This window comes from Muntiacus reevesi, chromosome 11 (assembly GCF_963930625.1).
Source record: "Muntiacus reevesi chromosome 11, mMunRee1.1, whole genome shotgun sequence".
Lineage (NCBI taxonomy): Eukaryota > Metazoa > Chordata > Mammalia > Artiodactyla > Cervidae > Muntiacus > Muntiacus reevesi.
In genome coordinates, this window is record NC_089259.1 from 31,374,686 (window position 1) to 31,858,463 (window position 483,778).

At 44.2% G+C, this 483,778-nt stretch overlaps 2 protein-coding genes and 1 non-coding gene across 3 annotated transcripts; 1 reads left to right on the forward strand and 2 right to left on the reverse strand.

Annotated features, from left to right (window-relative positions):
* Positions 1 to 14,991: 14,991 nt before the first annotated feature.
* On the forward strand, positions 14,992 to 21,410 carry SHISA2 (shisa family member 2). Its single transcript, XM_065902203.1, has 2 exons — positions 14,992 to 16,272; positions 19,214 to 21,410. The coding sequence occupies exons 1-2, from the start codon at positions 15,942 to 15,944 to the stop codon at positions 19,765 to 19,767; spliced, it is 885 nt and encodes a 294-aa protein (XP_065758275.1). The 5' UTR covers positions 14,992 to 15,941; the 3' UTR covers positions 19,768 to 21,410.
* A 31,638-nt stretch (positions 21,411 to 53,048) lies between these two features.
* On the reverse strand, positions 53,049 to 442,235 carry LOC136144073 (phospholipid-transporting ATPase IB). Its single transcript, XM_065901698.1, has 36 exons — positions 442,099 to 442,235; positions 404,506 to 404,605; positions 403,971 to 404,069; positions 403,127 to 403,172; positions 402,432 to 402,472; positions 398,972 to 399,045; positions 395,899 to 395,968; positions 394,487 to 394,614; positions 393,181 to 393,292; positions 385,982 to 386,147; positions 382,363 to 382,490; positions 381,455 to 381,532; positions 378,633 to 378,721; positions 375,982 to 376,026; positions 375,139 to 375,214; positions 373,383 to 373,488; positions 372,944 to 373,026; positions 371,400 to 371,449; positions 370,714 to 370,783; positions 368,838 to 368,922; positions 366,475 to 366,614; positions 364,925 to 365,063; positions 357,276 to 357,340; positions 302,200 to 302,372; positions 247,540 to 247,723; positions 243,547 to 243,657; positions 197,086 to 197,160; positions 189,733 to 189,855; positions 187,713 to 187,791; positions 170,966 to 171,027; positions 169,372 to 169,428; positions 167,869 to 167,976; positions 105,154 to 105,242; positions 97,826 to 97,930; positions 59,263 to 59,354; positions 53,049 to 54,423 (listed from the first exon to the last, which is right to left on the reverse strand). The coding sequence occupies exons 1-36, from the start codon at positions 442,197 to 442,199 to the stop codon at positions 54,326 to 54,328; spliced, it is 3,447 nt and encodes a 1,148-aa protein (XP_065757770.1). The 5' UTR covers positions 442,200 to 442,235; the 3' UTR covers positions 53,049 to 54,325.
* On the reverse strand, positions 362,116 to 362,222 carry LOC136144585 (U6 spliceosomal RNA). The gene has a single exon (XR_010658603.1). It is a non-coding gene; the product is annotated as a U6 spliceosomal RNA (small nuclear RNA).
* Positions 442,236 to 483,778: the final 41,543 nt, after the last annotated feature.

A 483,778-nucleotide genomic window follows, 5' to 3' on the forward strand; every position in this document is an offset into this window, starting at 1 on the left:
TGCTGCTGGAGGAGTCAGGTATCGAAGATGAAAAACATGATTGTATTGTTTTTAACTGACAATATTTTATCCCCCAGGATTGACCTCTGAGAAAGCCCTATGGATAATCCTGATTTTATATTATTCACAGATGGGTCACGAGGACCTCATGGGAAATACCAGGGTGGTTATGCTGTTGTTTCTCCAGTATCAGTCCTTGAGAATGGTCCCTTACCTGATGTCTCTTCTGTCCGAGAGGCCAAATTAATAGCATTAACCAGAGCCTGCCAGCTGGCAAAAGGGAAATCTGCTAATATTTACTCCAAGAACCACTTACGCATTTGGGGTGGCACATGATTTTGGCATGCTTTGGAAACAAAGAGGATTTTTAACATCTGCAGGGAAACCTATAAAAAGGGGAGACAAGTTGCAGAATTGTTGGATGCAATTCTGCTACCAAGTGCATTAGCTTTCATTAAGGTGTCAGGTTATTCAAGGGCTGACACTGCAGAGGCTAAAGAGAACTCTTTAGCAGATCACACCGCCAAAACAGCAGCTCTGCAGAATGATAATAATCAATTAACAACTTATTTCCCTTTTCAGCTTCCTAATAATCTTAATAACACCCTGTTAAATTTTCAGAAAACAGCTCCAAATGGAGAAAAAGATACTTAGAAACAGAAAGGAGTAAGATTTGACTCCAATAAAGGGCTGTTGATAGGCCCAAATGGAAAGCCTATCCTTCCGTTTGGAGCTCAATACCCGACTTTACAATATATTCATGAGTTGGCTCACTGGAACCCAGATAAGATGATACTGTGGGGTAAACAATATTATTGGAAGCCATCTTTCACTATGACTCAGAAAGTTTATTCTAGGTGTACCATATGTCTGAAATACAACTCAGGAAAGCCATTACATAGTTCTCAGGGAAACTTTCCATTACTAGCTGGCCCTTTTGAAATTTGGCAGATCGATTTTATCCAGATGCCCCCCCTGTCAAGGTTACCAGTATGTACTTGTCATGGTTTGCATGCTTTTACATTAATTGAGGCATTCCCATGCAGAAGGGCCACCACGCAGTTGGTAGGCAAATTAATCTTAGAAAGAGTGACTCCCATTTGGGGAGTCCCTGCAGAAATACATAATGATTGGAGAACCCATTTCACCGGAAAAACTGTTAAGGAATTTGCAAAATCTGGCCAATTATGCAGTATTTCCCTTGTGCTTACCATCTCCAGTCCTCTGGGCTGGTGGAAAGTACAAATGGAACAATTAAAATTCAGTTGGCTAAAATTGTAGATGCTTATTCCCTACCCTGGCCAAAGGTTCTTCTGTTGGATCTTCTCAACCTAAGATCTACTCCCTTGGGAAGCATCCTTTGTCTCCCTTTGAAATTGTCACTGGGAGACCAACGAGACTAGGTGAAGGATTGTATGAACCTATATTATTAAAAGGGAGAAAATAAAAAAAAAAAAATGGAGAAAATAATAACAAATGAAGAAACAGACAAAGGATTAATCTCAAAAGTATACAAGCAACTCCTGCAGCTCAATTCCAGAAAAATAAATGACTCAATCAAAAAATGGGCCAAAGATCTAAACAGACATTTCTCCAAAGAAGACATACAGATGGCTAACAAACACATGAAAAGATGCTCAACACCACTCATTATCAGAGAAATGCAAATCAAAACCACAATGAGGTACCATTACACGCCAGTCAGGATGGCTGCTATTCAAAAGCCTACAAGCAATAAATGCTGGAGAGGGTGTGGAGAAAAGGGAACCCTGTTACACCGTTGGTGGGAATGCAAACTAGTACAGCCACTATGGAGAACAGTGTGGAGATCCCTTAAAAAACTGGAAATAGAACTGCCATATGACCCAGCAATCCCACTCCTGGGCATACACACCAAGGAAACCAGGTCTGAAAGAGACACGTGTACCCCAATGTTCATCACAGCACTGTTTATAATAGCCAGGACATGGAAGCAACCTAGATGCCCATCAGCAGACGAATGGATAAGGAAGCTGTGGTACATATACACTATGGAATATTACTCAGCCATTAAAAAGAATTCATTTGAATCAGTTCTAATGAGATGGATGAAACTGGAGTCCATTATACAGAGTGAAGTAAGCCAGAAAGATAAAGACCAATACAGTATACTAAAGCATATATATGGAATTTAGAAAGATGGGAATGATAACCCTATATGCAAAACAGAAAAAGAGACACAGATGTACAGAACAGACTTTTAGACTCTGTGGGAGAAGGCAAGTGTGGGATGTTTTGAGAGAACAGCATCGAAACATGTATATTATCAAGGGTGAAACAGATCACCAGCCCAGGTTGGTGATGAGACAAGTGCTCAGGGCTGGTGCACTGGGAAGACCCAGAGGGATGGGATGGAGAGGGAGGTGGGAGAGGGGATTGGGAAGGGGAACACATGTAAATCCATGGCTGATTCATGTCAATGTATGGCAAAACCCACTACAATATAAAAAAAATAATAAAAGGAGATATGTTACTTTATCATAAAGGCTTAATCAAACTCCTAAAGGGACATTCTAAACTTGTTTCTGAAGCTCATCATAGTAATCTATCTTTGGATGAAGATAAGGTATCACATGATCTGCAACCAGGAGATCATGTGTATTGGAAAAGACATCATATAAAGGACTCACTGAAACCCAGATAGAAAGGCCCTCATCAGGTACTCTTAAGTAACTCATGTGCAGCAAAATTCAAGGGAATTGACTCTTGCTTTCATTTTTCCCACTTAAAAGGGGCCCCTGCTCCAGACTGGACTATAGAAAGGGCTACTGATCTCAAACTCACTTTAAAACAATGCTCAAATAGAGGAGGAGCTGCACTCACTCCAGAATGAGAAGACGACGACATCAAGTAGACAGCTTGCCCAAGATGCTGGACCTAACCCGTATGATCATTTATAATGTTTTCCTGACTTCTTGGACCTTTGCATATGAATCAAATATTTTCGTGGCATGGGTACAATCCTATGCTAATTTTAAGAATCAGTCCAATTGCTGGTTTGTGGCCAGTTAACTGCATCTAGTACTTCTGGGTTGCCTTGGTCTCCCCTTCAAGGCTCTGATTGGGTAGCTCTTAGGAAGTTTATTTTAAAAGAAAGTTCAACTCTGTTTTGTCTACTAATATTACTAGATAGGATCCTCTCAATTGGCCAATACCTGCTCTGACCCTGGCCATAAATTTAAATTTTCTGTTAGGATTACTCAAGCTCATTCAGAGCAATAAGCTAAATCTCAATAAAAACTGTAACGTCTTGTCTATTAAAAGGAAAACTTCCACAATTATGGGATGGATCCATGTGGTTAGCACCAGGCTATGGTCATTTAAGTTTAAAGGCTCCCCTATGTTGGGGACAATTAAATCATACTAAGGATGATCAACCTAGTAATATCAGGAAACTAGGCTGGTTGCCTTACAAACAATGCCAACATATTATTACCCTTAGAGGGAGTGACTGGTATGGAACTGACTGGGTCAGTCGACCAGAGATTTCCTGGGTTGCACCTAATGGAACTCAATGGATCTGTGGTACTAATTTGTGGCCTTGGCTTCCATCGGGATGGATAAGAAAGTGTACCCTGGGATTCTCATGGATGCAAGGTCTTATACATAGCAAATTAGAGGTAACTCTAGCCAGTCCTACCATTGATGTGAGCCCGATGGGTCAAACGGTCTGTATTCCACTGGTATGACCATTTAGCAGCTGTTCTTTTGCCTCCAGTAGGATTAGAGGATGTAATTGCCCATATCAAAGCCTTAACAGCTTTCACTCAACAAGTTTTAAATGATAGTAACCAGACTATTAGCCTATTGAACTCTGAGGTCTCTATGATGACAAAGGAAGTGCTACAAAACCGTATGGCCCTTGACATCCTTGCAGCATCTCAGGAAGGCACCTGTGCCAAAATTCAAACTGAACGTTATGTTTTTATACCTGATGAATCCTCTAATATAACACATTTGATGAATCATATGAAAAATCAGATTTCTGCCTTAGGTAACCCACTCCCTAGTCTTAATGATCTTTTAAAATGCTGGTTTGGTGTGGGATGCTCATGGCTAATATATTTACTTGTAATTCCACTTATGTTATTAACTATACTATTTTGCCTGTTTTACAAGATTATTGTTTCTAGTATTACAAAGAGTATGACCAAGTTTCCAACCAGGTTAATTATGACTAGATTTGAAGCAGTTGATCAAATGTATAGCTCCGTTTGAGATCAATGATTGTAGACTAGGAGGCAGCACCTCAGATAGCTCTGAGAGACTGCTCCAAAGAAATAGTAGGGGAAGGTCAATATATAGGATTTTGGTGAAAGGGGGAGTTCAATACCATTAAGCATTCCTAGATATGGGAAAATGCAATGATAGGGAATACTTTCCTGGGCCATAACTAGAAGACAGGTGTCCAGAGATCTTTAACTATGAACACCTAGTCCAGTAATAGCACAGTGAGTGGCTTATCAGCTAAAACCTTCTTCAGAACTGGAAACAAGCCTCCCCAGCAATGCAGGCCAAAGTGGTCAAAGTATGGTTGGATTTATGACCACAAGGGGGCCATGTCAACTACAAACTGGCACTTGCCAAGATTGTTGCCGATGGCTGCACAACAAAGGCATTGGCCATCTGCCTCTGCGGAGACCGAACCCTGCGCTGCTGCAGCTGTTGACCATCAACACCTCCTGAGGGAGTTCAGGGTGGAGTACGGCACTCTGTGCTCCAGGCAATCTGGTCAGACAGGTCTTTAGATAGATGTTTTAAGAACAGATTTTATGATCTCAATCCTTGCATCTCCTCATATCTAGAAAAGCAATAAACCCCTTCATGGTGACATCAGATCCTCGTGACTAGCAGAAAATTTGTTGTAAAAGGAATGCTTAATGGTATTGAACTCCCCCCCCTTTCACCAAAATCCTATATATTGAACTTCCCCTACTACCTCTTTGGAACAGTCTCCAGAGCTATCTGAGGTGCTGCCTCCTGGGCTGCAGTCCTCATTTTGCCCCAAATAAAACTTAACTCGCAACTCTCAAGTTGTACATCTTTTTAGTCGACAGCTGGGGAGAAATATCAATAACCTCAGATATGCATATGACACCACCCTTATGGCAGAAAACAAAGAACTAAAACAGCCTCTTGATGAAAGCAAAGAGGAGAGTAAAAAGTTGGCTTAAAACTCAGCATTCAGAAAACTAAGATCATGGTATCTGGTCCCCTCACTTTATGGCAGATAGATGGGGAAACAATGGAAACAGTGAGAGACTTTATTTTGGGGGGCTCCAAAATCACTGCAGATGGTGACTGCAGCCATGAAATTAAAAGACGCTTGCTCCTTGGAAGAAAAGTTATGATCAGTCTAGGCAGCATATTAAAAAGCAGATTACTTTGCCAACAAGGTCCATCTAGTCAAAGCTACGGTTTTTCCAGTGGCCATGTATGGATGTGAGAGTTGGACAATAAAGAAAGCTGAATGCTGAAGAATTGATGCTTTTGAAATGTGGTGTTGGAGAAGACTTTTGAGAGTCCTTTGGACTGCAAGGAGATCCAACCAGTCCATCCTAAAGGGAATCAGTCCTGAGTATTTACTGGAAGGACTGATGTTGAAGCTGAAACTCCAATACTTTGGCCACCTGATGCAAAGAACTGTCTACTTGGGGAAGACTCTGATGCTGGGAAAGACTGAAGGTGGGAGGAGAAGGGGACGACAGAGGATGAGATGTCTGGATGGCATCACCGACTTAATGAACATGAGTTTGAGTAGGCTCCGGGAGTTGGTGATGGACAGGGAAGACTGACGTTTGGCAGTCTGTGGAGTCGCAAAGAGTTGGACACGACTGAGCAACTGAACTGAACTGACGTTATTGGTTATACCAATTGGTATGTTCAGTTTAACTGTTTTGAAAGTGTGCTACTTGCTCAGTTGTGTGGACTCTTTGAGACCCCATGAACTGCAGCCTGCTAGATGAATGGAATTTCCCATTCAAGAACAACTGTCTTATGGACAACTTTTAGCCAGAAGATGGTGCTCAAGAGCCAAGATAGGAAATCTTGGCACATTTACGGCTTTCATTCTTTTCCTCTCTTTTGAAAGGCCTGGAGTCATACTCTTCAGTTTAGCCCTTGAGCCCAAAGTTCAGCAGCCAGATACATGTGAAGTTAGCCAAGCTATCAGGAATGGGTCCTCCAATGATGTGTTTTAACAAGCATACGATTGAGAGTTAACAATTTGTTGACAATAAGGAAATGTATAAATCAATCACCAGCATGAGAAAATGGGACTTGGGTCTGTTCTAACAAGCAGTGTAAAATTGGTGATGTTAGTGCTGTGATGTTGGTCTTCGTGTCTGTATGGCAGATCACCCCAGATCAGAAGGAGCGGGGTTAATCCATTCTGTGAGTCATTGTTTGGCCATAAGACAGATTGCCTGAATGTGAAAAATTGCTGACCACGGTAAAGGGGTACAGAGCAGTGCTGTATGCCATTCTTATTCATGCAACTCTTTCTCCAAGTTTGAAGTTATTTGCAAGTAAAAAATAAAAACAAAAAGCAAGCTTCCTAGTTTACAGAGTCAGTCAGATATGACATGATTTTATCATTTGGATAACAGCAGCGCTGACACTGCCCTTAGCTTACTTCATAGGAAAAGACACTCAAATATTGGAGTTGGTGGAAACCTACAGCCAACTATGAAATGATAAGTCATGAGCATTAATCAAGGGAGTTTGAAGATTTGATATGTGTCAGTGATCTGAATCTCATGTGTTCACAGTCCGAGGAATCTTAGAATCTCCAGTGACCAGAGACGTGGCAGTGTGTCTGAATTCTTCCAGAGAGGCACGGGAAAAGGCGAGGAGCTAGGTTTTGGCTTTCTTTATTTGTCTTTTAAAAAGAATCTTCCAACTTAGTGCGCTTGCTCACTCTTCATCCATGACTCAGCCAGGATAATCCCCGCCTGTGCTAGAACATCTCCCCCTCACACCCAAACCCACAAGTGGCTGTGCCTCAGGGTCGGGGGGTCGAGATCTATTCCAAGTAAAGTAAAGTAAAACCAGCCCCAATCTTCAGCTTTACCTCCAGGACGACCAGAACAGGACCCACCATGATGAAGAAAACAGCAGCGAGAGCTGTGCTGGGAGCCAGTTCCTCATATTTTTATTACTTGGAGTCTGTCTTAATCTTTCTCTTCCTATCAGGCAACATATGGATTATATTTTCTCAAAAATCAGACTGAGTTTGGCAGCCCCATGCAGATTCTGGAAATGTATGAATGAGTTCAGAAGGAAGTGGGCTTTTTTTTTTTTTCGCTTGTTTGCTTGTTTTTTTGTTTTGTTTCCGAGCACTTAGTGTTCATTCCATACCAAGAAGATATCGGATGTGCAAGTACGTCTGAAATAGAGCTGTGGACGTTGGGAGTTCTCCTCTCCTGTGGCTTCAGCACTCAGTATCAGGACCACTGTGTTCACTTGGCAGGACTTCTCCACGTGGAGTGAGAGATACTGGTTTTACTGCACTCTATAAATACACCACTTATTGGCTCCAACACATTTATGTTCCCCTTCACTCAGTGCTCACTTAAACTGTCCAGTTTGCTTGACCTGGTCTATAAATGTAAATTGCTTACATCTGAAACCCACTCTGGTTGCCTTCTGAATGCACAGGAACTAGAGTCGCATTACTTCTGCAGACAGACAGAGACCAGGTCTGAAGATAGCCTTCAAGCAGGGGGTCACCTTCTTACTGTCCCTCCCCCTCCCCCAGAAGTGTTAAATATGCATATTATTCCAAAACTTTAAACTATTACAGGGATGGGATACTGGGTACATTTATGGAGGCAACGTTTTGTTTTAAAATGTTTTCTTTGTTGAAGGATGTCAGGAAGTTTGACTGATGTCAGAGGAGCAAAGATGAACCGCATTTGTTTTCTTTATCATAAGCCTCACACTACACGTTGCATAGTAAAAGTCAGGAAGACCGGTCTTGGCCCTGTCTATGGCACAGCTGTTCTAAGACATCCTTCCCTCTTCCGAGGCTGGATTACGTGTGCTCAGTCACTTCAGTCGTGTCTGACTCTTTGCAACCCCATGGACTGTAGCCTGCCAGGCTCCTCCATCCATCCATGGAATTTGCCCAGCAAGAATACTGAAGTGGATAGCCATTTCCTCCTCCAGGGGATCTTCCCAATCCAGGGATGGAAATTGCGTCTCCAGCATTGTAGGCAGATTCCTTCCGCTGAGCCATCAGGGAAGCCCAAGCTCTTAAGGAAGGTAGGGGCTAGGCAATTTCACCCCCTATTTTCATCCTCCGTGTTCCTGCTTCTGCACCTACACTGGTTAGATGATGTGCTTTAAGTATCGCTCTCCGTGAATTGATTCCACTTGCTCTAGTCTGCTTTCTCTGTAAGCCCACATCGTTAAAGGGTGTTCTGAAGCAAATCCATCATCTTTTTTTTCCCTCCGTCACAGTAGCTCATCACCTGAAGTCTTTCTATACTCTCCTGCTTTCCACCTTTTAAATATTTTCTTCTGGACTTATCTCTAAAGTCAATCAACCTACTTCCAGAAATAAAATTAAAACTAGAATTAAAAATATGTACACCGTATAAAATCAAACTGCTGTGCACCAAGAAGGTGATCGGAATTAAGAATGCCAGTAGTTTGTCGTCTTCTAAGACATCTCATTTGTGTCACCTTAGTAACTGGTTCATTGACCATAAAGACTGCGAAAGGAATGCTAATGATACTTGTGTTAAAATTAATTGGATGACATTCTGCGTAGGCTGGAAATTCCTTTTTAACTTCTTTGGAAATTTTAGAGAAGTGGATGAAGAAACCTTTTTAAAATGCTTTCTTAGTAAACTTATTAGGAGAGACACTGTAATGATAATCAAAGAATTCAGCACAATGCCCAGCACATACCAGATGTTCAGTAGTCAGTGGTCCTTATTAGCTGACGGAGCTTCAGTCTTTGAGCTATTCAAGCATATGTTCTAGTGTAAAAACATTAAAAAAAATAAAACAGCCCTTTCTTCTAATTAGGTAATGAAGGCTAGCCAGTTGGAAACTGTCCAGAGAACAGTTACATTATCTGAGAACTTACAATATCAAGCAAGCAGCGCCCTGAATGCTGCAAAGCTGTAAAATGGTCTGAAATACTTGAGTCTGAAGTATAATTGGGCTGCTAACTTAGATTCATGGGACACAGACTCATCAAACCTTTCTCCGCTCATCTGAATACTACACAGTACAGAACATTCTTCCTGTATTCTTTTAGTGAAGACATTTTGAGGAAACACAAATGTGGGGTGTTATCCAAGGTCTTTTAAACAAATGTGAAGTTTAATTCAGTTGCTTCCTGAGAGGCTGACTTCTTGCAAAAGCCAAGGAAAATCTCATACTAATCCAAAAGGTACCCAAAAAAATGTCGACACCGTAACACGGGGGAGGGCTCAGTTTGGAAAAGTTAAAGTGTTTGGACAGGGGTAATTACGAGGGCTGTGAGGCTGCACTGTAAATTCCATCATCCCGTTTCTGCTCAAATAAGCAGCACAATGGTTCTTTTATCTTTTTATGTTTTTACCAGGAGACTAGTAAGGCAGCTTTGATGAAGGAAATTCCCATTTATGTCAAATCTAAACACCCAGGATGAATGGGATTTTTTCCCTGTGACCCGGGCATATAAAAACAATGATCTTAAGAGTGAGAAATCCCAAGGAACCAATGGGCTCAAAGTGACCTCTGAATTATTAAGTTAAAGATATGAAATTTGAATTCTGTGTAAAATGACATCCTTTCATACTACATAGCATTAGACATGATTCCAGGTTGTCTTGCTCTGCAAGGGCCAGCCCTGCCCCACCTGGAAAGTCCTCTCCATTGGGGGAATCCTTGGGTGACTGAGCTTCTCAGACTCACCTTTGTGGTACCCACTGAAGCTGGCTGGCTGCCTGCTGGGCCAGCCCTGGGTCTCAGTGGTACCCAGAGCCCCAGTGCCCAGGCTTCTGCTTGGGGAAGGCCTGGTGATGTCCCACCCCCCACAACACTGCAAATGATGGAAGCTTCTGGCACTGGTTCTGTGGATGGCAAACTTTCCCGTTTCACCTGGTGACACCCAGGAATCAGCTTGTTTCTTTTCTCAGCTTCCTTCATTGCAAAGCCACTCTCACCTTCAGCCTCAAAAGGATTCAGTTAGGCAGGGCACTGGGAGGCTCCAAGCAGGAGTTCCCTCCCTCTGAGCCTGCCTTCCAAGGCTTTCATCCCCAGCGTCCTCTGTCCTCTTAGAGTCACATTGAGGGGTTAGGGCTTCAGCCTGTACATTTGGTGGGGGGAGGGGGGGCGGGGGGCGGGGAGGGTCATAATTGAAGTCCATAATGGAGAACTTGCAGCATTCATTTTAAGAGGGTAGGAATTACATTCAGAAGTGTCTGACTGTGTCTAGCTTCCTTGGTTTACCATAGTCTTTTCAAAGTTCATCCGTTCTGTAGCAGGGGTCAGTACTTGATAATATTTCAGTTGTATGGATTGACCACCTTTTGTTTATCTGATCATCAGTGGCTGGACACTGAGTTGTTTCTACTTTTTTGACCATGATAAATAGTGCTGTTATGTGTACAATTTTTTGTATGGACACAAGTTTCCAACTCTTTTGGGTGTGTGCACCTAGGAGTGGAATTGCAGGGTCATAGAGCAATTCTGTAACTTTTGAGGAACCGTCAACTTGCTTCGCACAGTGGTTCATATTCCCAGTTGGCAAAGTGCAAGGTTTCCAGTTTCTCTCCAACACTTGTTATTTTCTGTTTATTATTATCTTTAGTATTACTACTATTGCCATCCTAGTAGGTGAGAAGTATTATTGTGATAGTGACTGGCATTCCTTGCTGGCTCTTGACAGTAAAGAATCTGCCTGCAATGCGGCCGACTCCATTTCGATCCCTGGGTTGGGAAGATCCCTAAAGATGTTGAACGTCTTTTCATGCGTTTGTCAGACTGTCTTCTTTAGAGAAATGTCTATTCAAATTCTCTGCTTCTTTTCTGATTGGATTGCTTTTGAGTTGTATATACACTCTGGATACTCGACTCTTCTCATATAATTTGCAAAAACTTGCTGCAGGCTTTTTGATGGTGTGTTGATTTTATTTATGTCACCCTTTCAGATACTGTGGCATTACTGGAAGTCCTGGCTAGTGTTTAACTCCATATCTTCAAAAAGAAAATATACCACTAGTAAACAGAAAAATCAACATAAAAATGGTTCATTAAACTGTGGAGTTAGGGGTGAGGGTTGGGCAGGAAGAGAAGTATGCTAAATGTTTAAAGTGAATAATAGATGAGAAGGAAAAGAATTTTAAATATGGAAATTACTTTCCTGAAAGTCAGTGTATTAATTACCAGGAAAAAAACAGGAGGATGAAAGATGAAAACTTTTAAAACAACAGGAATTTTTTTTCAGAATTTTATGACCATTTTTATTTTCAGATGAGGTTAGGTAACCACAAGACAAAATTAAAAGAAAGGTAAATTGGCATATTTGTTTGGGTTTGTGGTCTCATTCGTTAACACAAACACTTTAACTTGAAAGAAGTCCTGGTAAACCAAATGTGAGTTTTCATTACTACTTCCATTTATAAAAGAAGACGAAAGACGCGAATGAACCCAGGGAAAGACATTCTTCCTAAACAGACTGCTGATTGGTGTGCAGATGGTAGTGACCTTCTGCTCTTCCTGAAATTTATAGACAATCACTGTAGATCTTGCAAGTTTTAGAACTGCCAGACAAATGAAATATGACTACCCTCATATGATTTGCATCAAGTTCAGTTAGCAAAGTTATAAGTAATCATTTCTATAGTTCTGTGACTTTGTACTTGTACTCTTGAAGATATGGCAGAAATTTGTTTTTAAATAATTGCATTTTATTCACATATATCTGTATATAGGCACAGACTGAAAGGTAAAACAAACTGAAAAATCTGTAGTTAGTGTCTATAGAATTCAACTTTTTAAAAGGGCACACCTTCATTGATGTTTAAATCTACTCTGGCAGACTGCCTGACATTTAGTTTTGATTATAATAAATTATTATTACTACTACCTATATGTTTTGATAACTAATTACAGCTACTCAGAAGAGACTAGTAAAATAGTTTAAGGCTGTCTGTTAAGGATGGTCAGGGAATTTTTTTGTGGAAGGAGTCCCACCACCTTACTATGTTCAGGTAGCACCTCTCACAGAGATGCCCAGTAAGTACCTGACAACTTATTTTATAAAACTTCAGTACAACATACAAGATACACAAAGAAAAAGTAAAATCAAGTCAGAGTGAGGAACAGAGTGATATAAAGTCTCCATGAGCATTGAAAATAGTCAACCACCGCATTGAGTAACCACAGGAGAGGCCACTCCTTCACTTTTTAGGGAATACAGGAACACAGCAATGCAAAAAAAAAAAAAAAAAAAAAAAGGATGAATTTGCTCAAAGCTTTGCACTTCCAAGTCTGCTGGTTGTGGGCTAAGTTGTGAACTGTTTGGGAAAAACCTGTGTTTAGGCTCAGGTATTGTGAAAAATGAAGAAAGTGAAGTCGCTCAGTCATGTCCAACTCTCCGCGACCCCATGGACTGCAGCCTACCTGGCTCCTCCGTCCATGGGATTTTCCAGGCAAGAGTACAGGAGTGGGTTGCCATACCAGCTCATAAATCAATTTCCATATGAAAATGACCAACATTGCTTTCTTTATTAGTAAATTCTGACAAATGGTGGGTGTTTTGGAGAAGTGGATAAATGTATAGTGGAAGGAAGCTATGACATAGGTGCTGTCTAAAGAAATGGACAGTTCCCTTGCATTTTTCCCCCCCAAGACAAAAAGCAAGGTAAAGGATTAAACCTCTGAACACCACCCTTGTTATTTTATGGTGCCATAGGAAAACAGTGCTGCCTAACCATCTGGTCATTGGTGTAGACTCTGAAGTTCATTCCAGGCTTTTTGTAGTGGAGCCTGGTGACCAGCCAGCAGCATAGTGGGTAGGCTTTGGAGTCCAGAAAACTTGTCACTTTCTGTTTGTAAGGATTGTGCAGGCTATCCTCACCAGTAAAGTGGGGCAAGTCATTATGTCTTCTTTGTGGGGTTGCTGTGAGGATTACTCAGGTAAAACTCAGCCCTGTGTCCAGCATAGAGGAAGCACTCAATAAACATTTGCTCATAGTATCTTCTAAGAAAAAGACCCAATCTTAACACCTGAGTCTTCCCTCCACTTCATCTGGACAAATGCCATTGCTCTGATGATTCTTCTGACCCTCCCACCCACCTCCCCGCCCCCAGGTTATATGCTTAAACTGACTCTGGACATCACCACTCAGCTTTATAATACTTGTACCATCTTTGCTTAGTCAGTTCTTTGTGTCTCTGTCCAATTTCCGTTGACTTTCAGCTCTGTTTGGAGGAAATGGCCAGGATGTCTGGCTTTTTGGAGAACCCCCAGTACCCAACCCAGAGCACAGTACACTGTGACTGCTTAGCATGTAGTTGTGGAACAAATAATCTGATATTAAAATTTTGTTAATTTACTCGATTTAGAAAAGTTCCTGGCTGGTGCATTTAAATGCACAATTTTCTGAAGCTAAAAATACACGCCTCCCCACAATGCAATGAAGTAAAGTGCAGTGCTTAGAGAGAGGTTTACTGAAGAGTAAGATGTTTGTTTCCAGGGCGTAGGGTAGGTTTTTTCCTTTGATTCTGTGTGGTGGCTGGCAGGGTAGCCACCCTACTTGAGTCGGACAGGTGGCCCAGCCGACACAAGCGCTGTGAATAAAACTGCCTTGTGTTACACGATCATGGACTTGGAAGGGACCTCTGTGGGTCGTGTGTGTGTGTGTGTGTGTGTGTGTGTGTGTATGTGTGCGCGCTAAGTTGCTCAGTTGTCTTTGACTCTTTGCGACTCCATGGACTGTAGCCCACCAGGTTCCTCTGTCCCTGGGATTCTCCAGGCAGGAATACTGGAGTGGGTTGCCATGCCCTCCTCCAAGGGATCTTCCCAGCCCAGGGATTGAACCCGTGTCTCTTATGTCTCCTGCATTGGCAGACAGGTTCCTTACCCCTAGGGCTACCTCGGAAACCCCTGCAGATTCTGTGCTCCACTTTACAGATGAGGAAACTAAGGCCAGCACAATGCAAGGTTCTTCTTCTGGTCAGATGAGGCCTAGATTTCAGGTTGCTGACTAGCAGACCTTGTTGGCTGGGTCACCAGATCTTTTAAAAATAATCTGGCGGCGTTAATAGCATCAGCAGCTGTCACTGCGGCTTCCGCAGGTCAGCAGCTATCAATTTCTCCTCCTCAAAGCCGCGCTGAGGGTCTGTCAGGAGCCTTGTTTGCTTCCTCCCACAGCTGTCTACACCGCCGGGGCCAAATGTGGGGCCCAGGCACCTTTCTGCCTGGATCCAATAAATCGCTCGGCCCAAATTTAGAAAGACAAGAAGCGACACAAATCATCGGGAAGGAGGCCCCATTGGGGCATTCTCCGTCCCACCTAGTAGAGGCCCGAGCCCACCACGCGGCCCCCGGTCCGTGCGTGGCTGGCCGAGGCCTGGACAGCAGGGGCCTGGAACTAAGTGGGACAGTGATTCTGAGCGACAACTTTCAATGTCTGCCAAGTGGAGCGCAGTTATCATCCTTCTTTGGGGAGTTTTGAGAATCAAACCGAACTGTGAATGCCTAAGACCTGCAGAAACACGTTTAGTTTGTCCTTATTGCCAGGACTGCTGTTACTGTGTCAGCTCCGGCCCGGGTCTCCCGCCCGCCTTCCAGCCGGCAGCCCACCGCCCGCGTTCGCGGGAGTCCAAAGGTGCAGGGCGGGCGGCCAGGGAGGCAGGAGCAGGGCGGGGGGCGGTGGGTCAGCGCGCATGCGCGTCCGCGGCGCCCGCCCCTCTTAAGAGCGCAGCGCAGCCCAGCCGCCGGGCCACAGAGTCGGAGCCGCGCGGGCGGGCTACCTGCGCTCGGCTTCGTCCGCAAACCGGGGGGACCAAGACTTCCGTGGGAGGCGCCCGGCTGTGCGCGCTCCCTACCCACCGCCCCCCGCCCCCCGCGAGGGCGCAGCGCCGGGGGAGAAGGAGCGCCTGACAGAGCTGGCCGCGGCCGGAGAGCAGAGGAGGGGAGCGGGGCGAGCCGCCCGCCTGGATCCGCGCCCAGCAGCAGCCGCGGCCACCGCCAGCCCGGCCGGCTCCCGGGACCGCGGCGGGGCGCGACGGACCCGCATCTACGTCCCGGACGCCCGCGAGCGTCTGGAGACCGACCGTCCGGCCGCGGAGCGGATCGTGGGGGCTGCGGCCGGGTGGTGGGGAGGTGCGCTGCCCGGGTGGCGCGGCCGGAGCCATGCGGACCGAGCTCGGAGCGCAGAAGGCTGGGCGCGGCCGACCGCTGCACTTGCTGCCCGGAACCCTTCGCCCGCTGCCCGGCTTCCTGGGCTCTTCTCACCGCCCGCGCGAGGTATAAAGGCAAGGAGACGCACTCTGGACCCTGGGGCTTAAACTCTGCGGAGCGCCCCGGCTCCGGGTACAGCGCGGCGCGCCCACTGGTGGTCCGGCTAGAGTGAGCGTCCCCTCGGGGATGCACGGGCAGGGTCCCGTCGCGGGTGAAACCTCCGGGGGCTGCGCCACGGCAGCCCCGGGACCCTCTGACTCGTAACCCGGAGAGCTCGGTCGGCGAGTGCCCACGAGTCCAAAGCTGCCTCTGCTCGGACCGCGCCGCCGGCCGAGGGAGGGCATGGCTTAGGTCCCGGACGTCGCGGCGGGGGCGGTGACCCGCGGACCCGACACTCGGCGAAGAGGACCCGGCCTCGGCACCGCGGGGACCAGGGCGCCGGAGTCGGTTCTGCGTCCTCGGAAGACGCGCCGTCCGCGCCCAGGGTGGTGCCATGTGGGCCGGCCGCCACCCGGCCGCCGCCTCCCCGGACGCCGCTTCGCTCCTGCGGCTGCTGCTGGCCGCGCTGCTGGCGGCCGGGGCGCTGGCCAGCGGCGAGTACTGCCACGGCTGGCTGGACGCGCAGGGCGTCTGGCGCCTCGGCTTCCAGTGCCCCGAGCGCTTCGACGGCGGCGACGCCACCATCTGCTGCGGCAGCTGCGCGCTGCGCTACTGCTGCTCCAGCGCCGACGCGCGCCTGGACCAGGGCGGCTGCGACAACGACCGCCAGCAGGGCGCCGGCGAGCCCGGCCGAGCGGACAAAGACGGCCCCGACGGCTCGGCAGGTAGGCGGGCCGGGCCGGGCAGGGCGAGCCGGAAGGGGCGCTGGCTCGCCGGCGGGCCCCGCGAGCCTGGAGAGGGGGAGGGTGTTAGGAGGCTGCGATTGCGGGTCTGGGGTCTGGACTGGGGGGTGGGGGATAGGCGGGGGACGGTGTCTGCACTCTGGCCCAGCCTTTAATGTGTGCGGTAGCGGACACCGGTTCAGTACCCTGGGCCTCAGTTGCCCCATCTGTCAGCTATAGGGTTGGCTTGGATTTTTCCCGAAACAAACAAGATCGTAACATGCAAGTCAGGGTTGGCCACAGACAGCCCCATGTTCCTCCTCCCCGGGGGTCTCTGTGCCCCTCCCCGTGTCTTCTGTCTCCATGAGTATAAATCCTGGCAAAGGGTCCTGTCCTGGCGGGGGCACTCGAGGGCTCCCCAGAGGGGAGACAGCTCCGGGGCCTTCCTCGGGGTGATGGTGACGCGGCGCCCCCATACCCCGGGAGAGTTTAGCTCTCCCTGAGACACGCTCCCCTGGCCGGGTCTCCTTACCACGTCAGACCTGGTGCGTGTGACATCAGAGCGCTGCCAGTCTTGCAGTTTGTGGCTTTGATTTTTTAATTATAGTTTTTCAAATTGCCGAAGTTAGAAAAATACACGCCTGAAAGCTTTTGGTAGGCCTCTGCTTGTCACCAGCCTCCAAGACCCCTTCCTACCTCGAGAGTCCACCCAGGATATGTCCAGGGAGGGAGGACATGGTCCGATGGAGGTGGCAGGGCACCTGTAGCCCTGAGGGGCATCTCTGATTCTTCGGCAGGTATTGAGAAGGAGAGGACTTCGCACCCCGAGCCCCCTGGGTTCCAGCTGCCTGAGCCCTGCTCTGCTGGTCACTCTTCCCAGAACTGGCTGGGCTTGTGAGTGGCAGCTCCTTTCGGTGTCCTTCCCCTTGCAGTCACACATTTCTGTTAGCCACCCTTCCTGATCTCTGCCTTGACTCTGAAGAGGAGAAGGGAGGGTGACTCCAGACGAGGAGCTGTCCTGGAAGGCAAGCCCAGTGCAGCTGGGTGTGTGGCCACAGAGCAGACCTGGAGCTGGAGGGAGGAGCCAAGGCACAGGGCTCCCCAGGCTGCCCAGTTGGCTGTAGATGGCCTCCCAGATGCCGCGGTGACTGCGGACCAGTCAGTGGGCAGCCGGCTTCTCACAATCCTGTCGTGTGAGCAGATGCCTTCTGAGTTGCACTTTGGATCTGTTTTCCTAAAAACCCTGTGCTGCTGCATTCAGTAAGGACAGCATGTCTAATCAAGCAGTCTCCAGGGTTTCTAGGAGCACTGCCTTCTCTGCCTTGCATAGTTATTTAGGCTTCTGATTAAAATCCTGGAAAGAGAACAGTTATTTCCCCCCAAAACTCATTATGTGGACTTAGACTGCTTTCAGTTAGTTATACTATAACGTTTGGGGTACTTTTTCTTAACTGTTAATTTGTTTACTTCTCAATGACATATAAGGCTGGTATCTTAATTTAGAAAATGTTATCTTCCATCATCAGCCTTTAGTTACATGCTTAATAAAGTATGTTTTACTGACAGGCCATCTTTTTTCTGTGACTCAGTGTGGTTCTGTGTCCTAGAAACACCAACTCCAGAAATATCAGTGCTGGCAGAGGAGCATGGTTAGAACAGCCGCTGCCCTAGTGGACAGTTAGGATAAGAGAGAGTTTTGAGTCTCTGCCCTCGGGTGCCGGGGAGCTGCGCATCATCCTGGACCGTGTACTGACCGAGACCGGTGGGACCAGTCCTTGTCCTCATGTCCAATCAGATAGTCAGGGAGATGGGAAGGAACACCTCAAAAGACATGGTCATGTAGGGTGGGGTCCACAGACCCCGTCAAGCCAGTGTGTCCAGCTTCTGAAACCCCATAGTGCTGGGCCCACAACACCCCCCAAGGTCTTTGTAAGTAAAATAATTTTAAAAATGGAGCTCACTACTGATTTTAGGAAAGTGTGTATTTTTATCTTGACAGCTTTATTTTCTGGAATAAATCTTACTGGCTAGGTACGATGTCCACTGCTATATGTTCTATGGCTTTCCCTGGGGTTTTCCGCACAGAATCCAGTGTCCTAAGCCAGGCCTGTGACTCCTCCTCCACCACCTGGTCCTGCCTAGGCCCTTCTTGGTGCCCCTGGAGACACTTGTCCTCCTGGGTCCCTTGTTTCATGCTGACCCATTGTCTGGACAGCTCCCCTGCTCCCTCCCCACCGCCCCCCATTCAGGCCCACCTCCCAGTTACCAGCCTTCAGCTTGGCAAGTGTGTATGGGAGGGCTTTTTTCCCTTAAAACCCTTCTTTGACCTTTGTGCCTTACAAACTCTTTTTGGAAATGGTTGTGACTAGGATGTGACCTAAATTTTTGATTTATTTGCCTGTGAAACAAGAACCTGTGATAAAATGGTCAAAGAAGTTTGCAAGGAATGCAAATAACTTTCTGGGGAAAAGAAAAAAGACTTTGAAATACTATCGACTCATTTCTGTGCAGACCACACAAACTTTAGGGCAGACTGAAATGTGGGCAGTGCAGTTACTGTAGAAATTTTAGAATAAACTCAATGTGCAAAACTCATATTTTTACTAAATTGGATATCTTCCTCAAAGAGTGTTGTGATTGGTGAGTCTAGCTGTCAGCGTTAACAGCTCTGCTTTGGGAACCGACCCCCGAGTCTGCAGGCAGGTCCTATTCCTCACCCCCTTTTCCTAAGCTCCTGATAAAGGATGGTGCTTCCTGTGCTGTGCGCCTCCGATGAGCGTACACCAGCCTGGCCGCGGTCCCGAGGTTCTGGGTACTGGCGCGGCTCATTTATTCACCTCTGCTGCCCATCACCGATTTTTACTGCATCCTTCTAGGAAGTCATCAGATATTTACTGCCTCCTTCCAGGAAGTCATCATGGTATATCTCTCTCCTTTTCTTCAGTCCCCATCTACGTGCCCTTCCTCATCGTCGGGTCAGTGTTTGTCGCCTTCATCGTCTTGGGGTCCCTCGTGGCCGCCTGCTGCTGCAGATGCCTCCGGCCCAAGCAGGAGCCGCAGCTGAGCCGGGCCCCGGGAGGGCCCCGCCTGGTGGAGACCATCCCCATGATCCCGAGCGCCAGCACCTCTCGGGGTTCCTCCTCCCGCCAGTCCAGCACGGCCGCCAGCTCCAGCTCCAGCGCCAACTCGGGGGCCCGGGCACCCCCGACCAGGTCCCAGACCAACTGTTGCCTGCCCGAGGGCACCATGAACAACGTGTATGTGAACATGCCCACGAACTTCTCTGTGCTCAACTGCCAGCAGGCCACCCAGATCGTGCCCCATCAGGGACAGTACCTCCACCCCCCCTTCGTGGGGTACACTGTGCAGCCAGACTCGGTGCCCCTGACCCCGGTGCCCCCGTTCCTGGATGGGCTGCAGACGGGCTACAGGCAGCTCCAGGCTCCCTTCCCTCATACTAACAGTGAACAGAAGATGTACCCAGCGGTGACCGTTTAACTCAGAGGGCGGCCGGGGGCCTGGACCAGACGGCTGAGCGGGCGCTGTGGGCTTGGGAAGGATGCCAGCCTGGAAGTCTGTGCCTGTCGGTGTTGCTTATGGCACGGTTCTGTTGGATGGCTTCATTTGCCCCCAAACTGTATGAAAACATCTTTCTCCAAATTAGCCTGTCTAGATTTGTTTATCCTGGTTAATGATTGATTTATGATGGGAAAGAGCAGTCCCTGGAGATACCTGTGTCGTTACCAACGGCTCCGTGACATCTGTAAGCCTTTAAGTGCCCTTGAGATATGGCTGTCAAAAGAATTTTGTAAACAGATGGAGCGTTTTTATTATTTTGTTATTATTACTTCTTTTTTTTTTTTTTTTTTTGTACAAGATCAGAATTGCTGTTCCCTCCCTGTTACCTGGGCCGGTTTCTAATAAGCATCTAAGGTTTTTGGGGAGACGCAAAGAACAACAGTTCTTATAAAAGGAAGCCAACCTGGACTCAGATGTTAGTCCTTGATCTCAGTATTTCCCAGGCACATCTTAATTTGTTGTAAAAAGATATATATATTATCTATTTTTGTGCTTTTTGGGGGGTCTGTTTTGTGCTTTTTTACCTTGTGTAGAGATCTTATTACAAAGTGATTTTCTACATTAAAAAAAAGACTGAAAGAAATTGTATAGTTCTTAACTGATGACATTTCAGAACTCTGGGATTATTTTAATCTTGAAGTAGTGGATGGTGTAGTAATAAAACCATTCATCCCCTTCTTGATTGTATCTTTTAAATTTCTGGCTTTACATTGATATCTGAGAAGAAGTAATTGTTTTTGTGTTGAAATCATAAACTCTATCATCTGCTACTTCTCCAGGTTACTTTTTAATTTTGCCGTGTGGTATGGCTTGGCTTTCATTCACTTTGGTGTTCAGATCTCCATGTCTATATGGTACTGAGTGCAGGTAATTACTGTTGTTATAAATGTTATAACATCAGCCTTTCTGCCTAGATCTGATAAAACATTTTCTTGTTTTCCCTATAAAAACTCACATGCTTTATAAAGATACTTAGTATCACTTCTCAGCCATAATCCCAGTCTTGGGATGAAATTTAAACCACAAATATGATTTACTGTGCAAATCATAGGCTTTTTATACTGTCATTATCAAAATGTCTTATTTTTCAAGCAAGAGGGACTGTTAAGTTGAGAAGAGCTTTTCAAAGTAGATATTGTCTTTCTTCCCCACAAAGTTAGTTCTTGTTTTCCTCTCTCTTGGTTCTCAGCAAGCACTGTATTCATTACCAGCGTGGTGAATTATGAATCTCAAGTGACTTTATTTGTGTATTGTTCACTTATAAGAAATAAGTCAAAATGTGTGCCAGTAAATTTCCAAATGCTAGCAAAACCAAGATTTGTAATTAAATGGTCATAAGGTATGGTCTTTTACATATTTATATCTGTATCTGTGGTTATCTGTCACTAATCATCTGTCTACCTATTTGATTGCTTATGTGCATCTCTACCTGTTATCTCATGACTGAATAATGTAAAACCATTGTTGGCAATTGGTGTCAACAAGATACTCCATCAAACCTCTTAATAACCAAAGGCAGGGGAAAATCATTTTACTTATTAATAAATATTTTATGGGATGAATTCCTAGGGGAGTTGTTTTTTTTTGAATTTTCATTCTACTTGGTAATTTTTCAGATGGTCTATTAAACCTGTTAATAGAGTAAAATTGCTAAAAATCATAAATACTGCTTTCTAGAACCAAGAGCCTGCCTTTAAAAGTGATTAATACCTGGGAAAGTGATGGTGTGTTCTGAGTCAGTGGGTGTCATTTTACATGTGTCTTGGGAAATGTTGACAGCACAAAACAAGCAGTTCTTCTGGGGTCATTGTACTATCAGGCTAATGTGTGTTCTGTACCTTGTCCTTGACGGAGGATTCTAGCTTATCTAAGGAAGTAAATTTCCTAGGAATTTGGAGGTGAAAGGAGCCTCAGAGATCGCCCAGACGAAAGATTGGCAAGCTTTTTTTTTCTGCAAAGAGCCAGATTGTAAATATTTTAGCCTTTGCCTGTTGTCTCTAAAACTCTGCGGCTCTGCCATTACAGCACAAAAGTAGCCATAGAAGGCACATAAATGAGCGTGTCTGGGCTCCAATAAAACCTGATAGATGGACATTGAAATCTGAATTTTATGAAATTTTCACATGTTATAAAATACTCTACTTTTGATTTGATTTTTTTTTCCCTAGCCATTTCAAAATATTAAAGCTATTATTAGTCCTGCTGCGGCTGCTAAGTCGCTTCAGTCGTGTCCGCCTCTGTGCAACCCCATAGACGGCAGCCCACCAGGTTCCGCCGTCCCTGGGATTCTCCAGGCAAGAACAATGGAGTGGGTTGCCATTTCCTTCTCCAGTGCATGAAAGTGAAAAGTGAAAGTGAAGTCACTCAGTTGTGTCCGACTCCTGGTGACCCCATGGACTGCAGCCCACCAGGCTCCTCCGTCCATTGGATTTTCCAGGCAAGAGTACTGGAGTGGGTCGCCATTGTCTTCTCTGATTATTAGCCTTAGGGCTAAACAAATCCAGTGTGCCAGATTAGGCCATGAGGCCGTGGTTTCCCACCCCCTTGTGGCTCAGCTGGTGAAGAATCTGCCTGGGTTCTTTCAGTGCAATGCAGGAGACCTGGCTTTGATCCCTGGGTCGGGAAGATCCCCTGGAGAAGGGAAAGCTGCCCACTCCAGTATTCTGGCCTGGAGAATTCCGTGGACTATATAGTCCATGGGGTCACAAAGAGTTGGACACAACTGAGTGACTTTCACTTTCCCAACCCCTAATCTAGTCCATGGGCTTCCCAGGTGGCTCGGTGGTAAAGAATCCACCTGCCAGGGCAGGAGATGAGGGTTCAATCCTTGGCTTGGGGAGATCTCTGGAGAAGGAAATGGCAACCCACTCCACTATTGTTACCTGGAGAATCACCATGGACAGGGGAGCCTGGGGGGTTGCAGAGTTGAACACCTCTGAGTGACTCACACACACACGGTCCAGTCCATCGTTACGTGGCACTGGAGTCCCCATGCAGTGTTCTCAGCAGCCTTTTCTAAACACAGAGATGGAGGGAGCCTGCTTCTCTATACGAGACTGTCTGACTTTGTCTTCTTTTCAATATGATTCAAGCAAAAGTGCACTTTAATGAAGGAAATGAGTTTTTCACTTAATGAATGCTACTTGGTCTTTCAAAACAATATAACATCCCTAGAAGCAACTTCAGGTCTCTTCAGTTTTGGTCAAAACCGGAGAAATGTAGCTGACAAAATATCCATAAAGACGTTCAAACACCTGGTTTTGGTCTACCTGCCTTACTGCCAGGAAATCAGAACTGGTAAAGTGTAACGGGCACCCCACAGAAACATTGTAAACCGTGGGGAAAAGAAAAAGAGCACATACAGACAGGAAACAGTCTAGTGCTACACATCCTCTGTGTGGAAAACTTCAGCGTCGGCTGGTTCATGATGGTTCGGGGGCATTTGGGGTTCCTGTTTGTAAGAAAGTTAGATCCTTTGACAGCAGGGAAGAAATTAACTAGGTCTTGGCATCCACCTGAGAACCTGGAAACTCCCCATCTCCTATCTCTAATGCTGCCGCTGGGAAAGTTAAATTTTAACAAGAATATCAACAGTCAAAGTGGCGAGAAGACCATTGAGACAAATGTGTTTTTCCAGTGTGTTTACTATGCAATGCTCACCTTGAAGCCAACCTTCCGCTTCTGACCAAGTCCTTAGACTCATGACTAAGGACATATTTCATTTATTAAATTTACCTTGAGCTCATTTTTTCAAGATTGCACTGTCATGCTCCATGAATTCTGTGACTTGTATTTTCTCTGTGTTTTGTTACAAATTAGGATTTAAGTTTCCTCCGAAAGCATCTCCTGAGGAATGCACAAAGGTGAGAATGGGGTTGGCGAGGCAAGCAGGGCAGAAGTTCTGGGCACACGAGAGAAAAGTTGTTGATTAGTCACTAAGTTGCGTCTGACTTTTTTGTGACCCCATGGACTGTAGCCCGCTAGGCTCCTCAGTCTATGGGATTCTCCAGGCAAGAATACTGGAGTGGGTTGCTATGCCCTCCTCCAGGGGATCTTCCCAACCCAGGGTTTGAACTCCATGTCTCCTGTATTGGCAGGATTCTTTACCACTAGTCACCTGGAGAAAGGTTTAAATAGAGCTACAAGTGGGGCTCAGAAAGTTTGGAATACTGTTTTCTCTCCTCAAGTGGCCGCTGCGCGTAACAGCGATCACCCTTTGTCCCTTTCTCTCTCGAGACTTTGACAGTGTCTCCCTGCGAATTCAAAGCAGTCTTTCGCTTACATAACATCTTCCCACCACACACGTGCCCAGCTATTCATTAAAGTGGTTTAAATTAATGCACAGATGCTTGCTTTTTGTTGCTTAAACTTCCTAAGTGTGTAAAAGGAATACGTTTATTTACAATTGACTTTAACATTGTGACTTCCGAGGAACTTGGCCTGGTCCTCCTCTAGTCTGTCAAAGTGCAGATTAAAATGAGTCATGGGCGTTTGACGCCATCTACTCCTAGCCTGTTCTGGAGAGGGCGGTGCGCTGGTGGGATCTGTGGAGAGGGGTTCCCCGGGCTCAGAAATGAGACTGACCGTGTCAGTCGTCAGGAGGGAAGGCCAGCGTCTCGGGCACCTGATGGACTTGATGAGCTGCTGCCGAGTGAGTCAGGTGTCAGCAGCTGTGGCCGACGGAATTTGCTAGGAGTCTTTTGTTTTTATTCTATTTAAATTTTTTGTCAATTTTTTAAGTTTTAATTTTATATTGGAGTATAACTGATTAATAATGTGATAGTTTCAGCTGTACATCAAAGTGAGTCAGTTATATACATATATCTGTTCTTTTTCAGACTGATGCTGAAGCTGAAACTCCAATACTTTGGCCACCTGATGCGAAGAACTGACTCATTTGAAAAGACCCTGGTGCTGGGAAAGGTTGAAGGTGGGAGGAGAAGGGGCTGAGAGAGGATGAGTTGGTTGGATGGCATCACTGATTGGCATCCATCACAATGGACATGAGTTTGAGTAAACTCCAGGAGTTGGTGATAGACAGAGAGGCCTGGCATGCTGCAGTCCATGGGGTCGCAATGAGTTGGACACGCCTGAGTGACTGAACCGAACTGATTCTTTTTCAGATTCTTTTCCCATTTAGATTGTTACATGATATTGAGCAGAGTTCCCTGTGTTATTCAGTAGGTCCTGTTGGTTCTCCATTTTAAATGTAGCCGTGTGTACATGTCCATCTGAAACTCCCTAACTATCCCTTCCTCCCACTTCTCCCTGGTAACCGTTAAGTTCGTTCTCTAAGTCTGTACACTACCCTCAAGGTGAAGGTGCCTGATCTCATCTGATCTTGGATGGTAAGTAGGGTCTGTCCTGGTTAGTGCTCGGATGGCACTTTTTAACGTGATCACTTCCCTATTTTGTTTATTTCCTTCCCGTCTTGAACAGAAACAAAATCACAGTATCTGTGGAAGCTGTGAAGGAATCCCCAGACCCAGAGTGGGTGGCCGCAGGAACTTAAAAAAACCAGAGGAAAGCCTAGGAGCCCAGCAGTGAGTCGAAACTTGGCTGCTGGGGAAATCACATGTTTTGTGCTTATACAGGGCTCCCCAGGTGGCTCCAAGGTAAAGAATCTGCCCACCGATGCAAGAGACGCAAGAGACCCCTGGGTCAGAAAGATCCCCTGGAGGAGGAAATGGCAACCCACTCCAGTATTCTTGCCTGGAGAATCCCATGGCCAGAGGAGCCTGGAGGGTACAGTCCATGGGGTCACAAAGAGTCGGACACAACTGAGCGAGCACATGCACGTGTGCTCGTAGAGCCCTTGCATTTTTTGAGCAGCCTATATAATGCAAGGAAGAATGAGTCATGCACACGAGTGAGAACCCCATTCCCTGTCATCAACCGTGATCCTCCTTTTCCTCCCCTTCTTAGATAGTAGAGCAAGGAGGACAGCTCCGTCCTTCTGCCCCCTCTCTCTTTTTTAAGAACCAGAGATGAACTATTTTCATCGGCCCATTCATTCCAAAATACTTATATAGAAAATTTCTTGGACTTCTGAGAATTTTTTCTTAATTGAAAACATGAATGTTACTGTGATTTAAGTATCTTTCAGGTGGGCAAGTGAAAGATGACAAAGAGAAATTATTAACCCCTTTCCTGAAAATCATGGCACTACATGGGCACACGTGTGTCCTGCAGATTTGTCAGTGAAAGATGAAAAGATAAAGCCCTGGAAAAATAGTCCCTCCTGTCTAGAATGTTTGGTATTTTTTAATATTAGCTATAACCCACAGTACTTTGAGATAAAATGTAGGGGGTTGGCTGTAATGGTCATTTTACTTTTCATAGTTAAATGTTCAGAATGCTGTCAACACTTACACTCAAAACTGAAGGACATAGATTCAAATCAAGGACAAGAAATTTAGAATTAATGTTTAAAAAATTTTTGATGAGAGATGATAAAAAGGGGTAAAAATGATGGCAGATTTAAGATCAATTTTAAACATAAAACTGGCATCTTAATTTCACACATCTTGAAATGCAGGTCTTTCCATTTAGAAAAACCATAGTTTACACGAGACATTATTTACTCTGGAGCCATAACAGCTGAAGAAGTCTGATTGCCGTCTGTATCATGTATATACAATTGCCACGTGTGTGTGCACCTAAGTGTCCAGAATGCACAGAGGGGAAATTGGAACCGGAATGACTTATTATATGAAGCTGTCTCAGCCATGATTCTGCTTGGGGCCCTTGACTGTTATTTTGAAACTGGAATTTGTTTGCAGGGCTCAGCTTTTCCTGTTTTGATAGAGTTGGTTCTGTCCACCCACTCTGGAAGTAGATGGGCCCAGGTTTGAACCCATTTCTGCCACCTGCTGTGTGGCCTTGGAGGAGGGTTGCCAGTCTTTGAACCTTGGTGTGAATTCTGTAAAAGGGGATTAACACCCACCTCCTACGGTTGGCATGGGGATGGAGGACCTGGCGTCATACACTTCAGGTGGCACCCAGTAGGTTTCTGTGATACACACAGAACTTAACTTCTTTTCAGGTGTTTTTAACCTGCTCAATATAAAGAAATATATACCTTATTTGACAAAGTATATCACATAAGTATATATGTGCATCTTTATAAGAGAACCAGCTTAGGATACTTCCCTTATTTTTGTTTCAACCACTAACAGGTTTTACCTGGGTTAGTCTACATTTCTTGCATTTTGGGGTTGCCTAGTATACGTGTATGGGCTTCCATGGTGGCTTCCATGGTAAAGAATCCACCTGCAATGCAGGAGACCTGGGTTCTATCTCTGTTTCGGGAAGATCCCCTGGAGGAGGGCATGGCAACCCACTGCAGTATTCTTGTCTAGAGAATCCCATGGACAGAGGAGCCTGGCTACAGTCCATGGGGTCCCAAAGAGTCAGACACGACTCTGCGACAGCACGCACGCACAGCAGACTTGTACAGAACTGGCCTTCTCTGACCCTGGAGTCATTTCCATTCATCATAACACCCCGAATACCTGCATTACTTTGCTGTTGCTTTGTAAATTCCCAGGCTCTGTCTGTTCCTTGCGTCTCTACTAGATTTGGTAGTTCTTACCAAGCCTTCCTACTCTGCCACTTGGCATCTCTTTGAAGCAGTTACGGTTCAGTCCACAACCTGGACTGAAACATTAAAATTTCCCATTGAATTACAACCAAGCACACACATCTGAAATCTACATCACAGTGGACCATCACCCAGATCAAGAATAGAAAATATCCACTTGATAGCACCCTTAGAAAATAAGCGCTCTCTCATCACCAATGATTAGCATTGCCTGGTTTTGAGTATCATACAAATGGAATCACATAGTATGTACTCTTCTGTGTCTCATTGTTATGACTAGTGTTGAATAGGGCTATTTATTCCTCTTCTCTGCTGTGTACTATTCCACCCATGGACCGCAGTGTAAGTGTAATTATTTATCAACTCTACTGTCAATGGAGTTAGTGGAGGACAGAGGAGCCTGGCATGCTGCAGTCCATGGGGTCACAAAGAGTGGGACACAACTAAGCAACTGAAAAAACTGTGGGTGGACATGGTTTATTTTCGGTTTGGGGCTGTTAGAAATAGGCAGTTAGGAACATTTTGAAACTTGTGTTTTGGTGAACAAAAACACTCGGTTCTCTTGGGTGGAATTCCAGAAGTAGAGTTGCTATGGTGTAAGATATGTTTGTATATATTTGCCTTCGTATAATAGATATGGACATTGACACACGAGTTATCTTTAACAGAAATTTGTGTAAGGAATTGGTTAAACAGGTGTGAGAGGCCTGGAACAGCAGAAGGGGATGCTGAGATAACTCAGAGGGAGACAGAATTGTTACCCACTCAAGGCAGTTACTTCCCCAGGGTCAAAATAAAGGGAAGAAGCTAGGGTGTTGGAATTTAGAAGCTGGAGACCCGCCATGATCAGAGACAGGGTACCTGCAGACCGGTGTCCAAGAGGTCACAGGGGGGCTGATTCTGAGGATATCTATGTTAAATATAGCAGTGTGTACATACATGTCAATTCCAGACTCCCAATATAGCCCTTCCTCCGTCCCTCCCCCCATAGTAACCATAAGTTCGTTCTCTTAAGTCTGTGAGTCTATTTCTGTTTTGAAAACAAGCTCATTTGTATGATTTTTTTAAAGCTTTGTTTTAATTCAACATTTTCTGTCACTGACAATGCATTGGTGGAACAGTTCATGGTGTATAAGTTGTTCTCACATCCATTACCTCTTCCTGGGTGAGACCATCTCCTTTTCCTAAAGTCTTGTGTATCCCCAGGGAGGCATCTTATGCCCACACTGCTGCAGTACCTTGTACACACCTCACTTCTACGTTGATCTGGAATAATACAGGTCACGAATTCTCTGGAACTCCTTCCACGGAGAGGCGGGGCTGTCAGTTCCCTCCCCTGGGATCTGGGGGATGAGGGGCTCTGTAGCTTCTGACTGACGGCATTTGGGGAGGTGATTCTGTGGTGTCTCCAGGCCGGACCTCGGCTTAGCTTCGACTTCTTGCTCTTGGACGCCGGAGCTGCCATAAATGACCTCTGACTGGTGAGAGTGAAACTGTGGTTGTGACAGTGAAAATGTTAGCTGCTCAGTCATGTCTGACTTTCTGCGACCCCATGGACTGTAGACCGCCAGGCTCCTCTGTCCCTGGGATTCTCCAGGCAAGAATACTGCAATGGGTTGCCAGTCCATTCTCCAGAGGATCTTCCCGACCCAGGGGTTGAACCTGTGTCTCCTGCATTGCAGGCAGATTCACAGTTGGAGTCACTGAAACTGTGGGTAACCATGAGTTAAATCCATTTCACCTGTGACTACCTTTCATGAATCAAGGTAATTTTAATTGTTGTTAGGAGGGACTTGCGTGTCCTCCACTGGAGAGAACCTGAACAACAAGAGGTTTCCTAGTGACCATGGAGTCAGCTGTGTCTAGTTCTAGCTGAGCCTGTTAAGACTGGTCCTGACAGGAGCACCTGCCCTCCAGTTGGGCCGGCCTGCATGTCCTCCTGACCTCATGACGTCAGAGGACCCCAAGCCCACCTTCAACAGGTGCTGCCTGCCTCCTGCGTCTCCATCCCTCATCCCACATATACCCCGCCCTCACCTTCTGGAGAGCTGGTCTGAGGCTTGTTCTGCCATCTTCTTGAACCTTTTGGATAAACCCCTCTTTGCTGCAAACCCCAGCATCCCTTGGGCTGTGGCTCCTGACAGCATGTCCGGCAAGCGAACCTGTTTTGGTGACAAGGTGAGACCAGGTGGCGGGGCCGCCGGTGAGGCTCAGAGGCCCGGGTGGCTCGGCCACTGCGGCCTTCCCAGATGATGGCTTAGCATCGTCAGCAGTCACCACTGCTGAACTCTCTGCAAATCACTGATTCAAGAGCAAAAGAAACTGTTGTTCTTTTTCTTCTTTTTGAAAAAATAATTGTAAAATACAAAAAATTTGCCACTTTCTCTTTAAGTGTAGCATTGAGGACATTAATATTGTTAAACATGCACCACCATCCATCTCTAGAACTGTTTTTTCATCTTCCAAACTCAAAAACTCTGTACCCTAAACACTCACTTCCTGTACCTCTTTTATCCAGACCCTGACAACCACCATTCCACTTTTGGGAGGTCGAAGATTTTATTATTTATATTTTATTGAAGTAGAGTTGATTTACTAGTATTGATTATAATATTCATTTCAGGTGAAGTAGAGTTGATTGACTAATATTGATTACAATGTTAGTTTCATGTGAATTATGATAATTTTATTTTCATTAAAAGTTATTGCAAGATAATGGTTATAATTTCCTGTGCTGTACAATATATTCTTGTTGCTTGGCTATTTTATATATAATAGTTGTATCTCTTACTGCCTTCCCTACTGGGAACCACTAGTTCTATCTGTGAATCTGTTTCTGTTTTGCATATACATTCATTGTATTATATTTTGGATTTCACATGATTGATATCGTACAGTATTTGTCCTTCTCTGACTTATTTCACTAAGCACAAGATTCTCTAGGTTCGTCTACGTTGCTGCAAATGACAATATTTTATTCTTTTTTATGACTGAATAATATTCCACTGTGTGTGTATGCACATGTGCGCTATATCCTCCTAATCCAGTCCTCTGTTCATGGGCAATTGGACTGTTTCCATGACTTGGCCACTGTCAGTAGTGTTTCTGTGACCGCTGAGGTGCATGTACCTTTTCAAATTAGTGTTTTCATTTTTTTCCAAATATGTACCTAGGAGTGGAATTGCTGGATCATATGGTAGCTCTAGTTTTTGTTTTTTGAAGAACTCCATACCGTTTTCTATAGTGGCTGTGCCAATTTACATTCCCAGCAATAGTGTAGGAGGGTTCTTTTTTTTTTTTTTTCCAGAGCTTCTGCAGTGTTAGTTATTTGTGGACTTTTAGATGATGAGCATTCTGACTGGTGTGAGGTGATATCTCATTATCTTGATTTGCATGTCTAATGATAAGCAGTGCTGGGCATTTTTCATGTGCCTCTTGGCCATCTGTATGTCTTCTTTGGAAAAAGGTCTATTCAGATCTTCTGTTCATTAAAAAAATTTTTTTTTTATATTGAGTTGTATGAGCTGTTTGTATATTTTAGATACTAACTCCTCATCAACCATGTCATTTACAAATATTTTCTCCCATTCTGTAGGTTGTCTCCTTATTTTCTCCTTTCCTTACCAAAGCTTGTAAGTTTAATTAGGTCTTATTTATTTATTTTTGTTTTGGTTTCCTTTGCCTTAGGATCCAAAGACTATTAGTATGATTTATGATGAGTATTCCAACTATGGTCTCTTTTAGGAGTTTTATGGTTTCAGGTATTAAATTTGGGTCTTTCATCCATTTTGAGTCTATTTTTTTTAATATGGTGCCAGGAAGTTCTAATCTCATTGTTTTACAGGTATTTCTCCAGTGTCTCAGCAGCATTTATGGAAGAGACTGTCATTTCTCCACTGTGTATTCTTGCTGCTTTGTCGTGTGGGTTTATTTCTGGGCACTCTCTACTATTGCGCTGATCTGTGTGTCTGTGCTTATTCCAGCATGCTGCTTTGGTTTCTGTAGCTTTTTTGTAGTGTGACATCTGAGAGACTGATACTACCTGCTTTGTTCTTTTTTCTCAAGATTGCTTTAGCAATTTAGGGTCTTTTGTGGTTCCACGTGAATTTTACGATTATTTGTTCTAGTTCTATGGGAAAATATTACTGGTATTTTAATACAGCCTTCTACTTTTTGTCTCTGTGAATTTGCCTATTCTAGGTATATCATATAAATAAAATCATGTAATATTTGTCCTTTTGTGTGTAGCTTATTTTGCTTAGCGTCATGCCTTTGAGCTTCATCCGTGTTGTCGCACATGTCAGAATTTCCTTTGGAGAGTAAATAATATTCCACTGTATGGACAGATGAATTTATGTATCTGTTTGCCCGTTAGTGGACACTTGTGTCGTTTTCAGTTTGGGCTGTTGAGAATAATGTGTGTAAATATCGGTCTGAGTCCCAGCTTTCAATTCTCTTGGATATATACCCGGAAATGGGGCTTCCCAGATGGCTCTAGTGGTAAAGAGTCTGTTTGCCAAGGCAGGAGATGCAAGAGACATGGTTCAATCCCTGGGTGAAAAAGATCTCCTGGAGAAGGAAGTGATAACCCACTCCAGTATTCTTGCCTGGAAAATCCCATGGCGGGCTACAATCCACAGGGCTCACAAAGAGTTGGACGCAACTGAGTGCACACACATACACACCCAGAAGTGAAATTTCTGGGTCGTACTTAACATCTGTTTAGTTTTTGAGGAGCCTGTTGTTTTGAGCCTAAATTCTGAGGTGGTTTGTCCCACGGTAACAGGCAACCCGAACGCTCCTGGACTGCACTGTGTGTTTGCATTTCTGTCTTCTCCACTGGGCAGAGCTCCTCGGATGCCCTGTTGGTCTGCGTTGTTAGCTTGTAGCAGCGAGCCTGGACCATGGTTCTGGCACTAGTGAATGGAGAGTCTCACAACCAGCTGTGACCTTGAGAATATTTACAAATCTGATGGGCAGTAGGCATGGGTTCATTACAAAGGACCAGTGCCTTGTAGGGTCAGGAGCACCCCCTGCCCTCTGGCAGGTGTCCCCTCTAGTTGCTGGATGGTAAGGTGGTCCAGAGGTGGTGGTGGAGTGGACCCACCTGCTGCTTTACTGGCAGGGATGCAGCTAGTTATCACCTGGTATGGATGCTTCAGCATCTCTGCAGGCAGAGTGGTCCCAGGGTGGGTGTCACTCACAGTAACAGTGTTCACCATTGCTGTGGGGAGGTGGGGGGTGTGGACCACATCCTGCAGATGAGGAAACTGAGGTGTGGAGGGGCGGGTCAGTGACTTCTGTGAGGTCACAAGGTGGACAGGTGTCCAGGCTCATGAAATGGGGGCTTTGATTCTTAGTCAAAGTCCTTCCATCACACAATGGGTGCTGCAGGGGAAGTTCACGGTCATCCTGGGAGGACGGGCTTCTCGTTGCAAGCCCTCTGGCTGTGGGGCCTGGGGACTCCGGGCTATGGGTGCAGGCCTATAAGCCCTGCGGTCTGAGGTGTGCCCTGGGGAGATTGTGGGAACCAGGCTCTGAGGATGTGGGTCTTGGTCTGGGCGAGGGCAAGCAGAGAGCCCAAGTGGGCAGTGGGCCTGGATGTCCAGAGGCCCTGAACTCTGGCTGAAGTGACGATCCTCTGGTGAGCAGACAGACGGCCATCTGCTGGGGAAGGGAAGAGACACACTTGTCCCCTCTCTGGTCACTTACTGTGTGGCTGACGTGAATGTCCATTCATGGAGAAGTTTGTGCGGTGAAAAGGAATCCACAGAAATATTAGCAAGAGGAGAAATTCATTTTCCAAGGGAGGGAAGAGCCAGATGCTTAGAGTGGCATTGGCACAGAGATGGGGGTCTGACTTTTATCAAGTTTAGGGGACCAGGTGCAGGGAAGAGGGGGTGCGTGCATGTCTATCTTTGTCCCCAGCAGAATCCGGGCTGCTGTGTCTGTACGATGTGGTTTTACTGCGATTCTGTACATTCTTGTCTTCAGTCGTTTTCCAGTCCTGGGGTCTGAGAGAGACTCGATAGTGGCCCTTGACAGGTGCTGCTCTATTGTGAACAGTGTTAGATGGGTTTACAATTCCCTTCTCTGAATATTCTGGCTTCCTAGATAAGAATCCACCTGCCAATTCAGGCGACGGGTTCAATCCCTGGGTCAGGAAGATACCATGGAGGAAGAATGGTAACCCACTCCAGTATCCTTGCCTGGGAAACCCCATGGACAGTGGAGCCTGACGGGCTACAGTCTGTGGGGTCGCAGGGTCAGACACTACTGAGCGACTAAACAGCAGCAGAAGCTTCTGAATATTAACTTAGTCTTAAGAGGTACATGGAACCTAGATGGCCCCTCTGTTGGGAATGAGAGTGGAAGGCTCGTCTTCTGAGCTGGGCCACAGAGCTGTCCCCACCTGGGGGCCCTGGAAGTTTGTCTCAGAATTGAATTGACCTGTGATGGGGGTGGGGGGCGGGAAAGGGCAGGAAAACAGTTCTTGGTGAAGGAGAGGAGAAACCAGACAAGACAGGGAGTGAAGCAGGGGAGACAGCACAGCAGTTACGGAAGAGTACAAGATAGCCACGTTTAGTGCCTGAAGCCAGAGCTGCAGCCACGGTCACTAGGACTGACAGAGGCTGTCCTTTCATCCAGCATCTGAAAAGGTGGGGGGAGGCATAGACCCAGTGTGGCTGCTCTTCTGGGGTGATAGGGGTGCAACAGTGCAGCTTTCGATCCAGTTAGGAGGAGTACAGAGGTCCCGAGGTCCCATGGAGGAAGTGCAGTCCAGCTGAAAGGGGTGTCGGGCTGCAGGAGCTGTGGAAAAGCGGACGTTCACATCTGACACTTCTGGCAGGGCCTGTGTGGGGGTTACATGCAGAGGGCTCCCTCCAGAGGGCTTAAGCTGGCAGAAGCCTCGGGGAGGCTGTAGGTTCTTTTCCCAGGTGAGAAGCTGGCCTTGAAAGCCAAAGCCCCAGCTTTTTGTGGAGGGAGCGGATGTGTTATGATGGGTCCTCATTTCACCTAGCTGTGTAGGGCAGGTGCCAGGAGTTACCTGGAGAGGTGGTCAGATGAAAGTCAGTGGAACTGATAGGAGGACAAATAGAAGTCCTGTGAAAGGACTATTCACTGAAGGAGGATGGAATTGTTTAGATGCCCGATTTAGGAAGGCCCCTAGGTTGGGGAAATTATTTATTTTAGCTCTGTTTCTTGTTCTGCCCCAATGTCAAGAAGGGGTTTAGGTAGAGAATTTGATTGCAGTTGGGAGGAGTTGGGGGTGAAGGTGTGGTCTGAGTGTGAGGCCAGGGGACTCTACCCCTCGGTAGTGCTGGCCATAATGTACCCGGGAGACTCAATCAGTAAGGAGACCTCCTGGAAGAGGGGTCCGTGGATGGGGAGGGGCATTAGAGGAAGTGGACCCATGAGACAGCCTGATGCCAGAAATGCCACCATGGGGGGAGGGCCCTAACCAGGGTGGGGGGCCTGAGTAGGGTCAAGGTTGCCTGAGGGAGTCCTGGGAACCCGGAGGAGCCTGTCCTGCCAGTGGTACCACACAGCCAGCAACTGTGATGCTGTGAGCCCTTGGCCTTTGGAAGGAGGGCCGTGGTTTCTTCTGTTGTGCGGAAGGAAGGGCGATGGATGAGAGGCCCCTGACGGGTGGCTGGTATGAAAGAGCGTGGTCAAGTACAAGGTAAGAAAGAGAACAAGCATTCTGTCTTAGCCATCTGCAGGGCTGGTCCAGCAGGGGCTGGGAACTTCCCTCCATGGACAGGAAAAGGGTTATGTCTGCCGCTGTGCAAGATTATAAAGAGTAGAAGGGGAAATAAGAGAGTAAGACCCACGCAAGCCCCCCTGGGTATCTGGGTTTCGGTGGTCTCTGGGTTCTGGTGGACCCGTAGTTTGGAGGCAGATGATTGCTGACTGATGTAGGGGAAACAGCAGGGGAACCAGTGGGCTTGAGTCGTGACAGGTGGGTCCAGCTGGATGTCCCGAGAGCTTGGCTGCTGTCGGAGGTGTGAGTAGTACCTGAAATGGACCCTCTGCAGGAGATCAAGGGGTTTGGTATGTGCATGGAGGCTCTTTCATAGGACCCAGTCCCCAGATTGTAGGATTGTGGGTGGGGGCAAGTCCTGAGGTTGGGGTGCGTGCTGCGTGCCAAGTCGCCTCAGTCGTCATGTCCAACTCTGTGCAACCCCATGGACAGTAGCCTGCCAGGCTCCTCTGTCCATGGAGTTTTCCAAGCAAGAATACTGGAGTGGGTTGCCATGCCCCCTCCAGGGGATCTTCCCAATCCAGGGATGGAACCCAGGTCTCTTATGTCTCCTGCATTGGCAGGTGGGTTCTTTACCACCTGCACAACCTGAGGTTGGAGTAGGTATCTATTAGCGTGGGTCCATGAAAGGTTCTAAGTTTAGTTTTAAGGCTAAGAGGTTAAGAGCTTGGAGGAGGAGTCCTCATGGTAATAAAAAATAAGAAGAGCTGGGTGTCATACATGAGTTCAAAGGGATGGAGGTGTAAGCGGGACTTCAGAGTCATCTGGGGTCAGAAAGCACGGAGAATGTGTTCTAACCAGCCCTGATGGAGTTCCAAGGTGAACTTGGTGAGATGTTTTTTAAGGCAGGGGTCCCCAGCTTCTGGGACCTAATGCCTGATTTTCTGAGGTGGAGCTGATGTAATAATAATAGAAACAAGTGCACAGTAAAGGTAATGCTCTTGAATCATTCCGAAACCATCAAACCATCCCCCAGTCTGTGGAAAAATTGTCTTCCATGAAACTGGTCCCTGGTGCCTAAAAGGATGTGGACTGCTGTTTGAAGAGAAGAGGGAGCCTTTTCTGGTTTCTCCTGAAGGTTGGGGATGCCAGGCTGTATGTGGTTTGTATTTAATGTCTAAAGTTTGAAACACCTGTTGGGCAGTTTTAGAGGTGAAAGCTGAGCCACTGTCACTCTGGAGAGAGGTGGGGAGACCCAATCTAGGGATAATTTCTTGCAGAAGCGCCTGAGTTGCACAGAAGCCCTTCCAGGTGTAGCGGGAAGGACTTGGTCCACCTAGTAAAGTGTCTACGCGTGTTAACAGGTACTTGCACCTTTTATGGGTGGTCATACTGGTGAAATCTAATTGCCAGTCCTGACCTGGCAGACGTCCTCTTAATTGCTGGGTTGGGAGAGATGGCACAGGCTTTAGATGTCTCCGGGAGTTCACTCGTTTGCAGATAGGATATGGTGAGGTGACTTCTTCTAGTTCTACTTCTAAGTTAGCGGAATGGAGAAGAGGGGCTGAGAGAACCTTTCAGGGCTCTGTGCCCATGTGGAGAGTGGTATGTGGGTCAGCCTCTTGCTGTCAGCAACAACATTTTCCCGAGAGTAAAAACTGTGGCCTGTCCTGAGGAGCTCCTGGTTCTGAGCACACCTCAGCCTCGGACTGGTGAACATGCAGGGCATCTTGAGAGGGAGAAGGGCTGGAGAGAGCCTGGCGGGAAGGGTGAGGCTGCGGCGGTCAGTGTGGCTGCTTTGTCGACTGTGCTGTTGCCCGTAGTCTCTGAGCACTGGGTCTCCTGTTGCCCTTTGCGGTGCATGACTGACACCTGAACGGATGATGGAGCTGCCTGCCCAAGTTATAGGATAAGATGGGCATGTTTACTTGAGGTCCCCTGGGTGGTGAGCAGGCCCCTTTCTTTCCAGATAGCGCATGTGAGTGAAGGAGATGGAAGGCAAATTTAGAATCTGTGTGTTTGTTGACCTCAGAGTCTCTAGACCTCAAGGTCTAGTTGCAAAGCTCTGTGCCATGCCTAGTTACTCAGTCGTGTCCGACTCTTTGCAACCCCATGGACTGTAGCCCGCCACGCTCCTTTGTCCATGGAATTCTCCAGGCAAGAATACTGGAGTGGGTTGCCATGTCCTCCTCCAGGGGATCTTCCCAAACCAGGGATCGAACCCAGGTCTTCCGCATTACGGGCGGATTCCTTACCATCTGAGCCACTAGGGAAGCCTATAAAGCTCTAATTAAGGCTATTAATTCAGGTTTTGGGGAAGAGGTATTGGGTGGCAGTGGGGAGCTCTCTCTTACTCGGATGGTGGTGACAAGAGTGTATCCTGCTTTGCATTGTTCATTGACTATATATATAGTTGCTGCCACTGGTGAACCAAGTGTTATCCAGGGAGGATATGGGGGTGTCTGTTAAATCAGATTGGACAGTGATGGACTGTTCCAGGATTTCTACACCAGAGTGTTCTGGGGATTTGGGTTCAGAGGAGTCTGGCAGCAATGTGGCAGGTTGAGGACTGAGTGCATAGAGAGACAATGAGTGACGGACTGTCGGGTGAGAGAGTTTGATATTGAGTAATCCTGCTGTTGGTGAGAAACTGAGGGGCCTTGTTTGGAATGTCCATCACCTGGTGACGTGTGGGGAGAGGAAGTGTCTGTCCAGAAGTGAGTTTGCTGCCCTCTGCTCAGAGGAGGCCAGCCTTCAGCTGTGGTATCTTGGTTTTTTGAGAATTAAACTACAGCTTTAAAATCAAGGCTGTGTCTTTGTCCTAAGACTTGTGGGGTGATTGCTCTTCATTTAGGGGGGTATAGCTGAAGGGCTTCTCCAAGTTTGGGGGACCAGGGCCAGAGCAGTGGGGAGGACTGACTCGGGAGACGGCCTCAGGAGGAGGTTTGGCTGTAAGGCCACTGTGAGGGGCCAGATGTGGAAGTGTCCAGTGAGGCTCAGAAAGGCCCTGATTTCCTTTTAGTTCGGAGGTGGAAGGAGAGAGGCTGTGAGCTCTGGGTGTTGAGTAGTGACTGCGTGATGTCCTGGGGATGAGGGAAATTCCTGGGAATCCGACTGTGACTGGACTGACGTGTGCTCTAGAAGGAAGACCTTGGTAGCCTCACAGAGCTCGGCGGGTGAGGAGGGTAGTGGATCTGGTGAGGGAGGTGTGGTGGTCCAGCTGTAGAGGAGGGGTCGTCAACACAGTGAGGAGGAGTGCTGCCCAGGAGTCATGGGTGGATAGATCAGAGCCGGAGGTTTGACCAGAGAGGTGGGAGCTATCTCTGAACCCCTGGAGAAGGGAGGGCAAGGTGAGTTGTTGGAAGCGGAGAGTGTTAGGGTCCATTCATAAAAAAGCAAATATATTTCGAGAATCTCGGGGGAGAGGGATGGTGGAGAAAGCATCTTTTAGATGGAGGACAGTAAAGACCTGGGTGTTAGGAGAACTGAGGGCAGTGTGGGAATTTGGGACTGCAGGGTGGAGAAGGACCACTCTCTCATAAATCACAGCTAGGTCCTGTACTAGACAACACGTGCCTTCTGCCTTTTTAACAAGTTGAACAGGGGTGTTATAAGGGGAGTTGCTAGGTCTAAGGAGCCCAGAGTTTAGAAATTTGTGAATGAGGGGTGTGTGTCCCCTAAGATCTTCCCGTTTTATAGGGTATCGAGAGCAGCAGGGACAGCAAGAGAGGTCCCTCCTGGTGACAGTGACAGGAGTCAGGTGAGAGGTCCTCCTGGGGGTGTCAATGTCACGTACCATTGTTGCTGTTCAGTCGTGTCTGACTCTTTTGTGCCCCCTTGGACTGTAGCACGCCAGGCTCCTCTGTCCCTCACTATCACCTGGAGTTTGCTCAAGTTCATGTCCATTGAATTGGTGATGACATCTAACCATCTCATCCTTTGTTGCCCCCTTCTCCTCTTGCCCTCAATCTTTCCCAGCATCAGGGTCTTTTCCAATGAGTTGGCTCTTTGCATCAGGCGGCCAAAGTATTGGAGCTCAGCTTCAGCATCACTCCTTCCAATGAATATTCAGGGTTGCTTTCCTTTAGGATTGACTGGCTGGATCTTCTTACAGTCCAAGAGACTCTCAAGAGTCTTCTCTGTATAATTGAGGGAACCTGTTTAAGCATTTCTTGTGGGAGAAGAGGGCTGAGCATCAGAGGGAGCATCTCTTAAGACTCCAGGGAAGGAGGCTTGTGATGTAGAATTAGTTCAGTCTTTAGTTTAGTCAAAACAAGCTTGGGGGGAGGCCTACGAGGGTGCCTAGGAGGGGATGGGACAACTGGGAAGGACGAGGAAGGAATGTGAAAATCTGGTCTCCCAGTGAGTGTGGTGAGTCAGAGGTTTGGAGTGTAGGTTGAGGTTTGCTTTCTGCTGTGATGATGATGATGGGTGAGGGAATCAAGGGACCTGAGAACTTGGGAAAAGCAGAGTAAGTGGCTGCAGTAGCAGTTAAGAAATTGACTTTCTTACCTCTATGGATAGAGTTACCCGAGGCTTGGCCAAGTTGATTAAACAATATATTTGTTTATTTGAATGTGCCCGGTCTTAGTTGCAGCATGCAGGATCTTTAGTTGAGGCATGTGAACTCTTTAAAAATAAATTGATACATATATATGTGTGTGTGTGTGTACACACACACACATTTTTTTATTTGATTGCCAGGTCTTAGGTGAGGCATGAAAACTCTTATATATTTATATATATATATCGGCTTCTCCAGTGGCTCATTGGAAAAGAATCTACCTGCGGGCCTGGTGTGCCATGGGGTCACAAAGAGTTGAACATGACTTAACAACTAAACAACTACACTATTTATTTATTTATTTGGCTGTGTTGGATCTTAGTCACAGCACACTGGATATTTGGGTGCAGCATGCTGGCTCAGCAGTCATGGGCTTAGTTGCCCCAAGGCATGTGGGATCCTAGCTCCGCAACCAGCGATGGAACCCATGTCTCCTGAATTATAAGTGGATTCTTAACCACTGGACCACGAAGAAAGTCCCACAGGCTTAGTTGATCTCATGTCAGGGAGCCAGGTGGCCGTCAATCTGAAGATGGTAGACGTTCTTGAAGATCATGGGGGTGGAGGGGTCCTTGCAGGAGGGTCCCCGGTTTCAGAAGGGGATTTTGTCCCTTCTCCTCACGGTGAGGGAGGGCAGTCCCTCGCCTCGTGCCTCGTTCATTCACACAGTGGGCATGGTCCTGTGGGCAACCTCTCCTGGTAATTTTGACTCCAGGGCCCCCTGGTCTGCAGCAGGAGTAGGAGCCAGATTCGGGCCCCAGTGACTGTTTTCCTTGTCGCTGCTGGGGGGCCTCAGACGATTCTTAGCCTGGTGGGTGCCTCTGATCGATTGCAGAGGTGAGCATTTAGAGAGATTTTTCTGCTCTCGAGACCCTTGTGATCTCGCTCCCTCTCAGCCATCCTCATCTCCGTTATTAGAGACCTTAAAGCCTGGTCTCTGAGTTCAAACTGGGGGGTCTGAGGGCCCTTCTCTAATTTTTGGAGTTTTCCACATGTGTTGGAGGTCGACTTGGAGATGAAACACATTGCCAGCATTGCTTGGCCTTCCTCAGAGGTTAAGTCTGAGTTGGTGAAAAGGCATAGAGCCTCTGAAAGATGAGACAGGAGAAGAGCAGAGTTTTTATTTGGGCCTGAAGTAATTTCTTTACTTTTGTCATAGTTACAGACTTGGTGGTGGCCCTTTTCATGCCTTCGATGAGGCAGGTAAGCACATGGGCCCATCACTGTCTGTCCCGACACTTCCTGGTAGTTTCAGTCTGGGTCATTGTCAGGGACCACCGTGGGTCCCAGCACGTGAGCATCAGTTGGCCCCTGTTAAGGTCGTCCCCATATTCCCTGGCTCTAGACCAGATTCTGGCTTGCTCTGCTGTGTTAGTACAAGTGGGGAGAATGACATGTATGTCACACCAAGAAAGGTCTTAAGTTAAAGTAAGATATTCAAATTCTTTAGTAAATTTGGTGGGGTCTTCCAAGAAATTGCCTAGCTTGAGTTCAGTTTGAGAGAGATCAGACATAGAAAAAGGAACACAGACACGAACGATTCCCTGGAAACCATGCACTTCATGTGAAGGAACTTGGGGGGCTGACTCCAGAGGAAACTGGGGGGGGGGGGACATCCAGACCGGGTGTGCTGGGGAGGAGAAGGAGAACTGGGGGCTGGTGGAGGAGCAGTTGGTGGTAGGGAAGAGGGGGTGCTGGGGGTCCTGGTCCGGGAAAGGGGTTCAGTGGTTTCCAGGGGCTGGAGGAGGATGTGGCTGAGGGGACTGGGGGGAAGGAGCAGGAAGAGGGAGGTGCTCAGGATCGGAGGTGGGGAGGTCAGGTGGTGTTGATGTTGACATGTGGCATGAGGACCACAGTTTGGGGTCTTGAGTGAGTTGACACAAGGCCTAGACGTCAGGAGCCTCAGACCATTTGCCAAGGCGGCGCAGTACAGATGGAGGTGGAGAATAGTGTTGAAGGTGAGACAGCTGTCCTGGGGCTGGACCTCCCAGTCTCCCAGTGTATATTGAGGCCAAGCTGTGCGGCAGAAGACCTTTCATTTGGGTCTGAGGTTGTCCAGGTTGAAGTGAAAGTGTTAGTTGCTAAGTTGTGTCTGACTCTTTGCAACCCCATATACTGTAGCCCACCAGGTTCCTCAGGTGGACCTAGTTCCACCAGGTCTTTGGGATTCTCCAGGCAAGAAAACTGGAGTGGGTTGCCCTTCCCTTCTCCAGGAGATCGTCCCCACTCAGGGATTGAACCTGGGTCTCTTGCATTATAGGGAGCTTCTTTACCAGCTGAGCTACCAGGGAAGCCTAGTCTGAGAGCTTTCCAGTGTTTGAGGAGACATCCCAAGGGGGAGTCTTTCCCTGGGGCAGATTGACAGTTGCCCATAATGACATCTAGGAAGAAGAGGAAAGAGAGAATTTGGGAGATGGGGCCATTCTGGGAATCCTGGTGTTCAGAAGAAGCATCCCCCGCCCTCTTTGAACAACCTAGGATTCACTCTGAGTCAGAGATGAATCGGATCATTGATGAGGCATAAGGAAGATGGACAGGGGCATCTGAGAGGCCATGTTCCAACCTAGACCTCGATGGCGACAGACCTGACCTCGGGGTTTCTGCCACCCAGATTCTGTCACTGATCTCCCTAGAGGAAGCCCCATCAAAGGGAATAACTTTGTTTGGTGGATGTCTCGGTGGGTGATGAGGAAGGTCAAGCCAGAGGTGAAGGCGAAAGGAGTTCAGTTAGTGGAGGTTCTCCCCGTTCCAGTCACCAACGTGTTAGGTGAGCTGATGCAAATTGTGAAAGAATTCACAGGAATATTAGCAAGAGGAGAAAAGAGTGTTTGTATTCACTTTCCACGAGAGGAAAGGGGTGGATGCATGGAACAGTGCTGGCACTGAAGGTTGGGGGTCTGAGTCTTTTATTGAGTTTAGGGTGCAGGGAAGTGGGGGCACTTGCATGTCTATCCTTATCCCCAGCAGACTCTGGGCCACCGTGTCTCTGTAAGATACGGTTTTACTGAGATTCTGTTTGTTCTTATCTTCAGTAGTTTTCCAGTCCTGGGGACTGAGAGAATCAACAGTGGCCCTTGACAGGTGCTGCTGTATTTGTGAACAGTGTTAGGTGGGTTTATGGAGGTTAACAGAGAAGGACAGTCTTGTTGGCTGAGTGGGACTAAACCATCTTCAGGGCTGTGGGATGTGGCTCCGCGGTTTGGTGCAGAGGGTGGTCTCCCTTTGCTGGGACTGGGTGCTGTGTCCCCCTGAAGTGCTGCCCCCGTGAGGAGGTGGGTCATGGTGGGTGGTGGAGTTAGTGCTTTTGTAGAAGGGACCCAGGAGCTGCCCAGACACTGGTGTGGTGGGAGGACCGGGCGGAAGGATGCTGTGACCTGACCAGACCCCTCTCCTACATCTCAGCCTACAGCCTTGGCTACGTGGGAAAGGAATGGGGTTCTTACGAGCCCTCAGGGCTGAGTGGTCTTGTTGGGGCAGTGTCTGTGCTGTGGGCTGAGCTGTTGGATTCCTCTTTCTGTCTCTGCTTCCCCTTGGAAGATAAGCTCCGAGAGGCAGGGACTTTGCTTCTCTGGCTCCTCTCCAGAGTTGGGAAGATGGCTCAGGAGCAGCTATGCAGGTATGTGACTATCTTACAGGCCAAAAACCACTGGACAGCAGAACTCAGGGTCATTAGCAGGTTCTTGCTTCCAAGCTTGACTGTGGCACCCATGTGGATGGCAGGGCCCAGGTCTTCTACCCCTGCCTCCAGCCTGGCTTCTCCCCAGGCACTGGGCCTCAGCCACCTCATCAGAGAGGCCCAGGTTCTTAAACAGCTGTCTGGGCAGCTGGGACCCGAGGGACCCTGAGCCGTCCCTCCTGCATGCAGTTGCCAGAAGTATGTTTTCTCCTGTCTTCAGAAATAAGCTGTGGGCCAGCCTTTGCATACCTTCATAGCATTGTCAGAGCTGCTCTGCCAAATTCTCAAGGTTAAGAAGTTTTGTTCATTTGTGTTCACGGACATCTGTCTCCTTCACTGCCCGCCTCGGAACCAGCCCCTGTTTCACTGTGCCCACGTGGTTCCAGAAGTGTCCTTTGTGTCTGCCCTGGGGGCCCTCATGTGGGGGGCAGGTGGTGGTGGAACGCCTGCCCCCCACCACTCCTGGGTCCCAGGTCTGCAGTAAACCCCCCGGGGCTTATCACTGAATAAATTGGAGAGCAGGATTCCATTAAAATGTTTTCAGCAAAAGTATTAAATAAATTTGCTGGGAGGTGGTTTCTGTTACCGAGGGTCTCCCCCGCCCCCATCCAATTTTAAATGTAATATGGAAACAAATTCAAGGGCTTTACCTGCAGCCACCTTTGCGTGTAATTTGCAGGCAGCGGCTTCTCTTAAGCACACTGAGAAGGAAGAAAAGAGTGACTTTGTTCTTGGCTGAAGGTCCATTTCCACTCACAGCAGCTACTCGTGCCCCCCATTCAGGGCCATTTGGGAAGGCTCGGGGACAACCCAATGTAACTCCCCATCTCCCCTGGCCACGGGCAAGGTGTCTGGTCAGCAGAAGGGCTTTACATTAAAAGAAACTTAACGTATGCACAGATGTTTTGTTGGAAGAGAATCAGGAAGAGTTTCTCAGCAATTAGAGTATTTCAAATCAAAACATACATTCTTTAGAGTAGAGGAGACAGTGCAGGTGGCATTAAACTGTGAACGACTGAGACAAACTCTGTAGATACTGGACAGAACAGACCCTCTCTGTTCAGGGCTCAGGTCGAGGCTGCGACTCTTAGGACAGCCCTGAATCCTTGCTGTCAGCACCCATCACTCTGCAGTCTGAGGTCAAGGACTGTGCACTGCAGAGAGAGACGAGCATGAAGACAGAGCTTTGAGGCCAGCGTCAGGAATTTTAAGTCATTTTATTTATGTGTTGTTGTTGTGGTTCAATTGCTAAGTTGTCTGACTCTTTGAGACCCCATGGACTGCAGCACACCAGGCTTCCCTGTCCTTCACCATCCCCTGCAATTTGCTCAAACTCATGTCCACTGAGTCGGTGATACCATCCAACCATCTCACCCTCTGTTGTCCCCTTCTTCTCCCACCTTCAATCTTTCCTAGCATCAGGGTCTTTTCCAATGAGTCAGTTCTTCGCATCAGGTGACCAAAGTATTGGAGTTTCAGCTTCAGCATCAGTCCTTCCAATGAATATTCAGGACTGACTTCCTTTAGGATGGACTGATTGGATCTCCTTGCAGTCCAAGGGATTCTCTAGAGTCTTCTCCAACACCACAGTTCAAAAGCATCAATTCTTCAGCACTTAGCTTTATGGTCCAACTGTCACAACTGTATATGATTACTGGAAAAAACACAGCTTTGACTGTATGGATCTTTGTAGGCAAAGTGATGTCTCTGCTTTTTAATACACTGTCTAGGATGGTCATAGCTTTTCTTCTGAGGAGCAAGTGTGGCCTCCTTTAAATAAGAAAGCCTCAGTGTCTGGGAGTTGGACTATGTGGTTTGGTGCTTCTGGTTTTGGTAAGTGGAGGATTTTATTCAGTCCTCCTTTGGGAAAAGATTAAGTCCCACACCTCCAATTATAGACCCAGGTACATCGACTGCCCAGCTTTGCAACAACTGCTGGAAAGTCCCCATGAAAGATTCCTATGTGGAAGAGAACGTAGGCCGAAGATGTTAGAGGCTGGAGCAGGTTTCTGCCATGTGCTGTGTTCCTCTGACCGTACTTCAGTCCCTCATGTTGTGTATATTGTAAGTAAAGGTTTTGAAAATACACAGTGGAACATAAATGAGCATCCTGAGTCTTTTTCAGAGACAGAACTATTCTAGAGAGCGCTGCTTAGGCAGAAAGGTAGGGTCTGCGCACTGTCGTCAGCTGCCCTTGGCCTTGGTGGCTCAGGTTCATTCTGGTGAGCACACTGGCAAAGGCAGAATTTTGTAGAAATGATCAAGAGATGACAAAGGGTGGAATTTAACACCTGCTGATTGCATGAAATAATCTTGTTTTGCATGACTTTTTAAAAAGAGAAAGCAAGGACTATTTAGAGCAGAGGAAAAGCTGCAGAACTCTGCCTGGAAGTGAGGTTGGCCTCCTCTCCCCACTGTGCCAGGAGATGGGGCCACCAAGGTCATGACCCCTGTCCAAGTCCAGTTCTAACAGCACATGGCCTATCTAGGAGGAATTGATACTGACCAGGGTTCTTGGCCTTCTCAAGGCAATAGAAACTGATCAGAGGACAGACAAGAAATTCAGGCAGGGCTTTATTGGGGCCCCTCTGCAGCAGAGGGGAGCAAGAACAAGTAAGGGATTCCCTTACTCACTTGTTCCCCAAGGGGAGATGGTGAGCTGGTCCCTTATATGGGGTGAGGGTAGGGGTGTGTCCAGGGGTCAGGCTGGAGGGTGGCTTAGGTGGGGTTTGCCCAACCCATTGAGGGTGTTGAGTGCAGGGGACATGTGCAGTACCCTGCTTTTGCTCTTGGGTCCTCCGAAGTAGCAGCTGGGGTTCTTTGGTCTCTCGGTATTTTATTGTCCATAACTTGCCCTAATTACACATTGTTGTTGTTCAGTCTAAGTCATGTCTGACTCTGTGACCCCATGAACTGCAGCATACCAGGCTTTCCTGTCCTTCACTATCTCCTACAGTTTTCTCGGTGATACCATCCAACCATTTCATCCTCTGTCATCCCTTCCCCTTCTGCCCTCAATCTTTCCCAGCATCAGGGTCTTTTCCAATGAGTTGCCTCTTTGCATCAGGTGGCCAAAGTACTGGAGCTTCAGCTTCAGCATCAGTCCTTCCAATGAATATTCGGGACTGATTTCCTTTAGGATTGAGTGCTTTGATCTCCTTACAGTCCAAGGGATTCTCAAGAGTCTTCTCCAGCACCTAGTTCAAAGGCATCAGTTCTTTAGTACTCAGCCTTCTTTATGGTCCAACTCTCACATCCAGACATGTGTGTGTCTGGATGTGTGTTTGTTGCTCAGTTGTATCTGACTCTTTGTGACCCCATGGACTGCCAAGGCTCCCATGTCCATGCATAACTACTGGAAAAGCCATAACTTTGACTATATGAACCTTTGTCATCAAAGTGATGTCTCTGCTTTTTAATACACTGTCTAGGTTTGTCATAGCTTTTCTTCCAAGGTGCAAGTGTCTTTTGATTTTATGACTGCAATCACCATCCGCAGTGAGTTTGGAGCCCAAGAAAATAATATCTTTCACTGTTTCCACTTTCCCCATCTATTTGCCATGAAGTTATGAGACTGGATGCCATGATCTTAGTTTTTTGAATGTTGAATTTTAAGTCAGCTTTTCACTCTTTTTTTACCCTCATCAAGAGGCTCTTTAGTTCTTCTTTGCTTTCTGCCATTAGAGTGGTATCATCTGCATATCTGAGGTTGTTGATATTTCTCCTGGCAATCTTGATTCCACCTTGTGATTCATCCAACCTGGCATTTCACATGATGTACTCTGTATGTAAGTTAAATAAGCAGGGTGACAACATACAGCCTTGACGTACTCCTTTTCCTATTTGGAACCAGTCTGTTGTTCCATGTCCAGTTCTAACTGTTGCTTCCTGACCTGCATACAGGTTTCTCATGAGGCAGGTCAGGTGGTCTGGTATTCCCATCTCTTTCAGAAGTTTCCCCAGTTTGTTGTGATCCACACAGTCAAAGGTTTTAGCATAATCAGTGAAGCAGATGTATTAAGTTATTTTTAGTCCCTTATTGTTTCTTTGTTTCCTGTTTCTGGAGGAGATATTTGTCCAGGTGACAGGCACTGCAGCAAAGGGGCCCAGGGCCTGTCTCAGAGTCATAGTAAATGTGTCAGTCACTCAGTCATGTCTGATTCTTTGTGACCCCATGAACTGTAGCCCGCCAGGCTCCTCTGTCCATGGGATTCTCCAGGCAAGAATACTGGAGTGGGTAGCCATTGCCTCCTCCAGGGGATCTTCCCAACCCAGGGATTGAACCCACTTCTCCCACACTGCAGGTGGATTCTTTACTGTCTGAGCCACCTGGGAAACCCATGTGAAGTGGATAGGTAAGAGGTTTTTGGGTTCTGGCCTCAGGTCCTCAGGGAACCGTGTCCAGCATGCTTTACTTCCTCCCTGCCCTGCACCCCTGGGACGTATGGAGCTGCCCAGACAAAGCCAGGCAGGCAGGCCACTGGTCAGGGTTCCGGCAAGGATGCCCCCTCCCCTGTGCTCCAAAGCTGACTTCTGGGTCCTCAGCTCCCCTAACCCAGCTTCCCCATGGCCTGGGCCATGTGAACTGTGCCTCCCAGGAAGGGACTTCCAGGGCTGTGGATGCTTGCCCAAAAGTGACATGTTGTGCCTCCAGGGACATGAGTGGTCTCATGACGCTCTTGAAAGTAATGTCAGGGAAGAAACACTTCCTTCTGCCCTCCTGGGTTCTGTGGTTGGCTGAGTTCATTGACATGAAGAGCACACACATTTATTTAACATTCTTATGTGCACATAGGAGCCTTCAGGAGGAAAAATGAAGACCCCAGCAGCTCATCTACTGTTTTACGGAAAGAGAGATTGTGGGACGTGAGTAGGAAATTTAGAGGGGGATCTTGTGGAGGATCAGGGTTATTTCACAAGATGGTCTGTCCATGCCTATGACTGTCTCCACACCCATTTCTTGTGGCAAGAACGTCCTTCTCTTCATGATGCAGGGAGGGAGGGCCCCTTTCTCACAGAGATGCTGGGGCCTGACTGTTGGTGGAAAGCGGGGGTGGGGAACCCTTCCCACACCTGCTGTTTCGCAGGCGCCTTCAGCTCAAAGTCCTCATTATGCCAAAGCGGTTGCTCCCCGGATGCCGTGTTTGGACCCTCTTTCAGGACAGTGTCATGACTTCACACTTGACAACAGAATCTGAACTTCCCACATCTCAGTTTGCAAGGGAACTGGGATGAACCAAAGGGAAGGAAGTGGTTGAGAGAGAAGGGCTTCCGTGCACAGTTTGCCCCTTTGCCTGGTCAGTCTGGCTCAGGGAGGCCTCTCGGACCTGCTTCTCATAAAGGGGGCCTGGCCTCCTACTCATCTGCAATTCAGATCGCTCTGCACGCCCGCCGTTCACAGCGATTCTAGGCTGTCAGCTCGGGAGGCAGAGCGTGCGGGTGTGTGGGTGCGGGGGTGTGTGCATAGTCTGGAGCTGCTGACAAAACCTCTGTGTAATAGGCCAAAGTCCCTATGGCAGGAGCTGCTTATTAGTGGGAAAGAAATTCACAAATACAGCCCGGTCCAATCATTTACTTTAACAAAAGATTTATTTGAAACAGGTTTGTGCAGACATACACCAGTCAACAGGATTGATCAAAGCCACGCATCACTACATTTTCCAACCCCTCCTCCCCAAAATACCAGTAAATGGCCTTCATTTGTATTCACTCCACGAGGAACCCCCGGCTCCCCTGTTCTGGCTAAAGACTGCTGTAATTTAACAACCAGAGGACGTTAATAGGACATGAGGACGGTAGTAAGACTTCTAGAGGGGGAGGACAGGACCCCTATACTCCAGAGAAGAGCTGCCCACTCTGCTGGGAGCCAATTAAGCTAGCTCCCCCCTCCCCGTGCCCCCTTCCCTCTGCATAACCAGATGAAGTCTCCCAGCCAAATGCCATCTCAGCGGTGGCAGCACAGACCTGACAATGGAGAGGAGAACACGTGGCTTTGCCCAAGTGAAGGAGACACTACAGGGTGGCACGTTCAGGCCGCAGCCGGAAGGGTGACCTGTCAGGGCTGCAGGCCCTGGGGGCGGGAGGACTGAGGGGCAGCCCAACACACCTCCCAGCTCAGCCACCCGGGAGAGGGCAGGTGGAGTAAGAGCGACTGGACTTGGGTTGACTTTATTAATGGAAAACCACAAACGCATTCCCCTGTGCAGGGGCCTCGTGGGGAGGAGGGAGGCCCTGAGACAAGGCAGGTTGTCCTTCTCTTCTGTACCTGGTGTCTCCTGCTCTGCCTGTAGCTGCACGCCCAGCCGTCTCAGGACCCCGGCCGGCTCCGGTCCTTCGGAAGGAAGTGGGTTCACATCCTGACCCTCAGGCGGCCCCCCTCCTGCTGGCCCTTTCTCCACACTGTCAGACTGGCTTGTGAGAGGCTCTTGAGAAGGCTCTCTTGACCCCGGGTTTCCCCGGGCAGGGTTATTTGGATAGCGCCAGTCTTTCCACTTGCTTCTTCCTCTTCCGTCATAAATCAAAGCCACCTGACACTTTGTTCCCGGCTTTTAAAATGCACAGGTCTCCTTTCTGTGGCCAGGTCAGGAGAAATGCTGATGGGCTAATCTCGGGAGCGTGTTTTTCTTGGTCTGATGCCTGGGAGTAGATATCGCTAAGGCAACTCGGACGAGAGATTGTCACTTGAAAACGAGCCGGCCTGGGTGTCAGAAGAATCGCTCTCTTGTCTCCTTCCTGTCCACCCCCCGCCCCAGTCAGGGGAGCAGGGGGCTCTGCTGGGTGACAGGTATGGGCTCTACGTGGTGTGGGGACAGAGGGGCGCGCGCCCCTCCTCCACTGCTGCTTGTTTCACAGCTCTAGTCGCTTGAAGCTGCTGTGGGCTCCCAGGGCTTTCTTCCCACCGAAAGTATTCCCGTGTAGACCCAAAAAACCAGAAGCCCTTTAAACAGCCGGAGCTGGAGGTCTGGCATTAAATGAAGCTCTTGTAAAAAAGAGTGGAGGCGTGGGCTGCTGGGCACGGAGGATACAAGAAAAACTCAGTGAAGAGTCTGATACGTCAAGTATCATGGGTCCCTTCCTTTTGGGAACACTTGTTAATTTGTCATCACATGGGATCTCAGGTCCTGACCTTTAAGACCCATTGGAAAATCTTCTAACTGTCCTCTTAGTTCTTCAAGATGGAAAGATGGCTAATATGAGGCAAAATAATTTTCCCCCAAGACTTACAGAGACCAAGAACAGACTTAAAACCATAGAGCCTCTGCTGTATTGCTCTATTTTTTGGGAAGGGATGTTTTATTTTCACTGTCTCCATCACTCATATATTTTCTAATTTAAGCATCTGCATGAAGAAATTTTTTAATGAACATGATGGGGCGGGGGGTGGCATCCTTTAACTTGACCTGATAAACTCTCTTCTTTGCCACATTATTTCAGGTTCTGCTTAACCAGTTTCCCTGTTAAAATTCTTTATGGCTCCCAGGAGATAAAGGCTACATTTCAAATGCTGAGCCTAAATCACCCTTGAGTTACTTGGGGACAGTGACCCTGGGCAGTAATTCAAACCCTGGCTGAAATGTGTGTAGTTCTTTCACATGTTCAAAACTAAAGACCACCTTATCTTAGAGCAGAGCTTTGAAAACATTTTATTCAACCTGTGGTCCAGGATGTAAATCTCTAGGAGTGGGACTATGATAGAAAATTCTCTTCTTTATGGTTCAAAAAGATAAAGGATCATTGTTATAACAATGAGATGATAGACTAGAGCTTTCTTTAAAGAAAATTCAACCATATAGTTGATAATATTATGCCCATATGCATTTTCAGATATTAGTTACTTATACTCACTTTTTCATGATTCACAGTTTCTGGACAAGTGATTATAGATTTTCACTGCCAGCTCCCTACAGCAAGACCTAAAGCCTTGCCAGGGGAAAGCAAAGACCAGCACAGCTCTCAGCTGTCGTCCACCAAAGCCCAGGCTTCCATGTTAGGGTTTCACTCCAAATGTTAAAGGCACAGCATCTCCTTTCTCCAAAGCGCAGGGTTGTTGTTGTTGCTGTTGTTGTGTGTGTTGGGAGAGGGGAGAATGTAACACTGGTCAAGAAGTCTGAAATATTCTGCCTAGAGACAGACTAGAGCCATCAGTGACACCCCAAAATTATGACCAAGCCCCCAGACTGGTGATCACAGGCTAATCCCAACAGCCCAGCAGAAATGGCTGATTTCTTCTGCTTTCTCATCTTATCCTCTCAGCATGCAGGCACCCACCCATGCTCGCCGGTGCAGAGCTGAGAGCCGGGGAGGCTGCTCTCTTCTGTCTGCAGAGGTAGCCGGCACCGAGCAAAGGTTCAAATGCACACCAGCAGTCTGGGTGGGTACCAGGCTAGCCCAGCACTGGGTCCGAGTGGGATCTGCCATTTTAGCCCAATCGAATGTCAGGCCCTGCAGTGCTGACCTGCTGGCCTGTGTCACGTTCCGTGTGGCAGAGTGACAAGTCCCAAGTGGCATCTCCACGGAGCTGACAGCGTGGAGCTTAGTCGGCCCACCCTGCTCCCAGGGAAGGGCTTGTGTGCGACACTCTGACCTCAATTTAAAGATAGGACAAACAACACAGCTCGAGTCGCCCCAGCTGAATGTCATGCATCTCACATAGTGACAGCTGCTCCTCCCGGACACCCAGTTTAGTCATTTGGCTACAAGATAGCTTAATCGTGGGAGAGAATAAATAGAAAGGCATCTCTCTAGTGCTTCCTTCTCTGTGCATCTTTCATGACTGCAAAGGCTGTTTAGTCTACTTCTCAAGAGAGCTGGAAAATATACTTCAATCTCAGAAAACTTGGAACTGTATTTCAACGTGAAAAATGAAAACCATAAAGCCTTAAAAAAAGTGCACGCAGTAATTCGCAAATCTGATTCGGAAGGCTTCAAGAACCAGCCAAATGTTTGACAAAAAAATTGAGTTTGAATTCCCTTTTCCAACCAGGTTTAGTTCCCAGATGACACCAAATTGTCCTGGGTGCCTAGTGCAGGTCAATCCAAAAGTTCATTTCTCCTCTGTATTTAGGATTTCCTCCTCCTGTGTGTGAAGGTGGGACATCTGCCTGGCTTTGTGTGTTAATTACAGGCATGTATTTTGTTGTGATTCCTGCTCAAGGGTCCTCAACTCCTCCTCTCTCTGGTTGCCCTAGTGTTTAAAATGTCTCAGACCTTGGGAAGGGAGAAGGGGAATTTTCCTAACCTCGCCTGTTTGCTGTGCTATTCTGCTTGCCCTGGAACCCTCTCTGGGCTCTCATCATCTCTCGTTTTCTGTAAACCAGGCAGATCAAACCCTAAATGATCTCAGTGCCCAATCAGACACGGATGTTCTGCAAAGAAGCCGAGGAAGCAAAATGCCCCATTGTTTTATTTTGTAATTTAGCACGGCCCTCCCCAGGGGAACTGTGTCGTTTTAACCAGCAACAGCTGCCCCAGAAGTATTGCTGTTACACCATCCAAATAGCTGGTTTGGCAACAGAGCTGCAAGCAGGGGACATGCCTCCAGGCTGGTTCCAGGTGGTGCCTTCCTGCCTGAAGGCACCTGGATTTTGTCCTGTTCAGAACTTGGACAAACACGTGGCCACCCCAACCCCCACCCCCTCCACCCCATGTTGGAATCATGGACCCTCCTGTCCAGACAGCTGCTTGCATCTAACATGGGCAGGATAGGAAGGAAAATCTGTCCAGGTAAGAAAGGCCGCTTGCTTGAAACATCTGGAGCTCTGTTCAATTAAGACTGCAGGCCTGTGGACACTGTAGGCTGATCATGACGACTATCTGGGCTTCGGGCTTGATTTCAGAATTCTACTGAGATTTGCAGGAAAAGCGTCCTCCTTCGGTGTCTCTGCCGCCACTCCCCTGCAGTGGCTCTCTTCCTCTGCACCTTCAGGGACCCTCACTAGGCTATTTATCCTCCCAGAGTCTGGAGCGACTGGTGTGTTCCTTTGCTGGGGAGACGTGCTGTAAATTTACTCGAAATCCAAAATGTGCTCTGAACTCCCAAGAGAACGAGTGTGGCTTCTAATTTAAGCAGGTGCCAAGGTCCAGGGGTCTGGAGGCCAGAAAATGAGGTTTGCGAGCCTGAGCAGAGCAGGCAGGGCTCCAGCAAGTCCACATCACCCTGACCTGCAGGCCTCCTCGTTGCCAGAAAGAGGAAGATAAACACTTGGAATATATGTAAATTGCTGTTTCTTTAGATAGAGAAGAAGGGGGGTTTCTTGCATCCGTTTCTGAATCTGGGGGAGAAGGAGGGAGGGTGAGGGTCGGAGCGGGTGCCCGCAGCTGCCATGCACCAAGCGCAGGGCCAACCATGCAGCAGGACTTTTTGGGGCGCCCGGCTGGGAGACGCCGGGCAGGAGGGGTCAGGAGACTGCGGACCCTGGCGGGTCTGCCCTGCTGAGACCGTGACTGAGGTTCCAAAAGTTCTTCTCAGGTTTACCACCCAGATACCTATGTTTATGACTTCACTGCAATCAAGATGATGATGCCAACTTCATACAAACACAGGGGACATCAAAGACAGCGGGCTGTCCACCTCGAGGGAAGGTTCCGTGCAGCCTGCGGAACAAACCTGCGGGTATCTGACCCCCGAGCTGGGCTCCTCACGCAGCATGAAAGCCTCTCCCTGTTCTCCCAGAGCCACCCGGACGGATGTGTAAATACTGGGGAAACATAATGGTTTTAATTTCACACCTCACAGCGCACAGTTGAACGCTTGAACAAGAGTCGGGCCGAGCATGGCGGACGAGCAGGGAGGGCGTGGGGCGCCCCGGCGGTCCGGGTCCAGGCTCGCCAGGGCACGGAGCGAAGGAACGGGCTAAGGCCACAGGACGTGTTGCGGTGTTTTGGCTGCTGCCATGAGTCTCTTCTGGCGCTCCGGCTGGAGGCAGCGTCCTACTTCTTCCTGGATTTCTGCTTCGTGGTGTCGTAGGAGCGGACGATTTCCTCCTGGGTCACGGCTCCATGTTCCTCCTGGGAGAAGGCGTACCCATCTGCAAGAGAAGCACAGGGGCCGGTGAGGAGGGGCGTTCGGAGCAGCTGCATTTGGGGGGAGAGACTGCGGCTCTGTAGCCTTGGATGGGGGTCCAGGGCCCTGTGACCCCCGTGAAGGGGTGGGTGCTGACGCAGCTGGGCAGGGCTCATTTAGCGCAGCCTGTGAGGCATCATCTGTAGGTCACTGGGCCATGGCTGCACTTTCCCACCACCCATCAAGTCGTCCTTTGCGGGAAACATCCCAGTGCGCCCCGAGCTGCAGGCCAGTCGGTAATTCATGAAGCCATAAACACACTAACAGGAAAGGCTGGCAGAGCGCACATGGTGCTGGGAGCCTGCCTGGCTGACGTGCACGGATCTGGACCAGTAATAAATTACCGTGAGTGTGTGTTCGTGTAAATAAAGAAAAAGATCACTAGATAAAGTTGAGGAGTTTAATGATTGACCCAGTGGTTACATAAAGACTAGATTTTACAACCAGTACCAATAATGATTTTTTTCTTTTTTTTTGGCCACAAAGCTTGTGAGATTTTAGTTCCTCACTCAGGGATTGAACCTGGACCCTTGGCATTGACAGCCTGGAGTTCCTAAGCACTAGATCTCCAGGGAGTTCCCACTTCCAATGATGATGACAGTAGAAAATTATTAAATGCTATGTGTCTCGGGCACTGTTGTATGTATTATGCTAAGCACACATGGCTTATTTCCTCCTCCTGACAGCCCTCGGAGACAGGTGAGAGCTCTTCCCATGTCACAGGTGGGGAAACTGAGGCACAGGTGATGTCCTTTTTCCCAAGGTGGCAGAGCTGGGAGTCAAGCCCAGGCAGGGCCCACATTCCCCTGCAGCTCTGTCCTGTGTTCCTGGGACGGAGTTTGCATTCCCAGCCCAAGGCAGGACACTCCCTCCTAACCAGCCCTTCCCACTGGAGGGACATTTGTAAGACTGCCTCTCTGCTCACCGACCCTCCTGGGTCAGGGGTCCAGAAACGCCCCACAGCCAGATAAGACGTTCTGAGCAAAAGACAACCCAGGCCAGAACCTGCCTCCCATCCACACATGTTTATGACTTATCACTGGTGCTGTTATCTCATCATATCCTTTAAAGGAGAACAAGAAATCAGGAGTTTTGCCTGTGTATCATCCTGGATTTCTTTTTTGTTTGAATTTTTATTTTATATTGAAGTATAGTTGATTCACAGTGTTGTGTTTTGGGTGGACAGCACAGTGACTTAGCTATACATGTGTTCAGTTCAGTTCAGTTCAATCGCTCAGTCGTGCCTGACTCTTTGTGATCCCATGGACTGCAGCATGCCAGGTCTCCCTGTCCATCACCAACTCCCGGAGTTTACTCAAACTCATGTGCATTGAGTCGGTTATGCCATCCAACCACCTCGTCCTCTGTTGACCCCTTCTGCTCCCGTCTTCAATCTTTCCCAGCATCAGGGTCTTTTCAAATGAATAAGCTCTTTGCATCAGGTGGCCAAAGTATTGGAGTTTCAGCTTCAACATCAGTACTTCCAATAAACACTCAGGACTGATCTCCTTTAGGATGGACTGGTTGGATCTCCTTGCTGTTCAAGGGGCTCTCAAGAGTCTCCTCCCAAAAGACATCAGTTCTTTGGTTCTCAGTTTTCTTTATAGTCCAACTCTCACATCCATACATGACTACTGGAAAAACCATAGCCTTGAGTAGACGGATCTTTGTTGGCAAAGTAAAATGTCTCTGCTTTTTAATATATACATGTATCTATTCTTTAAGCTCTTCTCCCATTTAGGTTATTAGGGAGTATTGAGCAGAGTTCCCTGTGCTATACAGTAAGGTCTCTTGTTTGTCTATTTTATATACAGTTGTGTGTACACGTCCGCCCCGGTCTCCTGTCCTATCGCTCCCCCCACCCCCATACCATGAGTTTGTTTTCTGTGATTCTGTTTCTGTTTTGTAAACAAGTTCATTTGTAACCTTTTTTAGATTCTGCATGTAAGTGACATCCTATGATATTTGTCTTTCTCTGCCTGACCTACTTCACTTAGTATGTAAGTGGCGCTCCCACACCGGGGGAGGCAGGCAGCCACGGGGCTCTCCATCCTAAGCTGGCTGTCCCCCCGCCCCACCTTTACAGGGGATCTGGAGCCCAGGGCCGAGGCCCCAGGTGAGAAGGGCTGGTTCCAGTCCTTGCTTGGCCACAGAACTGGTGCCCTTTAAGGTTTCGGTCTCCTGGATTTACTCTTCTGTAAAATAAATGGCCTGTCCCAGATGAGGCCTCCACCTCGAGTCTTCCATGCGGGCACCAGCACGGGCCCTTGGCTGTCAGTGCCCAGGCCACAGAGCCCTCTCCTGCAGGCAGAACTGCTTCTACCCTTGGCGTCCCCAGCGGAGGCCTCCATTCCAGGTCAGGGACCAGCCTGACTTGACAATCAGCCCAGACAAAACAATTGGTAACTGTGTTTTAATGTGTCTTCTCCAGTGCTGGATGGGCTGGAGTGAAGGGGACTTGCTGAGAGGTACAAGTAAACATTGCTTGGGAATGTCCTGTCGGGAAGAGGACCTTAGCATCTGGAGTAGTCTACTCCCTGTTCCAGGGGAAGGGCTGCAGCCTTATCTTTTATTTCGTGTTTTCTGTTCAGACCCGCCTGCGCCTGGGGGACTCAGCTGCAGTGCCCTCCTGGGCTCACAGGAACAGGGCCATCCTGTGGGGTAGCTTGGCCCCTCAGGGGTGGGAAGGGTTTCCAGGGAAGCTTCTGGTCAGACAGCAAAGCTATTCTGCTGGAGTCCCCTCCTCCAGCTCCCCCGGGGGCATCTACCAGGATGTTCTCAGCCTCAACTGAGGCTAAGTGGACTTGCAAGAAAGAAAGGATGGCAGTCCTAGGAACAAGGGTGCTCTGTGATTCAAATAAACATTTTCCTCTTGGAAACCAGGCCTGGGAGGGGTTAGACCAGAACCACCAGGACAGTAACCACCCAGCCAGCCTCTGCATGCCCAGCCTGACCAAGATTCCCCATCGCTCACAGCTCCTGCCAGATGAACAGGTAACTGCCATCTGCATTCAAACGGGGAAGGGGGGAGCCCTGGCTCTTAGCATTTCCCACCATCGCTCATCTCCAGGAAGTCCTGAGAACCGGGAAGGAATGCTGGGGGCCTGGAGAACACACTTGATGGCTGGTGCATCGGCTTCCTTGACCTCAGCCACGGCCGGGACCCGAGGACAGCGTTTGGGTAGGTGGGAGGGCAGACGCACTGCTTACTTGTTTTGTCTTCTTCTGGTAGAACATTTGGGGAAGTCCATAAAATCAGGTCATTTTTTCATTATTTTGGAATAAAATGTCCCTTAAGTAGCATTCCTTCAACGCTGAGCTCTGATAACATCTTAGGGAAAGTAGCTGTTTCCTGTCTGGAAGAGTCCTCAGAGCAGTAGAATGTGGGAAGACCAGGGGGACGGTAAAGAGATCAGACCGGCCAGGGAACACTGAGCTTGGGCTGCCGACACAGTGTACGTGCGGTCCCCGGGAACAAGTGCTCCAGGACCTGGGCTCCTGGTTTCCTGGGAACACTGAGGCCGGAGGCTGCTCCCGATGCAAGATGGTCTTCTCTGGGGGTGGGTGATGAGAACACCCTCCTGTCCTTCAGGGTCTTACTATTAGTTGCTGACTGTCTTTAAAACATGGTGTGATTTTAGCAGCTTGCCTATGTTTTGTACTTGTTCATTAGAAAAACAATTTTTTTTTTGTCCTTCAAAACATGGAGAGTTCAGAAAGCAATTCTTAGTTATTTTAAGAGCCTTTCCGGTTGTTGCCAGACAGCCGCACGGGTCCTCAAGTGGTCTTTGCTCTCCTGTCTGTCCTTTCTCTGGTCGGAGGCTCCACAGCACAAGACCTGTGTTTATGGAGCCAGCGCGCCTGTTCCTCGTGGGCTATGCTCCGCCCATCATGCGGCCTCACAGACTGTGTAAGATGGACATCATTCCATTTTTTCCCCTCAGGTGAGAAAACAGATGTTCAAAGAAATATGTAAGTGGCTCAGACTTATTCAGTTAGTGGCAAAAAAGTAATACCTAGCATTTATCAGACTCCTTACTGTTAGGCTCTGTGCCAGGCACTCTGTAGGTACAACCTCAGAGAATCATCCCAGTAACCCAAGTAGATTCTCCTGTCCTCTCTGATTTACAGGTGTAGAAACAGAGGCGTTAACTCACCTGAGGTCACAGAGGGGCAGAGATGGGATAGGACTGCAGACAGCCCGGCTCCAAGTTGCAACCCCGAACCTGGGAGCCCACCACCCCGCCTCCTTCAGACTCACCCTCTCGAGGATCAGAGGCCCTGGCTGGGCTCTGGAGCCCTGGGCGGTGCTGGATCAGTTACTGCGCTGATCTGAGGCTCGGCCAGGTGTCCTGAGGCAGGTAAGCCCACCACCTCCCTGAGCTCCATTCCCTCTGAACTCTCGTGTCTCCTGCTCCCCTGGCCTCTGGCACATCCCCGTGGACCCCACTTGGCAGAAACCAGACCAAGCCTCCACTTGTGGGGCCAGGGGAGGCAGGGGCTAGTGATTGTCATTGCTTAGTTTGCCAAGAGCACGGGGCCATCCTTGGGGGGCACCAGGCAAAGACAACATCACTTCCATCTTAGAAAGAATCTGACTGGGAGGCTGACACAAGGATCTTCACCATATCCAAGTTTTAAGTTTATGGACCATGTCATTCAGACACTTGACTAGGTCCTGGGGAATTACCTGCCATCTGGTTGTCCCTGCCTGGGGCCAGGTACACCAATTCTACTTCCCTATGTGGGGCTCCAGCCTGGCCGTAGGCTCCCCCCATCCTCCCTGTCCCGGGGGGCTACTCACGTGGCATGGACTGCTGGAGGGAGCTGCCCCGGAAGAGGGTGGGCGGTGTCTTCCTGCTCAGCCTCTTTAGCAGCCGGTCTCGCTCGTTCATCCTGGGGGCACAGCACACATGGTCAGTCTCCGGCCCCGTGGACACCTCCTTGAGGTGCTTGGAGGGCGACTTCAGGTTGTAAGATGAAACAGACCAGGAAGAAGCTGCCCCCATCCAGAAGAATGCCCCATCTCACCAGTCGCCTGTCCACACAGATGCTGCCTGCTGCTGCTTGACCCCATGAACTGGGTCCTCTGAAAGCGGCCCTGTGTCCAGTCCACCCTGTGCAGGACACCTTGGAGCCCCGCCAGCCTCACCCTGGAGGGGACCAGAGCTGTGGCTCTGGTGAATGAAAACCCTCCATCCCTGCCAGGCCTGGAGCCTCCCCCAGTACCCTGGGGACCCAGCAGGAAATGGATTCTTTCTGCAGAACCTGATGCTTCTTTAGAACCACGGTGAACACCAAGGTGCATTTTCTTTGAAAACATAAGGATTAGGAGTTCTTCCTGCTTCTCCAGACATGATCCCCTCCAACGCTGCCACTGCTGTGGGGAGACAGAGGTCCCCTCTGAGGTCAACTGGGTTTTATGCCTGCAGATCAAGGTGGGGGGTACTCGGGGTGGTACAGTGCCCTGACTTCCTCCTGTTGGGGAGACGTCACCAGGCTTTCCCCAAGAGATCACGGTGTATAGAGCTGCCCACACCGTCTGTGGTGGCTGGACTGGGCCCCTCCAGACTGCACCTGTGGGAGTCCCAACCCTCCAGGATGCCAGGATGGGCCTGGATTAGGAGCGGGGGTTTTAAAGAGCTGATCAAGTTCAAATGGGTTCCCTGGTGGCTCAGACAGTAAAGAAACCATCTGTAACGCAGGAGATCTGGGTTCACTCCCTGGGTTGGGAAGATCCCTAGAAGAAGAGAATAGCTACCCACTTTAGTATTCTTGCCTAGGGAATCCCATGGACAGAAGGGCCTAGCAGCCTACAGTCCACGGGGTTGCAAAGAGTTGGACACGACTGAGCAACTAGTGTTAAGTTCAAATGGAGTCGTTGGGGTGACCCTAATCCAATCTGACGGGGTCCTTATGAGGAGAGGTGATCAAGACACACATACACAGAGCGATGACCAAGTGAGGACACAGTGAGGAGACTGCCTTCACCCACAAGCAGAGGAGGCCACCTCCGGAGGAACCAGCCTTGTAGACACCTCGCTCTGGGACTTCTGACCTCCAGAACCATGAGAAAACACTGCTGTTGTTTAAACCACCTGCTGAGTGGTACTCTCTATGGCAACGCACACAGCCCCCTCCCCAGCCCCCAATCTGCTCTGCCCCACTTCCCACGATGGAAGTTGTAGGAGAAGCCGAGGTTGCCTGTGGTCCAGGCCTGAGCCCAGGGCCCACTTCATGCTCCCCCAAGGGCCTATGCAGGGGGAGCAGGGCCCAGCTCCTCTCCATAGACCTACGAGCTGAATTTCACTGTGCACTAAGACTGCAGTGTCTGATTATCTTGGTTGGAAGGACGAGCCTCAGCCTGCCCACCTCGGGAAGACATCTGATGAGGACACACGCTTCCCTCTCTCCTCACACTGCTTCTCCCCGCCCTCTTGTCTTTCCTTCCAGGGAAATGAACTGCCCTGGGCCCTCTGAACCACCACCCTGAGCCACAGGGCTGAGCAAATGTACCATCTGCAGCTCCCAGACTCTCTGGGCATCACCAGGCATTGCGGTCTTCATGCAGGTATGCTGATCATGGTGCTTGGTTATTCGTCAGCTTGACTTACTTTCACACACACACTCAGACACAGTCTCCACTTGCACTCTTGTACCAAACCCTACAAGTGTTGGAAAAGCTCAAGATAGAAAGGGGTATAAGAATAATATTTACCACTTCCAGCATTCTGCTATCTATATATGGTTTGAAAGTCACCGACTCAAGAAGTGACTAATGAGTCACTAAGTAGTGAGTCATTACTAAGTCTACTCAAGAAGACTTAGGAAGAAAGGTGAAGAAAACACAATCAAATATTTGCTTTGGTTAATTCTGCTTAATAATAAGGAAAAAAAAAGTACAGCTTCCTTAGGAAAGAATAATTTAGGTCTAAAAAAGAGAACTCTTGATAAAATATTACAAACCAAATTCAGCAGTATAATTAAAGGGTTATAGAACCTTATCAAGGGCTTCCCTTGTGGCTCAGTCAGTAAATAATCTGCCTGCAATGCAGGAGACCCAGGTTCAATCCCTGGGTCAGGAAGATCCCCTGGAGAAGGAAATGGCAACCCACTCCAGTATTCTTGCCTGGGAAATTCCATGGACAGAGGAGCCTGGTAGGCTTCTGACCATGGGGTCGCAAGAGTTGGACACAACTTAGCGACTAAACTTACCACCAACAACCTCACCAAATGGGATTTGTCCCCGAATGCAAAGGTGGTACAACATACAAAAATCAATCAATATAATACACCACATCGATAGAATGAAAGAACAGTATCAATGATCACCTAAATTAACACAGAAAAATCATTTGACAAAGTCCAGTGCCCTTTCATAATAAAAATACTCAGCAAACTAAGACAAGAAGGGAAATTCCTCAACAGAGCATTTATGAAAAATCCACAATTGGCATCATACTCTGTGGTGAAAGACATCTCTCTCATGATCAGGAACAAGACAAAGCTGTGCTGTTTTACCACTTCTATTCAACAAATTTACTGGACATTCTAACCAAAGCAGTTAGCTAAGATTCCAACAACTTTTTTTTTTTTTAATAGAAATGGAAAAATTTATCCTAGGATTCACATGGAATTATAAGGGGCCCCAAGTAGTAAAAAGGATCTTGAAAAAAAAACAACAGAATTATTGAACTCATACTTCCTGATTTCAGTTCAGTTCAGTTCAGTTGCTCACTTGTGTCCGACTCTTTGTGACCCCATGAATCGCAGCATGCCAGGCCTCCCTGTCCATCACCAACTTGCAGAGTCTACCCAAACCCATGTCCATCAAGTCGGTGATGCCATCCAGCCATCTCATCCTCTGTTGTCCCGTTCCCCTCCTGCCCCCCTGACTTCAAGATTTATTGTAAAACTATAAGCGAAAGTGAGTCAATCAGTTGTGTCCAACTCTTTGTGACCCCAGGGATTATATAGTCCATGGAATTCTCCAGGTCAGAACACTGGAGTGGGTAGCCGTTCCCTTCTCCAGGGGATCTTCCCAACCCAGGGAACGAACTCAGGTCTCCCACATTGCAGGCAGATTCTTTACCAGCTGAACCACAAGGGAAGTCCAAGAATACTGGAGTGGGTAACCTATCCCTTCTCCAGTGGATCTTCCTGACTCAGGAATTGAACTGGGGTCTCCTACATTGCAGGCAGATTTTTTACCAACTGAACTACCAGGAAGTCCTGAAATTATAGACATATAAATCAGTGTAGTGTAGTTAAGAGCCCAGTAGTAATCTTGTACATCTATGGTTGGCTGACTTTGGCTAAGGTACCAAGACCATTCATGAGGAGAAAAAAGTCTCTTCAGCAAATGGGTCTGCAGTAACTGAGGTTGAGCTCTTACCTGCAATCACATGCAAAAAGTATCTCAAAATGCGTCGAAGACCTAAATGTAAGAGCTGTGGTTGTTATTCAATCACCCAGTCATGTTTGACTCTTTGCGGCCCCATGGACTTCAGCACACCAGGCCTCCCTGTCACTGTAAGAGCTAAAACTATATAAATCTTTATATGAATAAAAATTAAAAGATTTATATATATCTATATCAGTTCAGTTCAGTCGCTCAGTTGTTTCCGACTCTTTTTGACCCCATGAATTGCAGCACGCCAGGTCTCCCTGTGCATCAACAACTCCCAGAGTCTACTCAAACCCATGCCCATCGAGTCGGTGATGCCATCCAGCCATCTCATCCTCTGTCGTCCCCTTCTCCTCCTGCCCCCAATCCCCCCCAGCATCAGGGTCTTTTCCAATGAGTCAACTCTTCGAATGAGGTGACCAAAGTATTGGAGCTTCAGCTTCAGCATCAGTCCTTCCAATGAATATTCAAGATTGATTTCCTTTACAATGGACTGGTTGGATCTCCTTGCAGTCCAAGGGACTGTCAAGAGCCTTCTCCAACACCACAGTTCAAAAGCATCAATTCCTTGGCGCTCAGCTTTCTTCACAGTCCAACTCTCACATCCATACATGACCACTGGAAAAACCACAGCCTTGACCACACGAACCTTTGTTGGCAAAGTAATGTCTCTGCTTTTTAATATGCTATCTAGGTTGGTCATAACTTTCCTTCCAAGGAGTAAGAGTCTTTTAATTTCATGGCTGCAATCACCATCTGCAGTGATTTTGGAGCCCCCAAAAATAAAGTCTGACACTGTTTCCACTGTCTCCCCATCTATTTCCCATAAGGTGACAGGACCAGAGGCCATGATCTTAGTTTTCTGAATGTTAAGCTTTAAGCCAACTTTTTCACTCTCCTCTTTCACCTTCATCAAGAGTCTCTTTAATTCTTCTTCACCTTCTGCCATAAGGGTGGTATCATCTGCATATCTGAGGTTATTGATATTTCTCCCGGCAATCTTGATTCCAGCTTGTGCTTCTTCCAGTCCAGCGTTTCTCATGATGTACTCTGCATATAAGTTAAATAAGCAGGGTGACAATATGCAGCCTTGACGTACTCCTTTTCCTATTTGGAACCAGTCTGTTGTTCCATGTCCAGTTCTCACTGTTGTTTCCTGACCTGCATACACGTTTCTCAAGAGGCAGGTCAGGTGGTCTGGTATTCCCATTTCTTTCAGAATTTTTCACAGTTTATTGTGATCCACACAGTCGAAGGCTTTGGCATAGTCAATAAAGTAGAAATAGATATTTTTCTGGAACTCTCTTGCTCCAATGGATGTTGGCAATTTGATCTCTGGTCCCTCTGCCTTTTCTAAAACCAGGTGGAACATCTGGAAGTTCATGGTTCATGTACTGTTGAAGCCTGGTTTGGAGAATTTTGAGCATTACTTTGCTAGTATGTGAGATGAGTGCAATTGTGGGGTAGTTTGAACATTCTTTGGCATTGCCTTTCTTAGGGATTGGAATGAAAACTGAACTTTTCCAGTCCTGTGGCCAATGCTGAGTTTTCCAAATTTGCTGGCATATTGAGTGCAGCATTTTCACAGCATCATCTTTTAGGATTTGAAATACTCAACTGGAATTTCATCACCTTCACTAGTTTTGTTCATAGTGATGCTTCCTAAGGTCCACTTGACTTCGCATTCCAGGATGTCTGACTCTAGGTGAGTGATCACACCATCGTGATTATCTGGGTCATGAATATCTTTTTTGTACAGTTCTTCTGTGTATTCTTGCCACCTCTTCTTAATATCCTCTGCTTCTGTTAGGTTCATACCATTTTTCTCTTTTATTGTGCCCATCTTTGCAGGAAATGTTCCCTTGGTATCTCTAATTTTTTTGAAAAGATCTCTAGTCTTTCCCATTGTATTGTTTTCCTCTGTTTCTTTGCATTGATCATTGAGGAAGGCTTTCTTATTTCTCCTTGCTATTCTTTGGAATTCTGCATTCAAGTGGGTATATCTTTCCTTTTCTCCTTTGCCTTTCACTTCTCTTCTTCTCACAGATATTTTTAAGACAACCATTTTGCCTTTTTGCATTTCTTTCTCTTGGGGATGGTCTTGATCACTACCTCCTGTACAATATCATGAAATTCTGTCCATAGTTTTTCAGGCATTCTATCAGATCTAATTCCTTGAATCTATTTGTCACTTCTACTGTATAATTATAAGGGATTTGATTTAAGTCATACCTGAATGGTCTAGTGGTTTTTCCTACTTTCTTCAGTTTCAGTCTGAATTTGGCAATGTGTTCATGATCTGAGTCACAGTCAGCTCCTGATCTTGTTTTTGCTGACTGTATATAGCTTCTCCATCTTTGGCTGCAAAGAATATAATCAATCTGATTTTGGTATTGACCATCTGGTGATGTCCAGGTGTAGAGTTTTCTCTTGTGTTGTCAGAAGAGGGTGTTTGTTATAAAAAGTGTTCTCTTGTCAAAACTCTATTATCCTTTGCCCTGCTTCATTCTGTACTCCAAGGCCAAATTTGCCTGTTACTCCAGGTATTTCTTGACTTCCTACTTTTGCATTCCAATCCCCTATAATGAAAAGGATATCTTTTTTTTTTTTTTTTGGTGGTAGTTCTAGAAGGTCTTGTAGGTCTTCATAGAACCGTTCAACTTCAGCTTCTTTAGCATTGCTGGTCGGGGCATAGAGTTGGATTACTGTGAAACTGAATGGTTTGCCTTGGAAATGAACAGAGATCATTCTGTAGTTTTTGAGATTGCATCCACATACTGCATTTCAGACTCTTTTGTTGACTATGATGGTTACTCCATTTCTTTTAAGGGATTCTTGCCCACAATAGTAGATGTAATGGTCATCTGAGTTAAATTCACCCATTCCTGTCCATTTTAGTTCACTGATTCCTAAAATGTCATTGTTCACTCTTGCCATGTCCAATTTGCCTTGATTCATGGACCTAACATTCTAGGTTCCTATGCAATATGGCTCTTTACAGCATCAGACCTTGCTTCTATCACCAGTCACATCCACAACTGGGTGTTGTTTTTGCTTTGGTTCCATCTCTTCATTCTTTCTGGAGTTATTTCTCTAATGATCTCCAGTAGCATATTGGGCACCTACTGACCTTGGGAGTTCATCTTTCAGTGTCATAGCTTTTTGCCTTTTCATACTGTCCATGGGGTTCTCAAGGCAAGAATACTGAAGTGGTTTGCCATTCCCTTCTCCAGTGGACCACGTTTTGTCAGAACTCTCCGCCATGACCCATCCGTCTTGGGTGGCCCTACATGGCATAGCTCATGGTTTCACCGAGTTAGAGAAGGCTGTGGTCCATGTGATCAGATTGGTTAGTTTTCTGTGGTTGTGGTTTTCAGTCTGTCTGCCCTCTGATGGAGAAAGATAAGAGGCTTATGGAAGCTTCCTGATGGGAGAGACTGACTGAGGGGGGTAAACGGGTCTTGTTCTGATGGGCGGGACTATAATCAGTAAATCTTTAATCCAATTTTCTACTGATGGGTGGAGCTCTGTTACCTCCCTGTTGTTTGATCTGAGGCCAAATTATGGTGGAGGTAATGAAGATAATGGCGTCCTCCTTCAAAAGGTCCCATGCGTGCACTGCTACACTCAGTGCCCCCAATCCTGCAGCAGGCCACTGCTGACTCATACCTCTGCCAGAGACTCCTGGACACTCACGGGCAAGTCTGGGCCAGTCTTTTGTGGGGTCACTGCTCCTTTCTCCTGGGTCTTGGTGTGCACAAGGTTTTGTTTGTGCCCTCCAAGAGTCTGTTTCCCCCATCCTGTGTAAGTTCTGGTGGCTCTATGGTGGGGTTAATGGTGCCCTCCTTGAAGAGGGCTTATGCCATACCCAGGTATAAAAACAAAACAATGCCATTAGCAGCAAAATGGATAGACCTGGAGATGATCACGTCAACGGGGGTAAGTTAGACAAAGACAAATACCATATCACTTAGATGGGGAACCTAATAAAAATGATACAAATGAGGTTAGTTACAGAACAGTCTCACAGATCTCAAAATCAAACTTAAGATTAACAGAGGGGAAACTTGGGGAAAAGTGATAAATTAGGAGATTCGGATTAACAAGTACACACTATTATATATCAAATAGATAACTAACAAGGACTCACTGCACAGCACAAAGAACTCTACTCAGAGTTCTGTAATAATACACATATAAAGCATATATAAAAATACATATATATAACGGAATCACTTTGCCGTTCACTTGAAACTGATACAATATTGTAAATCAGCTATACTCCAATCAAAATTTTTTTAAGAAAGTGAAAGGACAACCACAGAATGAAAATATTTACAAATCAAGTATCTGGTAAGGGCCTAGTACCCAGAATGTATCGATAATCCCAACTCCACAGCAAAAAGACAGACAAACCAAACCAAAAACGGGCAAAGGATATGGATACATTATCTGAAGAAGAAACACCATGGCCAATGAGCACCTCAGAAGATACTCAACATCGTTAGTCATTAGGGAAATGCAAATCAGAACCACAAAGGGAAATGCTAATCAGAACCACAAAGAAATAGCACCTAGCATCTACTAGGGTAGCTATAAGAAAAACGAGAACAGATAATGACAAGTCTTGGAGAGCATGTGGAGGGATTAGAACGCTAGCACATTACTGGTGGGCCTGTAAAATGATGCGGCCATGGTTCTTCAGGAACTTCAATGTGTAATTGCTATCTCAACTGGCAGTTCCACTCCTAGGCTACATAACAACTAAAAGAACCAAAAATGGACTCAGACCCTTGTTCACCAATGTCTGTAGCAGCATTATTCATAATAACAGTCCAAATAGACATCTATCAATTGTTGTGTGGATAAACAAAGTGTGGTCTTGCCATACAATGGAATATTATTCAGCCACAAAAAGGAACAAAGGACTGACACATGCACAACATGGAAGAACCTTGAAAACCTTATGGTGAGTGAAGGGCGCCAACCCAGTAGGCTACGTCTTGTCTGGTTTCATTTATATGAAGTGTCTGGAACAGGCAACTACAGAGACAGAAGAGTGGGTGGGGACTGCAGCAGGGAGTGGAGGTGGGGAGGGGGAAGAGGAAGGGAGCAGGGAGGGTCTGCTCAAAGCATCTGAGGTTTCCGCTTGGGGAGATGAAAATGTTCTGTAATTAAACAGGGGTGAGGGCTGCACAGCGGTTGAATGTACTAAATGCCACCGAACTTAGTGGCTTAGTACATTTAGTACTAAGTACACAACTTAGTACACTTAGAATGGTAACTCCTATATACAGAGTAAACAAGGTCCTATACTGAACTATATTTAGTATTCTGTGATAAACCATAATGGAAAAGAATATGGAAAAATATATATGTATAACTGACTCATTTTGCTGTATGGCAGAAATTAATACAACATTGTAAACCAACTCTACTTCAGTAATATTTTAAAAAACAAAACTAAATTTAAAAGGATGGGGGCTGGCTTCTGAATGGAGCAAAATTCCCTCTCCTCACCTGAAGGGTTGGTAATGATGTCCTCTTTATGGTTTATCTTCCCCACCGGAGTTGGGAGGGGGAATGGAGCCTAGTGCTTGTTTGACCTTTGTCCATTGCAGCTTAGGCAGAGATACTGCCTGAGCTCTATCCCCACTGTGGAAGGTGCAGGTAAACACCAGTGATGGTGGTGAAAGCCCATCTCATGCAGCCCCTCAGGCAGACTGCTGCGAAGTCGGCACATCCTGGGGGAGGTGGTTAGTGTGCTCCAGTCTCAAAGAGCAGCAGTGGGATGGAGCAGAGAGCTGGCAAGCGTTATTCGGGGGATAATAAACCTATGCCCACGTGTCTGTTGGGAAGTTGCTCCTGCTAGAACCACACACGCATCACTGGTGCAGAGCAGACCATAGAGAGTACAGCAAGAACCATGAAACTGCTTTAGATCTTGTCAAAAGTTGACACTTTCCACCTGTGGGGCTGGAGAAGCAAGGAGATCAAACCAGTCAATCCTAAAGGAAATCAACCTGGATATTCATTGGAAGGACTGATGCTGAAGCTGAAGCTCTGCTACTGTGGCCATCTGATGCAAAGAGCCAACTCATTGGAAAAGACCCTGATGCTGGGAAAGATTGAAGGCAGGAGAAGGGGACGAGAGGGTGAGATGGTTGGATGGCATCACTGATTCAATGGACATGAGTTTGAGCAAGCTCCAGGAGTTAGTGATGGACAGGGAAGCCTGGCATGCTGCAGTCCATGGACTCGCAAAGAGTCGAACACAACCGAGTGATTGAACAACAACAGAAGTTACAGCTGGTAGGAATCACAGCTGACACCACAAAGCAGCCAGAAAAAACAGGTATTTTTAGAAACTTATTTTTAAATGACTGCTGGACTGTCTTCAAAACATAAATCTGATGGGTTCCTCGAGATAAAAGCTAATCCAAAGTCCCCTTACCTTCAGGTAGGGCCAAGCATCTACTCAGCTAGCTGACTGTTGAAATTAGAACCCACTTTTAAAGATTCCCAGGGAATGAAACTTCATGGCCTCAACTGGTAACTAATTTGGCTCATTATAATCTTAACATTAGGAAATGAGAAATTTGGGGCTCAATCATATTCCAGACTTACCCAGGCCTTTGTAGGATTAAAAAGTAAAAACCCTAACAAAATAACAACAAAAAACCCTCACCATAGTTAAATACACTTATGTAATGAGGGAAAATCACAAGAACAAAAAAAACCAAACAAAAACAAAAACAAAAAACCCCAGTATTTCCAGCCCAAGATTCCAATAAGACAGGTGTTCTACGCTGGACGTATGAGCCCTTCATAAACTCTATGGTGGTGGTGATGCTTTAGTCGCTCAGTCGTGTCTGACTCTTTGTGAGACCATGAACTGTAGCCCACCAGGCTCCTCTGTCCATGGAATTCTCCAGGCAATTAATACTGGAATGGGTTGCCATTTCCTTCTCCAGGGCATCTTCCTGACTCAGGGATCGAACCCAGGTCTCCTGCATTGGCAGATGGATTCTTTACCAACTGAGCCACCAGGGAAGCCCTCATAAACTCTATTAGATGGTGGTGAATTATTCTCCTCCTGGGCTGCCTTTGAGGCACTGGGGGCAGGGGGCCGTATCAGAGACGCTCTCCCGGCCCTTATCCTACAGGAACCACAGAGAGCAGGCAGGGAGGAGGCCTTGTGAGCAGAGGCTCTCAGAAACACCAGTGCAGCTCTGCGTGCTCCCCTGGAGGACTCGTCCTCACACAGGGACCAGGTCCTCTGTCTTCTCTGTGTTTCCACAGTGCCCACCCTGGCTGAGAACAGGGGACACAGTTACACACACAAACCCACCCTTGTGCTTGGCACCGCCCTGTGTGTCTGCCCTGTGACTCCATCACTGCCTGCGTCCTGAGGCTGTCTGTCCACACTGCCCACCGCTGACCTCAGGACAGCAGGTGTCCCAACGCTAGCTGTGAAAATTCCTCTTTAGTAAATTCTTCTTTTAAAATGACAGAATGGAGAGCCTTCCCTGGGAGCTCAGGGGTAAAGAATCCACCTGGCAGTGCAGGAGACACGGGTTCGGTCCCTGGTCTGGGAAGATCCCACAGGCCGCGGGACAGCTAAGCCCATGCACAACTGCTGAGCCTGGGTTCTAGAGCCCCAGGTCTACTGAGTCCACGCGGCACAATTACTGTAGCCCTGACACCCTGGAGACTGTGCCCCACGACAAGAGAAGCCGCCACAGGGAGAAGCCTGAGTGCCACAGCTAGAGAGCAGCCCATGCAGCAATCAAGACCCAGCATGGCCAAATACATCAACAATTTACAGAAATGACAGAATAGGGACAGCATCCCACTTCTCTCTGAGAAGAGGAAAGCCCCCTCTAGATCCTCGACAACACTATGAGTGAGAATTAAAACAGTTCCGTGGCCTTTACAGAGACAGGACGCTGTGTTTTGTCAAGAAAAGAATTCAGATGCAAGCAACAGCTGGAGGACAGTCTGGCTGAGGACAGGATAGAGTTCAAGGTTAACTAACTTAATACAAATTCCATTCCCCAAATAAAAAGATTGCTCTCGTCCTCCCAGGTCTCAAGTCTCCTCTGACCATCAGAACTGGGAAGGCTTGTCTCAGCAGTGTCTGTTTTCTTCTCTTCTGCACAAGGCTTTGGACAGTGCGGGTAAGGGGCGCATTCTGGGTGTCAGAAGGCATCTCATCCTTCTATAGTGTGGATTGGGTGATTTCTTTTCAAAAAGAAGAGTGTGACCAAGGAGTGGTAGTACCAAATTGGATGGAGAACTTGACAGGGGAAACAATGGATCTGCAACCTCAAAAAAAGGCGGGGGGGGGGGGGGGTCCAGCAGAGAACAGACTTGTGGACACTGGGAGAGGGTGGGGCGCATTGAGAGAGTAGCACTGAAATGTGCACATCACCGTGTGTAAAATAGCTAGCGGAAGCTGATGCATCGCACAGGGGGCTCAGCTCAGTGCTCTGGGATGACCTAGAGGGGTGGGATGGGCTGGGGGTGGGGGTGGGAGGGAAGTTGATGCGGGAGGGTATATATGTATACTATGGCTGATTCACGTCGTTGTATAGCAGAAACCAACAGAACATGGTAAGGCAATTATTCTCCAATTAAAAGGAAAATTTAAAAGCTATTATACAATACCTGCTTGAAGTCAAACAAGAGAAGTGAGGTCTGTCTGTTGACAACCAGCCTGGCTCAGGACACAAGTGGTGTGCATGAGGTGACGGTGGTGATGGATAGGGCTGCCTGGGAAATTTTAACAAGAGGAGGGGCAGGGGACATTGAAAAGATCCCACAGCAAAGATAGATACATGTAAATCCTGTTCCACCATGCCTGCTCATGGGTTGGGAATCTAAGTAAACCAGTGAGGTTAGGAGGAAAGCCAAAAAGAGAAACAGGCAGCCGGCAACTACACTGTCCTTTACCTGAAATAGCAAGTTAGCTAAAATTGGCAAAAATGCTTCTCCTGAAAATCGGCATTATCATATTCTGCCTACTTTTAAAACGTTTAAAAGGCTGTTAAAAACAAAATTCCCAGAGAAACTTCTGCCTCCAAGAGGATGGAATAGATGCATTTTCTCTATTCTGCCTGTAAAGTACAACTGACAACCCTGGACATCACATGTCAAACAAATATATGAAGACACTGAAAAGGTGGAGAGAAGGTGGAAGACCAGCTAGGGACCTTGGGGCATGAGAAACCCGAGTCTCCTTTTGGCTCGTAGATTCCAGACTTAGAGTGGAAGAGCCTGGCAACACAGAAATGCCCAGGGGTGCAGCCAGAAACACCCAGGAAGAAAGCCCTCTTGTCTTCTGCCAAAGAAGCAGGAAGGCTGCAGCCTCACAAGACAGAACACTCTTAGACTATAACCACTCTAATCACACACCATGGAAGAAGCTGTGACTCTGCTCCCATCTGTGGCAGCAAAAACCAAGGGAGCCCTGGACTCCACCCTCAAGGGGCTGTGACAAGGTGTCCTAAAGCCCTACTGTGTACGTGATGGAGGAGGCAAGGTAGGGACCTGGGGTTTTCATCCCTGCCAGCATCTGGCCCCTGTGGTATCAGAAAAGATGTTGGGAGATGCATAGGGGAGAATGGACTTCTGTCCTTCCTCTCCTCACTGGGGGGTGGTATCAGAAAAGGCCTAATGGAGAATCAGGACTTTCATCCTTACCCAGTAGTGATAAGGACGTACCTACCTGTGACCCCTCCCACCTGCCCTGCAGCATCACTGGAGACCATGCGGAGAGCAGGAACTCACACCTGCTCTCTGCTGGCATCAACACAGACCAAGCTGGGGTCCAGGATCACCTCTGCCTGGCTGGGGGGAACCTGCCATAAATCCAGAGTCACATAACACAACACCCATATGTCCAGGTTTTATTTGAAAGGTTCTATACTGAGAAATTGAATGTAAAGAGATCAACAGATACTGATATCAAGATGACAGAGACGGTGGAATAACCTGGCCAAGATTTTAAAGCAGCCACAATACAAATGCTTCAGTGAGCAAATATGAACATGCTAAAAGCAAATGGAAAAAAGAAGAAAGCCTCAGCAAAGAAATAGAAGATAGAAGAAGAACCAATTGGAAATTTTAGAAGCTCAAAAACACAATCACTGAAATAAAAAGCATGGTGGATGGGCTGTCTTGATGGCAGGGCAGAGGGGACAGAGGAACCAACCTGTAAACTGGAAGACAGGGCAGTAAGCAATGATCTGAGTTCAATAACAGAGGCAAACAGTCTGAAGGAAAAATTAGCAGAGTCTTGGGGACCTGTGGGACTATAACTGGCAACATAGCGATTCATGTCTTTAGAATTCTAGAAGGAGAGGTGAACGAGGATGGGGCTGAAAAAGCATTCCAAGAAATAAAGGCTGAAAACTCCCCAAATTTGGTGAAAGACATCATCCTAGAGATTCAAGAAGCTCCATGAATCTTAATTGGGATAAACCCAAAGAAAGCCAGGCCAAGACAGATTATAATTAAACTTCTGGAAATTAAAGACAAAGAAAAGATCTTAAAAAGCAGCCAAAGAGAAATGACACTCTACCTATAGTGGAAAACCAATTCGAATGACAAAGAATTTCTCATCAGAAATGATTGAGGCCAGACACGGCATAATATTTTTCAAGTGCTGAAAGAAAAGAACTGTCAACTCCGTGAAAATACCTTTCAAAAATGAGGAAGAAACTGGAACATTCTTAGATGGAAAGAAAACTAAGAGAATCTGTCACCACCAAAACTACCCCATAAGAATTGCTAAAGGAAGTTCTAAAAACAAAAAGGGAATAATAAAAGAAGGAATTTCAGCACATCAGGGGAGAACATGGTAAGCAAATATATGGGTACAGCAATGAGCCTTCTCTTTTCTCCTGAATTCTCCAAATTACGTCTGACAAGTTAAAGCAAAAATTACATACTGTCTGATGTGGTTCTGAATGCATGTAGAGAAAATATTTAAGAATATTATAAATATGGGTGGGTAAACAGATAAAAGGAGGCAAGATTCCTGTACTTCATTCAAACTGGTAAAATGACAACACCAGTAGACTGAGATTAGTATCGTATATATAATATAATGCATAGAACAACCAGTAGAAAGAAACTATACTGTAGAGATACTAAAAAACATAACAGATAAATAAAAATGGAATACTAGAAAATGTTCACATAACACATGAGAAGAAAAAACAGAAAAATGAAAAACAGAACAAATAGAAAACAAAAGATAAAATGGTAAACGAAGCCCAAACATATTAATAATACATAAAATATAAATGTTTTAAATATGCCAATTAAAAGACACAGGGTGGCAGAATGGATTACAAAACCAGACCCAATGATATGATATGCTGTTTACAAGAAACTTACACTTTAAATATATTGCTATAGAAAGAAAATAAAAGGATGGAAAAAATACATCACATGAATATTAATCAAAGGAAAATATGTTAACTATATTAACATAAGATAAAGTAGATTTGAGAACAAAGAAAAAGTACCAGACAGTGAAAGACATTAGTTCAGTTCGGTTCTGTCGCTCAGTTGTGTCTGACTCTTTGCGAACCCATGAATTGCAGCACGCTGGGCCTCCCTGTCCATCACAAACTCCTGGAGTTTGCTCAAACTCATGCCCATCGAGTCGGTGATGCCATCCAGCCATCTCATCCTCTGTCGTCCCCTTCTCCTCCTGCCCCCAATCCCTCCCAGCATCAGGGTTTTTTCCAACGAGTCAACTCTTCGAATGAGGTGGCCAAAGTATTGGAGTTTCAGCTTCAGCATCAGTCCTTCCAATGAACACCCAGGACTGATCTCCTTTAGGATGGACTGGTTGGATCTCCTTGCAGTCCAAGGGACTGTCAAGAGCCTTCTCCAACACCACAGTTCAAAAGCATCAATTCTTTGGCACTCAGCTTTCTTCACAGTCCAACTCTCACATCCATACATGACCACTGGAAAAACCATAGCCTTGACCAGACGGACCTTTGTTGGCAAAGTAATGTCTCTGCTTTTTAATATGCTATCTAGGTTGGTCATAACTTTCCTTCCAAGGAGTAAGCGTCTTTTAATTTCATGGCTGCAATCACCATCTGCAGTGATTTTGGAGCCCCCAAAAAATAAAGTCTGACACTGTTTCCACTGTCTCCCCATCTATTTCCCATAAGGTGATGGGACCAGATGCCATGATCTTAGTTTTCTGAATGTTGAGCTTTAAGCCAACTTTTTCACTCTCCTCTTTCACTTTCATCTTTTTAGTTCGTCTTTGCTTTCTGCCATAAGGGTGGTGTCATCTGCATATCTGAGGTTATTGATATTTCTCCCGGCAATCTTGATTCCAGCTTGTGCTTCTTCCAGTCCAGCGTTTCTCATGATGTACTCTGCATATAAGTTAAATAAGCAGGGTGACAATATGCAGCCTTGACGTACTCCTTTTCCTATTTGGAACCAGTCTGTTGTTCCATGTCCAGTTCTCACTGTTGTTTCCTGACCTGCATACAGGTTTCTCAAGAGGTAGGTCAGTGGTCTGGTATTCTCATGTCCTTCAGAATTTTCCACAGTTTATTGTGATCCACATAGTTGAAGGCTTTGGCATAGTCAATAAAGCAGAAATAGGTGTTTTTCTGGAACTTTCATGCTTTTTCGATGATCCAGTGGATATTGGCAATTTGATCTCTGGTTCCTCTGCCTTTTCTAAAACCAGCTTGAACATCTGGAAGTTCTTGGTTTACATATTGCTGAAGCCTGGCTTGGAGAATTTTGAGCATTACCTTACTAGCGTGTGAGATGAGTGCAATTGTGCGGTAGTTTGAGCATTCTTTGGGATTGCCTTTCTTAGGGACTGTAATGAAAACTGACCTTTTCCAGTCCTGTGGCCACTGCTGAGTTTTCCAAATTTGCTGGCATATTGAGTGCAGCACTTTCACAGCATTATCTTTCAGGATTTGAAATCTTTCAGGAAAGACATTATGTAACGACAAAAAGTCAGTGTACCTAAAACACACAGTGATCGTAAATGAATGTCTGTGCACCAGCCAACAGAGATGCAAAGTGTGTGAAGCCCAAACTAATACATCAAAAAGAAAAACAGACAAACTCACAGTTATAGTTGAATCTGTCAATATGCCTCTCCCAACAGTTGAGAGTACAGACAAAATAAGCAAGGAAAAATCACATGATTGTATCAGTTGATACAAATTAAAACCACAATGAGTTATTGTTACACAACTTTCACAATGGTTAACATTATAAAAATAGGGACCACACCAAACGCCAGCAAGGATCTGGAAAAACTGGATTCCTCACACATTACTGGTAGGGATGTTATGTGGTCTGACCACTAGTTCCTTAAAAACACCAAACATACCACATCATTGTGAATATACCAAAACCACTGAATTTACACTTTAAAATGATGAAGTTTATATCTTTAAATTGTATCTCCAAAAAAATGATCAGATAAGCCTGGACTAACATGCAGCCCAAGCTGCCAATCAATAGAACTTTGAGCTAAATAAATGGTTGATATTTTTTCAAAGAGGGAACACCTAAACATGCAAGTACCATAAACCCAGCAGTTGTACTCCTAGACTTTTATCCCAGAAAAATGAAGAACTCATGTTCTTGCAAAAACCTGTACACACACGCCTATAAGAACTTTATTCATAATAGCCCCAATCTAGAAACCCAGGTATCTTTCAACAGGTGAATGGTTTAACAAAGCTCGGCGTATCCATACCATGACGTACTACTCAGCAATTAAGAGAAAGGAAGTACTGATACACGAAACGACACACATGAATCTCCGGAGAGCTATGCTGCGTGAGCAAAACTCACTGCCAGAAGGTTACATACTGTATGGTTCATTTATATGACTTTCTTGAAATGACCAAATTATAGAAATAGAGACCAGAGAGATGGAGCTAAGCAGAGGAAAAGAGTAGATTCGATTATAAAAAGATGACATGAGAAAACTTGTGGTGATGGAAACATTCTATATCCTGACCACGTCCGTATCAGGTATAGACGACTGAAGCTATTCCTGGTTGTGAGACTGTTTCTTCACTTTTGCAGGATGTTACTATCAGGGGAGGGCTTTCCTGGTGGCTCAGTCGGTAAAGAGTCTGCCTGCAATGCAGGAGACCTGGGTTCACTTCCTGGGTCCAGTTCCTGGGTTGGGAAGATTCCCTGGTGAAGAAAATGGCAACCCACTCCAGTATTCTTGCCTGGAGAATCCCATGGACAGAAGAGCCTGGCAGGCCACAGTCCATGGGGTTGCAAGAGTCAGACATGACTTAGCAACTAAACCACCACCACTATCAGGGGAACTAAGAGTACGTGGGATTTCTCTGAATTATTTCTTACAATTGCAGGTAAAGCTGCAATTTTCTCCAAATAAAAAGTTTTAATAAAAATCCCTCTCAGTTTTACGCACTCCCTCCTGTTTTGTGTTTGTCTGCAGTTACCCTTTTGAAGCAGTCGGGCGAATGCTGCATCTCAGAGCTGTGTTAGAGCGGGATGCGGGGGGGACCCTCCTCCATCCCCCGCCAGCCCTGCCCCAGGGAGCAGCCGTCCACCTCCACCGAGCCGTCTGACCTCATTAGAGCAGGCGAAGTGGAGTTGGATCGACAGCCCCGCACATATGGAAACCATTCCCATCCCAGGACTTTCAGTGAGGTGGGAGGCTCCCCTCGAACAGAGTTGAGCTCTGTGGGTCAGTCGGAGAGCCCACGGTGAGGTTAGGTCAGAGTCCTGGGGCTGTGAGGAACAGATAAATTAGCAGGGGCACCTGTCTGACCCGGAGGGGCCTCAGGGAACGGCGGCTCAGTGGGTTGAGGAGCCCCAGGTGTAATGGAGCAAGTCAGGAATGGTCCAGGCTCCACGCATTTCCTGACGGGCATCTGGGGAAAGGACGAGCCTGAACAGGACTGCAACGGTACAACAGCATGTGGGTCAGCAAGAGGCAGCTTTACTGGCAGGAAGTTTTGTTAAAGCTCTGTTTCCACCCATTGGACCTGCCTCTCACCTGCTCAGAAGCATTGGCTAAAGGACCCTGGCTTCCTCTCCAACCCAGGATCCTACCCGCCCACCTCTCCCTCCCTCTGCTCCAGCCACAGGGCCTTCTGGCCTTTCCTGGGACACCCCAGACAGTTTCCAACCCCAGAGTCTCCGCCTCCCAGGTGGATCCTTTCCCCAGCTCCCTCAGAGCAGCCCCAGGACCACTCACGTGAGAATGCCCTCCTCTCTATCCCCGTGTCCCCTGCTTTAGCTTCATCCCACTTTCACTGCAGACTTGGTGTTGACGTCTGTGGTCCGTGCTGGATGTCAGCTCCAGGAGGGCTAGAATTTGGGTTTGTTCACAGTTCTGCAGCCAGCACCCAGAACAGTGCTTTAGCCCATAGCAGATACTTAGGAACTATTTGTCGCAGGATTGGAGGAGTCAAGAGAGTCTGGACTCTGGACCAGAGCACCAAGCAGAGACAAAGACAGACGTGGCAAGGCCACAGAGCCCTACGTCTTTCCCCATGAGCTTTCCTCTTGCAGAGGGGTGAAGGGGTAGCTGGCACGACCTCACAAGATCTTGTCACAGGAGCTTCTTTCTATAAAAGGGAATTTCCAGGCCCACAGGACTCCCAAGTCTACTTTGTAATTTGGCCAAAGAAGAGCGGGCACTTCTCAGCAGACCCATAGTCTGGCGAAGAGTCAGGAAACTGTGCATCATGGCCGCAGTCCAAAGTGCACCTTCAGATGATGCCCAGAAGCACAGACTCATTGAAGGCTGCAAAATTAATAAATGAGGAGGTCCCTGGCCCAAATCAAGGTTAGGAATTAAAATCTCAGGACACGTGATCCACCAGCAGTTGAGAGGGCTTGAAGCGATGGCCAGTCAACAACCACCTTGCCTTTCTCCCCCCTCCTCTGAGTACACCGCTCTCCCCAGCTCCACTCTGCTCTGTTGCTGCCTGATTTGGATTTTTTTTGTTTTTTTTGCTTAAACTCTTGATTTTTAAAAAGATGCCTCAGTTTTCTCTTTTTGTAGGAACAGTATGTAATGAAGGAGGGAAAAGAACTTCAGAAAAACATTTATAAAAAGGCAACAGTGGAAGCAGCCTAAAGGTCCATCAACAGAGGAATAAAGAAGAGGATAAAGAAGATGTGGTACATATAGACAACGGGACACTCTTCAGCCATGAAAAGGAATGAAACTGTGCCATTTGCAGAGATGTGGATATAGAGACTGTCATATGGGTGAAGTAAGTCAGAAGGAGAAAAACAAATACCGTATATTAATGCATATATGTTGAATCTATAAAAATGGTATAGATGATCTTATTTTCAAAACAGAAATAGAGACACAGACGTAGAGAACAAATGTATGGCTATGACGAGGACGGGATGAATCGGAAGATTAGGGTTGACACACATACACCGTTGATACTACGTGTAAGAAAGTGAGAGTCGCTCAGGAGTGTCTGACTCTTTGCGACCCCATGGACTAAACAGTCCATTGAATCCTCCAGGCCAGAATACTGGAGTGGGTAGCCTTTCCCTTCTCCAGGGCATCTTCCCAACCCAGGAATTGAACCCAGGTTTCCCGCATCGCAGGAGGAGGATTCTTACCAGCTGAGCCACAAGGGAAGCCCAAGAATACTGGTGTGGGTAGGCTATCCCTTCTCCAGTGGATCTTCATGACCCAGGAAGCAAACCTGGTCTCCTGCATTGCGGGCGGATTCTTTACCAGCTTTACAGCTTTACATCCCACCAAGTGTAAAATAGATAATGAGAGAACCTACTCTACAGCACAACTCTACTCTACAACTTGATTCAGTGCTCTCTGGTGACCTTAATGGGAAGGAAATCCAAAAAGAGGGACTAGACATACACGTAGAGCTGATTCAGTTTGCTGTATAGGAGAAACTGACAGCAAAGTAAAGCAACTGTACTCCAATAAAATTTTTTAAGAAGGCAGCAGTGAGTGATTTTTGATGGTTATAGGTAACAGCTGGAAGAGGGACTGACGTAACACAGGGTTCTGGAGAAAAGCCGGGGGCGTGGAAACCACATAATAAAGGTGGGTTTGAACAATGAAGCCTGTTGGGCTACAGTCTAATTTCCCGAGGGTAAGGCTAGCAGCCCCAGCACGTAAAATACTGGAAAGTTAACCTGACCGGACAAAGGAGCCAGTTTGTGAAAGTTAAGGCATGCGGACAGGGCCTTCATCATATTTTTTGAAATCAGTTAAGTTCCCTGAATGTGAACTTGCCCTTAAATGAAAAATAAAATTTGCCTATTAGAACCTCAGCAGATTTGAATCAAGTATGAAACCACCGATATCTCTCATGATGGTGATTTTGTTTTAAGGTAGCCAACTTCCCAGGAGGCTCATGAAGCTGCAAATTAATTACAATAAAATAACTCCCCCCTCCACCATCACCCCACTTTCATTCCCTCCAATACACACAGGGTCTGGGCAATGAACACCTGACTTCACAGATTCAAATCAGCATGCAGACAGACAGAAAAATTCAGAAGGGGCCACAGGGTCCCCCGACTCATTTGTGGAAGTAATTAAAAAAAGATGAGCTTCTCTACCGATTAACCTCCTAAACGCTAATTAAAGATAATGATGGATGGAGGTGCAGCCTGCCCTGTTCTCTGGTGTCTGCGGGCAGGTGCCTCCAGGGAGGTGAGGGTGGAGTGGGCACTGCCTTCCTGCCGATCGGTGGGGAAGACAATAACCTCACCCGGTAAGAACAACTGGGGAGGCCCTGCAGCCTCAGACCATTCTCTGTTTCTTTACAGACCTCAGACCACAGACGAGTCACTGCTCGTTCAGCCCAGCCTACAGGGAGAGCCGGAGGACTTCAAGAAATTGGTTTTTAAACCAGAGCACTTGAGTCACGGTCTTGAGCTGCCTAAAACCCGTCTGGGAACCAGGTGGGTTTGTAATGTAAGAAAGACTTTACAAAGGGGGATGCACTCATGGTCCTGAGCCCCCAGAGTCCAGCCAGCCACTCCCAGCACGTGGGGGAAGCTCCCCAGCTCCTCCCCCACTGCATCCCCAGTGGGGGAGGGGACTGTGACAACAAGTCCTGGGGAGACTCGGGAAAAGCCGCCAGCTGCCCTCCCTTTCGGATGACTGTGTTCCACGTGGGATGCGGTGCTGGGCTGCAGCGCCTGGGGAAAAGGTGAGCGGGATGACTGTGGGGTGAGCCCAGGCCTGTCCCCAGCCCCGTGCCAGGGCCCAGCATCTCCACGCTTGGGGACAGGTGGCGTCTGAGCTCTCTGACCCCGAGAGCTCAGGGTCAGGCCTGCCCTGACCCCTCAATGGACAGGCCTGCCCATTGGCTGAGGCTGACGGCCCCGCTCCGTGTCTTGGCGGGGCCCCTTCATCACTCCCGGGGGACAGGTCTCTGCTACCAGGCATGGCCACTTTGGAGCTTTCCCAGATTTTTGGAGATTTCCCAGAATCCTCTCTGGAGACTAACAACTCTATTTCCCATGGCCAAGCCGCTGGCCTGGCTGAACCCCTGACTTTGCTTAAACCCTGACTTTGCTTAAATAAACTCTTACTTTTTAAAAATATGCTTTCAGTTTTCTCTTTTTGTAGGATAGTATGTAGACAGCAGTGATGTTTCTCGGATGTTCTATTAGTTGCTATTTCATAATCTTTATGGATGACCCAGAGAGAGTCTTCTTGGAAGAGGCCCTGTCTTCTTCCAGGTAGGAGAGCTACTAAACTTGCTGGTGTTTCTGGCAGACCATCGTTTTCAAAATTTCAAAATAAGATTACTGTCTGCATCACTGCTGGCTCACACTTTGCAGTCTGAAGAAGAGCCCTCGTTGAGAGGACTTACCTATATCCAACAGGGTGAGGCTGCCCAGGCAGGTCTACCGGATCACCTTGGTCTGGATGCCAGCAGTCTGTGGGAAAGTCCTGGCAGCTGATGCTAGGACAGTGTGTGAAGGACGTGATGAAGAAGAGAAGTATAGGGGGCGCAGGAGAGAAAACAGGTTTCCCTTTTCTCTTCCAATGGAAAAAAAAAGCCCTCTGGATTATGAACTTTTTAAAGAGTATATTAAATGTTTAAAGTTAACTCTTCATATATTATTACCTGGCCTCTCTCTGGGTCATCCATAAAGATGATGAAATAGCAGCTAAAAACCATAGTCCATCTCCAGCGTTTGATCCCTGTACTTCAGGAGTGCATAAACCGCAAGGGAGAGTGCTGAAACCTCAGAGTATGACACATCTCTGCCTCTGGGAAGCTGTTTTTCTAAGATAAAGAATAACATCCATCGAGAGAGGAATGGCTAAGGAAGATGTGGTACATAGATACAAAGGAACACTACTCAGCCGTAAAAGAATGAAATAATGCCATTTGCATGAACATGAATGGACCTGGAGGTTACCATACTTAGTGAAGTGAGACAGAGAAAGACAATTACCAAATAATATCACTTATATGTGGAATCTAAAAAAAAAAAAGAAAAAAGATACAAATGAACTTATTCACAAAACAAAAACAGCTTCAAAGACTTAGAAAACAAGCTTGTGGTTGCTAGAGGAAAGGTGAGGGGCGAGGAGTTTGAGGTTAACAGATACACACTCAGTGCAGAGTGAATGCTTGGTCGCTTAGCCGTGTCTGACTCTTTGTGACCCCATGGACTATAAGCCCACCAGACTCCTTTGTCCATGGGATTCTCCAGGCAAGCATACTGGAGTGGTTGCCATTTCCTTCTCCAGGGGATCTTCCCCATCCAAGGATTGATCTCGGGTCTTCTGCACTGCAGGCGGATCTTTATTGTCTGAGTTACCAGGGAATCCCAGAATACACACTACTATATAGAAAATAATCAACAACGAGCTACTGTATTGCATAGGGAATTTACACCTAGTGTTTACTTTTTAAAACCTGCTTTTGGGTGTGATTTGTAGTAGTAGTCTGGGTTTTAACACCTTCCCCATTCCTGTAAACAACCAGCGCATGTTATTTCTCCTGGCTGAGTAGACCCATCAGGTCCTGCCTGGGGAACAACATGCCCACTGGTGCCGGGATTTCAGGATGGAGGCCAGGTCACGGTCAGCTCCAGAGCAGCGTTCTGAGCACACTGCATGTGTGCTCAGGGCTTCTCTGCAAGGCAGTCACTCACCTGCACTTTTTCTTTTCTCAAAAACAGTGTGAGGCCACGGTGAGAAACCCTTCCTATGTTGTAAGATATTCTAGGGTGGGGTTGAGGGTGACCTTGGAATACTCCTGGATGAAATATGCGCGTCCCAGGACAGCCCTGGTGGAGAGGACTCCTGGGGACATCTGAACTTTGTTTCTGCGTGGACACACTGCACAGAGCAGGGTGAAGAAAGGCCAGTACTCTCTCCTCAGAGGATCTCACTCATGGCTGTTTCTCGTAAGTGAGGCTAAGTGAGGCTGTTGACGGCTCCCTGTGGTTTACAGAATAAAGCCCCACAGGTCATATGATCTGGCCCTCCACCTACTTATGAGACCTAACTTCTCAGCCCTTGTTCTGCATTTTTCACTGTGCCCGGATAACTCTTCACATCTGCCCTACAGCCAGCTCGCTCCCCTGCTTCACTCTCCAGGGGCAGATCCTAATTCTCACGGTGCTCTCTGGGCAGTCTCTCCATCACTGCTACAGCAGCTTCCCACTCTATTCCCATGCTTATCTGCCATCCCTCCCTGAATTTCTATACCACCCACAACGATCTCTGGGAAAACACAGGGACTCAGTATAGACTCTTGCCTGGTTTAGCGTCACCACGAAGGACAACATCATCAGCATCTCTGGGTGAGCAAACACATACCAGCAGCCCCATGTGGAAAACTCTCGGGAGCTCCACTTTTATCCAAGCTGACCCCTAGCCATTAGGAGGAAATCGCACCAAGGTTCTGTCAGAGAAACCTCTTTTCATAACATGACCTTCAACAACAGGATATGCCTATTCACAGGCATTTAAAAATAGTGGGATTCTGCTTGCTTATCAGGTGTTTTGTGCAAAACATTTGTAAGAGTTTGGACGTAAATGGTAATGGTTTATGGAAGAAAAAAAAATTAAGGGAGTATTATGTCCTGTACTGCTCACTGATGGTTGAGCAGAGTTTTGAGAGAACAAAATATCGCTGAAAACTCTAGAGTTGTTTCTTTTGTTGTTGTTGTTACTTCATTTTTCTTTTGTTGTTCCTATAAATAGTAGAAATATTCTTTGAACAGCAAAGAAAGCCACTGATAAAATGAAAGGACAGCATCCTGAGTGGGAGAAAATATTTGCAAATGATATGAATGACAAGGGATATCATATATAAAATATATAAACAACATATACAACTCAGTATTAAAAAAAGAAAACCCCACAAAACCCCATTTAAAAAATAGACAGAAGACCTGAATAGACAGTTTTTCCAAAGAGGTATGTAGATGGTCAACAGACACAGGGAAAACTGCTCAACATGGTACTTATCAGGGAAATGCAAATCAAAACCACAGTGAACTATCACCTCACACCTGTTAGAATGGCTGTTATCACAAAGACAACAAACAACAAGCGCTGGTGAAGATACAGAGGAGATGGAACCTGTGTACACCGTTGGTGGGAATGTACGGAATAAACTGGTGCAGTCACTATGGAAAACAGTGTGGAGGGTCATGAAAAAATTAAAGAAGAACTACCACATGATCCAGCAACTCCACTCCTGGGTATATATCCAAAGAAAATGAAAAGACTAATTGGAAAAGGTAAATGCACCCCAATGTCCAAGGATGCATTATTCATCATAGCTAAGATATGGGAACAATCTTAGTACCCATCAATAGACGACTGGATTAACACATACACACACAATGACATGCTACTCAGCCATAAAAAGAATGAAATTCTGCCATATGAAGCAATGTGGATGGACCCGGGGAATATTGTGCTAAGTGAAATGAATCAGACAGACAAAGACAATTACTGTATGATATCACTTACATGTGGAATCTAAAACATAATACAAATGAATGTATATTGCAAAACAGAAACAGACTCACAGATACAGAAAACAAGCTACTGGTTACCAGTGGGCAGAGGGGAGAGCGGAGGGGAGAGGAAGGGATGTGAGATTAAGAGACACAAACTACTATATATACAATAAATGAGCAACAGGGAATTATAACCATCATCTATAATAGCTTTAAATGGAATACAACTTATAATAATACTGAATCACTAAGTTTTACACCTGAAAGTAACATTACAAATTGACTATATTTCAATAAAAAACAGAAATAGATGTTCTTTTGTTGTTCTTGTAAATGGCAGAGGTAGATGAGAAATGTTGGCTGGGTATATGTGCGTGTATATACCTAACAACATCAATCAGTGGTTAGGTATGTGAAAACACTTGCTGCTGACATGAACATGAAAGCAACAAGGAAAATCCAAGTGGATCCCCAGCAGGTGCGTCTCCCGGCCTCCACGCTATGTCTACTGATGTCATGGGCTGGCTGCGCTCCAGCAGGGCTACAAAAGAACAAAAGTCAGAACCACGAAACCTCTGCTGAGTATGAGCTGCTGCCTTGAAGAAAGAAATGAAGGCAGGGAACACAGAAGTGACACAGTTATGAAGTAACCCTGATGGAATGATGTGGTTATGTCCTTTGAGAATACCACACAAAAAGGAAGAAGAAGAAGTTGATAGTAAGGATCAAAGGAGGAAGAAGGATGTCTGCTGGGCTGAGAGGCGAATTCCCTCACGATGCTCAAGACGAACCTTTATCTGAAATCAGACGGTGCACTCTGCCCATAGACATTCCTTACAAAACAGCACAGACACATATCGATTGTTTCTGAGGATGAAAGGGTGTTCTCATTTCCCAGCACTGAAGAAACTCAAGCAAAAACCTCCAAGGGATGGCAGGAATGGTCCTCAGTCGTTGGATCAGGGCGGCACGATTTCCAGATGCAAGAAGCAGGGGCCAGATGGAGCAGACGTGCAGGTGCAGCATTTCCCTGGGTTATCAAATGAGCAGCTCCCTTGGATTTTAATTTGGAAGGCTGCTGGGGAATCTCAGAGGCTCTAGGACGCATTATTTTTGATGCTGGTCAAAGAACTCAGCACCGCGGCCATCGAGCCAGGACACAGCCCAGCCCGACACCACTGCCGTTGAGGGCCTCAGCATCTTTCATCCGTTTTGAGAAAGGCTGAATGAAAGATGCTGCCTGGATGGAGCAGGCAGAGGCCTCGGTCTCCAGCCTCGACAGTTCTCCCGCTTTCTATATATTTGTGAGGACAGTGAAAAGATGTCACCAAGACAAGAAGCCCAAAGTTCACGGAACCAAAGTGCTTCCACCGAGTTCCTGTCCTATGTGCTGTTCAAAAAAGACAAATGCTTTCTGAAGCAGCAGCACAGAGTCAGGATGATACAGGGCATCTGGGTGGTATGTCAAGGCTTTAATAAACAAAACTATTGTTCTACAGATATCTTGAATATCTAACAATTGTGATTATTTTGGATGAACTGGCAAAAAGAAATCCATGGTAGAATTTAAACTTTAAAAATTTCATTAGTAATGAAAAGTTATGTTTGTCAGTAAATTAAATGAGTGCATAAAATTTACTTTTTAATTTAATCACATGTTCAAGAAAACCGGGTCCTGCAGTCCCCTTGCTGAGACCCATCCCTGGTTCTGGTGATTGAAACCATCCCTGGTCCCCTGAGCTGGCTCACCACCCCCTAAAAGACCCTGCTGCCTGCAAGAAGACGCTGACTGCAAGAAGATGCTGACTGCAAGAAGACTCTGCCTGCAAGAAGACTCTGCCTGCAAGAAGGTTCTGCCTGCAAGAAGACTCTGCCTGCACTGCGGAGGCCCCCAGTTCAACCAGACAGCCCCCTTGGCTTTCCCACTAGCCTCTCTGCAGCCAGCAGGGCTCTTTCCTCAGATCTCTGTCTTGTTGGCCGTGTATATTGATTTTATTTGGGTCTCTGATGAGTGTCACCTGGAGAGGCTCTGCTGCCACTCCAGTCCTGCCAGTCTCACCCCAGCACAGAGCTCTGCCTCAGTTTCCTCCTTTCCTCCTGTTCATTTTTCTGTTTGTTCTCTGTCACCTGCACTGAAATGTGAACCTCAGCACAGCAGAAATCTGTCTCACCCTACGCCACACCCTGGTCTGGCGGGTCCCCACTTCGGACTTGTCTCCTAGTAAGCTGATCAATGGTTCTATTTGTTTGGAAGCCAATGTGGTGACTCATTAGCAAGTGTGTGAACTCCCAATTATCCCAATTATACCACCCATGGTGCCCTGAGTAGATGCTAATTGCATGAGACAGAATACATGCTGAAGATCCATGTTATCAGCGTCTTGTTAGGAAGCAAAGACTTTGCTGAGGTCCCTGAGTAGCTGAAAACCGAGGGACCATGATTAGCAGTCATACCTGTGTCCTGTGCCCTGACCCAGAGAAGGATTTACTCTCTAGAGACACTACTCAGTCCATCACTAAATGCAGTGGTTCTCTGACAATGACCATCTCCTAGTTCTTGTGTCTTGGAAATTTATTTTCCAAGTTCTCAATCTCAAGTTCAACGATGTAATATTTACCTGTGACCAAATGGGCAAATAGATGGGGAAAAATGGAAACAGTGACAGATTTTATTTTCTTGGGCTCCAAAATCACTGGGGATGGTGACTGCTGCCATGAAATTAAAAGACACTTGCTCCTTGGTAGAAAAACTATGACAAACCTAGACAGTGTATTAAAAAGCAGAGACATTACTTTACTGACAAAAGTCTGTATAGTCAAGCTATGGTTTTTCCAGTAGTCATGTATGGATGTGAGAGTTGGACCATAAAAAAAGTTGAGCGCCAAAGAATTGATGCTTCTGAACTGTGGTGCTGGAGAAGACTCCTGAGAGTCCCCTGGACTGCAAAGAGATCAAATCAGTAAATTCTAAAGTAAATCAACCCTGAATATTCATTGGAAGGACTGAAGCTGAAGCTTCAATCCTTTGGCCATCTGATGTGAAGAGCTGACTCATTGAAAAAGACCCTGCTGCTGGGAAAGATTGAAAGCAAGAAGAGAAGGGGGTGAGAGAAGATGAGATGGTTGGATGGCATCACCAACTCAATGGACATTGCATTCGAGCAAACTCCAGGAAACAGTGAAGGACAGTGAAGGACAGGGAAGCCTGGTGTGCTTCAGGCCGTGGGCTCACAAAGAGTAGGACATGACTGAGCAACTGAAAATTAACAACAAATGGGCCTCAACTGGCCTTACAGGTACCAGGTACAGATGGGGCCACCTCATCTGACACAAACAACCATGCCTGGGACCTGGGCAATATGTTCAGAGCAGTGTCAGTGCAGAAGCAGATATGGGATATCAACGAAAAATGTCCAGCAGCCCATCTCAACATTTCCCCCCCCAATAGTCCAATATGACCGGGGGATTCAATAATCTCATGACTGCACCACAAAACCCATTGGCAGGGCACCAGAAAGTCCACACTTAGTTCCTCGGCCTCCCCAAGAACTGAGGAGTGAAACAGGCGGTAACATTAGGTCCTTTCTGGACAACATCTCACTGTGGCTCCATTTCAAAGCAGGTATTCTGGGTCATCTGGTTTCTGGCTGGGATGTTTTGCTCCCATATCAGTTGGAGGCAGGGGAGACAGGTTGGGGGGGCGGTGGCGGTAAACAGAAAAGCAAATAGCTCACTGATAATCAAAGGAAAGCAATTAGCAGAGATCTTCTAAGGTGGAGAAGAACTAATCTCTGCCTGGAATGTGAAGCTTCACCATTCAAATGATATGACCTGTACAAGCAAAACAGAAGTCTTATGTCCACCCTTGATTGCTTCTCTTGTTGCTCAGATGGCTTAACTATTAATAAAGTCAACTTTCAAAAAAGAGGATTAAAATAGTTCATGTTAGTTTTAAAAGGATGCTATAAGCTGTCAACCCTGGGTCGTTACTGACATTAACTTCATGAGTGAAAAATTTTTGAAAAGGGGTCTTGTTGGCAGATAAAAGTTGACACTGAGCTAACTTAAGTCATAATTCAAAAAAAATTAAACATATTTAAGTAATTTGACAAATAGAATGAGGACTGCTGCCAGCAAACCACTGATCAACACTGAATCTGCCTTCACCCATTACCTCATCTCCCTACATCGCAAGGAAACAGCACTCCTGCCCAGCCCTCTCTGGGTGTCCTGTAAAGATGCCATCATCATTCATCAAGCTATGGCCAGTGGCTAGATTCTGGGTACATCTCGGCACAGCTAGCCTGCCTCCCGAGGTGGATGAGAAGTCTATTTCTCGCTTCAAAACAAATGACAAATGGTGTTCAGAAAAGTTGTTCCTAAATATCAAACACCAGGCCATAACAACAACAACAGGGCCCTTGGGATGGAGCATCATAAAATATTAATAACAGAGCCGATTAATTCTAGTTGACACGGGCAGCTTAGGTGTTCATTAGCTACATGCTAGTCAGGTCTCTTACCTCCTTAAGAGTTTATTCCCTCATCCCCTCCTCCCTGGGCCCAGGATGCAAAACAGTCCCCAGAAATCCCTGTCTGGGTCATCCCATCAGCCCTCCTGTCGTTTTCTGGGTCATTTACTCTCCCTGTCCCCCAAATGCATGTCCTCGCCTGCTCTGACATCTCCCTGGTCTCACCTGGGAGTGCTGCTGCCTCTCTTGCTGGTTGTTTCCCTGAGAAGGCTCCCTGGTGTCTAAACTGAGAGACCTGCTGGTGCTCGACCTTGCCCCAGGCTCTTCCCCACGCTCAGGGTCTGTTAGGCACACGCTGGTCCCCAGGAAGGTGATGCTGGCCGGACGCCATCTTTCTCTACAAGGCTGCTTCTCTCTGAGCCCGTGGAAACAGAGCAGTCTTCATCAGCTCCCTGCCCTTCTCTCCTCTGCAGTGGTCAGCTGCTTGGCTTCTGTGTTCCTCTAAGCGAGGGTATGGTTTCTCCATTTGCTCCATGTTCTTTCTGCATTTAGGGACCTAAAACCACCACCCCCTGGCTCCCCAGCTCCTGCAGAGCCCTGCTCATGATGTCAGACCCTGGTCTGCAGACTCTGATGGGGCTCCCGCTCCAGGACCGGCCTCCCTCCTGGTCTCTGGGGCTCCGAGGCTCTCCAGGAACTCTGAGGAAGGTCAACTCAGAAACTGAAGCTCTCAGTGACTCTCACTATCTTGGCTTCCTAGAAAGACCCCTGGACTTGGAAGATGGGGTCCAGCCCCTGCTTAGTTGGATGACAGGGGCGTGAGTCCACCTCCCAGAGGGCAAACTCCCCACTCTGTACAGAAGGAAAGTGCCAAATGCTGCCTGCAGCGACAATCGTGATGAGGAAAATCAAATGGGGCATCATGTCTTCAAGTCCATGGCATTAATAACAAGGAAGGGGATGCTTCTTGAGATCCAGAGACTTAAAAAACAGAGCAAGCACATGTTATGTGTGGACCTCGCCTAGATCCTAAAACACACCTAATAAAACCCTAAAAAGACAGGGCTGAGATGACCCAGAAAATCTGTTTATGGGCTGAGCATCAACTGATACTGAAAAATGATTGCTAATTATTAGAGGTGATAACAGGCAGTGGAGTTACAGTGTTTCTATGTCACAACACAAACAAGGATAAGATGTATTAGTTATCAGTTCAGTTCAGTCGCTCAGTCGTGTCCAACTCTTTGCAACCCATGGGCTACAGTCCACCAGGCTGCTCTATCCAAGGGGATTCTCCAGGCAAGAATACTGGAGTGGGTTGCCGTGCCCTCCTCCAGGGGATCTTCCCAACCCAGGTCTCCTGCCTTGCAGGTGGATTCTTTACTGTCTAAGCCACCAGGGAAGCCCATAATATAGGATATTTAGAGCCAAATGCTGACATATGCCAGGGTGAAATGCTGTCACGTCTAGCATTTGCAAAGAAAAAACAGCAGTGGGGAGTTCCCTGGCACTTGAGTGGTTAGGACTTGGCGCTTTCACTTCTGAGCGCCTGGGTTCAATCGCTGGTCTGGGAACTAAGATCACCCTGCAAGCTGTGAGGCGTGGCTGAAAACAAGAAAGAAAATATTTATAACAATAGGCGTATCTGCTTGAAGGCAGAAGAGAAGGGGTGATAGGAGATTGTTGGATGACATCACCAATTCAGTCGACATGAACCTGGGCAAACCCAGAGAGACGGTGAGGGACAGGGGAGGCTGGCATGCTGCAGTCCATGGGGCTGCAGGCCATGGGCTACAAGGAGTCCGACACGACTTGGTGACTGAACAACAACAAAAGGGTCTAGATGAAACAACTGTGGCAACATCTTGGAAACTGGAACCCGGGCAGTGAGTACACAGCAATTCCTTGTATTAGTCTCTCTACTCTTGTGTTTGTTGAATATTTGAATAATTTAGAAAACTGTGGAAATGAACATACTCAGGGAAGCCCAGGCGTATGTCAGGATAGTGGGAAGACTCAGGAACGATGGAGGAAGGTCAGTGTGTCCAGGGAGGAAGCATTTGTCCTCAGGGCTGGGTCCCTGCAGCACAAGGATCCGACTCCTATGTTTCTCCAAGCCCTTTGAGAAAACCAAAGATCCAGTGGAATTGAACTGCGGTTCTGCTTCTGAGTTACAGACACAGGAGTATTAACACTTTCTGAACATCTACATGTGCTACGGATTTAACATGTATTATTTCATTTAGACCTCAATTCAAAGTGATGATAAGCAAACTAAAGTTCAGAGACGTTTGTAACTCAGCCAAGGTCACATAGCGCAGTGAACAGCCGGGCCTGGAGCCCAACTGAGGTCTGTCTGTCTCCACAATCTGTGTTTCCTCCCCAGCTTCATGACACATCGATGGAAAAAACGCAGCTGGAAGTGAAATAAATCTTAACCAGGTGTCGGAGGCAGAAGTTTGCCACCTGGCCTGGAGAGGTTCATTGAAATGATGGCATAATTTCCTAACCTTTTAGCTAATAAAACAACTAATAGATATTTTAGGGGGGAAAGTGTGGGGAGTGGGGTGGAGAGGGAAACAAAATGAATGTGTTGTTTGCAGCCAATACTTTGAGAAAGAAAGTATTTTTCCTGAAATGATATAAAACCCATATTGGAGAATAATATACAATCAAGCTGGTCGTATCCTATTTTTGGCCTTGTTTCTACTCATCTTTGACTCAGCAGTTGTACCCAATTTGCCTTGGAGGAATGACGAAACCAAATAGCTTTTTAAACATCATTCTAAAGATCAAAGGATTTCCATTTGAAGATCAAAGCATAATGGATATTTTTTTGGTAAGAGCACACACTCAAAATGTATTGGGCAGTTTTTGTGTTTTGTTTTTAACGTAACTGGTTTCAAAAGAGCCTGGGAGAGTGTGGCCTGGGGTGGAGTGGATGAGCTTTTTGGTCTGAAAACCCTGCTGACGGTGCTCTGTGACAATCTGGAGGGATGAGGTGGGGACGGAAGTGGGAGAGGGAGTTCAGGACGTGGGTGGGGGGCGGTCGGAAACACCTGTATACCTATGGCGGATTCATGTTGATGTATGGCAAAAGCCATCACTATAGTGTAAAGTAATTACAAACCAACCCCTGCTCATGTGATTCAGGCTCTGTCCTCTGGTTCTGGGCAGATGACACTCCACGAGGAGGCCCAGATGGCCAGCGAGGACTGTGTCCTGGCTGTGTGGAGCAGCCTTGATGTGATGAACGCTGGGGGACACGAGGAGGCTGTGGCCCAGACAGAGGAGCAGAGAGGAATTTCTGAGAGGCAGATGTGTGTCTAGATTTCCCCTGAGTGCTGGCTCGGGCGGGGCAGAGTGGGAGGGTGGGGGACACTGAAGCCTGTGCATCAGTGTTCGCAAAGGACAGAAAACCACGTGGGGGATGCGGTGATGGCTCAGGGCCCGAGGAGACCAGCCGCATGGCTTCCTCTACCCAGGCCTCAGCGAGCTTGGGGAAAGCACATAAACAAAAGAATTCCACCACCTGGCTGGCCCAAGGCAGGGGTAGCGACCAGAACTCTTGACCTTGAACCTGGAGAAGATCAGCACAGGGTCCACCCCACCTGCCTCCTGCCAACTCTGATGAGCAGAAAGGTCTGGGACAAGACTGGGGCCTCCTTGTTTCTCCTTCAGACTTAAGGCACAGCTGGGAAACTAGGTGTTTGCATTAAACACACCCAGCCTTTCTTCTTGCTTTGACGAAACACCTAAAACACCAGGACACCCCCTATCACACACCAAGGAAGAAAAACAATGTAAAGGGGAAAAAACAATAGCTTGTCCCCTTACATGATATTTTAGGCATTTGTCTGAACTGTATTTGTAAAGGAAGTGGCCACTGGTAGATTTTCTTCCAGCAGGGAAAAAAAATGCATGAGTTATGCGTTAGGAATAAAGAGGGAGGGATAAACAGCAAGGTCCTACTGTACAGCAAGGGAACTACATTCAAAATCCTGAGAGAAACCATAATGGAAACCAGCATGAAAAAGAATGTATAAATGCATAACTGAGTCACTTTGCTATAAGCAGAAAGTAACACAACATTGCAAGTTAACTCTAGTTCAATTTTTTAAAAAAGGAATAGAGAGGGAAAGATATTACCAAAATACTGAAACAAGGAATTCTTCCAACTTAGCTCATTTTTAAGACCATGTAGAGTAACGGTGTGCGTGACAGACTGTTCCATAGGCAGAATGGTAGGGCTATCTTGTGAAGAACTCTGGGAATATGGGTTGGCAACAGGTGTTCTGAACAACCAAATATCTGTAAGTTCTTAGCATCTCTATTGTACACGAACTAACTGGTGAGAAAAATGCTCCACCCAGAAAAAACAAACTGAAAATCAAGAAAAATCATTTTGCTCATCCCCTTGGCATTTCTTACTTCACTATACTTTCTAGACACCTAATTCTCTTTCTCAGTTTCTTTTCTCTAAGTCATGAGAACAGGCTGATTTATGTCCAAATCATACAGGTTAATTTTGGAAGCTGATTCCACTCATAAGAGAAGGCAGAAACCGTTTCATGAAACTTTAAGGTTTACCAAAATCATGCAAAAGTCTGGGGGCTTAGATAAGATCAATAAAATGTTGGGTATTTTCACTGGATGAATTAGGGGCACAGAGCCCCTAATTAGGGTACTTGGAATCTCCAGGTACCATTTCAAAATGGTCATTTGGCACAAAAGGGGTTTTGGAATTGATGCATAAAGATTTTGGTTCTGTTTCTTATGAGCGCGTTCCTGAGAAAAACGGCTAGACGTGGCTATTCGTTAGACTTTGCCAGTGACTTGGACCTGCTTTTAGGACTTGGCAGGCTGTGCTCGAGGGGCCCTCTTTCGGGCATCAGAGCTAAGCTGAGGGACAGTGACGGGCAGGGTTCGGCCATGGAGCCAGGACACCTGGGTGCTGGGGCAGCGGGGAGGACCAGAGCCCCCGTCTGTGCTTCTCTTAAGTCACCAGATGAAAGGGCCCTGTCACTAGAGGTTGAGTGACAGTCTGCACCCTCGGTGGCCACTTTCAACAGGAGCGATCGCCCTGGCACCAGATGCAAGAATGCTGCAGGTTCACCTTCCTCACCTCGCTGGGTTTCTGCATTTCCACTTGGTCAACAAATATTTATGGGGTCTTCCCCGGTGGCTCAGTGGTTAAAAATCCACTGGTCTGGAAAGATCCCACATGCCGTGGAGCAGCTAAGCCTGTGCACCACAACTATGGAGCGTGCGCTCTAGAACCCATGTTCTGCAAGAGAAGCCGCTGCGATGAGAAGCCTGCACAACGCAAAGAAGAGTAGTCCCCGTTGGCGGCAACTAGAGAAACCTGAGTAGCAACAAAGTCCCAGTGAAGCCAAAAAGAAAGAAATTAATTCAATTAAAAGAAAACAAATATTTACAGAGCTTCCTTACGTGCCAGACTGACAGCTGGAGAGAGAGGCGTGGATGAACTCAAATATCACATGGGGCAGGGAAGCAGGCACGGGGAGGTGGGGGGAGAGACAAAATACTCAGGGTCTCTCAAAGAAGGCATCGGTTTGTGACTCTTCAGAGGCGGGGACAGGGCGGCCCTCACCCTGGCCTGGCCGCACCTCCCCCAGCAGCTCCTCAGCAGCAGGGAGTCCAAGCAGGAGTGAAAGGAGCCAGGCAGGTGGTAGACGAACAACTGGGAGAGCAGAGTCCTCTCTCCAGAGCAGCTGCCTCTCCAGGCTGCCCATGGACCACCCAGGAAATCTGGGAGCCGCTGGGGGGAGGAGGAAGGAGTGAGGGGTGCTGGGAGGCCTGGAGTCCCTGAACTAACCTCTCCAGGAGCCCCAGTGTGAGGCCAGATCTGGGAGGAAGGAAGCTGGATCCTGCACACCCATGTTCACACCCTCCCTCCACCTCCTAATCGACTGTCCCGGTAAGGAGTTTACAGCGTGCTCAGGGAAGAGATTCCAAAATGCAGGAGGCAGAGACCACGTTTAAATTCCGGTTATCTCTTGATCCACCTGAACATATGAAAGTGAACTTTGAACAGGATAAGTGCTTTAAGAAATTACATTCTCATTGAACCTGAAAAAGTACGTGTATGTCTGTATAACTGAGTCACTTTGCTATACACCTGAAACTAATACACATTGTAAATCAACTATACTTCCATAAAAAAATAAGTAATTTTTAATTTACATTTTTTTTTAACCAACCACAAGCTGAGAGCCCACGACACCCTTCAATATCACAACCTTCCTGCCAAACCAAAGCCCAGCCCCCAACATTTTGCTGACCAGAGACTCAGGTTTGATCCCTGGGTCAGGAAGATCCCCTGAGAAGGAAACAGCAACACACTCCGGTATCCTTGCCTGGAGAATCCCATGGACAGAGGAGCCTGGCAGGCTATAGTTCAGGGGTCACAGAGAGTCGGACAGGACTCAGCAACTGATCACAGCACTGGACAGTATGCTGTCACTTGTCATAAACTCAGTTTCATAAATTAACACCTCCCACCTCCATGAGTCTCCATCTCTAACAGATGAAGACAGCCTCCTTATAGGAAATCTCTTGCCCAAGACTGCAGGGCTCGCCATGGCTGAGCCAGGATTCCGACAGGCTCAGAGCTCTGTGATCCTACCTGCACACATCCTCCCTGACTCGAGCCTCCGCCACACAGGCTCTCATCCTTTCTGTGCATCCCCATCCTCACAGCTCTATCTTCCATCCTGTCTCCAGTGGGCAGCCTCTCTTGACTGCTCAAGCCAGAGGCCACCTGGCATCGCTGCCTCTTCCAGATGTCCCCTGTGCCGCTAAACCCCCATCCAGGCCTGTTCTGAGGACCCCACGGGCCGGAGATCCTGCCCAGGTCAGCTCAGACTTGGTGAAGAGTTGTCTTACGCTGCCTTCCTTGCAATGTTTTCCTGTCCAGTGTTTGAGAAGAGTTTTAGAATTTTGCTTGGAAAGTCTCATTGTCCTCAGAAATGACTCATGATCTCTTAGCAATCACTGTGTATATATGGGAGGATTCTTGAGATACAGAAGAGCCTGTAAAATTTTTGCAAATAGGATAAAACTGTGCTTATTTCGCTTGACAGTTATTAAGACTGACATCCATGTATTAGTTTCAATTTGTAGAGGAATCTCCCTATTTTTAGAAGCTATGAACATGTTGTTTTTGGAGATTAAATAATTTTGTGGGTCCTTGACAACCTAGACACAAGCCCTGTGTCTGCTGTCCAATGGGCAGAAGAGGCCTGCTCACCCTTAGCTGTGTGGCCTGTGTATCAGTTATACACAGACCACCTTAAAGCCCAGTCCTGCCCCCACCAGTCACGGCTTCAGACAGAGATTTTTGTCCAGCTGGCTGATAAAGTCTTATAACGACTAGCACAGCTACCATAAAATGAATGCTAATGGATTCAGGAAAAATGTCATAAACACACAAAAAAATCACAACTTCAACCACGGAGCCTTCAATCCTATACTCTTCAGCCCCTTTCCTAAAATATCTAGACATTTGAGATAATATTCCTTATACTATTCAAAATATTTGCATTCTCCTTCCTAAAAGCAACACGAAACAAGAATGCTTTGATTTCATTGCTTTGAAAGATGGTACAAGAAGACAGAACCTAAATAAAACAGAACATAAATATCAGAGAGTCTCTGGAAGTACTCCACCTCTAGATTTTTGTTTCTTGAGTAGCTAGTTCTAGAATCCCTTCCAAGTAGTTAGAGGGGAGCCGTGCTCATAATCTCCTGGACCTCCGTGCCCCTAAGGTGGCCAAGGCCTCCTATTACCTGCACACTGTCCTTGGGCTCAGGTCAGTTTCCTTCAGTAAATTTTAATCAGATGCAATCTGATAACACTTTAACACATACAACTAAACCAAACCTACTCACATGCCCAGCAGTTAGGGGAGGAGTAGGGGCCACTGAGGCTCTGTAAGAAATAAGGGGGGTTGGGGAGGGGGCAGCCCCTGCTTTGCTGGACCAACCAGTAGATCACATGATGCTGTCTCAACACTAGGAGCAAAAAATAATTCATCAAAAACAAAACAAACCCTGGGTAAACTTGGAATGAACAGAATCTACACGAACAAAATGCATTCTTTGATGAGCAAAACTTTAGGGCAGATACCCTTTAGCACATCACTGGGGCTGAGAGCAAAAGGCCTGGCTTTTAAACATGCTTTGCTAATATTGCTGACACAGCACTTCTCCACCTGAAGATCACAATGTTATTTCTATTTTCTGCATGTCCAGACCCCACATAAGTCTCTGTTTCGCCTGGGGGCAGGCCCAGGGACCTGAAAGTCAGATTTCATGTTGCCCTTGAGAGGGCATGGTTTCTGTTTCATCCATCATGTGCTAACATTGAAAACCAAGAAGAGGAAGGGAAACCCCAGAAGGAGAGACAGGGAAAAGGAGAGGGGTCCTGGGGACCCTGGCCTGGCGCTGCCCACCTCTTTCCGTTACTGTCCCGGAGCATCGCTCTGCCCATCACTCTGGACTTCGTCTCCAGCTCCTGCACCTCCTCCAGCAGTGTTTTCTTGCAGGTGTGCTTGGCCCTGTGTCCAAGGAAAAGACAAGAAGGACATGACATGTGAACTCAGGCATGACAACAGGCTGCTCCCCCATGGGCCCTCTCTGATGTCCTCTGACCCGGGCTGGGGCTCAGGGACACCGTGGAACATGCGCCAGCCCTGTGCCTGGCAAGGGCTCCACCTCTGCAACCTGGGAAGCACCCCAAGTCCTGCGGAATGGGCCCAGGCCACGGGTGTCAGCAAATGATCCCCTAAGAGCATTGTTTGTGGCTGCAGAGCTGGCTGATGTCCTCCAAGTCCAGACAGAAGCCCAGGGTTCCTGCAGGGTCACAGGTCTACCTCAAAAGCTGTCTACTGCAGGACCTAAAGACCCAGAAAATGTTCTAATCCTCACCCAAGTGGACACATGCGGGTTCTTTGGACTGTGTCCCAACTGTAAGGTCAAGAGCCTGGGGGAAACAGTCTTCTCTCTCCTTTTAGGGTAAAAAAAGTCACAGCAAGATGGAGTTATGATGCCAGAGGTCACTGTCATCACGGCAAACCCTTGATCTGAAATTTGGGTCAACACAAATATCCGGGCACAGATTTCCTTCCTTCTCTTGCAGACCTCAGCAGCGTAAAACAACAAACACAGTAGCAAAACAGGCTGGCCTTTCCAGCCTGTAAATCTCAAACTCTCTCCCTGACCTGCGGAAAGAGTTACCTGCACCTTCTCCTGATTAAACTAAGAAACACCTCACAATGTTTCAATAAGTGTCTGATTGCAAAGGTCTTCCTAAAATTGAGATTAAACAGAGGATGGCTGGTTGGAAGCCATACAGGTGAAGAAAGGGCACTGATGGAGATACAGGCTAGAAATGAGAAAAGAGAAACTGTAAAAAAGCAAACGACTCTAGCAGAGCAGCACAGGGCAGTGTTTTTCTGAAAAACTTTTTCTAGTTTTTCTGCAGAAGTGCATGTGGGCTGCCCATCAAGCACCCAGACTCAGAGACAGAATCAGAACCAAATTGAGTGTGTCTGCAAAGACATGGCACAATGCAACGGAACCTTCTGGAGACCTGAGCTGCTCCACGGAACCACGTGCTCCCATCCACCTTCCACCTTCAAGGAGTCTGGGAGGACAGCGCCCAGTTGTCTGCTGACACCCCAAGTTCATTTCCGGTGGAGAGTCAGAGCGGAGGCTCTGTGTAAGTGTAGGTCATTCATTTCCCCACAGGAAACAAGAACTGAACCACACAGTTTTCACACATAATTCCTTAACCACACCAAGCAGTGTCCTGAGACTCAGGGGCGATTAAAACACTGCAGTTCAAAGCGGAGACAGGGGAATTTTCATTTAAACAAGAAATGAGAAAATGTTTAACTTTGTGCTGGAAAGAAGACAAAAAGAACGTGACAGTGTTCACTATGAATGAATATGCCAGGCCCAACGTCTACCTTTGATCTCAACTGGGCTTCTGGGCTGTACTGATAAGAGCCATCTGGGTAAACAGCCAGCCCCACTCCACTTGGATTCACCCCAGATACACCGGTCCTGTGGAGTGTGTCTGGCTTGTCCTTACTGTTTCAGGAATGTCTTCACTCCAGCATCCTCCCTTCCTTCTTCCTTTCTCGCCCACAGAGCAAGCAGTGCTCATCAACCTCTAGACCAGCCCCCAGTGTTATTCTCTGGGTTGGGGTAGGGGAAGGGAAACATGAAGAAGTAGGCTTGAAACAGGAAGGCTGGACCACAGGGCACAGAGCATCAGAAACCTACAGCTTAGGCCAAGAGAAAAGAGACTTTGAACCACAGGACTGAACCCACCAGGTTTCACTCATTCATAAAATTGCTCAAGAAGGAAGTAAGCATGTTGATTCTACTAGGCCTTGTTTACGTCCCCAGTAGATGAAAATGCATTCATACCCAAGAGTTATTCAGCAATTTTGTAGTATTTCTACAAGGCTAGTTCCCAGGAGTCAGCCTGGGAAGTTAACCAGTATGAGAACATGGCTAGTCTTCCTGCCTGGAGCACTGCAGTAGAGTTGATGCTAGCAATTTAAAACCATGTTTTTGGGGACTGTCCTGGTGGTCCAGAGGCTAAGACTCTGAGCTCCCAATGCAGGGACCCTGGGTTCAATTTCTGGTCAGGGAACTAGATCCTGAATTTGTGGTTGCTGTTTAGTCCCTAAGTTGTGTCCGACTCTTGCGACCCCATGGACTGTGGCCCACCAGGATCCTCTGTCCATGGAATTCTCCAGGCAAGAATACTGGAATGGGTTGCCTTTCCAGGGCACCTTCCCGAACCAGGGATCAAACCTGAGTCTCCTGCATTGGCAGGCGGATTCTTTACCACCAGAGAAGCCTCCAGGGCATCCCAGATCCTGCCTGCTGCAACTAAAAGTTCCACATGCCACAATGAAGACTGAAGATCCCACATGCGCAACTAAGACCAGTGCAGTCAAGTAAATAAATAAAAATAGCTAAAAATATTTTTCTTCAAGAATCTTTACCTAATAAGGCCTTACTTAGAGAAATGATTCTAAGACCTCCCCTGCCAAAGTCTACATTTGTCATCGACTAAAATCTAATACTTCTAAGTTTCAAAAAGACAGCCACTAAGTAGTAACCACTGGTAAGGAAATCAGGTCTCACCATGAGCTGGGGTTGGGTTTGTTCTGAATCACAGCTTGGGCAGAGTGAACCCAATTACCTGTGGATGGCTGTTTCCCAGGGCTCCTCCCCCAACCCCATGTCCAGAGGCCAGGTGAGCACAGAAGAGCAGGTGGGGATGCTTAGACCCTGTAAGAGTGTGTGGCAGTCCGCACTGAACCTTCAGAGAGAGTGAAAGGTATTCTCCAGGTTATCAGAGATTTTTGAAATAAGTAAGTCGGCCTAAAACCCTGAACTTTTCGTCTTCTTGTTTCTGAATTTTTTTCCTGGACTCCTTTTCTTTTTTTTTCTTATGGAAGGAGAACAAGTCAGAAGGAAACATTAGATTCTAAATGTGGATGAAAATGTAAATAGAATGTGCCTCAAAAGAAATAAGTCTAGTTGGAAGGTTTTTTTTTTTTTTTTTTTAATCAAGGCCCCGTTGTACACAGAAATTTCTTAATACCTTTTATTTCCACTTAACTGCCTATCGGGGATTATAATAAGGAAATGAAGTCATTCTGGACTTGCCGAATGTACTGTGTGCTAACTGGTAAGGTATAGGAGATACAGTTAGATAAAAAGAGATGGGTCCCTGAGTTCTGTGGCCTTGAGCTTTATATTATTTTTATAAAGCAACGTAAGTGAATTGTTGCTTTATGAGCATAAGTACATGGGAGCTTACCTAAGAATGTTGTCATGGGGAAACATTTTGGAAGCACGTGAGCTAAAGGATATTAAAGGAGTTCTGGACAATTTAAACTGCATGCATCTAATAAAAATATTCATTAGCCAGGTAGCATCTATCATCAATTATTTTAATAAAAGATGTGTTAGTTTAGTCCCTCACGAAAATTCTGGTTAACAGAGTAACAGAAGAAGTTTTTTTGCGAAGTCCAAATCTGCCTTAACATAGTTTAATAATGGATTTTCATTCAGAAATTTGATAGACTTCACTGAAAAAAATCACCAAATTGCCTCATGCTATTTTTTCTTCCTTACGCTTAACTGTGCAGGTCCTGAAAATGGGAGAGAGACTGGGCAAAGAAAGAGGGAAAATGTAGGAAGACAGAGCAATCTGCGTGCACAGAAATGCACAGTTAAGTCCCCTATATACGAACCATCAAGTTGCGAACTTTCAAAAATGAGAATGTGTATTTGGTTCCAGCACGGAGCCAGCACCTCTCCATCCACATCAGGTGTGAAGGACACTGCAGCTGGCCTGCCTCCTACTGCTGACGACCCTTCAGCCCTCCCACCTCCCACCTCCCCTCCCTCCGCTGCTCAATAACTCTTCTTGTCTGTTCATTCGATGCCAGCCCCTGTGTGCCTGCTATTGTACTACTAGGTACTGTAAGATTAAAAATGTTTTATTTTTTATGTATTACTTGTGTTAAGAGTGCTATAGATCACTACAGTACTATATAGCTGGTTATGTTATTTATAGTTGGGTACCTAGGCTAACTCTGTTGGACGTTTGAACAAATTGGATTTAGCAAACACACTCTTGGAATGGAAATCGTTTGTGTGTAAGGGACTCCCTGTATGTGAAAAGGCAGGACTGCTTTGCGCTGGAATTTAAAAGTGTTTTCAAAGTAGAGTTAACCACCAAATCTCAAAATAAAGCTAAAAGGTCTTAAGACTGGCCCAAGGCAAGATGAAAGAATCACAGCAAATTTACAGAAGGTTCCAGACACTGCCTCAAGCTGATTCAGCTGCCCCTGACTCCCTATCATGTCACTCAAGTTCTCTTCTCCAGAGTCCAAGGTGCAGCCTGGCACATCACGTGACAAGAAACATTATACAGTCTGAACCAAATGACGGGCAATTTTCTGGACAATTGGGATTAATATTTTTGTTCAGTGTGTAGGAAGGAAAAACAGGACAGCTTTGTAAAGCTGAAGAAAGAGAAATGACAGGTAAGGATCATGGCCTCATTAGAGGTAAGCAACTCATAATACACTTTCCCTGGGAGAAGTCTCTGAATTTACTTGAAGTGAAGTGAAGTGAAAATCACTCAGTTGTGTCTGACTCTTTGTGATCCCATGGACTGTACAGTCCATGGAATTCTCCAGGCCAGAATACTGGAGTGGGTAGCCTTTCCCTTCTCCAGGGGATCTTCTCAACCCAGGGATCGAACCCAGGCCTCCTGCATTGCAGGTGGATTCTTTATCAGTTGAGATATCAGGAAAGCCCCCGAATTTACTTGACTCAACAATAAATATTTCAGGCTGGGAGTATAATAGGAGATAAAAGATGGACTCCTTGATCAGAAGCAAAATGTCCAAAGAAACTTGCCGAATTCTTGCTTTTGAGGAGAGGGGTAAGTATAGATTAGACATTAACTATGTATTATTGGTCATATATTTTGGGCAAACACTCTGGGTCACAGGCTATACATGCCATACAATCCAAATTAAATGAGACAAAAATGCATTTCAGGAGATGGGTCTGGAATTCAGAGGGGCCTTTCCTGCACCTACCTGGCTGGCAACTGCCTTGGAAAGAAGTGACTTCCCTTTCCATATGGTGGAGCTGGAGGCAGTGTCCTTGTTAAAATGTAAATAGCGCTAATCTGACAGTGCCAGGAAACGCCCCCCCCGCCCCCCCCAGAAAAATCCCGTTGGAGAGGATAGATAATTTGCTTCACGCAGACAGGGAACTCTTCCTTGGAATGTATTAGAAAAGATCCAGAAAACACAGGAGGTGGCAGAGATATTGCAATCTGCAAATACTCTCTTTTGAAATGGTAGAAAGATACTCCTGCCAGCATCTCACTTAGTAAATATATCAGTCTCAGCAAAAAATGTATGGTAGAAACCAATACAATATTGTAAAGCAATTATCCTTCAATTAAAAATAAATTTAAAATTGTGTACTAATAAAATTTTTTCATGACATTAATTTGATAGTTGAATTAAGAGACCAAGATTAATTCATAATCAAGTTATTAGTCTAAAACTATACACTAAAAAGTGATCTGATGTAATTAAGACCACATTCTATTTACCTAAAACTAACTTGATGATCTTGCAAAACTGAAGAAATTTGGCAAGACAATGTATTGTGCCATAATTGGGCTGTGTTATGAGCACAAGTCATAGAACTCAGATTTTCTTTCAGTTCATTTATTAGATTAAGAAAACATCTTTCTTGGATATCATAGTTTGATTTCCAAGGATTCAAATTCTGCTATTTATAGAACACAGTTTTAGCGGATAAAATGGAAGTAGTGATAAATCAAAGTTTTTGAGAAATCACAGTTATTTAATTTTCACTAACAGTTGTAAAACTTAGTGAAGAGAAGGAAAAAAAGAAAACACCCAAAATATGTGCTATAAATTCCTCTCTCCCACCTTCTCTCTCTGCAGATCATTGGTTGTCAAGATAATGCCAAGATAAAGATTTTTTTCAAAATATATTCCTACCTGTTAGGTAGGAGCAGTTCTCATTGAGTGTAGGAGGAAGGGAGAGAGAAAAATAAAATCTGATGTCATCTCCTGGAAGGTTTGGAATCAAGTCTCAATTCTCTACCTTAGAGATGCCAAATAATTATGCTTTGCCCAAAGTAATACCAATCCAGGAGTCTCGATTTTCAGGGAAGTTGGCAACAGTATAAGTCATCAGGTCTAACCCTGTCCTCAAAAATTAACCTGACCTCTTTTGCAGTATTCCTTCTTTTCCTTGCAGATGAAATAAATTTTATCTTGGAAACTTGTAGCTTTTTTTCACATTGTAAATAAGATAGTTAGAAAATAATATATTTTGAAACACAAACAAAAATGGAGCATAAGTTATTTCTTATTGAACCTATGTAATAATTTTGTCATTGTGATTAATCTTCTCATAGACTTGTAAACTGACACTTCAGGAAAATTATATTTGAAGGATTCTTACTGGGAGTAAATTGGAAAAACAAAGACTACTTGATTCTAAGCATCTGGTGATTTGAAATGACTTACATATACACACAATTTCCCTTTAAGCATGGAGTTTAAAGTCAGACTATATTTGTGATCACTCAGCATTGATAAAAACCAATGAATTTTGAGGGACTTGTCTAGTGATCCAGTGGTTACGGATCTGCCTTGTAATACAGGGGATGCTGGTTCAATCCCTGGCCAGGGAACTAAGATCCCACATGCCTGGAGGAGCTGAGTCCTCACACTGCAACTACGGAGTTCACATCACAACTGCAGACTTCATGCAACACAAAGAAAGATCCTGCATGATGTGATGAAGCTCTTGTGTGCCGCAACTAAGACCCAACACAGCTAAATTTTTTTAAAAAATCAATGAATTTTGAGTTACGCTTCTTAACCCTGGTGGAATGGATCTGTACTCAGAAATTCTCCATTATAATCCTGTACAAGCAACACCTCTCTTGACATTCACACAGTCTGACTCCTTTTCTACTATATTCTCCTATCAAGGTGAAGCACAGGTTAAAAGAAAACAAAACAAAACAAGCCAACATCCTTTATATCTGCTATGGCAGGTGGCAGGAGACCTGTGACTTCAGAAATCTCACAGCATCTAACACCCTATGGAGGGGCTTGCTAAAGCCTAATAGAAGACACAGGACAAGACCTGGGGTATCACTTTATCTCTCACTTACGCTCTCCACGCCACGTCTTCGATCAGACATGCGGTGGGAACCAGAAATAATCCCAGCCAGAAGTGCGCAGAGCTCAGAACCATGGTTGCCTGCAAAAACCAGAAGTGACACGTGCATTAACGCTGCTGAGAGAGAGAAACGTAATTTAATCAGTATAAAACGCCCCTTAAGCAAAAGAAGGTTATTGAGTTCAATGAAAGCTGAAATACACACTCAGGAAGAATGTCAAGGGGACCAACCAGTGGCGAGAGCCCCTCGCCATGATCTCCATCAGCTCTTGCCTCCACCCTGATAAGTTGACGAGTTTTGTCTCCTCTTTTATAAAGCACTTCAAACCCCTTCATGGCAACAGGAGTGGGAGTGGGAAAGGAAGCAAGATTAGCTCAAGTCTCAGAACTGAACCTGAGACGCGATCTCCCGATGCTGCCCACCCAGAGTTACACTGCCTCTTTAAGTGTTACATGCTGTGTATTTGTCCGTATACATTGATGCACATGATGGCTTTTGTGTGTTCTGTTTTGGAATCTCCTCAGCTTAAAAAAAAAAAAAATTCACGGGCCTCTAACAGTGCATCACTCCAGGCCTTGATCCACTGAGACTATGCAGACCACCAACCACTGGACCCACCGTGAGATCACATGTCAGGAAAAATGCATGCAGAGGTCTCTCAGAGGGAGTGCACTGCAGTTTTCATAGCTCTTTGGCTATCTCTAGTTCCCATTTCTCATACAGAAAGCATTAACACAGAAGGAAAATTTAACTCACCCACCCAGCCACAGCAGCCCTAGCAAACCACAGGGAGACGCTGAATTATCCAGGTTCTTTCTGCAGGTCCCGCCTTTCTCCTCCAAACCTATCCCAGGTTGATGGAGCAGCAGAAGGCGGGCTTGTTAAAGCTACATTTGTGGGGCTACTACATCCTGGATCATTACCGGCTGGTATATTTATCAAAGAATACAATCACTTAAAAATAAAGTCTTATAGAAATGACAATTATCTGATAAACTGAAGGTGTTAGCTAATGCTGTGATGGTAATCATTTTTCAAGACGTACGTGGATCAAATTGACATGCTGTATGTGCCCCTTGAACATACGATGTTAGATGTCAACTGTGTCTCAATAAAGCTGGGATATGCTTTTTGAGAAAAGTAAAAATAATATTTGATAACAATCATGTATGTGCTATTTAAAGTGGGTTATGAAACATCAGTAAGAACTCTCATGGCTGAGGGAAAGGAGGAAAATAATCTTTGAACCCAGCTGACAAAGGTTATGTGGGGATTTGGAAGTATGGTTTTGTCGTTGGTTTTTAAAACTTGGAGCTGTTAAAACATATCGTGGAAATAACTGATTTTGAGGGTGTGTCTCCAGAAAGATTTTCTAGTGTCTTGATTTTCACATATTGACTAAGTTCGAGGTACTGAAATCTCTGCCAAGGCCATAGCTATTGGTATTGAAATTGAGATTTAGTTAGATTGTTCTTATTCTCTTAGCATTAAAAAAAAAACCAAGGTTTATTAAACTGGACTAGGTGACAAACAGCATTACTTACTCCCTTCTCCCCACCCACATACACTACTGAGTGAGGCATCCTTTTGATGTGCTAACAGCCCTACTAGGAGGAAGGCACCCTCAGTTAACCCATCTTTAGCTAGTGAGGACTCTTGGGTTGGGTGCCAAATGCACGGGCTTCCCTGGCAGCTCAGTGGTGAAGAATCCACCCACCAATGCAGGAGACTCCAGTTTGATCCCTGGGCCAGGAAGAGCCCTTGGGGAAGAAAATGGCAACCCACTCCAGTATTCTTGTCTGGAAAATCCTATGGACAGAGGAGCCTGGCAGGCTACAGTCCATGGGGTCACAAAGAGTTGGACATGACTGAGAACACATCCCAGGTGCAGAGGAACCTCTTGCAGTAAATCAGAGGGAAGTGAGGCTTGCCACAGCTGGTGAGAGCCCAGAGAGGGTAGAGATGGTCTGGATGTAACACAGCACAGCACCATATCTGGACAGACCAGGGGTGCTGTGAAACAAGTGGCCAGGGATTACAGCACGCAGAAACTTCTGCAGGCTCCTCATCACACACACACACAGTGTCCATGGTGCGCAGGACCAGCCACCTACGGACGTGGTGACAGACGAGAGAAGGTTCTAGAAACGAGGCTGGAGGAGCCTGAGTTGGGCAAGGTCGGTCTGTGTTTCCTGTTGTGGGGTGGATTCTGGACGCCGTGATTGCCATGGAGGAGGCAACCACGGCAGTTGCTCCCCTGCCTGAACGAGGAGACCAAGATTGCCTGGTGCATCACTGGGTGGCCAGGACTTCCCATAAAGCGTTCTTCCCAGTCCCTTTTCTACAGAAGAAAATCAATACTGCAGCCTCCCCAGGGACCCAACTCCCTCCCTGTGTGTGAGGGGCAAGGGGCTTCCTTTGGGAGGGACCTGGTGAGGGACCACCTCCCCATGAATGAGAAGACAGACAAGAGGAACCAGGTAATTAATACGATGTTTGCGCTGAGACACACATCCCAACTGGGACATCCTTCATCCCACAGGAAAGGCCTCAGCAATCACTCCTTGGGGGCAATTCGAGTATCTTTAAAACTCCAAGTGGGACCTGAAAGACATGTATATTCTAAATTAGAATAAAAACCACCTGATAAAAAGGTCATATTTTCCTGGATCTTCAATCTCGCCCAAAGATTTGAAAAGTGGATCATTTCATATTGGTGAAACCAGAGTGTTCAAATCCACATGAACTTGGAGACGCAGTGAATGCTACAGGGTACATCCCTGGACCTCCAGGGTATGTGTGTCTCCCTCGTCCACTGTCAGAGGTGGTTCATTAATTAAGGAGAGTGGACTTAACAGTCAAGAGTACATATCTGGTGCGGAGACTACACATTAGATGACCAGTCCCTGAGGTGGGAGCTTAGAGGGGCAGGAGCGAGCGTTGTTGGGGGGACACAGAGGGGCTGTGGGTCACCAGGCTTCAATCACACTACAGTTTCGCTGATTCAGGTTTCAGGTGGATCCTACCTGGATCAAGGTTTCCATATTTCCAACCCACTGGATCTCTTGGGGGTGCTTCTCAATCTAGATCCCAGAATGGACACAGAAGGGACAAGAAGGATTCCCCTTGGGGACAGGACCACTGTCTTCTTCTCCTCCATGAGTCCCCGAGAGCATTTGCTGGGGGTGGTGGGGCAGCCTCGGGCTACCAACTCTTGCTGTTCTGAGGGATTTCTCGGCAGTTGAGCAGGTGGACGGAGCAAGGTCTTCGGGTTCACACAGAGACGGGAGGGAGCTGTGCCTCTAAGCTTTAGACAGTGACACCTGCATGGGGCCACTGCCCTCTGCCTGCCTCAGTTTCCCCTGAGTGGCCAGGACCAGGACAATGGAACCTCTTCCCTTCAAGGGGCTGTGGTACCCAGCTCACTGTCAGCTGCACTCACAGATGATCCATGCCACCGAAGCCCCGAGCAAATATATTATTTTTATTTATATTATATTTATATTATTTATTTATTTATTATTATTTATTTATATATATTATTTATATTATATTTATATTATTATTTATTTATATTATTATTATTCAAAAATAAGCCCGTGCTCCTCCCTTCCTTGAAGTCTTCCTAGCTCTCCCAACCCCCCAACATCTGATCTGGAAACAGCTCTGCCTGTAAGATGACTTAGAGCTGCCAGTGAGCTCAGGGCTGGCGCGGGGCACCGTGTCTGAGCCCCCGCCCGCCCTCTGGCTGCGCTCCAGCCCTCTGCTGCCTTCCTGGAGCAGAGCAGCCCGGGACCCTCGATGAGACATTTTCTCCACTGTTTTCTTTACCTCTGACAACTGCAACTGAAACTGAACAGCAGCCTGCAGCCCTCCAGGGAGCCCTTCCACAGTTTTTTCCTCTCTCTCTCACTCTTGCTGTTACTTTTTACAGCTCCTCCAACCAAAGTTCAGATTGCTATTTTTTTTTAAGAGAAAAAAAAGAGTCTTGGGAAGAAAAGATCTGACTTCATAAAGAGTTTATGATAACCAAACGAGAATTCCAAATGACCCATCCCCAGGACCAGATTGAGAAATGAAAACTATGCTTTCTACTTTTAAAGTAAATTTATTTCTTGAAGCTAGAAACTTCACAGCAACAACTATTCTGCCTTCCCTTCTCCAAGGTTTTGGAGCTCTCGGTACGTACCAACCTCGAGGTCCCTTTGTAGAGACTCGGGGGAGGAGGAGGGCCATCCATGCCTCCAGGGCCTCATCTCCACCCACTCACAACGTGTGTTGCGGGCACCTTCTCATCTCCATGGACACACTGCTGGATGTACACAAGGATCTGCCAACACACCCTGCACCAGCTCCAAATTCCCACAGGGGCTTCCCAAATAATAGACGTGTATTAGCAGCTGAAATTAGTGATGGACAGGGAAGCCTGGTGTGCTGCAGTCCATGGGGTCGCAAAGAATCAGACACAACTAAGCATCTAAAACTGAACTGACTGAGTAACTGAAAATCAACCCTCCCACCTGCCCACTCCTCCCCTAGCCTTTCCTACTTTCATTAAAGTGACACCACCTGCCTCAGGCTTGTGTAAGAGATGGGTTTGGTTTCTGCTTCTCTTCTATTAAACCTCTCTTCCTGGGCACACCCACATATATTGTTTCTAAGCCCCACAAAAACCCCCTGCAAGAGATATACTAATTGCTCCCATTTTACAGATGAGGCAACTAAGACTCAAGGACAAGTGGCCAATTCAAGTTCACCTGTAAGGGGCTAAGTCAGGATCTGAACCCAGGTCTCTCTGACTCCAGTGCCAGGGCCTCTCCTGTGGTCTGAGATCCATATTCTCAACAGACAGTGGCTTTAATGGCTCCTCATAATTTTCTAGTATTTTCTTTACCATTTTGCTAGCATTTCAATAACTTTTATTTTAATAAACTGCAAGCCTTTATATGTATAATCCAGCGGCAAGTTTTGGCTCAGAAGTCCTACTCTATTGCAACTTTTCTGACCTTGTCTTTTTCCATTCTGCTTAAAATGCAACATTTTTCAATGATGGATTTAATAACTGGGCTATTTCATGGGAATGTCATTGTTCCAGAGAGTGATGCAATGTGCTGACCCAGCGAGCAGGCGTGCATTGTCTAAATTAACAGACAACAAAGTGCCATGTCCATAAAAACTAGAGTCTGGTACTGGAACAGCTGTGGGTCTGAGTGGGTCTCATGGTCCTTACTGTTTCTCAGTAGGACAAGTCTTATTAAGGTTGGTACCTATGAAGCAAAACCAACATCTTAGTCTTCACAGCATCTTGGCTGGCATCAACAGGTTAGGAAACAATCATTTCTATAAAAAGGTCTTTGATGACCAAGGTTCATATAGTCAAATCTATGGTTTTTTCCAGTAGTCATGTATGGATGTCAGAGCTGAACCATAAAGAAGGCCAAGTGTCGAAGAATTTATGCTTTCAAACTGTGGTGCTGGAGAAGACTCTTGAGAGTCCCTTCAACAGCAAGGAGATCAAACCAGTCAATCCTAAAGGAAATCAACCCTGAACATTCATGGGACGGACTGATGGTGAAGTTGAAGCCCTAATACTTTGGCCACCTGATGCAATGAGCTGACTCACTGGAAAAGACCCTGATGCTGGGAAAGATTGAAGGCAGGAGAAGAAGGGGTTGACAGAGGATGAGATGATCGGAGGGCATCACTGACTCAATGGACATGAGTTTCAGCAAGCTCTGGGAGATAGTGAAGAACAGGGAAGCCTGGCGTGCTGCAGTCCATAGGGTCACAAAGAGTCAGACATGACTTAGCAACGGAACAACAATTTAAAAGTGGAAAAGAGGCTACCAGTGGATGACCCAATTGTTCTCTAGAGATTCCAGCTTCTAGACACTTAGCCTTACCTATACTGAAGGTCTCAGGATTCTTGAGACTCTGCAGAGGGACAAAACCTCCCATGCAGTAGACCATGGACCATCTCAGACAGGCTCTATATTCAAGCCACTCACCCGTAGGCAAAGGCTCACGGTCCTCTAAGCCTGGCTAACAGAGTACCCCCACCCACTGCTCAGACCCTACCCCTCAGACGCAACCCCAGTGACTGGGGGCCTGGATGTGCAGAATCCCAGTGACAGCACTAGAGACCCAGAGGTTAGGAGTCCTGCAAATCCGTGGGGGAGGAGCTCGTTCAGATGCAAACATCCGGTTCCACCTGCTTCGAGCCTCAGACACAGATCACTTCTGGTTGGATCAGAGACCTCCGGGTGAAAGGCAAAACTTAACACTTATGGGAGAAAAGGTGGGAGAGTCCCTGATTAGCTTTTAGAAAAGTTTATATGAAACAGTAAAAAATATGCAGGAAAACGAATGATTGTGCATTAAAATGGAAGACTTGCACTAAAACACAACATAACAGAGTTTAAAGAAAAGCCACAGACTAAGAGATTTCCAATGGGCATTCCAATCCTGGTCATACATATGCTCTGGTTATACGTATGCTCTGGTTATACATATATATGTTCACAACCAGATACAGAAATCTGTGCAGGAATGTTCACTACAGCATTTTTGGTGATTGAACTTCACCAAAAGTCAAAACCTTAAATGTTTGTCAATAGGAGGAGAAATGCATTCTGGCATATTTATATGGGGAGATTCCCTGATAACTCAGCAGGTAAAGAATCTGCCTGCCAATGCAGAAGACAGGGGTTTGATCCCTAGGTCGGGAAGATCCCCTGGAGAAAGAAATGGCAACCCACTCCAGTACTCTTGTCTGGGAAATGCTATGGACAGAAGAGCCTGGTGGGCCATGGTCCATGGGGTTGCGAAGAGTCAGACATGACTGAGCGACTTCACTTTCACTTTTCACTTTCCTGCATTGGAGAAGGAAATGGCAGCCCACTCCAGTGTTCTTGCCTGGAGAATCCCAGGGAAAGAGGAGCCTGGTGGGCTGCCATCTATGGGGTCGCACAGAGTCGGACACGACTGAAGTGACTTAGCAGCAGCGGCAGCAGAGCGCATACACACATATTTATATAACTGAAAACAGGACTAAAATGAGTCAGCTACATATGCATCACTATAGATAATCCTCAAAAACCAGTCTTGGAAAAAAACCAAAGCAATCCAGTTTTGAGGGGAAGAGTATATCTCATACAGTCTATATAAAGTTCCAAAACCCTGCAAAAATCAACATTGCCCATTATTTATATTTTCTACATACATACTACATGCATGAGAATAGTAAACATGAAAGCAATGAGAATACTTCTAGCTCAAGAGGAATGAGACAGGGAGTTCCATGAGGAGGACTCAACAGCATGGCTAACACTTTCTTTTCGAAAAGATACGAAGCAGGTGGCATGTCAACATTCAATATTCAATATTCAACTAAGCTGGGGGTTTAACTCCATATCCTTTGTCTCTCCATGTGAAATCTCTCACCAGGTTGAAAAATTCCACAGAAAGAGGGTCTCTGAAACAGCCAGGGGGACAAAGGTGAGCCTTGACTGGTCAGAGGGCAACAGAGGCGGTGGGCAGGAAGAAGAAGGAGCCTGTAAGGAAGGGGAGGTGGAAGCACAGGTTCTGAGGCTGAATGAGGCGGACTTGCAGAAAGTTCCGGTTTTCCAGAGAACTTGGAGCTCCCAGTAATGACCACCACGTGGAGATGGATGAGGAAGGCCATGACCACAAGGAAAGAGCCTGCTGTGTGCTCAGTCCTTTTCATAGTCAGCTTCCCCCATCCTCCCGCATCCAGGTAAGACAGGCGCTATGGCAACTCCCAACTCACAGATGAGGTCCTCTGCATTCTATTACAAGCTAATCACTAAAGGGACGTTGCCTATAAGCCATACATAATGGCCCAGCTCTGGGAACTCTGCCTCGCGGGTGATGAGCATTAAGTTAAAATACCTTTGTTTAGGTCACAGGAAATATCCTGACCAGACCCACCTGTGAATGACTGTGGGCAAGAAGAAATTAATACATCCACTCTGGAGTCTAGCTGGAACCAGGAAATGTCTGACATTACTCCCTTCCCTTTTAGGATAAAAGAGGCCTGAACTCTAACTCTGGGAAGACAGTTCTCCAGGACATGAGTCTACTATCTTCTCGGTCTGCTGGCTTTCGAAATAAAGTCGCTGTTTCTTGTCCCAACAACTCCTCTCTGGATTTACAGGTCTGTTGTGAGGTGAGCAGTGTGCACTTGGACTTGATTACAAACCCAGCCGTCTGACCCCAGGGCTATGCCTTCTCACAGGAGAGGTGGGCTAGCTCTATTTATTCAGAGGCTCGTTTGTACCCAGTGATGGGTGAATCTGTGGAAATATATGAGATCATGAGGAAAGGGAATACTGGGTGGGGAAAGGCTTGAGATTATCATCTGAGTGATTCCTACACTAGCAGGTGGGGAGCGGAAGGAGGAATCAAGACTCAGAGAAGCCTCAGGGGAGGGAGTCCAGTATGGGGCTGGGTTCTGAGGTGAGGAGATTTTAGGGATGCTGAGGGGGAGGATGATGGGGGGTCAGGGTACAGTGATAGCATGAGGAGATGGTGGGAAGGGAGGAGAGCCGGATGGAGCTTGTCCAGTAAGATGAGATTGCAGCGGGGGGATGGGATAGGAGAGAGAAAGAACCTTGGGAGGTACAATGAAAGTGAAGTGAAAGTTGCTCAGTCGTGCCCAACTCTTTGCGACCCCATGGACTATACAGTCCATGGAATTCTCCAGGCCTGAATACTGGAGTGGGTAGCTGTGCCCTCCTCCAGAGGATCTTCTCAACCCAGGGATCGAACCCAGGTCTCCCACATGGCAGGAGGATTCTTTACCAGCTGAGTCACCAGGGAAGCTCAAGAATACTGGAGTGGGAAGCCTATCCCTTCTCCGAGGGATCTTCCTGACCCAGGAATTGGACTGGGGTCTCCTGCATCATAGGTAGATTCTTTACCAACTGAGCTATCAGGGAAGCCCTGAGAGGTAAAATAATCAAGAGGACAGTGTGCGAGAGTGGTCCCAGCAGAGTGCAGAGAGGGGATGGGGTGGAAGGTGTGACTCTGGAAGTTCAAGGGCCAGTGTCAACTCAGAGGCGCTAAGGGCTACTTTCCAAGACCCCAGACACACACACGGCACTTCACAATTATCAAGAAACAACCCTCCAGCTCCTCCGATAAATAATGACACTGAACGAAAGCTTATCCCCTCCCAAGTCTTTCCTCGGGCTCCCAGGCTCCCGATGACTTGGGAAAAGGAGCAGGAGACCCATCACACATCCTGTTTCACCTCTGTCCTGTTACAACCATAATTCAGATGAAACACACACACACGTCTATCCGAGAAAGTTAGCATCACATCCCGGAATATGAAATACTACACATATGCCATGGGGCTAATTTACAGTTACTGCGGGATCCACAACTGTGTAATTTCCTGGCTTTGGTCTGCATGGTTTTTCAGACTCAACGTTTTATTAAGTTTTCCTTTAACCCAGCTATCTGTTTTTGGCTAGTATTCCCCATCGTACTCACATGCATATTTCTAAGCTGAAAATCATGTTTTAAGGGTCTGTCTATTTCCTCTCATCTCTCTCAGTCCATCTGTATTTTTATGTCTCACCTCCTGGGTCTTCACCTTTTTTGGCTCTGTAAATTTAATTAATGTAGTTTTGACTTTCTTTACCAGGTCACTGTTGAAAATTTACATAAAGCAGATGCAATTTTTGCATTGCACTCTAATAGAAATATATCAGCCATGTTTCCCTTTCCCATATATTTCATTTTATCTCAATATAGCTTCCCAAGTTTAAAAATTCATAGATGCAATAGTACATGAATGCTTTTGACTGATTCTTCTTTAACCTAGTTATCTATAGATAGCCTACTATATTTCAGCATCTTCTCATGTTAGAACTGGGTTGTCATGTATATAACATATGATAGATAGCATTTACTCTTCATAAAATCATCTAGACTTTTTTTTCTTCTTTAAGAGTTCAATACAAATATTTTATATATATACATATATATATTCTTTTTCATATTCTTTCCCATTATGCTTTATCCCAGGATATTGACTATAGCACCCTGTGCCGTACAGTAGGACCTTGCTGTCTAACCATCCTATAGACAGTAGTTTGCATCTGTTAATCCGACACTCCCAGTCCATTCCTCCCCTACCTCCTTGGCAACCACAGGTTTGTTCTCTTCGTCTGTGGGTCTGTTTCTAGATAAGGTCACTTGTATTGTATTTTAGATGCCACATACAAGTGACATCATGTGGTATTTTAGACCTTCTTTTTTTTTGGTCTTTGTTCCCTTAATATTGTTGAAGGCACTGTGGGACTTCTTTTCTTTTACAGAAATGTCTTATATTAATTTTGGAGAAATGAAGATGATTTCAGAGGAGAAACAAAACTCAATAATTATCCCTCTTTCTCATTTTAAAAAACAAAACAAAACAAAAACAGTTAGGCTACTTTGAGGCATTGTTAAAAAAAAGTTCCTAGCTGATTGTGTGAATGAATTCTATTAATGCATTTGAGATTTTGAATAATACAATGTTTATTCCAAGGATCCATTTTGCTTTTTTTCAAACTTTTACTTGTTTATTCATTATGGAAATTCATGCCAATGATATACAATTTTATGTCTCCTTTATCTGTTTTTCTCTTTAAAAACATTTGTTAGCAACCTATCACCATTTCTTTGTTCTCCATATTAACTACTTGCTTTCTCCCTAGTACAAATGTTTATATGTTTACCTCCAGAAAACACAACATATATACTACAGTCTCAGAAAAAAAACAAAAAAACAAAAAATTTATATTAACTCTAAGGCAGTAATAGTTGAACATACATCTTTGCCTGTAATTCTTTCTACTGAAATCCTTGAAAGTGAAAACCACTCAATTGTGTCTGACCATTTGTGAACCTGTGGACTATACAGTCCAGGGAATTCTCCAGGCCAGAATACTGGAGTGGGTAGCTTTTTCCTTCTCCAGGAAATCTTCCCAATCCAGGGATCGAACCCAGGTCTCCCGCATTGCGGGCAGATTCTTTATCAGCTTGGCTACAAGGGAAGCCCAAGAATACTGGAGTGGGTAGCCTATCCCTTCTCCAGGGGATCTTCCCGATTCAGGAATCAAACTGGACTCTCCTGCATTGCAGGCATATTCTTTACCAACTGAGCTATCAGGGAAGCCCTCTGAAATCCTTAACAGGCTATAAATAAGTTGGCAACAGACCTAATGGAAGAGAAAAATCTGGGAAGAAAAAAAAAAAGTATTCTGAGTTCTATTCCACTTAGAGTCCCTATTTAAATACTTTTATTTCTAAATTTTTCTTCAATGAGTCTTACTTGCTGAGGTGATTTGAATCATGTCATTGCTTTCTTTGTGGCTCTTTAAATGACTTTATTTTTTAAACCAACAACAGTTACTGACATGCACTGACCAATGCAATTGAATTGTATGAGAAATCAGACTGAAGTCCATTACCCGCACAGAGGGTGACCCAGAAGTGCTTAATGTAGTTGTCTTCCGGTTAGCTTTCCATAGAGCAGCGCTAAGAAACAGCCGAGGCTCACTGATGGTCACTGTGCAGATACTGACACTGTCACCTAGAGCACCGTATGCTCTGGACCTCTAACTCACAGCATCCTGGAAAGCAGGCCAAGGATGAGACAACAGGACGTGTACCACTGGTGGGGCAGCTGGACAGACGAATGTTAGGATGGCCAGAAATGGGCAGGAAGAAACAACTCTGTGTAACCCTGGGGTAAATCGACCCCAGCCTTAGAGGAGACTCCTGGAAGCCAGGCCAGGAGTGGGCCACCAAGCTTCCAGGACTACCAACCGTCTCCCAGTGATTCACGTGGAATCAACCAGAGGATACCGCTCTGATGAGTCAGGACCTCACTGACTAATTCACAGTTTAGAATTTGAACAAGTATCTGTGGGATTAGGGTTTCTTCACTTCTCTGTTCAGCTGGACTTGTAGATGATGATGGACGACTTTTCCTTCAATCCAAGGACACCGGGAGAATGTTTGTTTTGCACCCTGATCTGCAGGCCCATTGAGGCTTATTTCCTAGAACTTCTCACCGCAGGTTCCACGGGGCCTGTCCAGTCCCCACAATAAATTACTTCCGCAAATGCTTGGGCCCACGGCCTCCCCAAGTCCTCCCCTGTAATCCCCAACATCTGTTCTGTGTCCAGTGCTGACCAGCGTGGGAACTGGCAAGTCCCGGCCGTCAGCATCGCACAGAGGAGCCGCCAGGCCTGCATGGCCTCTGCTCCGCGATTCCAGCTGAACACGCCAGACGTGGCGAGGCTCTGAGTTAAACCACTTGTGGCCCAGAGGAAACACCTGTTTAGAACTCATCCAAAATAAATGCGTGGTGAGCATTCTGGGTACACAGCAGCAGTGGAGATTACAGAGCTCGGGGTTCTAGGGTGTGTCAGATACCCCAACTCCTAGGTTGATGTGAACGTGTGCTTTTACCACCTTTTAATTGAGGATGCTTCATCTGCGGTTGTGTGCTTGAATTCTTGGTCTCTCAGCCATGTCCTACCCTTTGCAACCTCATAGACTGTAGCCCATCAGGCTCCTCTGTCCATGGGATTCTCTAGGCAAGAATATTGGAGTGGGTTGCCATTTCTTCTTCCAGGGGATCTTCCCGAGTCTCCTGTCTCTTATATTGACAGGCGGATTCTTTACCTGCTGAACCATTTGGAAAGCCCACCCATCTGAGGTTGGTTTGGGTCTTATTCCTTTTTGGGTGACACACAAAATTTCATGAAATTCATAGCTTCAATCTCAACCCAATGTCTCATATTACCCTATTTTGCACTCAGGCTAATACCTACCATAAAAAAATAGAATGCGTTGTTTTGTAACAGGGTGCCTGATTTATTTGGAGAGAATGTGACCCAAAGTAAACATGAGTCTCTGTGTTGGTGTTTTGCCTTTAACAGAGAAGCAGGGCTCCACCCCATCTGGTCAGCGGTCCAGCTGGTGAGGGTGACCCAACTCTACTTTAAGTCTCACCATCAGAAGAGATGGTGTATTTTATTTATTTGTGGTATTGCTTTGTTCCAAATGCAGCCAAGGGGAAGTGGGTAAACATGAAACAAAAAGTAAGGCACACAATTGAACATGAAAAGAGATACCTCTGCCAGGTGGGCAGCCTGCCTAATTCCCCAAAAGTTACTATGGTGAGTTGAATGATGAAGTGACAATCTCCTTGAGCTCAAGTGCACACATGTGTAAAATGGGGCTATCTTATCCTTGGAGGGTGAATTTGGGCATCAAGTACCATAAAGAAAGCTGAACACCAAAGAATTGATGCTTTCAAACTGTGGTGTTGGAGAAGACTCTGGAGAGTCCCTTTGACAGCAAAGAGATCAAACCAGTCAATCCTAAAGGAAATCAACCCTGAATATTCATGGGAAGGACTGATGCTGAAGCTGAAGCTCCAATACTTTGGTCACCTGATTGCAAATAGGTGACTCACTAGAAAAGACCCTGATTCTGGGAAAGATTGAGGGCAGGAGGAGAAGAGGATGACAGAGGATGAGATGGTTGGATGGCATCACTGATTCAATGGATATGAGTTTGAGAAAACTCTAGGAGATAGTGAAGGACAGGGAAGCCTGGTGTGCTGCAGTTCATGGGTCACAAAGAGTCAAACATGACTTAATGACAGAACAACAACAACCGTATATAAATTGCCTAATAGGGTACTTGGCACTGGGCTTTTTAGCATGGTGCAAAACTTGGCAAAATCTAACTCTCTACAAGGGCAGCTGAGGCCACTTCTGGTCTTTCATTCAAGACCCAGTTCTTGGCCTTGCATGCCTAGCTATGCATTCTGGCCACATGGACTGTCTATATTTCTCCAAATCCTCAAGGTTCTTTTTTTGAGGGGGGGCGGGCTCTGCCCACCTTGTTTTATGCTTGACTGACAGTGCCCACCTCTGCCATGGTTCTAACAGTGAGAATTCCTCTTCCTTCTTCAGGATTCAGTTCAAGGATCACCCCCTGGGTGTCTCCAGGCAGAATGATCCACTTCCTCCCTTGTGTTCGTCTATACCAGTGACAGTTCTATTGCTGCCACTTCTTGCGTGACTACTGTGTGTGGCTACATGGTCACTTGTTTTCGCCTGGATTAACACACGCAGATGGCCCTGCAACAATAGCATTCACCTCTGTTTCACAGATGGGGAAAGTCTGGTCCAGAGAGGTCATGTGTCCTCCCTCTGGAGCCGGAGGTAAGAACCACCCCCTGGTCTAGGTGGGCAGACCTCGGGGTGTACCCGCTTTCCACAGTGCCTTGTGATTCTGCTCTGTGCTTCGGGATGCTCATGTGTTGCTTGATCTTCTTCCTTAGACAGAAAGCCTCCTGAGGGTGGAGATGGGTCCTCAGTGACTGATGTCATAGGTGACCCCTTATTAACAGGTTCACTGGCACAGGCTAGTCATATACATTATAGAATCTACACTGTCGTCTTGGTTGGGGTACAAATATCTGGTAAGACAGCTAAGGCTGGGCCCACAAGTACCACCAGTTCGTAAATCTTCAGCAGCTAATACTCAGTATTTTCATCCAGGCTCTTAAGGATTCTTCAGTTGGCATCAGGCAAACCTCTCCCCTGGCCTGGCTTTCCAGCAGTCAGATCAGGTTAGGTTCCTCAACACATGGGTCCATTTTGAGCCGATGACTGAGTGATCCTCTCTGAGGGGCGGGCAGTGTGCTCACTCCCAGGTCGGCATGCCCCAGCCCTGGGAGACACGGTGCTGGCCTGTAAGACTGTGATTTTGGTGATAATTCCTCAGTGAAGGAACACAGCAAACCCTAGGATGTTGACGGTTTCCACCACCCCGATCCGCCTTTGGCAGATGATGCAGCAAAGTGTAAAGAACGGTGACTCGTCTACGGCCACACAGACAAGAAGCAGTCCAGCTGGGAGACCTCGTGCTCTGAATCCTGGGCTGTGCTGCTTCTCAGGCAAACCCAGGTTTTACTAAAGCCTCTAGAGACCAGCAGGGAAAAGCAGGCAAGGAATCCGAGATCATGACCGCCAAACCAGGCAGAGAAGCTGGGCCGGCCCTGCCTTGTAATCCGGCCTCAGCGGAAGGAAAGCTGAGTAAACAGAAGTTGGAGGAAAAGTTCGCACATGGCTCACAATAATGCACTGGGAATGGGAAACCTCACCGGGAAGATGAAAAGTGAAATTTGCGGGCATTCAATATGGTTCCTTTCAGCTCTAAAGCCCACGACTGACTTCCCCAGCAGGCCTGGAGCAATCCAAACACCCAGGACAAATCCTATAAGCGTGCCTAATGGAATAATCCACACTCTGTTTGCTTGGGGTTTTGAAGCATCAAAACAGTTCCTTTCTGCGCTTACTTTGGCTCCCCTGCAGTTTTAATTAAGCCTCCCGCAGCTCACGAGCATATGAAAATTAGGCAGAAAGAAAACCCGGGGCCTCTGATGCCAGGGACCACAAGGTGCAGGCCTTCTGGTTTGCTCTTTGCTTGAGCGGCCTCAACGAATGCTCAGAGTCCACCCAAAGGGAGAAATTTCCATCTTACTTTCTTTTGTGGGGAGAGAGCTGTGATGACTCAAGTGATGAAAAGGTTTCTTGTGGGAAGCTGCAACAAAACAGGCACCATGGAATCCCCAGGCTGGGCTGTCATTTCTCCTTTGACCTGGCCGGGGAGATGGGATGACTGTGGGCCTCTTCCCTCTCTGCGCCTCTCAGGAGGTCACAGCATCCACCCACCAGCTGTGATGATACCATACTCTGGTCCTACCCCTGGTCTGCTGTCACGGAAGCTAGACATGTCAGGTCTGCACCCTGTGGGTGAGTTTATTATAAAACAAGGAGCTCACCTATAAGTATATCCAATGCATCTAGCAAGGGAGACCAACAAGGCACAATTTCCTCCAGAATCTCACATTCTAGTGCAGAAGAGGAAGAAAGTCAGTGTTTCTGGACCGCATAGAGTAAGAGCCGAAATGAAGACTGATTTTGACTTTTTCTCCCCCAACATTTCTGGAAGAAGGCATTTGTTCCGCCATGATCCAGAGCACCCAGGTTTTTCTGACCCTTCGGTGCCACCACCCTCAGCATTGGTTTTCTTCTTTCCTCTCTCCTGTGGCCTCATGGCCCCAAGATGGCAGCCGTAGCATTAGACCTTCCATCTGTCTTCCAGGAGGGAAGACAAGGTGGCCTATCCAGCTCCCCTCATGCTGGAAGGCCCTGGTTGATGTCCCCACTGACCACTAGCTAATTCTGGCTCATAGGACCACTTCCAGCTACCAGGGAGTTGGCCCCCTGAATATGTGTCTCCTTAGCATCTTTAGTGGTAAGTGGTAGGAACCAAAGAGGTTGCTAATGGCACTTGAGTCGGCTATGGCGATGTAACTTGGGGAAGAGGCAGTTAGCTTGAGGGAACAGAGCAATCACGTGGCTCCTGAGACAGAGGTGAAAACACATATGATACAGAGGAGCTGGGAGAAGAGAAACATGAAGGTGGTGATGGCTCGGTCACCAGTGTGGCACACGGGACCATCCTCAGACAGAGCTCAAGCGAGGGAGGGCGGGAGAGAAGTGGGGACCGTGGCAGGGTCCTCTGGACAACATGGAGGAGAACCTGTCTGTACTTAGGGTGACCTGCCGGGCTGGACTCCAGCATGGAAACCTAGGACCACGTTCCATGACTGAAACACCACTTCTGATACCAATTTCCTTTTAACTATTTATTGGGTTGGCCAAAAATTTGTTTGGGTTTTTCCGTAATGTTGTATGGAAAAACCCAAAAACGTTTTGGCCAATCCAGTTGAATACTCATTTTGTTTTTTCTTAAATGGTCAGCTTTCAAATTTGTGGGAAGTTTTTGCTCTTTGTTCCTTTTAAATATTTAAGGGACTGGCTGAATTAATTTTAGGGTGTAAATATGAACGTAGGCTTAAAGGAAAGAAAGAAGACTGAGAAATATTGTCAACAATTTCCACTTGAACACAGAGAAATAAGTGGAATACATATTTTCCTACCTCCCTCAATTACATAATTTTGAATCAACTGAAAGGATTCTAGGGCTTCCCTGGTGGTCCAGTGGCTGAAAATCTGCCTTGCAATTCAGGAGACACTGATTCGATCCTTGGTCTGGGAAAATGCCACTTACTTCGGGGCAACTAAGCCCACATGCCACAACAACTGAGTCGGTGCTCTGGAGCCTGGGAGCCGCAACTACTGAGCTCACGGCTGCAGCTACTGAAGTCCACACATCAAAACAAGAGAAGCCACCATGACAAGAGAAGCCACTGCAACAAGGAGCCCATGCACCACAAGCGGAGAGTAGCCCCAGATCGCCGCAACTAGAGGAAAAAGCCCACAGAGCAATGAAGACCCAGCCAAAAATAAATAAATAAATGGATCTTAAAAAAGAAGAAAAAAAGGATTCTAGTATCTATGATTGCAAAAATACTGAAAAATGCTAATACGCATGTCTGCTGACTCCTTGTCCTTCCTTAATAAGCACCCCCCCTCAACGCCCCCACACCCCCTCTCCCTGTCATCTGCTCTGGGAAGCCCAGAGTGTCAAGGAAGTACCTCTGCCAAGCTGGAGCTCCTTTCCAGCCGACAGGGAGAAAATGTGGCTTTGCAGAACTTCCCAATTGTTTTCCCTGGGGTTTGAAACCATAACATTTCCATGCAGAGGAAATAGTCGTAGGATGTTTATTTTTTCAGACTTCATGAATATTAAAAGCACTGTGATTGAGGCCAAAACATAAGAAAAATGAAGGCAGGGATACTAAATGTGGGCGTTCTGCTTTCAAAGCCATCTTCGCCCTTGTAAAATGTTTGACGCAAAAGAAGAGGAGTGGTGTACACGTAAAGCGAAATCAAACGTGGTTCTGGACATGCGGTGATCACAGTTTTATCTGGACTTTGGCTGTGGTCTGGGGGACAGCGCAGCGGAAGGGCTGCGCTGCTCTGAGTGGATAGAACCCCAAGAAGAAGGAACCGTTGAATTTTCAATTGAAAACTCAATGTGCCAATTCTTTTTTTAAAGTTCACACTTACTCAGCCTGGATGTATCATGAACCTCTGAGGACTTACACATCTTTTTAATGTGAAGAACTAATAACCAGTGAGTGGCTTAGATAAGACCTTATGAATATTTAGACCTTTTAAATCTTCGGGTGTCAAGACACACACTTCCAATGTGAACCCATTTACTCCAGTGAGCATTAGACTATTTCTTTTCTGGCCCTGTTGGCCCAAGAGCAGCTCCCACAGTTGGATAAATGCTACCTGGTATTATGACAAAAAAAAAAGAGCCCAGAACCCCGACACAGCCACCTGCCTATTTTGAGACTGAATGATTCAATACTTTGGCCACCTGATGCGAACAACCAGCTCACTAGAAATGACCTGATGCTGCACAAGATGGAAGGCAAAAGAAGAAGGAGACAGCAGAGGATGGGACAGTTAGATAGCATCACCGACTCAATGGACATGAATTTGAGCAAACTCCGGGAGATAGTGGAAGACAGAGGCGTCTGTGGCATGCCAGTCCATGGCGGTGCAAAGTGCTGGACGTGACATTGTGACTGAACAGCAACAACATGATTGCAGGTCCCTCAGATGTCAACTCTGATTGACTTTTAACGAGAAAAACCAGACACTTCTGAAATGAAGAAGTCATTACATTTTGTCCAATGAAAGTGACAAAATACATAACCTTAACCTTTTAAAAGTTAAGATTACATGCCTTTTCCAGCATGTTGAGTAGTAGAAAAGATGAAACACTGTGATGGTGGGGTTCAAAGCACAAGGGCCAGCCATGTGGTTGGGGAGGGGTGCCCAGTACTGAACGAGCATTGATACGCTTCTGTTAGAACAAACTGTGGGCCCAACACACCAGGAAGGATGGAGGGTGGGGAAAAGGAATGGGAAAGATGAAATCAGCAGAGGAGAGGGAGGCTGGGGGCATCTGGGAACACACATCACTCCTGCTCCTGTGATCCTCTAAGGCTTTCTGGGGTCAGGGTAAGTAACTACCAAGCCATTTTTCAGTTCACTAGTTCATTCCAAACATTTCTGCTAACTGAATCAAACTACATTAGTTCTGCAGTTTTACAAAAGATAATAATAAAAAAGCACAATCCAGTCCTTCATCTGGTTAGTTCTTAGTGAGAATTATACACAGTAGGAAGCAAAACTATCTCAATGTAAAATCAATTTATGACACTGCTATAGGTTGAACTGTACCCCTTCCAAATTCTCATGGTAAAGTCATAATCCCCAGAACCTCCCAACCTCAGAAGGTTGGAAATAGGCTCACTGCAGATGTCACTAGTTCAGGTGGTTAGGATGGGACCTTAATCCACTACGACTAACATCTTTTAAAAAAGGTGAAGTGTGGACACAGACATGAACACAGGGAGAAAGCCATGTGAACATGAAGGCAGGAATTAGGTGGTACTTCTCCCAGACAAGGAATGCCAAAAATCACTAGCAAACCACTGGAAGCAAGGATACAGAGGCCTGGGGAAGACCCGCCCTCATTCTTAGGAGGAACCAACCCTGCCAACACCGTGACCTCAGACTTGCAGCACGAGACAAGACATTTCTGCTGTCTGAGCCGCCCAGCATGTGGTCCTTTCTTACAGAACCCTAGGAAATGAAGGTGGATGTTAACAGGTCTGCTGTTTGCACTTCAATCGTCCTTGTCAAGCCTTCCATTGCTCTTCCTCTGGGTCTAGGACCTAGAAGAGGAAGTTGGGAAGGAGCCAGGCATGTTTGATGGGATGCAAACCATAGACATGACCAAACTACTTGATTCTTGCAAAGACACAGAGGGTGAGCTGAAGGGCTGCTGACTGGCTAGTGTGTGTTTGCCTACCTGAGCCAGCCACCTGCAAGAGAAGTGCCCTCTGATAATGCTATGGCTTCCCAGGAGGTGCTAGTGGTAAAGAACCCGCCTGCCAATGCAGGAGACATAAGAGATGCTGATTTGATCCTTGGGTCAGGAAGATGCCCTAGAGGAGGAAATGGCACCCCATTCCAGAATCGGTGCCTGGAAAATCCCATGGACAGAGGAGCCTGGGGGGCTATAATCCATGGGGTCACAAAGAGGTGGACATGACTGAAGAGACTTAGCACACACACATCCATTAAAAAGTCAGACACTGTAACCATACTGCTGTTTTCTGGAGTGTCTTATGCAGCCAGAGAACAACTTCACAGAAAATGCTAGAATTACATAATCCCATCTAGATGATATTCTCAGAAAAATAAAGCTAGAAAGGAATGAAACAATTCAACCCTCTGTCTCCAAAAAGATTAAGATCAGAGTCATCACATCCAGAGCATCTCTGGATGTGGGCAGTGTTTTTAACATGGGACCTCCAAGGCCATTGTTATAATAACTTCCAGGTACCAATGGGCCTAACATCATCCCCATTTTACAGCAGACAAGTGGAGGTCAGAGATCAAGATACCCCCAGGCTGAAATGTAAGCCATCTGAACTTCATCACTGGGATTTCAGTCTCAATCAGTTTTCTAAAATAAATGGTGCCTGGATGGATGTGGTCATGGAGAGGGTAACTTTTCTTAACTTGAAAAAAAAAAGTAACAGTAAAAGACATGAGACGCTTTTGCACACTCTGCATTTCACGCTTTTCAGAGCTTAGACCAGCCTTCGGTGGCGGAGGCCACGGCCTCCCCTACTGTCTGCAGTGCCTCGCTGATTACTGGCTTGTGGAGGGCAAACAATAAACGTTCCCTGAAAGTGAAATAAAAGATCTTAATAAAATGCTCTTCTAGGAGACTCCTTGAACTGCAAGCCTGTGGCTGCTGCTCTTGGCAGGGCATTGGCAGTGGATCAGGTTGTGGGAAACCTTGACTACACTGTTCAGCCAAATATGATAATTGGTGACCTTTTCTGATGTGAGGAGGGGTGCTCTTTTTCACTCTGTGTTCCTTCCAAGACATGTGTTTCTAGGTCTTTCCTTGGCTTTGTCAAGTAAACAGGGTAACCAAGTCTGGAGCTGTCCCTTCCCCATCATGTTGATAATAGAAAGAAGACACCCCACTTCAGATCCAGATCAACTCAGCACAGGGTCTAAGACTGGGTCCCTGGGAAAGAAGGCGTTCTCTGGGTTTCTACTAGGTGAGTTTCTGGGTCCAGTGACGCGAACGAGGCTACAGGGATCAGAATTAGCCCACGTTGTAGGCGGACAGTGGGGCTGGCTGGCAGCTGCCTGATGCCAACAGATGAGCAACAAATGTGCAGCAGACCGATGGCTCTCCCCTTCGGTTTGGGAAGCATGGGGTCTCTGGATGCACACAGGCGTATGCGCCTCGGCATCAGAATTCTAGTGGAGGGCCAAAGAAAGAATGCCAGGAATCACTGACCCTTCTGCCTGGTCTCTGAAGGGGTTCCAGTAATTGCTTATTTATAACCTCGGAGCACTTGGTGGCTGTCCAGGAAGCAGTGAGCAGCTGCCTATAACAGGAAACCCACGGCCCTGCCCACTGACTGCAAACACATGTTCCTTTCTGTCATCTTGGGAAGAGGTGCAGCTCCGTAACGGGAGAGCTGTCGACTGGTTTCCTTCCGTCTGGGGTTCACTGCAACTTCAGGATCGAAAGGTCTCATCGTTCTGTCACCAGTCGCTGTTAATTCCCCAAACAACGTGACAAGAGTTAAGACCGATCACTCTTACTCTTGTAAAGTCACTTTTCATCCTAAACTACATGCTCGTGTGCCCCCTACCCCCACCCCCAGACATATTCAGATACCCAAATTCTGGATGCTGGAGTAAAATTCTGAATGTTTAAAAACTCCTAAGAGCAACAGCAAACTGGCCACAGAGACCTTTCCAAATCGCATGTTACTGGTTAAGATGACAGACCCATTCATGGAATTTTAGAATTGAAGACCACATCCATTTTGTAATACAGTTTCACCTCCTTATTTATATAGATAAGATTCAGGCCATCACCAGGCCAGGACTTCTCTGTTTGATCCTGAAACTCTGAAAATGCAGCTAATTCTTACTCTTCAAATTTAAATGAAGTTACTTCTTACCCTCCAGACTTCACACAAGGGTGTCACTGTTTTTACATTTCAGAAGTTGAAGAAATAAAGCCGGGAAAGGAAAAATATTCACTACCTCAAGAAATTATTTAACTTATTTCTGGTTTAGAAACCTAGTTCAATATACGTTTCACTTTCATACACATTTGATCAAATAAACAGCGAGAACTACTCTTTCAAACTATAAATATTGTACCGGGCCACAGCATGTCACATATTCCATCAAAATAACATATTTTGGCTTTGAAGTCTTTCAAGTCAGCACACAATTTTATAGGTAAATAAATTAAACAGAACACACAGATATGAATTACTTTCAGTTCAGTTTTTCTAGTATCTGATCATCTTTTATATATTTTAAAGGTGGGGGGAAGATTCAACAGTTCTCTTTAGAAACTTGCTTACACTAGCTTATTCGGTTGCAGGGAAAGTCTTACAGATTTGCTGTTGAACTTTGCTGGATCTTATTCATTAGTCATTGCTTTTATTGCGTGTCTGAGAGTGGGGAAAACAGTGCTGCTTCTTGTAACAGCAGGAGGAAGACAGAGTTTCTGCCCTCTGAACCCTCACCGTTTGTCCCTTGGCACAAATAAGGAACAGTAAAATATGATGACAGAGGATGAGATGGTTGGATGGCATCCCCAACGTGATGGACATGAGTTTGAGCAAGCTCCGGGGATTGGTGATGGACAGGGAGGCCTGGAGTGCTGCAGTCCATGAGGTCGCAAAGAGTCGGACACGACTGAGCGACTGAACTGAAGTGAAAATAAGAAAGTGTTGGGAACGTTAGGGAAAATGACTATTTTAAAGGCAAAGGAAGGACTGGGAGTTCGAGATGCTGAGGCAAATGGCAAAGCTGCAGGATGGGGACCCCTGGGCCTCATTGGCCAGAAATGGTGCAATTCTACTGAGCCAGGCAGCCAGCACGCAGGGAGACCTGGTGAAGTTTCAGACACAGAAACCCCAGGCTCGGTGATGCCTCGCCTGCTGAGAGAGAGAGGATGGTGGCTCCCCATCATGTGGGCTGGGAGACAGGGATGCCATCTTTTTTAAAGAGAGGCAGAAACACAGACTGTTTCTGTGGGTGTGCAGGGGAAAGTGAGGCCCCTCTCCCACATGCTGGGCTCGGGGTACGAGTGTTCTCATCCAGGCTGGGAAGCCGGGAGGACACTGCCTCATCAAGTCCTTGCCTGTCAGCGTTGATGACGTACGTTCCCATCAACTAGTCTCACCCAAGTCTGTGACCAGCTCCTAATTCCAACTCCAAAGAATACCTTCCATCTTACAGACTTCCCTGTAGTTTGTAACAGTGGCTAAGGCTCTGAGCCCTGGTGCCGTTTCCAGTGTCCAACTATCAGGCTAGGGAGCGGGAGGTCCTGGGGGGCAGGAAGCCTGTCTCATGGGAATACAAGTAAATGCCAGGAACAGTCCCAGAAAATGGACTGGATTTCCTCTATTTTACTAAAACAAGTGTGTGTATGTATACACCTAGCAGTCATCAAAATAACTGCGGACAGTGACTGCAGCCATGAAATTAAAAGACGCTTGCTCCGTGGAAGGAAAGCTATGACAAACCCAGATAGAGTATTACAAAACAGAGACATCACTTTGCTGTCAAAGGTCCACCTAGTCAAAACTATGATTTTTCCAGTAGTCATGTACAGGTGTGAGAGTTGGACCATAAAGAAGGCTGAGTGCCAAAGAATTGATGTTTTCCAACTGTGGTATGGAGAAGACTCTTGAGAGTCCCTTCGACAGCAAGATCAAACCAGTCAATCCTAAAGGAAATCAACCCTGAATATTCATCCAAAGGACTGATGCCGAAGCTGAAACTCCAATACTTTGGCCACCTGATGTGAAGACCCCACTCACTGGAAAGACCCTGAATGCTGGGAAAGACTGAGGGCAGGAGAAGGGGGGGCGACAGAGGATAAGATGGTGGGCAGCATCACAGACTCAATGAACATGAGTTAGAGCAAACTCTGGGGGATAGTGAAGGACAGGGAAGCCTGATGTGCTACAGACCCACAAAGAGTCAGACATGACCAAGTGACTGAACAACAATAACTTTAAAATTATCTGGAGTTAGGAGTCATTATGTGTATATAATTTCACATCTTAGTTTACTCCTGAAAAACGATTCACAAGCCCTTTCCCCCACCCTCAGTGTAAAGACCACACTTAAGGAATCAAGGAAAAGAGAAGAACGAAATCATTTCCCAGAATGCTGAAAGCTTTAGTCAAGACTTGCTTGGTGTTTTTTCCCAAATGAACACATGTAGTTTTTCTCAACATCTTGGTCTTGACTATGAGATCACCTGAATCTTCCAGTAAGAAGAACAATGTAAAATTTTGGAGAATGTATTAAAAACATGACTTGAAAGCCGAAGTCGAATTCCAGGTTGGGTACACAGCCATTCAGTCACTGGCCAGGACTGTCCAGGCTTCCATTTCCTCATGGAAGGAAAGGATTGGGATGTTCCCTAAAAGTTCCTCCAACTTTGCTAGGACACATGCTTCACATAGGGCTTCCCTGGTGGGTCAGTGGTAATGAAGCTGCCTGCCAACGCAGGACACACAGGAGACTCAGGTTCAATCCCTGGGTTGGGAAGATCCCCTAGAGAAGGGAATAGCAACCCACTTCAGTATTCCTGCCTAGGAAATCCCATGCACAGAGGAGCTTGGTGGGCTATAGTCCACAGGGTCGTAGAGTTGGACACAACTGAGCATGCATGCTATGCTATGCTTCATGTCGTAGATCCCATGATGCATTTTTTAAAAATTGAAGTATAGTTGGAATACATGTAACTCTATGGCTGATTCATATCAATGTATGACAAAACCCACTGAAATGTTTTGAAGTAATTAGCCTCCAACTAATAAAAAAAAATTAAAAAAAAAATTGAAGTATAGTTAATCTACAAGGTTGTGTTGATTTTCAGGTATACAGCAAAGTGACTTGACTCAGTTACATATATGTATTGTCTTAGATTCTTTTACACTAAAGGTTATTATAAGATACTGAATATAGCTGCCTGAGCTATACAGGAGGTCCCTGTTGTTCATCTATTTTACCCATGGAGCATTTTAAGTTGAATCCTGCTGTCTGACAGACCCAGTCTGTAGGTTGGGCAGCAGCCAGGTGATATCTCAGCAGGGTGAGGCTGATTTACAAGCGGGAGGGTGACTGCTGCGTGCCAGGGCCATGGGCTGCCCTGGGATGGCTTTATTCTTTGGCATGTCTCCTTCAGGGAAAGCTGGACCAGTGAGGCAGACAGGCAGCCTGACTACACGGCTCCGGCCCCACACCCACTGTGTCCTGCCCATGTGGCCCCTCCCTGAAAGATCTGCTCTGCGTGGTCCAGGGGAGCCTGGTCACAGCTGGGGAAGGAGCCGGCTCAAAGGCGTATTTAGGATGACTGATGTGAAAATTGCCCACAATGTCATTTTTCCTTTTTCTCTCACATTGTTAGCATTTATGAAGCCCACATCTCGGTTTCCCTTCCTTTATTTTCACGTGACTCACGGTTGGTGAAGAATGTTTTCAAAACCGAACTCAGAGCTGATAAATAGCACTGGCTTCACGGTAATAAAGGAACAGAGTCGAAATGGAACGAGAGCCTGGGTTTAAGTAAATAATGACACAAAACCCTATGATTTTTGGAAAGACAAATTTCATGGAAATGTTTCATGTTTTTGCTTCCACGTGATGATAAATGGAAGCAGAGGGGTAGAGAAAACATCATTTTGGTCCTGGAAGGAAACTCAAGAATTCACTCCAATTCACCAAATATTTAAATATTCACTAAACCCTACTTGGTGCTGGGTGCTGTGATTACAAAAGCAAGCGAGATGAGGTCCCTGCTTTTAAGTAGCTCAGAGTATATCATGGAGACAGACACAGCCACTATCTGTGCTTGGTCCTGTCTGCCTTCAGGGCCTCTGCACAGCCCCTGCTCTGCTCTGCTGCACTCGGACTGACCCCTGCGGGCTGCAGGTCCTGGGAGCTCCAGCCAGGGTCTGCCAGGAGGGAGGCACTGGCAAGCGATGACAGGGTGGGGAGTAGGGAGAAGCCAGGATTTCTCCCCTCTGCTTGGATGTCTCCAGAACTGGCTGTGTTTTCAAAGGGCTCTTGCTCTTGCAGGTGAACCGGCCAGGATTCCTGCTCTGTGCAGTAGTCTAGCCCTTCCCCCCCTCCACCCTGCAGCCTAGGGTGCAGGCACTTTCCACTGTGGCTCACCTCTGGCTGCCCTCTCAACCCCTGCGTTACCTCCACAACCATCTCTTCAAATTAAAAAAAAAAAAAACACTTAAAAATAATGAGCCTGACTTCTCTGTTGCTGGTTAGACCCTGACCAATGCACAACAAATTAATGATGAGATAGATGATTCCTGGAGAAGGAAATGACAACCCACTGCAGTACTCTAGCCTGGAAAATCCCATGAACAGAGGAGCCTGTCGGGCTACGGTCCATAGGGTCACAAAGAGTCAAATACAACTTAGCAACTAAACAACAGCAACAATAAGTAGAATAGATGTTCTTCTAGCAATCTGAGCATTCAGAGCTATGGGTGGACATAGAGAGAAAGTTAAGTTTGCTCAGAAGACTGGAGAAGACCCATCCAGGGAGTAAGACTTGTCATGGTGAAACCCTGACAAGTGATGAGGGTTTAGTCCTTGAAAGGTCAACCAAGTTTTAAGAGTTTTACACAAGGGGGAACTGAGGTGCAGACTGGAAATGAGCCTTGGATTTTCCTGCCTAGAAGGGAAGGTTTTGGAATGTTTCCACCTGGGCTTTCCTGGTGACTCAGATGGTAAAGAATCTGCCTGCAATACAGGAGACCTGGGTTAGATCTCTGGGTTGGGAAGATCCCCTGGAGAAGGGAATGGCAACCCACTCCAGTATTCTTGCTTGGAGAATCCCATGGACAGAGGAGCCTGGGGGGCTACGGTCCATGGGGTCACAAAGAGTTGGGCATGACTGAGCAAGTTACACTTTCACTTCCACCTGGGTTGGAGCCTCCACCCCCACCCTGTCGCTGACCACATGGGTCCTGAACTGCCAAGCTACTAACTCCTTCCTTTCAAGCTCCTCCCTCATCCCTTTATGATTCTCAGGGTAAATTCTAACTGCTCTCAGCACACTTCTTCCTGCTTAAGCCTAAATGAGCCCCTACTCTGGACCCCCACTGGGCTGCCCTGGTACATCACGGGACACTGGCTGGGAAAATCTCTTTTTAGTGCCCGAAAATCACCCTAGTACCTGTGCCTCTGAGGAGGCCTGTGCCATTATTTATTACAGAATAAGCTCTAGCTGTTGAGGGTCAATTATTCCATTGACCAGGCATTACAATAATTCCTGGTAATTAAAAGAGGTACTTATGTGAATCCGGGTGCATATTGAAAGCAACATTAGTCCTTTTGTCATCTTGGCAAGTCTATTGTTCTGAGCCAGGCCCAACCAATTAACATCTTTCCCCAATCCCTGTCAGCTGGGGCTTGAAAAAAAAAAGGAGAGAAAGGGGGTCACTCAGATGCTAATTTAGATACAATTGTGTCAGGGCTGTTTGGAGGGGTCTGGCTAGAAAGAAGCCACTGGGGCTTAATGAAGCAAACAGCTTGGGTCCCACTGACCCTGCAGGGGTAATTTTTAAAAGACCCTTCTGTGTTCCTTTGCCAAATAGAAGAGGGCATCACAAGAAGCCCTTCCTTCAAAAAATAAAAAAAAAGAAAGAAAGAAAAAAATTAAGACAGGGATAATCATGCATTTAATCTGCTCATTAAACAAATCTCTCAGGCGAACTTAACGTGAATTAGCACTTCTCTAAAAAGGTAAAATGTGACATACACCAGACAGCTCAGATCATTTGAAAAAGGTCACAATTCTTTGTCAGAAGCTCAATTGTTAATGTATTAACATTTGAGGATATTGAGTGAAGACCTCCACCTCCATTCAACCCCGGGAGCAGAACAGTATACGTTTTCCTAACTGGAAAACAAAAACACTTTCTCTAGGTACTGATACAGATGGAAGCACAAGCTACATACAGATGATGCGCAATTTTCAAACAAAGGAATTAAGAGAGAGAGGGGAAAAAACCCACAACTGAGTCTGCTGGCTCCCAGTACAGCTTTCCACCTGACCCTGCTGGGCTCACCTGTATGGTTGCTAAGATCCAATAGCGACATCAATCCTGAATACTCATTGGAAGGCCTGATGCTGAAGCTGAAACTCTTCAGCTTTGGTTAAACAAATACTTTGGCTACCTGATGGGAAGAGCCAACTCACTGGAAAAGACCCTGATGCTGGGAGAGATTGAAGGTGGGAGAAGAAGGGGTCGACAGAGGATGAGATGGTTGGATGGCATCACTGACTCAACGGACAAGAATTTGAGCAAACTCTGGGAGGTGGTGAAGGTCAGGAAAGCCTGGCATGCTGCAGTCCATGGGGTCGCAAAGAGTTGGACAAGACTTAGCGACTTAACAACAAGACTACCCTTCTGTGGGGACCCTCAGGGCCACCTGGTCTGAGCACTACAGCCTGGACGCAGGGACTCTTGCAGCTGAGGCTCCAGGGAGGTTCCAAGTTGACAAGGTCTGGAATATATACTTCCTGGAAGACAGTGGGATCTTTTGTTCACCCATGAAACATCACACTGACACACACACCTTTCAAAGATCTCAGCCTCCTCTAAAGTGGGCTGTCTTCTCTTCCATAGTCACCTAGTCATCTGTAGGTGCCGCAAAGGTTGAGACGGTGTCTACAGGAAGGCATGAAGACTCACACAGTCCTCTAACTAGTCAACCTAGACCCTCACAAAGGATGCTTATACCCATGAAGTTATTGTTTCAATGGAAACAACAGTAAAAAGGCCAATCTTGGACCCCTTTTGAAAGACGCAGTTGATGTTTCTTGTCAAAAAGTATTTCCCATCATAAGAAAAAGAGAGAGAGGCCCATTTCAAGACAAGTCAATACTCAAACAGAAATGATACACTTCTGTTCATGGCAGCATTACTCACAATAGCCAAAAGGTGGAAATAACACAAGTGTCCATGAACAGATGACAGATAAACAAAACCTGGTCTGTATTCATGGGTTGAGGACACCCTATCCTCATCTATAGCACCTTGGCAGAATGAATAGTTTAAGCTGAAGGAGTTTGCAAACATGTGGCAGAAGCAAGATGTGTCTCCAACCTCCGCCTTGCACCCCTGAGGTGGGTAAAAGACCTTCACATGAGAGGTATGCCCTTAAAGAGCCGGGACACAGAGGGATCCGACAGACAGGCCATGTAGAGTCCCTTCAGCTCATCACCCTGAGCTCACACTCTGCGCAGCACAACTTTCCACTCTTCGCCCGGTGAAAAGTGAAAGTATTAGTCACTTATAGTTGTGTCTGACTATTTGCAACCGCATGGACTGTAGCCCGCCAGGCTCCTCTGTCCATGGGATTCTCCAGGCAAGAATACTGGAGTGGGTAGCCATTTCCTCCTCCAGGGTGTCTTCCTGACCCAGGGATTGAACCTGGGTCTCCTGCATTGCAGGTAGATTCTTTACTATTTGAGCTATCTGAGAAGCCCACTCTTCCCCAAACTCAGCATAAAAGTGTTCAGGTTTAACCATTTTTTCTGGTCTTCATTTCCTTATGAAGTTTTCTGAGTCACATAAAATTCAAATAAATTTGCATGCTTTTCTCCTGCTGGGCCTCCCTGGGGGCTCAGATGGTAAAGAATCTGCCTGCAATGCAGGAGACCTGGGTTTGATCCCTGGGTCAGGATCCCTGGGAAGGGAATGGCAACCCACTCCAGTGTTCTTGCCTGGAGAAATCCATGGACAGAGGAGTCTGGTGGGCTTCAGTCCATGGGATCGCAAAGAGTCAGACATGACTAAGCGACTAACACTTCTCCTGCTAACCTGTCTTTTTCAGTTTAATTTTCAGACTCAACTAGCAACTCTAAGAGGGTCAAGGAAAACCTTTTTCCTTGTCTATGAAGCATTTAATAGAGTGATTCAGCCTTTGAAAGGAATGAACTTCTGATACGAGCGAGAACATGGTTGAGCCTTGAACACATCATGCTAAATGAAATAAGCTAGAAACAAAGGATGAATGCTGTATAATTCTACTTACACGCGAGGTACCTAGACTAGGCAAATACAGAAGGACAGAGAGGGGCTGGGTAATAAGAGGGTGTGAGGAGTTAAAGGGGACAGACTTTCTGTTTGGGAAGATGAGAAAATTCTGAAAGTGAACAGTGGGGATGGTTGCATGCATTATGAATATCCTTAATGCCGCCGAGTTGTACATGTAAAAATGGTTAAAATGATTAAAAATTAATATGAAACAAAATATGACATGGATAATAAGTCACAGTTAAATGACTTTACCAGCTACATTTTTCTACAAACTTAGTGTTAGTCTTTCAGTTGTGTCGGACTATTTATGACCCCAAGAACTATAGCCCAGCAGGCGCCTCTGTCCATGGGATTCTCCAGGTAAGAAACTGGAGTGGGTAGTTATTTCTTCTTCTCCAGGGGATCTTCCTGACCCAAGGATCGAACCCAGGTCTCCTGCACTGCAGACAGATTCTGTGCCATCTCAGCCACCAGTCAAGCCCCCTAGAAACTTATGAAACTATTACCTTGGGATGATTTAATTATAGTAACATAAATGGGCACTTAGGATTTCCTTTTTTTAGGAAAGTAAATAAACAATCAGAAGATAAATCATTCAGCAACTCCAATGTCTATTTGCAAAGCTCTTCTACTCAGCTTATATCAGGTTGAAGTAAAGATTTAGCATATGGGTATTACTGATAAAGAAGAACTCTCAAAGTTCAAGGTTTTATTTTACACCATCTAAAAATTTAATACCATAAATTCAACTTAAAGCCATGAGTAAATTATTTAGCTTTCTTTAGTATTTCTTCACACTGTTTGCTTTTCCTATTTTCCAAAGAAAATTTTCTACTTTATTGGTTGCTTATATATAAAAGCTAAGTCACAAACTAAAAATATTAAGAATCATTGAGTCAACTGCCCCGTCTACAGAAAGGTCAAGGGACAGAAATGCTGTTGAAGTCAGTGGAACCAGGCTCCCGACTGCCTGAGAGCTGCTCCTGGGAAGTCAATCTCTTTTGAATAAAGCAGCAGTTCATTGGCATTTGAACTGTTTTCCCTCTTTGGTACTTGTCGTCTGAACAGTAAGTCATGTCAGCTTTGGCTCAGCCCCCTTGAGGCCCAAACCCAGCGAAGCCTGAATTCACCATTCAGCGCAGCAGTGGCCGGAGGGTGTCTGGAATCTGTTGAGTGCAGTGAGCCTTACAATGGCACAGCTGCCCTGGAATGCTGTTACACGACACCCAGGGGGCCTGGGCCTCAGGGATATCCTGAACAGGGAGGCCAATCACGGCTTCATTACCTCCTTACCAGACCAGAAGCTGCAAACGGGAAAGTGTCCAGGAGCAGCCTAAGGACCAACGGGGAAATTCTCGGCTCCTTGCGGCCCCAGCTGCACAAGACCACTCAGTGGGTGAAAGCCCGCTCAGCTCCCCTACATCATTGTGACACAGACCAAAGCCACAGGCTGGGAGCCCATGGGATTGAGGACTCATAGGAACAATCACTTGTATAAATATACCATGTCTTCTTTATCCGTTCATCTGTCAATGGACACAGGTTGCTTCCATGTCTTGGCTATTGTAAACAGTGCTGCAGTGAACACTGGGGGCCATGAATCTTTCTGAATTATGGTATATTTATATGACGGAATATTATTCAGCCACAGAAAAGAATGAAATAATGCCATCTGCAGTAACATGGGTGGACCTAGAGACTACCTTACTAAGTGAAATAAGCCAGAGAAAGACAAACACCGTATGACGTGACTTACGTGTGAAATCTAAAAAAAAGATATAAATGAACTTATATACAAAAAACACATAGAAAACAAAGCTGTGGTTACCAAGGGGAAAGTGGAGGCAGGGAAAAATTAGGAGTTTGGATTGACAGATACACTCTACTACATATAAAAGAGTATATGTTTGTGTTACTGAATCACTTTCCTGCACACCTGAAATCAACTCAACATTGTAAATCAACTATATTTCCATTTTAAAAAAGGATGCTATCAAAACCATACATGAAAGATCTGCTCTATAGATGCAGAAGCAAAGAAAGTCTGTCTCAATAGGAAACCATCAGGCATGGAGGAACTGGCTCCAGCAGAGATTTCTAAGGTTTATGTCAAATCACGGTAGTTATTATTTCAATCTTGATAGCCTAGTAGTGGGCAGCACTAGACCATAGAGATGATTTGTTATCAAAGAACCATGATCTGAAGAAAGTCTATCAAGGACGCAGGAGTAAGTAAAATCCTAAGGACACAGCTACGTAACATGACACCTTAACTCCTGAAAATCACCTGTAAGACCCCACTTCTGTTCAGAGCCAGCTGCACCAGGTCACGCTTTGGTCAATCCCAGACTCTGAGAAAATCTCTTTTTACTCTGCAATCTACTGTGTTTATTTAAGAATGTCATCTGATGTCTGAGAGCCGAAAGCACAGGGACCAAACCTGGGGTGGGAAATAAAGGTAGGAGATAAAAAAAGAGGGGCATGTGGAAAGCTTGTGATGGCAAAAAGGGAATAATAAAAAATATCTCTCTGAGGCCTGTTAATCAAGTAAGGCTTTTGTCTGTCTTCAGAAAATGTCATTGATACGGTGCCGTTGAAAGCAGACTTAGGAATCTGCCGTGTCCCTTTCGTAGGTATTCACGGAACGGTTGTTGAATGGTTGAGTCAATAAACCCTTTTACTGAATAAATGAGACAAGCAAGAAAAATAAAGAAGACATCTCAGGCCTCTGTCAAGCAGAAACCCACAGAAGAAGCCAAGATTCCAAACTAGTGTTAATGTAAATGGTTATCAAAGTGGAGGTTTCAGGTTAATTGAGCTCCCTTCGAAAGTTATCATTTGTTGGAATGCAGCAGCATCCCAGCTCTTTGAATGTGTTCTGCCCTGTTTTAACTGCCCGACAACCTGTACTGATTGAGGAGCCCTGCTCCACGCCTAGATGTGCTCACCATCGAGAAACAGTGTGTGTAGTCAGTCACGCAGTCATGTCTGACTCTCTGCGACCCCATGGACCATAGCCCGCCAGGTCTATGGGCTGCCATTTGCTTCTCCAGGGGATCTTCCTGACCCAGGGATTGAACCTGCGTCTCCTTCAGTGGCAGGTGGATTCATCACCACTGCACCTGGGAAGTCCCGGGGAGAAACAGACATGGATGCAGAACTCAGTCAGGCCCACATGGGCGCCGAACCACGTCACAGGAGCCAGAGTCTCCTAACCAAAGGCTCTCATTTTATTCATCTCGATAATTAAGCAGAAAAAGCAAGAGCTAAGCAAAGATTGTGTAGAATGTATTAGCAAAGGAACAAGAACAAGAAGGAGAAGCAGAGCGTCTGGGTGGAAAGAGGGATGGAGAGGAGAGCAGAGCATCTCCTCTGGGAGCACAGAAGATGTCACAGGGAGGCAGAGCAGGGAGGAGGGAGGGGACCCCGATGCTGGGCAGTGGGTGCAGAGGGGCGGCGGACGGCCGTGGGGAGCTGGGAAAACCAGGGAGGTGTGTGCGAGGGAAATAACGGAACCTCTGCAGATTCTGGGCAGAGGGACCATGAGAACAGGCTTTCAGAAAAGTCAAGGCTATGGCTGTGTGGGTCCCGAGAGGGGAGACCAAAGGTGGGAAGCCAGGAAGCAATAGAGGGTTTGCGCTCTCAGCTTGGAAGAAAAGCCAACAGGGGCAGACGGATGGGCTGTAGAGGCAAAGGTGGAGGGCAGAGAGGTGATCAGAGGCCGGAGACACGAGTCAGAGGGTGAATGACAACTACAGCAACTAGGAAGGATCTGTCTTAAAAGGGAGTAAAGAGACAAAAGTTTCAGACAATGAGGTTTAAGGTAAGGGTATTACCCACAAGAGGCACAGCTGGCAAGCAGGGGCCTGGAGGGAGGGCTGGAGGCGCTGAGATGGACGGAAGAAGGACAGAAGTGGCAGCCAGGCCACATCAAGGAGAGGAAACTAGAAAGTAAGGTCAGGGTCCTGCTGCCGACCTTGGGAGGTGTGCATACAGGAGTGATGCGGGGAGAAGCCGGAATGAGTCCCTGATTTGGGTTACTTGAAAGCAAGACAGGGCTCACAGCAGGAGAAACACCTTTTATACTGCTTTGTCCCCCTGCCCTCTGATGCATGCATGTGTGTGTGTGCGTGCGCATGTGTCCGTGTGTGTGTTGGGGGGTGGATAAAGCGAGTTACTACTTTGACATGTTGAATTTGAGAGGCCTGGAGACCAAGAGACATTTAGGAGGAAGTGATCAGTTGAAAAAGCTGTGCCCAGTCAATGTCAGTCTGAGGCTCAGGATGCTGTCTGGGCTGGACATGGGCATGGGGTCATTATCTAAGAGTGGGGGTGGATGTTGCAGCAATGATGTGCTGGCCATTTCCAATGAACGGATGTAACAGACTGTTTCAAATACCCACGATCCAAAATCTAAGTATAGGCACGTAGTATTTACACTCTTCTCTGTCCACCAGGTATGGGGATTCTATAGGCAGAAGCTGGATTTCCTATTTCAAAAATGCCCATCATTTGGACAAATAACCCAATCAGCTTGTAAAGAGAAATGTCCAATGTCCCCTGAGGCTTTGGGGAGACAAGTACAGAGATATGACTGAAACTTCAACGTGTAACTAAAAGAAGACCAGATGGACCATTATCACATCACTCTGCCGTCAGATAATGTCTTCTGGCAGGAATTGCATCTGCTTCTTGAAACGACAAGATGCTGGCAGGAGAGATGGGTCCCTGTCCGCTGAGGAATCACCCCTTCCTGCTCAACTTTTTCATTGCTGTTTCCCAAACTCCATGCTTTTGTTTCATTTTTTTGCCAAGAATTTTTAACTTTGTTATCTTTTTCTATAAATACTAGGCTAGTCGCTTAATGGATCCCAAAGCCGGGTCAACACAGCTAAATTATTTAGAATTATCTTTAGTGAGTCACCTTCCAATTTGGTAGGTCATCTAGTATTGTGTATGGTTGCGCATATGATATTTTCATTCAAATCATCTGTATGTGTTTCAAAGCCGGCCCTCTGAGTACTTGGGGATGAGCTATTGTCAGAAGGAGCAATGATCATTTACAAATAATCACCATATCCTGTTCGGAGAGAGTTTCCCAGCCAAGAGGCTGGAAGAGGCCTCTCCAGAGTGAAATCTAATCTGACTTTGAAACCTCAGCAGTCTAGCGCAGTTTCTTTGTTATCAACAGCAATTTAAAGCCTGGTTATTCACTCCTCTCAGAAACAGACCTACGAAACGGCTCAGTTCCCGATTCTAAGATCTATATACAAAAAACAATGGAAAAATGAATCATTAAAAATTTTATTTGATCCTATCTAGTTGATCTAATTTTTCTATGAATCATACTTTCTATGTATATAATATAGCTATGAATTTGTAGTCATAGCTATGATACATTTTTTACATAAAAATGTACATCTCCTGAGTATACAATTTAATTCCTTTAAAGGCACACACGTGCAGAGAAAGTATCTCAACTACAAATACTACATGTAATTTTTTTTTTTTTCTTGGACATGAACAGATGCTGCTGGAGCTCCTTCCTTCAGAAAAGTTCTCCAATCCCACAAAATTCCCAAAGCCCCTCCTGCTCAGCCCATTTCTCTTTTTCCTGTTCCTCAGACTCTCAACTTTTATATCCCAGCGCTACTAAAAGATCCCCAGCCCAAGGCTCTTATCACCCTCTTCCAGCACCGCCCACGCTGGCAGAAGTCTCCAGAAGTATCCCTTCCTCCAGGCCTGGCACCTTCAGCAAATCTCACCGACCCTGTTTAGTCACCCATCTTAGCCAGTTTCTTTGCCATCCCAGGGTGGTGCCCATCTCTCTGTCTTACTTCACCGCCTCCATCCACATTTCCTCCTTAGACCCGTGGAGGGTCATTTCCTGGGCCCCACCTCTAAGTACAACACCGCACTGGCATTTGCTTCAGGGTGGCTCATGTTTTGGATCCCGTCATATCCAAGGGGAGTCAGACTTTTCTCTCACCTAGACCCCAACTCTGATGCTCACTGACTTTCTTGCTTCTTCCAAGCATCTCCCTGGAACCACCGAGACCAGAATAGAGAAGCTGAGTCCCCCATAAAGGCACCTCTGTGCTTCACGTGAGGGCAGCCTGGCCCGGGACCCAGCATGAGTCACCTGAGCTGGTGACGAGGCGCTGCAGAGGAGAGGGCCTGGGAGAAGCTTCCAGTCATAGGAAAGACAGCCCTGCACTCTGTGGGCACAGACCTCCCAGAGCATCTCAGTAACACAGGTGGGAGAACAAGGAAAGTCACTGAGGCGTGTGAAAAGACAGTGTCCGGGACTTTTCACCTATTTTACATGGGCATCAGGGAAATTTCTCTCCTCCAGCCCAGATAAATCTCTTATGATAAAGGAAGTGCCGCAACACACCTGGATAGGCCCTACATGGTAAGAACCTAAACGATACCACCTCCTAAGAAAACAATAAAAAGACATTCAAGGTCACATCCATCCATTTTCTAAAAGACATGAAGCCTCAAAATCAAGCAGACAACAACAACAACAAAACACCATTCCAATCAATCTGTTAGAGACCTTACCTTGGGCTTTCTTTTGAAAGAGTCAGACAAAAGAAAACCATCAGTGGTCTTTCTGCTTCTTGTTCTTTTCCCAGAATGGGCCACTCTGGCCCTTCCTGGGGAAACACTCAGACACCTGAGTGCAGAGACAGAAACAGCGGTGACCCCTCCAGAGTTAGTCCCCTAAAGTCGATAGATCGCTCTTTATTTTTTAAAGTTTACTTTGTTAAAGTATAATCGATCTACAATGCTGTATTAGTTTCAAGTAGACAGCAAATGATTCAGTTATACACACACACATTCATTCTTTTTCATATTCTTTTCCAGTATGGTTTATCACAGGAGAGTGAATAGTTTCCTGTGCTGTACAGTAGGACCTTGCTGTTTATCCATAATACATTTTTTTTGACAACTCATAGGGATGAAGGAGGGTGGTGGCAGGACCCAATGGTTCAGATCTAAGAAGCATCCCTGAATCTACTCCATTCTGGATTCTGTAGGCTTCTCAACATGATCATTTTTGAGTTATTTGAGATACTTGCCCTAAAGAAATATCAAGTACACATTGAAGAAAATCTATGGTTTTCTCCAGTGACAGTCAAGTAGAGTGTCTATTGAAAAGTGAAAGTGAAAGTCGCTCGGTCCTGTCAGACTCTTTGCGGCCCCAAGAACACAGTCCATGGAATTCCCCAGGCCAGAATACTGGAGTGGGTAGACTTTTCCTTCTCCAGGGGGATCTTCCCAACCCAGGGACTGAACCCAGGTCTCCCGCATTGTTGATTCTTTACCTGATTGTTGATTCTCTACCAGCTGAGCCACCAGGGAAGCCCAGAGTGTCTATTAAAACACACTTTTCATTAGACAAAGGCAGATCTCAAAGACCAGGGAGCTTGCTGGCCTCAGGAAGAGAAGCGTGATCCTCTAACAACGATGGGCACCCCTCCCCTCCCCAAACCCGTGGCTACCGCGCACCCTCAGCTGTGCGCTCTGCTGAGCTGTCAGAATGCGTTCCAGGTTATAACTTGGCAAACGTGACTTAACCTAAAGGAAATGCTTTAAAACAAATTTTCATAACATCTGCCATGTTCTGTCTAAGCAGTACCTTCTGTTTCCACAGAACTTAAACACAACTTTGTTTTTAAAAGCTACATTTCATAGGTCTTTCTTCAGCCCTATGGAAGATTCACTTTTGGTCATAAAAATCTCCCCCTAGGAAAAAAGTTTCCCAAATGTTTCAGCATTTCAGCTCCGCAGAGTTAAGTTCAAAAGCAGTCTGTCCCACAAGAATCCAGGAAAAAACTTTTCTGCAAAGTGTCACCTTGTACACCAAGTACAAGAAGCACTTGTACAAGAAGTGTGATAGGTGGGTCCTCAGGTAAAAAGGTATCAATAATGAACATAGCATGAGGACAGAAGAGTCTGGGAAAGGAAACATCCTTATTCATCTTTCAACATGTCATTACTTAAGGAATGGCTTCCCAGGGGGCTCAGTGGTAAAGAAGTCACCTGCCAATTCAGGAGATGCAAGAGACACAAGTTCAATCCTTGACTTGGGAAGATCCCCTAGAGAAGGAAATGACAATCACTCTAGTACTCTTGCCTGGGAAATCTCATAGACAGAGGAGCCTGGTGGGCTACAGTCTATCGGGTTGCAGAGTTGGAGATGACTGAGCAACTGAGCACTGTTAGAAGAAGTTCATAAAACTGAACAGAGAAATTAATTTAACTAAGTTTTAATTAAATTGTTACCAGTGTGATAAAGTTCTCCATCCATCTAATATTTATTATGTACCGGGTATTCTGTCAAGTATTCAAGAGACACAAAAGGTGAAAAAGACCTGTCTCCATTTTCACAGTAAATCAAGCTGCAGGCAACTATCAAGCTTTGGCTGAAAGATAGTTAGGTGTTATTAGTTTTTAGCTGAAATTAAAGACTTTGGTATATATACTGTAACCTAAGAGAAAGTAAAATAAAATAAGGAAAGAATCCTTCAGACTAATTATACTTTAGGGATGTGCCACTGAAATGGAGGTAAAGAAACAGTTAAGAAAGATAGGAGAAAACTACGTTTCAGAAGCAAAAGACAGAATTTCTAGAAGACTCAGGATCAAATGCTGCCCAGAGATCAACCACCATGAAGGTGAAGAAGAGGTCATTGTATCAGGGAGGGAGGGAGCGGAAACGGTATTGATGATATCCAACAGGAAAAGAGCTAAGGTTTGCATAAAAAGCCCAAACTGAGCCTAAAATAATAGTCCTTCCAAAAGAACACGTTCTTCATCCGCCACGGAGCCTCAAGCAAGTGTGAACAGAGTTATGATCAGACCACATGTCAGGGACTTTCTTAAGAGAAATGAAACCACGTCTTCAAGAGTCCTCCAGCCAAGAGGCAGAGAGACAGTGATTTCAAAAAAATTTGTTCATACAATGCTCTGCCCCCAGGATTTTCAACTTCCTGAAATCATGAAACCTTTTATTATCTTTGAAAAATCATTTCTGTGACATATTTGACAAATGATGAGAAAGCAAATTTAGTAGCAATAAAGAGACAAGGTCTCTGTTAGGAAATGGGGAAGATCAGAACAGTAAGAGCAACAAGATAGTAGAGCAAATGATAGGCTGAAATGGGCTTCAGACAACACTTCATTATTCCTTTGTAGAAGAAGTCTCTCAGGTGATGAAGCTGAAATGGCTTGTTTCTTGGCATAGCCGGGTCATAGGAAAAAAATGCCATATTAAGGTGAAAAAGCAAGAGGAAGCATCAGAAATAGAACTTGCCCATAAGCTTAAACATATGGTGGAGGGGAATTGATCTATTCCAGTAAACTTTCCATCCCTGAGAACGGCCGCTGAACTCACACAGGCAGACACATCAACTGGTCCAGTAATGTGGCTCCAGCCCTGATGCTGCCTGAACCCCTGCACCGCTGACCCCCTGAGAGGCTGCTGCACACAGCCTCTGTGTGGTCACTGTCCTTTTGCTTTTAGCCTTCTCTGCACTTTTTCTTTATGAAAAAAAAAAAAAAAGAATTCTTATCATCTAGTTTTAGAAAATTTACACAAAGTATTTTAAAGTTCTTTATTGAAGCAGACTCTCATGTTACTGAACTCTCAGTCAGGATATTGCTCTAACATCTCAGATAGGGAATCTCATGGTGACTCAAAGTTATTTCATTTTTCTTTTCAATGTTATTTTTTAATTGAAGTCCAGTTGATTTACAATATTGTGTTAGCTTCTGGTGTACAGTAAAGTGATTCATGTATGTGTGTGTGTGTGTGAGAGAGAGTATGTGCAATCTCAGACTCTTTTCCCTTATAGGTTATTATAAAATATAGTTCTCTGTGCTATTTAGTAGGTCCTTGTTGGTTATCCATCTTACATATAGTAGTATGTATATACTGAGCCCAAACTCCTAATTCATCCCTCCTACCTTGTTGATGGGAATATATATTGATGCATCCATTATAGGGATCAGTATGTAAGTTCCTTAAAAACCTAAAAATAGAGTTACCATACAACCTAGCAATCCCACTCCTGGGCATACGTATGGAGAAAATTATAACTTGAAAAGATACGTGCACGCCAATGTTCACTGCAGCACTTTTTATAATAGCCAAGGCATGGAAGCAACCTAAATGTCCATCAACAGGTGAATGGATAAAGGAGATGTGTTGCATATATGGGTTTCCCAGGTGGCGCTTACGGTAAAGATCCTCTCTGTCAGTGCAGGGGACGCAAGAGATGTGGGTTTGATCTCTGAGTTGGGAAGATCCCCAGGAGGAGGAAATGGCAACCCACTCCAGTGGCTAGAGAATCCCACGGATTGAAGACCCTGGTGGGCTACAGTCCATGGGGCTGCAAAGAGTCAGACGAGACTGAAGCAACTTAGTATGGCTGTGTGAATATGACAGAATATTACTCAGCCATAAAAAAGAGTGAAATAATACCATTTACAGCAACATGGATAGATCTTGAGATTATCATACTAAGTGAAGAAAGCCAGATAAAGACAGATATCATATAACTTTGCTTATATGTGGCAGCTAAAAAAAATGACAAAATGTACTTCCCAAAAAGTTCATCCAAAATGAATTTATATACAAAATGGAAATAGACCCACAGACATAGAAGACAAACTTGTACCAAAGGGGAAAAAGAAGGGACATAAGATTTAAACAGACATTTCTCCAAAGAAGACATACAGATACCAAAAGGCACATGAAAAGATGCTCAATGTAGCCATTGCATTTTTATAAAAAGACTGAATTATTCAACCCATCTTTCTATTAACAGAGTCATTGCAGTACTGCCTAGGGGCTCCCCTAGTAGCTCAGATGGTGAAAAATCTGCCTGTAATACAAGAGACCCAGGTTTGATCTCTGGGTGGCTAAGATCCCCTGGAGAAGGGCATGGCAACCCACTCCAGTATTCCTGCCTGGAGAATCCCATAGACAGAGGAGCCCGGCGGGCTACAGCCCATGAACTGCCTATATCCTGTGCTATCTTTGGGGGTAGAAGGCCATTACCCACCCCACCGTGTAAATGCTGGGTTCCTGGGGCTGTTCCTCTCCTCTCTGCCCACTCACCATGGGCCGTGCTGCCCTTCCCGTGATCATCACCCACATGGTGCTGATTTCCAAGTCAGCCCATGGAAAGGGACACTGAAGATTATTCACTGCAGCAGGAGCAACAGAAGCTTTTATTCAAAAGCATTCTACTGAGGTTAAAAAACATATTGATAAGCTTATTATTAAAAAAAAAACAAACCCAAGCCAAAAAACCAACCTGGGGCCCTCAATAGACAATCCAAACTTCGTAGGGAGGGTTGTCAATACACAGCTGATGGGGTCCCCACCTCCAGTGCTGCAGGAAACAGCCACTTCAATCTGCAGCCTCCTCTCTCCTCTCATCTGCAATTATTACTAATGAGAGGTGGATTGATCGCTCAGTGGGTAAAGAACCCACCTGCAATGCAGGAGACACAGGAGACATGGGTGCAGGCTCAATCCCTGGGTTGGGAAAATCCGTGGAGGAGGAAATGGCAACCCACTCCAATATTCTTGCCTGGGAAATTCCATGGACAGAGCAGTCTGGCGGGCTGCAGTCCCTGGAGTTGCAAAGAGCCAGACACAACTGAGTGACTAAGCATGACAGACTGAGGAAAGAACATTATTCTCATGCCCTTATGTCATACTTACAAATGTAAAGTTTTGATCGAAATACAACATGTACATGACAGAGTGCACGGATGATATGTATACATCGCAAACGGGCTTTCATTTTTGCAAAACGAATACTGTGAACGCAGCACTCTGATGGAAGCCCCCAGAAACTCAGCAGACAAGTCTTCAGGCCTCTCCCATTTCTCACTCCTCCTCCACCCAAGTGTAACCCCTGCCCTGACCTCTAACCCCATAAATTAGTTTGGCACGTTTTTGAACTTTCTACGAATGTAATCACACAGCATGGATGTTTGGCGAGACCACTTGGATGTTACAGAGAGTCAACCACTCCACGGGAAAATGTTCTGTCTGTCTCTTGACTGGGTGTTGTCAACAGCTGAAGTGGATGCCCTTTGCTTTGCAAACTGGGTTCTATAATATAATAAACAACCTGTGATGTCGCATCTGTAAAGCCTATGGAACACAAAGGGCCTGGTAAATGGAAGCCTCCTCATGTTTTTCTCATAATTTTCCACTTTCATGGCAGTAAATCTCTGATAGTCCCGCTGGAGGAGGCCCCGAGTCTCAGAACATTTTTCCTACATGTCGCTCAACAGCTACCAGATGTGACAAAGATGCCCTGGGCTGCTGCTTGGCACAGATTCCCCAAGTGGCCTGGGAGGCGCTCTGCCCATAAGGTCAAAGCCAGGGGGACCACTCCTCTCCCGCGGTCAGCACCCAGCACACGTGGAACGTGTGGGGCCATCATGGCGGCAGCTGCGTGTAACACCCTCATCTGGATTTAGGGACCTGTTGTAAAAGGCAGGCTATGCTTCCAGACGTGGCCTAAAATAGAGAGACCAGAGCAGGGGACAAAGTTCAATAGTCATTGTGTGTAAAGCCAGGGCACGAATGCCGTCCCGCCATAAACACACACAAAGCACATGCAGTCAAGTCCAGCCAGAGCCCAAAGACTCTTCCAGAATGAGAGCGGACTGAGATTTATGACCTAATTTCCCCAGCATCACTTTAACTCACCATCATCTCCCATGATCCAACGTCTTTGGAGAGGGGTGTGATAGGGTTCGTATTAGGTAAGGTAGAAAACATGGCATTGTTGATTAATACGGGTACATAAACACATAACCTCATCTAAGAGAAGACGTACCACTACTTGCCAGTTTCAGAATTAGCTACTATAATAGAGAGAAAGCTCCCTTCAGAGCAAATGCAACTTGAAAACAAAGGTATAAGCTAGAGGGGCAGTAATGTGCTGCTATGGGAGGTCGCTCTCTTTTTTCAAAAATTAAATTAAAAAAAAATATTTTAAGTAATTTATTATTTTTATTAACTAAAAAATTTTTATAATGCTGTGTTATGTTGGAGATGGCTCTCTTAACTTAGACATTTCCAGTCCCTCTTTGGTAGGGTTTTCAGTTTCTCTCTGGAATTTTGAATCTTCAGTTCCCTTTGCTTTTCCTGAACAAACCCCTTCCTTCAGTAGAAATCCTGGTTATTACAAGTTAATATTGGGTTACTCAGGGTGGGAGAGGTTGTGTGGGTCTAGGTAAATAAACACGCCATCGGGGCAAGCGTGGAAACAATGCCCATGGCTGCGTCAGAGGCCAATTTTCAGAGAGGAGAAAGCACCTCAACTCCACAAACACCCTGACTGAAGTTCCCTCCACTCAGGTTATGACTTCTAGGGAACAAGACTACAGAATCAACGGGAAGAAAGTAGATAATCAGAAACAGACTTCTCTGGGTTAGGGCTGGACTACTCAGGGGTTGGTGATGTTTTCTCCAGTTTACCTGGAGTGGCCGACATGGGAGGGGACTCTCTAGCTTTTCAAAGCAGCTTCGACAGAGCCCTCGGAAACCCAGTCCAGTATTCCTGCCTGGAGAATCTCCATGGACAGAGAGGCCTGGCGGCTGCAGTCCACGGAGTCACAAAGAGTCCGGTATGACTGAAGCGAGTAAGCACACAGGGGACGAAGCCCAGGGCCAAGGGCTCTCCTCGCCCCTCCAGAATCACTCAGGGTCAAGTTCCATCACCCAGTCCCCGCTTCACCGCCCCCCACCCCTGGACAGGGCACAGCACAGGATGGAGACCGGGGCTGGGGGCGTTCAGGAGGAGCCACCTCTGACCACTGCCAGCCCGCTCTAAGCCAGGCCCTCTCCTGAGACCCCTACCAGTCCAGTGAGTGAGGGACATGCACACACACTCGTCTATAACAATAATGATAACCTTTTTTCATAACTAAATGACACAGAGGGCTCTGGGCACACAGAGAAGGCAGGAAGCCCTCTGGGAGGCAGTGGCAAGGAGGCAGGCTAAGGGGGTAAGGGGGGTTGTGTTTGGGAGGGTTACCAGGGCTGAGAGGGGCTCTCAAGGCAGCCCAAGGTCAAATCCTGCCTCCCTCCCTGACTTAGCAACCACGGCAGTTCCTCTGCTTCACCAGAACTTGGTTTCCTGCCTAGGAAATGGAAAATGTAGTGAAGATTAAATAGTTGAAGCATTCAATAAAGTGCCCGGCACTGGGTGAGCCCTTCTTATCAGCAAGGGCACTGAAGGCTTAAGAAAACATTTGTAGATAAAATGAGTGAAGAATCTGCCTCTCTGGACAGCCACTCCTTGCTGAGTGGGGACAAGGAGTCACCAGTCATTACTAGCTGGGAAACAGATGTCTCTTTGGAACACACGGCAGTCAACGAGCTCCTACAAAGGCCAGCACGAGGACCACCTGGCAATATGTAAGTGAGCACCTTGCCCAGCACGGCACGAAGAGTTTAATAAACACGATCCAGGGAAGACGACTCCATCCCCCAAAACCATTCATGAACATCAAATGCCAAGAACCAGCCCTGTCAACTTTTATAGGTTCATGGTACCAAGGATGCTCTTGTTCTAAAACTCATTCTTCCCCTCCCTGCTTCTCAGGGACTCAGCTTTGTAAGGGAAGGGGTGATGTGAACAGGTCATTTATCTGCCAGCAGGCAGTGTGGGACCGGCCACTGTCCCACTTATCTGAACCCCTGGAAATCTGATCTGCATGGATTTAAAGGAAGAGGAGGGGGCTGTCCAGGGTGTTTCATCTTTTCAAATAACTGAGACTTGATCTCGGCGGGCACAGCTCTCTCCCGCTCCACTTGGTTTGGCACTTAACGCTGACCTGAAAACCTCCCTTGTAGGGCAAGACCATCTCTTCTGCATTATCTCTTGGTCGCAGGTCCACAGTCGGGTTTCTGAGGCGCTGGTCCCTGCATTCCAGCCTGAGCCCGGCAGGAAACGGAGCCTCTGCAGCTGCCAGCGTTTATTTACACACATTCCTGCCTCAAATTGAATTAATGAGCATAATTTAACTCAGCCGATGTCCTCCCCGCCCTCCTTCCTCTCTGCCCCACACGCTCTCGGGCGATCTTACTGGGATGGGACGCTGATGGCCAGGATCTAACTCAGGCTTCTTCCCCTTTAATGTCCTAAGAAACCCCTGGGACTCCGGTTACAAATGCAGACTCCAGTCCAGTAGTTCGAGACTAGGGCCTGAGATTCAGCATTTCTAACAAGCCCTCTCTTCAGTGACACTGGGGCTGTCAGTGGCTGGGGGCTGCATGAATTACCGAAAAACTCACCAGCACTGCACATAATGATCCTTGTCCTCAGTGAGTCACCTGAAGGCAAACGTGACCCTGTGAGCCTTCTGACAAACCCGACATAATGTAAGATTTCTCAGAAGCGTGTCCACAGGGAATCCGTTTCCTGCGTCTACCTTCTCTGTGTGTGCATAAATAACACAGAATAAGTCCTATTAAACCCCAAGGCCTATTAACCCCTAAACACAGCCATACGCCAATTCAAAGCGTAAGGGTTAGAGGAGTTGGAATAGGAATGCTGGGACCCTTAACTTTTACACAAAGAGCAAAAGGAACCCCACATAAGAAACTTTGGTGTGGATGTGGTTAGATGCAGGAGGTCTGTTTATTGCATCGGGCAGACCCTGGAGGAATTTCCTGCATGCCAAGCCAGAGTCAGAGTGCATGGAACTTTCTCTGAAGTCTGCAATGAAACCAGCAGCTCTCCTGTGTGTTCACACACTGTCTGCCTTCGCTCGTTACTCCTGGCAAAAATCCTTCCGCATTCTACCAAGTGTGGAAAAGGATTAAATGTGGGAGTGGGGAGAGAAACATTCCCCCAAGACAAGAGAAGGCAAATTAATATATTTCAAAACCACTGTCAATGTGTTGGATTTTGCTCTTCCTGGATATGAATACATGTAATGCCTCCAGCAATAAATATTCTTAACCTTGGACCCAGCACTGTTTGCCCAGGTCCACACACACTCAGCCTTTGGCTGCTTCAAGAGAGAAAGCCCCACATGTCGAAATTTGTGCAGAAAAGTAGATTTGGGGAGCTTCTTTTTAGAGGAAAGATTGAATTTATCATGGAACATATTTCTTTGAGAAACTGGTAAAATGAACCACCTTTCTACCCAAACCACAAAGACTGCAAATTCCTTTGCTGGAAAAGTTGGCTGCTCTGTTGAAAAGATTAACTTATTCTGAGTAGCTTTAGGAGGGGGCATGCAGGAGTAGATGGGATTGCATTTTTCATTTAGAGAAACAGAACTTGTAAAGACACTTAGTAACTCTTGGGAGAGGAAAAATGGTATCTTATTGTGAAGATTCTTCTGGAAATTTTACATGAATTGATCTAAAGGTATTCTAGAAAGATCCTCACAATGCCTAAATTCTGCTGCAAAGCCAGAAGTCATCTCAAACTTTTCATTCCCACTTAAGGGCTCTCTGTAAAGACTAACAATAGGGGAGCAACTTCCCCTGGTTTTAGTGACTGATCCGCTGAAGTTGAAACTACCACTGTTTTAATTAATATGATGAAATAATGCTAATCGTATGTTTTCTCTTCTCTTTTTTTGGTTGCTCCTGATTTGACAGAACCCTGAAAAAAACAGAGAAATTACACTTTTTAACCTGGTGGAATGTCTAACTACTTCATGTATGTGCTTAGTAGTTCAGTCACGACTGACTCTGTGACCCCAAGGACTGTAGCCCACCAGGCTCCTCTGTCCATGGGATTCTCCAAGCAAGAATACTATAGTGGGTTGCCATGCCTTCCTCCAGGAGATCTTCCCAACCCAGGGATTGAACCCAGGTCTCCCGAATTGCAGGGGGATTCTTTACCATCTGAGCCCCCAGGGAAGCCCTACTTCATGCAGAGCAGGTTCGCCAAGAGACAACCATCTATGGATGAGCTGCTGGCTTCTCTTGAAGCAGAAGGAAAAGGAAATTCATTCTTTGAGTTCCTATGGACCCTGACAAGCTCTAGGTAATTATATGTCTATATGTGGTTTACTTCTGACTCTAGGATTATGTCCTTCTTGAGTTCTTAATGAGCACAGCCCACTTCCTAAACTATGTCTGAGGGGGATGAGGGTCTTACAGAATGACGTCAGAATTCACGGAGACAGATTTTGGTAGAAGACACCCAGGCAAAACGGTGATCTATAAATTAATTTAATCTGACGCCACTACAGCAGCATACAAAAGTTTAGAAAGGCACTTGCTCTAAGACACACAAGAGGAGACACTCCATAGAAGCGATCACTGACCGAGACCCAGAGTCAGATGGAAGAGCAGGGGGCAACCATGACAGGACGTCAAAGGGAAAACCAAGAAGTAGCCTGAAAGAAGGCAGGAGGTATGTAAAACTACCAAACATAAACAACTGTCTGTGAAACAAAGCAACGCGACATAGAGAATTCATACGCAGGACAGCTTCAAACACATCACTTTATCAGTCGGATGTTCATTGTTTAGAGTTTTGAGTTTTGGAAGCTCATTTCACCCTATCGAAAGTTTAGGGGATAAAGAGGGTTGGGGCTCTGTGGACGACCTGGCCCCAAAATGCAACTTTCTAAAATGACTAACTCCATTTTGGAAAACTAACTTATGGTTACCGGTGGGGGGAACGATGGGGTGAAGAGATGGTTAGGGAGTTTGGGATGGACAAGTACACACAACTATATTTCAAATGGATTACCAACAAGGGCCTACTGTAGGGCACAGAAAACTCTGCTCAGTGTTATGTGCAGCCTGGATGGGAGGGGGCTTTAGGGAAAATGGATACAAGGATATGTGTGGCTAACTTGCTTTGCTGCCCACCTGAAACTATCACAACATTGTTAATTGGCTACATTCCAACATAAAATAAAAAGTTAAATGACAACCCCTATCTTGGTAGTTACACAAATAAATATGGAAGAATAAAGGACAAATTGCTTTTCTTTAAAAATAAAAAAAGTTTTTGGGGAGCAAATGGCCTGAAATGGCCTCTAGAAGATGGTAAACCATCACTAAGACCTATGCCAGAAGAAGGTCTTACAAGGTTTGAATAGAATTCACATTTGTGCCTTGTATGAGAATACTGCCTTTGTTCAATTATTCCACTAAATCTGAGCCATTGAAAACACTGAAAATGTAAAGGACCAATTTTTCTTTTAACAAAATGAGCAAATCCCCAAGTAGACAACTTTATTAATTATCTAAAGTTGTTCCTTGATTTTACATTTCCAGTTCAAAACAAACCATTCTGGCATAATAAGCTATTTTCTAAAATTGTGATCATCTCAGATTTTTAAAAATCTCATCTAGAATCAATAAGTTTATATAACAGAAATCTACTGTAATGTTCTAATCCAATGTTTAATTATTTTTGGATGGTGGAATGAAGACTTTTTTTTTTTAACAGCTTAGACAAGGGCTACAATTTTATTCATTTAAAATGATTCAGTTGTCAGAAAGTCAACAAAAAATGAAACTCCTATGTCCTCTATTTCCTTTCGTTTCTAAGAATTAATTTTCCCACATTGATCATAAGAAGGTAAAACCCAGACTCATTATGTTACAGGACCTTTATTTATGGTCACCCTCATTCTTTCTTGATGCCATGTCTTGGAAAATTTCTCAACAACCCTGTAATTTCCTTTGGTGAAATTTTAAAGCCCTCTCCTTCCAGCCTCATTGCCCCACCTGGCCTTCTCCATCACACTAAGACTTCTCATGTCCTTCCCGTATCAATCACGTCCCCCTCCATCCGTCTGTTTCCCACCGCTGCTTCTTCTGGTTTCACTGGACATAGAAATCACTGTACCTACCGCTTTTCTTTCTTTTAATGAAGATGCTGTATTGGGTACAAATCAAACTTTTTACTTTCTTGTAATATCACTTTACATGACACTGAAATTCTACGTCCCAACGTGGTTCTTGATGTCAGATCCACTCCAACTTTAAACCACAAGCCTGGAATGCTTCCCCTTTTGACTAAAGGCACAAACCCCCCAGAGAAGGTCTGTTTCTTCCATGAAATCATCTCAGATTTATCACAGGCCAGCTGCTAATGAAACTCTACCTATGACATTTTCTTGACCAAAACTTCCTCCCCAACTATGCGCTTGTATTTATTACTCTAAAAATAACCAATCCCTTCAACAGAATAATGAAAAGGTTGTCTGATCATGCTTTTGTTTAGAGAACTTACATTTCTGCTAAAACTATCTGTGACCCACTAACTTCATCAGTTTTATCTCCAGTAATAAAGCTGTTGGAAAATGACTAGCTTAGTACTTCCTTGAACTAGGTACTCAAAATTTCATCTCTATTCCACATTTACCTTTCCTTTAATATTTGCTCCAAAACAACCATTTCCATTAAGTAATTAAACCTTAATATTAACCCTAGACAAATACCAACATCAACAACAAACATTTACCACAGATATCACCCATGTAGCTAAAAACTATTCAATTACAATTTTAACTGGAAGTGTTTCAAAATTTTTTAAATCTAGAAATCATTCTTTGGGTGGGAAAAATGTATGGTTCATGCACTGGTTTTTTGAGCACACTTCATAAAATGGTAAATTAACTAACCAATCCCTTCTTACATGCACATCCTGTGCCAGGCTATTTCCAAATGTTTGACTATTTGGCATCTGCTTTTGTTATCAATTCAACAAACAGACATTAAGCACCTATTACACAAAGTCAAATCCATTCTCCATTTCTACAGGAGAGGTGTTTAATTCTGTTTTATTAATCCATTCATTTAAATACTTATTGAATGCCAGGAAAGAGCAGAGGTAGGCACTAAAGACATATTGAAGAGCGTTCACTTTGCTCATCAGCTTACAATTTAGAGGAAGAAGTTGATATGAATTATGAAATCACATAAATATAAATTTTTGAAAATTGTGATAAAAATAACATAAAATTTACCCTCTTAAAAGCCTTTTAAGTTCAACAGTGTAAACTATCTTTACATTGTTGTGCAACAGATCTCTACAATGTTTTCATCTTGCAAACCTGAAACTCTGTTTCCATTGAACATAGCACCCCATTTCCCCTCCCAGCATCCCCTTCTATTTTCTGTCTCTATGACTTTGACTACTCCAGGTTCCTCATACAGTGGAACCACAAGGTGTCTGTCTTCTTGTGACTGGCTTATTTCACGCAGCCTACTGTTCTCAGGATTCATCCATACTGTGTAGAGGCTACATGGTATCCCATGGCATGGACAGATTGCATTTGTGTAGCTGATTACATGTCAACAGGCACTTTGCTGCTCCTTCCTCTTGGCTACTGTGAATCCTGCTGCTTTGAACAAGGGTGTACAAATACCTCAAGATTCTGCTTCCAATTCTTTCAGGAATAAGAAGTGAAATTATGGGATCATGTGGTAATTCTTTAACTTTTTGAGGACCCTCCGTACTGTTTTTTTTTTTTTTTCAGTGTTCACACCATTTTACATGCCCACCAACTATGCCCAAGGATTCCATTTTCCCACATTTTGCTGGCATTTGCTGTTCTTTGAGTCTTTTTAAATAGTGGCTATCCTAATGTGTATAAAGTATTATCTCACACACAAAGGTAGATTTTTAATTGTGCTAAGTGCAAGGGAGAGAGGTAAGTTGTGTTAAGAGAACACACACCTAGGAGGGTTCCACCTTGTCAAGGCCACAAGAAAAAGTACCTGCAGGAAGAAACAACTCATCTGAGGTCTGAACACCAGGTGAGCCCTAGCTCCATACAAGGTAGAGACCAGGGCATTTAAGGAAGTGGGGGCAGGAGCAATTACACTGTGGGAGCTTAAACAGGGCCCACACAGGAGTGAAGGAAGGCCAGTGTGGGTGGGGCGGGAGTGGGCGCTGGCCAAACAGGCCTGGCAAACAGCCTATAGTTTTACCCTGAGCACACTGGGAGGCCAGGGGGACAACTCCATCAGTTTTCTGTTTTGAAAGCCACTTTGGCTGCAAAGGGCTTCCCTGGTGGCTCAGATGGTAAAGATTCTGCCTGCAGTGCAGGAGATCCGGGTTCGATCCCTGGGTGGGGAAGATCCCCTGGAGAAGGGAATGGCTACCCACTCCAGTATTCTTGCCTGGAGAATTCTGTGGACAGAGGAGACTAGCAGGCCACAGTCCATGGGATCACAAAAAGTTGGACATGACTGAGCGACTAACATTGTCACTTGGCTGCACAGAACAATGGGTCTAGACAGATTTTAAGAAACCAGTCATGAGGCTACTCTACTGCAATGGTCCAGGCATGAAATTCTGTAGCACTAACTAACTGTGTGGGAGCAGAACTGGATGGAAGGGGACAAGGTAAGAGATGTTTAGGAGGTAGAAACAGTAGGGCTTGTATCTAGCACAATGATGTTGGAATGATGGCCCGAAACTCTAGAAGGGAAAAAAAAGGATGGAGGGTCATACAATCTTAGGAATTAAGAATTCTACCTGAAATTGCTGCTTGCTGAACAAATTAACCCCCTGTTCAGAACAGATCTAGTTTATTTTTGGTGGCACTGGTTACTGTGACTCTATGACTCCTTAGTTGGTTGCCTCTGTGTGCATGCTCAGTCGTGTCTGACTCTTTGTGACCCCACAGACTGAAACCCACCAGACTCCTCTGTCTATGGGATTCTCCAGGCAAGAATACTGGAGTGGGTTGCCACTTCCTCCTCCAGGGGATCTTCCCCACTCAGGGACTGAACCCATGTCTCCTGCATTGGCAGGTGGATTCTTTACCACTGAGCCACCAGGGAAGTCCTTTCAGCTGGCTGCCGCATTGTAGAAAAGTGACCAAAGGCCTCCTTCCTGACCTCTTCCATCCCACGTCCAGGAAGATGTGGCTGGGGAATTAGCTAGCACTTTGGGAAAACCACCTGAAGTCAGATCCAGGTTTCCTAAGTCTTGGTTTATACACTTTGCTTAAAGCAATTAATGAGCAGCGATGAACAGCAGCTCCAGGGTCCCCAGGGTTTCTTCTTTAGGGAAAACCTCCTGTAAAACCCTTTTCACTGCAGGTGACAGAGATCAAAGTCAGACACCCACACCATGCTGCAGAGGAAGGTCCTGGAGGCCAGGCTTCTCCCAGGCCCCAGTCTTATCTGAGCCTGGGCTTCCCACCTCTTAATCTTGCCTGCACTAAATTTAGTTCTGGAGCGTGAAACTGCTGTTTAAGAGCTGGCCTGTCCAATACATTAGTTGCTGTCCAGATGTGGCTACTGGGCACTTGCCATTGAGTCAGCCTGCCTTGGGATGCCCTCCAAGTCCAACATATACGCTGGCTTGCAAAGATTTAGTGCAGCAATGCAAATTACCTCTTTAACAATTTCTTTAAATGTCAACTACATGTTTAAGTGATACTACTTTGGAAATGGTGGGGTAACTATATTAGTAAAGCTAACAACCTGTTCCATTTCCCCTTTTTTTAATGGGGCTGCTAGAAAATTCAAAGTTATAATGTGTCTCCCATTATATTAATATTTCTATAGGACAGCATTGCTTAGGACCAAGTGACTCTGAGCCATGTTGAATTGTTGGCTGCACAGAGAAAGAGGCCCATCTTAGAAAAACTTCTATTTCCTTCCATCTCATTTTTGAACAACCACTTCATGTCTTCTTTTTCTTGGGGGGGGGGCGGTGCGTGGCAGGAGAAGGGCATAGGAAATCCACAGAAGTAGGCAAATTCCCTTGGTACTCTGACTCTCCGACTGCCGACGCAAGATGCACAATAGGGAAATCCACCAGCTGCTTTCCTACAACATAACCAGTTTCCCAGAAGGGAAGAGTTCTCCTTACCTTAGCTTGACCCAGCTGATTTTATCCTTTGTGTCTGTAACTTAGTAATTGTTTTGTTAATTAGAACCCTTTTCAGAAGTAACAGAGAGCCAACTTGAATTGCATTCTTCTGCAAAAATAGGTATACATTGATTTAATGTATCTGGAAGTTCACAGATCACTCCAGCTTCTGGTAGAGCTTGATCCAGGTGCACACTCAATGCCATCATCTCTCACTTTGGCTTTCCTCTGTGCTCGATTCATCCCCAGTCAAACACTCTCTTGGCAGTGGCCCATGGCATCTCGAGACTGATGACATCCCTAATACATAACAAATGCAGCAGCAAGAGAGCTCCTCCCTTCCCTCTTAGTTTCTATAAATAATCCCTGAATTATCTCTAAGTGGCCTTGGTGGGACACCACGCTGTTCCTGAATCAATCCCATTGTACATGAGACAAAGATCCTCCTTGAGTAGTCCTAGGTGGTGGGTCCAGACCCAGAGGCAGAGCAGCAGTAGAACCAGCACTGTTTGAGTGCATGTTCTGAAAGAGGGGACGGGATTGGGGGGCTGGGACCAGAGGAGGGGAAAAGGGACGTAGGGCAGGCGACAGGTGAGGAGATGCTGCCGCTGGGTGGAGTGGGGGAAGATGCCTCCATTTCTCTTTTTCTGTCTATTGCCAAAGGAATGCCAAACACACTGGCTGGTTAACCCAACTCAAAAAGCATATGATTTTGATGAACACTTGATAGTTTGTAGCACCCTGAGAAGGACCAGCACATCCACATGTACACTTCATTCTGTTTCTATCCTTTATCAAGACCAGGGATCCCTGACATACTGTTGGTGGGAATGTAAACTGGGGCAGTCACTAGGGAGAGCAGCGTGGTGGTTCCTTAAAAAACTAAAACTGGAACTACCATATGATCCAGCAGTCCCACTCCTGGGCATATATCCAGAGAAAAGCACAATCTGGAAGGATACCTGAGCCCCAGTGTTCACAGCAGCACCATTCACAATAGCCGAGACATGGAAATGACCTAAATATCCATCAACAGATGAATGAAGAAGATGTGGTACATGTATACGGTGGAATATTACTCAGCTATAAAAAAGAACTAAAGAATGCCATCTGCAGCAACGTGGGCGAACCTAGAGATTATGATACTAACTGAACTAAGTCAAAGACAAATACCATATACTATCATTTACATGTAGAATATAAAATGGATACAAATGAACTATTCACAAAATAGAAATAGAATCATAGACATAGAGAACAAATTTATGATTAATCAAAGCGAAAGGTGGCAGAGTGGAATAAATTGGGGAAAATAAATACATAAAATATTTAATAGATTTTTTTAAAAAACAAAGTTGGAGGCAAAGGAGAACAGGGTGCTGGATTAGGATGGACCCACAGTACTATCAAGTAAGACTTTGAATTCAATGACTATTTCCTCATAAGAGAAGCCCTGTCCCATGCTAATTACGTGTGTTTACATTATGGTATGTCTAAAATTTTCCATAATAAAAAATCTTAAAAAATAAGAAAAAAACACACTGCGGTAATTTTACTTAAAAAAATATGTGGATGAAAGTGCCCTATAGACATGGACACAGATAACCTAGACTCCTCTTCTCCTGCCTTTAGCCAAAGGAATGCAAAAAAAACAACAGCTGGCTAATCCGACTCAAAAGGCATATGATTTCGATGAACATCTGATAGTTCGTAGCACCCATGGCAACAACAGTTAAAGCTCTCACCTGCTTTAAGTCTTTCCACTATTGGTGCTCTGAGATGCTGTCAATAAGAGCTTTGCATCCTCATTTGCACAAAACAGGGAAACTTGGTACATGTATAATAGTGTGCTGAGATCCTGTTTTCTCTCTTCTTAGCCTAACCCAACCTATCTTCTCCTGCACGAATCCTTTATCTGCTGGTCTTTCTCAGGCACCTCTCCATCTCTTAAATAGAATAAACCTAAAGAACCCGGATGTTGGTGGGTGGTGGGGAGAACTACAGCTCTGGTCCCCAGACAGGCATCTCCCTTCACAGATGTTTGAGAAGAAGTCAATCCCTGAAGAGAACCTCAACCCCAGAGCTCCCCACGCACATTTCCACATGTTTGGAGAAAGGAAAAGTTCAAAACCACATCAAACATCCTCTGTGACTGTGGAGGATAAATATTCCAAACAAACAAAATCAGCATGTAATGTGTACTTCAATTTGCTGACAGATATTTTAAAAATTAACATCAGAATGAATGGCAAACGCCAACACCAACACCAGACCTTTAACCCCAGAGAAAAAGAACTCGCATCAAAGCCATCCAGTCTTGAATTAGCACACAGCATCCTTGAAACGAGAAGCCAAAATAAAACAAACTTCCAGAATGGAGAGAACGGTGCAGAGAGCAGGGCTAAGAAAATTTCGGCTTTTTATAATGTGCTTAGAAAAAGGCCATTGTTTGAAACTGGCTTGACTAGGGCTCATAGGCAGTTGTTGCTCAGTCGCTCAGTCGTCGTGTCCCACTCTTTGCGACCCCATGAACTGCAGCCCATCAGGCTTCCCTGTCCTTCACTATCTCCTGGAGTTTGTTCAAACTCATGTCTATTGAGTTTGTGATGCCATCCAACCATCTCATCCTCTGTCACCCCCTTGTCCTCGATTGCTGTTTAAATATGAACTTTGTGTAGAAATTCTACATTTATATTTGAAAAATTCTCTGAAACTGCAGGACAAGTCACGTCAGATACAATCTAAGAAAACCAAATTTTTAAGAAGTTTTTAAGACATGACTGGCACCTATTTGATCCCTGGTTTGCACCAAGCATTGCCCTAGGTGCTCACCGTAATGACAGTGTGTGGGGGCTCGTACCCTGAGATCCCGGGGACTCAGGAAGCCCCGGCTACCTTCCACAGCCTGACCAAGGTGCTGGTTTCTTTCTTTCTAAGCCCCTATCTGTTCATATGGCTATAGAGTGAATTATCAGATGAACTAATGCTAATTTATTATACATGTAATTTCACAGGCAGAGCATATTTATTTGGATGCATATTTTGTCTGGGACATAGTACTTTCTCAATAGACATCATCTGTTGTTACTCATTGGAAAAGACCCCAATGCTGGGAAAGATTGAGGGCAGGAGGAGAAGGGGTCAACAGAGGATGAGATGGTTGGATGGCATCACCGACTCGATGGACATGAGTTTCAGTAAGCTCCAGGAGATGGTGAAGGACAAGGAAGATTTTTTGATGTGGACTATTTTTAAAAAGTCTTTGCTGAATTTGTTACAGTATTTTTACTGTTTTATATTTTGGTTTTTTGGCCCCATGGCATGTGGGATCTTAGCTCCCTGACCAGGGATTGAATCCACACCCCACTTGGCACTGGAAGGCGAAGTCTTTACCACTGAGCTACTACGGAAGTCCCATATTATCTCCTTCTCATACTTCACAAAACTAAGGCTCAGAAATAACACAATTATGGCTCTTAAGGACAACTGACTTGATTGATATCTTAAGCACGAGGCTAATTTAATTCACATCCCACTTTCACTGTTAGGATTTGCAGAGAATAGGAAAGAAGTTTGATTTGGGTCGCATTAACCTAGACCTCAGTTGATCCCACAGACCCTGTAGGAAGCAGCCAGGATCCAGTGGGTGCTGGTCGCATTCCTTTAGGGGAAGAATCTGGATTACTTTGAGGGGCAAATGGATTTTATAAAGCACACTTTCTTCCTTGTTTGGTAATCAGGAAAAGAAAAATAGAAACAATTTGGCGTGACATGTAATGACTTTGAAAGCCAATTTCTGATAGAACTCTTTTCTAATGCCTGAATTTTCTGATTTTTAGAGCCCAGATATTTATAGCCCTATATTTATAGTGAGAACTCATCTAGATAGCCCTGGTCAAGTGACTGTTTTTGATTTCCCTTTTGTTAGTGAAGAGCTTTTTGTTATAGTTTTCTTTATTTATTTTTCAGTTCTAGTGACTAACTCAGACAGGGATTTGTGTAGGGAGCCTTCAAGAGGTAAATGTATATGAATGCAAGAACCCTGGAGGCCAGACACATAAAAACCAGAAAGTCCTTAACCTCTTAATTTTATTCCTATTGCTATTTTTTCAGATCATGCCATCTAGAAACAGCAAGCTCCTCCTTGGACGTCAGTCTTATTATTGCACAAAATGAACAAACTGAAAACCAAAATGTAAACTGGACTTCAACAGATAATTTGACCAAGTTCCACACAGAAGTACACTGTACAAAGAAGGTGCCAGGAAGTTATTTCAAACCAAGAGGCAAGTTTCTACTGATGGAACTTCCTGCCTTACTGGGATGACCATGTCTCACCCTAGTCAGGCCACAGGCTCCTGAAATATGTTATTTAGGAAAAATAGGACCAACTCTATTCAATATTGCTGCATTAAAAGATTAATTCCAATGACTTTATGATATTCACATTAGGTGTTTCTGGGATATTATCATCTAAAATACTCATAATTGCAACACTCAAGTAATTGTTTACAAAATCTTTAAACAAATCTATAAATACCTAAGTCTGAGTAAAATAGAACTTGAGATATTAAAGCCTTATGACTGCTTTTTAAAAATCACCTGTTTCCTTTGTTGCCCTTATACTTGCAAACATAAGAGAAAGTTCCTCCACAGGAGGCTGACAGCTGCCTCTCACCGAGGCCAGGCAGCCCGGGGCGATGCTCCTGGGGAGGCCTGCACCGGGGGTGGCCTTCCAGGCTGCTGCACCTGCTGTCTGGACAATCGTGTAACAGACGTTTGCTGGTTTCAGTCTCTATTCCTTCTCTCACAGCAGCAGTTTGATTTTGGAGCTGGCATCTCTCCCAGTGGTAAGCAAGTCCAGGCAACCTTACCCACTGTGCATTAGAGCAGACCAAGTCTCTGATGGGCTTCAGGAGCAGACATGCAACTTTGCCAGGAACCCCGGTGAACGTTTCCTTGCATCCCCCTTCAGGGTTCTGAACCACGCACGACAGCATGGGGTTGGGGACAAGCTCCCCACTGGACTGAGGGGTGGGAAGGCTCCCTGAGGGGCTGGGCTCTTCCAAGAGGGCCAGAATGGGATATGAACTGGGCCCCTCAGTAAAGGCGGGAGGGAAGGTGGGTGCTGGGGACAAACAGCGGTGTCCCAAGCCACAACAGTTAACCTGAGGACATGGGTTTTCCTGGCCCGCAGGCCAGCCTCGGCCTGACACAAACATTCTGGAATGTTCTGAGCAGAGATGGCCCTTACCCCGCTTCTCGGTGTACCTCTTAACACCTGGAAACAAAATTCCTTTTTTAATATTTATACAGAAAATGCCTGCGCCTGAGATCTTGCTCAGCTGCAAAGTCCAGAGAAAGCCAGCGTGTAGGGAAGATGAGGAATTAATGCTTTGATTCAAGGATGGCACTGAGGCAGCCAGACCCACTCCCCCTTCCCGTTCACTCTTAGTTCACTGGGATCTGCATTGTGTATACAAAGTGTGTATATAAAACTCAATAGTAAACCCGTTCCTGGGTTTGGATTAAAAAAAAGAAGACTGCCCTCTGCCAGAAGCTGCTGGAGCCTGGCACTGCAGACGGAGTTAGCGGTTTGTCGGCTTTGAAGTGAAGGTTTCTTTCCCTCTTTACTAGCCATGGAAAGGACTTTAAAGGAAAAGCAAGGAGCAGTCGGCGAGGAGTACTTTTCTCTGGCAGACGAGGTAATGTCTTTGGGTATAATCTGCTGCTTAGAGCGTGGGGTTGAGAGCAGACGCCACATCACCTGCTGGCGCTCACGGGCCCACCGCTCAGAGACGCAGGGCCGCTGCGGAAACTCAGACGCCGTCTTCTCCAGGAACCCCCAGGGCTGGCTTAAATGTCAGGGGTCACATTTGAGGTGTGGTGAGCAGGGGTGCTCCAGCTTTAAACAGAAGAATAGCCTGGAGATTTATCACAATTCAGAGGCTGGGGCTGCATGCTCACGGATTCTGATTCTGTGTGTGTGTGTATTCCAAGTACATATTTTTTTGGTGGAGAAAGAGGCTGTCATTTTAACAAGCAGCCCAGATGGTTCAGATGGAGGTGGTCAGTGGACCCTACTAAGAAATTTCACCTCAAGAACCTATAGAATGTTGAAAATAAAGTGAAAAAGAACCCATAAAATGTTAAAACTCCTTAGTCAAAAGAAATGGGAGTTTAAGTCACAATATTCCGATTTATAAAGGCTTGAGGAAATAACTGATCAGTGAAAGATCAAGAAGAGGAGGCATGTCTCTCAGGTAATTCTATTTTGACTCCTGGTAAGAAATGCCATTTGCCTTCAGAGACTAGTTTAATTTTACAACTCAAAAGAACCGCGTTTCATTGCCCAAACCTGACTGCCCATGACCTACAAAACATGGTTTATAAAAATCACAAGAAACAATCTTATAATAATATAACAACAATAATTTTTAAAATGCAGTCTTTTTTCCAGAATACTGTCACCCGAAAGCCTTGGCCAACCGTCTCAGTCAGCTTGAGCTGCTGTAACAAAATACCCCAAAGTGGGTGGCTTCTCAACAGCAGGAATGTATTTCTCCCTGTTCTGGAGGTTGGATATCTGAGGCCAGGGTGCCAGCCTGGCTGGGCTCTGGTGAGTGGGAGATGTCTAACTTCTTTCTTGCATCTATTTTTTCCCTCTCTTGCTGTGTCTGTCAGGCATTTTTAAAAATTGAAGGACAGATGACTTACAATATTGTGTTAGTTTCAGGTGTATAGCAAAGTGACTCAGATATATATATTTTTAGATCCTTAGGTTTTCACACAGCAGAGAACGAGCAAGCTGCCTCTCAGGTTGTCTCTCTGCTCATCTGATCTCTAGTCCCTCCCCAAGGCCCCACCTCCATGTTGGAGAGGGGCTCAGGGCCTCAGCACAAATTTGAGGGGGGCCCAAACATTCAGTCCACAGGACCAGCATAGCACCAAAGGGATGGATGTGACTTGGCCATATTTTCAATTTCAAGACCAGAGATAAGAAATAGTCCTTTCAACACAGACTGTGGATTATCCAACCAGCAGCCCCTGGTCATGAAAACTACAGTAAAATTGCCTTCCATGTCTAATGAAAACCTTGGACTCAGCCAGTAACGGGTGATTTCAGAACAACATCTTTTGCCTCATGGAAATAGACCAACCAACCTAAAAGCTGAAATGATGTAGTTTATGTCTAAAAAAAAAGCTTATATCTAAGTGAAACATGATTTGATATTACAAATTCCTTGTTCTTGGATGGCAGGAATAGCTCACTGGTTTTTTCCAGAATGTCCCCAACTATGGAAATTTCATCATTACATTGAGCCTTTGAACCACACAAAAGAACATGCAACTCGGACTACACAGTGAATGGTCCCTCCACATGTCAAAGGTCAACCTCCTGATGAATTGGCGACCAGCCTAACTCACGCACATCTGAATTGGGGTTACTGGAGCCAGTGAACACAGAGGGCTCACTGGAACATCTCTCTGGGGAGGGGCTTTCAAAGGAGGGGTCTTTGTCAACCAGTCACCCGTCAGCTGATTCCATCCTTCCGCTGTCATTCTCTAATTTAGAAGATTGTCCTCTGCAGTTGGCTGCTGTCCCTTTTATCGTCCTCTGCCCCGAATCCCCCCAATGAAATGTTTATTGGGCCACACTCACCCTTAACCACAAGGCAAGAACATGAAGCAGATACTTTAGGCACCAAGCCTTATCCAGTGATCACCATTATAGATAGTTTTCTTGCTTAATTAACCCATGCATATGGAATCTAGAAAGATGATACTGATGAACCTATTTGCAGGGCAGCAATGGAGATGTAGATGCAGAGAACAGACTTGTGGTCACAGTCGGGGAAGGAGAGGGTGGGACAAATTGAGAGGGTACCATGGAAACATATACACTACCATGTGTAAAATAGACAGCCAGTGGGAATTTGCTATATGATGCAGGGAGCTCAACCCAGTGCACTGTGACAACCTAGAGGGGTGGGATGGGTTGGGGATTGGGTTTCAAGAAGGAGGGACCATATGTATACTTATGGCTGATTCATGTAGATGTGTGGCAGAGGCCAGTACAATATTGTAAAGCAATTATCCTCCAATAAAGAAAAAATTCAAGAACAGAAAGGACTGATTGAAGGGTACAAAGCATCTTTGCTGGGAAATGCTTGTTTTGCTACACAACGATCTTCTTGATTCATTCACAGCTCTGTAACTTCTTATACCGTTTGGATTTGGGAAGGACCTGAAAAGTGTGTTATATGCTTGTCCCGGTGCCTTACAGGAGGCAAAGCTGTGCTCAGGGACACACAAGTCGCCCCTCTAGGACACGTCCATCCTGCTCAGCACCGCAGAGGAGGTCCCAGGCCCCCGAGGGTACATCAGTGGATTCACCAAGTAAAACTGGCAAGCAGCCCACCCCGATGACCTCACAGTAAACAGTTGCCGGGCGTGTATCTAGACCTGGGAGACCCGAGTTCTGGTTCATTCATGCAGAGTAAGCGAGGTAAAGATAGCAGCCCGATGTGCCATGCATGGGCCTGCCCCTATAATACATCAGTGTGGGGCAGGAGCCAGAAGAAGCCTGCAACCCACAGCCCTCTCTTCCGATGCTTGGTTCTGACCGGAGACACCCTCGTGCAAATCTGGGGGGATGACCCAGAGCAAACCTCAGCAGACCCAGCGCACGCCCCCTGCGAACAGCTGCCCGGGCCTGTGGTGTGCTCCGGGCCTGGAAGTGGGGACAAAACAAGGTAGGCCTGGCGGGTAGAGCTGGGGAGCAGACTACAGCTGGGGTGCTTCCCCGGCACCAGGACTGCTGACCTGGACAAGCCCAACCAGGGACGGTCAGCAAGGAGACCTCCCAAGGGGTCTGAATGCAAAGAGAACAGGGAATGCAATGTCTTCCTTCATAGACATTCTGTGTCCCTTCCCACAAATCACATATTCTCTTATAAACCCTGAAACATTTCCCTGGAAAGCAAGTTTTACAGCTTCATTTGTAAACTGAGGGGTTTGGAAGCCAGGGCTTTCAAGATCCCCCCCAGACCCCATCCTGTGGGATCTTAAGATCTTAAGGCTCCATGGCAAACACTAGACGGAGATAATAAAGATGAAACAAAATACAAACGAGCGTAAAGGTCTTCTATCTCAGCCTCTCGATGAAGAGATGCACAGTGCAAAATTCTGGTTAACTAGTGATCTGGTTCATAAGGTGGTTAGATTTCTCTTTCACAGGTGACATTGTCAACTACTCAAAGCATAATAATACCACTATCAAAATTGCAACCAATATAATCATGAATGACTCAAATCATCTCCCACTTTCCATGTCTGTGAACCGTACACCTGAGAACAGAATTCACTGTGGAAATGCAGATGCGCTGGGTAGGTCAGAGGAATTATGTCAACAGTTTACCTAACTGTGAACATTTCAAATGCCGTTGCTGTGGCCTGGACAACCTCTTCCAGGGGTTCTGATGTGGTTTATTTCCCACCAGATTCATGTTGACAGAAGCAGGCAACACCAGCCTGTCCTGCAGTTCATCCCCACCCTGAGACCCAGGACGCCCACTGACAGTTAGTGGCACTGACCTGTCCTTTCATGTCTGGAGCGATGGGAATGGTGGGCCAGATGGTCGAGTAGATGCCAAAAAACACCAGCCAGATGAGCATGCTTCCCCAGACGGCCAGGTGACTGAACTGCAGGAGGAAACAGACGCTCATCAACAGGGCCATCTGCGGGCCTGGGAGCCACCTGACCGACCCCGCCCCGCTGCAGGAGCCCTCGGTCCATGCCACTTTTCTTTATGGAAAGATTTCTATGAGTCACTGGTCATTGGAGAGTTTGATCTTTCTCATTTTCTTGGCTCAGAGTATTTAACAGTGAATTTAAGTAACTAGTGACCCCAAACCACCCTGAAGAGGAAACTGCTTTTTGCACCACTGCTGATGGTCCCCTAGGCACACCCCATGGTGCCAGCAGAATCCTGCCCATCCTTTACTTGTGTGCATTACAACCTGGTCTGAATAAACAAGGCCTCGTTCATCTAGTAAGAGGGTGCTGGAGAGACAAAATGACCAAGGTCATTTTATTTATCATTCTGAGACTTCAATTGTTCTTTTCTAAAGAACTTAAAAAGAAACCTGGCATGGACGTATATCTTAACACCACTCTGAGCATCTACTGGGTTGTGAATTTCTTCTCCTTTGTCCTCTTAATAGGATAATCCTTGACTTCCTCCATGATCTAATCCATCATGAGCCTCTGTCAGCTTTTTGAAAAATCTGACCACTGCTCAGTGCCTGCTCTAACCCCCAGGCTAAGCCACCATCCCCCCTCACCTGGCTTCATTGTCTCTGTCTCAATTCTCTGCTTCCATATTTACCTCCCACCCCTCTCTTATGTAATCAGCACAGAATTAGAAGCCTTTGTAAACAGCAGAGACAACCATGAAACATTGGCCATAACCCTCAAGAGTTGGAGATAACTAAAAATGCCCCAAATTGGGGATTGATTAAATAAGTGATGGGATCTTGATAAAACTCAATCCTCTTTAATCATGAACTACGACTTTGCAGAAGCATATTTTAAAGCATGTAAAATATTGATATATTTTTAAGTGAAAAAAAGGCTACAATACTCTATGTTCTGTAAAGCTTCATCTTATTAAAATAAATTATCTTCATTTTATTAAAATAAAATTATCTTCCAGATAATAAGTCTGGAAGATAATACAGCAAATGTTAAAAATAACTACCTCTTGGTGGTAAAATTATGGAAATTAAAAATTCACCTTTTTGTCCTGTATTTTCTTTGTATGTATATATATATATATATATATATATATTTTATAATGTGCATACATATTTGAAATGAGCTGTTAATAGCTTAGAGTTGTATTAAGAGCCTAGCAAATGATTAGGGAACTTTGGATGGCAAATGTGCCCTGATAAAGATCAAACCACAATTTTTAGATGCAAAAATTTAAAGTCCGTGGCTTGACATTGCTTACCGTTTTCCTGGGTTTTAAAAAGATCTATACAAAAATATCTATACTGGATAAAGAAATATTAATAATTCTATAGAAAACTTACTTTTGTCCAAGCTGTCGTCTCCAAACCAGCTTTCAGACAAACAGTAACAACAACATACTGTGAAAGAAAGCGGAATTTGGGAAACGTGTTATCCTTGTATTTTCAACCAGGAGAAACCCCACATCCTCCCCAGGGACAGTTTCTTCCCAGCAGCTGGACTTTGGAAGTGCTACCTTGGGAGCTAGTTTCCTGGGGGTAAGTTTTAGGAAACTTACAGGCAGGTTTCTTTTAAGAAAAGTCCTCACTTTAGTGATTGTCTTCTCATAAGTAATATTGCTCTCCCCCCTTTTCTTTAGCTTGGAAGATTAGGGAGAAATCACCTTCTCTCAATGTAGGTTTTTTGGTTTTTTTTTTGCTTGTTTTGATTTTTCACAAGTAGGTGTGAAATGTTCATGTAAAGACTGAGGGAAGTCTGTTGATCCCTTGTCCTGAAGTCTGAACTTTACATAAGTGAGTAAGTGAAGTCGCTCAGTAGTGTCCAACTCTTTGCGATCCTGTGGACTGTAGCCTACCAGGCTCCTCCATCCATCGGATTCTCCAGGCAAGAATACTGAAGTGGGTTGCCATTTCCTTCTTCACAGGATCTTCCCGATCCATGGATCAAACCCAGGTCTTCCGCATTGTAGGCAGACGCTTTATCCTCTGAGCCACCAGGGAAGTTCCCACCAGGGAATTTTGCATAAACTTCACTAAAATACAAGGTAAGCATTTTATAACCATTTTGAGCTTCTTGTTGTTGTGTAGTTAAGTCGTGTCTGACTATTTGCGACCCCATGGACTGCAGCACACCAGCCTTCCCGGTCCTCCACTATCTCCTGGAGTTGTCTCAGATTCATGTCTTTTGAATTGGTGAGGCCATCCAACCATCTCATCCTCTGTCATCCCCTTCTCCTCCTGCCCTCAATCTTCCCCAGCATCAGGGTCTTTTCTAATGACTTGGCTCTTTGCATCAGGTGACCAAAGTGTCAACCCTTTCAATGAATATTCAGGGTTGATTTCCTTTAGGATTGACTGGTTTGATCTTCTTCCAGTTCAAGGGACTCTCAAGAGTCTTCTCCAGCACCACATTTGGAAGGCATCAATTCTTTGGTGCTTAGCCTTCTTTATGGTCCAACTCTCACATCTGTACATGACTACTGGAAAAACCATGACTTTGACTATACAGACCTTTGTTGGCAAAGTGATGTCCCTGCTTTTTCATATGCTGTCTAGGTTTATCATAGCTTTCCTTCCAAGGGGCAAGAGTCTTTTAATTTCAAGGCTGCAGTCTTTCAGTTCAGTTCAGTTCAGTTCAGTTCAGTTGCTCAGTCGTGGCCGACTCTTTGCAACCCCATGAATCGCAGCACTCCAGGCCTCCCTGTCCATCATCAACTCCCAGAGTTTACTCAAACTCATGTCCATCAAGTCGGTGATGCCATCCAGCCATCTCATCCTCTGTTGTCCCCTTCTCCTCCTGCCCCCAATCTTTAAGGAATCTATAATATATACTTCAGAGATTTGAAATAATGATGACAAAGACCTTATACAAAGGGACAGAGAGGTAGAACCCACACATGCGCCATCTAAGAAAGATTCAATAAACAGGTAAACTTACCGTATAAACGATATTTCCAACAAATAAATAGTCTGTGGCATGACCATTGGCCAGCACAGTATCTGAAAAACAAAGAAGTTACAATCAACCTGTAGAGCGCTTCAGTCTGTTTTACTCAGAATGTAAAAAGAGAACTTTAGAGACATTTACATTTGTCACATCATCTGTGATTCTAATGCCTCCTCTTTCTAACTCTGAATTTCTTCATCTTATATTTTCTCCAAATGAAGCAAACACACAAAGTCAGGTTTCCAACAAACCAACCAACCAACCACTTTTCATACAGATTAAAATTTCTCTTTGTCTATTAGAAGAAGGAATAGAATAAAACCATATTAATCTATCTCTGGGTTTCCCTAGTGGCTCAGTGGTAAAGAATCCATCTGCCAATGCAGGAAATGTGGGTTCAATCCCTGGGTCGGGAAGATTCCCTGGAGAAGGAAATGGCAACCCGCTCTGGTATTCTTGTCTGAAAAATCCCATGGACAGAGTGGCCTACAGTCCCTGGGATCAGTCACAAAGGGTCGGACATGACTAAGCAACTAAACAACCAAAAAATCTATTTCTGTGGGTGCTAGTATTAGACAGTCTCTGCATGCTCATTTGCCATTTGTCTTTAATTTTTGCTAAATTGGCATTGTAGGCCAATAGCAGAGATAACTATGTGATACAAAATGAGTCCATGATGACTGCACTCAGAATTCTGGAGGACATTCACTACTTATGTTCTCCATCAACTTCTATGTGAATTACTGGGGGCCTGTAAATGCAAACATCCAATGCGCGATGTCTAGACAATATAACTAGGATGTGAAGCCTTAATTTTACAGCTTTTCCATTTTCCAACGTACATAATGATCACTAAGACAGAAGTGAAGGGAAAGTCGCTCAGTCATGTCTGACTCTTTGTGACCCCATGGACTATACAGTCCATAGAATTCTCCAGGCCAGAATACTGGAGTGGGTAGCCTTTCCCTTCTGCAGGGGATTTTCCCAACCCAGGGATCAAACCCAGGTCGCCCGCATTGCAGGCAGATTCTTTACCAGCTGAGCCACAAGAGAATTATCTAGTTCAGGTCAGCTAGCCTGCTGTGAAAAGTCTGATTTTTACCTTGAGGGTTGAAAACCTGTTTTAAAACCAGAAATGGTTTATTTGAGTGACACTGCCAATCTCCTTTTCTTCTTTCTTTATACCCAAATTAGACCTGTGGCCTATAGGCCAAGTAAACAGGGATTTTTGTGTTCAAATTTCCAGCCCAGTAGCTGTTGTACATGTATATTTGGGCTCATCAATTTACCCATCTGTTTGTTGAAGAATCTGACTCATGAAAGTATCAAAATCTATTTAGTTTTGTCAAACACCATAATGACACAGGTAAAATATGATTGTCATGGGACCCTGGATCCAGCCACAGGGTGTTCCCTTTCTCCTGAGTCCTGGTAAGAAAACTGGTGGATAAGGACAGATGAATCCTCAAAGAGGCATCATGGGCTGTGTTAGGTACAGACCTAAACTGAGAGTTTCCAAACTACCTCCTGTTCGCTTTAGCTCAAGATGGATTTCCTATCCTTAGCCTTGCCCTCTGAGTTCACAAATGAAGAAAAGACATTTAACTGAGATGAGCAGTGATCTGAGGGCCCTGAGTTCTACCTACATGAAGCCCTGACGGAGTCTGGAGAAAACGCTGATCAGATGGAAGACTTAGAACAGCTGGGAAGTTAAGCTGAAAACCAGGTTTACAATTACGGTTTGACAACTTCTGAATTTCCTTTCGACAGTAATGTTACAAAGGCTGGTTGACTCATGTGCTAAAAGAAATTAAACATACAAAGCATTTGTCTACATATGGAGGACTTAGAATGTGCTTCATACTTCAAGAATATACACTTAATGAACAGAAAACTGTTTGTTAATTCTACACTGAAAATAGAAATTACGTTACTAAGCATAAGACAGGCTCTGTTCTAAGCACTTTACCTCCATGAGTATGCTTACTAATATATGTTAATACTAATAAATGACTATTAACATTGCTAATACACAACACTAAAATACCTAACACTTCTTTGATGCTCCAGCAATGCTATGAAATGGCATTATGACCTGCATGTTTCAGATGAGGAAACTAGGGCAGCAAAGAGAAGCTAGATGACATGTGAGGCCATACTCTGAGTGAGAAACTGTGAACTCCGGAAATAAGACATTGTTCTCACTAACTGAGAGAGAGAAATGGACCCCAAAGTGTTACAGAATCTCTGCCACATGAATCTCACTTTTCTTGTTTTTTTTTTTTTAATTTTTATTTTTCAGTGGGTTTTGTCATACATTGATATGAATCAGCCATAGAGTTACACGAATTCCCCATCCCGGTCTCCCATCCCACCTCCCTCTCTACCCGATTCCTCTGGATCTTCCCAGCCCAACAGGCCCAAGCACTTGACTCATGCCTCCCACCTGGGCTGGTGGTCTGTTTCACCACAGACAATATACATGCTGTTCTTTCGAAACATCCCACCCTCCCCTTCTCCCACAGAGTTCAAAAGTCTGTTCTGTACTTCTGCGTCTCTTCTTCTGCCCTGCATATAGGGCCATCGTTACCATCTTTCTAAATTCCGTATATATCTGTTAGTATACTGTAATGTTCTTTATCTTTCTGGCTCACCTCACTCTGTATAATGGGCTCCAGTTTCATCCATCTCATTAGAACTGATTCAAATGAATTCTTTTTAATGGCTGAGTAATATTCCATGGTGTATATGTACCACAGCTTCCTTATCCATTCATCTGCTGATGGGCATCTAGGTTGCTTCCATGTCCTGGCTATTATAAACAGTGCTGCGATGAACACTGGGGTGCACGTGTCTCTTTCAGATCTGGATTCCTCAGTGTGTATGCCCAGCAGTGGGATTGCTGGGTCATATGGCAGTTCTATTTCCAGTTTTTTAAGAAATCTCCACACTGTTTTCCATAATGGCTGTACTAGTTTGCATTCCCACCAACAGTGTAAGAGGGTTCCCTTTTCTCCACACCCTCTCCAGCATTTATTGCTTGTAGACTTTTGGATAGCAGCCATCCTGACTGGCGTGTAATGGTACCTCATTGTGGTTTTGATTTGCATTTCTCTGATAATGAGTGATGTGCAGCATCTTTTCATGTGTTTGTTAGCCATCTGTATGTCTTCTTTGGAGAAATGTCTGTTTAGTTCTTTGGCCCATTTTTTGATTGGGTCATTTATTTTTCTGGAATTGAGCTTCAGGAGTTGCTTGTATATTTTTGAGATTAATCCTTTGTCTGTTTCTTCATTTGCTATTATTTTCTCCCAATGAATCTCACTTTCATTTCCACCTTCTTTCTCTCCTAGAAAGTTCCTTTCCCATTAGGTGTTGGTATTTCAAAAGAATTCTTCTTAATCTAGTTATTTCCCCCCCTGAAGTTGTCTTCTTTTATTCTTCGGGGTCCACTTTTCCCTCTCAGTTGGGGGTGCTGTCCCTGTGATGGTAGGGTGTTCAGCAGCCTGCCTGGTCTCCATCCATGGGATGAGAATAGTACCCACTCCCTGGTTGTGAGCCGGGAGTATCCACCACCAAGTTGTGACAACAAAAATTGCCTCCGGACACTGCCGAGGTCCCCTGGGGAAAATTCCCCATGTTGAGAATCACAGTATTAGAGGAAAGAAAACAGAGGAGCTGGAACAAATACAGAGAACACACCCTGAAATAAGAGTGGTGAATGAAGGGAACGCCCCTTGCCTGTAGCAGGCTGAGGAGCAGAGTATGTTAGGACCTCACAGCTCACACCATCAGGAGAGAAGTAAGGTTAGGCCTTGGTACAAAGAGATGGAACTGCCATTGCTTGATGGCCTTTAAAGGGGCAAACCCTGTGATCACCTCCAGGGCCGAGACCTCACTGATGGAGAGAGCATCTCCATGGAGACCCTTAAGACCATGGACCACCATGCTGGGAATTTGGCACAAACAGAAGAAACAGGTAGTGAAACCCAGGGACCTCTTCTAACTGTAGCTTCTAGAATTTTATAAGGCATGCATTTCTACCTTGCCATGATAGTACAATGCTACTGGCATTAAATAACTGGCTTGTACCTGAGTTCACCTGAATACACTTAAGATTAGTGAAGCCAAGATAACCCTATTATTCCAACTCATCATTTTTCAAGGATAACTCAACACTGTGTTTTAAGTTTCTGCTTAGGAAGGAGCATCTCCCAGCCCAATCGAAACTAATACCATCTGGGAATAATTCATTCCTTGAAGGAGAAATTCCCAAACTAACCTGTGATTCTGACCATACCAACAGCCTCGGAAAAGAGCATCCACTAAACAACTCACAAGTCACTGCTTGGCCCGCCCTGTTGGGGAAATTCCCACAAAATAGTGTGTTCTCTTAAAAGTTATATTTTGACTGCTTTAGAGGGAAATACCTGTTGGAATCAGTTCTTATGAAAAATTTGCCAGTAGCATCCTCTTGAAGAAAAGACACCAAGTCTTAAATGATCATTGGTGAATGAACACATTCATAAGCTACAGCTTGCTTATAATTCAAGGCTGGAAAAGTCCATTTGGACTGTCCACTTTATTATTTCTGCAGCACACTACTCACAAATTATTTCTTCCTGTTTTGCTTAATCTTAACAGTACTGTTAAGATCCACCACTCTACTCAGAAAAGCAACTTTCCTATAGCTTAGCTGTTTTCATTTTAGCAGGGTATTTAAAATTCAAGTAACTTTTTAAATAGGAGATAAAGAACCCCTAAACCAAGGTAAGTCATTGGGTTCCCAAGCCAGCCTTTAGAACACATTTATCCACCATCTATGTAAGCGATGATAAGATTACTGCAGATGAAGCAGCACGGGGGCACAGATGGATGTAGGGAGGAAGGGGGCAGAGAGAGGGGAAAGGACAGTTCAGGCACAAAAGGAAATACATCCACCTAGAGACATGGGGGTGGATGCCTGCGCTGCATCAGGTGGTGACGTCGGCTGGAGCCAAGCCATTCCAGGTTCTGAGAAGGTCCCAGTAAGAGAAACCCATCCAATGCACAGGTGGAGAGAGGTGATCTCAACACACCTTTATTCACCAGCAGGACATTGAGCATCTCCCAGTAGAAACCATCACTAGCACACAGGCCCAGCAGACCCAGGGCGGGGTAGGGGAGGGAGGGGGAGAGAGAGAGGGATTGAGGGGGAAGGGGGACGAGGGAAGAGGAGCGAAGTGGGCTGCCTGTTGTGTCAGCACTCCCCGCAGCGTCTCACTGGACCATGTGAGGTCAGCCAGGAGATCGAGATTGAGGATCAGCTCTCCCTAGATGAGAGCTGAAACAAAGGGGGACAGTGTGTGCTCTCCATCCCTGCGGTCCAGGGAAAGAGCTCTGCAAGGTAAACGAAGCCGTAAGAGTGGGAAAGATGCTTGTCTCACTTGTTGGTCACATATAGAATGATCTGGTGGGGTTGCATGTGGGGTAAAATCTGATACGATGATGGGATGACCATGTGCATCAAAGGTGGTACTACGGGAGCCTGAAGCCCTGTCCTGATTCTCCTCCAGGCAGAAATCATGCCGTGGCTTCAGGACCCACAGACCCTCAGCAGCCGCCCAGCCTGTTGGTCCAGACTTACGTTATCTACAAAGTCAGGTTGGAGTCAGGGACTAGCATGATGTAGGAATAGCCAAATGAGGTTGACAAACCCAGACACTAAACCGACTGGTGTGAACAATGACGACAAACCCACATGGACCCTCCAGTGACTAGTGACAGCCCCAAACGCTGCATGCAAAATGCTCTCCAAGAATGTTTGTGGGGTAAGTCTGTCTCGTTTTCTAAACAGGCAGAATGATCGGGGAACTTACCTCAGAGGCTTCCAAGGGGCTAGGCTGATGACATCTTATAAAGATGCCATTTCAATGAAATGCTCATTAAACACACTACATTATGACCCGGCTAAACCACAAAAACGTGTTCAGAGAGGGCTTTGACGAAAAGCAAAATCTGAAGCTTAAGTTACAGTGTAGTCCTGTGCAGCCAGGGCTCAATAATCAAGAAAACAGATGGCGTGAATGCATACATGTGTTTTTGGTGTGTTAAGAACCTGTGGAGGACTGGATTCAAAATCACAGCATCGAGCACACATCTGACTCCAGAGGAAGAATTAGGGAGATGGCACTGTTCCCTTGACAGACAGCAGGGCACCTGCCAAGAATTTTGGCTGGAGAGCAGATGCCAAGTCCCTCCTGTTCTCTTTCTTCCAACCTTTTGCTTCAGCAGCACCAATTCAGTGTGTGTGTGAGTCAATCAGTCGTATCCGACTCTTTGCAGCCTGCCAGGCTCCTTTGTCCGTGGGATTTCCCAGGCAAGAATACTCGAGTGGGTTGCCATTTCCTTATCCAGGAGATCTTCCCGACCCAGGAATTGAACCTGCGTCTCCTGCTTTGCAAGTGGATCTTTTAGCATCTGAGCCTCTAACCTTCAGCAGCACCAATTCAGAGCAGCCCTTGCTCCAGCACATTAACAGGCTCTCCTCTCCCCATCTCACTCTTGGGGCCTCTTAAGATGGCAGAGGCTCAGAGGTACAATGCCAACCAGCTACTACTGGATGAATATCAAGAGTGAAAATGTCTTCCAAGTGTCAAAGAACTCACTTACAAATGCACTTAGAAGTCATCCTGCTCAAATGTCTTCCCTGTCTGTATGACAACTGAAATGATTCTTTTTGCTTCTGATGCTGTGTATTCATGAAGAGAAGATTCATTTTTCCTTTTTCTGTAGAGTGCCATACACTATTGAAAGGCATTTCTAAAAGGTAGAGTTTATACAAGTGTTAGTGATTATAATTACATTGAGAACCAGCACTGGGTTAAGTTCCTGGTTATATAAGCCTTTTTCTGGATTTTCTCCTCTGTACTGACATTTCTGCTGGATAAAGTTAAGGATATGAAACTCAGATTTCAACCTTTCTCTTTTTTCATTCTTGTTTACTAAAAATAGATTTTAAAGAGGAAGTGAAAATGATGGAAAATAAACTCGACTGCCTGTCGATGTCAAACAGCCATCTTGTAGGCACAGGCTTGTTTCTGACTCCCAGGAGCAGAGTCTAGGGACAGTTCAAGGCTCTTCCTACCTAGGCAGGCCCTGTGACTAGTTCTCGCCAATCAGAAGTAATGGATCCTGTCCTGCCAAAGAAGGTTAAGAGCCATCAATCCTCCCGGCCCTCTCCTGTCCCTGTGTGAGGCTAAGGGTGAACTCGGGGGCTAAGAACAGATGAAGCACCACTATGGAGATGAACCCAGGGCTTGTTTTAACCAGGTGTCAGAAGAGAAATAGACATGGATGTGATGGTCATGAAGGGCAAAGTTTACACTCAAGGATGCCTAAAAACAGGACACACAGGATGTCAGGCAGGGCCACGTGGGGAAACAGCAGGGTCAGGCAGGAGGGAAGAGGGGAAGACATGACCCAGAGCTTTTATTTGGGTTTTCACAGGATAAAATGGACAAGGCAGGGTGTAAACTCGGGGTTGGATAGTGTCAATAATTTCAACAGCCTCTGGGTTCAAGGTTGATCCCTAGCTATGTGATACCTGGTCCAGGGTGATTTAGGGTAGAGAACGTTAGTCTGGTGTGAGAGGCTAAGATACAGAGATGTCTGGGGGCGCCAGAACTGTTGGCTGGATATCAAAGGCAAGCCTGCAGGGGAGCTGTCTGCTCTAGGGATCAGCCAACACTGGGAACATAGTCTCTCCAGGATCAGTTGAGTTCAGTCACTCAGTTGTGTCCAATTCTTTGCGACTCCAGCACACCAGGCTTCCCTATCCACCACCAACTTCTGAAGCTTGCTCAAACTCATGTTCATTGAGTCGGTAATGCCATCCAACCAACCATCTCATCCTCTGTTGTCCTCTTCTCCTCCTGCCTTCAATCTTCCCCAGCATCAGGGTCTTTTCCAAGGAGTCAGTTCTTTGCATCAGGTGGCCAAAGTATTAGAGTTTCAGCTTCAGCATCAATCCTTCCAATGAATATTCAGGACTGATGCCCTTTCGGATTGACTGGTTTGTTCTCCTTGAGGTCCAAGGGACTCTCATGAGTTTTCTCCAACACCACAGTTCAAAAGCACCAATTCTTTGGCATTCAGCTTTCTTTATAGTCCAACTGTCACATCCATACATGACTACTGGAAAAACCATAGCTTTGACTAGATGGACCTTTGTCAGCAAAGTAATGTCTCTGCTTTTTAATATGCTGTCTAGGTTGGTCATAGCTTTTCTTCCAAGGATCAAGTGTCTTTTAATTTCATGGCTGCAGTCACCATCTGCAGTGATTTTGGAGCCCAAGAAAATAAAGTCTGTCACTGTTTCCATTGTTTCTCCATCTATTTCCCATGAAGTGATGGGACTGGATGCCATGATCTTCGTTTTCTGAAAGTTGAGTTTTAAGCCAGCTTTTTCACTCTCCTTTCACTTTCATCAAGAGGCTCTTTGAGACAAGTGCTTGGACCTGGTGCACTGGGAAGACCCAGAGGGATCAGGTAGAGAGGGAGGTGGGAGGGGGGATCAGGATGGGGAATACATGTAAATCCATGGCTGATTCATGTCAATGTATCACAAAAACCACTACAATATTGTAAAGTAATTAGCCTCCAACTAATAAAAATAAATGAAAAAAAAAAAAAAGAGGCTCTTTAGTTCTTCTTTGCTTTCTGCCATAACGGTGGTGTCATCTACATATCTGAGGTTATTGATATTTCTCCCAGCAATCTTGATTCCAGCTTGTGCTTCACCCAGCGTGGCATTTCTCATGGTGTACTCTGCATATTAGTTAAAAGCAGGGTGACAATATACAGTTTTGACGTACTCCTTTCCTGATTTGGAACCAGTCTGTTGTTCCATGTCCAGTTCTCACTGTTGCTTCTTAACCTGCATACAGATTTCTCAGGAGGCAGGTCAGGTGGTCTGGTATTCCCATCTCTTGAAGAATTTTCCACAGTTTGTTATGATCTACACAGTCAAAGGCTTTGGTGTAGTCAACAAAGCAGATGCTTTTCTGGTATTCTCTTGTTTTTTTCAATGATTCAGTGGATGTTGGCAATTTGATCTCTGGTTCCTCTGCCTTTTAAATCCAGCTTGAACATCTGGGAGTTCACGGTTCACATACTGTTGAAGTCTGGCTTGGAGAATTTTGAGCATTACTTTGTTAGTGTGAGATGAGTGTAATTATGCAGTAGTTTGAACATTCTTTGTCACTGTCTTTCTTTGGGATTGGAATGAAAACTGACCTTTTCCAGGATCAAGGTGCCTAATACCAGGGCATCACAAATGCAGAAAATAGAAAACAGTGTCAATATACCATGGACAATATACTATTCCATTTGATGATGACATGAGGCAGAATTAGCCTTTATCGGGCTAAATCCTCGATATTTGGGGGTTGTTTGTTGCAGCAGCTGTTCCTACCCTAATTCACCTTGATTCAACTTCTTGGCAGAGTTCTAAAGGTGAAATCTAGGAACTCTGGCTCATACTTTTTACAGCGTTACGTCAAACCCAACTGTGTAAAATACATGTCAGTTTACAGAAGTTGTCAACAGTGCAAAATAGAAATGGCTAATGAATCATACTTTGGGGCATGGAAGAAGTCCAAGCTGTACAGTTTATTATTATCTTTTTGAAAAAATATTGGCTTCCCAGGTGGCTCAGTGGTAAAGAATCTGCCTGCCCTGCAGGAGGTGCAGGTTTGATCTCTGCGTTGGGAAGGTCCACTGGAGGAAGGCACAGCAACCCAGGCCAATATTCTTGCCTGGAGAATCCCCATAGAGAGAGGAGCTCGGCTGCTACAGTCCATGGGGTTGCACAGAGTCGGACACAACTAAAGCAACTTGGCACACATGCACACACAGTCAGATACACCAGGGAAGTTTTCATTAATGCAATATTCAGTTCAGTTCAGTTCAGTTCAGTTGCTCAGTCGTGTCCGACTCTTTGCGATCCCATGAACCTCAGCACGCCAGGCCTCCCTGTCCCTCACCAGCTCCTGGAGTCCACCCAAACCCATGTCCATCGAGTCGATGATGCCATCCAACCATCTCATCCTCTGTCATCCCCTTCTCCTCCTGCCCTCAATCGTTCCCAGCATCAGGGTATTTTCAAATGAGTCAGTTCTTCGCATCAGGTGGCCAAAGTATTGGAGTTTTAGCTTCAGCATCAGTCCTTCCAATGAACACCCAGGACTGATCTCCTTTAGGATGGACTGGTTGGATCTCCTTGCAGTCCAAGGCACTGTCAAGAGTCTTCTCCAACACCGCAATTCTTCAGTGCTCAGCTTTCTTCACAGTCCAACTCTCACAACCATACATGACCACTGGAAAAACCATAGCCTTGACTAGACAGACCTTTGTTGGCAAAGTATGTCTCTGCTTTTTAATATGCTGGTCATATTAAAATAGGTTGGTCATAACTTTCCTTCCAAGGAGTAAGAGTGTTTTAATTTCATTGCTGCAATCACTATCTGCAGTGATTTTAGATCCTTCCAATTCTGCCCCCTTAGTAGTCCTCTAATCCGTCCACGTCTCTGACACTGTCACTATACAATCTAAGCAACAGTCAACCAGCTGGATGCCAAAAATCGTTCTGGCCAGTGGCGTCACATTGAAATTCATCAGCTACTTGGCTCTCTGCTTATAACCCATCAGTGACTCCCGCTGAACTTATACGTGAAAAGGCTCACTAGTCCCCAAGACTGGGAAAGGTCTCATCTCTTGGTCTCCATCCTTTACCATCCCTAGGCAATCGATCTCACAGCCTCGCTTCTCAGTCTTCTACCCACACATGTCTTCTCTGACTCTGAATCACAGCCTCTTACCCATGCTATTCCCACAGTCTGAAACCCTTCCCTCCCTTCTGTTCCCAGCTCTCTCCTCCCACTCATCCTTCAACTATGTAACACATCCTCTAGGGGGCAGTCCTCAAACCTGGGGCCAGATCAGTGGTCTTTGGAACACACACCATTTGACCTTGATTGTCCTGTCATTACACTTTCTGTTCAGTCCTGCTTTGTCCCCCGTGAACTCCACGAGGGCAGGGAATCTGCCTGCTGCTACTTGTACTACATCTGCCAACAGGGACAGGGCACAAAGGACATAGTCACTTGTCTTTTTTTTTTTAATGAATAAGTAATTGATTTTAAGAAGATGCAATCTCAGAGAACAAGGGCAATCTAACCCCAATTTAGCTTAATGTGAAACTTACGTGACGTAAAAATAACCAAGTTTATAGTAACCAGGTATAGGGTCATAAATAATTCAAGCTAAAATGACCCAGTACTGCCACAGGCAGAGAGAAGTACCCTACATCTCATTTTATACAGGTATACCATCATTTCAGTTTATAAAACATGTCTCATCTCACAGCAGCACATTTATTAGAAAATATAATGTAGCTATCTTCAAAAATGTTCAGAGATCCTGCTCCTTAATTAGTGCCAATACAATAAGTATCTACATCGCATTTCTTCTGGAAAGGGATGGGGATGGTTTCCAGAATGTAGACAGGGAGGAATCAAGAATAAATCTTTTTTTGGGGGCCATTTTTCTCTGATGTTAAGTATATTCCTATCCCTTCCCTCTTAAATTCCATCAAGAAAAACAAAATCTGAAAATTTCCTTTTTAAAAAATCAAAACGGATTTGCCAATAACCACATTCCACTTCAAGGAGGATTGCTCAAATATGCAAACTGCATACACCACTGGAAAGTCCAAGAGTGGCCCAACACCAAAGTCTTGGTGAATTTCAGTTCCTGCAAAGGTGACATCTCTGGTTTTAACCTAGAATCACGTTTAAGTTTGAAGGGTGGGAGCTGCAGACTGGCCATGGCCATGAGCATAAGGTTGTGATGGTTGGAAGAAATTTGATTTACTACAGAATTGCTGGAGTGGAAAAATGTATTTTGAAACTTGAAATGAATCATCACAAACTCCATCAGCCGAGCACTGCTTTGAAAATTCTATCCAAAACCACGCAGAAATAAGCAAAGCAAAATTCTTGGACGCTTCTTAAGGAATGATCGATGGGCTAGCACCTCTCAGAAACGTTTCTTGCCAACAGTGATGCTGGGGGTGACCAGCTCTGTCTGTACCTAAGCCTCTATGCTGGGGGTGACCAGCACTGTCTGTACCTAAGCCTCTCTCCAGGACGCCTGGAGAGAATTTCCTGGTAAAATCCACCATACTGACGATGCAGTCCACAGAGTATAAAGCACTGCAACCAAGCCGCTCTGTGGATCTCAGCAAAGGTCCTCAGGGCTGAGTGTAGCCTGCGGCTGACGGACAGCTTCTGGCAGGACTTGGGGCTGGAGCGGGAGTGGGGGGCCCAAAGCACTGTTCTGTGAGATCAGGGTCCCCGTGGTTTGACGATGCCCTCGTTTGTCTCAAATTGGAGCTATTTTCCAACACTTCTTTGGGAACGGGGTGAATGCCTCCTTCTAAGGGGTGGTTCAAAGTGTTAACAGGAGCTCATTGTTATTTAGGGCAATCAGCCCGTGAACAAATAATCAAATCAGCTGCCACATCCTGGTTCTTCTCAAACTTGCAAGCTTTTTGATTTCCCCCTCTGACTTCCTTCCTTTCACTAAAAAGACAAATACACAAAGACCCGCGCTCTTGCCAGACCTCATGCACTTCTCTACACGGTTGTCTTGTCTTCCTCAGAGGCAAGCCTGGGGTGTAACTCTCCCACCCCAAACCTCTCCCTGAAAAAGGGCCATATCTGGGTTTTAGTGAACTGACCCTCAACCTAACACCCCTCTGCTACTGCCCTCTCGACTAAGGTGCTGCTGCAGATGCAGAAGGGATGCTGGAAATGTGTGCAGTCATGTTTTGACTCACAGCTGCACAAGGATGGGGGGAAAGGCGGTAGGGAGGGGATTCGCTGTCCATGGCCAGGGAAGCTCAGGGTCCAGAAGTGCTCACCAAAGGCTGAACAAGATCCCGAGTCCATCCCCTGCACCCCCTTGGGGGCCACTGTCCGAGGACTCTCCCAGCTCCTGGGCAGCACAAGCCCCATGTGCTTGCGCTCCCTGTCGGGAACGCTCTTTCTCCCCTACTTTCCCTACACCTCTCCTGCCCCACCTGCTCACCCCCTGTTCCTTTTTTTAAGAACTTAAGTACTACTTATTTTCTTGGAGAAGATGCTTCCTTGACCCACTCGACTAGATTATGTCCCGGTATTACAAGCTCCCCAGCAGCCTGTAGAACACTGCACACTGGCCATTAAGCAATTACATGCGTAATTCCTGATCATCTAACATGTTCTTCTTCCCAATTGTCAGCTCTGATCTCACAGACTCTCCCAGAGAGCAAGACAAGCTGCGTTTATGTCCACCACGCCCTTGGCACCTGGCACATCACAGGTCTGCCATGATTCTGCTGAAGGACTTCTTCTCAAAACAAGTTCTCCCCTCACTAAACACGCCCTAGTCCCAGGTTTAACCCTACTTAAGCTCCCTGGAACGGCTGCAGACCTAACCAGGGCTCCTGCTATCAGTTTTCCTTCTACTATCGGCTTTACAAGATGTGATGGAGTCAACTTCCCAAAACTGCTCTGCTCAAAATACTCAGCTCAATCTAAATGCTACTGACTGTTCAATTATTCCAAATGGAGTCTTGGCTTCTTAACATTGCATTCCAAGTTCTTTGCAGTCCAGTTTTCACCCACCTTCTCCAACTCTTCTGCCTTCCTCTCAGTAAGGAATGAACTTCTCAAACTCTCTGCATCTGTCCTGAATCACCACCTTCATTCAGCTCTTCCCTCCAACCCTCTCATTTCACTCTGCCTGGACTTCCAGGCTAAGCCTACACCTTATCCCCTCCAACAAGCCATGAGTCATCTTAAATGAAAGACATCTCTCTCAGCCCCCTGCAATCTGAGAGCGCTTCCTCTGGATTTTACTTGAGAGTTACTTTCTGCCTGAACTAGAATTATCCGCATCCCTTACCAGACTTTGAATGCCTTGACGGTGAGACCCATGTTGCCATGTTTACCCACCACCCTTAGACTCTATCACAGGGCCTTGGAGATAAATATCACATCAAAGAATAGGGCTGAGGGACACTGTAATCATGTTTGTGGTGTACTAATACTGAGAATTGAGAGATGAATCCTACAATATTCATTCCATTTGCTAGAGGACATCAACTAGTGACCAAAACACCAACAGTCTTCTGTTGTTCTTTACCAGATAGACTTCACACTTGCTATTCATTTCACCTTCAACAGTTTCAGTCAAAAGGTTACTGTTTATAATATAACCAAAAGAAAACCTCTATGCAGAAGGCTTAATAAATATGATGAAATCATGATGCTAACCATGGTGGTGATTAAAAAATGGAAAAAAGTCATCTTTTTGGTTGCTAGGCAAATTGCTAATCTGGATGAAGCAGATAAAGTGAAAGTCACTCAGTTGTGTCCGATTCTTTGCGACCCCAGGGACTATACAGTCCATGGAATTCTCCAGGCCAGAATACTGGAGTGGGTAGCCTTTCCCTTCTCCAGGGGATCTTCTTAACACAGGGATCAAACCCAGGTCTCCCACATTGCAGGTGTATTCTTTACCAGTTGAGCCACACGGGGAGCCCAAGAATACTGGAGTGGGTAGCCTACCCCTTTTCCAGTGGATCTTCCCAACCCAGGAATTGAACTGAGGTCTCCTGCATTGCAGGGGGATTCTTTACCAACTCAACTACCAGGGAAGCCATGTGGTGGAAGCTAACTTGAAATTTAGTTGGTGACATCTCTTAGGTAAACTAGTAACTGTTGGGGATCTATCTTCTTTTAAATATAGACCACATTGCGAGAGTGGATGGATTTATGTGATGTGATCTAGGTAAACAATAGTGATCCCACCATAAACTACAAGCCGCCATCTCAAAGTACATAATGTTGACTCAGGATCAGAAAACCATCTGATCTGATGGAGTCACACTAGTTCCTTCTGAAGCGGGCAAGTAAAGGACCATCTTGCAAAATATCTATGAGTCCAAAGCAAGCACTGCATATTTACAGAGTCCGCATAGACATAAGAGGGTGGTGGGCCTAGAGATAATACAGAGTCAGTATGAGTACAAGTCTTCCTATGCACAAAAAGCTGGGCTTGGGGACCAGAGGACACGTACCAAAGCCGCTCTTGTGCTCAGCAGACAAACTGTCTCCCATCACCAGCCCAGCCTGATACAAAGACAGCCACTTTATCACCAAACTGCCAGAGCTTCTAATACAAAGCACAGTCAACACTCTTACATTTGTAAGCCCTTAATCACAAAATCATTTCAAAATATTGGGTTGGTCAAAAGGTTTGTTCAGGTTTTCCTGTATGATCTTATGAAAAAAGAACTCTTTGGCCAACCCAATAAATTAAGGCCACTACATGTAAAGGAAATGGCAACCCACTCCAGTAGTCTTGCCTGGGAAATCTCATGACAGAGGAAGGTGGTGGGCTACAGTCCACGGGGCCGCAAAGAGTCAGACACGACTGAAACGACTTCACAACAGCAACACATAAAGATGAATCACAGGAAAGCATCACCGTCCAAAGAATGATTCATCTAGAATGCCCCTTTGGGGGTGAGGCTAGAAGCAAAAAATTTTACTTTCTGCTTTAGAGACTCAGGCGTGAAGTAGGAAATAGCAACCCACTCCAGTATTCTTGCCTGGGAAAGTCCATGGACCGAGGAACTTGTCAGTCTACAGCCCATGGATCACAAAAAGTCAGACACAACTGAGCACACACACAAGTAAGCAAGAGACTCAGGGACCCTTGAAAGGAAAGGAGGTCTGATGAAACAGCATCAGTCATAAGACATATAACACATTGGCTGTGCATGCATTTTCTCTAACAATCAGTATTTGACAGGTTAAAGCACATCAGTGAGGATGAATCATGTCCGTCTGAAGCACAAAAACCACGGCCACAGAAGCTTGGAAGAAGAGACAAAGAAGCTTGGAAACTTCATATCCTTTGGTTCTCTGAACAGTCAGAGGCCTTGTCTAGTCAACATTTGGCGTAACTTTCCCCGGGGGTATTATTATGATTTGAGAGGGGTAATAGACTGACATTCTCATAATACATTTTCATTTTTTGAGATTAAAAGGTATGTCTCTTTAAGAAGCCACATTTTGGATATATTAATGCGAACAAACATACCCTCCTCCAGCTCAGCGAAGGTTAAAACAACTGGAATAGTCTGCCCTGCAACAAACTTTAAATATTTGCATGAAAAGTGTACATCAAGGAAAAGAGAGTTTCAGAAGACAGGGTATAAAATTATACTCTCATGAGATTTGAGTTATTTGGCATAGAGGTGCATCAGGTTTGGAAAACGAAAGCCCAAGTAATTAACAGAAAATTTCAAACACGAGGGCAAGAGGCATTGATGTTTCATTATAGTAAAGTGCTTTTCTTCAAAATCCTTGACTCAAATGGTTATTAAAAATAAAGTTTCAAATTCCTAGTATTTAAACTCTCCAGGCAACTGGAAAGAAAATGGGTTCTTAGAGCCAGAAGGGGTGAAACCTACAAGCTATAAAGTTCGAGACTAGCTCTCATTAGATGTTATGTATGTTTTTCTTCTGAAATTTGTTCCTGTGATCTCTAGGCCTGTGGAACTGGGAAAAAAATTTGTGAACAACTGGTGTGGAGGGGCTGCAAAGCTACTTGCTGAGAGTTGAATCACGAAGCCATTACCTACCATGTTCCAGCGCTTTCATGGGAAACCAGAAGAGGATGAGCGAGTGGACCAAGGCGTTGATGCAGTGACCCCAGAAAACCTAAGGGAAAACAGACCGAGGCTGTCAGGAACTGCCCACACTCTTGACCTCTGTGTGGCTCAACAAGCCCCTCACTGTCAGGGATGCGGGCGGCAATTCCAGCTCCAGAAGGCGGAAAAAACCAATTTCCTCCTTTTTAGCTACAAATGAGCCGGCTGTCTCCAGATAATATTCCTTGAGTACAAAGACCTAAAGAGATATTCACATATACACAGGACAATATACAATCTACCCACATCTGAAAAATAAATGATGATCCATTTCCTTTAGAACTGAAAGCAAGCCAGCAACATTTTACCATCACTCAAAAAAAAGGGGTAACAGGTCACAGTGGGACTGAAGAGACTGAAACCATCCTTTTGGAAAGCATTAAAAACATTTAACATGTGAATTCTCACACAGCACGCTCACTCTCTTGTTTCACCCCTGAATATCCCTCCCATTTCCGGTTTTTAGGATTTAGATGAGTATCATTCAGAGTTAAAGATTCTGTTTAACACTTAAAAGGTCAAACAACAGAACTTTAGTTCTAAACCAGTCATTTCTTCTAAATTACAGATTCATAAATGCATTTCAATCATGCTTTTAACCCTGAGATGAAAGAATTACTAAAACCAGATTGAATTTCTTTAAAAATCTACACATCATACAAGGAACTGCCATATAGCGTGCTCTTAACTAGTGACGGGACAACTGAAAATGATGAGAAATGAAAAGACAATGAGATCTTCCTACTTTAATGTTGATGATTTCCCTATCTCTTCCCTGCCCTTTACATGCCACCCCCCATCTTCAAAATGCCTGCAGGTTAGTGTCCAAGCACTCTCATCTCTGCTCTTTCCAATGGGTCCACTCCCTACCCCAACCTTATGCAGCCTTTGAATTCAAACTCTGTAGATCACAGATTTGATTCTGTTGATCACAGATTTGTTCACGCTGAACAAAGAGACCCTATTTCTCATGAACAGGGCCACCGTGAACAAGGACACAATCAGTCACTCCCATCTCCTTGTGTGTGGAAGACACGAGATCCAGCAGGATCCCTCGTATTTTTTCCAGATGTGGACACAGCTATCAGGCTTTCCAGAACATGAGGCCGCTCTGAAGGAGGACTGTCACAACACCTGGCTCAGAACAAGGTCTTCAGGGACCGCTCTTTGCCCAGGACTCCCGGATGACCCTCTCTCAGGCCCCGGCGGTGGTCACACAGGCTGGTCACACACTCAACCAGCACCTGCTGTCTTAACTGAACGGGGCAATGAGCCTCAGTTCCAGCCTCTGAAACCCCTCCTGCATGAACACTGGAGATGGAAACATGGCAAATGCAGGCATATGGGTATCTCTGCCTCCAGTCCAGCTGGGCAAGTGCCCTCCTCAGGGTGGGTCCTCACCGCTGCCCCCCAGATGTGGCTGGCTGGCCAGTGACCCACCAGATCCCTTGGCTACTCTTGATCGGAGGACCCTGCAACACCTAAGCCTGCTCCTGCTCAGCTCAGCCCTGGATCCCTACTCCTTGTCTGTCTAGATGTCTTCTCTTTACTGATTCTCCAGACTGAGAAACAACAGCCGCGTCTGACTTGATTCCTGCGTTCACCTCTGGCCAATTCTCCTGAAGGAATATTTCTCTGTCACTGAGAACCAGGCAGTGATGCAGCAAGGACCGTGCCAGATGATGGGGCTCGATGGGATGGGGGAAGATTTGATCCTACAGGTCTTGGGGTGTGGGGGCCACTGGCCACGTGGCCATCAGGGGCGCAGGTGGGGAAGAAGGCTTTGTTAAACAGGAAGACTGGATGCTTCCTGCCTGGTCAGGCAGCTCAGATTCCCCGGGTGTGCCATCCTGGGGGAGGTCTGGGGCTTTGCCTTCCTTCAAGCGCTCCCTCCGAGCATCGGCAGGGTCACCAGCCTTTCCGAGGGGTCCCATGTGCACACGTGGCTCACCTTGGTGTTGAAGCCCTCGGCGTTCTGGGTGATCTTGTAGAGCTGTGGGAACCTCAGCATGCTCTCCTGGCTGCAAGACCTCTCGAAGATGCCCAGCGTGAAGGGGGGCAGCGCTGTGAAAATCTGCGGAGATAACAATGAGCCGTTAGCAGAGGCCCTTCCGACTCCTGCAGCCCCGGAGGTTTAGGGCGACGTGACGACGCCGTAACTTCAGGTCAAGTCCAAACCCGAGGTTCCGGGACTCCCTGGACACCCTCCCATCAGAGAAAATAAATGAAAGGTCATTTTACACTGTTGCCTAATCAGCATCAAACAAATTGACACAGAACACTAAGACCAGCATCCTAAAAATGTGATTGGCCAAGAGCTCTGGTTCAAGGAATAACTGTCTTCCTTTGCAGATGAGCTGTGACTTCGAACCCGACACGGTGGGCTCTGTGTGGTGTGGGGGTGTACTTCTGTGGGAGCCGAGGCCCCATTTACCTTGATTTTATGCTCACTTTTCAGGAAGCACAATGTCCTCCACCCACTTACTCAGTCATTTTACTGGGAATACATGATGGTTAGATACTGTGATAACCCCCAGGAAGGGAGAGATTTAAGAACAGAAGAAGGAAGAAGGCAAAGCAGCAGGTCCCTGACCCCTCGGAACTCTGTCTACTGCAGAGGTGGGGACGCGGCAGCTGGCAACAGGCACAGAACATACATACACAACAGCATGCTCTGCAAAGTCACTCCTGGGGGGACGATGCAGGAAGCGGGGGAGTCAAGGAAGGATGCTTGGGCCACAGAGCCTCTGGCCTGGAAGGTACTGCACCTGTAGAGTTGGGCGGGATGGCGAGGGGTGTGAGTGGGAGGGGACAGGGGGCAGCAACCCCACGGAACGAGCACCTGTCACAAAGTTATGAGGCTCAAACACACATTTGGGGGGACCTGGAGGTCATCCAGCGTGGCCGGGGACACGGCAGGAGACAAGGCTGGGATGGAGACAGAATGACCTCTGGATATGCTGAGCAGAGGGTGCTGACATTTGCCTGTCCTCCATAGCATGTGACAGGCTTCCATCTGTGTTCTGGAAAGAGAAAGCTGGGTGCTGAAGCAGAGGGCTGGAACAAGCATGTCATCCCAGTCTGGCAGATCTACGGGCCACCTCCTCTCGGGTGTGAGCATGGGTCGCTCTCTGCTTGGCATGGACCAAATCCGTACCCCCAAGCCCGCCAAGTTCTGGGGGCCATGAGAACTGAATGTGCGTCTCGAGAAAGTGCTGAGTGCATATCAGTTCCCAGCAGCCTGGATGTCTGGCCAGGAGTCAGCCTGTCCTAAGTCTGCTGGGACAAGGCAACCAGAGTGCGCTGGGGAGAGGCCCGGAAAACTGGCTGGCTCCACCTTCAACCAGGAGCAGAGGAGAACAACCCCGGGATGTCCATGTTCTAAAGATCTCAAGGAGAAAAAGATGTCAATGACAAACGCTAAAGGAAGATGCCCCACAGACATCTCAGAAGCGCTGCACACTCAGTGTATATATAAACTCACCCTCATTGTTGGGCTGAAGGAGCGATCCACACATTATGTACACAGCCAGCTGTTTCTTCTTTTCCTTTTTTCACTTGACTTCCTCCTCCTACCTACTTCAAATCCTCTGGCCCTCTGCACCCCCAGGCTAACCACCTGCCAGACATCTCACCTGGATTGTAGTGTGTGTGTGCACGCACGCACATACACACACACACGTGTCAGGGATCATTACTTGTTTTTCAGAAATAATCCATCATACACACTTTCTTCATTGTATTTTTCTCATTAAACAAAACACCATGGGAAGACCCCAAGTTCCCAGGGTTTGACCCCAAAGCAGTCATTTTCATGCTCACATAATAATTCATACTATAAGTGGACTGTATTTTTTTAACCATCACCTACGGATAGGCATTCATCTTGTTTCCAGTTCTCTGTTGCCACAACCATCAGGTAATAAACACCTAGAATATATTATAATATCTATCCTATATCTTTTATTTCTCTGTGAAGGATTCCCAGAAGTAGGGCTATGGGATTTTAAAAAACAAATACATTTTTAACTTCATAGGATGCTGCTTGGCTGCTTTCAGAAAACGTCCCAATGGTTTCTCTCTCCTTTCATGAAGGACACAATCTTTTCCCTGCTTTCCTATCAGCAATTGCTTGTTATATTCTACTTAATACTCTCCACTTAGAAAAACTGAAGATTTGACTACTTCTAAAAATAAACATTCCCGGGCCACCAGTGAGTCTGACTCTGTTTTCATGTATTTGCTGGATGTGAGGATTTGGAATTGTGCACAACATCAGGTCCTTTGTCCATTTTCAATTCATGGTTTATCTGCTTTTCTAAGAGTTCTTGGACTCTGTCTTTCTATTATAAAATTTCCTCCAAATGCACTTTTTGTCTACTGGCTTTCTTTACGGTTTCATTTGTCATATAAAATGCTTTGAATTTCTATAAGATCAAGAAGAGTTTTTCAACATGCAATTATGTCAGGAGTTTCTTGCAGGATTTTTATAGTTTTACTTCTCAAATTTATGTCTCAAATTTTTTTTGAAACTAAAGTATCTATGCTGGATAAGAAAGAAGTCCAATTTTACTTTTTTCCCTATAAATAGCCAGTTTGGAGAACACAATCCAAACTTTTTCACCACACTAAAATATCACCTTGGACATTGACTTCTTAAACTCTCACATGTTACAGATCTAGAAGCTAGAACTGGGATTTAGTGCTAAGTTCCCTGACTCATCTGCCCAATTCTCTCAGTACCATGGCGATGCGCTTGTGGCAGCCTTACAGCATGGTTTGATGTTGAGATAAGTCTACCCTCTGATTGTTCTTTTCCGAACATGCTTTGCTTATTTACTCTTAGGCAGGCACCTGTTAATTCCATTTATACTTCAATATTATTTTACGCAATTCCCTTCCCCTACCCTCTCCTACCCAAACAATCATCCATCAGGATTCTAACTGGAATCACATAAATTTACATACAAATTTTGGAAGGGTTGATACTAAGTTTTTTATGATACTGTGTGAAAGTCGCTCAGTCGTGTCTGACTCTTTGCGACCCCATGGTCTATACAGTCCATGGAATTCTCCAAGCCAGAATACTGGAGTGGGTAGCCTTTCCCTTCTCCAGGGGATCTTCCCAACCCAGGAATAGAACCTAGGTCTCCCACATTGCAGGCAAATTCTTTACCAGCTGAGTCACAAAGGAAGTCCTCGGTATAAAAATTATTCCTATGAAATGTAGAGTTCTAATTGCTATTTTGAAAGGAATTATTATTCTCCTTCCATTTCTAAATCTCACTGCAATATTAAACAAAAATAGCTAGTGACTGCCAGGTCAGAAAAAGCTATTGGTTTTCATGTATTTATTATGAATCTAGTCATCTTATTAGATTTTCTTATAATTTATCATTGTCTTATAGATTTATAAATTACAATCAAAATCTTACAATTTTATAATTTGCTTATAATTCTATCATTTCTTTACTGGTATGTTTTGGGCTTTTTAGATGCATAGTCATGAACATATTTACACAGCCATTTTTGGTTCACATATTTGTATGAGCACAGAAATATTTTACTTTTTCCTAGTATTTGTAATAGCTATTTAATTTTCTTGGCAGTTGCTGAAAATTCCCAAACAATGCTGAATTATATAGTGATGACAGGAATCCCTGACTAATTTCTTATGTAAAATGAAACAGTTTTAGGATTTTACCATTTATGGTAGTATGGTACTAGTTTTTCATAAATAGTATGCATTATAGCCGATTGACTTCCTTCTATGTTATGTTACTTAGATTCCTTATTTTGGGACTGATAGTTGGATTGACTCAATAACTTTTGCAGCATCTACTGATGGGATCACATTTTTCTTCTTTATTTGGCTGATACAGTGATATTTAGAAAGTTTTTTAAAGTTTTGAATCTCCTACATTTCTGAAATAAACCAATTATCTGTCAAATATTTTATCCTTTTGATACACTGTTGAACTCTATTTGCTGACACCTTATTTATAATTTGTACATTTCTGTTTATAAGTGAAGCTGGGATCAGTTTTCTTCAAATTCTGCTGGCTTGATAAAATTAAGTCAGATACATTTCTCTGTTGTTAAAAAGTCATCTCTTCACACAAAAAAATGGATAAAATGTAACTGAAATCCATTTGATCATGGTAGCTTTTGTCACTGGTGGCTTCTTTGGTCTTATTCTATCCATAAAATAAAATGATATAGAAATTTGACTGTGGATATAAGTAACATCTAATAGGATGGCATTGATCCATGACTTCAGGATATGGAGGAATCTGAAGTTAGTTTCAGAGCTATTTAATTCAGCTCTGTGAGAATTAAATTGGGAAACAGTAACTTGCTGCGTTAGCTGGTTTGGCGAATCAAACATGAAGAGTTAAGTACTGAAGAGGGAGAAGCAATACTGCTTTAAGAAAATGGGAAGAGCGATCCCGGCCCAGAAAAGCGGTCACTAGCATCGTCTCAGATGTCACTAACTGCCTCTTGCCCTGGGTATCTGTGGAGCAACCTGGAGAGGAAGGAAATACTAAACAGAAGAATAATGACAAAATTGGAATATGGGCTGGTAAGGGCTTCCCCAGTGTATCAGTGGTAAAAGAATCTGCCTTGTGCAATGTAGGAGCCAAAGGAGACCGTGGTTCAATCCCTGGGTCGGGAAGATCCCCTGGAGGAGGGCATGGCAACCCACTCCAGTATTCTTGCCTGGAGAATCCCATGGACAGAAGAGCCTGGCAGGCTATACCCCAAAGGGTCACAAAGAGTTGGACATGACTGTAGTGACTTATAGATACATATAGATTAGACAACAGTGTTGTAGCCATATTAAACTTCATGATTTTGATCATCATACTGTGATGACATAAGAGAACTGTCTTACCAGCTGTGCACTTACGGATAAAGCAGAGGGACATGATGTCTTTTAAAAAAATTTTTTTTTTTTAGTAAATCGCTTATTTGTTATTTATTTGGCTGCCCTGGGTCTTAGTTGCAGCATGTGCGATCTAGTTCCCTGAGCAGGGATTGAATCCAGGTCTCCTGCACTGGAAGAGCAGAGTCTTAGCCACTGAACCAGCAGGGAAGTCCCAGGGACACGATGTCCTAACTGATTCCCAATTAGTTCAGAAATACATGTGTTGCAGTGTGTGCATGTGTTTGACTATATGTGCACATGTGAGTGTTTTGAGAGAGAATGCCAGTGGGGGCAAAATGTTAATAACTGATGGATGAAGGCATACAGTTCTGTGTATCCTTTTTACATCTTTTCCCTAAGTTTCTATTTATTTCAAACAAAAGTTACCAAGAAAATTTCCAAGGGAGGCGAGCAGACTTTCAGTCCTCAAAAGCATTGGCCCTTCCGTGACTGACTGCGAGGTCAATGACCCTCTGAGCCCACTGGACTTGACTGTCCCAACTCTCTGCCACCACTTCCTGGTGACCGACTTCCACACTGTGGCAACAGGGCCTTTTCACCTGGAAATTCACTTCTCAGCTGCAATAATCTCTCTCCTCTGGATTTTTAAGTTACAGTTAAAAAATACATCCCAAATCCTAGGGGGTCAAACTTTAATGTGGATAACCACTGCTAAAAAGTTTTGCTAAAAATTTTATTTTGTTTCTCAGTATCTTTGGGAAACTCTTTGTTAAGTTGGGACGGTGCTCAGGAATCCACATTATCAAAGAAATCCTGGTGATGCTCATGCGTGTGATCTGAGGACCACGTTGACCATCACAGTCCCACAGCCAATCAACATCTGATGTATCATAGCTACGAGTTTGCTGGATGAACCTGAACTGCCCAATATGGCAGAGAACTAAGGAGAGGATTCAATGCTCTGCCTGAGCATGAAAACAGGGCTAAACTCCTTTTATTGTGTAACTAAGTGATGTGTATTTCAATTCTTAGTGCTAAAGCACAGTCTTTTAGGTCTCAGCCTTCCAGTTATTAATACTATATGTATGTGGGCCAGGGTTGGCCTTTTCCAATACTAAATCACTGTGGAGCAGTCAGTATATTTCCCCCTGAATGGTCACATAATTTTAACCTACTCAAAACACTTCTAAGTCCTGCAAAGTTAACAACCTGCCCAAGGGGAGGCCCTTTCTATATGGTAGGTGGTTAGAGTGGCTTTTCTAGCATAGGTGATAAATGGCCATCAATTCAGCTCTGTTCTCTCCACTTGTCACTTTTGCCTTTGGGGGCACAATTATTAGCAAAAAACGTACTAGTGTACTTTGCGGTGAGTAACACAGTTACCAACTGACCAACCAAGATCTGAACTTGGTTGAGCACCATCTTTGTCTCCACATGTGACCCTCTTTATCTGCTGAGCTCTACAGGGCTGAAGCTGTGTGTTCTATGTGCTGCATGCAGTATTTTATTAAAATATAGAGGACCTAGCAGAGTGGCTACTTAAAAAAAAGAGGGGACTGAGTAGATGGATGACTTGAATATCCAGCCACAAATGTATATACAAACTCTAAATATTTATAGCACCATGATTTATATTATTGTGTGTCTGGTAACTTCCATCTATGCCTACCTATGACGGCTGTTTCAGAGTATAAACTCCCCCAAGGCAGAGAATGTCAGAGTTAGGGTCCAAAACAAAAGTGTGAAAGCACAATTCAAGAAAGGTGCCTTAAGTTACACCCCTTGCCAGGAAAACAAAAGGCTAAGTAGCTACTTAGTCATGTTAGCCTATAGTTGGTACTTATTTTTAGCTTTTGAATTTGTTACAGTCAAGTAATAAAACAAGAACTCGAAAATCATAAAAAATACCAAATAAACTGAAGACTATTTGCCACAGGAGCTGGGAGTCAGAACTCATTACTTTAGCACTAACTATGGGAGGAAATGTCCATCCACAAGGACACATATGCTTTTAAGAAGGACAGAAAGGACACCAGGTTAGGTTTTGCACATTCACATCTGGGTTGATGGATTCAGAAACGAAATTATGGAGCTGAATGAGTTTAGACACAGTTCAGAAATTTTTTTTCTGGAGCTGCAAACATGGAAATGTTGCCCAGGCATTTAGTCAGGAGGTAACAAGGGTCTATTATCAAGATATATGGGTTAATAATTTCATGGGGTTATTCAGGAATGATCTGCGATGATTGAAACCATGTGTGGGGAGTTTGTGCTTCTGCAGGATGTGTGGCAGCAATGGAGGCCCTAAAGATGTATGTGAGCCATGGATGCAGATGAGGGACTTAGCTCCGCATCCCAGACACAAACAGCGCGGCCCCGAATGCTGTCAGAGGGAGAGGGAGAGTGCTTACTTACCACGTTGTACAAGCCGATGCACCAACGTTCAAATAAAATCTGCCCAGAAAATCCATTAACGAAGGCAAACCAAAGCTGAAAGAGAAGGAAGTTCATGAAGTTTTATATCAATATTGACCTAAATGTTTCCATTCACTAAAGGAATCGCGGGGAATGTGGACCACCAGCTGGACACAGCTGCCTAGGGACACGGAGCCAGAGGACCGAGGTTATTCTTCCATAAAATACAGATTCCCAACATCACAAACACCAACATTTTAAGGAAACTGTACATTGAAGGCATTCATCGATTTTAAGAGGTAGCATGCACATATTTATAGAAAGGCAATTTATGTTTAATTTATATCTAATGTTTCATGTCAGCACATTCTCAATATGGGAAGGATCTCTACTTCATGTTCTTTTCCCTATAAAATTGACTTGATAAATATGACTTATCTTTGTATGGCTTTCAAATAGATAAAAGTGAAAAAGAAAAAAAAAAGAAAACCAGACACTCCACTGTTGGTCACATGTATTCTTAGCTCATAAAGTACTTGTGTGCTCAGGCATGTCTGACTCTTTGCAGCCTCATGTACTGAAGCCCACCAGACTCCTCTGTCCATGGAATTTTCTAGGCAAGAACATTGAAAGGGGTTGCCATTTCCTCCTCCAGGAGATCTTCCCAATCCAGGGATTGAACCCACATCTCTTGTATCTCCTGCCTTGGCAGGTGGATTCTTTACCACTGAGCCACCTGGGAAACCCAATTTAAAGATTAGCCACCCCTAAAACAACAGTTTTATTCACATGGCTTCCCTACCATGTGAGGCCCCGGCAATCAGTACTTCAACCAAACTTTTAGTGCAGTGAGAGTCCAGATCCATACAAGATACAAACACAATTCTAAAGTGTTTTAAGGGTCTTAACCTGTTTTTCCCAAGATTGTGTTATACTTTTCTTTGTCCCTTTCTCACACAACTGAGTGAATATTGATAAATACCTAGCAAACAGAACTATTTTATTGCTTATTTTGGTTAATTTATGGGTTTTTGTTGAAGGTAGAGTAGTAATATTTTTACTGCCCTGACCTCCCTAATGGCAACTGAAAGCAGCAAAAATAATTGAAAACAAAAAAGAAATAGCTATTTTCAGTGAAACTATGAGATAGTCTTAGTTAAAACTACAAATGACATAGAAGAGAAACTGATCAATAAGACGAGAACGTCAACAGCAGACAAAACCTTCAGAGACAGGACTTCCCTGGTGGTCCAGTGGGTAAGTATCTGCCTTGCAATGCAAGGAACCTCGGTTTGATCCCTGGTTGGGGAAGTAAGACTCCCACATGCTGCGTAGCAACTAAACTTGTGCACGGCAACTACTGCACCTGTGAGCCCCGACCAGAGAATCTGGTGGAGCAATGAAAGGATCCCACATGCCACAACAAAGACCCGACACAGCCTCGTTAATTAATTAATTAAAAGAAAACAGAAAAAAAAATTTTTTTAAACCCTTCAGAGTAAAAAGGTTTCCAAGAAAGAGGTGAAACAAGCCCAGAAAGAGCAGAATCAGCTCTTATTTAGAGGGTGAGATTGATGTAGGGGTGAGTCATGACTGATGTCCTGAGACTGATTCAACATAGCAGGCACACTATACACATATATGCCTCCTCTCCTCATAAGTGATGGAGGAGGAGAAAGGCAGGGCCCAGTAGGGAGCAAAGGACAGTCAATGTGGCAGATGCTAATCAAGGTAAACCAAAAGGAAATAAATGCAGATTCACCTAACAGGAAAGCTGTGATACAAAGAAATTCACCACGAGGTGTAGAGGCCTCCAACTCACCTGCAGAGAAAAAACAGTGGTGAGGGAGGTGGTCACATCAGCAATGGGACAGGTGACCCAGGCGGAAGAGACAAACCACTGATAAGAAAGAGTTCTGAAAAACTGAGGTCCCCTCCCCTAGGCATCACTACAAAATAACAAAAAAAACCCCAAAATAATGTGGCATAAATTAATGGCCAAATATGAAACAATCTCCATAGAAAGAACCAGTTCAAAGCATAGAAAAATATTTTGAATGCTCTCGACAAGCCTAAAAGAGCCAACGAAGATGTGACCTTTCACTGAAACAAGCTGGAACAAGATGTGTAAGATACCAAAGAGGGAAACCAATAATAAGAGGCTGATGAGACAGATTAAGGACACATAAAAGGAAATTAAAATGGGCTTCCCACATGGCACTGGTGGGAAAGAATCTGCCTGCCAATGCCAGAGATGCAAGAGATGTGGGTTCAATCCCTGGGTTGGGAAGATGCCCTGGAGAAGGAAATGGCAACCCACTCCAGTATTCTTGCCTGGAGAATTCCATGGACAGAGGAGCCTGGTAGGCTATAGTCCATGGGATCACAGAGAGTTGGACATGACTGAGCATCTGAGCACCTGAGCACACATACAACGGGAAACAAAACTCAGGATGGACTCTGCTGAAACTAGTCTGGGTTGGGTAGGACAGGCTCCAGTAGAAAGTTGCTGGGCAAAGGACAAAAGTTAACACTGAATTTAGGAGAAACTGACAGCCTTCCACATATAACAACAAAAGTCCGAAAAGGTGTACCTTTTAAAAAAACGTAGACTAGAAACAAATGTTCAAAGATATAACAGAAGAAAAATTCCTGAAACAGTCTAAAACCTTACTCAGCCAATAAATACAGAAGACACCCTTTGTCCCAAATAAACAAAACAACAGCTACAAAAAGATCAAAAGCCATGCACACCCTGATGTATCAGTTAATGACTTTTGAAACTTTGTAGTATCAACTCTTTAATATATTCAAGCAGGAAAACCAATTAGCCTGCAAGGGGAAAAGTCAAGCTGGTGTCATTTTCTCCACAACAGCTAGACAATACCAGAAGTCAGCAATGAGTGTTCACAAGCCCTTAGGGAAATAAAGCACGAGGAGAATTTCAGCAAAACGTAGAAACCAAGGAAACAGCAAGAGCTGAAAGCATAACATAAAATGTGATGAAAGAAGCAATACCAAATATGTTTGTAACATTAATAATACACTGAAAAATGCGGAAAGGATTAAAAATATGAAATCCCAAATATATGCTAAGTACCAGAGAAATGTGAAAAAGTAACACTATTCAAATAAGATTGAATTCACAACCCTAACTTACAAAGCCCTACAATGGACAAGGCCCTCGCCTGTCATCTTGAGGTCACTGTCCTTCCTTACAGAGAGGTAATGGCCTTCCACTGGTTCCTATGAATGCCAAAGGTGGATCCAGCTTCTTTACTTTGAACCCAGACAGAAGGCAATTATGTCAACAGCATTTGGTTCATAAGCCACCTTTACCTCACTCTGTTGAAATGCCCTCTAATATATAACGTTACCGCAGTATTTGGGAAAAGTTTTAGGTTGTTTTGGTCTCACGCCATATATTGAAACTAATTACAGATGGCTTGAATACTCAACCATGATACCCAATGCAAAGCATTAGGAGACAGCAGGAAAAAAAGTTATTTTTTTGTATGTGAAATTGACTCTATATGACATTAATTTTCAGAAATCATATAAAAAGAGAAATACATTTGAAACACTTCTATAGAGACAAACATTAATAAAGCTGAAAGAAGATGAACAGTATATATAAATATGTATTTGTAACATCTATGAAGATCTAATTTCCTTACTCTATAAAGAGTTCCTCAAATGACGAAGAAAATGCCCAACAAGCTGTTAGAAAAAACAGGCCAAGAATACACATGCAGGGGGATCACAGGACGCAAAATCACTTATAAATGTAGGAAATCTCATTTTTTGTGAAACATACACACAAAGGGATATCATTTTTCACCCAACAAATGGTCAAAGATTTAAAAGTTTGACAACCTGAGAAAACAGCTACTTTCATACCTAGGTGGCAATACAGCACTATCCACAAATATGTTTCATATATTTTTCCTTTGATCTAGCAATTCCACTTCTAGGAACATACTCTATATCTTATAGCTATAATCATATAGCATTCAACATAAAATATTAATACTAGGGGGTTACCATGGCATTATTTAGAAGGATAAGAAACTAGGACCCCCTTTGTACACTGGAGGCTGGTTAAATAGATATAATTCATCTAGAACAAAGAAATACTAGGCAGACATTTAAAAAAACAATATAGGTCTGTGTCCATGGTAATACTGAACTCTCACTGATACAGTGTTACATGAAAAATACCAGGGTACATATTGAATGGTCATGGTTATATGGAGTAGATGTATACACTCCTGCATGCATGGCAAATTTCTGGAAGACCCTTATGAAATTGTTAATATTCATTACCTTGATGTAGCAGAAGTGGTCTCTAGGTGGGTAGTATGGAGACTCACATACCTCTGTGAAATTTTTAGACATGTCCATGTTTTATTTAGATGACTGTTTCAAGCAGTTATTCTCAGCTAGGGTTGATTTTGCCTCTGAGACACCTGACCATGCCTGGAAACCATCTGAGTGTGTTATCGGCATCTGGTGGGCAGAAGCCAAAGATTCTGCTAAATATCATAGGATGACCTGGAAAGTTCCCTATAGTAAGGAACTGTCTAGTCCAAGGTGTCAACAGTGCCACTGAGGAGAAAGCCTGGATGAAAGAAATAGGTTCATGAGGTCAACATGATAAAATTTTAAAATAATATTGTAACATGTATGTTATAAGCAAAATAACGCCACATGACAGACTGCAGGAAGTCATGCTTGTACGTGTGTGTGTACAAGGTGGGGGTTCAGAAAGCTTTGCTTCTTTTTGAGTAACTCCCCTCTGGGCTGACCTTGTACATAGAACCACAGGCCCTACACCTTAGAGACCGTGGTAGCAATGGAGTGAGTGCAAAAGTGGACAAAATTAGATCCCTAAATCAGAATATATCTTGATAAATTATCACTGAGATATCACTTTAAAGACAGTGAATTTCGTGTAACTGTGACATTCTAGTTGTTGAAATTCACAGTAAGGAAAAAAAAAAAATCCTAAGAAATCAAGCATGTCTTTCTCAGCATTAACCTTCGCCCTGAGCAATCCTAACCAAGTCACAATTTTCAATCTTCACTTCAGATTAACATCCCTGATTAGCTGAATGTTGAGTTATTTCCTCTAAGCAGCCAGTGTTATGATTCTGTCCAAGTTGGCCCTGACTGAGCCACATGTTTCTTCCAAGATTTTTGATATGTTTGTACTAATTTTTATCAATTGCAGGTGCTGCAGCTTTTTGAAAAATATAAGCCAGCTCATTTTCAACATTTCCAAGTTTGTTTCCATCTTCATTCAAATAATCCATCATTAGATGATCAGATCTGTTTATTTCATTAGAAATATTTATTTGGGAGAGGAAAAAAATTAAAACAAAAATAAACACAATTCTCCTAAATTCAAAATCCATGAGCTGGTTTTCTCTTACGCTGTAAACACTCAAACTTGATTTTATTTTGGCAAGATCTCCCTAGGTGAAATGGAAAAAGTAGAACACACTGTATTTTAAAATATTTATATAAACGTACTGAGTTTTTACTTTATTTATCCACGAGACAGGTACACGACAACTCCCTGACACACTATAAAATCAGACTTTCACACTGGTTAGTCAGACACAAATGCTGATTCATCTACTAAGAGAGAAAGCACTGCCCAATTCGTAAACATCAATGTCAATTTTGGAGCACCGGGGCTCCAAGCCGCACATCCAGGCACACAGCCCGCAGAGCAGACAGACTGCCCGCCCCTCTGTGGTGGGGTTACTTGGACTATGGCTTGCTAGTCACTAAATCTTACTCTTCTGGACTAAGAGGGCAAAGATTCCTCCGCCTTCACTCTGCTGTTAACTAGGAATGATATTAAACGGCTGCAGTCAAAGCGGAGAGCCAGGCTCTGCCCGGAGAGCCTCAGACTTGTGAGCTGGTGGGAAGGCTGGCCAGCAACATGCTTTGCCAAGCTCCTGGGGTTTCTCCTGCTCAAATGCAGTGCTGTTAGGAGCAAACTGACCCAAACTTATTAAATGGCTTTTCCTTCTTGGAAAAAGATCCTTTCTTGCTTTAACTGCTGCCCTTCTGCCAAGAATGCAGTAACCGTCCTGGCTGACTGCACAGACTCCTGTCTAGGGTCCCGGCCGCCACTGTGCCACCTCGGCAGTTAGCCCTGCTGCCGCTCAGAGGCTGAGCCCCCAGCCCATATGCTTGGGTGACGGTTTCACCTGGGAATGGGCAGACCTGCTCCGCAGTTTACTCTGCTCTTCCCAGACCCACGGTAGAGGGCTGAAGTGGAAAAGTACCCTCCAGAGAGTAGTTACATAAATCAGCCACAGTTCCTCACTAAAGTGGCAGTAACATTGTGATCTGCTGATGTGCAGATGGGTCTGAGCCGATCAAAGTCAAAGCAATGCAGTCTTTTTGGAATTCGATCTGGCAATATGTATTAGGATAGAAAAGAAACACACACCTCACCTCGAAATTCTATTTTTAGAAGTTCATTTCTCATAAATAAAAGCACCTGTATGTTAAAATATGTCTTCTTTTGCAGTACTGTTAACAGTGGAAAAACAGATCCCTTGAAGTTCTTTATTACGGGGTGAAAGCAGCAAGTCTGTCTTTTAAAATGTAAAATCTGTACGTACGTGAATGAAGGAATGTGTGCCAGAGAATCAGCATGGAACTGACCAAAGAAAAGACAAAATGAACAGGTAAGTTTGTAGGTAGGTAGTTAGGAAAACAAGGGAAAATAATTCAGGGGTGCTATGATAGAGTTAAGAGTTATCAGAAATTAAAAAAAATAGAACAGTTAAAAAAAAAAAAGCACTAGGTAGGACTTCCCTGGTGGTCCAGTGGTTAAGACTATACCTTTCAATCCGGGGTGTGCAGGTTCAATCCCTGGTTGGGGAACTAAAATCACATGGTGCCTTGTGGCCAAAAACATAAAACAGAAGCAATATTGTAACAAACTCAATAAAGACTTTAAAAATGATCCACATTAAAAAAATTAAATCTTAGTAAAAACAAGTAGTAGCAAAATACCCTAGAAACCTCCCCCTTCAGGACGTTTTGTCCAATAAAGATGGGACTAAGTGGCCAGAATTAAATGAAGACTATGGTAATAAACAGGCTGACTTCATCTCTGAAAACGATGGGGTTTTTTCTTTCTGGGCCAGTCCTGGACAGGCCCAACGCTAACAGCAAACACCACATGCTTTCAAAACTTCTGGTGATTTTTTTTTTCAAGGCAAACCAACACAAGAAAGTTACACAGTGATGTGTATAGAATCCACCTCATGTAAAACCACAACAAAAATGCTGCCTGTTTACGTATTTCTATGAATGCAGAGAAAAGCATGGAAGTGACTATTAGTGCAGAAATAGCAGTGGATGAGGAGGGAGCTATTTTTCTGTACACATTGCTACTATACAACAAATAAGCATTCCTTTCAAGAAGTTCATAGAAGAAAACATCTTGTTACTCTCTGTCACTCCACCATGTTCATTTATCTCCTGTACTTTCTGTCGCCTTGTTACCTGTCTACCCCACTATCTGAGGGACGCATGCAGCCAGAGATGATGTCAATTCCACCCACTGAATTTCTGTGATCGGGGAAGCTTCCTTAATTCACCTCAAGCTTCTTGTTTTTACGAAATAAATGGAAAGAAAACCGCCCACTGCTGAACTGTCATTGTTGTTTCTGACAATGACCATAAAAGCTAATGCGTATTTGATGCTTACTCTTCACAGAACCTTTGAGCACTCTAAGTGGAGTAACTCACTTAAACCTCCTAGCAGTCCCAACAAAGACACAGTCTACATTTCACAAGTGACAAAATCAGGGCAGAGACGATCTGCGATATTACGACTGCTACCAAATAGGTGTCTGGTAGACTGCTGTAGTTATTAACAGTAGACCCTGCATAACAAATCAGTGATTTTTTTAAAAAACATTGACGTTAAGGCAATTCAGAATCAAATCAATACTCATGGCAACTAACCATGCTGCTGATGGTTTAAGATTGAGACAGGAACAAAATACTTCACAACTACAAGCACGTAAGAAGTTCTTAAAACTTATTAACAGAATGATCTCAGTCTTCAGCCTCTAATAACATGGAAGGAAGCTAAGTCTCCTTTTTAAATTAAGATAGAAACTGCTTTGAAAAACATGCCACAAAACAAAATGCAACCACACTGGTTCTAAAAACATTTTCCTCCAGTATTTTAAGCTGAAATATTACAGTCTTTCGTTAATATGGTTGAAACCAACCCAGCAGACAAGAGTAAGCCTCTCACCTTTCATTATCCAAAATTTTTTAACATAAAACAACACAAATTAATACTAATGTGACCATCTAAGTTATGTTTAAAGAGATTAGAATGTCAACAGCATAAAACAGAATTTGTTACATGGAAATAAATGTAGCATATGATCTGCACATAGCAATTTTCTTGCTTCAGTTTAAACATTTTCTTTTCCATTAAAATCCCAAATGATCGAAGATGTTAAGCCTTATAGCTCAAAACACCCAAAAGTTAGTAAAGTGAAATCTGGTAAACAACTTCGAAGTCTCCTTAATTTTTCAGGACTACCAAATGCCTCCTTTTCTGCAAAGTGACTTGCTTGTCTTACGGACCATCAGGTAAATACAGAAACGTGTTTCCTTCCCATAAAAACCATAATACCAACCAGATGGCGTATGCACAATTAAATTGATTTTTAATAAGGAATTCTTGGCACAATAGAAAGTAATCGCTCCAAATTGTGTCAAGGACTACTTACATTTTTTAATAGTTCAAGGCTTAGACTCTCAGCCCAAATCTCGTGCTCCAGTGTTACGAGACCAAACAGCCCTGGAGACTAGTAATGAAATAATGAGCCTTTCGTCTGGGATAACTGATGCTGGAACAGTGGCAGGGGGTTTATTGCAGAAGGGGTAGCAGAAATATGAATAAGATCATTCCACTTATGGATAGGACCTATGGCAAATATTTGGGATCGTGTGTTTTATAACCAATAAAGGAGTGCTCCTAACATATGAACGGTAAGATTTAAGGCCTGGCTCCACAGACGGGGACTGGAAGGAGGCAAGAGAACGCTGATGCTGTTCCTCCACCTCCACAGGTCATCTGACACCTGCAACCTGGGCGAGGTGTGACATTTCTTTTCCTTATTTCTTTATTCTGGAAAGTGGGGGCAAAGGACTGTCTACCCTCTGAGAAGGATTAGAAAAATACTATGCATTTTTAAAAATTCAGTTATTGAACTATTTCCTAAGACCCTGCTTCAAATTATGTTCTGTGCTATGTGTAGCTGGTACAAAGGTGAGGCAGACATGTCTTTGCCCTTAAAAACCTCACTCTGGTTGAGGACAAGTTTGGGATGGATCAGAAGGATGGAAGAGTTCTTTGGTAAATGGATTCTGTCTACAGGAGTCACTGCAGCTTCTCCAAAGGGGGCAGGCACTTGGCTGGGTCTTGAAGTATCAGATTCCATCATCAACTCACAGGGGCAGAGGGACATTAAAGGCAGAGGAAAGACGTGCATGTAATTTTAGCAGATGTGAATTTCCAAGTGGCTAGAACAAGGGAAATGAGGTGAGAGGAGAGGACTGGCTTCAGACTCTGAAGGACATCAGACAGCTGTTCTTCAAGAAGGTGAACAGCACTGCACACACTGCCTTAGAGAAGTGCCCTAGAGAAATATGCATATACAAGCCTGCAACTCTGTCAATATGCACTTATGTATCTTACAGTGGCAAAATACACATAACACAAAATTTACCACTTTAAGTGTGCAATTCAGTGGCATTAAGTACATTGGCATTGTTGTAAAACCATTACCACCATCCATCTCCAGAACTTTCTCATTGTTCCAAACTGAAACGGTTCCCATAACCAATACCTGCCCATTTCCTCCTCCCTCTAGCCCTTTGTAAACATTCTTCTGCATTCTGTCTCTGTGAAATAACTACTCCTGTGGCTTCATATTGGAGAAGGAAATGGCGAACCACTCCAGTGCTCTTGCCTGGGAATTCCCACGGACAGAGGAGCCTGGTGGGCTACAGGCCATAGGGGTCACAGAGAGTTGGACATGACTGAAGCTACTGTGTGTGTGTGTGGGGGGGGGGGGCTTCATATAAGGGGAATCACGCAATATTTGTCCTTTTGTGTCTACCTTATGCCTTTAACCATAATAGTTTCCAGGTTTATCTACAATGTAGCAATTATCAGAATTTCAGTCCTTCTTAAGACTGAATAATATTTCATTGTATATATAGACCATGTTTTACTCATCTCTTCATCCACAGATGGACCCTTGGGTTGCATCCACCTTTTGGATACTGTGAATAATGTTTCTATGAACCCTGATGTCCAAGTATCTATTCAGGTTTTTGTGTTTGATTCTTTTGAGCATATATCCAGAAGTGGAATTGCTGGATTGTATGGTTCAACTTTCTGAGGAACTTCTATACTGTCTTCCACAGTGGCTACACCATTTAACTTTCCCACCAGCAAGGCACGAAGTTCTAATTTCTCTGTATGTGCACCAACACTTGTTATTTTCTGTGTGTATGTGTGTTTTAAATAGTAGCTATCTAAATGGGTATGAGTTGTGTGAATTGGTATTTCATAGAGGTTTTGGCTTCCATTTCCCTAATGGTTAGTAATAACCACAACCAGAGGTGGAGCTTGGAGGTGAGAGGGCGGAAGACAAGTTCGTTTTGGGGGTGTGTTAAATGCGCAGAACCTATGGGCTTGACTCCCCAGGGAGAAATCCATAGTGCAAGGCTGATGCTCAGGGGAGAATCTAAATAAGGAAAATGTTTTCAATATTAATAAATAGGTAATTAATCATATCAACGAGAGTAGAAGACATCCAGTGAGGGACCCTGGGTTAGAAGAAACCCATGGATGGGCCTCTGGGTGTCAGCAACAGTTATAGGTCAAGGGTCAAACACAGAAGCAAAGCAAAGGCACTTTGCATTAAATTTTATAAATGGCACTTAAAGTTTATAGCTCATTTATTTCACTGCTGAGTAAATATTTGCTCATGGGCCAGGCACTTCTGGAAGTCCACCCAGAGGCATTTACTTATATAAGACTGGCCAGAACAAGGCACACAGTCTGGCCCTGAACAATCGCTCTGGGGTTGTGGGTGGAAGGGTGGGAAGCTATAGGGGAAAACATTATAGACGAGGTCAAGTTAGCCCAACATCCTTGTTTGTCCCATCAGATAAGAAACTACACGAGTGTATGACAAAATCCACTGAAATGTTGTGAAGTAATTGGCCTCCAACTAATAAAATAAAATTTAATTAAAAAAAAAAAAAAAAGAAACTACACGAGACAAAAGCTAAAACAATGCTTTGTAAAAGCACTCCTACCCTGCCCTCTGTACCAACTGTGATGTTCAAAGTTCCCGACTATGGGACCCTTACAAGTGGCAGTTTCCTCAAAGGTCCCATATTGAGAGCTGCTTCAGTAGGTTTAATCTCAGGATCTGAGTGAATTAATATGGGAAATATCACCAGGAGCATCCCCTCTCTCAATCAACACCACATATTCGCCCCAGGCCTCACCAAGTTGTCAAAACAGGGCAGAGTGATGCTGGTGAATGAGCATGGAAAACCTTCTTGAGTACTTTTCCCTTTTTCTTCTCCTTTTTCTTTGCCCTCAGCTTTTATTTTCAGAAGGGAAAATATCTCCTTAATAAATTCATAGCAATAGAGCTACTATGATGGCATTTTATTGCCTTTTATTTAATTGTGGCATGATTCATACTTAGAACATAATTTTAAATAATTTGGGGGCACTAATACAGCAACTTGTCCATTTTAAGCACATGTGTATGTGTGGTTAGTCACGTCCAACTATTTTGCAATCCTATGGATTGCAATCCTATAGCCCTCCAGGCTCCTCTGTCCATAGAATTTTCCAGGCAAGAATACTGGAATGGGTTGCCATTTCCTCCTCCAGGAGGAATCCTGATCCTGGGATTGAACCCATATCTCCTGCACTGGCAGGCAGATTCTTTACCGTTGTGCCACCTGGGAAGCTATTTTAAGCACAGGTTCAGAATAACAGTTTTAACAACCAACAGAAACATTTTTCAATCTTTCTAAAAGGCTAATACAGACAGGCTAATATAAACACTAATATAGAATATCAGCAAATGCTAAAGGCATTAATTATAGCCTGGTATGTATTTTATGGGGAGTTAAATTCTCAAAATAGCTTTTCTTATTGCAGATACTTGTCAGTCTTAGACTTACACTAAATAAGCTAATATACAATTTAACTTGAATCTAATATATAACTCAATTAATTATTAACATGTTGGAAAAATTACAGAATTCATTCCTGAGAAAGATCTCTTGATAGCTATCCAAGGATATATGCACGTATGCAGTAATAACGATGCATTTTTTTATATTTCCATGAAAGAAAATTCTCACAATAGGATGTAAAGGAATAGGCATAATGCTTGTCATTAACTAGATTTGCTAAGAAGTTTGTTATCCATTATTTTCATAACTTATTGAGATGTTCTTTCAGGAGATGAGAATAAATGTGATAAACAGAAAATGCTGTCACCTTTGATCCAAGGGTCAAATTACTATAACCATACATTAATTTTATGATTGTTTGAAATGTCTTAGCTTATTCAATGTTTACCTTATGAGGTGAATATTAAAACATGTAAATAAGAAATAAAAGAGCTGATTAAAGAAAGCCTAAAATCACACATTGGAGCTTCTGAGAAGAGCTTTCAAAAACAGAAAAGGAAAACCACATAAAATGAAGGGAAATGTGGGAACAAAAGAAAACTTCAAATAAATTTTATTTCACATCCTCAAAGAGAAATGAGAAGATGTTTCACCTATAAACTAAGGTCAGGATGTTATATAAAAGCATGGAGTAAAATAAATAAAGCACTTACAAATGAAAAAGAAATAAAAAGATCAGCATTTAAAAAAACCTCAATCACAGGGCTAACAGATAAGACAAGGAATCTCCAAGAGGGCAAAAAATAAGATAGAATAAAATCAAAGAAAATACAATCTGCTTGGGAGATAAACCCGAGGTTCGATATATGACTAAGCTGTAGAAAGACAAAATGCAGAAAATTGAGGAGGATATTACTAAAAAAATAAAAATAAAAAACAATGAAAAAAAATTTCCCAGACTAAGGAAAACCGGTCTCTAGGTTGAAAAGGCACATAAAAGAAAGAAGGTCCTCCCCCCTTCCCACATCTGCAAATTTCAGAACACAAAACATAATGAGAAGACAGAAAAATATCCTAGAGTCTAAGTACAAAGGATTGGGAATCAGAATTGCCTCGAGTTTCTCTCAGAAGAAAGGTAAAAGACACATAGAATTCTGAGAGGGAAGAATTTCAGCCTATGATTTTATACCTAGCCAATCTACCAACCAATTACAGTAAAATAAATAAATAAATAAAGATATTTCTGGTTATCTAATGTCTCAGAAATACACTACCCAATTAACACTTGTTAAGAACCTACTGATGTTTATGCATCAGGAACATGACTGAAGAATTTGAGAATAAAGATGACAAGGGGTCTAGAAGACAAATTTCCACAGCAGAAGGAACGGACCATCTAGATGGAGCCTGGAGGACGAGAGCCTCAGAAGGGAAGGAGGGTGGACAGACAGGACAGCAGACACAAGAAAATAAACGACAGGATGGAGCACATGGAGAGTATTTTGTGCAGCATCAGAAGTGTGCAGAATTCAGTTAAGAGGCAAAAAAGAACAGCTTTCAGAAACTACAGGAAAAACTGAAACCTGAGCAAGAAAGGAAAATTAATCCTAACACATTTCTTGGCTCTAGAGCAAACATGATTTACATCATTCTAAAGAGGTTAACATGGGTCCGTGCATTTACAACATGATAGATGTAACTGCCCTAGAAGCAAGGGGCGGGGGGAAGAGGGCAGGGCTGTGGGGGAGGGAATTCCTTACCCACCAAAATGGGAAGTCAGAGGTGGGGTGTGAAACAGGCAAACCAGCACACAGCCCAAGCACATTCATTAGAGACAAAGATAATTTCCAGGAGAAACATCTAAAGGGGTTTCTCTCTTGGAATTATGACCAGAGGAGAAATAAAAGTAGTGGTAAAGATTATGATTTTTAATGGAATGTAAATACATACACACTCGCAGTGTATATAAGTATATCCATACATAGACACCCTATGCCTACAGGTACTATGACTTCAACTTTTAAGTACACTGTATGTTTTATTTTGATTAGAAAATTTAACGTAATTTTACTTCCCAGAAGCATTAATTCTCAAATTATTGACAACCTGGTATAAATTTTTTATCTCTGTATTGACATTGGATTATAGGCATTTTTTTCTACTGCCAAGGTTATGCCACTGGTAGTACTGCTTATTTCTTTGCCAAGTGCCTTCCAAACACTAATTATCAACTTAAAATCATGTTATTACATCTCACTCAGCACAGCTTATATAATTAAGAGGGGGAAAAAAACCCAGGAAAATAGCTGCCTCTTAAGACAGGAGAGTCTTTTAATACAGTTGTGGGTATTTTTTTTTTTCTCTTAGGGGAAGCAAAAAACAAACATCTTGTATAACTCTATTGTTCGTCCCTTAAAATCCTTAACTCCAACAAAATTCATAGGGCAAACTGAAAACAAAATGATGAATAAAATGTAAAGATGATCATAATCCTATCCTTGAATATTTCTAAGAAGTTGGAAAAGATCATCAACAATGTGAGGGTAAAAGCTAATACACCATAATCACATTAATGATTGTTAAAAAGTTCAAGTTGCCAACCCAGGAAACAAACTGCTGCTGCTGCTGCTTCTAAGTCACTTGAGTCTTGTCCGACTCTGTGCGACCCCATAGATGGCAGCCCACCAGGCTCCCCCATCCCTGGGGTTCTCCAGGCAAGAACACTGGAGTGGGTTGCCATTTCCTTCTCCAATGCATGAGAGTGAAAAGTGAAAGTGAAGTCGCTCAGTTGTCTCTGACTCTTAGCGACCCCATGGACCGCAGCCTACCAGGCTCCCCCGTCCATGGGATTTTCCAGGCAAGAGAACTGGAGTGGGTTGCCATTGCCTTCTTCAGAAACAAGCTACCTGTCTGCAATTCTTCGGCTGAAAGCTCAAACTGGCTTCTCCTGTTCTCTCTCTCTCTTCTCGCCCCTCTTTCTCAATACCTGAGCCATTCTCACTGAGCCATTCACATCCCTGTATTTGAACTTTCTGGACATTTATTTACTATTACAGCAAAGTCACATTATTACTACTGCTGGAAAATGGGTCCACGCATCACAGATGTCAGCATTTTCAGGCTGGAAAGGGACATATTCTAGAGAGAGAGCAGTTTAGAAAAAAAGACAGATGTGTTCTCTGGTCTCAAGGATATTTTCAGGCTGGGGCTAGGATGACAACAGGATGGATGATTAATTGGCATCTTGAATGTGATAAATGCTCTTAAGGACAGTAAAGGCTGCTCAGGACCCCGAACAAGGCCCCAGCTTCAGCTGTGGCATCAAAGACAGGCAGTAGCTCCTACCGAGACAGACAGGGGGGAGTCAGAGCTCTCCTTCATACTGTAACTTCTAGCTTGCCATCTAAAGAAGCAGAATCTTGTGTCAGTTCATCAGCACTGAGACCAGAAGCACAGCTAAAATCAGAAGCAACACGAAGCCTCCTTCAGACAACCTGCCTTTTCCACATCACTTCAGTACAACAGTCCTTCATTCAGTCGGGACTGAATGAAGATCACAAACCCTCAGAGCTGAAGGAAAGCTGTCATAGTGACTTTTCTGGGGTTCAAAGCCCAGGGAAAAATAAAACCGAACAGAACTGAAACGACTTTGCTGCATTTGAATGGTGGAGGTTGGCTAAGTGGGCTCCCAAGGAAGAGGGAGGTATGGACGGTCCACTCCATAGCAATACATCAGTTAGGACTCTGCACAGAGGCTAGTTCTTGCAGACTCTCCAGGGGTTTGACTTTGGGTTTAGCTCACTGCTTATGCTGTGATCATGTGTGGGGCATGTATTTATGAAGCACCAACCATGTACTAGGCTCTCCTCCAGGTGCTGGAGATTCAGGGGGAAAGGATGGTTCTTGCCTCCATGGCAACGATGGACTAGTGGGAAACACAGGAGAAAGGGGAAAATATACAAATCAGAGGGTCCTGACAGTGAAGAAAACAAACAGGGTGTTGTGAGATGGAAGTGAGAACAATCACCTTTCAAAGAGAGATGGATCAGCCCAGTTAGAGAGGAAGAGGTGGTAAATCTGTTTAGACTACAGGACAGAGGGTAATTCTGCTGGAGCTTAATAAGTAATTGGGAGTGTGGTGTGAAGAGGCAGAGAGGTGGACAGGAATGGACCACAAGAGGAGGGGGAGGGAAGAGGAGGAGGAGGGGGAGGGAAGAGCAGCAAGGCTAGGTTTTGAGATGAAAGCATCAACACCTTTCTTGGACAGGTGAAGTTTGAGAGGGTAAAACAACATAGATATAGATTTTAATTTCAAATAGCAGTCTTTCCCTTTCTGATCATTTAAAGGCAGTACTTCACAAACAAGCCAAGCCATTGTCAAAGTCAGATCATTTAAAACACGCCATGTGAATATTCACCAGAACAATACATTTAAAAATATTACATGTGTTTTTCACATCTGGCTCTTAAGAAGGACACAGTCCTTCCTCCTGAGATGTGAATTCCTTAGCGCTCTTTCAACTTTTTGAAAAATCTCTCAGTTCTCTGAAAATATGAATTCCCAGTTTGGTTCTCAAGAGATCTCTTTGTTTGTAAGGTCACGGAGGTACCTAAAAGTTAAATCATGTGTAGTAAAGTATAGCTATCTGAAGGTTTTTTTTAATTCAAGCAGAAATATCTTTTATGTAGGTATTTCAGGTCTAAAAAGTCTTTGGGGAGCCAAGAAATCAGCTTGAACTTTAGTTCAAAAAAGGTTTATATGTTGTTCAGAATGCTCTTATTTCTTGCCCTGAAATTAAGGTAACTTGTGATTCAAAGCTCTCATGAAAATATTTCTGAAAGTGTGTTAAGAGACAGACTTGAGTGCACAGCTGGTGCAGGGACCCTATACTGCACTCAGTGAGTCAGGGAACAACAAAGAAAAGAATATTAAAAGGAAATTTAACAACCCCTTTCCCCTTCCTACGTGTGTGTGTGTGTGTGTGTGTGTGTGTGTGTGAAGTGATCCTAGGGGTCCTGCTGCTTCATGTGTTTCCTCTGTGTTCTGCAGAGTGCAGCAGAACAAATGAGCGATGCAAGCAGACTGAGTTTAAAAAAAAAAAACCTAGTAAGAATAACAACTTTAAAGGAATTAAATGGTCCAACTCTCACTCAAGGGAAATATGGCAAAACATTCCCAGTGACAGGATTACAGATATTTTTCCATCCTCTCTTTTCCACAAGGAATAAGTAATGTGACCAAGTTAATTGTATCACTATTGGCATTTATTTTAAGAATTTTGAGGTTAGACATATAGATCAATAGAATATAATTGAGAACTCAGAAATCAACCCTCTCATTTTGTGGTCAACTGATTTTCAACAAGCATCCCAAGATAATTTAATGAGGCAAAGAATAGTCTTTTCAATAAATGGTGCCAGTGGATATTCACAGGCAAAAGAATGAAATTATACAAAAACTAACTCAAAGTGGACAATGATCCTAAATATAAGAGCTAAACCTATAGAACACCTGGAAAAAATATGAGTCCAGAGAGTTGGACTGTGAAGAAAGCTGAGCACCAAAAAATTGATGCTTTTGAACTGTGGTGTTGGAGAAGACTCTTGAGAGTCCCTTGGACTGCAAGGAGATCCAACCAGTCCATCCTAAAGGAGATCAGTCCTGGGTGTTCATTGGAAGGACTGATGCTGAAGCTGAAACTCCAATACTTTGGCCACCTCATGCAAAGAGTTGTCTCAATGGAAAAGACCCTGATCATGGGAGGGATTGGGGGCAGGAGGAGAAGGGGACGACAGAGGATGAGATGGCTGGATGGCATCACCGACTCAATGGGCATGAGTTTGAGTAAACTCCAGGAATTGGTGATGGACAGGGAGGCCTGGCGTGCTGCGATTCATGGGGTCGCAAAGAGTCAGACACGACTAAGCAACTGAACTGAACTGAGTTAGAAAATGGTTTCTTGTATTGTGAAAATGAAAATCACTCAGTGGTGTCCGGCTTTTTGTGACCATGTAGTCCATGGAATTCTCCAGACCAAAATACTAGAGTGGTAGCCTTTCCCTTCTCCAGGGGATCTTCCCAACCCAGGGATCAAATCCAGGTCTTCTGCTTGGCAGGTGGATTCTTTACCAGCTGAGCCACAAGGAAAGCATTGTGAAGTGAAGTGAAAATGTTAGTTGCTCAGTCGTGCTTGATTCTTTGCGACCCCCATGGGCCCCCATGGACTGCAGCCTGCCAGGCTCCTCTGTCCATGGGATTTTTCTAGGCAGGAATACTGGAGTGGGTTGCCATTTCCTTCTCCAGGGCATCTTTGTGACCCAGGAAGCAAACCCGGGTATGCCATATTGCAGGCGGATCATCTGAATCATCAGGGAAATTCTAGTTGCTTGTATATCTGACACCGAAAACAAGGACAAATAAGAAAAAGATAAATTGGGCTTTGTGAAAATTAGAAACTTTTATACTTCAAAGGATAGCATCAAGAAGGTGAAAAGACAACTCACAGAATGGGAGGAAATTCCAAGGCAAGAATAATGGACTGGGTAGCCAGTCCCTTCTCCAGGGGATCTTTCTGACCCAGGGATTGAACCCTGGTCTCCCACACTGCAGGCAGATTCTTTACCATCTGAGCCACCAGGGAAGGGAAATGGAAATCAAAACCAGACTGATGTACTGCACACCCACTGGGATTGCCATAACTAAAAAAGAGGGTGGTAACTAGTGTTGGTGAGGGTATGGAGACATTGGAATCCCTGGATATTGCTGGTGAGAATGAAAAATGGTGCAGCTAATTTGGAAAACAATTTGGCCGTTCCTCAAAATGTTAACATAGAGTTATTATCTTTCTCTGTCTCAATTGTATACACAACTCAACAATTCCATTCCTAGTATACACCAAGGGAACTGAAAATACATGTCTGTACAAAACACTTGTATATGAAAGTCCACAGGAGTACTATTCATAATAGACCAAAGGTAGAAACATTTCAAATATCTATCAATTAACAAGTGGATACATAAAATGTGATCTATCCGTACAATGGTGTAGTACTTGCCACAGAAAGAAATGAAGTCCTGACACCTGCTACAACATGGAAAACCCTTGAAAGCCTCATGCTGACCCAAAAAAGCCAGACACAAAATGCCACGTATGGAATTATTCCACCTACATAATAAAGCGTCCTGAAGAGGCAAATCCACAGAGACAGGAAGTAGGTTTGACGTTGTCAGAGGCTTTGATGGTGGTGTTGGCTCTATTTTTTTTCTACCACTACTCCCAAATGTTGAGCCTCTACCAGAGCTTTGGCTCTTTTGCCTCTTCCTGTAAACAGACCTTCTTCTGTAGTTAAAGAAAAATGCTGTAATAGCTATAGCCTTCATCAAGACAGTAACTTAAATATTTCCACATTTTCAAAATTAGATGCTGCATGCCATTTTATAAGAACAGTTTGTACTTAATTTCTGAAATGCCAGTATAGTTTTCAATGTGAAATATGGACAGAAACTCCACCAATAGGCACAGCTTTAGGTCCCAAGCATGCGGAAATTTAAAAAACAATCTTTGCTTTGGAATAAATTACACATATTACAGATTTCTGTAATCAAATCAAAGATATATTACCTCCGTACTCTTAAATAAGGGTAAATAAGAAAAAAGTAAGCAATCTCTAAGTATCTATCTCTAAAGCAAAGTCAGAATTTGTAGGACATGAGAATTTAAACAAGAAAAGATGTATATATTTTTTAACATTTATTTTTATTTATTTGGCTACATAGAGTCTTAGTTGTGGCATGTGGGATCTAGTTCCCTAACCAGGGATCGAACACAGCCTCCCTGTATCAGGAGCGCAGAGTCTTAGCCACTGGACCACCAGGGAATTCCCAAGAAAAGATATATTAACAAAACTCTTAGCCAAGTATCTAAAACACATGCACTAAAAAGTAACAATCAAGAAACCAGAAGCTGGCAACCAAATGTTTAATATTGGTGAGTTGGAAATGGTTATATTTTGGACCCAAGACCTGAGTGTTTCAGCACTATTAATTGATGCTGAAAATTTGGTGGCTGTGTCTAACACCTCATTTTTCTCCTAAACAAGCTTCATAAACCTCAACCAGCCTCTGCCTTTTCTTTATACTAGAAGTCCCCTGGGGCTGTGACTCCAGGTTCACAGAAATCATTTTTCCTGCACAACTTGAGTCAAGAAGTCTTTTCAGGGCCACCAAACCCAGTCTGTGTCAGCTGGGCAGCCAGGCCACACCAAGTGCAGACTCCCTAAAGAGCACCTTTAGAGCAAAATACCTGCCCAACCGAAACCCCTTCTTAAAAGAAAAAAAAGGGGGCGGGGAGCTCACTTTTAAAGATACTTTTAGATTTAGAATGTGTTTACAGACAGCTTGACAATATGGGGCCCCCATCTATCAAGGAAAACTAGCCCCACTCACTAGCACTATAAATGCAGACACAACCATTTTCTCTATTGAGTTGTGAGATCAATACAATTGCAAAGCTAAAACTCATTACATGGAATTGGCTAATATCAGAGAAAATTAAACTCCAAAACATATGGAGATGCTATTTCAGAGTTAAAACAAGCTTCCTCATTCCTTGTAGGTTCTAAGTTTTACAGTTTTTCAAGCAGGCACCACTTATTTCTATCTTCACACTTTTAATACATATTGTAATTTTTACTAACACTACTTCCTAGCCCAGAATCCTGTTAATATCATCAAAGCGACCCTTCCTCACAGCGCCCCCTCACTCCCAGAAAATGATGATAAATGCATACAAGCATTTAAAAATCTCCTGGCAAACAGTAAAAGGCTCTTGAAGTTTAAGCAAAACATTTTGCTAAAGTACACAGTGCTCTATACATGCAAGGCATCACTTCAGTGGCAGAATATTTTTAATGTGTTTTTTCTCAAGAGCTGGATCTGTTCATGCTTGCTCTGATCATTTGCTGTCTCTTCCAATACCTAAGTTCACGCTGCTCTTCACAGTATTTCTCTTAAATGGGAGTTAAGCAAAAGCTCTAAAGACAGTGTTTCAGAAAAACTGGAGATGTGGTCTTGGGTGCAGACAAACCTACACCCAAGTGCAAGTACGTTCTCAGATGTATCGCCTGTAACACACTTCTGGAAAACACAGTACTGGGACCAACCCCAGCGAAGGCAAAGAGTAGGTAACCTGAGGTACCAGCCACAGACAAGTTTCATGGGTCCGCTGTAGCATCACATGGAGAACCTAGAAGAGCCTGCAGGTAAAGGTGATACTGGATCTGGTTTTGAAAGGATATGCAGCATTTCAATACTCAAGTGTAGTGAAGACGCAAGGGGCATTTGGGTTGAGAGGCTCATTTAGACAAATGCACGAGAGCAAGGCAGCGTATGTCATCTGTGCGATATTTATTAAATGACTGTAGCTAAAAAATGTTCACATGTGGGCCAAGTCTCTACAAATATCCTATTTAAGGATATACATATATATACTTATATACTATGGGATATTCCTTAGAGAAGACTCTTGAGAACCCCTTGGACAATAAGGAGATCAAACCTGTCAAACCTAAAGGAAACCAACCCTGAATATTCATTGGAAGGACTGATGCTGAAACTGAGGCACCAATACTTTGGCTACTTGATACAAAAAGTCAACTTACTGGAAAAGACCCTGATGCTGGGAAAGATTGAGGGCAGGAGGAGAAGGGGGTGGCAGAAAAGAACAAGATGGTTAGATAGCATTACTGACTCAATGGACATAGGTTTGATCAAACTCTGGGAGACAGTGAAGGACAGGAGAGCCTGGCATGGTGCAGTCCACCGGATTGCAAAGAGTCAGACATGACTTAGTGACTGAACAACAAATTCCTTAAATTGACATTAAAGAACCTCCATTAAATGACTGTGTGATTTAACTGTTCTCCCAAAGACTGAATTATAATTTTAATATTCAGTTTCAATTATATTATGAAACTCATTTTAGCAATCTGTTACAATCCTGTCATCTGGTTTTCCTGAGATCTGCAGTAAGTCAGTTAATAAAAAATGAATCAAACCCAATACATATTTTGTTCAACTGAGAATATATAAACATAAATCTGTTCACTAAACGTGATTTTGCTGGTAGGAACTCCTCTCCGAGACAAAGTTCTGTCTTCTCCATCACACACAGACACCACAAGATGTCCATACTGTAAGTTACAAAATGCCCAGGGTCATTTTTTTTTTAGGTAAAGAGAAAACATGCAAGGCAGTTTGGGTGTAAATCCTTCATGAGTTTTTAAAAAATCCACCGGTTTTTCAGTTGTTTTACTCCTATCTAAATAGCTTTAAAGCAAATCCCCACCTTTGAATGGGGGGGGGTGCATACAAATTAGTTTTCATTAGGACCACACAACACCCTCCCTTTCTGCAGGAGTATTTCATCACTTCATGTACGTTTACACTACATGGTTAGGACAACTTGCATGCCTAGCAAGGCAGTAACCACTGAAAGGGACGCAAGAATGAAAAGGAAACAGAACTTCATTTTTCTTCCTCGCAACTGGAGGAGAAAAAATTTCCAGGTGGAAGGCTGAAGGTTTATTTTTACGACAAAACTAAAATAAGTTGATTTTCAGATTTCTTTCCTGCTAAGTTAATATCCAACATCTAAGCCTTCTACTTTACAAATAAAATCAGGATGGGTACACACAGTGGTTATGTCTTCTGCTGTTTCACAATCTGCCATTTTCATGAGAAAAGGACAATAAACATTTACCATCTCCATATATTTTGTGTAGGAAAGGAAGTTCACTTGGGGTTACTGCATTTTTTTTTCAATTAAAACCTACAGCTCAATTCCAGAAAAATAAATGACCCAATCAAAAAATGGGCCAAAGAACTAAACAGACATTTCTCCAAAGAAGACATTCAGATGGTTAACAAACACATGAAAAGATGCTCAACATCACTCATTATCAGAGAAATGCAAATCAAAACCACAAGGAGGTACCATTACACGCCAGTCAGGATGGCTGCTATCCAAAAGTCTACAAGCAATAAATGCTGGAGAGGGTGTGGAGAAAAGGGAACCCTCTTACACTGTTGGTGGGAATGCAAACTAGTACAGCCACTATGGAAAACAGTGTGGAGATTCCTTAAAAAACTGGAAATAGAACTGCCATATGACCCAGCAATCCCACTTCTGGGCATACACACCGAGGAAACCAGATCTGAAAGAGACACGTGCACCCCAGTGTTCATCGCAGCACTGTTTATAATAGCCAGGACATGGAAGCAGCCTAGATGCCCATCAGCAGACGAATGGATAAGGAAGCTGTGGTACATATACACCATGGAATATTACTCAGCCATTAAAAAGAATTCATTTGAATCAGTTCTAATGAGATGGATGAAACTGGAGCCCATTATACAGAGTGAAGTAAACCAGAAAGATAAAGAACATTACAGCATGCTAACACATATATATGGAATTTAGAAAGATGGTAACGATAACCCTATATGCAAAACAGAAAGAGACACAGATGTACAGAACAGACTTTTGGACTCTGTGGGAGAAGGCGAGGGTGGGATGTTTCGAGAGAACAGCATCGAAACATGTATATTTTCTAGGGTGAAACAGATCACCAGCCCAGGTTGGATGCATGAGACAAGTGCTCGGGCCTGGTGCGCTGGGAAGACCCAGAGGAGTCGGGTGGAGAGGGAGGTGGGAGGGGGGATTGGGATGGGGAACACATGTAAATCCATGGCTGATTCATGTCAGTGTATGACAAAACCCACTACAATATTGTAAAGTAATTAGCCTCTAACTAATAAAAAACAAAAAAACAAAAAAAAACCATGCAATTCATATCTCCTAAGAGAGATACTGATTGATTTGTTAGCTTATTTTTTATTTTTAATTGAAGTATACTTAATTTACAATGCTATGTTAGTTTCAAATGTACAGCAAAGTGATCCAGATATATGTGCATTTTTTTGGGTATTCTTTTCCATTATAATTTATTACAAAATATTGAATATAATTCCCTATGCTATACAGTAGGCCTTTATTGTTTGTTTTATATATAATGGGCTTCCTTGGTGACTCAGATGGTAAAGAATCTGGAGGAGACTGGGGTTCGATCCCCGGGTCTGGAAGATCCCCTGGAGAATGGAATGGTTACCCACTTCAGTATTCTTGCCTGGAGAATCTCATGGACAGAGGAGCCTGGCGGGCTACAGTCCATAGGATTGCGAAGAGTTGGCCAGGACTGAGTGATTAACACTTTCACCTTTTCATCTGCTAACTCCAAATTCCTAATTTATCCCTCCCCCACCCCTTTCCCCTTTGGTAACCAGAAGCTTGTTTTCTATGTCTGTAGGTCTGTTTCTGGTTTGTAATATAAGTTCATTGTGTCATCTTCTTAGATTCCACATATAAGTACTATCATACGGTATTTGTCTTTCTCTTTCTGATTTACTTCACTTCATATGATCATCTCTGGGTCCATCCATGGTGCTGCAAAGGACATTATGTCATTCGATGTGTTTATTTTGTGGAAGTTGGCACGTGGTGACAGGGCATTCATCATCCCATCTCTCACTGCTCCTGTCTGCTCCCAGGGCATGGGGAACCAGAACAGAGCTGTTGGCCTCCAAGGTCTCCGTGAAGCTGCCCGTGGGATCTGAGCCTCCCTGACTGAGTACTGATCACTTGTTCCACCTCAGTTACTCACCATGTGTGTTTGTAAAGACAAGTTCTAAGAGAACATACACCTATTTTTAACAATCATGGGAGGCGTCTCTAAAGAAAAACATGTTTTTAACATCTAGTATCCAGATGATGACTCTCTCATTAATGTAGGTTACCACACAGATCACATTTTTAATATTTAAGTTTGTCTAGTAATATCCGTTCACATCCAATCACTTAACAATCTTCAAGTTTCAAGGCATACTGAAAAATTCTCCAAAAGCAAGCCCCAGTCCTCCGGGAAGAAGGAGGAAGAAGATTTAGCAGCACTTCCTCCCCGATCATCCTGGCCATCTTCATGAGAGAACCACCCACAGACAGGGACATAGGAGGTAGATTTTTAACAGCAGCAGTGATTAGAGTTTGCCCGTGTGAGCTTCCAGAAGACTGATATGCGTGGCTGCTGGGCTGGAGTGATGGAGCAATCCCAAAGCCGGAGATGATTTGGCTGGAAGCTGGGCGACAAGAGGCATTTCATTTGGGTCAGAACGCTAACCCACTCCAGGTGAGTGTGTCTGGACAGCCCACCAAGCACAGAAAATGCCTTAAAGAGAGAGATGCCCTGGGCTCCACAGCCGTCCCCAGGAGAGGGGGTGCAGATTCCAGGGGAAACTGAAGAGGAGGCAGAGCTCAGAGGTGGAGCCCCCCCACACCCTCCTCCAAGCACACTTTAATTCTCTTTCACAGGCAGGCTCTTTTCTGGTTGCAACTGAAGCCATCTTATTCTGACAATAGTCCAGTGTATTCTACAGACAAACCTCAGAAAACCAAGCAAGGTTAGGCTCAGAGTCTGCTTCTGTGTCTGAATGGAAGACTTTTGCTGAGGGTCTCAGTGATTCTTGACCCAGAAAGATGCTTTCTGCTGCTTCTTCCTGGAATCAGCGCAGAGTGGGCAAGTGACCACTTTGAAGGGAGGTCTTCGAATCACAAGCCCCTTTCGGCTGCTGAAACTATATCCTACTGACACCCCATGGATTCTCTCACTGCTGCTCACTGAGAATTTCACAAAGGTCAAGTTTTCCAAGCAAGGATGGAGATGTGTGGCAGGCTGAAGTCAGGACTGAGATGGAAAAGCTCAGTCCAGCTGCAACAGCTGAAGTCCTCCTTCACCGTGAGACACACACATCCTTTGTGAGAGAGAGCTCCACATCTCAGGTCAGTCGTTTCCTCCCAAGGGACAACTTTTTAGGAAAAAGGAATCCATATAGTGCCTCCAGGTGTTCGGGAACCTGCCATATAACTCCTTTAACGTCAAAATAAGTAGCTGCACCTGAAATCATATGCAGGATTTCTGAAAACTCCAGGAAAAGGGTTCTATCAGACATCTGGACCAGATTCAAGCTATTGCATCATAATTTCTGGTGTGACTTCTTAGGACTGACCTGCCATCTAGTTCGTGGTTTTATAATCATGTTCCTGTGTTTTTATTACACTCTTCCCAGATCAGCACAGATGCCTGCTCCTTATCCTCACTGGTCTCAGAGATAAAGATACAGATGCGATGTGTGCATTCATTACAACCAGTATTTCTGCTTTAAAATGTTGGCTTGGCCATCGTTTGACTATGAACACATTGCTTCTGACCTGCGTGCTCCTTGGTTTCTTCATGTAGAATGGGGATCACCTTTCGTGAAAGTCTAATAGGGTGTTTGTGTGTGCATGCTAAGTTGCTCAGTCATGTCCAACTCTTTGCAACCCCATGGACTGTAGCCTACCAGGCTGCTCTGTCCATGGGATTCTCCAAGGCAAGAATACTGGAGTGGGTTGCCATGCCCTCCTCCAGAGGGTCTTCCCGACCTAGTGATGCAACCCAAGTTTCCTGAGTCTCCTGCATTGGCAGATGGGTTCTTAACCACTAGCGCCATCTGGGAGTAAGTGAATACATGTAAAGCACTGAAAACAGTGGATGGTACCCAGAGATACACGGCAGATGTCTGCTACACTGTGACTCTACTTACTGTGGAATATACTGAGTCATCGGAAAATATTTCACCTTTACCACTTCCTTTGGAAAACGTTTTATATTTCCCCAAAGATCTGGCTGCTCTGTTGGGGAGGTCTGAAATTTGTCTTCATGAAGAAGAGTCACTGTCCTGCTCTCTTAGGAGCAGGGCAGCCCTTTGTAATGAACACTGCCGCTGTGCCCTACATCTGCCTTCTATAAGAGCAGCTGACATTCTTGAGTATGAGCGCTGCTTAGGGCTGAGTCCTTCAAAACACAGAGTAAAAGCTCCTCGTTCACCTGGATGCAGCTGCACTGGGAGCACACCTCACCTGGACTCCTCTCTCCAGGCTCCCGCTCAGCCTCCATCTGCCCTCTGGGGAGGCAGACCCGCTTTAGGCGATTTTACAGGGACGAACTCCTGTCGTGCCCCACAGAACTGCCTGCCAGAATGACTCTGTGTTTCGTATGGCAGGGCGTTTAGGGGTTTAGACTCTATCAGGCACCCACACGTCAATACTATTTAACTGCTGCAACTACCATTTAGGGTAGAAAGTCCTATTTTGTAATGAGGACACTGAAATGCAGAAAGATAGTTAATATCAAGATGTTTAATTTTTATGAATTCAGCATGTGATGTTAAATAAAACTTCAAAAATGTGCCATCGCAAGTGGTAGTGAAACAATCAATAGGCCCTTGGAGATTCTACTTTCATACACTCAAACCATCAAATAATACTAGTTTGGCCCTTCCAGCACCTAAAGTAGAAGATAGAACTTAAGTAGAATCTATACTAATACAACCTATACATCAAATTTCTCCCCAAATAAGTATATATGCTTGATAGTCTATATAGTTTCAGGTAAAAGTGCCCCTCAGTTTCTTTGGATTAAAGCTTTTTATAAACATGCCACTTATTATAACCAGCTTACAAGCATAAACTTTTAAATACACAATCATATTGTAAAACCAAAAAGGATATTGTAATGGTCTTTATCTTTCTGGCTTACTTCACTCTGTATAATGGGCTCCAGTTTCATCCATCTCATAAGAACTGATTCAAATGAATTCTTTTTAATGGTTGAGTAATATTCCATGATGTATATGTACCACAGCTTCCTTATACATATATATGGAATTTAGAAAGATGGTAATGATAACCCTATATGCAAAACAGAAAAAGAGACATAGATGTATAGAACAGACTTTTGGACTCTGTGGGAGAAGGCGAGGGTGGGATGTTTCGAGAGAACAGCATCGAAACATGTATATTATCCAGGGTGAAACAGATTACCAGTCCAGGTTGGATGCATGAGACAAGTGCTCGGGCCTGGTGCACTGGGAAGACCCAGAGGGATCGGGTGGAGAGGGAGGTGGGAGGGGGGATCGGGATGGGGAATACATGTAAGTCCATGGCTGATTCATGTCAATGTATGACAAAACCCACTACAATATTGTAAAGTAATTAGCCTTCAACTAATAAAAATAAATGGAAAAAAAAAATAAAAAAGAGCAAATTAATATAGAAGAACTCAACAGACGACAACACACCTGACTGCTATGAAAGTGAACTGAAATTAACGATTGAAATAGGTACAACGCAGCTATTTTGTTTACCCCTCACTATGGCAAATTTTTCTTGTTATATTTGAAAGTGTTCAGAACCCAACTCATGCAGAGGTATAAATTACCTAGTGTCCACTGGAGACCCTTGAAGAGAGAGTTCATTAAATCCAGCCAAGGTGAGTATCACTTTGAGAAACTTTCACAGTATGTATCTTTCAGGGAAAACTGTAAATAAATATGTATGATTGACAGCAAAACATATGTAATAATATAAGATTCCCTGATACTTTCCCCATCACAGTCTAATTTTTGTTGCAATGGCCTACTTGAGTTTCAGTGGATTTTGGGAGTGATTTTGTTCTTAATATATATGACAGCTATAATTTCTGGTTGTCTTTCTCCTAACCCTCTTCATTAGAGCATCTATTCACACATGTACAAATTAAAATGACATTTTTCTGCATATAAAATCAATCAATATGCTATTTTAGGAGGCATTTAAAAATATCTATAAAACACATAGAAAAATCACCCATACATTTACTCAAATGTGAGTATGGGGATATATTAATACTTGCCCTTCTACTCTTTTTTATATATTTACAGAGCTGAGTTTATATGGTATAAAAAAATGTCATTATCTTAAGGAAGCTTTCTCATGGTCATTAAAAATACACAGTCATCACATTTTAAAATACAGGTTTAAAATGGGGCAGTAACTGCAAATAAAGTATCAAAAGGTTCCCCACCCACCCTACACTTCACCCTAAAAAGAAGGATTCGATGCAGGTGAAGCCCAAGGTTACAGCTCAGCAAAAATGTACAGTTTCGGGGTCAGAAGTGAAGCTGTGAAGGGCACTCATATCTGCAAGTATGTCTTAGTAGTTTCATTTTGATATTCTTTTTCAATTCACTATCATCGTTATTTTAAGTCACCTCTCCAGACTCTCTTATTCCTGTGACCAATGAGGTAATGATGGCCCGGGGCCTCCATCCACTAAGAGGTGGGATAAAGCCTCCTGCTCAGCCAGCCAGGAGAGGGTCAGGGTGATGTGGGCAGGTGTCAGAGACCCGAGATTCCCCGGGTAGGATCAGGCTCTGAGAGCTGGAGTTCTATGGGGCACCCACATTCCTGCAGGATGTTCCTGGATTCACCCAAAAAAACTCCACCAATGACCCCCCAAGAACCCTGCCAAGGAAACTTCGCCGTTTGTGGGCAGTTGTTGAAGGATTCATGGTCTCTGGTGGCTGTTAGTTATTTTCCAAAGGAAAATTAAAACTGCTTTCTCTGCTACACAAAAGTTACCTTCTTCATCCATGTGACGGTGTTTTCACCTCCTTGGGTCCATGTCCTATAAAATCTTACCAGTTTAAAAGGAATCAAGGCAGGTGACGCTTTTGGGCAACACAATGGTCCCAAACATTCGGAGGCAGAAACAGCCTGCTTCCTGAGCAAATTCCAGAACCTCGGATCATAACTGGGTCATAGACACAAGTTGAGCCCCTGATCCTAGTCAAGGATTCAGGATCTCAGAGTGATCATAATTCTCCAAATAGATACATTAGGGAAATACTGTCCTGACAACAACAGATTTCAGTTCAGCTTCACGAATAAATGTAAGGAAATGCCCTGTCTACCACGTTTTGATCAGTTTCTTTGCTCACACATTATCCAAGTAACAAAATATAATAAAGGAGAAGAAACAGTTCTAAACTATTAATTTTTTTTCCTTCTGTCTTCAGCCGAGAAGATTCAGATGATTTCTTTACTATTTTCTCACAGGTCTATTTCTGCAAATGTGAGAATGCTTTTCAGCAAACTCCAAATTTCCTTTTTCTTTTGTAAAATACTTGCTATTAAGTACAGATTGGGTTGACCATAACCCCACAAAAGGGGGGGGAGGAATTCTGTAAGTTTGGTACATGGAATAACAATCCTTTTCCTTATTATAGTATTTGTGAGAAAAACTCACTCAAAAATCATTTATACCCACCAAAAATATAGAACTAAAGCAATCTACGTCAATGTGCTGACAATCTGTCATCCTAAAGAAATTTCTTCAGCTGTCATTAAGTGAGAATGGAAAAGAAATTGACTAAATATGCTAAATGTGGGCACAGGAGGTGTTTGCATCTTTGAATTGTGGTTTATTATTTACTGTATTCACATTTGAAAGTTAAGGAAATGTATAGAAATATGAGCATTTTAACTATCTTCTTACAACTCAAAAATAATGAGGAGTATGAAGCTGTGATAGCCTGATGGAACATAAATAAATTGCTGCCCCAAAACCTTTGAAACACATAAACTCTCAAGGATGAGAAAGTGGAATGAGAGAAAACTCCCTAGTGCTCTTCACATATGCACATGTGAAGGGCTTGCATCACTTTCCCAGGCCTTGGCTGTGGCCAAGGAGACAAAGTTTAGTTTGGTCAAGTGTTCCCCAGTTTTATAAGTTATAGAATCAATCTTCTGATCACAGCTCTGCCTGCTGCACCAAAACCCAGGCAGGGGTGCATGGACCAGCCTTAGCAGGCCTACCCATCAAAAACAATTATAAGAATGTGTGTGAGATAGTGGGCACATAACCAGAGAAAACCTTAATTCAAAAAGATACACAAACCCCAATGTTCACCGCAACACTACTGACAATAGCCAGGATATGGAAGCAACCTAGATGTACATGGACAGATGAATGGTAAAGAAGATGTGATACACACACACACACAAAAACACACAATGGAATATTACTCAGCCATGAAAAGGAAGGGAATTGAGTCAGTTGAAGTAATGTGGATGAACCCAGAGCCTGTCATACAGACTGAATTAAGTCAGAAAAAAGAAAAACAAACACCATATTTTAACGTATATATATGGAATCTAAAAAATGGAACTGATGAACCTATTTGCAGGGCAGGAATGGAGGCACAGATGTACAGAATGAGCTTGTGGACACATGGGGGGAAGGAAGGCATGAAATGAGAAAGTAGCACTGACATATATACATTACCATGTGTAAAAGCTACCTAGTGGGAAGCTGCTGAATCACACAGGGAGCTCAGCTCAGGACTCTGACCGGATGGGTAGGATGGGAGTGGGGTGGGAGGGAGGTTCATGAGGGAGGAGGCATACGTATGTATAGACATATATATAGACATATACATACACATATAGCTGATTCACTTCATCATACAGCAGAAACTAATACAAATTATAAAGCAATTACATTACAACAAAAAATGTTTGATATTATGAAAGAGAAACAAACTCTATGTGTATGTGTGTGTGCGTGCATGCGTGCGTACACGTGCGTGCATGTTGAGAGCAACAAGAGGACAGGAGGGGAGAAGTTCAATATAAATGAAAGGCCTTTCTGATAGATGCAGTGCTTGACCTGATTCAAATATCAGGAAGCAATTAGTAGACTCTCTCTCCACTTATTTGTATTTATTTTTAGATATAATTTATATACAGTAAAATTGGCCCTGTTCCAGGTACGGGCCCATGAGTTTTTAACAACTGCATAGACTTGTGCGGCAAGATGAAGACCTGGTACTGTCCTGTCAATGGGACACGGATGGTTTCAGTGTCTCGGCAGGTCCAGGGGGAAAGGACACAGGGCAGAGCACCTGTGCCTAACCATTACGTCTCCTGGTGACGGGGTCCTTGTAACCAGGCTGCTTTTTGATGAATGGACTGTTTGTATTAATACATAACACAGCATTGCCCAAAGTGCCTGGCTCAAAGAAACATGAACCAAAAGATAAAAAAAAACTTGTTGACTGGATGGGGCATTAGTTAAAATCAAAATGGGCATAGCTATTTGTCCCAGTGATTGGGGTTCCTTAATGAGTTACTCCCAAGACTTGGTGACTCTAAGTGAGGACGAGGAGAATACGGCTCACAGATCTGCCCCTTGGCAGGCTCAGCAGGAAGCAAACTGTACTACTCTGGCATCAGCTGGGGGTGGGGCTGGCAGCTGAGGCCTCAGAGAGCTGTTAACTAGAAAACTCTATGTGCCCTACCCTTTGCCCTGGTCTTCCTACAACAGGACAGCTGGTTTCCAAGGGTAGTGACCTTTTATGCTTTACCCTTGGAAGTCACCTGGTGTCCATGTAATAGGGGAGAACAAATCTGACTCCATATTGGGTCTGTTTCTTTAACTTTTATATTCTCTTGCTTTTACAAGTTAAGAGTGTTGCCTGTAGCCTGAAATATACAGGAGAGCCTATTTTCAAGACTCTGATCTTTAAAGGTATAGAACTTTCCATCCATATAAATATAAAAAGTTGCCAGAGAATAATTTGTCTTGTTGAAGGGTTTACAGGACTATTATGACCTGACTTACCTGGACAATGGCAAGAATAGAGGATCCTGACACCAGGAAGTTTGCACCAACCAACCACATCCCTCCTCTTTTCATATCAAAGAAGCCTGAAATCCAACTCGGGGAAGGTGGTTCTTTGGGACAGGAGTCCAGCATCTTCTCAGTCTGCTGGCTTTCCAGATAAAACCACTATTCCTTGCCCCGACAAGTCATCTCCAATTTACTGGAGTGTGGAGAGCAGTACAAGGTTGGACTCAGAAACATCTATTGCTGCAGCGTGTTACAACAGTCCACTCTGAATCAGGGAAGGGAAACGCAGTCCCAGGGCTTAGTTCAGGAGTGACAGGGGCACTTTGTATGATGATCACAGGACTTAGAAGATACATAGGTGGTGCCCTCTGTGTAAAACAGCATTTGTTGCTCTGTTATGAGCCATCAACATGAACTGCTACCAGAAAGATCTTTCAGAAGCATACATCTCATCACATCACTGCTACTATGTTTAAAATGCTGGGACTCACCCATACCTGAGGCTTACCTTCACTCCTGCTGCATTTCTAGGCATTTCTTTTATTCCTAATTTTCAACCATTCAGACCTACTTACAACTTCCCAGCCTCACTTGCACACCCTCTTCCTAAGGAAGCCTTCCTTCTTTGCTTTTGTTTGCTGCCTCCCACTTGTTTCTTTAGGAATCATGTCTCCTGAGCTGGGGCCTGCTGTAAGATACTGTCCTTAGAAGCAGCAGCCTGCATCTGTGCCCCACCAAGAGCAGGGCCTGTGGTCCCCTCCTGGCTCTGCCCCTGGTCAGCCATCTGACCCAGGGTCCCATACATACATTTGCCTGAGTCACAGTTTCTAGGAACTTCCATCCCGCCCATCGAGAGATGCTGATCTCAAGGGCACTTCTTAACAAACACCCCTCATGCCAACCACATCTTAGAGTCTCCTTCTCAGGTATCCTAACCTGCAGTTAATAGCTTAGAATGATTCCAATCTTTTACAAGGAAAAATAAAATACTTGCAACTCATACCACACACTAACCTCCATGATATATAAGGAGCCGCTAGAAAAAAATTTTTTTGAAAAGGGAAAATGACAGTGTTTATCAAAATTATTAATGCATTCACCCTATGACATGGAAGTCCTACTTCTGGGAATTTATCCAACATTGCAGCATAATTTGTTAAAGGAAAATGTTGAAGTTGGAAAAAACCCAAGTGCCCATCAAAAGGGGACTGGTTAAATAAGCTATTTACCTAATTGAACACTCTGCTATTGAAGAAGATTGAGGAGGCCCTCCAGTATTATGTGGAGAGATTCTTGGGATACATTATGTCACAAAAGTGGGTACAGAAGAGGTCAGTAGAATGTGGCCTTCTGTGCAAAAAAAGAAGGCCTAAGGATGAGTTTCCGAGGTGGCACAGTGGTAAAGAAATTGCCTGCCAATGCAGGAAACACAAGAGACATGGGTTCAATCCCTGGGTTGGGAAGATGCCCTGGAAGAGAAAACGGCAGCCTGCTCTAGTACTCTTGCCTGCAAAATCCCTAGAAAAAGGAACCTGGCAGGCTATGGGCCATGGGATCACAAAGAGTCAGACACGACTGAGCACGCATATGCACACACACACAATGGTGAATAATCATATAATCCAGTATCCATAAACAAATGCCAGAAAGATGTATGAGGGACCCCTTCAAAGGGCAGGGGGCAATGATGCAGAGCGAGCAGAGACAGAGGCAGGTTTATATTCTTCACTTAGATGGGGTTTTATAGCTTAGAACCACATGACTGCATTGCCTTTCCACAGCATGAAATGGTTTTTTAAACCAATCAGCCAACCAACCTCAAGTCCATTTGGAATTAACTTTGGTGACAACAGTAAAGAATTACCAATCCACTGAAATAGTTTTTCCAAATGGCTCCCTGTTGCCATTAGCATTTATGTCAAGATCTTGGACCCACTCATTTCAAATGCCAGTTTCATCATGACTCAAAGACCCTGCTGGAATTCAGATCTGTGTGTGTTTTCTCTATCCAGTTTTATTGCTCTGTTCATCCACAGTCCCACTGGCTTTTATTGCTATAATTTTTATACTATGTTTAACATCTGGTATGACAAATCCTTCTTAACACCCTTATTTTCAAAATTTCCAGGCTCTTTCCTCCTATTTATATTTTCTTATGATCTTCAGCATTTCCTTGTCTAAGTAAATAATCATTTTGATACTTTAATTGTCATTTGAAAGTCGCTCAGTTGTGTTCAACTCTTTCATAGACTATACAGTCCGTGGAATTCTCTAGGCCAGAATACTGGAATGCGTATCCTTTCCCTTCTCCAGAGGATCTTCCCAACCCAGGGATCAAATCCAGGTCTCCCACATTGCAGGTGGATTCTTTACCAGCTGAGCTATGAGGGAAGCCCCTCTAATTGTCATATATTATATATAGATATGTATGCATATGTATGTATATATCTGAATGTCTGTGTGTATGTGTGCATGTTTCTTCATATCCAAAAGTGGGAAGGTCTTCTTGTTTATTCACATTGACTTTCAGAGTAGTACTTTTCTTACTCTAGCTTAGGACACTTACGTTCATTTTTAATATATCTTTTTTAAGTATAGTTGATTTTTAATGTATTAATTTCTGTTATAAGCAGTAATTCATACATACATATATATATATATACATTCTTTTTTGATATTCTTTTCCATTACAGTTCATCACAGGATATCGAATATATCCTTATGTTAATGTTTAAGACAAATATTTCTGTAACTCATCATAGGCAGAAAAATTTGACTTTAAATATCATTTTAATTGTATTCTTTAGAATTCCTTCTACCAACTTAATCAGCAACAATAAGACTTAATTGTTTTAAATAGAATTGAGAGTTCTTTTTTTTTCCATTTGTGCTTAATGTTTAGAAACCACTGATTAGCATTTTTTGATATAGGCTGATACCACCAGGGGGATTATACATTGTGGCAGATGCCACAGAAACAGGATAGAAAAGAGAAGCAGCAGATCATCACTCATGACTCCTCTCTGCACAGACTTGGGCCTGAAGCAGGGTGCTGGCTGTTGTTATAGGAAGTAGCCGATAAGAGGAGGGATAAGGGAGGAAGACAAGAGGAGGGATGCAGGAAGACACATCCAGTGAGGGTTCCTGTGGCAGGAGTCCCAGGGAATTTCCATCACAGACAGACTTCTATCAGACCACACAAAGAGAAATAGGAAGGAAAGGCAAGCTCTGAGGGTATTTGTATATACATGGCTCTTGTGCATCTATGGCAGTGCTTATTCTGGGAGGAACTTTGAGAAAGATGCAACCAGGAGATCCGTGTTAAAACAAGGGCCATCTGTTTGGTGTGATTCAGGTGGGAGAAAAAACCCACAGCTGCTGTATAACTTTGCTGTGGTGAGTCTTCCATCAGTCTTTTCAGATACATTTGAGGATAAAGTAACAAGATACTGCAAGTACTTAGTATGAGCTTTTAATGTTTCCAGAAAGAATCACTAAGTCAAATGCACTAACTCAAATGTTTCTTTGAGTTTTTTGTTTTTTTGTTTTTTTGAGTATCAGCTAACGATACTATTATAAGAATGGACCCCAGTGGCCTTTACTATGACCCATCAAATAGCACAGGAATGCTTTATAGCACTGCCTTTTGGTTTCTCTGGCAAGTCTCCTCCCCCACCAAAAAAGTCAGGCTATACCAAATGCACCCAACTTTTAAAGATTTAAAATGTGCTCAGTAGCAAGAATAGCAACAAGAACCCAGGAAAACTTACTTTTTATTTTCATTCTAACACATACTGGTGACCAGTATCTCACTGTAACCTGCTCTTATGGTAGAGAACCCAAAGCAGGTGAATTTCAAAGCACCTTTTTGCAGGTGTAACTGGCAGAACTTCTGGATGCTTTAAAACTATAAGTGGAAAATGCCCAAGATCAACACAGCACTTTACCCACCTGAAAGTGCTGACATTACCTTTTTGACAGCACAATTCCCACCCAGTTTGTACATGAGGGGAGAGGAGGGTGTGTTTTTCAGGCGATCGGCAGGCAACCAGAGATAGGATTATTTTGGCTTCTAAAGCAGATAGGCATCCTGATCCTTTACAGCCTGAAGAGTGACCTTCAGTCCACACGAAATGTCCTGGCTTTGAAAGAAACTGGAAATCTCATACTCCGGGGGAGAAGCCCTCTCACATGGATTCCATCCAGCAAAGTCCAGCAGAGTGGACTGGGAAAAGGATGCAGTTTTAATGTTTCATTTTAATGCTCCTGATGTAACTCAGGCAGAGTGTGTAAGCACCGAGGGGTCTAGGCTACGTGATGAAATTTGCAGGGGCCACTCTGGGTCAGGGCAGATGAGACCTCAAATAATGTTAGAAGAACTCTTTCTCAGTTGTGGACAGGGGCCCATGATATTGGAAAATAATGTATCAGCACCTCAATTATTAGCAATGCACAGATGGGAAGCAAGCAAACTTCCAGTTAATCTAGCAGTTTGGTCCTGGTTGTTTTGCTCGACAGTGATTATCCACAGTTGCAGGGTTTAGGATTATATAATCAGAGCCACACTCAAGGCACAGCATCTACAGAAGCAGTTGAGGGAATACATGCCTCCTCCCCAGAAGGCTTCCTGTTGTGGGGGAGGGGGACTAGAAAACTAGATTTCTGTTCTGGGGAGAAGCAGGGACAAGAAGCGTCTCAAGTCTGTGAACACAGTGTAGCTGTAAGCGTATCAGATATGAAATAACTTATAGGGATGCTAAAGGCTGATGTGATGTGAGGGCTGCTATGTGGTTGGCTAAAGGCTTTCCACGGTGATTTCACTTAATCCTCACCAACTTTCTGATACATGGGCTATCTTATCGTCATCTTACAGAGAAGGACACTGAGGCTGGGAGTGGTCTGGGGCTTAGTCTGCACGGCACAAGCTGGAGACAAAGCCCCCAGGTGGAGCCTCTGGCCACGGTCAGTGCTGCCATGGTGATGGTGCCCAGCCAGACGGTGGATGGAAGTGTGGCTCTAGGAGACAATTCTGTGGGCCTCTGGTCTTTCTCTTCCCAGAGAGGTTAGCAGACAACATTCACCAGGCTGACTCACCCGTCCACTACCACCATCTTGCTTTATTATGACCAGTGTCATCACAGTCAAACTTGACTCCAGCCCTTCCTTAAACCATGATATTATCTGGAGTTCACTGACTTCCTGGCCCCTGGTTCTCAACCCCTGGGATTGGGTTTCCAGAACGCCCCAATCACGGGAAACTCTATTCCTATAAAGGAATACTGTGCTGTGCCTAGTCGCTCAGTGTCCAACTCTTCGTGACCCCATGGACTGTAGCCCGCCAGGCTCCTCTCTCCATGGGATTCTCTAGGCAAGAATACTGGAGTGGGTTGCCATGCCCTCCTCCAGGGGATCTTCCCTACCCAGGGATCGAACCCAGGTATCCAGCACTGCAGGCAGATTCTTTACCAGCTGAGCTACCAGGGAAGTCCATAAAGGAATACTACTTGGCAATAGAAAATAATAAACTACTGACACTCTCAACAACATGGATGAATCCAAATGCATTATGCTGCAAGGGGAAGCCAGCGTGACCACACACTATGCAGTTACATGCCTATGGAATGGCAAAACTATAGCATCAGAAGCCAGACCGGTCATTTCCAGGGACTGGGTGTGGGGGTAGAAGCTGATACAAAGGGAGCTGAGGGAGGTTTGGGTAATGATGATACTGTTCTATATCCGAGAATGCCAATGCACTTGTTAAGACTCACAGAACTGTATGCTAAAAAGTATTAATTTTGTGCATGTAAATTACACCTTATGAAATAGGAGAATGGCATACCTTACTAATAAATACTTCCAAAGGAATAAGGGAAACTAATTAGGTGACGATAATGAGGAGGTAACAGCTTCTAATTAATAGCCCATGTTATGAAAAAGCAATTTTCAAATTGACAAGTGTCCCACAACAGATTATCAGAACAACATGCAGCTTAGTTAAGGAGCAATGATAAACTTCATCCAACAATCCCCAGATAGAAGAGGCCAATATCTAATCAATATTCTTTTAGTGGCATGCGTTGCAGGTACTGGCAGCATCTGATTGCACTAATCTACTTTGTTTCCCCTCGTTTGAAAGATCAGGCAAGAAAATATATACATTACTCTTGAGCTTTCTTGAAACAGTCTACTGGGTCTGCCAGGACCTTGGAAATAAGAAGGAAAGGGCACCTGTTGGAAAACCAATACCGGGGCTCAAATGAGCTGTCAGAATGCAGCAGTGATTAGCTACTACTTAAGGGTACAGGCCTTTACTGAAGGGAAGACGAGTTTCTAATGTGGTGCTTATTAATATTAATTAATATTAATATTAATATTATTTCAACTAAAAGTCAAAGCCAAAAAACTCTCAAGTACAAGAAAAAGAAAGATGAATTGCATTACCATAAGCAATTATATTTTACTTGCCTATAAAAGATATTTTAAAACTATGAGCCATGCTACCATACGACCCAACAATCTCACTCCTGGGCATATATCCAGAAAAGGTGAAAACTCTAATTCAAAAAGATACATGCACCCCAATGTTCATAGCAGTACCATTCACAACAGTCAAGTCACTGAAGCAAGTTAAACATTTATGGATAAAGAAGATCTGATATATATAAACATGCACACACACACAGAATGAAAATATTAGCCATAAAAAAGAATGCAATAATACCGTTTGCATCAACATGGATGGACCTAGGAATCATCATAGTAGGTGAAGTCAGGAGAAAGATAAATATCATATGCTATTACTTCTACGTGGAATCTTAAAAAAAAAATACAAACTTATTTACAGAACAGAAATAGACTCACAGATGCAAAAAATTTATGGTTCTGAAAGTGGAATGGGGACGGATAAATTAGGAGTTTGGGATTAACAAATACATACTACTACATATAAAGTAAACAACAAGGACCTACTATAGGGAGCACAGGGAGCTATGTTCAATATCTTGTAACCTATAATGGAAAAGATTTTTCTGCCATTGAAGTCACACATCATCAGTCAATACACTCTGTCTGTTACTGCTACCGCCCCCTCGCCGCTGCCGACTTTGTCGTCTACAGAAGGTGCCTTCTGATGTCACTTTGTATCTTCTGGGTCTATAATCAAAATCTCCATTTTATAGAAAAAATTTTTAAAAATTAGTTTTTGGCTGTTCCGTGTGGCATATGGGATCTTCATTCCCAGCTAAGGACTGAATCCATGTCCCCTGCAGTAAAAGCGCAAAGTCTTAACCACTGGACCACGAGGGTAGTCCCTTGATCTTGGACCTTCCACCACACCCACTCATCCCAGTGTCCCCCAGTGTACAGAGATAAACACGGACAGGTAGGAATCACAATGGATTTGTGCCGAGACATTATCCCAAAATTAACTGTAAAAATGCAAGGAAATCTGGTTTCAACAGTTTTAGGAAACCCAGTCTCTACTGCCAGAAGAAAGGAGAGGAAAAAAAATGCATTTCAGGAGAGCAAATCAAACAGAGGAAAATGGCAAGAAAAAAACAGTAGATGAAAAGCCTAACTGGTAAAATCAACTTCCTGAGAATGAAAAATCTATTTGAGAGTTTCAGCTGAAATAGAAGTTAGTTTGAGTAGGAAAGTGTGTGTACTCATGTGCTCATTCATAGCCGATTCTTTGTGACACCATGGACTGTACCTGCCAGACTCCTCTGTCCACGGCAAGAATACTGGAGTGGTTTGTCATTTCCTTCTCCAGGGGATCTTCCCAACCCAGGGATCGAACCCACGTCTCTTCTCCTGCATTGGCAGGTGGATTGTTTACTACTGAGTCACCTGGGAAGCCCATAAAGTGTGTAAAGAATGCAATCAATATGATACTTCACTCTCAAAAGACAAGATTAAACACTGTAAAATGAATTAACTAATACTGGGAGGGGATATTTCTCCATGTGAAAATTCCACCCGGAAAGATTTAAGGTTAGACCAGAAAGGCATTTCCTAAAAGGCAAGACACACAGTACAAAGTGCAAACCTTCTCTTCTATCCTAAAAACAAAAACAAAACAAACAAAAGAGAAAACCAAGAAGCCTGACAGTTTCCTAGAGGCCGGCCGCTATTGAAACCCGCTCAGTCAGTGTGTGTTTATTGGGTGCTGGTCACTCATTGTGCCTGGACGTCCCCACCGATCTGGTGGATAGAGAAGCACCCAGTACTGCCCTGGGTGGAGCTGTCTCTGGAAGCAGGAGGCCTTCAGGAAGGGAAGCGAGTTGGAACCTGTGAACTTTAATGCAGACCAGACGTGATGAGCTGGACACTTTGCTGGGTTTGGGTGTTTTGTTTTTCTTTTTTTTTTTTGGCCTAAGTACCAGATGGTGGGGAAATGTGGTCACCTGGAATAATGCATACTGTAGAGCTCTCGAAGTCTTTTTTTGTTTTTGGACTTGCGCCTCTTTTTTTTTTTTTTTTTTAATTCCAGGGAGGCTTAAACATTTTATGGAGTTAGAGACTCAATTTTTAAAACAGCCACGGCTGAATACTTTTTTCTTCCAGAACGCTGGATCTTTATAACGATCCTCTTAGGTAAAGCAGCTGCGAAAACATCATTAAAAAAGCATATATTGTCACCTGTAAAAAGCAGTAAGAGTCTATTTTTATAAAGTTCAAAGTGCTCGGGTATCTGGTGGGGGGAATCCCTCCGGACTGCTAAGACTTCTCTGGCTTGGTGACGGCTCCGCTCCCTTTCTCCTCCCCTCGCCTTCTGCTAACACACTCCCAGCTCTAAGGACCAGCAGCAACCAACTAAGCTTTGAGAGGCTGGTCCTGAGCCCACGTCTAACAAGTTCTGCAGCCGCCTTCCCACCTAAACATAAAATCCCAATAAAATGTACTTTTTCCCTATTGTTTACTTGTATTACTTCTCTACAGAGCTGGAATAAATAGGGCATGGGATGGGAACGGCAGGTGTGGGCTCCCCTTGGCACAAGGGTCTAACCTTCCCCTCCAGCCCTTCCTCATCATTCAGGTGTTGACTTGCTTTGTCCTAGAACCTGGAGGCTGCCACCCTTCCTGGATGTGAAGCACGCCTTCTGACAGATCTCATTGCAAATGTCTTCCTGGAAGTTGTCTGAGTGGTGGGTGCTCTTCTTTGTGTCCCCTCACTTGACTCAAAGAGCCAGGGCTCTGTCTTGTTCATCTGGATCCCGTGTGGGCGTGCTAAGTCGCTTCAGTCATGTCCAACTCTTTACAACCCCATGGACTGTAGCCCGCCAGGCTCCTCTATCCATGGGATTCTCCAGGCAAGGATATTGGAGTGGATTGCCGTGCCCTCCTCCAGGGGATCTTCCCAACACAGCGATCGAACCTGTGTGTCTTACATCTACTTGTGTTGGCAGGAGGGTTCTTTACCACGATCCCAAAATGCAATAGTTTAAATCTCTATTTCTCATTTGGTGATAATATTTCCAGACCACCAGGCTAATATGCATCCCATTTCCTGGCCCATATCCCATACCAATTTAATGACCCCAAGAAAACATTAAAATTTCTTATATGTGGTGCCAAAAATAAGTAGGCATTCACTCTAAGTGGTATAAAAATTCCCATTTTTTTTTCACTTCAATATCTATATGTTGTGGTTGTTCTCTGTATTAGGAACCACCAACTGGTCACCATCATGATGGCCAGGATTCATGCCCCAGGTTAAAACTACTGAAGTATGTTAAAGGTCTCTGCTTACCATCTGCCTGCCACACTGACAGACACATTTTCTGAAGCTGCTTTTACTGTGGAACATGCCTATTCCAGAATGAAAAACGGATCCCAGCCTCCAAGAGCAACAAAGCTTCTGTCTGGTTTTCAGGCCCTTCCTCTGGCCACTCCAGTGGCCACCCATGCCCTCCTTAGCTTCTGCAAATTCCATTTCTTTTCCTGCCCTGAATGCAGACACACAGGGCACACTCCCCTCCAACTGGCTGATCAGGGTCCCACCTGCTTGGCCAGCTTGTGAAGCCACTCCCCTCCCAAGCCAGCCCCATGACAAGATTTCTCCTTCTGAGAAGTATGGTCCATCTGGTCACAGCCATTAAACTCAGCATCTGCTTGGTTTGATTCATGTCAATGTATGGCAAAAACCACTACAATATTGTAAAGTAATTAGCTTCCAACTAATAAAAATAAATGAAAAAAAAAAAAAACACTTAAGTGTAAAGTTGTCTTTCAAGCCTCCAATAAGCTGATGTGCATTTTTTTGGTTTCCCCTCAATGTGACTAAAGCAGCCAAATGCTTGTGACATTCTTTAACATTTTAGCAAAAAATTGTGGCAAAATTGACATAAAGCTCACCATCTTAACCATTTCCAAGCATGTAGTTTAGTGATATTAATATATACATTCACACATGTGTGCTCAGTCATGCATGTCCGACTCTTTGTGACCCCATGGACTGTAGCTCTCCAGGCTCCTCTGTCCATGGGATTCTCCAGGCAAGAACACTGGAGTGGGTTGCCATTTCCTCCTCCAGGGGATCTTCCCAACCCAGGGATCGAACCCACATCTTGTCTCCTGCATTGGCAGGCAGGTTCTTTACCACTGTGCCACCATATACATCCACACTGTTTTGCAACCATTATCATCTTCCATCCACAGGACTCTCTGTGACATTTTTGCTTGTCATCATCTGTGAGAGGCAGACAGAAAGCCGCCAGTTAGTTTCTAACCCTGTTTTAATTCACGGAACTGTACACCAAGAAATGGTATATATTATGGTGTATTAATTATACTTTAAAACAGTGATGTCTGCCCATTCAAGCATCTCTAATGCAGGCAGGATGGGCTTTCTGAAACATACATCTGAGCAGTCCCACTGCCTGGCACAGAGTTTAGAGCATGGGTGCTCCAAATTGTTGGCAACCAATGAGTGAATGAATTCAACTACTCTCTTCAAACTTGTCAAGGGTTCCTGTGTCTAACACCTTTATTGGTAATTCAAGTCATGATAGCTTCCCTGGTGGCTCAGTGGTAAAGAATCTGCCTGCAATGCAGGAGACATGGGTTTGATCCTTGGGTTGGGAAGATTCCCTGGAGGAGGAAATGGCAACCCACTCCAGTATTCTTGCCTGGAGAATCCAATGGACAGAAGAGCCTGGCGGGTTACAGTCCATGGGGTCACAAAGAGTTGGGTATGACTTTGCAATTAAACAATAACAAATGATTCTCCTACTAATGACTAAGGTTAGATACATGTGTGTACATGCATGACACCTTTGTGTTGATGTCTTTTTTAGTTGGCAAATTATTTCAAGTTTGTATTTTTAGGTGACAGTTACATGTATCACAGGGCATCTGAGATGAGAACATCCTGGCTATTGCAAAGAGTTTCTTCTTGAGTTACAAGAAAACCATTTAAGAAAAATATACAATATATTTAATTTATTCTCACATAAATAATTAGCTACAAGGTAACCCTTAGAATGCAAAACTTTTGATTGCAAATGAATAAATCAAATTATACCATCTTTGATCTTTCAGCTCAAAATACACTAAAACAGCATGCACGTAGTACTTTCCTATGTTTGAATTATGCTTGAAGCGCACCCACTGATGCCATGAAGGTTATGCAGCAATGGCAGATGCAGTCTGAGTCAGTGCTCTGTCTGGGCTCAGGAGGGATTTCGTTTCCTATTTTAAAATGAAGATCACCCAGCCACACCAAGGAGAAAATTGGGCACAGAGCGGTGGAGACACTGTATTTTATATAGAATGTTTTAAAAGCCTGATTATGCAAGACTGTTTAACCCCTGCGGCTCAGCCACAATAGCCAGTATTAATGTAAGGAACTTGCCTGGCACGTTCAGAGTTGAAAGTCTGCCAAACAGAATTTTTCAGACAGACTGAAATTGTATTCGTCTCAGAGTCAGCTCACTGGAAGTTTTTTTTTTTTTTTAAAGGAAAAAGCCAAGATAGTAGGTGTCAGTGACTAAGAAGGGCCCCCAAGGAAGCTCTGGAAAGCCCCAGGGTTGGGGCTTCACGGGGACGGTTCTGATAAGAAGTCTAGACTATCTGCAATGTGCTGATCATGAGGAAAGCCAGATGATTGAGCAAGCTTCTGAAGCCAGCATCTCCAAGAGACGAACATGCACGTGAGACATGCTGACATGTGGGAACTTGCTGACACCAGGGCCTCAGTGATCCTGAACCCAGACCACAGCACCAATTATCCGTGACCCCGAGTGACACTCAGGAGGGACTCCTGCTACAGATGCAGAAAAGGCTGTGGGGAGGGGGCTGGCAAACATCTTTAAGCACCCAAAGGAAACTGTAAGAATGTGGACAGAAAGAAGACAGAAACCACAGCATCTATGATGGGTAACATCTGAAAGCTCTTACTCAGAGAGGGTGGAGTTGAACACAGCAGCACCAGACGAGCAGACGAGGCAAGTGGGCTGCCCTTTGTAGGGGTAAGAAAACATATCCCTTCTTCTAAGTTTTCCTATGTTTCAGCTGCTTTGTGCAGTTTTGTTCAGTGAACAACCTGTGCAACTTGGGGAAACTACTTGGTAGGAGTTTGGCTACAGAGGGAGGGATGCAAACCTCTAGGTCTGAGCTGACTCTTCAACAGGAAGGATCAGATGATTTGGTCAAGAAAGGGTTAACCGCAGTTCCACTAGCAAACTCGGTGTCCATGATTTGAGCTGAGCCTTTTCAGGGACCACATCAGAAACAGTGGATCTATGCCTCAGTTATTATTTCTGCCAAGAGTGGAGAAACCAGACACAAAATAACCCGCACCACACACAATGACCATTGCTTCCCTATTTCCTCAGAGTGACTGCCTGTTGCCTCTTTCCTAAACACGTCTGGAAATCTCTTAGTCGTGACGGCCACACCTTTACAGTAGAGCTGCTCCAAAGGAGGAGGAACGAGGTGGCTGGTGCTCCCATCGGAGCGGAACTTGAAGTGTCTTTTCCACTCGTCCCTGGGCCAGCACCTCTGCCCTGCCGGTCCCTCCAACCAGCATGCGTATTTCACTTATAACCGAATCTGTGTCTTGAAAAACAGGCTGGCGACTCAATGCGTTCATTGAGACATTTTTAATTATGTTCCTGGCTTTCTCCCCACTCAATCCCACATCCTCCCGGCTAAAGCAGCAACATCCACATGTCCCAGAAGCAAGAACCAAAAGCTCATGAAGCCTGCAGAGTCCGTGAGACATCCAGAAAGAAACCCTTCCATTCAGTGAAGAAAAACCAGGCTGGGTTGCCTAGGAATGTCTCAGCGCCCACCATGCCAGGTGCCAACATCTACCGCCCAGGCTTCCGCCACTGGGGGGTGGGGGAGGGTGTGAGTGACAGCAGGATGGCCACGCAGAGGAGAGGGCCTTGCCCTGTCCGTCTGTCCATCAGGGAGAGAGAGGGCAGAAGGCAGCCATAGATGTCTGACTTTTGATCCAGCGAAACTAGATCTGGAAGGTGTCCCCAGCTTCAAAGAGGCTCCACAAGTCAGGGGAACATCTTTTAAGTATTCCCTGAACAAAACCCTTCCTTGAAGTCACCTAAGGTCCCTCTGATAAGGACCCTCCTCCTGAAGGAAGGGGCCAGCCGTGCTCACCTCAATGATGTAGAGCACCACGTTCTTGTAGAAACAGTACAGGATGCACTTGGTCACCCGGTTGTAGCTCCAGGCACCGTGAACCAGCAGGAGCTTCTCCAAGTAGGAAAACTGAAAAAGGAAAGAAAGAGGGTCTGGAATGTCCTTCGGAGGAGAAGACGGGCAACGGAGTGGAGGAACCCGGATTCTGCTGGTGACCAAGAACACCACTCGCTTTAGAGGCAGCTTTCAGGCCAGGTGAGAAGGTCTAAGGTCTCCTCTTTAAGCTACAGAGTTATGATTTTCCCCAGTCACACAGCTAAACTTCAGATTGCTGTCTTGTGAAGTTCTATTTACTCTAATGTTTTTAGGATATTAATTATTAAAAGGAGGTGACCAACCAAAATTAGAAGAAAAGAGCAGTGAAATAAGATGCTTCTATTCAATCACCAATTTGGTAATGGCAACAGGAGCAAGGGACAGGACTGTCATGAACCCGTATCCTTTTAAGAAGAGAGATGCGCATATAGACACTACCTGTTCCTATTTCCACTGTCAGCCTGCAGGTGCAAGACAATGACACTCCACACACAGAGAGACACACACTCTGCCCTCCACTTCTAGACCCATCTCCTTCCCCTTTTTCTGGCCTCCAACAAGTAAGAGCCCCTCTTGCTGAAATGTGATGTAGTCATCCGTCCAAATAAAACATCAACACGCAGCTGACATCAAGTTGAGAGTGATGTAATGGCTTAGCTCTTGCAGTCTGAAATATTCAACAATATTCCAATAAAATACTCAAATCCTCCTCGGGGCAGGGGGTCTTTGGACACCACTCCAATTCTATCTCCTGAGCCTCCCCTTAGCCTGGCTTTGTCTTCTGGGTCCTAATTCACAAAAGCCTCCAAAAGTGTGAACAAGGAGTCGGAGGGAGGGAGATGGGCTGTTTTTGGGGTCATAGTCTGGGCGTGTTCTGGCGGTATGCATCATTAGGGGTGATCCTGCTTCACTTCATGGTTCCTATGTATTCAGTTAGCCTCTCCTGGCACTGAGTCCTCCTTGGTTGCCTTGAACTAAAACATCACCTCCTGTTCTGAGTCACAGGGCAGCCCACAAACTCAAATCCATCACTCTCCCACGAGAGAGGACCATGCACAGATACTAGGAGTTCTGCTGTTGTCAACTTCCTATTAACTTTAGGTTACTTTTGAAGTTACATTTAACCATGTACAGAAAAGAAAGAACTGGCCAAAGATACAGTACTTTTTAAACACTTTTTCGAGAGGAGGCCACACCATTGCTGGTGTTAACACTAAGGACAGGAGCTCAAGCCGGCGAACCACATCTGGGTAAGTTTCTGCAGACGGCCTGTCTACATGTGGCTCCAAAAGCTGAACGAGACTCTGGAGTGGTGGGAATGGGTACACGTGGAGAAATAAAGCTCCCCATACAGGGTCATCAAGGATTCCCAAGGGAATGGCTAAACAAATAAAGAGGAAGTTTGTATTTGACCTGGACACCCTGGCGTTCAACCTTCCATGAGTACAGAGAACATCTGTTGGAACCATCCAGAAGGCCCTAGCTTAGCACTACAGTGATTTTTTTTCAGAAAACAAAACAAAAAAAAATCCTAAATCAAAATGCTGTTTTCATGAGGTTGCTCAAAAAACATTAAGGAGGTAGGGGGCAGAAATGACTCTCTCCAAGGAGAACAGGCAGCGGAGGGCTGGAGACACAACACGACACAGGCTGGCCCTGCACAGTGAGGCCCCAGCGGGCCGGCCGGCAGCCTGGGGCCACCCCGTGGACACAGCACAGGCCAGCTGGGGAGAAACAGAACCAGGGCTTGCCGGCTTCATAACTTTCCCGAGGACAAGTCTTTGAGCTACCTTTTTTTCCTTCTGGATATAACTTTCCAGGGCACGTTCTCAAGAATCCAATCAAAAATGTGCTCATCCACATTAAAATAAACAGATCAAGTGCTAAGGCATGAACTTTGACCAAAGACATTTATCACTTTATTAACTTCAACCAAAGGAACTCAGTCAGTTGTGGCATATCCTACCTAGTAATTATGGCAGAGGAAACATCCTGGTGAGGAGGGTATGAGGTAAGCCGAACGCAGACCCGAAATAATGGAATCTCTGTCTACACCTGAACAGGATGGCGGACGGGAGGGACATGCAGGGATGCTGGTTGGCTAGAGACCCCTGGTGTTCCTCTGTGTTCAGTCTTTGGGGTTGTCCATCAGCTCCTCCAGCACAGGTGATGCAGGCTGGATGGACAAGAAAAGCCCCAAACAGAATCACAAAGCCCTGCCGCCCTCTGTATCTTCCCTTTAGTTTTGATTTGCTTGTCATTTTGATTTGCCTTTAATTTGAAGAGACCAACTGCTCCAGATCCCACATCCTATTAGTCCGGTTTCAATAAAGCAGGTCACGGAATCTCCCTTCCCTCGATATTTGCAAGAAAAAGACAAATATTTGCCTGGAGCTCCTAGGAAACCTCTGAAGACCCCTGCCAGCCATATGATGCTATAACTCAAGTATTTAATAATGCTGGGGTGCATAACATCTCCAGGTGCTGACAGCCTGCAGGAAGCGCGAGTCCCATAGGCCTTGGGGCAGTCGACTCTGGAAAGGAACCAGGCAGGTGCGCGGGGCTAGTTCCCCAAGGTCACATGCAGGTCCGCTGTTCTCCGACCCTGGGGGCTGGGACCCGCGGTAGGTCACCTCTTGTAAAGGAAGCCCAGTTTTCCCACCTATAAAGTCGGAATTCCTTCTCCTACCTACATGAGTCATCATCTTGAGGATTCATTTAAAATCGACAAAAGGAACAAGGTGGATTTCGTGCACTTTTTGGACTTATAAGGATCCTGCTGTTCTCTGCGTTTGCAAAACCACTAGCTGGTGGGTGGGGGGTGGTGGGGATTTGAGATGGCATCTAAGCAGAGCCCCCCTCCGGGAAGTGGGCCTTGAAGATACAGAAGGCCAGTCTGCATCCCTGGGCTTGCAACAAGTTCTTCCATGCTTAACATGCAGCCCCAGATCTCAGCTTCAAGGAGGAAAAGGCCATGATTACTCGTGCTCATGTGATAAGGTTAATGCATTCTCCCAAAGACTGAACACGGAGGAACACGAGGGGACTCGAGCCAACAAGCAGGCATTTAATCCCAGCACACAGTGATTGGAGATGGGAGGAAATGGTCTGTGTTCTCTGAGACACCTAAATTTCCTAGATGGTCAGGCAGCAAAGATGGTCCAGGTGCAAATCCCAGGGGGGCAGGAGCTTGGCCGTTTCCCTTCACGTTGGGGCTGTCATTGAGGAGTGGACATTCCGCTTGGTCTCCGACTGCTAGGACAGGAGCTGCTAAGTCTGTCAGGAGCCTCTGCTGAATCGTACAGACCAGAGAGGAATGGGCTGGATGTGGCCGAACTGCCAAAAGCTTTGTGCTGCTGACCACGGGGGGACCGCTGCCCAAGCCTGGGGTTCGTGCTCCTGACAGCAGTGGCCCTGGAACCCTGCGGCACAAGAGGGCAGTGTCTGTGAGTCACTGAGTCCCCCGACCTCACGTGCCACATGAGACAGAGGGTTCCAGCGCCTTCTGGCAGGGGGCAGATGCCATGAGGGAGGATGCAGAGAACAGGTGCTACAAGCACGGCTATCCCTGGGCATGGAGGACACTGGAAGAGAACACGCAGTGGTTGCAGGGTTTAGGGGAAGAGACTATTATCATAAAATCAGAGATTCATCTGTTGGAAATGACCTCTCACCTGGACGACAGAAAGCCTGGCCCTTCCCACAGCCGGAAAAGAAACCCAAACCGCAGAACAGGGCCTCGTAACTACACAAGATGAAGCCAAGAGAGAAACCCAGCTACACCGGTGGGTTCCCCTCCACGCCACCTCCAAAGGGACGGCTGAAGGACTGGAATGAAGGTCAAGCACCAGCTGGCCTTCATGCCCAGAGGACTCTGTCAAGTACATGGGATGGCTGGTCGACCACAGGGCTCACCTGAGCGATGGCGTAATCCGAGTTGTTGGTGGCCTGCATGCCCTCGTTCCCGCTGATGCCTACACCCACGTGGGCTGTCTGGATCATCCCCACATCGTTGGCACCGTCCCCGATGGCCAGGGTGATGGCTTTCACCCGCTTCTTCACCACGTCCACTATCTCCGACTTCTGCAGAGGAGACACCCTGGAGGAGGAGAGGGACGAGTTAGGACTCTACACGGCCTTCCAGAGGAAACAGCTGTAATCTACATTTCGCTGCATTAAAAGGGCAGTTACTGGATAATTTCCAAATCCAATACAGACGGTTTTAGGCTCATGTGCAAAGAAGCTTTCAGAAAACAGTAGCTTGCGGCTTTCAAGTATGTGCCAGCTTCACAAATGAAATACACAACTCAGGCTAACGCAAAACACAGCCCGTCAGTAATCACACCACCGGGCGGGAGCCGTATGTGCAAACTCCTCTGGGGCATGCCTGCCCTCCCGGATGATAAAGGCAGTCGAGATGCTCACAGAGGTCTTGGAATAGGTCTTCCCAATAAATCAGAAAACTAGCACAGATCCGTTTTACTTTGCCGTCCATCATACGTAACTTAGGACGGGCAAGGGAATTTTCTACAAAACCTGCTTTCAGAAAAGGGAATGAAAAATTGGCAGGGCTTGAGAAGTGCAGAAAAGAGGACAAGTGTGAGAGGAAAGAAGAAAGAGGTCTCCATCTCCACCCTGGAGATGGAGGCAGCATTTGAAGGGCAGCCAAGGCAGAAGGGCTTAGGACGGGCAGACCCAGGACAGAAGGTCCACTGACACCGCACTTGTAGAAGCCCGGCCCCAAAGGAGATGGTGTGCAACCTGTACCTGAGAGGGGCTATTTCCACGGAGAGTCAAAGAAAGTGGGCTCTTTTCCATAGCCCACCTGGGGGAAAGAGCAGTATAAATCTATGGGGTCCAAAACACAGCACCATCAGTTATGATGAAGTGTTTGTCCACAGTATAAAACCAGATAATAAAGCATGGTGGCTCAGATGGTAAAGAATCTGCCTGCAGTGCAGGAGACCCGGGTTTGATCCCTGGGTTAGGAAGATCCCCTGGAGAAGGGAATGGCTACCCACTCCATTATTCTTGCCTGGAGAATTCCATGGACAGAGGAGCCTGGTGGGCTACAGTCCATGGGGTCGCAAAGAGTGGACACGACTGAGCGACTAACACTTTCACTTTTACTTTTCAAAATGACTGGTATATGGTGCCTGTGTGCTAAGTTGTTCCAGTCATGTTTGACTCTGTTGTACGCTGGAAACTAACACAACATTGAAAGTTACACTCCCATATAAAATAAAAGTTAAAAAAATTTCAAAACCACATCTGATTGGTAATGTAAAAGGGGAGGTTTCCTTCAAAATGCCATAGGACTGAAGTTACTAGTCCTTCTCTGACCTCGTAAAAGAGCAGGAAGGATAAGAGACCACAAGGGGGGCCACCAGCACGTCCCTCAATTGTATTTACTTCTATGAACCCTAATTAATATATACTCAGTGTGACTGAGCACATCCTTTCTGTGGGGTGTGTCTGTTTGTCTCGTTCACCTTTCCTTCCTCATCCGGCCTGGCCCTCACCCCAGCCTCACTGCTAATCCAACGATTCATACCGTGGACTTTCAATCCATGGGGACTAACTACCACAATCACGGTTCTAAGATTAATTACATCTCTAACCATACTGTGGATAACAGGGGAAAAAATACTCTTCGACCTACACAAAAATACATTAACTTCCGTATAAGTAACAGAGCTAGAAACGTGGCGAATGAAAGCATTCAAAAAATGACCAGACGCCTCTGTAAGATCTAAACTTGGCACCCCCGGAAGCAGATAAAAGCACCCCTCCCCCACCGCCTGTGGTCCAGGAATGGAGACTGTTTACAAGCTTCCTGACTAAACAAGCCAAGGGTCTTGATTTCTGTTTTCTGCCAACATCCCTGGAAACATTATAGACTACTACAGGCTTTTTGTGACAGCTGTTAGTGACATACAGCTGCCAGAGCTCTTTGGCCTCTCGTAGGGCTCTCCTGGGACAGGCTAGCACGTAAGCCTGGTCTCTTCCCACTCCCCCACCCCTCCACCCCGGGCCTCTCTCCATCACTGTGCCTTGACTATGATAAGCCGATGGTGAGGCCCTGATAAACAGGCATTTGGAGGGCAGAGCAGACACTGGCTCGCCAAGTCTCTACAAACACTCTCAGGATGTCGGGCGGTGCAAGTCCCCCAAACAAGGTCTGTTTAAGCATTTCACCGGGTATTTGCTCTCTGCACAAGGATTTCAGTCTGAAATCACACGCTATTGAAATCTCCAACACTTGAGTGCCTTCGCACTGCTAATAACGACCAACGCAGAGGCTAGTAGGATAAGCACTGAACTTGCTGACTGAATAAAATGTGGAATCTCATTACTGGTGACAAACATCTGCATGAATTAACGATGAACCCTGATGCTGGCCAGCCAATGCTACGACACACAGGCCATCACGCCACTGGATTTGCTAAGAAGTGAAGCCGAGAGCCCAGGTGTGCCAGCACCATTACTTACTTTGGTATGGCTGAAATGCACATGTTCAGATAACATTTCCTGTATTTTGCCAGCTTCAGCCATAAGGCAGTCTTCTTCTGAGGACAGTGGAGGTTGAGTGTGCGCTCTGGGCACAATGTGACCAATGTGGCTATGTGGGGGCAGAGGGGGAAGCAGGCAGGTGCCCTGTCATCTTGCTTTATACCCTGCTGGGACAATTCTACAGTCACTTTAGGAACTTAACACATATATGTCGGCAATATTAAATTCAAACTGCAGAAAGCGTAACATTTCTGCAGCATCCTATAGGTACAAAGATGATTTTCAACATGGCCTAAGTATTCATTTTCCATAATTGGTAAGTAAAAAATGATTCCACACTCCAGAAAAGACGCTTCAGGTAGAAGTCAACTCTCAAAAGCTGAAGTTGAGCTCATCTTCAAACTCTTAACAAAAAGGAGACAAGGGAGGAAGGGGAGGGAGGGGGCAAAAGGAGGAAGTGGGGAGGATAGAAGCAAAAAAAGAACTTGAGAGCCTTTTAAAAAATACTATTTATATAAACTGACTGCTATAACAATACATCGACCTTTTCCACTGATAATATCATTGTTGTTTAAAAGGTTCATTTACCTCATTCGATATTTAATATTTAGTAATCATATAAAATCTGGAGGGGTCCCTGACTATCTTAGAGCTGCATACACACACACACACATTGCACAAAATACAGTCCAGATTCTCCTACGTTTAGTGTTGGACCTTGAAAAACAAACTCGCCCGGCCACTTTCACTGAGATGCATTACCCAAGGTTTAAGAATGAAAAATTTCAAGACGAGATTTTCTGGTCCTTGAGGTCATCTTTATACGGCCTCTACATTTTGATTCCAAATTCTGAAAGTTTCCTTAATAAACAAGAATTTAAAAGGAAGGATGCTATCACCTAATGTGGAGATGAGGCCATCTATTAATATTTATCACCGACCTCAGTGACTACCTGCCTGCTAATGGCCCATCTTGCTCTCCAGCCTCCGGGGGGACAGACCAGCCATCCCACAGCGCGAGTCAGAGGGAACCTGATCTTCTTTATTAAGAGAACAAAACCCTTATAACCTGATCCTGCACCAGGGCTGTAAATGCTGCCTGGGTAACTCGGGCTTTTAGAAGTGCTCTTGGTGAAGGGAGGACACCCTGACTGAAGATCAGCTTACTCTGCAACTGAGAAACGGCTCCCTTTGAAATCAGGATACCCGGCTTGTGGGTTCAGGATTTATCATCTGCACTTGTGTCCATGACAATTTTATCACAGAGCAACTCAAGAGGTGCTCAGACAGGAGGCTGGCTTCTGAAAACCCAACATCGACACCAAATGGTGTCAAATCGATTAAGATCTGGGTAACCACATTTTATAAAAACTTTACTAGGCTGTATGTTGTGAATGACACTGAGTTTTATATTCACTGAAGTCGACTGGTTAGCGTCTCTTTCTTCCTATACTAGGTGCAGTCGAGGAAGGCTGGGATTTAAATAAAAGATATAGGATCCTCCTGTTCCCAGGCTGCAAGAGGGATTAGAATAACACATTTAAATACCTTAATGTTTTTAGCACAAAAAGCATAAATTCGATACTCTGCTTCCTTGAAATGCTTTATTAAGGCCCCCAAGACCCTCTCAGGAGTGTCTGCTTCCTTGAAGCTAACATACATTAACTACTCCCCACTGTAAATTTCACTACTATTTCAAAACAGCATGCCTGGCCTCAGCTCCAGGGCAGGTGGGTATAGGAAATACAGTTGGGAGGAAAGCTGAGAAGGGCTTGAATTTTGATGTCTCGGAGCAAGCTGACGGCTCCATCAGGACCAGGCATTGTGAGATGCTGTAAGGCTGAAAATGAATGACGACCGAGGTGCTTAAGAGAATAACCTTAATCACACCTGCCCATCACCTGTGCCTGGAACAAAGGCCCCCACCTGGTTAATGATCAACAAGCAGGGCAAGCTGTAACCGCTCATACTCTGCAAAAAGAAGGCAACCATTTCACCACTGACCTTCATCCCAGACCTAATCCAGACAGCCAACAGTGCTGAGAGGCCCGGGGATGGTGGTAGCCAGGCCAGGTTCCCGCGCCTAGGAGGTTAGTGCACAAATCAATGCCTCTCTCTCATGTCCTTTTTTTAAAAAAATTTGAGAGTGGGATTTGTTGGGTTGGAATAGAAGTGAATTAAACAAAGGTATTTCTTTTAAATAACACAGACCCTTCTCAAAGCTTATATTTAATAAACTGGAGAAGGAAATGGTAACCCACTCCAGTCTTCTTGCCTGGAAAATCCTGTGGACAGAGGAGCCTAGTGGGTTATAGTCCACGGGGTTGCAAAGTGTCAGACATGACTGAGCATGCATGCAATGCAACACATATTTAATAAAAACCACCGATTCTTGGTCTCAATAGCAGGAAATGATATGCTTCCCTTTTCATGACCATACAAGTAAATGTGTGTAAACCAGGAGGTACATTCATCCAAACCCATAGGATGTACAACACTGAATTCTACCATCAGCTGTGGCTGGTGGGCGATAGATGTTGATAGTGGGGGAAACCATGCATGTGTGGTGCAGGGGGACAGGGGGATATCCGGACCTTTCCTTCATTTCCTGTGAGCCTAAAACTTCTAAAAATAAAGGCTACTGGAAAAAACAACAACAGCATTCTACCACTCCCCAAACAGAGCACGAAAATGATTCTTGATGGCTCTGGACACCTGCTTAAGTCCTGGACAGAGGACTTTACGGCCTGCCATCAAAAGAGATATGGCCAGCCATCAGGCATGTGGGCAGGAGGTCCTGGGCTGGTGGGCACACCTGGCATAGTGGACACCCATGGGGGTTTGTGTAAAGAAGGACGTGGGCCTTAAGGCATGTGCAGAGGAAATGAACTATGACAGTAGTCAGCCAAGTCTTTTGCAAAGTTGGATCTGTAACTCGTCCTTCAAGCTGATCGAGGCCATCGTCATAGTGCTTCTTCAGATAAAGCCTCACCTGAAATGCAGTCAGCTATGCACTTCTGTCTCCACAACTGGGCTCTGAGCTACCCAGGGTTCGGGACCTGCTTTAGAGCACCAAATACAACAGGTAATAAATGAACATTTGCTGAATCATCCATTTTTTAAATAATTCTTTGGGACTTCAAACACAGTTCCCCATTTCCTCCTTCTTAATTATAATGAACAGTTTTCATTTCATGTTCAAGGACACACTTAGCATGCTAAGTGAATAATATTCATCTTGCAGTCTGATTAAAGAAAGTGCAAGATTAAGAGGATTCGTTTGCCTGTTCAGAGAAGCCCAAATCACAACCTTTGATTCCACCTGGTACTTTCAGAGGAAATGAATTCACCAACAACCACATATATCAGGTTACCACCTTTCACAACCTCTGGTACCACTGCCAAAGAATTAAGCCTGCTGGTTTACAGGCTGGAAGTGGGTCGGTGACGCCAGCACCTGCCAGGTCCACCTTGTCTGGTAGGACCACGCTGCCTCAGGGCAGAGCGCCTTGATGCTGAGCTTGTAACAAGGACCAAGAGAGAACTCGCCAGACACCTGACTGCAGGGGTAGGGCTGGCACCAGACTGGGGTCGGGGGGAGAGAGAAGGAAGTTCCAGCTGAGACACTTGAGATGTGGGGGGGCTGCTCCCACAGAGGGGCTCCGAGCTCCACGAAGATGGGTCTGAGTTCCTGGCCCACAAGAGCCTTGATGCAGCCTTATGATTCCACCCACCTCGCAGCCAAACATGGGACTAAAGTGGGCCCCAACCAAGAGGATGTGTCGGGGGCACAAGACTAGATCAGTGTCACAGTGAACAAAGTCACAGTGAACACCCAAACTCTTCAGTTCATTTACACATACACACTCATCCCCAGAGTGTCTAATTAAACTGAATAGGTAAATATATCCCTTATATACAAATGATTTCTATTCTGAGAGCGTATTTGTTAAGTCAAATTTGTTCTAAGTTCAGCAGTTAGCCTAGGTACCCAAGTGACACAATTGGCTATATAGTACTATACTGTAAAAGGTTTATAATACTTTTCACACTAACAGTGCATAAAAAACAAAGAAAACATTTGAATCTTATAGTATTGTACCTTGAAAAGTACAATAGTCCAGTACAACAGCTGGGACACAGGGGCTGGCATCAAGTGAACAGACAAGAAGAGCTACTAACTGGGGTGGGGAGAGGAGGTGGGAGATGGAGGAGCTGAAGGGTCATCAGCGATTGGAGATGAAGGGCCAGGTGCAATGTCACTCATGCCTGACGTTTATGGAATGCACATTTGCATCTTTGAAAGTCTGCAACTTGAAGGTTTGTGTGTAGGGGACCTACTGAACTACAGATAGACTCTAAAGTATGATACCTTCTGTGTCCTAATCTGTTTTTCAAGCAGTGTAACAAAACTCCGACAATGCTACTTTGTCCTCTGGTTCTTGGTTTCCTGTTTGGACTTTGGTGGGTTAGTGGGTGACAGCTAAAGGGGTTTCCTTCTGAGGTGATGAAAACGCTCTAAAGTTGACTGGGCTGATGGCTGCGTACTTGTGAATATACTAAAACCCATTGAACTGTACACGTGAAAGAGGGGAACTATACAGTATATAAAATTAAGTCTCTACCAGCCTGTTTTTCAAAATTAAAAAAAAAAAATCTTCACATATTGCGGTCTGGGGAAGTCATTCTGAGTTCACCTGAATGAGTTGACTTGAATTGGATGCTAACTAGAACAGCCTGTTTGTGTCCTATCAAACATACACTGTACATCTGCTTTAATTATCAAGGAAAAGCACACACTGACCAGAAGTGAAGAATTGTCCACGTTCAACATAAAGATTAAACGCCTCCCTTCCTGGGACACCAGTGCTGGTCCCCCTTTGATGATAAGTCTCCCTCCCAGGTGCCAAGGTCATGCTGACTTTCTGTGGATGTCAGGTTTGTCTGTGATTTGAAACCTTGAAGAAATGTATCCCTGGCTTGTTGAATGCTCTTTGTTCTGACAAGATATAAAACTGTGCTGAGAACCCTGCCTCTCCGGAGCAGTTTCTCAGTGTCATCTGGGAATCAGGCTTCCGGGCTGTAGTCCTCAGTTTGGCTCAAAGAAAACTCTTTTATTCTTACTGCTGATGGTTTATTGAATTTATTAGCCCTTCCCCTAAAGTCCTGTGTCGGACATCTCCATGTATAATTTATATGGTTTCTTTCTTTACAAACCCATTAAATAGTATAATCATTTACACTACTATTCATACCTACTGAATATGAATGTAAGTAAACACAAGCAAGATTTCAGGTCTTGCAGAGTGAAGACAACGTCTCCCCTTTTGCAACTGTCCACATGCCCAACAATGTGCTTGGCACACAAGGGCTTCAGCTCATTTACTCTCGTGACCAAGGCTGCAGAAGTGACAGAAGCTCCTCTGCTGTGTGCTGTGGGGACGGATATGCATGGAGCAGACAGCAAATGAGGAATGAGTGACCTTGTCACTGTCAGCACCCCTCGCTCAGCAGCTCTGTCCCAGAGGAAGTGGGGAGCTGAGCAGAAGGCCTGCATTTGAAGATGGAGTGAAATAATGCCAGCTTTTTCTGAACGCTCACCACCGTACAATGAGCCCACTCCATCCTCATGCCCTAAAACGATGCCCGTTTTAGGCATGTTCCCTAGAATCAATGACAAACACCACTAACGTATGTGCAACTGCCACAAGCACAACCTCCTCCCCAAGGGACCTCAAACACGGAAGCCTGGTTCTCTTCATTGAGACCCCTCATCATCCTCTTTCTTGCTCTCAGCTCCAAAATCAAGACGAAGCAGCAAACCATAACCCAGCTGGGGTGCAATTAATACAAGTGAAAGTTTATAGACCCAGTTTGATGCTTTCCAAAGAAAAGGGATAGAAACATATAAAATAATGTCAAATAGCCCTAGCTATGTAAACTAATATCAGTGAACAAGTCAGAAACAAAACTACCCCCTCCAGTAGATGATCATTCTCAATTACCCAATGATTCTAAAAAAATCTGTGATTTTTCTCTTATATCAGAGATAATCTGCTGAACCCTGGTGCCTCAGACAGTAAAGAATCAGTTTGCAATACCGGAGACCCCAGGTCAATCCCTGGTCCAGGAAGGTCCCCTGGAGAAGGGAATGGCTACCCACTTCAGTATTCTTGCCTGGAGAATCCCATGGACAGAGGAGTCTGGTGGGCTACAGTCCATGGGGTCACAAGAGAGTAGGACATGACGGAGCAACTAACACTTTCACTTTCATAGTAAAACACAACAGAATCTAAAAAGCACTTCATTTCTGAGATGATGATTAAAGTCACAGAAGACATTAAATTAGAATGTGAATGTGTTCTTCATCTCTGATACAATTTTAAGAGCTAAAATGATGTATGCCTCTGTGCCATCAGACAATTCCCCACTATGTACTCACTCACATGGGGCTCAACAGAGCCACAAAACTCTAAGCAGAGTTCTTCTAAAGTCAAAGGCATTTTCAGTCAAAGGGAAGGGCTTTTCAACACTACTGAAAAGATGGTTTGGTTTCCAAGAAGCTGGCTGCAGCCTATTAAGTCATATTTGCAAAAGCAGCACCTCCCCCACACCCCCACACATACCAAAAAAATCACAGAGGGTTTTTTTTCTGTTTGAAATGTTTAAAAGTTGGAGTTTCCCTAAGAAGCAAACAGAAGGCTGCTGCTTCCTGGAGAGATAACCGCCTGATGGATCTGGGCCATCAGCATGGGGATAAGCCCACTCTGTCTGACTTGCTCACAGATATCCCCAGAGGCCAGGGCCAGTTAGTTTAATGAGACACTGACATGCTCTGTCAGTTTCCTTTCCACATTTGGGGACACTTTTTATCCACATGCTATAAAGTTTAGGTCATTAGTTGAACAAAAGAATATATATATTAATAATCCAGCTACACAGACTGCAGCCAACTGGTCGACCAATATAAATGCATCTGGCAATTAAGTTGGACGTATAGAGACATCCCCCCAGCTGCTGAGGTGCTGCAGTGATAAGGTGGGACATCAATCCTCACTGAATCAGATGTACCTGCAGGGCGCCCGGCAGCTCTTGGAATAAATCACACAGTACGTATGTGTGTGTGTGTGCTCAGTCGCTCAGTCGTGGCTGACTCTTTGTGACCGCATGGACTAAAGCTCGTCAGGTTCCTCTGTCCATGGGAGTTCCCAGGTAAGAATACTGGAGTGGGTTGCCATTTCCTTCTCCAGGGCATTTTCCTAACCCAGGGATCTAACCCACATCTCTTGTGTCTTGTGCATTGGCAGGTGGGTTCTTTACCACTAGCGCCAACTGGGAAGTCCATAAATCACAGACATAGTGCTAAATGCAAGGGAAGTGGTTTCTTTCCAAGTCCTTGAGTGAATGTAGGAGAGAAAAATATACACGAATGTTGGCTTAGTACAATTTAATGGTAATCGGAAATAGCCATTTTCTATTTCTTCCAGATGCACATTAATCAAGGAAATAAACTCGTCCTGAATTTGAGGACGTTGTTTTGATGCAGGTGTGGTACCTCTTTTCCTGCACACTCACTCACCACGCGCAGGGGAAAAGGACACTCTTCACAGGGAGGGAGACCCTTCACTCCAGAGCATCATCATGGGTCCCTGGTGGGGCTGCCGGTTCTCAGACATCTCGTCCCTGAGAGACAAGCTGGGAAGTGACATCACAGGCATGCAGACCCTGTCCTTCCACACTGAGGCTGGCGTTCCCACTGCATCTCCCCAAGGCAACACCACACTTGTTTCCCAACATAACGCCGGTGGTCGCCACACTCCTGGGTACGTGGTCCACTCTCACGACACTTGTGGATGGACCTACGCCACCAAAACGAGAGTCTCCGCACCTACAGCTGCAGGTCACCCTGGTCTGTGAGGAAGGCAGTACTGTGCTCATCAAGAGAAGAGGAAGCGGCCTACCACACACACACACACACACACACACACACACCCCTAGAACATTCCGCCAGCACTCCCAGGATTCAGCTCTGAGCTGTTGGCTGAAGGAGCTGGAGAGGGTTTTATATATGTGTGTGTGGTGGTGGAGGGGGCTGTCGAGTGGGGGTGGGCAGCTGCAGGACCACACCCAGGAGAACCACCCAGCTCACGGGCTCCCATGTGCATCCCCCGGTCTGTCTGTGATGCCACCTCCCAGCTTCACCTGCATGTTTTACTCACCCAGTGATCTGACATGTGCTGTGATCGTCCTGCCAGCATGTCTCTGATCTGTGGTTCCCAGGTGGCACCTGCCTGGTCTGTGCCTTCTCTCAGCACATGAGCTGTAGGCCCACCCTGGGGAAGAGTCCCATGGGAGGGCCAAAGACCCCCCCCACGGTGAGCCACACCCCACCCCTGCCCCCAGGATGCCACACTCCAGCAGGAGAGATAAGAGCGGCTTATCTGTCACCCTAGTCGGGGGGGACAACGAAAGTGAGCAGGGCATCACAGTTCAGCCAAGGACACAGAAACTAAGGAGACACTATTATAGTTACCTGAAGTAATTGTTTTTTCTCCGTAATGATCAAAACTTCCTTTTAAAAACAATCTGAGCAAGCATCACAGGTTTGTCCACCCTGCAGCCTTGCTCGGCTCGTGGGACTACTACGCCCAGTGGGCCCTTTCCTAAACACCCTGCCTCTCCCCACGAGGAATGAGCCCACAGCCAGCAGCTCACCACTCAGGAGGATCCCTGATCAGCTTTGCTCATGATGGGTGTGTCTGGTACCCTGATGGTGGTGATGGTTTCATGGTTGTTTGCATATGTCCAAGTTCAGACTGTACACACTACCTGTGTGCAGCTTTGGTCTATCAATTATATCTCAACAAAACTTAAAAATATGCAGGAGTCATGGACTCTGAGGAGACTATGGTGTTTTATATCTCTAATTGTGTTTTCCTGGGTATACCTAGCTTAATTTTCTCTTTTGACTCTCTTTTGCATTTGACTTGCAAATTAACATTTCAAACACAGAATCTCTCCTTTCTTTTTCTGAGTGCAGATCATGATATTAAATTACAATAAATCCCCGTTTTTGAAGTAAGAGATTTCCTGACCATCCCCTGCATCAAGGCTGTTCCCTCCACACACCGCCTCCCTCTGAGAACTCTGGCGCCCAGAACTACGCACCATCTACACCCATCCATCCACTCACGTTCCTATACCTGCTTCTTCTCCTGATCAACGCCTTCCCCCTGAACCTGCAGTTTCCTGTTTCCCCTCAGCTCACTTCTGTCCATTCTGAAGACCAGTTCTAAGGTCACCTCCTCTTTGAGAGAGGTCTGCTCCAGTGACTCTCCGTATCTGGCCCACCCACCTGCCTAGCCCAGCCACCCTCCACTACCCTCCTGTGGTCCCCTGGTAAATATCTCAATCAGAACCCTCACCCCATCACCCTGAAGTGACCTGTTTCTGTTGTCTAGTTCCTAAAGGCAAAGATGACTCTCCTTAGGAGGACATCCCTGGTGGTCCAGTGGTTAAGACTCTGAGCTTCCACAGCAGGGGGCAGGCTTCAATACCTGGTCGGGGAACGAAGATCCCACATGTTGTGCAATGCAGCCAAAAAGTAAAAATTAAAGATGATTTTCTTTTGTGTTCTCAGTGCCTGGTACAATGCTTAGCACAAAATGTGCCAACAATAATGAAAGTGTCAACTTTTATCTATTGGATGGAAAAACAATGCTAAGAACCCACTATTGGATGTTACTAAAAACTACTCTGATAATTTCTCTCTAGAATGGTGTTATAACTCCATTGTCTTTCAAGGACAAACACTGATTACCTATGCTAACTCTCAAACTTCCTAAAAATCTTGGCATAGAACCAAACTGGGTTCCTATATTCTGACCTCTATGTCTTTTAAACGTGGAAGTCGTGTCTGACTCTTTGTGACTCCATGGACTATACAGTCCACGGAAATCTCCAGACCAGAATACTGGAGTGAGTAGCCTTTCCCTTCTCCAGGGGATCTTCCCAACCCAGGGATTGAACCCATGTCTCCCACATTGCAGGCAGGTTCTTTACCAGCTGAGACACAAGGGAAGCCCTTACAAAAATTGAGGTGTAATAATTTACAATATTGTATTAGTTTCAAGTGTGCAGTGAAGTGATTCAGTTATGCACATGTATATATTCTTTTTTCAGATTCTTTTGCATTATACATCATTACAAGACACGCAAGAAAGTTCTCCATGCTATGCAGTAGGTCTATGGAAACGCCCATGGTATGTACATGTGGGAATGATGGTGGGCTGGCTCTCTGCAAATACTAAAAACATTCAAAGAGAAAGAACAGAAAAGACATTTTGAAAATGCTATAACCCAAACCAGAAATAACTGCTAATACAAACAGACCCCTTCACAAATGCAAGCAGGTCACAGGTCATAGGTCACCTTAAAGCGGTCACAGCCATACTGTTTACTCTCCTTTTGGGGCTTAAAAGCATTTTAGTTGATGAAGAGGCTCTAAGGCAGAAACATCTAAACCCATGCTAATGCCCAGCAGTGCAGTAACTTCTTTTGATTAATTTACCAGGACTGAAAGCACAAGAAAGAGATCAAACCATGTTCTGTGCTAAACAATTAAACAAGCGGCCACTGCCTCCAGGATGGTGTATGTCAGGATGAAAGCAGGACGGGGTCGAATGAAAAAGCAACAAATAGCTTGCATTGATTAATGCTTATAGGATTTTTTCCCCTTAAATGTCATAACATTTCATTCAAGGGTCCAACCAAAGAGTTTATATAACATTTACAACAGAAAAAAAAAGTTCCAAAAGCTTAAGAAAATTCAGATGTGTAGTGAGGAGAAAAATCAGGTCAGTTTCAAAGATCCTTCAAAATCGGTTGGCAGAAGGCTGGCCAGTGTGTTGAAGAATCTTCAACACGAAACAGCACAGGGTGTGTGTGTGTGGTGAGGGGAGAATCTCACTGTCTCCTTTCACCAAAAAATAACTTTTACTATGAGTGAAACTTTTGCAAACTATTTAGCTCATTTACAATGTACAGTACTATCTACACATACTGCTTTGAAAACACACAGTTAAAACTATTAAAGTACAAACAAATCTCTACTGAATATTTTTTTTCTACTAAATAATTTTTTCTATGAACTAAAAACTTGAATTTAAACCAAACTGACTTTCAAATCAAAATGCACTACAAACACGTTAGAAATGAACCCTCAGATTTTCTCAATCATTAGCTGAATTGATTTTTTTTTAAACCCAGTGAATCCTTTTGTAATGAAACAAAACTCATTCACATATTGTATTTATAGAAAAATACCTGAATAGAACCAGCTAAAAATGTCAACCTGCTGGAAAATCAAAATTGGCTAATTTTATATCCCCGGGGAACATTTCTTAGTTACTAATTCAGTATTATGTTTAAATGTATTTCTGTGCCCGTGGTATTGCTCACTGCTGCTCTTTCCTGGTCTGTACAATGGGGGTGATGAGGCACGCCTGCAGGGTCTTAAGCTGAAATAAAAGTATACACAAAGCAGGTATCAAAACTCCACACGAGGTACATGCCTCACTGCACAGTCTGCACTGGTCCTCGCTAGACCATCCCCAGAGTGCTCCCTCTTCCTGGGAGATGTTCCATGTGACCAGCTCCCCTCCATGCTGGCGCATCACCTCCAGGGTCACATCAATGTCACTGTATCCTAAAGACTCCTTCTCAAGCAGCCTTCAGGGCAGCTATTCTCCTGCAAAGGTCCTCCGGGATGTGAGACATCACAATGCCCTTTACTACTTCTGCCAAAAGATTAAAATAGAATTCCTGAAACTCTTCTATGGAAAGACCATAAAAACTGGGGAATGCAGAAAACTGACTCTTCTTCTGACCTGCCCAAAAGCCTGCCCCTCGTATGAGTCCAAGGATCATGGATGTAGCAGCGTGTTTTCCGGCTTAAGCTGGTTCTAGCAGGCTTGAATTCCTTATTACTACTAGTGGATAAAATAGCAGGGCTACAGATGAGATGGATGCATCTCTTGATCCCTATTTTTCCTTTCTCCCATGTGTACACAAAACGAAAATTACCCTTCTAAAGCTTTCTGAAGATGGTAATATCCTCCCTTGTTTAAAAAAAAAACAAAACAATTGGAAAACCCTTGGGTGAGATCAGAAAACCTGAGAAAGAAGCGTCTCACTTTACAGAGGAAGTGGGGAGATGTGAACATGATCCCAGCGGACCCTGGGATTCCCCTAAACAAACTAAATGCCTCCGATCCAAGACACTCTGGTCACAGGGGTGTTTTGAAAGCCTGGATGGAAGAGCCAGAGATGACACCACAATGTTTAAAATATGAAATTAAGAAATATCTACTCCACAGTGATTCTCACTCTGGTTGTAAAAACTGGTTTTCACTCTGACCTGTTTATACAGCTCAGACTTAAATGCAATTCTCTCTCAACACTCTGAGCTGGGACTCTCAGGTTTTAGCTATTGAGGAAATGCTTGCTTTGCTGTTCATTATTATTGTTGTTGAGGTGTAAACAGAGTCCATCCAGGGCAGAAGATGCACTGTAAAGTTTCCTTTTGATAACCTGATCCTCAGTGTGCAAAGAATGAGCAAAGAACATAGTATAATCTCACAAGTATTTGAACACCTACAATATACATGTGTCAGTCACTTCAGTCATGTCTGACTCTTTACAATCCCACGGATTGTAGCCCGCCAGTCTCCTCTGTCTTTGGCATCTATCCAGGCAAGAATACTGGAGTGAGTTGCCATGCCCTCCTCCAGGGGATGTTTCTGACCCAGGGATCAAATCCAGATCTCCTGCATTACAGGCAGATTCTTTACCTTCTGAGCTACCTGGGAAGCCCCATAAGAAACAAAGTCATCTCAAATATTTTCCTTTAAAAAAAAGAGAACATTATGTGTACAGAAAGGGACTGTTTGAAGTCCTTCCAAGTTCAAATTCAAATTCTTGGGACCACTTTACTGTAAGGAACTTTAACTGTGGGCAAGCATCACTCTTTTTCCTTTCCCAAGTTCAATAACCAGGGAGGTGCCCACGCCATGTCACCCATCTGCCTGAAGCCCAAGTCCATTGCAGAGCCCACCAACAGCCTGAGAGCTCTGGATCAGTCTGCCCTGTTCCGCCTGGAGTTTTGTCTTTAGGTTTTTGGACTTGAATTGGTTTTATCATTAGTGCCTTGAGGGTATCAGCGAGCATACCAGTTGCAGCTGGAAACATGATGAACATGAGTGACATCATGTGGATTTTAAGGTCTTTTCTGAAAAGCATTATTTCAATGGTGGCAGTCTCTGGGGTACAAATGAAGCTGTAACAAAGGCTCACTGCAGGAGAATGAGAACTTGGCCCCAAAAGATAACCAGAGCATGGTGAAAACACTGGGAATCACAGACGTGTGGGATCCAGCCCCATGTTCAGCATTTTGTCCAAACTAGGGAGATCTACTCCTACAACAACACTATTTCTCTTTGACTAAAATATCTTTTTCGGCACCAAAAAAAAAAAAAAAAAAAATATTGCATTTCTAGGAAACTGAGCAGGACAGTAAAACTCAGGTATTCTTTGCTTGCTTAAAAACTATTTTTGAAAAGAAGAAGCAATGAAAGTCGTAATCACATTAGGAATTGACACTGGCACTTACTTCATTCATGTAATAGTCATTTCGTTCCTTAAATATTACCTTATCTTTGTATCAACTCTGCCCTGCCTGAATTCATATTCCTCTACATGGAAATTCTCCAGCACATCCCCAGTTGCCAGGAAAATTCCACCTTCAGTCATAGGTGGATATAATACACAGCATCAGTGGACTTAGACCAAGAGAATGAAATATTCTAAGTCTTCCTGAGATAATCCTGAAGATGACACCAAATCGAAATCAAGCACCTCACATAGGGTATCGGAAACAAGATGGGCAAAAATAAAGATACATTAATAGTATAACGAACTTGACTTTAAATTTTAGGCTGGTTCCCCTGTCACTGGCACGTAACTCCTGTTGACATCAAGCCATTTGTAGCATAAAGCAGAGGGCTTGTCATCAGCCTGAGGAAAACAAGTGGGAAGGTAAATTATATACCATCCATACTCCCTCCTTATCTTGAAAATTCCAAAGCCAAATCAGAACAGGTGGGTCGCTGCCCTGGCACTCTTCTCCTTTCTCCCCCCAACCACTTAACACAACCATACAGTCACTGGGTTTTTCAGGGTTTTCTCGAAAGGTGTTAATTTCCCTTGCCCTTCAGCTTTACTGAGATATAATTGATATGTAACATTAAGGCGTACAACATGTTGATTTGGTACACTGATACATTGTAAAATTATTAGCTTGGCTCACACCTGCATCATGTGACATAATTACCATTTCTTTTTTCTTTTTTGTGGAGACAATGTTTAAGATCCACTCTCAGCAACTTTCAAGTATATAATACAGCATAGCAGCTACAATCGGTACTCTGTGCATTAGGTCCCAGAACTTATTTATCTTACAAATGCATGTTTGTATTCTCTGGCTGACATCTCCCCCTCGAACCTGTTCCCCGGCCCCTGACAACCACCCTTCTCATTCCCATTTCTATGAGTTTAGCTTTTTCAGATTCCATATATGCGATAGCACACAGACTTTGTCTTTCTCTGACTTACAATTTACCTTTTATCATCTGCAGGACATGGGACTATATCCCTGAAAGACATATTGAGTTGGCCAACCCAATATCTAAGATCCTTTCCTTTGAACCGCAACCTGTGTCTAATTAGCAAAGAATGAAGAAAACTCCAGTATTTCTCTCAAGACAGGTACACATCAATTTCACAGCACGCCTTGTAATGTGGTTGTTGTTACATTATCTGAGGCAAGTCACTCTGACTACAGTGGCTTTGAGATTTCCAACCAAGGTCACATAATAAGGGCACAGTTGAGCTAGAACTCACAGTCTCATCTCCTTTCTCAATCTAATTAGCAGTTTGCAATTACTTTCTAATTATCACTACCACAGATGCAATTGAAATGATCCCATAATCTTAAACTACGGAACCATATTTATACAGATGAAGCTCTCCGCTTCACCCATCTTAGTTCTTTTGAAGGGACCAAGGAAAGTGCATTTGAAATGGCATGTGCAAAACCACACACAGCATTCATTGCACAGCAGTGTCTCTGAATCCACACCCCTGCATATTTGGGTAGAATGAAGCTCACACACACACAGACACACACACAGAGGAGGAGACAGCCAGGAGGGCAGGGGGAGGGTGAAAGCAAACCTAGAAGAGAACAAAGAAATATATTCCACTGATAGTTTCAGGGTTAGAAACAAAAATCTACTGCATTCAGATTGGTTTATAAGTTGAGTAGTTTGAAACCATACGCTTGTTTTCTATGTACATTTGGTATGTTGAAATTCAAAGAGATTGCCAACAATGCAGAGAACTAAATGATACCAAACATTGTTAATAATAAATACTGCTGTGGCTGCTGCCGCTGCTAAGTCGCTTCAGTCGTGTCTGACTTTATGCGACCCCATAGACGGCAGCCCACCAGGCTCCCCTGTCCCTGGGACTCTCTAGGCAAGAACACTGGAGTGGGTTGCCATTTCCTTCTCCAATGCATGAAAATAAAAAGTGAAAGTGAAGTTGCTCAGTCGTGTCCGACTCTTAGCGACCCCATGGACTGCAGCCCACCAGGCTCCTCTGTCCATGGGATTTTCCAGGCAAGAGTACTGGAGTGGGGTACCAATGCTATCGAATGTCAAAACTGTACTCATTTATTTACACAGGAAACACTTCCTTTCCCACTGCTGTCAGGAAAAGTTGGACGATGGTCTAAGAAAATTCATACCTAGGGTGCATTCGGTCCCCAGAACTTATTTATCTGACAGAGGCATGCTTGTATTCCCTAGCCGACATCTCCCCTCGCCCTTCCTTTCCAGCCCCTGACAACTACCCTTCTTGCTCCCATTTCTATGAGTTCAGCTTTTTCAGTCTCATCCTTCTCACAAGACTGAGGCACTTGTTGGAAGATGTTAGCTTTTAAAAATTACCAGATCCACAGAAGATAACGAATGACTTTAAACGTTGCTGCTATGCTAGGAGACAGTACAAACTTCTTCCTTCCTAAGTAATAGATGTAGTCACAGGATTAACTTACATCCTATAGCATTTCAGAATACTTTCCTTCTAACCCAAAATGCTTTTTCCAAGGACATTCCATTGATGAATAAATCAACTGCTAACTGACAGAAAGCATGCTTCTCAAGGGCCTTCACCTCATTCATCAATATAGGTTTTCACAACTAATTAGCATTCTTGCTAAGGTTAAGAAAAACTCAGCAACAGGTGAAGTGGGTGAAATTGATCAACTTGTTGAAAGCTTTAGAACAAATCACCACAGAACCCTTTCAGTGGCGCTGCTGGACACCCCAACACACACTGGTCTAATGTTTCTTTTCCAACCCAACACATGCCAGAAGCTGATGCAAGGTCTCCCATTACAAATGAAAAATGTGACTGGTAGATGCCACATGCGAAAGTGGAGCTGTGTTCCCAGATTCCGTGACCACCCACACACACTGGGTTCATCTCCTCCACAACCACAAGCTGACTCTTTGTGCTTCCTTCCCGTGACCAGACTGTCCACCACTCAGCAGGGATCTTGGGGTGAGGACATAGAGAACAGACTCGCGGACACGGTTGGGGAAGGAGAGGGTGGGATGGATTGAGAGAGTGGCATGGAAACATATGCATTACCGTATGTAAATAAAATAGTCAGTGGGAATTTGTTGTATGATGCAGGGAGCTTTAAATGGTGCTCTGTGACAACCTAGAGGGGTGGGATGGGGGCAGGTAGGAGGGGGTTCAAGAGAGAGGGGACATGTGTATATCTATGACTGATTCATGTTGTTGCATGGCAGAAACCAACACAATATTGTAAAGCAATTATCCTCCAATTAGAAATAAATTAAAAGAAAGAACTTCTTCGTGTCACCATCTCTCCTTAGGTTAGTTTGCTGGGGCTGCCATGACAAGGTGCACACCTGGGAGGCTTAAACAACAGAAGTGTATTGTGTCAGAGGCCGGGAGGCTGGAAGGCTCGATCAAGGGGGTTGGCAGGTTCCTCTTGAAGCTCCAAGGGAGACTGTTTCAGGCCCCTGTCCTCACTTCTGGTGGTTTGCTGGTGACTCTTGACATTCCTTGACTTGCAGAAGCATTGCTCCAACTTCTGTATTTATCATCACATGGTATCCTGACCATGTTCCTCTCTCTGTCCAAATTACCCCTTTATATAAAGTCATCCTGGATCAGGGTGTATCCTAATGACCTCACCTTAATTTAACTAATTTAATTAATTACATAAGAATGACTCTTCCCACTAAGGTCACAGTCTGAGGAACTGGGTAGGTCTGGACTTCAACACAAGGATCTGGGGAGACAACTCAGTCCACAACACCCCTAAATCTTCCACCTCTTCAAGATGCCTTCACCTCCCAAACTGGAACCTAGCTCCTCCAGGAAGTCCTGTGATACAAGGGTGCCCCCCATCTTGGTCCCCCCACCATCTCACATTCCATATCCTTCAGATTGAAAGGGGCAGAGGCTGCCTTCTTGTCAGCCTCTGAAGGCCATTTCCAAGTCTCTGCTTCCTCCACCTACTGTAAAATCTGTGGTTATAGGTTCCCTTACTGAGGCACAGTCCTCAGAGTAAAAGGCCCCAAAGATTCACTGCCAATAAAAAAGGGGGTGTTAAATAAGTCAAATATGTGTGGGCATCACTGCCTACTATGGATTCCCCTCCTGAAAAGATAAATGATGCCAACAGGGGAGACACCAATGATGGTGAGAGGAGCAGGAAATACTCTGTGAAGCAGAGAGCCTCACCGACTCCCAGCCCCTCACCTGCCCTAATTCCTCCTTACGGTGTCCCCGTATGCGGCCTGCCTTATCCATGTGGTCGCTGCGGACACGAACAATGCACTTTATCTCATATACCCTCACACGCACTCTGAAAACTGACTCTTAGAAAGACATGGAAGGAAGGCTGCTGGGGTTTCCCTCAATGAGCATCCACACTGAAATCTCTACAATGAAGGCGGAGAGATGCCCAGGCACGTCCTCTCAGGTGACCAGAGCCTCGTCCGAGCTCACACATGTAAAGGGCAGGTCCAACCGCAGAACACAACTCTCCTGGTTTCGGGGTCCAGCGTTCTTCCCCAAAATACCATGACATCCAGGCCTCATTTTGTAAAGGGTTGTATTTTAATTGAATGTCAGTAATTCAACATCCCTAAACATTTAAACTTAAAAGCTAAAATTTTGCTTGCATGTGTATTTCAGCTATTCTAGGAACACTTTTATTCCGGATATTCTGCCCATTAGCTGCTAATTACTATCAAGGGGGAAAATTCCAGTATCTTAAGAAACAAAGCAGCAATCTGATTTCAACCTCACACATCATCAGTGTCCTTAGAATGTGAGGTTTACATCCAGTACACAGCAGAGTTCCCATGACATCCTAGAACTCATTGATTTTTAAACTAATTCTTTGTCAGACAAAGGTCTATCCTACAAACCTAAAATTATGAGAACTTACGTTAAGTGTTCTTATAAATAGTCATTTTCTTAGGTAGTTCATAGCAACTACACATGGTTTTAAATGGGTGATGATTGAAATAGCTTTATTTACTGTAGCTGTAGTTAAGAAAGGTGGGTGCTTCCCTGATGATCCAGTGGTTGAGAATGCACCTGTCAATGCAGGGGACATAGCTTTGATTCCTGGTCCAGAAATATATCACATGCCATGGGCAACTAAGCCCGTGTGCCACAACTACTGAAGCCTGTGCTCCACAACAGAAGCCACAGTAACAAGAAGCCCATGCACCGCAACTGGTGAGCAGCCCTCACCAATCACGACTAGAGAAAGCCTGTACGATGCAATGAAGATCCAACAGTCAAAAAAAATAAATTAAATTACATTTAAAAAAAGAAAGGTGAAGAAACAGTCTTGTGAAAAGAAAAAAGATACTTAAATAACCAGTTTCCCTTGTTTTGCCCAAATTGAGATTCTTGCATTTTTCAGTTTTGGGGGAGGAAAGGTTAAAGATCAATGCAACGTAATAACTGATGTTTCATATCAACCTCGAACACATTATTGAGTTTGCTAGACCAACCCAGCTGGACCTAAACATTGATTTGGATACTAGAAACTCCTACAATTGAATATACTTTTAGCCTCTGCAAAAAGTCAACTGCCAACTCTGCAAACTCTGACTTGCCTCCTACAACCTCTCCTGTGGGTGTTCACTGTGACCTGTTGCCCCAGGGGTGGTGCCATCTTCAACTCCCCCCTCCTTCTTGGATCTTCACCTTGTTGACTTTGCCTCCTGAACTTCTCTGAGGTCCATCTCTTTGGACCGACCCCATGATTATGGTCTCAGTTTAGTATTCATCTCCATTTGCATCTTCCCTAGGGTCCTGCAAACATCTACCAGTCAGTGCCTTCCAATCTCCTTGTCTCTTAAACACGGAAATGATGGAAGCTAACTTCAGCGCTGCTGGTCATCTCTCTGCAAACTAAACCAACTCTTTATTGAGGATATGCAACGTAAATGGCCCTGATGGCTAGTCCTCTGTAGTGTATTACACAGTCCAATGGAGACTTCCAAATACTGTTGCTCTCTGGCAGTTTAGAACACATTTCTTCTGTCCACTTGGATCCTGCACTTTACATTATTTTCCCCCAGTTGTATTAGTCTGCGTTTTTCAAGCTGTATCTCATTTTGTTATTTCCTGCCTATATTTTTAATCCTTAAGGTATAATTATAATAGTTCTGTTCTTCCAGATTTTTGAAATCTCATGATTCAAGACCACCTGCCAACCTCATTAACATGAAATCTGTTCCTCCTGAGATAAAATAAGATCGATCGTACAAATCCCCGTAACGTCAAGCTACAGTGGTAACCCTGCCATTTATCGTACATTTATTTACTGTCTTCCCACTATTTTCCATCTGTGTGGCTCTTCTCCAAGCCAAGTTGAATTTACTTGGCAATAGAACAGGGTCAAAAGTACTGTAGAAAAATAAGAAGGAAAGAAAGCCTCCTTCTATTCTGTATCATGATGACTTGCACCTCTTGGTTATCTAGTTACAGAGAAAAAAGTTAATGTCCACAAGCTTCACCTTTAAATCTTTCAGCTCCTGTTTCTCTCTCTGTTTCAATATGGCTTGATTGAAGGAGAAAAGAATTTCTCCTGCAAACAAGAGCATCACATCAATAAGCTCCATTTAGGATAAAGTTGGGAGGCAAGGGGGACATACCCAGTGCTGCAGATGCCTTTGGGACCTGCATTGGCAGGTGCTGTGAGGGATGGCACCCCAGCATTCATCCTATGACCAGCAGGCACTTAGGCAGGCATTGGAGACCCTCTTCAAATGCAGGGTGTGACTCTGTTGCCCCAGAAGTTTGAGAGAAAAAACAGAACATGTACTCACCAATTTCACATGCCAGTCTACCCTCTCATGCCTCATGTCTCCCTTCCACACCCGCCCACACAGTAACAGAAGTTTATTCATGATGAGACCAATCATCAGCTCAATAATTCCCATGATTTTCAGAGTTGTAAAGTTTTACGTTTTCATGTTTCATGTTTCTTTATGTAAAGGAAACCAATATTCAGATATCCTGTTCTGAACAGCTGTAACAGATGCAGCCTTATCTTGCCACCTCATTAGAAGAAACAAACAACTATAAATCTTGTATTACATCCAAAATATTGTCAGCCCGAAATGAAAGCTGGCAAAGATCCAGGTGGTATGAGCCTTGATTCCAGCCATTTTGCCTGTAGTTCTTACGTATGTAAATTGAGAAACTGTTAGCAGAAGTGAGCCAGCTGAAAACAGATGTGTTTAGGGTACACGGACACATTCAGAGGGGCCCCCAGGCGCAGCCCCTTCCCCATTCTTCACCACGAATCCCTTTCTACTTCCTGCCCTGGGCACCCCCTTACCCACCTCCCCCCATCACGACCCATTCCCATTAATTTCTACTGGCTAAGCTCACAAGCCCAGCCATGGCGGTAGACCTCAGAATAAGAACACAGGATATGACAAAATTCCACAGCCCCACAACCTTCTTAAAGATGAAACCAGAGCAATGATCAGAAAAGGAGGTGGGGGTGGGGCAAGGGGACAGGCAGAAACAAGAGGAACAAACAAGACAACAGAAACATCACATCTGTGTTTCTGAATCTGCAGCCCGTGCCGAAGTTTCAGCACCTGGGGATCTAAATCCTGGGCCACCACCTACTCTGGGGATATCTTGGAGCCCTTCTTGTGGGTAAAATGAAAACAACACTCCTGAAATCAGAGAGCTGATCTAAGATTAAACAAACTGGCATGCCTAACACTCTGGGTCCAGAGTACGACATGGTCTTAGGACTCAGCCAGCAGCACCTTATGTACAAAAAGGGTCATCTGGTCTCTGGATGTGAAAATAAGTTTATAGAAATAAACTATCACACTGTTTACAATAGGCAGGACATGGAAACAACCTAGACGTCCATCAGCAGACGAATGGATAAGAAAGCTGTGGTACATATACACCATGGAATATTACTCAGCTATTAAAAAGAAATGCGTTTTAATCAGTTCTAATGAGGTGGATGAAACTGGAGCCTATTATACAGAGTGAAGTAAGTCAGAAAGAAAAACATCAATACAGTATATTAATGCATACATATGGAATTTAGAAAGATGGTAATGATGACCATATATGCGAGACAGCAAAAGAGACAGATGTAAAGAACAGACTTTTGGATTCTGTGGGAGAAGACGAGGGTGGGATGATTTGAAAGAATAGCACTGAAATGCGTATATTACCACATGTGAAATAGATGACCAGTCCAAGTTCAATGCATGAAACAGGGCACTCAAAGCCGGTGCACTGGGACAACCTTGAGGGATGGGATGGGGAGGGAGGGAGGAGGGAGTGGGGTTCAGAATGGGGGACACATATACACCCATGGCTGATTCATGTCAATGTATGGCAAAAACCATTACAATATTGCAATGTAATTAGCCTTCAATTAAAACAAATAATTTTTTTTAATAAATAAACTATCAAGTCTGTTGTGGATCACTTGTAGAAGAGAAGCTTTTACCTGCACACAGGAGACCAATGGGTGACTTATCCTTGGTAAAACAGGAAAGGATTCTCTTAATGTGGGATGTAACAAAATGACTAAAAGAATTTATCAGGGCCCAGGTGGGTACAGTAAGAAACTAAAACTATACACAGACACCTGAGTTTGAGTTTGGGCTCAGATTTGGGTAATTTGTTTTACCTTTGCAAGGGTCTGTTTCCTTGCATTTAGACTTGGTAAAGACCCCCGTGCTCACCTGCCCACCTTCTATTCACTCTCCAATCTACCTGTGTCTCTCCTTCTGGCTTACCCCTCCCCTACACATACCCCCTGCCTGACGGGCATCACAAGGTTGTTATCTCAGCACTTAGACAGTCACGGTGACAGCTGACTTTGACACATCTCCCCAAACGCTGAAATCCTCTTCCCAGTTTTTATCTTCTGATTAGTGTTCCACAGGGCTCTGTGTCACATGGCCACAGAGGACATGTTCAAAGGCAAACTCCACATGGACACTCTCGTAACCCGGGGGTCAAAATTCCAGCCCACTACCCAACCTTGTAAGCACAGATGTCCCGGGACACAGTCCACTTCGCTTGCTATGGAGCATCCACAGCCATACGAAGCTTAGGATCCTTATTATCTGACCCTTTACAGAAGAGGTTTGCCAACCCTCAATGCACACTGTGCTTCAGGTCACACTGGCACGAGTGTCTCCCAGGCTGCTCTCTAAACATCTGCAAGTGCCTGCACCCCTGTCATCCCTCACCCTCGCATTGCACTTGGAATTAATGGAGGAATGGCCCACCCACAGCCAGGAATCCACCTGCCACAGTGCGGTCAGCCTCACCTCCAGCTCTCTAAGCACCCCCATCCACTCTCCCCTGGTTTCCTCCCCTCCCCCACCTCACCTTCTTCTCATTCACCCCTGCCCCAGCTGTCAGTCATTTTTCTGGCATCAAAAGCCTTCAACTCTTATTTCTCACTCAGTGTCCCCTAAGAAATGGCCCCCCAGGCTTCATCTATATCTACAATCACTTCTGTCTTCACAGCCAACAATTTCCCAGCCACAGATCCAGCTGCCTATGCAAGGATTTCCAATACCCACCTTCCAGGAGGGGGATGGAACCACAGAACGAAATAAATCCAACTGGATTTTAGGTGGTGCACTGGGAACCAAGTCAACTGCTTCTTCCTGAGTCTCAGTTGACCATCAGATGGAATTGATCATGTGTTCCTTTCTGCCACCATGGCATCTTGATCATACCTCTATTAAACAGCTATGACGATGGGTCATGATTATTCATTACATGCTACCCAGTATTCATTACATGCCATTCCTCCTCTGGGCTATGAACTCAAGGTAAGAGCTGTCTTGAGCAACCTTAAAGTCCCAGTAACCTCACCCACTGCAGCATAACAGGTGCCCAATAAATGCCTGCTAAGACACGAAATGCTTTGTGCAAAGTAGTGCTCAAAAGATAAGAGAGAGACCTATGCTGTCAACTGTTCTATGTTTAGTTTACCACCCCCTTCCTACAGACACAACCTGCAGAAGGAAAGGCCATTCGTCCGGACTTGATCAAATTCTGGTTTTCCCAAGTGTTGTCTTAGCAGTGGGCCTAGTTCCCATTCCCAGTTAGACATAGGGGCCTTTCCAAGTAGGATGAACCAGGAAGACAGAAAAGGATATGAAGATAAAAAAAAAAAATAGTTCAGAAGGAAAGTGATGCTTTATCTACACAACAATTCACAACCAATACTGATATACAATTGAACATATCTATGGAATGCATACCACATGGCAGACATGATATTCGAGGTGTCCAGAGTCAGCTCATCATGACAAAAGAGGATGCAAAGAAGTTTAACAAGAAGAGGAAGTTAGAGGAAACTTGGTCTTTTCTGTACACTGGGGAAAGGTAATGTTACAGAAGAGCTGACCAGCTGTTCCCCATCGCCAAGGGAGAAAAATCTAAAGGAAATGGGGTAAGCTGTGCCACAAGGTATTGAAATTTGGTAGGAAGAATAATTTGCTGACATCAAAGGGTGCTAAACACTATTTGTGGTTTACAGTTTTACTTTCAGGAGGTCCTTAAACCATTTGAGAGAATCTGGGTGGCTCTATTTGAAGAAATGAGAAGGAACTGATAAATTCTTAAGCTACCTCATTGGATCACGATGGATTGACTTTTGATTAAAGTGGGCTCATGTATAAAATAGACTAAGTGATTCCATACTTGCAACCACTAAACAACACATCCTTTGGAAACACTATTAAAACCCAGTAAGTAGGAGGGTTGACCAAGTACAAAGAACAAAATAAGTAGCTTCTAGATTAGTATAAACGAAAAGAGAAAAGTTCTTAACACAAAGAGTAGAACTTTTGGGTCTTGTTGACCTAGGTTTTCAATCTTCTCACGTCATTGATGACCTATTTGACCTTGTGGAAAATGCATGATACACCTTGTGTACATCAAGAGAAATGAGACCCACGTGTGCATGCACATACAAGTACATGCAGCAAATGGTGTTATAAGGAAACAATAGTATTTGTCTGAAAATTGTGGCACCATTAGTGATTTCTAGTTTCTGCACTTTTTCCAAATTCTACAGTTAATATCTATTACTTCTATAGTTGGGGGAGGGAGAAATTGTTCCCCTTCCCACTCCCCCCCAAATCTGTCTTATTTTGGGGGGCAATATAATCCTTCATGCCATTCTTTATTATGCTATAAACTAACTTCTCTGTTAATCAAAACACCTGCTGTGGGTCAGCTTCTTCCTGTATTCAGCTTGAAGACTTCACAATGCACATTTCCTACCACCCGTATTTCATCCTAAAAGCATGTAAAACTGTTGTTTAACAGCCTATTATTCTCCAATCCACCCTATTCAATTTTCTCACATGTGGGAAATGACACCATTGAGATATAAGACAAATCCCAGCCAACTATAATAATTCTCGATTTTTGGGCAGGAACAAAGAAAGGGTGGGAGTTCTGTATTACATTTCCAATAAATTTTCAATAACTTCCAAATGTTTACGCTTTCTGAGTGTATTCACACCTGTGGGACAAATCAGTAATAATACTGGGTATGAGGTATTCTTTTCAGCGATAAGTTAGCTCTTTTACTGAGGCAAGTTATGTACTTTTTTCCATAATTTTTATCCCTCTGAGACCTCACTGATTAACTCATTAAAGACAGCATCCATTCTGTTTTTGCTGAGTTTGCTAGACCAACTCAGCTCATAGATAGGCTGAAATCCTTCACAAGTCAGGATGTCATGAAAATAAAACATCTCAAGTCAAATATAATCCCACAGAAAAATTAAAAAGCACTTCCTGAAATGACTCATTGACATCAATGAATATTCTTGGTTACAAGCTATAAACCCAAAGTAAATTCAGGAGAGATCTCATTTATTTCTCTTAGGTACTGAAATTTAAATACTATCTACAATTTCTGAACAATAAACAATATCTTGGAGATGGTGGAGCCTATTCCTACTTTATAATCAGGAAATAGGGGTCTGAAGTGTGAACAGCTTATCCAAGGGACTCATGGTGAGTGACAGTTTCCATGTGGCCACACAGGTCCAGACAATCTCCCATCATGCAGTGCTGCTCATCCCTGGAAACCCATGAGCACATCTCATCCACATGGGACCATCCACACATCCAGCCTCCAAACACTGTACAGGGGGAGAAGGGCCTCCTTCCTCCAAACCTCATGACTGGACCAGGGGTTTCTCGTTCCTCCAGGAAAAGTCGAGCTCTTTGGGCCGGGGAGAGAAAAGCTTGTTTTCTCTCTCTCCTGATGTTAAGGAGACTGAGCAGCATGTCCCAGGTACAGCACCACAAGAGGGATGGTGAAGAGGAAGGGGAACCAGTGGGGGGTGACACTGGGGACCCTACAAGGACACCAGAGCTCCAAGGGGGAGGTACTACCCACCTGTGGAAAAAGTCTGGTTTTCCAGTGTTGATGGTGTCACCCTAAGATCAAGAAAGCATTCGATTCCACTTTTTGCAACAGACATTCCACTAACCATTACAGTGACCCTAAGTGTCTTACATGAGCTCTCATGGAATCAGCACTCTGACTCAGAAAAATGGAAGTACAAGACTGGACAGGTCTTCCTCCAAAGAAAAAGTAGTCTGTGGCCAAAAGAGTTTGGAAAGAGAAAGCAGAAATCAGGACAAGAATTCAATTGATTGATATTTTAACGATTATGGCTTTCCAGCAATCCCACCCCTGGGCATATATCCAGAAAAGGTGAAAACTCTAAGTTGAAAGGACATGCTCCTGTGAGGGCGACCCAATAGACCAGTGAAATCTTCTGCAAGAAAAGAGAGAGAGGAAAGCAAGATTAGCCTTGAGGGTGTATGAATGCAACAGGAAGAGACCCATCTGATAAGGCTAAGATGAAGTTATACCTGCCTTGTGAAAAACAATTTTCAGAGTCAGCGTTGCCTGCAGTCACTGTCCAAGGAGAATTCAATGGGAACCTCACAACAGTCTCAGGCACATGCCTACACATGCACACCCAAGTGCCAATTCCAGATCTCCCCACACACACCGAAGAGATGCAGTGAGAACCTCGACCTGAAAGCTACAGTTGTGCAAACAGCATGAGACCAGGGGTGGTGGCGGGGAAGATCTCAGTGGTTCTGTTCTCAGGGACACAGCACCAAACCTTCTTGCAGGCTCAGATGCTTCACCACTCAGATTTCAGATGCTCAATTCAAATATCTGCTGCTGACAGTATGATGCCATCCTGACCACTTACAAAGTCCATTTGCTCCCTAAGGCAAGGACTTTTAATTTGTCCATTTCATGGCTCAAAGATCCTCAGTTGTCCTAAAAAGAAATATGACCTTTAAGTACAGATATTCCTCAACTTACAATGGTGTTATGTTCTGATAAGCCCATCATCAAGTTGAAAATACAGTAAACTGAAAATGCATTAATACCCCTAACCTACTGAACACCACAGCCTAGCACTGCCAGCTTCAATGCTCAGGACACTTAGATTAGCCTGCGGTTGAGTACATTCATCTAACGCACTGATTATTTCATAGTGAAGCATTGAGCAAGTCATATAATTGACTGAATACTGTACCAAAAGTGAAAAACAGAATGGCTGTCTGCATCCTGCATGACAGCATGTCAGGTGTGTCCCCTTGTGATTGCAGGGGAGTTTCACTCACCAATGCTGCCCAGCATCACAAGAGAGGATCAGACCCCCTATTTCCAGCCTGAGAAAATATCCAAACACCAAATTTGAAGTATGGTTTCTACTGAATGCATATCACTTTCCCACCATCATAAAGTAAAAAAACTGTAAGTTGAACCATCATAAATCAGGGACCATCTGTCCTAGTGGTTTCAGCACAAGATGAGAAGCTCAGAGGAAAAGCCCTAAACTTCTTCCTGTAATACTGGGCAAGACCTCACTGCAGCTTTTACCTGCATTATTAAACGGGTAATATCATCAGCCAGGCAGTGTGCTGGACACTTCACATTTGCACAGGTGGGTTTGTGAGGCAGATGTCCCCACACCATATAGGAGACCCAATACATGATTCTGGTCAATTCCTTGATGAGGCCCCACAACTAGCAGGTGGATGAGACAAGGTTCAGAACCTGCACCCTCCCAACTATAGCTGCTAAGTTTGTTCACACCAGCCATTTAGACATTATTAAATTCTAAACAATAATACATTATTAATAATGAGTACTTAATAATAAGTAATAAAAAATATTGGTGCAAATGTTGACGTCTGGTAAAGACTACAAACATGGGTTTTGGTTTAACTAAATCTGACAAAGGTTTAACTAAACAGACCATGTGCCAGTTTAGAGCAGGAGAGGGCTCTGTGGATGCCCACACCATGGTCCTGCCCTGCCCACACCCCACCCACAGCACCCCTGCCATGCTCCCAAGACACCAAACCAATGCCTGTCACCCCCATATCATGCCCCCAGCCCATTCTATGTCCACCCATACTACGTCCACAGTGTCCCACCACTCCCACTGCAAAGGGTTAGGGCCACACCTGGGGAGTGGGCCAGGGACCACAGGTGCGCTGTGACTCTGAACCTCAGAAGAGAGGGCTTACAGGCAATTTAAGGTTTCCATCTGGGTCCTTCCCCACATGCAGCCTCTTCAGGGTTCATGCTCTGTCCGTAACTGAGGCGAACCGGTAGGAAATTACACAGGGGCATATTCCCAGCGCTCCGTCATACTTGAGGAAATGAAAGGATTTAAGCATATCTGGCTTCAATAAATATTTTCTCTATAAAAACTAATCTACAATTACATTTAGTGTGAAATATTATATACGAAAACATCCCATGTGTTTTTGTTGCCGGAGGACTCTTTACAGTTTGTGTTTTATTACTGGTCCACTGCGTAAGTCTGGAAAATTCCCTCTGGGGAAGTTGATTCTGGGTAAGGGCTGACTTCAGCTGCGAGCACTTCGAGTCCTCTAGGACAGAGGGTCTCAAATTCTTCAAAGGCCCGTGGTGTCTGCTTTTCTATACTGCAAATACAGCCCTACCGCATGGTAGATGCTCTGGTCCTGACACAAATGACACCACGGACAGAATTACTTCCCTGGCTGTGCACAGCATCTTGTGGGAACCAAGGTTTTCATGACGCCAAACATAACCCCCAAAGCCCTAAACTTCTTCCTGTAATATTTCAGTGCAGTAAACAATATTCCTCAGAGGATGGAAAACTGTCACAGGAAGGTTAAGCTTGAAAAGGTTTTGAGTTTCATGGTTTACCTTGAAAATTCAGGTGACCTTTACAGTCTCCATCATACCACAGTGAGGTTAATTTATACACAAAGACTTTCCTCTGAGAGCTGCGGGGAAAAAACGTACCCTGGATGAGCCAGGTTTTCTGTGAGGCTCTGATCACCCCAGTCCGACAGGACACGTGTGCACACACCCTGCCCCAGCTGGAGGAGGGTGGGGATGTGGTATTACAGGTACCAGGCACTGCACTGAACATCAAGACAAAGGAAGGGAGCTGAAATGTATACACACGTGTCCACCCAACTTCTCCTCTTCCAGCTGATGCTTAACACTTTATGACCGGGGAGTTTTTGCAGAAACTAATGTCTGTGGCTGGGGATTTTTTAGATAAGGGATACTGCTATGACTCCAGTCAATAACGTTCCAGTAACACAAGACTGCAAGATCAAACCAGTCCATCCTAAAGGAAATCAGTCCTGAATATTCATTGGAAGGACTGATGCTGAAGCTGAAACTCCAATACTTTGGCCACCTGATGCGAAGAACCGACTCATTGAAAAAGACCCTGATGCTGGGAAAGATTGAAGGCCGGAAGAGAAGGGGATGACAGGATGAGATGGTTGGATGGCATCACCGACGTGATGGACATGAGTTTGAGTAAGCTCCAGGAGTTGGTGATGGACAGGGAAACCTGGGTACTGCAGTCCATGGGGTCGCAAAGAGTCAGACACGACTGAGCGACTGAACTGAACACAAGATGTATTACTTCCTCCCTGGTCAGTAAGCTGTTAACTGCTCTTCCCTACAGAGCCTACTAGCATTTCTGTCTTGTTGCTGGATATTTCCTCCAGCCCCTAGAAATCCAGCCTTCTCATGGAAAGTTCTCCTTGGAATCCATCAAATGACTCCTCTGTCCTTTCAAGCCAAAGATACTAGGCTGAATAAAAGTTTATGCCCACATCTTAATCCTTGCAACCCATAAATGTTACCTTCTATGGCAAAAAGGACCTCTGCAGACATAATTAAGTTCAGGAGCTGGAGCTGGAGTGATTATCTGGGATTATTTGTGTGGTCTCTACATGTGATCACTGCCGTCCACTGAGGACAGTTTACTGCAGAAGCAGAGGAGGCGACGTGATGACAGAAACAGCCTGCAATGATGCATTCTGAAGATAGGAGAAGGGGTCACAAGCCAAGGAGTTTCTCATTTAAAGAAACCCTTTAGGGTCATCCCAGTGCGCCAGGTCTGAGCACCCTGTCTCATGCATTGAACCTGGACTGGCGATCTATTTCACATATGATAATATACACGTTTCAATGCTATTCTCTCAAATCATCCCACCCTCCTGAGGGATGGGATGGCGAGGGAGGTGGGAGGAGGGTTCAGGATGGAGAATACATGTATACCCATGGCTGATTCATGTCAGTGTATGGCAAAAACCACCACAATATTGTAAAGTAATTAGCCTCCAATTAAAATAAATAAATAAATAAAACAGAAACCCTTTAGAATTCCGCATCCACCAGACGCTGGAAAAGACAAGGAAACAATCTCCTCTGGAGCCTCCAGAACCATAAGTGAATAGCTGGTATAACTTGTGGAGACTTGTTACAGAAGCAGGAGAAAACTATTGATACCGCCCAGCTTGCAAGGGGCTCCCTGCCCTCCTCACATCTATCCCTGTCATGCTTCCCACACCCACTGCGGCTCCCCGAGTCCTGTCTGCCTTCTAAACACAGTTTGCCTCAGCTTCTGGACAACAAAACATGATGACCTATTTCACCCAAATTGGAAACTTCCCCCCCTCTTTATATATATCCTAAATACTGGATATATAGGAATTTTTTTTGTTATATATCCTGTATGTCCTCTTTGGGAAATAATTCTTATCTAATAACTCTTTGAATAATAAACACCACAGATGCCTTTGAAATAAATAGGTCCAAAATATGTTCACGGAGTTTTCTATTAAATGTGTATCTATATGCCATAGGCAAACATGGGCTCAGAGAGTGCTTGTCAAGTCACTTATCCCCTCTGAACTTCAGCCTTCTTTCTAGAAAAATAGTGTAGCCACACGAATGAAATTACATATAAAGCGTCTTGTGTAACAGCCAGTAGAGGATGAGCACTCAGTGTGTGTCATCGCCCCGGCATGTGACATTGAGCCACAGGTATCATATTGATCCCCCGTGCTCTAGGACTTAAAAGGCACACGATGGGTCTATGAGTTGGAAAACCATTTCATCTGACTTCCCAGTCTCACCACTTGCAAACTCACAGCATATCCCTACTGTGGCTGGCTGCATCCCCCTGACACCAGAAACAAGAACATCACCAGTGATACAGGAACTGAAACAGGAATGGGGACCCATCATTATGTGTGACCATCAGGAACAAACCAGGGTGGTATCAGCAGGAGACAGAGAGGAAGCTGGCGGGATGAAGGGTCCAGCAGCTAAGGGGCCAAGAGTACAGTGTTTCGGTAATAAACTCCGAGGCCTGGTCAGCGCATGGGGCAGGTTTTCAGCCAGGGCAGGCCCCAGGGCGGCCGTCCGACCGTGTCTGATCCAGGCCAACAGATGTGTCTGGGAGTCACACCCAGCAGCCTGGCGACCACAGACGCACAGTTTTCTGCCACCAGCACCCAGCGACAGAGCTGTGGGACCTGGCTTCTCTGCTTCTCCATCCTTGCATCCACCCAAGAGTGAGTCCTCTGTTGTCCTGCCCCAATCTTCCGTCCTTCAGGTCTGGGAATGCTCACCTCAGAGGAACAGTGTCTGCACAGTGAACCTTGGGTCTGAAGAGGCCCTCGGACCCCATCTCGGTCAACAGTCACCACCTCTAGCCCTGGTCAGCAAGACAGGTCACCACACTCAGAGTCTGCCCCGAACCTCTGGGTCCATTCTCACGGGTAAGTGATGAGCCTCCAGCGATGACTTACCCACCCTGGATCACTGCACAGATGGTGCTACACGTCAGCTCATCCCTCCCATCCTTCACTCACCCGAACAGCAGCAAACAATCACCACAGCCTCCGGGAAACAACCACACTCTCCAGCTACACCGACCCTCCCAACAGAGTTGCAAACCGTAAACTAACAAAAGCCAGCTAGATGATGCTTAAAAGGAACACAGAAGAGCCAGAAGTGAAAGGATAGGGACGGATGTGCCAGGAAGATGCTCACTAAAGAGAACTCATTACTGTGCTCAATTAGTATCGGATATGAGACTGTAAGGCAAAAAAAAAGCATTGCTAAAAATACAGAAACACCTCTCATGAGCAAGTGGGGAGCAAAGTTGGGACAAGGAGATAAGGCACATCACATTTTCGAGGTTGGTAAGAGTTAAACATGTGCTGGAGAAGACTCTTGAGAGTCCCCTGGATAGCAGGGAGATCAAACAAATTAATCCTAAAGAAAATCAATCCTGAATATTCACTGGAAGGACTGATGCTGAAGCTGAAGCTCCAATACTTTGGCCACCTGATGCAAAGAACTGACTCATTGGGAAAGACCTTGATGCTGGGAAAGATTGAGGGCAGGAGGAGAAGGGGACGACAGAGGATGAGATAGTTGGATGGCATCACTGACTCAATGGACATGAGTTTGAGCAAACTTGGGGAGATAGTAAGGAACAGGGAAGCCTGGTGTGTTGCAGTCCATGGGGTCACAAAAAGTCAGATACAACTTAGTGACTGAACAAGAGTTAAACACCTTAAAAATCCATGTCCTTAGAGAACAGACTTGTGATTGCCATAGGGTAGGCAGTGTGGGGTATGGACTCGGAGTTTGGAATTCACAGATGCAAACAATTATATACAGAATGAATAAACAACAAGTTCTATAAACAATATCCTGTGATAAACCATAATTGAAAAGAATATGAATACACACACACATCTGAAGAAGGAAATGGCAACCCACTCCAAGATTCCTGCCCAGAAAATCCCATGGACACCAGAGTCTGGTGGGCTATAGTCCATGGGATCACAAAGAGTTGGACACAACTTAGCAATTAAACCAGCACCCCCCACACATACACACACACACAAGTAAGCCACTTTTCTCTATAGCCAAAATTAACAGCATTGCAAATTAACCATACTTCAATAAAGTTAAAAAAAATACATGTCTTAGCATGTACGTAGACCTGGGGAAACTTCTATAAACTGCTGACCATTCACTTAAAAAAGCAATTCTGCACTATTTAGAAAAGTTGAAAACGCACATTCCCCACTACCAAGAAATTCTACTCCCAAGCATTACACTCTAGGAAAATATTTGTACATGTGCACAAAGGGACGTTTACTATTTCCATATCCACATTGTGTGTATGTGTAATAATTTGCCATCAAGCCAAATAAATGCCTGTTGACGGGAGAATAATAAAATAAGTCATGGGGAGATTCATACAATGGGCATTTATGTGGCAGTGGGAATAAAATACCACAGCTACACGAATCACAGATTAAATGCAAACAACCTTGAACAAAATGGGCCGCACTACAGTACAACTCCATTTACACCGCATTCAAACATACATACAGGGGAGCAACGTGAGTCACAGACTCACAGGCAGAAACTGGGAGGAACGCAACTGGCCAAGCAAACGAGGTGGGTAGGCACCGTCACCTCCGTGGGGGAGGAGGGGGTGTGGTCTCGGTACAGAGGGCTTCAGCGCCATTGATCGGTTCCATTTCTTGGCCCCGGTATGAGACAGCAGTATTTGTTTTGCTGAGGTCATCCCTGAGGGAGAAAGGGCAGTTCTCCAGCTAGCACACGGCAGTGATGTGGTGGAACTATTCTGGAAGAAATGAAACAGGGAGACTTTCCGAATTGAAGCCTGAAGCCCAATGATGAAGTCTTTCTCTGGGCCTGAGTTGCAGTCCCAGGACAGCAGGGCCCAGTGAAGGAAGTCTGGGTGACAGCGCCCGCAGACATTGATGGCCGAGTGTTTCACCCACATTTGAACTCAAAAGAGCCAGAAGAAGGCACAGCCTGGGAGACCCTGCACACAGACGGTGCCACCGGGCGTCCACGTGTGTGATTCTACACTTGAACAAGCCGCAGCCCTTTCTTCCCTCTGCCATTGTGTACCAACTTTGTTCACTCGTTCCTTCCTTCCTTCATTCATTCAGTTTGTTCTCATCTAAGCCAGAAGCCAGTTACAACAGAACACTCACTAAACTGGCCCATGTTTGTGTGTTTTTACTTCTAGCCGACTTTTGAAAGATCAATTTAGAACAGTGTACTGGTGTTTGCTTGTTTTTAATTAATTAATTTATTTTAATTGGAGGCTGATTACCTTACAATATTGTGGTGGTTTTCACCATATATTGACGTGAATCAGGCACGGGTGTACACCTGTACATGAGTCCCCCATCCTGAACCCCCCTCCCACCTCCATCCCCATCCCATCCCTCAGGGTTGTCCCAGTGCACTGGCTTTGGTGCCCTGTTTCATGCATCGAACTTGGACTGGTCATCTATTTCACATATGATAATATACATGTTTCAGTGCTGTTCTCTCAAATCATCTCACCCTCACCTTCTCCCACAGAGTGCAAAAGTCTGTTCTTTATATCTGTGTCTCTTTTGCTGTCTCTCATACAGGGTCATCATTATCATCTTTCTAAATTTCATATACATGCGTTAATATACCATATTGGTATTTTTCTTTCTGACTTACTTCACTCTGTATAATAGGCTCCAGTTTCATCCACCTCATTAGAACTGATTCAAATGCATTCTTTTTAATAGCTGAGTAATATTTCATTGTGTTTATGTACCACAGCTTTCTTATCCATTCATCTGCCGATGGACATCTAGATTGCTTCCATGTCCTAGTTATTATAAACAGTGCTGCAATGAACACTGGGGTACATGTGTCTCTTTCAATTCTGGTTTCCTCAGTGTGTATGCCCAGAAGTGAGATTGCTGGGTCATATGGGAGTTCTATTTCCAGTTTTTTAAGGAATCTCCACACTGTTCTCCATAGTGGCTGTACTAGTTTGCATTCCCACCAACAGTGTAAGAGGGTTCCCTTCTCTCCACATCCTTTCCAGCATTTATTGTTTTAACCTCTCATTGTTATTCTTAGCTAAAAAAAACCTACCTGTTTTCGTTTCCTCAACTCATTGCTTTAGGAGGCTTGGCCTCTGTATTGGTCTTCTTGGAAGATGTTTCCTAGATTATTATTGGTTCTTCAGCACTTTCTCTAATTTTTTTTTTTTTTTTTTAGTATATATTGACTTTTGTAGCTCCCTTGGGCAAAACAAATACATATTCCTCCAGATTTAACACAGTATCAGCTAAACAACAGCAAACAGGCTCTCAGTTTTGTGTACTAGCTGGCATTCGTAACCCCAAGAGCAATAAACATTTAAAAAAGAACCAAGAGATTCAGAACAGCAGGACAATAAAAGGAAAAAAGCTCAAAACAAACTGTCTATAGTCATTTAACTTTCTTCTGACCCCAAGTCTCTGAGATACTAAGATGCTCTTTAATAAATTTTATAATCCAAGATTTCCCTTCAACTCAAGGAATGACACAAATGCTTGGTTTTAGAAACTGTTGCTGAATTTCATCATTATGACAAAAAAAGTAATCTTAGTCCAACTTCCCTGACATCACCATCCCAAGCACACCACCACACAAATAAAATCCCATGACCTAACCAGTCCCAACATCAAGGGAAAAAGATCTTGGGATACATGTGACATCAGCGAGGAGTAAGCCCCATATGATAGGCTCCAGGACCCCCCTGCCTAAACCCCATGTCCTTACATGCAATATCATTTTCTTATGCTTGGGAGCCTGGACTTTAAAGTGCTATCATTAAAATATATATCATGCAGTAAAACGGAGGAAATTAAAATGCCAAAGATAAGCAAGCTTGATCTCAATTCTTCATTTCAACTGTGTGCCTCAGGCCCTTGCCCACCCCAGAAGGAACTTCAGTGGGGCACATGCTCTAATGACTAGGGTCAATTATACAAAGAGAAGTGTTCAGGTTAGGGTTCATCCCCCCAAAAGCAAGCACAGCCACCAAAAGATCATCATACATTACAGAGTCAGTGAGATTATGGGAAATTTCTTTTTTGGGGTCAGCTTTCCTTCTTTGATAAAGTTTTACTTAGAGTTATTATAGATTCTTTCATTCCATCTTTGGATACTTTTTGAAAAGAGGAGTTTGACAAGGTGAAAGGAAGTCCAGCACACTAGTAAGAGGAACTATTATTGATCAAGGTTCAGTTTTGAGATCTGGGGCCTGTGACTTTATACCCTTAAGACTTGGTCTTGTCTGATGGCAGTGGTGGTAGTGTTCATCTTGAAAGGATTTTTTGGACATCATATGACATGATGCCTGGAAGCTGCTCAGTAGGGAGCTCATTCTCAGCATTAAATAGCTATCATTACCAATAAAATATTGAATCCATGGTCCCATTCTTGACAATTTGCTCCTTTCACTCTGACTCTTCATACTTAATTAGAGTCCTCTCCATTTTCCATCCTGACCGCCCTCAAATCTGTGAATTTCTCTTCAACTCCTTAATCCAAGCTACTCAAGATCTGACTGACTATGGATGAATGAATGAATGAATGAATGAGCTGAATAAATGAAAGAGTGACCATTCTTTCAGTCTGCCCATCTCTGGCAATGTCACCAGCAGTTGGAAACACACTTTAAATGAAAAACTCACAGGCGAAAATAGCACCTATGGGACAATGACAACTAAAGACATCTTTCTTTCCAGGAGACTATTTACCAATTCTGTTCTACCCACCTAGTGTATGACTTGTTACCTTCAACCCAAGCATGGAAACACATATGAGACCTTGTTTCCACCACCTTTCCCTCCCCTGCCACCATACAGCTGTGTCCCCAGAATAGACCAGGAGCCCCAAGGAGGTATTGGGCAGGAATATTTTTATACTATGTACCTTTAACTCATTCAACACATATGCAAATTTCATCTTGATTTTCAACTCAAGACACACAATGTGACCTACTTTTGAATTAATCTTTAGAAGACTTCTAGAACTTTCTGGGGTAGTCACAGGAAAGGCACTAAGGTAAAAATAGGAAAAATTTACAAATCATTAGCAGCTGCTAGATTCATATTTGACTTTTCCAGAATCTTGCCTGAGAATCTTAGCTCACAGCAGTGAGATATTTATTTTCCCTAAAATATCTACATGAAAGCTGTGGCACTCCAAATCAGACTGATTAATTTCAGGAATTTGAAAATTAGTGGGCTAATGTAAATTGGTTCTAAATCAGCACCCTTTCATACACAAAGGTATGCTTGAATAATATAATATATATATATATATATATTTATATATATATATATAACTGGTGAAAATTCCAAAGCCAATGAAAATCACCCCTTAGTCCTATCAGATAACAGAGACACAGTGAGAATGATGCAATTTGTTACACAGAATTGTAAACGTGCCTTTCAAGTTGAAAACAGAGGAGGCAATTTCTGCTTCTCAAAGCTGACATCAAAACTGAAATACGGGATGAACTGACAAAGCTGGGAACTTAGTAAGAGAAACAGACATCATTCTGGGAAAGGAGGGAACTGTGTACAGTGATCACCATGTTGATTTTTAAGGATTAAGTTACTAAATGTACCTTAAGACAAAATAAATCAAGTTAATCTTAGGATAATCTTAAGGGGAGACTGGTATAGTGAACTAAATACAGTACTGAATTTTCAGTTCCATGCAGATATCCCTCACTTTCCCATCTATCAGCTGAAATAACTTATCCTTTGTTGTTTGTTGTTGTTTGGTCACTAAGTCATGTCCAACTATTAACCTCATGGACTAGCCCTCCAGGCTCCTCTGTCCACGGGATTTCCCAGGCAAGAATACTGCAGTGGGTTGCCATTTCCTTCTCCATGTGCTTCGTTGGAATGGCATAAATTTCCATTCCAAGCAGTTCCTGGTTTATTTCACAGGGAAATACTTTTAAGGCTATTATTTCCTACTCATGCAACTCTACCCACCTATCATTCATACCCCACAAATCCTTTTACATACACAAACTCAGACTTGAGGATTTTATTAATTAGCTTGAGCAGTATGGAGACCTAAGCTTACTGTATTGGTTGGCTCAGGTTGGCATAACAAAGTACCACAGACTAGGGGGCTTCAACAACAGAAAGACATTTTTCCCACTGTTCTGGAGTTGGAAGTCCAAGATTAAGGTGCTGGCCAGCTGGGTTTCTGGGGAGAGCTGCTCCCTGGCTTGCAGACAGTGCCTTCTCCTTGTGTGCGTACCTGGCAGAGAGCTCTCTGGTACTGATTACAAGGACACTAAGAATATTAGATCAGGTTGTTGCTGTGTTTTTGTTGTTCCGTTGCTAAGTTATGTCTAACTCTTTGCGACCCCATGAACTGCAGCATGCTGGGCTTCCCTATCCTTCACTATCTCCTGGAGTTTGCTCAAACTCGTGTCCATTGAGTCGGTGATGCCATCCAACCATCTAATCCTCAGTCACCCTCTTCTCCTTTATGACTTCATTTTACTTTAGTTACCTCCTAAGGCTCTGTTTGTGAACATAGTCAAATTAGGGGCTAGGCTTTCAAAATACAAATTTTGTTGTTGTTCAGTCACTAAGTCATGTCTGACTCTTTGTGACCCCATGGACTGAAGGCTTCCCTGTCCTTCACCACCTCCCAGAGTTTGCTCAGACTCATGTCCATTGAGTTGGTGATGTCATCCAACCATCTCATCCTCTGTCGCCCCCTTCTCCTCTTGCTATCAATATTTTCTAGCAAAAGGGTATTTTCCAGTGAATTGATTCTTTGTATCAGGTGGCCAAAGTATTGGAGCTTCAACTTCAGCATCAGTCCTTCCAGTGAATATTCAGGGTTGATTTCTTTTAGGATTGACTGGTTAAATTTTGGGAGGACATAATTATGTCCATAGCACTTAGATTCCCTTTCACTGTGTCTATGGTCTCAAGCAGGGCATGAAGGGAGCCACTTAGATCCTTATCATCTAGTCCCCTAGAGTCTGTAGACTTCCAGCAAACCCATGCAATTGGTCTGGATAGAGGCAGCATATTCACATTACCCTGAATAGGCTCATTACTGAGTAAGCAAGCCTGACCTTACCCAAAGCCCTGCCTCTCGGTGACCTTGACAGAGGGACTGAGTTATGGAGGATGCTTCACCTTCCTTGGCACTTCCTCCTCTTCTGAGCCTGCACGGAGAGAGAGGAACTTCCTACAAGCCTCGTCCTCTTGGCTCCGGAGACCTAGAGGGAGCGGCACTGACCGATGAAGATGGTCTCTGTGCCTTGAGGTGAAAACCCCCATGTTCTGTGCAAACCGAGAGGAGCTCAGAGTCCTTTTCTCATGGGGAACAGCTTCAGTAGCCTGGCTCACAAACCCAAAGACAAAGAGCAGCCCTGCAACTTGCACTTGATGGAAACACAGCAGGTCGAAAGAGGAGAGCACAGGCTTTCAGTGGCTGCTTGTTGGTGCAGCTTCACACATCCAGGAAATTAATACAGAAAGGCAAGGGCCCCCCAGAATCAACTACAAAACTTTCCAGTTTCCTCCTCCAATCAAAAAGGAACATTCATAGAACATTTGTTCTATGAAAGACGCCAACCATGTCACCTGGTGTCCCATACTGCATCAGCTGTGACGCACCTTCCTCCTGAAGTCCTGTCCACTCAGATCCTGCCTGACCCCCTAGGAGGATAGTACTAGCCTCTCTCCGTGTTACAAATTTCCATCACTTCTGTAAGCTGCAAAGGGAATTCACCTCCTCCAGAAAACGTCCCCTGATCAAACAAACTACAATGATAAATACTAGAACTTGCCACTGTATGGTATTTAATTTGCAATCAGCTCTCATCATTTACATGCATTGTTTTATATATTTTTCTAAAGATGTACTATGTTTATTTATATTTTTTTCCACCAGATTGTATGTAAGCTCAGGGTGACTCTGTGTGCAGCCCAGAGTCTTTCCCTCTTGTTTTTGTTCTGTAGCTGCACAAACTATAGTGACTAATCAAATGCCATTTGCAGCTACACAGATGGAACTAGTGATGATCATACTAAACGATCTAAGTCAGAAAGACAAATATTATAACACTACTATGTGGAATCTAAAAAAATGATGCAAATGAACTTATTAACAAAACATAAACTGACTCACAGACATAGAAAACTTACGGTTTGCAAAAAGGGAAAGTGGAGGAGAGGGATAAATTAGGAGTTTGGAATTAGCACATTCACACTACTATGTATAAAACAGATAAATAAGGAGGACCTATTGTATTGCACAGAGAACTATACTCAATATTTTGTAATAACCTATATGGAAAAAGAATCTGAAAAAGTATATATATATATATATATATATATATATATATATATATATATATATATACGTGTGTGTGTGTGTGTGTGTGTATGTAGGGATATGAATATATGTATGTGTATAAAACTGAATCACTTTGCTGTACACCTAAAACTAATACAAAATTGTAGATCAACTATACTTCAATTAAAAATATATATAAAAATATTAACTCTAACCATAATTAGACTTTGGCAGGTCTAGAAAATATTTAAAAGCCCTCTTTTTCTCTTTTTTTCTAAATAACGTGACACTGAATCCAGAGAAATCTTTAGCACAAGACAACCTCAGATACAAAAGAAATACGGCAAGGTCCCCAAGGGTGGACTCATGCTAAAGATTCAGATGCAGTTTTTAAATACAGGAAACACAAATAGGACCACAACCAACCCCTGCCTTCTCTCTTTAACTTTTCTGATTATAAATATTTTAAACTTCATGTAATGTTGGTAACAGCCCTAATGCAGTTCTTATTTATTATTCTTAAGTAGCTGTGTTTATACTCTCATGGGTTAATATACAATTACAGCTATATGGGAATAGAAACTCAGATCCCAAGTGCCCATGAAAGTAAGTGAACACCATGCAACATTTTTCTTCCACTTTTCAAATATTTCAAAATATTTTTCTATATTAATCTTGCACTTGTTCCCAGATTTGATCATTCAAACTTCCTATTGTGACGCGAAGCATTAGGGTCTGAAAAAACACTGAACCTATATGTTCACATGTTCAGTAGTCTACAAATAAGCATCTATTCCCTTATTGTTGCTATCTTCTGTTTCAGGGACAATAGTTTATGTTCATCATGGTTTTATAAAGAAAAAATAATAACTTAAGCCTCAATTATCTGTGAACTGGCAAAATACTGTGATAACAAAAAACTTCTAACTTTTCAGGCTCTAGTACATTCAAACAACACCTATTCATTAAAACAAACAAAAGGAAAAACACAACGATTGACAGATGGTTTTAACTTGACGCTTGTATATTTGTGAAAGGATTGTCTTCAAGCTGGCGTATTTACTTTGGTCTTTAATGACTGGTATGCCCAACTGAAAGGATGCCACAACGAGCCACAACAGAAAGGCTGGCTCTGCTCTTCTCAGATGATCCGGATGTCAAATGATGGAGTACTTGGGTGAGAGTGGCTGTCTGTCTGTCTACCTCGCTGTCTCATTTGCCAGCCTATCCAGAACTCAGCCACGGGAGACCACTGGCTGGCAGACCTCAGTCAGCTGATCAACAAACAGCAGAAAGCAACCTTTCAGCAAAAGCTCTTAGCCTTCGCTGTACCAGCAAAGCTATGTAGAGGACCCTGGTAACAAAGCTCTGAAATCACCAATCAGAAAACTCAAACCAAGCCCAGGCTTCCAAAATTTGGCAACTTGACTCCACCAATCTGACTTCTCTCCTGTTCACAATTCTGCTTGTAATCCAAAGTGGGACGGAATATAAATATATCAAGAACTGTGAGAAACAAAAGATGTCAATGTTCTTCTCTGTCTTGCAGTCTCTCCCTTGTACTGCATCTTCTCTCAAGTTCACCATGTAATCTCAGGGGCTCAAAGCAGAGAAGCCACCCTGCCCTCACGATGGATGGATGGACCCGGAAGATGTTATGCTGGTGAAACAAATCAGTCCCAGAAGGACAACCACCGCACGATTCCTCTTACAAGAGGCATCTGAAATAGTCAATGGTAGAGCCCCTGGTGGCTCAGAAAGTAAAGAATTTGCCTGCAGTGGCAGTTTGATCTCTGGGTCAGGAAGATCCCCTGGAGAAGGGAATGGCTACCCACTCAAGTATTCTTGCTTGGAGTATTCCATGAACAGAGGAGCCTGGTGGGCTACCGTCCACGGGGTTGCAACGGAGCGATTGACACTTTCACTTTCTTCTTTTCATAGCAATCAACAACAGAAAGGTGGTGATGGAGGGGCAGGAAGCTGTTGTCCAGTGGGTACAGACTTCCAGTAACACATGAGTAAGCTCCAGAGATCTGCTGGAGTTCACGATGAGGTCCTTGACAATCTGCCCACAGAGTCGATCTCACACTAAGCATCCTTACTACATCAAACAAAAGAAACAAGCAAAAAAACACCAATGGGGACACAAGGAAACCCTGGGAGGTGGTGGATATGTTAATTACCCAGATTGTGGTGATGGTGAAAAGAGTAGATACATATGTCCGGATTCTGAAAACTGCATATGCTAATTATGTGCGGTTTCTATATACCAATTACACCTTAATAGAGCTGGAAAATACAAGCAGAAACATAGACGCCTTCAGTCTGTGGATGCAAACTATAACCCTGATCCTTCCTATTCAAACTGGGGGACAGTGAAACTTCAGGGTGGAGCACTCCATATGATGTTCAAAGTCATCGGAGGAATCCTAGCTGTCAGATGAGGACAGGGAAGGCATCGATAATTCAAGAGGTGATAAATGAGGGAACGCATCAGATACATAGACAGGGAAAGGGAAAACATAATTTTCTTTGGGACCAATTAAGGTAAGAGCTACTTTGCATATTCTCAATCAGAAAGACATCAATGCTGTCAGGAGAAGTGGGATTTTTTTCCGAACGAAAGTTAACATGACACTTTCTTGTACTAATGAAACACGTTCTGGATGACTTCATAGGAAATGGGAAAAAAAGGCACTTTAAGTACAAATACTATCACAAGGCAAGACCTGGGGACATAAATATTCACGACATATTCCACATGTTTAATTGAGCTCTGTTCTTGACTTTGTCCTCCACTGGTTTGTTTTTATAGTAGGAAAGATGCCAAATATTATGAGCTTCTATTTCAGAACTTTGGACCACGGTTTGACCTAATATCACCCTGTTTTGTTTGGCAAGCAGCATTGTCAAAAATGACATGCACCGGCGAATTAATCATTCCTGAAAGGGGGGAAAGGAAGAAACAGGAAAAAAACGTGAGACGTGCCGTGTCTCTGGGATCCTCTGGCATCTCCTGCCGGGCCGGGTGTTGGAAGCAGCAGAGCAGAAGGATGGAGAGCTGGGGAATCCTGTTACCATAATTCTTAGACTACTGCCGAAAAGGAAAAGGGTCTCCATCATCCTTCCCCTGCCTACTTTCCACCTGAGGTTCTATGTAGACACACTGATGTGAAGATCACCAATCCAAGGGAACTCTTGTCGTATAAACCACTTTTCAGAAATGTTCAGAATAATACTTTCCTTACAGATGAAAGGCGATACAACACCAATTTTATAACTAAAAAGAATTTTCTTCTAGGAGATGTTTCCAATAACATAGTATATTATTATAGATCAAACTCTATTATCAAATGTACCCCAGTAGATATTTCTATCATGTTGTCATGCTGTAAGTACCAACTTTTCATTTGAATTACTTATACTAGATTTTCTTAAAGAGGATTTTCCTGCAGTCTGAATCTATACTAAAATATTTGCCCATGTTTTATCACATGTACTATGAAAAGCCATCTGTCTACCAAATCAGTTTGTTAGTTCTGGACACAAGCAACTAAGTTGACAGGTTAATTCACTTTTCTATGTCTCACTGGAAGAAGTTACATGTAAACAGTGGTAACAAATAACTTTTAGCTGGAGGGGAATCAAACATATCAGAGACCTCTAAAAGTCAAAAGTTGATCTCAGAGTGATTAGCATAAATTATTTCCTGTAATAGTTACTTAAGATGAAAATAGTCCATTTCTAAACATGAGTCATAGTCAAAATTATCTTTGGCTTCCAAAAGTTGAATAAAATTTTTTTTCTAAGATGGAATGTTTAGAAAGGGATTCCTTTCACTATTTCGGATTAATACTCTGAAGCCTTCAAATATGCCAGTTCTACAACGGTTAACATAAGGAATTTTTTATACATTACAAAACCTACATCCATCTCATTTTCATTCTGGAGAAACACTAGTAAAACTGTGGGTAGAAAAACATTTCTTAAACTTTGAGCTTCTGGAAATTGTTTTCATTCAATGTGTTGCCCAAGAACCATTACACCTAAGCACTCTTTAGCAGAGTAACAATAAAGCCAGTTAGGACCATATAAAATTGCTGTAATCATTCAAATAATAGCATTCATGTTAGAGCTAACCAAAAAAAGAGAAAACCTGTCTAAAAATGAATTCTCCCTTAATTGCATTTAATCAACAAACGGGCTGACATACTCTTAAGTTGTAATACAAACAACCCAAGGATAGACTTACAACTCGACAAGTTAATAATGCTCTCTGGAATAAAAGGTCCAAGGAGGAAGCTGACTTGTAACCAAACACGTAGGATGCCGAGAAATCACATCATGAAAGAAACCAAAGAAAAGTTTTATTTTTGCAAGTGTATGATTGGATCCCTACCAACATCGAGGCCAACCCAAACACGATCGGTGGTACAATTCTAATCAGTGTGTCTGAGCTCTGCTTTGATATTATTCTTGTGGATGGCTCACAGGCTGAAAGACACCCCATGCAAAATCACAGCGCCCTGAGACGTCTCAAAGTCCATCATGCCTCATTAATGGGAGAGCGGAGCTGGAGGGAGACTGAGTGGGAAGAACCAGTTCCTTTCCCGGGGGGGACAGAGGCACAGACCTCTTGGATAAGTGAGTCCAGAGCTTCAGGGAGTTCAGAAAGTGTAAGACTGAGGCAGTTGTGGGAATGACACTGTCAGTAGGTAAAAATGCAGTGTGGCTTCTCCCTGGATTCTGCATATGCGTGTCCTGACAAAAAATAGTTTCTCAATTGCTCTTCTTTCTAGGCAAGACTAACAAAGGCCAGCTCTGTTGCCCAAACAGAGGACAGCACATTTGTCCTGGCTGGGGGTGACCAGACAGTGGACCAGTGAACCAGAGAGTGACCACTGACCACACCCAAGTCATCACTTGGCTTTCCGAGAGGAAGGGCACAGACATTTTTGTAAATTTCTGTATTGCTCCCTCTTGAATCCACTATTATATTATGGAAATCAAGCATCCTTACAAAGACTGAGCTATAACAACCTTATTCACAGTGATACTTAAATCAGTGAAGGGTGGGGGGGGGACCCCTCTTAACCTGAATATTCAGCAACGAGGAATAAATTAAACAGCACATTTATGTTACTATTTGCCATAAGTACTGTTAAAACATCTTTGCACTCCACATATTGTGGACAATCTAACCCTCTTCCAAGAAAAGCCATTTCAACTGAAAAAGCTGTACATTTAGACACTGATCGCTAAAAAGGTTTATCTCCAGTCTACAGGATTGGGAATGCTGTTTTCTTTCTTCTTGTTTATCTGCACTTTCTGACTTCTCTCTACAAGAAATATAAATCACTCTTAGAAAAATAAGCCCCCAAAGCTTTCAGAAACATTGGTCGTACCCACTCTGCGGTCTCTCTGCACTATCTTTACTCCCATGGTATGAGAGTAGGTACATACTTGTTTATCTTTGCATCTTTCCTGAAAGACAGAAGTCTAAACACACTGGAGAAAATAAACGATGTCTTCTGAGATGCCTAATTTGCACAACCAGGGTAAATCTCTGCTGTGATGTTTTCCTTCCACTCCATCTCCTGCCCAGAGACACAGAGCCATAAATCACCTCTGCCCGGGTGGCGGCACTGGGGCTGTGAGCACCCCGTGTTTGCATGGGGCTGCGGAGGGGCCATCCACCAGCTCCCTCACAAAGCTGGCCCTGATGATTCTTTCATGACTCTTCCTGTCAAGATAAACTTTTAAATTTGTCAAAGTTCAAGAAGGCAAAGTGTCCCCAGACTCTCATCTGTGCCTACAAAATTGATCTCCATTTTGAAGCTCTCCAGAATAAAGAGCTTCACAAAAAAAGGAAAAATAAGAAAACAAGATAGATAGTCATTTTAGGTAATGGGAACAGGGAAGAGAGAACAGAGGATTCCTTCTTTCAACCCATTTTCTACATGCCTGCTATCCCTCCGTGTGTGCTTGCTAAGTCGCCTCAGTCATGTCCACTCTGTGTGACCCCATCGACTATAACCAGCCAGACTCCTCTGTCCATGAGATTCTCCAGACAAGAATACTGGAATGGGTTGCCATGCCCTCCTCCAGGGAATCTTCCCAACCCAGGGATCGATCCACATCTCTCAGTCTCTTGCACTGGCAGGTGGGTTCTTTACCACTAGCGCTACCTGGGAAGCACTCTGGGGAATGATAAATCCCACAAAATTTTATGCTGAGTAGGTTTAAACAAATTCTATGGGTTGAAAAATGTGTTAAAAATCAAACCTTACATTTGGTCCCAGTAATAAACACAGGACCACTGATTTTCTGACACAGACAACTTCATGACTCAGAAGTTGATAATGCCTCCATCACTCGCTGAACCCACAGGCAAGATGATGTAGTTTGTCTGAGGCTTTCATTTCCTCACTTATAAAAAATCAAGACTACACTTTTCAAGAATAAGTTTTGAGCCTGCAATTTCTGACTTCGATGTCATAATCTGTCTATGTAGTTTAGTCTCTCTAAAAGTTCCTTGGGTATAAAATCATGACTGTTCTGCTACAAAAAGGCCCTGGCGATGGAGAAGAGTACCATCCACTGAGACAGTAAACCTGGAAAACCAGTGGGAAGACTGGCAAGGATAAGGAGATGCACAGCCCAGAGGACAGTAACCAACTCAGTCACATTCCAACTCAAGGTGCCCAAGAGGGAGGAGCCAAGATGGCGGAGGAGTAGGACGGGGAGACCACTTTCTCTCCTAGAAATTCATCAAAAGAATAACTGAACGCAGAGCAAACTTCACAAAACAACTTCTGATAGCTAACTGAGGTCACCAGGCGCCCAGAAAAGCAGCCCATTGTCTTTGAAAGGAGGTAGGACAAAATATAAAAGATAAAAAGTGAGACAAAAGAGCTAAGGACGGAGATCCCTCCCGGGAAGGGTCTTAATAGAGGACGTTCCCAGACACTGGGAAACCCTCGCACTGGCGGGCCTGGGGGAAGTGCTTGAATCTCAGAGGGCAACCTGACTGGGAGAGAAACAATAAATAAAACCCACAGATTACGAGCCTAACAGCAACTCCCAGCAGAAAAGTACCCCCAGACGCCCGCATCCGCCACCAGCAAGTGGGGGCGGAACGGAGAGGAGCGGGTGGCATTGCTTGGGGTAGGGTCCGGGCCTGAGTGCCCTGAGGACAATCTGAGGGAGCTTTTGTGAGTTCCCAGCTTGAACTGTGGGAGAGCAAGAGAGAGAGAATTAACCGGCCCGAACACACTGCCGGCCGGTCGCAGAACAAAGGGACCGAGATTCTGGATGGTCGACATCCGCCGGGAGGGTCGCGGCGAGACACAGGGCGCAGGCACCCGACCGGCGCGGGCGGGGACTGGGGCTGGGGACGCGGAGGGCAGAAGGCGCACGCACCGGACTGGCGCCGGCGGAATCTGAGACTGGACCGCGGAAGGGAGTGGGCGCGCGCACCCGGGGAGAGTGCGACCGCTGAGCCCCTGGCTGCCTGGACCGCTCTGACGGGGAAGGCACAAAGAGCAGGCGCAGCTTTCTGTTCCGACCTTTTGCGGAACACCCGAGGGCTGGAACCGCGCACAGCGCGGGCGCACTCCATATAGAGCAGCCGGAGCCTGAACAGCGCCAGCCTCGCCCCGCAGCGCCAGCCCCGCCCTGCAGCGCGACGGAACTAGCTACCTGAATAAGAGTCCACCTCCGCCCGCCTATGTCAGGGCGGAAATGAGGCCCTGAAGAGACTGGCAAACAGAAGCCAAATAAACAAAGGGAACCGCTTCAGAAGGAACTGGTGCAACAGATTAAAATCCCTGTAGGAAGGTGCCCAAGAATGTCAGTGTGAGGAACCCCAGACACAGATGGAGCAGCTCTCAAGCTGGAGCTCAAGGGAGAGGTCACACGGGACAGAAAGCCTGGGGAGGTCATCTAGTCTCAACCCTGACTATTCATCAGAACCACCCGGAGGCTCATAAAATTCCTAGAATTCCACATTAATTATCCTGGGATAGGGCCTAGGGCTCAGGCTTTTTTTGCTTATTTTCTCAACAAAGATTTCATTCAAATGAATCAATAAAACTTCCATTCAACATTCCATTTTTTCATTCAACAAACATGTCATTGCCATGGATGAATTCTTTGGTTCATTTGTTTATATTTTTAAGTTAAGTTAACATTCTCCTTGGAAGAAAAGCTATGACAAACGGAGACAGTGTATTAAAAAGCAGAGACATCACTTTGCCAACAAAGGTCCATATAGTCAAAGCTATGGTTTTTCCAGCAGTCATGTATGGATGAGAGATGGGCCATAAAGAAGGCCATAAAAATGATGCTTTCAAAGTGTGGTTCTGGAGAAGACTCTTGAGAGTCTCTTGGACTGCAAGGAGATCAAACCAGTCAATCCTAAAGGAAATCAACCCTGAATATTCATGGGAAGGACTTATGCTGAAACTGAAGCTCCAATACTTTGGACACCTGACTGCAAAGAGCTGACTCACTGGGAAAGACCCTGATCCTGGGAAATATTGAGGGCAAGAGGAGAAGGGGACGACAGAAGAGGAAATGGTTGGATGGTATCACCAACTCGATGGACATGAGTTTGAGCAAACTCTGGGAGATAGCGAAGGCCAGGGAAGCCTGGTGTGCTATAGTCCATGGGGTCGCAAAGAATAAGACACAACTGACTCAGTGAACGACAGTAGCAAAGTTAACATAAAATTAACCACGTCAAATGTAATAGCTCAGTTCATTCACAGTGCTGTGTGCAGCATCACTGCTGTGGAGTCTCAGAACACGTTCATCATCCCCAAAAGGAGACCCATATCCACCAGACACTTACTCCCGATTCCTCCTCCCCCAGTCCTGGACAACCACTAAGCCACTTTCTCTCTGTGTGGATTTGCTAATTCTGAATATATCCCATGAATGGAATCCTATAATACACGGTCTTTTGTGACTGACTTATTTTTCTGGGTATGTTTTTGAGGTTTACCCATGCTACAGCATGTATCAGTGCTTCATTCCTTCTTATGGCTGAAAAAGCATCCATTGTATGAACAGACCACATTTTGTTTGTCCATTCATCCATCAAGTGACACTTGGGTTGTGTCCACCTTTTGGCCATTACAACTAGTGCTCCTTTGAACATGCACACACAACTATTTGCTTGGTTACCTCTTTTTAATTCTCTTGGGTAGCTACCCAAGAGTGGAATGGCTAGGTCATACGGGGGTAATTCTAAGCTTAAGTTTTTAAAGAAATTGTCTCAGGCTCTCCAGATGATCCAGTGGGAAGTTAGCACTGAGAATCTCTAATGGAGAAGACAGATGAGCCGTAAGAGCAGAGGGGACACATGTGTGGAAGAGACATGGGTTGAAAATACAATAGGGCCAAAGGTGAAAGCTGAAAATATGGAGTCTCAAAGCTGGTGTGAAAGGCCCTATGAGGGAAACACAAAACTAGGGAGAAGAGAAAGGTGTTATGGAAATAGAGGAGAATCCAACGGGCAGTGGCTCTCAACACCAGATGCTGAGGACAAATTAAGAAAAGAATTGAGAGGCTGTGCATATGGCAAGATGGAGGCCTTCCTGGAGGAGGCCTGATTTCAAGGAGGAGAGGAGTACAAGAGAAGTAAAAGAAGATACCAGAAGCAAGGATTACAAACATACATTCATCATTTGCACTGAAAGCAAAGACCAGTCTTTTCTCTGTTCTCCTTTGATGCCCAGGAACATACAGTGCGAATATCAAGCCTACAATAAACACCCCAGCGGACTATTCATTTTAAATCTCAATAAATAAATGCCAACATCCCTGCCAACAACAGTTAGCTGTCATCCACACTGATCGCTAATTGTACTGCTGCCCAGATGATGACTTTCCTAGAATTTTAAGCACATGAAAAAATACTCTGGTATCAGTTCAGTTCAATTCAGTCGCTCAGTCATATCCCAACTCCTTGAGACCCTGTGGACTGCAACACGCCAGGCTTCCCTGTCCATCACCAACTCCCAGAGCTTGCTCAAACTCATGTCCATGGAGTCAGTGATGCCATCCAACCATCTCATTCTCTGTTGTCCCCTTCTCCTCCCACCTTCAATCTTTCCCAGCATCAGGGTCTTCTCCAATGAGTGAGTTTTTCGAATCAGGTGGCCAAAATAGTGGAGCTTCAGCTTCAGCATCAGTCCTTCCAATGAACATTCAGGGCTGATTTCCTTTACAATTGACTGGTTTGATCTCCTTGCTGTCCAAAGGACTCTCAAGAGTCTTCTCCAACACCACAGTTCAAAAGCATCAGTTATTTGGCACTCAGCTTTCTTTATAGTCCGACTCTCACATCCATACATGACTACTGAAAAAACCATAGCCTACCTAGGCTGGTCATAGTTTTTCTTCCAAGGAGCAAGCATCTTTTAATTTCATGGCTGCAATCACCATCTGCAGTGATTTTGGAGCCTAAGAAAATAAAGTCTGTCAGTGTTTCCATTGTTTTCCCATCAATTTGACATGAAGTGATGGGACCGGATGCCATGATCTTAGTATAACGATGTGTAATTAGCAAAACAGTATGATTCCAATCTCAGCAAAATCTTAAATTCTTCCATTTTCTGTCTTTCTGCTGCCTAAAATATTTCTTTAAAGTATTTATCCATTTTCACACAGCCTTTGCCAGTCTTTGAATCAATACTGCTGGGAGACTACACAAAACAACGTCCATGAAAAATTATTTTCTGAAAAAAAATTATTTTCTTCTATTATTAGAGAAAAGGGTAACTTTGATAACTATTACATTTTAAAGATGAAAAGGTCAACCTTAAATGGAAGGTTAAACCTTATATTTGAAGTCACATATTAAAGTTTAAATTCTCAGTGAAGAGAAAGCAACTGAAAGATGCACTTAAAAAAAAAAGAGAAGTATGTGGGTTTTTTCCCCTTAATCTTAAATGTGAGACCAGCCAAGAAACATCTCCTGGAGGTAAAACTGCACCATCCCAGGTTCTTTTTTTTTTTTCCCCCAATTAATGCTTCTATTTTGTAGACAGTAACGGTATTTAATTTGAAATTTCCTCCTTCCGTGCCAGTTCCAGGGTGAACCCTTCCTGTGAAGCAGTGAGGGATCCAGTGAGGTGGGACACACAGAGGCCTCAGGGAGCAGCCACGGTCAGAAGGGGAGAAAGATGTTTTCCTTTGGTGTCCAGCACCTGGGAAGCGGAGCGTGAGTTCCCGTAGAGCCTGGAAGGCATTCCTGCTCTCCCCTGAGAAACCCAAACAGGCTCGTTTCGCTTTCCCTTTGAAAAACCATGATGTCAGAGCACATGAGCTGGGACTTAGAGCCTACAGACTTTCCGTGTCGTTTCTGGTGGTGTCTGGTGCGTCTCTGCTCACCACGGCGGCGGGGTGGTGGCTCCCTGGACATTGTGGCAGCTGCCGGGGATGGTGACATCCTCACCATGACTTCTGGCTCCGCGTGAGACAGTGAGTGACACCCTCGGGTGGTGACACCTCACAGACACCACAGTGTGCCTGCCAAGAGACCCTGGCTCTGATCACTTCTACCTTCTCAGAAGACAGTAGAGAAAACAAAAACCACTGACTGCCTTCCACAAAATCTGTGAGCGGACGGTTGAATCTGTATTGTTGTTTTGCTTTTTCTTCCCCCCGAAAGTTCACCCTTAGAATTCCCACATGTGGTTCTTTTACGTAAATGAAGGACATGGACAAGTCAGAGCATGAGCCTGGGGCAGCCTGGCACCTACCTGCAGCAGATGACCGCCTTGCACGAGAGGGCCAGGTCCAGGAAGCTCCTCCGGACCTCGAAGGACAGCGCGTACTTGAGGGTGTGGCCGTCAATGATGAGGGCCGCGTCGTTCTCCTTGCCCAGCAGGCTCCCGAGGTCAGCGCAGTGCTGGGTGATGGCCGCCCGGGTGGCCTGAAACAGGCGGTGGGGGGGGAGGGAGAGGCGGGGTGTTAACATCTCAGGGTAGCAGAAACAGCAGCTTTTAAACAGCAGAAAAAAGACCCAGAAATCCAAAGTAAGTTCCTTAAAATGAAAACATGCCCCCTATAATGTAAAACATACAAACAGAGCTCAACTTGGCCTATTGATGCACTGATATCACAACAGACCATAGCCTAGGTCTGTGCCATGGGTGAAAACATCCCCACAGTGTAATTTACAATAACCTACTGTGGTTGCCATCTTCAGCTGACCTAGAGCATCCAAATTCTTTTCCATTCGAACTTTAATTGCTAAGGTTCCTGTGACTATCTTTCTCTCTCCTCCTTTACCTACATACGCATTATTCTTGGTGTTCCTAGAACAGGAAATTCCATAAATACAAATGTTTTTCTTGGGGGTGGGGTGAGGGTGATAACGTTGCTGGAACTTAAATGTCAAGAACTTCTCAGTTTACACAAGGTCATCTTCAAAGCATGCAAAAGAAATTAAAGGATATAAAAATAACACAAAAGGTCCCTTTCTTTTCTTTGCTGAGATCTGCAGATTAAACCAGTTTTCTTCATGAATCACTGGAGTAAGAAATGAATTGATAATTTTTTTCATGTTACAAGAAATATTCAAGCAAATGAAATCACCAGTACCTTTTAAAACATTACTACCAGCCTGAGTAACTGTTTTCATGTGATATCTATTATCAGATGGGAATAAAGCATAGAACCATTTTTTTAAACTTTTTATTTAGTACTGGAGTATAGCCAGTTAACAATGGCGTGAATTTCAGATGGACAGCAAAGGGACTCAGCCATGCATGTACATGTATCCATTCTCCCCCAAACTCCTCTCCCATCTAGGCTGCCGCTTAACTACTGAGCAGAATTCTCTGTGCTCTACAGCAGCTCCTTGTTGATAACCCATTTTAAATAGAAAAAGTGTATACATGTCTAACCCAAACTCCCTAAGTATCCCTTCCCCCCATCCTTTCCCTCCAGCAACCATAAGTTCATTATAGAATCATTTTTAAGATTAAAAAAAGGATGCTCTGATCTTCCTAGGGAATTCGTGATTACGAATAGGATATCCAGTTCAAATATAAGATGATATTTTGGGCTCATAATAAAAACGTGCTTTAAATTAATCAGGGATGCACACCAGTCAGCTGAAATTCCTCTGTTTGGACAACTGTCCTTCGGCTATTAAGTGACATATACGTATATTTGTCATCTGATAACATAGAGTACAGTTAAGAAACATGTAGAATAAACTGGAATTCTTATACCGCTCCTTAAACTGAGGATCAGCCACCATCACAAGGTGAGAAGCGGGTTCTACTGTCTGACTGCTCAGCTTTCCTTCTCAACAGGAGGCTGTCAATATCAAAAAGACTTTGCTATGCAGCAGAAACTAACCACACTGCAAAGGAACTATACTCCAGTAGAAATTAATTTAAAAAAAGGTGCATCTAAAAAAAAAAAAAAAGATGCATCTAAGGCACAATTGTCGTTCTATGGTCAAGCATCCATAGTTGGGGTCTGGTCCCAACTCTCCCCTTATTGCCTCTGTGACCTTGGGCAAGATGCAAAACCTCTTTAAATAGCAGTTTCCTCAAGTGTAAAATGAAGCTAAGAATACTCACTTCATAGCGCCCTTCCTTATGAAAAATGAGCTACTCAGCGTAACCTACTTGGCACATAATAGGCCTCCAGTCAAACCCATTCCTCTTCCTGTTACTATTTATTCAATAAGAATTTCCCACATCAAGGAAAACACACATCTCTGCCACTTCAGGCAGTGAATAAATGCCATCCGTGACAAGACCTGCTTTGTCAACGCGGTAATAGAGGAAGTCATAAAATAATGCTCTAAGAAAAAAAGTTAAATGGACTCCTACTAAAAATAAAAATAAAGGACACTTTATGCTTCTTACTCTTGGTGAGTTGCATAATTCTGAATCTCAAACAAAACATCTATGTTTACTTTACTTTACCAACAGCCTGTCCTTCAGAATTTGGGTAGAGAAGACAATTCCAGCCACTTAGGGAAACTCCAGCCTGGCAGTTTGGAGATGCCTCCAGGGGAACTGAGACAGGTCCAGGCAATTCTGGAGAGCATGCCTGCCGGGGTCAGTGCACAGTGGCCAGAGCACCCTCCTGGGAAACTTCTCACACAGTGATGAGACTGGGTTTGCAGATGTGGTCCACAGAGGTTCAGGCATGAATGGGGGGTGGGCCCAGAAGAAGTCTGAGCAAAGCACACATGATGGCAGAAACAGGCTGATAAAATGTGCTCCAGGGTTACCACGGCTGCTCCCCTGGAATCATACCCTGAAGTGAAAGTTAGTCACTCAGTCATGTCCGATTCTGTGTAAACGCATGGACTGCAGCCTGCCAGGCTCTTCTATCCATGGGATTCTCCAGGCAAGAACACTGGAGTGGGTTGCCATGGCCTTCTCTGTGGAATCTTCCTGACCCAGAGATTGAACACAGGTGTCCTGCATTGCAAGTGGATTCTTTAACAACCGAGCCACCAGGGAAGCCCTTCATACCCCAAACCCTCCCTCAAATGTCAATCAATTGCTCTTATCTAAGTTTTAGAAAGAAGCTGCAGAGAATAAAACTGGTTAAAACCAACTAGGCCCAAGATGGTATGGGCCAAAAATGTCACCTGCCGCATCAGTATATAAAGGGGGTTGCAGTCCATTCAACCATCAGCCACCACAGCTGCCCCTGACTGTGCACCCTTGGGGGTTCAAGATGGAAAAAAGCAGGACAGTGGCCTGGAATAAGAGGCACAAAGGACAGAATTCAATGAGCCCATAATAACCCCATTGTGCCCTTAAGAGAAGAGACAGGAGAACTCTCTCCCTTCCCCTCTCAACCCTCATGAAGACAAACCAGGAAGAAAGCCCGCATCAGACACTGGCTCCACTCCTGGGTCCTGGACTTCCAGCTTTCACAACCATGAGGAGAGAGCTCCTGTTGTCTAAGCCACCAGACTATGTACTTTTGTGACAGCAGCCTGAGCTAAGACAGAAGGTCACTCGGTGAATTCGCGGGTGCTGCAGCACTCTTCTTGGAGTAGTGGACACAGAGATGAAAGGACCAGGAGGACACAGTCACTGAACAAGCAACAACCCGTCACATTTACTGTCTGGAATGAGCCTTCTACTCCAGCGTGGCAACAGCGGTGTCAGATATGTGCAACATGGGAGACAAGGCCATGAATACATGGAAATGGGGTGAGCAGGGCATGGCCACTGGGGCGGGTAGCTATGCTGAGCTACACCCTGTAAAAACAGGGCAACCAAGCTCTCCACTTGCAGTAAGAACACTAAATGTTACTAAAACACATTTTAAAAAAGAGAGAGATTTCACGTTCATATTCCATTGACTGGGCAATTTCTCATACACTGGTAAAGAGTGCAGTATGTTAACAAATACAAGTTTCCCCATGAATAAAAAGGGTTCAACTAAGCAATTACATGAGTCAGACCTATTACCATCAACCAACCAAGATGTGGTTACTCAAGTACCTACTACGCTCTGGGTGCTTATATACCCCCAGAAGTCCTACTATACCATCAGGGTAGCAAATACACACACAGAAGAGTGAATAAAAAACCTAATATTCTTACGAACAGAGCATAGGTCTCACCAACATTTTGCCCCAGCCAGCTCTGGCTCATCTTTGAGTCTGGCTGGAACTGTACTCAATTGTAAATTTGATGAAGGCAGAAACTTCCTTTGCCAAACTCAGATCATGCGAGCCCAGAGCAGCTGCTCAGTAAATATGCTGACTTTGTAAATGAATGAATGTGTCTCAGCTAATCCTTCAGTGTAGTATCTTTAAGAGATTATTTATAGGTCTCAGAGGCATTTGTTTGTCTGGAAGACATGAGCTATCCAGGCTTCCTGGTACATTTGACATTATATTTCCTTAAAAATTACTGGTTCTTCGTGAGTTTGCTTTCTATGAATATGGGTCTATTTCTGTTTTATAAATTGGTTCATTTATAATTTATCTTTTTTTGGATTCCACGTATTTATTGTTGTTCAGTAGCTCAGTGGTGTCCGACTCTTTGCGACCCCATGGACATATATAATTGATGTCAGTGGTGTTTGTCTTTGACTTCACTTAGTATAGTAATTTCTAGATCCAACCATATTGCTACAAATGACATTCTTTCATTTTTTTAAAGAATGCCACTAGATTTAACACTTCTCAGTAAAATCTATAAAATGCATGGGAAATAATATCAACTATAAAATAGATAAGGATATAACTCACCGTGTCTAATTTAATAAGAATATTTGCAAACCAATTAAAACATAATTTATATTTCCAGGTTTAAAAAAAGTGACTGGTTCTTGATTCACCTTCCTCCTCCTAACCTAGCCTTTTTGTTTTCAATGTTTTCTACACTTAACCTCCCTAGTCACCTGTTCTCCCCTCATTTCATCGGCTCAGAACCACACCTGTGCCTTTGAGATTAAAAACCTTTCCTACCACTAACCCCCCTCCAGACCCATCCTTCCAGCTCCACCCTTGACTTGTCCCCCGTCTCTACTTTGGTTTTAATTCCTACGCTTTCAGTGCCCACTCAGCAATAATCTTTGATCAAACCCAGACTAGCTCGGCTCACCACACATGTGTGGCAGAATATAGGTCCCTTCTGTGTAATTCTGGAGCAAGCCAATCGGAGGTATTACTATCACAAGCAGTTCCTTATTCTCAAATGGACTATGATTCAAAAGTCTATTTGTAGTTAGTTATGGGGCACTTAGAATCCATTTTCCCAAAGGAACGATGTTACAAATTGTGGCTGAATCCTAGGGCCTGTTAATACCTATTTAGCCTAGTTGCTAAAATTTATACCACACTCTCTTATTTTAATAAAAAACCAATTACAGAAAGTTACAATAGACTTGGCTGTTACGAGGGGCAGAGGGAATTGGGGCTGGGGTTTCATTGCCTGAAAGATGCGAAACATTCCGAAATTCTTCATTAGAATTTGCCTTTTAGGCGTTGCTATGAAAAAATTACATTTCCAGCTTTTCATACACATTCTCCATTTTCCTTCACAATTAAAAGCACACAAGACTTAAAGCCAAAAGCGGGCAACTCTGAGTGAAGATTGATCCCTGAGTCACACCAGACACTTTTACCCAGAAGTGCTGTGCAATGAACCCTGCACTTCTTATCAGTAAAATCAGTGCTTGCCTCTGCCTTTCTGGGGTTTTAAATATGATTAGATAAATAACACAGACAGTGCTACCCTGTGATCTCAGGAAATGGTTCTCCTCTGCAGATTCATAGATCAGATGTTCATTAGATGGCCCCTGAGCACAGCTGAAGTGCACTCTGCTCAGCCTACAGGCAGATGGGATCTGGAAGGTGGTGCTACTGTTCTGACTTTAGACTTAATAAACAAACCAGGAGAGACGACCATTTCTAGACCCTGGATGCATGACTTCCAGTCTGCAGATAGCAGGAATCTTTCCTCAAAATTAAACAGTGCAACAGCACTGAACTCTGTCCAGACGGGTCACGCTCCCCTTCCCTGACCTTGGCAGGGTCCTAAAGAATGTCTGAAATGGCCCTGCTAGCAGCAGCTGCCTCAGCTCTCATGTTGATGTTCTGTAAATTCCAACACGCTCAGAGCTGACGATGCTGAAAAGCCCAGATGGCTTGAGTTTCAGGGCCGGCAACTCAATCAAATCACACTCAAGAACTTGCACAGCCTTCACGTTCGAGGGTAAACTACCTTCTCCTGAGGGAACTTTGGGCTCACAAGCCTCTTAGGCTCATGGCCATACTATGGCCCAAGGGTTCAAGAGAAGAGGAATCTGTTAGATGTGTAACATTTCAAAGACTTCCTATAACACAAATAATTTCAGGGAAAACGGCTGATATGTCACAGGCATGAAGCAAACATCCTCAAGAGATCACGTGGTCTCTTGCTATTAATACAAATACAAGGTGCTTGTCAGGTATCCTCACATCACCTTTTACCCCATCCCCCACTCCCATCAGGCCCTTCCCTGCACTGGTCATCTCCACCTCCTATAGAATGCCTGCATTTCCGATTTAAAAAAATTAATCTCAGAGTAAACCAACCCAATTTACTAAATTTGAACAAGCACAAAAGCCTATCCAGAGGTTTGTTTGGTTTGGTTTTGTTAATCAGCTTCATTGGGTTATAATTAACACAAAATTGAGCCACTTTAAGTGTACAATTCAATGAGTTTTGCCAAAAGAATACAAAAGGATGTCAAGACATAAAACTAAATGAAAAGGAATAATTCAAGTAGTACACAGGGATATTTTTGTGTAGGGTAATAACAACAGGGCTTCCCTGCTGGCTCAGTGGTAAAGAATTCACCTGTCAGTGCAGGAGACGTGAGTTCGATCCCTGGGCTAGGAAGATCCTCTGGAAATGGAAATGACAACCCACTCCAGTATTCTTGCCTGGGAAATCCCATGGACAGAGGAGCCTGGTGGGCTACAGTCCATAGGGTCAAAAACAGTTGGACACAACTGAGGGACTAAACAACAATAACAATGGAGGACATAGGCCAGCCCCAAGAATCTCTCTACAGGTTGGTCATGTAACCTCTTCTACCATTAAAATACAGATCTCCATCACTCCAACCTGCCCCCACCAGCATTCCACAGGCAATTTCATCCCTTCCTCTGCCAGCCTTTGGCCACTTCTGTTACTACACTTTTCCTTTTCTAGAAAGCCATATAAATAGAAGCAGAGTTTAGTCATTCCTCTCTCACCTATCCATTCAGCCTAATCTTTTGAGATCTGTCCAATATTTATGCACTTACCAACAGCGTATTCCTTTTTGTTTCCAAGTGGTATTCCAATGTATGACTACACCACAGTCATTCACTCACCTGTTATTACACACGGGGATTGTTTCTAGTTTTAGGATATTTTGAATTAATTCTACTATAAATACTTGTATACTAGTCTTTGTGTGGACATACGTTTTTATTTTTCTTTGGTAGATTCCCAAATTGGAATTACTCTGTCTTACCATCTATACAGATACATACAGAACACATACATGTTTACTTTATGAAAACTGAGAATCTTTTCCAAAGTGGTTGTATCATTTTGCCTTCTCACCAGTCCCAGCTGAGCTTTCTAACTACGCCTCATCCTTGTCCACACTGACACCATCCGTCTTCCTAATGTCAGCCATTCTAATGGTAGTGTTAGATTTAGTAGTTTTCATTTGCATTTCTCAAATGACTAACAGTTTGAAATATCTTTGGATGCTTAAAGAATTAAACAGACTTCTATTTGCTGGATTCATGACATGCAATAAAGTGCAGTGGAATAATTCACATAATACATGGGGGACATTATGTAGGGTAATGTGCTCAGATGGTAAAGAATCCACCTGCAACACAGGAGACCCGGGTTTGATCCCTGGGTCAGGAAGATCCCCTTGAGAAGCAAATAGCAACCCACTCCAATATTCTTGCCTGGAGAGTTGGACAGCGAAGCCTGGCGGGTTACAGTCCATGAGGTCACAAAGAGTGGGACATAATTGAGCAACTAACACTGACTGACTAATAACAACCATGTACATAGGCTAGCACCAAGAATCTCTCTTCAGGGCCGGAACACTCTATTTTCTCAGGCTCTTCTTTTCTTTTTACATTTCACATCCACAAAGATCCATGATTTCCTGAGAAGGCAGCCCCAGCAGTGTTAGAAAAGAGATTCAGCAAGTGGGGCGTGTGAAAGAAACCAGTGGCAGCCACTCACCCACAAGTATAAGAAAGTATAAGAAAGAGACCATTTATTCACTGAGGCTTCAGAGCCTAGGAAGTTTGAAAACTATCATCAGTCTCTACTATTTATTGAAAGAAAGTTCGACTAACAATTGTAACACAGTTCACATCACTGAGGTTAAAAAACTCCCTGAAAATATGTACTTCTTTTTACTTCTCAAAGGATATTAAGCAGCAACCCAAATATGCTTATTTTCTTCCAAAAAACTAGATTTTGGTTTTAGCACCAGGAATCCTTTTATAGACTGAACAGATATGTTTCTTGGTAACTGTGTATAGTGAACTTAAAGTCGCTCACTCTTTGCAACCCCATGGACTATACAGTTCATGGAATTCTCCGGACCAGAATACTGGAGTGGGTAACCATTCTTTTCTCCAGGGGATTGTCCCAACCCAGGGATGGAACCCAGGTCTCCCGCATTGCAGGCAGATTCTTTACCAGTTGAGCCACAAGGAAAGCCCAACTGTGTATAATAAGATCTCAGAAATAATGTAGATGCATGAAAAAACATTTGGTACTCGAATTTCAACTATGGATCCTTTTGGCAATGTTGGAGAAAAGAGATAACTTTTTTCTTTAAGAGATGACTTCAAAGCATGACCCTCTCGCAAGAAGAATGTGACATCTGCATTTGTGAGTGATCACTCAGCTGCGTAGAAAATGACCCTCTATAATTCCACGCAACAGTTGCTTCTCACACATCTGTCCAGACTGGGTCTCAGGAAGTAGCTGTCTATTTTGGGGACATGGTGAATCATATTTACAATCATCATAATAGATAAACAACAAGGTCCTACTGTAGAGCACGGGGAACTACATCCAATATCCTGTGATAAACCATATTGGAAAAGAACATGAAAAGAACATATGTATGTGTCACTGAGTCACTTGGCTATACAGCAAAATGTAACAACATTGTAAATCAATTGGACTTCAATAAAATTAAAAGTAAAAAGATAAAGAACTCACACACAAATACAACAGAAAAAAAAGATGTAAGTATCGTCAGATTTATCACTAAAGTACCTCCTGCACTCCAAAATTCCTGGGACTTATCCCCCTCCCCAACCACACACGTACAAAAAAAACCACTCACCAGGAATAATTTTACTCTCCACATAACAACCTCAGTTTAATTGCTTAATTTCCTTACCTTTGCAGATTTACATTTTTAACTTATAACCTATCTATGATATAGTCATTGCACTTAACTATTTCAAAGTTGCCTTGGTTCTTGGAGGAATTATAAAATGCCCAAAGCAAATACAATGGTGACTGAGCTGAGAAATGCAAAAAGAAAAGTATTACAGAAAAAGTTGGTAGAGTATTTCTAATGAACTGTGTGATTAACTACATCAGGTAAACTTTGGCAAAAGAAGACAGTGCTATTAATCTCACATAGGAAACATAACATACCTCAACGAGGACCTACCGTACAACACAGGGAATTATAGTCAATATTTTGTAATAATCTATAAGGGGAAAGGATCTGAAAAAGAATCTAGAAAATATATTCTTCTCTCTCTCTCTCTCTACATACATATATATACATTCTAGATTCTTTTTCAGACTCTTTTCCTTTGTAGATTATTATAAAATATTGAGTATAGTATATATATTAAATTCATAAGTCTAGGTATTTCTGGGCATGTGTATGTGCTTGGAGTGTGCTCAGCCGTGTCCAACGCTACAACCCCATGGACTGTAGCCCGCCAGGCCCCTCTGTCTATGGGATTTCCCAGGCAAGAATACTGGAGTGGGTTACCATTTCCTCCTCCAGGGGATCTTCCCGACCCAGGGATCAAACCTGAGTCTCCTGTGTCTCCTGCATCGCAGGCAGATTCCATACCACTGAGCCACCTGGGAAGCCTGACACGTACACATACAGACATGTATATGTTTGACTGACACGTTGCCGCACAGCTAAAAGTAATGCAACATTGTAAGTCAACTATACTTCAATTAAAAAACAGGTAAAATACCAATTACAAACTAAAGGCCTAAATTGCTCCTCAGTGACAAATGCTAACATCTGTCACGTCCTCACGCAGAGCACATTGCAACTACTACAAAATCATCTTGGTTCTTGAACAACTGATTTGTTGCATGATGAGACCAGATTCTTTAGAAGCACAGGCTGACTTTTAAAATAAACCTTATGGACGCCATGTAAAAAATGATCATAATATTAGCTAATTTCGTGACATTGGAGATTTAAGCTTTTAACGTTACTATTTCGCGGATATGGCCTTTGCACTTCCTACTTCTAAAGGCTTCTGGACTCTGAGAGGAATTATAATGTGTCCAGACTGTGTTTAGACTTGTGTGAGCAACAGAGAGGGTAAAAAAAATTTCTGAAAGAGAAACAGTGAAGGCAGATCATAAAAATGATCTGTGTGTGGCATGTGTGGCAGCTGCAGGCTGTGCAAGAGGGCAGTGAAGAGTGTCACCCACAGGAAGAAGAAGGGACCATGGGCCCTCATTTGGGGGTACTGAGGCAGGGCCACAGAAGGGGGAGGACTGGGCCTGGCTGCCAACAGAGCTGCCACCAGAGCTGCCACCAGAACCACGCACCCCGGCCCGGTTCTGCAGAGTCTGCCCACAGGTCCTCTGCACTTTTCCTCGAATCGGCAGTCGTTGGGAGAAGAATCTGTCACGTGAGAGGCCAGCTGTCCACAAACCCTCAGCTCTGTTAGGAAAACATTTCATGTCTTCGTGGACACTGCTGCACACTTAAAGACTTTGGAAGCAATAGTCTCCGGTCAGAAAAGCCAGGGGTGTACTCCACAGCATACGCATTTGAAAAGTGAAAAAAATAAAACCAAATAAATCAATAAAGAGCATAGGAACGGTCGCGTTTCCACAGGTGAACTCTGCCCTGGACTGATGCCCTCCCCATGGTCTTTTTCTGAGCCTACCCTGTAGAGTATGCTCCAACCTTTCCTGAGCGACAGGAGCGCTTAGGGAAGGGAGCCGTGGGTGGGGAGCGGAAGACCAGCCAAGGGGCTGTGCCAACAGCCACAGAGGGCGAGGCTGGGCTGGGGAAGTGCGGGATTGGAGATTTCTCTGGAGCAGAAGTACCAGGGGGGTTGGTAACAGAGTAAGGCTGTGAGAGGGGCCATCACCTCCAACAATAGCTAGACCATCTTCATGGAGCTGGGGGCGGCTGGAGGGATCGGGGGAGGGCAGGACGGATGGACATGGAGTTTGACTTCTGAGCCTCTTAATTAAACAAGGGGCACTGATCCATCCTTCTCAGATGCAGTTCAAAGCCTAATAAACTCCTCCAAGATGATTTTTAAAGGCTTAATTTATTCCTTGAACAATTATTCCTTCAACAATTTATTCTTTGAGCAAGCCCAAAGACCCACATGGGCTCAAATTCACTAGGTATCTGTGCTACAGCCCAGCAGAAAAGAAACATACCAACACCAGAAATAAGTGTGAAATGATGATATGCAGAAGACCAGAGTGTCCCTAGTGCTTGAAAACTATGTAGAAAATTTTTTAAAAGAGTAGCAGCTCTTCCCTCCAGACCCACATTTAATAGGTTCTAAATCCAGGCTAGATTTGACCTTTACTTTAAATACATTTTCTTACAGAGAAGGGAAGAAAACATTGATTCATCCAAGACTCCTGAACGACCTACTGTTCACATGACTTGAAATAATGTCTGCTTTAAATCAGAATTCTTGAGACACAGAAATAAATATACCAAGAGGGTTCTAATTCTGGGCTTTCACCAACTGATTATTTTCATTCACAACAGAGGACGAACTTGATACGGCCTTTCCAGAAGACACCCCTTGACCACAGAGAGGAACGTGGGGAGGAATTGATCACACCACTGCCAGCCAGGCTCAGGTTGTAGCCAGTCGCGAGATCAACACTTTCAAGAGAACAAATAAGAGATGTGAAATGGAGAAGATTTTGCTTGTGTTAATTCAGCAACATTTGGGGAAGAAGGGAAACCTAGCAGCAAAAAATCTTTCCAGTAAGATCAAAAGCAGTGAAACCAGGGTCACTCAATACCAGTGCTGTTCACCCAGTCAGTGTGAAGCATACAAGCTTCCCGCCCTGAACACAGTCATTAAGATCAATGCCACCAACGAACAGATTAATAAAGCAGTTAATCTGTAATCCTGGCCCTAAGCCTTCCTAGTCTATCCTTCAGCAGTTTTATTTCCTTTCGTGAATGTTGTTTCAACTCTTCATTTTCAACTTTCTTTTTTTTTGGCCACGCTGCTTGGCATGTGGGATCTTGGTTCCCCAACCAAGGATCGAAGCCATGCCCCCTGCAGTGTAAGTGTGGAGTCTTAGCCACTGGACCACGAGGGAAGTCCCCTCAACTGTTCATTTTAAACCACTATCAGAAAATAGTTGGAGAGATAAATACAAATACAATTGATCTTGAACAACATGGGTTTTGAACTGTGTGGGTCTACTTATATGGAGTTTTAAACATTTATAGGGTTTCCAATAAACGTAGTGCTTATATTTTCATTTTATAGATCTTTAAATTAACTAACTGGGGACAAATTTTGATATTGTTAGAGATCACAAAATGTGAAATCAGAAAAAGGAGGGTTTGAGTCTACCCCAAACGTTTCAGCTTTGTGCATTTGAATGAGTCATCCATTCCTTTGTTTTTGAAGCAGAGATAGTAGAATATAGATCTTCAATTACTCAGGGGTAGGTGCCCCTAACCCTGGCTCTAATAACGGGTCAAGGGACAACTGAACAAACTGAATAGAAATCTGCCTGTCTATTGACTTTTGGTTGGGAAGAACTTGAAAATGTGCTTTGGGAGGTCATTTATCTGCACACAAATGTATCTACGTGCAGATAAATGACCTCAGGGCACCAGGCAGGTTATAAAAGTATAGCTGACATTGAGGAGCGGCGGGGTCTGTGGCCAATTACAAGGTGCCACTCACCAGCATGGACAAGATGGTTGGAGGGCATCACTGACTCAATGGACACGAGTTTGAGCAAACTCTGGGAAACTGTGAAGGACAGAGAAGCTTGAGTGCCACAGTCCATGGGGTCACAACTGAGCAACTAAACAAGAGCAGCAGCAAACCCATCGGCACATGGGAATCCTCAGAGCAGGCCCCACAGCCTGAGGACTCTGGGGAAACACATCCTGCAGCTGAGAACTAACCAGGTCCAGCACGCCTCGGGTGTAACGTGATCAGTCGCCCTGCAGAAACCCACCAGTTGATGGCTTTGCCAAGAACTGAGCAGAGGGCACAGGTCTCCTCACCAGCCGTGCACCGCGTGCAGAGAAAAGCATCCCAGTAAAGAAGGGGGAAATGACTCTCATATGATTTTCAAGAGTTTTCGCAACAGATGAAGAGAACTGGGGCCAATTAAAGCAGCAGTACAAGTAAGGAAACCAGTGGCTGGGGAGCGCGCCAGGAGGCCGGGCCACTCTGGCTGGAGGGCGCAGGGGTCCCAGGGTCGGGCTGCGGCCTGGTCACCCCCGCTCAGAACTGCGAGGTGTCTAGGGAGGAGGGGGGATGGAGGGTCCAGTTAACCACAGACCCACGGGGAAGGGGCAAGGCCGACAGGGGACTCCAGAAGCCCCTGCGCCCAGGGTGCCCACATCTTCATGAAAATCACCACGGCACTTCTTCCTGCCACACTGTCCGGGTCACAGAGAACAGCAATCACAAGTTGTCCCCCCCACGTTAGTGTTTCTGCAGCTACAGTTACACACACAGTTACACGCAAAAGCCGACACGCATTCAGCTTGCTTCTATGTGACACGGTTTGCTTCTCAGCGTCAGCCAAGGAACGGAGCATTCCTCTGGGCCTGGACTGTGGTCCAGCATGCTCGCGAGAGACTCAGTCTGTTTTAGTCACACAGACCACGGCCAGTCGTCAACCCACAGCTGTCCCCTCGTCCCCTCTGCTCTGAAAGGTGCATGGAAGGGAACAGGCCCTGAGGTTCCCCTTGTCTCCTGCCGTCTCAGATCACTGTTTTCACACACTTCCAGTTTCTTGAGGACCCAGGTACTCGGTCTTGGTGAGACGAGGAGGAGGGAGGTAAAAAGAGAAGGAATGGAATGGCCAATCTATGGAGGGCAAGCAGGGCCATCCACAGTTCCTACTGGGACCACGTCTCTTCTTCCACTGGGAGAAACCACTGTTTCTGGAGCTACCCTGGAAACTTCAAGAAGGGCTCCCTGCTGCTTCCTTCCCAGCCATGGGGGCTTTGTCAGGAGCCCACGGTGGCCAGGACGGCAGGAATGCACACACGTCAGGCTGGTAACCCAAAGTCACACATTTGTCCATCTCTGGACTAACCACAGCTTGGAAACTTAAAACATGAGTGAGGGGAACACAAATATTTCGTGCTGCATCCAATATGTGATGAAGCTTTCAATATGTCAGCACTTAGTCCTTCTTTGGAAGGACTGATGCTAAAGCTGAAACTCCAATACCTCAGCCACCTGATGCAAAAAACTGACTCAATGGAAAAGACCCTGATGCTGGGAAAGATTGAAGGCGGGAGGAGAAGGGGATGAGAGAGGATGAGGTGGTTGGATGGCATCACCAACTCGATGGACATGAGTTTGAGTAAACTCCAGGAGTTGGTGATGGACAGGGAGGCCTGGCATGCTGCAGTCCATGAGGTCACAAAGAGCCGTACATGACTGAGTGACTTAACTGAACTGAACTTAGGCCAAGCTCACCGTCCAACACAGAAGCTCTCAGAGAATGGACTGAAGACACAGGTTCTCATGTGTCCGGAGTCACAGGACACACAGACAACCAGCCTGCAATGCCTTTGCCACCCTCAGGCCCTGGATCTTGGGACGTCCAGCTGCCTGAACACAGATCTTTCCTTTTATTTTCCAGTTTCTTAACCTTCAAAGACTCTGTTTTCCAGAAAGCCCATCTAGAATTCCCAGTGTTCCTGGAGGCCCTTGTAAAGAATCAGTCACTTTAAAACCAACTGTTTCCATGACTTGCAGTTGCCAAGAGGGAAGCAGGGAGGGTGATGGACTGAGACTTTGGAGTTAGCAGATACAAACCAGCGTATATAAGATGTATAAACAGCAAGGTCCTACTGTATAGTACAGGATACTCTATTCAACAGTCTGTGATAAACCAGGATGGGAAAGAACAAAAGAACGTAAACACGTGTATAACTGAGTCACTCTGCTGCACAGCAGAAAGTAACACAACATTGTAAAATCGACTGCTGTTGTTTGTTGTTCAGTCACTAAGTCGTGTGACTCTGTGATCCCATGGACTGCAGCATGCCAGGCTTCCCTGTTCATCACCATCTCCCGGAGTCTGCTCAAACTCATGTCCATTGAGTCTGTGAAGCCGACTTCAATTAAACAAAAGAAAAATGCCTCCACACAAATTCCCTTCACCCATCAGCCTGCAGTGGTTCGGAGAGTGGGAATTATTCTCCACGTTCTGGGAAGATGAAACAGCCTGAGAGGTTGCCCTCCATTCCCTGTACTTCACCAAGATCTTCCACACTTCTGAAATTGACCTTCCCATTCACACCTTTCCTCAGACCCACCTCCTGCCTGTTGGAACACCACTCATTCCTGAAAAAGGAATGAGATGCCTCATCCATTCCACCCAGTCTCCTGGGAGCTCCAGTCGGTGGGTTTTCCTCACCACCTGATAGTGAGTCATACTCAGTCTGTACAGACAGCAAGACTGCAGAAGGCTTAGAAGCCAGGTTAAGGTATATACACGTGAAGCTTTACAGAACAGGAAACTGCTATGGACGTTAGACCAGCACCACCAATAGAACTTTCTGTGAGGATGTCAGTGTTATTCTGTCTCGTCCATACATGGCCATGGAGCACCTGAAATGGGCTGAAGCAACCAGGGAACTAACTTTTCAACTGTGTTTAATTTAAATACCCACGCACAGCTGGTGGCAATAGGAGTGGGCAGATTTCTAGACTATGGTGATGCCACAACAGAAGACTTTTTATTTTTAAAAAGATGAGTGTGATCCAGCAGGAGGGCAGGTAGTGTGCTGAGGACCCAGTGAGGGAAACTAGCCAGGCGACCCTGGAGGCAATCTGAGCAGACTTCTCTTTCTCTAGAAGGGAGGAGAAAGAGAGGACTCTGTTCCACCACCACGGCACTGGGAAAAGAAAAATGAAAAGAAGACTAGGGGGTTTCCTAAACTCCTTAAAAACACAAAACAACAAAAACCACAAGACTATAGAAGATAAGACATTTTTCCATTTGGGAGCATTGAAAGTGTGTTAGTAGTTCAGTTCAGTTCAGTCGCTCAGTCATGTCCGACTCTTTGCAACCCCATAAATCGCAGCATGCCAGACCTCCCTGTCCATCACCAACTCCCAGAGTTTACTCAAACTCACGTCCATCGAGTCGGTGATGCCATCCAACAATCTCATCCTTTGTCATCCCCTTCTTCTCCTGCCCCCAATCCCTCCCAGCATCAGGGTCTTTTCCAATGAGTCAACTCTTTGCATGAAGTGGCCAAAGTATTGGAGTTTCAGCTTCAGCATCAGTCCTTCCAATGAACACCCAGGACTGATCTCCTTTAGGATGGACTAACTAGATCCAACTGGATCTCCTTGCAGTCCAGGGACTCTCAAGAGTCTTCTCCAACACCACAGCTCAAAAGCATCAATTCTTCGGCATTCAGCTTTCTTCACAGTCCAACTCTCACATCCATACATGACCACTGGAAAAACCACAGCCTTGACTAGATGGACCTTTGTTGGCAAAGTAATGTCTCTGTTTTTTAAAATGCTATCTAGGTTGGTCATAACCTTCCTTCCAAAGAGTAAGCGTTTTTTAATTTCATGGCTGCACTCACCATCTGCAGTGATTTTAGAGCCCCCAAAAATAGAGTCTGACACTGTTTCCACTGTCTCCCCATCTATTTGCCATGAAGTGATGGGACCAGATGCCATGATCTTAGTTTTCTGAATGTTGAGCTTTAAGCCAACTTTTTCACTCTCCTCTTTCACTTTCATCAAGAGGCTTTTTAGTTCCTCTTCACTTTCTGCCATAAGGGTGGTGTCATCTGCATATCTGAGGTTATTGATACTTCTCCCGGCAATCTTGATTCCAGCTTATGCTTCTTCCAGCCCAGTCTTTCTCATGATGTACTCTGCATATAAGTTGAATAAGCAAAGTGACAATATACAGCCTTGATGCACTCCTTTTCCTATTTGGAACCAGTCTGTTGTTTCATGTCCAATTCTCGCTGTTGCTTCCTGACCTGCACATACATTTCTCAAGAAGCAGGTCAGGTGGTCTGGTATTCCCATCTCTTTCAGAATTTTCCACAGTTTATTGTGATTCACACAGTCAAAGGCTTTGGCATAGTCAATAAAGCAGAAGTAGACGTTTCTCTGGAACTCTCTTGCTTTTTCGATGATCCAGCGGATGTTGGCAATTTGATCTCTGGCTCCTCTGCCTTTCCTAAGACCAGCTTGAACATCTAGAAGTTCACAGTTCATGTATTACTGAAGCCTGGCTTGGAGAATTTTGAGCATTACTTTACTAGCATGTGAGATGAGTGCAATTGTGCAGTAGTTTGAGCATTCTTTGGAATTGCCTTTCTTTGGTATTGGAATGAAAACTGACCTTTTCCAGTCCGGTGGCCACTGCTCAGTCAAGTCCAATTCTTTGCAATCCCATGGACTGTAGCCCACCAGGTTCCTCTGTCCATGGGATTCCCCAGGCAAGAACAATGGAGTGGGTTGCCATTTCCTTCTCCAGGGGATCTTCCTGACCCAGGAGTTGAACCCAGGGCTCCTGCATTATAGGCAGATTCTTTACCATAAGACGTTTTTCCATTTGAGAGCCTTAACTTGTCAAATTTGAATTTCCAATTGACTAACTCTACCAGTAAGAGATTTTGAGCCCCTACTAAGTTCATCATTTTATCAAATCAAACACAAAATTATTATTTTCTAGACAGGATATATAAAATGTAAAATAATCATGTAATAGGAATTTCTATATTTTCTTTTCCACTTTGGCAAAATTCAGCCTTTTTATTTTGGCACACAAAAAACAATCTATTTCTGAAGTGTGGGGAGGCTGGGAGAAGGTAGTAGGTTTTATGATATGCTCATGTAAAATCAACTGCTGCCAGGGAAACGGTCAGGATATCCTCAGGTACTGCTCACAGTGGTCTCTAAACCAGATTAGACCTCACTCCCCTGAAATGACTTATTTACCACCTTCCGTCTCACACAAAGGTCTGCACTTTCCTGGTAGAACTCAAAACTTTAGTGGCGAGCTACTGAGGGAAGCAAATGCAGAAAGATCTATGAGAAAAACAACCTAGCTCACCCCTCCCTGGATGCCCGTGAACATTAAGGACATCTGACGATCTCTATGCTTGAGCTCTCAAGTTGGAAACTTACTCCTTAATTTGAAATTTCAATCCCCTGATTTGTACTTCCAATCAGATCATGAGCTTATAACCATTATCTCTCTGTCGGAAGACTTATCCTCCAAGGCACTCTGATTCTTCAAATGAATAAATAACCAAGTAAATAAATAAGTAATGTAATTATAGTAATTGAGTTTATGTAACCTAAATCAAAGAAAGAAAGCACCAACTGGGAGATTTCCATCTAAAAGTGTTCATTTTTTTCATTGAAAATAAACTTATGGTTATCAAAGGGGAAAGTGGGGAGGGACAAATTAGGAGATTGGGGTTTATTTCTTAATTGGAGGATAGTTGCTTTCTGCTGTGCAATATCATGAATCAGTTATAAGTATACACATATCCCCTCCCTCTTGAGCCTCTCTCCCACCCCCCCCCCCACACACACCCCCAGGTCGTCACAGAGCACTGAGCTGAGCTCCCTGTGCTTCCCACTAACAAGCTATGTTACATTTGGTAATGTATATATTTCAATGCTACTCTCTCAATTCATCCCAACCCTTCTTCCCCTGCTGTGTCCACAAGTCTGATCTCTACATTTGTGTCTATTCCTGCCCTGCAAATAGGTTCATCAGTACCAACTTACTAGATTCTATATAAATATATGCATATATATCATAAATATACGACATTTGTTTTTCTCTTTCTGACTTACTTCAATCTGTATAACGGGTTCTAGGTTCATCCACCTCATTACAACTGACTAAATCTGGGATTACCATAAACACACTACACTACGTATAAAGTAATCAACAAGGACCTACTGTACAGCACAGGGAATTCTACTCAATATTCTGGGGAAAGGATCTGAAAAAGAATAGATATACATATATGTATAACTGAATCCTTTTGCTGTATGCTTGAGACTAATACACTACTGTAAATCAACTATATTCCAATATAAAATAAAAAAAATCAAATGTTCTTTTTAGAGCCTCTGCATCACTGATTGGCAGCACTCAGACTTGCTAATTGAAAGTAAGCATACTCAGCTCATGAACTCCAGCAGAGCCCAGGAGAATATTTTCAACACTCTTCCAAACACCTTCACTCTCCAAAACATACTCATCAGAACAAAAGTTAATGTCTGAATCTGCTAAAATCTGTTCACAAGACTGCCTTCTTCCATAATTCTTTCCTACTTCTGGAGGAATGACTTCACATTCTACCAAAAGCACACAAGATATTAGTGAGAAAAGGTTATGTCATCGCATTTCGTAAGATATTAAAATGAGAACCTACTTGATAAAACACATAACCTCCACACAGTCGCCAGCATCTTAAAAATATTGCAGGCATGTACCTGGCCTGCAGTGATTCGGTCTGTCCTGTTCTACAACTCATGTATCCACTAGGCTCGACTTCAACAGTGACCATGTGTACATACGACATGCCTTCTGGAATGGAAGAATGTCAGACGTCTTTAAGCATTTCAGACTGGCAACTGCAGGGCATTTGGTCCTGGAGACAGACAGACAGCTTGGCTCCCACTCAGCCACCTGGCATTTCAGGTCACATGACCCAAATCTTCAGGACAACAGACACAACAGACATGTAACATGCATTGCTGCCATTCCCCAAATTCCGTCCCAGGAGGCCTCCCCTCCACCTCATGGGGACCATGTCCATTTCATCTGTTCACCTACCTTGTAAAGCTTGATGCTAACAAGCAGGTGGACACATTTAGGGGGAGAATCGGCATGAGGGACAAAGGGAGGGAGAAAAAGCAGGTTCACCCCCACCTGGTCCCAGAATAGTTCCACGAATAATAGGAGGAAGGGAAAGAATGAAAGGGTTCGTCCATGGCTCCCTATATTCACTTGATGACTACAGTTTGCTTTCAAACCACTCAGAAACACAACCAGTGAATCTGGTACGTTCAAAAGCCCACCCGTGAGATGATCTTCTTGAGGCAAGTGGAAACAATTTAGACTCGGTTTCAAGCTTCAAGCCTCTCTCACTTCAGCACTGCTCCCAGTTCCATGCTATTTAGAACTACAGTCACACTGCCATTTTGAAAAGGGGGTCAAGTATTATTCTCTCGAGAGCCAAGCAATGGGAAGAAATGTGCCACTGAGGATCCCAGGGTATGGAGATTGTGCCAGAGAATGTGCTTTCTCTCAAAGTCTCAGTCTCATTTTGCTCTCCAAATCTGATAGTAATTTTATACTCTTCAGAGAAAAAAAAAGAATAGGAAACTCCAGTCTGTTACAGGGATTATAAAGCAACAAATACACCACCTACTAGGAGAGGCAGAAACAAGAGGGCCGTCCTGGCAGGGAGCCCATGGTAACCTCCTCCTGCTGAAATATGGGCGCCAACAGGAATCAAAGACATTTAAAAGCTAATTTGTTTCAACCAATTCAGGACCTAATGACTTGATTGGAGGCCTAAAACTGCCTGGAATGGAAAAACCATTATGTGAGGAGTCATGATTTATTAAAAAAAATACCTAATTTGCATACTTTATTCCACACATGGCTGAAAATAAAACAAGCTTCTTAGAATGTGCCCAGGGTCCTCATAGAACTGATACAGTTTCTTGACATCTGGACCCTCCACAGGACCCATGGAAAGGCACTATGACCAGCATGACTGTTCCCTTCACAGAGATCTGGAGACTTCCTTCAGTGCAGAAATGTTACTTTGGGCAGAAAATGGAGCTCCTTTGGATGGTTCGGTTATAACTTAAGACATCAACACCATCCCGAAGGCATCATTCTTCAGGGAAGGTATAGCCATGATGGATTCCGTAGCTGCAGTCACACTTCTGGGTGTTTCCTGCTGAACCACCAAGACTTTAAAACACAAGCTTCAGGAGGACAAAGCAGCACGTGGACTATAAAATTTCCAACCAATGTCCTATACCGTCTTTCACTTGTTCCCTGATCTCACTTTTTGTATTTCTCCTGTCCACTTAAGGGACCAAGGAAAACTAGGACCGCAAAAGCAAATAAATACATCTTTCAAAGTAAGGGGTTCCTTTTCCGTTAGCTCAGTAGCCATTTTCCTTTCTTTTTGTAAACTCCACTGTTGTAAAGTATTCTTTATAAGCCTAAACCATTTTTCCCACTTATGAAGAGCTATCTGGGTAGAGTAGATGGAAGATTCCAACTCCATTTGTGTCTAGAGTAAGAAACCTAGCTTATTGGAGGAACAAGGCAGGGTGAACAGGGAGTGATAAATGCCAATTTGTAAATGTCATGAAATTAAGGTCAATTAGTTAGTAGGGTTGTATGACTCTCAGGATCACATTAGTTACAGTATTTTTTTTACTTCCATTCCTATAATTACATCGATATTATACACAACAGGATTGGAGTAATGAGATTTCATTTCCTCTGTGGTGTACAGACATGAGAGTCATTGCTTTCTAGTTACAGCAATTGGTCTCTGGGAAGTTAAACAAGAATTATTGAATAGAATCCCTTATGAGTTTACAGAAGGCCATCAGCATTCACTGCTAAGAATCTCAACAGACATATGCAAATGGTATGATTTCAAAGTCAGAGCTTTGAGAAAGTAGGAATGCCTCAGTCACCCCTCTAGTCCTCCTCTGCTGGTAGGACAGGGGCAGGGTCACATGGAAAGACAGTGCTAATGTGGGAATTCTGTGATTTTCCATCTAAAATACCATGCTCATTTTCATTCTGAAGATGGAAGCTGGAGAGATTATTTTCAGGGCATGTGGGTATGTGTGTTAGTCCTACAGTCACATCTCACTCTTTGCGACCCCATGGGGTGTAGCCCGCCAAGCTCCTCTGTCCATGGGGTTTTCCAGGCAAGAATACTTGAGTGGGTTGCTGTTTCCTTCTGCAGGGGATCTTCCTGACCCAGGGATCAAACCTGGGTCTTCTGCATTGCAGGCAGACTTTTTACCATCTGAGTCATCAGAGGCTTTCAGGGCATGCTGACCATAAAAGCTACCACAGGAACAAAATTTTTGTCCCTGTCCTGCCTCTTCCATCTCTTCCACAATGCCTTGTATTATTCACATCTCCCAAAGTCCCTGAAACCACCGGAGCTTGTCCCATCCCACTCCCCTCCCACTCTGTAATTGCCTCCTCTTTCCTCTATGACCCAGGCTCTTCCGGTCTTAAATAAGCATGTTCACAGTCTCAAAATGTTTTAATAGCTATCATATGCGAGGGAAATTAGAACAATATATTAGCTCCAAAAGGCAGAACCGGGACCCATTGGTACAGATTTTCACCCCGTCCAAAGGTCAGATGCATCCACACTCACAAAGGAACAAACTGGCCCACGTCTGGCAACTGGAAGAGGCAGCTCCAGAAATGCTGCTGACAAATGAATTTAGAGAACAAAGAAAAGAAACAGCAGCCAGAATAAGTTTGGAGGCAAGGAAACTTTAGGGCCTCTCAAAAAAAAAAAAAAAAGAAAGAAAGAAAGAAAGCACACACGTTAAAAAATATATTCCTTATAGTTTGGGATATGACTTCCCATATCAAATATGTTAGAAAAGAATATCGCCCCATCCCCAAGATCCAGCCCCAAAGAGAAACGGACTAACCTTGTCAAGTGATGCTCTAAGAGGCTAGTACTTACAGAAATGCTTAGGACAATACAGTCAGAAAAGACAAAAAGCCTGACGCATCTGCTCTAGCACATGTATACTCAATGGTGTCTGGCTCTTTGCAATGCCATGGACTGTAGCCTGCCAGACTCCTCTGTCCATGGAATTTTCCAGGCAAGAATACTAGGGTATGTTGCCATTTCCTACTCCAACCTGTTCTACGGTGGCCTGTAAAGACAGGCTGAAACAGAATCAGAATCTCCTTGGGCATCTTGTATTGATGCCCTATAGGAAAAAAAAAAAAAAGCAATCTTCAAACAAGACAAAAGGCATACAAAGAGATAGTCAAAGAAAGAGATAAGAGACAGACAGATTGGCATATACTAACTCCAAGGTGATACCCATCTGAAGCAGATGCTACAGACAGCCTACAAGGTCCTCACTGAACAAAACTGTATCCTGTTCCTCTATCTGTTTCTAGAAGATACAGGCTGAGGTGTGATATATAATAGACAAGTAAATATGAAAGCATGTGTACCAAAAATAACTACAACACAAGACACTGGAACATTAAGAGCAAAAAGTAGTAAAGTAACAAGGAATTTTTTTTAAGTAGATGTTTCTTTTACAAAACTTTCCAATCCCCCACGACTAGCAGATTTGACATCTGAGACAGATGTTGAGGGACAGGTAGATTACAGACCCACGAAAGAGAGAAGGTGAGGGAGGGGAAACATGGGGGAAAGGGAACGACAAGGGGGAGACCCCTAGGCTCTACACCAGCAATGGTGACCAGCTCACTATGAATACAACAGAACAGAATGGGAACTGGTGGGCTGGTAAGACCAGGCTGGGTTAAGGGAGCACTTGAAGGGGAGCCACTAAAGCTGAGGCTTCATTTTGAAGTTAACAGGTGTTTTTTTGTGTTTTTTTTTTTAATTTTTTTAACTGAAGTACAGTTGATTTAGGGAATTCCCTGGTGGCTCTGATGGTAAAGAATTTGCCTGCAATGCAGGAGACCCAGATTTGATCTCTGGGTCAGGAAGATCCCCTGGAGATGGGGATGGTTACCCACTCTGATATTCTTGCCTGGAGAATTCCATGAACAGACAAGCCTAGTGAGTACAATCCATGGGCTACAATCACAAAGTGTCAGACATGACCGAGGGACTAACACTTTCACATTTACAAAGTTGTTAATTTCTGCTGTATGGCAAAGTGACTCAATTACACATCTATATTATTCTTTCATATTCTTTCCCGTTATGGTTTATCACAGGATATTGAGTACAGTTCCTGGTGCTCTACAGAGACATCAGAAGTCCTAGGATGATGTTGATGTTGCCTCTAGCCAGATAACCTAGTTGCAAATCCATCTGAAAGTTTTAGTCCTTTGCCCTAATCTTTCTGAAAGCAAAGTTAAAATGCATGCTCCTTTGCTGCAGCTTGGTGTCAGACTCTCAGAGTTTAACATATATAACAATGAAAAGAGGAAAATACCAATAATATCCACTTTTAAGCCAAAAAATTCAAAGTTATGATAATAAACCCCAATATGTGAGATAGCAAAATTTAACCTTAAATGATTCATTTCAAAACTACTATTTTTAAGATTCGACAATTTAAAAGTTCCAGAGAATCTCTTCCCAGGAAGTTTAAAGCCCATGTCATACCACGCCAGTTTTTGAGAACAGGAAGGCACACCTGCCTTGGTCTGGGTAAACATTCTGCTTACAAGCCTATGATGATCTTCCCAACAGCCAATAAAAGTCAAAGGAAAGAAACACCATTGTTAATCTTAAATTTTCTACCACACATTTCATGACTATGCAAAGCTTAATAATCCAACTGAATTAAAAAACCTAGCCAGCATGGTTACAGGGAAAATTGAACAGCTACATGTAAAATAACAAAATTAAAACATTTTCTAACATCATACACAAAAATAAAGTCAAAATGAATTAAAGACCTAAAACCATAAAAGACCAGAAACCATAAAACTCCTAGAGGCAAAGAAGTAGAATGCAAATTTTTAGACTGTGGCAAACTATTCTGGATCCATCTCCTAAAGCAAGGGGGAAAAAAGCAAAATATAAACTAACAGGACTGAATTAAACTTAAAAGTCTTTGCACAGCGAAGGAAACCATCGACAAAAAAAGACAACCTACTGAATAGGAGAAAATCTTTGCAAATGATATGACCTATAAGGTATTAACATCCAAAATATCTAAACAGCTCATACAACTCAACATCAAAAAACTAAACAACTCCATTTAAAAAATGGGCAGAATACCTAAGCAGACACTTTTCCGAAGAAGACATACAGATGGCCAACAGCACATGAAAAGATGCTCAGCATTGCTGACCATTAGGGAAATGCAAGTCAAAACCACAATGAGATATCAACTCACACTTGTCAGAATGGCTAGCATCAAAAAGAACACAAATGTGGCAGAGAGTGTGGAGAAAAGGAGACCCCTGTATAGTGTTGATGGGAATGTAAATTGGTACAGCCACTGTGGAAAACAATATGGAGGTTTCTAAAAAAAAAACTAAAAGTAGAGCTATCATGTTGTTTTTGTTCAGTTGCTAAGTTGTATCTGACTCTTTGTGACCCCGTGAACTTCAGCATGCCAGGCCTCCCTGTCCCTCACCATCTCCTGGAGTTCACCCGAGTTCATGTCCATTGAACCAATGTTTTATAATAACTATAAAAGGAGTATAACCTTTAAAAATTGTGAATCACTTTATTGTACCAGTCAATCCTAAAGGAAATCAACCCTGAATGTTCATTGGAAAGACTGATGCTGAAGCACCAATACTTTGGCCACCTGATGTGAAGAGCCGACTCACTGGAAAAGACCCTGATGCTGGGAAAGATAGAAGGCAGGCGGAGAAAGGGACAACAGAGGACAAGATGGTTGGATGGCATCACCAACTCAATGGACATGAGTTTGCACAAACTCCAGGAGATGGTGAAGGACAGAGAAGTCTGGCATGCTGCAGTTCGTGGGGTCCCAAAGAGTTGGACATGACTTAGCAACTGAACAACAACATTATATTGCACACATGTAATTTATATAATATTGTACAGCAACTATACATCAATTAAAAAACACTGATGCATCTACATATCAGGATTTTCTTCTACATTATAACAGGATGCTTTTTGTTGTTCAGTCGCTAAGTTGTGTCTGATTCTTTGTGACACCATGAACTGCAGCACACCTGGCTTCCCTGTCCTTCACTATCTCCCAAGGTTTGCTCAGACTCATGTCTCAGAGTTGGTGATGTTACCTAAGCATCTCATCCTCTGCTGTCCCCTTCTTCTCATGCCCTCAAGCTTTCCCAGCATCAGGGTCTTTTCTACAGGCAGATATTCCTGGTTGCATTGAATCACCTTGTAGACACATTAGTTGAATCTTATGAAACCTGCACCTTCAGGAGATTCGGAAGTTCTGGAGTTACTCCAAACTGAGTGATGCGAGCCTTGGCTCTGCCATGCGCTGTGTGCGATCTTGGCTGGGATGCTCTTCCCGCAGCCTCATTCTCCTCCAAAGGCCAGATAGAGGCCACTGTGTCCCTCTTCTGGATGCCAGGGCACATTCACTGGACTGATGGCTGAGGACGCCAGCACAAAGTGCAGGCAGGATGGTTGCTTAGGTGTCCACCTGGCTTCCTACCAGTTACTCTGTGAGTTCTGGGTGATCCTCTGCATTTGGGCTGCTGCCATCTTTTCACTGACAGAGTACTTGGAAATGAGCTAGTATCTGTGTATGAAGGTCTTCTTCTGCATTGTAACAGATGCTACAAGCAAATATTCCCAGTTCCCAGAAGAACCTTCAGCACAGATCTGGGTTTCTATAAACTTTTTCAAGAGCACCTTCTTAGAACCCTCAGCTAATAAATTTAAGGGACATGAGCAGCCTAAAGACAAGTACACACAGGTACCTCAATGTGAGGGCTTCCCTGGTGGTTCAGATAACAAAGAATCTGCCTGCAATGTGGGAGAGCAGAGTTCAATACCTGAGTCAGAAAATTCCTTTGAGAAAGGAACGGCAACCCACTCCAGTATTCTTGTCTGGAGAACTGCATGGACAGAGGAGTCTGGTGCGCTACAATCCACGGGGTCACAATAGAGTCGGATATGACTGAGCAACTAATACTTTGACTTTCACCTCGATGTGTAAGGTTTATCTGTTACCAAGGGATTTTTTTTTTCCCTAGGTTAATCACTAATTCACTTTTAGAACAGTGATTGTAAATTCACACTTCTTAGAATAATTTGTTTCAGCTTGCAATGACTCGCTATTAATTTCCAGTCAGGTTTCTCTCTCAGACAGACCATTTCAAGAACATTCTTATTTTGATACCAAAGGATCTATAATTAGTACGACTCTTTTCTGTTTAATACAATTAAGAAAACAACATTCAACATGCAAAGCTAGAGAAGAACAAAGATCCAGAAGCCCACATAGGGGTGGTGAGCACGTAGGTTCCAATCGGTCACACATTAGGCCTACAGGTACTTTCTTTCTGAAAAATGGGGTGCCATCTTGGGGCACCTACTAAACCTTTTTTTTAATTGAATTTTTACTAACATATAATGCTGTGTTAATTTTTGTTGTACAAAGTGATTCAGTTATACATATATATATTCTTTTTTATATATTTTTCCATTATCATTTATTGTAGGCAACTACCAAATTTTATCAAGGATACAGCCCACAAAAAAACACTTAGCTCTGTGCTGTGAGCTGCCTTTGTGTCCTAGTCAATCTCTGCCCATTCATCACAGCAAGTCACGGAAGCCAACACACACTGCTGATAGTATGCTATCAAGTGCCTGTTTTTGTATTGCAGCATAGACGATTAACAGCGTTGTAAGAGTTTCAGGTGAACAATGAAGGGACTCAACCATACATATACATGTATCCATTCTCTCCCAAACTCCCCTCCCATCCAGGCTGCCACATAACACTGAGCAGAATTCCATGTGCTATACAGTAGGTCCTTGTTGGTTATCAGTCTTAAATACAGCAGTGTGCTCATGTGCCTATTTTAACTCACTTGATAATCCTAAGGCCGGTGTTATGATTACCACCATTTTATAGTAGGGAAAGTCTAGGCATAGAGAGTTTAAGAAACTTGGTCCAGATCACAGTCACCAAGTAGTACAACCAGATTCAGTTTCAGACCATCTGACCTCAGGATTCTTGGGCTAATTGCTACCCTATATTGCCTCAAGTGTGATGGAAACAAGCGTGGTCCAAGTACAGAATCCTCACGTTTCCACTGGTTCTCAGTTCACATCAGTGATTGCATGTGTGTCAACGCCAACCTCACACCAACACTTTGATTAGCATACATCCTTCTTTCTCGTTTAAAATGATGCCTTATTCCCTGGTGGCTCAGCTGGTAAAGAATCCACCTGTAATGCAGGAGACCTGGGTTCGATTCCTGGGATGGGAAGATCCCCTGGAGAAGGGAATGGCTACCCACTCCAGTATTCTGGCCTGGAGAATTCCATGGACTATACAGTTCACGGGGTGGCAAAGAGTCAGACACAACTGAGTGACTTTCACTTTCACTTCTTTTTAAAACATCCTTATACAAACAACAAATTTACTCCTCAGTCCCAAACAATGGGGTGAAGTTTATGTCAGTGCCCATCAGGATGTAAGAAATGGGTGCTAAGTAGAGTCACGTGGTTCATGATTCAGACATTACATCTCACATCTTCTAAATCTTGCTTTACAGAAGTGACATATAGCCTCTCCAGAGCTATGCAAATTGATTTTATCCTGCTTAAGTTTCCCCCTTTTTCCTTCAAGCAGTTTTCACTTGATTTAGTATGTAACTGAAATATCAAGGCTAATAAACAAGAGAAAAGATAATCCTGACTCCACTCAACGATCTACATAATGTGCATGCATGCTAAGTTGCTTCAGTTGTGTCCAACCCTCTGCAACCCTACGGACCATAGCCCACCAGGCTCCTCTGTCCATGGGATTCTCCAGACAAGAATACTAGAGTGAGTTGCCATGCCCTCCTCCAGCAGATCTTCCCGATCTACATAATAACTGTGGTCAAAAACAAAAATTGTTTGTCTATCCTTTTTTTTTTTGTCTATCCTAATGAGGACCAAAAGACCCATTTATATGCCAATAAGCAAAACAATGAACGAATATTATCTGAATCAAGAAAAGTATAAGTAGAATTTCTCATCTTTAATACTATGCATTTATTCAGCTTTGGATCCATCTAGATTAAGTGGTGCAGCAGCAGGTTTTACGGAAATGAAAGAGTAGAAGAGATGGTCCTATAGTCAGTATCTGATAGGTGGGTCAGGTGTGTTCCTGTGTCAGAGAACTTGTGTATCATAATATTCTTGGACTTCAAGGAACTCACAATTCAGTAGAGGATTCTAAATCCGCCCCCCGCCCCCCGCCCACACACACACACATCTCTCTCTCTCAGACCCATGTGCGGGCACACACATCAGTTCTTACTACAGATCTACGGTTAACATGAATTCAGAAACACAGATATCTCATACAATTGTTGTGTATGTGTGTGCTGAGTGTGTGAGTTGTGTCCGGCTCTTTGCAACCCCATGGACTGTAGCCCACCAGGCTCTTCTGTCCATGAGATTCTCCAGGCAAGGATACTGGAGTGGGATGCCATTTCCTTTCCCAGAGGATCTTCCTGACCCAGGGATCGAACCCATGTCTCCTGCACTGGCAGGTGGACTCCTGACCACTGTGCCCCCCTAGGAAGCCCCACAGTTGCTTAGAACAAAGGTAATCATTTTAAAAGCGTCCAGCATGTGATGAGAACTCAACCTGCCATCATCATCCTGCCATCATCATCCACCTGAGAAACATAACAAAATAATATACCTATCGCTGGATCAAAGACTTCACAGAAGCTAAAAGGCATATATAACCATATTGCTTAGTTTACTGTTTTTCCCAATTTGCTGCAAATATGTTAAAGGGATTTTCCTTGAAAATTATCCACCCTGTAGTCATCCCAGCATATTTTAAATTTTTTGTATATTTCCTTACACATCCCCACAGGCTAGTTCAGACAATGGCTCCTCATTTACCACATTCTTTAACCTACCCTTGCCAGTGTGTGGGCTTTAACCAGGTAGGTATGTGAGCTGCCAGAAACCAAGAGTACCTGATAGGCCCTGCTCTCAAGGGTATCTTGAGATAACAAGGGAATACTTCTAGATTTATGACTTGGTTTGTTGCTTCACACCTGAGCATAGTCTATTTTTATTTTCTATGATATTCTCTACAGTTTGACGATTTGTTATCATTAGATAATGTGGGGCACCCTTTGTTTGTTTTAGGTCTATGGTGTGGGATCTAAGTTTCTGGCTCCAAACTGCCATTTTTCTATGCCACCATCACTCCTGAAGAGTTCCAATGTCTTATTTGAGAGTAATTTTTGATAATAAAATAGACTCAACTTGCTAGCTGGCAATTTCTCGACTGCCTTATGGGTTCTTGCTATTTTATGTGTCCCCAGCACCACACTGCTTTAAGGATCAGTGTGTTAACTTGGGCTCTAGTATTTGATGGGTTAAGCCTTCCCCTCAGATTTGTTGCTTCAGAATATATTTGGTTGGCCAAAATGTTCCAGTTTTTAAGTAAGCTATTATGGAAAAATTCGAACAAACTTTTTGGGCAACCCAACACTACTGGCCTCTCTGGCCCATTTATTTTCCGCACGAATTTCAGAATCACAAGATTTCAATGAAGATGATGTATTCGACTTTAGGGGAGAAAGCTCAAGCATGAGGACAGGCACTAAAAGTAATGAAAAGGATTCTTCCATCCCACTTTAATTTTTTAAAAAAGAAATGGATGCTGTCTAGAAAGACTTCTTTAAGTCTAACATTTGGAAGAGTTAAACTTGTCTGAAATAAAGGGCCTGACAGTAAAAGATTGAGTTCCTTTCTGACTGCGTCCTGTTAGCAACAACTGGCTTCAACTGGTTCTAGTTCATTAAAAATAAAAGGGGAAAAAATGGCTAATAGCAAATTCAGGAGGGTGGCTCAGCTCTCAGTAATTCAATTCTAAATGTAATAACATGCTTATTAAAAATGGAAGGTCACTCTTCCAAAAATTTCCCCAAAGGCACAGCTGCCAAATTGACTTCTGATTTCGTCTTTACAACATTATTAATTCAATGACATAATAGAGCTGGCAAGAGAAGGCTCTGCGTTTGCCTCACAGCTGCCAGCGCCTGAGAGAGGACCTTGCCTGTTTCCTAGAAAAGTGACCTGAAAAAATAAAAGTCAGCTTACATTTTTAAAAAAAAAAAAGTTGTCCTGATAAAGGACTGAAAATACTCTGGCTTTTGGGAAAAGCCTACCAAACGGCTTCCCTAATTCCACCACCTCATAGGTTTCGCTTTGTCTTCATGCATCAGCAGCAAAGAGTCCTACAGGCAGTGGTGCCAGAAGGGTCGGTCCAGGGTCCACCCCCCTGGACTGGGTCTACCAGCTAACTGATCTGGGTAAAAGGCAGCATGTCCTGGGAGGTTGTCTACCTTGACCGTTGAAACATACTTGGCATGGAAGTCAGCCTCCAAACCATGACTTGGCAGTGAACGCTAATTAAATGAAACTCGACCACAAGGTGCTTGTTGATCTTAACTTGTCTCAAGTTCCAGACTTGGACAGCAGGTTGAAACCTGCTAGGATCGTAATCAGCACAATCAATAGCTTTTGGAAAGAACATTCTCAACCTGGGTTGCCAAGGGTCATCAGCTCCTCCTGACTGAGAATCGCTGCGTTTGCAGTTCCGCCCCTGAGACATCCTGACTCTCCCAAGTCCTGCAGAGGCCACCCCGCTCCCCCCGGGTCTCACAGCCTGGAGGAGAGACCATGTGTGAAGCAGCTTTTAATGAAATGGGTCATTCATTCAGTTTTTACCATCCATCTCCCTTTATAAACTTTCTCTTATAACGTGTCCTTCTGCCTCTAATGTTTCTCAAGTAATGAAAGTAATGATGTAATAATACCATCCACTCTTACACAGGTGTCCATGCCCTTCACCTGCAGATCACCAGGACGGCCTGTGGGAATCAGGTGGCCAACAGGCAATGGGAACTGGGGTGGGGGTGGGGGGGTGCTCCAGAACAGGTCCAGGAGGGGCTTGTTACAGGTTGAATTCTGACAGCTGATTTGGGGAAAGCTTCACAGCAGGCTCGCATTCTCTCTGGATTGGGGGCTGTCAGAAAGCAGGGGCAATCTGTGATCAGGGATCTTGGTAGTTTTATCAAGAAGATGGAAAGACCCAAGGAAGGCACGATCGTCAAACAGTAAAGCAGAGTAGCCACCCCAGTGGGGGAGAGAGTGTGCATGCCTGTGGCTTGGACGCTGGTAATTCTGTCTATACGGTCAATTTGCAAAGGCACATACATTTTTCAGGTAGTTCAACTTAGGGAATCTAACAAAAGCCCAAGGCAAACAACTGTCTGCTGAAGAAGCCAAGCAGTCACTTCAACCTGCTCTGATGTATTAAGATGACCGTCTGCTATCCACGCCTAGGTCTGGGGGTCCTGCAAGCTCAGGTGTCTCTGTCCGCCCCTAGGCCTCCCCTGATTTTGGGATTCTGAGCCATAAAACTGAAATCCTTTAGCAGATGATGCAATCAGTTGAACACGAAAGAAGAGAAGAACCCAATCCTTGAACCTTGACAAAGGAAACATCACTAAAAGGCAAATGACAAGCATTCCAAGCATTTTACAGGGTGGCGTCGGCTGCATTGGGCCAAGTCTGACTTGTAGCAACTGTTCTACCGAGAAACTGTGGGCGGAGTTACGTATTCACTCAAACAGCGGGTGCCCAGAATAACTCAGGCATCCCACAGTAGACCGGCCAGCCCACAATAACCCTCACTAGTCCACTCCAGGCCACTTCACTCAGAGCTTCCAGTATCGTCACCTGACACCCTCAGTATTCCTGCATTACACGCATAGTAAATGTGTTCTTCCTATTTCAAAGAAAGCCAACAGATGGTTTTAAGCCTGGATCCTAAGATATGATTTACTGGGGCCATGCAGTGCTCCTAAAACATCATTTCCAGCATGCCAAAATCAAGAGATTTTATGTAAAAATCTAAGTTTCTGCTTCTTTTGAAAAATCAGACTCTGGGACGGTGGGCCTGAATTCCTACATGAAACAAATGGTTGGCACCAGTCGGTGGCTGAACCTTTAGAAGGAAAAGGTTCTGCCTGGTGACAGTCCCCACCCAGCCACCACACTCATGAATGTCCCTACCTCACCCCAGGGGCATCTGAGCTTGCGAAATGGATCAAGACCGACCCTATGGGTTCCTCCCAGGACAGTCCATGTCCTCCACCTGCCATGTCCTCCACCTGCCTCTCGTCTATAGACAAATTTTAGTCCAAATAAATTTAATCAGACAAAAATGAGGAAATACAGAAAAAGTAGTTAAAACAAAATAGCAATAGTTTCATCATTAAATAAATGATCTTGCCCTTTGGTTCCCCATCAAGGGCTAGAGACAATTTTCTGAGCTGTGTCCTCTGAGCTGTCTTCTAGATACTAATACCAGGTGGATTAGCTCCGGGTGACTTGATCACAAAGCTGGGATTTTGAATCTTAGAGTCATATTTCATATCCAAGGTCAGAATAACACTTCAGATTAGAGTTTCATTAGAGATACAAATAAAATCAAGTTGGAAGAAATTTCTAAATCTTTAATTTCTAGATCAAAGATGGCTTTTCAGGTCTAAAATAAAGGGAGAAATTACAAACAAAAAATCTGAAGACTGAAGAATAGCAGAGAAAATCATTTACAACAAAGTTGGAAATTGTGTTAAATGATTAATATCTTTCATAAATACATTACTTATAAGAAATGAGAAAAATGATTATGACGGACAACAGTGAAATAGATGTGTACAATTCACCCTTCAGAATGGCTATCAAATAAAGCCCAAGTCTGTTCTTTGAAAAGTCTAACATAGTCCCTGGTAATATTGCTCTAATCAATAAGATCTAAAATAAATCAATAACAAACTGAATTAAAATGAGAGGCACTTCAGTCATAAAGTTAAGAGGATCATAACTATGAATAACTTTAAGCCAATAAATTTGAAAATTGAATGATATGAGCAACTCCCATCCCCTGAAAAACAGTATAGCATAATAACTTTTCCAAGAAAAAGAAAACTAAATAATCTTATAATCATTAAGAAATGGACTCCATATTTTAAATCTTTCCACAAAGAAAATTACAAATGAGCTCTAGCAAACTGTAAAAAAAAAAAAAAAAAAAAGTCATTCCAGCTTTATACAAACCATCAGAGAAAAACACAGAACTTGTCCTGAACTCATTGTGTGTTATGTAACCAATATCACAATCCAACAAGGACAACAGAGAGAAACAAAAATCACAGACAAATTACACTCATATAAAATATGTGAAGTTGCTCAGCCGTGTCCAACTCTTTTCAACCCCATGGGCTGTAGCCTACCAGGCTTCTCTGTCCATGGGATTTTTCAGGCAAGAATACTGGAGTGGGTTGACATTTCCTTCTACACATGTAAATAGAGATATAAAGTTCTAAATAAACATTTGCCAATAGAAGTCAGTAAGAAATAAAAAATGTAATTCATCCTAAGTTGGATATTTCTGGGAATGCAAGAGTGGTTTAATATTGAATAAATGCAAATGTAGCTCAAAAATTAAGTGTACTTCCAGGCTTCCCCAGTGTGGCTCAGTGAATCTGCCTGCCAATGCAGAAGACACAGGTTCAATCCCTGACCTGTGAAGATGGCACATGCTGCGGAGCAGCTAAGCCCAAGCACCATAAATTTTGAGCCTGTGCTCTGGAATCCAGGAGCAGCAACAACTGAAGCCCACACACCCTAGAGCCCGTGCTCCACACCAAGAAGAGCCTCTGCAATGAGAAGCCAGCGCACACAACTACAGAGGCAACCCCGCTCTGCACAACTAGAGAAAACCCTTGCAGAAATGAAGACCCAGCACAGCCAAAAATAAATAAATGAAAAGATATTAGAAAATTAATTGTAGCTCAAAAATTAAAAGATGAAAGATGAAAAATCAAAGATCCTCTGAATGAATATATTAAAAGAATCTAATACAACTCACATTCATTCATCGTAACATGGTAAAGAGTATCTACAGAAAATCTATAATAAGCACCATTCTTAAAGGTAAAACTTGAAAAGAATTCAGACAAGAAAAAAACAAAACCAGCCCCCTGACTACTTTTATTTGGCAATGTGCAGGACGACCCAGTCAATAAGGTAAGTCAAGACAGGGGATAAACCACGAGGACTTGGAAGATGTACCACAATGCCATCCAAAGGGTGTATTATCATTTTCACTAAAAACTAACATTTCATTTTTAATTTTTCATTAAAAACATTTCATTTTCATTAAAAACTAATATTTATATTAGAATATTAGAGTTTAGCAAAGTTCCTAGATCACAAAATAACTTACTAAATAAATTCCATTTAGAAATGCCAGCAATGCATATGTAGCAAATAAAATTTGGAAGAAGTCACTATCTATCACAACATAGAGAAACATAATATACCCAGAAATAAATCTAAAAGTATACAGGAGACCTTTAAGGAGAAATTACAAAATTTCAGCCACAATCGCTCTTTCTCATGGACACGGCTCATAGCCTGGAGTACAGATATTCAGCAGGACACTCTGCACATGATGGCGACCTTCTTTAAGGAGGAACTTAAGCCTCATTTCCCCACCCCCACCCCATGCTTTCTCTCCAATTCATTTCTTCAGCCTTAACCTTCGCCGATCTTAGCCCACTCCTATCCACATCTCCCCTTATTTCCACAGCCCTCTCTAGGTTTATGAGTTTGCACTTTTAAAACATTTTGTTGGTCCCTTTCCCTTGAACTGAGCTTGGTGACCCTGATGATGAGAGCTTGCCTCCCCAGCACAGAGCGAAGCCCCTACCATGTAGTAAAACCTGATAAACACTAGGCAGATAGAGACAGTGCACACACAGCAATGCAAACTCACTTTTCCCCCCAGCTTTGTTTCTGGTACTTTTTTTTAAATTAGAAGGAACATTCCACAGAGCAATTTCAGTAGGTATTTCCATCCTTCTCTTTAAAATTAAAAAAAAAAAAGTGCTTGCTAATGATCAGGTAATTGTGTTTTTTATGATTACAACTTCCAAACCAATGGCTAGCCATGATGGTTAGTGTCAAAGAAGTTAGTCCTCAGGGCCCTAACTCCCCTGGGAGGACTAACTGGTCAGGGACCAGAGTTAAAATTGCAATTCTATGTCAACTTGAAAAGACAAGTGGAAGGAGGCAAGTGGAAGAAAGGTTTGACACAAGTCTTCTTTCCAACATTTTCCATTGAAGACAGAATACAAAAGTACCACCACAGGAAAGTGAAAGAAGTGAAGTCGCTCAGTCGTGTCCAACTCTTTGCGACCCCATGAACTGTAGCCTACACCAGGTTCCTCCCTCCATGGGATTCTCCAGGCAAGAGTACTGGAGTGGGTTGCCATTTCCTTCTCCAGGGGATCTTCCCAACTCAGGGATCGAACCGGGGTCTCCCACATTCCAGGCAAACGCTTTATGAGGCCACCAGGGAAGCCCAATGGACTTATTTTTCATGCCACTACTTGGTACAGGAGGATTTAAAAGAAAACATCAGTTCCAACTTCCTTAGAGAGTCTTAAGAGATTGTTATAGTCATAGTTGAAAAGCCTTAAGATGAACTACTTCTCATTAAAATTTGAATTTTTTCATAGTTTAGATGTGGCTTAAGTTTACGATGTGTTAGAATTTTATTTCTGAACGATCACTTTATAGGCTGGATGAACTGAACACCCACACCCACTAAGAGCGCTTACTGTAGTTTAAAGCAGAATGTGACCATTTTAAAGGTCTAGAGACCTAGTATTTACTTTTTAGAAATTAATATTCATGAGCTCAGTTGATTTGTTGCCTGCTCCATCAGGAGCACAGTTTCCAACTGTAGTAACGGTTCCCAGAGAAAAACCGACAGCTTTTCTGAAGACTTGTTTGGAGACACTGTATCCTAAAACATCTGTAGCTAAAAGCAGAGACAGCACAGGTCTGTGTCAAGCTTGTCTGAGTTAATCCTTTAAGTTCTTACATTTTGGGGTGAAGTTTTGCAGATTTTGAGAGCATTCAAGTTCCTTATTTCTTGATCACGTTTAATATTCAGGTGGTTGTTCCATCAACAAATAATATTTGCAAGGTACTCTTGACTATAATCTTGATTTTGCTGATGCTACGTTACATCCACCTTATCCCACGTTACATCCACCTTATCCCACACCTCATTCCTGCAGTGCACAGTTTGTCCTCCCAGAGACAAACTGACAGCAAGTGACTATTACAGCGTCATTACTGTGATCACATGTCATTTTACTGCTGCTACTGAAAGGGCAAAGTAAGAAATTAATTTTGATGCCAACATCTGAGATTTCTATTGGGCTAGCCAGAAACAGAAAAACCCAAACGAACTTGCTGGCCAACCCAATAAAAAGTCAAAGATGTGATCTTACTCACATGCTGATGCATTTCATATGCTCATTCTCTCCTTCTTCCTCTCCCCCGGCCCCCACCTCCTACCTCTTTCTTTGTGAACCCATGAACTTTAGCCCACCAGGCTCCTCTGTCCATGGGATTCTCCAGGCAAAAACACTGGAGTGGGTTGCCATTCCCTTCTCCAGGGGATCTCCTCGATCCAGGGGTCAAACCCGGTCTCCTGCATTGCAGGTAGGTTCTTACTGACTGAGCCACCAGATAAGCCAACTAGAAAGGAAGACAAAGCTATAATTCAAACCACTCAGACTAATGGTGGATAGTATTCACTCTTCATTCTTTGAAATCACACTACAGGGTGAATCCCCTTAAAAGCAGACTATGAGCAGTGAACATGGAACATACAATGAATACTCCAGGAAGCAATACATGTCTCTACATGCCATTCTAAAGAGAGGTCATTACTTACTTGGTGTGGACACTTGGGGAACCTCAGTCTTGACTCTGTTTGTAAAAACAGAGCACGCTAGTTCAGATCAACCTCAATCTATAAAGGTTATAATAATGGATGTCACCAAGCTCCAGAGAAATAAAACTTCATTTTTCTTTGCCAATGGGAGTAAGTAGAAGCTGGAAGAAACCAATCCCCAGGACCCCCTTTTTCAGTACTTTGGAAATCAGCCAAACAATTTTAGACACTAAATATACTCCCATGACTCAGCATTTTTATGTAAAATTGGTCACCTAGGCATGAAAGCTTTAAACTGCCGGTAGTAAATAAACCGTGAGACTCTGAGAGCATCTTCCAGAGTCCCCTCCCTGCGGAAGTGACAACAACTTGCAGGGTGAGCAGGGCACCCCCATTCCCCTGAGAAGAGAGTTTCCCCCTTGAGCTGGGGACTCAAGAAGGTCCTGCATCACAAAGACACAGATGTCCACACCTCCTCTGAATCTCTAAATGAAAGGTGCTCCCACAGAACTGCCCCTCACAGCCCAGGATCCCACCGTCCATCTACCTCCCACCCACCCTCCCCCATGAGTTACCCCTGTGCTATGACCTTGACGACAGCCTGCAGAAGCCCACCAGGTCAAAGAGAGTGCGAGGTGAAGGACAGGCACCTTAGGGCAAAAACCAGGTGAGCTGTGAATGCACAAAACAGGAAGAAGTAGAGGGATAGTACCCAAGTTGATGGTAGCAACAGTTCTTAAGTGTGCTTTAAAAACACTGTCATCATGTTCCCTGAGCCACTATAAGCCACTATACAGCCTCAGGTGAGACTGTATAATGCCCAGGACAGATACAGCCTTGCTCTCTTCAGCTTGTGAATGAAGTACGACCCACCAGGTTACTCTTCTCCCACATGAGCAGCAAGCTTTTTCTTCGAGAGTCAACGTCATCATCCTCACCCAGCACTGGACAAAATGATGTTGCATAAAGAGTAAGTTTAGGTGATCTCAAAAACATAAGCCTCTTCCTCACATCAACTTAGGACCAAAAATATAAATGTATCCTGGAATGGACCTAAGTACACTAAGTTTAGTTAGAATTATCTCCAGCAGGTAGAATTATCTCTGGTCTTTAAAAATATTCTAAATCTCCCCTGAAGGGAATGGCTACTCACTCCAGTATTCTTGGAGCTTCCCTGGTGGCTCAGATAATAAAGAATCTGCCTGCAATGCAGGAGACCCGGGTTTGATCCCTGGGTCAGGAAGATCTCCTGGAGGAGGAAATAGCAGCCCACTCCAGTAATCTTGCCTGGAGAATCCCATGGACAGAGGAGTCACAGGGTCACAAAGTGTCTGACATGACTGAGTGACGAACACTTTCACTTTCAGAACTGTCTTCGGTCTTTAAAAATATTCTCAATCTATTTAATACACTGCCTGATGAGGCAGCTACCAGTTACATGTGGTAAGTTATACACAAATTCAGGAGAATAAAAAGTTGAGCTCCTTGGGCACACTGGACTAGGGCATGAAGAGCCCAAATGAACATTCCTGCAGGAGGGGACGCTGCTGCTGTAAGTTCTGAAGACCCGTTATTCCCCCTGCAAGGATCACATGTGTTTTTCTCTTACTGAACAATTATTTGGGGAAAGTTACTCACTTGCTGGGTCAGAAACTGAAAAGGAAATTGCTCTTAGCTCCTGTGGTCTCTGAAAACCCACCATCAACAATTCAAGATGCTGTGATTAAGCTCCGATGAGAGAGGCCCTTCACCGTGAAGCCTGCGGTCTCCAGTACAGCCTGTCTCCATACCCAGACTTAATCCCCAGGAAACACTCCCAAGTCATTCCCAAGAGCAGTCACCGCTTGTGCAAGTTAAAATGAAGGAGGAGAAAGAGAACTCGAACAACTTCTCAATAAATGATGCACTGGCCTTTGGTGTGTCTGGAGGATTCGTAAACACCCTGTTCGCCAGCCAATCAGCAAGCTGGAACGCTCAGTCATCACTCCGTTTATCCGATTATCACCAAAATGCACGACTAAGCGGCGGATTTTACGTGTATCAACATAAGGGCTGCCTCCAGATTTTCTGCAGAGTCTTTCCCTCCAGGAAATACCTGGAAGAGCTTTCTGTTCATCAGAGGACACGAGCACTGCTGGCTGAGTGAGCAAAGCAAAGCTCCGGCACTTAAAATTGTTTGCCTGGAGCTAAGCTTCATCCATGAAGGATGAAGGAGGAACACTCCTGTGTGTAAAATGAGGATTACGGCTGGGACACATTGGCCGGAAACTGACGCTGGAAAGTCAGTGTGACCCCAAATAAATGTCGTCAGATAAAGAGGGAGAGGGCAGAGAGTCCTCTGATTGGCCATCTCTACGGAGACCTGCCACTTCTTTTGGACACACGACAGTAACTAGACCTGGCCTGTGGGGCCCACACGGTGGGTTTGAGTTATAAATTGTCCTATGAACACATTATTTCCCACTAATTGTGAGCGAAACTGGAAATGTTTCAAGGCCACAAAATTAAGGCTCTGAACCTCCTAGCTTCAGCTTTATGTGACCATATGGTCTCCATTCACTTAGAAATAAAACCCTGGAAGGCAAGGACTGAAACACCCTACGCCTGGTTTTCCCTCCCAGTTCCCTGCTCAAGGAAGGGGGAAAAAGTGTCTTTAATAGCGTGAGGGTGGTGCAGGTCTATGACAGAATAATAAGAATCGCTTTCTTTGAAAGAAATTGCCAACACAAAGCTTTCAGTTCCATAAATACATCACTCTTTCTAAAGTCGGTGATTTTGTCATAAAATTAAACTGTGGCTGCCACATGAACTGCAATATTATATTCTCCCTTCCCTGCATATCTTAAGTTCTCTCTCAAATATCAAAACAATAAAATTATTACTAAAAACGCTGTGATAAAAAGAGGAACTTCCTCCTACACTTTAAACATTTAACAGCATCAGACAGTGTGGCACAGTCTGTAACCGACTGCCACTGAACCTGGCTGGACGTTCCTGGGCACCGTCCCTCTGGTTGATTGCAATATCCAGGTGGTCAGCCTCTCAGGATCCTTATCATCTTTCCTGTTTACCAACTTTTATCTCTTTCAGTTTTTTCTTTCCTTAATTCTAATTCCTTCAGTCGAATTATACAACAGGCCCTCTAGCCCAGGAGCCACTCACTCTCATTAAGATAATGTCACACAGCTCTGCTTTGATCCTATGTTAACTAATCACACTGCATTTTCAAGTTCTAGAATGTCTAGGATAGCCCTGTCTCCTCCTTGTGTACAAGGGCCCCACGTGACCTGCCAAATGCTTTCCTGCTTCTGGACCTCACCCAGCAAGTCCCTCGGTGGGGGTGGAGTAAGGGTAAATACCCATTTGCTCAGTCCACATGCTCCTCCCCTGGCCCTATGCCAGCATCGCCGGGTCTTGGGCAGAAGGCCAGCTCTTCACGATGGACCCTCTTGAGCATCCTACAGAAAGGTGCCCTCCTTTACCCCCCCAAACCACTCAACACACCAGCCTGTCACCTGCCCTTCAAGGCACTTACACTGTCTTGTTGACTCATTTATCCACCCACCTCCCTCCAACTACATGAGGCGTTCCCTTCAAGCACCTCCATGTCCTTTATAACCTCTTATTCCCTGTCACCTAAAACTACACCCAACAGGTGCTCAATAAATTTATTAAACTGAAGAATTCAACCTCTTTTAATGAGCAGCCAATCATCACCCCTTGAACATGGGTTGGAAGATCAAAACCACTATAGACTTGATCTTTGACTCTAAGATATCTGAAACCTCAACATAGCAAAGACATAGTTTAAGAAAATGGTCAGACGTAGGGAATGGATGTCTGGACACAGGGAGGGCAGGGGAGGGTGAGATGAATTGACAGAGTAGGACTCACGTGTATACACTACCGTGTGTGAAATAGATAGCTAGTGGGAAGCTGCTATATATCACAGGGAGCTCAGCTCGGTGCTCTGTGATGACCTGGAGGGGTAGGGTGGGGGGGTGTGGGAGGGAGATACAAGAGGGAGGGGATATACGTACACGTGTAGCTGATCCCGTATATTGTACAGGAGAAACTAACACAACACTGTAAAGCAATTATCCTCCAATAAAAAATAATAACATTTAAAAATAAAAATAAATTGGAGCCAGGAGAGCCAGTGTCAGCAATTCTGTGTAGTGGTGTGACCATGGCTAAGTCACTTCTGAGCCCAATACACACACGTATGAGAGGGAGACAGAGCTGCCGGGAGAGCTAAATAACAGGAACTGAGTTATATACCAATGTGCACTTTTCGGTTCATAAGTCATTTAATTTCTAGATACTCGATCAACCCAAAAATCAAAGCAAGAGTCAAATAATTCAAGAAAACTCAGCTTTTCCAGACCTATGAAGGAATCAAATCTCCCCTCTGAGGAAGGAGCCCACACCTCACACACAAGTGCCAGGCAGCAAAGCTGTAAGGAGACACCTATCACCTGGCATCTCCAAGACCCTCCTCCCCACTGCTCGAACCCACGGATGGTGGATCCCCCAAGAAAGCATAATTCAGGCATCTCTGAATTGCTGAGGTCTGTGCAGTTTTAAAGACCTGAGGGCTTGTTTAGCAGCCGGAGTTCAATCACTGTAGCAACACAGGTAATTTTGGCCAATCATTTCACACCATGCAGGGAACTTTGGGTGTGAAGAGCCAAGTCTTTTAAGTCCTAGTCACATGATTGCGTTTCAACACCCTTTTCATTAAACAATGTCTTCAAGGACTGCATCTGAGGGACTGATAAAGGAGTTTCTCTCAAAGGGAACTCTACTACACAGTCAGTGGGAATGTAAATTGGTGCAGTCACTATGGAAAATACTATGGAAGATCCTCAAAAAACTAAAAATAGAGCTCCCGTATGATCCCGCAATCCCTTGCTGCTGCTAAGTCACTTCACTCGTGTCCAACTCTGTGCAACCCCATAGACGGCAGCCCACCAGGCTCCCCCGTCCCTGGGATTTTCCAGGCAAGAACACTGGAGTGCGTTGCCATTTCCTTCTCCACCTGGGCGTACACCCAGACAAAATTAAAATTCAAAAAGAAACATGCATCCCTAAGTTTACAGCGGCACTACTGACAACAGCCAAGACATGGAAACAAGCTAAGCATCCACTGACGGATGCAAGGATAAAGAAGATGTGGTACAGATGTACAATGGGATATCACTCAGCCATAAAAAGATGAAACAATGCCATCTGCAGCAACATGGATGGACCTAGAGATTATCACACAAAGTGAGCTCAGAAAGACGAAGAAAATACCATAGGAAATTACATATAAGCAAAACCTAAACTATGACACAAATAAACTTATCTACAAAACGGAAATAGATTCACAGACATAGAGAACAGACTTATGCTTGCCAAGGGAGGGAAGAGAGGTGGGGGAGGGATGGGTTGGGAGTTTGGGAATAGCAGATGCAAACTATTATATATAGGCCAGATAAACAAGGCCCTACTGTACAGGACAGGGAACTATATTCAATGTCTTGTGATAAACCATGGTGGTAAAGTATATGAAAAAGAGTGTGTGTGTATATATATATGCATGTATATACATGTGTATGTGTAACTGAATCACTTTGATTTACAGCAGAAACTAACACAATCTTGTAAATCAAGTATACTTCAAAAAATAATTTTTTAAAAAAATGGAAACAAAAAGAACAAGGTTTTGTCTTCTTAAAGAACACTTTGTCTCTTGATGACTGGATCCCAGTTGAACTCATGTTCAAGTTTAATTTGGGGGCTGAGGGATGCATATTACAATATATTCTTTAAACTTCAATGGCTCATAATTTATAGCAAAGACATTTAATTGGGAATATCTCTAACAGATTTACACACAAATGTTTAAATGAGAAAATCTTGGCAAATCCATTTTTCTCTTACATGATGACTTAGGTCTGTAATGACCCTATAGGAACTCCTATAAACATTTGTTTCAGATTATTTCACCCTTTCCCAAAGTATGGGAGGGGGGAGAAGGGTAGGAAGGGGAGGCAGGACAAGATTCATTGCTTTTCTAGGTTTCAAAATATAATAATGTTATACCTCAACATTACCACTTTTTAAAAAGCTTTCACTGAAGTGTAGTTGATTTACAAAGGTGTGCTCCTTTCGGGTGGACAGCAAAGGGATTCCGTTATACATACATATGCATTTTTTTCATGCTCTTTTCCATTGTGGTTTATCACAGGATATTGAATATAGTTCTTGCGCTCTACAGTAGGACCTTGCTGTTTATCCATCTTATATGTAACAGCTTGCGTCTGCTAACCCCAAACTCCCAATCCTCCCCTCCCCTACCTCCCCTTCTCCTTGGCAACCACGAGTCTGTTCTCTAAGGTCCATGATTCTGTTTGTTTCATGGAGAGGCTCACTTGTGTCATGTTTCAGATTCCACATACAAGGATATCATGTGGGATTTGTCTTTCTCTTTCATCAGTACCCCCACTGCTTTGTGACACCCTCTCTCCTGGCTTCTGCTCACCATCACCCCTCACAAGACTGCTTACGTCACTGGTTCTTTCCATTTCTTTTCTCTCCACTAGGCACTAAACAGGCCAGCTGCCCCAAATCTGCTTAGCTCCACTTACACATCTCATACTTGCCACATAAATTCCTCGAACATCTTGATTTATAAAAATAACACAGGGTCAAGGTGTAATTGAATCATGTCCACAGGGCAAAATTCAAAGCCCACTGTGGATTTTAAAGACAAACTTTGGGGTAAATTTGCTCTAGATTCAGTACAAACTTGTTCTCTACGATTTCTAATTTTGACAATCAATACTTCAAAAGAAACAGATTTTCAAATACCTCGAGGGGAACCCATTGTTATATAAGCAATTGCACCTGCCACCCACCCCCAAATTTCCTCACATATATCAGGACTGGATTTGATAAATATCAGCATTAGCTGGAATGATTAAAAAAATGGACTTTGGGGTCTGACCAAAAAACCTATGAAGATCTCTGTCCATAATGACTCTTGTTAGGAAGAACATAGATTACACTGTAAGGTTTTTTGTTTTTTTTTTCTCTAGAATTCAACCTTTTATTTGAATAAGTATTTTACATCATTTATTCATTGCCATTATGTAGATTTTGATACAAATTCAGAATTAGAAATGACCTAATGGAGTTTCTATAGAAAGGGTGAACAGAAAATGTATTTTGTCCCATGAACTAAATTTATGGTAAGTATTTTCCACATGAATGCAATTTAAAACAAAATGTATGAGCTTACTTAAAGAAAGAATTCCTCTTTTATTGTCTTAAAACTTTGAAACAAAAATAAAACTCCATGTTCCAGTATGTTTCATAATACAGAAATAAGACTGAATGATGGTGAATTTAACTGTATGTGAATTAGATTTTGGTAAAAAAATGAAAGCGAATCAAATAAAACCTAAGACAATTATACTTAAGAGAAAGGAACTGATCTCTCTGTTCTGCAAAATCCCTCAAGAATTTTCAAGATTGACATTTATAAGCATTATCAACCCAAGATAATACTTTGGGAGTTAAACATACTAATTTTAAAAATCCAAGACAAAAAAAAATATAAAAAAATAAAAAATAAAAATCCAAGACAATGGCAAGTAAGCACCAAGTAGCAAAATAGGTTGTGGAAAATAAAAAAGTGAAGTAAACCTATTTAGTCTAGTTCTAATTGAGTCTAATGGCTAATTTGTCATCCAGTGTCTCCACCAACACTCAGCCCAGGGACTAAGAAATCTGATATTTGACACGTAAGTAGGTTTTATACTTACTAATGCACAAAACAAGTTATATTGAGAGCATCTCTCCTGATTATTAAGTAAATATTTCTTGATGCATCTCAAGGTATCTTCTTGTGAACTGGAGAAGAGAGCAGACGTGAGAGTAAGTAGGATAAGAGGCCATCCCTGGGGATGCTGAGCCTAGAGTGGAGGACGCTGGGACCAGTCCCACTAACATAGCAAGAGGAGCAATAAAACAGAGGCCAGACAGCAACACTGATAACCCTTCCACAGGGCCACGCTCAACCCTCACCGTAACCCCCTCAAACCAGCTCCCCGTCACAATGATCATACATTCCTTGAGGATTCTTTCATTTGTTTAGGTCTCTTTTCCCTCTACAGTTTCATGCAATTTTACTGAAATAAAATTAAAATGTCATCACTGGAGCCAAGTCATGGAAGCAACATACATGTTCATTGACAGATGAACGGATAACAAAGATGTGGTGCATATATACAATGAAATATAACTCAGTCATTAAAAAGAATGAAATGATGCCATTTGGATGGAGGCACCTAGAGAGTATCATATGAAGGGAAATCAGAGAAAGACAAATACCATATGATATCACTTATATGTGTGATCTAAAATATGACACAAATGAACTCATATGACAAAACAGAACCAGACTCACATACATAGAAAACAAACTTATGGTTACCAAATGGGAAAGGCAGGAGAGGGACAGATTAGGAGGTCGGTATTAACAGATACAAGCTACTATATATAAAAAAGATAAATGACAAAATCCTACTATATAGCACAAGGAACTATATTCAATATCTCATAATAAACTATAATGGAAAAGAATATAAAAAGGAATATATATATGTAACTGATTGCTTTGGTGTAGAGCAAAAACTAACATCGCTTTGTGAATTAGCTATACTTCAATAAAAAGTAATGTCATCATTGGTTTACTGATTTCCAACTTTCCCCCTTGATGACAGGTACCAAGCAATAGCATTCAGTGTCTACTTGGAACATTTGGTTCCATTATTCTATCTAAAAGGGAGGAAAAAGCTGTTTAGTCTTAAGATTTCTATCAACCATAAAGCAATTTCTGCTTGAAAACTATTTCCAAACAACATGAGTGTTTCCAACTCATATCTATTTCCCACTCTTCAACTTGTATGCTATCATCATGTTATATTTCAAATTGATACTATATCCTCAGGTACTACTGAATACATTCAGTATTAATCTAGGCTTTATCACTTATTTTACACTTTCTTTGCTTTTTAGTCTGTTGTGCAACTTAGGTCTTCCACCCAAGGCCATTTTCTTTCTGTACAAAATACAAACTTCAACTTCTCAGCCCTAGTTCTGTGAGTACTCTGCACCAGACAGGTGAGAAGAACCCAGGTGTCAAGCCCACAGGAAGCCAGGTTCGCCCTGGCTCACTCAGATTCCTAGGCTATGGCCATGAAGGCCTTCAGGACAAGGCTTCTGTTCTTCCTTCAGTTTTATCTGAGAATTCCTCACCTGTCTTCTCTTCAACACGTATAAAAATATTAATTCAACAGCCTTACTTATTTTCAGCAGGAGAGCTGGTTAAGCTTACACCTATCACAACTAGAAACAAGAAATAGCTTCAGTTCTAAAGTTCAAAAAGGAATCTCCTTCCCCACTGCCACCCAAATATCCATCCAAGTTCATACCATCTTTCAGCTCCTACACATTTTCTACAGGACAGTTAACAAGCCCTAGATTCTCAACCTGCTTTTGTGAATATGGCATACTTACATGCTGGCCACTTGCACGTAATTTCCAGACCAGTAATCAATTTCTGTATTGTTTAAATTTGTAATATAAAACATAGGAACACATAAATTAACTAATATAAATAATGTGTCATGAGGCAGAGGGGTTCAGTAGGCTACATGGGTAGAAACAGTTGAATTTTAAACACAAACATGCATCACACCACCAAGTGCTATTTTGCAAAACAGTTAGAAACCCACTCCTTTCTTTATCCATCGTGTATATTTTAAGTCTAGATAATAAGGTTGATGAGGGGAAGGTCACAGAAGCTAAGAGTGAAGAAAGAGGGGTGTTTCTTAAAATCTTCTCACCAGATCACACTCACTTTTTAAAATTTTAAAGTAATGAAGAAAAACCATGGGAAAATATAAGTACTTCAGTAAATTGCATGATTTTAACAAAAATAAATTCAAGAAATCCATACAGAAAACCACAATAAACAACAAAGTTGAAAAAAAAAACACAAAGTTGAGGTAACACCAACAAAGAATCACGTTGGTAAGTAAATATCTTGTCCTTCTCTCGGCACCCAACTTAAGAGTTTTTGTCAGATAAACCAATTTTCAGTTCTATTTGGCCAAACCCTTCAAATAAACACCCACTTACAAAACTAGTCTGTAAATTCTCAATGGAAAGAACTGAAATATTGAAAAGTACTTATAATTCAGATTCAATGGAACATAAAATCCCAGAATTTAAATAAAGATATCAAGGGAATTTCCTGGTGGTCCAGTGGTTAGGACTTGGTGCTTTCACTGCTGAGGCCCAGGTTCAATCCCTAGTCAGGGAATTAAGATCCCACAAGCCACAAGGTGCAGTCAAAAAAATAATAATATATAAAAACAATCAACTTCTAAAACTAAAACCTAATATCTAAGTACTGCAAATGCCACATAAATAACAAGGAAAAGACCTTCAAATTAATCTATTAGACAATGATAAAGAAATTGTACATGGTCATGGAATAATAATCTCTGTACAATTATAGTAAAAAAATTAACTTCAAAATTAATTGAAACTGGTTTTACATTCCACTTGGCATCATAGCTTTTGCTATTTCCATACAAATGCAGCAAGATTTTCAGTCCTACATGAATCTCCTTGTGGAGATTCATCAGTTGAGCCTTGTCTACTACTAAGACTATAATTAAACTGTACAGTAAGCTATTTATACGTCTGAAATAATTTCCTTTTCAAGATACAGCAGGCTTCAGCTTTATTCTGCAAAATCATTGTCAATGACATATTTAATCTCGAGGTTACTGCTTAAATTACATGTGCACCGCCCTCTAAGCCTAGATCCTGGCTGGAGGCTGGCAGCAGCTGCCACACGTGTCAAAGGGTTACTATGATTACCTTCAATAGGAGCCATATGTGCTTGGTTGGCCACAGCAATTTGTCCCCTACAACCTAATTCAATCTATCAGATTTGCTAATTTTTTTTTTAAAGGAACAAAGAGTGATTCCTAGGATTCATGATTCAGAAACAGAAAATAAACGTTCCAGAGGTGGGGGCAGCCTAGAAGTTCTTTCTGGATCCCCAACAGGCAACTTCAGGGACTCAAAGAATCTGATGAGATAAGCTATCCCAAATACTGCTCTTAAAATTTCGGTTTCATTAAGTGGTCACAGAAGAATGGCAACAAAGAAGGATTCGTCTTCATTTATCTGGGGGAAAAGAACTGCTTTAGAAACCATTTACCCACAAAGGAAAAAAAAGACCACCAAAAAGGTATGGAGAGCATGTGGAGTCCACAATCCTTAAGAAGAAAATGACGTTCCACACACTGACAACATAATTCGTCACATAGGCCCCAGAAGTTCTTGTGAGAAATCAGAGTGGGGGAGCACGCTGAAAACTTTCCCCAAGCAGTCAGGAAGCAGTACAAAAAAGACCCACTAAGAGGTGACTGTCAGCCTTCGGCAAAGATAATGGGAAACGGACATCTTTTTGTGCCTATTGTATTACGGACGGAGCATCCACGGAAATGGGGTTTGGAGTCATGGAAACCTGTACACACGCCTGGAGGAGGAGTGTGTGGTGGAACCACCCCAGAGAGAGAGAAGCATCACCTGGGGACACAGTGGGTGTGCACGTTGAGTGGCTGGATTGGTGCAGGGGGCACAGAGATCACACGTGTGCAACGTGTGCAACGTTCTCAGCAGCACTCACCACAACACAAAAATGGAAACTCGGTCCGACACGTCTACCACCAATTTTTCAACGCTGTTCGGCAATGAGCTAAAACTAGACTGATCAGCACGAGTCAGTGTCAAAAACACAGGTGAAAAAATCAAACTGCACAGAGATACATAAAACATGATCCCAAAATTAAAGCTTCAACACCAGGTTTGACATAGCTTATAGATACACGCGTGCATGGCAAAGGAAACCAAAGGTTTTAGACCCTGGATAAAAGAGAACTAATGAATCTTCAATCATCTGTAATGTTCTGTTTCTTTAAAAAGTTATCTAGCAACCCAGGACATCTAGCAATAAAAGGGACTCCTGGCGGGAACATGCTATCTCTCTACTGTAGAGAAAATGAGTCCATCATTGACTGTGAATAATACAGTTATTTGACAGAGGATTTCAGTAGATGCACCTTATCAAGTTAAGTGCATACCTACTCCAGGATTTAAAGTTTGTTGCTGTTGTTGGTTAAAGATAAATACTAAATTTTTTTCTACATCCAATTGGATGACTGTATTATTTTTATCTGTTAATGAGGTAAAGTATATTAACGGCAGATTTTTCTCAAGAAAACACATGCTTACAGCCTTGGAATTAAACCTAACTGTATCATATGTCTGATTTCTTTTGTATTGGATTTGGTTTGTTGATCTTTTATCAAAGAATGTTACCTCTCCGTTCACAGTTGAGACTGATCTGCAATTTTTCTTTACCATTCTGCCCCTATTGCTTTTGATCCAAAGGTTACTTCAAACATCAACCTACACTGAAAAGGATTGACTTTTTTTGGTATTTTTTTGGAAGACTTTTTATAAAATTGGAACTGTTTGTTCTTTTAACTCTTGACAAAACTAGAGTATAATGTATTCTCTTTGGAGGAAAAATCAGAAGTCATGACACTATTCCTTTAACGGTTGTAGGGTTATTCAGGTTTCCTATTTCCTCGAGTCTGAAGTTTTATGTTTTTTCTAGGTAATTACCCATTTCATCTAAGCCTCAAATTTATTTACACAGAGTCATTCATATTATTCTAATCACTGCTGTCTCTACCTGGAGTTATTTCTCTTTTCTCATTCCTAACATTTTTTTTCCCTGACCAACTTTGTGTGTGTTAATCTCATTAGTCTTTTTGAAGAATCCACTTTCAGTTTTGTTGACCTTATCTTGCTCTTTTGCTAACATCTTAAATTGTATGAATAGCTTACTAATTTTAAGTATTTCTTCTTTTATACGATAAGCAGTGATGGTACGAATTTCTCTCTCTGGGAAATTCAAATCCCACAGATTTTGATGCAAAGTATTTTTAAATCATTCTAAGTATTTTCTAATTTCCAATGTGATTTCCTCTCTGACTCTTGAATTATTTATGAGTGTAGTTTTTAAATTTCCAAGAGTACAGATTTTTATGAGTGTGAAAGTCCCTCAGTCGTGTCTGACTCTTTGCGACCCCATGGACTGTAGTTCATGGAATTCTCCAGGCCAGAATACCGGAGTGGGTAGCCTTTTCCTTCTCCAGAGGATCTTCTTAACCCAGGGATCAAACCCAGGTCTCCCACATTGCCAGTGGATTCTTTACCAGCTGAGCCACCAGGGAACTTTTATAATAAACTTTTTTTAAATCACTGATTTGTTGGTGTGGGGCCTTGGATTCACAGAACAAGCCAAATGATAACCAATTCTCTGAAATGTCATGAAGACTTTCTTTATGACTCGTATAGTCAGTTTTGGAAAATACTTAATCATTATTGACCAGAGAGTTATTATGGCCACAAGTGTTAGTGTCTACAAAATCCCCTGGGCAATAAATGTGTTAAGAACATGAGTACAAAGAGACAGATGTATGCATGCAAATGGGGCATGCTCACATCTATGTATGGGTGACCTGTGTGTGTACTATCTACAGCTGCTTTCTCATTAGAGGGGGAGAAAAGAGCAGCTGTGATCTAGAGCCTAAAATATTTACCATCTCATCCTTCGCCAAGACAGTTCATGAACCCCCCTAACTATTTGTACTTAGCATCTTGTCTTACACTTCTCCTTTGTGGCAACTGTCACAATAAAAGCTTAATTAAGTCAATACTAAATGGCTGTTTTCTCAGCTAAAATATAAACCTGAGAGTAGAGATTACACTGTCATTTATTGTTGTGTCTGCAATTCTAGCAATCTGCCTGGCCTACTAAGAACACTCAAATATCTGTTGATTTCATATAAATTCTGAAGTTAAATATGTGTTTTTCTGTTTTCTTATCAGTATCAGTATCCTCTTTTATTTGCTTTTACTTTATCACATCTGAAAAGAGGAAATCTCTATATTTTTAAAATTAGCATTTCTAAACCTGTATTGCTATCACAGAGTTACTCATCAAAAAAGAAACTCAGTGGTTAAATAAGTTTGGTTAACAAAATATTCTATATCACCCTCTGCCTGACTCACAGTGTGATAAGCATATTAAAAATCGCACAAAACTCATGGTAGGGAAACGTACTTAATTATTTATAAATCTGGATCTCCCCCCCCCCCCAAATTAGTCAAAGATTCTACTTCTCTCTTAGTGCTTCTTAACATTTCAAAAAACATTGTTTTAGAAGGTGCAGCAATAGCACACGATGTAACCAGAATGGGGTCAGTTTCCCTCTGATCACGGAGGGCAAAGGAGCAGACAGTCAACAGTTGAGGGTTCATGGACCATTTGTTCTGTTTTGCAATTACTTACATTTACCACTGACAATATGTAAATGACTGTCTTCCAATAAAACTTTATTTACAAAAACAGGTAGTCAAATCCCTATGTTGTATAACAGGAACTAACAGTGCTATAGGTCAATTATATTTCAAAAGCAAACTCATAGAAAAAGATCAGATTTGTGGGTACCAGAAATGGAGGGTCAGGGAGGGGGAAGTGTAGGAAGGTGGTCAGAAGCTACAAACTTCCAGTTGTAAAGTAAATAAGCACTAGGGATGGAATGCACAACATGATAAATATAATTTATTTATTGACTGCTGTAAGTTATATATGAAAGTTTGTTAAGAGTAAATCCTAAGAATTCTCATCACAAGAAATATTTTTTCTACTTAATTTTGTATCTAGGAGATGACATTCACTCAGTGTATTATGGTCATCATTTCATAATGTAGGTAAGTCATTTTGCTGAACACCTTAAACGGATACAGGGTCACGTCTGACTCTTTGCAACTCCATGGACTGTAGCCTGCCAGGCTCCTCTGTCCATGGAATTCTCTAGGCAAGAATGCTGGAGTCAGTAGCCATCCCCTTTCCTGGGGAATCTTCCCGACCTAGGGATTGAACCCATATCTCGTGCATTACAGGCAGATTCTTTATTGTCTGAGCCACCAGGGAAGCCCAACATGTACAGTGCTGTATGTCAATTATGTCTCAATAAAACTGACAGGAAAAAAAAAAAGTGGTAAGCTTAGATTTGGACCAATGGCCAGAAATTGCTGACCCCTGCACAAATGGACTGAAAATGACCTACACTGTCTTCCAATAGAGTAGCCACTAGCCACACGTGTTTGTTTAAATTACTTGAAATTGATAGTTCCTTAATCAAGCTGGTTGCGTTTCAAGTAATTAATAACCACTTATGGCAAGTGACTATTGCCATGAACAGCAGAGAAAAATATTTTAACTTCTCATTAACCCCTTACAGAAAGTTTTCTCTCTCTTTTTTTTTATATATGTTGCTTTACTTTACACTGAAAATTTAAGTTCTGGATAATAAGAGAAAAGAGTACCTCAATAAAATAATGTTCAGACCAAATGAATAAGTTCACATGAACTAAAACACCTTCCATGAGGTTTATGATTCTAATTTAAGTGGAAGAAGCATATGGTTACACCAGGAGAAGGAGACAGTGGTAACTTAAGAATTTCCCCAATGAGAGCAGACAGCTCATCTCTAAGAAAGAAGACTCCTATTCCTACTTATACAGTAAGCTTGGGTTTTTATCTGCCCAGGGATTCTTTTTCTTCAACATGTTCTTGAAACATGCATTTAAGACTGCCCTCATCTTGAAAGACTGAAAAGAAAATGCTCATCCAAACAGAAGAGTGATCAGTGACACCTCTTACTTCTCGTGGTTCACTCAGCACCACACCCCAGGGAGGAAAAGCAGAGACCATTCACATCAACTTATGAGGGGCTTCAGAGGTACAGACACCCCCTGACTCCCGCCCCTGGAATCCTCAATGGGTACACCACATCCTGGCAGTGACAGGAGGATTCACATCCCCAGTTTGCAGGTAGTACATCTCCCCTCTTTACAAGTGTAACTAACCTTAACACCCGCTCGGAGTGCTGACATTTATATATAACGCACTGACCATAGGCACTGCCATGGGTGCCTGCCAGGAACAAGCTCTTGTTAAGTGACCTACAAATGGAACCTCACTGTTGAGCTCCTGGTATCTTATCAAACTGCCAAGCAGACCACTGGTGACCCTCAAATCAGCTCCCAGCCAGGGTCTTACCAGTGGCTTTAGACTGTGAGAGGGCAAATAGGGGTCTCTTCCATTCTCCCTGAGCCTGTGTAACCAACTGTCATATACACAGAGACAACTCCTGACACTTGAAACTAGAAAGGAAATTCTGCAAGTCTCCATAGCAAGCAACACTTGAGCTGACCATCACTCCTTTATGGAGATCCTAACAGGAAGTCAAGCCACACTAAGAGTCAGTTCAGTTCAGTTCAGTTGTTCAGTCGTATCCGACTCTTTGCAACCCTATGAATCGCAGCACGCCAGGCCTCCCTGTCCATCACAAACTCCCGGAGTTTACTCAAACTCATGCCCATCGAGTTGGTGATGCCATCCAGCCATCTCATCCTCTGTCGTCCCCTTCTCCTCCTGCCCCCAGTCCCTCCCAGCATCAAGGTCTTTTCCAATGAGTCAACTCTTTGCTTGAGGTGGCCAAAGTATCGGAGTTTCAGCTTCAGCATCAGTCCTTCCAATGAACACCCAGACTGATCTCCTTTAGGATGGACTGGGACTACTCCATTATAAATGTACAACTCTAGGTGAGTAAAACAAAGCATCATCACGGAGCTCACAAAGCAATGTCCTAAACTCACTATTTTGATGTTTAAAGATACGACTTTATGCCATCCATTCATAAACAAAAACAGAAAACACACCAAGTAGTTTCAGTCGCTTTTCAGTAAAATAAATAAACACTGCTTATCAGCCATACTAGATAAAATAAAGAAAAGGTTTAACACAATTATATCAAATATAAGTTTTGAAAAGCTACTTACGTCCAAAGAATCCTCCTTCAGTAGGATAAGGGCCATGTTCTGTGACACCAACCGGCAGGAATAACCTAGAGTGAAAAAAAGAACAAGATACGTGAATTAACCATCCCCGCCAGGAACGTACCATGTTCAGAGTGACCTGAATTCAGTCCCCCTCCTGCACCTGACTGATGACCATGTTAAGCCTATGGGCTCACACAGAGAAACCGAGCAGAGCTTGCCCCATGCTGCTCAAGAAGGTCTCCATAACTAATGACTGAAATAGCATAAACACTTTTCAGTTTTCTGTGGATCTTCCCTTATCCCTGTTATCCTTGTAGAACAGTAGGATGAGCTCTGGGTTCTCTAGAACAACAGCAAACACTTTAGGAGACAAATGGAACCCCAAAGTCCTCCTCAATCACCATAAAGGCGCCTACTGTGATATTAAGTCCCTCACCTGCTTGGGACTTGCCTGGTGGCTCAGACGGCAAAGAATCTACCTGCTAATGCAGGAGACCTGGGCTCGATCCCTGGGTTGGGAAGATCCCCTGGAGAAAGGGATGGAAACCCACTCCAGTATTCACGCCTGGAGAATCCCATGGACAGAGGAGCCTGGCAGGTTACAGTCCATTGGGTCGCAAAGGGTCGGACACGACTGAGTGACTAACACTTTCACTTTTACTTCAATCTTCACGCAGGTTTCTAAGGAATCCTATGATACACAGAGTTACTTTTCCTGCAGAAGCTCAAAGCAATCCCATTTCAAAAATTAAATGAGCTTTAAAAAAGGTTTGGAAAAAGAGTATCTCAGTGCTAATTCTTAATAATTCCCATTGCATTTTAAACAACAGTACCTCTCCTATGTAGGTTAATTTAAGTCAGGTACTCTCCCACTTTTCCTCCCAGAAGCTGAATATATTTCTATGAAGCTCTTTCCTACTCAGACTTTGAGAGCCTCTTCTGACTCCTCCTTTCAAATCCCCTCGCTCTGGGGAAGAGGAGGAGGTGGGCCTCAGTCAGTTCAGTTCAGTTCAGTCGCTCAGTCATGTCCGACTCTTTGCGACCCCATGAATCGCAGCACACCAGGCCTCCCTGTCCATCACAAACTCCTGGAGTTTACTCAAACTCATACCCATAGAGTCGGTGATGCCATCCAGCCATCTCATCCTCTGTTGTCCCCTTCTCCTCCTGCCCCCAATCCCTCCCAGCATCAGGGTCTTTTCCAATGAGTCAACTCTTCACATGAGGTGGCCAAAGTACTGGAGTTTCAGCTTCAGCATCAGTCCTTCCAATGAACACCCAGGACTGATCTCCTTTAGGATGGACTGGTTGGATCTCCTTGCAGTCCAAGGGACTCTCAAGAGTCTTCTCCAACACCACAGTTCAAAAGCATCAATTTTTTGGTGCTCAGCTTTCTTCACAGTCCAACTCTCACATCCATACATGACCACTGGAAAAACCACAGCCTTGACCAGACGGACCTTTATTGGCAAAGTAACGTCTCTGTTTTTTAATATGCTATCTAGGTTGGTCATAACTTTCCTTCAAGGAGTAAGCGTCTTTTAATTTCATGACTGCAGTCACCATCTGCAGTGATTTTGGAGCCCCCAAAAATGAAGTCTGACACTGTTTCCACTGTCTCCCCATCTATTTCCCATGAGGTGATGAGACCAGATTCCATGATCTTAGTTTTCTGAATGTTAAGCTTTAAGCCAACTTTTTCACTCTCCTCTTTCACTTTCATCAAGAGGATTAGCCAATCCCAAGTCCAAGGGTGTTTATAGGGGCCCTGGGCTTTCTTTCAAATCACCCTGCTCAAGAGAGCTGGCAACAACATGCATTCACCACCAACCCCTACTCAACTGATCTCACTGAGAAAAGGCAAGAAGAGAGTCCTCCCACCTAGAAAAGTGGCCCTTACAGCAATAATGGACCACTGACCACAGAAACAGGGAACAAGTTATCAGCATGAAGGACATCACCCTTCATGCAAGGACGCAGGTGACAATCACATGAAGGGCCTTAACCCATGCTGTTCCCTGGGCAACAGGGGCCAGGGCTGTCCTCCACAGAAGAGCCAAAATAACCCTTCCCACAGATGCTGTATTTATTAGTAAGGACGACAGGCATTTAACGGATGAACAAGTCACAGAGCTACTGTGCATATGTGCTCAATTCTACCTGGCAGGCTCTCTTTTCATCCTCAGGAAGCACTACTAAAAGGCACAAAATAGAACTCAAGACAGACTAAAATTAAAATGAGAAAAATCTTGGGTTTTTTTTTTGGGGGGGGTAGTGATAAATGTTTTTGTTTATTTTGGAATATATGAAGTATAATCTTCACAAATGATGGTCATTTGACAAGAATATTTAGCAGCCATCTCAGAACACAAATTTTCAAGCATGAAACTATGGCTTTTTATCCAATGGTAATTTTTTTAAGAATACCATCAAGAATACCTAGTCCAGGCAGTTAATAACAGTTATCTCAAGGGAATTAGACTATTTGGCTGGTTACAACCGCCACATATTATTAATGTTTTTAAAGTGAAAACAACTAAGTCAAAAATAACAGGACCACACAAGCAAACACCTGTTAAACCCTCTAAGAGGGGGAGAGGGGAAAAAAAAGGAGGAAACAGCACCATTTTCTATGCATTTCCAAACTTGTTCAAGTCTGTATTTTAACAATAGTGATGTGTAGAAATGAGTTTCCCAGGATGCCATTAAAAGTTCTACAGAGCAGGATAGAAATAATTGAACTTTCTTTCCCCCAAATTTTACAAATGTATTCTTCCTTCCTGTAAATTCTTAGATGAAGTATAGAAAGGAGGTCAAGATTTTATTTTCATTGACAAACAGGGATATTGAAACTTTAATCATTTTTCTTCCCTTGCCCCAGAAACTTCCAGCAACTCCACACAACAGAGACTGCTACAAATTTAGTATAACTCACGTGAAAGGATTTGCTGGTAGTTTTTGATATGAACAACAGCTGCAGAGCAAGCTGTAATCTTTAAGCCATCGCCTGCCGCTTGATTTTACATTTTGCAATTTAAGTCAAACGCCACTTGACAACTGAAGCTGCATAAAGATATTATGGAAAAGCTCAAAGTATTTTTCTATCCGTTGCAGGGAGAGGGTAATAAATAAAACCACTGACACGTTCATGAATTTAAATACACAGAACTCAAGACTTCTGAGAAGAAACAGGTTTTTTTGTTTTTTTTTTAATTTGGAAAACGTAGCAAGATTTTGCCTAAAGAATTATCACACAGAACACTTGCTCTAGACAGACCATGGAAGTTTAACACAGTTAAATGTGACTTAGCTAATGTGGCAAATTAAATTATGTCAATCCAAGTTTGCTGTGCTTGAGTTCTAATGTTTTTGGATAAAATGAGATCAACTTTTGGAGAAGAGCCAGGTATGAAATGTCAATCTACTCTTGTAAATTGAGGTCTATTTCTTTAATCTCACAATCTAACAAGACGACCGTAAAATGACTGAGGCGGGGACCTCTGGGATTTCACTCTTTACTAGAGCTGAAGTTAACAGTACACCACAAAAGTGTTGAGTCTTTCTGCTACCTGAGTAGAATCAAAGCAATCAAAATATTACAGCATCTATGGTACTTAGAGCAGGACCTGACTTTAATAAAACCATCATTCACACTAGAAAATATGACCAAACCAAACCTCTGGGAACTCACTATCAGTGCCTTTTTTTTGAGGTAAGCATATATTGTCAAAGAGAGCTCAACACAGATTTCTTCAGAGACACTTTTGGAAGGTTTGTGTTCATGCTAACTCACTTCAGACGTGTCCAACTCTTAGTGGTGCTATGGACTCTAGCCCACAGGCTCCTCTGTCCATGGGGATTCTCCAGGCAAGAATACTGGAGTGGGTTGCCATTTCCTACTCCACAGGATCTTCTCGACCCAGGGATTGAACCCATGTCTCTTACATTTCCTGCATTGGCAGGTGGGTTCTTCACCACTGCGCCACCTGGGAAGCCCTCTGGAAGGGTAAGGAATGACTGATTCCTACTAACCATAAACCTGGGATTCACCAAACTACCTGACAGAGGGATTCACCTTGGTCCAAATCCTCAGCAAGTGTGCTGTTGGTTCTAAATGATATCAGGTAGAATCTGGTCACTCGATGTTCGAGTGTGAGCATGTGGAACATAGCTCCAGACGTCAAAAATAGGTGATGACAGATGGAACTCAATCTCCTCAAGACTGGGTCAAGGCTCAAGAATCCTTCCCCATCAGAGAGCCAGAATGTTGAAGGCTTGTCCACAGAACCACACCCAGGCACCCTTCTCGCCAGATCCTCAGATGCCTCTCAGAAAGGCTTCAACCGTACCTCACCATGAATCCTGCAAACCCTGCCATCGTTGACCTGTGCTATGTTCATTCTTTGTCTGAAACAAATTCTTGAGGTTCAAGTTTTAAACCAATCTCACCCACAGAGCCTCCCTTGGTCTTTCTTTTTTTTTAAATTAATTAATTTTTTTATTGAATGATAATTGTTTACAGAATTTTGCTGTTTTCTGTCAAACCTCAACATGAATCAGTTGTAGGCATACATATATCCTCTCCCTTTTGAAACTCCCTCCCCATCCCACCCCCTAGGTTGATACAGAGCCCCTGTTTGAGTTTCCTGAGCCATACAGCAAATTCCCGCTGGCTGTCTATTTTACATATGGTAATGTGAGTTTCCATGTTATTATTTCCATACATCTCACCCTCTCCTCCCCTCTCCCCATGTCCATAAGTCTATTCTCTATGCCTGTTTCTCCACTGTTGCCCTGTAAATAAATTCTTCAGAACCATTTTTCCTAGATGCCATATATAAAAAATATGGAATGCATCATGAATTTGCATGTCATCATTGCACGGGGGCCATGCTAATCTTCTCTGTATTGTTCCAATTTTAGTGGATGTGCTGCTGAAGCGAGCATTCCCTTGGTCTTTCTGACGCACATCTTTCCTTCTGGGAAGTGACTATCACATGTCAAGCTCACACGCTCAGACTCTCAGGCTAGGTGTGGCCCAGGCTAGGTAACCTGGTATCTCTGTGCCTCAGTTTCAACTTTAAAAGGGGATAATGTCGATCTCAAAGGGATGTAAGACTTACAGAAAGGACTTAGCTAGCATATGCCAACTGCCATGCGCACATTCACTGAGTAACTACTATGAATGCCAGCCATGCTCAGCACCTACACTGCATGACAGGTACTTTCTCATCTATCTCATTCCTGAGTTGGTCTAATAATTCACTCAGGCCCCAAGTTGGGAATCTAAGGTCCCCAGTCTACAGGGGAGCAACTGGCAACTACAGAGCTGCAGGTCATCAAGAAACCATGCACCTGACTCTTCTGTGAGCGTCACTGGGGCCGGGGCCGCGCTCCCCCAGCACCGCCCGACAACCAGACTCATCCTCCTGCCAGTGGGCAAGTCCACGTTCATGGGTTTCAGAAATTAAACTTGCAAAAGACTACAGAAGTGGTTTCAAGGTATCAAATGACACCAAAATGGGGGGGGGGGGGGTCTGAATTCCAGCTCAGATGGTTCACAATGAAAGCTGCTCCCAGCATGATGACTTTAAGATGGAATATGTATTCGGAGTTTGTCCTCACTTATGCTGCCTCCATTAAAAGAAAATTATAGATTCTGAAAACCTCACATCTACTTTCTTACTACGTAATAGATGCTTCATCCAGCCATAATAGGAAATGACAACTAAATGATTCACAAAGGCTACAGCTGAAATTTCACTTTAGAATAGCTGATGCTAAATTTTTAGGCTAAGAAAGAGAATTGCCAGTTCCCGGAAACACAGCTCACTAGTGTGTTTCAAGCACGGCACTGCAGAGTCCTGGCATTGTGCCAGTGCCAAAGGACCTCCGAGTCACAGGCGGGATGACTGTGCCTGCCTAATATTCATAAGCTCACATGAGACAAATATCCTGGAATTTAATTTGACTACATGTATTTATCTTCATACAAACTAAAAGGTATGCTTTAAATAAGTTTTCAAACTCTGATAGACAGATGGGTGGACAGGTGGTAGATAAATGACAAGAGATAGACAGAGCAAATACTAAAGACAGCCAATAGCACCAAACACCAAATGTCACCTCTAAAGGGAAACATTGCCAGTTAAAACCATAAGGGTTAACAGTCATAAGACATTCCAACTTTAGAGGCAGTGAAATATGAAAATGATGTGTGTCTTAGAATGCATGAAATAAACTACCTTCTCCAGGGTTTTCAAAGTCAAATTTTGGAGAAGCATGCTCATGAAAGCTGTGTGAATCTGTTTAAAATGCTTCCTGCACCAGGACTCATGGCCCCAAGATCCGGCACTAACTAGCTTGGTCATTAAGTAGCGTGAGACCTTGTAGACTCTGATGTCTCCCGCTTCCAGGGCTGTAAGACTGCTGGTGTGTGAAAACCAAAGACAGGGTAGAGAAAGGACCCCCAGCACAGCACCTGGCTCTCAGGACTCTTCTCCTTACTCCAGCTAGAAGGAGAACTGCTAGACACTTGATCTGCTTCCCAAGTACCTTCTGGGTACCCTAACATACACATAGGATGCACTCAAACATACAAAATATCCAGTCCATATTGTGGGAAACAGATGGATAACAGCTCATATCACAGAATGTTTGAGGAACATGGGACTAGAACAGAGGCTGACAATTGTCCTCGACCTAGAGCATGACCTCAGGCTGCTCACAGCCGTTGCCTATGGTCTGATGTGGACAAGTCTAACATTAAGTCTAGACGTCTGCACTGCATCCTCTACAGGCTCAACGGATGCCCTAATTCAGTGGTATATACATGGTGGAATACTACTCAGCCATAAACAAGAAATAAAGCCATCTTCAGCAACACTCATCAAGTCATTTGGACTCAAATTCCCTTTCTTCAATTTTCATTTCTGCAATACTCAGCAACCAAAGAGGTTGTCAACTCATACAGGGAAGGGAAAGATGCAAGCCTCTTAGAAAAACATATCAATTGGTAAAAATCATTAAAATGGCTATAACTATATAAAATAGTAACACATATTTAAACTTAATGAAAATATGCTTAGTCTCTGAGACTAAATTTTTGTGAAAAAATAAGAATATCAAGAATAATATCAAAAATAATAAGAAAATCAAGCTGTCATCAACTCTTGAATTCTCTAGGTTTTATGAATGTATACTCAGTCGCTCAGTTGTGTCTGACTCTTTGACTCCATGGACTGTGGCCTACCAGGCTCCTCTGTCCATGGGGTTTTCCAGGCAAGAATACTAGAGTTGGTTGCCATTTCCTACTCCAGGGGATCTTTCCAACCCAGGGATCAAACCAGCCTCTGCTGTGTCTCCTGCACTGAGGCAGATTTTTTGCCGCTGAGCCACCGGGGAAGCCCTATAAGTGTGTCTAAATACTTTTCAGGAAGGTGTCATAGTTTTAATATTTATAACAGGCAGATAATGTTCATAAAGAGGATGCTAATTTGGTTTCAGTAAACTTTTCTCGACCTTGTGAATGAAGAATTCTATAAAACACCATCTGTCAGTGTGTCTGAGGAGCCCATGGACACTTCTACAAGCCTTTAAAAACACAAGACAAAAATCAGCATCAGGCAATTATTTTTTAAATGAATTACCTATATTAATAGCAGTTTCTTGTTTGTCACCTGTCAACACCCATATTTTAATCTCAGCCTTCAACAGAGTTGCTATGGTTTCTGGCACGCCTGCCTGAAGTCGATCTTCTATGGCGGTGGCTCCAAGTAGTAGTAGATTCTGGATTGAAAAATAGCTTCAATTAAAGATGGGGAAACACAGGAGAGTGGCATGAATGACAAAACTCCTCACAAACGAAAGGCAGTCAAAATGTTCTGAAGTAATTACCTTATTTCCTCTACATGAAACCTTTGTTTGCAGATAATTAATGATAGACGCGTGTGGCATTTCAAAACCATCCACAAGGCTAGAGCCCCCCACTCCCACACACACATGCAGGCCAGCACTCATCATCTACTTCTGGGTACCCGGGCATCCTGAGATAGAGACCCTCTGGCAGCCGAGCACTTGGGCAGGTCACCTTGGGGACACTCACAGGACTGAGCCCTCCCTCTCGCTTCACTGACAAGCCAAGTACAGTGGTCCAGCTAATGCCTGAGAAGAAATGACTCAGTGACCAGCAAGCCAACGATGTCCTGAGTGCCCACCGCTAGCATGGGGCCACATGGGTACTGTGTCTATTTAATTGCTTTATGATTCACAAAGTAAATATTGGAATCTTCAGGGAATCAGGGTAAATGGACACACGAATTCAGCTCCATCTGCACCCAAATTTCATTAAAATGACAAACAAGGGGGAAAAAAGCAAAGGTGAATTAAAATAAATAAATAAATAAAGGAATGAGAAAAGCAAGCAAGCAATGACTTTGAAGCTACTGAAACTGGAAAACGGACGGACCAACAGTTGCTGACATGAAACAAAAGGTTGAAATCCGGCTCCCGGATTTCAGGGGATCAGCCTGTAGAAAGCTAATTCACATCTTGGGAGAATGAAATAACAACAAAATCTACACCAGCAACGTGAAGCAGCAAAGGCAGAGCTCAAACCATGTTGGGATAGTAAGTGTGAGAACAGTAGGTATGTCCAACCAGCCTAGGCATTCTATCGGCCCAGGAAACTCAATAGGGTCAACTAATCTCATTAAGCCTCATCTCAGGCCAGCCCAGAAAGTCATCGATGCTGTTTTTACCCAGATACTTAAGACACGAATGTTTGGCAGAGGGTGGCTAGACCTTTCCAGTAGCCCATAAAAACTGATGGTTTCTTAAAGAAGAGAAACAATTAAAAACTAATGATGACTTTTTACTTGGTTTTTAGTTTTTCCAAAGTGTATCTTTCTTCACCGATGTACCTCATTGATTTAATGAACTCGTTTTACGAAAAGTTTCAAATAATCAGGTAACTGTTATGTAAGGATAATATGTCATAAAGTAAGTTATCAGGCTGCCAATTTTTGTGTTCAATAAATTGCAATTTCTTAGTGAGAAAAACAAAAAGAGCTAATGGTGAATTAAGACACTCATAAGACAGAGGACATCACTGTGCAAATATACCAAAAGGCGTCCTGCTCACAGACTGTCTGCCCGCTGGGTGTCACTGGGCAATAACAACCCCGCCACGTGTGGTTACCTTCTCGATGATCTCGTAGCACTCCTCCAGCCGCTGAGCACGATCCTTCAGGATGGTGCTGGCTTCCTGGTAGACTTGGAGCCACTCCTCGTAATCCCGCTCACTGAGGTCGGCGTAAGCCACACACAGAGTCCGCAAACCTGCAAGACAGCCCCGGCGTCTCTCAGTGAGGCCAGGTGCTGGCGACAGACCAGCGGGGGGCTTACTCCTGGGGGACACCGTTGGTGACCCCACCAGCGAGTGCAAGATTGAGACAGACGACCGGCTCTGACTCCATGTTCACACACTCAAAAGGAGAATTTAAAAGCAGTTCTATTTTATTTTTTTATTTTATTTTATTTTTTATTTATTTATTTTTTTTTAATTTTTTTTTAATTTTATTAGTTGGAGGCCAATTACTTCACAACATTTCAGTGGGTTTTGTCATACATTGATATGAATCAGCCATAGAGTTACACGTATTCCCCATCCCGATCCCCCCTCCCACCCCCCCCTCCACCCGACTCCTCTGGGTCCTCCCAGTGCACCAGGCCCGCGCACTCGTCTCATGCATCTCACCCGGGCTAGTGATCTGTTTCACCATAGATAATATACATGCTGTTCTTTTGAAACATCCCACCCTCACCTTCTCCCACAGAGTTCAAAAGTCTGTTCTGTGCATCTGTGTCTCTTTTTCTGTTTTAAAGCAGTTCTATTTTAATATAAACCAGCTCTTCTACAGATGCTGACTGGAGAGAAGAAGCCATAAGAGTGAGCCCTCAGCTGCAGAGCAGGACAAGAGCTGGGTATGACCCACGCCCAGGAGCCAGGGCCAGGGAGCAGGAGCGCCTGTCAGACAGCAACAGAGGCCCAGCACGCTACCACGTGAAAGACACGGGCTTCAATCAGCCAGGCTGTGCGTGTGCGTGGGCATGTGTCCCTGTGTGGGAGTGTGTTTCCATGTGTGCGTGTGTGTTCCCGTGTGTGCATGTGTCCCTGTGTGAGACTGTGTTCCCACATGTGTGTGTGTGTTCCCTTGTGTGCATGTGTCCCTGTGTGGGAGTGTGTTTCCATGTGTGCGTGTGTGTTCCCTTATGTGCATGTGTCCCTGTGTGAGACTGTGTTCCCACATGTGTGTGTGTGTTCCCTTGTGTGCATGTGTCCCTGTGTGGGAGTGTGTTTCCATGTGTGTGTGTGTTCCCATGTGTGCATGTGTGTTCCAGGTGTGCATGTGTGTTCTCATGTGTGTTCCCCTATGTCCCCATGTGTGTATGTGTCCCTGTGTGCATGTGTATTCCCTTGTGTGCATGTGTCCCTGTGTGGGAGTGTGTTTCCATGTGTGTGTGTGTTCCCATGTGTGCATGTGTGTCCCCAGGTGTGCATGTGTATTCCCAGGTGCGCATGTGTGTTCCCTTGTGTGCATGTGTCCCTGTGTGGGAGTGTGTTTCCATGTGTGTGTGTGTTCCCATGTGTGCATGTGTGTTCCAGGTGTGCATGTGTGTTCTCATGTGTGTTCCCCTATGTCCCCATGTGTGTATGTGTCCCTGTGTGCATGTGTCCCTGTGTGGGAGTGCACTCCCAGGTGTGCATGTGTGTTTCCATGTGTGTTCCCATGTGTTCATGTGTCCTTGTGCGAGAGTGTGCTCCCACGTGTGCATGTGTGTTCCCAGGTGTGCATGTGTGTTCCCATGTGTGTTCCTCTATGTCCCCGTGTGTGTGTGTCCCTGCATGCATGTGTGTTCCCATATGTGCATGTGTCCCTGAGTGGGACTGTGTTCCCACATGTACATGTGTGTTTCCATGTGTGCTCCCCTACATCGCCGTGTGTGCAGGTGTGTGCATATGTGTGCACAGACGTGGATACACATGCCCACGGGAGCCCAGGGAGATGAGGAAGCAGAGGCCGGCACTCACGCAGGGGCCCAGGTCTCATTACACCCATGTGCAGGGGAGCCGGACATCAGTCTGTCTAAAGCCCTGCAGAGAACTCCTTTCCTGTTCTCTGTGGGTTCAGTGGGTTATTCTCACGGGAAGTCAAGGGTCATAAGGAAAACAACAAGGGGAGTTTTCCCAGAAAGGGACTATGAACTAGAAGACGATTCTGTGCAGCATCAGGTGTGAACCTGCCTCACCCGCGTCCCCCGGGTTAAAAGTTGGGGGGTTCCCGTGTAGGTCACAGAGCACAGCTGGTCTGGGGCCTCAACTCTTGTCACTGGCAGCAGCACAGAACACCAGAGGTGGGGACGGGGTTGGCACGAAACCACCATCCGCCTGTGAAGCAAGCCAAGCGCCGCCCAGAGATGACACGTGAATGCGAAGGCTCACCGGAGTGGCCCTGAAAGCACGGCTCTGCTGGCAGAAATAACATTTCAAACTCCACTCACCTTCTGTGGCAAAGTACTCCAGGTGGCAGAGAGTCTCCTCCATGTATTTTGAATCTTTTGAAAGTCTCTCAAAAATCACGTTATCCTATAAAACAGGGAAACGCTGTAATTAGCACACCCTTAGGCCAGCTGACCCTTCAGTGCCACAAGCCCAGCTCTGACTTCCTGGTTTCGATCCAGTACACGCCTGAGTGGGGAAGGGGAAGGACAGCTCTGGGCTGGATGCAGTCATGAGCTGTGGAAAGCAAATCGGCTGTGGGTCCACAAATCGGGGAGGACCCCGAGTGTCAGGAGGATACATAATCAGGGAGACAAAGGGGCCCATGTTCACCCAGGTTTGTGAAGCTCACAGTGGAGTTTATAATACCCTCTGCAGAAGTGGCAAGCATAAACACACAGCCTACACTGTTCAAGTGCAGGGCCTCTTCCTAGCGCTGCTGGACTCCCACCTGGGGGCAGGCACAACCTGCCCAGCACAGAATCCAATTCAGCTGAGAACACACAGTATAGAGAGTTCATCACCCAGGGATTATTCACGACCTACAAGTAGGGCTGGAGGACTGCAGGCTACAGATCATGCAGCAAATATGTTACAAATGGCACAGTGTTAGGCATCTCCCAAATATTTAAGAAATCTAGTTTGGTTTGGGGGGAGGCAAGTTGGAAAAAAATTAAATCCTATAATACTTTGGGCACCTGATGCAAAGAGCCAGCTCATTAGAAAAGATCCTGATGCCGGGAAAGACTGAGGGCAAGAGCAGAAGGGAACACAGAGGATAAGATGGTTGGATGGCATCACTGACTCAAGTGATCACCGACAAACTCACTTGAGTTTGATCAGACTCTGGGAGATGGTGAAGAACAGGGAAGCCTGGTGCACTGCAAACCTAACATAATCTGGACCTTAATGAAGTCACATAGGATGCCTTTAGAGTTCACACACATTGCCCACTTTTAAAAACTCTGGTTACAGTGTCCTCAAATACTTCTTCCCACAATTGGTAAAGATCAGTAAGATTTTCAACACATCATTGATCCTAGTTTTATTTCATATTTCCTGACACAGACTCAAGAACTGAGCTTAATAAAGCTTTCCTTCAACACATAAGACCACAGCGTTACAGAATGTAGTTTTGTGAGTTAGGCTCATAAACAACAGCATCTTTCCTTAAAGATTTAGATTCAATGACCAGGAGGCAGAAAGGACAAAAAGCCTGATGTAGGAAGTAACCATAGGGGACCAGACATGATGATGGGCCACAGATGGACACTGCCTCAAGCCTGCCACACAGCCTCTGTGGTGAATAAAAACCACAAATACTGAGGGCAACTACTAAAGAAAAAAGACACATCAGAGTCCTTAAAAGATTAAGTCACTTCAGTCTTGTCTGACTCTGTGAGAGCCCATCGACTGTTGCCCCCCCTCCAGCCTCCTCTGTCCATGGGATTCTCTGGGCAAGAATGCTGGAGTGGGTTGCCATGCCCTTCTCCAGGGAAACTTCCTGACCCAGGGTCTGAACCCACATCTCTTACATCTCCTGCATTGGCAGGGGGCTTCTTTACCACCTGGGAAACCCTAAAAGATCATAGGTCAACACAAATGATTGCATCTGTCACAGTCACAACGCAAGGGTGGAAAACGGCAATCAGAATTCCCACACCAAGGATTCTGGAGGACACAGCCAGCTACTGTTTCTGAAACCAACCACTGACTGTCCTGGCCACGCTGGCTTGAGCCCCCGTCACAGTCAGAGGGCTTGTACCTCTCATTGAGCTTCGGCAGCCTTTCAACCTGGGTGACCATGAGGGGTGCTGAGAATGGCAGGTAAGGGAGAAGCAGGAGTCCCCCACCATGCAAACACCAGCCAGTACTTACAGCCCCTTTACAGTAGAGTCGAAGCTGTCCTGAAGGAGTTCGCACTATCACAGACATTCTCTTTCTGTCGCTATAAGGGTAAAGACACAAAGGAAAAAAACTGTCATTGCTGTTTTACAGGATCACATCCTGTGGTTAAACAGCAAGCAGCCCAAGAGGTGGTCTGGCTGCCCCAATCTCCATCTTCCCTACCTTCCTCCTCCAAGTCGAAATTGGTGTGCCTCCTACCCTCTTATTTACATATAAGGGACATAAACCTATTCTTTTCCCTACCAGGGAGACTCACTAGCACAGCTCTTGATGTGGCAGGACAGACAGAAATGGAAACCTTGAGTGCCTCCTCTGTGCATCTAATTTTCTTCTGATGATACTCTGTCCATGTACTCTTATTGCACAGCTCAAAAATATCCAGTCACATGCCAAGTAACAAAGGGGAAGATTGAATACAAATCCACTTCACTCAAAAGCATTTCATCCTGCCTTCTTTTGACTGGAGTGGAAAGAGATGATAGATTCTGAGAATCTTGTGATTTAGCACTGAGGTTCCTCCATGGCTCCTCCCCAGCACCCCCGACCCCCAGTACGTTCCTCCTTGCACATCTTCCATCAGGACCCGCCCTCTCCCTCTGATTCTTCTTCTTGCTGATCAGTATATATAGAGAGAATTTAAGAAAAGAAAAATATACCTGGAGAATTCCAGAACGTTCAGGATTCCAAATGTCTGTTCCTGTCCCATCTAGAGGGGAAAAAAAAGCTCTTACCTGAAGTGCGAAGAATTAACATCTCAAAACAACCGACTCCCCACTCACAAACCTCTCTACACACACCTGCCCCCCTCCCCTCCCCTCCTCCATCCTCATTCTCTCCATCTATTCCCGGTCAGACGACTTCCAACCTGTACAGGTCCCCGCAGTTAGTCTGGCAGGGTCACAGCGCCCCCTTCTGGTGGAAGCTTCTAATTTCCTCCACCAGGAGTGGCCAGCTAGTAACAAGAGTCACTTCCAAGACACACAAAGGACAAGAGCTACACAGGTCCATCCCAAACCTGGGGCCAGTTAGGCTCACGAATCCAGAATTTTTCACATTTCGTAGAAGTATATACACACAACTACATCCCACTACCTTCCCGGGGGACTGGGACTGCACCCCATTATACAACACATGGGTTTTCTGCAGTATTAGTCGCTCAGTCATGTCCAACTCTTTGTGACCCCGTGGACTGTAGCCTGTGCAGCAAGACATGTGGCTAGCTGAGAGTCACACAGAACAGACGCAGCCCCGTGGCAGTCCCATTAGGTTTTGCTACCAAATGTCCACACTCCAAATTCAGGGGAATTCTGAAAACAACTTGGAATATGATATTTTGTAAGTTTTGCATGTAAGTAAAAGAATGGGCTGCTGCCAGGTCAGGAACAACACGGATTTATTACACCAGATGGACATGCACTTCACATGCATCCATGAGATCCGAGGATGCAGAAAGCTAAGAGCTGTAAAAAGCCATGAGTCATCCCCAAACCGAGGGTGGGGATCATTAGAGGACTTGCCCACAGACCCTCACCCACCAAGACAGTGAGTGTGGCCCCTCTCGGCTCATTACAGAAAACACCCATCCCACCCACCCGTGTCCCTACGCCACCCCAAGACCCCTATCCGACCTCATTCCTGATTTAAACCTTTTCTTATCCCCAAATTTTCCCTCTAGCTCCTTGAGAGGGAAACTCAGAAAAAAATCAAACTCCTTGATCTTAAGGGGGGAAAAAACCCATATCAAAAAAAAAAAAAAAAATTTAAGTGCCAACACCATCCTCTGCCAGCCCCAGAGACCAGAGTCAGAGACCAAGGGCTTCAGAGAGACAGACACAGACCCGCCCCTGAGGATGGGGTTGGGGCGGGGGATGGATAGGGAATTAATCCCAACAACCACAGACCCAGTATCAGGCCTCCCACGTTCTCTCCTGCACGTTATTCCACATCAGCGGGTGGAAGACCATGGGTAGTGCCTTTGAGAGAGAAAGGTGATAGAAATGCAAAAACACAACCCTGAGCCAACAACATAAAAACACACCACACTGAGCCAGCAGAACCACACAACCTGTCAATTCTCAACACGCCTAGTTTCTCAGACAACCAGCTCTCCTAATTACAACAGATGTATTATATCTAACAGACAGCCTTCCAGAAAGCAGGTGACCAGGAGCATCCGGCGGTGCCCGGGGCTGTCACTTACGGCCTCGATGATGACAGAGTAGGGCGTTCTGGCTGTGAAGACAAAGCCCAGCTTCCGGGCCCCTTTGACCAAAGCGGCTTCGTCTGTCAATAAGAACAGAGGAGGCATTGACTCGTCTCTGGGAAGGATCGCATTCTGTTCAGCAAGTGTTATTTTTCACACGAAAAAGACCCACACCAGCGGCAGACACCTGGTCTTCCGTGCAGTAAAGACTGAGGACCTAGAAAGTGCCCACTCGCTCCTCACCCCCTGCTAGGGCCCCGAGAGGAGCACCTCCCTCAGAGGAGAAGCCGTGGGCCTGGAACTAGTCCCCCAGGACACTCTGCAGCCAGCGGGAGCCCGGAGGCACACGGCGGGGCTTGGCAGGGCCGGCAACAGCACCGCAAACGCCCAGGGGCCGGGGAAGGGGGCAACGAGCACCGTGGCCGCGGGGTCTCACCTGGGGAGGAGGCCTGGTAGACAATGCTGTCCCCATCCCTCTCGGGGACCACGGTGTGGCACACAGCCAGCAGGGTCAGGAACTCCTGGATGCAGGGTGCCGTGGGCTGCAAACGGAGCCGAGGTCAGTGGCTGTCAGGACGCCCCTGACCTACTTCAGGGTCGGGCTCAAGGGACCTCCTGCTTAGAATCCAGGGGTCCCCTCCTGCTCCCCCCAGAATAGAGGTCAGGAGCCCCGGTGTGGACTCCAGGCACCCTTCCATTCACACCTGCTCACCATCCAGCCCATCTCCTGCGGTTCACAACCCCCTACTCCTGGTACCCAGCAAGGTGTTTGGTGTGAACTAAGCCCTTAAACTATTTGTAAACGAATGAGTCTTATTGGCCAGTTTGCTGTTTGACAGTTTAAATCCTTTGCTGCTGTCACCTGTACTTCCTTCTTACCCTTCACCATCCCAATGTGAACAGACCATTGCAGCCATCCATCTGTGTTATCACTCTCAACCTAACACACAGTGAGGACGCTTGAGTCCTTTATCAGAAAGCAAGTCCTCACAGGTGCTCGTTTCTTTAACATCTTTAATTAACACTCCCCTCCTCCACAGAAGGTTCTTCTGAGATGCCACTTTTCTGCTTAGAGGACCTCTAGCCAAGTAGCACCATCTACCTCTGAAACCAAAATCCAGGAAAGGACAGTATCAACGTCTGTGATCCTGACACAGAGCACAGTCTTCAGCAGCATCCTCTGTGCAGCCTGGACCACCTGGTCAGCATCTCTGGGGCTGAAGCAGGACGGCTGCATCCCAACCCGGGAGCATGGGTGCCTTCCATGCTCACATCTCAGAACACTGCTGGGAAAGTTCTAGCATCAACAAATAGGCACTAACTGAAATATGGTATAGCAGACTTCTTTGCTGAAAATTCAGAGAACGTTTTAAGTATATCTATCTCTTTACAAAATTTGGGAAAGATAGTTTTAATGTTGCTCGAGTTTACCTAATTTTAAAACTGAATTTTTTTTTAGAAAAGTCATATTAGGTTTAATTTATACTGGTTAAACTGGTTGTAAAATGCTCTGATCACTGAAAAAGTGAGTATTTTTCAGGATAGCCTTTAGAACAAAAATGCGTTTACATGGACCAGCAGTAAATCCTGGTTTGCCACAATAGTTCAGAATGTGACATTACAGTTAAGACTCCAACAGATTAAGATTCTGACTCTCATTTCTCCATCTGTTTGCTGGGTAACTTTTGGCCAAGTCAAGTTTTCTATGCAACTCCCCATCATCTCTCTGAGCTGACTCAGGTGCTAAAGGAAATATACTTCAAATGTCTAGCACATAAGTAGGATGCTATAAATCCTGCATATTATATTTTGTTTCCTAAATGATCCTAACCAAAAGATACTGTAATTACTTTTCAAAATACATGACCTCTTAGATTCACAACTATGAAGAAACAGTCTTGCAGAAATCTTACAAAACAACAGAAATCTGAAATGTTAGCGAATTCTACAATCAGATTCATCTTGATGTGCTTACTTTATAACTTCACTACATACTTAATTGGGCTTCAAATTAAGTTACGCAAAGTGTTCTTCACAAACTGATCATTTTCCTAAAGTACTAACACCACAGAAGTGAAGCCACATCTCTTCCCCAAGTTCCAAAACAGCAACTTTCAAGATGCTACATACATACATGAATGCAAGTGCATCATAAAATGTTTAATGTCCCAGAAATGAATGATGTCCCTTACATGATGATCCTCAATGTTCTTCAAGAGCCTGGGGTCATCAAAGTCGCAGGAATCACTAGGTGGAGGAGGAATCCGGCTGAGAAGAGAATAGGAGATATTACTCAGCTCCAAAGTTCCTTTAACTCAAATCTAGGAAAAATCTGTCTTCAGAAAGAACCACACATAAAAAACCTATAAATTTATATTAAACTTTAAAAGATTTGAAATATTGTGTATTATTTCAAACCTCCAGACAGTAAATCTCACACCTGACTATAAACAAAATAAGGATGGTCCCTGACTTACATTGTTTTGACTTAATAATTTTTTAGTCGTGCAAAACTGATAAGCATTCAGTAGAAACCATCTTTCAATCTTTGAATTTTGATCTCTCCACAGGCTGGCAACACATGGCACATTCCTCTCTCATGATTCTGGGCAGTGAGTGTAGCCCCACCATTACACGGGTGAACAACTAAAACACAACCGTGCTGGACCCAGACAGCCACACAACAGATGAATTAACCAACAAAATGTGGTGTATATATATGGAATATTACTCAGCCTTCCAAAGGAATGAAATTCTGATACATGCTACAACATGTATGTTACAACCTTAAAGATATTATGCTGGGAAGCGGGAAGTGAGCAGGACGTATCAGACCGATAGCTGGGTATTTTTGTTAAAAGCCCTGTAGCACGATTGGACTTTTAAAACCATGCTCATGTTTCATTTTTATTCTGGTTCTCTCTTGAAATAACATGCAACTTTTATTTACAAAATAATCAGGTGAGAAATGCTAATATAAAATTGTTCCAAAGCCTTTCCCACTAAAGTATAAAGAACTGTTAAAATATACTTACGAGAAATCATCTGAGGATGGTTCCCTTGTCAGTTCTGGAAAATGACTGCCAGAGAGAGAAACAGCATAGTTACAGAGCTGTGATAAAAAACACAGGTGTTCACACAAAGTACAAGCTCCGGCATAGATCATACATTAGGCTACTAAACAAGTCTTAGTAAATTTAAGAAAACTGAACTAGCAAGCATCTTTTCCTATCACAAGATATGAAACTGAAACTCAATTACCCCCCCAAAAATGGAAGATTCACAAATATGTGATCATTAAACAACATGTGACTGAACAACCAATGGATCAATGAAGAAATCAAACATGAAATTCAAAAATACCTAGAGACAAATGAAAATACTAAAACTTGCAGAATGCAGCAAAAGCAATTCTGAGAAGTTTATAGCAATAAATGCCTACCTCAAGAAACAAAAATCTCAAACAACTTTATACCGAAAATAACTAGAAAAGGAACAAATAAAACTCAAAGTTGGAAGGAAATAAAGATTAGAGCAAAAATAGATGAAATAGAGACTCAAAAGTCAATAGAAAAAAAAAAAATCAATGAAATTAAAAGTTGCTTCTTTGAAAAGATCAAGTTAAGAAACCTTTAGCTAGACTCACCAAGAAAGAGAGGACTCAGTCAGAAATGAAAAAGAAGACATTACAACTGACACTACAGAAATAAAAGTATCACAAAAGACAACTGTGAACAATTAGATGGTAACCAATTTGACAACCCAGAAGAAACAGATAAATGCCTAGTAACATATAACCTAAACAGAAAATCTGAGTGCACCCATTACTGCTAAAGAAACTGAATCAATAATTTAAAAACTCCCAACAAAAGTCTGGAACCAGAAGGCTTCACTAGTGAATTCTACCAAACATTCAAAGAAGAATTAATACCAACCATTTTCAAAAATAGAAGAGGGAACACTTCCAAACTCATTTTACAAGGTCAGTATTACCCTGATACCGAATGAAAAAGAACATCACAAGAAAATTACAGGCCAATATCCCTTAATAACAGACACAAAAATCCTCAATAAAGTATTAGCAAACCATATTCAACAATACATTAAAAGGGTCATACACAATGATCAAGTGGGATTTATTCTAAGGATGGAAGATCAGTTTAGTATCTGCAAATCAATATGACAACACCATTCACTTTACCAAAATGAAGAATAAAATCATATAATTGCCTCAATGAAAGAAAGTGAAAGTGAAGGTTGTTCAGTCATGTCTGACTCTTTGTGAACCCATGGACTATACACAGTCCATGGAATTCTTCAGGCCAGAATACTGGAGTGGGTACCCTTTCCCTTCTCCAGGGGACCTTCCCAATCCAAGGATCAAACCCAGGTCTCCCACAATGCAGCTGGATTTTTTACCAGCTGAGCCACAAGGGAAGCCCAGGAATACTAGAGTGGGTAGCCTATCCCTTCTCCAGTGGATCTTCCCAACCCAGGAATCAAGCTGGGGTTTCCTGCATTGCAGGTAGATTCTTTACAAACTGAGCTATGAGGGAAGCCCCAATAGATATGCCTCAACAGATGCAGAAAAAAGCATTTGATAAAATTCAAAATTCACATATAATGAAAAAAACTCTCAGCAAAATGGGTATAGAAGGAATGTACCCCAGTATAATAAAGTCCATATAATATATGACAAATCCAAGGCTAATATCATACTCAACAGTGAAAAGCTGAAAGCTTTTCCTCTAAGATCAGGAATAAAACAAAGATGCCCACTCTTATTATTTTTTTTCTCAACATAGTATTAGAAGTCCTGGCCACAGCAATTAGGCAAGAAAAAGAAGTAAAAGGTATCCAAATAGAAAAGGAAGAAACAAAACTGTCACTATTTATAGATGATATGATTTTATATATAGAAAACTCTAAAAGATTCCACCAAAAATCTGCTAGAACTAACAAATTCAGTGAAGTTGCAAGATACAAAATCAGTATACAGAAGTCTGCTGCATTTCTATACATTAGTAAAGAACTATCAGAAGGAGAAATTAAGAACACAATTCCACTTATACTTGCATCAAAAAGAAGAAAATACCTAGGAATAAATTCAACCAAAGGAATGAAAGATCATATACTGAAAAGTGTAATACATTACTGAAAGAAATTCAGCAACACAAATGAATGGAAAGACATTCTGTGCTCATGGATTGGAAGAATTAATGTTGAAATGTCTATACTACCCAAAGAAATCCACAGACCCAATGCAATCCATATCAAAATTCCAAAGGCATTTTTCACAGAAATAAAATAATTCTAAAATTTATACAAACTCACAAAACCTTGAGAAATAAGAACATAGCCAAATGCATTATGCTCCTTTTAAAAAAGGAAAGTGTTGAGATCAAAACATGAAGTAGAGATGTATACTTACTAGATTGGAAATATAAAGTTACATATTCCTTGAGATTTCTCATAGGTTAGTATTTATAGAAATAACCATGTTTTAACTGTTCTAAATTGGGACTCATTCAGTTTTAAATATCTTTAGTAGTAATTATGAAACCAAATCCCTTATAAACACCCTTTCAAAGTATCAGAAAGTCAAGGTATTTGACTAAGTGGCTAAAAATAAACTTCTTCTGATGAAGAATACAAATAAAATTCAGTAAGTTATAAAGACACTCACCCATAGGTTACCCCAGCAATGCTACACTTTTTGAAATTCATGATATTGCATGTAAGAGTTCCTGTTTTGTCAGAAAATAGATATTTTACCTAAATCAAAGAGAAAAATATATGCCAAGAATGTAATAACATGCAAAGACACATAAGTGAAGTCTTTTATTCTACATGTTTCAAAATCTGTGTTAGTTTTCAAAGGTAAATTTCCTTAGGCAAGCAAAACATATTTTATAATTAAATATATGTTATATATGATAACTATATATTATAAAACCAATATATTTTAAAGCTTAAGACCACAATTTTGGACTCCAAGTGTGTGGAAACATACAAAAGAGATTTTAGTAACAGCCCTGAATCCATTTAATATCAGTAAGCACTAAATTTCGCCACAAGGCATCTCAATGACACTTACACAGAATTCATTCTTGTGTTTAATACATCAAGACAACAAACTCAGACTGTGGCAACCACACAATAATTGTTTTTAAAACTGCATCCCTTGGTTGTACTAAGTAAGCATGTCCTGAAATAGCACAGAACACTAAGCTTTTCAGTCACCCTCATAGTGAGGTTGCCTAAAGGCAGCATGGCACTGCAACAGATTAATGTAACTTTCTAAGGCACAGAGTTCTATAGATTTAATGTGCTAAGCTCTCAATATACAAAGGTGAAAAGAGGGATTCCTGTGAAAGTCAATAAGCAAACCATTTGGATATGATTAACTGAGTGCACAAGAGATGAGCCCAAATGCACGTGTGCTATTGCGCTCTGTCCTCCTGGGTGGATGCTCCGATGGGGGAAAGGGCAAAGAACTCAGGACCACAAGAGAAGGGAGTCCAGGTCAGCCTCTGCATCGTGCACGTTGGAAAAGTTACCTCAGCCTTCTAGGACTCAACGTCCACGTCCACAAGGGTTTGGCCAGAAGATAAGTAACATTACTCCATGTCTAACTTTCTGGGAAATTACATCATAGATTAGTGAGGGGGCATAATTAACAGAACTATCTCCAGTAAAGTTCCAGTTTCTCAGTGACTTTCTAAAGAGGGGTCATGACTGCGGCTGGATGTGAGATGGATTCCAGGAATTCCCAAGAATCGTGCTAGGGAAGTCACACTGCACTGTTTTTATACAAGACAGATTAATAACAAGAATTGTGTACTCTAGACTTTTCCTAACTGATACAATATAAGCAAATACTAAGATTAGTTTTAAAGTGCCTTCAAGTAATGATTATTAATGATCCTAAAGAAGTCAAATTAGTACACAGAAATATGAAATCAGTACACTATTAAAGTAATGGATGTTTAACCATAAACAAGTTTTTATATAAGCTTTATATAAGACTAGGGGTATAAAAAGTTCAGTAGAATCAGCCTTTCAAAAAGCAATATCTCTTCCTGTTTCTTTTTTAAAAGTTAAAAGACGATATCAAAATATTTTAAAATGACAATTTTATAATAAGGAATTAAGATTTTTCTCTTCTGCCTATTGGATTTTGACTTGTCTTTTCAGTTCCAACTCAGAACTACTTCCCCATGCAAACTTTTCCTATTCCCACTTAGGATGAACTATCTCATTGTGGGGGCTGGAGGACATTGGATCCTTCATTTGGGTCCAGTTCAACAGCATCTGAGAACAAAGGCACGCTAACCATTATGCTAAAGTAATGAAGGCAGGCAAAGATGACCAAAGACCTCGTCTCCACCCCCTTGAACAGGCTCAGAAATCCCAGGATGGAAATAGACGCATATAGCTGTCACTCTTTTTTACTGTATTTATGTTTGGAGAGATTGTTGCAGAAACATTGAAGAGAGGTAAATTAACTCTGCTGGAAGACTGCAGCAGGGTTCAAAGAGAAGGCCGGTTTAGTCTGATACACACTGCACTCACTTCATGGGGTTGTTGGGAGAATTATAAAAGATAAGTAAATAAAATGAAATTATAATCTGTAATTATAGTGTATTCAACAGACCTAGACTTTGTGAGTGATTTCAACTCACAATGAGGACATAATGCAAAATGTAACTCAGTAAAAAGGCAATAGGGGTTTGGGGCTGATGGTGGAAAAGAAACTGGGTCCCTGAAATATTACAGAGATGAAATCTGGAACATGTGAGAGATTTTATGGATTTTTGTCCTTCACATTAGCCCCCACATAAAGTCCCTTGGACAGCAAGGAAATCAAACCAGTCAACCCTAAAGGAAATCAACACTGAATATTCGCTGGAAGAACTGATGATGAAACTGAAGCTCCAATACTTTGGCCACCTGATCCGATGAGCCAACTCGTTGGGAAAGACCTTGATGCTGAGAAAGACTAAGAGCAAAAGAAGAAGGGGGCAACAGAGGATGAGATGTTTAGACAGTATCACTGACTCAATGGACATGAGTTTGAACAAACTCTGGAAGACAGTGAAGGACAGGGAAGCCTAGCGTGCTGCAGTCCGTGGGGTCGCAAAGAGTCAGACACAACTTAGCAACTGAACAACAACCCAACATCCAAGCATCTTAACCATCATCTTCCCTTTATTTGCTCCTGATTAACAATCTTGCATACAAAGTGACCTTGCACTATATTTTTTGTACTGAATGTGTTGCAGGTGATAAGATCTTCTAGGTGATAAGATCTATCCATGCCTCAAAAAGCAAGTCAAGATCAATTAACAGTTGTATTGAATAATACCTCCAAATACTACAGAGCTCTTCAGACATCAAAACCACCTTTATGGAGAATTACTTTTGCACAATCTCTCCACAGTTCTTCCAACACTTGTCTGCCCCCGTGCTCACATCACTGTCCCAAAGTCCCCAAGAGGCTCTCACCTGGCCAAGCTCTTCATTAAGGTTTGACGTCCTGGCCATGGCAGGGGTGTCATTTCCTAGATAATACATATCTGTGTCCTGAGAGAGAGAAAAGAGTGAGAGGACTTCAGCAAATATCCACCATCCATCGTTCATTTAGATTAAGAAGAAGATCAAAACAGGTAATTCAAATAAATGCTAATTTTTAATTTAGTGGTGAAAATACAGGGTCTGTTTATGTACAGAAACACTGAGATACAGGGGAAAACATGGTATTTATTTATATCTAGAAGATTTGGCTTCCAGATGATCATTTCCTAACCTAGACTAACTCATACTTCTGAGCTTAGCTAACACCTCATTCAAAGGCTTGTTGTGAAGCGCAAATAAAAATGCCCATGAAAAAAAAATGCACATGAAAGTGTCTGGTCATCAAATACCAGCTGCTGAGGTCCAGAGCTTCACAACCATGGCGGGGTCCTTGAAAATTCCACCTGGACTCTTGCAACAGAACCCAAGTTCACTGTCACTGTGAATTTTGATATAAAGAGCACTTAAGCAGACACACCTAAGAGAGCTTTCCTTCTGCACTGGGGAGACTCTAAAGCATGAGCAGCTGCAGCCATTCATCCCCACGCACTGGAAGACAGGGACCTGCTTGCCTTCCTCTCCATTATCCCACTGATGCTCCTGAGAGCACCTGCCTGGTTCACGGCCCAGGACACTGAGGCACTAGGTGACTAGTCCCCAACACCACTGGCTCAGGGACAACCTTGCCCAGTCTCTGGGCAGTGAAATCCCAGACCGAACCATAAATCAATGACGCTCTTCCTTTTCTGGAGGCCCAGTTTCATCACTAAGGCTCCGACAGGATATTAGCAAGTGACACGTCCCCAGCAGTTCTGCTTCCAGCCCCGTGTGATACTCACCCAGTTTATGAAGAGGGCTTGTGTGTACTTCACAACCTCGAGAGTCACCAGCAGACTGATGGGAATCAGATTGTTGTAGAGGATGATGAATGTCAACAGGTTGTATCCAAAATTGTCTGAGGTCGCGTCTGCAGAAGAAAACCACAATATGTGCATAACTTAGTCTCCGTTTATTTAGAGATTCAAGTTCAAATAGTTACTGAGCACCTGCTCTGTGCCATGAACTGTGGATACACAAGGCTCTGATGACACAATTCCTTCCAATAAAGAACTAGCTTCCAATAGGAGGCTTTGGGGGAAGGGGGTGAGCAGAAGTAAGCATCTGCCAAGGTGATCACATAGCAGGAGATATTGATTAAAGGGGAGTTCACAGGCATGCAGACACCACAGCAGCAGGGGTTTAATGGGAAAGCACAGTCACAGTCACTCAAAACCATCCAGAAGAACAGAGGCTAAAGACAAGTTCTGGAGGATGGCGAGAAGGCAGCTAACTGAAAAGGATGCAGAAAAGAGGACAGGTGTCTGAGACGGTTGTAGGAATACCTACAATCTCACTAAGGTAGGAGTGCATTGGGGACACCCCAGAGAATTGGTCAAACTGGGGCAACTGTGAACAGCGAAACAGGTGTAGACCGGGAGGCAGACACGAAGCTTTGAGCCTATTTATAGAAGACAAGAGAAAGAATGTCTCAATGGAACACGGTCCCTAAAGGAAGAATCTGAAGCAGAATCGGCTAAGGCAGGAGGAGGAGTCAGGAGAGGAGAGGGAGCTACGGGGTCTCTGAGTGTCCAAGAGGAAAGTTCTCTGAAATCAAAGCTCTGACCCTGATGGCACAAATGTGAAGTCTGATGGCTTTCACTGGAGCTACTCAGACTTCAACCTAAGGATAACAAGGCACAAAGCGCTGAAGGAACCAAAAATAAGTAAAGTATTCACTGTAAACCATGCAGCTAGTACTGGAGTTTGACGTCAGCTGAGCAATTAAAATGACAGTTTCCACAAAGTTTGTATATCAGTACAGTGTCACTGTTGTTTATGTACCTAAACCATGATATGCTGCAACTAATACATATACAAATTCATCTATCTTCACGTTTGAAGCTAAACATACAACATGGTTGAAATCCATGTTTCAAGAACCAAAATCAAGGAATTTTGACCCAACCTACAAATGGAAGTCCCAGTGCCTTTTTCCATCTGTAAAGTGGCAACAAGAGTCCTCCTGGGCAGTTCAAAATGTGTGAGCTTTCTATACGAGATAACTAGGAAAGGGGAAAAAAATGTTTTCATCAGTTTAACTAAAATATAAAGAAAGGTGGGAATAATAATTATCCCAAGAAAATACTTCAAAGTTTAATATTCAAAGGTACTACTCAACTTATCATTTATTTTGTCATTAAATTTTACTTATTTTTCTGGAATTACTGTGGAAGGAGATTAGCAAATCTTCTCTCAAAACAAGAAGCCATAAAACTAGACAAAACTATCAAAACAAGCATTCAAAGGGCTGAGAAACCAATCATAGAGCACACAAAAAATTAAAAAGCATGAATTCAAGAATAACTGCTCAATCTCAATGAGTGGGAGACTTTGGCATTTAAGCCAAAGTCTGTTTTTCCCTTCTCTCCCCCAGATCCACGTTGCTTAAGTTCTGCTCTGGGTGGTAGGTGGAGAGGGCCCTGAGGACTGGCGACTCTCATCCCCCCACCCCAGCCCAGTTGCATAAATTCTATCCCAGGGTGGGACAGACTCTCAGAACAGGAACAGCCTGAGGGATCCGACAGTATCTGAAGCAGAGCACAAAACTGCCATGCCCAGGGCACTGTGAAAAAACAACAGACATCCCTGATCAAGGAAGACCAATCTCTCCAATACTCGTGGGGGCAAACAAACCAGCAGACTAGACAGAAATTAAACAGGCAGATCCGCGGAAAGATGGCCAAGGAAAACTAGCTAAGATTATACCCAGCCCTGGTGGTCCAGAGGGCAGGTCCATGTGCAAGGCTCCACCTGCTCAGGAGACTGGACTAGTCCTTGTGAGCCTCTAGTCCCTGATTGAATGTGGGGTCGATTTTAAACTTCCCATCAGTGAGGCCAACTCCGAAGCCACACACAGATCAAACAACTGGCCCCTCACTGGCTCAAGGGAAGGTCAGGACAACCTCTGACCACCCACTGGCTGACTTCTAAGCTATGCTGACCCCCTAGAAGTCCAAGATAAAAATCTGGGATGACTTGTTGCTATTCAGTCTGCCTTACAAGAAATAACAAAGGAAATTCTCCAGGACAACAGGAAGTGACACCAAACAGCAATTCAATGCACATAAAGAAACAAGGGCAACAAAGGTAATTACATAGTACTTATAAAAGAATATAGTTACATATGTTCTATACTTTCACATGGATTTTTTTCAGTGGTAAAAGATTATAAAATTGCACGATGGACATATCTAGATGTAACATGGCAGTGGTGGTTTAGTTGCTCAGTCATGTCCAACTCTTTGTGACCCCATGGACTATAGCCTACCCATCCCCTCTATCTATGGGATTCTTCAGTCAAGAACACTGGAGTGGCTTGCCATTTCCTTCTCCAGGGGATCTTTCCAACCCAGGGATTGAACCCATGTCTCTTGCACTGCAAGCAGTCTCCTGCAGAGCAGGCGAATTTTTTTTTTTTACTGACTGAGCCACTAGGGAAGCCCTGATGTAAAATACATGTCAGCAAAAAGAAGTCAGGAAACAAGGTATGTGAAGCAAAGACATGACAAGTTGGTAACTCAGATACACGGGGAGAAATGAAAAGAACTGGGAATAAGAGTAAATAAGTAAGTTAAAGTGAAACAACTCTATAAATACACTCGTTTTTGTTTTTTTTTTTCTTTTTGCTTCTTTAAGAGACATAAAATTACGTAGGCAGTAAATACAACATTGTATTATGGGCTTGATAACAAAGACGGATGTGATAGACGTGGTAATAACAACACAAAGTCAGGGAGAAAATGGACCAAAACTGGAGTAAAGTTTCTGTATTTTATTGGAATTGAGCTAGTATTAATCTGAAGTCGATGCTGAGGAATTAAGACATATGCCGTAAGCCCTAAAGCAACCACTAAGAAAATAACTCCAAACTAACAATCAAAAAGGAATCATCTGGGATTTTCCTGGCGGTTCGGTGGTTAAGAATCTGCCTGCCAGTGCGGGGGACATGTGTCTGATTGCACTAGCCTCAGGGCAACTGAGCCCATGTGCCGCAACTTCAGGGCCCACGCACCAAAAGTACTGAAGCCCTCAGGCTCTGGAGCCCGTGCGCCTTCTCATGACAGTGAGGAGCCCGCGGACCACAACTAGGGAGGAGCCCCCACTTGCCACAACTAGAGAAAGCAGGCAGGCAGCAGTGAAGACCCAGGGCAGTCAAAACATAAGTAATTTTAAGGAATAATCATCTGAATATACAACAATCCCCAGATGAGTCCACCTTCACTTTATCACGAGACTCCTGTCCTTCCGGTTCTTCAAAGATGGGCTTTGTGTACAACAGCCCAAGGGTGAGGAAGAAGGAAGGATGGCACGTACTTGGAAGGATGGACCCTGTCCACAAGCAGCCCGCCCAGCACGTACCCATCTTCTTGATGTACCAGTTCTTCCCTCCTTGAGAGCCGTTCCAGTACAGGGCCCCCACTGAGCTCACCAGGGCCATGACCAGGAGTATGCCAAACAGCACCAGGATCTGCACGTTGGTTACCTTCTCCACGTTCGACCTCTTGAGAGGGGCTTTGGTGGAATTCTGCACAGGAGCATTTAAAATCAATAAGGGTCACAGAACACACTCAGGGGCCAAGAGGAGGGGGAAAAGGAGGCAAGTTAACCAAATTCAACAAGTAAAAAAGACTATGTTTTCTTTTAAAGAAATTTTAAAGTAGTACCTTTAATCAATCAACATCTAGTTTTACATAAAGAACACAGAAGACACACTCTAAAAATCATCGCAACTTTATGGGATTCAATCTGTATTTCTTATGACTACATTTTAACAAAAAATTAGCTACTTGAGTGATCTTAGACATGGCAGGTTCTACATCATTTACATCCAGTTTTAAAGAAATCAAGATGTTGCTAAAGAGAAACAAAGATTCTACATCAGGAAAATCTAGAAGCTTCAAAAGAATAACATAGCTCTGTAATTAATACATGATGAGCTATTTTTTAAGCTCAGTAGCTCAAATTTAAATTGGGGCAGTGCGGGGGTGGGGAAGACATACACAAACACACACATCAATAATGCAAAATAGAACAGTAGGTGTCAAAAAGAAATGGATAGACGAAGAGTTCATTTGGAAAGCAGTGAACAAGGAACAAAGAAGAGTCAAGAAAGCTTGAGGGGCCAGGAGAATTCTGAACAGAGTCCTAAGGTCCTAATCACAGACAGAATACGGGCAGGAAGCAACGACAAAAGCAGAAAGACAGTGCAGCTGCCTGTAAATGCTCATGGGCTGCTTTCTCAGTGCTGGTGGGGAAACCAGCCCAGCTACACAGTAAGCGAGTGAGTCCAGAAAGCTTCATTAAGACCAGATTTGAGGACCACTGCACATCACCTTTGGAACCACATATTCTCTGCAGTGGAAAAGTCAACACAACTGTTTGCACTGGACAGGTATTCATTCAAAGTCATTTTTTAAAAATCTCTGAAGGAAGCTGTGGGGAACAGAATAACGTTCCTCCTCAGGATGACCTGGACCATGAATATGTCACTTTAAAAGCAAAGGGGCTTTTCTGGTCTGACTTAGGGAGATTAACCTGAATTCTCCAAATGGGCCCAATTTAATTACTTAGGTTTTCAAAAGCAGAAAAGGAAGAAATCCTTTCCCAGCTATGGTCAGAGGGAGATATGACTACAGACAAATGGCCAAGATGCAGTGTTGATGCTCCGAAGATGGATGTTATTGTTGTTTAGTCACTCAGTCATGTCTGACTCTTTATGACCCCATGGACTATAGCCTGCCAGGCTCCTCTGTCCATGGGATTTCCCAGCAAGAATACTGGAGTGGGTTGCCATGCCCTCCTCCAGGGGATCTTCCCAGCCCAGGGATCAAACCTGAGGCTCCCGCTTTGGCAGGCAGATTCTTTGCCACTGAGCCATCAGGGAAATCCCTAAGATGGACGGGCTTAGTCCCTCAGTCTGTCTAACTCTTTGCAACCCCGTGGTCTGTAACCCACCAGGCTCCTCTGTCCATGGGATTCTCCAGGCAAGAATACTGGAGTGGGTTGCCATCCAAGAAATTCAGGCAGCCTCTAGGAGGCTGGGAAAGGCAAGAAAGGAGCCTCCTCTGGAACCTCCCAGAAAGTTCTAAAGAGGAAGGCTGCCGGCCAACACCACGATGTGGATGAGACCCTCATCAGACCTCTGCCCTACAGAACGTCATGTAAGAGCTTCATGTAGTCGTAAGCCAAGGCATTTGTGCGATTTGTTGTAGAAGCGACGGGAAACCGACACCGCAGCACAGCAGAGGTGACAACCCTTCCTGGAGGAGAACAGAGCAGAAGCCAGAAGAGGAGAGCGGGGGCGAGGTGGCGGGAGCTCCACTCCACAGTCTCCTCCCACGAGTCCTGAGCCTTGTCCCTCACAGGCGACACTGACTCGCAAGATCAGGTGATCGGGATGCCTGCAGGGCACTGACTGGCCATAAAAACGGCATCAACTCGAGTCCACTCTCTCCCTCCCTCTTCCCAATCTATCTGACCCCAACAGAGCTAGGATGAAAATGTCCCTGAAAATAAGACCACAAAGTCACAACGTGAAAACAAAATCGAGATAAAAACGAGAGGCGACTCATTCCTACATTCCATAGAGAATCTGAGACCACAGGAGGCTGAAACTTATCTGAATTCTATCCCCAAAACCAAGACTGCTGTTACTCTGACTTTCTGTGAGGCTGGGGAGTCTAGGAGTTGTAAAGCTGGTGATTTTGTAGTCTTATAAGAATCTAAACAGCATAGCACCGTTTCCTTCATGTATACTCTTTTCTCCATTTCACCTTCAGTTCAGTTCAGTTTTTTAGTTGTGTCCGACTCTTTGTGACCCCATGGACTGCAGCACGCCAGGCTTCCCTGTCCATCACCAACTCCCAAAGCTTGTTCAAACTCATGTCCATTGAGTTGGTGATGCCATCCAACCATTTCATCCTGTCGTCTCCTCCTCCTGCCTTCAATCTTTGCCAGCATCAGGGTCTTTTCCAGTGAGTCATTCTTCACATCAGGTAGCCAAAGTATTGGAGTTTCAGCTTCAGCATCAGTCCTTCCAATGAATATTCAGGACTGATTTCCTTTAGGATGGACTGGTCTGATCTCCTTGCTGTCCAAGGGACTCTCAAGAGTCTTCTCCAACACCACGGTTCAAAAGCATCAATTCTTCAGCACTTAGCTTCCTTTACAGTCCAACTCTCACATCCATACATGACTAATGGGAAAACCATAGCTTTGACTAGATGGACCTTTGTTGGCAAAGTAATGTCTCTGCTTCTTAATATGCTGTCTAGGTTTGTCAAAGTTTTCCTTCCAAGGAGCAAGCATCTTTTAATTTCATGGCTGCAGTCACCATCTGCAGTGATTTTGGAGCTTCACTTTAGTTTCACTTTATAGTTCACTAAATTATTCATCCTTTGAAGATTTTTTAAAAAATTTCCTCTGGAATCTAAATGGAAATCCATCAGTAAAGGTCAACTTATCAAATATCATATCAAAGTTGATAGGGTCAACACATCACCTTTGGCCTCATGGCAAGATCCAGAAGACCCATTTTAAGACTGCCTACCCCAACCTTTTAAAAGTTATTTTTAGGAAAAAAATTTACAATAAACATTATTTCTATGACTCTGTAAGTTTACTAATTTCTGATCTTTCCCAGTGTTTGAATCCCAGTCAGTTAACTGGGTTAAGAGAAGTTGTGTTTCATTAAACACAAGAGCAAAACCCCAAAACTTCCAGTTTCAGCCCACACACTTAGGGGATACAAGGTCTACCTGCTCATCCCCCTTCCCTAAGCATTTCTCCTTGTAGTGATGAACCTGTAATAATGCAAGTAGGAATCTGATATAAGTTTCTCTCCAAAATTCTCAGAAAATACTGCTACTTCTGAGTGATGGAGTTCTAGAGAGAAACAGGCCAAAATGTTAGATTTTGCAAAATCTTAAATCAGGCCTGAACTTTAGGCCTGATTTGATTTGATTTCCTTTGTTTGATTCCCTTCTCTTTTTTTTTTTTCATTTTTTTTCCATTTATTTTTATTAGCTGGAGGCTAATTACTTTAAAATATTGTAGTGGTTTTTGTCATACATTGACATGAATCAGCCATGGATTTACACGTATTCCCCATCTTGATTCCCTTCTAAGAAAGTAGTCAGCAGGGTACTAGTCAGAACAAGGAGCCAGACTGCCTAGGTTCAAATCCCAGCTCTCTTTTACTGGGAATATAACTTTGGTGACTTACTTAGGTTCTGTGCCTGTGTCCTCATCTAGAAAATGGGAACAACAATTAGTATTTTCTTCATAGCACCGCTGTGAGGAATCAGTGAGTTCATAAATGCAAGTTCCTTGGAACAATGCATGGGGCACTATTTGCTGTTATTAATGTGACGGTATCTCTTTCCCATTCAGTCAATCAACAGAAACATCAGACACTGAAATATTTTTACCAGTAAGTACTCTCAACATGAAGTGAGGGAACTTTGAAGAGTGGAAGACATTGAGGTGAGAGTTGAAAAAACAGAAAGAAGAACCCTAAAGCAACAGTGTTTCCTCTCTGCGGTCAAGCAGCGCAAGTACAGACGGGAAATATTATTTCACAAACAGGATGGCTTCCAGCTACGTGTGTTATATTATATTCCTTTTAAAAGCTCATTATTTTTACTTGTTGTTTTAGCCCTAAAGGCACAGCAACCCTAGCACAGCTGTTCTGGGGCTTTCCATTATTCTGCACTGGAGCAGTCAACGTGTAAGAAGCCTTACAAAGAGGCTTACCACATGCAGAGGCAAGCAAGGTGCCCAGCTCACTCAGGGGACACAGACCTCATGAGTTCACTGAGTGTACCTTGTTCACCGAAGGGAGGACAGAACCATTCTTGAGTGTCACTTGAGTATCTCTTATGCCTTAGTTACAAAGCTGTATCACCAACACATGATCTAGAGAAACAGCGTGCTTAGTCGCTCAGTCGTGTATGACTCTTTGTGATGCCACAGACTATATAGCCAGCCAGGCTCCTTTGCCCATGGGACTTTTTCAGGCAAGAACACTGGAGTGGGTTGCCATTTCCTTCTCCAGGGGATCTTCCCCACCCAGGGATAGAACCCGCATCTCCAGAGTCTCCTACATTGCAGGTGGATTCTTTACCCACTGAGCCATCGGGGAAGTCCAAGATTTCCATAGAGAAACAGTACTGCACCCTGAAAAAAGAACCACTCAGGGTACAAGGAATCTTAGAGAGCAGTCACATTTGTAAAATGCACAACCTGAAAACTAGTCTCAGGGCCCTGCCCAAATACTGAGCGGGTGCCTCGTGCTCTGTCACTTCATCATAAAGACGGAGGTAAAGTGTGGCCGGCGGGGCTCCCAGCTCTGGCCGCTGGCTGCTGACGCTAGGCTGGGGCAGGGTGAGGACCCTCCCAGGTGGCAGGGCGCTAAGCTATTCATGGAGATCAGGTCTTCCACATAGCCACTCAGAACCCACACACTTCACGTGTTCTGATCAGCGCTGGTGGACAGGTGAGGACCTACAGGAAGGCTGGAGCAGGTGCATCCCAGGTAAGCCCAAGTCTTCATCCACTCAAGAGCTACCTCTCAGCTCTCACCAGCTCCTCTCTCTGTGAGCGGCCACAGACCCTTCCCGCCCAGTGCAGCCTCTGCAGCAACCCGCCTGCCTCTAAGACCAGGACTGCCCTAGGCCCCTAGGCCCTCCTCCTTGCCCCTGCCTCACCCACCCCTTCCCGGGAGGTCCCCTTGGCAGAGGGGTCTTCGTGCAGACTCCCATGCTGCAGAAGACAGTGTTGCTAAACGTATACTCAGGACCCGCTAATACTCTGACACTTTATTCCTCCAGTGCTGCATTTAAAACCCACATGTAACATTCCTGCATTGGCTGCACTGCCTTCTGCCCCTTCCCCCTCAAGTCCACCAACTCTCCCCTCCCCCCAACTCCCTGAAGACTCGAGCCACCTTCAGCGTCCTCTCTACCTGGCCCTCATCCTACGGTCACCAAATGCTGTGGTCCCTGTGTCGTCCATCACTCCTCAATGGCCTCCGACAGCTTTCCTTTAGCATCCTACCCTCCGGGGATCAGGCCTGGGTCTCCACTCCACAAACCCTCTTCCCCAGAAGGTCAAAGCCAAGCGCCCTGCACAGAGGCCTGTCACTCATCAATCTTCCTCCACTTCAGTGAGTTTCAGCCCTTCTAACCCCCGACCTTCCTCTCCTGTCTGCATTGCAGTGACAAGCTGGTGTAGACACTGGGCTATATCACCCCATTGGTCCTAATCAATAGCTAACTCTCTCCTTCTATATCATTTAACCTTCAGGAGTAGAGCAACACAACAGTCTCTGTTCTTTAATTCAACGTCTAAAATGTGCTTCTTGGTATCTGGTCAACTGACACCTCCTAACCTGGGCTGGTTGGCCTTCCATATGGACTGTGTGTGTGTGTGTGCCTGCTCAGTCATGTCCAACTCTATGTGACCCCATGGACTGTACTCCAGGCTCCTCTACCCATGGAATTTTCCAGGCAAGAATACTGGAGTGGGTTGCCATCTCCTACTCCAAGGAATCTTCCCAACTCAGGGACTGAATCCTCATCTCTTGTGTCTCCTGCACTGACAGGTGGATGCTTTACCACTGAGCCACCTGGAAAGTCCCCATGGACCCATGACCCTCAACAATGACCTGCATCACACAATCATCTCTCCACTCTGTAATCCCCATCACTCCTCAGTCTATCTAACTCTCTGGGGGGCGGGGGGTGGGGGGCAAGACAGGGCCTTTCACTATTGTATCCACACAGCCTGGCACAAGACATGGTGCATGGTGGCCACTAAACACGTTTAAATCAAGAAACATCACCAAATATGTGCCTCGGAGGTTATACAAAAGGGCAGACAAGTTGAAAAGTCAATCTTGATGAATAACAACCATGAGGCCAGTAAGATGCCAAGTGACAGCAAAGCAATGTAAGAAAGAACATGGAGGGACACTGGTTTACGCAGGATTTCAAAGTCACCTGGCAAAATGTGTCATAAAAGAATTACAGGCTATAAACTCACAAATAATCTTTAAAAAATGAACAGGGAGAAAGAACAAAACCATTTTAGTACTTTTTCTCTTTGGTATAGGATACAAAGAACAAACATGATTTCAAAACTAACTGATTTTCAACTGCCTACAATTCAGTTAAATAAGACAATTTCCTATAAAATCTTAATCAATCTTGTGAGAAGGAGAGGTAGAAAGAAAAATAAAGAAGTTAGAACAAATCCCCCCCTCCTTGAATTTGAAGACAAAACACACGAGGACTGATTGTCCCATTAGATCCAGAAAATAAAGACGGTTGATATTTCAGGCAAGAGGTAACAAATACCTGATACAATAAAAGAAAACCAGGAGAAACCACCTGGGAACCAAAATAAAGGCCCTTCCTTTCCAAATTTAGGTTCACAGACAAAACTCGAGCCTCTTAAAGGCAACATCTGCATTTTACACCCTCTACTCCATTAAAAAAAAAAAAAAACAGGAAAAAAGACTAAAATCGGCATTGTTTCTCAGCACAGAAATGTTTTACCTGCATGAGCTTGGTGTCATGTCCAGTGTAAACAACTATGCCAAAGCCCCACTGAGTGTTTCTAAGCTGTGTGCCTCTCAATAAGATCTGGTCCGGCCCAAGGGCAACGGGGCTAAAAACAAGAAACAACATTTATATTCAATGAGAGTTCCAAAAAAATGAGCATGAGTTTCCCCCTTAAACAAAAACCCACAATAAATGAAATGTTTTCTTTAGTCACATTTGGACTATTTCACTGGGACACAGTAGCCATAAAGGTTACCACTGGCTTAATCTACCCTGAAAGAGACCCACACAGAAAGGCTGACCTCATCCATTCATCAACACAGAAAATGTTTCTTTTTTTTTTTCCTTTAAAACATTAAGAGGAAATATTGTCTCTTATAACTCTATTAGGAAACTCAATATCCAAAAAGGAACTTGCTAAGATAACCAGAAGTTTATTCATTTGGGAAAGTCAGTTTGTAGATTATAAGAAAAAAAAAAAAACCACCAAAGCTATACTAACAGATCTGTCAAAGATGACTTCATTAAATAAAAGCCTTAGTTAAAATTTAGAAATTTAAAAAGATAGTCTACAGAATTGCTCTGTGGACTGCGTGAAACCGAGAAAGCTATCGCACTTAGAGTTGTCAGAGTTATCTTAGGTAGATTCCCACAGCTGGGTCCTTCCCTTTGGGTCTGTTCAAATATGAAGGTGGGGAGCGCTAGTAAGAGGCATGATGATGAAAGATGAGCAGAGGAGAGACACTGCACCCCAACGTAATGACAAAAAAATGACTCAAATGATAAAACAAGTGCCAAGAGGACAAGGATGACAGAATATAGACAACAGGGCAGTGAACATTCTAATGGAAGGATAGTTGTTCCTTTCATTTAACTTGCTAAAAGCATAGACTACTTAGAAGAAAGCAAAAAGATAAAAGGATGTTTCTCTAATAGCTGTTAGCCTTTATACACTTCAGACACCTCTCTTCTGCTTTTCTGCACAATTTCATGCACTCCAAAACAACTAGTCTTTTACCTGATGGGTAATACACACAGATAGACACACCAGGCCAGTTTTGTGAACCTCATTTCAGACCCTTGTGACACTTTCTTGCCAGAAATCAGGTCTTTCCTTAAATTTCAGGGAAGGCTTAAATTGATTAAAATGGTGTTTCAAAAAAAGCTCAACATGGAGAAATCTGTTTTAAAACATTATGAAGCCAGAAGACAAACTGATATTTCCCAAAGCTCCTATATATAATTCTTAAGTCACGTTAAAGATTAAAATAAAACCCACTAAGACAAGAGGAAGCAGTACCTTTTCCCATCCAAGTTCAAGTTCCCGGTGAAGTCGTAGAGGTGGCGGTTGGGCCCTTCGCACTCTATGGTCCCAGACAACTTCATCAGCACCTCCCTCGTCTGCATGTCCGCAGTGTGACTCAAACCCTGAAACGTTCAACCCCAAGAGGAAACTGAACACAACCTTCCAGGCTTAGGAACGACACGCAGCACCCCTACTGTTAATCCAAAGGGAAGCCTGAATCAACTAAAGTGGAATAGTTTTGGGACAGGGGGCTCCTCAAACGTATCAACCCCTCAGGATGGATCATAGGTGGCTTTGGCCACAGCAACCGAATAGAAAAGGTTCAAAAAAATTCAACAAGGCAGGAAGTCAAGACTCTACTACTATGCTGACACATTCATACTAAAGTCATAATTTGTTGTTCAGTCACTAAGTCCTGTCTGACTCTTTGAGACCCCATAGACGGCAGTACATCAGGCTTTCCTGCCCTTCACTATCTCCCAGAGTTTGCTCAAACTCATGTCCATTGAGTCGGTGATACTATCCAACCATCTCATCCTCTGTCGTCCCCTTTCCCTCCAGCCTTCAGTCTTGCCCAGCATCAAGGTCTTTTCCACTGAGTCAGCTTTTCGCATCAGGTGGCCAAGTACTGGAGCTTCCATATGATAATTAGCACACCAAAACACCTTACAGAAAGCATCCTTCATTAGCGGTATCCTGACAAGACCATAAACACAGAATAAAGTGCCCCTTTAATACACTGTGATGTCTAATGCCCTGTAACTCTTCTCTAATGAGAAAAATAAAATGTCTATGCCAAATATCTAACACAGAAATGAAAACTATGTGGACAGGAGCATCAAATTCAGCTTGGTACCGCAGAAAACTGAAGTATCAAAATGAATCATTGTTCACTGAAACTTAAAACTTTTCTACCAAAGACTAATCTCCATTCAAGAATTAAAATATATGGTAAGAATAGCTTTATGTAAGGCATGGGCATTTTGTACACTGGAAATCTAATATACTACTCTCTAGAATTAGAATCTCCATGAAAACAGCAAAGTCCAGTGAGGCACCCAGAGCCCATCTGGGTCCTCTATCCACGGCACTTGCTGCCCACGGCCTCTCCCAGGATCCCTTTCCTCCCACCCAACCAGGTAGAAAGTCCAGGAAGATATAAATCAAGACATGGCTCCCTGTGTGGCCTGCGCTCTGAGGAAGCCCACTTGCTTTAATTTTGTCATCACTCCCAAGGAATCCCTCCCCTGATCGTGCTCTTCCCATGGATCCCATCAGGGTAAAGGCATAACCTTTTGTGACAGAACATTTTGTTCCCACTGGAAACAGCACCGACAGTTAACCTGTGGGAAGCACCTTTACAATCTGGGCTCTGTGACGATGCGGGTGGTAAAGGGTCACGTTACCTGACGTATTTTAAGGTTCGTCTCCCCGTCCAGATTGGCTGTTTCAACGTAGCACATTGCCTGAGGTTCACTAAGGAGAGAGAAAAAACAAAACAGCCAAGTTGAACAAGGTCCACTCCGGCACTTCATGGCTGACAGAGCCTCCACCACAGAAACTCTGCTGATGGACCCTCACAGGGGTGTCAGAATCGACCACCGCGGGAGCAGTGACTGGCTGGGCAGACAGACAGACACTCCAGTCCAGTGATCCGCCCACAAAGACCCCACACAACAGCGCCTGACCCCACGTGGGCAGAAGTAATGGAGGATGAACAGAAGCACAAGATGTCCCAGCTAAGACCGGCCCAGTGGGCTCAGGTGACCTTGAAAGTCGGAGGCCTGTCGGGAGCCGCTGGGACGCATCCAGGCCGTGACAAGGTCACGAGACGAGAGAGGAACCTGCAAGGCAGCTCTTCCCCTCGAGGTCGCCCCGGGGACCCAGTTCGTCCCCTTTCTCTTTCTGTCTTACTGTTGTGCTTTCTTCTAAATCTTGGAAATGTAATATGTAGTAACCAGGCCTCCCCGGAACAGCCCAAGCCTATCAGGAATTCTCCCCCAAAGCCTAGACCCACCATGCCTCCAGGTCATTGACAGCCTTATGAGCAACCAGGAATGAAAGGTTTATTTAGATATCTCACAGATCCTCCTCGTTGGACAAATAGATATGAAAGGATGATATGTAGCCATGGATTTGGTCAGTGTAGTTTTCCACAGTATAGAAATGCTCATGATTGCTTCGGCCCAGGACATGACCATAAACACCGTACAAGTGAAAAAGAAAAAGGCCACAGGCATAGTTTGGCTGCTTGCTTAGAAGATCATAATATTCTAGGTTAGAAAAGAGTAGAGGCATTTAGATTCAGAGGTAGATGTACGATAGGTTAATGTTCTTTGGTCAAGAGGGTTTTCATTGTTGCTATTTCAGTGTTGCTATTTGTCTACTGTTTCCATTCCCTTAATAAACATAAAATATTATGGGTATTTTTGTAGAATTAGAAATATGTAGCATAGGATTTCAATAGTATAGAAGATTTATATTAACCAGTCTCACTGCCATTACCTCACTATTAATAGAGGTATTTTTGCTGTTTTAGAGGTGTTTTGTGGTCACCACATCGTAGACTGAGGTTTTGTGGTCTCAAGTAAAGAAAAATGTCAGGGTTATTCTCAGAAATGTCAAACATGTTTTTTGTAACCCTTCCCATGTATTGTTTTATTGTCCAAAGAATTCATATTATATCTGGAATCTATGGAACATTGTTTTTGTCAGAGTGAAAAATGTTAGGCCATTGAGGCAAGAAGACTATGTACAGGACATTCAAGGTAAAAACCTGTAATCGGGATTGTTCCAGATGAAGTCATTGGGAAAGATATGAGGGAAAATGTTGATGGGAGTATGAAACCAACATCTGATGTAACATGGGGTGATGGTAAGGAGGAGGCAAGAAAAATAATTCTATATAATCTGAGCTGTTAAAAAACAAAGTAGACGAGTTCTTGCATTGCAACCAGAGCTCGTGCACTTCTTCTTGCTGACACCACTCATCCCTTAGGTATTCCTGGACCTGCCAGGGCTGGACTCCAGCAGAGGCCGACTTGCCCTTGACCACAAGAGCTGCCTGGGTCAGGCCTGCACACACGGCATCTGAAGATCATGGCCGGAGGAGCTGAGAAACCAAGGCAGGGGTTGCAGGCCTTTTCTTTCTACAGTTTTTACTATGTCTACAGGCAACTTTTTAATCAAAACACCTAATTTCAAGGACCGAAAAAATTCAAAGAGGAAACGTAAGCGTGGCAGAGACTACGCCCCGACTTCGGATATTCAGGTCCAGGCAGCAGAGTTCAGGGTTAAGAGAACAGATGCTATGACCACCGGCCACGTACAGTCTCCTGTGCTGCTCTCCCTGGTGGGGTGGGCTCTGTAAGCTGTCCCTTGTCCCCTCTGCATCCCTTGTTTTCTCATGGACCAAGTAGGGATGTCTAGGGCTGGTGGGAAGATTAGATGGGATAACGGGCTCAGCAGGTGGCTTGGCACAAATGCCAATGAGCACATGGGAAACACTGACGTCTGCTCAGACATGCTGCCTTCAAACCAGGCTTTCTGAGGGTCACAGACAGCCCTCATAACCCAAACTATCAAGTGATCAACGTTTTACTATTTCTGAGAGTTCCTTGATTACTGATCATTAGGGACAAACATGAGCCCTGCCCCGGGGTATACAGTGCTCTTCCCTCTCTACAGGCCTGGGGTGCTTTTACTAAGCTTTTTATCTCAAGGGGAAAATCCGTGTTAAGGCTTAAAATCTGACAAAATGAGTGATTCGGCCCCATAAAAGAAAGTCTGTCTGCGCTCAAATCACACACACCCAGTATGACAGCTAATTCCCAGCAGCACATCAGTACGGCATCTAGTTTAACCTTGAGCTCAAGTTCAAGTGTATTCTTATCCTGATTTGGGCTTTTCTTCTCTGACAGATGTTTCTATGTATCATCCAGGGGAAAGTCAAGGACTGAGATGTCTATCACTTATGCCCCTTGGTGATGACACCTCTGTGGCACAAATTACCTAGGAAACAAGGCAATGATGCTTGGACAGAAAGAGGGCAAAATATGGACCACCTGCAAGTCACATGGACGCTGAGAAATGCCTGTGGTCGCTGAACCTCTAGTGAAGAGAAGCCTGGATTCTGGGGAAGGCTGCTGGGCTGGACCCTCCATCAGAGCTGGTCCTCAAGTTTCAGAGACTCCGTGACCTGGACGCTACTCAACACATCCCTCCACTGCTCTGAAATGTTTCCCTACCAGTAAGGAACAGCACAGAACAGCCATGAGATGAAAACGAGTCAAAAAACAGGAAAGTTCAGGAAAAAGGACAAGGTGAAGGCAGGACAACGCAAAGGAGTAAAAGAGGAGGAGCCTGGGGAGTGGTGACCCAGAGGCGGGCGGAAGGCGACCGGAGTCCTCTCCAGGCACCTGGCGACACCCTACTGTTCTCAACACCGACTCCGAAGCTGTGCCCTCGAGCCCACCTGACCTGGAGGAGAGCAGGACCACGTCTGCTGGAAGGTACTGCCCGTTGACGACCTTGACGATGTCTCCCACGGCCACCTAGAACCCGGGGACAAGGACACAGACGCATGAGAGACAAGAAAGCACAAAGCAGTTAAACATTTGGAAGAGAAATTACTGTGTAACTGTGCCATGATGCTTAAGGCAGAGAATCTCAAATTCTTTTCCTTGACAAGAGTAAAAACATTTCAATACAGACGAATGGTAATACTGCCTTTTTACAATGATGCTGAATGCAGGAGCAGGAGAAGAGAGATGAGTCAAAACGATCAAGGTCTCACTTTCTCACAACTATTCATCCACTTCCAAACACACGCATGTCCATCCCCACGGCTGTGGACAGCTGGGCGAGTGGCTAAGGGCACAGATCTAGAGCCTGCCTGGATCAATCCCCCTTCCCCAGGGATACTCCTTCCCTGTGCGTGTAAACAGTTGACATTTATATCCAATTTAAAGGCAAAAGAAAGCAAATAATTAAAGGAGATCCCATAATGAAGTCAAAGATGACACACACCTATTTTGACAACCAGCACAAGCAAAAGTACTTACGAAAACTGAAAATGTTTTCTTAATGTAAAAACATTTTATGTGAATAGTTTAATTACACAGAAGAAAATCAGAAGCAATTAGTTAAGGGAAAAACTAGAAAGGAAAATTACTCATGTTTTCACAAGCAAAAAGGCCATGAATTTTTTTTTTTTTTTAGTTCAAAGTGGGAGGACAGGGAAATTATGGCTTTCCCTTGTCTTTGCTAATGGGGTAGAAATGCTTCTTAGATTTAAAAAAAAAAGTACTAAGAAGTCATTTATATATGAGAAACTGCTTACTTGGAATTTCATTTGAAAATAGTTTTCTATCTGGTGTTCTTATGTGTGGTTGTCCCTTACGTGTGTAGAGGAAGGTTTCTTAAGGAGGGAAAGGGCCCCCCATCAGTCCCTGAATCCCCTCTTGCCTCACAGGGCTGCTCCCAGTTCTGAATAAGCGCAGAGGAAGGTCCCACCAAAGAGCCAGAGTCACAGAGACGCCCCTGAAGCTGCTGCTGCAGCTGAAGAACCAGAACAGCCAACTCCAGCTTACAAGTCTCAGGCTCGAGTCACGTTCCTTGGGGACCCACGAGGCAGCCAGCTCCCCGCGCCTGACCCACCACCCCCCGCACATCACCCCAACCTCTCATCACCTGTCCTCTCACACCTTCTCATCCTCGCTCTGAGCAGCTCTGCGGATGCACTGGCTCTCCACCCACCTCTAATTTTGCCCAGTTAGCTCTTCACTGCAGCATCTGTGAAGCAAGCTTTTCCTGACCTGAACCGGTGGGTCCAGACCACGTGTCCCTCCCTGACGGCCCCGGGCATCTGAAGCAGGCCTCACCCCAGGGCTCAGTGTCCACACAGCATCCTGTTTACCTACCCATCACTTCCACTACACCTGTGATTCTGGAGTGGGATCCCCGGACCAACAGCATCAACCTCACCGAGGAACTCTTAAAAATGCAAATTCTGAGGCCCCAGCCTGGAGTTGCTGGATCAAAGGGTCTGAGAGAGGGGTCCAGGACATCACTGGACCAGCACGCCAGGCAACTGGGGTGCTAGCTGAAGCCTGACCACTTAAAACCCCTCCAAGGGCAGGGGCTAGGCTTAATTCTTATCTGCATTTCAGCACCTAAGACTGCCTCTGGTCCATGCTCTTCATGCTTCATGCTAAGTCGCTTCAGTCATATCTGACTCTGTGCAACCCCATGGACTGCAGCCCACCAGGCTCCTCTGTCCATGGGATTCTCCAGGTAAGAATACTGGAGTGGGTTGCCATGCCCTCCTCCAGGTGATCTTCCCTACCCAGGGATCAAACCCATGTCTGTTACATCTAACCTGCATTGGCAGGCAGGTTCTTTACCCCTAGCACCACCTGGGAAGTCTGGTCCATGCTAAGAGATTCAATTAAATAAGCACAATGCATTTTTAACTGAAATAAAAATGCATGTGGCAAAGCATATAACAGGTATTTGTTTTGTTTTTTCTCCTCTCTCAGCAAACGTGTGTGGGAAACAGTAACGAGATTTAGGAATCTGAATCCGTCCGCTCCTAGGTCCAAAATTCTGAGCTAATCGCTCCAATTTCAAGCAGTGTCAGGAGATCCCAAATTCAAATAATTCTCCACTCTGGCCAGGATGACTGCCTTTCCCGAGAGCAGGTGGGGAGTGGCAGCAGGGACTTTGGGGACAGAAAAGCCATTCCTCAGTGCCTGGAAGGTTTTCGAGTTTCTCTAGTACTGGGAGCATTGCCACCCTCTGTGGAGGCAAGAATTTCCAACCACTTGACGGAGGACCATCCCACTTCCTAATGAGATCCAAGTGAGATCAGTTAGTATTTACAGGACAGGAGCTCTGGGTGTCTATCAGGTTAAGGGGCTATCAGGTAACTCTACCAGGGGCTTAATGATCGCCAGCAACAAAGTTAAAAGAAAATAACTACAATGAAGTTTGCATTACCACATCTCAGGCATCCTGGAGACTCACAAGGTTATAGAGACATTTTGAAACATTGCTTATTAAATGTTTAGCAAGAGAAACTATTATAAGTCACCCTTCTAAAACACAATCTTCTGAAATGAAGATAGTCAGCTTTGCATCTTAGAATCATGAGTCACACTCCAAGAACATCTTGTGACCCTTAAGCTCCAGTCACAACAGACACTCCCCGAAAAAGCCAACTTTAGTAGACATGAAATACCCAGATGGCACAGCAGATCCTTTCTCAGTCTTCTATTTCTCACTAGCAACAACCAAATCACCAGGCCGTTCTCAAGCCCTGCCAACCCCAACCTCCAGGCGTGTGGATGCAAAGCCTTCTTGCTCTTGTAAAGCTAAAAGCATCAACAACTCTCAGCCTTAGGACCAACACAAGATGAATCCAAACCCTGACTCCATCACTTCAAATTTAGGGCTAATCAGTCCCAAACCCTTTCCACCAAAAATGTCAGAAGTGAGAATCTCAAAAGTCAAAAAAAAAAAAAAAAAAAAAAAAACTTAAAAAAATTGAACTGACACTAAGATAGCAACAGAAGACCAGAGGAAAATGTTTCTTGAACTGGGTTTAGAAACTAGAAAATGCTGTGAATTTTCAGAAACATCCATCAAGAGCAATGAATTTCCCAGCTCTGAGCCGACATGGGGGAACACCTAGAAGATCCAGGAACAAAGGATACACACACCCGTTCTAGGGAAGTCTCAGGGGAAAACCACCCTGCCACACTTACCTGAAATGGACATGGCTTGTGTCTTAACACAAACTGTATTCCAAAATCTACAGTAACAATTAATTACAAGCCTCCAAGCCAGTACTTTCTGGCATATCTGCCATCACAATATTGCAAAGTAATTATCCTCCAATTAAAATATATAAAATTTAAAAAGTAAAATCAGTCTTTACCTCTTTCCACACAATGGTTTGCCACATACCATTCCTTAACACTGAAAAAGAAAGACAAAAATAATGTATTGGTTAATACTGATGATAATCAGAATAAAATCAGCTTTCCAAACTCCAAAAGGCTGCTTTTAAAATTCCACTGATTAATTCCAATACACCATATCCTTAGACATAAAGGTATAACACCACCACTCCCCAAAACAGAGCCCCATGAAGATACTTACATACCATATATATAGCAATGCACACACATAAATACATGTGTATGGAAGGAAGTTACATCTATGCATATTTAGCCCACATGAAGTAAAGGACATCACCGTGCTGCTACAAGATTTTACCAAAGCACACATGCAGCCCCTAATAACACAGAGCTACTGTTCTAGAAATGCTAGAAGAAGCAGACAGAGGTAGGGAGCAATTGCAAAGCCAGAGTATGAATGCTTTGACTTTTTACGGACACAAAGTATGTCTCGCTCCTGAAAACTACCATCTTTTCTTAAATTTTACACAAATCCTTTTCAAATCTTAACTACCAGGACTCACCTTCTGTCATTTTGCTATTTTTAATGTATTTTATAGATTACTTCCCTCGATTTATCTCAACACCGTTAACTACCAATTTAAAATTCCTTAAATGCAAGTCTTGTTCTTAAGTTTTCTAGCAGAAAAAGTGAGTCAGCCTGGAATCTTACCTATGGTTTTCTTTTTGTTAACTGCATTGTCTGCCTTATGTCGCTTCTGTTACAGAAAGGAAAAAAGATGTTAGTTTCAAAAGTTTCAAATGAATAACTGAAACAGCGAACAATAAGACTGGGCAAAAACAGGACAAAGAAGGCAACTGGCAGGGACACTAATGTCCTAAAATTCAGTTCGATGGACAAGGTCACTCACTAAATTCAGAGGCTAACACAGTAACAATAAATGAGGTTTAAATGCCTATATTTTGGCTATAGCAAGGAACAAGAACTTTGAAGTATAAAACTTCTACTCCTAGATTATTTTAGATTGAACAAAAAGCATTATTCTACATGATTACCAACAAACAACGGAGTTCATTTTATTAATAAAGAACTTTATGAATAAAGCACTTTGGCTTTGATTTATATTGCATTGATTCATTTATCTATTTCCAGAAAAAATGTGTGTGCACGTATGAGAGAGAGGGGGAGACAGACAGAGAGGAAGGGGAGAAGAGAGAACCTGAAAAGAAGACAGAAAACAGAGGAGAGTGTGGGCCAGTGAACTTGGAGACACTGACAGAAGGATGAGAGGGAGAAGAATCTTGCAAAAATAACCTCAGTGCTGCTACCCTAGACAACCTGACATCAGTCAACACAGACTGAACTACTTCTGTCCCACTGTATGGGTATTTCAGACATTGTGTGTGCACATTTTCTTCCCCAAAATACCATCACAAGCCTTGAGAGGCTGGTTAGCCTACAGACCAATTTTTCTGCCTGAAAGACTCCAAAGCAACAAGCAAGTTGTAAGTTACAGTCAATACAGTGTTGTTATTATCCGAAAGCAAAAACTTACAAAATCTTCTACAATCTCTTTGATGCCTGCGATGGTTAAAATAATGATCAATGGCACCAGGGTGGTGTATCTTCCTGTTGGAGATACATCTGGAATTTGCTGTAAGATAAAGAGGCCACAAGTAGGGACTGGGCACATTACAATCCTCTCCACGAAAAAGAAAATACAGCACTCACTCCTCACTCTTCTGTAGTTCTGTTCCATTTCTGTTGCAAAGTGATTACCTTATTTTAAAAACTAGCTAAATGTGTTACATGTCTTTAAAATTTTACCCGACATCTCTGTGTTTGGAACAAAAACAGGGTTAAAGTGGGACCCCACAATCATATTTCAATGCCTCTTTTCACAACTGCAATTCCCTTAAGCAAACACCTACAGAACTCTACCTTTATGCAAATATCGAATTCATGCAAACAGTGACTGGATGAAGGAAGCAAATTTCATCAAGTATGATAATACTTTCTCAGTTAAGTGACCTTTCAGCAAGAGCTTATTTTGCATGCAATTAAAGGTATGAATTTTAAATAAACGTCACCTGTAATAAGGCAATGAAGAGGAAGAAGGCATTGGCAGCTCTCCTGATCTGCTCGTACAAGAATCGAGGTAGAAACGTCACCACGCTGTACTTGGCCGTACTGTGAGGGCAAGGGACAACACTGCTATCAGGTATAGACAGAAATTCTACACAATGAAAACAAAGATTCCAAAATTACAGGAGTAACTGTAAGAACAAAATATTTCAAAACTCAGGATAAGAAGAACATTGCTGTGCTGGCCTGCTCCTACAAAGCTTCATTGGGTAAAAAGACACCTTTCCTAAGAAAATCTTCTGATGTGATCTTGGCTTTCAAACTTTGATGGATATGTGTTTGATTATTGCCACACGGTGTAAGCAGGGACATGAACCCACCTTCTGGGAGCCTCGGGCTGTGAACAGAGTGAGCGTGCAAATGATGTTTTTAAAGATAAAGACGTGTCAAAGATCACAAAACAGAAAGAGGCACGCGTTCCCAACACAGTAAGATATGAACACAGAGAGGTGAAGCATCAACTGAGAAACTCACCATCAAGGGAGAATTATCACCCTGGGATTCGTGATGTACTAGAAGTCTCATCACACAGTCGCTGATTCAATGTAGAAAGTCAGCTCTGCCGAACATGGTAACAGGTGCATGGTTGGCCGTTTAATGTACCTCTCTGGGCACTCACCACAGACACTTTACCCCACTTCCACACACCCTTCAGTCAGCCACGTTCGTTCACATTCCAGCTTCCATGGCCAATGTTCTGCGTTTCCATGCGGCATCTCCAGGACTAACTGGTCCTGCCCATCTTACCCTTCCATGAAGTCTGGTCCAATTCGAAGGCTCTTCCCTCAAGTCACAGTGTGGTGTTTACACCTCTGTTACACAGTCTCTGCTTTGCTTTGTATTATATTTATCTACTCCCAGAATAGACTCTGGGAATAATAAGATTATTTTCTTTATTAAAAAAAAAAAGAAATAACAGACCCAAAATGGAGTCACTAGTGCTCAGCCCACATCTCCAAACCAAGACTCAATGCCAGATCTAACAGATGAGTTTCAGCCTCTCTCAGGAATGTATTCTCAACCAGTCTGGAGTCACCTGCTGAGCACTCAGGAGTAATCTGCCTGACAGACCCCCATGCTGTCCCCCCAAAGGAAGGTGACCTTGTCCCCAACAACCTATTATTTGCTAGTAGCCTCTTTGCCTGCTCCTATCTGCTTATAAAAGTCTTCCATTTTGCACAGCTCTTCAGAGCTCCTTTCTGTCTGCTCAATGGAATGCTGCCCAACTCATGAATCATTGAATAAAGCCAATAAGATCTTTAAAATTTACTCAGTTGAATTTTTTTTAACAACTTTGACTTCGTATATTCCTGGCATGTAGCAGATAATCAATGAACCATGAAATAATGAAAAGGCCTGAACTAGAGATCTGAGGGATAAAATTAACCATGCCTCCTTTAGCTGCTCAAAGGCTCATCCATAAAAGTACCTGCCTGAGTCCTAGCTCATCTTCTGAAGCCAACTCTTATCTGAGATACAGTCTCGAGAGATTTTTAGGTTTAAAATACACTGATGCTGAAGCCACAACTCCAATACTTTGGCCACCTGATGCGAAGAACTGACTCATTAGAAAAGACCGTGATGCTGGGAAAGATTGAAAGCAGGAGGAGAAAGGAACAACAGAGGATAAGATGGTTGGATGGCATCACTGACTTGATGGACATGAGTTTGAGCAAGTTCCGGGAGTTGGTGATGGACAGGGAAGCCTGGCATTCTGCAATCCATGGGGTCACCAAGAGTCGGACACGACTGAACTGAACTGAAAATACACCTCAGTTAGAAGCACCAGACAGAAGAGCCAAGGGCTCAGAAGACAGGCCACCTGAGGCACAGGTCCTTAAGACCGTGTCCTTAAAGACCTGACAGTGACCAAACCTGGGAGGACTGAAGGAAACATGAAAGCAGACAACTCAAACAGCACAGCAGCCAGAGGCCATCTGATGGAGCTGAGCAGCGGCTCCATGGGCCATCTGTGGCCACTGCCTCAGGGAAGACCTAGGACCACAGCCTGGGGTTTCACTATACGGTGATTACCATCATCCTTGAGTTATCTTTAGCCTTCTTCTGCGTAAGTTGCTGTGATATTGTCCTTCATCACAAGAAACATGTATTTGGTTTTCATCCCAGTTTCTGGCACAGAGCTCCCAAAACCCTGGGGACTGCCACAGTGTTGAGAGAGAGAGATAAAGGTATCTTTTGTTACCTCAATGAGGTGACTCATGGAAAGCCCCTAGGATGCTGGCTGGTTCCCAGAGGAACCAACCACATGATCAGAGGGTTGGAAATTTCAGTCCTGCCCCCTCCTAAGAAAAAAGAGGGACTGGAGATTGATTTCAATCACCAACAGCCAATGATTCACTCAACTGTGTGTTTGCAATGAAGCCTCCGTAAGAACCCAGAAGGACAGGCTTTGGAGAGCTGGAGGCCCGAGGGAAGATCTGATGTAGCTATTCAAGTCTGTAGACCATCTGCTCGCAGAATTCCTTCTTCCTCAGTGAGGTGACTCTTTGTTCATTAATGCTGTCAGCTGATCTGACAAGGTCCACCTACATTACCGTGGGTAATCTGCCTTATTCAAAGCCCATCAATTTAAATGTAAACCTCATCCAAAAGGCACCTTGAAAGAAACATCTAGAGGCATGTTTGGCCAGATATCCAGGTGCCATGGCCCAGCCAAAATGACATGGAAGATTAACCATCGCATGTATATCCTGATTCAGTGGGACTTCCCTGGTGGCTCAGACGGTTAAGAATCTGCCTGCAATGCAGGCGACACAGGTTCCATCCCTGGGTCAGGCAGATTTGCTGGAGAAAGGAATGGCAACCCACTCCAGTATTCTTGCCTGGAGAATTCCATGGACAGAGGAGCCTGGTGGGTTACGGTCCGTGGGGTCACAGAGAGTCAGACATGACTGAGCAACTAACTTCCTGATTCAGTGGGTCTGGCATGGGTCTCAGATTTTGCATTTCTAACAAGTTCCCAGGTGAGACCAGAGCTGCTGGTCTGAGGACCACAGTTTGAGTGGCAGCTACCCCTGAGGAGGTAGATGTATTCAAATCTCACATTTAAGTTCAGTCCAGCTGAACATTACATGATGTAATGGGATGGGAGATCTTTACCATCACTGCCCCGGGTAAAGAACACGTACAGGATGACCGGGGTGAAGGAAGAGTTTCCCAACAGAAGAGTTTGTCCACTGGGTGAGCTCAATGACCCCACAACGTTCCCCCTCAGTCTGCAGGCAGCAGCACCCCTGAGAACCTGGCCCAGCATCGGCTGCCAGCGAATCTCAGGCACTGAGCGAGTCTGCAGGGCCTGGGGCATGGGGAGAAATGACCAGGAGAAAACAGAACCGTGCCCTGTCATTCAGTCCATCTAAACACCTGTCAAACCAGTGTTTCCTGAAATCGGGTGGCATGAAGAATGACCAGGGGCTTGACAAAAATCCACCCATGCATCCACAGGTATGTCCCGAGCCTCATCCATGTACCAGGCACTGGGCCGGGCACTGTGGGAAACCAGAGGGTCGCAAAAGCATAGTCTCAAGGGAATTACATTCTAGAGGAAAGTGAGATTTAAAAACCAATGCATGGCAGGATAGATGATGATGAATACCATGGAGGGAAACAGACCAGGGATGGAAGGCAGGGGAAGAGGTTGCTTTCAATGGTGATAAGCGACCATGTCGCTGAGAAGGTGACCTGTGCGCAAAGGCCTCTCTGGGGATGTGGCTCAGCAGGGCAGGAACTTGGCTACATGTGCGGTGGATACACGCCTTGCGGAAACTCTTACAATGTGGCAAGTGTGGGAAACAACCCATCAGAAAATAGGGCCTGGAGAAATGTGGGTCAGGGGCTCCCCATCCATCACAAGTCACAAGCACTTACAGAATCTGACATCCAGAAGGCAGCCCCAGGACCAACCCTGAAATGATGTCTGAGTGTGAATTTTCAGCTGGGAGAAAAATTCAAGTTGATTTCCAAAGGCAAATCTAAAAATTCAACAGCTGCTCAAAGTTCAACTTCCCTGAATAACAAGCCTCCAGAAACCCAGGAACCAAACTAGCTTACACTCTACGTGTGAACAGTAAACACACACTGGGGTGTTTTCCTTCTCTCCACAAATAAATTTCTTGCATGAGCCTAATGTACCCGAGCTGTTCGATGTTTACTGGAAAAGTAGGAGCCTGTTTAAACCCCTTCACGCCTTTGAGCTGGCCAGGGGCTCTAACACCCTGTTCTGGTACCCTCCACTCTCCCCAGTTCCCTGCAGGAGACCTTCCACCTTTCTGCTCTCACATACTCAATGAGAAAGAAGTTCTGAATTACTGGTGGAAGAAGACATGTCCTCAGTCATTCATGTCCTCATAAACAGCTTCATTCATTTACCCCTTCATTCATTTATTCCATTTATTCCATGGAATAGTCCATGCGATGTTCCAGGCCAGAATACCGGAGCACGTAGCCATTTCCCTCTCCAGGGGGTCTTCTCCACCCAGGGATCGACCCCAGGTCTCCCTCACTGCAGGCAGATTCTTTACCAGATGAACCACCAGGGAAGCCCAGTAATACTGGAGTGGGTAGCCTATCCCTTCTCCAGCAGATCTCCCAACCCAGGAATCAAACCAGGGTCTCCCGCATTATAGGCAGATTCTTTACCAGCTGAGCTATCAGGAAAGCCCTATTTACCCCTTAAGAGTCCATTATTCTCTAACCCAGATCACTCTATGCAAAGCCCCCAGGAGACCCCCTGCCATTCTCATTGACACCTGATCTCACCACACACCTAGGACTCACCCAGGAGGACATGCCAATGGATGGCCAGGCCCACCGTCCTCTCCCAGGCTGGGACTCCTGGTGTGTTGTCAACCATCCCTCCCAAATTATATTCTGGAAATCTCAAATGCAAAAATCCCTCTAAATCACCAGTGCCCATCCACATGAGTATAAGACCACTAGAAAGTTTTATCTCATTTTATTAAACTACTAAAATTTTACCAGTTGCACATCAGAGGTTAATTAACTCATTTCAAAATGTTGACATGTTTATTTTCAACACTTCTCTGATTTTTTGGTCTATAGCTGGGAAACAAGTGCTAAATACTGCCTGGCCTCATTGCCTGGACCAGAATGTAGTCATGAGACCAGCAGGGCTATTAGTGCTATAATTATTTATAGCCTTTATTATAGATCATGCCAGCTGAAAGATCAGCCTAATCTTTATAACACACATTCAATGAGAAAAATGGGCTGAATTTTAATCAGCTTATAAATAAACCTTTGAAAGTTAGATAGCCTCATAATTCCTATTAAACAGCATGAGAGTCTTGTTCCTTTCACATTCCTAATTTGGTTTTCTTTACTCAATACATTATTCAATGAATAGCTTTGGCCATAAAGCAATTTATTTTGCATAGAAACATGGGTTGAGAAGAAGATAACAAAGAGAAGATAGCATCTTGAGCATGGTAGCTGCTGCCAAGCAAGTCTTTCAGTGCAGAAAACTCTTAGGTAAGCATTCTCAAAGGTTGGACGTTAGATGCTGATGGCTAGCATCTTTAAACGCAGCACCGTGAAAGAGTAGGTTAGATTCATCTGCTTTACAAGAAAGCGTGTGAACTTTATGATATAAAATCAAATGGAAAGAAGTTCTGAGACTCATTCAATTTTGCATCACAAATCTCCAAGGATCCTCTTCCATGAGAAGTCTCATCTTCAGTTAAAAAAAAAAAAACAGCAGATACTTATGAAACTATCTGTCTTGAAGGCAGGTAAGCACAGAAGCGGTCACAGTTGAGGCCCAATCCTACCACTGGGCCACAGAAAGAAAGCAATATGGGTCAGTCCACTGAATTACAACACCCTTGGCCCTTTGCTCAGAATTCAGTATATTCTTTCCAAACCCAGGGCAACAAGCCCTCTCAGAAGGGAAGGATTAAGGCTGCCCTAGATGTCAAACAAGGTGTGACCTGACTCTGACATTGAGTTATAAAGAGAAGCATCCAAGTCCACCGTGCACGTCTCTGCCTCAGTCAAGGAGGCAGTGGCGCTGCGGTCGCAAGGGGAGGGCACGTGACTAGTCCAAGAGGTCACTCCCCAGTGGGCAGAGTCTGTGAGCTCCAACAGTAAGTGACAGCTACCTGGAGACCAGGGGGAGGCGGAATCAGGGTGCAGGGCTCACACAGAAACCTCACCCAGGGCTGGTGTAAAGCAAGTCTGTCTGTCCTTTATCATTGTGTGGACGTGTGTGTGCACGTGTGTGCATGCACGTACTCAGTCAGGTCCAACTCTTGGTGACCCCATGGATGTAGCCCTCCAGGCTCCTCTCTCCATGGGATTCTCCAGGCAAGAATACTGGAGTGGGTTGCCATGCCCTCCTCCAGGGGATCTTCCTGACCCAGGGATCGAACCTGCACTTCTTGCATCTCCTATATTGCAGGTAGATTCTTTACTGAGCCACCTGAAGCTCTAGTTTATTTTTGTCAATTTCTCACATAATTGCCAAACTTAATCCAAATGTTCAATTTTAGTGACAGATTTCCTTTTGGGTTCTGTGCAATTTCTTACATGCAGGATGAGCTAAGGATACAACTGGACTTTCCAGAAATGAATACAACCATGGAGGTGACTGCCTGAAATTTAACACAGAGACATGAGGGGTGTCAAGTCTCCACGAGTGGATTCGAGAGCAACAACGGCCCAGTCTCAAGGGGACCTGGCTTCTGACACCCAACTGTGAAATGGATACACACATGTTATACTTCTGCTTACTCAGGCACCATTAAAATAGTAGGAAAGAATGCCATGTGTTTAAAATTGAGGAATGAAATTATTAGCTAAGGCGATTTTTTTCCCCCTGAAATAGACTCCTTTCTGCTTCTGGCAAAAAATGACATCTATTCACCTCTAAGATGCCTTCTGAAAATGAGCTGTGGTTTGAGAGGGATCTACAAAGGTCTGTCTAGTCAAGGTTATGGTTCTTCCAGTGGTCATGTATGGATGTGAGAGTTGGACTACAAGGAAAACTGAGCACTGAAGAATTGATGCTTTTGAACTGTGGTGTTGGAGAAGACTCTTGAGAGTCCCTTGGACAGCAAGGCGATCCAACCAGTCCATCCCAAAGGAGATCAGTCCTGGGTGTTCATTGAAAGGACTGATGTTGAAGCTGAAACTCCAATACTTTGGCCACCTGATGCGAAGAGTTGACTCATTGGACAAGACCCTGATGCTGGGAGGGATTGGGGGCAGGAGGAGAAGGGGACGACAGAGGATGAGATGGCTGAATGGCATCGCTGACTCGATGGACATGGGTTTGAGTAGACTCCAGGAGTTGATGATGGATAGGGAGGCCTGTCGTGCTGCAATTCATGGGGTCACAAAGAGTTGGACACGACTGAGTGACTAAACTGAACTGAACTGAACTGAACAGAGGGACTGTGGCCTCCCAGTCCCAAAGAGGATCAACCCAGAGAGAACACACCAAGAAAGACTGCAATTTCAATGAGGCAAAAATTAAAGAGAATATTAAAAGGAGCGAAGAAAAGGCAACTTAAATTACATACAAGGCAACTCCCATAAGGTGATCGGGTCTTTTCAGCAGAAACTTTGCAGGCCCGAAGGGAGTGACACAATATACTTCAAGGGATGAAAGGGTAAAACCTACAACCAAGACTATTCAATCCAACAAGGCTGAATTCAGATTTGATTAAGAAATCAGAAGTTTTACAGACAAGCAAAACCATGGAGAGTTCAGCACCAAACTAACTTTATAAAAAATTGTAAAAGGAACATTTCTAAGCAGAAAAGGCCACAACTAGAAATATGAAAGTCACCAAAGAAAAAATTATTAGTAAAGGTAAATATGAAGCTGAAGTGCCAATACTTTGGCCACCTGATGCAAAGAGCCAACTCACTGGAAAAGACCCTGATGCTGGAGAAGATTGAAGGCGGGAGGAGAAGGGGACAACAGAGGATGAGATGGTTGGATGGCATCACTGACTCAATGGGCATGAATTTGAGCAAACTCCGGGAGATAGTGAAGGACAAGGAAGTCTGGTGTGCTGCAGTCCATGGGGTCACAAAGAGTCAGACTTGACTGAACAACTGAACAACCACAAAAGGAAAGTACACAGTAAAGGTAATGAATCAGTCATATATAAAGCTAGTAGGAAGGTTAAAAACATTAGTAGTGATGTCTATATCCATAATAATTATTAAGGAATACACAGAAAAGATGTAAAATATGTTGTCAAAACAGTTCACCTTAAACAGTATTATATACATCAGTTATATCTCAGTACAGATAGAAGAAAAAATAAAAACACTTTAAAAATAAGGTACAGTGAGAGGCTGCAAAATATAAATATATAATGTTCTGATGGAAAAATAAGAATTGATATGTAAAAAAAAATCCAGTAGAAAAATAACACAGGAAAAGTAAGTTGTATTAGAAAAGAGACAAACATGATACACTACTTCATTAATTCATCCCAAAGCAAATGAGTTAAACATCCATCTACAAGAGAATTCAGAGAGATTTCTCCTAAACCTAGTTTAGAAACACGGTGGAAACCACCAAAAGAATTAAAAACAGTGGTTGCCTTTGGTGAAGTAAAATCAGAATGGGAGAGATGAGGCTGGAGGTACTGATTTTCATGCTAAGCTTCTATAGCATTTGAACTTTTAACTACCTTCATGTATGATTTTATAAATAAATATTTTAAATAAGAATAGTACCGAGATGTAACTGTCAAGGGAACTATCGGTTCTTCTGTTTTAAGCTAATTTCAGGAATGGCCGCATATAAGGAGTTGCTTATTAGAACATGAAATCAGGCTGAAGACCTAAGTTATTCACATACTACCTCCCAGCACAAAACAATCTATTGACACTCATCTCTGACAATGATTGCTATGGTCACTCTCTTCTGCCAGCAGCTTCTGGGCCTCTGGTGAGGGATAACAGGAAGGGAGTTTTAAAGATCAATCCAAGAAGAAGATATAACAATTATAAATATATATGCACCCAACATAGGAGCACCGCAATATGTACGGCAAACACTAACGAGTATGAAAGAGGAAATTAATAGTAACACAATAATAGTGGGAGACTTTAATACCCCACTCACAACCATGGATAGATCAACTAAACAGAAAATCAACAAGGAAACACAAACCTTAAATGATACAATGGACCAGCTAGACCTAATTGATATCTATAGGACATTTCACCCCAAAACAATCAACTTCACCTTTTTCTCAAGTGCACACGGAACCTTCTCCAGAATAGATCACATCCTGGGCCATAAATCTGGTCTTGGAAAATTCAAAAAAATTGAAATCATTCCAGTCATCTTTTCTGACCACAGTGCAGTAAGATTAGATCTCAATTACAGGAAAAAAATTGTTAAAAATTCTAACATATGGAGGCTAAATAACACGCTTCTGAATAACCAACAAATCATAGAAGAAATCAAAAAAGAAATCAAAGTATGTATAGAAATAAATGAAAATGAAAACACAACAACCCAAAACCTATGGGACACTGTAAAAGCAGTGCTAAAGGGAAGGTTCATAGCATTACAGGCACACATCAAGAAACAAGAAAAAAGCCAAATAAATAACCTAACTCTACACCTAAAGCAATTAGAGAAGGAAGAAATGAAGAACCCCAGGGTTAGCAGAAGGAAAGAAATCTTAAAAATTAGGGCAGAAATAAATGCGAAAGAAACTAAAGAGACCATAGCAAAAATCAACAAAGCTAAAAGCTGGTTTTTTGAAAAAATAAACAAAATTGACAAACCATTAGCAAGACTCATTAAGAAACAAAGAGAGAAGAACCAAATTAACAAAATAAGAAATGAAAAGGGTGAGATCACAACAGACAACACTGAAATACAAAGGATCATAAGAGACTACTACCAGCAGCTCTATGCCAATAAAATGGACAACTTGGATGAAATGGACAAATTCTTAGAAAAGTATAACTTTCCAAAACTGAACCAGGAAGAAATAGAAGATCTTAACAGAGTCATCACAAGCAAGGAAATCGAAACTGTAATCAGAAATCTTCCAGCAAACAAAAGCCCAGGACCAGATGGCTTCACAGCTGAATTCTACCAAAAATTTAGAGAAGAGCTAACACCTATCTTACTCAAACTCTTCCAGAAAATTGCAGAAGAAGGTAAACTTCCAAACTCATTCTATGAGGCCACCATCACCCTAATTCCAAAACCAGACAAAGATGCCACAAAAAAAGAAAACTACAGGCCAATATCACTGATGAACATAGATGCAAAAATCCTTAACAAAATTCTAGCAAACAGAATCCAACAACATATTAAAAAAATCATACACCATGACCAAGTGGGGTTTATCCCAGGAATGCAAGGATTCTTTAATATCCGCAAATCAATCAACGTAATACACCACATTAACAAATTGAAAGATAAAAACCATATGATTATCTCAATAGATGCAGAGAAAGCCTTTGACAAAATTCAACACTCATTTATGATTAAAACTCTCCAGAAAGCAGGAATAGAAGGAACATACCTCAACATAATAAAAGCTATATATGACAAACCCACAGCAAGCATCACCCTCAATGGTGAAAAATTGAAAGCATTTCCTCTGAAATCAGGAACAAGACAAGGATGCCCACTCTCACCACTACTATTCAACATAGTGTTGGAAGTTTTGGCCACAGCAATCAGAGCAGAAAAAGACATAAAAGGAATCCAGATAGGAAAAGAAGAAGTGAAACTCTCGCTGTTTGCAGATGACATGATCCTCTACATAGAAAACCCTAAAGACTCTTCCAGAAAATTACTAGAGCTAATCAATGAATATAGTAAAGTTGCAGGATATAAAATTAACACACAGAAATCCCTTGCATTCCTATACACTAACAATGAAAAAACAGAAAGAGAAATTAAGGAAACAATACCATTCACCATTGCAACAAAAAGAATAAAATACTTAGGAGTATATCTACCTAAAGAAACAAAAGACCTATACATAGAAAACTATAAAACACTGATGAAAGAAATCAAAGAGGACACAAACAGTTGGAGAAACATACCGTGTTCATGGATTGGAAGAATCAATATTGTCAAAATGGCTATTCTACCCAAAGCAATCTATAGATTCAATGCAATCCCTATCAAGCTACCAACGGTATTTTTCACAGAACTAGAACAAATAATTTCACAATTTGTATGGAAATACAAAAAACCTCGAATAGCCAAAGTAATCTTGAGAAAGAAGAATGGAACTGGAGGAATCAACCTGCCTGACTTCAGACTCTACTACAAAGCCACAGTCATCAAGACAGTATGGTACTGGCACAAAGACAGAAATATAGATCAATGGAACAGAATAGAAAGCCCAGAGATAAATCCACGAACCTATGGACACCTCATCTTTGACAAAGGAGGCAAGGATATACAATGGAAAAAAGACAATCTCTTTAACAAGTGGTGCTGGGAAAACTGGTTAACCACTTGTAAAAGAATGAAACTAGAACACTTCCTAACACCATACACAAAAATAAACTCAAAATGGATTAAAGATCTAAATGTAAGACCAGAAACTATAAAACTCCTAGAGGAGAACATAGGCAAAACACTCTCCGACATAAATCACAGCAAGATCTTCTATGACCCACCTCCCAGAATATTGGAAATAAAAGCAAAAATAAACAAATGGGACCTAATGAAAATTAAAAGCTTTTGCACAACAAAGGAAACTATAAGTAAGGTGAAAAGACAGCCCTCAGATTGGGAGAAAATAATAACAAATGAGGAAACAGACAAAGGATTAATTTCAAAAATATACAAGCAACTCCTGAAGCTCAATTCCAGAAAAATAAACGACCCAATCAAAAAATGGGCCAAAGAACTAAACAGACATTTCTCCAAAGAAGACATACAGATGGCTAACAAACACATGAAAAGATGCTCAACATCACTCATCATCAGAGAAATGCAAATCAAAACCACAATGAGGTACCATTACACGCCAGTCAGGATGGCTGCTATCCAAAAGTCTACAAGCAATAAATGCTGGAGAGGGTGTGGAGAAAAGGGAACCCTCTTACACTGTTGGTGGGAATGCAAACTAGTACAGCCACTATGGAAAACAGTGTGGAGATTTCTTAAAAAACTGGAAATAGAACTGCCATATGACCCAGCAATACCACTTCTGGGCATACACACTGAGGAATCCAGATCTGAAAGAGACACGTGCACCCCAATGTTCATCGCAGCACTGTTTATAATAGCCAGGACATGGAAGCAACCTAGATGCCCATCAGCAGATGAATGGATAAGGAAACTGTGGTACATATACACCATGGAATATTACTCAGCCGTTAAAAAGAATTCATTTGAATCAGTTCTAATGAGATGGATGAAACTGGAGCCCATTATACAGAGTGAAGTAAGTCAGAAAGATAAAGAACATTACAGTATACTAACACATATATACGGAATTTAGATAGATGGTGGCGATAACCCTATATGCAAAACAGAAAAAGAGACACAGAAATTCAGAACAGACTTTTGAACTCTGGGGGAGAACGTGAGGGTGGCATGTTTTGAAAGAACAGCATGTATATTATCTATGGTGAAACGGACCACCAGCCCAGGTGGGATACATGAGTCAGGTGCTCGGGCCTGGTGCACTGGGAGGACCCTGAGGAGTCGGGTGGGGAGGGAGGTGGGAGGGGGGATCGGGATGGGGAATACATGTAACTATATGGCTGATTCATGTCAATGTATGACAAAACCCACTGAAATGTTGTAAAGTGATTGGCCTCCAACTAATAAAATAATATTAAAAAAAAAAAAAAAAAAAGAAACAAAAGACCTATACATAGAAAACTATAAAACACTGATGAAAGAAATCAAAGAGGACACAAACAGATGGAGAAACATACCGTGTTCATGGATTGGAAGAATCAATATTGTCAAAATGGCTATTCTACCCAAAGCAATCTATAGATTCAATGCAATCCCTATCAAGCTACCAACGGTATTTTTCACAGAACTAGAACAAATAATTTCACAATTTGTATGGAAATACAAAAAACCTCGAATAGCCAAAGTAATCTTGAGAAAGAAGAAAGGAACTGGAGGAATCAACCTGCCTGACTTCAGACTCTACTACAAAGCCACAGTCATCAAGACAGTATGGTACTGGCACAAAGACAGAAATATAGATCAATGGAACAGAATAGAAAGCCCAGAGATAAATCCACGAACCTATGGACACCTCATCTTTGACAAAGGAGGCAAGGATATACAATGGAAAAAAGACAATCTCTTTAACAAGTGGTGCTGGGAAAACTGGTCAACCACTTGTAAAAGAATGAAACTAGAACACTTTCTAACACCATACACAAAAATAAACTCAAAATGGATTAAAGATCTAAATGTAAGACCAGAAACTATAAAACTCCTAGAGGAGAACATAGGCAAAACACTCTCCGACATAAATCACAGCAAGATCTTCTATGACCCACCTCCCAGAATATTGGAAATAAAAGCAAAAATAAACAAATGGGACCTAATGAAAATTAAAAGCTTTTGCACAACAAAGGAAACTATAAGTAAGGTGAAAAGACAGCCCTCAGATTGGGAGAAAATAATAACAAATGAGGAAACAGACAAAGGATTAATCTCAAAAATATACAAGCAACTCCTGAAGCTCAATTCCAGAAAAATAAACGACCCAATCAAAAAATGGGCCAAAGAACTAAACAGACATTTCTCCAAAGAAGACATACAGATGGCTAACAAACACATGAAAAGATGCTCAACATCACTCATCATCAGAGAAATGCAAATCAAAACCACAATGAGGTACCACTACACGCCAGTCAGGATGGCTGCTATCCAAAAGTCTACAAGCAATAAATGCTGGAGAGGGTGTGGAGAAAAGGGAACCCTCTTACACTGTTGGTGGGAATGCAAACTAGTACAGCCACTATGGAAAACAGTGTGGAGATTTCTTAAAAAACTGGAAATAGAACTGCCATATGACCCAGCAATACCACTTCTAGGCATACACACTGAGGAATCCAGATCTGAAAGAGACACGTGCACCCCAATGTTCATCGCAGCACTGTTTATAATAGCCAGGACATGGAAGCAACCCTGATGCCCATCAACAGATGAATGGATAAGGAAGCTGTGGTACATATACACCATGGAATATTACTCAGCCGTTAAAAAGAATTCATTTGAATCAGTTCTAATGAGATGGATGAAACTGGAGCCCATTATACAGAGTGAAGTAAGCCAGAAAGATAAAGAACATTACAGTATACTAACACATATATACGGAATTTAGATAGATGGTGGCGATAACCCTATATGCAAAACAGAAAAAGAGACACAGAAGTACAGAACAGACTTTTGAACTCTGGGGGAGAACGTGAGGGTGGGATGTTTTGAAAGAACAGCATGTATACTATCTATGGTGAAACGGACCACCAGCCCAGGTGGGATGCATGAGTCAGGTGCTCTTGCCTGGTGCACTGGGAGGACCCTGAGGAGTCGGGTGGGGAGGGAGGTGGGAGGGGGGATCGGGATGGGGAATACGTGTAACTATATGGCTGATTCATGTCAATGTATGACAAAACCCACTGAAATGTTGTAAAGTGATTGGCCTCCAACTAATAAAATAATATTAAAAAAAAAAAAATAAAAAAAAAAAATAAATAAACTGCCCTCCATGAGCCTAACGAGGAGCGGACATCAGCCCAGAAACCCAGGTACAAGGTGTTTTTCCACTCGTCCCTTTGAGAAGAGCAGTCTGGCTTTCAGGATGGGAGCCTCAACCCTGTAACTCAGCCCACAGAAGCAACAAGAGCAAAGTTCCTCCCCCTTAAATGGAAATCATTTATTCTGAAGAGTATCAAGCTCTTCCTCAGTTCCCTTGCTTCCTGTCATCCTCTGCCAAATTCTTAGAACATCTTTCTTTCTTCTTCTCAAACCACATCCTTCTCTTCTGAGCCAACAGCCCAAGGGGTCATCTTCCCTGCAAGCTTTTCCCTATGCATGCCTTCCCAACACAATCATTTCAGCTGCGTGTGTCAATGTGGGTGGGGGGTTGAGGGCGGGTAGGGGGGAGAGAGAAAAAGCAATTCCATCGGCTCTTAGCGGTGGGCTCAATGAGCCACATCAAAGACCCACGCCCTTAACCACCTGTGCTTGCCTTGCAGGTGGAGAACACGCACCCCGCACAACAGCAACGCAGCGCCCTCTGCTGGCTGGTCATCACAGTGGCGTTTCTGCCGGTAAACCTCACTGCTCCATCCAGCCTGAGCCAGACCTGGGTCCTCAGTCGTTTCCTAACAAAGCCTCAGAGGACCAGTATTTAATGAAGAAAGTTCACATTTTATTTAATTTTAATAGTTGGTCCATGTGAATTCACTGGATAAGTCTCTGGAGAGTTCCTTGGACAGCAAGGTGATCAAACCAGTCAATCCTAAATGATATCAACCCTGAGTAAAATCACTGCAGATGGTGACTGCAGCCATGAAATTAAAAGACACTTGCTCCTTGGAAGAGGTGAGTGAAAAAGCTGGCTTAAAACTCAACATTCAAAAAACTAAGAACATGGCATCCGGTCCCATCACTTCATGGCAAATAGATGGGGAAACAATGGAAACAGTGACAGACTTTATTTTCTTGGGCTCCAAAATCACTGCAGATGGTGACTGCAGTCATAAAATTAAGATGCTTGCTCCTTGGAAGAAAAGCTATGAAAAACCTAGACATCATATTAAAAAGCAGAACCATTACTTTGCCAACAAAGGTCCATCTAGTCAAGGCTATGGTTTTTCCAGTGGTCATGTATGGATGTGAGAGTTGGACTATAAGGAAAGCTGAGCACCAAAGAATTGATGCTTTTAAACTGGTGTTGGAGAAGACTCTTGAGAGTCCCTTGGACTGCAAGGAGATCCAACCAGTCCATCTTAAAGGAAATCAGTCCTGAATATTCATTGGAAGGACTGATGCTGAAGCTGAAGCTCCAATACTTTGGCCACCTGATGCGGAGAACTGACTCATTGGGAAAGACTTTGATGCTGGGAAAGATTGAAGGCAGGAGAAGAAGTAGGCAGCAGAGGATGAGATGGTTGGATGGCGTCACCAACTCAATGGACATGAGTGTGAGCAAACTCTGGGAGATGGTGAAGGACAGGGAAGCCTGGTGTGCTACAGTCCATGGAGTGGCAAAGAGTCAGAAACAACTGAGCAACTGAACAACAACAATACTGACTTGTGGCCACTAAACATTTTAAAAATTCTAGTTCATTCCTGAATCTGAATTTGTTAGTTGGTCAGTCACGTCCAACTCTTTGCGACCCTGTGGACTGCGGCCCACCAGGCTCCTCTGTCCATCGGATTTCCCAGGTAGGAATACTGGAGTGGTTTGTCATTTCCTTCTCTAAGGGGTCTTTCTGAACCAGGGATCAAACCTGGGTCTCCTGCATTGCAGGCAGATTCTTTACCATCTGAGCTCTAAGTAATCCTAAAATTTTTTCTCATCTTCTCATTTAATTTACTCATTTAAATATTCAGATCCAGATTTTGTGGGATTGAGAATATGATTTGTATATAATAGGCATACAACTTGAGAATCTCAGTTTTTTAAAAAAAACACAAAATCACCAGAACAAAACAAAGTACAAAAGTGAATACTTATTTAGAATGAGGGGGAAATAAGAATTACCAAATAATTCATGAAAGCTGGTATATACTACACTAACATCCAGAAAACAATATTTTTTATTAAATGTGTGGTATTCTATAAAACTTTTCCCCATATTTCATTGCTTAAATTGATTCTCACACAACAATTTTGTAGCAGTTTTTATAGAAAAAAAATAAAAAGAATTCATTCTTTCCTCTCATATGGTTATTTTTCATTGATCTTTCGGTAATGTTTCTTTCAGCGTCATAATTCAAGAACAGCTGTGCCATGTAAATTTTTATGGTTGGTGTCAAATCGAGAGATACTTCCATCGAATTTCTTCTAGAAATTTGGATGTGGGCAGAAGGTGTCCAAAAGAGAAAATGGGAAGACAGAGGTGACTGCTTTTCAAAACAATTATAAAAATGTCAAAAGCTTCAGATCAGATTTTGTCCTTCTGTTTTCAGTTTTCTAAACACAGATGAAGGTCCTCTGAACACCAGAAAAGCAAAGCTCTTCTAAAAGCCCACGGGTACCAGAGTCCCTGCCCCTCGAAAAATGAAAACAAAGAAACAAACACAGTCTGCGTCCTCCCTGTTCTCTTGTCACAACCGCCTCTCCCATCCATCTCTGCCAAACCAGCCTCCATACCCTCTGCAGCGGCGGTTTGGTTCCCAGGAAACCTAATTAAATATTTATTCATGTTTCAACCCTCTGCAGCGGCAGGAAGGTCAACGCTTCCCCCACCCACAAAGCCCCTCAGAGCGGTCTCTACCACACCCGGAAGTCACTACTGCCTCAGAGCCAGGCTGGTCTCTTTCATTTCAGTTTTCTTTTTCAACAAAGGTTTAGAAAACACTAATGCGTGTTACTCCAGGAAGCAAAGCCCAGCAGACCCTCCACTGTGCAGTGGCCCACGTGTCTCCCTGGGTTCTCTGGGCCCCTCTGGAGGGGACAGCCTCCTCCCCAGCCTCCGGGGCCCTGCTCCTGCCCCGCCCCCTCCCCACAAGCCCCGCCCCTCCCCACAAGCCCCGCCCCTTCCTCCGAGGCTGTGCCCCGCCCCCGGCGACGGGGGTAACTAGACTTGTTTCACCTGGATCTCCAGCTCACCAGCTGCCCCAGCTCCTCAGGCTCCGCCCTCCCCATCCTCCCTTGGGAAGGGATGGCTCTCCCATCCTGTCCAAGTCCACGGTTGTCCCCTTAACCCCCAGTGCCTCCTCCAGGACTGGGTACCATCAGAAGTGTCAACATCTCTGCCCTCCTCTCCTCTCCCTCACTGCTTACCCCTTAGACTATGAACAGGCTCAAAACTCTGCGGCAAGATCTATTTTGATTTAAAATCCCTTCAGATCTTCTATCCTTCATCAACCTCTCTTCATCGACTTATCCCAGAGGAAGAGGCTCCTGCCCACCTCCCTCCCCAGAGGGCCTCCTCCCTGGGGACCACCTTCCCTCCTTCACTCTTGCTCAACGTGAGCATCTCTCCACTCACGTCCATGTCTCAAACTGCCACCAGCGTGCGCATAGTCACCAAGTCCACCTCCAGCCCTGACCTCTACCATAAAAGCCCTCCTTGGACCAGCATGTTCTGGGTTCACCTGCCGGCCCATTCCAGACCTGCCAGGTCAGGGCTGATGGTCCAAGCTGATGGCTCTGCCTCCCATTTCCCACTTGGTTAGTACTTTCATGATGAGCGTCCACAACCGTGCTTGAGAGTCCAGAAAAAACAAGAAAGCAAAGAGACCAAACAAACAACAGAGAGGTCAAGTGTCCCTCTGTGAGGAGTCTGTCACTTAGAAAAAGTAAAAACAAGTTCACAAGCAACAACACAAACTTGAGCAAAAAGAAAGCAAAGGCTGTTCTGTTCCACCAAAATGAAGTCTGAGGCCAGAACAATCAATATGCATAAAGTTGTGGGCTTCCTAGATGGCCCAGAAGGTAAAAGAATCAACGGGCAATGCAAGAGACCTGGGTATGATCCCTGGGCCGGGAAGATGCCCTGGAGAAGGGCATGGCGACCCACTCTAGAATTCTTGTCTGGAGAATGCCATGAACAGAAGAGCCTGGCAGGCTACAGTCCACAGGGTCACAGTTGGGCACGACTGAGTGACAAACACTTCAGAAATACCAATTAGAGCCACGTCACCACCAGTGTGGTAAATTCTAGGTACTGACACAGTGTGAAGCAAGTCAAGCAAAAATCCTGAGCGCATTGACCACATGTGACAAGAGGAGACTGATGATATTTTCAGACTAACTGGATAGGTAAGAACATGGAATGTCATGTAAAACAGTGGTCCCCCACCTCTTTGGCACCAGGAACCAGTTGTGTGGAAGACAATTTTTCCACGGATGGGGCTGGGGGGAATGTTCCATGATGATTCAAGCACATTACATTTACCAAGCACTTTGTTTCTATTATTATTACATCGGCTCCACCTCAGATCATCAGGCATCAGATCCTGGAGGCTGGGGACCCCTGATGTGAAAGTGTGAACAAAGGAACTCCAGGACCTACAGAGAATCTATTTCCTCCAAGTGCAAAGGGAGACCTAGGCACACCTCTCTCTCCTAGTCTGAGGGAACAAGAAGGAATCCACAACATGCCCACGGGCCACCTGCAACATCTGCCAACCAGCAAGGGAAACTGATCCCGCCCACCTCCAGTGCTAAGGATGGCAGGTGTGGGGGACCACAGCAGAAACGGGTTCACAGGTCACAACAAACCTGTTCCGCCCGCGCCAGGCCACAGGCTCTGCATCGAGTCACCACAGATCACAGGTGAAACAGACCTTGAAAGATCTCCTTCCAGCCCCTCATTTAACACAGGAGGAGACTAAGGCCCGGAAGACAGAGCGCTATGGCCAACTATACCTGCCCAGGTACAGGAGATGGGGTCCACGGTCAAGGACAGCGAGAGACCAGGATCGGGCCAGGCCAGCCTGCATTCGGTGGGTCACACACCCAGAGGACACGGGGTGCAACAATCCCCTCCTCTGTGTTGAAAAATTACTTTCAGTAACAATCATGAAATTAATACATACAAAATGGACCAGGAAACGTTGTGATCAAGTTTTATCTAATCATGGCTAATTCGGGTACTAAAATTATAGTATCGAAAAACACAACTATTCATTCAATCATTTTTATATCTACATAGTGGCTTGAACTTGGATCTTTCGGTTACAGGCTACTACAATATTTACGTCCATAATTGTCAAGTAACTCACAGGTGAAATTTAAGAAAACTGGAATGTCAGCAGAAAATGTAATTTAGACAACTACTAAATCATATCACTAATGTTAAGTTTTTATTTTCTTGATTTGGTCTCCAAATTTTCAAACAATGAATAATTATGAAAAAGTTTCAACTGTAAGATTTTTATTAATTTAGTCTGTATGCAGTAGATGGGGGCCAGAGGGTTGCCTGGGACTGTCCCTAGTTGATCCCCATGTTGAAGATAATAAAGTAATTTTAAAATATGTTAGCTTGGAAAATATATGTGCATGCATTTTACACATATGTTGGGTTAGCCAAAAAAGTTCATTCAGCTTTTTCTATAACATTTTATGGAAAAGCCCAAACAAACTTTTTGGCCAGTCTGGCCCAAAACAATCTTTAAAGCTAAATAATCATCACTGCAAGAGAGTCCAAAACTTAGTACTTGCGTGCAATTTCAAAAATGACAAAGTGATCTCTGTCCGTTTCCAAGGCAAACTACTCAATATCACAGTAATCCAAGTCTATGCCCTGACCAGTAATGCTGAAGAAGCTGAACAGTTCTATGATAACCTACAAGATTTTCTAGAACTAACACCAAAAAAAAAAAAAAAAAAAAAAGATGTCTTTTTCATCATAGGGGACTGGAATGCAAAAGCAGGAAGTCAAGAGATATCTGGAGTAACAGGCAAGTTTGGGCTTGGAGTACAAAATGAAGCAGGGCAAAGGCTAACAGAATTTTGCCAAGAGAATGCACTGGTCATAGCAAACACCCTCTTCCAATGGCACAAAAGATGACACATGGACATCACATGGACATGGTCAACACCAAAATCAGATTGATTATATTCTTTGCAGCCAAAGTTGGAGAAGCTCTAAACAGTCAGCAAAAACAAGACCGGGAGATGACTGTGGCTCAGATCATGAACTCCTTATTGCCAAATTCAGACTTAAATTGAAGAAAGTAGGGAAAACCACTAGACCATTCAGGTATGACCTAAATCAAATCCTTTATGATTATACAGTGGTAGTGACAAATAGATTCAAGGGGTTAGATCTGTTAGACAGAGTGCCTGAAGAACTATGGACAGAGGTTCGTGACATTCTACAGGAGGCAGTGATCAAGACCATCCCCAAGAAAATGAAATGCAAAAAAGCAAAATGGCTGTCTGAGGAAGCCTTACAAATAGCTGTGAAGAGAAGCGAAAAGCAAAGGAGAAAAGGAAAGATATACCCATTTGAATGCAGAGTTCCAAAGAATAGCAAGGAGAGATAAGAAAGCCTTCCTCAAAAAGAAAAGAAAAGAAAGCCTTCCCCAGTGATCAAGGCTTTGTGATCAAAGCCTTCCTCAGTGATCAATAAAGAAATAGAGGAAAAAAATAGAATGGGAAACACTAGAGATCTCTTAAGAAAATTAGAGATACCAAGGGAACATTTCATGCAAAGATGGGCTCAATAAAGCACAGAAACAGTATGGACCTAACAGGAGCAGAAGATATTAAGAAGAAGTGGCAAGAATTCACAGAAGAACTATACAAAAAAGATCTTCATGACCCAGATAATCACAATGGTGTGATCACTCACCTAGAGGCAGACATCCTGGAATGCAAAGTCAAGTGGACCTTAGGAAGCATCACTACAAACAAAGCAAGTGGAGGTGATGGAATTCCAGTTGAGCTATTTCAAATCCTAAAAGATGATGCTGTCAAAGTGCTGCACTCCATATGCCAGCAAATTTGGAAAACTCAACAGTGGCCACAGGACTAGAAAAGGTCAGTTTTCATTCCAATCCCGAAGAAAGGCAATGCCAAAGAATGTTCAAACTACCACGCAATTGCACTCATCTCACACGCTGGTAAAGTAATGCTCAAAATTCTCCAAGCTAGGCTCCAACAGTATGTGAACAAAAAACTTCCAGATGTTCAAGCTGGATTTAGAAAAGTCAGAGGAACCAGAGATCAAATTGCCAACATCCATTGGATCATCGAAAAAGCAAGAGAGTTTCAGAAAAGCATCTATTTCTGTTTTATTGACTATGCCAAAGCCTTTGACTGTGTGAATTACAACAAACTGTGGGAAATTCTTAAAGAGATGGAATACCAGACCACCTGACCTGCCTCCTAAGAAATCTGTATGCAGGTCAAGAAGAAACAGTTAGAACCGGACATGGAACAACAGACTGGTTCCAAATTGGGAAAGAAGTAGTCAAGGCTGTATATTGTCATCCTGCTTATTTAACTTATAAGCAAAGTGAAAAGTGAAAGTGAAATCGCTCAGTCGTGTCCGGCTCTTTGTGACCCCATGAACTGTAGCCTACCAGGGTTCTCTGTCCATGGGGTTCTCCAGGCAAGAATACTGGAGTGGGTTGCCATTTCCTTCCCTAGGGGATCTTCCCAACCCAGGGATCAAACCTGGGTCTCCCTCATTGCAGGCAGACGCTTTACCCTCTCAACCACCAGGGAAGCCCCAATATGCAGAGTACAACATGTGAAATGCCAGGCTGGATGAAGCACAAACTGGAATCAAGACTGTCAGGAGAAATATCAATAATCTCAGATATGCAGATGACACCACCCTTATGGCAGAAGGTGAAGCAGAACTGAAGAGCCTCTTGATGAAAGTAAAAAAGGTGAGTGAAAAAGCTGGCTTAAAACTCAACATTCAAAAAACTGAGAACATAGCAGCCAATCCCATCACTTCATGGCAAATAGATGGGGAAACAATGGAAACAGTGACAGACTTTATTTTCTTGGGCTCCAAAATCACTGCAGATGGTGACTGCAGCCATAAAATTAAGATGCTTCCTCCTTGGAAGAAAAGCTATGAAAAACCTAGACAGCATATTAAAAAGCAGAGACATTACTTTGCCAATTTGTCTGTACAGTCAAAGCTATGGTTTTTCCAGTAGTCACGTATGCATGTGAGAGTTGGACTATAAGGAAAGCTGAGCACCAAAGAATTGATGCTTTTAAACTGTGGTGTTGGAGAAGACTCTTGAGAGTCCCTTGGACTGCAAGGAGATCCAACCAGTCCATCTTAAAGGAAATCAGTCCTGAATATTCATTGGAAGGACTGATGAATGAAGGAAGCTGAAACTCCAATACTTAGGCCACCTGATGCGAAGAACTGACTCATTGGAAAAGACCCTGATGCTGGGAAAGATTGAAGGCAGGAGAAGAGGATGACAGAGGATGAGATAGTTGGATGGTATCACTGACTCGATGGACATGAGTTTGAACAAGCTCCAAGAGTTGGTGATGGACGGGGAAGCCTGGCATGCTGCAGTCCATGGGGTCGCAAAGAGTCGGACATGACTGAGTGACTGAACTGAATTGAACCTAATCATCACTGCAATTGTTTAGACCTTAGTTCAACTGAAGACTTCTTCAGGGAGGAGTATTTTTATTGCCAACACTCTAACCACTGCTGGTGCACAAGACAATGCATAGCAGACAGACTTTTAGTTGGTTTTACTGTTTGCATCTCGGGCAGATGGCTCCTTAGTCCTCCATGGACTGTTTGGCTCAGGTGAGTTACAGACCCTTTCCTTGCAAGTCTTCCTGTGAAGTGGGGATCCCAGCTCTGCCTTGCCCACACTTCCCACCCAGCCTCTCCTTGGGATGAAGGTTTAGACGTGGGAACCTAGCCCCATTGCCTGTGCGCAGTCTATACCCCAAGGAGAGCCTAAAAGGAAGGTGCCATGGGAGCAAAAGTTACAAAAGCCATGAAGGCTGATCTGAGTCTCCAGCTCCTAGAACTCCTCTGCTAAGGGGCTGAGGGTTTGAGCCAGAAAGCAGAGGACAACTAGCTTTGAGGGGTTGACTCTGTTTGATAAACAATTAAGTAGGACTCAAGTCTAGACAAAATGTGTGGTCCCTCAGTCATCACTTACACACAAGCCCGTCCAGAAAGCTAAAGTAAAAAAAAAAAAAAAACGGGGCTGAGGGGTAGGTGGAGACAAGTCACAAATGCCTTGCTTTTCCATCATATCCCCAGTGGCAGCTCAGGGACTGGTATACTAGGGACTAAAAATAAATTTGTCGAATGAACACATTTTAAACTTTGAAGGACAGAAATGACTAAGGATGCCAGTGATCACATTAAATCCCAAAGGTACCCACCCTGGAGGGCAAATATCAATCTGTTAAGTCTGAAGAACTGATGTGAAAAGCATTTAGCTCAGCATACCCCCCATCTTTCAAGAGTACTTCGTAAATAAAAGCAAAACATCAAAACCACATAAAACATCAATTTCCAAGGTTTAAGTAATTGCTTTGGGGGTTCAGCTCTGTTCAATAAGCAATTAAGTGGAAAGTGAAATCTTAGAACAATGTGTGAAGCCAATTCCTATTTTCTGCTCGGTTCCGACCTTCACCTGTGGAGCAAAGTCAGTCAGCAAAGACTTCCGGCTTCTGACTGTGGCAGCATGGGGACTGGCTCCTGGGGAGGATGCTGGGTAGAGTGGACGAACTTTGCCATCAAGGATGATACAGAGGAGCTGGGGAGTCAGCCACGAAGATAGATGTGATGCAACCCAACCAGCTCATTCCCCAACAGAAAAGTCAGTGCAGCGCTGTGGGGCTGAGAGGGGCTGGACTTGCCAAGGCAGGTGGGGGGATGTGAAACAAGAAAGACAGGCTTATGTGATATGAAACCCTCCTGGGATAAACCATAATGGAAAAGGATATGGGGGGGATGCATATATTCTATTCTGCAGGACAGGGTGACAATGAGACCACCTTCAAAATCACCAAGTGCTAGTTTCATCTCAGAGCCCTACCCCTTCTTATGCAATGTAAGGTTTGGTTTTGTTTTGTTTTTTTGGTGATTTATATCTCCTGGTCTCCCCAACTTTACGACAGGAAATGAGAAGCACAATACAGCCTGTGGAGTGCAAGTATGATAATAACAAGAAATTGACGGCAAAAAGTGACCACTGGCACTGATGCCATTTTGCAAAGATTTCACAAAAATGTATTTCATCATTTACGGGCTACATAAGCCTGGCAAAAAGATTTTAAAGACAATTCACTTTTTTTTTTTTTTTGACAATTCACTTTTAAAAAACAGTTTGTGGAAGTACAGTTGATTTACAATGATGTGTTACTTTCTGCTTTGCAAAGTGATTCAGTTATATATATTATTTTACATATTCTTTTCCACTATGGTTTATCACAGGATACTGAATATAGTTCCCTGTGCTGTACAGTAGGACCTTGTTTATCTATCCTATACATGATAGTTTGCATCTCCAATCCCCAAGTCCCAATACACTCCTCCCCCACCCTCACCCCTTTGTCAGAGACTATCTTCCAAGTCTTGCTAAGCAGAGAATACACCTTAGACGTTATGACAAAGCTGTATCACTCAACCACTACGCTACACAGTACATCAGAAACATTATTCCATGGACGTTTGTGGACCCATTTTTGCTAATTTTTTAAATAGTCAATGTATTTCAAAAAGTAAACAGGATATGAGTTTCTCAAAAACCCTAGGCTTTCTTATTGTATTCATTTTTTCTAATCACGATATCTCAAAACACCAAAATTCATGAGGTCCCTTACCCAAACAGTTCAAAAGAACAGGTGGTACATAATTAATCTGTCTTCAACCACTGTGTGCAAAAACATATTTGGCTGTGAAGAATGTGAAATCAGTATCTGCAGACTATCTATATAGAAGGGATTATGAATTAAAATCAAGTCAGCTAACTTTCTTATAAAGCACTCCACTATTCTACAATCCTTAGATGTCATGTGTTGGTTTCTGTAAAACATTTATTTTACTTGATGGCAAACACCAGCACTGTATTAAAAAATAGTTTCTTGTCTAGGTTAAGTGTGTGAGTGAAACAAACCTTTGCAGCACTATATTGTGTCCAAGAACCATCCAAAGAAAGACCATCAAATGGACCACAAAAGTCAAAATACATTGTCCTCAGAAACTGGAATTAGAAACATGAATAAATGGTCAGTAGCTGATTAACATCAAACTTTCTCAACACGTCCTCAAAGTTCAACATGAGCATGCAGTTTTAGAGTTTTCAGGTACAGTTTTAAGGGCAAAAATATGGTAGATAACTTCTCCAACCCTTCTGCCTTATCCAACAGGTGTTCATTTGTAGGCAAATGAGTTGCAAGTACTGAGAGTTTCTGGTGTGGGGAAGGGGTGTGCATGGACACACGTTTACACAGAATGGAGGAAAGAGACTGGTTAAGACATCAGAAGGAAGGTCCCATGTTGTCATCTTTTGCCTTGGAGTTTCCTGACTGCATAATATTGACAATATTTGGCTTATAAACATGGCTGACTCATGTCAAGACCTCCCTATAGAGAATAACTGAATCCACACACATACACACACACACACACATACACACACACATGCCTTCCTGTCCTTAAAATTATTTATCTTGAAACATCTAAGAAAACAGAATGAATAAAATGTTACTGAAATCCCAGCAGCAGTGAAATCCTGTGACAGCTGACAGGCAAAAAAAGGAACACTGAGAGAAGTCCATGTTTCTGTCTGCCCTCAACATGGTTGTTTTATGAAATACTTCAATTTATTCTGATATATCAACACTAGAATGATTAATGAACTCTAATTTGTAATGGCGACATTAAAAATTCAGGCTTAACTATTCTAACAGAGATGGAATATTAAGGAAGTAAGTATACACTACTCAGTTGACAGCCTTCCTCTTTTCAAGTAAAGAGCTCTATTTTTAAACTATCAGAGCTTGGTAACACATTTCATATGCTAGACAATACTTTCAAAACCTCCACCCTTTGCAGGAGCAGAAATAAAGGAGGAATTTTTTGATTCCTTAAATTATCCAATTTAAGGAATAATCCCTTAGGTAACTGAGTCAGGCAGAAAGGTCTCAGACAGGAATGATCGCTGTCACTTGTCCCTTTAAAAGCCTTCCTGAAAAAAAAAAGGAAAAAAAAAAAAAAAGCCTTTCTGGCTATGGCTAACCCTCCTCTGGAGCCTGGCCCTTCCAGGCACTCAAGCATCATCCACATGGTTTCTGAAAGGCACACACGTGGCTCCGAGACCTTCTGCCCTTCCGACATCAACTCCAACCCAGCTCACTGGTCACCTGCAGGCAGCTTTCCCCCGCCCCTCAGAGCCACAGGCCACCCCCTAGCCCACCCCATCGTACATCACTCCTGACAAGGGGGCTCACACCCTCCCTCATACAGACCAACACAGGCCTGGAAGCGGCACTCAAGTCTCCCTTCAGTGATCAGTCTATGGCTGCTGAGGCTGAATGGGCAGGACAGGTTTTCCCCAAGAAAGAGAATCTAAAGCAGATGGTTCCACCAGGGAGTGCTGGAGGAAGTTTTACAGCTTATATGTATATGCGCCTCCAAAAGTACACTTTACTAACATTTACTGAATGTGTTGACACTAGTACCCCCAGCTGCAAGGGGAGCACCCTAACAGTGCGGGTAGGGTGCTGTGGACTGAACTGTGTCCTCTGAATCCACAGGTCGAAGCCCTCATCCTTGGCAGATGGGGCCACTGGGAGGTGATGACGCTGAGATGAGGTCATGAGGCTGGGCCTTGGGATGGGACTGCTGCCTGCGCAGGAAGGGACCCGAGACAGCCTGGTCTCTCTCTCTCCTCACCACGTGAGAAGGAGGCTGTCTGCAAGCCAGGAAGAGAGTCCTGACCAGGTCCTCACCAGACCTTGACCCTGCTGGCCCCCTCACCTTGGACTTCCAGCCACTAGAACTGTGAGCAAATGCATCCCTGAGGTGTAAGCGCCCAGTCTACGGTGTTCTGTCTCAGCGGCTGAGATGACTTAAGACAGGGAGTAACAGAGGGACCCTCCCTGGTCATTCTCTCTGCTTATCACTGTGTGTTTCAGTTTCCATGTCCAGCTAGGTGCATGGATGATTAATTTCTCTCACTTCAACCCAACTAACCCTCCCCAAAAGAACAAGGGGCTGAAGACTGATGCAATGAAGCAAACTGCAGACTGAAAATGATAAACTAATGACAAGCCCACAGACAGCAGAACTGGCACTTCTAGGAAAGAAAAGCTCTTCAGAATCATGTTTCCAGGTTGTGTTAGGATAATTTAATCCAATCTGACTAATCAGCCCAAAGTATTCAAAAATCAAGAAAGTTACCAATGATATGGATTGACACCCACAATTCTTAACCAAGAAATTTTGGTCAATACATATTGGGTCTTCAGATAAGAACTGTAACACATATCAAGTCAAAGTGTTAGTCACTCAGTCACGTCCGACTCTTTTGCGACTACATGGGCAGCCAGCCACCAGGCTCTTCTGTCCATGGGATTTTCCAGGCAAGAATACTGGAGTGTTTTGCCATTTTCTTCTCCAGAGGTTCTTCCTGATCCAGGGATCGAAACTGGATCTCCTGCACTGCAGGTGGATTCTTTACCACTGTGCCACCAGGGAAGCCTGGTAACACATACAGACAGATAGTGAAATAGACATAGTACAGGTTCATGGTAAAAAGTTTCACTGATGGGCCATGTGATCAGAAAAGTGTGGAGATCACTGATACAGATGCAGAGCTGATGGGAGAGAGGGAGGGCCCCTCCCCAGATGTCATCCTATCTCAAGCAGGTCTGAAAGCCTGAGCCAGCCAACATTCTCCAGGAGCTTGTGGAGGATGAATACCGAGGATACAGAGAATAATTTCTCCGAAGGATGAACCACAGCATCCCAAACTCAACGCCAAATCTCTCCCTAATTACATCTAATAATCCGCCTGCAATGTGGGAGACCTGGGTTCGATCCCTGGGTTGGGAAGATACTTGGAGGAGGGCATAGCAACCCACTCCAGTATCCCTGCCTAGAGAATCCCATGGACAGAGAAGCCTGGTGGGCTACAGTCCATGGGGTCACAGAGAGTCGGACACGACTGAGCAACTAACCACAGCACAGTGCAAGGGTAGCTAAAAGCCTACAGTCTGAGTTGTGACGAGGCTTTCATTTAGCAGAAAAGGGTAGATCAGCATTTAAATGATCAAACCCAACCTCACAATTTCAGGAAATTTCTCTGCAATGGTCAGCCCTCGCCTTTTGTTCTCTGGAAGCATTGTCCCTCTTGAAAGGGCTGCTGATTGGCATTTCTGAGTAAGCTTCTGCTGTCTGTTGAGTGATTCAGCCAGAAGTAGTAGAATGAACACTTAGATGCTACTTTCTAGATCACTACATAAAAGCTCACAAGACTGAACTCTGACTGCATCATTTTCTATAGCCCACAGTTCTACTTTTTCAACTTCAATACAGCTAGAGCAGACATTATGGAAACAAGCTCCAGTACTGCCACTTAAGGGGATGCTGTCTCCCAGTCTGGACAGCATCATGATAAACATGTGACGATAGGAGTCCAGTCTCCCTGACTACCTCCCCTTCAAACATACAGCTCTCACCAATAAGGACCCAACACTTCCCATAGCATCCAACAGAAAGATGAGAGTTGACCATTTAATTCCTAATCTCCCAGACCGTTCTTGTTAATTTTTAATATATTTTTATCTTGAGACAAGTTTATAGTCACAGAAGTTACAAATATAGTACAGAGCTGCCATAAACCTTCACCCTGCCCCCATGTCGGTATCTTCAATCACCACAGTATAATCTAGATCAAATTAGATCAAAACTAATATAATGGCATCAACATAAGAATACCCCAAATTACAGAGTTCAAGTTCACTAGTGTTACATACATTTAATCAAATGTTACTCAGTCATAAAAAAGAATAAAATAATGCCATTTGTAGCAACACGGATGGACCCAGAGATGATCATACTAAGTCAGAAAGAGAAAGATAAATACCAGATGATATCACTTATATGTGAAATCTAAAATACAACATAAAATGAACATATCTGTGAAACAGAACAGACTCACAGTCATAGAGAACAGATTCATGGTTGCCAAGGCACAGGGGGTAGGGGGAGAGGGGGATAGATTGGGAGTCTGTGGTTAGTAGATGCAAACTATTATATATAGAACAGATAAACAACAAAGTCCTACTGTATAGCACAGGGAACTATATTCAATATCCTGAGATAAACCATAATGGAAAAGGACAGGGAAAAGAATGTATATATATATATATGTATAACTGAATCACTTTGTGTACAATAGAAATCAACACAACACTGTAAATCGATTACACTTCAATCAAAAAAGAAAAATTCCAGTGCTTCTTCCAGTGTACCTTTTCTGTTCCAAGAGCTGATTTAGAACCGATACTGCATTTAGTTGTCACATCGCCCTAGTCTCCTCAAGTTATGTTAATTTTAACTTGCTTTTCTCACAAATCCTGATGCTTCATTCTTTTCATGGGTAAAGATCAGACATGCTAAGTTCACAGAGGATGTTAACAGTTAACAAAATCTGCGATCAGGAATGAGGGGAAATAAGTAAGTGACCAGAACTCAAACCCAGCACCTTTCCCAGTTTTTACAGATCAGAATGGCACAGACGTTTTAGTCTGTGTTTTTAGTTTTGAAAAATATTTAGTTTTGAATATTAAATTCAAAACATGCACCAGCTCTACCCATACAAGGGTCAACTTGATGGAGAAATCACCCCAGTCAACTCCCCTAGACATCTGCTGTTTCCTTAGAAACAAATACAAAACTGGCCCAAGGCTGACACGGTTTTCTGTTTCTAAAAATAATATATTTCAAGAAAGCTCAAGTGTTTGATTACCAAACTATACAATGCCAGAGGCCCTGAGTTTGAATGCTTTTGCCTGCAGAATGACTCAAAAGCCTTGTCCAGCGGTGCAAACCTGGTAACAGTTCTAATTACAAGCAGCTTCTGTGGCCTTAATTGCTACTGGCTTGTATAAAGTAAGGATTCTCAGTATACTGTGACATTCATGTTCAGGAAATATAAGATAGGAGTGCCTGGTTTGGAGACTAAATATATAGCTCTAAGGGCTTCCCAGGTGGCACCAGTGGTAAAGAACCTGCCTGCCAATGCAGGTTAGATATAAGAGACGTGGGTTTGATCCCTGGGTCTGGAAGATCCCCTGGAGGAGGGCACAGCAACCCACCAGAATCCGGTATTCTTGCCTGGAGAATTCCTGACAGAGGAACCTGGTGGGCTGCAGTCCATAGGGTCTCACAGAGTCAGATACAACTGGAGCAACTTAGCATGCATTCATACAGCTCTAAATTAAAAAACAGTGAATGGTAACTATGTGAACAGATTAGCTAAACTGTAGCTTTTCACTACATAAATCAAATCTCATTTTGTATGTCTTAAATACATACAATTTTCATTAAAAAATATTTAAAATAAATTAAAAGTATATTTATATTGGGGCTCTCTGATGATTCAGATGGTAAAGAGCCCACGTGTAATGCAGGAGACCAGGGATCGATCCCTGGGTCAGGAAGATCCCCTGGAGAAGGGAATGACAACCCACCAGTATTTTTGCCTGAAGAATCCTATGGACAAAGGAGCCTGGCAGGCTACAGTCCGTGGGTTCACAAAGAGTCAGATATGACTGAGCAACTAACACTTTCACTTTCTAAATACATACAATTTTCATTAAAAAAAATAAGTAAACAGAAAAATAAAAAGAACATTAAATGGGAGAAAATCTTGGTCATTTGAAAGAAGGTAAATGCAATGCTTTCAACATAATCAAATATTTGGGGTGAGGGGGTGGCTGGTGTTGCACATTGAATTTACTTTCTTTCGTTGGCCAAATTCTATGGAAATGATGGGAAGATACATGCAAATGAAGTTGGGATTAACATATACATACTACGTTATAGGAAATAGATAAATAACAAGGTGCTACTATAGCACAGAGAACTCTCCTCAATACTCTAATAGCCTATTAGAAAAAGAACCTGAAATAGAATAGATATATGTTTCTGTATAGCTCTTAATCAACTATTCTTGATAAGGGTTTTTATATACCTTCACCAATCTTGACAAGGATAACTATCTCAAGTGAGATCTGTAAACCATGGTTCTTAATACAACAATCTGTACGTGAATCAAAAGGAAGTTAGAGTTGTTAACAGCATCTTGGTATTCTTTCTCCATTAAACTGTAAGCACCTTCATTGTGAGACCAGATTCCACTTAAATTCTGCAGCAGTAGCCGCCCAGGAAGAGTCACTGCTCCTAGAAGTCCTCCACGGTCTTAGAGCTGGTACCGTATCATCACTTACCACCCCTACTCATGCACAAAGTGCTTTTGAACATGACTCTGTTCTCTTCAACACTTAAGACAAAAATATCCTCTCAGACATCAGGATCCCAGCAGAATATTATACAACTATGATGCTACAAGACCTACCACCCTGTACTCAATTCTTTCTGTAAAGGCAAAATTCTATTTCAATCTTATCCTGGCAAAACCAACAGAATATTCACATGAAGTCAATTTCTTTCAAGACAAAGGAACCTAAAGCAATGCAACAGCTTGGTAAAGTTCGAGTTACTGCTTTAATGAAGATTTTTCCTACCTAAAACTCCTACCTGAAATGAATGACTCATTCAAAACTGAGTATCTATAAACATTCTTAACTTGCTTTGAAGATCTCATTTCAAACACTGGAGAAAACCATCTGATAGCCTTGAAACTCACTGTTTTATGTGGTGTGCTGACATTCACATAAAAAGATTGCACTGAACTTGATGGCATAAACATTGCCCATTCCTTTGACCAATAAAATCATGAAGATATTTTCTGGAAAAAAATTTAACTTGAAACATTTAAGATATAGATACATGAAGTTAATTATTCTCCATGAAGAATAATTAATACCAAGTTTCTCTAAATATCAAACTTTCTATAAGCATTTAATATTTAACTTAAAATGCTTAAAGGACATGGTATCATTCATATAAAATATCCAGAACAGGAAAGTCTACAGAGATAGGAAGTAGGTTAGTGGTTGTCTCAAGCCTGGAGAGAAAGGGACTAGGATATGACAGCCATGGGAACAGTTTATTCAAAAAATGACAGAATGTTCTGAAGTGGTGGTGATGCATGTACAATTCTGAATATACTAAAAGCCACAAAACTGTATCCTTTAAATGGGCGAAATTATATGGTATGTGAATTATCTCTCAATAAACCTGTCCAATTTTAAAGGCGATGTGATTGTACACTTCAGAAAAGGAATCTTATAAAGTAGACATACATATAATCGTACATGTACAGATGTAATAATTACACTGCAAAATCTACCCATTTCTGGATAATGAAAGACAACTATTGTCTTCACAGTTAAGGTCCTAGAAAAATCATTCCCGACAAGATCCCCTGGAGGAGGAAATGGTAACTCACTTCAGTATTCTTGCCTGGAGAATCCTATGGACAAAGGAACCTGGTGGGCTACAGTCCACAGGGTCAGAAAGAGTCGGACACGTCTGAAATGACTTAGCACACAGCACACACACAAGAAAAGACCATGTTATGTGTCTCTATAACTATGATAATCTAAATTCACTGGCTTCAGTAATGGAAAACTTCATCCTACCACAGCTTCAGGTCAAATTAAATGCTGGTGTCAAGTGTCAAGAACAAGGTTAAGAAAGACATCTGTTTACATAGCACAGACCCTCCCGGAATTTCAGGAAACAACTTGGAATTTGAGTCACCACAACTGGCATTCCCCTGGGGCCACCAAGGCCACAGTCAACCCAGGCAGTGAACTTCTCACTCCCACTAGCCTGGTGGCGCCTCCTACTTGGACAGACACACCAGTCCAAACGCTAACCCCAGACCATCCATCCCTATTCTAATGGTACCATCCTGCCCTCACCAACCTCCCCAAATACCCAACCACCACATCCCTTCCTGGCAAACTCCAGTGCCTCTAGCTAAGTCAAAACACCAGCTGCCAATGAAGGTGGTCAAGAGCAACTGTCACCATTACCAGGTTCCAATCCAGGGAGGCCCTGGGTTGGGGGAAGATCAGTGACAGCTGGGTCCCAGGGAAGACCAGCCTTCGAAAGGGTAGAGTATCAAATATGCCAGACAACCCCAACACCCTCCTCCACCAATCACGTGGTCCCTTCTCAAAAGCCTCAATTTAGATGCAGACCACCTGGAATGACACTGTCTGACCCACCAAGAAAATCCATCAGTGTTTTCTCAAGAAAAAGCTATTAAGAAAAAGAAATCCTTTATCAACTCCCTTTAATGAAAATATCCCTTTCAGTAACTTTATCAACTTTCAGCAAACATTCATGACCAAGATAAGAAGTCTTATTTTTTTTGAATCAGTATTTTATAAAATGAATGATCCAGTGCTAAAACAGTGTTGCTCAACATTTTATAAAATCCTTAAACCATAATGCCAAGAAGCTTTAAAATCAATTCTTTAATGAACTATGAGTCACATTACCATTAGTAATTCCTAATTAAATAAAGTCAAGATAAAGTAAAAATTGGAAGACCATATTCTAGGACAGCAGGCAACACACCTTAATTTCTAACAGCCTATTCCATGAGTTCTGAAACTGATGCTCACCGTATAAGCCATGAACTAAGAAACCATAGGAACTGTAAGAATATTTAACTAATTCAATTGTACACTCACACATAAGGAATGATTGTGTCTACCTACTTTATTCTTATTTTTATTCCTATTTTTTTTATTCCTATTCCTTTATTCCATCTATGGTATACTCCCGTTTAGCCCTCCCCCACTCCAAAAAAGTACAAATGAAACTGCATATCAAGCAGCCACTGGAAATCTCTGATATAAAAATCAGTCTCAAAAGTCAGTGAGTCTTCAGACATACACAACAAACTTATGGCCACCAAAAGGGAAAGACAGGAGGAGGGACAAATTAGGAGTTTTGGATTAACATATACACCCAACTATATATATACATAATAGATCTAACAAGGACCTACTATATAGCATAAGGAACTATATTCAATATCTTGTAATAACCTATGGTGTAAAAGAATCTGGAAAAGGATTTATACATATACATGTATATATAGAGCTGTGTGTAGAACTGATTGCTTTGCTATACACCTGAAACTAACATTGCAAATCAATTGATACTTCAATAAAAAATAAATAAATAAAAATTTTTAAAAAGTCAATGTGAGTGAATTAAAGAACAGGTTGTGAGACCCCATTACCTAGACTTTTAAAAATCTTCACCTTCCATGGGAACTAGAGAATTTAGACAAAACACAAAGACTCCCCAAAATAAAAAAAAAGACCCCTATTTCTTTCTCCCAGCTTTACGCATCCACAAATGAATACTGAAATTAAGAAAATTAATAGGAACTAGTCAAAAGACTCTTGAGAGTCCCTTGGACTACAAGATCAAACCAATCAATCCTAAAGGAAATCAACCCTGAATATTCACTGCTGCTGAAGCTGAAGCTCCAATACTTTGGCCACTTGATTCGAAGAGCTAGCTCATTGGAAAAGACCCTGATTCTGGGAAAGATGAAAGGCAAAAGGAAAAGGGGATGACAGAGAATGAGATGGCTGCTTGCCATCACCGACTCAATGGACATGAATCTGAGCAAACTCTGGGAGATAGTGAAGGACAGGGGAGCCTGGTGTGTTGCAGTCCAAGGGGTCGCAAAGAGTCAGATGTGGCTTAGCAACTGAACAACAAGGCAAAAACACTACTTGAAAACATCTTAAAGTTAGAAACACATGACAAAATCTGAGGAAATGGAATTATGCTGTCAACGCGGGATTCCGGATGGTGTAGGTGTGTTTCACAGAGTCATGGATCCGTCACCCCACAATGAAACCCCACATACATTACAGTCTCTCCCCTTTTCCCAACCTCCTCCTCCACCCTAGAAACCAGTAGTCTATCTTCTGTCCCAATGGATTTGCCTCTTCTAGATGCTCCATATAAATGCAATCATACATGAGACCTGTTACTGGCTTTTCTCTTAGTACAATGTGTTCAAGGTTAATCCATGTTGTAGTATTACATTCCTCTTTGTGGCCAAATGACATTCCACTGTATGGACGTATCGCATTCTGTTTATTCACTTGTCAGTTGATAGACAACTGGGTTGTCTCCCCTTTGGGCCACTCTGCAGAAGCTGCTATGAACATCTGCACCCAGTTCTGTGTGGATGTGTGATTTCCTTCCTCTTGGGTATATTCACCTCGAATAGCTGGATCATGTGTAACTTTACATTTAACCTTTTAAGAAACTGCCCAACTGTTTTTCATAGCAGCTGCACCACTTTCCATTTCCGCCAGCAATGTAGGAGGGGCCCCATTTCTCCCCATTCTTGCCAGCACTTGCTACTGTCTGTTTGATTAGCGCTATCCTAGTGGGTGAAGCAGTAACTCATATGTGCGCTGCTCTGCATCTTAAACCAAACCCACTCATCCTTGAATTTTGGCCTCAGTTGTTCTTCCAAGCTACACATTTAAGTAAAAAATAGACCCCGATGGCCATTCTTAAAACCCAAAATAAAGTCAGGATAATCTAACACTCTTTTAATAAGTGTCACTTCTGCACAGTATACGCACCATTATTTTACCCCCAACCCTATGAAGCTACAATAACACCCAACAGCCAGGCCTTTCTGAATAAAGATTTCAGGCTAAGTTCAAGTGCTAAGGCTTCAGGGTGACACAACACACAACCAAGTTTTAGCCACAGCTTTCAAGAGAGAGCTCTGGACTGGAATTCAGCTAGGCGCACACACAGTACTGGCAAACCTGACCCATTACCTCCCTTCTCTGCACCTGAGCACGCGGTTCGGAGCCACTCACAGAACCACATCCTCTGAAGTCCCTCCCAGGGATAAAGTTGTTGAAGCCTAAAAGTTTAATGAAATTTGCAAACATGCCAGCTTCCGTGCCTAAAAGATTTAGCTTCGCACAGCACAAACACTTTGAGCTCAGCAGCCAGACAGGCTGGGTTCTATGTCCAGCTCTGCCACTTGGTAGCTAAATGGCCACAGGTCCTTTAACATCTATCTTCTTATGTCGGTTTCCTCACATGAAGGCAAGACTGCCTTCTTCTAGAGGTGATGAGGTTTCATAAAGCTAGTGTAACTAAAGCGTCCAACAGAGCTGCCGGCATAGAGCAGGCATCTAAATCTTAGTGTTCATCCGTCTTCCCGCTAACTCTGGGCGAAGTTTCCCAGAAAAGAAAGCCTTCTTAACAAATGTCCTGGGCATTGAAAGCTGAATGCAAGTTCTTGTGAGAAGAGGGATCCATTATAAAGCACTCTGCCACATTACAGTCGGCAAATTGCTAAGGAGTACTTAAAACAGTCTTAAATTGTCTCTAAAAAATTAGCTTAAAAACGGGATGGGGGAGTTCTTGGGAGGGCACTCAGGGATGAAGAGAGAGAAGAAACCTTATTTTTGCCAGGCTCACAGACAGCCTGCACAGAGAACCAACGCAAAGGACAGAAGGATGAAAGGTATATTCCCACACCCCAATGGGAAACGCGGGTATAGACTGCCGGGCTTGAGTGGGGAGGGGAGAGGATGGGGCTGGAGGCCCCAGGGACACGGGTGGGGTCTGGCTTGGCTCCTGCGGGGGTCTCAGAGGAAGCCAAGCCCCCTCCTATGGGGGAATTAATGAACTGCTCCGACTGCGCCGCCCTCGCCTACCTGATCTGGTTGTCACAGAATTTGTTGAGATGCGGTTGGTTGAGGTAAATGGTGCGGGCTGGTGCGTCCAGCTGGTCTCCAACAGACGTGGCCCGGGACATCTCATCGTCTGCCTTCTTGTAGCCCGGAGGAGGACGGACAGGTCCTGCGGAGAAGAGGCGCGGGCAGAACGCAAAACACAAAGAAGTCACGCAGGGCAGCGGCGGCAGCACCGGCGGGCGGGGACTAGCTGCAAGGATGCTCCGGGCGTCGCGCCACCCAGTCCCTCCGCTGCCCTGGAGACGGGCGCCGGCCCCGCCCCGCCCGCTGGTCCCCAGGCGGAGGAGCCTCTCCGGGGGTGGGAACCTCGGCCCCGCCCCAACTCGTCCCTCCCCCCGCTACCTCCCCCTCCCCTCCTCCCTCCACCCTTCCTCCCCAAACCTGCAGCCCCTGCGCCAGACCCGCAGGCTCGGCGAGGATGGTGAGGGGCGCACGGCTGGAGGCAGGACCCCCCGTGGACTGCGGGGATATGGGGAACAGAGACCAGAGCCTCCGCTCCCCCGGGCGAGCTCCCCCTCCAGGCCCAGAGACCGAATTCTGGAGCTAGGCTTTCTGGCTCCTTTGTGCTTGGGAACCGCGAGAGGAACCGCAAGGGGGTGTGCCCTGCATTCGGGCCCAGGAGAAGGGGCACCTCTGTGCTTCAAGATGAAATTCCCAAACCTCAGTGCAGAGCCCTGGCCCCCCCAGCTTAGCCTGCACAGACCAGCAGATGCCCCTGGCCACCTGACCACAGAGCACTGCCCATCCCAGCTCAAGGGTACATGCGAGCCTTACCCCGAGCCTGCATCCCGAGTCTCTGTGGTTAAGACCCAAGCCCCTCTGTCTCCTTAAGACTCGATTTCAGCCATACAGCTAACCCTTTCTTGGGCTAAAACTCCCCACTCACCTTCACTTGAGGAGGGGTCAGCAAGGGGAATGATGACATAACCATTACTGAAACCACTTCCCTGGGCTCACCCCCCAACACCACCACCCCCCTCCCCACACACACACACACACCTCCAAACACAAGGCAGTCTCCCTCCCTGGACAGGGCAACCCAGCTTGAGAACTGACCTTCAGGAAGGAGGCCCTGAAGTCCAGGCTCACAGAAATAAGTGCCCTGCAGGTGACGCGGCCTCTCTCCTTTTCCTTAAATCCCAGCTGGGCTTCCCTTGTAGCTCAGCCGGTAAAGAATCTGCCTGAAGTGCAGGAGACTCCCGGTTCGACCCCTGGGTGGGGAAGATCCCCTGGAGAAGGAAAGGGCAACCCACTCCAGTATCCTTGCCTGGAAAATCTCATGGACAGAGGAGCCTGGTGGGCTGCAGTCCATGGGGTCGCAAAGAGTCAGGTACGACTGAGCGACTAACACTTACTGTGCTCTAGTACCTGCCGCACGTCCCACCTATAAAAGAAACAGGTGTCGCAGAACTTAGGTAAGAGGCATCTCACTTCAGACACAGCCACTTCATGCTCAGAAACATTTTGAAGTAGACAGTTTGAGCTATGTAAATTTATCACCTTTTCCAAGTGATTACAATCCTGTTACAATCTGCATCCTAAGATGGGGACACCCTAGTGTAACACTGGCTATTGAGGGTTGACATGCTGTCATGGGACATGCTCACAACCGGGTCCCTGGTCACAAGCTGGGTGTAGGTCTGAGTACCGGACCCCCCATTCTCAGATCACCCCATGTAGCCCTCATTGTCTGGCATCCCTCTGCTCTACTCCCTGCTTGTCCACAGGGGGCAGCAGAGAGCAGCAAGACCTTCAAACCGGCTGGACCTCAGAGGAGGCTGGTTTTAAAGCATTTGCTGATTTAAGGCCGACACAGGATATTTTTGAAACCAGCCTATACAAAAGTGCTGCTTTCCTCTCTGCCCACTCACCCCACTTTGTTCTCCTCCACAGCCGGTGTCATCATTACCTGACATTATTTATTTATGGTCTGTCTCCCCAAGGCCAAGAGCAGAAGCTCCAAAGCAGCAGAGATGTGTTTTGTCCACTACAGGGACGGGGCGCCCAGAACAGTGCCTGGTACATGAAGGGCACTTGTATTTGCTGGTTGAGTAAGTCATGTAAAGGGTCGCTTTGAATTCTCCAGGCAGGGATGCGGTGATGGGCAGCAAGGGCACAAGCCTCACACCCTCCTGTGGGCAGAGCAGCTCACCTGGTCTTCGTTCAGTGGCTTTCAACTCTGGCTGCAGACGATCACCGAAAAACCTCGCACAATTAGCCAGTTCCTGGGTCCCACCCTCACCGATTGTGCCTCTTGTTTTTAAAGCTTCTTAAAGTGATATGAATGGGTAGCCACAGTTGGGAATCCATGGTGAGATGCAGGCGAGAACACAAAAACAAAAAGGCTGGCTCCTGCTCTCAAAAGTGTTAACTAGCATAACCCCGGTTAGCAGTGACTAGGACCAAGTGACAAAGAGGGGACTTGAAGGGGCCAGCGGGGTCAGAGGTCAGCGGCCACTTTGTGCCAAGGGCGGAGAGCTGGTCAGAACAGTGTGAGGGTCTCAGAGCCTTAACCTCTGGGTCAGGTTTACAGTAGGGAAAAGGAGGACAACCTGGGTGAGGACGAGAAGACCTCAGACAGAGGCCCCGTAGACAAAGCGCATTGCGGGGGGTGTGGGGGGGGGGGTGGGGAGCAACTGAGAATGGCAAAATCCAGCGCTGAGCATCCAAACTGGGAAATAATAGACAGGAAACTCAGAAAAATAGTCAGTGGCCAGACTGTGGATGATTTTAACACCAGGGGAAGAAACCTGAACTTCATCTGAAGGTCAGATGAACCACAGACGGTTTCTAAGCAGGAGACAAGCGTACCCGAGGCAGAAAATGAACTCCACCATCGAGGAGTGAAAGTGAAAGGTGCTCAGTCATGTTTGACTCTTTGTGACCCCATGGACTATACAGTCCATGGAATGCTCCAGGCCAGAATACTCGAGTGGGTAGCCTTTCCCTTCTCCAGGGGATCTTCCCAACCCAGGGATCAAACCAGGGTCTCCTGCATTGCAGGCAGATTCTTTACCAGCTGAGCCACAAGGGAAGCCCAAGAATACTGGAGTGGGTAGCCTATCCCTTCTCCAGAGGATCTTCCCAACGCAGGAATCAAACCAGGGTCTCTTGCATTGCAGGCAAATTCTTTACCAGCTGAGCTACTGGGGAAGCCCAACTATCTAGAAGCAAAATGATAAAAGTATCTATTGCATGGAGAAGGGGAAAACAATGGACATGAGAAACGGCTCAAAAGAAAATTTTGTGTGACTTCTTTTGGACAAAATGTGTGGATCAGAAAGAAGAAGAAATACTGGATAACTGAGGTGTGAAGAGAAGACTGAGGCCACAAGTTTTCCCTAATAAGTATTTCAATGTTGGATCATAAATATTGGGGTGGAAAATTACTGACACAATTGGTGGAAACAACATGAAGCAAATGATTTCCCAAGAACATGTCATCTATCAGGCCAGTTCACCTTTCTATACAACTATGGGGCCAAATCTGGAATTTAAGTAGAAATACTGTCCCTGCCTCCTCATCCCACCTCTAGGACTCAGATAACTTTCTTCTAGCTCAGGGGCTGCATCATGACCCAATCCTTCTTTGGAGAAAGACATTAATATTTTGAAAATAACTAACATGATTTGTTGAAAATGTCTTGCCTAAGGAGAATGCTGTACCATATATAGCAAAGCACATTATGAATAGGGTTTCAAATTCAGGCTCGTGAGGTGAATTCTGAGTTAATGCACTAGGAAAATACCACTGTATAAAATCAAAGTGTATGTTTACAACTCCACCATGTACAGAAGCCTGGTGTCAGCAGGAACTCAGGAAACATCTACTGAGAAAGAAGCCAAAGTAAAAGGAAAGAAGAGACTCAGATGAGCACAGAGCAACCCAGACTGGGCAGTGGACAGCCAGGGCCACGAGGGCAGGGGCACTCTCTAGTCCAACTCTGCCCCTGTCCTCCTATCAGCTGGGTACACAAAGGGCTATGCGGCTATGTGGTTCGAGATGACCCAGTAAGAGCCTGCCTCCTGGAAACTTTGACGTGGGACCCAGGGAGATGATTTGTTTTTCTGTCAATCTGTCTTATGTCAATTTGATTACTAGATCAACTGGAGAACCTCCAAGGACAGAAGGAGCATTTTCTGCCTTTTCGCATGCAAAGTTTACTATCACACAGAAAGAATTCTTGGGAAAGACTCTTGCCTTCCTAAGTCAGAAGCCTGTTAAAGCGATAAGCCTTTTGGCAGCACTGCCACCCAGCTCCGTGGGAAGTGTCAAGCCTCGGCCACTGTCGCAGACTGAAGAATTCAGCTGGTCTTAGTCCTCGCTTCCCAGGGGGGAGGCTCTGGCCCCCTGGAATCTCCCAAGTGATAGGAGTATCTGTTGTTCATGTTGGAGCCTTTTGAGCACACCTGAGTTTATGCCAATGGGGTGACTGCTGTGGACCCTAGACAGTCTAAGGATGGGGGCTGACCTGCCAGGAGCACTGTGTGATTGGAGGGCTGGGGATTGAGCCAGTTGACATCAGCCTGACCTCCTGAATGGGAGCTCAGGGGGAGACATGGGGACTGGAGACCTACACACAGGAGTCCCATAAAAATATGAGGCCCAAAACGCAGCCAGGAAATTGCAGCTTATGTAACATCCTGAGCTAAGGGGGCAGGGGGGTGTCAGGACATGAAGGAAGACCTTTCACGGGAAGCAGAGGAGGTGTTTGGGAAACAGAGGTCGCTCTGCACCCTGTTATGCAGGGAAGTTTCTCAGGTAGAAAGTTATCTCAGATGAAAGTTCAGTCATGTGGCCAATTAATAACACCCGTGTAATGAATGGGCTTCCCTGGCTCAGTGGTAAACAATCGCCCTGCATGCAGGAGACCCAGGTTCGATCCCTAGGTCTGGAAGATCCCCTGGAGAAGGAAATGGCAACCCACTCCAGTATTCTTGCCTGGAGAATTCCAGTTTCTTTTTTCATGAAATCCCAATAAAACTATGAACACCAAAGCTCAGGTAATGTGTCTGGAGAAAGCTTCCCACAGGGAACCTCCCAAGCCTCCCTCCATCTCTATAGGCTAGTCCTGATTGGTACCCTGTCCGATAAAACTATAATCATAAGGAGATCAAACCAGTCAATCCTAAAGGAAGTCAACCCTGAATATTCATTGGAAGGACTGACGCTGAAGCTGAAGCTGCAATACTTTGGTCACCTGGGTCTCCCATATTTTTATGGGTCTCCTGTATATAGGTCGGCAAAGAGCTGACTCATCGGAAAAGACCCTAATGCTGGGAAAGATTGAAGACAAAAGGAGAAGGGGGCGATAGAGGATGAGATGGTTGGATGGCATCACCAACTCAATGGACATGAATTTAAGCAAACTCTGAGAGATAGTGAAGGACAGGGAAGCCTGGCATGCTGCAGTCCGTGGGATCACAAAGAGTTGAACTCGACTTAGTGACTGAACAACCAATAACTCTGAGTTATTCTAGTTTATTATTGAAATCACAAGGTCAATGGGAACCCTGAATTTGTAGCCATTTGCTCATAAGTGCTGGAGCTCTGGGGACCCCAGACCTTGCAGTTGGTGTCTGACTGAGGACAGACATAAAGAATTGTGTCCCTAACATGTGCAGTTTGACCAACTCCTGGTAGTTAGTGTTTGAATCTCATTGCAGACACCACTCTGAATTCTAGGATAACAGAGTCAAAAGGGAAACTTCAACAGTCACAGAAATGTATTAAGTAGGTCCAGTGAAAGCAGGGTTAAAAGTCAGACCTGCAGACAATTGGACCCAATTCTCCTTCCACTGGGCCCGGCTGCCCCATGAACTCAGCCCCCCTGAGCCCTGGTTTCTTCAGCCACAAAACAATACACAAATCAAGGGCTGGCAAACTTCTGCAAAGGGTCGGGTAGTAAATATTTTAGGTTTGGGGCTACATGGGACCTCAGTCTCTTTTTTTAAACACCAAAGTCTAAAAAATGCATGAACCATTCTAGCCCCTCTTCAAACCAGATTTTGCTGACTCATATAAACCAAGTCCTTTCACAGTTAAACTGACTATATCCTAACCCCCATCTCAAGGAAAAGTTAGATTACATTTCTCCTTTATCAAAAAGACAGGACATCGAGTTCCTGGCAACACAGGTGCTTGGGCTTTGGCCACATGAGTTAAAAGTTGGCTGGATAAACAAGGTCCTTGCTCAGCTGTGTCCAACTCTGCATGGAATTCTCCAGGCCAGAATACTGGAGTGGGTAGCCTTTCCCTTCTCCAGGGGATCTTCCCAACCCAGGGGTTGAACCCAGGTCTCCCGCATTGCAGGCAGATGCTTTACCAGCTGAGCCACAAGGGAAGCCCACAACGTACAGCACAGGATATCAATATCTGTGATAAACCCTAATGGAAAAGAATATGAAAGTATATGCTTATATAACCGAAACACTCCATAGAACAGAAATTAATGCAACACTGTAAACAACTATATTTCAATAACACATTTTGTTGACTATTTTTGTATCTATTAAAATATTAAAAAAATTTTTTTGTTGGTTATGTCATTTTCCTAATTTTTATGTACCTGTAAAGTATGTAAAGATGGGGGGTTTTTTGCCTCCAGAAAGATTTCGAAGAAAAGACTGCAGTCATCACAGAGCTTTGCAACAAGAGGTATATGAATGTGCACGCACGTGCGTGTGCACACACACACACACACACACACACACACTCTTTCCTTCCCAAGGAGTTTCGAGTTCAACTCCGGGATCTACCCATATTAACAAAGATGTTTCTAAACCTTCAAGACAGACACAGAGCAGTCTGGTAGCCAGGGAGGCACTGGGGCTGTTGGCTCTCCTAATAAAGTCAACATAATGAAAACACTGCACAAATGCAAAATGTGCCTCTTCTCGCCTTGACAGACATACTTCAGGGGCCTTTTCTAGACCCCATCTTGTGCAAACCACATCTCCCCAAACACAGCATCTGTGATCCACTTCCACCCAAGATTTCAAAGGAAATACACCAACAAGTCAGGGTCTCTCATGACTGTAAATGCCTATTAGTTTCTCTTTTCAGGGAAAGAAAAGATGGGGGGGAAATTATGGGCCACGGACTATTTACAATTTAAGATGTTGTGGGGCACTATTTCACCTGGAGTCATGGGGCATCTCCCAGACAGAGGCGTGTTGCTGGAAGGTGGGAAGGGGAAAGGCAGAGGCTTACATTTAACAGAGGCAACAGAAAGAACCAATAACCTGGGAATTCCGAAGACAAACGTGACTGCCAGGCTCATGCGGGCCAGAAAACCAGAGCAATTTCATTAAGGAAGAGTTTGCATCAGCTATTAAGAATGGCTATGATCTGGTTGTGCAGACAAAGTGCAGAGCCTTCCAGGAACGGTATCACACAAGCAGAGACACAAGCCAGTGATGCTTAATGCACAGCCTGGCCGGCTCCAGCTGGTGGGTGAAGGGTGAGCCACGGTCACCCGAAGCCTAGTGTCCAGTAAGCACAGCTACACAGACTGGGCTGTTCCTTGAAGCTCATTCTATACCCGTGTGCTTAGTCGCTCAGTCATGTCCGATTCTTTGTGACCCCATGGACTGTAGCCTGCCAGGCTCCTCTGTCCATAGGATTCTCCAGGCAAGAATACAGGAGTGGGTTGCCATGCCCTCCTCCAGGGGATCTTCCTGACCCAGGGATCAAACCCAGGTCTCCTACTCTGCAGGCAGAGTCTTTACTGTCTGAGCCACCCAGGGAGACAGACACCTTAAAATCCATCATGTAAATTAAAATAAGTATGCTTTCCATGGAACTCTGTTCAATGTTCTGTGGCAGCCTGGATGGGAGGGGAGCTTGAGGGAGAATGGATGCATGTATTTATATGGCTGAGTTGCTCTGCTGTCCACCTGAATCTATTACAATCTTGTGACTCAGCGATACCCCAATAGAAAATTAAAAATTTAAAGTTTAGAAATAGCAACAACGAAGACTATAATAAAGTGGCTAAGTAAAGGTGAAAAAAGTATACTTTTAAGGAAACACATTTAATAACTAAAAACAAAGAAGAAAAGCTATGTTTCAAATATTCAATTCAGAGGGTTTTTCAACACGTACTGGATTGACTGAGACTTAAAATACAAGCCCAGTGAGTTTTCTGAAGCAAGTCCCCCTTTTGCTAGAATTGGACACTCTCCATCACTCCCTGGGCCTCAAAACTAGGCTGGAATTACAGACAGACTTTAAACCCTACCACCGATTCAACATGTGTGAACACAGTCTCTGCTCAGTTAATCCTAGAAGAGGGACAGTCTGAACTTGTAGCTTGCCTATTCTAGGTGTTTTAGGCTTCCCTGGTGGCTAAGTGGTAGAGAATCTGCCTGCCAGTGCAGGAGATGCAGGTTTGATCCCTGGGTGGGGATGATCCCCTGGAGGAGGAAATGGCAACCTCCTCCAGTATTCTTGCCTGGAGAATTCCATGGACAGAGGAGCCTGGCGGGCTATAGTCCGTGGGGCTGCTAAGAGCTGGACATGACTGAGCGACTAAAGTCTTTCTCTCTCTCTCTCTCTCTCTCTCTCTCTCACAAACACACACACACACACACACACACACACACACACACACACACGTGTTTTGAGACTCCCGAGACCTCGGCCAAAGGCACACAGGCTCGCTGCCCATGTTCTCACGGCCAGCACTCCTCTCCAGCACCCTGGTGACCCATCTCTCCCTTGGTCTTGGAGCTCCCCTCCTGTCAAAGCAGCCTTCTCCCCTCCTCAGCTCTGTCCCCTAGGGCGCTGGCACCTGCCTTTCCTTCCACCTGGTCTGCTCCTCTAGGCTTGGCTTTGCCGACACCATCCCATCACAGCCCCTGACAACCCACCATCTCCACCGCATTCCTCAGCTCGGTTCTTCCCTGAGGCCGCATCCTTCCTTTCACTGCACCTAGGAAACTGGTTTGCTCATCCTCTGACTTCCAGCGTTAGCTGTAAGCTCCACGAGCAAGGGCCCTGCTCGTGTCAGTCACCTCCATGTCCCCAGTGACAGGACACAGAAGGTGCTCAATAAATGTGTCCAACGAACAAAGAGAATGTGACCACAACACATCCTGTCTTAAGTGGACAGAGAAAAATGTAGATTGAATTCGAGGAGTTGCAAATTGGACCCTAAGGTACCACCCAAAAGGGACCTAGGGGAGAAGGGGCAATATCCGGTTCTGTTTGGAACTTAGTCCAATTTTATAATTTTTAAAGTTCATGTAAGTGGTGTTAACTCTCTTGAGGAAAGATGTTCTGCCTGCCAGAATTTCACCCTCTTCCTCTCACCTTCAGATAGCATGGGGGGGGGGGGGGTGCGGCGCGGGGCAGGGCGTGGGCGTGGGAAGAGCCCAGATCCTTGGATGCCTTCGGTCTCCACTGGTTTACAGGGTGATATCCCAGGCCCCCTGCTGGAATCTGTGGCTATGGTGACAGGTCTGGCTTGGCTCCTTCAGGGGGCATTCGTGTCCCCAGGAGGCTGCCCCTCACCTGGGCTCTCTCTGACGAAACCGCCACCCTGCCATTGTCTGAATCCAGGCTGCTCATATCAGTCATCCACCTGCAGCCATGCAGGACCAGCCTCTGGTCAGCCAGAGGCTTTCCAGTCAGCTCCCGGACCTCATCGACAGTCAGGCAGGTGATTCACGAAAACGAAACCTATCAGCTCTCAGTTTTACCCTCATGTGTCCCTCACACCTTGGCTCCCCAACTGGGGAAACCTTGCCCAGAGGAGAAAAGTTCAGATGTCTCTTGTCCAATGTTTCTTCTCTCCCAACCCCTCTCCTTTCTATCCCAAGAAGATCAAACACAGAGGCGAGCTTCTGAGTGCCCGGCCCTGACACCATCCTTCTGAATTCCAAACAACCCTTTAAAAACCCACTGAGGCATCTCATCTTTAAGCTAGAAAATGCTGAGTCAAGACTCCCAACATCTGCTGTAAATATGACAAAAGGGTGAGAAACTGACCTGCAAAGACTCCTCGTAACCAAAATCCATGCTTCCCTGTCCCTGCTCTCCCTGAGAGGTGGGAGGTATAGCACCGTGAGGTTTCTCCTGGAATTTCTCATCTTCCCATGGCCGTTAGGGCTCTGAATGCCTACAAGTCAGATGCCACATTCAAGAGAAAGGCACGTGCATGTGCATCGGCCACCACCCAGTGTCACATGCAAACCAGCCTGTTAGGGTCCCATGACCCATGGTGACAAGCAAAGCTAACACTGCACTTTCAACAATCTTAACGTAACCTCAAAAATGATGCACAGAGTTGAAGGAGGCAACTCATCCATCTTCATGGCGAACTCGTCACATACAAAAGATACTCTTCCCCAGTGTAATGGCTCCTCACGACTTTCCTACTGATGTGACATTTTGTGTATCACGTTTCTTCTCAGACAGAGAAGTGAGAAAGTCTCGAAAATGGGAAATCGCTAAAAAGGCAGTGCAGAGCCAAGGAGACGCAGACATCTGGAGCTCGAGCCCCTCTTCCAACGCGGTGTCGCCACGTCTGTTGTCTCCATCAGGTCACGAGGTCATAGATATGAGGTTATGATAAGAAGCACCTCTATCTTCTGTTGAGCCTTGTCTAAGCATTTTATCTATGTTAACCCTTATGATCCCAGTAACAATCACAGGGTAAGCATACTCAACCTGGGAGAAAACAGAAAATGGGGCAAAGAGTAACTCCCAGGTGGCACAGTGGTAAAGAACCCGCCTGCCAGTGCAGGAGACACAAGAGATGCAGCTTCAATCCCTGGGTCAGGAAGATTCCCTGGAGGAGGAAATGGCAACCCACTCCAGTATTTTTGCCTGGAGAATCCCAGTGATAGAGAAGCCTGGCGGGCTATAGTCCATGGGGTCATAAAGAGTTGGACATGACTGAGTGTGCGCACGCACACACATACACACACGTGAAGTATAACTCTGCAACTAGCTCAGTGCCTACAGGTTGAATTTTTTCTCTGCAGTTCGACACAAGCAGCTCCAAGGTCTTTGTTCACTGATAACCCTCCCCATCCTTCAGACCTCCTCCTCGGAAGCAGCACCTCTCAGACCCACCTGCAGAGGGGAAGCAAGGCACCCCTTACACACACCTGCGCCCCTCCCCATCTCATCCAAGTCTCCTGTCAGTGTTTGGTCTGTACACACACATATTCCACCCTGGTGTCTCGCAGGAACTGGCCACCAGGAAATCAGTTCCAGCCCCAGCTGAGGCCACAGACAGGGGGTGGTGGACACAGAGGGCCCAGCACAACCTCCCCTGCTCACACCTGGCTGAGTCACACTTGTCAACAGGAATGCGTGTTTCACATCAATGCCTATCATCGAAACATGCCAGCATCTTGGCCTATTCATGCATACTCAGTTGCTAAGTCGTGTCCAACTCTATGCAACCCCATGGACTGTAGCCCTCCAGGCTCCTCTGTCCCCGGAATTCTCCAGGCAAGAATACTGGAGTGTGTTGCCATTCCCTCCTCCAGGAGGGATCTTCCCAACCCAGGGATCGAAATTGCATCTCCTGTGTTTCCAGCATTGCAGGCAGATTCTTTACCCACTGAGCCACCTGGGAAGCCCCTAAGTAACTTTCAGTTTGAAAGACAAATTTGCATTCTGTTTTGAATTTTACCATCATCCTCTAAGAATAACTTTAAGACAGTTTTGAAACAAAATGACATTAATAGTTTCAGTCAAAAGTCTCCATTCTAAACTTAATTATGTTTTATGTGAAAGTCACTCAGCGGTGACTGACTCTTTGTGAACTCATGGACTGTAGCCCACCAGGCTCCTCTGTCCATGGAATTCTCCAGGCAAGAATACTGGAGTGGTCATTTTCTTCTCCAGAGGATCTTCCTAACCCAGGGATTGAACCCAGGTCTCCTGCATTGCAGGCAGATTCTTTACCCTCTGAGCTACCAGGCAAGTTCAATTATATTTTATAGCAAAATAAAAATTATTAAATCCAATCCCCCAAAAGAGTTCCTTGAGAGATACATAAGATGTAACCACCTGAAATGCACAGCTTATCACAGTAGTGCCTCACTCTAGTTCAAGTGTTGAAAAGTGAAAGTCTTAGTCGCTAAGTCAAGTCTGACTCTTTGGACCCCACGGACTATAGCCAGTCAGGCTCCTCTGTCCATGGAATTCTCCAGGCAAAAATACTGGAGTGGGTAGCCATTTCCTTCTCCAGGGGACCCTCCTGACCCAAGGATCAAACCCAGATCTTGTGTATTGCAGGCAGATTCTTTACCCTCTGAGCCACCAGGATAACATGGTTCCCAATTCAGTTCTCTCCTATCGTGTTGCTACGGGTGACAGCTGTCAAGTGGCCACTCCCTAAGGCTGAAATTTCAGCCTCACTGTAAATACGAAGCTGCTGAAGCCTGTGGCAAGCTTCCCACCTGAGCCGACACTATTAATGCAATGATCTCATCACAGCCAGACACCAGATGTTACAATGAACTCAAGTCTGTCTAACCCAACGTCATAATCCTACCTCCAGACCTCATAACAAATCTCTTAATCTCCCTGACCCCAAACACTGATAGGTCCTCCTGAGAGGTGTTAGAGTTAACAAAGACAAATTTTACAAGCACAGAGCTTTTTTATTAATGATTCCATGAACCTCTATGTCTGTAATTGTCAAATAAAAGAGTTTCAGCACCATAAGAGGAGAAGGAAATGGTAACCCACTCCAGTATTCTTGCCTGGAGAATCCCATGAACAGAGGAGCCTGATGGGTTACTGTTCATGGGGTCACAAAGAGTCGGACATGACTGAGTGACTAACCACACTACCATAACACTTAAGTGTCTAAATATCAGCTACTAGAATTCCTCAATACATGCATCATTCTCTTTGTGTCAAGACGCATTTCTTGACAAGTAAACAAGAATCTCTCTTGTTTACTTACTTTATATTCCAACCAGGAATTCCTCTCCCCTATCCACTGATGAGTTTCATCTGACAAGGGGATCCCGCGTCCACTAGTCCTTCTGACCATATTGCTCCTGTACCTTAGAATTCTAAACTAAGTCCCGTATTTCCCTTGCACAAAAAAGCAGTTCACTTGTATATTGCACAAACTGACCTGACAAACTCTTCTTTTCCTACAGTGGAGTCACAGCTCATACTGGAAAATATTTTCCAGGTTTAAGGTCGCCCTCAAATTTGGACGCAATTCACCACAAAAAATATAAAAAACAAACCCTGTCAATTACCCAAATCACCTGGTATAAACCTCCTGGCTAGAGGACTGATAAGTATAGTCATGAATTACCCAAAGACCAAAGACTATTCCATTATAGCTCTCCAAAGTATCTTACAATGGGTATTGATGCAATAAGGAAGAACCTTGGTATGCTATTACAAGTTAATCACTACAGGGGTGTTCCCTATAAGTTAAAATTGCACACAATGGCCCATCTCTGGGAACCCTGCCTCCCATGTACTGAGCATTAAGCTACCATACCTTTGTTTAGCTTTCAGGAAACATCCCGTGAAGGGCTGCAGGGAGAAAGAAATTAACACATTCATCCACTCTGAGACTGACCCAGAAACAAGACTTGACCCTTTTCTCTTTTAGTATAAAAGAAGCCAGACAACATTCAGATGACAAAGCCTGGAATAAATACATCTTACCAGAAACCAGAGAAGACATATTATATATTGAGGAACAAAGAAGTATCTCAAACTTCTCATCAGAACCTATGCAAGTCTAAAAGAAAATGGAAAAATATCTTCAAAGAGTTTAACTTAATTTAGAATTCTATACCAAGCAATAATATCTTTCAAAACTGAAGGAGAAATAAAGACTTGGCTTTTTTAGAAAAGCAAAAGTCAACAGAATTTATGAACTATAAGAAAAGTTACAGCAATTTTTAGGCTGAAGAAAAGAATATAGATAGAAACTTAGATCTCACACACACACACACACACACACACAAATACCTAATGTATTTCCAAATACATTAGGTAAATGGGACATTTCTGTACAAATTTTTTTTAAAAATTTAATAGATAATATAAAAGTATGTTGTTCAAATTATACTTGGGACTGTTAGGTAGTTAGAATAGGGAAAAAGAGTCCCAAATGGCGGTGGCTAAAAGACCTGGAAGGGAAAGCCCAGGAAAATAGAACAAACAAAGGTCCGAGGACAAGAGTGAGAACCTCAGGTAAAACAAACAAGGCTCCTGCCTAAGCCCAATTTACATAAGGCAGGCCCAGGGACAGAGAAACTTATAAAAAGAGGAGCCAAAGCCCTCTTCTGCCCTTTTTTTACTCCCTCCCTCTCCCCCACGCGATGGGGCTATCTTCTCTTCGAGTCTTTAGATCGACGTGCCCTCATGCCTCAAAGATGGATTTTCCTGCTATTCTCTAAATAAATAGAGCTGTAACACTGAGCTGTAACACCGGTTTATTTAAGAGCTATAACACGGTCCGTTCGAGACCTTAGAGCTATAACATGGTCTGTCCACCGAGAGCTGTGACCCGCCAAGGGGCTTTAATGTCCGTCACTCCAAATTTTTGTTGTGACGAGACAAAGAGATTTCCTAAAGGAAATCAATCCTGAATATTCATTAGAAGGACTGATGCTGAAGCTCTGATACTTTGGCCACCTGATGAGAAGAGCCGACTTATTAGAAAAGACCCTGATGCTGGGAAAGGTTGAAGGCAGAAGGAGAAGGGGACAACAGAGGACAAGATGGTTGGATGGCATCACTGACTCGATGGACATGAGTTTGAGCATGTTCCGGGAGATGGTAAAGGACAGGAAAACTTGGCGTGCTGTGTGGTCCATGGGGTCACAAAGAGTTGGACATGGCTGAGCAACTGAACTGTTGTAGCCACGCATTCCAGGAAACAAACTCACTCAGAAGGACGATGCAGATAGTGGAGTGCAGTTTATTACACCGGCGGGCCCAAGGCAGAGTCTCCTCTTAGCCAAGGACCCTGACCAGTTTTTGAGAAGATCTTATATACTGTAAGTGTATGTGCCCAAACCCACCTCCCCAAATTCCCTGAAACTAGTCTGAACAAAGGAAGAAGAAAGATATAATCAAAGTTAACCCATAACTCATATGCCTTAAGCCTAGAGAGTTAACAGTAGACAATTATCAATAGGCTTGTGGTCATAGCCCAATAAGCATAGTAGAATGTATGATTCTATTCGGTTACACAGATAATTAGGGTATTCTTTTAGGCAATGGAGAGCCCTGGGGCTCTTCCTTCCGGGGGCCTGGTTTTCCAGTTGGTATGTCCTTTCCATAGATACTGGGCATATAACTCAAAGTCCACAGTCCACCCCAAGATGAAGCCCTGATTATTTAGCGAAGTAATAAACTGCACTCCGCCATCTACTTTGTCCTTCTGAGGGAGTTCTTTTCCCACAACGTGTGGCTACAACAGCACCGAGCAAAAGGAGATTTTACAGCAATTTTGCCAGGGTAAAAGGCATCACTCAGAAAGATGAAGGACTCAACTCGCCAAGAAGACTTAACACTAAATATTTACACCTTTACTCAAAGATACATGAACAAAAACTAATAGACTTATATGTAGAAACAGTCAAAGCCACAAGTATACTTGGAGACTTGATTATGTCTCAGCAGTTGATACAACAAGGAGAAAGAGAACTCAACAGTGAAACAAGCAACCATGCAGCAATTTGAATATCATCATAAGGCAACTTGACAGAGCTGGCACTTCCAGAACACTCCACCCAACAAAAGCATATGGTTGACCATTCGACAAGATAAACCACATTTATGCTATAAAGTCTCAATTCCTTTAAAAGGGCTGAAATTATACAAAGCATGTTCTCTGACCACAATTAGAAATCAATAATGAAAAGTTCTTTGAAAATTTCCACATATTTGAAAACTAAGACACACTTTTAAACTGTAGGGCAAACAAAGAAATGAAAAGAAAAATCAGGAAGTGTGTCAAACTGAATAAAAATAAAGACAAGAAAAAGACAAATATACTGATTTCATTTATATCTGGAATCGAAAAAAGCAAATGAACAAGTGTAACAAAACAGAAACAGTTATAGATACAGAGATCAAACATGAGGTTGCCAGAGGGGATGAAGGTGGAGGGAGCAGGGAAATATGTGGGAGAGATTAAAAGCTACAAACTTCCAACATGACTCTTGGGGATGAAGTGTACAGCCAGGAGAACAGAGTCAATAATACTGTAATAGCTTTGTACAGCCATAGACGGTAACTAGATTTATCATGATGAGCATTTTCAGATGCACAGAAAAATCGAATCACTATGTCATGCCTCTGAAACTAGCAATGCTGTAGGTCAATTATACTTCAATTTTTAAAAAAGAAAAAAGCTTATAATTGAAAGCTCATAAAGGAAAGGTGAGGGGCAAACCAGGAAAGTTACGCTCAACAGTATAAGCAGAAAGAGGACAAAGGTTTGAAGTCCAAGTTAATCTATCCGCTCTCAAATTATTATCCCCCTTTGCTGTGGCAAACAAAACATATCCTCTTTTAACATTAAGCAGAAACAGGGTTTTTAAAAAGTTCAGGCAGCATCAAGGTGGTGCAAATCATTCCTCTTTTCTCTCCCTGTTATTTACAACTAATCAGACACCCATGTGTGTGCTCAGTCATGTCCAACTCTTTTGGTAATCCCATTGACCATAGCCCACCAGGATCCTCTGTCCATGGGATTTCTCCAGGCAAGAACACAGGAGTCGGTTGTCATTTCCTTTTCCAGGGCATCTTCCCAACCCAGAGATGAAAACTGCACTGGGGAGATGTCTCCTGCATTGACAGGTTGAGTCTGTGGCAGACTGAGTCTTTGGCAGGTTAAGTCTTTACCACTGAGCTATCTGGGAAGCTCATGGATATCTATAACTGGGAAAATAGCGCCTTGGCCATTTCTTTCAAAAACTAGTAATAAATTCACCATATGACCCAGCAATCTTACTACGAGGCATATACTCTGAGGAAACCATAATTCAAAAAGACACATATACCCAATGTTCACTGCAGCACTATTTACAGTAGCCAGGACACAGAAACAACCTAGATATCCATCAAAAGATGGAAGGATAAAAAAGATGTGGTAGAAATATACAAAGGAATATTACTCAGCCATAAAAAGGAACAAATATGAGTCAGTTCTAGTGAAGTGGATGAACCCAGAGTCTGCTATACAGAGTGAAGTCAGAAAGAAAAATACAAATATTATTTATTAATGCATACATGTGGCTCTAGAAAATGGTGCTGATGAAACTATTTTCAGGGCATGAATGCAGACATAGAGAACAGACTTGTGGACACAGAGTGGGAAGGAGAGGGTGGGACGAATTGGGAGAGGAGCACTGATGTACATACACTTCCATGTGTAAAACCAATAGCTGGTGGGAAGCTGCTGGATAACACAGGAAGCTCATCCCGGTGCTCTGTGACAACCTAGAGGGGTGGGATGGTGTGGGGGGTGGGGGGTGGGAGGGAGGGAGGTTTAAGAGGGAGGGAATCTGTATACGCTTATGGCTGACTCACATTGTTTCATGGCAGAATCTAACACAACATTGTAAAACAATTATCCTCCAATATAAAACATTTTTTTTTGAAAAAGCATCTCTGCTTAGCAGCCCAGGACACTGATAGATGCACTCATCTGTGCACTTGAGAGTGGGTGGACCAGACCTCGGAGGAGGCTGCAGGGTGCGGGGACTGGACATGGGGCCAGCAGGGGCAGAGGAGACAGTCCACCGGGCAGTAGATGGGCACAACTGCTGGCAGAGGTGGCAGAAAGTGGGGGTGGCGCATGGGGTCGCCAGGACCAGCTGCTCTCTGAGGATGGGCCACAGCGACCAGGGGAGGGAAAGGGACGGGAGGTAGTGGACTGGACGAAGAACCCTGGAGGAGCATGTCCTCTGCTGTCTGTCCTGGGAGGCAAGAGCACCACCACTGACCCCCTGCCATCCTTACCAGGTGTGGGCACACCCAAGGGCCACAGACACACCTCACCCCACTCTGCCCCCACCCTTTGCTTCTCTGTGTCTGTTTTTAACGTGCCCACTCCCAATCTTACTGGGGAGTTAGCACAGAGAAACCAAAAACCTGTGCTGTAACACTACCTCCTGGAAAGCAAGGAGACTCCAAACTGGCAAACTGTTGAACTATTAGAATCAAAGTAAGTGAAGAATAGTTTAAATTAAGGAAGGTGTCCAAGACTTCAAGCGTGGCAGCAGGGGTACTTTCCACCAGGCACTATGAAAAATCATGGTAGTACAGTATCACAAAAAAAAGAAAATGACAATTTTCCAGCAACTAAACCCAAACACATGGAATATTGCAATCTAACTGAAAGAATTCGCAACAGCTATTAGGAAGAAATTCAGTGAGCTACAGGAAAATTCAGAAATGCAGTTCAGTGAGCTCAAGAATAAAGTTAACAAGGAGTTCAATACTGACCAATGAAACAGAATAGGGAGCCCTGAATTAAATCACGGCCTTTACAGTCAACTAACATTCAACAAGGGAGCCAAAAATACCCAATGGGGAAAAGACAGTCTCTGCAACAAATGGTGCTGGGAAAATTAGAGAAACACATGCAGAACAATGAAACCAACAGAAGCTGGCTGGTCCCCAGGAACCCTTCCAGACATGAGAGCTACAGCAAAAATAAAACAGGCAGAAGGGTCTGCCCTCACAATCTGGGGTAGGGGAGAGAGAGTAAATGAGTTATATAGTATTTTACAAGGAGAAACGTAAAATAGCAAAAAAATTTCAATGAGTGAGGATGGAGAATGGGGTGGGGAGGGAGTCTGGGTTACCATTCCGGCATCACCCCATAAACTACTGGCTAAATCGAGTCATGATGGATACACACAATTTCATGTATTTTTTTAAACTGTGGTAAAAATGGTTAAGAAATATGTCCTTTAGGCATACAGAAGTGTTAAGTACATTCATATTGTTGTTTAGCCAACCTCCAGAACTCTTTCTCTTGCAATACTGAAACTCTGTTCCCATTAAACACTGACTCCCTACCTCCCCTACCCCCAGGCTCCTGGCAACCACCACTGTCCTAGGTCTCTATGAGATCTACAGCCACACCACCCTGAAAGCCTCATCTCCTCCATGAGAGTAGTGGGTTTCATTTGTAACATGTAGTAATACAACCAGGAAAAACCTTCTAGTTATGTGTGACGGATGTCAATAAGATTCACTGTGGTGATCCGTTTAGCTGCATACAAATATCGAATCATTATGTTGTACACCCAAAACTAACATGTTATATAGGTCAATAATCTCAATTTTTAAAAGTCCAGTCTAATTATTGAAAAACGTATATATGCAAAGCATGACATTTTAGTGTTGGGTGTTTACCAAAGCAGTTTTCTTGGTCATCCAATAATACTTAAAGTATGTCTGAAAGAATAGTTTGCATCAGGTTGCAGAAACCTGAGTCCCAAGTTATAGTTAGGATGGAGAAAAAAAATGAATGAGCAGATGGGCCAGGATAGCAGACCGAATGAGGAGGAGAGAGCTCCTAGACTACTTCATGGTACCTGGCGGAGCAACACCTCATCACACAGGTCTGGAGTAAACAACTAGCACTTCTGGACTCAAGGTCCTGATGCTGTGGTTCTAACAGTAGAGCAGGGATCAAAATACTTGATTGCCAAAAGCACTGTATCGTAAAAAAAAAAAAAAGCAAGCACAGTATCCTGACAAACAGCTTCAGTCTGTTCAGCTACAGTTTAACAGCTGTTCAGTTCAGTTCAGTTCAGTCGCTCAGTCATGTTCGACTCTTTGCAACTCCATGAATCACAGCACGCCAGGCCTCCCTGTCCATCTCAGACTCCCAGAGTCTACTCAAACACATGTCCATCGAGTCGGTGATGCCATCCAGCCATCTCATCCTCTGTCGTCCCCTTCTCCTCCTGCCCCCAGTCCCTCCCAGCATCAGGGTCTTTTCCAATGAGTCAACTCTTCGCATGAGGTGGCCAAAGTTAACAGCTGTAATTATTACCAATTAAAAGAAGTTGCCCAGAAACTCAGAGTTCAACTCATGTTCTTTGGATTTTTAGACTTCAGCAGTCATTCCATCACCATTGCCAAAGCAAATTAAATACTTAACAATAACTCACTATGATATTTAAACTAAAAGAAATAGCAAAGAAAAAAAATAGGGGATATTTAATCTCAACATTAAAATTACTTCCTCTCCTGCCAATTGGAAGCATAAAGTTTCGAGCTTATTTCTTTCACCTGCTGAGGGGTAAAGAAACCTATTCCAAGACCACAGAATATTATTACATCATTTTCACATGTAATCTCTGTCCTAAGTACTATCTAATTCAAAGTTTCATCTAAATATTTGCATTACAAAAAAGCTATTTCAAGGCTCTCAACGAATATTTTTAAAATATTTGGTTAACATTTGCAAAAATAAAAAGAATTCCCTATATCATCATCAAGGCTGTTTCGGCTTCATTTTAAGCTAAATGACACATGCTCAGTACAGAGAAGGCATAAGAATGAAGAATTGCTGACTACAGACTAACCATCTACTCAAAAGCTTGCTGCTCCTCGGCGGGACCCCATGAGCCACTCCTGTGTGGGCTACAGCTGCAGATGCGTTCATTACCTATAGAGCAGTATCTTCTCCAGCTGTGGGCCAGAGTCATGGCGCTCCGACCCCTATGCGGACACATGGACACTAAGGCGGCAGTAACCGCTGATGGGTCTCTGAGTATTAGCAGAGCTCAGGGCTGATCTCACGATAATCTGGGAGAATTGTGTTACGACCTGAAACTGTCCTGCTCTAGTTCACCCGGCAGGAAACACAGCTCTCGAGCACAAGAAACTCTAAGGGGTAGCAGAGTGTCACATGGAATTGAAGAGCGGGGGAATTTTTGATTAAAAAAAACAAACAAACCTTTTTACCTACTAAATTAGAGAAGGGGGAAAAGGGAGGGAGGAATATTACTCAGCTATTTCCTGCTGCTACAGTAAACCCTCCAATCAATAGGAAGTCTTATTGGCTGTACTTCCAGTTACATCTGAGGATTGATCATAGAGTCCGTGATCGAGTCACGGGGAGAGCCAGGCCAAGACCCAGGCTGTCCTGGCCACCCTGGAGCGCCTCCCAGCTAACTGATCTTCCTGCAAAATTCAGGCAAGTACCACATCACATCATTTACAAGGATGGTGCAAATGGTTGACACATGCAACCGTAGTTTCTCCCTGGCTAACTTCCTCCCATAAACTGGCTCCTGGAGGGTGTGGAGAAAAAGGACTTACCTACACTGTTGGTGGGAATGTAAACGGGTGCAGCCACCATGAAGTTTCTTTAAAAATTACAAATAGAAGTACTATCCATCAATTCCACTCTTGGGCATATATTCAGACAAAACTATAATCCCAAAAGATGCCTATACATCCATGTTCACAGGGCACTATTTACAACAGCCAGGACTTGGAAACAACTTAAATGTCCATCAACAGATAAATGGATAAACATGTGGTGCATATACACAGTGGAATATGATCGACCATGGAAGAGAATGAAACAATTCCACCTGCAGCAACGTGGATATACCTAGAGAGTGTCATTTTAAGTCAGAAAAAGACAAATATCTCATGATGTCACTTAGATGTGAAATCTAAAATAAGACACAATTGAAAAACAAATAAGACACAATTGAACTTATCCATGAAACAGAAACAGGCTCACAGAGAACAGAGAACTCTCCTTCCAAGGGAGAGGAGAGTTTACGGAGGGAAGTATTGGGATTTGGGGGTTAGCAGATGCAAACTATTATACATAGGATGGAGAAACAACAAGGTCCTACTGTAGAGCACAGGGAATTATATTTAATACTCGATGATAAATCCTAATGGAAAAGAATATTAAAAGAAAAAGGATGTATATGTGTATATATATATATATATATATATATGTATAACTAAATGACTTTACTATGCAGCGGAAATTAAAACACTGTAAATTAATTAAATTTCAATTAAAAATAAATAAAATGACTCTTGGATTTTAATCCCCCAACTCCATAGATAGCAAAGATCTCTCAGCATGATGGCTTTTGGCTGACATCTAGAAAATATACAGAAGTCCTCAAGCTCAACATACTAATCAAAACCATACATGGGATACGTCCTAGTAGAAACCCAAAATCAGTAGAGGGAGTTAGAATCCTGTGACATTTTTAAAGCCTGTTATGCATCAAGGATGTGCAGAGGCAACAGCAAACATTATCCCTGAAAGTGATAGCACAAATCAGAGGCTCTTTCTTATACAAAGTGGCCAGATTGAGCCTGGAGCTCCTCACAAAGACACTGGGGACACCCTCAGGAAAGCCAACAGAGTTGCCTTCTGTAACTTCTGTCCTGAAGCATCTCCCACCTCCCAAGGAAGATGTAGCACCACCTCCCTGGTAGGGAGACCCTGAGGCAGCTCCAGGTACATTTAATAGGGACCATTTGCAAGAACTGCCCCAGGACTGTCCCTGCCCAGCCCTGGCACACACGATGAGCACTGGGAGGGCTGCAGGCAGGCACATCATTCTACCTTCTTCAGGTAGAGGAGGTTGTGGTGGAGGTTGTGGAGGTTGTGGTCCCTGATCACAGCGCCAGTTTGCATACCACGAAAGAAATCCCATTCTCACCTCAGTATCAGAAATAGCTCAGTGGCCCCAGGGCAGAGTTTCTCCTCGACTGGACACTAATTCTCAGGATACATCACGTTTCCTTTCCGCTTTTGCTGATTAAAGGCTGAGCCAAGTGTTCTTTCTCTGACCTCTGGTTTTCTTTTTTTCTTACTACCTCTGTTTTTTCTTATCACCTATTTTCTCCCTTCTTTTCAATTGAGACACAGCATGCCATATTGATGTGTGGATAAACTATCCTTCCACAAAAGGACTATAGTGAAATAAATAATTTGTCATACAGAAACAAAATCTCAGCATAAATAAGGCTGAATTTGCTACCAAATTTGGTTTAAAGCTGAGAGAGACTGTGTTTTCAATTCATCTCTTTTTTTTGTAGAAAGTGAAAATCTTTCTAAAGAAATCATCCCCCAAAGTTGATAACAATGAAAAGTTCTTACTGGAAACACAAGGTTTTTAGAGGTAGGCTTCTTCCTTAAATACTTACGGGACTTTTCTAGGTTACAAATCTCCCACCCAGAACTTCTCTTATTTCTCATCTGCTTTCAAGGTTTAATTATCCCTTGGTTAAAAACCACTCAGGATCACAGAAAGCCTCAGAGTCACTCACTGATTTAAGATTTTCAGATTGTGACTCTGAAAAAAATACAAATACAGCAAACCAGTGAAAGCAAAGAATGAAAACTCATTATTTCTTGTTAAGAGGACAGATACCAAAATGTTAGTAGTAGTTATCTTCTTTGGGCTTTAAGAACATAGACGGCTGTTTTCTTCTTTATTTCTGTTTCTGTTGTCATATTTTCAAAAATGCAAACATTTTATGATTCGAAAAAATAGGAAAGGTAGTTTACTATTCTTTTTAATGCCTTATTAATGTTGGATTAATAAATTACCATTATCTTGAGAAATATTGTATGATATCACTTACTGGCTTCTAAAAAATACAGCAAACTAGTGACTATAACAAGAAAGAGAACCAACTAGTGGTTACCAGTGGAGAGAGGGAAGGGGGAAGGGCAATTTAGGGGTTAGGAGAGCTACAAATTTATGTATCTACAAATTTATGTATCAAACAAGCTACAAGGACATCTTCTACAAGGAATATAGCCAGTAATTTATAATAACTATAAATAGATTGTGGGTTTCCCTTGTAGCTCAGCTGGTAAAGAACCCACCTGCAGTTCCGGAGACCCCGGTTGGATTCCTGGATCGGGAAGTTTACCTGGAGAATGGATAGGCTATCTGATCCAGTGTTCTTGACTGTATAGAATTCAGTCAAGAATAAACTACCCTTCTACAAAAGGACTATGGTGAAATAAATAATTTGTCACACAGAAACAAAATCTCAGCATAAACAAGGCTGAATTTGCTACCAAATTTGTGTTTTCTAACTCATCTCATTTTTTGGAGAAAAAGAAATGGGAAGAGGAGCCTAGTGGCCCACAGTCCATGGGGTCACAAAGAGTAGGACACGACTGAGCTACTAAGCACATAAATGGAGTGTAACCTTCAAAAACTGTGAATTACTATTGTTCACGTGTGACTTATGTAATATTGTACATCAACTACACTTCAATTTAAAAAAACACAAAGAGGTATTATTACCTCACATCTTCTAGAATGGCTATTATCTAAAAAAACTAGAACAGGGCTTTCTGCTGGCTCAGAAGGTAAAGAATCCACCTGCAGTGCAGGAGACCTGGGTTCAATCCCATCCTTGGATCAGGAAGATCCCCTGGAGAAGAGATTGGTTACCCACTCCAGTATTCTTGCCTGGAGAATTCCATGGACAGAGGCTCCTGGTGGGCCACAGTCCATGGGGTGGAAAAGAGTTGGACATGACTAAGCAACTAACATTTTCACTGGAAATAACGAGTGTTGGCAAGGGTGTGGAGAATAGGGAACCCTCTTGCACTGTTGATGGGAATGCAAATTGGTTCAGCCACTATGGAGAACAGCATAGAGATTCCTTAAAAAACTAAAAATAGAGCTACTCTATGACCCAGCAATTCCACAACTATGCATAAACCTTAAGAAAACCATAATTCAAAAAGACACCCATACCCCAATGTTCACTGCAGCTGCAGCACTATTTACAATACTTAGGACATGGAAGCAACCTAAGTGTCCATAGACAGATGAGTGGATAAGTAAGATCTGTACATTGAAGAAGTAATATGCAATGGAATATTACTCAGCCATCAAAAGGGGTGAAATTGTGTCATTTGTAGTGATGTGGATGGACCTAGAGTCTGTCATACAGAGTGAAGTAAATCAGAAAGAGAAAAATAAGTATCATATATTAACACACACACGTGTGTGTGCATGCATGCTCAGTCATGTTCAACTCTTTGAGACCCCATGGACTCTAGCCTACAAGGTTCCTCTGTCCATGGAATTTTCCAGGCAAGAACACTGGAATGGGTTGCCTTTTCCTTCTCCAGGAGATCTTTCCACCCCAGGGATCGAACCTAAGTCTCCTGCATCTTCTGCATCAGCAGATGGATTCTTTATCACTGTACCACCTGGGAAGCCCCCAACACATATATATGGAATCTAGAAAAATAGTACAGATGAGCCCATTTTCAGGGCAGGAACAGAGACACAGACAAAATGGACCTGTGGACATGGCAGGGGGTGGGGAAGGAGAGGGCTAGATAAATTGGGAGAGGAGGATTGACATATACACATTCAGTTCAGTTCAGTTCAGTCGCTCAGTCATGTCCGACTCTTTGTAACCCCATGAACCGCAGCACGCCAGGCCTCCCTGTCCATCACCAACTCCCGGAGTTTACTCAAACTCATGTTCATCAAGTCGGTGACACCATCCAGCCATCTCACCCTCTGTCCATCCCCTTCTCCTCCTGCCCTCAATCTATCCCAGCATCAGGGTCTTTTCCAATGAGTCAACTCTTTGCATGAGGTGGCCAAAGTATTGGAGTTTCAGCTTCAGCATCAGTCCTTCCAATGAACACCCAGGACTGATCTCCTTTAGGATGGACTGGTTGGATCTCCTTGAAGTCCAAGGGACTCTCAAGAGTCTTTTCCAACACCACAGTTCAAAAGCATCAATTCTTCGGCACTCAGCTTTCTTTACAGTCCAAATCTCACATCCATACATGACTACTGGAAAAACCATAGCCTTGACTAGATGGACCTTTGTTGACAAAGAAATGTCTCTGCTTTTTAATACGCTATCTAGGTTGGTCATAACTTTCCTTCCAAGGAGTAAGCGTCTTTTAATTTCATGGCTACAATCACCATCTGCAGTGATTTTGGAGCCCCCCAAAATAAAGTCTGACACTGTTTCCCCATCTACTTGCCATCAAGTAATGGGACCAGATGACATGATCTTAGTTTTCTGAATGTTGAGTTTTAAGCCAACTTTTTCACTCTCCTCTTTCACTTTCATCAAGAGGCTTTTTAGCTCCTCTTCACTTTCTGCCATAAGGGTGGTGTCATCTGCATATCTGAGGTTATTGATATTTCTCCCAGCAATCTTGATTCCAGCTTGTGCTTCTTCCAGCCCAGTGTTTCTCATGATCTATTCTGCATATAAGTTAAATAAGCAGGGTGACAATATACAGCCTTGACATACTTTTTCCTATTTGGAACCAGTCTGTTGTTCCATGTCCAGTTCTAACTGTTGCTTCCTGACCTGCATATCCATGTGTGAAACAGATATCTTGTAGGAAGCTGTTGTCTAGCACAGGGAGTTCACCTCAGTGCTCCGTAGTGACCTAGAGATGCTCAAGAAGGAAGGGAAATATGTATACATATATCTGATTCTTTACCATCTGAATCACCAGGGAAGCTCTAAAAAAGACCCTGAAGCTGGGAAAGATTGAGGGCAGGAGGAGAAAAGGGCGACAGAGGATGAGATGATTGGATGGCATCACAGATTCAATGGACATGAACTTGGGCAAACTCTGGGAGATGGTGAGGGACAGGGAAGCCTGCCGTGCTTCAGTCCATGGGGTTGCAAAGGGTCGGACACAACTGAGCAAATGAACAACAATTGATTCATGTTGCACAGCAGAAACACAATGTTATAAAGCCTTTATACTCCAATAATAAAATAAAATTTAAAAAAGAAATTATGCTAAGTCAAAGAAGCCAGATGCAAAAAGTCCCATATCCTAAGACTTAAAAGAAATGTCCCAACTAGGCAAATCCATGGAGACAAAGCAGGTAAGTGACCACTAGGGGCTCAGAGGAGGGGTTGCTAAGGGGTACAAGGTTACATTGGAGCTGATGGAAATGTTCTGGAATTAGATGTGGTGATGGCCATGGGACTCTGAACATAGTAAAACCCAGTGAATTGTACACTTTTAAAAGGTATATTTAATGCATGTGATTAAAATAAAAAAGAAAAACCATGCACTTTTCTATAAGCAATAATTTAATGACAAGTTAAACTTGTAAAATAATGCTACAAGAATTTTTTTCTCAGAAGCATCTCTTATTAAATTAGAAGCAATCAAGCTACAGCTTAACTGAATTTCGGATAACCTCAAGTTGTCTTCTAGAGCTCGGGGAGTTGGGGGGAATCAATTCCCATTTTGTTGTGACTGCATGAGGCTTCTTCCCAAAATAAAAGTTGCATCAGAACACATCGATTAAAATTTGTTTTAGAGGAAGCATATAAAATGAATGTCCTTGAGGTCTTCCGGCTCCCTCAAAGGCTTTATCATCAAGATAGGAGATTATAGATTATATACAGGAAATACAGACACTTATATCATATAACTAATATGATAAGTGTTACGTGTTGTATACTGTATGTAATATACAGATACAATGAATGTCTACTTTGTAAGATATATCTTAGGAAGGAAGACACACTTGAGTGGGGAGAGGCACTGATCACCAGATCCCTCCTCCATCTCACAATACAGAAGAGGATGATGACGCTGCCTTGTCTTTCCTGAGATCAGAAGTCAAGGTTGCAGTCCTGCACCTGTTTTTAATCCCCTCCCAGTAACTGCTCAGTACCACTGTTTTAGGAAGGACACTACATGATACAGAAAAATGGTGATAAATTTACAAAGAGCAAAAAAAGAAAACAGAGATTCAAATAACCTCCAAGGGACTTCAGCTGTCTCTGTCAGTCCTGCCAGGCCCCACAGTTCAGCAGTAAACACACACCCAATCTCCATCTCAGATTTCCACGGCACCAAACAGAGCTGGCACATGGTGACAGAGCGAGCTCTATTTTTGTTTTCTCTGCCCTGCTGTGCACTGCCAGTTCTGTGCAGGCAAAAACAGTGATCAGTACTTGTGTCATTTTCGGGTGGCCATACAGTTTACTCCTCTTTTAAAGGGAGAAGAGAAACTGGAAGTTTCGGAGAAACAGGTTAACAAATGTCAGAATAGTCACTATGCTCCCCGACACAAACTGGGGAACACAACTCTGGAGGAACCCCGCAAACAAAATGCTCTGACAAGCAAGCACCCGAGAACCACTGCAACCCCAGCCCATTAAGAGAATGATCCCTGGGAAGTTCAACCTGACCTGTGCATCTTATGCTAATGAAAATGATCCATAAACAAGCAGTAACAGGAACAGAAAATGGTCTTACTTAAACCAAACTGAAGACGAGCCCGCAAACCTGATTCCCGGACGACTCTGAGAAATTGCCCCAGAGAAGCAGGGTTTTCAGCACAGCTTTATTTCTTATCAGAAACAAGTCAGAGAAACAATTAAAAAAAAAAAAATCAGCAGGCACTCAGCGAGTCAACAGGGCCTCGGCACCTGGAAAGGAAGGCTTATCATCAAAGGAGGACCAGGGAGGGAGGCATTTCATCTTTATTTTCATTTTTAAACACAGACATTCTTTACTTCTTGTCAATGTGCCCTTCTCTTTAGTAATTAAAGCATTTGACAGGCCACAAGCAGGCTGTTTCACTTGGCATAAAAATCAAGTTAATGTGTAAGCCAGAATGACTTCCCCAGACTTCAATATGTGAGCATTTCTATTAACAGTGGTCATTTCTTAAAGAACGTGATTAGAGTTTTGTCACACTTTACACAATAGACACATTTAGACCTGGAACTTGGAGCAAAGTTTTGGAAATACAGGGAAGGCACAGCTTAAACAAAATAACCCTGGAGAGATTCTGTGGACCTAAGGTAAAGATAAAAGGTGTTTGTACAGAGCTGGTTTTACCTATCCCAGCTAAATCTTAAATTCATCCTCTAACATTTGAGCTCTACTAAGATCAATGACTGTGATCCTGAAAGCATGTCACTTTATAGATTCAATGTGAAGTCCATTTCAGTCATCCCATTAAGTTTTACATTGTATTCACAATATTGCACCTAAAGTGTGTCTAGTATTCAATGCAATAATCTTTGGCACAACCCATTTCTGAAAAAACAACTTGTAAAATGCTAACAAAAGAGACCTCCCTTCCACTGCAGCCTGGCCTTGGCTCCAGCTAAACTGCCCACCCCCTGCCCCACCCCCTCAATTTATCCTGGTTTCTGATTGCTTTATTGACTATGCCAAAGCTTTTGACTGTGTGGACTACAGCAAACTCTGGAAAATTCTTAAAGAGATGGGAATACCAGACCACCTGACCTGCCTCTTGAGAAATCTATATGCAGGTCAGGAAGCAACAGTTAGAACTGGACATGGAACAATAGAGTTCCAAATAGGGAAAGGAGTACATCAAGGCTATATATTGTCACCGTGCATATTTAACTTATATGCAGGGTACATCATGAGAAACGCTGGGCTGGAGGAAGCATGAGCTGGAATCAAGATTGCCAGGAGATATATCAATAACCTCAGATATGCAGATGACACCACCCTTACGGCAGAAAGCAAAGAACTAAAAAGCCTCTTGATGAAAGTGAAAGAGGAGAGTGAAAAAGTTGGCTTAAAACTCGACATTCATTCAGAAAACTAAGATCATGGCATCTGGTCCCATAACTTCATGGGAAATAGATGGGGAAACAGTGTCAGACTTTATTTTGGGGGGCTCCAAAATCACTGCAGATGGTGTCTGCAGCCATGGAATTAAAAGACTATTGCTCCTTGGAAGAAAAGTTATGACCAACCTAAACAGCATATTAAAAAGCAAAGACATTACTTTGTCAACAAAGCTCTGTCTGGTCAAAGCTATGGTTTTTCCAGTAGTCATATATGAATGTGAGAGTTGGGCTATAAAGAAAGCTGAACATCGAAGAAATGATGCTTTTGAACTGTGCTGTTGGAGAAGACTCTTGAGAGTCCCTTGGACTTCAAGGAGATCTAACCAGTCAATCCTAAAGGAAATCAGTCCTGGAAGGACTGATGCTGAAGCTGAAACTCCAATACTTTGGCCACCTGATGCAAAGAACTGACTCATTTGAAAAGACCCTGATGCTGGGAAAGATTGAAGACGGGAAGAGAAGGGGACAACAGAGGATGAGGTTGGACAGCATCACTGACTCAATGGACATGAGTCTGAGTAAACTTCAGGAGTTGGTGAAGGACAGGGAAGCCTGGTGTGCTGCAGTCCACGGGGTCGCAAAGAGTTGGACACAACTGAGCGACTGAACTGAACTGAACTGATTGCCATTCACCCCAGCTGGGGTCCTGCCTGAGGCAACCCACTTCCAGGCAATTCATCCTAAAGTGGTTCTTTTCAAAGGGTCCCAAGGATGAATTCCCTTTGGCCCTCTTCCTATCCTCCAAATGAGTCAAGTTTGGACATGCTCCCAAGCTTCCTCTGAAGGCTGTATCTCTGGTGGTTTTTCTGCAAACTCTTAGATGGAAAACCCCAGAGCCCTGGAAGGTGACTCAGTCGCTGGGCCACTGTGTGCACACACACACTCCGCTAATTATCTCTGATGATGCTTTCCAGGACTACTCACACATCTGCATCAGTTCTTTGCTCCCATCAACTGTCAGAAGAATCCTGGCCAAGGTCGCCCTTAGTTAGGATTGTTAAGAACCATAAGTGAAGAGTCAGCTATAGCTATTATCACTTATTTACATTATTTCTCGTCACAGCCCCTGACTGTATTTTGCTCTTGTAGAATCTCCCGTTTTAAGCTTATATATCCAGTTAAATATAAGCTCCCTAAAGCAAGTGATTAAGTCTTACAACTATCTAGAAGCCTGCACAGAACCAGTGCTTGTACTAAATACACTGTGGTTGATGGAAGAAAATGAACTTCCTGATGGTTTCCAGACTATTATCTCTCTGAGTCACAGCCAGTCCTGTTACAGAAACTCAGAGACCCTTGGTGAGAGGTCCTTCAGGTATCAGCTAAACTTCATGGAATTTTTGCAATTTGGATGCCACAGGGGTTCGTGTTTCCCCCTCAGCCCCACCCCATGATGGAGGAAGATAAGGTCAGTGGAGCTGGCAGGGAAGGGAAGCAAGCTCACTTTTGGAGGAGGCCTGCTGCATGCCAGGCACTTTGCATGTCATCTGATTTCAACTTTACAAAATCCTGAAAATGAAAATCACTCAGTTGTGTCTGACCCTCTGTGACCCCATGGACTACACAGTCCATAGAATTATCCAGGCCAGAATACTGGAGTGGGTAGCCTTTCCCTTCTCCAGGGGATCTTCCCAACCTAGGGATGGAACCCAGGTCTTCTGTAATGCAGGCAGATTCTTTACCAGCTGAGCCACAAGACAAAATCCTAGCAAGGTGAATAGGGGCTTCCCAGGGACTCAGTGGTCAGGATGCCTGCAATGTAGGAGCCGCAGGAGACGAAGCTTTAATTCTTGGGTCAAGAAGATCCCCTGGAGTAGGAAATGGCAACCCACTCCAGCAGTCTTGCCTAGGAAATCCCATGGGCAGAGGAGACTGGTGGGCTACAGTCTGTGGGGTCACAAAGAGGGACAGACTGAGTGGCTAAACACACACACTCACGCACATGCACGCACATAGGGGGTGAATACTGTTACCTCAGTTTGAATGATGAGACCACGGGGGAATAACAGAAGTTCAGCAATCTATTCACTTCACACAAGAGTTAGAAGAAGGATCTGACTCAGGAACCTTGCCCCCTTCATTCTCATATAAGGAAGGACCAAAATCAATAGCTGGGATGGAGGTGATGGCCCACATAACAATGAGGATGGGACCACACAACACATATGCTCACACGATCATGTATGAAGTGCATACATGATCATGCATATCTGAGCCAATCTTCACACAAACCTTGTAGACAGCCACCCAGGTATTTCTGCACACTTCAGATAAAGGATCTACAGGTAAGAGGCTGGACCACAGCCCTGAGGGGTGCCAGCAGTTCAGTAGGATAAGAGGTCACCTCTCTAGGGTCAAGGGGCTGATGTCACTGAATACACTGTCATATGTTCATCTCTACTTAGAAATTTTAGTTCTGTTTCTATGGTTAATATGACTTGAGATCGGTTGTCTATAGATTAAATCAATAAGCATTGGATAAGCACTTCTGCTGTGTCTGGCACCCTTGTCGGAGACACGGTGTTTCTCAAAGTGCAGCCAATAGCCCCCTGATCAGAACAGCTATGATTCCTTGTTATGATGGAGATTCTTGGGCTCCACCCCAAACAGTGAGTCAGAAATCTCCTCTAAACAGACTCCACATTTATAGCCACTGAAGTCTGAGAATTGCTGAAATGGAATCTTTATACAACTGAATGACAGGATGACTGGACTATCGAACTATCAAATTTGGGTTATTGGAAGGGGCTTCTACAGTTAGTGTTGGTCGCTCAGTCATGTCCGACTCTGCAATCCCATGGACTATATAGCCTGCCAGTTTCATCTGCCCATGGAATCTTCCAGGTAACAACACTGGAGCTGCATTCCCTTCTCCAGAGTACTTTGTCAACCCAGGAATTAAACTCAGGTCTTCTACTTTGCAGGCAGATTCTTTACCATCTGAGCCTCATATCTAAATGACCTGCCTCACAGAAATGTTATGATAACCAAGAGGGGATCATTTTCGTGAAAGTGCTTTGTATGCTGTGAAGGCAAATGCTATTACCCGGCTGTCTCAAATTCTTCCCAGAAGCAAACTCAAATGTGAGTCAATGAATAAATGAATCACCCAATGAAGAGTTATCCACTACTATACATAAAACAGAGAATAAGGACCTACCGTATAGCACAGGGAGCCCTACTCAATACTCTGCAATGACCTATATGGGAAAGGAATCTAAAAAGAAGTGGATATATGAATACATATTACTGAGATGCTTTGCCGTACACCTGAAACTACTGCAACATTGTAAATCAACTATACACCAAAAAAAAATTCTTTAAACAAGAGTTAAGCAGTGTCCATGAAGATCGAAACCCATGTATCTGCTGATGAATGAATTCTCGGGTGTAATACAATCCTCCCATCTTACAGACAAAGAAGCTGAACATCAGCCTAACTTGACCAAGATCATGGCGTTAGACTGTGACCAATTCTGCCCAGGCCAAGAAGGCAGGACCTGGGGCCAAGCACCAGGGGCGGGGTGTACCTCACCGTGTGTTCAGGGCACAGCATCCCAGAAGTTGGAGACCCCGTTATACCATCAGGCTAAGGATGGATGGAAATGCCACATTCAGCCTAACCTAGGGAAACCGAAATCATAACCTGCCTCCAGAAACGGCCATGAATTCTGTGAAACTGAGGACAAAAAGTCCCAGAGGCAAAGATGGGGTCTTCAGACAGGGGAAAGAAATGAAGGGGTTTCACTTTGTAATTGAATTGCTGATAAATGATATCACTTAATTTGGAAACCAGTTTTCAAAACACCCCCCCCAAGGTGGCCCAAGTTTTAAGCCTGGTGACAGTCCCGAGCAGGAGAGACCCTCAGACCTCCCATGACGAGAAGAATCACAGATCACAAGGACCAAGTCAAGGCCTTTGACACGTGTCTGTCCCAATACTTTCAAACCTAAAAGCAGAAGGGCTGCTGTGAGGATCTCCCGTGAATAAAAGAAAGGAGTAAAGGAACAGGAAACCATTCGGAGATTAATTTTAAATATTAATGCAGTTAGTCATTCTGCAAGAATTATGGACAGTTCGGGCTTCTCCTGGGCCATCTACGTCTTGTGATGTGACAAGCTAACCAAAGGATGGCAGGAACGGGCCCCAGGGGGGTTAGAATCAGCCCATTTGGAGAGGGCCTGGGGAAGACAGATACTCAGCTTCCTGTCAAGCAGATGTGCACGTGGACAGCAGAGCTGTCTGGAAGTGCACGCACGTCTCGTCTTGCTGTCGCCGGACGCCAGGTCACAAGAGGAGCACGCAGGGCTCTCACCTTCCAAGTCTGGTGTCTGGATCTGCCCTGGAGTCTTTAGGAGACCTTCGTGTGAAATCCAGAAAGGTAAATGGGCTCAGGCTGGGAGCGGGGCTCGGGGGGAAGGGCCACACAGACAGACCCAGTGAGCGACACTGAGGGAAATCCTAGGATTTTACTACCTGCATGGTGCCGGCACCCTTGCAGCCGTAATGTGCAGCTGCAAAACTCTGAGCTTTAATAAGGATCTTCATCATCGCAATAGAGTCTCAGATAATCCCAATGATTCATTTCACAAATACTGGTTTTCTGTATCAGAAACAGTGAACAAAACCCAAAATAGAGACACAGATGTAGAAAACAAACATGGATACCAAGGTGGGGAGGTGGGGGTGGGAAAAGGAGGGTGGGATGAATTGGCAGATTGGGATTGACATAGCTGTACTACTATGTATACAATAGATAACTGACGAGACCCTCCTGCATAGCTCAGGGAACTCTCCTCCATGTCCTGGGGGTGATCTAAATGGGAAGGAAATCCAAAAAGAAGAGGGGATATATGGACAGCTGATTCACTTTTCTGTACAGCAGAAACTAATATCAGAATGTAAAGCGACTATACTCCAATAAAAATTAATGTTTAAAAAACAATGCCCGGGGACTTCTTGATGGTCCAGTGGTTACAACTCTGAGCTTCCACTGCAGTGGGGGCACGGGTTCAATCCCTGGTCAGGCAACTAAGATCCCGCCAGCTGCACAGTGCGACCAAGAAACAAAACAAAGCAATGCCTGTCTTGTGGAGCCTGCGATCTAGTCAGCAGGCACACAACACACATATCACATATTCAGTGAAGAAACATAGAGACTAAGGGCTAAGAGGGTGAGCCAGGAGTGCAGTTTCAGATGCTGGAAGTAGGAACCAGCCCTGTGAGTGCACAGCATCCCGACGGAGGCCAGAGTGTCTGAAAATCATCAGGGAAGCCATGCGCTGGGGGTGCAGGCAGGAGCAGGTGGCTAGCAGGGAGTCAGTGAGGGTCCCAGGGCGGGTCACAGAGGACCCGCACCTGTGATGGGCTTTAGACTAAATTCTAAGTGGACTGAAAAGACATGTTAGTGTTTGGGCAGGAATGTATGCTCAGAGTGTCTGCTCCCGGAAACCATTCATCTTTCGCATCTCCTTGATCTGCAAGAGCACCGTGCTCTTCGGCTTCATCCCTGAAAATTCCAAATACATACATGCTCCTGGTCAATTATTTACAGAGTACCTGCTCAGCATGCCCTGGGCCAAGAACTGACAAAAGAACAAATGAAGAGACAGAAGAACAGCTGGGTAGTGGTGAGGGCACACAAGGAAGGAATAAATTAAAAGCAACCAAGGGCAATTCTCGGAGAACAAAATGTACATTAGGTATTAACCAAGACAAGGCAATGAAATTCAGCCTCATTTGTGATTCTGAGACTTTGCAGCATGGAATTAATACACGAAAAGGGTCCTTAACATACAGGAGGCTTCAGTGAGCTACATGGAAGCACTCAATTTATGGAAAAGTGACAGAAGTAAGGTGATTCCAAGGACTGATTGATGCAGACGCTTCTAAATGTGTCCTGGGGCACAGAGCAGCCAGCTTCGCCTCCTAAAACATATTATGTTTACTTTTAAAGCCTATGCAACTGATGCTCCCGTTTAGAAGTACAGTCCTTCAAGAAGACAGACACGGAGTCAAGGGTCTGGAGTTCCCAGGCACAGCCCTGGGCCCTGAAAAGTCACTGGGTGCCTGTGGATCTCAGTGTCACAGCGTGAAAGTCAAGGTCAGGTCCGTGCCCACCCAGCCTCCTCCTCTCCAACGGGTCTGCTCTCTGTTCACGGCCAGGTCACACGGCAGACACTGGCCAATCCCTGCCCTCATCGCTGCGGCCACTAAGGCAAGAGCAGGGCCTCCACTTTGAAAGATTTTTCAGCTCATTGGCAGGAAAATGATGAACCTCATTAGGGATCAAAGAAACAGAAGTGAAAACAGAGGGTTATTGAGGGATTACAGCACAAGGCCTTTTAGGAATGGAAAACTCTTATTCTGAAATAATGGCCAAGCAATGGAGAGCAAATGGTCAGCGATGGAGAAGCGGGTCTCCCAGGTGGGACGCCCTCTCCTGAGGTGACCGCCAGCCTCACAGTCACTGGTCATGGAACATTTCCAGCCTCCATTTTCTTGTTTTAAAAAAGAAGTGTTTGAACTCCACACTGTGTGTGTGAGTGTGTGTGTGTGTGTGTGTGTGTGTGTGTGTGTGTGCTCATGCATGCATGCACACTCACTCATGTCCAACTTCTTGCAACCCCATAGACTGCAACACACCAGGCTTCCCCGTCCTTCACTATCTCCTAGAGTTTGCTCAGACTCATGTCCATTGAGTCAGTGATGCTATATAACCATCTCATCCTCTGCTCCCTTCTTCTTTTGCCTTCAGTTTGGCCAAAGTATTAGAGTTTCAGTCCCAGCATCAGTCCTTCCAACAAATATTCAGGGTTGATTTCCTTTAATATTGACTGGTTTGTTCTTACAGTCCAAGGGTCTCTCAAGAGTCTTCTTCAGCACCACAATTCGAAGGCATCAATTTTACAGAGCTCAGCCTTCTTTATGGTCCAACTCTCACATCCACACACAACTACTGTAAAAAACCATAGCTTTGACTATATGGATCTTTGTCAGCAAAGTGATGTCTCTGCTTTTTAATATTCTGTTTAGGTTTGTCATACCTTTTCTTCCAAGGAGCAGTTGTCTTTTAATTTTGTGGCAGTAGTCACCATCCACAGTGATATTGGAGCCCAAGAAAAAAATCTGTTACTTTTTCTCCATCTATTTGCCATGAAGTGATGGGACCAGATGCCGTGATCTTAGTTTCTTGAATGTTGAGTTTTAACCCAGTTTTTTCACTCTCCTCTTTCATTTTCATCAAGAGGCTCTTTAGTTCCTCTTCACTTTCTGTCATCTGCATATCTGAGGTTGTTAAAGCTGATATTAAAAATAAGCTTGACGATACTATAAATAAGTTGTTGTCTTTGGCCATACTGGCCGATGGGCATTTTTCCAGATAAGAGGTAAGGGAAGAACCTAATGGGGAGTGGACAGGAGCCCAGTACTCTTGGAAGACAGCATTGCTAGGAAGCAGGGATGCTGACAACAGAACAGGCAGCTAGGTGAACCTCTCAGGACCCCACATGTGAAGGTGTGAACAGCCAGAAAGAGGAGGATCGTGGAAGCAGTGATCGGGGAGACATGAAGGTAAGATGTGGGCTGGGTTAGGGCAAACCCTGTTCTGGGAATTTCCCCAAGTGTGATCCCTGGGAAGATGCTGTTGGCTTACTCAGGGGTAAGGCCACAGCAGGGCTCATCAGTGGCAGAGAACCTTCCAATCCTGATGACAGGCTTCTCAGAATGCATGCCCACCCTCCTCATGGGTGGAGCTGAAAACCATGTGCTGACTCAACACAATCTGCTATACTAGGGCCCCAGTCCTTCTGCTTTATTTAGAACTAATTTATTCCCAGCAAACATCTCCTGGGAGAGTACTCTCATGCTGTGCGCTATGCAGGACGTTGAGAACAGAAGGGAGAAGAAGATACAGCCTGTGAGTTCAAATAAGTCAGAATCCAGTGGGAGAGACAGGAGTGTAAATAAATATAGGACAGCAAATGAACGTCTCCCTAGAAACAGACAGCGGTGCATGGGGCTTTTAGGAAAAGTTATATCCACACTGATGAGAAGAAGAAATGCTTCCCAGAAGAAAGAGCCTTGGGCCAGGTTTTGAAGGCAAAGTGAGTTCAGGACTCAAAACTGGAGAGATCATTCTCATGAAGAAGGAGAAGGGCTGAGAAGTAACGTCTGTACAAACTCATCTACATATGTAAGTCCACGGCCACATGTGTGCTGGGAACAAAGGCCCTGCAGTGGGGGCCAAGCAGAAGCCCCACTGCAGTGGGCTTCGTATTTATTCTGGAAAAGCACTGCCCCGGGGGCGGCCTCTCTGGTCCCTGCTACTCCTTGTAATACGACAAGATGTTGGGCTTCCCGGGTATCGATAGGGGTAAAGAACCCTCCTGCCAACACAAGAGATAGAGGAGATGTGTGTTCGATTTAGAGGAGGGCATGATAACCCACTCCAGTACTCTTGCCTGAGCATCCCAAGGACAGAGGAGCCTGGAAGGCTACGGCCAGGGGCTCACAAAGAGTCAGACACAACTGAAGCGACTTAGCACACATGCAGCACACTGGTGCAACAGGAAAATGGCTTAACCCCTGTTGGCCAACTGAGGCCCACCGTCCTTCCTGAAGACTGGGCAGTGTGTCCTGTTTCCTTGGTGAATGTTAACATTTTAGTATTTTCCATGGTTTTCCCAGTTACCCTCTAATTCAGAGGCAGCAACCCTGTTAGACCGGAGCTTCGACATGCCTGGCACAGACCTCTGTCTCTTCCTGAAGGTCATGATTTATAAGAACCTGAAATAAAGCCCTATCTATCATCCTGTCAAATCACTTTTTCCATTCCCTCTTCCAGGTTATCTGTTCCACCATCTCTGTCTCATTTCAGCTTAGCTATTTGCTATGGTGTTTGCAATTTTTCATCTTAGATCTTGAGCCCTGGATGTCGGAGAGCTTGTCCTTTTGTTTGTATTTTTCACGCTCCGTAATGATCATGCTCAGACTGATAAACAAATGTCAGTAACCGTCTCCTTCCTCCCCAGAGGGAAATAGGGCCCAAGCAAATCCCTTTTTTGTAAACAGACACAATCGACATTAGTACTAAGCCTGCAGACTCTGAGTCAATACTGCAGTGGACAGAGTGTGCATCAGGGCAGAGAAGGAATGAAAGCCAGCCCGCTGGTCTAGCCAGCCATGTTATTTCCAGAAATTATTGATGGCAGAAAAAGTGAGCTTTACAGGAATATCAAAGTAAGAAAGGGTATACATCAGTTCAGAAGGAGGAGAGAAAACTAAAAAAGAAAGATCTTCAAATAACAATTCCACAACATGATATAGGAATCTGCATATAACTGAAGATACTAAAATCAAGCACCACAACACTGCTTTACTAAAGTGTTATTATGATTCTTTGCATATTTTCAGAAAGCTCACTTTTTCCACATTTAGGCTGTTTCTTGCGCAACATTCCAAGAGGATCACAGTCTTGTTCTCTACCTATAATCAGAAGTCAAAACTAGGAGACATAAAATCAGTTTCCTAAAATTATTAGACACAAGTTGGGTTTCCAGGAACTACGAGAACTGTTCCCAAGCACAGGAGCTATGAGGATTCCCTGATGAAACTGTTTTTAAAATAAGGCCAAGATTATTTTGGGAGAGAGAAGATTTAAGGTAAAGGCTTAATACAGGAAACCCATAAATAGAACTCATTAATAAGACGCTAATACAATACTTGGAGAGTTTTTACTTTGCTCTGCTACAAACCTGGCTGCATGCTGTGTGCATGCTGAATTGTGTCTGACTCTGTAACCCCATGGACTGTGGTCTGCCAGGCTCCTCTGTCCATGGGGTTCTCCAGGCAAGAATACTGGATTGGGTTGCCTTTTCCTTCTCCAGGGGATCTACCTGACCCAGGGATTACACCTGGATCTCTTGCATTGCAGGCAGATTCTTTATCATCTGAACCACCAGGGAAGCCCCCCTCCAGAGTGGAATCGGAGTCAAAACTCTCTAGTGCGAAACCCATTGTAGAACCTTAGAATCCTTCAAAGGATCCTCCACCACTTTGCAGGTGAAGTTCAAGCTGTTTAAGGAAGCTGGGCTTTCCTGCTCCCCAGACCAGATGTATCCAGCCCCCACAGGCTGCTTCCTGGGCCCTGAGCCCTCGTGTACCCCGACACCCTCCTTCCAAGACTCAGTCTTCACAGGGAGCTTCCTCTGACCACCTCATCTGGGCGCCCCCCTGAGACATCCCTCCTTCCCCTCCCCATCATGGCTCCTATCACCCTGAACAAGCCGTCTACTCATCTGGATCCCTCGGGCCCACAGCACAGTGTCAGCACTTAATCCACACCTGCACCCAGCAAGTACTCAATGACTGTCCCAGTGGATGGATGAGAACACGAACCAGCGCCCCCTGCTTCCAGCATGATCCCAGGATTCCTTACCTGTGATCAATGAAGATAACTTCCATGCAGATTATAGAATCATGCATAGAGTTTTCTTGGACATCCCCAATGCCAAGGTCTCTACTCCTCTCAGGCCCTAATCTTCAGAGTGTCATGGCTGAAACTAGCTACCAAATGCCTCAAATCAGTGGGCAACAGTCCCTTTAAAAATAAATGTATGTTAGAAAACTATGCCTCTAGACCACATGTTCCAGTTGGGCTCTGGGGAAGCATGGTGCCCACCCTCCTCCCACCTCAGTATGGAGAAAGCTGGCCTGGAGGCAAACATCTGGATGCAGAAGAGTTGAAAACTGATTCAAGGTCTCCTGGTTAGTTCCTGGCAAAGGTGGAGACAGAATTTACAACTCATACGACTCCACAAATTCCGCTTAAGGATGGTTTTCTTCATATTTTCTGCGGCTCCAGTACTATCCCAGCTTAATAGTACTAACCAAGACAGAAGGTTCCATGGAAAAAGAACCATTCTATCAAGGAGGCCTCTGTAAGTGGGCCTCTATGAGCATGCTCATTTGCTCAGTCGTGTCCAACTCTCTGTGACCACATGGACTATAGCCCACCAGGCTCTTCTGTCCATGGAATTCTCCAGGCAAGAATATTGGACTGTGTTGCCATTTCCTTCTCCAGGGGATCTTCCTAACCCATGAATCGAACCCACATCTCCTGCATTGGCATATGGATTCTTTACCACTAGCACCACCTGGATAGTCCCTAGGTGGGCCTGGGGAACTTAAAATGCAGAGGGCTCTGTTTCCACCTGAATCCTGAACTGGCATTCTGCCAGACTCAGCCACTCTCTACTGAAAGGCAGAGAATAAATGAGACTGAACCAGTAAATCCCACACTTGTCTCAGGAGCCAGCACCCGGCAAACCAACACGGAACACAGGCTGACTGCAAAGGGCACCGTCCATCAAGCCTACCCTCTCACCCACACAGACACCCTCCAGCACAGAGGCCCCGTGGCCAGGATACCTGCTTGAGGCTGATCACCTGGCTCTCAAGCACACATCTGCTGCCTTATTCTCCTGAAACAAAAAGCACTTATCTTTGCCCCTCGTAATCTAGCCTATACTATATTAATTGCTGGGGGGAAAAATAGCTTGAAGCAGGAGAATAGGGATGAAAAACAGTAATTTTTGGAGAAGAAAGTTTTTGGTTGCCAGTTAAAGGAAACAAGAGATTTCTATTATAGCCTGTTGTTGTTCAGTCGCTAAGTGATGTTTGACTCTTTGCAACCCCATGGACTGCAGCACACCAGGCCTCCCTGTCCATCACCAACTCCTGGAGCTTATTCAAACTCATGTCCATCGAGTCGGTGATGCCATCCAACTGTCTCATCCTCTGTTGTCCCCTTCTCCTCCTGTCCTCAATCTTCCCAGCATCAGGGTCTTTTTCAATGAGTCCGCCTGAGTAAGCTTTTATTAATAATGGGGACTCCCTGGCAGTCCAGTGGTTAAGACTCTGAGCTCCCAATACAGGGAGCATGGGTTCAATCCCTGGTTGGGGAACTATGATTCCACATGTCCCACAGCACGACCTAAAACTAAAATAGAATA

Bases quoted from the DNA above. Each gene is read 5' to 3' on its own strand.
- SHISA2 (XM_065902203.1), top strand. From the start codon at position 15,942: ATGTGGGCCGGCCGCCACCCGGCCGCCGCCTCCCCGGACGCCGCTTCG. The intron at 16,273-19,213 runs GTAGGCGGGCCG...CCTTTTCTTCAG, and splicing joins CGGCCCCGACGGCTCGGCAG to TCCCCATCTACGTGCCCTTC.
- LOC136144073 (XM_065901698.1), bottom strand. From the start codon at position 442,199: ATGTCCCGGGCCACGTCTGTTGGAGACCAGCTGGACGCACCAGCCCGC. The intron at 376,027-378,632 runs GTGAGTGTCTTT...TCTCTCTGGCAG, and splicing joins ATTGCTGGGGTAACCTATGG to TCATTTTCCAGAACTGACAA. The intron at 365,064-366,474 runs GTAACCACACGT...TTTTCAATCCAG, and splicing joins GCTACGAGATCATCGAGAAG to AATCTACTACTACTTGGAGC.